Source organism: Bicyclus anynana, chromosome 5, assembly GCF_947172395.1.
Source record: "Bicyclus anynana chromosome 5, ilBicAnyn1.1, whole genome shotgun sequence".
Classification (NCBI taxonomy): Eukaryota; Metazoa; Arthropoda; class Insecta; order Lepidoptera; family Nymphalidae; genus Bicyclus; species Bicyclus anynana.
The window spans coordinates 10861377-11366829 of record NC_069087.1 but is presented as its reverse complement, the minus strand read 5'-3'; the positions used below and the strand labels follow the sequence as shown (position 1 = coordinate 11366829).

Genomic DNA, 505453 nt, shown 5'->3' with positions numbered 1-505453 from the left:
GCTCAACAGTTATGCATTTCAGTAACGTTTAGCAGAAATGCAGTAAACCTCTCCTGATTACTTGAGATAAGAAATCGGAGCAAATGTTTTCCGTACTGAATCAGCATTATATGTTATATGTTTAATAAAACAGAATACTCACAGTTTATTATAAAATTAGTAGCTCCAATTTTTTTTTTAATGAGCGACTTATTTTCTAACCCTAGACGTAAAAAGCCCTTTGTCGAGGCTTCGGGGGTTAAAATAAGAAGCTTTTGGCTTTTGCCTATGTACCTATTCGTATCTGGTTGTCTGCGAATGGACTGATGCCGAAAATCAAACCCAGATCCTCAGGTTTTGTATCCGATACCGTTTAGAGAAGTTATTGAGCTTTATGGTATTTCAGAACAAATTCTTGTTTTGTCAAGATTCGTATTTTATACGTAGCTACTACAAATATGAAGATACCTATTACCTAACATTTATGATAGCGGATTCGTTTAAAATCGACGCTTGTTTTCTTTTTAACCGATTTATAAACAGTGTTTCCATATAAGGTATAGATTAAGAATAGCGTTTTTATGTAATATTGGCCAAAGAGAACAGTTAGTAATTATCTAAAACTACCTGAAGTTAAGTTCACAGTTGTTTTGTAATAAAACTGATGTGGTTTCAAATATTTAGTCTAGGACGTAACAATGACTATACTGCCTATGGCACTCAAATGTCCCGCAGCGGGAGGGTTGATGATTTTTTTTCATAATTTTTTAATATTCTTTTGTATTGGATTTTTATATCAACATTGTTAAAAATTTAAACAAAAATGGCTAATAAATAAATGAGAGATTTAAAAAGGAAGTAGGTATACTGCTTACCTTCTGTTACGAGGAAAGCCGTATTAACAAAATACAGCTTTTCAAACAATTACACTACTGGCATTGACATTGCATAAGGTCGGAAGGTTGCAGGGCTTTGGGTAGCACGCGATCTGACAATTTTCGAGGTCACCGTCATCGCATGAGCCGAGGCGGGAATCCGATGAACCACGAGGTTAGATCAGACATTACGATACAAGGGATATTAGTATGATTTAGCCGATGTTTATTAGTCAAATACCGGGTTTTTATCGTCTGTTTATGCCATCTTCTATCGGAGGTTAGCAATCATTAAGTGTAATTTAACTTTATTCACTTTAACTTTTGCTACTACTTCTACGACCTCCAGAATAGGCCTCCTGTCTGATGTATATGTATAAAACTCGCTAGTACCTTTTGAATTCACCGCTATCTCTCTCCGTCTAATACGTTAGTATAAAATGAGAAAGATAGAAGTGAATTCGAAACTAGCACTTGTGAGTTAGTGCAAACATTATTGCAGAATAGCACTCCTGGCCTACGTTTTCCCTTTAACTTAACCGATTATAGGGCCATATTTCGATTTTCGTATTATATAATGTGACGTGACGGGTAGCAGCGGCAGTGAAAAGGTCTCAGCAGGTCCCAGGACTTGTGACCTTGAGAGTAGGTTAAAGGGATCCCTTTAGAATGCAGCGTGACGGTGTCTACGCTGCCTAACAAACAACTGAGCTCAAGTCCCCTCAAATACCCTCTTATTTATACCAACACTGGTATCCCCTCTACAATAACAAAAATAAAGAATGTTAATTCCACCTTTAAACGAGGAACTTCTAACAATAAGTAACCCAGGTATTCGCGCTTCCTCCTTTGAACGTGCTGCAGAGCCTCTGTTGGCTATAAAACAAAAAATTATTTATACTACAGAGAAATTATGCATATAACTTGGATAGTTGGATTACTGATGGACATTGGGCTCCCAATTTTCATAAATGAAGAAATGTATCACTAGGCTCATTCACTTCATGGAGTGTCCTAATGGTCTCTCTACGACATCAATAGATAAGCGTATCGTAAAGTTCACAGAACATAAAACATATTCTTATGGTAGAGTTATTAAAAAGGGACACCAAATCGCACTGTGCAATGTAAAACCCAACTGAGATATCACGTATGTCCAAAGGTCATACGATCACTCAGAGAAGACGTCAATGCTTTTAAAAGCTTTTACTTTTACGTTGTTACGCCCTCGGAAACGGTGCATACGAAACGTGCACACTCGTTCAGATGATATTTTAATATGATTATGGTTAAAGAACATGCCGTGATGGGCTGACTGTCGTCTTTTTATGACAGCCGAATTTTTATGCTCCTATCATAACAAAGCAAGGTAAGGCAAGTATGGAGTTTGAATAATTATACATTATACATGATATTTGGGAAATATCAGGTAACAAATATCCTTATCCTCCAACGACCAGAGAGAACAAAGTAAGTTGTTGTTAGTTGCCTGGTAGAGATCGCTGCCACACAAAACGTATGTACAAGTTCCGCTACTAAGCGATAAGGCCGCCTTTTGTTTAATATTACCTTACTTTGTATATTTCTGTTCTATACCTATATATATTTATGTGGTGTACAAATAAGTGTAAATAAATAAATAAGTAACTTGAATACTGAAGCAACGAGATCTAATTGGGTCTATTTAAATTCCGTAAAATCAAAGCAAAATAAAACCTGTATACTAATATTATAAATGCTCCAGTAAGTCTGTCTGTCTGTTACCTTTTTACGACTGAACCAGTGAATCGATTTGGATGTAATTTGGCACAGTGATAAATTGGGCCTTGGAGCACACCATACTGTTTATCCCGAAAAAATCTATGGTTTCCGCTAGATTTGTAAAAAAACAGAATTTTACGCGAACGGAGTCGCGAGTTTCCGCTAGTTACTCGTACATAAAAGATACGTGTGCGTTTCGGGATGCTCGACAGTACCTGCTGCCATAAGTGTGAGAGAAAGGGAAACCAAACAGAGTGGCGCCGTAACGCGTTATGTTACGAAGCGGTTTACCCTCCCATAAGAAGTTAACACTTCAACAACTTCTTAACCTACGGTGTCCGGTGTGTGTAGTTATACTATCTAGTCTACTTAGGATATTTGAGTTATAATAACATTTGCTGACATCAAAGAAATTTGTTTAACTTTAGCCGGCGAAATTGCGCAAACAGGAAAACATGTCCGGAATAACCGATGTCAGTCTCAGGATCAATACCTCTGGTGACAAAGACCGAATATAGGACAGTTTGACTTTGATAGTCAGATTCCTTGTAATTCAGAACTGATGAATTGTTTTTTGAAGAATTAAACAAATAATTTACTTGAAATTTTATACTTTGAAAATCAAAGAAATCACACCTATGAATTTAGATAGAATAACGCTTTTATTTTATTACCAAAAATTCTTTACATCATATCTATTTACCTAAGAGAAAATCGCCGATCTTATCCTAATAACTCTACAAATCATGCCCAAGTAGAATGGTAGCAAGAATACTGGCTGCATTTCCGCGTTGGACAGCCAGGCTATTCCTTTGCGCAAAAAATTTACCCTGTCACCAGAGGCAACTAGCCGCAGTGAAAAAAATAAAAATTCTCTGCGACATAGTACCGATCTACGTGGCGGGTATTAAAGACAGTCTATCCTGTGTTGCAGATTTATATATATGGGACAAAGGTCAAGTTCACAAGAGGCCGAAGGCTGCACGGCGGTATCGGAGGCCTCACGCTCCGCCGCGTGCGAGGCCGCTGAACATCAAAGCCTTCGAATTACACCCTCCGACGATCATATCCGACGGCCTATATCGATAAACCGTATTACATAATTATAAAACTCCTCAGTTATAAATAGTTAATTAAATCATCACAGATTAAACACAGATCGCCAAGTAATATAATGTATATCGAAGTGATAGTAAGTAGTAGTAAATAGTAGTACGAGTAAATAGATAGTACTTTAAATTTTTATTAGAAAAAAGCTTTAGCGCGTGAAAATAAAGCTCTGCTATGAGGGTGTGTAATGATAGGTATAACACCAGGAAGTTTTAAAATACATATTTTGACGGCCTCCGTAGCGCAGTGGTATTCGCGGTGGATTTATAAGATGGAGGTCCTGGGTTTGATCCCGGCTGGGCCGATTGAGGTTTTCTTAATTGGTTCAGCTAGTTGTCATTCATTGGTCAGTTAGTCATTGGCTAGTTAGCACCCTACCGGGGTAGGACTTACATCCTCCTCCTAAGAAGTTAGCCCGCTTCCATCTTAGATTGCATCATCACTTACCATCAGGTGAGATTGTAGTCAACGACTAACTTTTAGAAAAAAAAATAAGTACATAACAATTTAGGAAATGTCGACTTAGTTATATACATTTATTAAAGAATTTAAAAGCAGTACGAAGTTGAAATTACCTGTTAGTACAAAATAAACAAAGAGATAGGTAAAAGTGAGCATTGCCCCGGAGTTTTGTCTAGCCCTGGGGCAAATATCTACCTTATTTTCAGTAACATGTACTTGTAGCTCCTTAATACAAAACTTCCCATCAACAAGAGGAAATTTTCCGTTTTACCAAGTAAATTCAATGTAGGAGGCAATCAATTTCCTTTACGAATTTGTCATTTTATTTCCTTTTATTATTTTTGTTCCAGAAAAATTCAGGATATAGGTAATAACTGGATAATTTTCGCAAGACAACCCAAATTTAGCCCATATCCTGTAAATAAATGGGAAAAAGTGAAATGGCAAAAATAATAACTTGGTAGGTATATATATAGATAAAAAAACGACAGGTAACGGTGTCGCAGCTGTGGTATTATGATGATGATGATGATGATGACACGAGCAAGTCTACCGACGACCGCAGTCGACTGCAGTCGGCGACGTCTCGGTAACAAGCGACGGCGTCGTCCACTGCAGTCAGCGACATCTCGGCGACAGCCAACGGCGCTCGGCTGTCGCCTGCCGCCGAGGCGTCGCCGACTGCAGTCGTCGGTAGCAGCTGCCGCTCGTGTAAATGAACACGGATTTTTAAATTTCCGGTAGATTCGTGCGATCCGTACAATTCGGATCAGTGGACGTAAGTACTTGTACAAGTAAGAATGACTTACACGCACTTCTATCTATACAATTACAAAGAATACGATATGTTTGATGCGATGCGTACGATACGTACGATGCAGATTTGTGGACGCTTACCATTACTGTCGATGCTGTATAAGATTGTACATGGCATACTTGGATGGAGAAGGAGGATAATTATGTGTTTTATCTAGTCCGGGCAAGCTTTACCAAAATTTTCTATTCTGATATACACAGGACGACAATTTCCTAACATGTTTTGCAAAGCGTTGCTCTAATAACTACTTACTTGTATAGGTGATGCATTTCTTTTTTTATAAGGTAGACCATTTGCTTGTCAATTTATTATTATATTAATATCTTCAGTGACTTGTTACAAGCGTTTATAAGAGCCCCCGCTCACTTACAAATTTTAGTTGGCCGATTATAGAACAAGTATAGCAATGTATGACAGCCCGCACATCTGTCCAACTAAATCACGTACAATTAAAAAGTCGTCCAACTATCGGCCAACTAAAAATTGTCAATGAGCGGCCACCCTTAGTCAATAGGTGACTTTTTACCTTCATTTGAATTTATGGAAGCAGTTTTGCACATTAATTCATTCCATAAGTATCTAAGATGATACTTAGTAAATACCTTGATAAAAGTTTCACATTTTATTTTCAATGCATATTTTACAAACACATCCTTGCACCTACCCCTCTACAATTACATTGAAATAGTAGAGCGCAGGGACTTGTTATATCTACTGTGGCAGGGATGCCTCGCACAATACGACTGCACTCCGCGAGTGAGGTGTAAATGCATGTTGTTATTCTCCCCACATTTCCACTCTATTCAAGGCGTGAAACTGTAAAACTATCATTCTGAACATTAATATGGAAATGGAAGGAACTTCGTTTTAAAAATAAACTCGAACGGTTTATAAAGCATACTGTTTACCCTTGCGATTACATTACGTACTTACGTTACATTTTACACCACATTGATTTGGTTTTCCTAGTAGGTAATTGGTTGACGGCAAAATCAATTTTATTTTTCAACTTAAAAGCATTTCTGTGTGTAAATTAAAGGGACTTTTATCAAAAACGCGTTGTGAAAATGATTATTTTAGAGCGATTTAAGAAGAGTGGCATATAGACATCCAATTTATAACAAACCCTTGCTTAGAGACGTCTTTAGACATATGATAATTTTGTTAACTTTTTTACCTCTCCAGACTTATATTTACAACTAAGTACTTACTTACTTATTTCAGTCATCGAAAATCGCCATTTCCATATCTATATCGGAAAATTTTCAGTTAGCCCCGTCGGCAAATTTTCAGTCAGGCCTGGCGGCAAATTTTCAGTCAGCCCTGGCGACAAATTTTCTGTCAGCCCTGGTTTCAAATTTTCAGTTAACCCTGAGCGTAGAATTTTCAGTCAGAACATTCTGTTCCAAAGATTAGTCCGGACAGACCAATAAGATCGTTTGTTCTGGTATCATGTAAATAAAACCATTTGAAAAAACAGGCAGACACTTATATTTTATTTATATGCATTGATTGATGATTATCGTTTGCTGTATTTTATCTAAAAACTCTATAAGTGGGTAATATCAATTCAGATCGGTAGTGGAGTTGTTGTCTACATTTTTTAGTGCATTAAGAATTAACTTAATTTTATAAATGAGAAAATTAACACTATTTAGACTTCAACTTTTTTCAATGTCTCGACTTAATTGTTTACTAAACTAATGTAGGTAATTGGTAACCATACTGGATCAAATTCCTATCATTAATCATTAGATTTCATTTATTTTATCTGAGTTAAAACTTTGGTCTAAGCGTATTAATATTCCTTATTGGGTTTAATTAATTTATTCCTCTAATTGCTTTAATTACTTAAATTACATGTTTGGGTTAACGAATATTTGCTTAGATTAAGTTGCTACACTACATAAAAAGAATCAATTTGCATTGCACTAACTACCATGTAGAAATCTGAATCATATAGGTATACCAACTTATATACTAGCTAGCTAGTATATAAAGCAACTAGAGCATTTTCAGACTAGCGTTTTTTACGCGCGTATGAGCTAATTTTTTGGAAGCGCATGTAGGCATGTATAGGCGCGCCCTTTAGTGCACGCTCAACTCGTACGAGCGTGGACGCGCTTCTAAGCTCGTCTAAGCCGCGAGCCGCGAGATACACCTCCAAGAGATACTGACACGCCGAAATATGCCCGTTTACGCGTATGCTGAAACGACCGTATGTATACGCGCAAAAACGCTAGTCTTTAATCACCCTTAGACGCCCCGCAGTTTCACCCGTGTAGTTCCGCTTCCTGTGGGAATAGGGAGATAGAATATAGCCAATGACACTCACCCATCGTGGTTTTCTATCGGTAAAAGAATTTTCAAAATCGGTTAAGTAGATCCAGCGATTACCCCCACAACCTCACAAACTTTACAGATTTATTTGCGAAAGGTTAAGAATTAAAAAGCTTCTGTCCTGTAGGCTGTGTACGAGATATTTCGTGAAGACATATACATATTGTGGACCAATAGCGGTATCGAAAATATCGCTCTTTTGTAATAATAATAAGAGAGAAAGTATTATTTTGATACTGCGACCATAGGACGAAAATGTCTTTTTCACTGTACGAGATATATCATCGATGCATCTTAGGCCTACCTGTAGCAATTTAAATTAGCAATACTGGAGTATTCATTAATTTCATTATCAACCCATATTCCGCTCACAGCTGCGCTCGAGTCTCTTTTCACTCCACGCTAGCCCAAGTTGATTGGCAGACTTCACACACAAATTCTCTGGTATGCAGGTTTCCTCACGATGTTTTTCCTTCACCGTTTGAGACACGTGATATTTAACTCCTTAAAATGCACACAAATGAAAAGTTTGAGGTGCATTACCCGGACCGGATTCGAACCCATACCCCCCTGCGGAATCGGAGGCAGACGACATATCCACTGGGCTATCATGTATACTGGTGTATTAATACAAAATAAACACAAAAGGTTCAGTAAATAAATACTACAGCATATTTTTAACTTTTTTAATAGGGATAACTTATATAATATGATGATTGAGACATTCCTGTCGAGGAACGCTCTCTAGTGACAAAAAGATGAAACCATTCATAAATGGAAAATCACATTTTATCACCTGCTCAATAAATACAGTCAACAGTAAGCATAATCTTAAACAATTTAATCCGTAAATGATATAGTCATTTTACAAGTGTCGCGAATGTTCTTTCAACTGTGGGGGGGGTGGGCGGGCGCGCCTCGGCGTCAGGGGCGCGGCGGGCGCGGGCGGCGCGGGCGCGCGCGGCGCGGCTAGGACGACGAGCCCGCCGCGAACAGGCCGGCGCTGAAGGCCTGCGGCGCCGCGCCCGCCGCCGCGCCGCCGCTGGCCGCGCCCGCGCCGCCGCCGGCCGCGCCGCGCGGCTTGGGCATGGGCGGCTGCAGGTACTCGTGCCGCGCCAGCCCGAACACGTCGATGCGCTCCTCCTTGCGGTACGCCAGGCACGCCCGGATGAAGCTCTGCCGGGATAACGCACCAACTCATATTACATTCATCTATACTTCTACACTAATAGTTTGTTTGTTTGCATTGAATAGACTATACTAAAGCCATACACGAGGAGTACTGTTTACAAACAAACAAATTAGAAATGAGGGTAGAAAATGCATGTCATTTCAAAACTTTTTTTTGAAAATTTTAAATTGAATGTTGTAAGATGTCACATTAGGCTTTTCCAACATTTATTATTATTTTAGTGCTAAAGAGTTGTAGAAATGCACAATAGTGTGGCCATGCAGCACTTTCTAGAAATATAACGACGAGACATGTTAAAATTAGCATGGCATTTGTGCGATGCATCCCAATTAAATTTTATATATATTTCATGGCTTATCCAGCTTAGCAGTAAAGTGCGGATTTTGTGAGAGGTACCAGGTTTTTTGAATGTTTGAATTGAATAATCAACTTTCTCATCAATATAATATTTTGTTAATTCCCAACTAGGCTGATTGAGGTTTTCTTAATTAGTCCAGGTCTGGCTGGTGGGAGGCTTCGGCCGTGGCTAGTTACCACCCTACCGACAAAGACGTACCGCGAAGCGATTTAGCGTCCCGGTACAATGTCGTATAGAAACCAAAAGGGGTTTGGATTTTCATCATCCTCCTAAAAAGTTAGCCTGCTTCTATCTTAGATTACATTATCACTTACCATCCAGTGAGATTCCACATCCACTGGGCTATCACAGCTCTATGCCTCTTAAAACATAACAAATATAGACTCACCTTAGCCTCATTACTGACTGTAGGTTTGTTGGCAAACTGCACTTCAGTCGCCTTCAGTATAGTGTTCTCTTCTAGTATAGTGGCCTGACTTTGGTTGTGACCAAATGGCTTTTTGCCGTACAGGCACTGGTAGAAAATGACACCAACACTCCACACGTCCACCTTACTACTGATCTTTGGTGGGTTCTTGCCTACTACGAAGCACTCTGGTGGCAAGTACCTATAAACAAAAATCCATTATTAATTCATTTGTCACTAAAATACTCTAAACCGCAGCAGTAAAAGCAGATTTCTATTAATTAATTATGAAACACGGCTAAAACTCACGTGAGGTCGGAGTATGCCCGACTAGTTTCGAACCCATACGGGGCTCTTAGTCATGAGCTGGTTCTTTCAACGCCGGAACCGGTTCGAACGGGTTCGTAATGGAACCTTCACTACCCACCCTCTCCCAGCGCGCGATGCGAGCGGCTGCGCGCCCCGCCGCCGGTTCGCAGTTTGGATCGTGCCGCGTTGCAAGAACCAGCTCATGACTAAGGGCCCCGTACGGGTTCGAAACTAGTCAGCCATACTCCGACTTTATATCACATGAGTTTTAGCTGTGTTTCATAATCAATCAATATGAATACACTCACGAATTCTAAAACAGATTCCTATTTTTAGAAATATCAAACGGATGCCACGCGGTTTTACCGACGTTTCATTTCTGTGGAAATACGAGAATTGGGAGCCTACGTTATTCGCTGATACAGCCAACTCATAGTAAACTATTTACATCCACATTTCTAATTATTTGCACAGTTGTAGTCAAGGGCAAGGCTATCTTTGCTCTAGCTCGTGCTTGACCACAATCTCACTTGATGGTAAGAGTAGATGTGACCTAAGGTGAAACGCGCTTGCCTAGAAGATGCCTATTCACTCTCTTCTAAGATGCCCAAGTTGTAAGAATTAGGAAACACTGACTTCAGGAGAGAGTTCCATACCCTAGCCATACATAAAGAAACGAAGAATCAAATCACTTCGTACAAGTCCTAGGGATGTCAATGACATAGAAACGGATTCCTACCCTGTGTCTTGCAGTGCCATGGTAATAAGGTGTCAGTGGTACGAGCTAAAATAGCTCCTGTGCACCGAAATATATTCCGAAATATATTTTGTGAAATATTTTATTTATTATATTTTTCCACAATAAAAAGCGTCAATAGAGTCCCATTCAAATCGGTAGTCATTCTTGAGAACGACACAAGACAATAATTTAAAAAAAGCTTGTTTTGTTTTGTTAATAATTTATTTTAATTTCAAGCAGTTGAGAAAACAGTTTGAAATCATAGACAGACATTTCAAATTATTTTTGAGTAATTGAGTATTGATAATCAAATTAAACTTACCAATAAGTGCCAGCACCTTGGCTGGTGAGATCCATGCCGTGGTCAGGGTTATAATTCTCTTCGTCCATCACCTTGGACAGCCCAAAGTCTGTGATTTTGATCTCCCCGCAGACGTTCCCCTCTGTGAGCAGGATGTTGCCGGGCTTCAAGTCGTAGTGGATCACTGGTGGTTTGATCTCGTTCAGGTACTTCAACGCAGACACCACTTGCATCACTATAGACCGCGCTTCCCGCTCAGGTATAGTCTTATGCTGGAATTAATTAAATTAAAGATTATATTTATCGTTCGTCGTTACCAACCCATATTCGGCTGAGCTTGAGTCTTCTCTCAGAACGAGAGGCGTTAAGGCTTAGTCCACAACGCTGGCTCAATGCGGATTGGCAGACTTCACACACACATAGTTCAGGAAATTTTCTGGTATGTGCAGGTTTCCTCATGATGTTTTTCTTCACCGTTTGAGAAACGTGATATTAAATCTGTATGCACACAACTGAAAAGTTGCATGCCCCACATTGGATTCAAACCCACACTATCCGGAATCTGAGACAGAGGTCATATCCACTGGGCTATTACTGCTCTTCTTATATTTATATTGGTTGACAATATATCATTATGTCAAGATGTTACGGCCCATGTCAGACATACAGAACCGACGGCTTGACATGATCTCTGAGGCACACAGATTTTAATAGCTCCTACATTCTTAAATTTCTTAGCAGAAAGAGAAGGCTAGAACTTCATAGTTCGACCTAGACTGGCAAGGCTAATAACATTGTTTTGTTTGTCATTTATTGCATAATTCATCATCATCATTAACAACCTATATTCAGCTCACTGTAGAGCACGAGTTCCCCATCAGAATGAGAGTGGTTAGTCTACCATGCAGGCCAAATGCAGATTGGCAGACTTCTCACACATAACAGAATTAAGAAAATTCTCATGGAGGTTTCCTCACGATGTTTTTATTAATTATTAATTATTAATAATAATTTTCGTATAATGTACATAACTGAATAGTTGGGGGGTGCTTGCCCCAACCGGGTTCGAATATACGCCCTCCGAATCTTAGGCAGATGTCATACCCACTGGGCTATCGCCTCTCATTCATAATTAACATCCATTTAAACATAATTTCCATTGCTCATGTATTAAGCTATTACAATCCAGTTCCTACTTTAATCTTGCAAAAGATAAGATTATACAAACAAATTCACATTCATAAACGGACAATGATAACAATGTACTGAATGTAAATACACAATTACAGCATACCTTTTTGCCTACATTTTGCGCAGTGGATATTCAAGACAAAGGTCCTGGGTTCGATCCCCGACTGGGCCAATTGAGGAAGTCTGAATTGGTCCAAGGCTGAAGGGAGGCTTCGGCCGCAGTTAGCGTTCCGGTACGATGTCTTGTAGAAACCGAAAGGAGTGTGGATTTTCATCCTACTCCTTACAAGTTGCACGCTTCCATCTTAGATTGCATCGTCACTTACCATCAGGTGAGATTGTAGTCAACTTAAAAAATTAAAAAAAAAAAAAAAGAAATACCTGTTTGAGATAAAAGTCGAGATCATGTCCATTGCAGTATTCTAGAACTGTACAAAATGAGTTTCCATCTATTTCAAACACATCATAAAGTTTCACAATCCGAGGGTGGTCAAGAGCCTTGTGAATGTTGTACTCCCTCAGAGCGTGCCTGGAACAAGTACAAACAACATGATTAAATATTTAAAACATTTTGCATACAAAACAAGACGACGAGATTAGCTTGGCAAACTAATTAGAAAAAGCATATACTAGTGTAGTATTTAAAAACCCACATGAGGAAAACGAGATTAAAATAAAAATATGTTTGATAATAATAATAATTAATAATAACCTAGATAGACCAGACTTTGTATGTGCTGAATAAATTTTTGTAGGTATTACTTTGCCAAATTTCACTATGAATAGGGAATAATTTAATTATTTGGCTGTTTTATATGAGAAACAGAATAAATCCAATGTCACCCAGCAGGCTTAATAATTCACTTTGACACACACACACATCTTTGACATGCTCGTTGACATATATACGAAATTGTAATTCTATGTAAAAATGTCATCTGGTGCTTACTGGTTGACATCACACAGTATGTAAATGACATTTTACATAGGTTGATATAGAAATGAAATTAGTGAATAGGTCCACTGATCTGACAGAAAATTTTCTGTTTCAGTCAACTTGGTTGCAAACTGTGGGTCTCATAATAATAACCTATGTATGTATTATATGTTATGGCTAAGAGAGAAATATAATCTCAATATGACAAAATATCAATCATTTCAAACATGAAATTGATATATGCAATCAATTTACTCCAAATAGTTAGCAATTACGAAGGCTTTTAGACAGAGTGTTGATTCTCCTTTAAGCATTTATATTATACAAACAAACAAACATACAAACAAAGTTTTCCTTTTTATAATATTAGTATAGATTCATATTATCATGTTATGATTAGATCATGTAAACGAAGTTTCGGAAAAGCCATTACAACAATACAATTTTGTATTCAAAGTTATAAAGTACCTATTTCTGCTGATATAGTATGTTATGTTTAATTAAAAATAGAGCTATGCTGTTTTTCTTGTCATCTATAATATTAAAATAAATAGCTAAACGTGTTGCTAAACGCAAATCTCAAAAACGGCTGAACCGATTTTGCTAATTCTTATTTGGAATACTCCTTGAAGTTGAGTTTATTTTTTTTAGGGTAGGGGTACAATAGGTGTAGGGTAGGGTAGGGTAGAGTAGGATTAGAGTAGGGGAGGGTAGGAGTAGGAGTAGGTTAGGTAGAGTGCACATAAGTCAAAGCGAAGCTTGACTGGGTCCACTAGTATGCAATGTAAGAGTAACAACAAACACGTATAAGAATAACAAAAAACAAATGTAAAAAACAAGAATAGATCCTGACTAGAAATATAAAAAACCTTGTCTGAATAATAATAATTAAAATACAATATGGTGTAATATACTATATTGAAAAAGTTAAGTTCTATGCGTTTTCTGAGACATGAAAAGGTATTTTTAATATTCTAGTCAAGTTATAAGTTAATGCAAATAAAATGCCAGTTGAAAACAAAAACATCGCAATTTGTTGTAGTCAGTGCCGGCATACAGACTCACTTGATGTAGTTGGCCTTTTTGTCCTCTTTCCAGTCTTTGTTCAGCTGATGCACCTTGCATGCTGTGTATCGCTGCTCGCCGAGGTCAAACGCTTTGTGGACTTCGCTGAAACCACCTTTGCCCAGCAACATTAGTAGCAAATACCTGGAATATTAGAAACAAAATATAATATATTGGCGATATTGCCAAACTCGAACCGAAGGCGAGAGCTTTAAGGAAGCACGCATACGTACGCATAAGTATTATTGTCTTAGAATGTCTGATTTACCAATATTCAAAGTTGCATAACGCTTAAACATTCATCTTTTGGTACAACTACCCTACAATATTTATCTATGAAATCTACTACTAATACCACTACAATATATTAATACACACAAACACGAAGATGCCTCCCACCCATCCTCACCCAATAATGAATTGGTGGGTTAAATAAAATTGAAAAGTCATTTTATACTAGCGGACGCCCGCGATTTCGTCCGCGTGGCATACAGTTTTTCACAAATCCCGTGGGAACCATTGATTTTTCCGGGAAGGAAAGTAGCCTATGGGTATTCCAGAGTATTATGTATCTTCGTCTAAAATTTCAGCCAAATTGGTACAGTAGTTGCGGCGTTAAAGAGTAACAAACATCCATACAAACTTTCGCGTTTATAATATTAGTAGGATTTGCTTTTCTTTTCATTAAAGTTAAGAACCTCTTGGCAATGGGCAGGGCACATAGTGGCAAGAGCCAGAGAGATGTTGAGGTCCCAAAGTGCTGGAATGGCGATCCTGCACCGGAAAGCTCTGTGTTGGTCGACCCCCCACTAAGTGGACTGAGGATATCAAGCCAGTTGCAGGGAGCCGCTGGATGCTGGCAGCTAGAGACTATTTTGTTTGGAAGTCCATGCAAGAGGCCTATGTCCAGCAGAGGACTTCCATCAGCTGTTAATTTTGATGATGAAGAACCTCTTTAAAACCAGCAACTACATACAAATTCATTGGACTATGAACTAATATGGCACTGAAACACTATTACAGATTACCTTTTTTCGGAAGACAGTTTGTAAAAGGTGTAGAGACAGGCGTTTGATAAGCGCATTGTGGGTGAGTGAATGTAGAAATATGTTTATGAAGTACTAGCAGATGCCCCGTGGTTTACCCACGTTATGCGGGGATAAAATATATCCTATGACACTCACACATAATGTGGCTTTTTCGTGGTAAATGAATTTACAAAATCAGTTTAGTAGATCCAGATATTAATTACCCCCTAGAATACCACAAACGGGAATGCCCAGCCCCGGCCCTGGCTAACCTTAATCGCCCGGCAATTTACTTATATCTAAAAAAATCTTGATAATTCTACTTTAATAATGAAATCATTACTTGTTTCAAGTATGTTTTACAATGTTTCAAGACATTTTTACTACACTATAAACTTAATAATACTGTAATTTTCTCACACTTAAGTAATATGAAATCTGTTTATCAAGCAATTACTATAATTGGAATCGCTGCGCCCTTCTAATTGATTGAAGGTTACACAGAATCTCTTATAAATACAATGTCCAAATAAACAATATGGATGATAAAATTATAAATAAAAAGTGTAAACATACAAAATATAAAACAAACAGATAAAATAGATTATTATTAAGTTAGGAAGAACAAAATTCAAATTGACACAAAAACATGATTTTTTAAAATTGGTATTTTATATAGTAGCTTGTAAAATGACTTCTGGCATACGTAGCATAAATAGAAAAAAAGAATTAAGAAGTAGTTGCAAATAATGCTTCCATCTTAGATCACACTAGACGCCCGCGGGTTATCCCGCGTACTACCCGTTCTAGTGAGAATACGGGCATAAAATACAGCCCATGCCACTCACAAATAACGTGGCTGTCTAGTGGTACAAATTTTTTTAATTGGTTTAGTAGATCCAGAGAATACCCCCTACAATACCACAAAACATCTTTACAATATCGATATAGATTATCACTTCAGGTGACCCTCTCAGGCCCATTAAGCACTCACATCGGGCCCCCAAGTGTAGTCACTGATTAAAAAAAATATGCGCGTAATTTATAAGAACAACATTATCAATAAATAAATAATAATATTAAAGACATTACAAGCACTTTCGAAATGTCAGTAATATTATTAGATAATGGTGATAATAATTGGACGAAAACTTAAAATTAAAGTAACGAGGGTTTCAAATGTGCCTTGGTCTGAGAAAAGCCCACAACAAACTCAGCCAGGGTTTATTAGGGATTTTCAGAAATTATACCCAAAATGCAGAATGTCTCACCTTTCAGAGAGCACAGGATGCTGTGAGAAACGGCTTTGGTCTTCATTATGTATCCGCTTCAGTTCCCTAATGTGGAGGTTTCTCTCCCTTTCTAATTTCTCCATTTCTAATTGTAAATCTGCATCTTCTTTCTTTAAGGCACTTTGCCTTAGCTGAAACAATCACATATACCCTTAGTACAGCAAGATATAAATAATATTACAATAATAAGATTGAATTTTTTTTTTCTTTTTTTTGTATAAAAAGAATATTTGCCATATCTTTTTTCTGATTTTTTTAAAATATGACCAATATTCCCATTCCCCTTCAACTAGTAGGGAAAGGCTGTATTAGGAGTGGGTACGGCAATAGACCAATGGGGCAGGGATCGAACCACCACCCCTCAGTGATGAGTCCGACTGCTCTTACCGTTGAGCTATTGAGGCTCTTCATATTAGTTTTAAGCTTGTCTAGTACTCCCATTAATACTGTGGAGAACAACATTAATGGAAAAGAGGAATGTTATCACGGTGTGTAAGAATTCTTTACTCTACTAGCCGTGGTCACAAGTTTCAGGTTCTGTTTAGAGTTTTTGCCTAAGATATTAATCTCTTATATCTGTCGAAAAACAGTATCAGTCTGAAGTGTTTAAATGCCAGTGAACTTACAGGCACCAAATTTGGAGTCAGCTCTGAACACAAGTTGAACTGTTGTGCTGTGTATGAAGACATGTCCTTGCGGGTTTATAATAGCTGCTCAAGTCAGTGTGTTATTGTCAGCAGACTAGAGGTTTGGTGTATAGCTATATAACTAACTCCTACAAGTATGCCTCAGCTTTGCAAATGCAGAGCATATGACTTGCTCCTAAGGTGCTCTGTGAGGTCCTGTTCTGTTATCTACATGGGCATGATAATCACTGATATAATCTCACCATGCCACTGAATTCTAAACTGAATGATAAACCATTACAAGTATGCCTCAGCTTTGCAAGTGCAGAGCATATGACTTGCTCCTAAGGTGCTCTGTGAGGTCCTCCTCTGTTATCTACCTGGGCATGATAATCACTGATATAATCTAACCATGCCACTAAATTCAAAACTGAATGATAAACCATTACATAAGGCGATGCTATCACGCCCTTACACTGGCAAAGTTATCATTATACCATGGAAATTTACCAGAAGGATTTCATACAACTTCACATAAGATTTGGCTGGTAGGAGGCTTCAGGCGTAGCTAGTTACCACCCTACCGGCAGACATACCGCCAGGCGATTTAGCGGTCAGGTTCGATGTCGTGTAGTAACCGAAAGTGGTGAAGGGTGTGGATTTTCAACAAGTTGGTCCGCTTCCATCTTAGATTGCATCATCACTTACCATCAGGTAAATAATTAGAAATTAAAAAAAAAAACACCATACGTGCTTGATCCTATGAGCTTCAAATAATAATAATAAGCCCTTTATTCTCTTTTACATTACATTTTATTTTTTCAAAAAACTTAATACAAAAAAATAGTACCTTTAATATTTCATCAGCCTCATAGTACTCCTGCAACGTCATGCTGGGCAGGGGGTCAGGTTTGAGGAAGGTGGGCGCGTCCGTGCCGTTGTGCAGAGGCTGCGGCTGCGGCGTGGTGGGCGCAGACACGCTCGACGTGCGCTTGCCGCGCCCGCCACCGCCTTCACTGTTCGACGGCCGCTTCTTCAGCAGGGACTTCTTCTGACGATCTATCTCCTCTTTTTCTGCTGTTATCTCTTCTTGCCGCCTAAAATTCAAAAGTTGATGTTGCAGAAGATTTTTCTAACTGGATTTGGTATTAAATTCTTTTTTTTTGAAGTCCATACTCTACACAATTGACAGCAAACAACCAAGTATTACTGTTTGCAATTGCAATTGCTTGCTTTAGGTATAGAGCCATCAATATCAAACATAAATACTAAAAAAAATCGTTTAGCTTCTTTCTGTAAAACTGAAAACTAAGCAAGTCTGTATGGGTCGATATAGTTGTTAAAAGGAAGTATATCTTAGGTCAGGTCATATTCTCAAGAAAAATAATATTATTTACAAAACAATAATTAAACTAAAGATCCAATGCATATAACCTCCATTTGGAGGGGCTAGGAGTTTTTTTTTTTTAATTTTTGCCATTCCCACGCCCCTTCAAGTAGTCGGAAAAGACTGTGTTAGGATTGGGTAAGATATATAATAAAACAGCAGGCAGGGATCGAACCACTACCTCTCGTGATGAGTTAGGCACCTTTAACACTGAGCTATACAGGCTTAGAACAACAATAGAGAATAGTTTATTCCCAACATCAATAAACTACACACCTCTTGCACTCATTTCCGTAACCCTTAACTGAGGAAATTTACATACTAATTGCAAACCCACCCTGTCAATCAAGATGTGGCAAAAAAGGTTTGACGTCTTCCTAATACATATAAATATTTATAGTTTACCTTGTAAGTTCTAAAAATGCATGTCCGTCAGTCCAGTTTTCTTGGAAGGTAGCTCCAACTCTCTGGGTGACAAACTGACCAAGCCTTAACCTATTATGCATACATTTCTGTCGCGCTTCCTTCTTTTCAATAGAACTTTTTTCATTTAATAATTTCTTAACCACTTCTATACATTTATTTATATGTGATTTATGCTGGTCTATAACCTAAAAGAAAAAGAAAATTACTATTAATTTCAATTTGGCAAAATCGCTTAAATCAGGAAAATTTACAATGGCAAAGTGTTCAGAAATTATTTTCATTTCTATATTATTATAATCTATTATATTATTAGTAGTTGTTTTTTTATCTTTTGCCCTTAGTCTGTCCAAGGTCAAGAATTAAATTGCCATAATGTAAACAGAAACAATCACAAAATTTTCATTATTGTTAGGTTGAGGTAGATTGGTTCAACCATGTAAAACTACAAGACCAGAATGTTTTACATAAGAATCCAAATTTGTAATATAAATATATAGAATTATCATATTAGTAACCTTGCTCTGGGTAGTAACTTGATGTTTTAAGTCTTCATTAGTTCTTGTTAATTCTTCTATTCTATTATTTCTTACTTCTAAGTCAGACGAAGCTTGAGTTTCTAACTCTTGTATCCTCTGACATGTCAGTTCTGTTTGAATCTGTGAAAAGTTCGCAACGGTTAGAGTTAAACTTGAAACAAACTCAAACACACAGCAATCTGAAGTCAGTGAGGGGCAGTACCTGTTTAACAGAAGTGTGAGGTCGCTGTTGCGAGGCGGAACGTAAAAAGTCTCCCGTAGGCAATAATGATGAAGGTGACGGTGGGTACTACAAATATTAAAGCATATTTCAAATATCTAATCTAACATATATAACAATTTTTGCCTCAAATAACCATTACCGATTACTTAAGTAATAACTAATTAATTATAATAAAACAATTATTAATGAACTTTATAAATAATTACAAATATAATTACCATAGGATAGTTAGCGCCTTGTGGCGAAGGTGACTTAGCTCCAGCAAGCCGAACAGGACTGGACGAAGGGTGTTTTGAAAAATATTCTCTTATATTCTTATCTGAAGAATTATGCCTTTGTTTACCGCCACCCCCTCCACCACCGCCTACGCCTTCTTCACCTGCAAATCATTAATGATCTTATTAATATACAACACAATGATAAACAAACAAATGATCTTCCATTTCAAAATCTAAATGTAGCAAATGCATCATCATAGCTGCAAGGGCCAGGCCTATCTGTTTTGAGCTCAGACTTCCCTTGGTCCAGCTTAGGTTGATGATATTAAAATTAGTAGGACCATAAGCTACACATGCTCTCCGAAGGAATAACATTAAAGAACTCAACTCTGTGTAACAACTGGGAATTCCTTGGAAGAATAATCACAAGAGGCAGTTAAATCTACTGTAGTTTATGTTTATTCTGCAATCTTGAAAATTTTTACATTATAGCACATTACTAACACTTGTAAAAATAGCCAAGCTGTAAGAATAATGTTATTTTGACCTTGGAAACGTGTTCTTAAGCATGGATTAAAAGGCATAAAAAGTTGTGATTACCTTTCCGTTTCCTCTTTCTGTCAGGCATTGCTATAGTAGGCGTGGCACCGCTCGGTGGCACCAAAGCACTGCCAGGAACTGAATTTGATCCTCGCATAGCAGCAGACTTTTCAGGAGTCAAAGCATCCACTTCTTTATCACTATGTGAGGATCCTGAAAGATGATGCAGTTATGAGAAAGTGATATTCACAAACCATTGCTTCAATAACTGATTATAAGATATTCTAATACTAATAACTTTGTATGCATAATAAGTATAATAACCTACTTACAACAAACACTTCAAGTATTAAGTAGTGAACCTAACATGTTGTCCAGGCTATTTATAACATCACTATTACTAAGTTGATAAACAGTCCAATTACTGGCAGTGCATACTGATAAGCCCCAGCTAAGTGAACCAGCCACATCACAGGGAGCCAGCGACAAGAAGCCCACAGACAAACAAGATGACAATGATTGTAATAGCATTCATTTTAAATAAATTATATTGATTAAGTGCTTGTTTCAGTTGTTCTATTGTGATTTTTCTAATAATATAATAAGCTACTGTCCTGGAACTTGGTCATAATCATTATCATCCAACAGTTTAGGACTTGTAAATTTATACAACAGTATGTAAATATTTGCCCAAAAAAAATTTATTGACATAACACCGACTGATTCTTAAATTTCATATGTACTGCACTCATTTAAATAGTATCTTGGCAAATAAACAACATAATGTATCCAACACAAGCCGGGTGATGCAGGGAAAATTACTTAAAACTCACTTTTCGATAGAGAGCTGAGAAGACCGATGTGGTTCACGTTAGTTCCACTTTTACAGTCATGCATTCTGTCACGCAATAGTTTCGTATCACAGGAGGATATATAAGACTTTCACAGTTCCTATCCAGCATTATACACAAAAAGTTGACGTCACAGTCCTTCTTTCGACGGCAGTTATCCATAGAAGTTTCGTCCACAAAGTTCGTAAATAAGGTTAGCCTCCGAGGAACTTGTGAGCGTGGAACGGCAAACACTTAACTTCACTGATCACATCACAAGGTTAAACTGCACTTGTGCCACTTAAACACACTTTACCTGTGCTCATATTGGAGTCCTGATTATGTAGTGGCTGCCCCGTGTTGACAGTAGTTTGTGGTGCCATCTGAATTTGTGACCCAGCTGACATCTGTAAAGAAAGATGGCGTCTTTACATATGACTCGCCTACTTTATTTCTGTTTTCTTGCCGTTTTCAACGCTCTTAGCACTCCACTAACACTATTCACTTGTTATATAAAGAGGAAAAAGGTATTTTTTAATAATTACGTTGTATTTTCGCATCAACAGTCCGAATAACCTAACTTGTTTGACAAGTAGTAAACGCCAGTCGCGACTCGCGACAATCGGATACGCATCCGCGGGGAGGTTTGAAGCGGGGGGCTGGAGAATGGAGATCGTCACGAAGTTCGCTTCGTATGTAATAATAATAACGACGGGCGAGGCGCCATTTTACAAGGATACAAGGCCAGAAGCATTTTTAATCCAATATAACATAACACTGAAACAAGTATATAAATCCTACTTTTGTTACTAAGGTATGTTAGTTAGCTATTTCGCAAGAATGTTGTGAAAGGTATAATACGAATGGCATTCGTAGAAGCTAGAACGGCGGGTCAATAGCCCGTAATTGCAATCTTAGAAATAAAAGATCGCAAAATTTTGCATCGTGAAGTGTACCAACTTCAATATGCAGTTCGGAATAATGTAGGAATTTATTAAATAATAAGTATTACCAGATGATGTAGAAGTAGGTAGTTAGTGGGTTTGGGTGTGTTCACTGAGAATCATCGACGTAGATGTAGAGAATACATTATTGTAACCAATGAGAGTATAAAAGTAGTCGGAATGAAATCGACTTGACCGATTATTCCCACAACGAGGTGCGGTGGCAACGGCGGGAGGCGGGCGGCCCGCGGAGTGCCGAGTGCCACCGACCTGCGGCGAACGAGTACCTACGCGATATCGGCGCTCGGGCTCGTGCCCCACAACAAACTGCTTGCTTTGGACGTGTTACGTAGGCGTCTGTGCCGCGATGTAAATGTACCAACATAAACACAGACACGCCAGCACGCAGGTACACATAGCTAATATATCGCCAGATATGGGACCAAGCCAAACGAGCGATAAAACTCTACGTGTAACTAACCCAAAGTAACATTGAGATAACATTTTTAACTTGATCGGATGCAAATTGATACAAGCATAAACATTCTTTCAACCAGAAAGATAGAACATGATATCTACTTTTCCAAATAATGAAATAATGGAGTTTTTATAATTTTAGTCTGGTCTACATCATACCTAATCATTATTTTTGTAATTACGTATAAAAACTGACAATGACTACATATGTGGCCCTAATCTTCTACCATTTCATCCACCTATTTTCAAGGTTAACCTGCCTATATCAATCAGCTCTTAAGAATTCAACGCAAAACGTAGCTAATAAAAATACACCTATTTTTATCAACCTAATTAAATCCCCTATTGGCTAATCCTAAGAACTTTACTAAACGTTAGGAAATACCTGAACTCTACGTAATCCGTGTCTTTGTTCTATTGTTCCTTTATGTTATTTATATTATAGGTATAGCAGATAATCTTGATACGGGTAGATGTTATGATAAACACCTTTCAGTTGACATGACGAATAAGCTATTGAATTCCATAAAACGTATCAAGAAAGTGCTAGTTTTGTGTAACTATACTAATAGCATTAACAACTGAGTCTTAGGGCCATAAATCATTTCTCTATATCTATCTCGCTTGCACTTATGGGTCTTATGGAGCCGTCTAGTGAAGGGTGTAACAATGAAAGACATATTATCGATAAGTAAAGTTTATTATCGTATCTTGTTCACAAAATTAAAAAAATTAACAATATTTGATTTAATATAATACATATTTCATATTATATAATTATTAACTAAATAAAATTAATCTTCATCTGAGTCTTCATCATCAGAATCTTCGTCTTCTGCCAAATTTATTATATATTAGTATCCATAGTGCGCAACGAGTAACACATGAATGTATTTATTTAATTGCAGTAAACACATTTATAGCAAAAAAAATACGCAATGCAATTACATTAGAAACCGACCAATCAGAATCGTCCAAATCATTATTGACTCATCATTAGCACGTGCGCAGGTAGCCGTTTATCGATAATTAGGGTGCGCAGGTAGGCGCGCTGCACATTCCTATCTTTTTTGACTTTTATGACCGGACGACTCAGATGATAATGCGCATACTATAATACTTTGAAGTAAAAGAAGGGATTTGAAACCATCTAAGCTGACTTAGACTTCTAAGCTGATCTTGACATGATCAATAATATTAATAATCCTTCTTCAACTAAAGCATGCAAACAAACAAACAATTAAGCGCAAGATAATTATGATTATTCCGTAAGTTTGATAAAGATTTCTTAAAAAGAAACGATTGAACTGACGGACAGTCGCCTAAAGTCACCCAAGGGCGTAATGCAACCAAAGCGACAGCTAAAGCTGTGGAAAACTACTGATACTGGCACAATATTTATAACAACGTAATAAGAATGGAAACTATCGATTCTTTACATAGGCACCTAGGAAGTACGATGCATACGAAGTAACGATAACCAAGTTCATTCGATAATTGCGATCACAACAGCTTAGAAGGGGCAATCGGATCAATGCATGCTATTTGTATAGCCAATGCAAATAGAGAACGTAGATACGATTTTTTTCTATACAACGCAATAAACGATGAAACATCAAACGGGCATATTAGTATTATCATTGTAACGTTGCCGCTCTGCACTCCCCCCCGTGCCTCCTGCCCCCCGCCTCTTCCCACCGCGACCCACCTCCTTACTGAACTAACAACTATGGAACCGACGATGTTTAGGCGAATGCAGCGAGTGATTCAAATTAACGATAAGAAAAAAAAAATATCACGTGATTTTAATACAAGTTAGAAAATACCGACATTTCATGTTCTGGCATGGCAAGCTGACGTAAGCACCTACCAGATAGCAAGATTAAGTGAATCCATCAACAAATAACCTTATTCTTTAATTATTTATTACTGTGTTAATTATCTTTACATAACAATATAATATAATAAAATTAATCTAACCCCACAGTTAACGTCTTAACTGTTCAATCGTTTGACGCGCAGTACATATTGTTGTGCCTATATTTAGCACACCTAGCACCAGGCAAATGGAAAGTTAGCGAGCTGGCAACAATATTTTACGTACGTCGATGCATAAATATATAATGTGTCTACATATATAGTTATGTTGTAAGTACACATAACTGATACGCGGTGGATTATTATGCATGAAATACTTTGTTCAATTAAGTTTTATTTGTGTTTGCATGGGAACTTTTTGCAATAACAAAGCGAACTGCGTATCAATAAACTGACGGCATTGACCACTGAAACCACATTCAGCATGTCCTATACAATGTTCTCATTCTACTAACATAACTCATCATTATTAACCTATATTCGGCTCACTGCTGAGCTCGAGTCTCCTCTCAAAATGAGAGGGGTTAGGCCAATAGTCCACCACGCTGGCCCAATGCGGATTGGCAGACTTCACACACGCAGAGAATTAAGAAAATTCTCTGGTATGCAGGTTTCCTCACGATGTTTTTCCTTCACCGTTTGAGACACGTTAATATTCTTAAAATGTACAAAACAGAAAGTTGCAGGTGGTCCCCGGACTGGATTCGAACCCTCACTCTCCGGAAACGGAGGCAGAGGTCATATCCACTGGGCTATCACGGACTAACAGACCTGCTTATTGATATTTATTTAGTTTGAGACAACTTTAATTAATCGCATCATTAACTACTTGTTATTAGTTTGTTGTTTGTATCATCCGCTTGCTTCAGAGAGGTCCCGTTAAATATCTTTTTTATTCTTTTCAAGTTAGCCCTTGACTACAATCTCACCTGATGGTAAGTGATGATGCAATCTAAGTCTATCATTACCGAAGTCGAACAATATCAGCCTGAAGACACCAGTCTATTCCGAGTCCCCTCCCGTAAAGAGGGACAAAATATAGAAAATATCGTCTCCAATACATGTTCGAGATGGGTCCTTAGGGTAGGCAGAGCAATTTTGCATGTATGAAGTGTACTGCTGATAACGATGATGAATTATTTTGAGTGGTTACACATTCATAAAATAATTCCACTACTTGTATCAATTGCAGTGACTAATGACACCTAATACCAGCATGTAATCTTTATACCATAAATGTATACTATAGTACGAGAGTAGAAATCGTTATTAAATTAAAAATTAAAGAAGTATCTATTATTCTTATTGATGTCTATAGCCTGTAAGTTTCACTTAAGTGGATCTTTCTTTGTGAAACAATAAACGTAAACCTAAAATAATGTCTCTACTCTCTATAACTATGTACAAAGTACTGGTAAAATCATAAAGTTTTGTGTTGGGGGCGTGTGCAATGTAGAGCTCAGGAAACTGCGTCTCGATGTTGAAGACAATCAATACTCGGTCACATCTCTGTCCCGCATTCATTGTGGAAGCGCAGTTCCGCGGACCCCGAAATCCCCTCTTCCGGTGCGGTATACAGCCGCGTGCTGTTTAACCCAATTTTCTAGTGCGAGGGGTGTACAGGGACCGAGGTGAGAGGGGGGGCAGGGGGAGGGCAGGGCTCGGCGCAATTTCAGCCACAAGTGTGCAACGCCAACGAGGCGCCACGAGATTCGAATCAGACCCTGCAATATTGATTATTTCTGTTGCTAGGCTCTCTCTATGCACTAACGTCTCCATTTTATGTTCCACACCCACACTATTGTATTTGTTGTTAAATAATTCCAACACTGAACACAAAAACAAAGTGAACAAACATTACTTTCTTATTGTGTGTAGACATTTCTTTTTACCCAAAATTAAAGAGTATAAGAATCAAAACTGAGTTACCAGTTTAAAAATACCGATCTAACTCATTGATCTATCGGTTAGCACAAGTGTCTTCGGATGACGAGGTACTGTTCGGGAGTTATCTAATGTATGTTATGTGCTTTTCTATATTTTAAGAAATTGTCGAAAAAATCTCAACCCGGAGTTAGGAAGTCGTACACATGTCTCAGAGAGCACGTTAAGCCGTCGCGTCGGTCCCGGTGATGATCATTAAGATCTGATTGTGGTTGTGAATGAATTTCACATTGTCATTTGCGTAGAACTGTCCTTGGTGCCAATTCTCCTATTCCTAGATTAAGCAAGACCTTCAATAATCTCAGTACTATAGTAGATATTTACTCAGAATTAATATATGTAATATGTATATAGTTTCCGGAAATAAATCATCTCCACTTGGAACTCTTGTGAAAAAATTTGCTAAACTTACTTTATTTTCTTTCTTTTTTTTGTGTATGTTTTTTTTATTGGTGTTATTTAAGTTATCTAATATTTATTTATCTTCTTTATTCCTTGCTGTATAAACTATTTATTTGTAAACTAGCGGCCCCGGTTAAGCATCGCTTTGATATATGCGCACTTGTTCCCTACCCCTACACTACCCTACTCATACTCTACATTGCCCCTACCCTACTCCTACCATACCCCTACCCTAACTAAGACAATTACCCACCTCAGTTTCGACGCACTAGTGACATAGGTATTATGTAATAATATAAAAATTTTAAAACCAGTAGTCAATTCTAACATGTAATAAAAGGGTTTACACCCAAGAGTCATAACCAAGCCTAAATTGTTAACATTTAATTTATAGGTACTTACTTTTTTGAAAATTTCGACTACGGGTAGGCGTCCACGTATCCGCATCGCATGTATCGGATGCATCGCATCAAACGTATCGTAGTATTCTTTGTATAGAAAGTCATACAAGTGCGTCCACTGATCGCACGATATAACTAAAATTATAAATCCGAAGAACGTACTCGTACGATGAGGATATGTGGACGCATATCGTATAGCTGCTAATTGCTAACCAATTTTTGAAGGATTTTCTATAAAGTAAAATGAATATAAATGTAACGTAATAATCGTAACTATGAAGTAAGTATAAGTTAGTAATCTCTAAAGAGTTAAAATCGATGGGCGATGACTCAGGGAAAAATATTGTAAAGATATCTGTAAAGTCTTAAAAACTATCATAAATTTAGATACCAATTTTCGCCAAGATATCTATAAATACAAGCCACACGTATCAACTACCAACATAATAATATAATGGCCCCACTATAAAACCGAATACAACTTGCAAGCAAGCCAAACCAGCGTAGCGAGCATGCGCGGCGTTCCATTCACAACAAATGACGTGTCGCCTCGGGCGAACCGGCTGTGTGGTGCGCTCTACTTAACACTCGCTTTTATAACCGTTTATTATGAGTTATGATCGCTAGAGTTCTCAACGATAAAATAACTAGAATAAAAATACAATTACTTATACATATAGTGTAAATTATAGAGGCTTATTAGTAAATAGTATGAGACCGGCGTCGCTCGCCGGCCGGTGCGGCGCAGTGGGTCAGGCGAGGCGGAGGCGGCACAGGCGGACCTTGCAATGTCGCGGCGTGACGCTCAGCTGACGCATGACAGCCGCCGCGCCGCCGCCCCGCACGCGCGCGTTCATTGCCTCCGCGGCGCGCTCCGCGAGCGGACGCGTCGTGTGCGGCGCACGACCGACTCCGACTGTCACTGTACGCGACGTACTGGATACCTTATCATTATACTTTCAAATATGCGATTGAATGACAACAACAGAAGCGGCGGCGAGCGATTTGAATATACAATTTATATTCTTAGTGCTTAAAAGCGAAGAGTGAATCTTATTTCTATTATTCGTGAGTGCGATTTAGAATTTTTGCTGGAGTGCGGTGACGACCGGTGCGAAAGGTCGGGTTGTGTAAAAATAACTGCGGAACCGGGCGGCTAAGCGGTGGAATGAGGTTTGGCGGGACATTGTAGCCGAGGCGGGGCGAGGCAGTGTGCGCCATGTTATAATTTCCCTCCGCGTTGAATGTGCAAACCGACCGACAAAATACTGCGCTACGCCTTCTCGCTTTTCTCCCGTGCCTTCGAGCACCCTCGCGCCTCGAGCATTGATTTATTTACCTGGAACACATGCCTACAAGTTCTTTGTGCAGTTTTTTGTTATTGTAGCCTATTGAGGATCTTTGCCAAGTATAATGCCGAGCATAAATATAATTTAGAACCGACATTACTGAGTAATTGGGCATAATGAGGCGAGTTGGTGATTTTTTAATGTAACGTAAAATTTTATATGACCTAACACACTCAATAACTTACTAATATAATAATAACGTAACAATAAATATAATTAACGTAATAGCCCTCTACATTAAATTGCGACTCTACACTTTTGGGAACGGCGGTGGTTGGAAATTAAGTCCCATTGACCTACAAAATTACATTACAAATGAACATGAAAAAAAAAACGGGTTTTAAATAAAGATCATCATCATTTTTTTCATTACCAACATAACAACTTCATCGTTAACAACGAATATAATTATTTATCTTTTTTGCCTTTTTGTGATTATGATAATTTTGAATGCTCTACATAAAAATGCGTAAAAAAGGCTATGTCCTGCCAATTAATTATTATTATTAATATAAATTAAATTAATACCTATATCACTCAATAATAAAAATCGTTTATATTGTAAATAAAAATAAATCCAATAGTTACCTATTTAATTAAAAATAAATCTTTGAAAATCGTCTCAACAATCTAGTTTTACACCTCCGAGGCGACCTATACGCTACAACAAACCGCATCAAAATAGGTACAGTAATTTTCGAGGGAAATTATAACGTACGACAAACACAAACTCTAGTTAATACCGTTACGTCGCAAAAAATAAAAACTCTACCGTGCTAGGTACCTATCTAACAAGTGAAAACTAAATATTATGTTCACGTTGGTAATACCGTGACACTTATATACAAAAACATAATAATATACAGTATTCGTATACAGCATACGGGTTGGTCGCCGCTGATAGATAGGTGCGAGCCTCAGTGCGGTGTCGGTGACCCCGCGGCCCCGCGTTTTAGGGACCGCTCACACAAACCGGACGTCTTGGTGACCGATACGTTTACATACATCGATTCAGTAAACTATAGCGCTAAAGATGACCCCCACAGAGCTGTGAGAAACTTGTTTATAGCTCAACTTTAACGTCTTATAACGCTATAAAAGTCGATTTTATTTGCGAAGGAAACAAGCTGTACTCTCCAAGCCGGTCTGTGTGAATGGGCCCTTAGCCGCCCGCTACACTCATCGAGGCCGTCAGCAACATTCTAGCTCTCTCACGTACTAAAATACTATAATATTATATTTGAACGAACCCGTTTCGCCTTGGAATGATCTAACACAAAACACGTTAAAAACACACGATATCCACCCATATCGCCTCGTGTAAAAAAGATAAGGTAGACAAGTGATAAGAAATAATAACACGTTTTTGATAATGTACTTCCCTACTTACTACATCTGTCAATTTTTGTTCGAACTCATATTCAAAAACATTTGTAAAAATTGAGATTTTGGATTGCTTTGCAAAAATATTTCCGGTTTCCGGTAAAACTATTGTTGCCATTTGGTTAATTTTGTGAGACGTTTATATGCCAAAATGATCACACAAAAAACGACTTATTGTACGATTATTATTAATTCCAGTCATTTTACTAGTAAAATGTCAGTCATTTCAGTGACAGTTGCATTTGTCATTTTACTGACTGGAATGAATAATCGTAGAATAGGTAGTACTGCACGTCAAATTGTTCTTTCAGTCATTGTGGAGGCTTCAAAATCATATCAGTAATATAGAGAAATTAGTATATTACCAAAACATAATCATCACCTTGATAACTTATACAAATATCACAAAATAATGTGACTACATTTTCTATTACAAATATTAGGCATCGATAAGTAGATGTTGGTATAGACAAAGTAGGTATCTATAATGTTGTCACAAGATACTTAATTGATATCAAGGTGACCAGGCGCCACGTAGCGAGTGCAGAGAGTTACTGAAGTCTAAATTTAGCGTATGTCATCATGCAACATGAAGTCGGACAATGCGATACTGGCGTATAGGCAGAAATATATTATTACACGATCTACTGAGGCGGGGACTACAACAGTTTAAGCTTTCGCTTTAATTCTAAATTCAAAAAAGGCTATGATAAACTCACCACCGTCTTGAAGTTGGTGACTCGTTGAGTTTCTACTAATATGGCCCCCGCGGTGCTCACCTGCGAACACGCGATCAATGCGTTCATGTACTAAAACCATACGTTTAGAAATCAGAAACCCCTGTTTGATTTTAGAACGGTGTATAATTAGATTAGTTTCTTTCCGTTTACGATAATTACGCGCGGCCTTCCAAATTTAAATTGACAACTCATTATCTATTTGTAACTCCTCTGAGTAACGGAGCTCTATTCTTGTCTACGTTTTAAACAACAAATATCATTTTTTGTATGTAAATCATCGAGCAAAGAAATATTTGCGTTACGTAGGCACTTTGACGCTCTGATTCCGCTCGGTCAGGCAGTGAGAGCGCACCGATCTGTTTGTAGGTTGATAAGTCACAAACGTACATTTACCGACAAACTATTTGTGTCTGTCCGCCATCTTGTTTCCGAATGACGAAGTGGTATTCCTCCTAGCTACGCGACTCATTATTACAGAACGAATACGCTACGCCTCGATATACGTATTCGATGATACATTACGAGTCAGAAAGAGTAAGTAAGAGTCTAAAGTTAAATGATGGCTACTCACTCATAATTAATTCCGTTGAACAATATTTAGATCACGACTAACAACGATCAAAATAAATAACATCATTTGAATAACCCATAAAGCTAACCAACGTATAAATTCAATGCCCTGGCGCGGCAAAATGACGCGTCAATAGGTCCACGGAGGGGAGAATGAGAGAGGTGCGGGGAGAGGGGCGGACGAAGGCGAGACACATAATGGAATTACATATCTACATCACTTACTTGGCCGAGACCACAATGTGGCTATATAAGCTACCTATACATCTAACATGAGCGGCGCGACTCAGCACAATGATCTGTCAACGAGTAAGAGCAACAATAGCTCAGGTGGGTCGATTCGATTGAAGCTCGCGTTTTAAGCATCACTATTAACAATCAACCTTCACTTATTCCGCCTTTCGAAACGAAACGAGTAGGAAACATATTCTCAGTGATAACAAAACTCGAGCATATACTAGTTATCTATCGTAACATCAACGATTACAATGCTTTAAAAATAACATGAGCTGAGCAAAAAAATAAAGTATAAGGAATCAAAACCCAGTAATGTTAACAAAAGAAATAGTCGTTAAAAGATTCTTGGAATTCGGTAAAACGTTAATACCTTACAACGAAAAGGTAATTTCGTGGAAATAGGAGAATAATAAGCAAAGATTGTCCTAATCCGCAGTAACAGTTACTATAATAGTCTTTGCTCTTATTATTATTGAATCAACATATCCTTAAGTGAAGAACAATGAAGGTTCAAGCATTGATGTACAGTATAAGTTTAAAATGCTAATCTGGAATTTAGATTTGGCACAATCATAATGTAATTTAGATAAGCTAATCATGCGTCGATAACATTCAAAAATACACATGTGTTATTGATATTATCGAAGGAGAAAAGTACAGCTTCAAATGTGAAAACATGTTTATAAATTTACATATAAGTAAAACAAACAGTACAATATCTGTTTCACTCAATTACAGCGGGCGTTGCGATGCGGCCATTTTCTTTTGAACACGTAAGCGTAGTTCACGTAGCTCAATGGCACACGGCAATGTCTCTGCGGTAACGATAAACTGAACTACGGGCAACCTGCGAGCAAAGCGCACGTCGGACGGGTTGCGGAGAGACAACAAAAGAATCGATCTGCAAACATTATTGCGAGCGCCATCTTTCTCGTTTCGTATAAAAAAAAAAAAAAACAACCGTGCAGGTAAAACCGCCAGACGTTTGGATTGACTACGCAAATATATAAATTATAAGTATTTTATAGGCGAAAACAATAACGCATACCTACGAGTACACCGCAAAAATAGACGGGTTATTAATACTGCACCGACAGACACGACTGGGCATGATTACGTGGGCGATTAGATTGGTATTCTTTTCAAGGCAATTCAGTACTATCACAAATCTCATGTAATTAAAAATCACACACACACACATCGATTAGAAAATATTGACTTACGAGTATATGTAGGAGAATAAGCGTATAAAAAAGTGTTATCTCTTTCCAAATTAATGAGGTTTGCCTACAGTGCAAGTGGGATAGATACAAAGTTTATGCTGACCTTGGCGCCCAGAAAGCGAGCCTCCAGAAGCTCCTGCTTGCGAGGATCCAGCGCCGCCTGGAAGTGCTCCATCTTGACGCCAGCGCCTAACAACAACAGATTAAACTCTATATTACGCGCAACCTTAAAATCAATTTAAGGTAAATTAAGTAGGTGTACCGTTTCAATTATATCGGCAATAAATACACCCAAAGTTAGAATTTCTATCGTTTTAAACCTATCAACTGAAGAATTTGACATAGAATTACTTTTCCAATATTACTTTAGCACCGAGTATTATATCTACTTTATAACACCAAGATCCTAAGGGAACTTAATTAGTTATATGTAGCCCACGAATTTTTTTATAAAAACTTTGTATTATACAGGATTTTTTGAAATTATTATTTTGCATTTTATTTCATTTATTTGAAGTTATCGCTAGAAGGCTAAATGGGATGGGTGCTTGTTGACATCACTTTGTAAGAATATCTTTGATCTCCTAAAAGCATACTTTTATTTGGATTCTTGAAAATATACGAGTAAGTCTTTACATTACTCCTATCAACGTAGGCGCTTGTTGTTTATGCTACGAGTACGAATAAGTAAACAGATATGGTAAAGGTCAAATGAATAATGTAAAAAAACTAAAAGTAAAGTAAAAGACACATCTATCAAGGAATATTTGTACGATCTCTTTCACTGCTTCTACTCTATTCCACTGCTATTCCAAGTAAATTCCACAAAGATTTAACAAATTTTTGATGTAATGTAATTTGCACTGAATATTTAATTTCATACTGCTTGATTATTTCTGAGATATTTATTTAAATTCATATTATCACATATACAACTCAAGTTATTTAAAAAATATACATTTTTAAATTTAACCAACAACGAAATGTATGTATGTATCTACGAGTGCTCTTAAAAATGTCTGCGGTTTAAGCTCATAACATTTTATGTGTTCAATAAAGTATTTCATATAAAACGAAGCTTTTGGTTTTGGACCTTGTTTAAGCTAGGATTAACGTCAAATTAGTTCATAGACTAGCGGCTAAATAACTGTAATTAGTTAATTGTCTTCTGAAATTTTTAATAATTTATAATAATAATAATATAAATACATTGTCGACTCGTTATCACAATGCATGCCAAAATACAATCAGTATATCAATTCAACATGATATACTGTTTATTTGAATATAATAAATAATATTTTTAATATATGGTTTGTAGTGATATTATAAATTTTACCATCTAAATATTATGTGAATAACGTTCAGTCCGAGGAGCCGATTTCTCAGGAACTTTTACAAGCAGGTGTTGTATACTTGAGAGCAGGTAGAGGATTATTCAAAGAGTGATTTCAAGTACTTTCTACTTCCGGAAATATTTACGGATTTAAGCTCAGAAAAACAAACATCTTTAGTGGTCGTTACAGAGAGAAACATTATCACCATAAACTCACCACCGCCATTTTAGCAGCGGGATGGGATGACTCTAGACTCTAGTCTCAGTCCACTCTCATAATAAGGAGGGAAGTCAGGCCCTATAGTATGTGACTGAGATAAGATAGGTATATGTGAATGTACGTATGTTGTACAAGAATGTTGCTCTACATTTCGTCAAATTTGAACCTATTTATAGTCTTCTTTTGAAGATCTGAAGAATATTTCGCAGTAAGTTATATATCCAATCAAATAAACAAATGAATTCATAATTAGTCAAAGACATCCACCGCTGGACATAGGCCTCTCGTAAGGACTTCTGTAACTCTCTTGATGTCATTGATCCATCTAGTGTGGGGTCAACCAACACTGCGCTTTCCGGTGCGGGATATTTCAGCTTAAATCCCTAACGTCTATCGACTCTTTGAACAATGCGCCCCGCCCAATGTCACTTCAATTTTGCGACTCGCTTAGCTACATCTGTAACTCAGGTTCTTCTGCGGATCTCCTAATTTTTTATTCGATCATGCAGAGATAATCCAAGCATAGTTTTTCTATTATCTACCAAGTCTCTCTCTCGTTAGGCCCATAGTTAGCGATCGTCACAGGCACTTAATATCTTCAGTTTCTGGGGAATATGGGACGAAAACGAGGCTCTAAGTTTCCCGAACGCTGCCTAGCTTAAATAGGGGTCTAGTAGTAGGCTCTTTGTGTGTTTATCCGAGGAAGTAAGTGCCAAGCTTTTTCCTGGTACTAAGCATCGTCATAGTGTCTCAATGTAAAGGGTTTAAAGGCCGACGAAGATAAGGGCGCAAGAATTAATATTTATGCCTCGTTAAAAGGCAAAGTGGCATTACATTAGAAGTTCCGTTTTATGCAATGTTATATCTCTTTACATCAAAAGTACTATCAGCAATCAGCTCGGCCCTCAATAACTGTGCTGTTGAATTTATTGTCGGCATTTCTCAGCAGCGGGAGCCGAGAAAGCCCAGTGGATATGACCTCTGCCTGCGATTCCGGACGGTGTGGGTTCGGATTCGGTCCGGGGCATACACCTCCAACTTTTCAGTTGTGTGCATTTTAAGAAATTAAATATCATGTGTCCCGAACGAAGGAAAACATCGTGAGAAAATCTGCACACTAGAAAATTTCTTAATTCTCTGCGTGTGTGAAGTCTGCCAATCCGCATTGGGCCAGCGTGGTGGACTATTGGCTTAACCCCTCTCATTCTGAGAGGAGACTCGAGCTCAGCAGTGACTATGGGTTGTTAACGACGACGACTACTCGCTACTCTACCATACCAGCGTTTGACGTTTCCAAAGTGCTGGTAAACTATGGCCTATTGACATTTAAACGAATATGCGAAATAACTATTGAGCGTCGTTTGTACAATTTTGTTTTTATTCAACCGAACGAACAGTGTTCTTTAAACACGATAATTAAATTTTTAATTAATTAACGAGCAATTAGTATTAAGTAACTAAAACCTCGCCAAAATTATAACAAATTAAACTGATTTTTTCAACTAATACTAGTACAGTGGTAAAATTTAAGATCTTGTGTATGGTTTTGGTTAGGTTAAAAATTGTTGTTAAGGAAAAATTAATTATGTATCTATATTTAGAAACGTTAGGCACATCCAAGGTGACTTTACTACTGCATATTGTACCTATATAAACTTCATATTAGATATTTTTTGGGTGTAGAGAAAAACCTAATTTATAGGTAAATAATATATCATTGTATGTATACTATAATCAATATCTGTAAAAACTTCAAGCCTTACTTTACCTAACTTAACTTAACATACTTGTGCTTAGGTAGCTAATGGCTATTTGAACATCCGGTTTTGCATAGGTTTTACGGAGATAAGGTTGTGTAGAAGACATTGCTATTCAACGATAAGTCCTCAATCTTCGAACTTGATAAATAAAGTATAATAATGTACTTGTAAGTACATATTCTTTACCTGTTTTCTATGATTTTTTTAGACATAAAATATACACAGAGTACATACGTAAGTTTTTAACACGAAAATTGTGTGAAGGTACGATCAGAGTGACTATAAAAACCTATTTGTATGTTTTATAGTTGTTTTTTTTTAAATATTTAGTTTTTGCGATATTGTACCTACAAGTACCTACTTATACCTAATGGTAATTTTGCGCTTATGTAATAACAATGTTTATGAAAAAGAATCGGTGAAATGGCAAGGAGGGTGGTGGGGGGTAGAGGGGGGGGCGCAAACGGGGTTTTGGCGCAGTATCTGGGGCAGACAGTGAGTTGGGAGAAGTTAGGTACGGTTATTTATATAGGTAGGTATGTATGTACATGTTCAATGTACATATTGATCGCCTCCCCGGGCCACTCGCCACTATGATCTCACCTCCATCCTCTGTGACTGCCTCCCCCCCGCCCCCACCCCCCCTTACCTCACACCCGGTACCGCATCACCCATGAAGCCTATACAAAACCGAATGTTGAGATATTCCCAAAGAGAATGTTGAAATCAAAATTAATATTTAATTAAGTTGAAACGTTGAGGTTTTCTAACAAGAAGTCGAAATAGAAATCACATAAATATTTGAAGCGTGTTTGAACAACCTTCGGAAATTACAATTGGGCAAAAGTTTTAATCAATAATCATAAGTTATCTATCACACAGCAGTTAAAAAGCCTCTCTTAATAGTTGACCAAGTAGGTACCTACTTGGTCAACTATTAAGAGAGAGGCTTTTTAACTGTTCAAGTCAAGATTTTCCAATTTAAAGTGCCAAGGGCGTTGAATGCAAATGTTGTCTAGCAAATTGTTCTTTTTAAACAAAACCATATTGATACGTTAGATTTTCGAAACAACTACCTATAAGCTAAATAATGTCTAAGATGGACTTGATGTTCAATGGAAAACCATCGTCTATTTGCAGGCGTCCACAGATCCCCATCGTGAGAATCGGACGCATCGCATCAAACGGATTTTAGTACCCTATTCTTTGTATAGAAAGTTCCACTAATCCGCATCGTATGAATCGTATCGAACGGATTTTTTCTACTGTAAAATTAAAATTTTGATGCGATGCGTCCGATACGAACGATGCTGATATGGACGCTTGCCATAACAGATTAACTCTTGGACGGGATACGCTATAGGAACATATATACCATTGCTACCCATCTATACTCTATACTAATATATAAAGCTGAAGAGTTTGTTTGTTTGTTTGATTGATTGAACGCGCTAATATCAGGAACTACTGGTCCGATTTGAATAATCCTTTCAGTGTTTAATAGCCCATTTATCGAGGAAGGCTATATATTATCCCCGTTTTCCTATGGGAACGGGAACCACGTGGGTAAAACCGCGCGGCGTCAGCTAGTAAGAAATGAACATGGCGTCAGTACTATCCAGGACAAGCTCTATTAGTACAAATGTTAGTAGTACGGTGCAATAGTAAAAATATATAATCTGCCGGCGAAACCGCGGGATACCACCCCGTGGTATCACCCGCGTAGCTGCCGTTCCCATAGGGAATATGAGGGAATAAAATATAGCTCGGTGAAGATGTAGTTTTATAACAGTGAAACAACTTTTAAAATCGGCCAAGTAGTTTTGGAGTTAAATCGTAGATAGTAATAAGACTATGCAAGGATAATCCTTAATGTCAGCTAAAGACGATCAATTAAACTCACATGTCTGCAGCGCTAAAGATTTGACAGCCGATAAAAATTATCGTGTGTTGGTCGCGATGTGCATGACATCATGCTGATCGCGATAAACACACGATCAGTTTTATCGGACGTCAAGCCGTTAGCGCTGCAGGCATGTAGGCTTATCGGATGGTGAGTGGCTAGCATAAGAGCTTTTATCGCGAAAGACTGGAATTCGTCATATTATCATTATCTGAGCAACTTCGTACCATATTTCTGGATTTACGTAGCGCCGACCCATATTCGTATCCACATATTAGGTTATTATATTTATGATGTTTTAATTACATTACACAAAAAGAAAATGAACTTTTGAAGACAAGTCTTTGAACAGTGCGTGTTGCCAGTGTTGACCTATGGTTCCTGGAATCCTATGGAGCCTGGGGCTCATTCAAAGATTTAAGAGTCACACAGCGGGCGATGGAACGAGCTATGCTTGGAGTATCTCAGCGTGAACGAATCAGAAATGTGGAGATCCGCAAAAGAACCAAAGTTACCGACATAGCTCAACGAGTCGCGAAGCTGAAGTGGCAATGGCACATAGTTCGAAGAGATAATGGACGTTGGGGTCCCAAGGTGCCGGAATGTCGACCCTGCATAAAGTCGACTCCCCATCAGGAGGACTGACAACATCAAGCGAGTCGCAGGTTGCAGGCGGGTCAGGATCGTGATGTTTGGAAGACTTTACAAAAAGCCCATGTCCTGCAGTGGACGTCCATAGGCTGATATGATGATGATGAATTTTAATATGCACACATCCAAATATTGGTGATGTAACAAGGGTTTATTGTATAAAGATCGGTAGAAAATCTCATCCCGCCTGGCGTTAAGTGACAGCCTACTGTTAAGCCTAGATAGTACTACTCTAACTTTAGATGGGAGCCACTATATAATATCATTCTATCTATGCTTCGTACTGGAACGCTAAATCACTCGTTGATACATCTTTCACTAGCCATGGCTCAAGCCTACCACTAGGCAAGCCGTGATCAAATAAACTGTAAATGGCAACCATTTGACCTAAAAAAAAGATACGATATTTTCAAACACCATTCCCAATACTAACTAAAGTCACAAGTTTACTGAAATAAATTGCAATTTTAAACAAATTTATTAAAAACTTTATTACTATTATTCAAATGATAAATTAATATTACGAGTTTTTATAAAACTTACTTAACAATTGTATATGTTTATGGACACAGACACGGGCTACCGATAACTAATTAATCTACAAGTACCTACATAATCATTAAAACAGCCAAAACTGAGATTATCTTTGATGTATTGTATGATGTTTATGTAATGTGATTATGTTACAGTTGATGCGCTTCCGAAATGGTTGTTTTATACTTTTAATTCTCATTGAATAAATGTCGTTATTATCACTCATCAATAACTATTTCTAGTATAAATATTCGAAAATTTAAAACAATGCCAATAATAATACACATCATCAGAAGGGTTACATAGATAACCCACAAAGTTGTGGTGTGCTTTCGATCTACGAGTTTTTAAACCATGATGTTGCAATATTCGATATGAAATGTTTACCAACAAACCGATGCTTAGCGACCACTGACAGACAGAAGTTAACAACCTATTGGTAGCCATGATAATGACACTTAAATGAAGCTATAAACTTTACCACTAGAATTTCATTGAGATTAACCGTCAAACTTTAGTACATGCGATTGATAACTATCACTATAATCAAGCTATTTTACTATGCATGTATATAGTTTATATTAAATATGTATGTCTTTGATTTGAGCTTTTGTTGATTATTATTTGATCCGTCTAATCGACTCTATATTACACAATTAAAATCAATTAATTTTTGGCTCTACCGATCAATTCCGAACAATTATTGTGTAGTAAAATTTTACGTGAGCAATGTAAATACAAAAATAATATTGGTCCTACAAGGATGTTTTATTTTTGAGTCACCATTAATTGAATAGGAAAAATCAGAACAGTCAAATGGTGACAAACGTAAATACTTGGAAGCTAGGTACTTTAATAAGTTTCAGTACAAAGATATTTTTATGAAACTAGAATCATTACTTGTAAAGTGTTTTTCAGATAGCATGGGTACGGTGACAATCTATTTTCGTGAATCGCGACAAACTTTCAAGAGTGAAACGAACTGTCACACGCACCATCCTACATGAAACGCACTTTACGAAGTCTTTATTTTGGCAATCCAAAGTCTTATAGAATCTCAGGACAGTAAACATTTATAGTTACATAAGGTAGATCAGACCATTTCCGTGAAACCTTTTAAATTTCTGCATTAGCCTACAATGGCACTATGAAAAAATAGTTCAATAATTCAGTTTCTGGTTCCAAAGTATGTAAAAGATTGGTTGATCTGAGATCGAATCCTATTTTGTGGGCTGCCACAAACGGTTGCCGAGCAGCTGTTATAGTATACGAGTTTGACAGTGTTGTCGAGTTGACGACAGCGGATAGCGCTGAGCGCAGAGCATTCGACGCCGCCGCGCGCAGCGGACACGAACTGTGAACACCCACCCTTGCAGCGGGAGTTGCGCCGGCCGCGTTCGTTCGGACGATCGCTCATCGCAAACGACTCCTTGAAATGCATCTTCCGACTCCTCTCCGAACCCCATTCACATTCACGTATACCATCAGCGCACCAGGACACGATCCGAACACTGACCGACGAGACGAGCCACAGTTTCAGTTTTATTGCCGCGGCGGAGCGAAACGTCACCGACACGCGAGTGCGAGATTGCGAGCTGACGAGTCGAGTCGGTGGCGCGAACCGCGCGACAGTCGTCACCGGGCGTGGACTGGCGCGCGATGCGAACGGCCGCCGTCGTCGCCTCCGCGAGACCGGACCTCGCGTCTCGGGGCGAGGATGCGGGAATCGGCTTCGGCGCAATACCCGTCACGAAAATAATAGGAACAGCGAGTGCACCTCAGAGGCACAACGCGACGCGGTCGGTGCGAGCGAGACGCGGATAAACACCAGACTGTTTACTTACGGTGTTCGAGAGCGGGGGCCGGGCGCGGCGCGGGGGCGATTGCCTGCAATCCGCGCGCTGCAATTACGTCTTGCTTGTACTCCACAATTTTATCCTAACATGGACTCATACAAATAACTCTACGGGAGAGCCTGCAAACAATGTTGTTACGATGTTTTCTTTCGTTACATAAAGGTCACTGAGATTTCGGTTCTATAGCTATCTACTAGATTTAAAGCACTGTAATCTAAATCGACGAAGTAGATGATTAGGAACATACATGTAATCCTGTTTATTACATTTCTTACAATTTGTGTGGAGACGGCTTAACTTTTCAGTAGCATAATAACATTATTTCAACGATCAAGATTTTTACGATCTGACTACCTGTATAGTGATCGTTTGAAGTTTAAGTTTGAGTCATTGTGTTGTTATGTCGAAACAATAGGTGGGCAGCGGTGGCAAGTGGCAAGTAGTCGGACGATCAATCGTCGAGCCTCGAGTCGAGCCGTGCATCGAGCGGTGGTGACTGCATTCCGACGCCCCAGCCTCGTCCCGCGAGGCCTCACCCCCCATCCTTCCGGCGCTGGCCACGTGACGCGCCGATTAGCCGTCGAGTGTGCCACCGCGACCAAAATAGAGCGCACGCATACAAATCTCGCATCTCGTTCTACTTCACTAAACTCTCACGCCTCCTTTCAGTCTCTTGTCTAACTTTTGCCGATCGCGCGAACTAGCGGCCGAGTTCAACTGTTACATGGCAGATTGTTTTAATTCTATAAATAAACAGCATCAACTAAAATCGGCATCCATCAAAACTGCATTCCAAATAAAGATAATGATATATCTACGTTAGTCATGCATAGCTGTAATGGGATAAGTAACCTTCATCCATCCTCACACACTACTTAAAACCTACACCCAAAAGAAGTAAAAATTTAAAACTCATTTCCGAAAAGCTAGACGCAACACAAAATAATGTTTATCACCGACCCATTACCGATATAGGATTGTTTGAAACAAATAAAATAAAGTGAGAAAATAATGGCACGCACCCAAACGAACGAGAATCAAGTGGAGTGGCGCGAGTGCCTCCGGTCTCGAGATCGACACGCCAATACCAATACGCTCGGGAGCGCAGCCCGAGAGACCACGGCACCTGCTCACTTATGTAACAATATCCATGCGGATAACTTCGCCAAGCTTTTATTTATTAAAAAAAGAAACAGATTCGCAAACATGTAGGGACACAATCTATATACTAATAATATAAAGCTGAAGAGTTTGATTGCTTAAAGGCGCTAATCTCAAGAACTACTGGTCCGATTTGAAAAATTCTTTCAGTGTTAGATAGTCCATTTATCGAGGAAGGCTATAGGCTATATATGTATTATCTACGTATTCCTACAGGAATGGAAACCACGCGGGTAAAACCGCGTGGCGACAGCTAGTGAGACATAATCCGAATTGCAATGCTAGCATTCCGGAGTTTCCTGGAGTCGAATTTTATTTGCGATTTTTGAACATATTCTTTGTGTAAGGCAATCAAACAGATCAAATGAAATAAGTTGTGCTTATTCGGTTACTAGCAGATGCCCCACGGTTTCACTCGCGTAGTTTTCGATCCCGTGGCAATACTGGGATAAAATATAGCCTATTGCACTCACAAATAAGATGATATTCCATCGATGAAAGATTTTTCAAAATCAGTATAATAAATCCAGAGATTACGACCAACAACCACAAACTTTACCTCTGTAAAATATTAGTGTAGATAGGGTTCCCAACTTAGGGGTTTTCCCCCCAGATTTAGGGGGCAAATAAGGAAAATGGGATTTTTTTAGGGGTCTGAAATTTTTAGGGGTATTTTCAGGGATTTTTTGACTCTTTAATATTTTTAAATTGATGATAATTTTAATATTTCTTTCTTGGCCTAGCGACTTATAACGACATATAATATGTTATTCTACAACCACTCTGAGGCAATTGGAGGCAATTTTCATCGAATAAAAATTGGTAAATTTGTTCATTGTCAACATGTATGATTTCAAAAAATCTGAATCTTCAGATAAAGACGTAGTATTTTGTCTGTATTAAATATAGACTTTTGAAACATATGACAGCATATTATTTCTAAATTATTATGAATTTATATTTTTAGGGGGACAACTCAATAATTAAGGCGATTTTAGGGGTTTTTGTCACCAACTTTAGGGATAAATATTTTGGAGAGTTGGTAACACTGAGTGTAGAGTTTGTCGTTGTACAAAAGTTACACAAACAATAAAGCAACTATTAAGATAATAATTTTGAAACAGTAACAAACACTTGGTACGATCGATACAGCAGGTTATTACGACGCAAATTAATGTAGCAATGTACATATATGCAAATTAGTAGCAGTAGGTTTCTGGGTAGTAACAGTAGAATGTAATTAGTTTTTAAAGTTAATTACAAGATAGGTGCCACGTCGTCGAGCATTTTTAAATATTTTCATGTATTGTAGTTTACTTACGGAGTAGGTAATATAAAGATAAGATTTGCTTAATCATCGTGTCTGTGGTGTAGCATTAAGTTTACTAAATAAAAACAATTTCCTTTTCTTTCTACTTTTAATGGAACGTACATAAAGATTTAATAATAAATAAATAAATAAATAAATATACTTAAACAATACACATCACTATCTAGCCCCAAAGTAAGCATACAGAGTAGCTTGTGTTATGGGTGCTAAGATAGTTGATATTATAATATTAATATACAATTATATACTCCATATAAATACTTATATAATGTATAAATACACACAGACACTGGAAAACACCCATGCTCATCACACAAATATTTTCCAGTTGTGGGAATCGAACCCACGGCCGTGGATTCAGAAGGCAGGGTCACTACCCACTGCGCCACGCGGCCGTCAGATTTGACTGCCAACCTTTGCTAGTCGGAGAGGCACTCGAAGACTCAAGAACATACGTATTATGATGTACTAGCGGATCTGTTCAAGCTTCGCTTTGACTTTTGTCCACTTCTTCTCTACCACTACGTTACCCTCCCTACCCTACTCCTACCCTCACTCTACCCTACTCCCACCCTACATGTACTCTACCCTACCACTTGGACGATTTTTAATATTTCTCGTAAGAACCATCCTCGTACTTCAAGAAATATGCTAAAAAAAAGAATAAGCGAAATCGGTTTAGCCGTTCTCGAGATTTGAGCTTAGCAACACATTTCATACATTAATTTTTATATTAATTAATAAAGAGATGTATTTTCGAAAGGCAGGTGACAGACATCTTGTAATAATTTGCTGTTTGTCACCTTCCCTCGTCTTTGAAATAATGTTAGAACTTGCGCCTGCGTTAGCCAGACCTCATTCTATGAAAGCTCATAGCTTACATAAGTACGGTACAATAATAAAGTTTGGATTGAAGTGGTTAATTGATATTTCCTACGGGATATCATGTCTACAATCTCCAGGCCCGTAACTTCGTGCAAACCCTTCCCAAGAGACACTTGTTTTTGATTGATGACTGCGGACATAATTTCTCATATTTCTCATGCTGAAAAAATATTATATACTAGCAGACGTCGCGATGTTTCACCCACGTGGTTCTCGTTCCCGAAAGATAGTGTAGCTTACCTACAGTTAAAGAATTTTGTCAAATCCGTTCAGTTCAAATCAATTTGCTACCGTACTTACGAGTGCATATGGTCTGACGATTAGATGACAAACATACAATTCAGCCTTCATATATTTTTTTTTCTTTACAAGTTAACCCTTGGCTACAATCTCACCTGATGGTAAGTGATGATGCAGTCTGAGATGGAAGGGTGCTAACTTGTTCTACACAACAACGTACCGAAAACCTCAATCGGCCCAGCCGGGGAGCGAACTCAGGACCTCTGTCATGTAAATCCACCGCGCATACCACTGCGCCACGGAGGAAACCTTTAAAAGGTGTGTCTGGCTCTCGCAGGCCCTCAGTCCATGTTATTTTAAATTACATCGTAAGTATTACAATCAGTGAAAGCACCGCAAATAACTGTGACTGGCATCGAGAATAGAGAATTCTTTTCCCGACACTCTTAGGTTCTCATTATTTGTTAATTGGTTGATTGTTATTTTTACAATAAACAACCTTTTTTGTAGCTTGGCGGGTTAAAGCTCTATATATGAGTTTAAGCTCCCACGAGAGAGGGCTTTAGTAGTGGGATAATGATTGACGTGAATGACGATTTTTAAAATTACAGTTTTTTTATTCTTTACAAGTTAGCCCTTGACTACAATCTCACCTGATGGTAAGTGATGATGCAGTCTAAGATGGAAGCGATGAGGAGTTGAAGGAATTGAGACTTGTTAGGAGGAGGATGAATATCCACACCCCTTTTTGGTTTCTACACGACATCGTACTGGAACGCTAAATCGCTTGGCGGTACGTCTTTGCCGGTAGGGTGGTAACTAGCCACGGCCGAAGCCTCCCACCAGCCACACCCGGACCTCCGTCTTGAAAATCCACCGCGCATACCACTGCGCCACGGAGGTCATCAAAAACAGTGAAACATCATTATCTTTATCAACCGATGGATGTCCATTGCTAGACATAGGTCCAGTATAGACTTTTGAACACCAAAGAGTCGCGAAGTGGCAATGGACAGGACACAAAGTTCGTAGAGCCGATGGAGGTTAGGGTCCCAAGGTGCTGGAAGGGCAACCCTGCACCAGAAAGCGCAGATAATACATATTCACCCAAAAATAGTTACATTTTAGTCTTTACTAATATTATAAAGAGGATTGTGGTGTTGTAGGGGTAATCTCTGGATCTTACGTTACGTTATGAACCCATATTCGGCTCACTGCTGAGCTCGAGTCCCTTCTCAGATCATGAGAAGGGTTAGGCCAATATTCCACGACGCTGGCCCATTACGGATTGACAGACTTCACACACGCAGAGAATTACGATAATTCTCTGGTATTCCTCACAATGCTTTTCCTTCACCGTTTGAGACACGTGATATTTAATTTCTTACTTTTTGTGAGTGCCATAGGCTATATTTTATCCCCGTATTCCTACGGGAACGGGAACTAAGCGTGTGAAACCGCATGAAGACTGCTCGTATTGAATATAAATAAAATTGTTACTAGGCTTTTAGGTCTAATTCAATTTGTACATACTTTAAACAATTGAAGGTTTACTTTAACCTCGAGTTTTAAAATGGCTAGAAATCACGCAGTGTTACCGCATTTAACAAGAAAAAGACGACAGGATCAATACAGGCTGCAAAATGTACACGTGATCGCGTCACTATATATAACAACTCCTACCACCGGCCGCACCCCTTCACACCCACTAGTACTCCACCCTCAAAGTCGTCACTAAAAAGATTTTTTTTCTACTCCCATTTCGTAATCCACTCAATATAAAACCACAAACATATCACAAAGCTATTCATTCCCACAGATCGTTTGGTAATGTCCATTACCACACGGGTAAACCGTGCTACAGTTATTTTTAATAGTTTCCCATGAAACTACAAAAAACCAGGCTTCCATAAAGGACAAAATCTAAGAGGCCAACATTTATATTGCTTTGTTAATTCTTTTATTTCTTTTATCTAGGTCGCATTGTATGCCACTGCACGTAATAAGCCATTGTAGCACTCATGCTACGATGGCTTATCACTCAGTTACTATTATACATGACAGTTGCATGGCATAAATAACTTAGATTTATTTTCGTTTCCAATCATTTCATTACACCATATTCATCATCATTTGTCGACATCTGGCGCAGCTGGTAGTGCTGTGGTTCTCAACAGAGAGGTCCAGGTTTCGATTCTTAGCTCATTAATTCAGTTCATTTTGTAATTTTTTAATTGGCTCAGATCTGGTCCAGTAACAAGCATCGGACGTGGCTAGTTACCACCCTACTGTCAAAGATTTACCGCCAAACGATTTACCCACTACCTAATCACCATCATACGGGAATACGCCAAGCGTTCCCGTTTAATGGTGCTTAGAAACCGTCATAGCTACGGGTAAAATTAACTTGTACGTCTTCCAAGTAAGTCAGCTTACATCTTATCGTCACTTAACGTCAGGTGAGTTCGCGGTCAAAGGCTACTTGTAATTGAATAAAAAAAAAATCTTCATCATAGACATAGAGCATATATCCACCACGCTGCTCCAATACGGGTTGACGGACTTACTGTAATAATGTTAAATTCTTTAACGACCACTATCAGATATCAATAATAATGACCGGCACCAAGGCTTAACGAGCTCTGTAAGGTGTAACACCACCAACTTCCCAACTCTGGGGTGAGAACTTTTACTGAAAATAAAAAGTATTATATGGCCTAATCCAGTCCTCGAACCTAACATCTCGTGATCCGATAGTCACAGAGACTAACTACCACCCAAAGGATACTGCTAAGTTTACATTTTCTCAAAATAAAGAAATTAATTCATTTAAAACGCAAACGCTACAAACTCAAAACGAAATAACGCATTGAGCCGCGAAACCAGTTCCTGTACGAAACTCCCTCGCGCATAGGGTTGCCAGGTCGGCGAAATTAAAAGCCAGACAATCCAGTCAGTTTGGCCTGACATTTGGATAAAAAGGCCGGTCAGCCTACATTATTGAGCATTTTGTGTACATCAGTACTACATTACATACATTAATACGTCCGACAATTTTTTGTTTCATGTAAAATCAATCATGATTTATTACCGTAAATTTTGTTCCCACGCAAACTCGTTGTCCGCTCCGCTTTGCGAAATATAAAGCCTAACAAAAGCCGGACATCATTTATTTCGGCCGGACACGGAATAGAAAAGCCTAACTATGTCCGGCTTCATCCGGACACCTGGCAACACTACTCGCGCACTCTGTACGATCTCGTGACTTGACGATGATTTTTAAAAAATCCGAACTTTTCTCGAGAAATCTCGGGAAATTGCATAACATACCCCGTTCACCGTTTCACCCGCGTAGTCCCCACTCCCGTGGGAATACGGGGTAAAGATATATATGCCTATGTTACTCACTGATAAAGCTTTTTATTTAAGAAATATTTTTTTTAAATCGGTGACAGTAGATTTTGAGTTTATCCGTTACATACAAAAGTTCCTCTTTGTAATATTTATGCCATAGTGGATTGTTTTACAAGTCCTGCGCGTTTGTCTGCCTGTCTGACACACTCGAAAAACTACAATTAGGGAAGGTATTATATATACACTAAACCGATTTTCACACCGTTTTCACATAGTGTGATCCATGAGGACGGTGCAAGTATATAATATGTCAAGGGCTTGTGGAAATTGGATTAAATATGAAATTATACGAAGTGTCGGAAAAGGCAAGCCACCTGGAAGCTTTCACAGAAAACTCTACAGGAACTCGTCGCATTCCAAAAAAAAATAGATAGGTGTATTTGAAAAAAAAAAAAAACAAAAACAGGATGCGGCAATTGAAGTTAATTTAATTAACGATATAATTGGCACAAGTCACTCGAAATGGCCGGCCCATTAGTGCGACTCGTAAATAAGTGTAAATAAGTAAAGAAGGGGGTGGGAACAACCCCCCGTCGCTACAAAGGGTTTGCTTGTATATTGCGAACCGACACCGGTTACGGTCGATAAGCAGCGAGTCGACGATAGCCGCAGAGGGCACGTCAAGACCTAAATCCAGCGAGAAGAGAAAATAAATTGTTATAACACATATACTAGTATCTCTGCTAACATTATAAAGAGGAAATATTTTATTCTTTCTTTGAATAGGCTATATTGTTTTTTTAAACGGTCTTAAATTGATAATTATCTTTCTAGTAGATTGAAAAAAAATCATATTTTTTCGAGACGTGAATACATTTTTTTTTTTATTTTTCGAATATTTTTATGATAATACATACGAACCAAAACAAGGTCGGTCATGATGATCTATATTTTAACTGTTTCATGACGTCACGTAAATACTAAACCTTAACCAAACGGACGTGTTTGACGATGTTACGTGATGTTGAAGTAATAAACACTGACGTCCCAAAATGGACGACAGTGTTTTTGACGTTTGGAAAAATTAAATAAAACACATAATTTTTAAAAAAAGTTACTTAACTTATATATTTCGGACTCTTAATCGAGTCAACTACCTAGTATGACATTGGTCCAGCGGGCGGGGATCGAACCCATAGACCTATCGGTGTTCACCCCTTTACCGTTGAACTATTGAGGTTGCTAAACATTTCGTTATAATACAGAAATGAACTTTCAACTTTTTTTATCGGCCACTAGTTGACCCAATGAACTTCGTACAAAGTAAATTAATTAATTATCAAACTGACAATTTCCTGGAATCAAAATTATCTATGTCGTTGATTTAATTTTCCGGCTATTTCTTTGAATTTTTCTTATTTTTGTTTTTAAATAACCTAGTACTGAGTTAATTTAAAAACAAAACATAAGGAAAAACAAAAAAGTAATTTTGAATTTAGCGAGATCAAGGAACAGAAATTTCTTTTATACTTATAAGAAAATACGGGATTCATTAAGCAAGGTATAATTATTATTAGGTAGCTATTATGTAGTGTCAAGGTCAAGTATACCCTCATAGATTATTTAGACCCAATTACACTAATTGGCAAAAGGTTTGACATCATTTTTCACAGTCCATCGACAACACACAATATACAATAGTATAGAAGAGTCTAAATAATCATTAAGCATAGTAACAAAGTAAACAGTATCTGTCATTTGTATAAAATATAAAGAACAGCTAAATACGTAACATTTATAATGGCCACGTCTCGTTTCCTCTATACTCGTACTTTCTAGTCTCAACATTACGGCACATTGCTTGTCGTGACATGGGAAAAATAAAGATATAGGCTTGGGCTGACGCGGACGGAGTCGCGAGTAAGGGGGGAGACGAATATCTTACGGTGGAATTCATAGACGTTGTCATTGTCGTTGTACGGTGGAAATCAGCCGCTGAGTGTCGAATTTCACCTCTATTTGTTTGAGAATTTGACACTCAGTGGGTGAATGATCTCCTGGGGGTGCCCCTACAACGTCTATGAATACCACTGTTAGCAATCCATGGATTCACTGGGCGGGTGCTGGGTCCATCGCGTGGCAGAGAGAAAACTCCGAGCAAAGTCCAGGACTTGTAACCAATGGATGTAGGGTTAAGGAATTTCTTGACAATCGATTAACAGCCCCTTCTCCGCTCGTGTTGTTCTCCCTGCCTAGCCATATTTGGTAAGATCCTTTGGATACCCGTTCTAATAAGGTGGCCGAGGACTTTAAGCAAGTTATAGAGAGATTTTGCTGGTAATCCTCTCGTACCTAATTCTACGGCGTACAGACTAACCACATAGGCATTTTTAGTATTTAAAGTAAGTCTCATCACACAATACGTAAGTATGTACAATATTTCTACAAAACTCAACGGTCTACCATCGAGCCGCAACTATAAATAAATCGAACAATAGCCGTATAGGTACCTACTTGTACTTATTTCATTACAGATGAGCTGCGAGCGATTCGCGACCCATGTATTCTGCACGGCGAGTATACACCTATCTATTTATTTTATCAGACACAATCACCGAGCGAGTATATACCAACGACATCAACTTTCTATTGGCAGTCGACGTCGCTAGTTGTTTCTTTTTAGCGTTAACCACTTTTTCACTTGGCTTAGCAATGAAAAACTGGTATATTCAATCGGCAGAATTGTGGTGGCGGGTAAGAGCGATGCGCACAAGACTATTTGCAACGGATGCAGCAAAATGAGCGGTTCAACGACCTCCAGCGAGCCGGGTTTCACTCGTGCACAAACCCCAGCCCAGTTCAGTGGCCCTATTATAAGCTAAAATTACTATTTCTGCCATTTCTAAATAATATAAACCAGTGACAAAACTTAATTTCGCAAACATAACCCGAAGTAGAAATCCATTAAAAACATTTCATATATAATTTAAATACAATATACTCGTAATATAATTATAGTAAATATGTATATCAAAAGATCACTTATCACAAAATCTCAAAAACCGCTTGACGTAGATCGATAAAATTTGACACGGAGGTACCTAGTTTATAGTTAGTAGACGTACGCTAAGAACGAATTTTGTGACAGGGCTCGATTAAGGATTTATTAAGTTTTGTTAAATAAATCAAAATAAAGTTACCGTCTCTACACTCTAACTGTGCGCGACGACGGGAAAATAACCTCTTTTTTGCTAGATAGGATATTCGATTCCTAAAATAAAGAGCCAACAAGGAGTTAACCAAGTCAATCCTCAGGTCGGGCTAAAGAAATTTTTACTAGTTTATGATCATGCATAAAACTAGTCAAGAAACTTAGAAACGTATAGTACTTTTTGGTTATAAATCATGACAACACAAACACTTTAATGTCAGCCACTGACGACCAAGTAATCTCACATGCCCGCAGCGCTAATGGCTTGACAGCCGAAAAAAATTATCGTTGCGATGGTGGTTGCGATCGGCATGATGTCATACACTTGAGCTTAATTGATCGTCAGTGGCTGACATAACATGTGGCTGTCACTTGTACTGTTAAAAAATTTTAATAACAAAAATACAACCGACTTCAAAACCTAAAAACGTACCCACTAAACTAAAAAGTGAAAAATAACATCATAATATGTTCTACCTGCTGATCAGTAAGAAGGCGGTGCTAAGCCGGTGATGTATTAATTCAAGCCATGTGAGAATATCTTTTAGATTTAGATTTTGCAGACAGTGTTGTTTCATGTGGTCCTGTCAGAAATGGCTTAAATTAAGACAACACCTACTAAGCACCGCCTTCATACTGATCAGCAGGTAGAACATATTATGATGTTATTTTTCACTTTTTAGTTTAGTGGGTACGTTTTTAGGTTTTGAAGTCGGTTGTATTTTTGTTATTAAAATTTTTATTATTTTTAAATTTTTAGTGTAAAATTTCATCTCAAACGAATACATCAGACCCCTAATGACAGTCACAATTCTCAGCAATACAAATTAATCAAGCCCAAGCACAAGGTAGCTACCGTAAACCGTTAAGGGGTTCCCTTAATTGATCTTGGTCTTCATCATAAGCCCCCTAATAACAGACACAACTCATCTAGGTAGAAAGTTCTCAGCAATACGAAGTAATCAAGGCCAAACACAAGGTAGTTACTGTAACCTGTTAAGGAGTTCCCTTAATTGTCCTTGGTCTTCATCACCAAACCCCTAAATGACAGTCACAACCTATATATGTGGAAAGTTCTCATTAATACAAATTAATCAAGCCCAAACACAAGGTAACTGCTGTAAATCGCCGAGGAGTTCCCTCGTCTGTTTTATGGCTCCATCATCAGATCGATTTTAAACCTTCATGAAATTGTAGTGCTTAAAAGTACTAAATGGAAAAGTATACGAACACACTAGGCACCCATATAATTTTCGAAAGTTCCCCTCAATTTCTCCAGGATTCCATCATCAGATCTTGACATGATGGCAATGGGACCAAATGGGGACTATACCGTTTCAAACAAAAAAAGAATTTTTGAAATCGGTCAAGGCGTCTTTGAGTAATCGGTGTACATACATAAAAAAAAAAAAAAATACCGACCGAATTGAGAACCTCCTCCTTTTTGAAGTCGGTTAAAAACAACCTTTTCAAGTGGTTAATCTCTGTGTAGCTAAGTTTAGAAGTTCTAAAAACTTCGATCAGGTACGATTCAAATCGAAAGAAAAATGTCCACAATCTAACTAGAAACATACCGATATCACTTCTCAGTGCTTTCACTCAGAACCTTTTAATGTCATACAAAAGCGCACTACATACGCATTTCACGAGAAAAATGGGATTTTACTGGCCTTTACCCTTTGTCTGGGTACTGAAAATATAATGTTTCAGTGTGAAACATGATAATGTATTGTTTCATGTTATGGACGCGTGGGTACCTATAGTCGAAGGCTAACCCCTATTCTTGCTCCATAATGCTGAAGCTCCTAATAATATAAATACGATAGTTTGTATGGATGTTAGTTAACAATACTCTACTCAACTCTATTAACGGCGCAACAACCTAACTGATTTGGCTGAAAATTTTAAAATTGAAGCTAGATAATTCTCTGGATTAACACGTAGGCTACTTTGTGCCGAAAACAATCCATGGTTTCCCAAGATATGCGAAAAACTGATGGTTATGATAGTACGAATGTTTGTTACTCTTTCATTAACACATAAGTTGTCCCGAAAGAAACCATGGTCCCTGCGAAATTTGCGTAAAACTGATGGTAATGATGGTATGAAAAAACTACTAACTGGATTTTTTTTATTTTATTGCGCTCGACTACAATCATGCTTGATGGTAAGCAATGATGAGGTACAAGATGAAGCGCGTTTGCCTAGAAGATACCTATTCACTCTTGCCTAGAAAATGCGCAAATTGTTGACAGACATTTGGCTGTTATTGGGAAACAAGTCGCGGGTATCAGCTAGTAGACAATAAAGCATTGGCTGAGGACTCATTCCGAACCTGTATATTTGGAGAAGGAATTTCCTATTTTGTACAATTTGTACATATAATGTCTACCCTAGTTAGAACCCCTGTGCACGCCAATGCTTAAGCTCTTCCCCCAAGTTGTCATTGAGCACCAAGGTCACAGGGGTGCGCGCATGTGCCGCACTTGATCTCAAAGAATAAAGATTTTCTTCGCCAGAATAAATACAACTTGTCTAACCATATCGCTCACAAAATATTCGCTTTTAATCAAGAATTAATTGGTCTCAAACTGTGTTTTAAAAGTTTAAATACCAGCTTTTATAAAACAAGAAACTCTGTTAGACATTAATTAGGGATTATGGAAACTTTCTGCTGCATATAGTATTACATGACGAATTCATTTTAGTATCGTTACTTGAAGACTTTTATTTTCATAATAATTTTATATTGTACAATGTACAAGTCGACGCCCCGCAGTTTCACCCGCGTAGTTCCAGTTCCCGTGAGAATACGGGGAAAAAAACATAGCCTGTGACAAATGACAAATAACGTGGCTTTATAGTTTTTGGCTGGTGGGAGGCTTCGGCCGTGGCTAGTTACCACCCTACCGGCAAAGATGTACCGTCAAACGATCCGGTACGATGCCGTGTAGAAACCGAAAAGGGGTGTGGATTTTCATCCTCCTCCTAACAAGTTAGCCCGTTCCCGTTCCATCTTCCATCTTAAGACTGCATCATCACTTACCATCAGGTGAGATTGTAGTCAAGGGTTATCTTGTAAAGAATAAAAAAAAAAAAAAGTGGTGAAAAAATTCTCAAAATAGGTTCAGTAGATCCAGAAATTACCACCTACAATATCACAAAGTTGACCTCTTTATAATAGTAGTATAGACAATAATAATCAGAAACATACATTATTATATTATAATAAACTTACTTATTTAGATTTGTCCTTGAATCTAAATAAGTAAGTTTATTATGATGATGATAATGATTCGCAAGCACAATCGGAAAGCAATATTATTTTTTTTTAAATCCGCAATACGGTTGGTTAAACGTTCGACATTTTATAAAGGAGGTTAAGTCTTGAGAGCTATCATAAGACATAGAATTGGGTGTAAGCCTGTGGGTGTCGGTCCTCTGCATCGATCCACGACTTATATACCCGCTTTACATACTTTCGTTTATTTTACACTTATTTAGATTCAAGGATAAATTGTTCGCAAGCACAATCGGAAAGCAATATTATTTTTTTTAATCCGCGACACAAACGGTTGGTTATCGTTCGACATTTTATAAAGGAGGTTAAGTCTTGAGAGCTATCATAAGACATAGAATTGGGTGTAAGCCTGTGGGTGTCGGTCCTCTGCATCGATCCACGACTTATATACCCGCTTTACATACTTCCTCGGCCCTCGCGAGTCGCGGCGCTATGTAAAGATTCCACCGCGGTGCGACAACGAATGCACATGCACTACAGAGAATAAATAAACAAGGCACATAAGCGCTTGTTTCACGGCTCAAATTCCTTAGACATCTCGTTCTTTGAACGACACATGCAACTGTACGTGTGTGCAGATACGTGATACGCGGTCAAACTATAGCTCCTTTCATTACGGAAATCTTGAGAACGCCATATTAACTGCGCATCGTCTCGGCTGCCATTTCTATAGACATGTGAATAAATTATTCGATATGTGCTACTTTCTCGTGTGTGTCAAGTCGCTCCACCCTTTAGCTCCGAGAGACATTTTACTGCTTGCTTGAATTATTATTTAATCGATATCGCAAACATATTTTACCTTTGCGGGAATTTGTTAAATTACAAATTAATCAGCTCTAGGTTATGCCACATATTGCAGGGAACTCTTTTTTTTTATTCTTTACAAGTTAGCCCTTGACTACAATCTCACCTGATGGTAAGTGATGATGCAGTCTAAGATGGAAGCGGGCTAACTTGTTAAGAGGAGGATGAAAATCCACACACCTTTTCGGTTTCTACACGACGTCGTACCGGAACGCTAAATCGCTTGGCGGTACGTCTTTGTCGGTAGGGTGGTAACTAGCCACGGCCGAAGCCTCCCACCAGCCAAAAACTCATTTATTGCTCCACTGTTTGAGTGGACAGTTAAACCAATAATATAATTTGGAATTCAATAATCTATACTAATATTATAAACCTGAAGAGTTTGTTTGTTTGATTGAACGCGCTAATCTCAGGAACTACTGGTCCGATTTAAAAAAATCTTTCAGTGTTAGATAGCTCATTTATCGAGGAAGGCTTTAGGCTATATATTATCCCCGTATTTCTACGGGAACGAGAACCACGCGAGTGAAACCGCGCGGCGTCAGCAAGTGTGATATGTGGCATTACTTGAAGATTTCTCTTTCTTTTTCTTTTTTCTTTATCTTAGCATAACCTAGGAGCGGAATAAAATAGACGTAATTTTCTTTTCTCCTAAATCCACACATTAGTAGCAAAATAATAAATATTACTAATCTTTTACTTTTAATAAAGAAAGCTGTCCCTAACTTGCAAAGCTTATGTAATTCGGGATACAAACGATTATTATTTAGTGTATTAAAATTTAACAGGTAGATAGGTACATGTTTTGCATGGAGTCCTAATCGGATAGACCGATTTGGATGAATATTAAACAGTTAAACACAGTAAGCACTTCCGTATCCAAACAATGCTGTATACGAATTTAAATTAATTGGTCACGCTTAAAATATGCAACAACTATGTTTTAATAGGAAGGAACCTAATTCATGTAAACTAACATTGTGTTGTATTGATTGTATTTTGCGGAACGTTGTAATATCAAGTTAAAGCTATTGATTCATTTAAGTATTCATTGTTTAACGTGCCCACTGCAGGGCCCACCTTCCTCCTTATTGAAGCGGCTAAGAGCTTAAAACCCACCACGCTTTTCAAATGTAGATTGGCGAGTTACGGGCGACAATATAAATATAACTATCAGGTAATAATAACCATGGATTCGACGGCTTAAATTGCTCTTTAAGACACGGGATTTAACACCACTAACTTCTCAACTCTGGGCTGTTACTGATAAGGGAAGATAGAAAAGCTCCGTATTCTATGGAATATAGAGTTTTCTATCTAGCTTTTTTTTTTCCTGATAGAGCCATTGGGCCATGCTTCTTCTCACGTTCTAAAACCACAAAGGCTAAACACTGGGCCAATATGGCAGTTACAAATGATCGTTTATATTTTGAGAAAGCACGCTAACAGTACACATATTATACATTGTATGTACGTATAAAATAAATTATTAATTGTATATAATAAATAATTCCATCTCTTTATACTAATATTATAAAGCTGAAGAGTTTGTTTGTTTGATTGAACGCGCTAATCTCAGGAACTACTGGTCCGATTTGAAAAATTCTTTCTAAAGACTGATCATAAGAAGATATCGAAGGTAGAGTGTCATGGATTCTACTCGTACATAAAGAAAACTCTGTATAGGTATATAGGCACCTACTTACCTACATAATATATACTGCGTATATGAATACATTATAAAGATAAATATTCCAATGATATATAACTTCATAATATTATATCCAATAGACATACCTAGCCGCTATTCAACATTGAATACACGATAAGTTAGAGTAGACGTTTCAGAGAGACTATAGATCAATAAGTGGGTTGGAACAATCTAGAAATCTCTTATTGATTTGGCTGACGACTCATCTGTGACGCTACGACCACGTGACACTATGCGGAGTTGAAGGGATCCATAAAGCGTTATTATCCATTTAAGTACATTGTAACGTAGTTGAACGCAAAGGGTGACTGACGAGGGGCAAACGAAAATCAATACGGCTCTTTAATAACCTTGACTACACCCCGGGCTTAATAAATCGCGATATGTCAAATAAAGTCTTGAAGCATTATGTTCCACATTAGTACATGCACGTTTAATAGATTATGTAACGAATAGTTTACTGTATTATTTTATTGTTACAAGCATTGTATTGAAACCGCAATGTATCGAAGTAACACTAAACATTACGTTTTCCACATGTGCAAACAAACATACATATTTATACACTTACCTGGGTATAGCACCTTTTCTGTCATGCCGACGAATCTAAAGCGGTATCCATTGAATCCTGAGAACAAAACAGAGTCTAATTTTAATTATAATGTAATAAATTACACTGATTTGTACATATAAAATATAACCTTCATATCGGCGGCATGTAGCTCTGGGCAATTTTCAATTTGTGTTGTAAATATTAATTGAAAATATCGCGCACTATTAATGCAACATTTTTAGAAGTATAACGAAATCGATTGTTCACGCTTTACAAAAGTGTCGATGGTATGAAACCAGAAGTGATAAAAGAAGCAGTTGTCCTTGAATGAGCTAGGGCTGCAGTTTGCACCTGTACTGATGCGACTCGTGAATTCGAAATGATAACTTGGGCCGCATCCATCTTGTGTAGTGTAATGTATCGTAAAATGTGACTCAGTTATATTATATCAAACCATTTCGGGAAATCCGTGTATTTTCAAGTAGTGATAAAATAATAGACCAGCATATTTGTGTGTATAAACTGAAGGTGCGTTTCGTTACCCCTCATTCGCACGGGAGGTTTTTAAAAATGCGTTTAAATATAGTATGAAGTTAAAAGGTCTATTTCCAACACTCAAAATTGAAAATGCAACACTGCTCGAAAAAAATCGTCGTGTTTTAAAAACGCTGTCGTGTGAACATATACTTGGATATGCATTTGTTGTATTTGAACGCTCTTTTATCGTCCGTTAAAAAAGCTCTCGTGCGAATGAGGGCTTACAGACGTTTTCAGTTTTACGATGTTTACAGATCCGCATCGTACGGATCGCACGAATCTATCGCAAAATTAAAAATCCGTTTATTGCGATGCGTCCGATACGGATTTATGGACTCCTACCTTTATACACCAACACACACTGTCAATCGCTTGTCTGTACTTACCACTACATCCAAAGCGAAACAGGATTCCAAAAGTACACAAATTCAGCAAGAATTTTGTAAGTTTCTGATATGATTTGACTATGGTACCTTCAAGTTTGTGCAAGTCAACAGTCAGTCGACGAATCACGAACTCTAGCACGAGAACATGAAACGTTCATAATGACGTCAACACGGAGAATTTGCGTTGTCTAAACAATACATTACACATTTTTATACATGCTTTTAAACTGAGCCTATAAAAGCTTGAATCTAGACTGGATAAAAACTATTAAAAACCATTACGCGGTGGATTTACGAGACGGAGGTCCTGGGTTCGATCCCAGGTAAGATTGAGATTTTCTTAATTTGTTCAGGTCTGGCTGGTAGGAGGCCTTTCATCCTCCTCCTAACAAGTTAGCCCGCTTCTTACTTACTTACCATCAGGTGAGATTGTAGTCAAGGGCTAACTTGTAAAGAAAAAAAATATTTTTTTTTTATGAACAATATCTTATTGCAATTTTCTAATGATTTTATTTTAGAATGTTGATAATTTATGTTTTTGTTTGAATGTAATGTATCTCCTCACCTTGGAGCAAGATAATAATTACTTGTTGAGATTATCATATTAACAGTAATTGTTAAGAGAAATCAAATGTTTCTTCTGTTACTATATTTATAGGTCTGTGGTACAGACATACTATATTACTGATTTATATTAATCTAGGTATTTCAAGTTTTTAATAAGGAAAAATCAAGAATCAATACTCTGAAAAAGTAAATTAATAGAATTTACTTTTTCAGTGATAATTCTTAATTTTTCCATATAGGAGAAAATGTATATATTAAACCACTTAAATAAACAAAATATCAACACTGCAGTGCATCTGCTGTAGTATAAAAATCAATAAGTGTAATATTGTAAGGGTAAAACTCAAGAATGGCTTCATTGCTTTGAATAACTATTTTTTAATTAAGTAATTCACTCACATAGTTTAAAAAACATAGGATAACTTTGTATGGGATGTTTGTTGCAGACCTATTTTTAACCCCCAACGCAAAAAGAGGTGTGTTATAAGTTAGACGTGCCTGTCTGTCTGTGCACCATAGCTCCCGAAAGGGTGAAGCAATTTTAGTTTAGTTTTTTTTTATATTAAATGTTAATATAACTTATGTGCGAGTGTTCTTAGACATGATTGATGAAAATCAGTTGAGCCATTTAAAAGTTGTGGGGGTGAAAGTGGGGAAGAATAACTGAATGTCTGCAAATATACTCGATTGGGGTCTCAAATGAAAGCACACTAAAAGAGAATATTGATGACTTGATCAAGACAATCTTAACCATCAGGGGATTTTTAAAATTTTAAATTTTATACATCTGCGCTTAGCATGCACTTGAATGTTATGCTTATTTTCCTTTAATATTTCCTACATGAAAATAATGCAGTTTATATAGAAAGTAGTATATGGCAGGACATCAGTCTGGCCAACTTGTAAGGATAAATTAAATAAAAAATTAATGGAAACCTATACTACAGCCCTACTCAATGTGTACTGTTTACCAACAAACAAGTTAATAATTGAGATGATTAAGAATATATTAATATTGTAAGAATATATTTTGAAGATTACAATATGACTAAGTATTAAATACAAGTCATTCTATTTTACAGTATCAGTCAATACAATCAATCAATCATTTTTAGAATCATTCAATTTTATAATATAAAAAAATATTTGAACTAGAATCGAGGTTTTCATATCACAAGTTTATTACATACATTTAAAAAGAAAAAAAAAGGACTTTATGGATAAATCCATCCTGTTTAAAAAGTATGTATGTCTAATGAAACTGTGTATTTTAATTATGATACAAACATTGTGTAAATGATGCTTTCATAAAAAAAATTACATATACCAATTGAAAAATTAAATAAACAAATAGCACCTACTACTTCCACAATGTAAAAATTGGTATTAATTTTATACCATTTCAAGTTGGTAGTAGGTAGGCGTCAAACTGACTTTATCTTAGGTCTTAAATTCAGCCCTATAACGAAATCTCAGGACCTATTAGTGGACAAGTCTGATTAAATATTGTTTTTTTTTATTAGAATGTTGTTCAAAATATTGTCGGACAAAACTTCGTAAACGGCACGTCAAACTGACTTTCATTTCCAAATAAAAATAAAAATTCTAACCTGTCTTGGAGGCAATAGTCGAAAAATCCACTAAATTCACTATTAAATTTTTATTGAATGTTATTAATATCACACTTTCATAGTATTTTCACAAGAACATATAAAATGTCACTGCAATTAGCAATAAGTGCGAAAATGGCGGCGCATAGGATAAAATTATTTAACATAAACAATACGAGTTCCGACACTATAACTAAATGAACGTTAATTATTGTAGTCTAGAGAAAATCTTATGTCCATAACAATACTAAACAATTAATAAGTAGTAAATACAGAAAAACAAAACTTTGTGTTTCAAATTAAAATGTAAACGAAATCATATCAAATTTACAACCCTGAAGTTGAGTTGAATGTAGATTTTTTTCTTCTTGAACTCTGAGCAGTGAGCACAGATAAATGAGATAAACATACATCAAAAAGTTAAAAGCATACGCCATAGATTATTGTAAATGGAAGCCTGCTCTACTTTGACTATTTAGACTATGGACCTGTTTTGCACCCAAAATCACCAACAAAAAAAAACTGTCGTTGTTTGAGGGGGACGAAGTAAACTCACACATCGAAAATATTTAACACCATTATAATAGTTTGTGCCCATACACTACACACAACTATAAATTTTACTCGCAATGCACACACACGTATAAACTATCCACAGAATACATACATAGAATATTCGATTACTTGATCGATTTTTTGCTGTTCCGTCAAAACAATCGATTCTTTTTAGAAATTGTTTTTATTACGAATTAGATACGAACGTACAATATCGCGACTTTCAGGAGGAGTCGATATTTATGCGAACTTTAAATGCATGTAAAATCATAACTATTTGGTATTTTTAAATAAAACAAAAACTAGTGTATCTGTATACTAAGCTCCAATGTAACGAAGTTTTAAATGATTTTGCGTACCTAGTAACATAATCCATTGTTAAAATGACGTTTTAATCGCTGGAGCCTAAATAGCTGCCTTTTCTATGGGAAAAATTAATAGAAATAAATTGGACTATAGAGATTCCTTATGAATAAAAAAAAATATTAAAGCTTTGTTTAATAGCTATATCCATCGCAAAAATTTAAGCCCGCTTTAGAACTTGAGGTTATGTGAAAGTGATTGAATTACTGCTAATTTCGCACCTTACAAACTGTAATGTAATGTATGCTAGGTTAACATTTGTAGGTAGTCACATAAATTATGTCATCTTGCTGTGTGTAATAAAATGGCGTATGGTAAACCGTGTTCTAACTATTATTTCTATCTAAAGCTATGTTAATGTTCGTTTTGGTTTAGATTATCTTTGGTTGAATTTCCTGTTTTATAGAGCTTTCATCATAGAGTAGCTTCAACCATTAATTAGACCTGCCTCGCTAACCATTACCCCTCTGGCAAACATCAAAAATCTATGATCTAACGCGTTTATAAAAACTGTTGCTATAGAATCGATGTTTCATTGTTGTAATCGTTTTCGTCGTGTAAAGAGCTCGCTAAAAATGCCGGTTTGTGTAGTTATATGGCATTAAAAAACGGCTAAAAACTTGTAGTTTAGTAAAAGATGGAGTAACGTTTCATTTGAAAGTATTTAAACCTTAATTTTATCAAATTGATAATGAAAACAATTTATAAAAAGAATCGATTCTTTTGACGAAACAGCCAAACATCGATCAGTAATCGAATATTGTATTATTTAATCTGTGGATAGTCTAAGCAATGTGTTTGTTAGCTTGTGTAAAAATTACGCGTGTGTGTATTGCTAGTCAAATTTATAGTTGTGTGTAATGTATGGACATGTAATATTTTTAATGGTGTTAAATATTTTCGATGTTTGAGTTTACCTCGTCCCCCTCAAAAAACGACAGACAATTTTGTTCGTGAATTTGATTGCCATGCATATCCATTTTCTAATTCCTCTATGGGCCAACCCCATTGGAACAAGGATTCATTTAGGTATAATTATACAACACTATTTGACATTGACAATCTTGGACTACCTAATAGTTCTATGCTATCTGTGGCTCAACTTGCCAAAAAATGTTTGAAGTGAAGACTCAAAGAGTATAATAAGTATGAAGACTGAAGTGTAAATTTATCAAATAAAAATATGAAATAATTATAGCAAGAGCATGACTATTGTTAAACAAGGACATTTATTTTCCGAAACATGTCGTTTATAAACGATCCAGTATTAAATATAATAGTGGTGGGATTCCACCATAAGAAAGGTTGCCAGGTAGGCGTCATTACTTTTCTAATCAATAGTTTTCGTAAATAATATAAATCCTTTTTAATAAATATATCCATATTGTATTGTTCCGTTATTAATTATTAATTTATTCTTGAACTAAATAGTATAAGGGGTTAGTGCCTAGACTAATAGACACAATATTGTTAAGTTTCAAATTAAAATTTCAAAGGTATTTTCAGGTTGAACACTGTTATCCTGAATTAGTTCCTGGTCGTCCTTCAGAGCTTCCTGTGGCTTGGCGATATCTGCCAGCTCTGGCATTGCCGGATGGCTCTCACAACTATCTCTCTGACACAATATTTTTCAGTTTGCCGGGATTAACTGACCCGGCCCACACTGTGTATGGTATATCATGTTTTCGCCAAATCCCTGTCGAGGTTTGTTATTTATTGTGCTATCACTTGACTGATACAGAAATTTTGAAAATCCCTATAAAGATAGTTAATTATATTTGTTATTATTAGCCTATTTTAATATTAAACTCTTTGTCAACCATCATCAATACCTGCGACTCTTGATGATGACAGTCCTCCTGGTGGGGGGTAAATTGTAAATTACATTTAGCAATTCACAAAGTTAATTAAAACAATGAATATTGGTATTGTTTATTATTATTTGTACTTATTATATTTATGTGTCATAAAAAGTGTTCTTTATCATTATTTGAATTGTGTTTCTTTTTTTCTTTCTTTCCCTATTATGAAAGAAAGAAAAAGCTATAAATCATGATTTATTAATTCTTAAAATTAAAATAATATTTTATTTATTTCAGCAAGTAGCTCAAAAAACAGAAGATATGACAAGAAGCTCAGTTCAGAAAAGTGTTTGTGTAATATGCCGAGCCCCCCTCTTTGGTCGTCTTGCCATCAAAATGGAGTTAGTTGTGCGGGCATGGTTCATGCAGGGAGATTTTTCACAAACTAAGCTACTAGAAGATGCTTTCAAACATTTAAACAGTTGTCCAGTCCAAATTGAACAAACCTTGGAAGGTATGTAAAACAATATACTTTCAACACCATTATATCATCATGATCTTCATTATCATTTTCATATGTTTAGTGACTCCCTGTTACCTACTTAATGTCATCAGTCCACCTAGTGAGGGGTTGACCAACTCTGGGTTCTATCTATGAATCTCCGCTTTTATGATTTGATCACACAGCATGGATTTATCTGACTCACAAAACCTTTATAAATTATTCTTATAAACTTTCTTATAAATCACTCTTTCTGTTCTTTGAAAAAATGTATAGAGATCTGTTCTGTAGTTTATAATTAACAGACATACATACAGATTATGTATAGATAATTATTGTGAGATCTATACAAAATCTGCACTATCATAACTTTGCTTTATTCTTGTCTTTTTAAAATATCTATACTAATATTATAAAGCTGAAGAGTTTGTTTGTTTGATTGAACGCGCTAATCTCTGGAACTACAGGTCCTATTTCAAAAATTCTTTCAGTGTTAGATAGCCCATATATTGAGGAAGGCTATAGGCTAGTCTGTTATATCAGTATTTCTTAACCGAACATTGAAGTTACTGTTTCTTTCAACAATATTAATAATAATAATATTATAATTACAGGATTGTCTGTACAAAAGATAGTAGAAAACTGGCGACATAAAGCATTATTGCTGTTTAAATTGTTACTGCTGCGCAGGAAAGTTCTGATATACGGATCACCTGCAGGATCCCTGTCCTCAACTTTGTTAACACTTGTGTCACTATTGCCCCGCTGTTTGGAACATGGATTGTCACAGTCTGCTAATGTGGTGTAAGTGAAAAATTAAATTACAATTTAAACTGTTGTATACTGAACAGAAGCAAGTATTACTTTACAGAAGCCATAACAATGACTTATTGTTGTATGGAATAGTCTTTTTCCAATGATTCAACCATAGACATAGAATGTGTTAACAACATATCTTGTGACGACAGAAGGGCAGAAGGACAAGGCAATTTCAGAATAGAATATCTGTCTGTCTTTTGTTGCATTGCAATGATAAAGAATAATAATATTTATGATTTAGTTGTTATTGGTTGACGGTAATGTCTCCCTCGTCATGAGTTGTTTTGTGGGGCACATCCTAGGTGATTCAAATTCTGATTCAAATGGTTATTGTTATAGCACTCCCAATGGTCCGCGTGGATGGTTGACTAACCTTTTGTTTTCATGTGGTTACATACTAATATTGATGGACTTTGGGTCTATCAAGTTATTGATATGAATTTTGACTTCTAGTTTAATATATATTGAAACATTTTCATTACCAATGTTTAATTGTTTATATAATAAAAGTTATTGATATGTATAATATATTAAAATAAAAGTTATTGATATGAAATTTAACTTTTATGAACAATAACTTATAGAGCCAAAGTCCATGAATATTAGTATGTAACTACACAAAAACAAAAGGTTAGTCAACCAGATATAATAGTTTCCTACTTACAAGGATATTAATGTTACAAGATAAGTGTTGATTTCATTAGATTAATCCATTATTTCTATTAGATATGACTGGAACTGTGTTAATAGAATGAGTCAACTGGCATGATGTCACATGTTTATATGTTAGAGCAATATGTATCACAACCATTCATAATGAAATGTTCTAAATGAATGAATGAATATGACATTGACTTTTAATGAATTCTGTTTTTGGAAAAAAAGAAAATCCTGTTTTTCATTTTATTTCAATGTTTTATACAAAGGATAAGTTTTAATTTAATTCTCTTATATTAGGTCCAAATTTCTAGATTAGCCTTTAGTTTCAAGCATCATTATTCTTGACCTCTGAGAACTGAAATTATTATTGATTGCCCCAAAATTGCAGGGTTTATGACAGAGGTTCATGACGAAGCTGTGGATGGCAATACACAACTCAGTTATCTAGTTTGCCCAGATGCTAATACTAGATATTAGATTATACATTATTTTCAAATTTTAGGTTATCAAGGCCACTTTCTCCAGTGCCAGCAATAGTGACAGAAGACACAAGCACAGATGTTGTTGATGCAAACACAGAAACAATTAACGCTACACTTGTAAATGGTGCAAATCAATTTGAGGAGGAACTAACACCAAAAGAAACTGGTAACATGTTAGAGGAAAAAGATAGAGTGAGCAGACAGAGTTTCGATGACTCCCTGTTATCTGATGTTGTCGACAGACAGGAGTTGACGGCTGGGAGAGAGAAATGCCATAGCATTGGTGAGAAATATAAATCACAGAAATCTATACCAGATGCACAGCAGAGTCCCACAATGGCACGGGACATGAGCGTCGATGGATTGTACAACCTTACAGGGCAGATTGATCAAGCAGAGTGCGGCTTCCCTTTACCTCTGTTCGAAGATGGTTACATCTGTTTACCTTATCTGTCCCTGCAGTATTTGGACTTGTTATCAGATCCTGCGGTTCAAGGATTTGTTGTTGGCGCTTCTAATGTGCTTTTTAAGCAGAAGAGACAGCTTTTCGATGTACTGGTGGAGCTTAATGAGATGAGGATAGAGACAGCGGACATGGGTCTCCGAAGGCAGCTAGCCATGGGCACGGAGGACCTCAGGTTTGCTGATCACGTGGTGCGACACGCTTCCACACAGGGCGACGCGTGGATACGCGATCAGTTTGCTAGCTACCTGATTTATTTGATGAGAACATCATTGTTGCCAGGTAATTGTTTCATATCTTTTTCATGATAGAGCTTGCTTGTACTACCGTAATGGTTCTTTCTGCTGCCAAGCAGCCAATGCTGCTTTGATTTAGATAAATCTGTGTTCTGATCGAAAGAGTCCCATAATCTTTAGATGTTTGTGTATACAAGATGGTCATAGTCGGTGAATAAACAGTTTGTATGGCTTGCAAAGTGTACTCTATTTACTTACCATATAGATAAAAACAAATCCTGGTTTTCAATTAAATATTTTATGGCCTTCTAAAAATTCTCTTCTCAATTTCATTGAATTTTTTTGTTTCTAAAAATACCCTGGAATCTTTGTGGGAGATTATTACTTCTAATGTAATGTATTTTTTGCAAAGATCGCAAATTTGAAAATTGAAAAAATGAAAATTCTGTATGTAGTAATTTTACTACATGTTTAGAAAATAAGATTATAGCATTATTACTCTCTATAATAACTTATATTGTGTTTCAGAGGGCAGCAGAGAAATTGAATCCTACAACTCTCAGTTTATGAGTGCTTTTAAATCAACCCCTGCTTACGAGAAGTGGTTGAAGTCTACCAACAATGCTGAAATAGAATCCTTCATGAACCTGCTACCTATGCATCCCTTCTGTGGACAGCTGTCAGTAGCTGATATGAAACTGAAGTTTGCCCAGTAAGTAATCTCTTGATACTTATTATAAATTCAGCTAGCTGACCTGGTCAAGCTTCGCTTTGACTTATGTGCACTTCTTGCCTATCCCTACCCTACCCCTGAATTAATTAATTCAACCTACCCTACCCCTACCCTACCCCTACCCTACCCCTGAATTAATTAATCATTTGTTAAAAAAAATGTGATAAATGAAGAACCGTACTCCCGATTTTGTGCAAACTTTACTTTATAAACCATCTACTACTAAATAGTCCAGTGAGCCTGTTCTTGAGTTATAAAATTACCACGAAAAGTGGCATTGATTTTTATATATGTATATAGTTATTAGCTATGTTTATGTTGCTACATGAAATAATTTCAAGTTGATGTAGGTTGACGCATTGGGTCCGCGTGGTAGACTATTGGCCTTACCTCTCTCATTTTGAGAGGAGACTCGTGTTCAGCAGAGAGCCGAATACAGGTTGAAATGAATGAATAATATTATATTGATCAATTGTGAAACTTTTTGTTATAATATCATAAATAAATAGTAATAACTGTTTTCATATATACAGTGGCATGTGCAAGGTTTTTAACTAGGGTATGCCCTATAAGTAAAAAAATTGTATAATTTGTTACATACAACTAGATCTGTGTGAGAACTAATGGTGTACTAAGAAAATTACCTATTGGAAAGGTCCACTTGGTAAAAGGAAAGTAGGAAGGCTTATAGGAAGGTGGGTGGACGACATTACCGCAGTGGCCGGCCAAGGTTGGATGGAACTCACAAAAGAAAGGGACAAATAGAAAAAGATGGAGGAGGTTTATACCCGAAGGGGCCCATAATTAACTAGTACATAACATAATTAATTATTTAGATAAATATATATATTAGTTGGAATAGTTTTAAGATATTGATAAGTACTATCTAAATGGGAAAAATAAAGCTATATTATTATAACATAGATCTGTAATGAGTCCTTAGGGTAGGCATTTCATTTTTGCATCTATTGAAGTCTCAGACCAATTATAGAAGGACCAGTATTGCACCCATATTCACGAACAAAATTGTCTGTCATTTTCCTAACAAAACAAGCTTGGATTTGGTGCATATCTTATACTAAACTAGAAGTTCTTGCCCGTTTTTTACACCATTCAACTACATAAAAATGTATTTTTAAGCAGCTCTTTAACCGACGAATTCAATTACAACCATGAAACATCGATTGTTTGTAGACAGTTTTTATAATAGCGTTAGATCGTTGATCATATACTTTGGCAGAAAAGTGACGTCTAGCGAGGCAGGTCCTATACAATAATTGGTCTGAGATTGAAGTGCACGCCACTGCTCATATGTTACGTCATCGTTTCCCAGTACAATGTCGACCACGGAAGGTGGGCGCAAGGTGACCGCGGCGGTTGCGAGCACGGGGCGTGCTGTCGCGAGCACGTCGCGCGCCGTGGGCGGGGCGCTGTCGCACGCCCGCGGGGCGCTGTCGGGCTGGTGGAGCGCGCTGACCACGCCCGCCTCCGCGCCCTCCACCGCCTCGGAGAACTCCCTCGACGACAAGCTCGACGTGTCTGACGCGGCCGACCCCTCCGACGCGGAGGACGCCGTCGAGAACCTCCACGACGACAACAGGACCCCCGACCCCGACGCGGACCCCCCGGACAAGGTCATCGACGACCAAAGTAGCCGCGTCAGCAAAATAACAGTCATTTGAAGTGTGATACTTATCTAGTGAATTTGTTAATGTTTCCGCGTAGCGTAAGTCCGGGCATTCATATGCGGGATTCAACTGTGCTAGCGATTGTCGATGTAAAAGTGATTTTAGTTTTACTAGTATATAGTAGTATGACTCAGATTCGTTGGTCCAGTGGTTAACCTATCTGGATTACGAAGGCCTGGGTTCGAGTCCAGGGTTGAGCGATGTATTACAACACTTTTCTTTCTTTTAGGAAGGATTCAGTAAAATTCTCAGGACTGAGTTGGTGTTACACCCCGTGTCTCGGAAAGCACGTTAGACTCGCCAATCCACATTAGAACAGAGTGGTGGGTCTGAGCTCCATAGGCTTGGCCTTGTAGAGGACAGTTAAAATGGTCTAATACTGACGATGATAGCTGCTTGTGGCATTAAGTCATTAAAAAGATAACCAACTTGTATGTTATAAGTGTCACTAGAGTCCAGTCGCTCAGAGATTGCGTTTCTGACAGATCGTGATCGATTGGGTGATGTAACATAAGAGAGAGAGAGACGAAAAAACAAGGCAATTGTAATTGAATATGAGCGGCTGAACTTAACCTCTCCATTGTGTTGTGGTCCGAAACGGGCCAAACACTATTGCTGTGCTTTGAATTGTCGATGTTGAGCATAGTTACTGACAAATTGTAGGATAGGTCATCTATACTAATATTATAAAAAGGGTAAAGTTTGTGGTAACTTCTGGACCAACTGAACCGATTTTTAAAATTCTTTTTCACTAGAAAACCACGTTATTTGTAAGTGTCATGGGCTGTATTTTGGCTCCGTATTATCACAGTACTTGCAAATTGCAGGATAGGTCATCTATACTAATATTATAAAAAGGGTAGTTTGTGGTAATTTCTAGATTAACTGAACTGATTTTTAAAATTCTTTACTACTAAAAAGCCACGTTATTTGCGAGTGTCATGGGCTATATTTTAGCTCCGTATTCTCAGAGAAATGGGAACTAGTAACATATAAGAGTAGGTTTTGGTTGTCATATTGTTAGTGTGCGCAACCCGCAAGGCGTTGGTTTATACCACTTAGGGTTCATTTACACGAGCAGCAACTGCGACGACTGCAGTCGACTGTAGTCGGCGACGTCTCGGTGGCAGTCAACGGCATTCGGCTGCAATCCACGGCAGTCGACTGCAGTCAACGGCAGTCAACGGCATTCTACGGCAGTCTACGGCAGTCGACTGCAGCCGTCGGTAGCAGTTGCCAGCTGCCGTGCTGCTCGTGTTAATGAAGGTTGGCTTTTCGCTATAGAAACGTGCATTTTATGTTTTGTATCTCGCATATGAGTACCCAGTGTGTAGCCATTTTGTAATCCACAGCGAGATTGGGCCCATTGTTGACTGTTTAGAATCTTCAAAAATATTTTTTTTTTATTTATTGTTTTATATGACGTAGCATAGCATCGATTTTAAGGTAGACATTGTACAGTTCAGTGAGTAGCGTCAATTTTTATGATACAATTTGTGTTTTTCAATATATTGGCTGATGTGTTTCTTCTCGAATATAAACAATCACTTGTATGAATTTTGATATATAAAATTTAAATGTTCAATACATAATTGGTATGCAGTGATGCTAATCTTTATCATGACTGAAAGTAAATTGTCTGTTACGTCCAAAATTTCCGATTCTACATATAATCCTCTAGTTATGATAATAATAATTTCAAGATTTCTTGTAAATATGAATTTCATACAATCAATTCCAATTTTTTTGTTCACATTATTTATTAAACTAACTGCTTATGCTGACTTCATTTATAGGAAATCAATAATGAAATGAATAATCATAGTATCACCAATATATTGTAGAAAATTTTAATTAAGTTATTGCCACGATTAAGTTTAGTTGTTATTGTAATAGAAAATATATTTTTTTATAACTGTAGTCGAAATCTTGATTATTTAAATCAGCTATTTTTTTTTTGTTGTGGCGTTTTTATAGTATAAGACTAGTCGTTTTGAATGAGATCCAAGTATCTTTGATATATTAGTGGATATAATATATTCATGTTATTGTCATCTTTGATACAGGGAGTTGGCGTTAATTAATATGTAAAACTTTACATTTGTAACTATATAGTAATATTATATTTAACTGTCGTCGGCGACGTACTAATTGTACTGCAGCTACTGTAATTGTACATCATATTAAAAAACGCTTTCGGAACCACAAATATATCAAAATTGTAATTAGAAAAAAGTTCCAAATATAATTTAACCAATATTCTAATAGCAAATGTGCGAATTTTGGCCTAAAATTCTCATAAAACTGGAAATACATATTTATAGTCACACCACACATGTCATCGGTACACAGCGGTCATGTGATTTTGACGAGTCTCTTGACTATCGCCATAAGTCAAAAGCGTTAGACGATGCCGCCTTCGAACTATGGCGCATTGTAAAAGACACTGTCAGCTATTGGGTCGTGGACCAAGATATTTATTTAATTTGGTCTAGTAGGCCTAGGCACACCTTAAAGATTGTACCAGTATTGTAGTTCTTTAGTAAGACTTATAGAGGACTTTTGACGGAGGTCCTGGGTTCGATCCCCGGCTGGGCCGAAGTTTTCCTAATTGGTTGAGGTCTGGCTGGTGGGAGGCTTCGGCCGTGGCTAGTTACCACCCTACCAGCAAAGACGTACCGCCAAGCGATTTAGCGTTCCGGTACGATGCCGTGTAGAAACCGAAAGGGGTGTGGATTTTCATCCTCCTCCTAACTCTTCCATCTTAGACAGCATCATCACTTACCATCAAGTGAGATTGTAGGCAAGGGCTAACTTGTAAAGAGCAATAAAAAAAGCAAATTTGTTTCATTATTGTTCCTAATGCCGTGGTTTGCCATAATTTTGATATTAGTGTGTTAAGTTTTAAATCATACATGTAGTTAACTCTACTTGTAACAAAATATATCATTGATTTATATTTTAGTTAGTAACAATACCTTCACTTTATATGCATATTCTATTTCTTTTTAGTGAATTCTTGAATATGGATACTTAATCCATATTCAAGAAACCATCTTTAAATAGAAGTGTCCGCTGAAATGTGTTTAAACTTTAAATTACAGAGAAGGGTTTCTAAAGAAACTACCCTAACTACATAGGGGGGTATTTAGGGGATGTTTAATTACGGCTGCTGCCAATACAAATGACCTTGAACAATAATTTCCTAATTAGAAAAAAGAGAAACACTGGTATCTATATTTAAAAGCTTTGACTATTTTAATCAAAACCTGTAATTGTATGTGTAATTCAGTGCGACAGTCGCATGTCGCAGTTTTATGGTCAGTCGTTCGTCGACGGCTTCGCCAAAACTCAAGTAGGGCGTTTAGTACAACTTCCATTGATTTATTATTGTGATTTAATTGATTTTGTTAATCTATAGACAAGTAGTTGTATACAAATTGGATGCGTTCTTATATTAACTTGTGATCTCTGATATATACTTAAAAATGTTGATATTACTCTTAATTTATAGTAAATAAATTTAATTTGATTTCCAGTTTATTTTTTTTAATTTCACAAATTATACCCACCCGGTACTCCTTACTACAATATAATTATCTATTAGATTTGTATTATTTACCTATGTAATAGAGTCGCGATAGCTCCAGTGGACTTTAACTTTTCAGTTTAGTGCATTTTAAGAAATTAATTATCGCGTGTCTCAAACGGTGAAGGAAAAACATCATGAGAATACCTGCGAATTTTCTTAATTTTTTACGTGTGTGAAGTCTACCAATCCGTATTGGGCCAGCGTGGTTGACTATTAGCTTAACCCCTCTCATTCTGAGAGGAGGCTAGTGCTCAACAAAACAATACAAATGAGGAGCTCACCAATACCAACGCTGGAACGTCCCAGTACACAGGTATAATAAGTTCTCTAGTTTCGCTGATTTTAGGTACGTTTGTGCAGACGATAGTTGCACCTAGCATAGGCGGTCTGGTTACCAATAGTAAAAAACGACCACACTGTAGGTATATACCAAACATCTACCCATTGCTTTAGCACGTGATGTGTGTTTTTATTGTATTAATAAACAAAATTTGTTCAAAAATGTATATTTTCATATTCTTAAGAATAAGTACCTATATCACAATTCTGGAGAAATTTTAATAGAAAGCAAATGCATTTTATTATTGTTATTACGAGTATGTACCCGAGTCACCCAAGTGCTTGATTTAAGTACGCATTCTACACACTAAGAATTCCACATACGAGAACCTATCTGCTCACGATAACATTATTGTATAACGTAGTAACAAATGGAGATAAACAATTTGCACACGTAAAAATGCACATATGATATTTGTCGGGTATAACCTAAATATCATGTAGCTACAATCTCGTTGGGCAGGCTCTCTGAGATTTACTGGTTAAAATTCGTGTTTATTGCATTCAATCGGCCCGTACGTGCGGGCCACGCGGCGGCGCGAGCGTGTCAGCTGCCTTGTCCGCCGGGCGCGGGTGTGTCCAGGCGCGACGGGGGCGCTCACACGGCGGAGTCGGGCTCGTGCGGCGGCCACGGCGGGCCCCCGTCCAGCGCGTCCTGCCGCCACAGCCCACGCGAGCCGTCCGCCGCGCCGTGCGCCAGCAGCCGCATGTTGTACGGCTCCATCATGTTCGACAGCGAGCCGTCGCTCGCTCCGCGCGCGAAGTGCGCCCGCGCCGCCGGCCGCCCGTCGCCCTTGCCCTCGGGCAGCAGGTCGAAGTCCGGCGCGCTGTCCCGCGGCGACTCCGCGTCCGTGACCTCCGAGCGCGGCGAGAAGTCCGCGCTCGCGGTCCCGTCCCGCGGACTGCGGTCGGCGCACTCCACGCCGAGCGGCCTCGCCCCGAGCGCGCCCGAGCCGGGCCGCGCCGTCCCCGGGGAGGCGGGCGAAGGCGAGCGCGCGTCGACGCCGAGCGCGGCGGCGTCCGGCGACGACACCAGCGGGGCTGACTCGTCGTCGCTGGCGGCCTCGTCGCGGGGCGGGCTCCTCTCGCGCGAGCCGGGCCCGCGGGACAGTATCTTGTCCTTGAACCGCGCGAGCCGTTCGGCGGAGCCGACCTTCCGCAGCATGTCGGCGGTGCGGCGTAGGTTGCGCAGCTTGAGGTCGAGCACGGGCGAGGCGCGCGAGGAGTCCTCGACGGAGAGCGAGCGCGCGGAGAGGCGGCGCGCGGGGTCGCCGGGTTCGGGCGCGTCGTCGGGCAGGCGCAGCGAGGAGGGGCGCGGGCGCGCGGGGCGGCGCGCGCGGGGGCGGGCGGTGAAGGTGATGTGGCCGTCGTCGTCCTCCTCGTTCTCGACGCTGAAGCTGACGGTGGGCGCGCGCTCGCCGGCCTCGTCTGAAACGAAGGGCGGCGCGTGAGGCGGCGGACGCTGGCGGGCGCTCCCCGGCTCGCTCCCAGGGCGGGGAAATAAAACTAGAAATTGTCTGTTCATTTGCTATTTATTTCGAATACTTTATTATAATATATTCATCTATGGAATGCTTGTTGCGTATTCTATACGACGGAAGTGTACATCTACGATACGTTATAAAGATATGTTACGGTTCAGATCAGTAACGACACGACTCGGCGTGTAGATCCATTACTTCAACTATCGAGACGCACTGAGAACAGTTACATCTTAAAAATACTAATAAATAAAATTAGTATATTTAATACCTACTACTATTATACTATATATAAATACTTACATGCGATTTAACATTACATTAACAATTTTAATAATCTCGCGTAGTGTGCCTTAAAGTATATCAAGGGTCACAATAAGTTCATTGATTCGACAAAATAAGAAGAACTCACAATGTATAGGATTGTGGGCAAAAGTTCATCAAAATGGTTATGGCACTATCATACTTAATTTAATTTAAAAATTTTAATTCAAGTGTACACATAACATATCACAACCGGAATAAAAGGCCACAGCCAAAACAAACCTTAATTTTATGATCTACATTGTCGCAAAACAACAGGAATGCTAAATGACAACTAACCTACTGCACAATACACTGTAATGGAACTAAATATAAATATTACAGGTGCCGGCAAACTTCTTAAACATTTGATTACATATTTTGGCTATACAATCGCACAGTGTATATTAACCTTGCAAAAAAATTTGTATTTAATCTGCATATGTAGTTAAATTTAATTCAATACTTAATAATTAATACCTAGTACAACTAAAAGACCAATAAATAATAATGAAGATAGAATGATCTACAATTAAGCTCTCGACAAAATAATATCCCTCCCTCGTCACGCCTTATACTTACTCCATATCTATAATCGTTTGTGATCAGCCAAGGTCATTTGTTCAAGAAGTTTGCCGGCAACTATACATTACAATAGCCTCAAATGTTTGCAGTTGTGTACATCACATTTTGTGGAATTGACAGTTTTATAACACTGTTAAGTACAAGTTACAAAACATTAAGTACTTGCTAAAATTATACTATAATTAACTATACAGCATAATACAACATCAGTATGATGTTCGATTGCTTGAAACTAAATAATAGGATACATTAAGCATATTTATAAATAAATTGAACCTAAAGTTATTAGCATGACAACATAAAAGATCTAAAACGTGATCTATGAAGGCAATGTGAGATCTAGTCTAACTATAGTATGCGCATTATCATCTGAGTCGTCCGGTCATAAAAGTCAAAAAAGATAGGAATGTGCAGCGCGCCTACCTGCGCACCCTAATTATCGATAAACGGCTACCTGCGCACGTGCTAATGATGAGTCAATAATGATTTGGACGATTCTGATTGGTCGGTTTCTAATGTAATTGCATTGCGTATTTTTTTTGCTATAAATGTGTTTACTGCAATTAAATAAATACATTCATGTGTTACTCGTTGCGCACTATGGATACTAATATATAATAAATTTGGCAGAAGACGAAGATTCTGATGATGAAGACTCAGATGAAGATTAATTTTATTTAGTTAATAATTATATAATATGAAATATGTATTATATTAAATCAAATATTGTTAATTTTTTTAATTTTGTGAACAAGATACGATAATAAACTTTACTTATCGATAATATGTCTTTCATTGTTACACCCTTCACTAGACGGCTCCATAAGACCCATAAGTGCAAGCGAGATAGATATAGAGAAATGATTTATGGCCCTAAGACTCAGTTGTTAATGCTATTAGTATAACCATATTGAGGTCTTGTTTATTTAAAAGTGAAACTTTTTTGCGTGGCGAAGCTATAAATACAGAACCCTAAAAATGGACATCTAAATCTGACTAAAACAGCTCTAAAACCTCACATTTACTTTTTATGAATATAATTTAGCGATGCATTTTCAGTTTTCACTTATGGGAAGCACGAAGAAGCGATGCACTTAGGAACTTCAATCGGTAATGGCACTTATTGAGGCAAGGTATCTACTATCTAGACACTACCGAAGCTTCCTCACCAAATCTATATTATAATAATACAATGTCAGATTATTTACAACTTACACCATTTGTAACTTCAGAACAACTGGGCCTGTAGCCATGTGCACGTCGATTCTCTTTCTACACACGCGAACGCATCGAAAATCAACAAAATATATGAGAATTGTCACGTCAAGTGATCAAGTTGTCGATCGGATCTGTCATACTCAACATTTTGTTAGTTTCGAAGCGTTAGCATTTGTAGAAAGAGTTTCGACGTGCCACAGGCCCTGAATGGATCTGGATGTAATTTGGCACAAGATGTACAGTCTGAAATAGCACATACCTAATCTATTTTTGCCGATTTTATATTAAATATGCAATTGAAGCACACAAAGCTATGATCAAGACAAAAAAGTTTCACTCCTTTGTTTATGGATACGCGATTTTTTAACCTGACATCGTTCATACATAAAACAAGACACTCGTATCACATTATAATGCAGTTTCAGTACATTGTTTACTGTACACTACATTATTAGGAAGATTTTTATGGAAGATTTATTTCAAAACTTACTAAGCGTGTACGCAATCTTAGAACTTCGTACGTAGAACAATAATTCCATCATGATGGCAATCTACCATTAAATATTAAAATGGCTAAAAATAAATAAGGTAATATTACACTAGGAACATTGCTTTTATACGAAATTCTTTCTAATATTTCTCGTAACAATATTTTTTTTTTTTAGAAATTGCAAGGCCCAGAACTTCTTTAACCCTTAATTAATCGCACAAGGAAAAACACGTAACTGCTCGCATGGGGTCACCGCTCAAGAACGCAGAGCCTCACCCTTAAACTCCTTACTAGTTGTGAGAGTTGCTCACTGCAAGAATGCAATTGCAAACTTCGACGCGAGTTATATAGCTGCCGGGGATGCGGGGATGTTTTGGTTTTCGCTTTGTCTAAAACTGATTTGACTCCATGCGAGTAATTAAGGGTTAAGCTTGAGCCGCATTTGTTGGCGTCGTCTGAACTGTGCACTGAAAGCTTGCAGCGATCCGCAGCGAGCGCGAACGTTAAGAGCACCCCGCTCACTTACAATTGTAAGTTGACCGACTATCGCAGAGTAAACGAATAGGTATAGTAATATATGAGACTAATAAATAATAAATTGGACACCGATCGCATCAGAATCCCGATTCCCTTTCAATTATGTACAATTAAAAATGTTGTCCAACGAAATTGTAAAAGAAAGTAATTTAGTCGTCCAACTTACAATTGGATGTGTGCATGGGCGTAGCCAGAATTCTATGTAAGGGGGGGGCAGCTATACTTATATTGAGTATATAGTATACATTACAAATTAGTACTGTTCGACCAAAATTAGTATTTACGGCCGAAAACCGAAACCGAATTTCAGTTTCAACTTTTAGCCTCAGTTTCAGCCGAAACCAAACCTTCCACATAAGGTCACAAACAAAAGAAGAAACAAAGTCAGTTAAATTATAATTTGGTATGAAGCTCCAAAGATCACTCCTCTATTGGGGGTTAGCTGCCCCCCCTGCCCGTACCTCACTACGCCCATGGATGTGCGGTCGCTCTAAATGTGTTAAAGGAAAACGTCATCGGGCAGGTTGACAATGACGTGGTCGGGCCGCTCGTCCTCCTCCGAGGAGGTGTCGCTGAGTGCGGGGCTGGCGGGGCTGGCGGGGGTGGCGGGCGAGGGCGGGGAGGCGGGGAGGCTCGCCGGGCCGTTTTCGCGGATGGTGCGCAGGGCCTCACCTGTCGGCGCGGCGGGCTCCGACTGCAGTACGTCCTCCATTGCCTCCTCGTTGAGTGTTTGCAGCGCGCCGCATATCATTTGCTCCTCCAATGTCACCTGGCCAATTGAAATTGTTTTCATGTTTTAGTGTTCCTTTACTGTTTTAAAGGCTCACTGAAAGCCAGCGCTTAAACAAAAGCTCAAAGCTTTATGCCGGGTGGGAGGCCTATATTTGGTCAGTGTGCTTTTATTTTTATTATTGTCAGTATTTTTATTTTTTTAAGTTTTACTGACGGAATAAAATTTTCTTTCATTCCTTGAAAATAAATTTTAATTTACTTTAATACGTAGGAATGTATAGCAACTATATCTAGTTATATTTATCGCACGACTACCCAAGAAACGGACTAAACTAAACCCCAGCAGACTAACGAGTAAAGATAAATATGTACACCCAAATCCGTTCAGTAGTCTTATGATGTGCACATATCTCTTAAAAAAACATATTGTCAACCAATATTGGCGGCATATAAAATATCGCAATTTTTTGTCTTATCGCAATTAAAGGAAGGAACAGCGATATTTTAAATTCTGTTTTCATTTGTCGACAGTATGTCTTATTCTCTTTACTACATAAGTCGCTAGCGCATCATAAGGCTACTGAAAGGATTTGGATTTTATTGTTAGAATCCTTATATATCTATGGATCCTTATTAATTGAGCAGTGGTCTTAGCTCTTCCTATAATATAAGGAGCAATGTATTGAGAATAGTGATTTAAGGTTTATTGTTTTAAGATATAAATAGGGCACATTCAATTCGTGTTTCCCAAAATTAATAGCTTCAAAGTCGGTCGACCAAATGATATACTTTACGTTAATAATAATTTATAGTGCATAAGAAACAAACTCGTCCACATAAAAAATACGACAAAGACACAAGAAAGATCATATAAAAAGAGATGCAACAAATAGCCAAACAGACAGTCATAGAACACAAATGTATAGTGCTAATAATATTTCCAATTAATTTTAATGGAGAAAAAAAATTCATGCAAAAAATATTTAATGCAAGTGTAAAAATCATGAAATTAAAAAAAAAACATCAGTAGACCTAACATTCTTCAACGACATATTTCGTGAAAAAAAAAAACGACATTTTCGACCAATAGCCGCAGAGTTGAAATATCGCTTGCTCTTTCGTTCCAACGCAACAAAAGTGAGAGAGCGATATTTTTGATGATATTTGTCTTTGTTCTCGTTTTGAAATATTATGTATAGGTCGTGTCGTATTTTAAGTCTACTGATAATGTGTGTTGGACAATCCTTTATTAATAAAAAAAAAGATGAAATAAAAAGGTTTGTATGCTGCAATGTTAAATTTAGTCTCGAGCCTAAAACTATGTAAATCACCTGATACTCCGTAAAAGGCTGCAAGAGTAAAAGAAAACGTGACCCGAATATAGTTTTTGAATAAACACTTGCCAATCAAAATTTAAATTTAAACCAAACTAATTAAACTTAGGGACTATTGACCAAATAATTGGCCTCAGTAGCGGGTACATTCGAGAAATAAAGCGTGTTTGAGATTTTAAAGACTGAATACTTTCGCTTTGATAAGACTAACAAGTTGTGCACGGTCTATAAAATATTATCCTCATTATGCCTAACATGCGACCAACGACATACGTCATGAAGAGAAATAGACAAAATAGCGGCGGAGTAGTCCCAGTCCCATCTCACGAAAGAGTTATAATTTGTCAATTCTTTATCTATACTATTAATTTATAGAGGTAAAGTATTGTAGGGCTAATCTCTGGATCTATTAAACCGATTTTGAGCTATGTATATTTTTTTTCGAGCCGTGATAGCCCAGTAGACTTCTGCGTCAAATTCTGGAGGATGCGGGTTCGAACCTGGTCCGGGGCATGCCACCTCCAACTTTTGAGTTGTGTGCATTTTAAGAAATTAAATATCACGTGTTTCAAACGGTGAAGGAAAACATCGTGAGGAAACCTGCAAATCAGAGAATTTTCTTAATTCTCAGCGTGTGTTAAGTCTGCCAATCCGCATTGGGCCAGCGTGATGGACTATTGGCCTAACCTCTCTCATTCTGAGAGGATACTCGAGTATCCTCTAGCCCAGCAGAGAGACGAATATGGGTTAATAATGATGATATTATTTTCATATACCTATCAGATATTCATTCAAGAAAAGGACGAATTTGATTCCTATCATATTTATCGAAAATTAAGACTAACGTCTTCAATTAAATTACTTTTAATTTTAAACAGGTCAGCTGAAAATATCATATTAAACATAGTTAAGTTTATTTAAAGGATGTTTACCTGTTTCTCCACATTCGAGGGTCTACTGCGTTGGTGTTCTAGCGTCGATCTTGGTTTGATAGAATCAGTTTCTGTTTCATTTGATTTCTCCGTCAGTACTGCGGACAAAATCAGAAATTAGGGTCACTTGTTATTATGGTCTTTAAATAAATTATCACTTATTGGAAAGAGAGGGACGACGACGACGAATATATTAGCATTTTATGGATTCACCGTGCAGGTGCCGGATCCATCGCGTGGTAGAGAGAAAACCTCCGAGCAGAGTCCTGGACTTGTGACTACAGGATGTAGGGTTAAGAAATTCCTTGACGATTGATTAACACTCCTCTTCTCCGCTCGTGTTGTTCTCCCTACCTAGCCAAATTTGGTAAGATCCTATTACAGCTTTGGATACTCGTTCTAATATAGAAGTTGCTGCAATTCTAGAGAGGCCAAGGTCTTTTATCAAGTTATAGAGATATTTTGCTGACTCGAAATTTACATGTAAAACTATTTTTTATTATGCATGTAGTAAATAGATGTATTTCATATTTTGTATTACATACCAGTGACAGCAGGCGGGTTCATCGGCATTCCAGATTCCAGTTCACGGAGATTCAGAACTAGCATTTTGAACAGCTCCCAATCGCCGAATGGCAATTCTAGTATCTGAAAAAAAGTATGAGTAAAACAATTGGTGAAATTGGCCCTAAATTTTCGATTGTTAGTCTTTTTCCGATTTTCCGATCTTCAGTACGGGTTTACGTATTGTTTATTTCGTCTTGACAACCCAAGTGTTCTTAGAAAAGATATATGAAAAAAAAAACACTCTGGACCCATTAAAAAATTTAGACAAAAATCATTCTAAGCGACATTGGTACTCGATTGTTTTCTAATTGGTCTATACACTGGTATTTTTCTGGTTTTTATATTCTATACAGTCTGGTATTTTAATTTTTTTTGAAATCACTTTTTTTATTTTTTTGGTTCAAAAATGTTCATTTAATTGTTCAAGAAGTTGATAATTCATTCAAAAAGGTTTGTTTCTTACCCTAATTCAAAAGGAACAGTTTTTGTATTTAGTCGGGTCTGGTAGTGGGTTATACACACCGGTTTTAGGTCGTTGAGGTGGCACACGGAGAGCACGAGGCCGCACACGCGGTGTCGCTGCAGCGCCGCGGCCGCCGCGCCGCCGCCCGCGCCCAACGCGCCTTGCACGACGCGACAAACGCGCTCGACACTCAGTGTCGACAGTCGCAGCGAAGCCAGCTCCGTCTGCTGCATTTAAATATGAGCTAAATGTATCGATGTCAGTAGTAGAGATCTTTGTGACACAGCTCAGCTTTGTATTTCTGTCGCTCGCCGGTTATAGACGCAGGAGACTTATGGTTTATGCCTCAGTTGGTCTAAAATGCGACCGAAAACATAATATTAACTAGTGAAAAGAAATAGACAAATATCAACCTATAGCGGCAAAACCCGAAATACCGCTATCTTTTTTTCATTGCGTTGGTTCCCAGTCTACTTTAAGAAAACTTCAATCGGCCCAGCTGGGGATCGAACCCAGGACCTCCGTCTTGTAAATCCACCGCGCACACCACTGCGCCACTGCGCCACGGAGCACGAAGCGGTGGTGGTATTAGTGGATAAAGCCTCCAGTTCCGGAGGGTGCAGGTTCGAATCCGGTCAAGAGCATGTCTTTTCAGATATGTACATTTTAAATTTAAGAAATTAAATATCACGTGTCACGGTGAAGGAAAAACATCGTAAGAAAACCTGCACACCTCAGAATTTTCTTAATTCTCTGCGTGTATGAAGTCTGTCAATCGCCATTTGGCCAGCGAGGTGGACTATTGGCCTAACTTTTCTCATTCTGAGAGGTGACTCGAGCTCAGGAGTGAGCCGAATGTTGATAATGATGACGATGATAAATGTATGCACATAATTTTACTGACCATTCCTGGAAAAGCAGTTCGCAACATCGTGACAGGGTTGATGGCGACGGCGGGAACGATTTGTGGCATCGGACACTCGGTGGGTACGACGTGCTGGTACGTCGGCCCATTCACCAGCGGGTTCGTCCAACCCACCCACACGGGCGGCGCCTGCACAGTGCTCTGCGGTGGTTGTGCGACCGGTGGTACTTTCTGAAATATTCGAAATGTATTAATAAGATACCAACTTGCAAATCATAATAGGGATGATGACAGTTTTTTAAATTGTATATAAATTAAGAGTATACTAATAGTAAAGCAATTTTGTAAAAGGAACAGGGTATCTGAGCTCATTACTTTCGGAGCTACAGGGATTTAAAGGGTCAGATTTGCGGCGCTGCCGCGGATCCCTGAAAAACGCCCCATACAAAATGGCTCGAAAAAATGACGTCATAGGCAATGTAATGATCGTTAGATTTGTATGCGCGTTCAAACAAAATTACTAATATCTTTGTTATTTGTGCGTTTATCTTTATAGTTCATATATTAAAAAATGTCACATTTAATGTAAGGAAGCTAAAACTGTATGAATTTCCATCTAATTACGATAAAAAAAATTTAGTAGTTTTTGAAATTTTATAATCTCATTTATTTTGCAAATATCCAGACAATCTTTGCTTTTTATGTATAAATTAGTTAACATTGACCCTATTTACCCGAATATATCATAAAAATCAATATATTCAAACCTAGTCATCATCCCCATTATGTACGACTTTAGAGTTATTTGAAAATTCCCGCGCAGTGGTATGAGCGTTGGAATTACAAGACGGAAGTTCGAACGGAAGTTCGATCCCCGGCTGGGCCGAATGAGGTTCTCTTAATTGGTCCAGTTCTGGCTGGTTCCAGGAGCCTTTTCGAAACCAGGGAGGCTTCGGCTGTAGTCAATACTCAATATTCATATTAGGCTTAGTTAACAAACACGTTCGTAGGGTCAGGTAATAATATAATAAGATACTATACTATGCACAAAAATTAAGGGAGCAGAAAAAAAATCCAAATTTTTGGGGGATTTTCAACAGGCTGTAACTTATACAAAAATGGTCGTACAGCAAAAAAATAAAAAGCAAATTGTAGCTCTAAGTGTTTAGTTTTTGGATCTGAGTTTGAAAATTTTTTTTTGAAAATATTTTTCGAGTAATCATAAGAAAACCACCGAAAAAAAAATTTTCGAAATTTTTTTGGGTTTTTTTTTTAATCTACGGACGTGGAAAAAATTTTTTCGACTCAACCTCCATATGGACCGGATAGCTTGTTTATTCAGATTTAATTTCGTTTTTTTTAAATCTCGATACGAGCATTTCTCGCTGAGATATCGATGTTTGAATGGAAAAAGATTATTTTGTGCATTAGTAATAATAATTAGTCGAAAACTTAAAATTAAATTTACGAGGGTTCCAAACGCGATATAGTGACTTATTATTTTAATAGTGCACCGAGTTACATAATAAACCAGGATATTGTAGTCAAGGTCTAACTTATAAAGAATAAAAAAAAATCTGACAAGGGTTATTTTTGTAGACTACAAAAATAAAACGAATTGTAACTTTAAAATCGTATAAAAAAATCAATAAACTCATAACCTACAATAGCGTACATTCAACAAAAGTAACTTTTAAATGCGTATGCGTTTTTAATCGACATTTGAAAAAGTGCTAGTTATAAGCATTTAAATAAGTAAAATAATAATAGTTATAGTTAATGTATTGGTCGGTAAAGTATAGGATTTTCTATATCAGGAACAAGATTTTTTTTTAGATGATGTATTAATAATTAGCGGACGCCCGCGACTTCGAGGGGAATTTAGTTTATCCGTGACCTATGTGTCAAATTGCAGCCAAATCGGTTCAATAGTTGCGGCTTTAAATAGTAACAAACATCCATACAAATTTTCACGTTTATAATATCAAGTAGAAAGTAAGATAAAGCAATAATAATTTAAAAATCATGTTTCTACTTTGTTGACGCTCCTGTTTTACTATGACAAAGACACAACTTTCTACATACCTGTGCGACTTGTTTCTTGTGCAGCTGTTTGGGATGCGACTGTCGCGAATTCTGCATTCCCCACGACAGCGCTGTCGCGGCGCCCGCCGCTATGTCGTCCTCTGCGCCCGCCTGCACTTGCTCCTCTGAAATAAGTTATATTTATTTATTATTCTAGTAGTATGCATCTTTTTTTTAAAAACATCCCAGAATATACAAAACTAGCAGACTCACTTGAATACAGTTTTCACTAATCCCGCGGGATCTATGAATTTTTCCGGGATAAAAAGTAAGCCCATGTTTTAATCCAGAGTTATATCTATTTCCATTACAAATTTCAGCCAAATTGCTACAATAGCCACGTAAAGAAGGAACAAACATACACACTTACACACAAACTTTCGCCTTTATAATATTAGTGTGATGACATAAGACAAACCGAGTGAATATATAAAAGGACATATGGTTAGGGTTAAGGACAAAGGACTACAATTATTTTTAGGAAAAAAGTTCTCTTCAAAATGAATAAACAAGAGCGGTCCCTTCAGTTCACAGGGGTTTTGGCAGAAGCTATACTCAAATGGAGCCCGAAGGTCTGATAAATCAAAGAACGAGAGGCGTATTCTGTGAGGCGTCTACTATAGCTTGGCAACTTCGTTCGTAACACTCCCGATGCTGAAGTGGGCCGGGGGGCGTGAAGCTATGAATAAAAAACCCACGACTGACGCACCTCACTTCCACACGCACGATTTCATACCCGCGCATTCTTTCCCCTCGTCGCCCGCATTTTATGGGAGTGTCATCAACGAACTTGCCAGGCTATAGTAGTAAATAAAATATGATAAAATACCTTTGATGACTTTCTTGATGTACGGGTCGAGGTTGATGGTGAAGGGCAGGAATATCTTGAGGTCGGCGGCGGTGAGCGTGGCGCGGTGGAAGCTGAGGAACACGTCCAGCTTGCGCTCGTCGCGGTCCAGCTCCATCAGCGCGGTGGCCTCGCGCAGGCTGCCTATTGATGGCTTCACTCTATAACAAGCATTAACAAACACACAAACAAGATTAATGGTTTGGGCAGATGTGGTGCCACGGGACTGCGACTCTGCAATACAAACAAGAATGGTTTGGGGAGATGTTATGCGCCACGGGACTGCGATAAAGCCTCCCCCGTTGACGGCCTCTGTGGTGCAGTGATATGCGCGGTGGATTTACAAGAGAACCTGCGTTCGATCCCCTGCTAGACCGATTGAGGTTTTCTTTGATCCAGGTCTAGCTAGTTACCACCAAGCCAAGCGATTTAGCGTTGTGGATTTTCATCCTCCTCCTAACAAGTTAGCCCGCAGCTTTCTTAGATTGCATCATCACTTACCATCAGGTGAGATTTTAGTCAAGGGCTAACATGTAAAGAATAAAAAAAAGAAAACTCTGAAGCCGCAAGTATTCAACAGCTTGCTGCAATGCGGTTGATAGCGTCGGTCCACCTAGTGGGTGGTTAACCAACGCTGTGCATTCTGGTACGGGGTGGACATTCTTGCACCCTGGGATCATCGGTTCTTCGAACTGTGTGCCTTGTCCATTACCACTTCAGCTACTCGACTCTCTGAGCCGAGAGAGATGTTTGGTTCTTCCATTTGATCACTTTGGTTCTTCTGCGGTTCTTTTTGTTTCAGATTTAATCACGCTGAGATGTAATACTTATAGTATAGCGCATCCAAATATAGCTCACTCCACGCAGTGATTCTGAGCCTTCTTATGAGGCCAAACAACAGGAGCTGGGCGCAGGCTCAACGTCACAATGTGTCTGAGACTAACAGATCGCTGAACGGGTGAACGTTGCATCTAACGTGATGGTTTATTAACAAAATGGACGTGGAAAATTAATTGAAACTGTTCGAGGTTACACATTTCTTGATTGAGTGCTTGATCATAAACAGCATTTCTGTGTTCAGATTTGAAATAAATTGTTATCTGTTCAATTACAGGCACAGACTTAACGACGAGTACCAGGTTCGAAAAAGTCAAGAAGGGTCATTCTAACAGAGGAAAACTAGTGGAAAGAAGGATTTTTATCATGTTTTATTGTTGATGGCAAAATTTTCCAAATCATTTTTGTGAAATAGTTAGCAAAAAAAATATTTAAAAATGAGTATTTTTAACATACTTCTCATAGATATGTTTGAGCGAAGTGGAGTCGTCGATGTGTTCTTCATAGGTCTCGTGGTGGTAGATGATCCACGAGGTGCGGAACGGCCACTGCTCCGTCAAGTTCACCCACGACGCCAACTGGTACCAGTTGAACTCGATCTGGAAGGCTTTGAGCAATCGACCTGCGGAGACAATGATATTTCAAACTGTTATAAGTTCTTACTGTTAAAGTGTCCGCGCGCGTTAACTTTACACCTGGCTACCAAACAAACACAGTACAAACATCATTCGAACCAGGTGTCAAATTAATCCGCACGAGCTGTAACTAAAACAAAATTTCCCTTATTCAGTGAGAATACGTGAATAACATGATGACAAAATACCTATTTTTTTTCATTCATAATAGACTTGCGCTTGACTACAATCATGCCTAGTGGAAAGCAATGATGAGATCTAGGTTGGATCGCGCTTGCCTAGAAAATGCCTATTCATTCTTGTCTTGAAGGTGCACAAAATCATAAGTGTTAAGAAATACAGAAGCCGGAAGGGCATTCCACATCTTTGCCGTTCTTATTAGAAACGATACCTATGTCCGATGTTGACGAAAAAAGAGCTGAATATTATATGAAGTGTGTAAAAAATGCATACAAATATTCGTAGCTATGCCTTATTTTCATAGGGTACTCAGATCCCACATCCTTCCATTTGCTAAAATTGTTGTATATTTTCCTTGCTTTTTCTATTCTTATAAATGTTTTCATACAATACGTTGGTTTAGGCATGACTTGCAGGTCTAACATGCGCACCACAACATCTTTAGAGACGAGAGAAAGACAAATGTCGACCATAGCGGCGGAATCGAAAATATCACTCTCTTTTTCGTTGCGCTGGGATTAAAGAGAGAGCAATAATTTAAGCCCGCCGCTATTGGTTAAGAATATATCTTCACGAATTTTAAAATCTAAAACAATACCTGTGACGTAAAGCACGTTCATCAACCGGCGCATGCTGCGTGGATTGACGTCACTAAAGTAGTCGTCTGTAAGTAGCACTCGGCCCAAATCCGCCGCGCCGGCCGCAGGCGCAGGCACGCGATGCAATCCAGACGCGACGGACGATGCCACCGACTCCGACGGTCGCAGTCGCGGCGCGCGCTCGGCAACGCGACTGTCGCGCACCTCGGCCCGCGCGCCGCCCTTGATGCGCTCCTGACTCGACATCAGCTCCGACGTTGACGACAGGCGACGTGCTGATACCTGGCGTGTCATAATGGGTCATAATTTAGTAGTAGTGGCTTATTGAGACAGAGTAGCTCCAGGGAATTACTACTGCAATGCTTATTTATGCCGCCAATCAGCATTGCTGGGCATGATTAATGTAGTTATAACGAGGCTTAACGCCTACGCCGCAGGTTTATGGATACATGGCGGCATTTTGTAGGTATTTCTTGAGCAAGAGCCGTGATAGCCCAGTGGATATGACCTCTGCCTCCGATTCCGGAGGGTGTGGGTTCGAATTCAGTTCGGGGCATGCATCTCCAAGTTTTCACTTGTGTGCATTTTAAGAAATTAAATATCACGTGTGTCAAACGGTGAAGGAAAAACATTGCGAGGAAACCTGTATACATTTTTTTTCAATGCGACCGTTAAAATTACATAAAAAAAATCGGATAACATAAAAAAAATAATTAGTCACTACAAAAAACTTACTTCGCAGTAGAAAAAGTAAAACTTTCACTTGAAACAACTATTTTAAAATAATTACTAAGCATAAAATCAACGCTTAAGTAAATTTCAGCACATGGTATGACTTAACTGCATTGAAGGTAGGGATTTTTGTATTTTGTATAAAAATCAATATAACTTAATATTTACGGGACACCCTGTATATGGAGACGCGCATCTTAAGCCTCGAACAATGTACTCACCGATCTTTGTAGTGAAGTGCTGAAGTCATCTGCCCCCAAAGCTTGGATGCGCCTCGTTGCAGTCTGCTGAGCCAACTTCACCCTCCGCAGCGCAGAGTTTTGCAGATAGAATGGCAACTGCACCATATTCCGAAGGTAGTCCCAACCTCCTATATTGCTTTCTGAGAATGCCCTGCGACTGTTCATTTCTACTGCCTGTGAGTGGATTAATTTTTTTTTAATTTTTTACTAAAATTCGAAGTAAAAAATAAACACTATACTATAAAATCCAAACTTGATGTGAAATATTCAACAAACAAATTAAAAGTGAAGGTAGAAAACGCATGTCATTGCATACCTAATTTATTTAAAAATTATGCATTGTGTTTTTATAAAATGTTATTTAAAAGATATTAATTAACTGTATCTAATGGTTCTAAGCTTATTAATCAAATTTATTGTCATGAAGTTCATTAAAATTACCATTAGGTGTAAAATTACTAACGATTTATATACTAACTTTCAATTTTGTTTATTGATAACCATTCCACATCGAGATTGGTTTTAGAATACTCGTAAATACACATATACAAAAAACATCTTAGAAACATCGAAAATCTTCATGAAATTTTACATGTCGAGGAAAAATATACAAGTATTTTTACGTGTCCCAACGTAAATAAGGATGAAAAAAAAAATACTATATGCAATATACATTTAAGACAATTTGATACGAAAATATGTTCCATGCAACATCGAAGGCCGTTTTTATTTTTGGGAAATACAAAAAAAAGGGGGCGAAATCAAAACACAAGTATACCGAAAGGGCATGCAAGCACGCGAAATGCATCGGCTCTCATGTTCGTACCACATAACGATCTAAACACCCAACACGTAACTAACCTCCATCCAAGCAACCTGCGCATCGGAAATCAATCAATTTCATATCCACACATTTGGTTTAAGATCCGGCATTAGAAATATACTCAGAGGCACAAATATCCGCCCACTTTAATATCGCGTCATATTAAAGAGGGCAGATAATTGTGCCTCTGAGTATATATACCCTCACCTGTTATTTATTAGTGCTATGAAATAAATGATAGATAATGTTCACAGAGACACATTGCAAATAAGCCTTGCCTAGTTAAATTGCGACCAAACATTTTTCATACAAAATCTAGGAAATCATGAACTTGATCAAAGGCAACCTTTATGTAAAGCAAAATATAAGCTTTCATTAGACGACTAAATAACTGATGAGGGTATATAAATAATATTACTTAAATGTTTATATCTGGCAACCCCAAAGTTGCAGTGTGAAAGCAGGCAACCTTTCCTTTACAATTCTTTTGGGTATATTCTATTAACTGGTGGACAATTTTTTTTAATTAACAAATGAGGGAAAGAGATTAAATAAATTTAAAAAAACAATAATTGAATACTATTCGACTAGGCAACCTATGTGCAATGTGTCAATGTGGATACTATCTATCATTTATTTCTTATCCCTATTAAATAACAGATGAGGGTATATATTTCTTATGACAAATCTCGTACTGTTAAATTATTTGTTAAATAGGCACATGTCATTTTTAATCTTAAATCTGAAAATATTAGCTGACTAGAAAAAATATTCTCATATGTTTTAGTATTATGTTGTTAGATTTAAGTTATTGACTGTATAAAATATATTTTATTATTTCATTTTAATTATTTACTTATTAGATGCATCTGACAACCTCTTCGATAAACATTATTATGCCCATCCACAGTTACAACCCACAACTTGACTTAGATCAATTTAGGAATTTATATTTTACAAAATGGCTTAGGTTCTGACTAATAGCAGTCAAATACAAAGTTGTGATTGAATAAAAAACATGATAATATTTTATCTTCGAAAGACCAGTCATTTATTTGGTTTTGGATAAGTAAAGTAAGCTTTCAGTAAGGAATTCAGACGTTTATGTTAAAAAATTAAAAAAAAACCCCACGCAAAGTTCGAGCACGGGGATTAAATATAGCATGTTACTCGTTTGCAATGTAGGTATTGGTGAAAGAATTAATAAAATCAGTTTAGTGAACAGTGTATAAAACAAAGGCACTATCTCATTTACAATTACTAGCCGACACCTCGCGGTTTCACCCGCGTTGTTCCCATTTCTGTGAGAATACGGGCATAAAATATAGCCTATAACACTCACAAATAACGTCGCTTACTAGAGGTAAAAGAATATTCAAAATCGGTTCAGTAGATTCAGGGATTACCCCATAATACACCAGTTTACCAAGTTTACCTCTTTATAATATTATCATAAAAATCCTTGGACAAAGTCTATATACCAAACCTTGCTAATGATGCGCGGTTTTATAACCCACAGCAGTATTTATTTAGTTCCCATTCACATGAGAATACACAAATAACGTGGTTTTCTAATAGTAAAAGAATTTTCAAAATGGGTTCTGTAGATCCTACAACACCACAAATTTACCTCTTTAAAAAATTAAGTATAGGAAAGTATGGATAAAATCTATATAGCACACCTTGCTAATGATGTGAGGGTCGATAGCCAGCAGCAGTATGAAGGGGCTCTTGGGGTCGGAGCACAGCGCGTGCACCGCGTTGAGCAAAGCGAGAACCTTCTCCTGCTCGCAACTGTCCAGCGCATCCACCACCAGCACCAGCCGCGTCTGTTGCCCCGTGAACGCGTCCAAACACGACACCTTCGAACAGGTATTGAACCCATTAGATGTCACCGTACTTAATTGGATACAGCCATTTAACTAAAGGCGGATATTTACATTTGTCTGACGTGCCGGACGCATTAGAACGGAATCGTTATCATACATTCTGTATGCGACGCATCAAAGACATGACATGTCACAACACACAAGTGTAATCGTTGACATACAAAATGTATGATACCGATTCTGTTCTGATGCGTCACGACACGACACGTCAGACGAATGTAAATCCGCCTTAATTGTATATTATTAAACTTATATTAGACAAATAGGGTTGTTTTGTTATTTTACTTCATTATAAAAACTGAGACTAGACTTAAAGACTGAATGAAACTGCTGCGGTGGTTAAACACTTTGTATTTATGTATATCCGAAAAGGGCATTGCACAACTTTTAAAATCAGGCAGTCATTGTACTCGATTGCGTACACCCCTGTAATTCAATAAAAACTATTTTTTTTCTTGTATTTTATGTTTGTATTTTAATAAATAAGATATCATCATCATCATTGTCAGCCGATGGACGTCCACTTTGGACATAGGCCTCATGCATGGACTTCCAAACAAAACGGTCTCGAGCCACTAGTATCCAGCGGGTCCCTGCAACCCGCTTGATGTCTTCGGTCCACCTAGTGGGGGGTCGACCAACACTGCGCTTTCCAGTGCGGGGTTGCCATTCCAGCACCTTGGGACCCCAACGCCCATCGGCTCTTCGAACTATGAGGCCTGCCCATTGCCACTTCAGCTTCGCGACTCGCTGAGCTACATCAGTGACTTTAGTTCGTCTGCGGATCTCCTCATTTCTGATTCGATCACGCAGAGAAACCCCAAGCATACCTCGCTCTCACATCCCTTGGATAATTGATTGATTAACAAAGGAAAATGATTGATGGCCCGACAACTCAAATCAGTCATCAAATTAATAACGCGCTCACTATAAATAAAACAAATATAGCTTACAGTGTGCGTGAGCGCCTGCACCTCGGGCCGCAGCGCCAGCGCGTGCGCGCGGTCCTTGCGTATGGCGCGCGCGAGGCGAGCCAGGCGCACGCGCGGCGGCAGCGCCAGCGCGGCCACGGCGCGCGCGCCGGCGTACAGGTTGGCGAGCAGCACGGCGCCGGCGGCCGCGCACGCGCCCACCACCAGCCCCTGTCGCACGTCACGCCTGACCGAGTGACCGACACACTCAAGCTCAGTCCAAACAATATACCGACACTGGCTTATACGAGTACTTGTTACAATTCTAACACTACCTAACTCCTTCTGATTTTTGATGCCCATGCCTGTATATACTAATGAACCATCAAATGAGAGTTCAGTTTAATCAAGTTCAGTTGCCATTATCATCGTGAGCCATCCTCGAAACGAAGATTGGCAGTCCATGTGAAAAACCATCCTATTGATAGCCGCTTCTTTAAATTGCGTATTTAGTTTACAAACACTTTTAGTGACTCCTTTAAAGGTTTTGAAAATAAACTTCACGAGAGCCTTGCTAATATTGAGTTAAGTTGTGTTAGAACTGTAACAATTTAGTAGTCTGATCAATGGCGAGCACAGATTTAGTTTAGTGTCATGGAGAAGGCATAATACAATTTAGGAGGACCTATTTTGGTACTTCTTACACAATCGGTCTCTTTGCACCATAAGATACAAGCCACTCCACCACATCTAATAATGTTATTAGTTATTTTTGAATATAAATCAATTATCAAAATAAGTTAATAACAAAATCAAAAAATTCGATATCAAAATTCGGAGACTCTCGACTTCGTCGACGTGAAATTCAGTTTTTCACAAATCCTGCGGGAACCATAGATTTTTAAAGTGGTATATGACCTCTTTTAATAATCTCTTCCAGTGAAAATCGGTTCGGTGCCTTTACAAAGATTAGCCAGAAAGACTAAAATTCTCAAAAAGCTTGCTTGTGTCTTGATATCGTGTAAATCTACAAGCACTTGAGAAAACAGTTATCTTGAAATCACAAACACTTAAATTTTATTGATATGTGTTGATATACAGAGAGATTTTCTTACGATGGATCCTTGTCAGTGAGGAATATGACGAGCACGCAAATGCTGACGAGCACGCACACGAAGCTCAGCTCGAACGTGATTATGTGCGGAATGCAACATGCTCGACGCCATCTAAAATATAATGAAAATTGTAAATCAATTAAACTTTCAAGCCATGCAACTTCCTGCTAATTTAGAGTACCTACATAGATTTTGAAATCTCGTTTAGTTTTTGAACTCTTTTTAATAAATAAGTTCCAAATAATTATCTATAATAAGTGTAAGTTGGAATTGTGCACTAGAGGTTTCATACCATTATCTATAAAAACGGCAATAATTCATGTTTCTTGTATGGAAGTTCCTTGTATTACTTATTATTATTTACTATATTTACTTTATTATGTTTTTTTAGTATTTTTTGTTACAGCGGCAACAGAAATACATCATCTGTGAAAATTTCAATTGTCTATTTTAGAATTTAAACTATCGTGAGTGTTATTAATATTAACTTATTATGAAACGGTTAAAACTCGCGTCACACAACGTGTATGCCCGACTAGTTTCTGACCCATACGCGGCTCTTTGTCACGAGCCCTAGGACCTTAGGCATAAGCACGCACCACCGCATAGCAGTTTTGATACAAGTTCATGACTACGGGACTACGGGCCATGGGTCCAAAACTAGTCGAGCATACTCCGATGTTGTATAACATGACTTTTATCTGTCTTTCATAAAAAATAATGTGTCTAAGTATTCACGAGATGCAGCCTGGTAACATACGGACGGGCGAATAGACAGCGAAGTCTTAGTAATACTGTCCTGTTTATAGGGTACGAAACTCTATAAAAAAAGAAAAGTTTGTACTCACTTCCAGCCAGACGTGGAGGAGACCGGGCGCGGCCGGAAGGCGCGCGCCAGGCGCGTGCAGACCCGCCCGTACTGGCACTCCAGCGCCTCCGCCAGGCTGCCGATCATCTGCACCACCATCGCCTCGCCCTCCTGCCCCGCCCCGTTCTTCATACCTTCCGTGAAGTGAAATCTAAAAATGATATACTGACAAGGAAGTTGGGCGATTCATCCACATTTTAGAATTTATTGATTTCGGGAAAATCCCCGTACAAGTACGAATAATAATAAAGATCTATGATCAGTCGTTATAATGATCCTAAATCAAGAAATCTCCATTGTAGCAAGATAGATAAAGCTCTAAATTATATAAAGGGAAATAAAAATCACTGGGCATAACTTTAGATGAGTTCAAACCGCCGAAGGCCATATTATGGTGTACCTCATTGTCATTAAATGATTGCTTGGGCAATGCTGACGGCTGACAAGGAAATGTCCGGATTTTTAAAATTCAAAATCCGATGATTCGGACGATTGAGGGCATAACGATCCAGAGTTTAGTACAGTTTCGATTCGCGTCAAAAATATCGAAAATTCTTCGAATGTGAGGTGCTGATAGCCAATACAATAACTGTTTTCTAATTACGTATTTCAAACAGCACGTTAAGCCTCCGAAAGTCTCATGAACATTCTCATCATTTTGATGAGAATGTTCGTTCACACGCAAGGAAAGAGAGATAAATATTTTTGTTTCAGTGCTATTGGTCGGTTTTCCTTCATGACATATGTTGTGGCACGCATGTTAGACATATAGCCTATAATAGTCGTATGACAGTCGCTATTGTAGTATTTACCTGATGGGTGTAGCTGGCAATGCCCTCGGATCCTCGGGTCCGGGCGGGTGGCAGAACATCACCTGCAGCAGCAGCAGGAGGGAACCGAACCGTCTCCCGAGCGACCCCACTATGCCATCCGCCCACCACCACTCATATCTAAAAAACAAGTCCTCATTTATGAATTGTTGTTGTTAAAATATCTTGTCCTTGTTCTATCTTACTTATCTCATAAATAGGTCTCCATATATATTTCTAACGGTGAAGAAAAACATCGTGAGGAAACCTGCATACCAGAGAATTTCCTTAATTCTCTGCGTGTGTGAAGTCTGCCAATCCGCATTGGGCCAGCGTGGTGGACTATTGTATCTAACCCGTCTCATTCTGAGAGGAGACTCGAGCTCAGCAGTAAGCCGAATATGGGTTGATAATGATGATGATGAGGATATATTTTTAAGATAACATATTAAATTTCAAGCATATACCTATGCTTGATACTAGGGGGAAATTGAAGAAGCTGCTTAAAAACAAATAAATCAAGGGATATTTAATAAACTCTAGCTTCAAAGTTTCGTAATATAAATATAGTATTTGTTTATTTTGTGCCCCACGACCACCAAGCCACTGCTGCACGAAGTTCTGCATCACTTAACCGTATGACTCACTTGTTGCCAAGGTACCACAGCAGATAGAAGACCAGGTACAGGGCAGCGAAGAGGGCGAAGAGCACCGCCAGCGCCACGTACGGCGCCACGCCCGCCGCGGCCACGCACGCCGCCACGATCAGCGCCACGTGCCACGTGCCCCACGACACCGCCCACGACCACGCCCAGCCCGTCTCGCGCCACTGCCGCGCGAAGTTCTTCATCTCCTCTTAACACGGACACAACAATAAACAAATTAGTCTATCATCACCTAACGAATAACCAGGGCCGGCCCGGCCATACGGCGAACGGAGAAAAATCCTAGAGAACGCTTAAATGATAATCCTACTCAACCGTAGACGGTACTGCGACTGTTTTTTAATTGGTCACCCCAGAGTATGATCGAGATTGGTCACCCGAGTAAGTAAGAGTAAGATAGAGATCTTCGCGTTCCACTTTTAGTTTACACTCATAATTTGGTATAGGTCTCATATCGACATATTATATTAGGAGCAAACAGGAGAGGCGCCTTAATTGGATCTTGCTCTAGTTTAAAATTTGTTTCGGGCCGGCATTGCGAATAACACAACACCAATAGTGATAAAAGGCACAGCAGTCTAGAAGGACATATGCCAGTGCATCTCGGGCCACTGTCGCATTCTTCATCTCCTCTTAACACAGACACACCAATGAACTAATGATTCTATTATCATCAACACATCAACTGATATCAATTTTAGCACGCGAAGTTAACCTTTCCTTTTAGAACGGGTAGAGAGTTAGTTGATGTTTACAGAACGAGAGATGTCACCATCTTTCTATTAGCTGATGCAGTTTCCTATTTTCGGTATGAATTGACCCTTGATTCTTTAATGCTAATAAATTAATGATTGTATGACATGGCTTTGAAGGTTGGATTTTATTTTGTATTTGGTTTGCTTCAGGTGTATCGGTAATAAAACTAAAAAAATATTTTCATACTTATAGTAGTTTAAATAACTCTTATATAAATTTAATTACGTTTATCCTAATCTAAACTTCTACTACTAATAAAATACTCGAATTTTGTCGATATTTCCACGATATATGCAACTAGTCGATATGTAACATTCAAATAAATAGAGCATTTTTTAAAGCTACTCGTAAGTTAGTCTCATCATCATCATCATCATCATTATCAACCCATATTCCGCTCACTGCTTTGTGTGGAAGTTAGTCTAATATTTAAAAAATATTGCTAATCTTACCTTTAAGTTTATTGAGCAAAAAAGACTTTCCAGAGCCCCATCTGGCATACAGTCCCACAGTGATGGGCACGGAGAGACTCGGTTCAGACAGCATGTCAGCCAAAGCCGCGCTATACAACTCGTATCCCAACATGTTCTCATTGTCCTCGTTAGTGTTCAGTTTGCGTGCACCGAATATCTGACCCAGTATCGTCTTGTTGTAGCTCATGTCTATATTGTAAGGCGTCTCTTTGTTTTTATTTGGTTTGTACAACAATTGGCTATTCTTTGGATTTCTGAGTAAAATTTCCACTATTTGCTGAAATAAAAATTTTAATTACCGGACCAGTAATCGAGAATAGTATCAGTCATTTTAAACTGACATTTCTTAATACGCTTTTGATAAACGAATCCCTTTATCATCAAGTCAGTAAGCAAAATAAAAAAAACCAAATTAAGTTATCCAATCAACATTGCACTTTGTATGATATACATTTAAGTTAGTACCCAAGTTGAAGTGGGTATACACCCAACTCCTGAGTAACAGGTACATCTCCGTGCCTCGTAGAGCACGTGAATTAAACTCAAGTGTCTCATTGAACAGCGTTTCTAAACTCCAGATAACTTTCTGTAGTTATGCATGGTCTTGAATTTGTAAATAGGCTGATGATGAATGATTAATATATACAGGGTGTCCCGTAATTAATGGATAAAACGCAAATAGTAGATACACCACCTGATTATCTAAAGCTAATTTAAATAGTATTGAAAAAGTCCCTAGGGTGAACAGGTTGTTTTTTTTTTTAGAATTTTTCAAAATTTTCAATCTTCAATCAGTTTTTTTAATGTTGTAGCTGTTGTAAATAATAATATTTTGAGCATCTACTTTTTATTAAATATTGCGGACTAAATTACCAATGTACTGATACTATTTTTATAAATCTCTGGGTGCAAAAAAAAATTGCCATTAAAATTACCCATTATAAAAAAAAAATCCTGTGAAAAAAATGTATGGAACTGAAGTATACCGTCATTTTGAAAACTTGTGCACTTATCAAGATTTGCAAAATGGTATAAAACTTGTGTCTACTCTTTGTAGTTACAAAGTTGCTGGTAAAAATGTACAGGAAGTGCTGATTTTTCAATACTTAAAAAAAAACTTTAAAGTGTGCTTTTCTAAATTTATCTTAAAAATGTGTTATAATATTTGCCTAGTTTCCTGAATTTACTAATGCAATCAAGTCAAGAGACAACCTGTATATATGTACATTGCACATAAATGTACGTATGTATTTCCGTGCGTACCTTCGAGCGCGCCCGCATTGCGACGTGCAAGGACGTATCCCCGCGGTTGTCGGCAGCCGCGACGCGCGCGCGTCTCTCCAGCAGCAGCGAGACCACCTCGGCGTTGCGCGAGCGTACGGCGCGCAGCAGTGCTGTGTCACCGCTCTGTTAAACACAAACAACATAGCTATATATTAATTTATTTATGAAACGATACAAAACTTGTACAACCAGTAAGTCTTTTATACTAAAAATATAATGAGGTAAAGTTTGTGATCTCTGGGTCTACTGAACCGATTTGGAATAGTAGATTGTTAACCGAGGGTGGAAAGAATCAACTCCCGAGGTACTCTACTTTTCATTTCGAATATGAGGAAAATAAAGCTAGTTCTTTATCTAAACTATTTATTGATATACTACTATCCTTAATCCGATTGTTTTGACAAATCCAGTCTTAGCGGATACCAACCTATTATAAACTACGTCCCTGTCATTACATTGTACATACAGTGATTACCGAGATTTCGTGATGAATGACCTTTCGCATTTATATATTAAGATACATGTTTAATGGATAACAAATTATATCTCCTATAATTTGCTGATACGTTTTTTTAATTACCTACTTAGTCATAGTTAATACTCTTGGCACTGTGAATTCGTTTATCGTTCTAAGGCAATTTACGCGTGTTGATATCTTATGATCGATCTATATGTAAAGAGATGCCGAATGCCAAGTCACGTCTTGTCGTCTCGGCAGTCAGTCATGTCATCGCACTAGAAAACACACCATCAATTTATATAGATTATCTTGTTGCTCTTGCGTATTTCATTGTTTACGATTTCGTTTAAGACCGCCAAAACAATATATTATGTGACAAATAGGTACTCCCACACTCTTATTTCCATGTGTTTTTCATAGCTCATTATAAACCCTATTAAGATGTAAATTATGAGTTTTCATAAGGTTTTCATTACAAATCTATATCAACCTTTCGAGTCAAAGTAACCCGATTCCCAAACAAAAGTAACGATTTCGATTTATTTGGCTGATCAGTAGAGTTTTTTCTAAACAATCATACTGCTGAAGTGATCAAGTTCCGAGTTTTTGAGAAACTAACCAATAACATCTGATAGTGATCGTTTAACATAATCCCCCTAAGGGAGGCCTGGAGTTACTGGGTTAATCAAATAGGGTGAATAACAAGATGATGATAATGAATATACTCGTATATTCCAAAGGTGCTCATAGATAAGAGCATTCACTTGTAATGAGCATTCGTGCGAATGCTACATCCCAAAAAAATATGAGAACATTTTAGCGAGCATCTATCATTCAAGATCAAGATCAAGATGTTCGTAGCAATATTTGGCTCTATGCTTGGCTCGGCTCGTTGTTCAGTTCGACAAATATAAAAACGGCGAATGCTCGATGTTCTGTTACAAGTGAATGCTCAAGTCTATCAGCACCTTAAAGATAAAACCCATTACTCACATTAGTGCAATGTTCCAGGTCTGGATTGGAGGCCAGCAGCAGCTTGAGTATCGCGACATGGCCCTTCTCCACGGCAGTGTACACCGGGGTTTTCTTCTCCTTGCCCGGCAGGTCTACGTCTACGTGTTTCTTCAGTAAAGCTTCTACTATATTCTTATACCCGCCCTTCACAGCGTAGATTAATGGAGTGTCTTTTGAGTGATCCTGGTAAACAATACAAATATTTATGAGATAGTGTCTAAAATATAATCATTCTATTCTAATTTATAAAAAAAAATCCCCATTTCCTTTCCTGTAAGGAGATTTTTTTTACTGATTGTGTAAGCCTGTTTATGGGACCTCAGCGGCGTCACTGGGGGGTTTGGTCACGCAGAAGCATCGCCTGATAGGGCCCGAAGGTAGAAGCAAAGTAGATGGGCGGAACGATTCTCTAAAGGCGTGAGATATAAGGAGCGAGGCCTGGCCTAGTATTGGGCCGTTGAAATATGCTAATATCGATGACAAAATAATTATAGAGAGGTATAATTTAATAACATGACAAAAAAAAAATTGAGACAATGAAGAAACAATTAGGTATCGCGATCAATTTAATAAAAACTAATCAGACAGTACAAGACATTCATTCATTATTATTTTCATGTTTTGTAGTTGAAATTAAGTCAGGAGTTATTGGCATAATTTTACTAAAATCATAATAAATGTATGCAACAAATTCTCATGCAAGAAAACTATTTTTTTTAAAACACCCCTGTAATCACAGCATATAAATTTTAGACTGACCAACGAATATAAATAGATAAAATACAAACAAAAGAGGGACAGACGGGCAGAATTATAATTCAACAAAACTTCAAAGATACCATTAGTTTAAATTAATAGGTCATATGATGTTTGAGTTGCATGATTTATCACTTATGCTATATTGACCAAAGTGACAAAATTGGCAACGCATCTCATAGCGCAAGGTTGTTTTCCGCTGAAGCTGTCATATTCAATGTCGGTGATAAATGGCAAATGACACATACGATTATACTGAATTAACCCTATATTTTTAACCGACTTCTAAAAGAGAGAAGGTTCTACGTTCGGCTGTATGTATGTTTTATTTTTAAAAAGTGTTTTTTTTAGACGTGATATACCCTTATCAATGAAATTATGATTTATTTTGGTGCATAATTTATTGGATAAGAAGAAATGTTTAATTAAAAGAAAAACATTAAATGAACAACATTAATTTAAGAATAAGGTTTTATGTGTATTAAAATAAATTTAGGATTAGTAAGTTGCAAAAAAATAAACAACACTTTGAACGCGAAAAAAAACACGGGTTAGCACTAGATATACTAGTTTACGTCGTATCTTAGACTATAATAGATAAAATATATCAAATTATATTTACCTGGACGTTAATATAGGCCCCTGAATTAATTAAAGCTAAGGCCACATCGAAGAAGCCCTCCTTGCAGGCGATGGCGAGCGCGGTGCAGCCATCCTTATCTAAGGCGTTTACGTTAGGCTTATGTTCTAACAACATTTGGACGATTTCTAAATGATTACCTGAAACAAAAATAATATATGAAATCCATGTACCTATATAAAAAGTTTACTGATCGACATTTCAACGCACAGTCAAGATTGCAGAGGGCACCATAAAAATTTGTAGAACTTTCCATATTCATCATCATTATAAGCATATAGACGTCCATTGTTGGGCATAGAGCTTCTGTCAGGTCTTCCAAACAAGACTAATTGAATTATTTATTCCCAGAAGTTGTATTTCTTAAAACTACGTAATAGCAAGCAAGTTAACAAGAATATTAAATAAATAACTATCTAAACAATTTTGAATACAAAATAAATTAATACACCTCAAATATTATAGAGTTTAAACGTAACACCACAAGTAAATGTTATTGTTAGAAGATACTGAACCAAAATGAGTATTTAGTAACGTTTATGTTATAACATTAAAAATATGCGTATATGGCTAATGACTTGTTTATTTAAATTTATTCGTTAGTTTATGGACCAGAAAATCAATGCTAATTTTCGCGTAATATTAAATGTACTACTCTTAATTATAAAATGACAAAACTTAATAATATACATACACGTAATTAAGTGCAGTCGTTCTACTTTCGGTATAGCGTCGATTGGTATACCCAAAGTACTGATACCGACGATTTGAATATAGTAAGTAAGTACAATAGTAAGAACATATTAAGATGACAGCAGAAATGCGTTTGTGTGTGTAAACATAACGCATTGTTAAATTATTTATTGATACAGGGGGAGGCGTATGACAACTAAAACCGTTTACCAATGGTTTACAAATCTTAGTTTTGCATTAAGACAGATTTATAAACATACTAGCTGCTGCCCACGACTTCGTCCACGTGAAATTAGGGTTTCCACAAACGGATTCATATAACAGCCAAATCCAGTTTTGCGTTAAATTCAGTAATTTCAATAACGATACATATTACAACAAATACAGTTTTTCTGCAAATCTTATAGGAACTATTTTTTTTTTCAGGATAACCCATGTGTTAAACCAGGACAAAATCTATCTGCCTACCTATTTCAGCTAAATCTGTTCAATAGTCGCAACGTTAAAGAGTAACAAACATCCATACAAACTTTAGACTTAATATTATTAGGCAAAATATCTAGCAGAAATTTTTATTTTAATAAATAAATAAACTTTGTAGTCTTGCGCATAAAAAATCATGCACTTACATGTAATCATATATTTGTGAAATAAGCACAAATATACTGTAAGAGGAATTAACTCTGCAATTGTAAGTAAATAAAAAAATAAGGAAATATTTGCATTGTAACATAATATTTTACATTTTATAATAATTGAATTTTAAATCTTTCAGTGACAATGAGGTGTCAGTTTGGCTAACAATTAGCTTGTGCGGCATATTGGACGATATGATAAATCTCTGTTCTGTATATAAAATATCAAATTTAAGCTTACTGCTATAACTTAAACATAAAAATCACGCGTCTAAATGGGCTATCTAACACTGAAAGAATTTTTCAAAAAAGGACCAGTAGTTCCTGAGATTAGCGCGTTCAATCAAACAAACAAACAAACAAACTCTTCAGCTTTATAATATTAGTATAGATGATGATGATGAATACTGATTTAAGAATATGCGTATACTTATATTAGATTCTTACGTTTCACTGTGCGTTGTCTTACACGTTAAACAACCAATAAATAAATAGTCCCTTACTTCGTACATGCATTTCAGGTATGTAAATTCTTGTAAGGTTTTAAGAATACAAAGAAGTATTTCAGTCACAATGTAATGACGGTTTGGCTAGTGACCAACTGTTCTACACAATATGTCTGTCGTTACGCCGTCAACTCTATATGTTGTTTATCTGGAGCATGGCTCACAAGATCACATTACGAAAACAAACAGTTTTTACTTATGCAAATCAATGTTTGCAAAGAAAAATAAGCCTTAAGTCGATGGATCCAACTTCTTTAGCTTACATTTCTAAGACCAAATACCGACTGTATCGTCATACCAGCTCTATTTTCCTTGTTATTGCATTAAAATCGAAATACGCAAGTTATACCAACTATAGGTACTAGCGAAATTCAGAATTGGTTTTTAGGTTAGGTACCTAAAAGACTTGACCCACAAATATTGACATGGCTAGTTACGAGTAAACTTGAAAGTATCTATAGCATGGCGTGCATCTACAGCGTCCAGCAGTACTTGCTGGCGTTGTTGGCATCAGCGCCACGCAAAACGTCGCATCGCCCACGTGAGCGCGATCGTAGCATAATTATCGCAAGAGTTTGGAGCGCGCCCACACACCGTAAAGCTTAAGTCGGGAGTTACAAAGTATTTACCGTGCGTAACCTGCAGTAGCGGCATGCAGTAGAACGCAAAACGCGGAAAACATCGCTCCGCCCACGTGAGCGCCGATGTATCGTAATCGAGGGTGAAGAAGTAGTTACCGTGCGTGGCCTGCAGTAGCGGTGTCCAGCAGTACATGCCGGCGTTGTTGGCGTCTGCGCCAGCGCGCAGCAACGCCGCGCATGACGCGACGTCGCCCGCGCGCGCCGCCCACGTGAGCGCCGACGTGGCGTACTTGTCGCACGAGTTGGGGCGCGCACCCGCCGCCAGCAGCCGCGCCACCACGCCGCTGTGCCGTCTGCCCGCCGCCCATACTAGTGAACTGCATCATTTTTATGCATATTAGCCAATATATTCATATATCTCAATGGGTATTCAAATTTAGAATGGAGAGGATGAGGTAATCATGCTCTCTGCTGGGTATTGTTTAAACTGGGTAATCTAAAACTCCTTCCTTGTCTTTCTTTTCCCAGCTTAAAATGGACTAACAATTAACTTCTTCCGCTGTGACGTTGTAAACGAATTTAATATTCTTGACTACTTTGCAATTGCCTTGGGATTTTTGCAATGATTCTACTTGCTACTTATCAGCAACCTAAAGAATTAGAACAATTACCTATACCATACTTTATATGTGTCTTCTATATTGTATTTAGTATACACCAACACTTTACTATAAACTACAAGATATTATAAAGATGTTAGAGAGGTCTCTCTTTTAAGCTTTTATTTTTGTTTTGCTACACTTTAAAGTAACATATTATTATCACCATGACTAAAGTGACGAAACAAAGTCAGAATTAGGTATGATATCATCATAGGTGCCTGTTATGGGCCTATTTGAATAAAGAAAGTTTTTATTTGATTTTTGATTTAAATGTGAAAGTGTGTTTTTGGATTAGAATGGATGTTCTAGATTAACTATGGTTTACCTCAGGTTTAATTCAGTAAAGAAAATATCAACTTCCTTAACACGGTTGTATACTAGTCTATCTAAACTTGTATTAATAAAGGTGACTATATTTATTTAAACGCGCTTATCTGTGGGAACTTTGAATAATTGTTTTTGTATTTTACAAATTGATGAATGAATTCAAGGAATTTAATTACATTTCTGTTTGTTGTTGACAAACATTAAAATGCTGGTCTCCGAAACTACTGGATCGGAATTCATGGGGTTGTGCTAGTACATTAACAGCTTGGATCATAATAAACGTTCTTTAAATTGAGATCGGACGTAGCATAAATCATAAGGTTGGGTGTACTCTTCTATAACAAGATCCCCAAGACATTTATGGACCTGTCAATGCATAAGTATAAGCAATGTGTTAAAAACTTTTACCTACTTAGTGGAGGTTACTACACAATTGATGAGATCCTTAATGATAAAGGTGCTTGGAGGGCATTGGTTTAGCTTCTACCTTCGCACAGGAAGTAAAATTAAGAGAAAGTTTAATGATGTTAACAATTGTTTTTCAAAAGGCCAACAGTTGAATTTCTTGCTGGCTCTTCTCAGCAGAATCTGCCTTCTGAACCGGTGGTAGAGTCTTTACAAATAGTCAAACATGACGTTTTAAAAGTGTTTGTAAATTAAGCCTACTTTAAAAAATATTTCGAATTTGAATTTGTAAAGTTATTTTTTGAATTTCATATAGACGAAGTCGTGGGCAATTGCAACTAGAAGCATTTTTATTTTATGTTTTTTTTTTTTTTTTACGTTATAAAGGCTAGCGCTTGGCAGCAATCATGCTTGACAGTAAGCGATGATGCAGCCTAAGGTGGAACGCGCTTGCCTAGAAAATGCCTATTCACTCTTAACTTGAATATACCCATGTTGTAGGTGGTAGGGAAAACTGAAGCTGGAAGGGCATTCCATAATTTCGCATTCGCATTCCATAATGTAGTTAAACACAATAGTGTCAAACACACATAAACTGAGAATAAAGTATGTCTTGTAAATTGCATATTAAATGAAGTGGGCTACATGCTAAGTGTCGTTTATTTCGCAGTTTAAGTGCATTCATTTGATGAATTGTGCTATTAAGAAATGAATACCATATAAATTTAAAAATAAATTGCAAACACGACAGCGTTACGATTCTTGAAACTCTTCAGTTATATAATTATGTTGTTAATATTGATACTAAATGAGTTGCACAAACAAACGAATTTAGGAAAGATTTTTACTTTTTCATTATCAAGATGGCTTGAAAAAACCAGATTTTATTTTTATTTTATTATAATTTTTAAATGTTGACGTCATTTCCAGTTTCAAGAATCATAATAATGTTTATTATGGTTTTACCATAATTATCATCTTTAGTAGATGGACTTCACGTGGCAGTTTTTTATTAACCGACTTCCAAAGTGCAGGAGGTTCTACGTTTGTATGTATGTTTTTATTTGAGCCCTTGAGCCACCAGACAAAATTAAAAATTCATTTATTTAAAGTAACTCAGTTTAAAAGCACTTTTGAAAAGTCAGGTAGGTTCTGCTGAGAAGAACCGGCAAGAAACTCAACAATTATTGCTCTTGTTAAAAAAAAATCATACAATATATATTACAATGATTAACATTTCTTATAGACTTATACACTTCCTGTGTGAAGGTGGAATCTGATCCAATAACCTCCAAGCCCGTTTATCATTAAAGAACTTATCAAACTGAACAAAATTTTCAATAGATGTGCGGTCGGCCGACTATCTGTCTGGTAGCTTATAAATACTTTCGGTGAGGTAGAGTCCAGCGAATTGGATTTATTGCCTTTGTCCTATTGTATTGTAAATTCCTTATAGATATTTTTCTGTTGATAATTTCACATCGAAAGAATTATTCATTGCTTACATATAAGCTTTATCAACTATTTTTCAACTCATTAAACATAGGCACATGTTTGTGTAATGCTAAAATGTTACTAACTTGATATTATAATTGCCGTGTGCATGCACATCAGCCCCCTTCTCCAGCAGCAATGCAACTATTTCTTCATGGCCTTTGTATGAGGCCCACATAAGAGGTGTCCATCCTCCCTGAAAAAAAAAACCTAATATAGTATACAAAAAAAAAAACTACAAACAAGAAGTGCTACATTTAAAATAGTTCCCTATCATTTCTTCGACGTACATGCAAATTGTGACACCAACTTTCTTCTGCAGTATTTCCAAAGCAAATTGTTATAAGTTTGGAGATATTTATGGAGCGGATAAACAAATCCACAGATTAATGATATAGTATCTACCATAAACAAATCCCTTTCAGGAAGCCAACACATAGATAGATTCTCTGGTATTGCAAATATCTGTGTCGTTATATTTTTCACCTTTTGGTATTATATTAGCTTTGGATACAGTAGCAAGACTTACAGACGCGTTGGGCAGTAGACAATTGACCGACAGCGCATCGGTATGTAAGACTTTAGGTACGTTCTATAAAAGAACTTACTGTTTATACACAAATGCAGGTGGTCTGTCACCCTATCTCAACATCCAAAACCAAAAGGGACTCCCCTGATTGTAATTACTTGAATGTCAAGCGACCAGCAAGTTCGTTCGCTCACTATTAAAACTATAAACAATTCGCAAAAACTCAAAATACTTCGAAGCCGGAACCCTCCGAAAGGAAACGACAAAGGGATAGTAGACTATTGCAAGTACCTGATAATTCTCTGATGGTTTAACTTAACATTTAATGAAAACAAAAAAAACATCATTGATCAACTTCCGTGGTAGGTACACTATGGCAAAACTAAGTTAAGATTAATGCTAATATTCCCTTCGCCTCGGACATTTAAGGTGATCCTTTCACTCTAATGTGTATCCATGAACGAAAAACTCTAATGTGTTTACATTATAGAATGCGTCATCATTTACGTTCAATTAAATAAATATATCAATAACAATACACGTTATGGCCAAATTATGAAGATTTAACATAAATACAATAATACTACGTCATCCGTGGGTAAAACGGCGGGTATAATATTCTCACCTAGGGTTACCAAATAACTAGAATTTTTGGACATGTCCATCTAGACAATAAGTATTCAAATATACAAGTACAAATTCAAATGAAAAAAAAAGACAAGAAAAAGGTAATAATAAAGACAGCTTAGCAAAATTTTAAAATGAAATAATAAAAGATCCATATATTATGCTTCATAATCATATCAGGTTTTTACGTTGGGCGATTCGGCTCCAACTGCGTGAATCTTAAAACCTGTAATGAGAAAGTAATACAAAGACATTGAACTCAAAACATACTTTATTAGAAATTTATTTTACGACTACCCACAACATATCAGTTATAATATACCTACTCCCTTTGCAACGAAACATGAAGCCTGACATAATATTGCTTCAACTGGATAGAAGGCTGTTGGCTCTATCTGTTTCGATTTTGAGCTATATATTATTTCTTTTACTTTTTTCTATAGGACCATCGCCATCATTCGTGTCGTTTTTTTTTTTCAAATATAATTAAGGACCGCGAGTATTTTAATTGGATCTTATTCGTGGACATTTCATTCTTTCTTTATTTTTTTTATTTCTATAGTTTAGTTAAATGACTTTAATTTGTCTCTTTAACTCTAAACTTTGAAAAAAAGGGTTACAAGAGACATATCCAATGTGGTCAATAGTTTCTGTCTAGAGTTGTTCATTTATTTGTTGTCTTTGACATTAACAAATTGTTACTTTGGCTATGAAAGTGTGTGGGTTTTTTGCACCTAAAAGATGAAATCAACAATATTACTGTTAGATCTTGTACCAACCAAATAAAATAATATGTATTTTGTTGCCTAGTCAGCTATGTCGATAAAATTGTTCGCATTTAAGAAGTTCTCCCAATATAATGTTTTTTAAGTCAATTGTTAGTAGCTAGTGGAATTAAGACCAGAAAATTAAAAAAAAAATCTTTAGTTCCGGAATTCCCACATTTCAATCTGGTGACTCTACACAGAGACGTGACACATCGTTTTGTTTATGATGTTATCATAGACGTCTGATATTTGGAATACATTAACACTTTATTACGTCTCTGATTCAAGGGAATAATATACCGCGGAATTTATGAAACAGGAATAATGTATAAATTAATATAAATTCGTGTTATAATGATTCCACACGTGAATCGTGATTAGAAATTATTGATTTCTTGTTTCTACACGTGTACCGATTCACGTCATACCACATCTTATTTTTCATGTTTTTTTTTCTTTTTATTCTTTACAAGTTAGCCCTTGACTACAATCTCACCTGATGGTAAGTGATGATGCAGTCTAAGATGGAAGCGGGCTAACTTGTTAGAAGGAGGATGAAAATCCACACCCCTTTCGGTTTCTACACGACATCGTACCGGAATGCTAAATCGCTTGGCGGTACGTCTTTGCCGGTAGGGTGGTAACTAGCCACGGCCGAAGCCTCCCACCAGCCTGACCTGGACTAATTAAGAAAATCTTAATCTGCCCAGCCGGGAATCGAACCCAGGACCTCCTTTTTGTAAATCCACCGCGCATACCACTGCGCCACGGAAGCCGTCAAAAAGCCGTCGTTTAAGCCGTGTTTTGGTTTGAAGATCTTCTGTCACTTGTAAGTTATATTAAAAAAATGAATGCATCCGGAATGCATTAACCGGGTCTTTGGAATTACAAGTGTACATGTACAATATTAATCACGAATCAAGAATAAAGCTCGTTTTCCCGCTATTAGAGGTTTACTGGTGAAATTACTGGCATACGAATCCCAGCACCTATGCCGTCAAATGATGAGTGGAAGACAAGTCATACAGATTTTTTTAGCTTGTGTCTTCCGTGAGTTGATGTTCTGAACATATTTTGTAGTGTCAATGATTTGCATAAAGGGGAGCCGGATATCAATCCTCGTCTGAGTTGTACAGGGGCGCGGGGTATGACGACAAAGAGGGGCGAGAAACGTGCGGGCTACCTCGTGTCAAGAGTAGGGTAGTTGAGTCATATCAAATTTAATATAAACAATATTAATTTCGTGTAGTACATGGAATAAGGGTACGAAATATATCGATATTAATTAATATGAGTTAAGGATTTCTTAATACTTTTCAGTCTTTTTATTATATGGTCGAATGTTTACGGGTTTACGTGACGTCATGACACAGATATAAGATAGACTATCATAGATGATAGCGTTTTAGCTAATATAGTAATTTTTTTTTGTGTATTCAGGTTTTAAAAAAATATGATAATTATTCGTCTATCTGGTAAAACAATAATAAACATTTTAAAACCCTTTAAAAAGTGTCAAGTAGCCTATTTTAATAATATGCCTGCCGCTGCTCCTCACTCGTTTCTATCTATTGCCATACGTCATATGCTATGAAGTCAAGAGTGAATATTCATCTTCTAGGCAACCGCGTTCCACCATAGGCTGCATCATCGCTTACCAGGCGTGATTGCAGCTAAGCGCTTGCTTATACAAAAGAAAACCCTACCCTACCACCCACCCTGCTCTACAAAAGCGAGAATTCAGTCATGAGATATGACTAAATATCCGAGCTATTATTTTAACGGGAGTCGAAGCACATTTAATTATTATATACTATATATATATATATATTATATACTATATATGGCCCGCCCAGTATACTGTGCCAGAACTTACTTGCCTTAACTATTACGCCCTATCACGCTACATTACGTCTATCAGACTAGACCAGATGCTAATCGGTCTCTATAAATATACGCGTTATTCATTAAAGAAGTCCCCAACACAAACTGCACATGTGTATTTAACTGGATTTAAGAATGTGGGATTGTCGCTGATTTCTTGGCAAAGCTCCACAACAACTATAAATATATTAAATTTGGGCGCACAGTCCAGAATACAGTTGGTCATTGCTCCACTATTGCTATTTGAGTCACCACTTGCAATTGTGCATTTTATTTTGTCGACTCCATTAATAAAAATAATATAACATGTAATGTAAATTTTGCTTTGCTTTGATAAATAATAAATACGATGTTTCTACGTCATTTTATGCTCATTACTATGACTAAGAATACCAGGGATTACCCCCCAAAAACATGGGTTATCCACATTCAGATCTTCTAAAATATTGTATATTAAGTGCCATTATAAATTGAAGGCACGTTTTAGCATGAGAATGACTAAGTAACAGGCTGGTGTATGTCTTGATATTGTAACGTGAGGTATAGTTATCTAGAAATGGTTAAATTTTTTTTAATCGTTACTTGATGTTTTAACTTAAGTCACGTACTTGTAAAAATATGATAGATGAACTTAATATGTTAAGGGACCTATAGCGTTAGCTTTAGTGTTCTATATTCTGTGTAGGGTTGCCAATAATAATAATGCATTTTTCAAGATTTATTTGTCAGAAATAAGAGTGTCATGTGTTTTTGCACGTTTAATTTTTAAATTTTGGAAACCAAAAGAAGTTTTTCATTAATTTGTTCGTTTATGTTTGACCTTATTAGGATATAGAATTTCGGATAGGCTAGACGCTATTGTATCTGTCAAAAACTAATGTTCATAAAGTTTTAAAATGAAAATTTTGTTTAGTATATATTTCTTTAACAGTATATAGCACGCAGACCCGAAATGTACTACAATACTATATATGTACGGTTGGTAACCCTAGTTCTGTGGGACCGATGAAAGATACTGTATAATGAGACAAGACATACTCTAGAAAAACTTTCAGACTGTTTGCAACTATCTTATTAATGTAACTGTCATATAATTCATGATGATGACTCCAATAATGGAAGAACATATCTAACGATTCCATTTTTCACAATGTGACCTGCGGAGACGAAACCACCAAATTATCACTAATGTGTCAACTACTGGTACATGATTTATGGTTTCATTTGTAAATATTTAAATTTTTGATACAAATACCATAAAAACTTGATTTTAAAAAACTTCGTCACGTCCAACTTCGTTATTTTTATTTACACATATAGAAAAGTAAGTGAAAATAAAGATGATTGTACGTAGTCATAGGAATGAATCCCAATTCTAACGACCTAAACGAAACGAAGACGAAGCGAAAGTGAGTGAGGTCCAGTTGCACTAATAATATGGAAAGAGTCTTTTTCTTCTTACTTAGAGGGTAATTTTTTGGATCGATTAATACAGCAAGTAAGATGCCCTATTTAGGAAACAGAGACGAAGAGATACAATAACAATAACTCTATGATGAAATAAAAGCTTCTCTTTCATTTTTATTTACGCTTGGAAGTTCACTTGAAAACCAGCTTCAAATTCAAGCAGCTTTAATACAATCAGAATGTGAGTCCTAAACTTATCTGAATTCTGAATACTTATTCATGATTATGACGACAGTGATGGCGTTTATGTTTACGATTGACTTAGTTTGAGGTACGCTGGAATAGAAACTTTAATCTAACACAGATTAGATGTGTCCGAACTTTGTTTTTGAAGATCGACTCGAAGTAAAGCTCCCACTGTTGTAGTGGTAAATATACATGTCATACATACAGATGTTATGTTTGGCTATGGAAGAGTGAGGCCTTCTGTCACAGGCACTTGTATAAGTAAGTAAGTTTCGGGCTCTCTGGTGCCCCGCGTCGAGCAGCTCATGCACAACCGAGAAGTTACAGCGTCGGGCCGCGATCAAGATGAGCTTCGCTACGTGCTTTAGTGTCCCCACACACTTGAAACGCCGCCACCGACTCAGCTATGGACTCGCTACACGCGGCCGGTGACGCATGTAGCCACCACACGACACAAAACGCCGCTTCTACCTTCGGTGGCTTCCTTTGCGAAGCTGTTTTTCAATTTATTTGTCACTTACGCAGTCTCTGGAATCAACTGGTGCCCCCGCGTCGAGCAGCTCTTGCACAACCGAGAGCTTACCGTGTCGGGCCGCGATCAAGATGAGCTTCGCTACGTGCTTTAGTGTCCCCACACTTTCAAAACGCCGGCACTCGGCTATGGAGTCGCTACCAGCGGCCGGTGACGCATGTAGCCGCCACACGCTACAAAACGCCGCTTCTACCTTTAGGAGGTTTCCGTTTGCGAAGCTGATCTTCAATTGATTATTTACTTACACAGTCTCTGGAATCAACGTGTGCCCCCGCGTCGAGCAGCTCCCGCACGACCGGCAAGTGTCCGCCGCGCGCCGCGAACGCGAGGGAGGTCCAGCCGTCGTTGTCCGCCGCGCACGCGTCCGCGCTGGCGCCGAGCAGCGCACGCACGGCCGCCACGCGCCCGCTCTCGCTTGCGCACATGAGCGCTGTTGTGCCATTCTGTATAAAAAAAAATTAAGCGTAACTAATATTCTTTTTTTTTATTACTTTTTAATTTATGTATTAAAACATACATTGTTTACAATAAAAGGTATATTACATAGACAACAACAAAAATCACAAAGATTTGACGTTGGTGTCTCTCTGCAACTAACTTAATATACCTAGTATTTTCTACTAGCTGATGCCGCGCGGTTTCACTCGCGTGGTTCCCGTTTCCGTATGAATACGGGGATAATATATAACCTATAGCCTTCCTCGATAAATTTGCTATTTAGCACTGAAATAATTTTTCAAATCGGATCAAACAAACAAACTCTTCAGCTTTATAATATTAGTATAGATTTATTTTGCAAACATTCAGTCAATCTTTGTTTTATCTTATTTACCGAAATCTCTCATAAAAATCAAAATCAAACCTAGTCATATATCCCCGTTGTTTTTAGTAGTCTCAGATATAACTAATACTATAATAATTATTTTGTAATGCAAATGCTATGAAAAACACTCACTTCGTCCCTGTCGTCAATGTTAATGTTTCTGTTGGAAGCGAGATAGTTCTGCAGCTCGTTGCCATCATTGTTCACCAGTTGAGATAGCGTCTTGAAGCAGGCCAGGGACACCATCGACTCGCTGCGATGGAGGCTCTGTAAGAAACACCACCATTAACATCATTCACTGCTGAGCTCAAGTCTCCTGTCAGAATGAGAGGCCCAATGCGGATTGGCAGACTTCAAACATGCAGAGAATTAGGCAAATTCAATTCTTGGTATTCAGGTTTGCTCACGATGATTTTCCTTCACCGTATGAGACATGTGATATTTCATTTCTTAAAATGCACACAACTGAAAAGGACTTGCCCGGACCGGGTTCGTATCCATACTCTCTGGAATCGGAGACAGAGGTTATATCCACTGCGCTATCACGGCACTATGAATATGATATTCAGATAAATTAATTACCTAGGGCCTAATCCAGCAACTTCGCCACCCTTTACATTTACAACAAAAATACTTACTTTTATTATTATTATTATGTTATAGTCAGACCAACAAAACTAAACTTATAAAAGTAAAAAATTAAAAAATATAAAAATCAATGAAAATTGAAAATTTAACTTTTTTATTGACGAAGTATTATATACAGCATTTAACTCTATCTAGGCATTTTTAAGTATCTCTACATTAACTTAAAGAGATAAAAACTACTGTATATAGAAGTGCACTTCATACTCTTATACGACTCTTGCTGATATACTCTTTTAAGTGTATCAATATACTCGTATTGCTGCAAAATTTCTGAATCATGTATCATCTCAATGGTTACCCTAATCAGAACGCTACTTCACACCACTGATAGATAGATGTAATAATGTCAATAGATACAAAGCGCGAGATAACTAATGATTCGGTGAACCACTATTTCTTATCAATAATAACTCCTTCAGTCAAGTCTTTAGGCTGCGATAGCCTAAAGACTTGACAAATTAGTTACAACTCATACCTAATTACCAGTAGCAGTGGCGGATTTACAAATTTGTCGCCAGTAGGCTATTGAATTTTTACAGCCCCTACTGAACTATGAAATTCAATACCTACCCCTAATTCGCAATCAATACCTTAAATTGTGTCAATAAAATTGCAACTTTTAATATTTATAATATTTATTTGTACTAGGACTGTACAGTAGAAATAAAATATTAAAATGTATTAGTTTATTAGGCTCCTAATATAATTTACATCAAATAATAAAAAAAAATGGCCAATCGAGCGAGCCCAACGTTACTGCAGGCCATGAAGAGGCGTATTTTTGTGTTAGATTTTGTCTACAGACTTTTACGAGGGGTACACACTTGGGTTTTACAATTTTTTTTTTAATTGACGCCGTTCGGGGCAATGCCCCCTCTTGCCGACGTATTACTACGCCATTGTTAATATGCAATATTTGATGCTTTAAAGCCGGACTAATAGTAGAGGATCTCAATATAAGACGACCTTCACCGATCTCGTTATTGGACAAAAAGTTTTTTTATCAAATTAAATATATTGCAAATGGGTTGATAAAAACTTCAGTCCAGAATATGATTAATTAATTATTTTATTTTTTATTTCACCAATCGAGCGAGTATGAAGCCTATAAAATATGCAAACATTAGGTTGACTATCTTTTCCGGAACAACTCTTGGGTAGGGCAGGTAAATCGATACTAGAAACCGATCTCGTTATTGGAAAAAGTCTTTTATATCAAATTAAATACATATATATACATCAATAAATATATTGAAAATGGGTTGACTAAAAAAACTTCAGTCCAGAATATGATTAATTAATTAATTTTTTTTTATATGTTTCAATGGTTTAGTTAATAGACAAATTGCTTACTAATCGAGCGAATACCAATCGAACGAGCGAGAGTATTAAGTATTAAGTAGGTAGGTAAATCGATACCAGACTTGCACTGGTCTGGTTCATGAATTAAAGTTAACTTAAAATTTCATTACGAACACATTGGTATGGGGTTGTCTGCGAAAAATCCTCAATAACGGACATCATCATATCCTGGACCGAAATTTTCGAAATTAGTGTTTTGTATTATATATTGTATTTTATCGACATTGTTAAGAATTATAAATAAAAAAAAAACAGTCGTAGAGTTCGTTCGGCGTTTGAAAACATAATCGTAGAAAATTAATTTCGAAGTCTATTACGCGATAATATGTGATATCAGTATAGTAATAAATTAAGTATATAATATATTTATTGGTGTACTTGACTTGTATCTTTTACCTTTGAAATTAGATAAATCATTAAAACGGTCAGTGCCTTGGCCTTGAAATATTACAAAAATATTAAGATTAAACGGATCAAAATCCGGAAGCTGCGTTAAGTTGCCCATGAACTTCTTGAAATTAATCAATTAAACTAAGAATTTTCAACAATATTCTAAATATCTATATTTTTTAGGAAGTATAATTACTGTTATTTATACATGATCTAATAAAAATAAAAATAAAACCTATGAGCATATTTCTCGATACAAACTTTTCTACAACAAAATAGGCACATATAAATTACTATATTTTCCTCTATAATTGTTTTTCTGCTAACTTTACAAACGTCATGAAATGAGTCTTTATCTAACATGTGTCAGTTCACCCATTAGCATCAGTTAAACGGGGTATAAAATAAAAATATTCGCGAGTTAATATTTTTCCTTTGAATCAGTTTCATTAAGTTTATAACTAAGCATAAAATAAAAAAAAACATGCAATTATAATAAACAATTAGCAGACAAAATATATACGTTAGTATATATGCATATTAAAAATTAAAATAAGTTAATAGAAAAAAACCAAAACCTCGGATACTTGCAAACTCCAGCGCAACATTTCTAGGTCACTGATACTAAAACTAGAAACTATATTATAGTAAAACACAACGGCAAGTTAGCACTGCACAATTCACAATGTCTATATTGAATATTAATAAGTATACGTAGATACAGTGATAACGATGAGATATCACTAAACAACTATGAACGTTGTACGAACGTACGGTGTTTACGGTTAAGTGACGTTTTTTTTATTGTTGATATTTTTTATTATTTCATACGTTATGCCGAATGTCCTCATGGTAATATAACATCGAGTAATACCGCGCATTAACTTTAATTCCATATTAGATAGATTCTGGATTGCATCGACTTACGATAACAAAGATTACACTCTATGCAGCTTTAATTCGCACTACCTACCAATTAATTTCAAAGTCAACCATCAACTTCAATTCGGCATTAGTTAATCCTAATGTTATTAATTAAAATTAATTCATTCGTGTCATTTGCAATTCACTCAGCTCACGAGACATGCTAAGTTAGTTCCATGTGCCCACAAAATGTCGTCAAACTCGTATTGTTATTCATGTATAACGGCAACACTAGTAAGATAAGGCGCAGACCGTGTTCGAGTGGCGGCGAAGAGCGAACCCATGGAACGGGAAGCCATGACTGTGGCGCCGCTGCTCCCCGGGAGGCGCCGTGACGGTGAACCGGGGCACGTTGAGGTGCGGCCCTGCGGACAACGGCCCTACGTGATCGTTTGCGCTCCCGATGTTGAGGTGCAGGAACGAGATCCGCCGCCGCTTCGGCAACGGCGGCGCCAACATCGCACCCGCAAAGCTGTTACTCTTCGGGCGTTGCGTCGGCGCTCCCTCTTCTACGCTGCTGACCTCTGACAGGTCAGGCTTCTCGGAGACGTCGGACAGCAACGACTCTGTCCGACTCTGATCCGTGTCCGACGACGTCGGCGACTCCCGGACCACCTCCAGCGCTTCGGGACCCGCGGGCGGCCTGGACACATTTCTCGGTTTGTGTATATTTGCAATGAGACAGCGAATGTGGACGTATTCATTGTCACTGTTTGTCGCGTCGGGCAACCGAGGCTCGCGGGACATGTCGCGACGTCACGCATCACCACGAGCGGACGATGCGTCCAGTGATTTGCGAGCGTAGTGACTGAGTCTATCGAGGCTCGTGCCGTGAATTGTCTCCCGTGGTCACGATGGGCGGATACTATTTACGGCGTGGGGCGGGCGGGCGGCGGGCGGTCGCGATGAATGAACAGACGGATACGTACTAGAGAATAGGTACTGTAGGCGGATGACGATAACCGTTTGAAGAACGCAGAGGCGGTGCGATGTACGATTCGCTCGGAAGGCAGCATGTCGCTCGGTGTCCGGACACACTGTGCCCGAGAGCCGCTCGGAGTCGGACACTGCCGGCGCCGCATGAGATGCCCCCCGCCATACAGATGACCATTTAGATAAAACATTTCATAAGCATATAAGGTAAATTATCGTAAGCTTTTATCACAATAAAAAGCTGTATAAACAAAAAAGGAATTTAATAGAAACATATATTTACATTATTATGTCAATGTTTATCAAATTAAGTCAACACATATAGGAGGCATAATAATTACGACTTTTCATAACTAAGTAGGTATTTTTTTTTTCTAATTTAAAATGAACATTACGAAAATACTGAAATAAAAAAAAATACCTAAAACATAAAAGTATTATTTGATATTTAAATGTAGTAATGCTGACTTGTAAAAGTATACTAACTCGTATAATAAAATATGTTTGTTTGTTAAGCTTACACATCTAAGCCACTATATAGATTGATTTTCTTAATAAGTTCTTTCACCAATAGCAAAAGCAACATTATCTACTAGTAACATAGGCTATATTTTTCCCGTATTCCCAAGGGAATGGGAACTACGCAGGTAAAATGTTGGGCTTGGTCCGCTAGCATTAACTATATCCTTCCGAAGTCTTGAATTATTCAACACAATTATTAATCCAACGAATAATCAAACGACTAAATGTCATTCATTCAAGTTTTTGCGAATCGTAATAATCGAATTAAAAATTATTAAGAACTAGTGGCCGCCCGCGACTACGTCTGTGAAAAAATCTATGTAAGCATACAATCACACTAATATTATAAAGGCGAAAGTTTGTGTGTGTATGTTTGTTACTCCTTTACGTCTCAACTACAGAACTGATTTGTTTGTAATTTGGAATGGAAATAGTTTTTACTCCGGATTTCCACATAGGCTATAGGTTCCGCCGAAACCACAGATTTTTTCCCAGAAAAATCTATGGATCCCGCAGGATTTATGAAAAACTGAATTCCACGCAGACGAAGTCGCCGCGAGCGTCCGCTAGTAGTCAATATAATGAAAAATTTTTTTTATTGGGTAAGTTATCCTTTATAGATATTTAGGTATGTCATGACGGACTTTTTTATCTATAAAAGAAGAATATTCCACCATACATATCTTTGTTATATTTTTCAGAAATTTAGGCAACGTTTTGATGAAAGCTCTTGTCGGCTTAGTTAGATTTTTCTAATACTCCAGTATTGGCAAAATTAAGCCGACTGCAGTCAACAATTATCGTTAATTATATTTTAATCAATTCACACAAAATTCTGACATTACACCTATGTCAAAACCTTCAGCAGAAAACATTATATTGGTGCAAACCGCATGAAAATCCATTCTTAGAGTTTATCGCCAACAGACTGACGCAGACTACGCGACAGAAGATTTCGTTTTATAATATTATGACGTATAGATAATAGGTATAGTGTGTTGTTTCAATTGAGCATGGGAAAATCCTAAAATATAAGACATAAGGAAACTGTTAGAATCCATTAGGACTTTTTTGTAAAAAAAAATTAGAATCGTCAACTGGCTGGCTCAACGTGAGGAGCCCATAAAATAGAATAATATATATTTGGTAATACCTACTGCTTTTCCTTAAATGGGCTTTGCTTGTTTAGTATCATTTGACAGTATTAAATAAGCAAAATCGGGATACCTAATTGGTTGAAAAAGGACATTAGACATTTTAATATTCGAACTTGTATCCTGACTCCTGATAAAAAAAAATTATAAGTGCTTATGTACCTAGATGACATTAAACAGAATTAAAGGTATTTAAAATTTTCGTCTATTTGTTTGTTCGAACTAATCATTGAAACGGGCGATTTGAACAGTATTTCACTCATAGATAGACAAAGTTATTGAGCAACATTATAGGCAACTATAACTTTTTGTCCCGTAAAAATCAATAGCTCTTGCGGGATTTGTGAAAAACTGAATTTTACCTGGACAAAGTCGCGGGCATCCGCCAGTTCCAAACAAAATTACACATTGAACCAATGGGTGTTTTTAAAAGCTGCCAACAACTTAATTACATATGACTATTATTATTACTAGATCATAAGATCAGATTAAAACAAAAATCCAATTTAACTATTAAAAATTATATTATACAGGTATTTAGAAAATTATTGGATTCCAGTCATATTTCTTTAATATCAGACAATTATTAATATTAAGCCTTAATAATTGTCTGGCTCTGAAACTTGAAAAGAATCAAATCAAATCAAAATTGTCTATGGGAACTTGTGTACCTAGAACCTACCTACGAACAGTAATAATTTTATACTAAAGATAGGTTACGTCCCTACAAAATCGCCGCAAAAAGTGTTCGGAATTTAGCTACACTGAGCACACGCACACATGCATAATTTTTTCTTTAATTCCATTATATATTTATATATAATATATAGTTTTTACACTTCCTGAACTTTCTCGACATTGTAAACGATATTTAGGTATTATTTGTTGTTTATTAAGAGAACAAATGAAATTAAGTCAATTTACCACATTCGTCCGCCTCGTTTTGATGCACCCCATCATGCAATAGAGCCCCATCTCTAGTAGGTATAAAATATCATTGCCTAAGTATAAGATCAAGAAACGACATTGTTATGCGGCGAGCAGTAATGCTTACTTCATAAATAGCCATTGTGTTCGTAATAACCAGTTAGCAGGATCTAGTTAGCCGTAGCCGTAACAAGTAGGGAGATAAAGCAAAAGGAGCAGAGGTGAAGATCCGCAATGCAATCAGGATAAAAAGAATAACGGGGATGCAGGAATCCGTCCAGTCGCGATGCTGTGACCACTCGGCTCGAAAACAGTATTAACCGACTTCACTAAAAATAGATGTGTAGGTAACATACATATTTTATAAAACAATACACTTAATAGAAGTAAAAGTAAAAAAAAAACTCTTAAGAGATACGTGTAAAGTCGAATCTATACTAATATTATAAAGCTAAAGAGTTTGGTTTGTTTGTTTACTTGAACGCGCTATTCTCAGGAACTACTGATCCGATTTCAAAAATTCTTTGTGTTAGATAGCCCATTTATCGAAGACAATGAGGTACCTACTATGCGAATTATATTATTTATATTAAATTTGATATGACACTACCATAGTGTTCATATTAGATAACATTTTATTAAAATTCAAATCTCAATTTTCTTCAAAGTAAACAGTCGTAAGTAATTAGGTTCATTGTACTTTGTTGACTAATAAGTTTTACTAATTTCTAACAACTTTCAACATTACGATTAGTTGCCGTCACCAATGATCACATTATTATCGGTGTTATTATCACGACTTTAGTTAAGTTACTCACTCACCGACGTGTAAGAATATTATAATAAACAAAATCAACCGACTTCTAAACAAAAAACCTAACCACTAAACTGAAAAGCGAAAAAAAAAAAACATACATACAGCCGAACGTAGAACCTCCTACTTTTTGGAAGTCGGTTAAAAATAACATCATATGTGCACCAAAAATCATTATCATTATCTAAGCCGATTAAATCATAAAGTTTTAGGATTTAAAGACAGTTCTTTCTCGTGGTTCTTTCAGAAACGGCTTTAATTATTACGTCACTGGCTTGGCACCGCCTTCAAAATGATCAAAAGGTATTTTTTTTTCTGTTTTTAGTGTGTCCTAGCACAGTGAACGCAAGCGCCACAATACGGGCAATTTTGTTATTTTCATTTTAACACAAAATTACTGAACCGATTTTCATGAAAATGAAATGGGAACAATCTGGTAGTATAAATAATATCTTTCAAACAAAAAAAGAATTTTGAAAATTGGTTAAGAAATTACGAAATTATGAGGTAACAAACATAAAAAAACATACGCGTCGAATTAAGAAACTCCTCTTTTTTGAAGTCGGTTAAAAACAATAAAAAATTTTAATAAAAAAAATTCAACCGACTTCCAACTCAAAAATTAACCTAAACTAAAAAGCAAAAAATAACATCTTACCTATGTGCTACCTTCTGATCAGTTTGAAGGCGGTGCCAAGCCAGTGATGTTTTAATTCAAGCCGTTTAAATTACACAATTTCTGTGGTTCTTTCAGAAACAGCTTTAATTAAAACATGGCACTGGATTGGCACCGCCTTCAAACTGATCAGAAGGTAGCACATAGGTAAGATGTTATTTTTTGCTTTTTAGTTTAGGTTAATTTTTGAGTTGGAAGTCGGTTGAATTTTTTTTATTAAAATTTTTATTTTTTAATTTTTAGTGTTAGCACACCTACTGAATGTGCACTGACTGACCTCCGTCTTCATCACCAGACCCCCTATGCAGTCACAATCCATATGGGTGGAAAGTTCTCATCAATACAAATGTATCAAGTCCAAACACAAGGTAGCTACTGTGAACCGTCGAGGAGTTCTCTTCACTGTCCTTCGTCTTCATCATCAGACCCTTAATACAGTCACAACCCATCTAGGTGGAAAGTTCTCATCAATACAAATAAATTAAGCCCAAACAAAAGGTACCTGCTGTAAATCGTGGACGAGTTCCATCGTCTGTGTATCGGCTCCATCATCAGACCAACTCCAGACCTTGATAAAATTGTAGTGGTTTAAAATACCTTATGGAAACACTAACAAACGCACTAGCCGTCTCTACGATTTTCAAAAGTTCCCCTCGATTTCTCCAGGATGCCATCATCAGATCCTGACATGAAAAAAATGGGACCACCCTGGAATCAAACCCTTCACAACAAAAAAAGAATTTTCAAAATCGGTCTACAAATGACGGAATTATCGCTGGACATACATAAAAAAAAAAAAAAACATACATACAGCCGAACGTAGAACCTCCTCCTTTTTGGAAGTCGGTTAAAAAGATATCAAAAGTAATAAGCGGAATTTCCGTACCTGTCCGTAAGTTCGTATAAAAGAGGCCGCACGAAGCATTTTCGTCGAAACGTCATCGAGTTATAATCGATTCGCAGCGATTTTATTAATCGTTCGACATTTACATGTATTTATTTATTTCATTAACACACCGTTCCTATATTACATTCCCTAATACATACGAACAATGAAGGTGGTGCTGGACATAAGCGATATTTATGCATAAAGTTGGCAAACATATTGGATGTTGATCCTAGGATTAAACTGTTTTTCTTTAAACACAGACTCGCACGATAACTCCAGTTTCCTTATACTGTAATTTACCCGTGGCCCATAAACTATGGTAAGATAATGTAGTTAACCGTTATCTCGGTGAACTGATTACTTAGCCACTATGCTCATATGAATTTCAATGCCACGTTAATCCGTTAAATTAAAACATCTTTTTTTCTAGTTTGGGTGTGTCTTGCAATAATCTAATGAATAATTAATGTACATGCGACAATCTAATTAAATTATACATGATATTATTAATTTGTTTAATTATAATAAATATGACATCTATACTAATAAAAAGAGGTAAAATTTGTGGTATATTCATCATCATTATCAACCCATATTTGGCTCACTGCTGAGCTCGAGTCTCCTCTCAGAATGAGAGTGGTTAGGCCAATAGTCCACCACGCTGGATCCACCACTCAATGCGGATTGGCAGATTTCACACACGCAGAGAATTAAGAACATTCTCTGGTATGCAGGTTTCCTCACGATGTTTATCCTTCACCGTTTGAGACACGTGATATTTAATTTCATAAAATGCACACAACTGAAAAGTTGGAGGTGCATGTCCCGGACCAAATTCGAACCCACACCCTCCGGAATCAGAGGCAGACGTCATATCCACTGGGCTATCACGGCTATAAACTTTTAAAATCCCACGAACGGTTAAAATGTGCCTATTTGAAAAAAAAATATCGATTACCCAGTATAACGCTGTGTAAACTAATTACATTTACGTATTAGCTTATTTTCAATAGCCTACTGGCACAAGATTCATCTCTGCTATAAGAGAGAAGGATTTAGAGGTTAGGCCCATCGCGCAGCTCCAATGCGGGCTTTGGGTTAACTAACCAATTAATGGGCGGCTAATTTTCCTAGCAATTGGTTAGTGGCCAGTTAATATTTGATCAAAATCTTAGATTCGATCGGTCATGTGATAGATACGATGGTGACCAACTTCCGAACCCCGAGGATATCTTGAAAAGAAGAAAATCGAAGAGTTCGCTGATGCAACATATATGAGTTACCATGGAGTTATGATTCATAAAGGAGAATGGCGAGGTTGCATGTATTTTGGGACTAGCAGATAAAAGTAGCGTACATAATGGAAACCCATTAATAGTTGTTAATCATGATTAAACTAAGCAAAAAACAAATGGTAACCAATCTTGAAAAGCAAGGAGAAAAGAGATATACCGTACTTAGGAGGTACCCTATCTATGCATACGAATAAATGTGAATTTTATACTGAAAAACACCGCCGCTGACATACAACTGCGTGATTGCTTTGTAAATACGACAAGGCGTTTCGGTCTCAGGCCACAAGTAGAACAATTTTACTATGCTAAATATAGAAGTAATCTTGATTCCCGTTCTGTAAAATCTCAATTTTTTTTTTACAATCATCTTATAAAATAATAGTTTTAAATAATACAAATGTTAGAGTGTACGACACTTCTGAGTGTGACTCCCACTTTCGCCATCCTCCTTTTAATACAATGATTACGTTATAATTATTAGAACGATTAAAAATCACCTCATTCGCCATCGGTTCACTCAAAGCTTCTCTCATGAAACGATAATAAGGTAGCACGCTTCCATAACTCCGCGGCACTTTGATTGGTAAAACAAGGGCACGTCTTTCGGACGAACTGCCTCTGTCTAACCAATACGACATCTCACAAACAATTCATAACATAAACACTTGTAAATAGCACTTTCACTGATAAACTTTGCTAACAATTAGATCGAGGCGAAGTTTTGAGTGGGTAGTCATTTTAAAAAAATATAATAATCCGATTATTACAAAGGACGACTCCTTCATGTCACAACCGATGCGACGTTCCATTTACATTTGATAAGAAAATGATGGAAGAAATGTTATTACACAGGAGTGCTTATCAAACTTATCAGCTATTTTGTTGAGCCCTATTCGTGATAGGTATTTACTTATGGATGATATTATGACGCAGATAAACTACCTACCGACAGAAGAAGCTTTAGCAATTAATTACTTCATTTAATGAACTTTAAGTAGGCCTTGGAAGTTTATAAACAAATGTCTATTTAACACTATGTAACATTTCGATTATAGACTGTGGTAAAACTACGAAGTTAAAAATAAATAAATAATAAAACACGAAAGTTTATTGTTGTAATAATAATATCCAAATTATTTTATTACTGTTTATAAAATATAGGTGCTGCCATCTATCGGTGTTTCGTGACATTAACTCGCTAGCTAACGTGAAAAGTGTGCGCTTGCGCAACTTTTTGGGTTCTTCTTCAACGCTATTGGCGAGACAGTTTCCAATCTTTTGTGTAGATGGCGCTTTTAGCATAACGTAAAAAAATCTCCAGTTTCGCAATAAAAAAGTAATAATAATAGTTATATTTTCTTAATTTAATTTATGTTTGTAAAGTTACTATTTGATTTGGAAGTAAGATAGTGTTTTACGAACGCTAGCTAGATTATAATTACGAGTATTATTACAAGATTATTAAGAGCGCGCCACTGGCCTTGAGTGCCTGGATTTATGTCACAGACACGTTGGTTATTGGTACATTTTGGTTACCTATGGCACGTTTTGGTTAGTAAAAGTTGTACTGTAGATGTATTTCATACAAACATGTGTCTTAACAGGATGTTTCGGATGATATTTTGACAGACACTTTCTATAAGATTCCAGAGTCAGACATAACTAAAACATTTGTAGGTAGGTAGGTATATTACAGAGTTACTATGTGACTTAGGACGTTAAAACGTTTTTGCTTAGTTTTTGCATTTCACAACAGCTGATTTGTATGAAAAATATGTATTATTCTTTACCTACAGAGCGTTTTACTTTCGTTTCTTATATGAATGGCTAAGGTATGGAACTCTCTCCCGAAGCCTGTGTTTCCTGATTCTTATTGATTTTCCGGGTATCTTTAAGACAAAAGTGAATAGGCATTTTCTAGGTGTTCAACCTTAGGCTACATCTACACTCACTACCATCAACACGTAATTTTATTTTCTGTAAAAAATAAGATCAAGGCACCTGTTAGGCTAGTACCCTAAACCTACCTACCTAGACCTATAGAGTATCTATTCTTACTGTACTTGGATATTTTGTTACTAAACTGAATCGACTGACCTACTTCACCTATGTTCGAGAATTATCACTACTTACTGAATCTGCGGCAATAATGTTCATAATTAATAAACAAATTGATAATTCCGAATTAACATATTGTTCTTCATTATAAGTATTTGAAGACATTGAAGTGTCTGTTTGTAATTTTAAATTATCAACTTTTCACTAAATGCATACGAAAGTATTTATTAAATCAATTTAAAAAAATTGTCTGTATGTCCGTTTGTTACTCTCTTTTTTTTCAATCTCTGAAACAGCTAAACCGATTTTAAATTCTTTTTTAATTTCTTTTACGAATGGTAAGCTTGATTATCAGCAAATAACATAAGCGACATTTATCGTTGTATTCCCACGGGAACGGGAACTTCGCGAGAGAATCAACAAGGCTTCCGCTAGTACCGAATAAACGTAACGACTCTTATTTTAGACATACTTTTTTAGGATTCCGTAACTCAGAAGGAAAAAACTGAACCCTTATAGGATCACTTTGTTGATCGTTTGTCCTCCCCTGAACTACTTCAATAAACGAAAAAACGAAAAAAACATTTGCCTTCAATTTATGCTCTTCCAGCTTCCACATTGTAACATTGTATTTGTATAACATATTGTATAACATTGTAATTGTTATGGATTTCGTTTAGCAATAAAAACACCAAAACTTCAACCTACAGGTGTACGGAACCTTCGGTGCGCGAGTCCGAGTCGCGCTTTTTTTTCTTTTCTGATTATAGAACTCGGAACCACAAGATCCGAAGCCTAATAACCTAGTCACTGAACCGTAAAGAAAAGTATAAGTAAAACAAACTAATTTATCTCTAAAATAAAGCTTGTCAGACGATTTATACACAAGATAAAATTGATGTGATAAACCAAAGTTCATGTTTTCTTCTTGGCAAAGAATTTATTATAACTTGAGCGGTATTGTTACGTAAATTCTTGTTTTATCAAAATAATATCTTAGAAGCTATTATTTTATTATACCCACAACACATTGTATAAAAGATTAAATATAGATAGGTATTACGAAGGCACCACCTTGTACTAATAATAGGTAGAGGAAATGAGGAAATTCTATTAGGTAGGTGTTTCAAATTCTATGGTGTTATAGAAACACTAAGTTTTTCCCATTCAAGCATGGATACTTTAATAAAATTTTCAATAAATCTAAGAAAAGCCTCAATAGCTCAACGGTAAGAGCGGTTTTATTTATCACTGAGAGGTGGTGGTTCAATCCTCACCCTGTTGGTCTATTGTCGTACCCACTCCTAGAATAGTCTTCCTCGACTAGTTGGAGGAGAATGGGAATAATGGTCATATTATAAAAAATATGGCAAATATACTGTATAAAAAATATTAGATTTAGTTATGTAAGGTCCAATTTTGCAAAGCGATATTTGTTGTTTTCCTTTGCAGCACCGTCTATAACATGCCATAAAAGGGTCGTTAATTTTAACGACAGCTATTAGAACATGGTTAGTTATGTCAAAATAGACAAAACTTATATACTCTAAGATCCGTATTAGAAACGACCTTCACCCATCTGTTCATTGGATTAAAAGTGTTTTATATCAAATAATAGTACGTTAAAAAATATATTGCAAGTAGGCTGTCGACAAACTTTCCTGGAAAAACTATTATTAACTATTACTTTGACCAGGAGTTTTTGAGGCAACCTACTCGCAATATATTTTATAACGAACTAAATCTATATACTTGTATATAAAAGAAAGGAGTGTCAGTTACACTATTCAAGAACGGCTGGACCGATTTGGCTGAAAATGGTAGCTTAGAACCAGGAGACGGACATAGGATATTCAGAGTAGGGGTATATGTAGGGGTAGGGTTTCACGCAGACGAAGTCGCGGGCGTCCGCTAGTTTGATATAAATATAAAACACTTTTCATCTATTAAACAGATGAGTGAAGGTCGTTTCTAATACGGATCTTCTACTATCCAAGCATAGCTCATTTTATGAAAGCTGAAAGTTAGTCATCCTGTGCTCTTACCATACGGTCAGACATACATTCATACATAATTACATACAGTTGTTATAATTGGCTATGGAAGAGTGAGGCCTTCTGTCACAGGCACCATCATGCCCAAAAGAAGGTTTCAACAATGATATTTGTATAAACTTGTATGTTTAAGCAATAAAGATTTTGTTTTATACGGAAGTACGATAACCAACAACAACAACTTGCACCACAAACTATTTCGCCTAAGTAAATATTAAAAATAATGCCCTAAAAACACAAAATCAGAAAATAAATGAATAAAAAAGGTAACATCAGCTACGTGGCTTATTCGCTATGCCAAGGGCAAAGATGTAAAAAGAGAGTAATTTTTTTTAATATCGTGGGCTAATGGCTCGTTTAATATCTTTTTAGCCGCTATGGCGTTGTTTTTATAATTTGAAATATTAATCTCCAAAATTTATAACAATATTGTTGTATTAAAATGATTTGAAATATCTCTAATGAGTTAAACGCAAGTTTAGTTTTTTTAGTTTGTCGAAATATACGAGACGAAATTCTAATAATTTCAAATACATATTGGCCTATGTGGGTACTATTGACACACTACCGTCCTCCCAACTTGTATTAATATCGAGGTTATTAAAAGCTGTTACTAACCAACTGTTTTTTTGATGTTGTTTAATTAATAGTTATACAATTTAATTTACGATGTCCTACAAATTGCGTGGTACGCTATCTCGTTCCGACGCACAGAATTTTTTATTTCCTGGTAACTCAGTTAGCTACCAGAATCAAGAATTTTCGTAAATAAAAAAGTTGATCGGCTCATCGAGATGAAACTACTCACGAAAAATTAACTTGAAAGTCCCAGACTAGTGATAGTGATTTGAAACAGCAGCGAGTGCATGATCATTAACCGACTTCCAAAAAGGAGGAGGTTCGTCGTTCGGCTGTATGTATATTTTTTTTTTTAATGTATGTTCCGTCATAATTCCATAATTTATAGACCGATTTTGAAAATTCTTTTTTTGTTTTGAAGGATTTGATTCCAGGGTGGTCCCATTATTTTTCTATGTCTGAGATGCAATAACTTTATGTACTATTGAGTGTTACTAAATTGATTAAAATTAAGAAAACCATACCCTACCGTAAGCTCGTGAGTTGATAATCCGCATTATATGTATCAAAATATCTCACCAGAGTGAAAGTGACGCGTTGTACGAGTAAGTTGGTATGATATCGTTATATTGCAGTTATAAATAAAGTAAATCACCAGAATCCCGTACATAATTAGTTTCATTGTGATGCAATGACGCGTATTCGGCTCGCATTTTACTATGTAAATGTTCACCTCTAATAGCTTTAGGTATGCTACGATCACGCTTTGAATTACAAATGTCTACAGTCATCGATATAAATCGTTAGATGGGCACCTCCATATTAGAGAACGCACAATTTTATGTCATTACCCAAAGACGTGCACGCACATCTTATCTTAGTACGTAACTTATCTTATTTTAATCCCTTAATTATGCCTTTGTGTTCATTTTGGAAGTGTAAAAAAACAAGCCACAACATGAATAAAGAGAAATGTGTAACGAGTGATGACGTACTCAATGTGCGAAACCAATGACAATTCCGCGACGCTTTGAGGCTCATCTAACGATCTACAATCGATGTCTACAGTGGTATATATAAACTTTAAATTCATCTTGGTTATTTACTCGGATTTTTTTTTCTTTTATTCAGGATTAGTTCGGTTTGTCGAAAATTAGTGGTAAAAGAGAATGCCAATCCCCGGCCCTAGCCTATTTACTTATGTCTAAAAAAATCTTGATACTTTAACAATGAAATCATTACTTTGTCAAAGTTTGCTACAACGTTTTACGACATTTTTAATTCCCCTAAAGTTCCCAATGGGGACAAGCTAAGATCGTAGACCATACAGCCCAAGTTCTAAGATATTTTTGAAGACTTATGATTGGTTTGCTTGTTCGTTTATTGTTTGTTAAGCTCGTTGGTAACAGAACGTTCAAGAAACATACTTTTATTAAGCCAATTATTTAACCAGCATATTATCATCTCCATATACTTTTATACGGTGACATACCTGTATTCCCGGGGCCAACATTGTATTGGCATTCCCCTTTTGCCTTTTCACCGTTGATGCACTTCAACCGAATTAAGTTAGCTTCAGAGTTTTCTATGTTACGTGTGCACTTCAATCATCTCTTGTGGTGTACCACTTTTGTTATTCCAAATACATATCATTAAACTAACTAACTAACAACTAATTTATATTAAGACTGTAAAGATTGCAAACAACAAAGAGTTACAAGAACAATACGTCATTAAATAAAGTGGCACGGTGAAGAAAGGACAGAACAACAACAAATTACCTGCTTGTCAGTAGTTAATCCTAAAGCAATATTGTAAATTACCTTACAAATGATGGTGTTCCAGGTAAACTTGTAATTTTATCGTTAAGTAGGTTTAACAAGGATTATGTTAATAGGTACTATTGAGTTTTATCTTTTGTCTTTAATTGACATTGTTTTATCGTTTAGCCAAATAAAGCAATTATTCTATTCCAAACTTTTTTCAAGTATGTACATACTGTGATAATTAAAAATGCGATTGATGTGTTGTAATATACGGGTACTGAAGTTATCCTGTAAAGTACTAGGTAGTTACATAGTATTTTGTTGCGCCATTTGATCGTTTGATCCGCTGGATAAAGCTTATTTATAAGCACATAATTAATTACAAGCAGACGCCGCGCGGTATCACTCGCATGGTTCCTGTTCCCGTAGGAATACGGGGATAAAATATAGCACTCCGTTATAGTGTAGATTACCAACAGTGAAAGAATTCTTCAAATCACTTCAATAGTTCCAGAGCCAATTCAAAACATACAAACAAACAATCAAATTTTTACACACATAGATTTTTTTGAATTTTCCAAGTTTGCCTAAATAGGTAGCTCACAACTTTTTCTTGGCTTAGCTCCAATAATCGTTATCGTTTGTAACCCTGACATCTTTATTAAACACTTATATTTTGCTATAACATTCGTCACCAGCGCAAAACTTGGCTTCTGACATGCATTTATTATACTAATTAGTTTTTTTATGTAAGTAATGACAATCTAAATAGAGAGATGAATCAGTGTGACTCATCAACGCAAATCCCAAACAATCGAACGCATCTAGAGTTGTTTGTCACAGCGATTCCTTTTACAGTTCACCAAACCAATATACCACATCCAATCATCACCTACTAAGCAAAGGTCTACACTCATAATGAGCAGCGTTATCCCATATTTCGCTACTCACTAACTTGGCTCCACCTTGAAAACTCAAGCATCTGTCTCAAGCATAACAGATTTTCCACATGTTTTCCTTCAGCGTTGAATTAAATGATCCTCTATCTATAACTTAAAATTCACATAAATTCACGAAGGTAGACTAAATGGAGACCACGGCTTATAGGATTTATACAACGCAGAAGTCTACGAGATTGCAGGATGCATTACAAAGTTCGTGAATTAATTTACATCACGCATTCTGTACAAACAAACAAGTTCTAAGGCTAGTGTTTTTGAATTTCTAATGTTATAGTCACAGCCTCATTCCATAATTAAAGGTTATTTTGCTCCAAAATATGCTCTCATTCATTCAGTATCGTGAATCGTGATGTTTGGAAGTCCCTACAAAAGGCCTATGTCCTGCAGTGGACGTCCATTGGCTGATATGATCATTCGCAGAAAAAATACAGTACCTAAACCATGTATAAATGACTAAGAGTTTGTATGTTTTTTGTTTAAATTCAGTATACAACTTTTGGTCTATTGGAAACTACTCAACCATTTGAATACAGTATAATACAGTACCTACTCCATTTGTAACTACACAACATGACCTTAATGGTACTTAGTTACATAACAAAATGATAAGGTTAAACCGACAAAAACCTATTAATAAATTACAGATCCAGTTTTTTACGATTTGATGTACCTATACAAAAGAGATAAAAAATGTTCATATGTTGTAAAAAATTATAAAACATTGTGATAGTTTTTTATGAATTCATTTATTATGAAACAGACTAAAAACACGCGATACAATGTCGGAGTATGCCCGACTAGTTGACTATAGTAACTTGGAGCAAGATAGTGTTAGTTCCGTTTGTTTACAAGAAGACGGGTACAATCAAGATGACATTCAAGAACCGTCGGAGAGCGTAACGGAACCTCTATTCTCCACCCTTCAAACCCTCTCTCAACGCGCGGTGCGCGCGGCCGCGGCGCCGCCGCTTCGCGTCCTGAATCGTGCCACGTTGCAAGAACCAGCTCATGACTAAGGGTTCGTATGGGTTCGGAACTAGTCGGGCATACTCCGACGTTGTATCACGTGAGTTTAAGCCGTGTTTTAAAATACATTATTATAAATAATACTCACGATTGTTTAAATTTGAAGATTAATTTGTAATAAATATATTCATAACTACAGTAAAATATTTGAGGAACTTGGAGTGAAAGATATACCTATTTAGAAGGGCACGTAAGTACCAAAGGTTCGGCCTTGAAGGCTTAGCGTCATAACAATGAAAAGGGCACTTAGCTTAGAACGCTATTGGAAAGTACTAATGGTTCAATAGGTTAAAGTTTGCAACTTTACAACTACGTTGCTATAGATGCATCGACTAGTTATAATTATACTATCGAATAACTATATTCTCAACATTGTAATTCAATATATAGGTCGGTTATATGTATGATCTAAGGCTGGTTAGTTGCTTACTACAGCTAAGGACGCTGGTCTCATAATGCATAAACAGGAATAGGACCGATATAGCTTTGCAAATGCTTAACGCTGTGATTCATATACTGAAGATTATATGTATAATGTGCAGTTTTATATAGTACGCCCTACAATATTAAAATCATCTGCATCTTAATTGTACTTGTGTTCAAAGTTTAACCCCCTACAATGTTAAAGGGTTAAAGTTAGAAACTTTACAACTACGTTGCAATGTATCCGGTTTGAGGAGGAACCAAAAACTTTCATAGTAGACTATCTGATGACTTTCCTATCTATTAATATGTTCTATAAATCATCTTGCAATTACTAGATCGAATTGCAATTTCATTTATCCAGTAATAGACTCAGTAAAAAGAAAACAGTTTACCTTATTAACTTGTTGATATATGGGTTGTGTATCTTAACTATTTTCTAATCTAGTTTACCTGTAAATTATCTCGTAATTGTACAAAACTGTTCTATTCTATATAAATAAAAAAAACACCTTCCAAAAAAAGACTAAATGGTTTGATAGCCAGTTTCATCTTTCTCATTTTCACACTTTCACTTCATCTTTATCACCTTTAACTGGATTGAAAATTTTAGTTAAAAACAACACTTAAGTGTATCAAGGATAGAGTTGATGTAGATTGAACTACTACGAATAGGTCGTACCCTACTTGAACTTAAAGACAGATAAGAGCGTCGACGTGCCAATACATAGCACCAGTTAAAGGTCACAAGGGAAAGTTTATGTCATATAGATAGATAGGTCCATACGTAAAGATTGTACATAGAATCTAGTCACCGTTTCATTGAGCACAGGTGACTGAGTAATTCTGAAAGGCCGGGATGAATACCGATCCAAGTAGTGCTAATAGTAGATTATGAAAAGGGTTTTTACAATTCGAGAACCATGGATTTCTTCGGGATGAAAAGTAGCTATGTGCTAATCCAAAGTCAAATCTACTTTATTAAAAATTTCACCAAAATTGCTTCAATAGCCGCAGCACAAAGGAGATCCTCCATCATCCCTTATTTAATCCCCATGGAGTTGAATTTATCAAAATCCTATTTCAGCGAACGTCTTCATCAGCTCCAATCTTTATTTTCAGTTCAATCAGTCGAAAATCCAAGATTTATACAAACTTTCATCCCCTTAAGGGTGGAATTTATCAAAATTCTTTCTTAGGGGATGCCTACGTCAAAGTAGCTTTATGCATGCAAAGTCTCAGGTCGATCGGTTTAAAATTGACAAAGTTTCATACAAACTTTCATTCCCTATTTTACTATCTTGGGGGTACAATTGATCAAAATCCTTTCTTTGCGGATTCCTACGTTTTAACGTCTACCTGCATGGCAAATTTCAGCCCGATCCGTCCAGTGGTTTGTTTTGGCTGTGCGTTCATAGATCACTACACCTTTGAGTTATTTATAGGTATTTAGATGTGTTAGTACTTCATCTAATCTAATAAGAATAAAACTTTTGAAGGGATAAATTAATAACTAATAACATAAATATATATACGTTCTTATAGACAACAGTAAAACATTTTTTTATATATATTTTTTCCTCTGTTCTTTTCAGGACCAGCAATATAATGGAATCTTACAAAATACTTGTAAGTGTAACGGTTCAATGACTGGTAAACAAGCCAAGCTATTGTTATTTCAATTGGAAAATTTGGAGGTTAAAGTTTTTTTTACATTACTTTGATTTTGTAGTAATAATAATAAGTCGGAAGTTATTGTTTACAATTGTTATAGCAATAAGAATAAATAATGTCAAAAAGTAAAACAGGTTAGTGTAATAGATTTAGGCAGCCAATTTTTTACGATTTTCAAGGGCAAATTATTGAGTATTATAATTATTTTATTATAAGTACCAACGTCACTTTATTCAAAAATGAATATAACTGTTTTTGCTTGTTTTGTTTTTTAATTTTTGTGTTTATAAGATAACCCTTATTAGTGCTGCTGCAAAAAACTATATTAAACACTGAAGTTTTCAAAAGTTATAGGATTTTTATCTTTTCGTTTATGTATAAAAGAGGAATTCCTTTTTATACCTTTTTAATGCTATGCTTTATTTGGATATACCTTTATCTAATATCTCGAAGGGTTTAGGCAGTAATTTAGATGAAGGCTCCCAGGTTATATTATCAACCGTTCAAAGGCATTATAATTATCTTCTATCAAATTGCCAAGACTAAATCCTTCAGACATACCAAAAGAGTTGATGTGAATGACGCAGCAACATCAAACAAGGTATTGTTTGATATTTCTGTGTTTAAATTCCACAACAGTCTGTTTGCTGAATAACTCAAACAAACGCCAAAATCTTCGAGATATTAAAAAAAAACATGACCGTTAAAGGTAGGTACTAGCGACCACCCGAATTCGTCCAGAGTATATTCGCTACAAAGAGACAAAAAATATTTACAGTGAATCAGAAGACACGTCCCTACTTAATTTTTTGGAATGTATGTAAATTTAAAACAAGTTTCATTAAAATAATGTGAATTATGGCACTTATATGTATAATTAAGAAATAGATGGAAAACATTTGCCAACCTCTATGACGTACGTGAGTGTTTTAAGTCTCTGCACGGGTAAATTAAAAAAAATACAAATTATAATTTGGCTAATTTAGTCTGTCTTTGGCCAAGTTTAGTTACTAGCCTACTAGTAGCCATATGATTTTGGTGTTTCAATTTGTAGTAGTATCATCGTCATCATCATATCAGCCGATGGACGTCCACTGCAGGATATAGGCCTTTTGTAGGGACTTCCAAACATTACGATACTGAGCTGCCTGCATCTAGCGAAACCCTGCGACTCGCTGATGTCGTCAGTCCTGCTGGGTCGACCAACACTCGTAGTATGCGATGTTTTTTTTTATTCTTTACAAATTAGCCCTTGATTACAATCTCAGCTGATGGTAAGTGATGATGCAATCTAAGATGGAAGCGGGCTAACTTGTTAGGAGGAAGATGAAAATCCTTTCGGTTTCTACACGACATCGTACCGGAACGCTAAATCGCTTGGTGGTACGTCTTTGTCGGTAGGGTGGTAACTAGCCACGGCCAAAGCCTCCCACCAGCTAGACCTGGACCAACTAAGAAAACCTCAATCGGCCCAGCTGGGAATCGAACCCAGGACCTCCGTCTTGTAAATCTACCGCGCTCACCACTGCGCCACGGAGGTCGTCAAAATATAATGTAATAAAAACCAATTACTCGACGGTGTTAATAATCCAATATCCACTAACGAATTATTTACTAACATCAAGTAAAAAGCATGCTTGTGTTTGAGTATTTCAAATGTCGTAAAACCGCAAACAAGGTAAATAACTACATTTATGGGAAACATCTTCACGTCTATGTACTAAAGATAAGATGTCTAAAATGATTACTCGTGGCAGTCATAAACCAATTTACCTTAGCTTATTCTAGAATATTTTTTAGTACTCATTAGATGGTACTTAAAAAGAGGATTTGGACTATACTCAAGTTTTAATCTAAATGTAATTTCTACGAATTCATCAGATTGTTAGAACGTGTTTGATTTTGATACCTACTTACTTATTGTTTCGGTCAATTTCTAATATTGGCTTCAATTGGTAATCAAAGCGCGTTTAAATTAGGGCGCGTTTATGATGTCATTGGGACTATTATATGTATTGCGACGTGACTCACAAAAACTTAAGTACCTTAAAAAGGCCTTGAGGTAGCTCTTTCTAAAATTAATGTACCTATTACGTACCGTAAAAAAACACTTATTATTTTTACTGATTAGAGAGAAAAATTAATTTTTCATCAGACTGAAATCTGCGCCTATCAGCTTAATTTTCACCTCACTAACCTCTTCTAAAATAAATCGTTATATATACCTAAAGGGTGACTATGTTTGACCTAGTTACTCAAAGATACTTTGTAATATTGCACACCGTGTAGGGATATGCCGACCAAATAATTGATTTTAAGAGCGGTTATAAAATTTATGTGAGCTCGTCGCTTCTTTCTGCCACTATGCATCTCTTGATAAGATACAAGTTCTTTTCGTTTTGTAAAAATCCATTATAGAAGATGTAGAAGAAGATGTAATGGATGTGAAAAACCAGATCTATGTGTCGCATATACAACGATACTTTTTTTTATTCTCTACAGGTTAGCCCTTGACTACAATCTCACCTAATGGTAAGTGATGATGCAATCTAAGATGGAAGAGGGCTAACTTATTAGGAGTAGGATGAAATCCATACTTATTTCGGTTTCTACACGACATCGTACCGGAACGCTAAATCGCTTGGCGGTACGTCTTTGTCGGTAGGGTGGTAACTAGCCACCAATTAAGAAATCCTCAATCGGCCCAGCCGGGGATCGAACCCAGGACCTCCGTCTTGTAAATCCACCGCGCATACCACTGCGCCACGGAGGTTGTCAATACTTATTACCTAGGTATAGATTAGAATAATTATTGAACCCATTATTATCTTAGAATAATTATTGAAGCCATGAAGCATTGTATTGTAGTGTTGCCGTTACCCATAGTTAGATATCAAACAAAGATCTTAAAAGATTATTTGATAAGAGCACAAGGATTATTTATATCACAAACTACAGCTCTTATTATAACAGTAGGTACATACAAATGCAAATAATCGTTATAACAATGTAGGATCCTGTAATATAAATAAGGTATGTAACATATTGGCTTCCCCGTTTAGCTCCCGTAAAATAGTATTAATAATAATTTCAGTGAAACATCTTGTATTATTTTGTTTATATATTGGTATATTACTAATGTTAGTATTCATGTCAAAAGATCGAAATCTACCATTTGTATATTATCAAATGAAAAATATAAAATTGAAAATTTTGAAAAACATGTAAATCATGAAATTAATTACATTCTCGATTAAGTCATCAATATTCTTTTTCAGTGAGCTTTAATTTGAGACCCCACTCGAGTATATTTGCAGACATTCGGTCGAGTTGTATTGTCAATAGCATAAAATAAAACAAGGCAGATAATAAGCCATACAATAAGTCAAGTATAAATAATTCATTTAACAAGGTCTTATCTGCTAATTCTTAATCTTCATTTTAACAAGACAAATATAAATATCATAATACATTATTACGAAAAAAGGTACACATCCTACTAATGTATTTTTGCCACCAACCACCACTATTTCAGTTTGAAGTAAAATGCGGGAATAAAAGTATATAATGAGCTTCCCAAAACGGAAAAACAACGCAATATACGTAGGGGTTGAAACGTTTAGAGACTTGAATGTATTGGGAAGGGTAGGTAGCTACCACAATACCGTATCAAAAGGCACCTTGCAGACAATCGTAGTACGAACTACACCACACCTCCCCTGATGTCGCACTTTTATCGTGTTTGCAAAGAACTAAAATAAAGGGTAACGGATCAGTATCGTAAACTTTGTTGATTTACTGGCGTCAATATAGTCCCGATAATGATGTTGATTTTAAACTCTTCCTAATAGATAATATACTTTTCTGATCTGATGCCTAGCCACCCACCTGATAAAACTGGTCGTATGTTGGTCGCGACATGACACCTACCGATCGCGACCAACACACGATCAGTTTTATCGGATGTCAAGCCGTTAGCGGTGCAGGCAAGTGAGCTTATTGGATATGTAGTGGGTGGCTAGCATGAGTCACGATATTAATCATCAAAATCATATCCCAGAGACATGGTACGTGATCCAGATCACGCCCAGGTTCAATTAAAAAAAAGAAATTTTGATTTCTTTCAATAGGTATCTTTTTATTAAAGTGCCTGTCCATTACTGAAGGTCGGCGGTCAGCTTTCTAAACTTCTCATTGTTCATGACTAGGCGGAAAATTCTCTTACTGTGTCTATGCCAGTCCACTCCCTTATATTTCCTAGCCAAGACTTCTTTCTTTTCAATAATGGTACTGATAAATAAAACTGATCCAAACATTGGAATCCAGTAAATGAAATAGCAAGGATAATCAATAATTTGAAATAGGTAAATTTTTTCACTTATTTTTCTCTTATACGAGCTAATCCAGCAGTTATCTGTGAAAGACATAATAAACATTGTGTACACCTACATAATATTAATGGATTCTGTATAATTGTTAAGTAATTCCTTATAATTCTGTAGGTAGAGAAGTCCATAGTAACTTCGTGCACGTAAATGTAAAGATAAGAGGTGAATAATAACGACATGGCAATTAATTTTACGGTGTGGTTACTCCAACAATTCTTATCATCGTTTAGGCTTCAATTATGCAAGCTTTTATAGTAATAAAACCCATTGCGATAAATTTACGTACACTCGTGTGGTTCTTAAGACGAGTTAAGATTTTATAAAATCTTTGGTGTGATAAAATTGTTGGTGTTTTATGAAATCTTCGTAACACACGTTTGTGGGGATTTTCAAAGGGTTTCACAAAATAGGTGAAAATATAATTATATCTATAACAGTGGCGAAGGATGGAATATAGATGAAGGTAAGCCGTCCCAAAGAAAACCAAATTCATACAGAGTGATACAAACATCGGTTTCTCTTATATCTAGATACAGTACAACAAAGCATGGATTTTAAAGGTAACCCGGCGGCAATCGGCTTGCATAAACTCTTCGCCGCTGATCATACTAATATTATAGAGAAGTAAAGTTTGTGGTATGGCAGAAAGTAATCTTTGGATCTACTGAATCGATTTTGAAAATGATTTTACCACTAGAAATCCGCGTTACAAGTCTTTAAAGAAAGGTTATTGGTATATGTTACTCGTATAGCTTTTATCCTCGTATTTTGACTCCGTATTTGTATAGAAAAAACACATAAAAAATATGTTAAAAACGTGGAAACTTGTTAAATAATAACTTGTTAATAAGTTTAAGGGGTTGCTGTGTAAACTCCTACATATATTATGTAATAATAATAAGTATCTACACCATATTCGGCTCTAACTCCGGCTTTGATGTTTGCCAAAACTATCTTATCACGATGACGGAATTGCGTATTTGAATCAAAAATATTCTAAAAGAACATATTCTATCTATCTTCATCTGTCATCGTTTAAGTAACTTAAGTCAGCAAATAGATGTCGGCACCATTGATTGATTTAAATCAGCGATCACAAAACATCAACTTCGATAATATATTAACAACTCCAATACAGTTGACGTTATCGAATCAGTATTTTGGTAAGCACTCATATCGCTATCAGTGAAAAATTGCAGATTTTACTAGCCTTGGCTACCTTTACTCTGTCTTGGCCGACGAATTTCTCTTCTTATTTTTAACCGACTTCAAAAAGGAGGAGGTTCTCAATTCGGTCGGTATTTTTTTTTTTTTTTTTTATATGTATGTACACCGATTACTCACTGCCATTTCCGACAGGACCACATGAAACAACACTGTCTGCAAAATCTAAATCTAAGATATGCTCACATGGCTTGAATTAATACATCACCGGCTTAGCACCGCCTTCATACTGATCAGCAGGTAGAACATATTATGATGTTATTTTTCGCTTTTTAGTTTAGTGGGTACGTTTTTAGGTTTGGAAGTCGGTTGTATTTTTTTTATTAAAATTTTTTATCAGATTGAGTTGTAAATTCTCTACTTGTAACAAGTCTTACTATTTAATGCTAGTTTACGTACTACTTTTTTTTCATGTTTTTTGAGACGTTATAACATGAAAATTTTAGTTTTTAAATATGTTTTTGATAATACGAGCCAAAACGCCTGTCGGCCATGATTGTCTATATTTCAATTGTTTCATGACGTCACTATAAATAAAAAATCCTTTACAAACGGAGCGTTTGACAAAAATATTAGTTAACAATTTAGTTTGAATCAAGTAACATTGTGACGTCACGAAATGTCACGTTTTTGAGGTTTTGGAAAATTTAAAAAAATACATACGATATTGCAACGAAATCTATTTTTATATCTTTTAATATAGTATAGGTAAGTACAGTGGAATTACCGCCATTCTTTTGTTCTACGACCGTATGCAATGTGCCAGTCACCCATACTGAGTCGTGAGTGCTGACACTAAAAATTTGTTAAGTCGACAGTCGCATAATGTACTCGTAAGTGTACTACAGTCTCAATTGTCTGGATTAAATTGAATGTACGCAGCTCATTGTCCGCAATTTATCAGTCATGTGTGTGTCATGCACTTCGTTCATTACCCACAACCATAAACAAATACATGCAACTAGCGGACGCCAGCGAATAGGGATGATGACTAGGTTTGAATATATTGATTTTTATGATACATTCGGGGAAATAGGGTCAATGTTAACTAATTTATACATAAAAAGCAAAGATTGTCTGGATATTTGCAAAATAAATAAGATTATAAAATTTCAAAATCTTTTATCGTAATTAGATGAAAATTCATACAGTTTTAGCTTCCTTACATTAAATGTGGCATTTTTAAATATCTGAACTATAAACATAAACGCACAAATAACAAAGATATTAGTAATTTTGTTTATACGCACATACAAATCTGACGATCATTACATTGCCTACGACGTCATTAGTTCGTGCCATTTTGTATGGGGCGTTTTTCAGGGATCCGCGGCAGCGCCGCAAATCTGACCCTTTAAATCCCTGTAGCTGCGAAAGTAATGATCGCAGATACCCTGTTCCTTTTACAAAATTGCTTTACTATTAGCGTACTCTTAATTTATATACAATTTAAAAAACTGTCACCATCCCTATTTGTACGCCTTTTCTAAACCCCTACGCAAAAAGGGGGGTGTTATAAGTTTGACGTGTCTATCTGTGGCATCATAGCTCCCGAACGGATGAAGAGATTTCAATTAAGTTTTTAGAGTTTACTCCTTAAGAATCGATTTTCCATGTATAGCCCCCGGTATGAAAAAAATATGGGCAGTAAAATTCAATGAACGAATGACAGCGTTACATTTTTGTGCGCAATCTATTCTGCGCACCTTTCAGGCGTAGGTATTGAGACGTACATAGTGTATGCTGCGGGGCAACACACACCTATTTAGACAGTCGATCTGAAAGTGTAAACACCATTCGCGCGTCGTGACTTTTTGGGAGTGTTGTTAGACATGTTTGATGAAAATCGGTTGAGCCGGTTTTTAAAGTTGTGGTGTGTGGGAAGTGGGGAAGATTACCCGAATGCTCAAAAATACTCGAGTGGGGTCTCAAATTACAACGCACTGACAGAGAATATTGATGACTTAATAGGTTTTTTAAAACTACCTGGCAGCAATTTAACTAGGCTACCTAGTTTCTACTGGTCCATGTGAATATTCTGTATCATTTGTAGTTTCGTTAATGTTTTGAAGTCGGTTGTATTTATTCCTTCTTTTGGTATCAAATGCTAGAAGCCGTACCTGCTTATACATTTTCTAAGGTTAATTCTAATATAAATTCGTAGGCACGAAGCTTACCAATATAAGGTAAGTTAAGATAGGTGATCATAATCATAACGACTAATAAGACAATCAGTTAAGAGACTGTTCCAATTTTATACCGCCTGATTACTATCATTTCAAAGACCGATCGATGGATAAAGATGTAGGTACCAATTATCTATACTAATATTATAAAGCTGAAGAGTTTGTTTGTTTGTCTGCTTGAGCGCGCTAATCTCAGGAACTACTGGTCCTATTTGTAAAATTCTTTCAGTGTTAGATAAGCCATTTGTCGAAGAAGATTATAGGCTAATATTATCCTCATTTTCCTACGGGAACAGGAACCACGCGGGTGAAAACGCGCGGTGTCAGCTAGTTTAGACTTTTTTATTAAAATTTATATAAACCAATTTGATAATGATAAAAATTGTTATTTGTTTGTTTGTTACGATTTAATTCAAAACCAGTCGAACAATTTTAAATATTCTTTCACCATTAGAAAGCAATGGCTGAAATTTACTTTTCATCCAAACTTGAATCCAAACTTCCCGCGGGATTTGTGAAAAATTTAATTCCACGCGGACGCCCGCTAGTTTGATGATAAAATCTCAAATTGTAGGTACTTATACGAGTACCTGGTTACGAAGTACTTAACGAGCACTTAGTTATAGTAAGTAGCTTATTTTTATTATTATAACTTTCGTAACTTATTCTTTTCATTGTTAGTAGAAATTGTATTTAAATCTATGACTAGTAGTAAGTAGTCCGACCAAACGCAAATAACTTTAATTTATGTATAAATTACGTAGGCACAGCGTATGAAGCATATTATTGGCAGAGATATCGTATTTCCGTAATTCATACTATGATGGGTAAGCATTTTGATAGCATGTATTACCTATATCAAATAGAAATTTGAGTCATCCATACCTACTGTCCATGTTAATATTAGAAATATGAAAGTGTGTGTGTGTCTGTCGGTCTGTCTGTTCGTTTGTCTGTCCTTTCACGGTAAAACGGAGCGACGGATTGACGTGATTTTTTTAAATGGAGATAGTTGAAAGGATGGAGAGCGACATAGGCTACTTTTTGTCTCTTTCTAACCCCTACCTAAAAAAAAAAGTTCGTATGGAGCATTTGTAGGGAAGGAGTAGGGTAGGGGTAAGGTAGGGGTAGGGTAGGGTAAAGGTAGAGTAGGGTAGGTAGGGAAGAAGCGCACATAAGTCAAAGCGAAGCTTGAACGGGGCCGCTAGTAACTTCTTAATCTATATTATACTCTTATACCCATTGTACACTACAGTGTACATGTTATACGCATACTATACTTATTACGTCGTGCGATTTCACTTGCGAGGTTCACGTTCACGTAGAAATACAGGGATAAAAAATAGCCTATAGCACTCGGGAATAGTGCAGCTTCTCAACCGTCAATGAATTTCTTAAATCGGTTCATTATTGTCACAGCCTATTCAATGCAAACAAACAAGCAAATCCTTCCTCTAAAAATATTCCTATAATATAGATGAATAATTCCTATTTCTAGTCATGCCATAACTTCAAAATGAAGAGAAAAAAAACGATTATTTTATTCATCTTTTATTCATGAAAAATTAACAAGAGTTGAAATTTTCAAAAGAGGCTCGACGATTGAACAAAAGTAGTTAAAAATTGATACAGAAATAGACTATAGTCGGTGGGTCAAAGTTCATAGTGTGGTGGGTCTAAGCTCCATATTTTATTAGGGAGGCCTGGCCTTGTGGTCGTTAAAATGGGCTAATAATGATAACGAGTGTAAAAAAACATCAATAATTTCAAAAGATGTAACTATGTAAATAAATTTGAAACAAACCAAATAACCTATGAACAAATCACGTCACGTTTAATATTGTTATCTAGAATATGGGCGCATTTTACTCGGAATAATAACAAACTTAATAATTTTTACGCAGTGGCATGCATTAAAGTACTGCATACCCTAAGAGTTGTCTTCTTAGTGCTTATTAAATACAAATTTTTCCAGTTTGCTTAATTTTATTACTAGTGCATACCCTGATCGACAATCTTATGCACGCCACAGCTTTTACGGTTAAGTAGGTGTACCTACCTTGAAAGTGAATTGCGGTCTATATATTTCACGTTTTTTGTTTAATGATAAAAAGGAGATCAAGGCTATAGAGACAAAGAGTGAATTGACTAAATAACGATACGGTTGGAAATTTTGATGTGCAATGCATATTTAGATTTCTTATCATTAGGTAGATACATTAACTGTTTTTAAAAATAAAAAAAATAAAAATAGGTAGGTAGGTACATAAAAAATCCGTACTTAGGTATATTAATGCTAAATTGAGTTCGTTACGCTTTCACGGCTAAACAACTGAGTGGATTTTTTAATTTCAATCGCCAATGGAAAGCTACATGATCAGCGAGTAACATCAGTTATAGTTTATACTAGAACTATAGCTAGTACCTACATAATAAAAAAAATCTGCACTAATAGTATTAAGAGGAAAGAAAGAAGCGAATAAAGTCAAAAATTACTGGACCGATATGAAAAATTCTTTCACCGATAGATAGCAACGTTATCAGGGAGTAATATAATAATTTTATTTTAAGGTTTTACTTGCGTAGTTCCCATTCCCGTGGGAATACACGGGTAGAACCGTGAATTTCTGCTAGTGGGTGATAAAGTAAAAGGCGAAAGGTCACAGGTATTATCACGAAATCTCGAAAACCGCTTGACGTACAAGGATCAAATTTGGCAGGGAGGTAGTTTATAGTTAGTAGGTATCCGCTAAGAACGGATATAGCGATAGAGCCGGATTAAGAGTAAGGTGGAGGAGTAGGCCGGACGAAGTTGCGGGCGTCCGCTAGTAATATTATGTTTCTACTTTCTTTACAAGTTACTTTAATAAGTTTAGGTGACACTGGGAACTGATAGTTTATTTGTATATATTGCTCGAGTTTATTAGCTGCATTTATATATAGTTTCCGTTAGAACTTTAGGGATAAACTTTTACGTGTATAAATTTCACATGCAGTGTTGTATAAAAGTTTCATGTCATTATATGAATAAACTTCGAGCTTAGGTTATGCAAACAGTAATAATTAAATAGCTGTACATTTATACATACCTACATATTATGTACATTTGTATACGTGCTGTTAAGGGTATATAGCGTTAGTAATCGGAGAAGATTATTGTTGTGTCAGTACCTCATGAGCTCTCTGAGGTTCGCCGCCCCATATATCCCTCCAGTGGATGAAGTGGTGGAAATGGTTCATATAATTATGCTGGCGGTGATCACGCTTTTTGCGGGAGTCTGTGGGGGAAGGCGGCGCGGTGAGAGACTGTCGTCGCCCACTGCCCATAGGAACTATTATCGGAGGCTGTTGTACATTCAACAGCCTCTCCGCTTCGGGCTCGTCGGACGAGACGCTCTCCGTGAGCAGCCGAGCCGACCTCGACGTGACCCGTCCCAAACTGTATTGCGAGTCCCCCTTCTTCATTGTAGGTACGTAGGAAACAAAACACTATCGGTGAACGCGGATCGGAATACAAAGCGTGCGAACTGCGAACGCGACGCGAACTACGATAACATTCCGCGAAGCGAACTGCGAAGGCTAAATACGTTGCCCGTAGCAGGCGTGTGGCGCGAGCGACGCCGGTCTCAGACTGCGGCGCTGAATACGCACGTGTTCGCGGCTCCGACGTCAAAACATCGGCACAACATCGGCCAACCGTACGCCGCGACGAGACTCCCGTATCAACTGCATCGTGGAAGTATCAACAACATTGGTATAAATACAATGAATGTATTGAAAGGTTTAATGTCCTATAAAATATAATCAGTATATTTGTTGTGTTATTATAACTATATTGCTACTGTACAAAAAAGCCAGTAGGCATATAAAAAATAATGATGGGATCCTGGAGAAATTGAGGGTAACTTTCAAAAATAGCGTTTTATATTTTTTTAAACACAATGTTTGAAATAATTTGATTTGAAAATTATTTTCTAATTGATGGATTGGAACTTGGAAAATAACGAATTTCCCTAGATAGTGATTGATAGATTCAATTTTTATTTTTACGACAATTTAGCTTGTCCTGTTTTACTCAATACCAAAGTCATATACCTAATTAAAATTGGTTCAGTGGTTTAGCCACCTCTAGCAACCTCCAGCATTCATATGAACATATGGTTGAAAACAATTTCAAAATCCATATTGTGGATATGGAAAATCCACACACATACACACACTGAGAAAAATTTGATTTCCATCTTTTCAACCCTATTTGATTTTTCTTAGAAAACTATTGACACATAATTTTATTAATACCTGAAAAGCCTGGAGTTTCAACTGTAATACTGTTCCTACATGAATATCAGGTTAAAAATTCAAAATGCAGCTATTTTATTAAATCCATACTACATAATCTAGATATGTGCTAAATTTCATCCAGTTCAGTTCAATTGTTCTGGATTAAAATTAACTAATTGGATTTTTTTACCTAGTATCCATGATTATAGATGATAGATGGATAGATTTCATTCCAGTATCAGGATACAAATATGTTGGTTATCAGTTTATAATTGTATCAAATTTTATCATAATCTGTTTAGCCTTTATGCAGTGTTTTAGTTAGTTTTTTTTAGACTTACTAAATAAGTAGTTCTTTAATTGTTTGTGTTATTTTAATTTTTACTTTCAACAAAACCTCCTCTTGATAATGACAAAAAATAATTAGCCAATTAAATTTAATTAACAAATTAGTGACCAAGGAAAATAGGGATAAATTTTTGTAATGGACACATAATAATTAAGTTTTAAATTGTAATATTATCTAGGTTATTGAAATAAGGAAGTATTAATTTCAATCAATGACTGGTAATAATTTCAACATGTCTGCAAAAACCACAACTTTGTTGTACAAACAAATCTGTATCATAAAATGAATCATGTTACCAGCAGGGTGTTTTGATTGACTCAGTATGTGATGATATATACAGTTGTATATTGTTGATGCATAGTGGGGCACCTCATACATACATAAACAAACACACTAACCATAATATCTAAGTACTAAATATAACAGTGAATGGTCAACATTTATAATATTTTATGTTTTTATATCATTGTACCTATGCATATGTACCTCGAAGTCACTGGCCCTTAAGACACAGGCTTACCTAGTTTAAGGGTCAGGATGTCAATGTAATTTGTGTACTGAGTTTTTTTAAATAAACAATTCTTATTCTCATTCTATTTCTTAAAAAAAAAACATTGTGTTGCTTGATATATGAACTATGAATAGATTTAGACACAGAGTTAGTTTAAAGAGGTCTAAGGGTAGATGAAGTTGTGGGCATCTGTTAGTTTCTTATAATTCTTATTTATAGAAGAAAATTTAGTAAAGTTTCATCAAAACCACAAAAAGTATGAAACATTCACACATTACTTAATATAAAAAGATATTATTATATTTATGTAGTAGAAGGAGATTATACTAATACATATCAACATAATGTACTTCTTAGAGTCAGAATAACTAAATATTTCATAGCTCAACCCAGGATCTCAAGATCCTTAGCCAAGCAGGCTAACCAACAACCAATGAGATAGTTATTATTAACAAGCTCATAAATTTGTTTGAAATTCAGATTTTCACAATTTCACTGGAATCACAGACTTTTCTAGGTTTAAAAGTAGCCTATATTGTGTTACTCAATCATGTCCTTTAAATTTCAGTGTAAGTCACATTAAAATTGTTTTAGGCATTCCAGAGTTCTGTTATGAAACTTTATTCCCAACCAAACAGATAGGCAGTTTCAAAAAGTTCTAAGTTTTTTACTGTATAAATAACTATAAGCATTTGAGAACACACAATTATTTTAATACCACAGACAGACACTTTAATTTAATTAAACAAGTATAATAATCCTAAAATCGGTAGATGCAACATTGTTTTACCCACACCCAGAAGAAGATTTTTTATTTAGTTTTTAAGTAAAATTAAGAACAACAATAATGTTGAGATACTAACCTTGCATTGTGTTAAATATTTGGCTGATTCAAAGGAACACATCACTAAATTATTAATTTATCATAATATTAGAAAACAAATTCATATAAATCGCAATAGTCGCGGCGTTATCTCTCCGAGGTGCCTCTTTTCATAAGCAACTTGTTAAAAATAACGAATATTACGTTAAGATTTACTGAGAGTAATCAACAAAACACACATTACCAAGGTACAATTAAAAACTTATAAGCTATTTTATCGGTCTCTGCAAACATAATAAAACAATATACAAAGGATTAACTCTTAAAATTTAACTTACGTGTATCCAAATCGATTCCTGTGTGCTAACAGCATCAGTCTCTACACGACACTTTGAATATCACATTTATTACAAAAATATAACACAATAATTATTCACTATTCTTTAAATAATAAAAAATCAAAATATTCATCGAAATCAAATCTCAAAGCTCAAACAAGTAGAAATTCACCTACAAAATTTAGAATTGTCAGTTGTCTTGACATTTGATGATTTGACAATGACAATAGAATTGTCAATTGACAATAATCATTTGACACCTCAGACTAAATACATAAGGACCTGCCTCCCTACACGTTCTGTAGGATGTTTAATGTGTTTATGTATTTTATGATCAAGGATCTAATGCTAATAAAAAAAACTGACTTACAATAGATATTTCATAGTTGTAACCGTGTTCGTTGGTTAAAATTTTGTTCGTTAATTTGGGTATGATATTAGACATTATGGTCTAAGTTTGACAATGATAATAATATTATTGTATCATGGGCAAGGGGCATAGCAATGAGGAAAAGTTACCAAAACAAATGAATTATTGTTGGAATCACACAGAATAAAGATAATCCATAATGAGTCTTTACAAGTTGCGTGGTGAAGCCGGTGAAACCTATAAAAAAAGTTAAGCGTCTCCTTGAAATCGCATATAAACTTTTTTCATAATTTGTATTTCAAAATTTAATACTAACAACAATTAGATACGTAAATTAAAATAATGATTAATAATTACCAATAAAAATTACTCCATCATATTTCTTAGTTTTTGTGAACAGTTTTAATATATTTAAAAACTTAACACGCCATTTTTCTTGAATAGTAATGAAAATTACAAATGCGACGCTTCGTATCGTACTGACTCGAGAATGTATTCGTTTTTGAATTTTGTATTTGGCGCGGCTACGACACCGTCATGTTCCGTGCGCACTATATTCCTATTATTCTTTAACCTGTGTAGAATCATAAAATTATCACAAATGAAGAAAAAAATATGGTGTTAAAAAATATCCCAATTCATTTTATTTTGAACGCGAAAGACCTAGAGTTCAATTACAAATTGTTAAATCGTAAAAAAAGTTATTTTGTTTTGACATTTCATTTCATTTTGACAGATTATATTTTGTTGTTATTTTTTACTGTTTTCGAATTTCGACTTTAGTAAAAAGTTTTTAGTTTTGTTTCATGTTAATTTATTACATTACAGGACAAAAGAATATAAATAGTTAAGCTAATTGCTATGAAATGATTATTATATAATTGTGGAAACAATATAAAAATGAATTTTGTTGAAGTATCATCGGCCTATATAAAAAAACTCAGTAAGTTCTTTAATATAAATATTTCCCTGATTTACTTGTGGGAATTAAATTAAAAATAAAAATTACATTTGTATTTAAGATCATCCAATGAGAGAAATACGCGAACGTTCGCTACAGTTGTTGCTGAACAAACTGCAGCTGGGCTGGGGACTGGAGGACGAATTGGCGGGAACTCGAGAACTCCTAGAAGCACTGTTAGCTTGGTTCAATGTCCAAAAGCCTACATACCAAAGAGAAGCTTTAGAATTATTGCTGAATACTCTAAAGGTAAAGTTTTCCACACCAAGGGTTGGTGTTTTGATCAATGCCTGCTGGTTGGCAGTTTTACCCACTCCTAATGGTCTTTCTCGACTAGTTGGAGGGGAATGGGAGTATTTATCATATTTATAAGCTATAGCAAATACTTTTTTAAAAAAAAATAATTACACTCTTGTTGCTACTGCATGGTGTGGGTGACAATAGCTTTATGACGTTCATAATACATATTATTGTGAATTGCAGAAAACTTTCAAGATTAAAATTAACTGTCACCTGCACCATCCTACAGTACACTAGCTATAATGAATACATCATTAATTAATTGCTAGTGGCTCATGGCCAGTGCTTAGAAGTCCATACAAGTATCCAACAGTTGACATATACCATACATAACAATATGCTGTTATTTTATATTATAACAATAAGTAGCTATTGCATGCTGGGTGAATAAATAGCAACAGAGCCCAGAGAACCATTATTTTCTAAGTTTTCATTATTTTGAAACTGATTAGTTAAATAGTTTTATTTAATTAAACTTCAATGCAAAAATTAACTCAATATCATGTGTTTTGGTGTCATCATAGGTTTTGTCAAATACATTACAAAAACAAAGTTTTTGGGACTCTTGCATTACCATGCCAATGATTGAAGCATTCATGTCAATTTATTTTTATTTATGGTTAACCTTACAGACTAAAGCTGGTACTTATATTGCTAAGGAAATTGGTACTGAAAAAATTTTGTTGACCCTAAATAAAATAAGACCAAAAATAAGTATTGATGCTACTGAAGTGTTTGATGATCTTATTGAAACACTCCGCTTTTTACATACAATTGATTCTGAAGTCAATTTAGGAGTTCCTCCTCTGAATTTGAATTCACATAGAAGGTTAGTATGGTATTAATAACTTAAGCTTTCTGTTACTGCTAAATTAGATTACGACTAATTTAGATTTAGTTATTGAATCTGTAATTTATGCCCAAAAAGAGGGGTGTTATTTATTTATTTATACTTCATTTGTACACCTCAACATAATAAAAAACAAATAACAAGACAGAAAAAAGTATAGCACAGAAGTAGGATACAAAAGGCAAGCTTATTGCTATGTAGCAATTTCTTCCAGGCAACCTTGGGTTAAACCTGTTATAAGTGTGGCCACTGTATTTATCTGTATCACCATATTAACCTTTATTTAAAACCTATATTATAAAACTAAGTTAAACAAAAATCAGCCTAACTGTTAAAAAGTAATGGCAAGCTAACATTATTAAGAAAATCTATTCCATTGTCATCATAAATCCTCTTAAATAAATAAATATTTTCCAGTTCAGATAGCAATGGATCAAGTGGGTATTATAATCTAGGACTAAATAAAGGATCATCCAAAGAAAGTTCAATTTATAACGAAGATATAAAAATAAAAAGGTATGTATTTTTATTCTGGTACAAGTAGTTTAATCATATTAACTTTATTTAGGTTATCATAAGCGATGAATCCATTTGCTGTTTAATTATAGATGTCTCTTACTGTTTTACTCAAAAACTACTATATGAGTTTAGCTCAAATTTGGAATGGAGATAGATTGTAGACATAGGCTAGTTTTTATCTGAAATCTATGCAGACGAAGTCGTAGACGTCTATTATTGCAATTCTAGTCAATTATGTGCAGATGAAAGAAAAAAATTATAATGTATTTTTATTTTAAGCCCCCACAGTGGAAATGGAATAAATGTACTGCTCTTTCCTTGGGTTAACCTCTGCTCTTCTGATTTGAAAACATTGATTTTGATTGAAGATTCACTAAAAGTTTTGAAATCAACTCGACGCTGCTGCAGGTTCATCAGAGATGTTGTTTTACGCGATTTTCCAACTGAGATATTTTTAAATAGACCAACTATTATTAAGGTAAAGATTTGTTCCTTCCCATATATAGAATCTTCATAGCATTAATGTTTCCAGATATTTCTTATACCAACTTATGAAAATTGCCTATTTTCACAAGTTTTTATAAGAAATATTTGGAAATTAATTATTACTGTGTATCACAGTTCAGAGCGTTTTAGACTCAATTGTAGCGATTATTTCACTTTGTTGCAGATACTATTAGCTATAGCTGATGGACAATGTAGGGGGCATCCAGTAGAGGCCTTGAATGTTATTTTGAGCATCACACACACATTGCAAACCAGATTATTAAAATTATTGTCTTTGGACCTAATTTCTCAGTCAAACAAGGTAAATGAATAATTTAAACACTAAAACCAGTAACAAATAACACCTCAAATTACTAATGAGAACAATTACAATTACAATTATGAGAACAAGTTTAATCGAGTTTATGTCACACAAACCAAAGTTAGGTTACACTAAGAATTTAAGAAATGTAGAAGAAAATTATATATTTTATATTGAAAAAATAAAAAAAACAATCTGATCTGATTATATTGAATGAGGAAATTTTATTAGTGCATTACTAATTTTCAAGGCGCGACCAACGCCACTAAAATTACGTTAGGATCCTCACCAACTCTAATCTACACATGGTATATCCTGCAGATTGACGAGGCTCTGGCGACAAATCCATTTCAATAGGCTATATTATTATTTGGCACAGCACAAGCCAGTTTCGGGCAGCAGCCGGCAGTGTAAATAGTCTAGCTCAGCAATCCAACCAATCTGCAAAACCAGCTGGCCTGTTTTCTATTTTGGTCTTTATTATCAACCCATCAAAATAAAAAAAAAAACAAAGCAATTGACAAAATGTCATCCACATACTATGATACAAATTACAAATTGTCATCCAGTGCTTACAGTGGATATCATATAGTATGTAGATGACACTTTGTTGATAATAAAGACCAAAATAGTGAATAAGCCAGCTGGCTGGTCATTATTGGGACCTTAGTACCTTCAATATGGACAAACACACATTGGATGCCCTTACAATAATTAATGAATTGAGAAAATGATTCTGATGATGATGAGACGATTTATATTATTTCCAGCAATCAGTTGAGCAGACAGGATCAATAGACAATGTTAACATGGAGCTAGAGCACATTGCTGGCGAGAGTAGAGTTCTACCAGCTGACGACGCTCTTATAGCCTTACGACAAATGCCCGCTCCTATATACGCATTGGATGCGCTGCATACTGTGCTCGCTATTATGATCCGACACACTGTCTTGGAGACACTAGAAGATAACGAAGTTATGGATATGGTATTTAAAAAAAATAAAATAAAATTTGTTTGTTTTAGTAGGTTTTAGTTCACAATTTTTTTGAACATGTTACTATTTAGATTGGCTCAATTGCTCAATAGTAAGATCGCCCCGTTGGTATATTGTCGTACCCACTCCTAATACAGCCTTTCCCGATTAGTTGGAGGGGAATGGTCATATTTAAAAAAGATATGGCAAATATTCTTTTAAAAAAAAAAATTAATCAACTTACATTTTCTTTTGAACAAGTTACAATTTATTTTAAGCAGATTATAATTTCTTTTAAATAAGTTAGTTAAGTGTCTATCAGCGGCGAAGAGTTCATGCAATCCGATTCTCGCCGGCTTAGTTTTAAAAATCCATGCATATTCATTGTTGTACTGTATCTAGATATATGAGAAACCAGACTTTGTATCACGCTATATGAATTTCTTTCTCTTTGGGATCTACCTTCATCAAAATTCCATCCTTCGCCACTGGTATCTTTAATAGATTAATTGTCAAGTAGGCCAGATTTAAAACTGATAGGTAATGGATTCGGTTTCCGCCTGTTAATTAGAAATTATAAAAATTACAGATTATTATTATTTTACGTATTAATATCTGAAATAAAGATCATAACTATTATTATTATTATTATTATTATTTCCAGAACGAATTGAATGTAAGTTTGTGCTTAATAGAGAATTTGATTGAATTATTGCTGAACTGTGTCAGTGAAAAGTTTTGGTCTTCAGAGCACACTTCTCAAGTACACAGGGACATAGCTCACAAAGCCTGCATGGTGATGCGCACGCTGGGTGAATTACTAACTAAATACAGGTCAGTTATTTTCTACATAACCCAAGCTTATAATATACCGAAAAATAACACCTTAAATATTGTAATCAGTATGTTCAGTTCACAATATAACGACAGATTACAATATCGCGAGTGAGATTATAACTAAAGTATATTACAATTGCACCGCGATTTTGAGTCGACATGGCGGCGGGTCGATTATATATATATTTTCTGGATTATTTTGTTTATTTTTATGACATTTTCTATTTTTACAGGTTATTATCGTTTAATAAAGAACATGAGCGTGCATACTTTAGGGTTGCGTGGCTGCGCTTAGTTCCTTGTGGAGTAACATTGTTACATTGGGCGAGAAGTTCTGCCTTACCACCCTCTCCATTGATAACTGCTCTACAAGCAGCACTGATCGACCCAGCTGTAGAACTTCTATATCCAACACTGGGCAAGAGGACAGCTACGGTTTTAATGGTAGGTAAATAGTAGTTTAAATATGGGCCTTATAAAAAGGCTCAGAGTCACACAGTGGGCGATGGAACGAGCTATGCTAGGAGTATCATTGCGTGATCGAATCAGAAATGAGGAGATCCGCAGAAGAACCATAGGCACCGGCATAGCTTAACGTGTCGCGAAGCTGAAGTGACTATAGGCGGGGCACATAGTTCGCAGATCGATGGACGTTGGGGTCCCAATGGCGTACTCGCACTAGATGCTCAGTGTTGGTCGACCCCCTACTAGATGGTCTGACTATATCTAGCGAGTCGCAGGGATTCGCTGGATGCAAGCGGCTCAGAATCGTGATGTTTGGAAGACCCTTAAGGAAAGCCTGTCTTGCAGTGGACGTCCATCGGCTGATATGATGATGATGGATGATGATGAAATAGTAGTTTCAGGAGACTGTCTTAAGATCTTAGCACACATATCAATTCGGAATGGGATAACTGCAACGGTTTGCCTCGTCAACCAGTCTTCGACTCATGACTCGAGAGCGATGCGCGACGCCACGCTTATGGCTTGTCCTGATGCCAGACGATAACGTTACGATTTCGATAAATTTGCGTTGCAGTAAGGAGTTTTATACAAGGTATACTAAACAACTCTAGTTGGTATGAGTGCTATGATCTTTATTTGATTTTGTCAAACAGACAAACTTTTCAACGCCAGTCTGTTTCAAATTTTCCAATCAAATTATTTTGTTATCACATTTTCAAGATCACCAGAAAATAATTGGACACTGTTGAAAAACATGTTTGGTACACTTGTTTTAAATAATTCAGTTAAATATTCTTGCAGAAAGCAAAGTCATCGGTCGACCAAGAATACAAAACCAAATACAGAGAGCTGAACAAATTATGCGTCAGCATGGACAATGCGGTTCAGTTCATGAAGATCAAAGATAGTGTTTCAAAGGATATTTTAGTTTGCATCAAACACGCATTGCCTGTGTTACATTTGAATGTGAATCAAAACTTTCTGAACGATATAGCAAAGATTTTGCTTAAAAAATTAAAAGATTTGGATTTGTCGGATTGCGATTGGTCTACAGCTCGAAGTATTGCGTTGATACTAATGTCGCATAGTGTTGATTGGGTTCGGGTGATGTTTTATGAAATGCTCGGTGATATGGTGAAGTCAGTGCTGATGAGTGACGAGGGCGAACAGGCGGAGAATGAGAAATGTCTGACACTGCTTTGTGATGTCGGGATTTTGACGGAAATTTGTTGCCACGGGCTGTCATCGAAGCTGCGAGAGGTGAGTTTGTATCTATACTAATATAAAAAAGCTGAAGAGTTTGTTTGTTTAGCTTAACGCCCTAATCTCATTAACTGCTGGTCCGATTTGAAAAGTCTTTCAGTTTTTATAGCCCATTTATCGAAGAAGGTTATATATCTATTATCCCCGTATTCCTACGGGAACGAGAGCCACGCGGGTGACTCATATAAAATTTAATTTAAACAATATTAATTTCGTGTAGTACATAGAATAAGGTTCCGAAATATATCGAAGTCAATTAATAACATATATGGATTTCATAGAAAACTTCATTTAAAAACCATGTATCTTATAATTTTTTTAAACTTCAAAAACGCAGTCCTTCATTTTGTGACATCACAAGTTACTAAAGGAATAAACATAAAACTGAATAATTTTTGAAAAACACTAAACCGTTTCGTTATGGTTTATTAGTAAGTATTTACGTGACGTCATAAAACGATAACTTGTTAGGAGGAGGATGAAATTCTACACCCCTTTCGGTTTCTACGAAATCGCACCGGAACGTTAAATCGCTTGTCGGTTTTGATGGAATTGCATCAAATGTTGCTAGGTGTGTAGTTTACTATAGTATCTATGGAGGTAGTATTGTTGTAATCATTTTTAGGTGGAAAGTAGCTCGTCGGAAATAATGCTGTATTTGCTTCGCGGCAGAATGGTACTGAGCGAGAGTTGCTGGTGGCGCCTGCTCGCTAGTCTGCTGCCAGTGCTGCCACTGCTGCATGTCTTTGCGGAACATGATACGCAGCTGGGTAAATATCTAGATCGTATTATAGTACGATACTATAGTACGATTATTAATTCCAGTCAGTAATATGACAGGTGCAACTGTCACTGAAATGTCATTTTACTGACTACAATAAATAATAATCTTATTTGTACAAATAGTACGATTATTAATAACTGTCACTGAAATGTCATTTTACTGACTGGAATAAATATTCTTACTTGTACAATTAGTACGATTATTAATTCCAGTCAGTAAAATGACAAGTGCAACTGTCACTGAAATGTCATTTTACTGACTGGAATTAATAATCTTACTTTAGTGCTAGCGGACGCCAGTGATTTCGTCCGCCCTTAGACCTCTTTAATCCAGTCCTGTCGCAAAATCCGTTCTTAGTGGATACCTACTAACTATAAACTACCTCCCTGCCAAATTTCAGCTTTGTATATCAAGCGGTTATCGAGATTTCGTAATGACCTTTTGCATTTATATATTAAGATAAGTAACCGAAACTGAGTTTGTTTGTTAAGCTTTCACGCTCTAACTTCTCAGTTGATCGTCAAAGGGGTTCTAGCTATGTAGCAAATAATATACCTATTATACCTTTTATTCAGATATGTGATGATGATAGATGATGTTCCACAGGAATGGGAAAAAAAGAGGGCAGTAGTGTAAATATAAAAAATATATGGATTTCTGTAATTAGTGAATGAAAAAAAATTCCCACTACTCATTTTATCAACTACCACTTTTCCTAATCATGTTGATTTCTTAAGTGATGTTTCAATGTTATTTAGATATACAAGAAAGATGAAAATGTATATTTTGTACTCCTTTTGTCTAGGCAAAGCAATCTGCAAATCTCTGGAGCCCGACATAATCGAATGTATGGGGGTGTCGAGATCGGACATGATCGCAGGCCTTGTACGGCTTGTGTTCGTGAATTGCGCTACTGTGAAGTTGGATGCTGTGCATTCTCTCTGCCGATTGCTGGGTAAGTTTACTATATGTTTTAAGTAAAATTGGAATCAAGTAACATTCAGTTAATGACTTTTAATATTCGTGCTATATTACCAGTGTTTGCAAATTGCAATATTAAGAAATCTATATTTGAAATTTTTATCTTACGTCACTATGGATTTTTTGACTGATTTATTACCAGCAAATACGCACCGCACCAACAATCATCGCAGTTTATTTCATAAGTTATTGATTTAAAAAAAATACTGTATATATTTGTTGATAACTATATACTTATTATTCTAATTGTTTGGTATTTACAGATGATACTAGATATTTACCTCCTCGAGACTCGTTGCGTACGGACGTCATAATCAATGCACTGAGGCGCGTCGATTCACAAGACTTCAACATCGACCAATCAAGTTCTCCGTCCAAAAACACCCAGGTTAGTACTGCCACATCTTTTCACGTTGCTTATAGGTAGTTTGTTTGTTGATTTCGGTATTTCATAAATGGTAAATCTGTTCTACCTTTTGTAATGGGAAAAAATAGTAAATATAGCGTAAGTGTTGATTCCTAGTCAGAATATTGTGAAAACTTGCCATAGATATCAATATTACAGCTACAGATAGCCTTACCTGATATTAAGTGGAACACGATCATCCTTAGACCGGAATACAGCAATGTTGCTAATACAATAAATAATCTATTCTTGTAATAAATCTGTAGAGAGGTAAATTCTGTACATGAAATATATTTTCAAAATAACTATCAGGGGGTGGTTAGTGATCGATACTGATGGCAAAAGTGCAATCAGTAAAATTTTTGTCTGTCTTTGTCTTAAGGTAGGAGTAGCTTAAGGGTATGGTAGGGGTAGGGTTGAGTCTCTGCTCATCCACTGTAGGGTAAGGTAGCTGTAAAGTGGGAGTAGGGTAGGGTAGTAGTAGGGTTTCACGCGGACGAAGTCGCGGGCGTCCGCTAGTAATAAATAAATCCTAAAACACGGCTGTTAATATTACCTCTACTACTACTAATATTTGTAACGTCCTAGGTATTTGCAGTATTCAGATTTACATTTTTGTTTGTAAGTATTATTTGTTTTTAAATAATTTAAACTTTTTTTAAAATTTACATTCAGACGTCAGGACTCGCTCAGATCTTAGATGTGCTCAAACAAGACTTGGTTCTCGACGAAGAATCTTCAGAGTATGTGACGCAGAGTCGGCCCTCTCAGCCCACTTTAGAGCCGTCCTTACGTCGCAGTACGCTGCAGCAAGTAGCTGTTATGATGAGGCAGCAGGAGTTACACGAAACCTTCATACAATACGACGGCTTGAATTTGATTGTCAGTTTGTTAAGGTAATTTGTAAAGGTTTACTAATTAATATATGACCAATTTAACTTTAAGTTTTGTTCACAAACATCACATTGACGTAAATATTTAAAGCAGAAGACAATCTGGAAGCTGCCATTGACCACTGCTGGCATATCCTCGAATATGGACGGTTACCATTAATTTAGTGCATATCTGTTATGTAAACTAATATTATAAAGAGATAAGACTTTTTCGTTTCTTTGTTACGAATAGGCTCATAATATACCAGCAATAAGCCATCAGCAAAAACATAGGCTATATTTTATCCCTATATTCCCATGGGAATGGGGGTGAAACCTTGGGGGTCTGCTACTCATTTGATAAGTTAATATCCTGTGAATATTACAAAAGTGAAAGTAGAATGGATTGAAATGAAATTGGGTTTATATTTTGTGTATGTTTTTACTTTACTGTGTGTCTTTTTTACTATTTTTAGTGTAACAAATATGTCTTTTTAGGTTATCCCTAATGGTTGACGACTATTTAGCATTTCCCGAATGTGCGATTAGTTGTGTGTCAGTGTTGAACAGTGTCTGTTTCCTGAGCCGGCATACTTTGGCCAAGATATATGATCTGCCTCTACTTTTACTGAGAGGTTAGTATTTTTAATTGATGAAAGTTTGACGCAAAGTGTTATTTATCGTTGTACGTACCTATACAATTACGCGCAAAACACCTCTGCATAAATCGTGGAAACCTCTGAACCAGTTTGTTTAAAAATGTTTACATACAATTCCTGTTCTGATATTCTTTCAAAATACCTAATACTTCCAAATAAAAGTTTACTTATCCTCTCTTGTTCAGTTGTTTACTTATCCCCTCTACAAAATATTATAAATTCTTAAAACTTTTCATTTTACCATATTATTCGTCCGGTTCTACGAGTACATCCCACTCTTCTGTACAATATATGAATAAATATGAATTCTGACAATGCTAAAAATACAAAAGTTTTTAGTTCTTTTATTGCAATTCTATAAGTGTTCATAACAAAACAATATATTTCAGTGATTTTGGTGTTTCCGGCAAACGACAACACAGTATTAATGGCAGCTCAAGTACTGTCGCTAACAGCTTGGGCGGGGTTTGCTCTACAAGAGTTGGATGCTAACCGACGTAGAGTTCCTGCGTTACCGTACAGTGTTATCCACAGGACATCGCTTCCATTTACTGTCAATAGTTATTGGACCACAAGCCCTAATACTGAACACTCGACTGTAGGTATGTCTTGATAACCCTTTTTAGTAATGTTACAAGTTCTTCGATTACAGGTGGTATTAACTATCATTATTTATATTATTGTGGAGGGGGGGTTAGCAGTATTAGTATAAATAAGAGGGTATTTGATGACTTGAGCTCAATTGTTTGTGAGGCAGCGTAGACGCCGTCAGTGATTTTGTGCAATAACGTTTTGTGTTGTAATTATTGTTTATCATAAATTGATTAATGGGGGCATGGAGAACATATCGGGCAGGGAGGGTGAGTGTTGATACATTCTAAAGGGATCTCTTAAAACTACTCCCAATGTCACAAGTCCTGGGACCTGCCCGAGGTGTTTCCTGCCACAAAATAATGGCACAATCACTGTCACAGCTACCCATCACGTCACAGTATGTTTGTTGAAAAGAGAAAACTTATTTAAAAGTGGCGCCACTAAAATTTTAAAGTACAAAACACCCTCGCGACCTGTTTCAAATCAATACGTCTTCAAAAGTTGAATTGACAATATTCAATTGCAAATATATTGCAATTATTATTAACTAGGCATATATCATGTACTGCCATGTAATGAATGTCAGCTTCTATTCGTTAGAGATTATGCCTTTTGCTAACTTTACTTCGTGGAGTATCCTCATAACTACAACTTGTCATAGACAGACAAGCATGTTACGTCGTACTTTAACGACTTAAAACCAACTCTTCACTTGATTTTAAGGCTTTAAGTACTATGATGAATATCTGGCATACTAGTCATCGTTGTAGATCTCAAATTCTCAGCTAATTGTAGCCCAAAACTTGAATACAGAATGGCTGCTAAGCGAGGAGTTATGGCGGAATGCCATTCGCATTCGTTGGTGGTGGGTATGCGGTGGGGGCCCCAAGCTACTGCGCTCGTCCAGACCTTCACCAGTGCCTCCTCCTCCGCCAAATGAGCTGGATGCATTGAGGACCGCCCATCTTCAGTACTCTTGCTCGAAATATTTGCTTGCGTTGGAGAATGCCACTACGCATGCGCAAGTCAACAGTGCCTTGCAATTTTTGGAAAGGTAACAAGTTATTTTTATTAAATTTTGGAAAATTGTGCAAAAATATACAAGCATTCTTTTGATCTATCTTAGGATCAACACGATTTAAAGTGTCCGAATTTCTTTTTTTATCTTTCTGAATCATAATTTGTCTTGTGGATTTTCTGTACGATAATATGCTACAAAATGAGATATCACAATTGTTGTTGCCATTTTCATATCCCGCTTAATGCATTTTTGTCATGTTAATACCATCTCTAAATTACAAGAAATGTATCTGTAAATTTATTATACTACCTACGTACTTTTATCAGTGTGTATCAAAGTGTAGTTAATCCTGAACTCCTTGGCGCCTTTAGGGAAATGATATTAACAGAAAATTATTAAATATTATGAGTCAAAATATTATCTCCATTAGCTACACCCATCTTATACAAGTATCACCAACGGAAGCCGTAGATCTGGGGAGTCTGCCGTGGCAGCATACTAAAAGGTTCCTTGTCGCTCCACCGGCGTCATCTAGAGACACTGCGCTGTTGATTTCTTTACTGCAATTTATTGTCGCTTACATGGACAATGTTCCAAAAGAAGGTGAGTGTATACTATTTTTGTTTCTCTCGTCTCGTAAAATTTTATTCCCTGTTAAGCTTGTTACACAAGCCGCAATCGAGAGTTTTTGTAAAAAAATCGTTGCGAGTCCAACAATGATGTAACTGTTCAATAAAAATCAGCTTGATATTAGGTAATCAATTGTGAAATTGTTCCTCGAGTCCTGTCAAGGCGGAATTATATTTGTCTGACGTGTCGTGTCGTGACGTGACGGAACAATCAGTATCATACATTTTATAAGGCAACGTTTACACGTATGTGTTGTGTAATGTCGCGTCAGAATGGCGGCTTGCGGAGGGAGGTGATAAGACGTCATCACGACACGTCAGACTAATATGCGCGCGCGGCAGAGCTGTATTGTGACGTTGACTTTTCGCCTCTCCAAGAGATGCGGCTGTATTGATTCAAAACATTGTCCTGATGCGTCAGAACATGACATATTAATGTAAACACGTGCCATCACAGCATGACACGACACGTGGACGACATTTCTCTTTTAGATAAAAAATATATTGTCGGCCAATAGCGGCGGAGTTGAAATATCGCGTTCTCTTTTGCAACGCAACGAAAGAGAAAACGATATTTTGATTTCGCCGCTAATTGTCGTCATTTGTCTTTTTCTCATTTTGAGATGTGTCGTGGTGCGTTTCTTAGCCCCACTGAATTTAATTCCGAGGTTTATTGCAACAAATTTGTTTCTAAATTTATAAATCCTTTCAGGGAATGCAATGTCATGGATAAAATTATTCTTCATCGGTAACGATGCGACAGTTCTATCTCTGCTCAGTAGGGACCGTCTGTACCCGCAACAAACTGCTCAAGAGAACATAGAACTGATACAGTTACGCATATGCATTGTAAAAGTGCTCGTCAGATGTATATTACTTTTGGAACACGATGCCGAATATAGCTGCAGTAAGATGGAAAGCTTGTTGAAGATATTGCTTACCTGCTTGGAGAGAATAGACTTGAAGAATTTTCATGTTTTGGGTAAGAATATACATTTTCTTCTCTCTTAATATGAATATATTATGAATAGTTGACGCCACGCCGTTTCACCCGCGTGGTGCACGTTCCCGTAGGAATATGGGAATATATAGGCTATAACCTTCCTCGATAAATGCGCTATCTAACACTGAAATAATTTTTCAAATCGGACCAGTAGTACAAAAAAAAACAAACAAACAAACTATTCAGCTTTATAATATTAGTATAGATCTGGGTCGTAAGTGATAATCTAAATCGCTTGGCGTAACACTTTTTTGCCAGTAGAGTGATTACCGTTTAAGATTTAATTCTCCGGACCAAACCGGAACCTATCGGCTATATAACAAGGTATTTTAAAATGGTCATAAAGTTTGACAGGATATGAGGAAAAAGAAACTTATCTTGAATATTTGTAATTCAAGGAAAACCGTGACTTGCAAATATAAAATTTTACATTTCATCACTTAGCAGTTAAATAATAAAAATAATAAACATTCCAGATATAAGATGACTGTATACGCTAAAACCGGACCTTAATAAGTCATTGATAATAAGATAATCTGTAATAAAATGTCCAATGAATTTGAATTTAAAAATTTTAAAAATATGCAATGAACTTTGAGAGCCGTGATAGCCCTGTGGATATAACGTCTGCCTCCGATTCCAGAGGGTGTGGGTTCGAATCCGGTCAGGGCATGCACCTCCAAATTTTCAGTTGTGTGCATTTTAAGAAATTATATATCACGTGTCTCTAACGATGAAGGAACAATCGAACATCGTGAGGGAACCTGTATATCAGAGAACTTTTTTAATTCTCTGCATGTGTGAAGCCTGCCATTCCGCATTGGGCCAGTGTGGTGGACTATTGGCCTAACCTATCATTTTGAGAAGAGACTCGCGCTCAGGAGTGAGCCGATAATGGGTTGATAACGATGTTTTACTCGTAAGGGATTCGTTGTTTCTACGATAACGAATTTTCGTTATTAGGGTTCCTTAATCAAGATAGAATCTTTATAATAAAATCCACATGCGGTTTACATATAAAATCTTCTATTCAGGGGCAGGGAGTTTTATTTTATTGGACTGTTGTTCTACCCAACCCACTAGCATAGGCTTTTCGATAAAAAAATTGGACGTTAGTTATGTATACGTACAAGAAGGTTTCCGTCTCGGAATACACATTTTACAAGAAATATCCCTGTGGTTGTTTTAGTAACACTACGCTGAAGCTTGGAACAGCTAGTAGTATCAAAATGAATCAATATAAAAAAATATAGTAAGTTTACAAGAAGGACTTGTTTTAGCACTTACCACAGTATGTAAACTTATGAATTTTATGATGTCCGTTTGCTGTTATTGCAACATCTGTGCGAAATCACTCACCATCTGTTTCACGCCGTGTCGGAAACTCTTGCATATCCACGCTAATTGTGTTAGCCTCTTTAAACATATTGATATTAACTTATACATTTATTATAATGTGTCCGGTGTACCGCTTTGATGCATGGTTTTAAACTTCATTCCATATACCTCTTCCATTTATAAATTAATAATACATATTTATACAATACATATATATAAACCACATTTTGTAATATTTGCTTTGTTGGATTTCGCTAAAGAGTTTGTTCTGGTAAGCTTAGACTGTACCCAGTTACTCACTTATCACTCTTTCGGCAAACCCATACCGCCAAAGGATTTTTCTCCTAAGTCTTTGCCTCTGAAATGGCAGATTTAAACTGCTCCACATTATTAACTGTACAAAAATGTTATTTGAATTGGAGTCGGGTGAGATTGCTATCATAACTTATCGAAAAAAAATAACGTTCAAAACCTGTAAATCTTGATTACACAATTCTTAATTGTGTCCTTGCACGTTCCTCTATTCTAACTTTCTGTGATGTGCCTTTAGCTTGTTGAACGTACTATAGGAACTACGTAGAACATTAACTGAACAGCTGTTTAAATAAAGCGATAAAACCTGTAAATCTTGATTACAATCTTCTTGAGTCCTTGCACGTTCCTCTATTGTAACTTTCTGTTATGTGCCTATAGCGCGTTGAACGTACAATAGGCACTTCGTAGAACATTAACTGAACTTCTGTTTAAACAAATCGATAAAACATTTTCTGATGAAGTATGAGTAATGTGAAGACAATTTCCAGGATATCTCAACGAGTTGATACGCTGTATTAGATACGCGATATATTCCCGGTACTGCAAGTTATCTGAGGATTCGCTCATACACAGTTTGAAGGTGATGACGTATGCGCTGAATGGATGTGCGACCGGCGCAGGGCGGAAGGGACAAGCTTGCAGATTGGACGCTATGCTCTCTTTGCTGGCTCTATTGAGGCAGATCCGTGAAAATTCTGTTCCAGTGCAGGTATGTGCTTCATCGTCATATCAGCCGATGGATGTTCACTGCAGGACACAGACCTTTGTAAGGACTTCCTATCATCATGATCCTGAGGCGCCTGCATCCAGCGAATCCCTGCGACTCACTTGATGTCGTTAGTCAGGTGGGGGTCGACCAACACTGCACTTTCTAGTGCTGGGTCCCCATCACAGTACCTGGGGATCCCAACGACCATCGGCTCTTCGAAGTATGTGCCCCGCCCATTGCCACTTCAGCTTCGCGATACGTTGAGCTATGACTTTGGTTCTCCTGCGGATCTCCTCATTTTTGATGGTGACACTCCGAGGAGAGCACGTTTCATCGCCCGCTGTGTTTCTCTCTGCTTCATGTCAGAGATTTTATCGATTACCAAAAAGAAGGTTGTAGTTTCGAAGATCCTGATGTCATCATCTCATTGCTATGGAGAGGTCTCCATGACTCTGAAACTTGAAAACTAAACTGAGAGGTACTTACTAAAATTCAAATTCAAGAAACATGCATAAACAAGCTTGGAAGTCTACTTTTAAAGGTTGTTTGTTATTCAAGGCAACAAAATTGGTGTTTACTAACTACACATTTTAGTACCGAGGCAATGGAGGATGTTAGGATTGACCTACAAACAAAGCGAGAGTTTAAACAAAATATGGATGTTGTTTCAATGGGTATTTTGAATGATCTTGTAGATCGACGAACGAACGCTAATTGTTACCATTTTAGTAGCATGTTCATTATAGTAATCAAAATATTACTCAGTAAGTCAGCAATTGTAAACCTAAAACAAAGTCGTTTGTCTATTCAAATCTGGGACATAAGTGACAAAGAATATTCGATGTTGTAATAATGAAGTAATTTCTATTTTATAATTGCAAGCAATCGTGGATATCAGTTAATTGGTAGGTATAAAACAAACACAATAAAACTCTTCATATCGTGTGTCATTAGTATTGTACATAGTGTGTCATAAGAACTTAAGTATATTTAACTTTATACCATAGTTTACCCGCATTTGGATTTACCAGCGTCGTGGTTCCCTATTACCCTGTCATATAGGATAACACCGGCCCTATACGCTATGATATAATTTCGTGAAGACATATTGTCGACCAATAGCGGCAGATCGAAATGGGACGAAAGTTGAAACTGTTTCACCCGCTATTGATTGACTTCTTTGGCTTACTGCAGTTTACTACTGAGTATAGCTTGGCAAGTTCGTTCGTAACACTCTCGAATTTGCGCGCGGGGCGGGGGGCGTGTAGCGATGAAAGAAAAACTCACAACTGATGCATGTCACTACCCCGCACGCAATCACACCCGCGCAGCCTCTCCGCCCGTCGCCCGCATATCATGGAGTGTTATCAACGAACTTGCCAGACTATACAAACGTGCAGTTTTAACAGCACTATTTGTATCAGTATAAATAAAACATAAAACCTATAAAACAGATCTGTAGCCCGCACTAATGCATCTATATTTAAGTTTCTATAATCACTAATAAAAATCACGTGTCTCTAACGGTGAAGGAAAACATCGTGAGGAAACCTGCATACAGAATTTTCATGGTTCATTGCATGTGTGAAGTCTACCAATCCGCATTGGGCCAGCGTGGTGGACAATTGGCCTAACCCCTCTCATTCTGAGAGGAGACTCGAGCTCAGCAGTGAGCCGAATATGGGTTGATAATGATGATGATGATAATCACTATGTGATGTAACAGTTTCTGTAAACTCAGAAAGCTTAATCTATTTCTCCACTGCAGTGCACTATCAATGCAAACAATAAGCAAGTTTCTATAAACACTAAACATTTGATGTTACAGTTTTTGTTAACTTAAATCTTTATTTATTTGTCCATATAACAACTATAACATTGGATAGAAGCAGGCGTTACTTTGCGGAAGTTCATCATGAATAGATAATAATTTATTTATTTTCCTCTTTGCTCTCCGTCCTCTGGAGATGTTGACTGAGGATGCTCCGGTTTCGGGGTGAAACGTACGTAGAGAGTATTTCGTCGGACCTGGGTGACGTTGTCGCATGGGTTCGGCTTTTCGCAGATGATAGCACAATAAATAAATTATTATCTATTAATTCTTCTTCTTCTTAAGGTGCCTCTCCGACTAGCGAAGGTTGGCTCGCGATCCCGGTCCACTTTTCTTTTCCATACTGACGACTAGGGAAAATAGTGCAATGGTTTCCCGTTGCCTTCTTCTATTAATTGTAACATTGTAATTAATAATGTTTCTCTCAATAGAGATGGAGCGAAGTGTGGGACGGCAATGTAGTTCGTGCGTTAGTGAGATGCACTACCGAAGATGGTGCGGAACTACGTGCAAGCGCTTTGCACGTAACGGCGGCCCTTACAGCGTACACTCAACTGATGCCACAATTGTTGCAATGTGAGTATAGACCCCGGCAAATAAGTTAAACCAAAATGACAGTTGGCTCCGTGGTTGCTCGGTACATTAAAGATGTTAATTGAAAATTTCGTACGCGATTGTGATGGCGTCAACGTGTTTTTTTTATTCTTTACAAGCTAGCGCTTGACTACAATCTCACCTGATGGTAAGTGATAATGCAGTCTAAGATGGACCGTTTTGTAAATCACGGAGGATTTGTAAACCACTGCGCCACGGAGGCCGTCAAAATTGTTGCTATGAATTATGTGTTACTGCGCTGCGCATGGTTCTACTTACAGTCCGCTTACTATATACCGACGTTTCGCCGTTATTTCACTTTACACTTTGTTCGTTAGTTTTGTTATAACGTTACACGTTCGCGTTTTATTCATAGAAGTCCAACAAATTATAAAATATATCAGTTCTGTTTATGACAAACAAACTCTAAAGGGAATTTCGGTTTATTCTAAAGTAATGGCACTATGAAATAAGTAGAGTATACATGAGTCTTGCCAGTGCGTGACAGTGCGTGTTGCCAGTGATGACCTATGGTTCCGAGACTTGGTCGGTAACTTAGGGCTTCATAAGAAGGCTTAGAGTTTCACAGGGGGTGATGGAACGAGCTATGTTAGGGCGACCCCGCACTAGAAAGCGCAGTGTTGGCCAACCCCCCACTAGGTGGACTGACGACATCAAATCAAGCGAGTCGCAGGGATTTGCTGGATGCAGGTAGCTCAGTATTGTGATGTTTGGAAGTCCGTAAGAAAGGCCTATGTCCTGCAGTGGACGACCATCGGCTGTTATAATGATTATGATGATGATGACATGTCTTAAATTTCAATAGGTGTTCCGAAGGAGTCGTTGGTTCAACACAGCTTAGACATCTTCTCTCAAGAGGGCGAAGCCAACGTAGTGCGCGCCGCTGCGGCTTCTTTGTTGACCAGCCTTACTGCTAGAACATCGCCTCATACGAAGGTTAGTGAACGAACTATTACGTTCAACGAGATGAGTTAAAAATACGTAAACCGATACTGAGTTACATGCGAAAGCGAGCGAGTAGTTAGTAACTCTGTCAATAACTGTCGTGAAGAATAATTTTGTCAATTTGTTTACATTTTTTATCTCGGATATGTTTTTTATTTAATAGAAATATCTTTATAACATTAATATTTAAATTCCATCGTAACGTGGAATGTAAGATGTATCCAATTTTAATTCATCAAACCACATTGTCGCCGTGATTAATATATTTTTTTAAAATTATAGTTTTGTCTATAAGCTAAACCAGACTTGGTAAAACTATAAGAGAGAAAACTCATTGTATCGTCTCGGATACGGACCGGCTCGGCTCCGTATTGCCTCGCCTCGTCCACCTGTGACGGCGTATTTTTTGGTAACAAGTAAAATTCCCCCGGCTCCCCAAACAGGTCTCAGGTCAGTTGTACGTTAAGGGAAGCAAGGAAAGGTACAGGACAAGCGTTCAACTTATTTCTGAGACCAATAATGTCCACCAGCTCTCTGATGACACGAAGTGACGTTGACGCTGCCGGCGAGCGTAAGTTTGTCCCGAGGCGAAGCGTGTACGTTATGTATCCTATTGGTGAGCTTTGAAGTATGGAGTTTCAAACAAAGAATACTGAACGGCTCGAGGGGATACGGAACCGGTCCGTGTCCGAGGCGTTGCAATGAGTTTTGACCTTAATGGTCTTTTGTCCTTGTTAACTACGGCAAAAAAGTAGATCAATAACAACTATAATAACAAGAGAAACTAGATAAAACGTACATATAAGAATACAATAACAATTACCATAAAACAAATTGGCTGTTTAAAAAGGAAAAGCATTTTATTAATTCCATTGTGAGTACAAGTCTAAAACCAACAACGTTTAGCATCACTACCATAATTGGGCATGCAATAACGATCTATAAATTATAGTAACCGCAGTTGGTACGTGCATCAAATATTGAGGACCACCTACGTGGTTCGCTATGATGGAGTTATATTTAGGTCTGGGTGCGTCAGTAATAAAAATGTATCCGTGAATCGAATAACGTATGTATTATATTGTTTGTAAACAAAAATTGAGGAATGTTGGCGATCGAATTTATAATAAAACTAGCAGACTTCCCGTGGATTAACCCGCGCAATTCCCGTTTCTGTGGGAACCAATACGGGGATAAAATATAGACTATGCTAAACGCTGATATAGCTTTTAATTGGTGAAAGAATTTTTGAATAGAAGCATTTGATCTACGTTGCTATCTATCCTATCTATCCGCGTAAAAAAGACAAATCAAAGCAATAACGTCACGAAGATCCAAGAGACACCTACGCAAGTTTTCGCGCCCAGAAAATCAGAGCAGTTTAGGAGATATAATTTCTATAATAGGAGGAGAAAAGATTTAAAAACAAAAAGTTATGAAGATGCTCCGGTTTCAACAACAACAACCAGTATAAATGTTTCCAACGATATTTACAAATAAAACAAATATATCACATTAATATGATATATGTCTTTCACATCAGTGAATGATGGCAAATAATTATGTCCAATCTGATAAACAGAAAAAAAAGTTCATTAGTTTTTGCTTCGTAAAATAGGATTGTTGTCCGTCAGTTCGTCTGTCTATCTGCTTGTCTGTCAAGTGTCTTTCTGAGAAATGCGTGGAGGATAAAGTTAAATTAAATACCAAATATTTGCTGGAAACATTTCTTTTCAAATTCTCAAGTAAAAAGAACCAATTGTGACTCCTCTTGATGATTATCATGAAAATTTTCATCATACATTTTTGGGTATCTGCAAAGAGGATCCTTCTATGAGTTTCCTAGGTTGATCTTAGGAGGTAATATTACCGGATAATGTGCTCCAGGAAAACAGCGAAGAAAGTGGATAGATGTTGTCAAAGAGTAGACCAAGTTAACAGCTTAAAATTTTTGCAAGATACCGGAAGAGTTTTCTGCACATTACCGTCAAACTTCAGTTGGAAAAAGGCACACAGTGATGACATATATTTGCGGTATGGATGGCTTGGTTATGTCGCATATTATATCTTACGCAAAAGAGTTTTTGGAGGAATATCTGTAGTATGGTTCCCGTGTTCTAATTCACAATGTTTGCCCAAAGATTAATGTTTAGTCAAGAACAGGAAAATCCTCGAATTCGTACTTTTATTTTTTACTTTTCAAGAAATTAGAATAATAACTTTTATAAATTATAAACAATCATAAAATACTTATAGGTACGATGTGCGAGTAACTAACTAACTAATCGTTTCGGAGACCACGTCACACAAAATCATTATTTCTATTTAAAGTTCTGCTTATGGGAAAATCCCTCATAATTTATCATTTTAATGACATTTTACGACAGAATAATGAAAACTAAATTTTCGCTAGTAAGTGTTAAAATAACATTTATATTTATTGCTTTACATTGTTTTCAAATGAAAATAGACGTAGTAGGTACTTGGAAGGAAACTGGTTATAATTAAACAGTAATTTGTAGGTACCTATAGAGTGCTGTTCATGAAGTAATTCTTTGTAATTGTTTTTACAAGCTGTTTTTAAACTCGTAACTTTTTTTCCTTGTGAATGTCCTCTTTCCGGCTATTCCATAATCTGTTTTTCAATCACTTTTGTATGTTATCGCCATTATTCGCCGTTATTATACATATATCTCCGCTCTAGACGCGTTAGGAACTTTGACTTGACTTATCAGCCTACTTCTTATAGAAGAGGGGATTTGAAGCTTAGACACACGCTGCTTCAATACATTACATACACACATACATAAATACATACATAAATGACCAGGGTCGAAGCCTTAACCTTCTCCAAGGCAAGGGAATGTAAACCACTAATTTCCTGACAATTTCTTGGGAGAAGGAAATCTTGAGTGCGTGAAATGAATAAAAAACTAATCACGACCTATCCAAAACCGCTTGAGCGCTTGACGAACAAAGACGAAATTAGGGCAGTAAGTTCAGTTATTAGACTTCAGCTCAAAACGGATTTTGCGACAGGGCCGGATTAAAGAGGTCTAAGAACGACCGAAGTCGAGGGAGTCCGCAAGTATTTTATAGCCCGACTTAGTACCAATAGGAACTTGTGATCCGTAGCCAGATAGTCTATCGACAACTTTCAAGTTTGCGTACGTATTGGTCCTAATTATTACTATTTTCGCTGGAATTTATGCTTCAACTGTTATAAACAATAATGTCCACTCTATGACTACAATTGAGCTGGAGATTAAAATAACTCTACAATCTGTTCAAGAGATTAAACATTGCGAACGCGATAACTGCCCATGTGCTGGAATGCGTAATTTGTTTCTTACTACTTATTCTTGTTTCGGAACACAATGGATGGTTATAAGAACGCTTCTACACTGCGGTTAATATTGTGGTACGAAAATAAATCAACGACCAAAATACACGAGGTACTTATATACACTGAAAACTCCTTATTTTCAAAGATTATTGATGTTGAAAAAGATGTTTAAATATACATAACTCATTGATCTGGAATATCGAAAACAAAAAATGAAAACAAAGTTGGTACGCGAGTACTAAACATAGAAAGTGTTTCTAAATAAGTAGACCGTATGAAGGGGCTGTAAGCCGATAAAGCAAATAGTGAAAGTTGTATCTATTCTGGCCTAAACTGCAACTTTTTAGTAAAGTACATATTTTCTCTAGTTCGTATATCATAAAAATATATTAAAATGTTGTGAATGTGATGTGCCCTTTATAAATAATAATGCATATCTAGTAATAACTGATTTATCTATTTTATTAATCACTGGATTATCATAGTTTAAATATTTATTGAAACAATTTTAATTCAGTTAGATTTCGGATTTTCTGAATTGCGCAGAAAAATATTTCATCTTGATTTGTCTTTGCACAGCCACAGTTGCAGCTTATTTAGTTTAAGCAATATCTTAATACTCTCTCGCAATGTTCTTAGGGTCCATTCTTATCAAAATGTGAAAAAACGCCCTTAGAGTCAGCACGCAGGGTATATGCAAGTCACGGACTTTATACGTCAACATATACGACCTTGAAGCTACGCGTAGAGCTTATCTTGACGCTCACCAGCGATACTGTTCGTAACTTCATACTTCATTCGATTTCTGACCGTCACCGCCGCTAGCGCCGCTCACATGAACTCGACCGCGCGCGCGTGCCGCTTTGTTTACCATATAAAACGCCGGGAATAATTAACTATAGTGCAGAGTTCGAACGTATTTTAATTTATATTTATATATGTAGAAGTTTTCTAATAATAAGTGAAAATGTGTGTTACTGTCATATTATTAGTGGCATTACTTTCGTTAGTGCTCTTACTCACAATTTTCCACTATTCAACAAAGGGAAGGAGGTACTGGTATTACAAGAAAGTGCCTTACAGAGAACCATGTCCTATATTCGGCAATTTCGGTGCAACGCTGACGATGCGTCAAAGTTACACGAAGACACTTCAATTTTTTTACGATAAATATCGCAACGAGAAATATGTTGGCATTTTTCAAGCAAGAAGGCCGGCTCTATTGTTAATTGATGTAGATATTGTAAAAGCAGTGCTATCGAATAATTTTAGCAGTTTCAGTGATCGCTTATCCGTTTCGACTGACACCCAGCGGGAGCCACTTTTACGAAACCTGGCTAACATGAGCGGTTCTGAATGGCAAGAGATGCGACGCATTGTGACACCGACATTTTCTTCAGCTAAAATGAAAGCTATGTTTTCTTTGATAGCCGACTGTGCAAATACGCTAAAAACTGTTCTTCTCAAAGAATCTGAAGATGATGTTGAAGTTCCACAACTAATGTGCCGATTCACCACTGATATTATAGGCAGCTGTGCATTTGGAGTCGACCCGGGGTCTTTAAATAATAAACAGTCACCGTTTTTAGTAATGTCCCAAAAAATGTTCAAAGCCGACCGCGCTACAATATTGAAACGGTATTGTCGTGCATTTTGTCCACCACTGTTCAGGCTCCTGAATCTTAGAACATACTCGTTGAACGTTGAAGTTTTCTTTACTGATATCATCAATCAAGTGCTAACAGAGCGGCGAGCTACTGGCAACGTGCGAAGTGATTTCCTGCAGCTCATGTTAAATGTGCAGAAGTCAGAATCAGGATTTCCTATGACAGATGAATTAATAACATCTAATTCCTTTATATTTATGCTAGCCGGGCTCGAAACATCTTCGACAACGCTATCGTTCTCTTTATACCAATTAGCCAAAGACGCTGATCTGCAAAGCAGATTGAGGGCTGAAATAAAAGAATGTTTGGAACGTAATAATGGTTTAAACTATGAAGCTGTATGTGCAATGCGATTAGTAGCCCAAACGTATTTGGAAACTCTTCGGTTACATCCTCCGACGCCTTTGACCTCACGCCTGTGCACAGCACCTTGTACACTTCCCGGCACTGATCTGAAGCTGAAAGCTCGGGAAGCGGTTATTATACCTATTCACTGCATCCAAAAAGATGCAGAGCATTTCCCAGAACCAGAGAAATTTGATCCAGATAGATTTAAAGACGATTTGAATCCAAGGGGATTTCTTGCCTTCGGAGATGGACCAAGGAGTTGCCCAGGTAAATATTATTTATTAAACTTTTGGTGTAATAAATAAATATAGCTACCTAATTATTTGTTTTAAAAAACTCGATTGTTATGAAAAATACGGCATTGTTTTGGTTACATCACTGGTATTGTTTAAACCCCTCATCAAAGATGTTATTAAACAATTTAGTAGGCGTGAGAATGTTGAATGAATAAATGAAAAAAAAAATACATTACATAATATATTATACCTATATGATTGTAAATTAATACAAATATTTTATCTATATTTAAAATATTGTCCGATCGAAAATAGGTAATACTCACGTGTTTTCTTAATTTTTTTAAAATTCAATTTCTTTTTTATTAACATCGATGTTTCAAGAGTATCTGACCTAAATTTTCTGCAATGTTGAGATTTTTTTTAAGTAGATATCTGCTTTCGATCAAACTGTTATAGATAATGTGGTGGATTCGTAATAACACTATGTTATAACGCGGGTCAATGACCAGTAGTTTGACTATTAACTTCGATTGTTATCGATACAAAGTTCATTATTAACTGAATGGGTATACTTGATTTTAAGAATGTTGTTGGTTAGTATAAACTCTACTGTATAGAAAATACGAGTTTATATGCTATTGTAAATATCCAGATTCTTGTGATATTTGTCTTGCTTAAAATTCCAATTCCGATAAGATCTAACTGTGCTCTGTAAAGAGTATTCAAAAAACTTTTACTAACTACAACCATGAACTTTAACTTGCAGTTTTTCCGATCTATATATATAAAAATCAGTGCCACTTTTCGTTGTAATTTTATAACTCAAGGGCTCACCTATCCAAACCAATTTAGGTCGAGCGGTTCGTCATTTATCACATTTATTTTAACAAACGAATTCAGGAGTAGAATAGGGGTAAAGTAGGGGTAGGGTAGGAAGAAGTGCTCATAAGTCAAAACGAAGCTTGACCGGCTCCGCTAGTACATTATAATATCAAATAATAATTTCAATATATGTTTAGAATTTAACTAATGAATCAATACAGTATAAGGAGTACTCATGCTTATTATTCTTGGTTGAATCAGTGCAATCATTTTTTGTATGCCAGTATTTTCTAAACAATGACGCTTGATGTGATGTTACACGTGAAATTTAAATATGCTTTGTTTTCAGGAGCCCGATACGCTCAGTTGATGGTCGTGGCCGGTCTCGCCACTATATTAGACAATTTTATCGTGGAACCATGCTCTAGGACCACGCCAACCATACAGTACGATACAAGAAGCGTGATGCTTAAAAACAAAGGAAGCATTTGGCTTAGATTTAGGCCTCTATAAATGATTACGTAGTTTAAGCAACTTATCCTATTGGTGGTCTCATTGATAGTTTGACACTGCTATGACTGTTTGAAGATTTTATTTATATCTCCTGTTATGTTAGTAGCATCTACGCTTTAGTATTTCAGTATTGTAGCCTATCGAATGTTTGTTGGAATAGTGTAATCTTATCTCGCATTTTTCAAATAATTGGTTTAGTTTATGATTTAATCAAGTGATAGTAATCCAATGTAATATTAATAATAGGTTTTATGTAGATATGTATGTTTATCGGTTACGTGTTTGTTTTGTTGAAGATTCTCATAGAAATATAATACAATGTAAATAATATAATGTCAAATGAACTTTTAATTGAATGTGTGTACGTCGATATGATTCTACATATAAGTTCACTTAAAACTGATGTAATTATAATTTTGGGACTGAAAATGTACCTTAACCATATTAATTTTAGTTACAAATCTATGTGTAGAAATATTTATGATGGTATTTGCATACGTTTAAATTAATTTACAAATACGTATGTCGTATGAGTAAGTTTGTTGTACCTATATGAAAATTAAAAAGATATCACAAAAATAACTCGCTCAAGTTTCACACTTGAACATATTGTTTTAATTTTCGTTTTCCTCTTACGATCTTATTTGCACAGTTGTGTGTATAATGTTAAAGCAAATATTATGAAGAAGAAACTGCAATACAGTTCAAATATTTATTTTACCAGAGTGGACTTGGAATCTAATGTTTAACTATTGGTATAAGATTAATATACATTTCAATTTCAATAAGTATAGCTAAGGGACGGCAAGTAAAAAAGTGTGTTTTAATTGTTAATACATTTATTCGCATATAAAACTTCGCCGCATGGCTTCGTTCGCGTTTTATTAAAATACTAGAGGACGCCCGCGACTTCGTCCGCGTGGAAATCGATGTAAACTTTCAACCCATATTTCACTCTCTTCTATTTATATTTTCGCATGTTATAAGTATGATAAATAGTCCAGTAATCATTTTACAAAAGTATAACTCAAAACATTTATATTTAAACAAACTGCAACCCCTTTTTAACAATTTAGGGGTAGAATTTCTGAACAAACAAATTTTTACAAATTTAACTTGAAAAATGAAGGACTTTCGAAACAAACTTTCAACCTCTGTTTCACCCCCTTCTGATTTAATTTTCGCGACAAAAAGATTCGCGTATTATGATGTTTCGTGTAATAAGATTTTCGTATTTTAGTCTCAAATCAAATCGTGTCAAGTTTCATTTAAATTAATTTAGTAGTTTCAGCGTGGTGCCTGGTAAACATTAAATACGGACAGACAGACAGATAGACAAAAAGTATGTGTTTGTCTTCAGTATCGATTATGTAATGCCCTCCAACTAAAATAATCAAAATATTTTCAATGTACAGAATTTGACATGTACCTACTTAACAGTTTTATTATAAGTACTTATAGAAGATTCGAAATAATATTTTAAATGCCAGCGTGTGTATGTTTGTTAAGCTTATATTTCACCTTTCGGTTTGTAGATTATCAATGTATTAGTAGCTAGTAGTGGTAGATACCTCGCCTTTTACTTTATGTTAATTTAGATTACGTATATCTCTCTTTTAATTTTATCTCAAAATATACTACTAGGTATGGTCTTCAAACTACGAAGAAAAACAAATCCCAATGAATTATGTAGGTAATTATTATTATGCCCAGTTCCTTATTTCACAATTTATAATAAGAGTCAGAAGGTCAGTAAAATTAAGTATTTAGCTACCTAATGTATAGAATGGCCTCCAAACAGTTGGTACTAACAAGTGTTTCTATATTTGGGCTTTAGAAGTGATGCAAAAATCATTCGCACCTAGACAATGAAACAAAATTATAACTGCTCATGCTCTGTATGATATAAATAAAATTTTTGATTGCAATGTTATAGCCAGTGCAGGACTCTACGTTATAAAAATGTTGAGTCTTCTATTAATATTAGTAAGACATTTATACGAGTATAGATCCGAAGCCAATCCTTAATCCAATGACGTTAATGTAGTTGTAATGTTTTCTCCAATAAAATTTAATATGGATGTTAATTAAAATATGAAATTTATATTCATTCATTTATTATTATACATAAATATATATAACAGCAACTGCAACCGACGACCGTAGTCGACTACAGTCGTCGGTAGCAGTTGCTGCTCGTGTAAATGAACCCTAAGTATGTTTGTCTGTCTATCTGTTACCTTTTCACGGATAAACCGCTGAACGGATTTAGATGAATTTTGGTACAATGATAATTAGGATCTAAGAGCAGAACATGGCTACTTTTTATCCCGTAAAAATCCATGGTTCCTGCGGGAATTGTGAAAAACAGATTTTCACGAAAACGGAGTCGCGGGAGTCTGCTAGTAATCTTCGCTAAATAATAATTACGATATCATTAACCTGTTATCAAAGAAAAAGGTTAAAAGTTCAGATTTCATTTACCTACCTACTCGTGTTTATCGGAAACAATGATTGTACTTGATAAGTGGACTCTGAATGCAAAACAGTTACGAGATAACGAGCGTATTCTATACCTACTTACAATGTTTTTGCTGTTAAAGTTGAGGTTTTTTTTTTAAATAATCTTACCTTTAACATTTTTCGCCTATTTATTATTACCCGACTGCAAGAAGGGTTATGTTTTTCGCGCGACGTTCCGACTTACGAGTATACACTATGTATACTCGTAAGTCGGAACTTTAAAGTTTTACCTAAGCGGTAGTCCAGGCCATGATCAATAAAATTTGATCGTGATGATTTTAAAATTGTCGAACATTATCACCTGATCGAATCAAAGCTGCATGGTGGGTTTAAACTTTTTATTGCATAAGGCTTTGCGTTTCAGTGGGTCATTAAAATAGGTTGATGATGATTATAATAATATGTAGGTACTCACTGGCTTTTAACTTATTATTATTTATAGATCATTATGATACGATACGATCGGCATGATGTCAACGTGATCAACATACGATCAGTTTTAACGGCTCTTAAGCCGTTAGCGCTAAAGACATGTGAGATTACTTGATCGTCAGTGGCTGACATTAAATTATAAACAACACTAAAATGCATCTCGTAATAAATAAGCGGATTTATTTACTAACAAGAAACCATTCACACGTTATCCTTGGCGTTGCTCTAGCGGGGTGAATGCCTTGTATATTGAGATTTATACAATTTGGAAAAGGGTCCATATCATGCAACGTTGCAATAAATACACTAATATTATTTAATTTTGTAATAGTTATTACATGTATTTATGCAATTGCGGTTTTCCTTATCTTTGCCCTACTTTCTATTTGAGTATTTTTCCTTATAAATTTGTATTGTGTCGATGTATGTTAAGTGGGGACGCATGATTTTCCTTTCAAGTAAAGGATATAACGTATTTTTTTTAAAAAACATGACCATTGTTTCCTTAAACTAAAGGTAAGTAAGTATGGCATGCGCTCAACTTTGAGTCCGGTCAAGAGGCATATGCTATAAAATACATTTATAACTGTGAAGTACGACGTGTTGAAATTCCAGAGCGGACTAGAATTTTGGCGCATACTACCAGTCAATAGTCCAATTACTGGGTCCAATTATTGAATCTAAGATCTTGCGGATTTGAGTCCTTCTTCTTCTTAAGGTGCCTCTCCAACTAGCAAAGGTTGGCAGTCAGTTTCTTGAACTCGTCTCTATCCTTCGCGAGGGGAAATAATTGTGCGGCGCTCGCGATCCCGGTCCACTCTCTGATGTTTCTCTGCCCAGACTTCTTCCTGCGACCAACGCCTCTTCTACCAGCAACCTTTCCCATTAAGATGAGCTGTGCAAGCTCGTATCTCTCGTGTCGTAGCACGTGTCCTAGATGCGTGACTTTTCTCGTCTTGACTGTCTGCAAAAGTTCATGCTTCTGATTGACGCGTCGCAGAACTTCGGCATTCGTCACGTTGTGAGTCCAACTTATAGCCAGCATGCGTCTAAACGCCCACATTTCGAACGCTTCTATACGTTTCCTGATGTTCCCTTTTTTTTCTTTTACTTTTCACTCTTTATTTGAGTTCGACCCCATAAATATGGCGTGCATCCATAACCAAATTTTTCTTATGGATATCCTAATTTGTGTGAATTTTCTTGTGTTCAAGGTATTCGAAGTAGAAGTTCTTCAAGCTCTCGATGAAGCAAACTTCATAGAAGAATGTATGCACATTTTTATAGACTTCTGCAACGAGACAACGGAGTGTAAAAATTATATAGGTAAGAGTACATTATTTAAAAAATAATTATGTGTGTGGTACAACTGTGTTGGTCACAGGTGTTAGAGTGGAGACAGAGATTAAAATTTTTAAAACAATTTTAATTTGCCTATAATTTTATGTGATGTGTGCACTAAAGTGCTAAAATTTTTCATAATTTTTCTTAAACTATTATCATAATTGTTTTCTATGCAACTTTGTATTGAAGCACGAAATCGCTTGGTAGTAGGGTTATAGCAGAACTAGCTATTAACGAAGCCTTTCACTAAAGCAGGCATTTAGAAAATCTTCTCTTCTACACAGACAAATATTATAAAGAGGTAAATTTTCCGGTGTTGCGAGGGCTAATCGCTGGATCTACTACACCGATTTTGAAAATTCTTTTACCACTAAAAAGACTCTTTATTTGTGTCATATTAGGCTATATTTTTTATGTCTGTCTGACAGTAGTGTGGATGGTGTAAATAGGAGTGAGCTTGCCTACTTGCTTTGAAGGTACGTGACATAAAACACAAGTCGAAACGATATCCCAACTTTAGCTGAAACTTATCGCGGTCCATGATAATTTGTCTAGTTTTTCCAGCTGGTTCAGGTTAGCCTTTTTCGTAACTGAACACAAAAGGTCTTGGATTGTTGTCCTCGGGCTGTACGGAGTTAGGAGGTCGGTAGTGTAACATCCCCGCGCTTCGGGCAGAAAGTATAGCCGTGACATCTGATAGTGATCGTTAGAGATTCAAACATTATTGAGTTATGCCCGCCATTCAGCATTAGAGAAGTATGGTAGATCTAAGCTCCAAGTTCATCCTATCGACCTATGAGGCGGTTATGATGATGCACACACAGACACATTAGTTATTATTATTTATTAACCTTCTTAACTAGTTTAACTTTTACTTTTCAGAGCCAAACGTACCGCTGTCAGTATTAGAGCGTAGATCTGAACTAGAAGTTCTAGTGCACAAGAGCGGCGATATGAACCTGTCACCTTCGTTACCATCCAACAAGCCGCCGCCAACTGCAGCCCTGGTCGCAGCCTTAGCGGATGCTCTACACAATGTCACCGCATACAAGAGTGCACCAGTGCAGTCGTGGAACGAAAGAGGTCTATACAGAGTGTTGTTCAGGTAATTTATGTTCGAAAGTACAGTTTTGTTATCCTATCCTATTCTACTCCCACCCTACACCTACCTTGCCCTACCTTATCCTACTCCCACCCTACACCTACTCTACCCTACCCCTACCTATCCAAGCTAGCCCTACATAACCCTACCCCTATCCTACACCTACCCTAACGAGAATAATAATCGGTCAAGCTGTTTCGGAGGAGTATGGGAACGAACATTGTGAAATGAGAATTGTTGGAACAGAAAAGTTGGAGGTGCGTGTCCTGGGCCGGATTCTAACCTACGCCCTCCAAATCGAATGCAGAGGTCATATTCACAGGGCTATAGCTCATTGAAGTATGGATGAAATATTTACTAAGACCAAGTAAGTAAAGATCGCTTAAATACAGACAACCACGGCTTTTTAAATCAATTTAACTATGTATTTAGTCAATTAATGTATTTTATATTACTTTTGTCACTCTTAAGATTAATATTGAAATTAGTTTGTAAATACAAATAAACTACATAATTTAACTACTTCTAATAGATAAACCATGTATTTTATGTACATGTAAGTAATTAAAAGCAACAATTTATAAGGTAAACTGCAATGAATAAGCCCATGCTGATAGCTTATTATACAGCCTGTAAACATGTATTGATTACTTTATATCTATTAGTCACTTGAAGCAAGCGGTTAATGCAATTGACGTTGTAAATATAACAAAGGTTCCTTTGTTTTCTTTTTTTGTCCTAAACGAACACGTGGTTTATATCTACTGTACTAGCGGATTGTATATGATCATTTTATAATAATTAAGTTAAAACGATGGATGTATGCCATAGGGACGTTTTTTTGTAGATCTATAAACAAGGAATATCCAAAACTAGCGGACGCCCGCGATTTTGTCCGCCCTTAGACCTCTTTAATCCGGCCCTATCGCGAAATCCGTTCTTAGTTGATACCTACTAACTATAAACTACCTCCCAGCCAAATTTCAGCTTTGCACATCAAGCGGTTTTTGAAATTTCGTGATGAATGACCTTTCGCATTTATATATTAAGATTATATTCCAAACCCTTCCTTATTAATCACACTGTCTATTAGTGAAAATCGCATGAAAATCGGTTCACATGTCATTCTGCCTCTGTTTACTCAAAACCCTCGGTGAAGCTATCCGTTGCAATAAGTAATCTACACACACAATCAGAGAAATAAATTGAGCGTTGTAGTCAGTGGCGTTCACACCATAGATGCAAAAATGCCCTGCCTACCCTAAGAACTCATTACGAAGCTATATTGCGATAGGAATTTTTCATTTTGCACCTATAGTGCATACCCTAGTTAAAAACCCTGTGCACGCCACTGGTTGTAGTTACATTTCAAAAGATGAAATTTAATTGGATTTTAATATATCCATTTAAAGAAAAATTTTCATGCAAAACATTCCAGTTATGTTTTGTTTATTAGCGCATGGTAAATAAAATTCTCATTGCAATTGCATTATAAATCCAATAAAATTCCAGGAGTTGCAAGCGTATCAGAACTCTATAGATAAACAATGAAGTGGCAATTGAAATAATGGAATTTCGAGAATTCAATAAAGTGCAAGATATAATACATAACTAGCGGATGCCCGCGACTTATATATAACTACTAACTATAAACTACCTCCCTGCCTTATTTCAGTTATGTACATCAATATTGTATTCATACTTCTAATATATCCATCTATACCTATTTATATTATATAAATGCGAAAGTCAAATTCTTTGTTACGCTTTCACGGGTCAGCCATTAAACTAATTTAACAACTAATTTATAAACAAGTAACATTAGCTATATGTTATTAAAAAATGTTAATACGAAACGATATAATATTGTCGATCAATAGCGGCAGCCTCGAAAATATCGCTTTCTATCGCTCTTTTCCCGCGCTGCTATTTGTCGACAATGTATTTTTATTTACTAAACATGTCGTACTTGAAAGCAGTTTAACTTGTAAGCTGCTTTCAAGTTCACAACTGACTTTAATACCTGCTTTCAAAATCTGAACTGCAATTATGTAGACGGTAGCTCCTTATCTGAATCGTTTCGTTATATAAGACCAGCTTATCTACAGCTGGTTTATATCGAGGGGGATTATTCATCATCATCATTTTCAGCCGATAGAAGTCCACTGCTGGACATAGGCCTCTTGCATGGACCTCCAAGCACAACGTTCTCAAGCCGTCAGCGTCCAGGTTCCCTGCAAACCGCTTGATATCCTCGGTCCCCCTGGTGGGTGGTCGACCAACACTGCGCTTACTGGTTCGGGGTTGCTATACCAGCACCTTGGGACCCCAATCAATCGAGGGATCGAGGGGGATGATTAGGGGTCATTTGTGTGTTTTTATTTTCAGATGTGCAGCTTGGACTGGGGGGTCGGTATCGGAAGTGTGCCGCGTGTATGCGTCCACGTGCCGCGCGCTCGCCGCGTCGGCGCTAGTCAAGTGCGTGAGATCTTCGCTTGCGGGCACCAAAGATTGTCTATACAATCTTATTGGTTCCTTGACTTTGACGCTCGTGGACGAAGGTAAGTAAACAGACTCATAATTTTTATTTGCGACGTCGTTATTAACGTTCTTCTAAGCCAAGATCCGAGTCTAACATAAGACGCCCTTATACAGTTGTTTCATCATTGTTCTAGCCCTCGGGTTTGAATGTGGTAGAGTTTGTGTTAGTTGTCTGATGGTAGAGGTTATATTAGTGATATGGGATGCAGTATGTTTAACATTAGGAAAATCCAAAAAATTAATTACACTAAAATAGGATCTGCTTAGATAGTAATATTATTTTTGAAATATCATCTTATGTAAAATATATATCTATGTATAGAAAATAAAAAAATATCAATTATTATTATCTAGTACCAAGGTAGTTGCAATCCCAAGTGGATGACACAGGGTTGCCCTATGAAAGACAATAAGGGACTACAGCGCCCTCATTTATTTTCTACTCTTTTGTGTCGCACTATAGATACAGTTTTATAGCTCAACTTTTCCTTACCAATAATTTCTAAGTTTATCTACAAATATATATGAGTTATTACTCATCTACATATTACATGATTTCTGTTTGTAACGTCCCAGTGCTGGCTAAAAATAGAAAAATGTGATAATGCTATAGTGATGTTGTGTTAGTAGGATTTGTTTATTTACTTATGTATCAATAACTGACGTTCCAAACTCGAGTAGGTACTGCAACAGATAGTGAAAATCTTATCTATTACAACAAATAGAACGTGATACTATGACCAATATATTTACCCTATTGAAGGGAAGGAAGGGTCAATATAACGGAACGGAAATATTTTTTTAAATAGGTAAATTATAAAAAATGTATAATAATCTAGGACATGTTATCCAATTTACACTATATATGCATGTATTATTATTTTTAATCGTTTTAAAACTATGATGAAAGTTAAATAAGTAATCATTATTATTTTTTTGCAATAGAAACACTTAATATGTCAGTAAAATTGTATGCAATTAGTAGGCATATGCTGAGCACCACTACAAAGTATTGTGGAGATGAGGAAAAGATAAATATCGTCGCATTGCAATGAACGAGAGATAGCGATGTTTTCGATTCCGCCGCTATTAGTCTACATTTATCTTTCTCTCGTTTTACAACACGCCATTTTAGTGCACTATGTATTATTCAATATCATTATCAACCCATATTCGGCTCACTGGTCACTGCTAAGCTCGAGTCTCCTCTCAAACTGAGAGGGGTTAGGCCAATAGCCCACCACGCTGGTCCAATGCGGATTGGCAGACTTCACACACGCAGAGAATTAAAACAATTCTCTGATATGCAGGTTTCCTCACGATGTTTTCTTCGCCGTTTGGGACACGTGATATTTAATTTCTTAAAATGCACACAACTGGAAAGTTGGAGGTGCATTCCCCGATTCGAAATCATACCCTCCGGAATCGGAGGCAGAGGTCATATCCACTGGGCTATCATACACCGCCACTATCAGCCTACATTTATCTTTCTCTCGTCTCAAAACACAGTCATTTTAGTGCGCTATGCGATTGTGTACATCATACGAATATCAGAAATACTTTACTTTCAGAACTTGTACATTATATTTTAATTTTAATAGATAGGCGTATACTTTGTAGAAGTTATAAATATTATAATATAGTTATTATAAATAGTGAATAATTGATTTTTTGCTATTATGTTGTGTATTGTTTTGCTCACTACTTCACTCAGACTTCCTTGGCCTCGCTCGTTGTTCGTCTTTTATACCCTTTTTCAGGGCATACACATATTTATTATATTTGCCGGTATTTGCCTATCCGGCGGACGTCAACATGCTACGTATTTGTAATGTGATACATCCGGCAGTCATCTTAGAATCTCTTTGGTAGGGACTGCATCCATAAAGTCGTTGTTTACGTATTATTCTACTAGCTGACGCCGCGCGGTTTTGCCCGCGTGGTCCCCGTTCCCGTAGGAATACAGGGATAATATATAGCCTGTAGCCTTTCTCGATAAATGGGCTATCTAACACAGAAAGAATTTTTCAAATTATACCAGTACTTCCTGAGATTAGCGCGTTCAATCAAACAAACAGCTTTATAATATTAGTATAGATATGACTGCCTTTTACATTATATATATACCTGTATAGAGCCGAATATATGTCTATATATATATATATATATATATATATATATATATATATATATATATATATATAGAGAAGAGCCGTGATAGCCCAGTGGATATGACCTCTGCCTCCGATTTTGGAGGGTGTGGGTTCGAATCCGGTCCGGGGCATGCACCTCCAACTTTTCAGTTGTGTGCATTTTAAGAAATTAAATTAACGTGTCTCAATCGGTGAAGGAAAACATCGTGAGGAAACCTGCACACCAGAGAATTTCTTAATTCTGCTTTTGTGGAGTCTGCCAATCCGCATTGGGCCAGCGTGTGGACTATTGGCCTAACACCTCTTATTCTGAGAGGAGACTCGAGCTCAGCAGTGAACTGTATATGGGTTGATAACGACGACGACGACGATATATCTGTATACTACATGTTGTTTCTAGAGGAGTATAGCAGGGATTGGTTAGAGTCGCGCGCGCCGGGCTTGCGTCTGCTGTCTGCTTTATTGTCCGAGAGAGCCGCTAGCGACGTTGTGTGGTGGGAGTTGAAAAGGAACTCGACACTTTTGGATTTACTGCTGCACGCTTTGGCAAGTGAAAACCAAGGTAACTATACTTTTATTTTAGCTATTTATAACCGATCAAGCGTGTTTGCGCGTATATGTCACTGTTAAAATTGTAAAATACTTTAGTTTATAATCGCACTCGTGATATTGTAATCTGTCGATATATTGTGAACTGAACATACTGATTACAATTTAACGTGTTATTTTTCGGTATATTATAATATAGTTTCATTCCTAACTCTATGGATACAGAACGGTATGCTGTAAGGCCGATCAATCAGGGGCAAGTTCAGACAGTTGACGTTTTGAGATTGCAATTTAACGGTTTCACTTCTATAGATTATAATATACCAAAAATAACACGTAAAATTGTAAACAGCATGTTCAGTTCACAATATATCGACAGATTACAATATCGCGAGTGAGATTAAACTAAAGTATTTTACAATTTTAACGGTGACATATACACTGCAGACACACAGACACACGCAGACGCTCGCGCACACGCAAACGCATACGCACACCATGATAACCTATCGAGCTTAGACTCATGTACATATATTGGCAAAATCTTAGTTACATGTAAAACATTGATATTTTTTATTTCTTAAAATATCAATTTATATCAATTACTTTTTTTTCTTATTTTCAGATTTACAAAAGACAGCTATGCACTGTATAACGGAACTAACTAGATCTATATCGCATAAAAGAAATAACGATGAAGCAAAGGAAGAAGCTTGCGACTTTTTAAACAGTATAAAGTCGTCATACTCGAGAAGACTAACAGACAAATTTTCCGCCGGCGACAAATTTGATTGTCAGCCGGAATATATGATTGAGGATATATGTAAAATACTGTTGGACTTATACCGACGCTATATGGATACTAAGAAGAGCCTCTCTAGTCAAGGTAATATTTGACGGCCTCCGTGGCGCAGTGGTATGCGCGGTGGATTTACAAGACGGAGGCCTGGGTTCGATACCCGGTTGGGCCGATGGAGGTTTTCTTAATTTAATTGTAATTAAAATTTAGTTTAAAAACTCATGGTTTCCACGGGGTTTGCGGACACCCCGTGGAAACCATGAATTATTCGATTTTAAACGAAGGTTACTTTGTTTTAAGTGTTCTATCTTAATTCCAAATTTCATCCTAATTCATTCAGTATTTTTTGCAAAAAACAAACAAACATCCAATTCTTCTTATTTCCTGGGCCTTTTCCGCACTTTGCTACTAAGATTGACCGTCACCAACGCAGTGACGTAGGGCCCCCTGTATTAAAATTAGTTGGAGGCCCAAATGAACGGTAAAGATTTCTCACAAAAGAAACAAAAATGCTCGCTTAACATAAATATGACAGTTACTTAACCTATGTAGGATGTTTCCAACTTTTGAGCGCACGCTTGACCAGGGAAACGTGATAGCCCAATAGATGTTACCTCTGCCTTCGATTCCGGAGGGTGTGGGTTCGGATCCGGTCTGGGGCATGCACCTCCAACTTTTCAGTTGTGTGCATTTTGAGAAATTAAATGCCACGTGTCTCGAGCGGTGAAAGAGAGACATCGTGGGGAAGCCTGCATGCCAGAGAATTTTCTTATTTATTTGCGTGTGTAAAGTCTGCCAATCCGCATTGGGCAAGCGTGGTGGACTATTGGCCTAACCCCTCTAATTCTGAGAGGAGACTCGAGGTCAGCAGTGAGCCAAATATGGGTTCATAATTATGATAAGCTAAATTCTATCCCCGTATTCTCGAGGAAACGAAAACTACACAGGTGAAACTGCGGAGCGTTGGCTAGTAATATTATACAGTAGGATTCACTGTGCTTACATTAATAAACGCAAACCGTGACCTTATACCGAAAATGTCATCTTACAGTGGAATTCATAGACGTTGTACAGGCAGCCCCAGGGGATCATTCAGCCGCTGAGTGTCGAATTTAACCTCTATTTTTTTTAAGAATTTGCCACTCAGCGTGTGAATGATCCCCTGGGGGTAAACCTACAACGTCTATGAATACCACTGTTAGTCATCTTTTCCCTTATTCAGTGTATTTTACAATTTCAGACGATAAGTGGACGTCAGTCTGTGCGTGTCTGTGCTCAGTGGTGTCTGTGAGCGCGCGCGCGCGTACGTACTGCGTGCACAGACACTTTGCGGGCACGCTTCTGCAGTCGCTACAAACGCTGAGAGACACGCTGTCGTTGCAGGGCAAACCTGTTGACGTCATCAGGAACGCAGATAATGTGAGCAATTTTTTTTTAATTAAGCGTAACTACGACGTTCGTTTAATGGTTAGATAATACAGCTTTAGATTATTGGGGTCCTGGAGCGGGTTATTGAGCTATTTTTTCTTCAAGTAAATGTTCAGCTGTAACTTTAAGTTGTTGGTCATACAATATCTTACCCCGGATAACAGTTTAAGCTTTTGGTTTCGGTTATCTATACTAATATTATAAAGAAGTAAAGTATTTTTAGTGCTGGTGGGGGGTAATGTCTGGATCTACTGAGCCGATATAGAAAATTATTTTATCACTAGAAAGTGACGATATTTGTGAGTATCATATTTTATTCTCGGGTTATAACTACACGGGTGACATCGCGGGGCGTCTGCTTATTTTCAATAAAACGATTGATTGTGATTGTATCAGAGTCAAACATAATTGTCGAAAATGTCCCTAATTTTTTGGTTTTGGACCGTGAAATGCTCCACTGAGAGTAGTATTAAAATCATTATATTGTAGTCTTGTTCTTAAATTATTTTATAGGAGCCGATACTTGCAACCCTGAATTGGATCCTCACATTGAGCACCTGTCTCATGCTGGAATGCGTCCCGGCCAAAGAGCGCATCGCGGAAGACTTGGCGTGTTCGCTGATCCGTCTGTGGCCGTGGTGTATGATCACTGAGCAGTTGAGGGACACTGTCCTGCGGCTCTTGGTCACTTTCACTAACGACTGTCCTAAAGGTACGACTTAACAATTTTCTATCTAATGCTAGCGGACGTCTGCGACTTGGTCCGCGTGTAATTCAGTTTTACTCAAATCCCACGGGAACCATGGATTTTTCCAGAATGAAAAGTGGCCTATCTGTTAATCCAAAATAAAATCTATTTCCATTTAAAATTTCAGCCAAATCGCTCCAGTAGTCGTAGCGTAATGGAAGAACAAAAATTCGCCTATTAGTGTGATTAATCAAATACACGTCTCTTTGAGTGTCGCTTCTTTTTGTGATTGTCAAGAATTACTAAAAATCATACATAATATGGGCACCATCGATAGTGAAACTGTGGCGTATTGACTTGAAAGATGTAAGGAAGTTGTCTCATTAGTGTGATACGTTGTATCGTTGTTCAACACATTGTATGTTTGACATTGCGATGACACACGACGTGTCAGTGTAAGGGGACGATGTACGCACCCATACAGTCAATGGTTCGAAACAATTGAAAAACTGTCCGTGGTAGTAACGGAGCTCTTATAAAATGTCGTTGAGACGATTCTATGTGAACCAGACACTTCAAATGCGAAAGGAACACTCATAACAAAATATCGAAAATCACTTGTCATACAAAGATGAAATTTGACAGGGAGTTACGTTATAGTTTGTAGGTGTCCGCTAAGAACAGATTTTGCGACAGGGCCAGATTAAAGAGGCCTGAGGGCGGACGAAGTGGTAGGGGTTTAAAATAAATGTCAAGGCGTCGCAACGTAACACAACGCGCCAACGGGACATCGCTCTATAGGAAGATAAACATAATATTGCAGCGTGGGCCAGCATGTGCAGCTGCGTGGGCAGCCGCAGCATGCTGCACGAAGTGTGTTCGCTCGTCGACAAGGAGGCGGCCCGCCCGCGCCCCGCCGCCTTCCTGCCGCTCGCCCTGCGCGTTCTGCGCCAGTGCGTGGCGCACCACCACTGCAGAACTGTCATTGTAAAGGTAAGTATACTGCGGCGTGGGCCAGCATGTGCAGCTGTGTGGGCAGCCGCAGCATGCTGCACGAAGTGTGTTCGCTCGTCGACAAGGAGGCGGCCCGCCCGCGCCCCGCCGCCCTCCTGCCGCTCTCCCTGCGCGTTCTGCGCCAGTGCGTGGCGCACCACCACTGCAGAACTGTCATTGTAAAGGTAAGTATACTGCGGCGTGGGCCAGCATGTGCAGCTGTGTGGGCAGCCGCAGCATGCTGCACGAAGTGTGTTCGTTCGTCGACAAGGAGGCGGCCCGCCCGCGCCCCGCCGCCCTCCTGCCGCTCGCCCTGCGCGTGCTGCGCCAGTGCGTGGCGCACCTCCACTGCAGAACTGTCATTGTAAAGGTAAGTATACTGCAGCGTGGACCAGTAGCAGCCGTGTGGGCAGCCGCAGCATGCTGCACGAAGTGTAGCTTCCTGCGACATATTTAATGTTGTTAGTCTGTCTAGTAAAGTGAGGTTAACCAACACATCGTTTTTTGGTTCAGAGTTCTACCTCCTTGGGATCCTAACGTCCACATTTTTTAACAGTGCGACTCGAGCTATGGTTCTTCTGTGAATTTCAGAGATACTCCGACCAGGTCAAATTAGTAGAGCCTCAATAGCTCATTGACATCGGCTTGGCCGACCCCCCACCAGGTGGACTGACAATATCAAGCGAGTCGCAGGGATTCGCTGGATGCAGGTGGCTCAGTATCTTAATGTTTGGAAGTCCCTACAAAAGGCCTATGTCCTGCAGTGGACGTCCATCGGCTGATATGATGATGATGATGATAGCACAACGGTAAGAGTGGCCTCATCTCCCAGGGGTGGTAGTTCGATCGCCGCCCCGTTGGTCTATTGTCGTATCCAGTCTAACACAGTCTTTCCCGACTACTTGGAGGGAAATGGAAAAAAAGACCGTACAAAATACAAAAAATCTTTATTGGTTATACATACAAGTTTTTATAAATTTCATTGTTGAAACCTTCTTTTGGGCATAATGGTGCCTGTGACAGAAGGCCTCACTCTTCCATAGCCAATTATAACATCTGTATGTAATTTAGTATGAATGTATGTCTGCATAAGGGTGTTTGTGTGTGTGTGTGTGTGTGTGTGTGTGTGTGTGTGTGTGTGTGTGTGTGTGTGTGCGTGTGTGTGTGTGTGTGTGTGTGTGTGTGTGCGTGTGTGTGTGTGTGTGTCTCGGTGTAACTGTTAGAATCACTTCATAATTAGAAGTAGTTCTTCAACCTTTTCATAATTTAAACTCTTAAGCCACGCGGTAAGGGTTCTTTTACAGTTATAAGTTGTTTTATTATATATACCTATTTTTAAATTAATTGAATTATATAGTCGGGCAGCTTGGCCCTGAAATTGTCTTTTACTAAAAAATGTACGTACCTGTTTAGCTATTATGATAGTACCTGGTCTTCTTTTTTTTAGTTTACTGGGATCAAAGATTGTCGTTTTATGAATTTTTACAATTACGTTTAATATATATAGCTTTCTAACACTTAGCAAATCACATAAATTGTATAAATTCTCTGTATCAAATCGATATGACTTAAAATACATAGTTTTAAGGAGCGCACGTTGAGCTCTTTCTACTTCTAAAAATTTAATTTTAGATGCACCGCCCCAGACAGGAATGCAATATTTTATAATAGATTGGGCTAAAGCAAGGTATATCTGTGTTAAAAGATTTTTATCTGCAACATGCCTTAGCTGTTTAAAAATCCATATTAACTTTCTGATACGCTCTCCTACCAATTCTATTTGTTTATGCCAAGAAAGTCGCTGGTCCAAAATAATACCCAAATACTTCGTTTGTTCTACTTTTTCAATAATTGGACATTTACAATTGCAGTTGACCACAAGACCACACTTATGGATTTGTATGCTAAAGTTATTATCGGGTTGAGTTCTTGAATTTATCGAGAAGCAGATATAGTTTGTTTTTTCTGTATTCAGTGTTAACAAATTTGATCCTAGCCATGAAGCAATCCTAGCCATACCTATTTCAGCTACACTGCGTGCAGCTTTCCAATCTTTTTCAGTGAATACTACAGCAGTGTCATCGGCATATGAAAAAACTCTCGCACCACATATTTTTAGATTAAATAAGTCGTTAATGTAAACGAGGAATAATGTGGGCCCAAGCACGCTTCCTTGCGGTACACCGTATGTAATATTTAACTCCCTGCTGCAGTATTCACCAACTTTTACTTTCTGCGTTCTCTCAGTTAGGTAGCTTCTAAATAATTCTAGAGGCTTCCCCCTTACCCCTACTCGATCCAGTTTGTTTAATAGTATAGGAACAGAGACGGCGTCAAAGGCCTTTTTTAAATCAAGAAAAACTGAAAGACATTTATTGCCATTGTCCAGCTGTTTAGTACCGTACCGTATTTTTATATGAATCTATTTCAGAACGAGGTGCTGACCTGTATATGCAAGCTGCGCGCCCGCGCCGGCCACGGCTCCGCCGCGGGCGAGGAGTGGACGAAGCTGTGCGAGGCGATGGCGCGTCACTCGGACGGCGCGGCCGCGGTGCTGGCTACAGTAGCGCTGCCTGCAATGAAGCCTACCCCCGCTAGGATGCTGCCTGCGTTGGCGCACGCCGCCCACCACCATAGGCTGACCTTCCTGCAGTCACGTGAGTAGGCAATCAATTGTTCACTTTAATCATTTGCAGATAGTGAATGAAGAATGCAAGAAGAGAGGTAAACAGAATAAAAGAAAGAAAGTTAAAGAAAACATCAGGAAGGTCAGCACAAAGAAGTGCCAATGCCATCACGGAGTACAGAGAAGTTGCAAGACAGACGTGCCGGCAGAAATCCGAAGGGATATTTTTCAAAAAATAAAATAAACAGGATAAGGATTACAGTGAAAACGTCTTTTTAACTAGGCAATACAAATAGCATGTGTGCGTGCCTCCGCATTAGTGATTGATACACCTTTAAAATTCATGTAAAATTAATCCCTGTATCTGAATGTATTGTACCTTTCAACTATACTTTACAGTGTCTACGAATTCGACAGTTTTACGTTTAGATATACGTAAGCGACAGCGACGACATATACGTAAAAAATAGTATCTATAGCTTGCAGTGATATAGTGGAAAACGCCTTTTCTTTTACTTTTTAATTAAAATTTATATATTCATTACTGGGCGTGAGCCTCCACTACCCTACAGATAAAAGGGCTTCGATCTACCACATCAAAAATCATTGCTGTGATTGATTAGCGATTCCCTTAATTTCAACTGTACCTGAGTCATAATGATGATGATTATTCTTGTTTCACCAGCGGACCTCCTGGAACTGCTCTCCGGTTGCCTGCACACTGGTGACACAGCCGAGGTCGTGTCTGCGGCGAGGGCGGTATGGGCGCTGGCAGCAAACAACCATAGGGTGCGTAACACGTTTTTCACAAATTTAACAGGAAGTATAGTTTATACCGGGATAAAAAGTATAGTAGCCTATGTTTTACTCCAAAATTCCATTTATTACTACCTTATAAATGATCTTACCTCTTTAAGGTGAACGCTCACTTATCCGAAAACACAACAAAACGAATTATAGAGTTTTGTATACTAAATTGAAGCCAGTTTTGGACGATTCGACGCGGGGAACTGTGCGAGGTTTAATGAGATTTCATGTACAGAAAAATGTAAAATATTCTGACAATTTCAGTAAGCCAAAGTAATGAAAATTGCTTTTAAAGTCTGTAGTTTATTTTCCACCGCTAAAAGCGAAAAATGTAAATAACCATTTATTCTTCCTATCAATTAATCTACCGAATGTAATCGGTCCCCATGACGCTTTAGTAACTGCAAATTTAGCATACCGGGCTCCCTTACTATTATAATATTAGTTGCGGTATAGATATATAAATATAACTTGGTGTTTTTACTTTACAGGCGAAACTCGTTTTGCGAAGTGCGGGGATAACATCAGCGGTGCAATCAACAATGCAGAGATTACAGAAACACTCCCACGAGGAAGCTACGCAGCGTGCCCTCGAGTTGCTTACTTACACTCGTACTGTGCTGCAAACCACTTGACAATACTTGGATATTACTGAAAATCTACTACCAAGTACTGAAATTTAAACAATTTCTCCGACAAAGGTAAAGATGACAAAGCGACAAGTTTGTCATATCTCAAGTCTTACACTTGCACAATTTTGCAGTCTACTTGATGATACTTGGATATTACTGGAAATCTACTACCAAGTACTGAAATTTAAACAATTTCTCCGACAACGGTAAAGATGACAAAGCGACAAGTTTGTCATATCTCAAGTCTTACACTTGCACAATTTTGCAGTCTACTTGATGATACTTGGATATTACTGGAAATCGACTACCGAGTACTGAAAATTTAAACAAATAATTTCTTCAATAAAGATAAAGATGACAAAGCGACAAGTTTGTCATATCTCAAGTATTACACTTGCACAATTTCGCAGTCTACTTGATGATACTTGGATATTACTGGAAATCTACTACCGAGTACTGAAAATTTAAACAAATAATTTCTTCAATAAAGATAAAGATGACAAAGCGACAAGTTTGTCATATCTCAAGTCTTACACTTGCACAATTTTGCAGTCTACTTGATGATATTTGGATATTACTGAAAATCTACTACCGAGTGTTGAAAATTTAAACAAATAATTTCTCTGACAAAGACAAAAATCTTTTGAAATAATTTCTATATCTGTCACTTTTTTGTCCATGAACATGATTGCTGGATTTACTGTATAGGATAATTATGAGTATAATTCCTAGAGATGGGAAAAGTTGCTACCTACTTATTACAATGCGCTCTAGATCAGCGTTACAAATAAACTATGCATACTAGTTAGATACCCGGATGTTACTCGAAGTCTACTGCTGAATATAAGACGCTAAATATTCGTGGAAATATTTCCTAGAACATTCAAATGATTTTTACATCGTCTACTGATTTGAAAAATCTATTGAGAAAAAAAGCTTCTTGTCTTGAAGTCTGAAGCTCATTTGATTATGGAAGAAGCAATTTGACAATTTTAAATTAAATGCCACGAAATTATGAATTTTTTTAATAAAACAATGCAATGTACATATTAATTATTGTGTTGCAATTTTAAATTAAATGAAAGTTTGAATTTTAATGAAGTTTTATTTTTATGTATCTACTATTCTTCCCCCCACTAGGTGACCGAGGACAGAAGCGGGTTGCAGGGAGCCGCTTGATGCTGGCGGCTCAGCAGTGGACATCCATCAGCTGATAATAATGATGATGATGATGATGATGATGATGATGATGATGATGATGATGATCTACATTCTCATTAAAGGCCCGTCTAGAGTACCTTAAACCGATGAACTTGTATAAAAAGATTGATGAGGATGGAAGAAGCAAAAAGATATGCAAGGATCGTAGAAAGTGGAAGGACATAGTCCCATAGTCATGAAGCGTCTGTAATTATGTATTTAGGATTTACGATGAAAAATTAGATGATGATATTTTTTTCTTAAATATGGAATAAGCTCGCGCTTGACCAAGATCTCACCTGATGGTAAGTTTAAAGAGCTGCGTCTTCGCTTATGAGTCTCCTGGCAGACTGATCGACAGTGTCTAAAGCAGTCAACGGACACTTGGAAGTGCCATCATACCTCTGTGATGACTTGAGCTTGATATAATGTTATTATTTGGTGTGGCGTGAAGTACTGCGTCACCTTATGCTGCGGTATGGTATGGGAAATCCTGATCCTGTAGCCAATGGGAATGAATGATAGATCTTGATCACGTGATCTGTCGATAGCTAATGTCATTCCCATACATTTTTCTAGTTTTCGAAGCGTTAGCGATCGTCGAAAGAGAATCGACGTGCCACTTGGCTACAGGGACTGGTTGTATCGCCTCATTAATCGTACATAGGCATTGTAGTTAAAAATATACATTAATGTTTACGAAAACCTGATAATATATCCTCTAGATACTCATAATTAGGTTTTCCGTGACACCAGACCTTGTTCAGGGACTAGGAGTAATACCGCCATACTTATTTGTAGTCAAGCAGTATTGCGGTTTTAGTGTAAAGGATAAAGTGTTCGTCTTTCGTCGTCGTCCTTGCAACTACCTACCTATGCCTACAACTATGGCTTGGCAAGTTCGTTGATGACACTCCCATGATATGCGGGCGACGGGGGGAAAGACTGCGCGGATATGAAGTCGAGCGCGCGGGGCATCGCTACATGAGCACATGAAAGTGAATAAACAAAGTGCACCTGTTTCTTGAATGCTGATGCACTGAATTTTCTTGAAAGAAAGAAAAGCTGAGCATTTTATAGTCTGACCTAAGAATTGACCATTGTGATCCTAAGCCACAGGCTAGGGAGGCACACGACCAACGAGGCATGTTATTCATTACCTACCTTTTCTTACTTACCTTATTAGAAACTAGCTGACGCCGCGCGGTTTTACCCACGTGGTTTTCGGTCCCGTAGGAATACGGGGATAAAATATAGCCTATAAAGCCTTGCTCGATAAATGGGCTATCTAACACTGAAATAATTTTTCAAATCGGACCAGGATTTCCTGAGATTAGCTCGTTCAATCAAACAAACAAACTCCTCAGCTTTATAATATTACTTAGTATAGATATTTCTTTCGATCCCATTTATGGAATTAAATTCAGTCTGGACTGGGTGTTACCGTCGGACCAAATATAGACTAAGTATAAGTGTAAACACACAATATCCAACAAAATTGTCTACCGTTTTTTGAGGAGGTTGAGGTCCTCACACATCGAAAATATTTCACACCAACATATTGTGTCCATAAACCACACACAACTACACAACATTCGCAATATGTAAACACGTGTAATTTAACAAACATAGCTTAGACTCGTTTCACAGAATATTCGGATAATTGATAGATGGTTTGCTGTTGCTGAAGAATCGATTCGATCGATTATAAACGCGTTAGATCGTTCATCTTATACTTTGACAGAGGGGGAACCTATAGCGAGGCAGGTTTCTTTAGAATTCGTCTGTTCCTATATACCTAATCCTAATTTGGTAGGTACTTAACAATAACACTAATTTAAATTCACTTGTTCTGTACTTCTGGGTTTTTAGTTGAACCCCTTTCCAGAGACATTCATTGCGTTATGAAATAAGTAAGATATGAAAAATATGAATGCACCTTTTTTTCAACACAATTTCATGATTTCTTCATGGATTCTCAACAATAATAAATATGTTTTTAGTATGACACTTTATCTTAATTAATCCAATAAACTGATTAGGGATATCAAGCTAACGCTTTTTTTATATGCGTAATTTTTAATCTTCTATTTAAATATTAGATAGGCATATACGAGGAGTAGATACACGTTATAATACATTCATCATTGAACCACATACATTAACATAATGATTTACTAAATGATAAATGCGCTGACTAGCTATTGTGTATTCACGATGGTTCCTCTATCTGCGCCGACGTCACTCATATTTATTGTAAATAATGTAGGTAGGTAGTATAATTATTATCAACAATTAATGCAAACCCGCAGTGGACGGCCTCCTCTGCGGCGGTAAGCCAATATTGGCACGTTTCGCTTATCTAGTTCCGTCGTCGTCGCGACCGATGTATTAATTTATACAGTTCGACAGGTATCGAAGCGATTTAAGTTGAGGAAGTTTGCATTGCTCATTATCGCCATAAAACTTGATAATCTGCGTCAGTTCGGGCGCCGGGCGAGTGCCAGTGAGACACAGAGGCAGTGAGATCGCGCCCCTGCCGTCGCGCGCTGTGACGCCGTCCTAGTATGGTGCAAGACGCGCGTTGATCAATAAGGAACAATGTCAATGAGTACGCGAAGCGACCGCCGCTGGCAGGCGGACATCTGATCCAATCCGGGATCGCGCGACGCTTTTGGCAGTTGGCTCTTGTCAACGCTGTGTTTGTGCTGTGAATTAGAAATGTCGCCGCGATTCAACTTTCCACCGGAGCGGTTTTCGGCCGTTTACACCGGCGACATTACGAGTGCGAATGTGAGTATGTATCGGCTATCGGCGAGTGCCGTGGCGACGTTATCGGTCCGAGGCATGCGTGAGCGCAACGCTAAGGCCACGGCGTTTACATTAGTGCATTCAACTCGCCTTTTCGTTATAGATCGACATTTAACTAGATGTTGGCATTTTATTGTATTTTGTTATTCTATTAATCATAATGTGCACTATGTATCAACATCTGTAGGTACATACCTACATAATAATGTGGCTTAGCTTAAACATATTATTCTATCAGCTTATTCATTTAATTACAAAACGTAAACAATTATGAGTCATGACGAGTTTCTAAATGAAAATCAATGTAAAAATACCTATATAGATTTAATAAAAATTAAATAGGTAAATGTTTCATGAACATGAATTGGTTATGTACCTTCCTACCTACTTTCTACTTACTATCACATTTTTACTGTGTTACTACCCTTCATCATTTTTGCCTATGAACGTTGGTTGAGTAAAAAACACATTTGAATAAAAGTTGTTTTTATTGTAGATATTTAATTAAGGTAAACATTCAAACTTTTGAAACAATTTCGTTACGAAACAAAGTTTGTCTTTTTATTTTTATATTAAAATTAGTTACAAAATACCGTTGTAAACAACGATAAAATCAAAACTTGCTGTCGAGTGATCGATTATTACAACAAAAACAAACTATAAACCTTCTAGTTTATTTTAGTAAGGTATTACAATTTTTTTATTGATTAAATAGTCTTTTATTGCGTATCTCGTGAAAAGCTTCCAAAGATAGTGAATTTGGCGCTTGAAACACCCATATTTCGGGCTTTTAATGTAAACTTGCTCTTAAGTTTTCTAAAACTCCAGTGCAATTTTTTTACTTTTTTTTTATAAGAAACTTCTAAAAAGTACCTACCTGTTATTATTACTTCTACTTATCGAATTTCCCAGAAAATTTATTTAATTAAACATAAAAAACACACTTTATTAACCGACTGCGTAAGAAGGAGGGCAATGTCTTTTAGAATATTAAACCCAAGCTGACACAAACCAACTGTGGTTAGGTACCTATTAGATACGTAGGTATGTTATATAGATGTAATACTATACCTACTTATAATATACAAAATTAGGCAGCAATGTACTACCTATATGAAGAAGGAAGAAGGTATCAATTTACTTTTTTTGCTTTGATTTCGTACCTACCTACGAGTACAAGTTTTTTTAGCATTTTTATGCAAAGCAACTTCAATAATTATATATAAGGTAGGAGCCTAACCTAGGTGCCTCTATCGATTAGTTTAATAGATAAGTAACGGCGTGTTTACGCAGTGATCTTAAGAGTGTGCAATATGTAATGGTTACAAATGATTCTGGATCTCAGATTCTAGAAAAGTTAGGAGCCTGATATTTGGTTATATGATATTTCAAAGTGTTAACTTCGTTATGACTATACAAAATACACAATTTGTAAAACTTTTCTCGATAGTTTTTTTTTTTGAAAAATACATGTTTTGCTCACATTTTGTTTTCAATCTCAGGAAAAGCAAACTTATTATCTTAATTTTTTGTTTTGTATAGAAAATTAGGTATATATCTTGAACATGGCCATTTTGTTTTTCGTTGTGTTGTTTAATTTACTTGCAATTAGGTAAAAATGGTTTTGGCGCTCACGTCATAAAATTTGCTTCGCGCGTCAATCGCTCCGTGCTTTTCACTCACGTGAAAGTCATAATTCAGCGTCTCGTTTGCGCTTCGAATTTTATCCATATCGTACCGACGCACTGCGCGCTCTTAACACGGAAGCTATTCGTACATCTGCTTTGTTCTTTTGTTTGTTCAAGGTTAAAACTGCGAAGATCGTATCGTTATGCTCATGGTTTGATGGTATAATGCTCACATGATCACGGTGTAGGTGTTTATGTTAACGCATTTGTGTCCGACATAATGTAAATTGTGGAGGTAGGTACCTCCTTTAATTGCCACATGGCCATTGTTTATATCAGAGGTCCACAAATTTCAATGGTTCGTAGTTCACTTACTTATCCATACTGCATACTTAGGTACTAGACAAATGCCTTTCTTGATGAGTACTGTTTACCAACAAACAAATTAAAGATGAGGGTATAAATCACTAGTCAATTCACACCTAATAATAATTATAATTAACTCGTTCTTAAATTAATTAAAATGAATTTGATAAATAAGCATAGAACAATAATTAGATATGGTTAATATATTTTAATTATAACATTTTATAACAAACCGTCTTCGGTGCGTGTTCCACCTTCATTTTTAATTTCTTTGTTGGTAAACAGTACCTACTCATCAAGAAAGGCTGTCGTTATTAATATTATAAATGCGAATTTAACTCTGTGTGTCTGTTACCTTTTCACGGCTAAACTACTGAACCGATTTGGATGAAATTTGTTACAGAGTTAAGTTAGTACTGGACCTTGGAGCACAACATAGGCTACTTTTATTCCAGAAAAAGCCATGGTTACCGCGGGATTTGTGAAAAACAGAATGTCATGCGAACGAAGTCGCAAACGTTATTAGGTATAATATTTTTGCTTGTGCTTGGCTTACTGTAGGGATAAAGTATTAGGTATCTAGATCCAAATTACATATTCATATTTAAAATAATTTCGGTAAGTACTTACCAATTTTTTTTATAGTGTACTTAAACTGTAACTGTATTAATCTATCTTGTACAAATATTATGTTTTCTGTGTCTATGCTTCCGATTAACATACGTAAATGTATGACTGCCAAGTGCATATTGTTATACCTAGGTAGTAGGTACATACTCGTAGATGGTAGTTTTAGGTTCATCTGCCTTATCCGTCAAATTGTTTACGTATACTATGTGTATTGTAAACTTATACTAATATTATAAAGAGGTGAAGTTTGTTGTAATAAATAATATAAAAATAGGGGTTTTGTTGTTGGAGGTAACAATCATCATCATCATCATCATCATGATGATGATTGTTACGGGAACGCGAACTATGCGGGTGAAACCGCGGAGCGTCGCTAGTATTCATTATCATTATCAACCCATATTCGACTCGCTGAGCATCAGTCTCCTTTCAGAATAAAAGTGTTTAGGGCGATAATGTTCATTATGTTAATGATAATAATGACCAAGACGACAATGCTCTTCAAAGCACGAGGATAACACTACCAACATCGCATTTTCAGGCTGAGAATTATAACTGAAAATTTCGTAAAATGACTCTTATAGTTCTTATAGCCCGACGTAGGATTCGAACTCAGGATCTTGTGAACCGAAACACTAGCCGTACAATCTAGTAAGAAATTAAATATCACATGTCTCGAACAGTGAGAAATACTTGAGAATTTTCTTAATTCTCTGCTTGTGTGAAGTCTGCCTATCCACATTGGGCCAGCGTGCTGGACTGTTGGCCTAACCCTTGTCACTCTAAGAGAGACTCGAGCTCAGCAGTGAGCCGAATATGGGTTGATAATTAATGGTAATGTTTCGTAGGTGGTGAATGTCAAGCCTGCCAATACATCAGAGGGCCAGCTCTCTCCCAATGTGAGCGAGGCTCCGAATTCATTATTCAACTGCTTTCAGTGTGCTGTAAGTACCTACTAATTACTAACTTTATATTCTATTTATCCATTAGTCTAATCCATTTGACCTAATCTAGCCTAATTGCGATAATAACAACTAAGTAGCCACCCCGCAATTTCAGCCGCGTAGTTCCCGTTCCCGTTAGAATAAAATAGAAGGAAAGAAAAGAATAGAAGGGGGATAAAATATAGCCTACGACACTCACAAATAACGTGGCTTTCTGGTGGTAAAAGAGTTTTCAAAATCGGTTTAATAGATCTAGAGATTACCCCCTACAACCTCACAGACTTTACCTCTTTATAATATTAGTATATTTTGGCACTTGTCCCTCTTGAATTTTTGAATAATATATTTTTGTATTTATATTATAATACCAGTAATTGCTTATAGGCTTTGTTTCTTTTTTCAGTTACGTAACAACATCAAGGGGATTCCGAAAGAAAAACATGCGAAGAAATGTAAAGTGAGTTATTTGTTTAATTTTGCTAGTAGGAAGCTTACTCGTGTATCTATAATATAACTGACATAATCCCTGAATCGGTTAGGCATAGGGTTGGTAACATTTTTTCAGTGTGCTGTAAGTACCTACTAATTACTAACTTTATATTCTATTTATCCATTAGTCTAATCCATTTGACCTAATCTAGCCTAATTGCGATAATAACAACTAAGTAGCCACCCCGCAATTTCAGCCGCGTAGTTCCCGTTCCCGTTAGAATAAAATAGAAGGAAAGAAAAGAATAGAAGGGGGATAAAATATAGCCTACGACACTCACAAATAACGTGGCTTTCTGGTGGTAAAAGAGTTTTCAAAATCGGTTTAATAGATCTAGAGATTACCCCCTACAACCTCACAGACTTTACCTCTTTATAATATTAGTATATTTTGGCACTTGTCCCTCTTGAATTTTTGAATAATATATTTTTGTATTTATATTATAATACCAGTAATTGCTTATAGGCTTTGTTTCTTTTTTCAGTTACGTAACAACATCAAGGGGATTCCGAAAGAAAAACATGCGAAGAAATGTAAAGTGAGTTATTTGTTTAATTTTGCTAGTAGGAAGCTTACTCGTGTATCTATAATATAACTGACATAATCCCTGAATCGGTTAGGCATAGGGTTGGTAACATTTTTTCAGAAAAATATAGTATTTTTCAGTTTTATCTATAAACAATATAGTACGTCATCAACCCATATTCGGCTCACTGCTGAGCTCGAGTCTCCTTTCAGAATGAGAGGGGTTAGGCCAATAGTCCACCACGCTAGCCCAATGCGGATTGGCAGACTTCACACACGGAGAGAATGAAGATAATTCTCTGGTATGCAGGTTTCCTCACGATGTTTTCCTTCACCGATTGAAACACGTGATATTTAATTTCTTAAAATGCACACAACTGAAAAGTTGGAGGTGCATGTCCCGGACCGGATTCGAACCCACACCCTCCGGAATCGGAGGCAGAGGTCATATCCACTGGGCTATCACTGCTGCACAATATAGTACGCTTAAATTAAAAATAGTACTTTATTGAATAAGCAAAAAATCAACATTTATTTTTAAATCAACATTTATTTTTAAATCAACATTTATTTTTAAAATCAACATTTATTTAGGTACTCTTGTTGCATTTTGCGAGATTATTTGTCTGAAATAAGAGTGTCATATGCTTTTTCACCGCTGATTTTTAAATTTTTGAAAACCGAAAACTATTTTTTTTATTTGTTTGTTTAATGTTTGGAACTCAGTAAGATAGAAAAGATTGGATAGGCTAGACGCAATTGAATCTGTCGAAAACTAATGTTCATCAAAAATTAAAAAGATTTGAAAATTTTGTTTGTTAGATATCAGTGTTGAAAATATAGTATTTTTGCGTACTATGTATTTTTCCAACAGTATATAGTACGCAAACCCGAAATATGGTACAATACTATATATTATAGTACGGTTGGCAACCCTAGTTAGGCAGCACCTACCTGTAAAAAAGAACTCAAAATTCGAATCTACCATCTGATAATATCATCTCGGAGAAGATTGTCGGAACCGGTCCAACTCGGAAGGCCTGTGCCAAAACCATACTCGACGTGCACTGTTTGCAACAAACAAATGAGAAATGAAGGTAGAAAAAGCTTGTCTTTTTCATAACTTATTTGAACTTATTTCATAACAAAATTTGAAATATGATAAACTGTGGCGTTGTCAGATTTGTACGAAAAATATGTCTGGTCGCAATATTCCTAGGCAACCTATTTGAAATGTGTCACTGTAAATATTATCTGTCATTTATTTCATATTACTAATAACTAACAGATGATATTATATATTTCTGAAGTCGTGATAGCATGCACATCTAAATTTTCAGTTGAGTGCGTTTTAAGAAATTAAATGTCACGTGTCTCAAACGGTGAAGAAAAACATCGTGAGTAAACCTGCATACCAGAGAATTTTCTTAAATCTCTGCGTGTGTCTAAAAGTCTGCCAATCCGCATTGGGCCAGCGTGCTGGACTATTGGCCTAACCCCTCTCATTCTGAAACGAGACTCGAGGTCAGCAGTGAGCCGAATATGGGTTGATAATGATGATGATCAATACATATTTGTAATGCCGGTTCTTAGAGCATAATATGTAATATAAACAACAGATTTTCTTTTTAAAAAAAGGCTACGTAAAACGTCTAACACAGTACGATGACGTGTATATAGCTATTTCCTATCCTCTGGGGTTCAAAAAAGTCAATCAATATGTAGGATTTGGATTATACTTTTGAGGTTCAATGTATGACTTTTTTCATTGTAGTGGATTCTGGAATAGTCCCGGATTGTTCGCTTACGTGTCGGGCGGTGAGTGACCGGGGTCGACCGCCCGGCCGAAGCACGCTCACGTTTCTTGCGACAATCGTACAAACGTCTAATACTTTCTTTGCTCTCTTCCGATTCATGAGACACGTGATTGTATAATTCAAGCATGGATTACATTTCATATTCTCTAGTTTTAATTTTTAACGAAGCGATTTTTACATACGGGTGTTTTGAGAATACTGGAATAACAATTGGGATGCATATCTTATTTACTGAATGTTAATAATTTTACCCGGGCACTTGCTAACAAATATGTTATTTCTAAATGTGAATCTTATATTGTGTTGTCATCAAGTAATCGTCATTTTAAACCTAAATGAAAATTTAATAACAGCACCCTATCCACCACGAAAAAACCACACTAGCTTATCTACATAAGTGCATAAGTATGTGCGCAAATACATGGTGCACTTCCTATGCTCTATATAATAAACTAGCTGACGCCACGCGGTTTCACCCCTGTGGTTCCCGTTCCCGTAAGAATACAAGGATAATACATAGCCTATAGCCTTTCTCGATAGATGGGCTACCTATTTAACACTGAAAGAATTTTTCAAATCGGACCAGTAGTTCCTGAGATTAACGCGTTCAAGCAAACAAACAAACAAACAAACTCTTCAGCTTTATAATATTAGTATAGATATTGCATAGTCCGATAGGTTGGTACACCGACACGACTGACATAGATCTACCTTTCCGAAATAGTGCTTTCCGGGGTTGCGAGGGATATTATCTACACAGCTGATTGAAACCGGAATCTAATAATTAGAGAACATTTTATTATAAAGCATTATAACCTGTTTTAGGTTCGGTTCCTAGATAGAGTTCATTTTGAATTTTTATTTTTTCTAAATTACCCCATGTATGGTATGCTTAACTAATTACTACTCTATACATAGATAGATAAGTAATAAGGTACCTCCAAGCTAATATTAGTACGCTTTACTAAAGAACCCCACGTAAACACGAAGCAGGAATACTGACTGCGCACCCTCATGTTTTTAATCGTAACAAAATTAAACGACAACGCCAAGACTTAATGAAAACAGTTTACGTACCTATATTGCCTAAAAGTGAACATCCTCACCATGATCATCATCATCATCATCCTCATCATCACATCATGACCACTCCTGGGTCATTGGCAAAGATTGTATAAAATCGTTGGTCATGGGGCAATCCACGCCCGTTAGGTTAATATCGTACCCACTCTTTTACGACTAATAAGAATAAGTCCTGATGGTTTGATGCTGGTTCCTCATGAAATAAGCGGGTCGTAATGTAAACTTCTCTAACCTAAACCTCAGTTTTGCGAAATACGTCGAACCTAAGGGCTAAACGTCGTACTAAAGGCCATTTACACGAGCGGCAACTACTACCGACGACTACAGTCGACTGCAGTCGACGACGTCTCGGCGGCAGTCGACGGCGGTCGCCGACAGCTGTCAGCGACGTCTCGGCGGCAGCTAACGACAGTCGACTGCAGTCGCCAACGTTTCGGCGGCAGGCGACGGTAGCAGCTGCCGCTCGTGTAAATGAACACTAAAGCTGAAATAGCTGCCAAAAATGTCAAGCGGTTCTTCACACCCCAAAAACTACTCACCCTTTTACCAGGTTTACGTCAGAACTTGCATAGAGTACTGCAGTCATCTCTGGGATGGTCCCGCAAAATATCAGCTTGATTGATTATGATGCATTCAATTCGATAGATCGCCGCGCTAGAAGGATCATGGGTAATGAACCGTTGACACAGGCGAAATTGCAGACCTTTGCAACACGGATACAAACAACATACATATACAACAAATACTATGGCAAATATACAAACATACAACATATACATACAAAAATTGCAAATATTTTAGTGAGTGTGCGCAGGAACTTCACCATCTCGTTCCTCCTTCTCCTTTCTACCACAGAACAGTAAGGCGCCACGAACGGTGGCATTCTTACGTTGTGGATATCCACTCAACTCGTACTAAACGATTTGCATCCACATTGCTAATTCCCACAACACTTTTTTCTCACACTTATAATTTCCTGACAGTCAAAGCAAGAGTGAAGAGAAGAGTGAATAGGCATTTATTGTAGTCAAAGCGGGAGTCTGTGTCATATCAGGGAGACAGAAGTTAGACCGGGAGTCGCAGCAGAAAAAACTGAAATCTTTGAACGAGAGTTACATATTTGTTCCTTAGCCGTGGAGACCATTGTACCATAGATCAGTTCCAAAAGCTTCTCCGAATCATTTTACCGCGTCTAGTTTATAAGGGTGTTTTGGCCTGAGTGTATATCAGTCCGAGCGTGCCTTCACTGGTGATACAAGGACTGGCTCATTTTTTGTCCAAAAGATCAGCCGTTGACGGAGAGGGATATCGTCAGGACACGGACGTGTCCAACGGCTGATCTATAGAAATGCAGCCAGTATTCTTGCCACCATTTCACGTGGTCATAATAATGTACATAAAGCATGAACATGATATAAGTTAGCTTGTCTGTATTCTTTGGTATAGAATATTGGTTTTGTTAAAAAACATGGCAAATATACTTTTAAAATTAATTAATTCACTGAAGTATACATATAATGACAGCATTTTTGATCCCCTTTTGTAGATTAGAAGCCATAGTACCTACGATTTCTTAGATTTGAGTATTTGCAGAAAAATAAATACAAACATTCCAGATCACATCGACTATTGAAATCAAACCAAATGCAAGCGGAATTATTATGGAATAGATAGGTAAAGAACCTTATTGGAATATTTTCAAGAGGTCGTTTAGGTTAACGCATATTTTCAAGAATAGGTTTTTTATGTCTATTAGAGTTCCCTATTTCACATGGAAAATGGAATCCTTGATATTCTCGTGTTGATTTACTTACGTCCTATTAAAAAGCAAATAACTAGGTACTTATTTGATACATGTGAGGTATATTAAATATCAGCGTTTAGCCTATTTTTAACGGTCCAAATAGCAGGCCAGGGCCTTCAAGCCACAGGGGTGTAAAAATACCAACTTGACTGTTCGATCCATCCAATCGCTGTGCCGAAATGCAGGTATTTAACAACATATGTTACGAGTTTACGTTTATGATTATTGCCTTGTGAGATTTTCACTGGTATAGGTGTAATTTTTTTTAAGAACCCAAGATCAGGTAGATGTCCTGTACATTGAAGATATTTTGTAAATTTTTGTTGCAGGGCATTTATAAAATCGATACTGAAGCCAAAAATATTTTTTTTTTGATTTTTTGTGTGTGTGTGTCTGTCCGTGTTTTGTTTTTCGGGCATCACGCTGAAACTACTGAATGAATTCAAATGAAACTTATCACGGTTTAAGACCATAATACGAAGAAGGTTATAAGAAACTTTTTATTGCGAAAATAAAATAAGAAGGGGGTAAAATAGGGATTTGTATGGGAAATCCTTCATTTTTAAAGTTACAGTTTTAAATTTTTTTTCATAAAACATAAAAATAATACGAAATATAATGTGATTCAAAATTTTTTAAAATTAAACCTCTTAAGTGGTGAAATAGGGCTTGAAAGTTTACATACATTTCCACGCGGACGAAGTCGCGGACGTCCGCTAGTCTATACTAATATTATAAAGAGGTAAAGTTTCTAAGTTTGTAAGTTTGTCACATTTTTTAAATGGGGTAATCTTCGGAACTACTGGTCCGATTTTAAAAATTCTTTCAACAGTAGAATGCTACATTATCGGGGAGTGCTATAGGCTATATTTTATATTGGTATCATATATATTAGCCGAGTTATCACAGTTTTTGTCATACAGGTCGGACTGAAAATCCTCTTAAACAGACTTATTCGCATGCGCTGCCTTAACTATTGTGTATAATTGAAATTAATGTATGGAGACTTTATGTATCTTTACAAGTTCTACAAAAAAGTCCGCGACACTATATATCTATCTTCTATATATTAGCAGATATAGTACCTTTTGTGTTTTAAAAATCATTAATTTTATATACTTAGGTTTACGTCATTATTTATACAACTAAACTTTAATCCTTATTAAAATAAATTATTTAATAATCACAAGGATATTATGAAGATAAGATTTGCCCTTTACAGTATGTTAATTACTTAAATAGTTTCGGAGATAATACAAAATTTCCAAAAGACGCAGAAATTCCGCTATATGACGCCCCGCGCTTACATTTACGTAGTTCCCGTTCCCGTGTGAATATGGGGATCAAACATAGCCTATGACACTCGCAAATAACGTAGCTTTCTATTGGTAAAACAATTTTCCAAATCGGTCCAGTAGATCCAGAGATTAAATCCTACAACCACACGAACTTTACCTCTTTATATTATTAGCATAGAAGTCTCTATTTCTCTTGGTCATACCACCACTCTCGAAGGACTGGACCGATTTTGCTAAGTGTAGGAGTAAGATAGAGAAGTTACAGGGTAGGGTAGGGTACGGGTAGGGAAGCGTAGGGGTAGTATAGGGGTAGGGTAGGTTTAAGGCCGGGTTTAGGGTAGTGGTAGGGTAGGGGTAGAGGTAGGGTAGTGGTAGGGTAGAGGTACGGGTAGGATAGGGAAGTAATAGGGTAGGGGTAGGATAGGCGTGAGATAGGGGTACGGGTGGGATAGGGGTAGGAAAGGGATAGGGTACGGGAAGGGTAGGGGTAGGATGTGGGTAGGGTGTAGGTAAGGTAGGGGTAGGGTAGTAGTAGGTTTGGGGTAGGGTAGGGGTATGGTGGGGGTAGGGTAGGGTAGGGGTAGGGTAGATGTAGGGGTTGGGTAGGGTTGGGGTAGTGGTAGGGTAGGGGTAGGGTAGGGTAGGGGTAGTAGTAAAGTTGACATCGAAATTTACGCGGACGAAGTCGCGGGCGTCCGCTAGTAGTATATAAATTAGATTTGGATTTGAAACGACTAGTGCGAATTATACAGAGGCAAAGGCAAAACGAATCGGCGTAGTCATTAATAGTAAATGGAGAAGATCACGTGTATTTCTCTACTTTTTCACATTGTCTGTAGTCGTTGTTTTAATTTACTATCACTTGTTTTGGACACGTGTTTTGCGAATTGATTTGAACCTCTCGCTGGCTATTCGCCGAAAGCGTTCATTACGCGAGTAAAATGAATTTAATTAGGAGCTAGACGGGCTTTTTAACATTTTAAAATGTTTTAAAACATATTTAGATATCAAGGCATAGTATAAAGTTAAAGTCAGGTTTAATGTGGGGTAACTTCCCTTGTCCTATCTTAGAAAAAAGGTTTATCTTTGGCCAGCAAAAATATTATTAAATATTTTTTGTTGCATATAAAATTTTCTACAACTTTAGTTAATTCACTTTTAATCGCACACTCTCTTTCTGACGCAATCGGGTAATGAGCAAAAAATGATGAAAATTTGGGAAAAAAATTGTATTGTTAACTATTTTCTGACCATATTACAAAAAAAAATCGGTTGTGTGTAAACTTAGTTTACTGACGATAGTTGAACGTGACAACTTCAGAAAATACTGATGGAATGGTTGCATTTTTCAAAAGAAATTGTTCGTTTTTCTGAAATACTGTTTAATAATCTTCATAGACCAGAATTGTTATTATTATAAGATTATTTCTTGTAAAAATAGTTAGCAACCCTAGAGCGAGGGATCGGCGCACGCGACGCCTGTCGTTATCTTTTTTGAGTGTGCATCCGGCTCCATCGAATATAAAACATTGTCACGTCAAAAATCATCAGACTATATTTTAATAGAAGACTTTTAAGGAACAATTTTCATGATAAAACTAGAACTTAAATAATTTCATTAATTAAATGTCTTCAGGTACCAAATACATATTGCGTTATTTTTTTTCTTTTATAAACATTCTATAAAATTATTAAAAAGCCAGGGGTCGCTGGCTGCCTCTGTCCGCGTGAAAATCCGTATGAACTTTAATTTCCTTTCAAATTCCATTAAACTTTACATAAGAAATAGGACTTTGTGTTACAGAGCTCATCAAGGGATATAGTGCCGTACCTACTTAGTTACGCCACTATAGTGGCGTAACTAAGTAGGTACGCCACTATATATCAATATAGCCCCATTTTTTTTTGCAGCAGGGCTCTTGATTACTTAGTTGCGTCACTGCTTCAACTATTATTACTAAAGAAAAAAATATTTCAACAGCAGTCATGCAATCTTTTGTTAATATTCGTAACTCGAAAATTACATATTTTCATACAAACTTTCAACCCCTATTATTTTCATTTTCTAGACAGAAAGTATCCTATGACGTTCTTCGTAGTATGAACTGAAATCGTGCTAAGTTTCGGTTAAATTTATTCAATAGTTAGAGACAAAATACTGAAAGAAAAACAAAAATGAAATAAAAAATGAATTCATAATATATTTACGTTCAGAATTGGATCTGTTACAGTTTTATTAAAAGTCTGCTGTTAGCGCTGCAGACTTATCGGATGGTAAGTGGCTAGCACTGTGCAAGCGCGTTCAACCATTAACTCCTATGTCAACGACCATCAACTTATATTATGTAATTGCAATTTGTTCGTCACTCTCCCTTAACTCCTATTTACTAATTGTACAAAATTGTACTCGTACTACCACGTTGTAGATGGTAGAGAAAACGGAAGCTGAATGGGCATTCCATATCTCCGAAAAACCATTAGGCGGCGGTCGTGATTATGTACGAGTAAGGATGCTCATGCTGATTATACTATGTCAATGTCAATATTCATTTATTTCAATTAGGATTGATTTACAAACATTGGTGATAATAATTAGTCGAAAACTTAAAATTAAAGTTATTTTAAAGTAAGTTCATGCTTAGCAGTTCTATGGGTAAAAGGGTGAAGGAGAAACTAGACCGATAAGATTCTGGCACACTCTCCGACAAACAGGCAACCTTTCAGCAATGCTTCAACTTTACCTACTCTGCTTTAGATAGCTCTTTATTAGATAGCTTGCTTATAAGATAAAATTAATGCGTTCAATAAATGATTCTCTCTCTTTACTCAAGGAGCACTCTAATAACTGGTCAGACTTTTTAGCATTATCAAACTCGTGATAGCCCAGTGGATATGACCTCTGTCTCCAATTTCGGAGTGTATTAGGTTTGAATCCGGTTTGGAGATTGCGTCTCCTATTTCTGTATGTGCATTTCAATAAATTAAATATCACGTGTCACAAACGGTGAAGGAAATACATCGTGAGGAAACCTCTGCTTGTGTGAAGTCTGTTAATCCACATTGCGCCAGCGTGGACAGACTATTTGGCTTAACCCCTCTCATTCAGAGGAGACTCGTGCTCAGCAGCGAGCCGAATATGGGTTGATAATGATGATAATTATCAAACTATCTTCAGTAATAGCACAGGTAATAGCTACTAGCTACTAGCTACTTATAATTTATTACCTACTTACTGACAAAATCAAAAGCAAATCACCTATTCATGAGCAATGGCTGGGTTACGTAAAGGATATTAGTATATTTGCGAACTTCCACGTAATACTGACGCTTTTTTTACTGGATTTTCCTAAAAAATCAATAAATTTCGTATTCACATTGTGTAAGTTACGACATGGGGCGACAGGCACAAAAAACTGCTTTTAATAGTAGCCGAGGTCGATTTAATGTGAAATTCTAAATTATGTAACATTGTTGTTTCAGTGGTTATGTAATAGCATTACGTAACCAACCAACATTATAAGTATTTACGTACTATCTTTTTGTTTGTTCTAAGAGTACATTTTAGAATAGCTACGAAAATAAAAAAATACCAATACCTGTGAATTTGGAGATTTATGTATAAATTTTTAAATATTATTTATACAATTTTGCCGATTTGATAGCAGTTTATTTATTTATACCTTTACTGAAGGGTTCTACCGTACAGGAGGCGAAGTGAATATTTTAGCTTTGCGACAGTCTGTCGTGATGCGTCGTCTCGCGCATTGTCGTGGAGAAGCAATGGAGAAGAACGATTGACCAGTCTTGGTAGTTGAATTGCGAGCTACTCTATTATCGTTTGCAATTATTGACAATAGACAACTGCCGTAATTGTTATGCTATGCGCTTAGAAGTGTAAAGAAGTGCGTGATGTATCTATGGGCCCTTAAGCTCAGGGGCGCCTCGAATCCTTACCAGAAAATCGTGACTAAGCTGAACTTAGAAAATTACGAAAACGAAAAAGAGCTGATGAAACTTAACCAGTGTAGATAATTGTGGGGCCCCATTTTTTTATTTGCACTTAAATCAAATCGAAATATTTTTCATGAGTTCGTTCTAAGTTCATATCAAATCAGAATAATCAATATCAATAAATGCCTCCCGTGACAAGAAGGCTGGCCTATATTTAGGTAAGAGAATCAGTATTGCCATGCAACCTGGCAACACTGCTGGGCATTTTACCAATGAACATCGATTCGAACGAATTCTACGACGCTTAGAGTCTTTAGATATACTTAAAGTATATTTTATTTTTTATTTTTTATAATATGTAGTTGGATAGCAATTTAAATAGGTAGTTTTAATATTATTTTAAGTGAGTACCTAGTAAAAATGAAAAAATAAAATAATCGTAATTCATTTCATTAATTAAATTAAGCTTACTTTACAAGCACTTTTGAGACGTCAAGTTCGACTAATTGTAAAGACTACCACCGGTTTGGAATGCAACCCCATTATGAAAAATTGGGTATTTCTGCCTTTCAAGGAATTCAACCCTGTCAACCCCAGCAGCACTTTATTGGACCATTCAAATTGAGATGATGATTATGTAGATTATTATTCAGTTAATGGAAAATCGATTCTTAAAGAAAAATAAAGCCACAGCTTGCTTAAATTATCCTTTTGGACTGTTTACATTTCACGGACTATTTAAATATAAAAAAAAAAAATAAAGAAATTATTTCCTCATAAATCTAGCAGATCTAATTTTTACCTAAATATGACAGAATTATTTATGACCGACCATTTTGGGCCCGTCACAGAAAAAAATATGAAAAATCCTTTATTTTTAGCAATATATCAAAATCCATATTGTTAATTTACATTTCACAAAATTCACACTATCACACTAATCTATACTAATATTATAAAGCTGAATAGTTTGTTTGTTTGTTTGTTTGATTGAACGCGCTAATCTCAGGAACTACTGGTCCGATTTGAAAAATTCTTTCAATGTTAGATAGGCTATTTATCGAGGAGGGGTATAGGCTATATATTATCCCCGTTTTCCTATGGGAACGGGAACCACGCGGGTAAAACTGCGCGGCGTCGGCTAGTAGGTATTATAAAGGCGCAAGTTTGTATGTAGGTTTCTTTATGGCTTTCATTTGTGCCAACTCGGCGTGTGTAAGTTTGTTCCTCCTTTGCGTTGCGTTGAAGCGATTTGGCAGAAATTTGGAATGGAAATTGATTTTATTCTGGATTACTCTGGATATGCTACTTTTCATCCCGGAAAAAATCATGGTGCCCGCGCGATTTGTGAAAAATTAATTCCGCGCGTACGAAGTACTTTTACGTAAAATGTTGAAATCGTGTATGTATTTTATGTAATTAGTGGTTAAGTTTTCGAATAATTATTATCACCATTATCTTAAGTTTAATTAACGTCAGGTAATACCTGACGTTTCGAAAGATCTTGCTAAGCCTATTTGAAATAAATGAATTTTGACTTTGACTTTGACTTTTGACTTTGATGTACCTACTAACTTGCCGATATCTTTATTATGCAACTGTCAATTAAACTGAAATTGAACCAATCTAGAGCTAATAATATTATTTAATAAATGACAATAATTTGGACATTGTAATTGCTCATTCTTCAAATCAGCAGGCTAATTCTTTATCTTTGACGTATGCTAGTTGACACGAAATTGAGATTATACGTAACACGGTGTTTACTGGTGGTTATCACAGAATAGGTAAATGACATTTTGTCAATTGATTCGATGTTTATTTTAATAGGTTAATAATAACGACCAAAATAGTGGATAGGCCAGCTGAGCCCTGCAATGTAAGTATAAAAAATAAATAAATTAAACAAAAAAACAGTCGGGACCTATTATATTGAATAGAATGATTTTCGTCTACATTTTTTTACAGGTCCCGACTGTTTTCTAATTGCTTTCTACACTTCTGGACTGAGCTTGTTTTTTTTCTTTTCAGTTTTTGTATAATTGATGCAGTCGGGTTTTTTTATTTGTTTAATTAATTTATTTATTTCGCACCTTATAGTCATCCGCCTCGCGTATTTTGTATAGACAATTAATAAATAACGTTTATCTAATTATAGTTTTTTTTAACATGGCTATGATATACCATTTTGAATTCCTCACAAAAAGCCCTTGATTTTGATACCCATGTTGCAATAGTAAAAAAAAAAAAAAAAATTTCACCTCGAGTCTATAGCGTCTCACAGTCGTCTTGTTTTTTTTTTCAATTTCACCTATCTAAAAACACTTGGGTTATTAAGACAAATCTAATAATATCTTAATTACGTAAATCCGTCCAGCGGTTTGGAAGATATGAGGTAATAAAGAATATTACATACATACATACATACATACATATATGCGAAAAACATAACCCTTCTTGCAGTCGGGTAATTAACGGTATCTTTTATTTGTTTCGATTAGTAAACAAGTTACGAATCTCGCAAAGAATGAAACGGCAGAGCTAATTATTATAGCTGCGTGTGTAGGGTATTTCGGCTCGATAAGCAAGCAGGAGGCAGGCCGGCACTGGCAGAGGTCAGGATTGACGTCAATGCGTCACGTGATCACTGATCGAGTCTACCTACTTGTGCGCAGCGCGCGTGGCGAGTGGCGCCTGCCCTGACTAGCAGGGCGTTGGATACGATACTTTACTTTAATAACATAAAATTCAAAATTTTGAAAAACCCTCCAATAGAATAAAGATTTTTATGCCAGAAATTTAATCTATCATATGTGAGCCGGATCAAAGAAAATTGTTTATTTTCATTACAATAAGAACAATTGGATTTCCATGTCAAAATTTTCCCGTCACTATTTTTCTCATCAAACAAAGCTAATAACACTCTCGATATATCATCAATATTCTCTATCAGTGCGCTTTCATTTAAGATCCCACTTGAGTAGGAAACGGCTCAACCGATTTTTATCAAACATAATTAAAAACACTCGCACATAAGTCACCTTTCATAAAAAAAAACTAAATTGAATCGCTTCATCCGTTTGGGAGCTATGGTGCCACAGACAGTCACGTCAAACTTATAACAACCCTCTTTTATTGCCTTGGGGTTAAAAAAAAAAGAAAGAAACATTTATTAAGTGTAGTAGTATGATGCAATCTAAGATGGAATCGGGCTAACTTGTTAGGAGTAGGATGAAATCCACACTCCTTTCGGTATCTACACAACATCATACCGGAACGCTAAATCGCTTGGCGGTACGTCTTTGTCGGTAGGGTGGTAACTAGCCACGGAAGCCTTCCACCAGCCAGACCTGGACTAATTAAGAAAATTTCAATGGACCCAGCCGGGGATCGAACCTAGGACCTCCGTCTTGTAAATCCACCACGCATACCACTGCGCCACGGAGGCCGTCTTCACTCAACATTTTGCTCTGTCCGTCAGAATACCGCGCATTCATATACATACATATAGTACGAAACGTCAACAAACAATGATATTTTATACTAGAGATAGGGCACTGGTGCATCAAAACTGAGGCGGACAAATGTGTATATAATGTCTTAATTTCATTTAGTCGCCTATTAAATTACGAACGTTATTTAAACAACTAATGCCTAAATATCGTCTACAATGTCGAGTTGTACGATCAGGTATTGTAAAAACTATATACATAAATATATAATGGAATTAAAGACAAAATTGTGCATGTATGCCCTCCGTGATGTAGCTAAATGCGGATCACTTTTTGCGACGATTTTGTAGGCACGTAACCTACCTATCTATCTTTAAATATAAAAGAAAGTCGGGTTTGTTACAACACTTATAACTCGAGATCTGACCGATTTTCATGGTTTTTGATTCGTTGGATTTGTCTCCGCCAAGAATAGCAGAATACTTCTTAAAAACAATGAAAACTCGACGAATAAATAATTATGATAGGGTAGGGGTAGGGTTGGAATAGGGTAGGGTAGGTGTAGGTTAGGATAGGGGTAGGTTAGAGGTAGGGGTAGGGCAGGGGTAGAGTACGGGTAGGGTAGGGTAGGGGTAGGAGTAGGGTGCACATAAGTCAAAGCGAAGCTTGACCGGGTCCGCTAGTATATATTAAAAGAAGATAAAATATTTCTATACCTACATATTATAAATAAGCAGCAAAGAAGTGTACATAAACAAGCATATAAAACACAGATAATTTGATAAATAAATATTTCATGAAATAAAATAAAAGGACCCATATGCTTCCAGACTTTTTCTATTAGACTATAATGTTGTTTAAATGATAAAATCTACAAAAGCTGGTCTATTTAGTTAAAGGACTTATAAGTCCAAGATATAGACCCTGACAAATTACACTCATATATTTCAATTAGGTAACACTCATTCACTTCGCTGGATGAACTCTTGCAGAAAGATTTTTCTATTTACCTACTTGTAGTAGACGGTATTACTTGCCAAATTTCGTAGTTCGAAAGGGGATATGCAGCTTAGACCCACCACGCTGCTCCAAAGCAGGTTGGCAGGATAAAAGATTCCCTTGAGAGCGGCGTAATATAGATGTTTTGCTTCATAAACGGCCGAATTTTTTTTTACGTTACCTATTAGATTTTTACACCTTCCACGGGCCGTAGACCTGAGTCGGTTTTGATTTTAATTCGATTCAGACAGACAGGCAGACGGACGAACAACAAAGTGATCCTATAAGGCAATGGCGTATCCAGGGGGTAGGCGGTGCAATGCCCCGGGGACCTCAAGCTCAGGGGCCTCTCGAATCCTTACTAGAAAATTGCGAACTAAACGTAGAAAAAGAGCTGATGAATATTTGTAGTTGATAAAACCTAAGCAGTTTGGATAGTGTGAGGGCCCCATTTTTTATTTGCACCAGGGCCCTTGGTTACCTTGCTACGCCACTGCTGTAAGGGTACCGTTTTTTTCTTTTTATACGGTACCCTAAATTAACAGTTCTTGTTATTAATTTACTCTTAAATGACTTATTGTGAATTTATCTTATCTCACAACAACCATGTGAGACATCTGTATATGAAAATGTGTGATAGAGAATATATAAATCTTATTAGTTTTTCTGAGAAAGCAAGAAGGAAAATGAAATCGATTTTTCAAAACATTTACCTGCGTCATTTTGTAGTTTTTTTAAACGTGGCTCCATGAATATAACATCAGTTCGTCAAAAGGTTATCATTGGAAATTCCCGGACACAAGAAAAAGCTATACTTTTTCTTTTAAAATTGTTTCTAATAAAATTATAACATAAAAATGTCGACGTACCGAGTCTATAAATTAGTATTTATATTTAGTAAGTAATTACTTATTCTTCATCTTTCATTTATAGTTGAAGTATGACTATTATTCCCTCAACCTTTGTTTTCTAACTCAGCTCAAAAACGAAAATACTTTCATGGGAATGAATACGACAACAATAAGATAGATAAGAGCCGTGATAGCCTAGTGGATATGACCTGTGCCTCCGATTATGGAGGGTGTGGGTTCAAATCCGGTCCGGGACATGCACCTCCTACTTTTCAGTTGTGTGCATCTTTAGAAATCAAATCTCACGTGTCTCAAACGGTGAAGGAAAACATCGTGAGGAAACCTTCATACCAGAGAATTTTCTTAATTCTCTGCGTATGTGAAGTCTGCCAATCCGCATTGGGCCTGCGTGGTGGACTATTGGCCTAATCCCTCTCATTCTGAGAGGAGACTCGAGCTCAGCAGTGAGCCGAATATGGGTTGTAATAATAATAATAATAATAATAAAGATAGAACCCAGCATATCTCCGACCTGATAACCGTCTAACAGTAAAACCAACTTTGGTGCATTATGGTTAGGCTTAATTTCAATATTTTTCTGTAGAATAATAAAAAAAAACTATAGTTCTACACAGTTTACATGCATTACATCGCACTCATACAAGTTTCGCAATACGAGTATTTATAGTTCATATTTTTTTTTTTTGAGAATAATTTCTGAAACTACTGTATCGATTTAAATTGGTATAGAGATTGGATGTACTTTAAAGTTAGATCAAAATTAGAAAAGTATAATGCTCCGTTAATTTCTAGCAAACGACTCATACGAAATGGTAATAATTAACATCGCATCAGTATATTATTTACCTCTAAATTCTCGTAAAGCATTGTGCTACGGCCTACGGGCTACGACGATAACCGTAGCGCAATAATGTTTACTAGATTTTTATGTGCTAATATTCCTCCAGGCGCAGCTAAAAGCTTCATAGTATTCCCGGGATTGGTGATCTAAAACAGCCTATACTTTTCACATAACGCTAAAGCAAACGTGATATTTCGTTTTATATGTACCAGCAAAAACTAATAATAAGCAGACAGAATCTCGCTGTCAAACAATTTGGATAAAACACCATAATGAATCTACGAGTATTGTGTGATTGTGAAGTGCCAGAAATAGTAAATTAATGGTGGTCTGTCTTTATGTGTGCATCTGTGTGGGTGTCGGCGTGTACGTAATATGCGAACTGGCAGACTTTGGGTGCCTCACCCAAAATGTTTATGTTCAGGTGACGGTGTCTGTACATTTTATAACGTCTGTGTATGATACAAGTGGTGGAGGACTGGAGGTGAAACTATTTTGTAAAATCAGTCCAGTAGTTTTTACCCGGTTGCTTATTGACTTAATTTGTTTGATACAAAAGTACAAATCTATCCTCTATATAATATTGTAAATCATCAACTGGTTGCTGCAAAAACTTTTGGAAGTAGGATTGCGTATAAATAATTTATTAATATATATAATATATATAATAATTTCTTTATTTATGCCTACAAAGGCCCATTGGTTAGTTACATTAAGATAACTTATAAAATATGTTAGAAGATACACAATTACATTTAAGAGGATAAAATAAATACATTAACAATCTCACCTCACCAAAACAGAAATAAATTTCTGCAGGATTGGCGAGTCAGTCTTGCTTGCTAACATGTTTAAGATCCTATTGGGGCTCGCCCGCAGTCTTGCCAGGTGGGATGACTTCCGTTTTTTAATTATTGCATAAAAATCATATGTCCGCTCCTGCGCAAACATTCCTGACGCTGAGCAAAACCGGGGCAAGCCCAACAGCATCCTGAACCCATTGTTATATTGCACCCTTAGGGTGTCCATACACTTCTGTGTGTAGTTAACCCACAGGCTCGCGATGTAGAAGGTTTGGCAATATGCTTTAAATAGAGTTATTTTTGCTTCTTTAATGTGTTTCTACTTTGCTAAAGTTATAGTTAACACGCACACAAAACGAACAGTTCTCCGAAAGTAGAATAACTAAAAACACCTACTCGTAGTTGTGTCAATAAAAGAACAATATATTTATTTTTGGTTGATTTAAGTAAAGTGCCTACATGGTATCCGGTTGTATTATAGAAATTACCTATTTAAAATAATTTATGGAAAATACGTCTTTCAGTAGTAAATGGGTTTTCCATACTTTTATACATATGTATTTGTATACCTACATAAAGAGGTCTCTATTGTTTCGGAATCATTATTATTTGTTAACGTATATCACAATGTAAATGTTAAGAACGAGTAAGTTTGACGTGTCTTGTCATAAAATGTATTATAACTGCCCCTTTGGTCCAGATGTTAGCATATGTGGTTACTGGCTTCACATCATGAAGTCGCGGGTTCGAGCCCTAGGTTGAGGGTGAATTTTTTATTTCTTCCTAGAAATACTCAGCCCGGAGTTGGAAAAATGGTGGTGAAATCCGAATTATCTTCTTCCAAACACAATCCTTTTTTATTTGTCATCTTTATCAGCCTAAAGCCATAATGGATTGTAGAACTATAGTTTTACGGTCCATTAAAGGGCCAGGCCTCTCATTTTATAGGAGCGGCGTTATAGAGCTTTGTCTCACCATGCTCAACTGCGGTTTGGCGGCTTTGTGATAATGTTAAACTGATAAGTGTTAATCAGTATCGCTGCGATACGAGGTCAATTGACGTCGTATGTCTAGTGTCGTCAAGAGATACGAGGTCGATGGACCTCGAACCGTACCACATAAAATTTTAGTATGAGGTCAAAAAATCTCGTACCGCACTAGAGGAAAATAAAAAAAAATCAGCGCCGCAGCGAACGTGTTAGTAATCACTATCAGATGTGCTGGAATGGCGACCCCGCACTAGAAAGCGCAGCGTTGGCAACCCCCACCAGATGGACTGACGAGATCAAGCGAGTCCCAGGGATTTGCTGGATACAGGCGGCTCAAGATCGTGATGTTTAGAAGACTCTACAAAAGGCCTATATCCTGCAGTGGATGTCCATCAGCTAATATGATGATGATGACCAGATGTCAGTGATTATGACTGGGACTTAACTTAACGTGGTCTCCGAGAAAGCCGAGTGTACCACCACTAATTTGCCAACTCCAAGCTGAGAATGTTTACTGAAAATTTCTTAGAAAAAAGAAAAATTACATAGCCTAGAGACCCTAGAATCTCATTTTGCTAAGCCACATGCTAGCCAAGGGACCACTGGGCAATTTAACAATACGAGTATACTCGTTCAAGCTGGTAAATGTAATGCAATATAACTGAATTCAGCCGCAATTTTCCGCTCAGACTTAACCTTAATCTTGGTTCAATATGGCGATCAACTCTACTGACCGATATCTTATTACATCAATATGTTTTGTAAAGTGAAGGCTTTGTAGACAATCTCAATAACAAAAATGATGAAATACTTTAAATTTTATAAAAATAGAATAATTACCATATTAAAAAAATCCCCAATATTTGTTCCCCTCCAATTAGTTTTGAAGACTATTAGGAGTGGATGCGTAATAGCCCAGAGTGCGGGGAACTTTTTATATTTATTTAAATTTTTAAACCATTTTGTAGATACAGGATTCAAACACTATTTTTACAATCACTATAAAACTATTACAGTTTACTATAAAAATATTACTATTAACTACTATAAACTACATAAATTTATTAACCTATTAAAGGTTTTTTATTTACGGCCGTGGGATCGATTCCTACAACCGGAAAATATTTGTGTGATGAGCATGGGTGTTTTTTTACATTGTAAAAAGTATTTATATGTAATACCTATATAAATGTATTATACTTATCATGAAATCTGTCTTAACACAAGCAAGGCTACTTTGGTGCTTGATAATCATGTGTTTATTGTTCAAATAAATATGTACTAGCGGACGCCCGCGGCTTCGTCCGCGAGAAAATCGATGTAAGCTGTAAACCACTATTATTATATTACTCCCTTCTATTGATATTTTCGCATATTTTATATAGAATATTACCTATCATGAAGTTTAATATTTTTCTGGTAATATTCTTACGAATTTGCACAAATGTAACTTGAAAAATGAAGGACTTTCCATACAAACTTTCAACCCCTATTTCACCCCTTATAATTTTATTTTCGTGATAAAAAGTATTCTATAACCTTCTTCGTATTATGGTCTCAAATCGTGCCAAGTTTCATTCAAATTCTTTCGGTAGTTTTAGCATGATGCCCGGTTAATAAAAAGACGAACAGACAGACAGGCAAAAATATTTTTAGCTTTCGCTTATATAATGCCCTTCAATATAAATTTTCAAAATATCGTAGAATAGGACATGTTACAGTTTTGTTCTAAGTAGAGATTTATAGCATTTTTCTTTGAAAGAATAAGTTTCATAACCATCACGTCAATCCGATAAGTGAAGAAGGCTAACAATATTGCTCTTGCATAAATGTTATATATATTATTATGTACTAACTCGTCAGAAAAATCTTACTCAGTTAAATTTTAAAAGCTTAGTAATTTTATTTCCTCCATTTGAATAATATGTGGAATGTAGCAGTAGTAGGTACCCGAGTACGTTATTTGAATGATATTATGTATATCCTACTAATATTAATACTACCTACTAATACTAATACTGATACTACTAATATTAATACGATATTGAAATTGGTGAAATAAGAGATACTATATCAGCAAATGTATTTTAAGTTCTGTGGTGTTGACACACAATATGATGAGAAATTTCATTAATATATATAATAATAATATAATTATAGTTTCATAATATTTATTTATATCTCTTGCCACATAATACATAATCTACAAGTATTTTGCTTTTAGTTTGATGCATTAAATACAATGACAGTTGACAAGTAAAGTTCTTGTAACCTATTATAGATTAAAAATAAATAAAATGTAGAAGTGACCTGTATGCGGTCACGTAGGCTTTTAGGCACAAAAAAGGCATACGTGCCGTAAATGTCGAAGGCATTGCACTGCAGCGTGTATTAGGCATTGTCTATAAGAGGTTAGGTTGGCTGCGGAAGTTGTTTAAGGTAATGAGTTGGGAGTTCCATATCATTACGCTTACTTCTTATTCATATTACACTTGCCTACATTATTAGCTTAAGCGCTTTGTCGGTTCTGGGGTTTTTATTTCCAACATATGTATTCTGCATTACTTCTGTAAGATACAATCATCGAACAAATAAACATAGCGTACGTAAAAACAGTTTTTTATTTTTTAACACTACTCATAAAGGTGCTTTTACACGGGCAATTAAAATAGCGTTATTATATGACGTCATGTCTACATGAACGCACACTCCATGTAGCGACTGAAATAATAGATGTATGAGACATGAAGTAATATGTATCAATTTAGAACAATTTATTGTTGTAAATATTTACTCGTACACTAGAAATGTAGTTCAACTCTCGTGGCGCAATATGAAATCATTGTGTATGGAGCATTTTAGAACAATATTACCAAAATAATTTTATTGAAATTATTTTAAAATTACCCCGCTAATTGGTTCAGAATGTGCAGTACGTGTTGCCAAGTAATAATTGCTCCATTTTCCCGTGTATCATTTATGTATGTGCAATGTGCATTGTGTGTGCCGTGATAGCCCAGTGGATATGACCTCTGCCTCTCAGTCCGGAGGGTGAGGGTTCGAATCCGGTCCAAGGCATGCACCTCCAACTTTTCTGTTGTGTGCATTTTAAGAAATTAAATATCACGTGTCTCAAACGGTGAAGGAAAAATATCGTGAGGAAACCTGCATACCAGAAAATTTTCTTAATTCTCTGCGTATGTGAAGTCTGCCAATCCGCATTGGGCCAGCGTGGTGGACTATTGGCCTAATCCCTCTCATTCTGAGAGGAGACTCGAGCTCAGCTGTGAGCCGAATATGGGTTGATAATGATAATGTGCATTGTGGATCGAAAGGTTCACTCCCGCAAAAAATCAGAGCCGTTGGCGAGTCAACTTAGACGGTCAAATACGATTTTAATTATTACAAGAAAACATTAGGACTAATTGATTGGTTTTAATGTTTTGATTGGCGCTCTCATCAGGTCAATCCAATTGTAGAAACGATTATCACAAAGCGTACGTGACTGGGAAGTGTGCCGGCGGTTAATTAATTTGACGGGCGTTAGTTTTAATCCCATTTTTTTTATTAGTTGGTGTTTATTTTCCTCATACACGCACATTTATAAAATGAGTAAGATATTTAAAATGTGAAAAAGTTTGGGAAGTCCGACACATGTCGGAACTTCCTTTGCGGTTAGATATATTACGTAAAGCCTTCTTATTAAACATACTCAAAACCTTAACCCAAAATTCAGTTAATAGGACGTAATTTAAAAAAAAAAACGTGTGGGCTTTTTCTATGCGCTATGACGTCATCGGATTAATTGAGTCTTAGTCAGATATAGTTCTACAACTAGCCTCAGAGTACAGGTGTTGTGTTTACTGTATTTTGTGGGACTAGTATTCCTCCTTTAACGGATTAACGTTCTCTCCGAGGCATGGGTGTGGTATTGTCCCTAACCAGTTGCGTAAGTTGCCTTGTACCCCTAACTACCTTGCCTTGTACCCCTGGGGCCCTTTGTCAAAATTAGTTAGCGGACCCAATAGACAAGCGGCAAATCCCAAAAATCCTATTAGCAGTTTATGTTATCTAATTTTTGCTTTCACACTTAAGGGGCTCCTGTAGTCCGGGGGGCCCGTATCATTGATACAGGTACGGTAGTAAAAATGGATGGTAAAAACGGGTTGGCCCCTGTCCCTAACCCGGTCTGCTACTACTAAGACTTCCTTAAATAATATTCTTAGTCCATTACCAACCCCAAGACATTTTATAGCCGCACAGGCTAACCACTGGGCCAACGAGACAGCTGATTGTATAAACTACTTATTGTAGCATTAAGGTCCAGTTGCATTATCTCGTTCCAAAATAGGAATTAAGTGTCATCGTCTCTTTGAACGCGTTTCCGGCTAGTCTGGAATCGATAAATTATACGGGAATAATAATAAGCATAAGTCTGGGCATTGTGTTTTTTTGTTTGGAGATTATTTATTGTAAGCGATTCCTATAAATTCAGATGTCGCATTGTTACTCTCAGTGTTCCCAGTTCAGGGTAAAGGGCAATGCTCAGGAGGCGGCACGAACTAAGAATGCAGACGTTCGGGGTAAACGGACTTGCGTAGATCCATTATTCAGTAGGTGCATCATTGACCCCTGGTAACTGACTTGGTTAGTGTCGTCAGAGCTCCTTTTGTGGAAACATTCCCTTTTGCGAATTAAGTAAAACTTGATCAAGTGTGCGCTGACCACGATTTAGGTAGAGTTCTGTAGATATTGATTTTAAGAAAACTAAACGACAATAAGTGAAAAATCACGTTTTATAAAGTAGGCACCTACTGGCCGACGACGTTTCACCCGCGTGATTCCCGTTCCCATTAGTATACGGGAATAAAATATAGCCTAACACTCACAAATAACGTAGCTTTCTATAGATAAACTAAAGTTCAAACTCAGTTCAGTAGATCCAAAGATTATCCCCTAGCAACCTTACCTTACAAACTTTGCTTCTCTAGAAAATTGTTTTCATCGGAAATTGTATTGTTCAAATTATATTAAATACTAGTTTTGTCTCGCGATTACCCGCGTAGAACCAACTTCTGTAGGAGCGGGGATAATTTTTACTGAAAATTTCTTACAAGTAAGAAGGAAGGAGCTAGTCATACGTAAACCGTACGAATTATATATAATTATTCATACGGATATAATGTTTGACAATTAACGTGTAAATAGTAACTTCCAATTAAGAGAAGCTCAGTATTACATAGACTCTTTTGAACTTCGGAAGGCTAACCATACGAGGAGGGCTAACCATACCATCTAATAAATAAGAACTACGCGTAAGTGCATGTAGTAACTATATATTATTAAATTATGTGTATATTCCGTGGTCGTATGCCATCCATGAAATTCGACAAACTGCTATATATATATATAGTTATCATTTAGCATAAATTCATATAATTACGACAATAATTCTATTATAATGTATTCAGTGCTAGGTATAATGATCATGATGTAAAACTCTAGGCATTTCATTTGATATTTTTAGTGATATCAAAGAATTCCTCGCGATAAACGACATGAGACTTATGAATAAGTATAATTACAATTAACAAAAATCCCCCATTCAAGGAAAAATCCAAATACTGCAATAAAGTGCGGTTTTAAGCCAAATTTTTAGTACAGTTAGTGCGCATATTTAACAACCGTTTTTTGCGACTTTGTTTAAAGTAAAGAATAAAACTACAATGAAGAATAGTTCGAACTAATTACTCCATGTCTATAAAGTTTTGATTGGTGCATGATATCGTAATAAACAGATAGATAAGTAGGAAACAATAATAAATAATAAAAAAAATACCGACTTGCACTAAAAATTTGAGATTCCTAGATCCAGGATCCTATCTTATTTTCGCATTCCTGAAGAAATCGTGTCTTATCATCAGATCCTGACCATGGGACCACCATTTTAAGCAAAAAAAAACACACGCGTCGAATTGAGAACCCTTTTTTTTAAGTCGTTTAAAATCCTAATCTGTCCAGGCGTTTTTGAGTAGTCGGGTAAAATACATTAAAAGATAAATTCTCTGACGAATTGAGAATTATTTTTTGTATAATATAAATATTATTCGGTAAAAAAATATATATGATATATTCCTAGTGATAGTTTAGAATTTTATCTAAGAAACTTTTGATGTCACAGTTTGTTTACATTTGGCACAGTTAGTATAAAAGTTTAAAGACGGTTATAAAATTCCCATTTCGTTCTTGTGCAAAAAAAAATGTGGTCAGATGTGATTGAGGTTAAACATGGGTTAAATCGTAATTGGGTGTGACAGAAGTCGTACATATAAATGATGAGCACGGATTCCGCGCGTGCCACGTAGGCATATCGAGCACTTAGTTCTGTTTCTATAATTTTACTAGTGGGCAAGCGAGAAAATCTTAAGCAATTTACATTTTTTTACAATATATAAATAATTTACAAGCTCTTTACATTCTATTTTTTAACAATGGGTAATATACCAGTAAATATATCTTGAAAAATCACAGAATTTCAAGAAAACTTTCAATACTATTGGGTACTCCAATAAAACAGTTCAAATATATGTATAACTTGAAAAGTTATATTTTTAGAAAAATGTCCACCTTTCACCATTCCAACAAGTCTTAAATTATATTATTTTTTGAAAATATCTGTTAGTTTAATGATAGTCCGATAGTTTTGTGTACCTACCAATTTTAGAAAGAAAGAAAGAAAAGAAAATTTTCATAAACGTATCTAACTTGAAAAATTAAAAACTTTATCCCAGTTTTACACCAATCTATTTTCAAAATCGCAACAAAAGTAGCCTATGTTCTTCTTAAGTTTCTCGTATTTGTGTAATTAAGTTTATCACAAACGGCGCACGCAGCTGTTTTTACGCAAGCAATGTTTTGGCGCGGTACTATTCGCATTTGATTTTATTTCTTTCATTCTATATAGGTAGATATACCTCCTTTCCGCTTGTGTTATTCGTACGATAATATTCACCATTCGCATTGAAATTTTGCTGCAGTTTTCTCGTACGTACTAGTATTTTGCATTTAAAACTAAATTTTCAATCGTCGGCGTAGTGTACGGGAGGGCATCAATCGGTCACAAGGCAAATGCGTGGTCGCACTTCGCTTGCAGCAATAACGCCTATCGCGACCACTTACGTGCAAATCAGTTACAGATTTATTTAAGGTGCCAGATAATACTATATTTATAAGCAATGGAGTTAAAAAATGTAGTAACCTAATCCTTCATAAATCAAGTATGTCTTGAAGGGCATAATTTTTTATGACCTATGTTAGGCAGTCTAGACTGATTCTTCCTATGATTTCTAGACCACACCGCTAGTAGGTGGGTCGTAATTTTTCTTTATCTGATTTAAAAGATCCAGGAGCGAAGTATTCAGAGACCAGCTGTCTTACTAAATTGGACGGAAGCTATAAAATTGTACTCATATAATATGTATGGTAATTTTATAATTTGCACTTAATTAAAAATATATTTACGGCTTTTATCTTCATAATAAATAATAATTACCATATGAGTAGGTAAACTCTACAGAATAATGGAAAATTATCACGGTAAAGAAAAAATATTTTTTTTAGTTAAGAGGCTGCGATAGAAAATCATCGAGGATTTTCTTTTATGACGTATTAATGTGTACCATAATTTGTGTTGCTATACTAGGGATTGCATAAGTTAATCATATAAACAAGATAATATAATAAACATGGTTTAGTCTAATAAGCAATGATTATAATTAAATCTATGTTCTTATTAATATTACTATAGCCTACTGACCCTAACATGTTACTGATTATGACTGGTGTCGATTACAAACATATATGATCCATATAATGTGTCGCGAAGATAATTAAATACAGCTAGTGCGGATTAACTTGACACCTGGCTCGAATGATGTTTGTACTGTGTTTGTATAGTTGTTTGGTAGCCAGGTGTCAAGTTAATGCACGAGTTATAGATACGCATTTATATCAATATTATGCTATCAATTATTTTACGTATACCTACTCAGCTATCCCTAATTCAAAAAAAATTAAAAAGTCAAAATTTAAATTATTTTACAATTGTAATGTTTTCTGTTTTTAATAATAATAATTAAAAAGCTGGCTTACAGAACTTGTTGCTTAAATACATACCCATAGACTTGCTGCTGAGCTCGAGTATCCTCTCATAATGAGAGAGGTTAGGCCAATAGTTCACCACGCTGGCCCAATGCGGATTGGCGGACTTCACACACGTAGAGAACTAAGAAAATTCTCTAGTATGCAGGTTTCCTCACGATGTTTTTCCTTCACCGTTTGAGACACGTGATATTTAATTTCTTAAACCACACAACTGAAAAGTTGGAGGTGCATGCCCCGGACCGGATTCGAACTCGCACCCTCCGGAATCGGAAGCAGAGGTAGTATATATTATGCACTGAGCTATTACGGCTCATAACGGCTTTATGAACATTAAAAGTCATTTTTGGCGTCCTCGCATCTTTAATTCAACAACATTTTCAGAGAATAGTAAATTATCTAAGCACTAAAAATATTTTGCCTTAGTAACTAGAAATAAATGAATTTTAGGTAAATATTCTCCACGCGTACAAATAGAAGCCAGCAATTGGCCTAGAAGAGATGTATTTATTAATATTTTGAGTGTTATTATGGTATGGTATGTGGTTTATATTTCCACTCACCAAAATTTCTGGACACCTAAAATCGTGCCCCACTGTGAACCGGGCGTCATCGGGCGCGGGTCAACCGCCCCGGTAATCATCTACATTTGATTACCGCAGTGATTGTCCGCGGGTAGTATTTTAAGAAGCTGCTATTAATATTAAAGAGCACTTTGCTGCATATTCAGTGCGCCCGGCCATGGACCGGTCAACTGTGTGACGACTGACGGCGGTCGAACGCGCCATCGCTCGCTCTTTGACGTATCTTCGTATTTTTTTTCGTGTTAAGTAAGTGCCGATGGCTCCATGTGGGACCACTACGGCGATATTGGGGCGTTTGGGCGAGCGCAGAAGCATCGACTGATGAGACCAAGAAATAACAAGATAAGAAATAAAGACACAGGACAGAACGCCTCTCTAAGGGCGTCTCCTATGAGACCGTACATACGCTCGATGAATGCCCCAGACGGACTACCCACCCGATAATGTTGATATTCTAACAGAAAACTCAAAGTCTGTTAGATTTCTTAACTTATTCAAATGTTTTGATTTGACTCATGCTTTTAATGAACCTACTAGGATAACGGCTACTTCAGGGACATGTCTGGATAATATATTTTACAATTGTGTGATTGAAAAAAAGATGATAATAAATAAATTAGGCTCTGATCATAGTGGTCAAATAATAACTATTTTAAACAATAAATCCAATAGCAACCAATGGTTCAAGTATAGGCCGATAACTGAAGGTAAATTAGAGCGATTTAAAAGCATAATTTCTTCAAAAATTCCAAGTCTTTCATTTGAAAATAGTCACCCAGACAGGCTATTTGGTACACTGTTCAAGACAATAGACAAAGAGTTTTGTAAAATTTTTAACTTTAAACGTATTAATGTTACTCAAAAATTAAAGTTTAGCGAATGGGCTACTGTAGGCATTTACAAAAGTAGAGACAGATTGTACGAGTTGTACGAGGAGAAACAGTATAATCAAACGCGAACATATTTAGAGCATGTAAAAAACTATTCAAAAATTTTCAAACGTGTTTGTATTCTTGCAAAATCACTACACATCAAAGATAGAATAATAAAATCTGAAAACAAGGTACAAACAACCTGGAACTTAATTAATAAAGAATCAGGCAAAATTAGACCACGTGATATGAGTTTTGAATTAATTGTCAATGATAAAAAGATAAACACCGATAACGAGGTTGTTAATGCCTTTGAAGACTTTTTCCAGAATGTTCCTATCTTGTTAACAGATTCACTGGACTCTTCTGCTACGGAAGCCCAGAGGATATTAAGAGGCCATGTTAAAGAGTGCAACGTTCTTTTTGAATTTCATCATATAACTGTATCTGACATTAAAAAAACTTTTAAACTGTTAAAATTAAAAAGAACTGGAGACATGTGGGGCATGTCAGTGAAAGTAATATCTAACATCATTGATGTCATTGCTCCCCACTTAGCTATTATTTTTAATGAATGCGTGGATTTGGGTATCTTTCCGAACCTAATGAAACATGGCAAACTGTTACCACTTTTTAAATCAGGTGACAAAACTGATGTTAATAATTATAGACCAATTACAATACTGCCAACACTTAGTAAGGTTTTTGAAAAAATCATTTTAAATCAACTTTTAAGTCATTTTAATTTAAATAATTTATTTCACCCTGAACAGAATGGTTTTACTAAAGGTCGCAGTACAACTGATGCAGGTGCTAAACTTTTAAAACATATATATGATGCATGGGAAAATGCTAAGAATGCTATTGGTGTATTTTGTGATTTGTCCAAAGCATTCGATTGTGTTGACCATAACATTCTTTTACTTAGGTTAAGCCACTATGGCATAAAAAGTGTTGCACTTGATCTCATCGCCTCTTATCTTAGTGATAGAACACAAAAGGTATGCATAAATGATTCAAAGTCTCGCGGTTTTTCTAACACAATGGGCGTCCCACAGGGTTAAATTCTGGGTCCTTTTCTATTCCTAGTGTACATAAACGATTTACCACACCATGTTAGCGGCATCTGTGAGATAGTACTGTTTGCTGACGACACATCCCTAATTTTTAAGAGTGACAGAAGTAAAGATAATACCGACGATGTAAACCGTGCCATATCGCATGTGTCGCATTGGTTCACTGTTAACAACTTACTTTTAAATGCAAAGAAAACTAAATGTATTGAGTTTTCATTACCAAATGTTATAAAATTAGATAAGTCTATAATGATCAATGGTGAAACACTAGAAATAGAGAATTCCACAGTTTTCCTGGGAGTGACCTTGGATTCTAAACTTCAGTGGGGTGCTCATATAGAAAAACTGTCAGGTAAACTCAGCTCAGCTGCTTTTGCAGTGAGAAAAATAAGACAGTTTAATGATGTTGATACAGCTAGACTTGTTTATTTTGCGTACTTTCACAGCGTAATGTCTTACGGTATTTTGTTGTGGGGCAAGGCTGCTGATATACATTCTATATTTGTACTTCAAAAAAGAGCAATTCGAGCAATATATCAACTAAAATCACGCGAGTCCCTTCGTCAAAAGTTTAAAGAAATAGGCATTTTAACAGTAGCCTGTCAGTATATATATAACAGTATAGTTTATGTGAGACAAAATATTAATTTGTACAAACGAAAAGGAGATCTAAACCCACGTCTTACTAGACACGGGCATAAGTTAGTAATTTCTGCATATCGTCTCCAAAGAGTTAAAAAATCTTTTGTGGGTTTGGGTGTACTCTTCTATAACAAGATCCCCAAGACTGTGATGGACTTGCCAATGCACAACTTTAAGCAATGTGTTAAAAAACATTTACTTAGTCGAGGTTACTACACTATTGATGAGTTCCTTAACGACAAAGGTGCTTGGAGGCCATTGGATCAGCTTCCACCTTCACACAGGAAATAAAACTATAAGAAATTTTAATTTAATTGTTATCAAATGTAAATTGTAATACTGTATGACTTTTTCAAAAGAGCAACTGTTGAGTTTCTTGCCGGTATCTTCTCAGCAGAACCTGCCTTCCGAACCGGTGGTAGAATCTTTACAAATAGTCAACTGACGTGTCAAAAGTGCTTGTAAACTGAGCCTACTTGAAATAAATGAATTTTGAATTTTTGATTGTTATAACCACTCCTTATACAGTCTTCCCCAACTTGATTGAGGAAATTGGGAAAATTGGTCATTTTTTGAATAAAAAAAATGCTTTGAAAGGAAATAAGTTTCATGTAGTAAACCTGAGTAGTGACGAAAGGATTTTTAGATTAATAGTGGTGATGGTGGTATTAATAGAAAATGGGTACGGGTGTGAAATATAGGTAAGTGTGTGTAGGTAATTAATCTTTATAGAAGGGGATTTTGGTGTATGAAAAATAAAGACCTGTACAAACATTTCGTTAAACCGTATTTGAGGAACGTGCGACTGTACAGTCTTATTTTAACGAGCATTGGATTTTGGAGCCGGCAAAGTTCTATCTGTCAAACCTGTATCCTTTCGTTTCGTTACAGCAACCTCGGCTTATTTTATGTATGAACTCAATAACTTAGTAGTAGAGAGCATTTAGTATAAAATTAAATAGTTAATAATTTGCTTGGTTTAAACGGCTAAAAGTCACTCGTGTCAATTCTCGTGTCTACACTGCACATGCTGAAAACGTGATTAATTTAAAATGTTTATTAATCAGTATGCTTTAATCGGAGAGTAGAAGTCGAGTATTTGAACTTTGTAAATATTTACTTACGTAATTTTAAATTGTTGATATAAAAAAGTGCACCTGAACAGTTGAACACAGAAGAGTCTGTCGAGTAAGGTATGAAGCAGAACAACAAAAGAAATTCACGGGAAATCAGTCATAGGCGTAGGTTGTAGGCGTCCGCTAGTTAAAAAAAATTGGGTATAACACCGACGACTTACTAACTTCTAGTTTAGAAAAAATATTTTATTGCCTGACCCACGACTCGAACCCAGGATCTCGTGATCCAAAGCCGACACTGGCTAACCACTGAACCACAATGAAACATATTGAAATTAACACAACTTACTTCATCAATCCGTGGAAATTATTAACTTAATTTAATTACCGTGTCATTTATGTACGTATTTTAAAAGATAAAATTGACGTTTTATAATTATTTTTACAAAAGCATAATATTAGGCAATGATTTTACACTATTAGATATGCTTCGTACCTACTAAATCAACGCTAACAGTATTGTTCCAAACTCAGCTACTCCACTGAGCGCACACATGCACAATTTTGTGTTTAATACATTATACAGGAAGAAATTTTTTCAAGTACGGATATTTTTATATTTTGTACATAAACAAAATTTAATGAACACGTATTTTTTCTTTTTTTTTTTAACTCAACAATAACAAAGTTATCGTTAGCTAAAGTTTAAACATTTAAACAGAATTTGAGGGTCACCCTATCGCTGTACTAAGTAATAGCACAGGAATAGGCAACTACAAAATCAGCTGGTAGGTACTAGGTTAGCGAGCGCCCGCGCCGAGGGCCGTTGACCTTTCTACGTTTATTTTTGTACCTATTATTTTTTATAATAATTAAAGGTCGTCACTTTTGAGTTGAGTATCGATTTTCCCTTCACACTTTATTGGGCTTAGGACCATCAATAATGCGTAGTAATAATAAAAATTATAAACTTTCGATTGGAATAATGAAATACAAATGATGATTATTATTACGCAAACTTTTGCATTAAAGGATGATTCGACTTAAATGCGCAAGCGACGGCAGATTTTCTGTCACTGGTCGCCCATCGGCAATTCGGCAGGCGTCCTCAGGGATTTTTCGATCCCCTCACCCCTGCCACCCCCGTCAGCCGAAGCCGAAGCGATATGACTACTGCCGGTATTTCTTTGTCGGCGTCTTACAAAGTGCCGCCAGCAGTTGCGCAGTTTGTTTGGGAATGTGTCCATTATTTTGTTATTTCTGAGACATAAATTGAAAAAAAAAATTACATAAAATGTATCGAACTGTTTGTAGATTTATGTTCTATTAATGATACAGAACCACGAAAAAAAATGTCCGCACTAAAGTCCGAATCACCCTGTATATGTATAAGTATATAGGTTTTACACTTTCTGAACACACAACACAATATTTTAGACATTATTTAGGTATTTACTTTGCGACTAAATTAAATTTAGACAACTGGGTGCTTTTTTTTGACTCAGTTCCGACCTGCTAGCTCCATATCTAGTTGTAAAAAAAACATTGATAAGTATAATATAACTTCAATTTAACCAAGCATGTAATTAATATATTATTACGGCATATTACCTTTCTTTTATCTATAGTTAAGCTGGAATTTCGTATTAGATTTGAATTTATATTGAATATCTGAATATATATAAAATAAAAATATACAGCGGAGAATTCCTGGCAGCACCTATATAAGGAATAAGTTTGCTTTCATCAGTGGCCTGAGCTGAGCACGTTGGGTTCATTGCTCCAAGGGGAAAAAACTATAAAGCGATGCCTTTGAATTATTCTACCACATAAATAATAATACATATTAACACCGACCACACAAGAATTCTTGGTACTTTTATCAAGTCAAGTCAAAAGGGTGACCAAAACGTTGGAATAACATCTTAATAGTAGTAGGGCCGGACAAAAAGCTCCGAAAGGTCATGGGTTCAAATATAATAATTGTTCAAATATAATAGCCCAAACATCGGAGCCTTTGGACTATTATAGTTGGAGAAGAAAAAACGTACTTTTTTCTGAAGGAGTAATCTAAAAGTATTTTTAAAAAAGTTTTTAATGATTTATAAACAGGAATTTGTTAACTTCTAATAAATATTTGTAAATGAAAGGTCTGAAAACTTATGTGTACGCCTGAAAACTTATGCATTATTGACGGCCTCTGTCTCAGTGGTGTATTGACTGGGAGATCCCGACTTCGATTATCAGCTTAGTTTAATTTTATCAGTATCATTATCATATCCTGAGTCGCCTGCATCCAGCAAATATCAGCACCTTTAGACCCTATTGTCTAATTTAATTAATTTTAATTGTTAGTTAAGGAATTAATAATCATTACAACATCGAACATTAACACCAACCTGGTCAAAACCATAAATAGGCCAAGTACCAATTTGAGTGCACAATGTCTGGTAATTTCTGTTAATTCAAGTCATCTAAAAATAGATGTGAGTCAACAATATTATGCTAAATTGCTCTTATTAATTTAGCGACAAGGTCGGTAACATTATCATACCTACTTCTTTTATATTCTAAAAAAGTATAAGGATATCTCACAACCAATTATAACGATTTTTGTAACTTCTTAAATGTTAAATAAATCTAGTATGCTTTTCTACACTTTACCTATAATACCCATTGCCATTAAGTGTTCTAATCAACGAGCGCCTGTAATAATCAACGAGCGCCTGTATAAGGATGATGACTTTATAATTTAATAGATGAAAGTTTGTCAGCCCATCCTGCCTTACCTCGATAAATTATCTTGACATCATTTTACATCAAGCGTCAGGGATTTTTTTGACTTCACAATTACCTAGCATGATTATTGCAACGAAATAACGTTTTTAATAACGAAAATGAGCATAATTATGTAATTTCGTTGAAAAATTGTGTTAGATGATCGCAAAAACTAAATTACGATGAAAAACGATGGTTTTTGTTTTGAACCGTACACCGAGGAATCATACGGCTGGAGCTGGTTATTTGCTTTGTGAGAGTTATTTAAACACTTAATACCTAAATATTGTCTACAATGTCGAGTTGTGTGTTCAGGACGTGTATTCTGTGTATTGTGTATACTGAAATATGTATATGTATAATGTAAGTAAACACAAAATTGTGCATGTGTGCGCTCAGTAGAGTTACTAAATTCGAATTACTTTTACGATTTTGTAGGGACATGTTACGTCTATAGTATTAAATAATCATTGGTGCTAACACTCTTTTTAGTTATCTACGAGGCAGTCGCCCGTGGCAGTGGCAGCCAGTCCACATTTGAACCGTATGATGGCTCTTAACTCTTAATCAATTTCTATAGGAGTTAAAGTCTGTGCATGGAATACGAAGAAAACATTTTATTTTACACGAAGTATACTCATTTGCACCCGTACGTGAACATAGAGCATTAATTTAGTATTGTATTCCATCTAGTGCATACTAATAGGCTATTACTGTCGTCACTGTGGTGTCCATTCAGGCCACCACGAAAGCCCACCCATGTAGTACGGATATTTAAGGACAAGAAGACTTTAGGACACCTATGACGTCATTTCCGTTTTAATTTGATATGACTCATCATTATCAGCCTATTTTAACGACTCGCAAAAAGGCAAGGTCCCCTCCTTGTAGAAGAGGGAATATCAAGCTTCACCCACGACGCTGTTCCAATGCGGGTTGGCGGGCTTAGTTTGGTTAAATTTGACTATTTAATTATTACTAACGATTTTTTACTATTAGATATGTTCGTGCCTACAAAATCACCGCAAAAAGTGATCCGAATTCAACTACTCCGCTGAACGCACACATGAAAAATTTTGTATTTACTAACATTATTTAGGTATTATTTGTTTAAATAACTTTCGTTGTTTACTATGCGACCGGAAAAAATTAAGACAATTAGCCACCTTTGTTCACCTCAGTTGCGACGCGCTAGTGACATTATTATCTAATAGTATAAAATCTTAGGAAGAAGCTAGTCGTACGTAAACCGTACGAATTATATATAATTATTTATCAGGATAAAATGTTTGAAAATTATTTTTTATTATTTATTTTATTTTATTATATAATCTATTTTTTTAGAAGAAAGAAATGCTTAGTATTTCACAGCTTGACCCAGGATCTCGTGATCCGAAAGCACATAGGTACCAATGAGTCAGTTTGATATGACTAATAAGAGTATGTACCTATACTTATTCTTTTTCCAAGCATTTACAGCGAGTAATAAAGAATAAAATTAAGAGTTCATTATATTTTTGTATTAAATATAACGCATATTTGGCCTTTACATTAGGATAATAAATCAAACGAAATGGGTTAATCATAACGTTGGAATTCATATTATATTTAAGTTATTTTTGCTTGTATCATTCAACAAAAACTTGATGATCTTTTACGAAGAACGCTCGCGAAACAATGCTATGCAAATAATTATTTTGTGCCTTTACTATTTTACTAAGTCCCGTAAAATATTAAAAAATCTAATAAAACAAGATATATTTTATTTTTTATATCAACCGCTCACTGTTGAGCTCGATTTTCCTCTCAGAATGAGAGGTGTAAAGGCCTCCACGCTGGCCCAATGGGGAGTGGCGTATTTCACAGGTTTAAGATATTTTTCCTTCACCATTTGAGACATGTGATATTTAATATCTTAAAATACATAAACTGAAAAGTTGAATGTGCTTGCCCCGGATCGGATTTAAACCTACACCCTCTGGATCGAAGGCACAAGATGTCATATCCACTGGGCTATCACGGCTCATATAGAGAGTATATGCCGGCCATGTAGAGGTAGGTAATGTACAAACTAATCCCACGTGCTCACTGATAACAATCGGTGTTAACATACAAAATGTAGGATTAAAAAGCTTAGAGATTTATAATGAAATGTTAGCATTGCATTCCGAAAATAAACAAGGCTTATCCTATTTGCCAGTAATTTTCCTAAGAACGTTATAAAAAAATACATAAATCCTCTATATGTTTTACAAGAAAAAAAATCTTGCTTTGAGAAACTTCACTAATTGGAAGTCGGTTAATTTAAGGAAATTTTAGTTCCGTAATTTGGGCGCGTGAAATTATAACATTTCTGATAGCGAAATTTTTACATTATATTATATTGTTTTAAGTATGCTTTCGCGATTTGGAAATACCTACACCATTGGCCCTACACTGGAATACAGAAAAAATTACATATCGCACACCAAATATACATAACATGTATTTCAGCAATAAAAAGTACCATGGTGTGCCATGGTGTGGCCAAAGCTTTTAATTAGAGTATGCATTGTACAAATAGTATATTTGTATAGCACAAATTGTACAAAAAGAAATATTCCCTTACATAATTTTCATTTTTATTATAAAGCTAAAAGAGTTTGTTTGTTTGTTTGAACGCGATAATCTCAGGAACTACTGGTCCGATTTGAAAAATTCTTTCAGTGTTAGATAGCCCATTTATCGACGAAGGCTATCCCCTTCCATATATATTATATATATTATCCCCGTATTCCTACTGAAACGCGAACCACGCGGGTGAAACCACGCGGCGTCAGCTAGTAATAGTAACTAATAACTCTTCAGGGTACGTTATGTTTTTTGCATCTACGAATTGCAGGCCACTGCGTTCCTCAGGGATTGGAAAAACATCTACACGCGAACGAAGCCTTTTTATAGTCTTTGAGTTTTTACATTAACTACGCATTTAGGTGCTAATTATGCAAATGAGGATGTAGTGTTTATTATTTATTACCTATTTTGTGACGCAAGTAAGTTCGGATGGCTCAATAATGCAGTTAGGTTAGTATTAGGTTCTATTTATACACTGCAGAAAATGCATTATTATAGCTTAGCAAATTCGTTCGTAACTCTCCCGATGGCGCAGGTCGGGAGGGGGTAGCGACGCCCTGCGCGCACGACTTCACACCCGCGCAGTCCTTTCCCCCCGTCGCCCGTATATCATTGGAATGAACGAACGAACTTGCCAAGCTATTGATACAATTTTTTAAGTTTATTTTTCCTGCGAAATTATAAGAAACAGTAAAACTAATACGGCCAGTTGTGAGACATTGTAAAACCTTTTTAGGATTTGCAGTCTTAGAAGAACCATTACTCATCAAGATCTCAACTTGTGGCAAATGTGGGTTATCGTGATCGTTTACCTGGAATGAGATGGTGACTCATTTAATATGATATGCATTAGGTACATAAATAAAGGTAATGACAGAGTTAGATGCGTAAGCCCTCATTCGCACGAGAGTTTTTTTAATGGACGTTAAAAAGCGTTCTCAAAAAACTCTCGTGCGAATGAGGGCTTATGCTTATGCACTCATTATCAAACACGGTAGCTACATATTACTTAATTCATCATAATATTCCCAGATCTTTTTAATACTTATTAGGCATTACTTTAAGCTTTAGATTCAGATTCAGGCTTAGGATTCTACTTTCCGAACCGGTAATAGAGTCGTGATAGCCCAGTGGATATGACCTCTGCCTCCGATTCCGGAGGGTGTGGGTTCGAATCTGGTCCGGGGCATGCACCTCCAACTTTTCAGATGTGTGCATTTTAAGAAATTAAATATCACGTGTCTCAAACGGTGAAGGAAAACATCGTGAGGAAACCTGCATACCAGAGAATTTTCTTAATTCTCTGCGTGTGTGAAGTTTGCCAATCCGCATTGGGCGGGCGTGGTGGACTATTAACCTAACCCCTCTCATTCTGAGAGGAGACTCGAGCACAGCAGTGCGCCGAATATGGGTTGATAATGATACAGTAACATAAAATTGAAAAATTTCAGGTCAAGAAATTATTAATTACACTCTCAATCAAGTCGATTTACTATATTCTCTCTCAGTGCGCTTTCATTTGAGACCCCACTCGAACAATTTGCAGACATTCGGTTATTTTTCGCCACTAACACCCCCCAGAACTTTTAAACGGCTTAACCGATTTTCATCAAACATGTCTAAGAAATAAGAACTAAAAAAACTAAATTGAAATTGTTTCATCCGTTTGAGAGCTATGGTGCCACAGACAGACAGACAGACTGACACGTAAAACTTATAACACCCCTCTTTTTGCGTCGGGGGGTTTCCAAAGTATAGTAAGTCTACTTAAACGTTTTTGAACATTGATATAAATGATATTAAATAAATAATAAATAAATGAATTTTCAGTTCGCTTAAAAAAGATATAATGATCCAGTTACCTTTATGTTTTTGAACTTGAACGTGAATAACTCATTAATAATTAATTAGTTAGTGAAGAAGCTTTGCATTATTTACGAAACTAAATGAGCTACAGCCGACAAGCTAATTTTGGGTCGCGCCTCGCGAGACTAGTTGCTTATTTTATTATACCTTTAACTGGGCACATAATCGTTTCAAGATAAAAATGCCTTAAAGCATGATTGTCTGATCACGTGTTTTATCAAATCAAAATGATTTTCATCGGATACCTACCTACAATTATGTTTATTTATACACACACAAAATATGACAAGTTAGCATTGATATAAATATAGAATTAATTTACATATAAAACGAATACACATCAAATAGGTACATTGAATTTTGATCGATTGTACTTCGCGATTGACGTCATAGAAATATATTATAGAATGATACTTCGAAAACTCGGTCCAATTTAGGGAGAAGTCACACGGTGCGGTGCGGTAGCAGCGCGGCGCCGGAGCGGTGTCGCTGCGGCGGCCTGCATAATATAAGTAAATATCCATATAAGATAATATTATAAAGCGGAAGAGTTTGTTTGGTTGAACACGCTAATCTCAGGAACTACTGGTCCGATTTGAAAAATTATTTCAGTGTTAGATAGCCCATTTATCGAAGAAGGCTATAAGCTATATATTATCCCCGTATTCCTACGGGAACGGGAACCACGCGGGTGAAACCGCGCGGCGTCAGCTATTCAATGATATGCCACACGGTGCGCCCCGGCGCCGCGTCGCAGGCACACTTTCGCTGCACCGCGGCACCGCACTTCACGTGTGTACTGTGTACAAAGACGCGGCAAAACGTCTCCGTTGCGGCGCCGCACCGCACCGTGTGGCTTCACTCTTAGGGTTCGTCCATACAAAAAATTACCCAACAATTTTAAACACATTGGTCTAAGAGGCTGATAAAATAGTCCGCACTTTGTTATTTGATATATAAGCAGGAAGTTTGTCAGCCCATGGTCTATCTAGGCTGTTTGGATTAATGGTGGTTTTGGGACGTTACAGGTTTCAAATTTTATGTACATATAGCATGTTTCCTTTAGGATGAATAGTGGTAAGGTGTACAGCCAAATGAAATTGACGGTAGATAGTTGACAGAACAGTTGAAGGAACGTTATAAAACGAACCTTCATGTTTGGGATGACTATTGCTCCACATAGAGCACTGATAGTTGATGATATAATCTAAATTGATAGGTAACAATTTGCCTACGAATCTACATGCTAAAAACTAACTCCTCCACTATAATTTGAATAAAATTCATTTTAATTTATGACAGTTACCTAAGAGCATATTTTTAGATTTTTATACTTTCATCTACAGTTCTATTTACGTACGCAGTTAAATTATAAAATACCTCGCGGTTTTTTAGACGGTCACGTTTTAATTATTATGACGCCAAGCAGCAGTTGCTATGTTCCGGTCTGAAGGGCATGGTCGCCGGTGTAATTATAGGCAATGAAACTACTTTGCCTTAGCTTAATGGAGAAGGAGCGGCATTTTGTTCGACGTGATTCTTGTAAGGTCTGCGAAGAGTTGCACTGGTGTTGATTTTCTTTTCTCGTTATAACGCTTCCCAGGCAGCACAAACACAAACTATAAAGCGTCGCCGGCGAAGACGAAGTCCCTTAAATATGACGTCATCCGGACGTGGACTTTTTAACTCACGATCTTGGGGCGCCGGTCTTATTTTTTAAAACGTTCTTCCAGATCGGTCTTTAAGCCGAGGTCTGAGTCTCAGAGAAGATGCACTTAGAGAGTCTGTCAGCTCGTATTCTGCTTCTGCCTTTGAGCCTCATCAGGCGATCCTTCTGCGCTCGCCCAAATCCCTTAGTGACGCCGCTGAAATCCCCTTAACTTACACAACAGAAAAAAAAAGTATTAAAACATTATGGTGGTCGTATATGTTCTCGTGTATCAAAGTTAAGAGCTAACTTGTCATTGGATAAAAAAGGTACATTTATAGTTTAAATGGCTTTATCGGCAGTATCAGTAGTCAGTATTGATCACGTCCGCTTCTAACTTTAATTAATAGATAGGTAATTAGATTTGCAATTAACCCGCTTGATAGCCTGGTCATTTGATTGGATTGGTTCGACTTTCAGTTCCACATAGTTTACAGGTGGCGAGGATTGTGTAGACAACTGTGTATAGCACTTACCATTACGTACTCTATATTTATTTAATAAGGAAGACCAACCGCAGAACATTATATCGTGTATATATTACATACGTTGTGCCCAATGGTGAATGTTCAACTAATTACAGATATTCACAACGTTTACAATATTTAAAAAATGTAATACATCATTTATTTTATCTAACTACAATATATTTATATCTTATGTCTATGAATTAAAAAATATTACAAACAACAAACAAATTAACTATAAGTACTACAAATTAAATTAAATTAAAACCACAAAAATACAGAAATACAAATTAAATTAAATTAAAACAACAAAAGTACATTAATTGATTATTGATTATTAAATGAAAATGTCAAATAAAATAATGTCAATAAAAATGTCAAGGAATAAAAAAATATCAATAATTTTCATATATAACAAATATTTCTATATAACAAATGGCAGCGCCATACCTATATGTGTTGAATAGTTTAACAAGCTCTGCAACTCATTTGGAAATAAATGAATGTTATTTATAACGTACCTCGATACGCTTTCGGAAAAATTGTATTTTACTCTTTAGGAATTTTGATGTGGCAAGTGGTTTTTATGGTGATGTTATATTTATATATTTATTTACCTGGTCCGTGGAATTTCTATTAGGTATGTACTTAATTTAATGTCTGCCTTAATATGGTGAACTGGTTTAGTGGTTTTGCGTCTTAGAATCTGTGAAGAGTGAATTTATAACCGCTAATTTCCCAAGCTAAGGAAGTTAGAAGTGGATAAATGAGTGTAATTATTATATTAAGGAATTTAATACTACACGATTTGTAGATTTTTTTTGTCTCTATTATATCTACTATTTAAAACTTATTATATTACCTAGCGCAAACTTAAAATATGTAGATTTGATCAATAAATTTTACTTCGAACTATTTGATAATTATTTTTCCTTCCTTCGGGAATACAGTTGCTGGAAAATATTAAAAGAAAATTCTCAGAATATATTAACTTCTATTTTTTTGTAAAATTTAAGGAAACAACTTCTGAAAAGTTAATCTTGAAATTAAAAAAAAAATACTCAACTGTTTGAGGTGTTCACTTTTTATTTAATTTTCTAAATTTGCCCATAAAAGTTGCCTCAAGTTTAAAATTAATTTGTATACCTACGCACATTTACATATTTGTCATTAATTTACCGACTAAGAAACGTACAGACATGCAAGATCCTTTATAGGGTTCTATATTTTCTTTGGTACCCTAAAACAAAAAGCTCCTCATACAAAGAAAATATCGGCATTAAATATATACCTTCATCTATTATTTATTAGTGATTTGCAATGTGTCAATGTAAATATTTTCTATCATTTATTTCTTATCCTAATATATAAATGCGAAAGTTAACACACGAAATCTCAAAAACCGCTCGACGTACAAAGATGAAATTTAGCAGGAAGATAGTTTATAGATAGCAGTCCGCTAAGAACAGATTTTGCGAGAGGGCCGGATTAAGGAGGTCTAAAAGCGGACGAAGTCGCGGGCGTCCGCTAGTTCTAAATAAATGACACGATAATATTTCTTATGCCGGATTTCGAACTAGATATGCTATTAGAAATCATATACCATTGTCAACAAATACCTAACGCTGCAACGCACGAAGTGTATGGTTTCAAAGAGAAAGTGCAGGGTAGTGTTAGCGACCCGTTGGCGGTCACCATTGACGTCAGAGCCTCCGGAGGTTTCACAATCCCACGTCCTCGCGTGAACTCGCGCATCACTAATGCAATGCCTCCAAAACGATGGGGACAGGTAATGTTGAATCGCAAACAATTTTTTTATATAAAAAATTGAATAATAGTTGTCCTTTGTACACTTGTGATTCAGGTTTTTTATTCGTCTATTGCTTATAATAAAATAGTAGGACCCGATTGTCTGTATAGTAATATCAAGAAATTCGAGCAGGCGTATATTAAAATAGAATACTTATAGAAGAGGTAATGAACACACAATACAATGTCTGCTTGTCTGTTTGTTATAAAGGGACATACGATCCATAAGAACCTGTGACAGCTTGACTATCTACAGTTATTATAACTAACAGATTTTGTTTCTTCCAACATTCCTAAACTAGATAATTATCCTCCTGTCTATGTATAGGTTAAAACCTCTTTTCTCAGATACATAAGTAGTAGGTACTAGGTTGAAGGCTGTGTATCATTACACGTAGACAAAAAAGGTAATATCATTAAAATATCTTTATAACACTATCTTCTGGGACAATTAGATTTGCTACTACTCACAATTTATGATGCCTGAATTTACGAGTGATGCCACGAGTGCCATTAATGACATACGGATCCGAAACTTGGTCGCTGAGTATGGGCCATAGTAGAAGGCCCAAAATCACTCAGCGAGCTATGGAGCCATCTATGCTTGGAGTTTCTCTGCGTGATCGAATCAAAAATGAGGAGATCCGCAGACGACCCGAAGTCACCGACATAGCTCAGCGAGTCGCGAAGCTGATGTGGCAATGGGCAGGCCACATAGTTCGAAGAGCCAATGGACGTTGGGGTCCCAAGATGCTGGAATGGCGACCCCGCACCGGAAAGCGCAGTGTTGGTCGATCCGCCACTAGGTAGACCGAGGAAATCAAGCGGATGGTAGGAAACCGGCTCGAGACCGTTATGCTTGGAGGTCCAGAGGCCTATGCCCAGCAGTGGACGTCCATTGCCTGATAATGATGATGAATTTACGAGCTTCTATTATAAAAGTACCTATTTCACGTTAGGTATGCTTTGTTTCGTATACACCGATTTTGGGCAATTATGATAATGTTATTCCTCCTGAGTATCATCACTTCGGTGAAGTTCAGGTATATGTAATGTGAAACAGCCTGATTCATGGGCTTTGTGACGCTTGACAAGTCTTTCATGAATTATTCGACTTAGGTTTCAGGTGGCTATTGTCTAAAGTTTTTGAAATACAGTCCCGAAATATTTGATATATTTTTTTTCATTCTCTACAAGCTGTTAGCATTTGACTTTAATCTCACCGTAAGTAAATCTCTCTTGATGAGTAATGTTTACCAACATAGTAATTAGAAATGAATGTAGAAAACACATCTCAATATAAGAATATATTATTTTATTATATAATTAGGAACTTAAGCTAACTTAACCTAATAACTATACATATCATGCCCACGTGGAATGGTGGCAAGAATACTGGCTGCAATTCCGCGCTGGACAGCCAGGCTGATCCTTTGCGCAAAAAATGACCACCAGTCGAGGCAACAAGCCGCGGTGAAATGATACGGAAAAATTTTTTGGCACTGCGACTCCATGGCCCGAGGGTCTCCACGGCAAAAGGTACAAATATGTAACTCTCTGTCAGAGAGGCATACTTGAGCCACTTACCGGTTTCAGCTTTTTCTGCTGCGGCTCCCGGTCTTGATTCTGTCTCCCTGATATGACACGGTGCTAATGTGTCGACGCATGTAGCGTCCCACATTAGGGCTCGCCCTATTTCCCAGGGAACCAGCGTCAATCCATCAGGTCTCTTACCATCATCCCGACTGATTCCTAACGGCTCGATTAGCGCAGAAATATATATTCATATTATTATTATTATTATTTATATAATCATTACTTATTAGTTCTGCCTGTCACTGTACAATCGGGACGCGTAAAAGCATTTCCCAGCGTCAAAAAAAAATCAAGTAGAACACTGTGGAGTGATCTAATAGTTATCGTGAAATTATTACAGTTAATATTCTGATAAAAATATCACACTGGAAATCCGACGAGACTGCACGTTTCTTAGCTTCCTCAATGTTATCTTATTGTTTCGGTGTAGTTGTGACGTAGTTCATGACGCAGTGCTATTACAAAAATAAAGTTACCCACGAATTGTTATTGTTTTATTAACTTGGGCAATTATTGCTAACATACGTTGAGTAAGTTTTTCAGCGAAGCTAATCTATCATTATTCAAAATAATGTTTGGAATTTGGTAATTAATTATGTTATTATTTAAAATTTTTGTGGTTTGTGGATATGTCGGAACCTGGAACAAATATTGTTATAGAAACATAGATAGATAGATACACTTTATTTGCACACCACAAAGACAAACACAAGTGAAATAAAAACAAATTTGAAGAAATCAGCATACAAAAGGCGGCCATATCGCTGAGTAGCGATTTCTTCCAGGCAACCTTCGGTTTAGGAAAACTTAAGAACATCAGCAGGTGGCGTAAAACAAAAAATAACCATAGTATTAGTAATACACATACATACAAATAATTATATATTTAAGTTAACAAACGTTTAATTTCATCACGCTGTTAGATTTTACTCTGGCATACATAGGCTACTTTTCATACCGGAAATCCATGATTTGTGAAAAACTGTATTCCAGGCAGACGAAGTCGCGGGCGTCCGCTAGTTAATTATAATTAATTTATAAAATATTTCACAGCTTATCTGTCTAAAACTTATCGATTTGTAGGCGGCGCCATATTATACGGACAACGTCAGCATCTCTTAATGAAACCAAATGTATGGGTAAGAATTAGCAAGATATTCTTCCTTCTTGGCAACGTGCTGCTAACTTATGGGTTGTCTAACGAGTCCGTGTAGAACTTAAGAAACAAATCACGTTTCACTTACTGCGCTTTAGCGCACGCCGCGTTCTTTTGAACTACTAATGCGATTGTCTCAAAGGCGCCTCTTACAATGACGTTGATAGACAATACAACCAATAAAGATATAAAGATTTTGACCTAAGATCAATAATAATTGGTATCTCCCCCGATAGCGTTAGATATTATAGGTACATAACTAGCAGACCCGCGACTTCGTCCGAGTGGTATTCAGTTTTTCACAAATCCACGGGAACCATGGATTTCTCCGGGATGAAAAGTAGCCTATGTGTCAATCCACAATGAAATCTATTTCCAGTAGCCGCAGCGTAAAGGAGCAACAAACACACTTACACACAAACTTTCGCCTTTATAATATTAGTGTGATACACGTGCGAAGCCGGGGCGGTTCGCTAGTCTATCTATTAAAAAAACCGCATTAAAATCCGTTGCGTAGTTTTAAAGATTTAGGCTTACATAGGGATATAGGGACAGAGGAAGCGACTTTGTTTTATAATATGTAGTGATATATGTACCAGAAACCAGAGTTATATAGTAGATTGTTATACAAGGGGCTAAAGACATATTTTAAACGAAGTATTTTTTTAGAGTTCTGACTAGTAGCTATGTCAGTGACTTTGGTTCGTCTGCGGATCCTCATTATCATGAACATAAATATGAACAAACGATCGTAATCGATACACATCAAACAAAATCTCTTTATTAATCGTGCCACATTGTAGCGACCCCCTATTATAAGGAGAAAGGCCTGCCCGTCAGGTCGTTACTGATAATGATGAACAAGCAGTTTGTGTGAGTACGTTAAGATTTAACGTAACAATTCATGTTTATTTTCTAAAGTAATTATTATCAATTAATTTTAATGACCCTAATCGATAGTGAAGGCAATTACGAAGGTAACAATAAACAATAACTTATAAATATACTGATTAGCTTTATTAGTTCTGGTTTATTTTTAACGATTACATAATATGTGTTACCGTTTAACTTCTATCTCAATGATAGGGTACTAAAAATGGAGGATTAATATTATTAGTACTTAAATTAACAACATTAATCCTCCATTTTCAGTATCTTTATTAGTCCTGGTTAATTTTTAACGATTACATATTATGTGTTATAGTTTAACTTTTATCTCAATGTTCTGAAAATTATAACGTCTTTATAACTTCGTCCATAATTGCACAGACAAAACCCTCGGTTTCCCCAAAGAGGTCACCGAATTGCAACCAAGATACAGATGTTATTTGATCTACATCCGGCCAGTAAGGGCCTTGTAGAATCGTCCATGCAACTCCTTGCTCTTCCATATTGCCACACGATCTGAGTTACTTAAATTAATATTATTAGTATTAGAAATTAATATCACGTCTCAAACGGTGAAGGAAAGTTTGTGAAACCTGCATGCATACCTGAGAATTTTCTTAATTCTCTACGTCTGCCAATCCGCACTGGGCCAGCGTGGTGGACTATTTGACCTAATCCCTCTCATTCTGAGTGGAGATTCGAGGTCAGCAATGAGCCGAATATGGGTTGATAATTTTAGCTGATGGGAGGCTTCGGCTGTAGCTAGTTACCACCCTACCGACAAAGACGTACCGCCAAGCGATTTAGCATTCCGGTACGATGTCGTGTAGAAACCGAAAGGAGTGTGGATTTTCATCCTCCTCCTAACAAGTTAGCCCGCTTTCATTTTGGATTACATCATCACTTACCATCAGGTGAGACTGTAGTCAATGGCTAACTTGTAAAGAATAAAAATAAATAAATAAATAATGATGATGATTATATTTAAAAGAAACTAACGTTCAGTACGTAGGTACTCGATACAAATACTTTTTGTACAGTATTCAGGCGCAACGCGCGTGCATTCTGTAACCTCGGGCCGGCGCTTACGACAGACAGACGGGCCGGGTTATCGCAACTCTTGGCCGTTTCCACTCCTAAAGCGTCTGCAGACGTTTGTCACGTCGAATCTTGGCTGTTGACCTATTATTGATCCTCAACCACAGAATAGAGAATGGTAAAGAATGAGTCTTTACAGCCGGTGAAACCCATAAACAAACAAACGTCATGCGCGTCCTAGACATCCGCATAAATATATACAAACTTTTTCATAATTTGTATTTTAATTAAAATTAAGAGTGTGCAATATGAAATTTGGTGGTTACAAATGGTTCTGGATCTCAGATTCTGAAAAGTTAGGAGCCTGATATTTGGGTAAATGATATTTCAATGTGTTAGCTTCGTTATGACTATACAAAATACACAATTTGTAAAAATTTTCTCGATAGTTTATTTTTTTGAAAAATACATGTTTTGCTCACATTTTGTTTTCAATCTCAGGAAAAGCAAACTTATTTTCTTAAATTTTTGTTTTGTATAGAAAATTAGGTATATATCTTGAACATGGCCATTTTGTTTTTCGTTATGTTGTTTAATTTACTTGCAATTAGGTAAAAATGGTTTTGGCGCTCACGTCATAAAATTTGCGTCGCGCGTCAATCGCTCCGTGCTTTTCACTCACGTGAAAGTCATAATTCGGCGTCTCGTTTGCGCTTCGAATTTTATCCATATCGTACCAACGCGCTGCGCGTTCTTAACAACAATTATGTAAATTAATATCATAATAATCAATAACTAACGATAAAAAGTGCTCCATCTTTGTAAATTACTGATGCGACGCTTTGTGTCGTACTAACTCGAGAGTGTATTCGTTTTTGAATTTGTATTTGGAATGGCTACATCACTGCCGTGTTCCGTGCGCTCTATCTGCCAATTATTCGTTCATCTGTGTCCTCAACTCGTATTATGTGTTTACAATCTGACGCAAAGTGTGTGTAGTGTTACATCGCAGGGATTTGGGTAGGTATAGTTTATACACCACCGATATTATAATTTAATAAATTAGAATTAAATACCTGCATTTTATACATGCCTAGGTATTATATATACATATAAGTGTTACAAAATGAAAAAATCCTCCTTGAATAAAGTTTCTTAATGAGTCCTAGGTAAGGGTAGGCAGTGTATTTTTGCACCTATGAAATCACCACTAAAATATACCCCAATAACATTTCTCTTACGTCTTGGCTATCATATCTATACAAAAATATTTTTTTCAATCTGATTGGTAGACAGAATAGCAAAAAAAGCAAAAAAAATATAAATAGCAGAATAGCAAAAAAAGCAAAAAAAATATAAATAGCAGAATAGCAAAAAAAGCAAAAAAAATATAAATAGCAGAATAGCAAAAAAAAGCAAACACTACTTACTGTCTTATTACTTAACAATACAAGTTACTATTTTATTATCTAACAATTTTTTTATCCCGGCTAAAATCTGTGGCTGTCGCGAGATTTCTAAAAACTTAATTTCCACAGATGAAGTCGCGGGCATTAGCTGCTGCATAATAAAAGAAGGAAAAATGTAGACATTTAATATTTAATTGAGCTGAACATTTTAAATGGCTAATATTTATATTAGTGGTAACTTAAATAATTATTTAGACGCCATTGTTAGTGAGCTGACACTGACTGAATAAGGAAATAACTGGAAAATTGTTTAGTGCAAAACCTATTAAAAATCTTTTATCGTAATTAGATGAAAATTCATGCAGTTTTAGCTTCCTTACATTAAATGTGACATTTTTTAATAAATGAACTATAAACATAAACGCACAAATAACAAAGATATTAGTAATTTTGTTTGTACGCATACAAATCTATCCATACAAATCTAACGACCATTACGTAGGTACCTACGACGTCATTAGTTCGTACCATTTTGTATAGGGCGTTTTTAGGGATCCGCGGCAGCGCCGCAATTCTGATCCTTTAAATCCCTGTAGCTCCGAAAGTAATGAGTAGTAATGATCGCAGATACCCTGTTACTTCTGCAAAATTGCTTTACTATTAGCATACTCTTAATTTATACAATTTAAAATACTGTCATCATCTCTATTGTGGTTAAAGATTGTAAAACTAGTCCAAGTTCAAGTGAACATGTCGCTCAACACGTGAAAGATACATAAGAGATGGATAACGTAATACCTACGCATTTAATTAATTTAGCTATTAATTGTAGGCAACATTGATAAATGGATTAATTCATTTTGTTGACAAGGTTGATCAGCCTTTAGTAGACCGTTCACTATTTGCTTAGTTACGTAGGCAATAAGTAGGTAACGTAATGAATTTGATTAGATCTAACAGTTATAAGTATTCATGAACCTACCTAGTACATGTACAAGAAATGTTCTACGTACAATGTCGGTTTCTACACGACATCGTACCGGAACGCTAAATCGCTTGGCAGTACGTCTTTGTCGGTAGGGTGATAACTAGCCACGGCCAAAGCCTCCCACCAGCCAGACCTGGACCAATTAAGAAAACCTTCCAAATCGGCCCAGCTGGCGGTAGGGTGGTAACTAGCCACTTCTTACCTATGTGCTACCTTCTGATCAGTTTGAAGGCGGTGCCAAGCCAGTGATGTTTTAATTAGAGCCGTTTAAATTACAAAATTTCTGTGGTTCTTTCAGAAACGGCTTTAATTAAAACATGACACTAGATTGGCACCGCCTTCAAACTGATCAGAAGGTAGCACATAGGTAAGATGTTATTTTTTGCTTTTTAGTTTAGGTTAATTTTTGAATTGGAAGTCGGTTGAATTTTTTTTATTAAAATTTTTATTTTTTAATTTTTAATGTTAGCACACCTACAGAGTGTGAACAAAAATTAATAAGCAATTAGTTGAAACGTTATTTTTTTTATAATAAGTATCTAAGTCCTACAATCCCAATTTTAAAAATACTACCTTAACTCATATACAAAATTTTACTCCGACTTTATCCACACGTAATATGAATATTCAGAAAATCGTGAAAGGTGACTGTCCTGCGTCATCATCACCAGACCCCCTATGCAGTCACATTCTCATCAATATAAAATTTATCAAGTCCAAACACAAGGTAGCTACTGTGAACCGTCGAGGAGTTCCCTTAACTCTCCTTCATCTTCGTCACCAAACCCCTAATACAGTCACAACCCATCTAGGTGGAAAGTTCTCATCAATACAAAATTATCAAGTCAAAACACAATGTAGCTACTGTGAACCGTTGAGGAGTTCCCTTAACTATCCTTCGTCTTCATCACCAGACCCCTAATACAGTCACAACCCATCTAGGTGGAAAGTTCTCATCAATACAAATTTATCAAGTCCAAACACAAGGTAGCTACTGTGAACCGTTGAGGAGTTCTCTTAACTGTCATTCGTCTTCATCATCAGACCCTTAATACAGTCACAACCGATCTAGGTGGAAAGTTCTCATCAATACAAATAAATCAAGCCCAAACAAAAGGTACCTGCTGTAAATCGTTGACGAGTTCCATCGTCTGTGTTTTGGCTCCATCATCAGACCAACTCCAGACCTTCATAAAATTGTAGTGGTTTAAAATACCTTATGGAAACACTAACAAACGCACTAGCCGTCCCTACAATTTTCAAAAGATCCCCTCGATTTCTCCAGGATGCCATCATCAGATCCTGACATGAAAAAAATGGGACCACCCTGGAATCAAACCCTTCAAAACAAAAAAAGAATTTTCAAAATCGGTCCACAAATGACGGAATTATCGCTGGACATACATAAAAAAAAAAAAAAAAAAAAAAAACATACATACAGTCGAACGTAGAACCTCCTCCTTTTTGGAAGTCGGTTAAAAAGAATAGATACAATAGCTTGATGTTTAGTAGTTCGTGTCTCATTGTACTGACAACTGTAAGGAGCGGTATCAACAGTAAACATTCGCACGGTACACCGTACGCGGCCCTCTTCCGTTCGCGTTGCATGTCTGTCTCTGTATACGTAATACGTAAACAACACTCTCAAAACGTGAGAAATAATGGCGCTGCGGCTAATAAGGTGGCAATGAATAACCATCAGACGCTTGTACAAGTAGGTATAGATCTCGGCAAGTAAGTTGAACCGACATGGCGGTCATCTCATCATCATCATCGTCATTAACAGTCGATACACTTCCATTGCGGACATAGCCCTCTTGCATTAACTTACAAATACAACAGTCGCGAGCCGCGTATCCAGCGGTTGATGTTACAACACCTAGTTGGTGGTCGACCAACACTGCACTTTTCAGTGAAGGGTCCCCATTTCAGCACCTTGGGACCCCAACGTCCATCGGCTCTTCAAACTATATGTCATGACACTTCAGTTTCGCGATAAGCTGAGCTATGTCAGCAACTTTGGTTCTTCTGCAGATCTCTTCATTTCTGATTCGATCACGCAGAGAAACTCCAAGCATACCTCACTCCATCGCCCGCTGAATGCCTTTCAACCTTCTAATAAGGCCCATTGATAGCTAAGTCTCAGATCTTTAGGCCATCACTGGCAACAGCCAACACGCATTGTCCGAGTTTTCAGGCACTGAGGAATTATGGACGTAAAGATGTCGCGGAGTTTCCCGAACGCTGCCCAGCCGAGCTGGATTCAACAGTTCACATCTTTCTCGAAATTGGATCTACATATCTGGACTGTGTATCCTAACTCTTAGGTGTGTGGCGGTCATCTGCGTAGGTACAATTATTAACCAATGTGATAAGACGTGTGATCTGTGGTTGATTAGTACATTAAGTTGTCAAATAATTGAAAATTTCAGGCTCGAATGAGTTGCTGCGCACAGTTCAAACTGGTATTTTTTATTCTGTGGTTCCACTTATAAGCCGTGTACTATAAAAATGTGCTATACATATTTATGTGTTGAGTGTTGATTCACTAGAAACGGAATGCCCAGTCATGATGAGGATTAAGGATGATACGTTGTAAATCCTTACGTTATGACGAGGACTAGATTTCCTTTAAATTCTGTTATTGTATAATCCGTAGTTCTAAGTACGGTTAATATTTTACTTCCCATAATTGAGATGATCATTGTACCAAAAATGGACGAAAGTAACTCAATGTAATGTAAGAATCTCTAAAAATTATCTGCTCAATACATAAAAACATTATCCTATTATATTAATGCGTTTTTTGAATAAGGTAAATTTAAAATTCTTTAAAAAGAACAGTCAGTAATGAAGTAAAATGGCTATTTCGACCAACAACCGAATCATTATTTCTTTGTGCATCTTCTCTCTAAAATCAGTTTCCACGTTTTTGGACGTTTTTACTAAATTTGGACACGTTTTTAACCGACTTCAAAAAGGAGGAGGTTCTCAATTCGGTCGGTATTTTTTTTTTTTTTTTTATGTATGTACACCGATTACTCAAAGACGCCTAGACCGATTTCAAAAATTCTTTTTTTGTTTGAAACGGTATAGTCCCTATTTGGTCCCATTGCCCTCATGTGAAGATCTGATGATGGAATCCTGGAGAAATCGAGGGGAACTTTCTAAAATTATATAGGTGTCTAGTGTGTTCGTAAACTTCTCCATTAAGTACTTTTAAGCACTACAATTTCATGAAGGTTTAAAATCGATCTGATGTTGGAGCCATAAAACAGACGAGGGAACTCCTCGGCGATTTACAGCAGTGACCTTGTGTTTGGGCTTGATTAATTTGTATTAATAAGAACTTTCCACATAGATAGGTTGTGACTGTCATTTAGGGGTTTGGTGATGAAGACCAAGGACAAATAAGGGAACTCCTTAACAGTTTACAGTTAATACCTTGTGTTCGGCCTTGATTAATTCGTATTGCTGAGAACTTTCTACCTATATGAGTTGTGTCTGTTATTAGGGGTCTGATGATGAAGACCAAGGTCAATTAAGGGAACCCCTTAACGGTTTACGGTAGCTACCTTGTGCTTGGGCTTGATTAATTTGTATTGCTGAGAATTTCGTACCAAGATGGGTTGTGACTGTCATTAGGGGTCTGATGTATTCGTTTGAGATGAAATTTTACACTAAAAATGGAAAAATAATAAAAATTTTAATAAAAAAATACAACCGACTTCAAAACCTAAAAACGTACCCACTAAACTAAAAAGCGAAAAATAACATCATAATATTTTCTACCTGCTGATCAGTATGAAGGCGGTGCTTAGCCGGTGTTGTCTTAATTTAAGCCATTTCTGACAGGACCACATGAAACAACACTGTCTGCAAAATCTAAATCTATAAGATATTCTCACATGGCTTGAATTAATACATCACCGGTTTAGCACCGCCTTCATACTGATCAGCAGGTAGAAAATATTATGATGTTATTTTTCGCTTTTTAGTTTAGTGGGTACGTTTTTAGGTTTTGAAGTCGGTTGTATTTATTTTATTAAAATTTTTTATTATACCTAATGTGTCCAAACTGTCAGGTACTATATTGCCGCAAACGGACAGAAACAGGGTTGAAAGTAATGCGGTGTAGTTGTTTGTTTGTCTTAATTTTGGGTGTCAATGCTCCCTTTTGTAGCTTTTGTATATATGTTTCAGGGTTCCATCGATTGTATATATGTCTCATTTGTTTATTTTTGTTATACCTAATGCCTACCTAATATTATAAAGCTGAAGAGTTTGTTTGATTGAACGCTCTAATCTAAGGAACTACAGGTCCGATTTGAATAATTCTTTCAGTGTTAGATAGCCCATTTATCGAAGAAGGCTTTAGGCTATATATTATCTCCATATTCTTACGGGAACGGGAACCACGCGGGTGCAAGCACTTATTTTGTCCTGCTTTTCTCTTTGCTAGTATATTTATATAAAACCTTGTTTTTTAAACATTCTTATTTTTATGGTTTCTTGTTCTACATTTTAAAGTGTTTTTATTGCTATGTAGATAGGTACATGATATATCATGTCGGCGCGCTAAGAAGCCAAAATAGCTTTATAATTAACAGACGAAAATATCTTTAACGCAAATAAAATATTTGCATGTTAATTATTTTTATAATATCGTTATTCTTCAGCTTAATTGGCTATAACATTCTCTTTAAGTCCTAATGGGGGCTAGTTATGTAAATAACTAAGGCGCCAATTTTTATAATGACGTGCTAAAGTTAGCACGCGCTATGTAAGGCCATGGTACACCACCTACATACTCAAGGTATATCGTTTAGCGCATGGATGTATCAGTAATTTTAAATACAAGTATAAGTATACAGGGTGTCCCGTACTTAAATATTACGACATACCATACAAGGTGATAGCTTACATCAAGGCCTACTAAAATAACGCCGAAATTTTACGGTTTTCAAGTCACCTTCAATGCAGTTTAGTCATACCATGTGCTGAAAAGTTACTTAAGCGTTGATTGTATACTTGGTATTTATATTTGAATAGTTGTACAAAAAAAAAAATCATTGCTTGAATGAATTTTTTTTTTATACTGCAAAGTAAGTTTTTTCCAAAAAACGTTTTCAAGTTACATAACTTGAAAACCGTATAATTTCGGCTAACATATATTGCGTTATTTTAGTAGGCCTTGTCAGTCAGCTATCACCCTGTAAAGTATGTCGTACTATTTACGGGACATCCTGTATATATTTAAAACGTATAAACTTAAACGTATGTAGGTATAGGCTTGACTACAATCACGCCTGATTGTAAGAGATGATTACAATTTACAGCCAAACGTATTCTCAGACTAATTACATAAGGACTCACACCAGAATTCAAGAACAAATTGTCTGTCATTTTGTTAAGAAAACGAGCTTAGATTAGGTACACTCGTATATATTATACTAAACTAGAAGTTGTTGACTGTTTTTTTGCACCATTCAACTACACAAACAAATATTTTTATAATAAGCATAATTTTTATTTAAGCATAGATTCAATGGAGACAATTTTTATAATCGCATTAGATCGTTGATCATATAACTACTTTGACAGAAAAGTAACGACAAGCCAGGCAGGTCCTTATCTGATTAATCTGAGAACTTACTCTCACTGTTGTCTTGAAATGATGGTAATTTAAAGAAAGATTTGTTTATTTGACACACACATACACACAATAAACTGAAGACACTTAATTAAAATAAAGTAGGTAACTAAAATGAGAAAATGGAAACTGGAAGAGCATTCTTTTGCATATATTAAAATGTACTAACTAGGTATTTGGAAAACTTAGAAAATTAGTTTTTTGTACAGATCACTGCAAAGCCTGGCAGACCTATGAGAAAAGTACAGTGAAAAAGGTGGGTACGAGATAAAACAATCTCAGAGCACAAGCTCGCTCTCCCAAGTAAATATTAGAAAAAAACTAAAAATAGTAAAGTATTTTAATTCAATTAAACGATGATTCACTACAAGTCTACACCCACACGTATGCTATGTAAATTCGCCTGTCACACAAAACTCCAAACATTATTTTGAAAGACAAAACGAATAATTACATGCTCTATAATAAATATTTATGCCACTGCTCGATTGACGTCAGCAGGCTCATCGTGGCATTCCATGCATTACATACAAATTAAATAGAACCGACGCGACGGCGAGGCAAATGGGTATTATGGCTGCAAAAAATGGGTGATTAATTCATTTTAACAGCACTCTGTTGGCTGTTGCGCTTAAGTTTCACCCAATGAATAGAGCGCAAAAATGAGCAACTGAATTCACTTTGAACTTTTTCATTTTTAGAAAAGATTTTCATGGAACGTTTGTCAATTTTGTAGAATCCTTTTTTATAGATACCTGTGGCGCTGATATGCGACGCAAGCGAAGAGGAATAGACATAACATCGTCAAATGGCGGCGGAGCTGTCTCAAACTCATCTATTTCTTCCCAACGCAATGAATGAGATACTTAGCGGTATTTCCGATTTCACCGCCATTGAAAGAAGTTTTTGAAAGAAAACGATTGATCGAAAGAAGAATTACAGAAAAATAACAAGTTAAATTGTAATCAGTATGTTTAGTTCACAATAAATTGACAGATCACAATATCGCAAGAGATATAGACGGTGACATCTTATCTCTTGCAGATCATCTCGTTGGTTGTATATTAGTACCAGTGAAAATTATTTGATTTTGTATACTTAACTTTCAGGGTCTCTTGCAAGGTTGTCACAAAGTTTATGGCGATTTGGCGATTTTCATGAAAAATTACGTTAGAAAGTTACAGTAGAAAACATCGTTAAAGATGATGACAGATTTTTAAATTGTTTATAAATAGTAAGTATGCTAAGAGTAAAGTAAAGTACCTAACAGGATATCTGCGATCATTACTTTCGGAGCTGCAGGGATTTAAAGGGTCATATTAGCGGCATTGCCACGGATCCCTGAAAAACGCCCTATACAAAATTGCACGAATCAATGACGTCGTTGATCATAATGATCGTTATATTTGTATGATCGTTATATTTGTATGGGCGTTCAAACAAAATTACAAATATTTTTATTTGTTAGCTTATGTTTATACTTAGTTCATTTATTGAAAAAATTCACGTTTAATGTAAGGAAGCTAAAAATTTATGAATTTTCATCTAATCACGATTAAAGATTTTTAATAGATTTTGAAATTTTATAATCTTATTTATATTGCAAACATTCAGATAATCTTTCTTTTTTACGTATAAATTACTTAATATTGATATATTTACCCGACTGTCTCATAAAAATCAATATATTCAAACAATCAATATAACATCCAACCACATAATATAGTCATCATCAATATTGAAGGTCCTTGAAACCTCCCAAATCCACTATGGGCAAAACTCATAGTTACGTAGAGAAACATAGTAGTCTTAAAGTCTACCGTATTTTGCGTAAAATCCTACCTTACGTATGGGATGACGAACTTTCAGTTTAAAGGTGATAAGATTACTTACTTGAACTTAGGATATGCTTAGGTATTTAGTGAAAGAGAGAGAAAGAAATATCTTTATTTTAAGGCAGTGCCACATTACAATAATAAATTCAAAATATATAGCATAAGCTATATATTTTAGCTATAAAGCTAGAGCAAAAAAAAAAAAGAACGCCCTGCAATATGTGGCATAACCTAGAAAAAGGCCCTAACTCAGCATTTTGCCACATACCTCCTATACAAAAAAAAGTGTGCAGCACTGATTTTCAGTTAGGGCCCAGTTCAGGTGCCGCCACGTACACAGTTGAACATCCTATGTAAACCAACGACCTTTTAATAATGTAAACTATTATTAATTGATAAATTAGTGCATACAATTGTAATTTTGAATTTCATATTTTGTCTTTATGTACTTACCTACACTTCCTGAACTGATTTTGTTAGCCACAAAAAATACAATAAACTTTTTGATAGTCTCTGGTCGAGCAGGTAGGTAACTTAAATCAATAAGACGGTGAAACCAACAGTTTAATGTTATGGATATTAACCCCATGACTCATTGCAGTTTATTTAAATACGTGAACTCACTAAACTTGGAAAATGTTACACATTTTAATAAATTTTGCACAGAGCGTACAAAGAATTACATAACTATGGTCGAAATTTTCTTAGATGACTTTTTGACACAACAATAATGGCCGACTATGAATCAAAGACAATCAGTAGGGTTGAGAAGTTAACGGCGGGCATCGGAACGATATCAAGTAGGTATCGTTATAACTGAAATACCTAAACTAAAACATCCGTTACTATACTACGTTATCTTAAAAGGGAACGTATAGTAACGTTTTTCAGTTGTGTGCATTTTAAGAAATTAAATATCACGTGTCACAAACGGTGAACGGTGCACGGTTTATGCCTATGGGTACGCGTGGTTAAGAAATGGGGTAATCTTTTTTTTATTATTATTATAAATATACTTAAACAATACACATCACTATCTAGCCCCAAAGTAAGCATACAGAGTAGCTTGTGTTATGGGTGCTAAGATAGTTGATATTATAGTATTAATATACAATTATATACTACATATAAATATATAATGTATAAATACACTACATATACACTTATATACACACAGACACTTGAAAACACTCATGCTCCTCACACAAATATTTTCCAGTTGTGGGAATCGAACCCACAGCCGTGGATGCAGAAAGCAGGGTCACTACCCACTGCGCCACGCGGCCGTCTCTTTCTTTAATCTTTTGGGGACGTACTAACGTCCAAGATTTGCTTAAACTTCAAAAAAGTGTGCCCGTATCCACGTACATACTGGGTGTAAGGGACATGATACCGAAAACTGCATGAAGAGGTTAAATTTAGTTTCCACAACGATATTTTAAATACCAATTACGTCGGAAATAAGAAAATTCAGATTTTGAAAATGTTGAGCACGCAATGTACAGCGAATAATGCGATAACAACGCTCCGCAATCTACTGCGTACGTACAAGTAGGTACGTACGCATCGACAGCAAATCGGCTGGCTACACTTACCTATCTAATACCTATTTTTTATAGTTTACAAGTTTTTAACTAGGTACAGGTAGTTAACTTACTTCAGGTTGTTTCTCGTTTACGAGACGTTCTGTCGTCGTAGTAGGTATTGATTTGATCTAAGCATTTCAAGACTTCTCAGTCAACACACACAAACACACACAATACAAACGACACAATTGTATGAGTATACGTTACAGAAAATCACTACTAACATAACATAAAACATACACAAAAGTTTTTGAATTTTGGTTTGTTTGTCAACAGACCGCCGAACACGAACTATAGAAAAAATAGCGTAAAGTTTCAATATTTTGAAAATACCTATTAACCGCGCCGCGCGGCTTAGGTTAGAGAGAGATAGCAATTATTTTCCTCGGCACCGGCGGCGGTCGGCAATACAACGTCGCGCAGTTTGTTTGTGACTTTGTATAGATAGATACCTATTAGTCGTGACCTGCCTATTTGACCTCTTGGAAAACAGCTGATCGCGCGCATTTTGAAAATTAAATTTACATTGCTAGTTTTTGTTAAAAATCTTGATTTGACGATTTTTATTAAAAATCGTATTGAGATAGATGAAATAAGTACTTCTAAGCTGTAATTAGTTAAAAAAAACTGTAAAAAAAATTTCAATATCGTGAAAAGACCGAAAAAAAATTTCAACGCTGAGAGACTCAGAATCATGTACTGAACCACTGGATTAAGTTTTCGTTAGCATGCCCCTTACACCCAGTATAGGTAACCGTATTTGATTAAACTAAAACTGTAGACTCTGCCCTGCATGTATATTTTTGAAATATGTAAAATAGTCAGAAAAAAGTTAATTATTACGAAAATACTTATAGACCACGGCGTTTCCATGAAAAAAAAACTCATTTACCCTTCTTCATAATTATTACTCTACAGCTACAACTTAATGTTATCCATACCAGTGTTTGAATAATGCTACTATTCGTAAGATATCTTTTACGCTAAAGAATAACGTGAGCATATTTATTGTATAATATTTTCATTAAAAAACTATTTTTTAAAATAAAATGATTATAAAATATCAATTTCCCATCTTTAAATTAACAACATATCAATTATTAAAGAATCATTCATTATCATTTATCGATAAGTTAGCGCTCGATGTTATTTACCTATCCTTGCTTTTCATAGACAATCTAGCGTTACGAAATGTCAAATTGCCGTAATCGTAGTTAAGCTGTGCAAATTAATCTCGTTGTGATTTTGTTTTTAAGAAAATAAATGTGAATAAATCGTAAATTCGGTGTAGTTTTTGGTGTAATTCGTACTGTACGCGTATAATAAAGGATTTAGACACTTTGTTCTTTAGAAATTACGTATAACGTAAGTGAAATATGTGATTTTAGTGACAAGACGGGTTTGTTTTGGTGATAAGACTTCTAAGAAAATTTCGACCATAGGTAGGTATCGTTGGCGTTGAGGAAGAATTAACGCTTAGGCTCAGTCCAGAAAGAGTGAATTCGCCGCTTATTCGCCGCGATTCTCTGGCGCGTATTAAATAAATTAGAAAATTGTTTTTGTACCCAAAGCTTTAGAATTTTTCAAGCAAAAATTTCAAGCACGAAAGCATGCTACTATTGAACATTGCTAATAATGAGCATCCTTATTTCGTCCTTGCTCAAGAATCGACAGCCGTGCGATATATGAGCATGCTATTTGCTGCGCGGGTGAAGGGGACGTGCTTTTAGCGCAATCTGTCAATTTTTGAAGTTGATAAGTTCAGTTTAATTAAACAACCAGTTTTTAATGTAATGTTAAGTAGTTATGTATTTATAAACTGTAGGTACAGTGCAACATTGCAACTCGTTATTCGGGCTTAACAACAATAACAACATTAAATTCGATTTATGATTGCAATAAATTAAAATAGTAATTAAAATAGTCAGTCATTTGTAATCTACTTTGGGTAGAGAGTCAATAATTATTATAATAAACATCGATGCATTACCGGTTATAACTGCTTAACAGAAAGTTTGTTTATTTATAAAATGATGCCATCAATTTAGTAGTATAGTATCTAAGTTGTTTAATGTTTTTGTTATCTAATTTGTATATAATGTGATCATATTATAGGCGCCATTTTGTGATGACATTATCAGTATTATGATAAGATTATTAACGCGGTCTTCTTCTATTCTACCACTACTTCATCAAATAAGAAAAATTATACCTTTGGGTATAATATGTTCTAATCTGATGAGAATTCACATAGCAATCTCTCTCTAGGCATATTTATTTTAGGGGTTATTTTCTTATAATTTAATTTAAAAAAAATGTATAGAAAGACTGGAGACTCCGTTTTTTGCTTATGCTAAAACTCGTAGCTTGGTTTCTTAAGCAAAGTAAACGTAGGATTAAGTAAGTAGTTAGTTAATTTACCAATTTTGTATTATTTGACTGATAATAATTGCTAGGGACGTGACAAAGTACCCAATCTAAAAAATTTCGAAAGATTTTTTATTAGGCATAACAAAAAAAAACAAGACAGGTGTAGACAAGACAAACAGTTTTTTTAACGTCCTCTCATAAGATAATAAACGTGCTCGTTACAAAATTGTAGCCAAGTTCGTGTCTTACTCACGTACTGGGGGTTTCGTTGCTTTTTAAGTAATATATCAAATTATTTATTTATAAAGGTGATGCCTATAGTACTGTTTGCAAACATTTATAATTAACTAGTGGATGCCACGCAGTTTTACCCTTCCCGATCCTGTTCTCGTAGCAATACGGGTATAAAATATTGCCTATGTTAATTGCTAATAATGTAGCTTTCCATTGGTGAAAGAATTTTTAAAATCGGTTTAGTGGTTTACCCGGGAAAGCTTAACAAACTCTCCCTTTCGTATTTATAATATACGAGTAAGTTTGATATTAATGGTGAAAAACTATCGTTGTTCTTACTGGCTAAGTTACACGAAGAGTTTCTACTAAGAGCAACAAAAACTCGTACCTATGCGATAATCGCGATATCTCTCCATACCTTACAGTTATTTGCTTATGCACAAAAACTCGTATCAGTTAAACGTTGCTCGATATTTGAAGTACTCACCTCCCCTAAAAACTCGTAAGTCAACATAAGCTTTGTTATCTTGACTTATGTAAACGATGCTCGGGCGGGATTTGTACGAATCTCGGCCGAGAATTGTAAGAAGCTCGACCGAGAATCGTTATAAGCTCGGCCGAGAATTGTAAGCGTCAGTGCAAAAATCTTTTTTATTTTATAGAATATTGTTTTAGATTTTTAAGTCACTTTTTTTACATAAGAGTACTGTACTGTTTTTACAAAAGAAACACGCCGAACCACGAGTATTTACGAGACAGGGCAGTATTTATTAGTATATAATAATAATAATAATTACTTTTGAAGCTCCTACTAATTATTTAGGCTATTTACTAAAACAGGTTACAAGACGATCTATGAGCGGTTGACGCTTATCGTACGATCTGTACTAGGCATTTGATTATTGTCTATAGCAAAAAATCATTATCTCGCATTCCCTTCATGTTTAAAATGTAGGCGATTGGTGTCTTTGGGTTATTCTCGTAATATTTTTTTGTTCGCTGAGAATAAATACATACACATGATATCGAGTCAAAATAATTCTGCTATCGGTGAGAATCTTATTAATTAGATAAAATAGTTAAAATGGTAATCTAATCTCAATAAAAATATTAATGCAATATTTTGTTTTTCAAAAATATAGAACATTTTTTAGACTTGTCATGTTTTTTTTGACATTTTAGACATATTCGATGTAGGATTCGAAGCTCTTTCCTGAAAAATGTTTTTTTTTTACGCTAATTTTTATTCTCTTTTCGTCAACTATAAATCGAATTGAATGATTATTTCGGTTAACTTTCAAACATTGTTTAGCGATAAAATTACAAGCATATGAAGCGTAAAATCTAAGCCTCAGAAGAGGGAAGCATAGATGTTACGCTCTAGACGTAGAGTGGCGCATTGTAATATCAACATAATAGGAGTAGGTATATCTATCTAAGAGTACCTTTTTAGTATTCCTGTCCATGTTCTGCTGATGCGGTTGACATCATAATAAAGTATTATTTAGTAATTTCGTTCAATTCCAGTTCAGTTTCATCTAATTTAATAGACAGTTAGCATTTTTTATTGACCAAGGAACTCTACAATTAACGAAAGGTTACTATTGACGTCACACATTACAATAATATTATTATTTTATGAGTATTATAAGTGGCAAGTAAAAAGAGCACTGAAAAATATTGCGCAGTTAGTGATTTTTACACCTACGTGCAAATAAGTGCGTTTTTCGTAATTGTGTGTAAAAGCTAACTTGTGACTTTGGCTTTAAACGTGTTTTGGGAAAAGGGTAACTACTACACCTACTGTAACACGTATGAAATATATTCTTTCGAAATTTTTAACTATGGTCATGTATGATACAAATGTAAATGTGACACATCCATCACATTCACATTTGTATCATACACATACATCAGTTTTATTTATTATGCAGATGTGTGAGGATATACTACTTTGTATATAATGATATTTTAGCTTGTTGTTGTTGTAGTTGATATGTTATGAGATAACGTAATTTTTTACTTATATATTTAAGAAATGAATAGTTATGAATAGTTATAGTACATATAGCAAGGTATTGATTATTCATAGATAATTGTGATGTGTGGCATAATGTAGCAATAAAGATATTTTCTTTCTTTCTACTTTCTTATCAACGTTATTTTAACAAACCTTAACCAAAACGCACTTACTTATACTTTCATTTCCTTTTCAATAGGTACTTATCTTAATGGCACTCTTCACTTTCTCGTTACGGCTATTAAATCTTTGGCGTCATCATCCCTGACCTACTTGCACTAAATCATTATGGTAACCACATTAAAGATTAGATAAAACCTCAAAAAAAGACTACCCAAATTCATCCTTCTCTTCCCCCATTGAAGTAAGATAGAATGAAACGTCATTAAATTTAGATCAGAAAAATGTAAGCATAAACAAACTCTATGCCTTAAGGAATAATGGCTCATTTAGCAGAATAGGGGCATCTGGCAGTATCTCCCACATATCTCTATACCAAGAATTACCGTACCGCTATAGAATACGGGACGCCGCTGTAGAGCGGGGGAAGGGTGGCACAAACGGGTTTTAAAACAAAGCAGACTATCTTTTCAGGTTATAAAAGTTCAGAAATGAGTGAGTCTTCAATGTTTTTGTGCATATTGTCAGTGCTGTGAACCAAGTTTAGGCATATATCTGTTTAATTTCATAGCTTAGTGTCTAGTAAATTACCAAACCCATCCATAGCGGCGAATGTGTTTTAAGTGAGGTTATGTTGACAAAGCATCTTTCTTTTTCTGTAAGTAAATTGTAATTTATTGTTTTTATGTATAGTTGTATACTTGTTTCTTACAGTTTTTATTTATCGAAATTACAAACATTAATCTAACCAATAATGTAGGTAAAATAATGCCTTTATTGCATTATTTTACCTACGTAGTTAGGGTTGTTTGGTATATTTTAATATTCAATAGTGTACAGTCATTGTCAATTCCAATAATTCAACAATTTCCAATAATACACTGTAATCTTTGAATACACTGTAATCTTTGATTGTCACTGTGATTCATGTCCTATTGTTTTTGGAAGTTTGCTAATGGTTTATTAATTCTTTATTACTTAGCAAATTGTCCTAAGCCAGGCGTGTTAATGGTGATTTTTTCATTTGTTTTAGTTTGTTTTTACCTGTAGTATTTATTTATAATATAGGGATATTGATCTGTTTTATTACTGCTTTCATCAAATATTTAAAAATATTTCTTAATCCTAAACAAAAAAATATCATTGGCTTGCAATTACTCATTGTAGAGAATCCAAACATTATTATTTTCGTTATTTCTCTTTTATTAAAAAGATTTATGATATGCTGTATGATCTCATTATGAATATCAAGATTAACATATTGTTATTATTGTATCATAAGAGTAGGTATACCTATAGGTATATTATTGATTCATTCTTAGATTAGTAGCTTTAAACTTAGATTAGTAGTTTTACTGCTAACTTATCGGTATTTTATATCAAATTGTTATTTGCCAGTTCTTCTCCCTTTTATGCTACACAATTATTGCAGATGATAAAGTATTTTTAGTTATTCCATAGAAGTGCAAAGTTTGACATCGGTTTGGTCGCTTTAAGGCGTTTTAGATTTTGGGCAAAATGAAACCGTACTTGCTGTACCTGATGAAGGTACAGTATTTAAGTCTTATCATGCAACAGTGTTAATATTTGTGCAATATTATCTGCCAACTGCGTATGCGGTAGGCATTCCTAAAAAGTTTTATCGTCTGATCAGTAAACAGACCGCGTGTCCGCGCCGCGCTGCCTCGCTGACTAACGACCGTATTGTAGTTGTACTCATAGTTAGGACGAACTCACAAAAGCTCCGTGCTATCGGCGATTGTGAATTAAACGTTAATGAATCGGCCGCTGTAGTGAGTAGACAAGTAGTATGATCCAGTGTATTTATTTATAGTAAAAGCGGGTCAGGTCGGTGGCCCGGCGGACGCAGCAGGGAAAGTCACTCGCGTGGGTACAAGTTGTGAAGTTTCTTTTCGCAAACTCGCGGTAGATCGGGTACGCATGCGCGGGGCGTACGTGCCTACGTCAGTGTTGCGTGAAGCCGACGTTCACTTCGGACGCGCAATTCGCGCTAGGGACCCCATGTCGCCCATTGGATGCACTATGAGTAAAAAGTGTTTGTGTGTTGTGTCCTGACCATGAGCGGGACGGAAGTGACGTCACGGGGCGCGGAGAGCGTGTCGCTCCCGACGGACTTGCCCGTCCGGCTCTACGTGCGAGCTCTGCGCCAGTACCAAAAGCTGATCGACCTAAAACGATTCACTCAGGAAAAAGTAAGCATATTATAAATATGTTGAATGTTGATGCATCGCGTATATGTATATTAAGAATCAGAAAGGGATCTCAGGGGAGTTCAATCACCCCGAATTCTTAAACAGAGTTAACCTACGAACGCAGTTATTTCGTTGCAGTGCTTCTATTAGGTTCGGCAAACTATTACAAGGACGTAATTTATTTATTTTATTAAATAAATCTAACGATATACCTACCTACCGTCTGCTACATTCATTCATAGATTTTGTCTAGTAGACCAATCATTTACATACGTTTTGTGAAGTGTTCGAGAAAATTCATGAGCCGTAGCTTTATGAATGTATTAAAGCTCAATTCGTCGTGAGCTTTTGTAGTTTTTTGATATTTTTATAGTTTCGAAAAAAATACTTCTAAGTTTCTAACTGCAAATACCTAATGTATATTATTTTAAAAGTCAAAATAATGAAAATAAAATAAATAATAAATTTTTTTTTATTACAAAAATATGTATATAAAGTATTATATTAATTAATTAGCATAAAATTATACCTACATATTATATAGTATAGGTTAATATTTGTTTATATTATGTATACCTATCAAATAAAACAGTTTTACTTTATTAAATTTAATGTACGTACATTGTAAGTACTCATCATACAATAATTATAATACCTACCTATATTATGTAGGTAGACCTCAGTGAAGCACTATAAAATTAAAATAAATTAAAATTAAAACTAATACCTAAAAATATTTATTTATCTACTATTCAATCATTAATAAATGTTTTTGACAACTAAGGTAATAATAATAAAATAATATTAGGGTAAAACGTGCGTATATGCCTGAATATTTTTTTGTAAAATTTTTAGGTATTAGTTTTAATTTTAATTTATTTTAATTTTATAGTTGTAGTTATAATGATATTTCCTTTTATTTTATTTTTATTACTATGATCTTAATAGGTACGTACTTAACGTACCTATTAAGATCATAGTTAGCATAGCATAGCATAGCGCTTTTTATTCTTTTTTTAAAGTTTAATCAATTAAATTATATATGAATATCTACGTCAATAGGTAAGAATCAAGTCTCTGATAACAGTAATCTAAGTATTAAATTACTTCCCTGATATGCTTAATTAACATATTATAAATGTCATATCATTTTCAACTTCTCAACATACATACCTAGCCGAGGTATGTGTAAAATACATCTAATTCTGTCACTTAATTCAACTACTTTTAGGTAAAGCTAACCCACTTATTTATTTTGAGTAGGTACACTATTACATATGTTTGATGACTATGTCTGAAGCAATTTTGAGGATTCTTTAACTTATTACTAGTACGAAAAACTTCTTCTTTCAGTTTGAAGGCGGTGCCAAGCCAGTGTCGTGTTTTAATTAAAGCTGTTTCTGAAAGAACCACAGAAATTTTGTACTTTAAACGTGTTTAATTAAAACATCATTGGCTTGGTACCGCCTTCAAACTGATCAGAAGGTAGCACATAGGTAGGATGTTATTTTTTGCTTTTTAGTTAAAGTTATTTTTTGAGTTGGAAGTCGGTTGAATTTTTTTTATTAAAATTTTTCATTCTCTATTCTGAGGCCCTATTTTAATTATTATTTACGTTACTTACGCGAACTGGTTTATTTTTGTGGCATTGTTTTATTATTGTTATATAGGTAATTGTTTGGTATTTTATTTTTTATAAATGTAGGTATATAAGTAACTTGTTTAATCGCATTTTTTATTGCATTGTGAACATGGTATAAAAAATATTAAATTTTTTCTCATGGCATTGCGTAAACAACTTACGATAAGACGTTTTTTCTTTGACAACACAATGAGACAGTTGTTTATAACTTATCAAAAAGAATAAACAAACTTTATGAACGTCATGAATCAAGGTCGACGGCGACGTTGCCTCAGTCGTAAGCTCACAATTGATGACCTTACCGACAGAAAGACTGCACCAAATAACACTATAATTCCTCTCAGTGGCGTGCATAAGGTTGTCGATCAGGGTATGCACTAGTAATAAAATTAAGCAAGCTGGAAAAATCTTCATTTAATAAGCATTAAGAACTTAGGGTATGCAGTACTTTAATACATGTATGAAGTGCACGCCACTGATTCCTCTAGGTCTAGTTAGATCTATGATTCTATACTAATATTATAAAGAGGTAATTTTTTGAGGATCTACTGAACCGATTTTGAAAATCCTTTTACCAATAGAAAACCACGTTATTTGCGATTATAGGCTCATAGGCTTTTACCTCCGTGTTCCCACGGGAACGGAATTACGAAATTTAGTCCAAACTTAAAAGTTATCTCTCCATTATAAACAAACTTTTCAGTTACGTGTATTTTAAGAAAATAAAAATATCACGTGTCTCAAACGGTGAAGGAAAAACATCGTGAGGAAACCTGCACACCTGAGAATTTTTTAAATTCTCTACGTGTGTGAAGTCTGCCAATCTGCATTGGTCTAGCGTGGTGGACTATTGACCTAACCCCTCTCATTCTGAGAGGAGTCTCGTGTTCAGTATGCCGAATATGGGTTGATGAATGGTGAAAAATTGAGAGAGGTTGATTAGAAATAGAATTTTCTGGTTCTTTAAGCACAGTTATATAATACAAGTACCTATACCTACGTATCGTAGGTAGTTTCATGTACCTTTCAATTAAGCATTTTTGGGTTTATAATTATTATTAAGTTCTACGCTTAATACGTACCGGTACGCTAGGCAATTTTTTATTTAATCATTCATAAACAACCCATCCTGCGTACGTATATGTTTATCTGTATAATGGACCAAGGTTAGCAAGCAGATTTCAGCAGTAAAACCAGTTAAATGTTAACGGAGCTCAATGCCAAGGTCAAAGAGACATTTTATGTTTACAAAGCTTTGTTACGTTGTATTTTCTTGTTCAGCCTATTTTTTTGACCTATTATTCCAGTCCTCCATTATCCCTTCTTCTTATGGGAGCTTAAAAGTAAGATTAAAAACCACCACGCTTATTCAATGGTATATAATCGTATATAACAACCAGTATCTGCGGGCCTATTATGTATCTCGGTGTATCATTCAAAGAATGAGTCTACACGTTTTTCATCGTATTTTCGTTTTCGTTATCATCTAACAGTTATATGTTCACCGAAATGACTCCGCTCTTTCACATCAAGTGGCAGTAATTCTTTGTGTTTACGATCATCTAACATGATTATTTTAACAAAATTAGGTAAACACCAGTTTTTAGGTAACTTAGTACTTGATACCATTACTATACTAATGTCACTTTACGTAAAATGACGAAAGAAAAGACGGTTAGCTAGTAGAAGCTTAAATATATTTTACCGAATTATTATTCGGAATTTTCTTATTTCGTATTCGTACTGTCCATATTTTCAATTTTGGAACATAAAGTAGATTAAAGTAGATTCAATCTACAATATTGAATTTAGTTTAGTTCCATTGAATGACGAAAACGTACGTACTTCTTTGTCTTGTAAGGAATTAATGAGTTGCGCTTTGCATCGCCTTTAAATACAAAGAAAAATTATCATTCGTTCCACTTCCACTGTCTGTACTGGCCTCACTGGGCCTCATATTACCAAATACAAAGACGTAGCTTTATATTTTTGTTTGCAATTTTTTCCATACAGCTGTTAAAGCTTGGATCAAAGAGATAATACCTAATTGCTTGTCTAAATTAGTGCAAAAAATGCATTATCATTGTAATCTATCCGTTAGTAGCTATTTTATTTATTTTGTATAGCGTCAGTGTTGAAAAGTTACTTGTTAGAGTATCATAATTATAATATAGATATGATCTTTTCGAATTACAAGTTTTGTGTGCAATTACCAGAACTGGTTTGATCTGAGTTTTTTGTCACGTTCGTTCATTACGTTGCATCACACTCGAAATCTAGCTGCGCTTAAAATATGCGGTTACTACAACAACTGTCCATCAAAATATTCATCGTCTGATCTAGGAACAAAAAACCGTTTCAAATATGGCAAATCAAATTGTTTAATTTAAACCGTTTAGTTCTTATACTTTACATGGATGTTTCTTATTCAAATCAGTTTGTAATGCGATATTTAATAAATAAAATGTAAACTAATATTCTGGTACAAAGCAACTGACCTATTTCAGATTTGTGAGATTAAATCTCATAAATTTTTCGCATTAAGTAGTAATAATTAAGTGTATAATAAGTTAATCTTAAACTGGATTTTTGTAGCAACAGATAAGCTCGTGTGGTCTGTCATCTTGAACAAAAACAGCTGTAAATTGTCATTGCGGTTAGAGTAATTCACAAGTTTTTAAACTAAGTGCAAAGCCAAACAAATTTACACGTGGTGCTAAGCGGATAAGTGCCTTGTAACATTCGTCCATAATAAAAGGACATTTATTTAGATACATCAGAGTCTTAGTAACTATATGATCAAAATCCTACTTATTATCAACATTTATGTATATATTAAGAAGATTGGAATAAATTACCCTTCCTTGGTGTACCATGCAGTTTGATTTAGAGTCAGGAGTTCACGTCGCTTTCATAGTGTTTATTTGGAATGGCAAAGGTTACTTGCAATTGTGATGAATGACAACAATGAGTTTCATCAGCTTGTTAACGTTTTAAGAATGTTGTATACATTTGGTCATATAATTATTTAATAAATCGAGTAACAACATCATACGATAATTTGACGCGTGCAGATAAGCGCACGTCTACTGAAATAGACTGATTTGTTCACTGAACGAGAATAAAAACATTGAGATAACCTCTGAATTCTGATACTATTTATATAAGCTACATTGACGTCAAATCTTCATACTTAGTACAAATCCTTACTACTGTAATATGAGCCATTTTAATTATGGCCACATACTGGTATCAAAGAACAAAACATCACTTGAGCCGTCGTGATACTGAATACGTTTTGCCTAGCAAATGCTCGTAGTTAGGGCTTTTTGCTTCTCTTTGGTTTTTGTCATTGAATTTATTAGTAATGCAGTTACGGAGGTGTGTGGGTGTGTATCGTCACACATTCTTTTTACGATCACTAGCGAACGCCCGCGACTTTGGATTAAGGAAGACCTTTAGACCTCCTTAATCCGACCTTCTCGCAAAATTCGTTATAAGTGAACCTCTACTATCATAAACTACCTACGTCCCTGTCAAATCTCATCTTTGTACGCCAAGCGGTTTTTGAGATTTGGTGTTGAATGAACCTTTCGAATTTAATCGAAAGGGGTGTGGATTTTCATCCTACTCCTAAACAAGTTAGTTCGCTTCCATCTTAGATTGAGTTTTTTTTTGTTTTAAAAGAATATTTGGCATATTCTTTAAAAAAAAAAACTACTACTAGTCGAGAAGTTGGAAACATCTTACATAGGTTACGTCACTGACATATTTCTTTTAAGCAAGCATTGTTGTTTCTTTCGTGAGAAATCTCAACCCTTTATTTGGACCACCCAACTCGGTCAAAACGAAGAGCCTCAATAGCTCAACAGCAAGAGCGGTCGGACTCTTTACCGGGGGTGGTTGTTCGACCCCCGCCCCGTTGGTCTATTGTCGTACCCACTCCTAGCACAGTCTTTCCCGACTAGTTGGAGGGGAATGGGAATACTGGTCATATTAAAAAAAAAGATATGGCAAATATTCTTTTAAAAAAGAAAAAAAACCCCTCCAAAGCACGCTACGCCACTGACTGGTAATGATGATGACATGATATTACATAGTTCAACCAATGAATCTCTCACAGCTTGATTTGATTGTACAACACAGTGCATGATAGTCCGGAAGTGTTATCGCTCACACTTCCTTGTTTTCTTTATACTGACCTTAACTGGAGTCCGGCTCATACTCATGATATGTGCAATGTGCATCGTTGGACGAGAATCATAATTGAATTTCATTAATTAACATTATTTTCTTCTTATTCTCAACATATTATTCACAACACGTAGAGAATAATAGTCATTTAAATTACATAGTTTTATCCGGAATGTGATTTGCAGATAGATAATAATTTATAAAGTTTTATAAAGCACCTTTTATTCATATTATTAAGTTCATGAATATGTTAATTCATAAATGAATTAAAGAATGTTTTATTATTTTTATGTGACCATATTTATTACTATTATGTAAATAATATACACACTTAGATAGAAAATCCATTACATTACACCTGTTATGTTAAAAACAATAAAAAGAGGAGGAAATATTTAAATAATTGTATTACAAGAGAAATAAACAAAGAACGATTAAAACATAATTGCAACAAACAAAAAAAAACCGGCCATTTGCGTGTCGGGCCACGCGCAGTGTATAGGGTTCCGTAGATTAAGTTAGCACTTTAATCCCATATAATATTTTTTTTTGTTACTCGTTATTTCGTAGTGTAAAGATGAGAGGGGTCCTTTGCCAATATTTTTCAATTTAGGGATGCGTTTGTAAAATATGAAGATTTTAAGAGCTAATTTTTGTTAGAGCGAACCGGCTAAACGGTTTATGGATACGTGAAACAAATCAAGAGAGTAGGATGAAACTACAAGAAAAACTATAATAACTAAGTAGAAATTGCTATTTAAAGAGTAATAGTCGGCCAACTTAAATAAACTTTATTAGAAATCGAAAATTGCATACTAATCCCGTCCCGTTAATTAAAAAGATAAAGTTGTCAGTCTAACCAGAGTCTATTAAATTTAGAAAGATGAAATTTGGTATGAGTATGCATACTAATTAAGTACTTCTATAAAGTGGTAAAAGAAAAATTTTAAATAAACATATTTTGGGCTTCCTTCCCTACATGCTAAGTGAGGACGATTTTTTTATCGTCTATTTTATCGGTATTTTTGTGCATTACATATTTATTAAACTGCTCATTTAATCTACGGAACTCTACACTGCGCGTGGTCCGACACGCACTTGGGCGATTTTTTTAAAAAAGCATTGAATCGGGCTAAACGTGTCTAAGCTTACGGCATTGACTCGTACTTTCATATGCAGACACTACAATAAATAAATGGACAATGGTACATAATTAATTAATTTATGTAACTTCGAATGTTTAAATTGACCGGATTAATAATTTTAACATGATTGTCGTTTCTTTGGGAGTTTATTTTTTACTTTGAATCCAGCATGATTCAAATACGTGGTCACAAAAGTGATAACGCAGCCTTAAAGGTTTTGAAGTCGGTTGTATTTTTTTATTTAAATTTTTATTATTTTTCCATTTTTAGTGTAAAATTTCATCTTAAACGAATACATCAGACCCCTAATGACAGCCACAACCCATCTTAGTACAAAATTCTCAGCAATACAAATTAATCAAGCACAAGGTAGCTACCGTAAACCGTTAAGGAGTTCCCTTAATTGAACTTGGTCTTCATCATCAGACCCCTAATAACAGACACAACTAACACAATCTACAATCCCGGTAGAAAGTTCTCAGCAATACGAATGAATCAAGGCCAAACACAAGGTAGTTACTTTAAACTGTTAAGGAGTTCCCTTAATTGTCCTTCGTCTTCATCACCAAACCCCTAAATGACAGTCACAACCTATCTATGTGGAAAGTTCTCATTAATACAAATTAATCAAGCCCAAACACAAGGTAACTGCTGTAAATCGCCGAGGAGTTCCCTCGTCTGTTTTATGGCTCCATCATCAGATCGATTGTAAACCTTCATGAAATTGTAGTGCTTTAAAGTACTAAATGGAAAAGTTTACGAACACACTAGACTCCCATATAATTTTCGAAAGTTTCCCTCAATTCCTCCAGGATTCCATCATCAGATATTGACATGATGGCAATGGGACCAAATGGGGACTATACCGTTTCAAACAAAAAAAGAATTTTCGAAATCGGTCCAGGCATCTTTGAGTAATCGGTGTACATACATAAAAAAAAAACATACCGACCGAATTGAGAACCTCCTCCTTTTTGAAGTCGGTTAAAAAGTGCCGATTTTATTGGATTGTGGCGAGTTGCAACCACAGAGCAGAAAACCACTATTGCTTAAAACGCTGCTCTAAGTGATACCGTTTAGCTGCGTTTTTTGTTTTTTTTTTATTTTTTAAAGTTAGCCCTTAAGTACAATCCCACCTGATGGTACTCGTAAGTGATGATGCAATCTAAGATGGAAGCGGGCTAACTTGCTAGGAGTAGGATGAAAATCCACACCTCTTTCGATTAATACAGTACATCTTCTGCAACTTCTGCTAGTATTTGCTTTCCGGAACAACTTGATAATATAAAGGCACGTTCAGTAATTCATTTCATTCGATTATCAGTCCCGCAACGTAGGTAGCAGACGGATCTATGACGTAAGTGAATTCATTATCGATAACTTGTCTTACATATAATGTATCTATCTAAAGTCGGTGTTTACCAGTTTGCTTACTACGTTTACACGTATTATAACTATGATTACTATGGTTAGAAAATATTTCACGACATTAGTATGAAAATGTACAAAAGTATTCCAGCTATTCCTTTTAGCATTTTCAGGTTTTATGTTCATCGGCCATCTTCTATTTCTATTATATTCTATCTTGTCACTTCTTTTATTCTTTCCTCTTCTTTGTCACCAATGTCAATGTCACTGGAACTAAAGAATACATATAGGTAGGTAATCATGATCGCTAAAACCATATAGAACGCCAAATTAGTAGTTATGTTAGCTAATCTAATTAAAATACTTGATAATTTTTCCAATGATTGACACGGAAACAAATACGGTTACAGATTTACATATACGTATACGATGGTATTTTCGATTTTTCATAATAATAATAATATCGATAATTCATCATTACAACCCATATTCGGCTCATTTCTGAGCACGAGTCTCCTCTCAGGGGGGGGGGGGGGGGGTTAGGCCAATACGAGTAATCTATCACGCTGGCCCAATGCGGATTTAATTTCTTAAAATACACATAACTGCTGAAAAGTGGGAGGTGCATGCCCCCGACCGGATTCGAACCTACGCCCTCCGGAATCGGAGGCAGGGGTCACTGGGCTAAATGTAAACGGTAATCATACATATTGGGTATACCTATACTTACTTGAATGTTGTGATAAACATTTTTACTTATAAACTATGCATGCATGCATGCATGCATGCTTTCAAGGATGCTTTCAAGTTAGTAAACAAGCAGTTTTATTAGATGTACAACATTAACAAGGTTATGAAAAAAACTCATCGTTTAATGTATGTGTTTAGAAAATCGCTGCCTCCCATTGGTTGCGTATTGAATCGGTAATCACATTTTGAGGAACAAGTGTCTTAACACAAGCGCCACAGTCCAAATGAATTTCACATGTTTTTACACGTTTTCTTTGTAAAACAACAACAAAAAATTGTTACGTAAATGTTACATTCGAGAATATTTTACATAATAATACCATTAAAGAGCTAAACGTTGTTTATCTGTCAAGTCATCTGTACACGAGTGGATCTGCAAATATACAATAATACAATCTAGATCGAAAAACAGGCCAGGTCAGATAAGTAATACAAAGAGGTGCCTATATGCACATAAAAGCGATATACGAGGGGCGTTCAGTAAAATCTCTGTATCGGGGTGATGTTATTAACGATGGGTAATTTAATTATCTCACCTAAAGACACTCCTTAAAGGTATAAATATAAAATTTCGTTAAATTATCTTTATTAGTATTCAAGATATCATTACGCAAACACAACTAAGATGACCACAATGTTGAAAAAAATCGAGCATTAAATAAACTTTCTTACAATTCTGTAATATGATTCTGCTTCTTCATTATCCATTGTTCAGTGGTTTAGTGAATTCAAACGGGGTAGAGAAAGTATTGAAGACGACCCCCGTCATAGTGCGCCGGTTAGTACCACTGCTGAAGAAAATGTGAAAATGGTTGAGAAATTTGTACTCGAAGATGCCCGTATTAGAGTGAAAATATTAGCAGAATGGATTACTCTATTCGTCCGTCGGTCATTATTTCTCATGAGCATCTGAATCTGTCAAAAGTCAGTGCAAAATGGGTGCCGCGAATGCTCACGTCGCCTCAGAAACAAATGCGAGTTGAATGCTGTAAGGGAGTTTTTGGAGCTCTGTGGTGGTTCGCGTAGCATTCTAGAACCGGTAGTTACTGGTGATGAAACTTGGGTTCATCACTATGATCCTGAGGGTAAACAAGAGTCCATGCAGTGACATAAAAAAGGAACAGGCCACCCGAAGAAGTTTAAAGTCACCCCATCCGCTGGAAAACTCATGGCTACAGTGTTTTGGGATTCTAAGGTAGTATTTTAAGTATGTCGAACATTATCCGAGTGCCTGACAACCCTAGATACACCCGATATTATCGATAGGCTTAAGAACGCTACAACAATAACTATGTACTCTATACAAGCACAATAGAGAAATATTTACTCTGACACAAGGCAGTAGGTAATAGGTATTTAACCATCCCACTGAGCTATTATGCTAGCCACTCACCATCCAATAAGTTCACGAGCTTGCGCCGCTAATGGCAGGACATCCAATAAAACTGATCGTGTGTTGGTCGCGATCTGTATGAAGTAATGCACATCGTGACTAACACACAATCAGTTTTAACGAATGGTGAGCGGCTAGCACTAAGGAGTTCCGATCTTATTCAATTGAAAATATTCATATAATTTAAATAGCATCAATTTCACACTACAAAAAATAAAATAACATGTAGGTAGTATAACAGAAAAATATTTCTATTCGAATTGATAACATACTTAGGTATAATTATTTTACTTGTTTGGCGTAGATACCCTGAGTCAGATAAACTGTTGATTAAGTTCTACGAAATATTGCAGATTATGAGAGGAAATTTATTTTCCTTTCCAAGGATCTATCAAGTGCTAAGATTCCATATAAGTTTTATAAATATTTAGACTGAGTATTCAGGACAATCTTTTGTACTTAAAACCTCTGTTATATTATATACCATATCTGTTTCGCAACAAGCCAGCATTATGGAGGCTTCTTTAGACACAAAAAAACAACTAAATATTTATTGGTCCTGTAAATTTTAAGCCTGAAAATGTCGAAACAAGTTTTGAATAATTGAAATGTGACGCACTTTGTAGCCTTGCGCAGATGCGCTATATTTCGTAATAGCAATCGTTAAACCAACACACACAATGACAGTGTGATACAGATGAATCTATACTAATATTATAAAGGTGAAGAGTTTGTTTGTTTGAACGCGCTAATCTCAGGAAATATTGGTCCGATTTAAAAAATTCTTTTAGTGTTAGATATCCCATTTATTGAGGAGGGCTATAGGGAATATATTATCCTCCTAATCCTACAGGAACCAAAACCACGCGGTTGAGCCCGTGCGGCGTCAACTAGTAATACCATTTATAATCATTCTGTAGTACAAGTAGTCTGATCTTTATCATTACCTATGTTAATTGATCCTTTATATTATAATTTTATCCATTTCTATCGTCAATTTATGATAAAAGCTTTCTTTAGTAACTGAGGTCCTCCATACTACTGCAATGTTTGTTTCGCCAGTTTCGTTGTGTTACGATTTGGAAGTATTGTTGTGGTTTTGTTGGAATGGCAAGGCTACTGGTTTTAATACCTTTGACTAAGTTTGAGCCTTTGAGCGAGCTAGCTAGCTAGCGATTAAAGAGAGGGAGGTACTTTGTTATGGACAATTTTTTTCACTTAAAATCAGCACTAATAAAATGACGCTGTTTACACAACAACAAAAACGCTAAACGCGTCGAAATAAATAAAGTTATATTAGAAAATACATATTGTAAACCCAAATTCAAATATGATTTTTTAATAAATTGTACTTGTATGGTATGTATAGAACTTATAAAGAAATCTTATACTACAAGGAAAATCAGGCTAATTTACTAAATTTTTACGTTTGTTAGATAAATTATTCAAAATTCTGTGTAACAAACCGGTCACCCGGTGCCTACTGACAACCCTTCGTGGATATTATATAGAAGGTAGATAAAATTTTTCAGTTTATTTGATGTTCAGTTTAATAGGTTGTTAAAAAGACTAAATTAGAAAAAAAAAAAATACCAACAGCCGAACGTAGAACCTCCTCCTTTTTGGAAGTCGGTTAAAAATAGGCCACATATTAGCCAGGTTCATCTGTTAATAATTTTGTCCTTTTTACACATCTTAATAAAAATTACTATGCAAAATTATGGTAGCCTTGACCTCATGAAATCAGGACAGTCTGAAGACCATCTTGACAACTTATTGCAGATACAAGTAAGAGTATATCGTGAATCGAAATTTTTACCTTGCATGGATAAAATATTGCAAATCCTAACGCAATCTCCCTTTGTATACTCGTATCTTGGCGGAATAGTGGTAAATAGGAGAAAAGTATAACTAGTAGGTACCCATAGATGTAGCGTCAACATAATTAAAGAATATCTCTGCAAGATATATCTGCAAGTCAGAAGTCTTGATTTGATATAATGGCGTCATATCTACGTGTAGTTCATTGTTTGATCTACTAACAAAAAATCTTTGAATAATAATTGATTCAATCACTGTATCAATTAAAAAGGTATTAGATTTTCATCATTATCCACTTTCGGCTTACTGCTGAGCTCGAGTCTCATCTCAGAATGAGAGGGGCTAGGCCAAATACGCTTTCTCAACCACCACGCTGGCTCAATTTAGCAGACTTCACACACGCAGAGAATTAAGGTTTCCTCACATTGTTTTTCCTTCACCGTTTGAGATACGAGATATTTAATTTCTTAAAATTAGAATTTTAAAATATTGAAACAAATACTAACAATTATTAGTAGTAATTTTTAAAAAAATACGATTAGGAATATACTACAGAAAATCACACTCAGTTTTTTGGATATATCAGCTTGGTTTGTATCCTTTTCCTATTTTTTGATTGCCATCAATTGACGACATCTTTTAACACATAGCATTGACCTACAATTGAAGCAAATTCCTCGCACTCTGAACTAGATCAGATGCATGAAGTTCCTTTTCTGTCAACTGTATCTTTGACAACAACTTGATGTTGTTGTTGAAAGCTTGTTTTCAAATTTGTTAGCTTGTCAACTTCATCAACCTCATCGGTTCTACTAACTAGATTTTGTTCACTCAAATTATTATATGAAATTTCTTCCTTGATTTTTTATATTTTCTCAAAGTATTTGAGCTCCTCATTTCTTATAAACTCATTTAGTATACCAGGGCAGTTATCAAGATTGTCAATCGGCTATTGCATTTTATAAAAAAACATTTCTCTACCAAGCTAAAAACTACAATTTTTTCTCTCTCCTAGTTCTTGTCCTAAAGACTGAAGCAACTCGTCCGGTAACCGGAAAAATAAGAAAATACAATTTTTCCAGCAACCGTATGAAAAAATAAATTTATCCGTACGTTTTCTGTATGATTAGTCACTTCGTTTCTTTATTTAATCTATGGTCAAAACAGCACGTGGACTACATTATTATCGATTGTAAGTTGTTCCTCGCGCTAGCTCCTGGTAATGTTTTCAACTATTCCACAAATTGATTCTTTACAAGTGGATTCCATCCACTTTATAAGTGGGTCCGCTTTGTTGTCGCCAATTGTTATGTGCATATGAACGAGAACCTGTGATAAGCAAATATGCCATATTTTAAAAGTCTGTCAGTTTCTCTTCCTAGACAAACTATGGCCTTAGGTAAACTATGAACTTTGGGCATTTTTATGAACTTTGGACATTTGGCATATGAAGGTTTCAAGACCCTTAACTGTCCAAGTAAAAAAATGTGAGAAATCATATCGCCCGTTTCCTATCACTCAGCTTAGCGGCAAACCTTCGAAAAATACCATTAAATTTTAAAGTTCAAGGGTCTTTAGTAAACTGACACAAAGCTAAGGGTCTAACGACCTTAGTTCACAATGTTTCTTTCTTGGTAGCCAGTGGCGGATTTACATATTTGCCGCCAATAGGCTACTGAATTTTTGCAGCCTCTGAACTGAACTCTGAAATTCAATAGGTATCCTAGTTCGCAATCTAAAATATTGTGTCAATAAAATTGCAAGTTTTAATATTTTAGTAGGACAGTAAAAGGCGCACATGAGTAAATTATTAAAACATACATACAGCCGAACGTAGAACCTCCTCCTTTTTGGAAGTCTGTTAATATAATTATCGTTACAGTTTCCTTACTTCTGTAGAAGAGAAAGTTTTTTGGGTCAAATTTGTCGCCTTAGGCTCCAGCCTACATAGCCTACTGGTAAATCCGCCACTGGTGGAGACTATAGATATATAGATAACATATTACTGATCTCACTGAGTACGGTACAGACTCGACCAGGATACTGTGGATGCAAAAATATTGTTTCCCCTTCCGCGATGTATCCTGAATTTTGATTCTTTCCACTTACTATTCTGTCGTACGTGCAAAATTATTACTTGTCACTTTTTGACAAACAATTGTACATTGTAGTTTCTTTACTTATTCGGACATGAATAAAAAATTAAGTTGAACAACTTTACACACAAAAAACACAACACTAGATATCAATTTAAGTTAATAAAAAATAAGAATCTGTTATATACCTTTTATATTATTACAAGGATTACTGACAGCACGTTTGATTTAAAAGAGATAGTATTTATGTAAATGGTGTTAAAAGAAAAAATACTTTATGAATTATTCAATTAACTAACTACTATAGTATGCGCGTTATCATCTGAGTCGTCCGGTCATAAAAGTCAAAAAAGATAGGAATGTGCAGCGCGCCTACCTGCGCACCCTAATTATCGATAAACGGCTACCTGCGCACGTGCTAATGATGAGTCAATAATGATTTGGACGATTCTGATTGGTCGGTTTCTAATGTAATTGCATTGCGTATTTTTTTTGCTATAAATGTGTTTACTGCAATTAAATAAATACATTCATGTGTTACTCGTTGCGCACTATGGATACTTTATTTTCTAACGTTGATCTGAAGAAATTACATGGCGATATTAGCCCTCAAGCTCGAACACTGATTCACAACGTATTCCTGTTTCTCAATGAATTGAAAAGTGATCCGAATAAAGTGGCTTCTCTAAATTTCAACAAACCACGTGAAATGGCCGCATTTGTTTGTGGTGTGAGCAGAGCGACAGTGGACCGAATCAAGACGGAAGTATCACAATCAGGCAGTACCTGTATACCAAGAACAAATTTTAAGAAACCACAAACCGTCACTAATATTGACGATTTTGATAAAAGTGTGTTGAAGCGAACTGTAGCTTCATTTTATGAGAATGGAGAGTATCCATCCGTGGCGAAAATTTTAGAAAAATTCCGTGAACAATTACCCGATTTTAAATGCGGCAACACTTCAATGAGAATACTACTGAAGGAGGTTGGGTTCCAGTATAAGAAAAATAGCGAAGGACGTAAATATTTAATGGAAAGAACTGATATTGTTTGTGCTAGAATGGACTTTTTAAGGAAATTGGATTTACTTAGAAGAACTAACGATCAGCGACCACGTTTCTATCTAGACGAAACATGGATTAATCAAAACCATGCAAGAAAGAGGATGTGGCTTGGAAGCAACGATGAAGGAGGTTTCAAGAATCAGCCTGTGGGAAAAGGCCAAAGATTAATAGTTTGCCATGCGGGTTCTGCAAGGACTGGCTTCGTTCCAGATGCGAAGCTAATATTTAAAGCGGTGAAATCAAAGGATGCTGATTACCACACAGAAATGGATGGCGAAACATATATGGCATGGTTTTCCGAATTCCTGAATCTACTTGAAGAGCCCTCAGTTATAATTGTCGATAACGCAAGCTATCATTCGATACAGTTGGAAAAGATACCCACAAGAAACACGAGGAAAGCTGAAATTCAAGAATGGTTGACAAAGAAAAAGATTCCATATTCCAGCAACGAAATTATTGAAGAATTAATAAGAAAAGTAAAAGCCAGTAACCCGCAGAAGGTCTACGCTTTAGACCATCTGGCAAATGAACGAGGTCATGAAGTAATAAGGCTCCCTCCATATCACTGTCAATATAACCCAATAGAATTAATTTGGGCACAAGTAAAGGGAGAAGTTGCGAAGAATAATAATACCTTCAAGATAGCAGATGTCGAAAATCACCTCCACCGAGCCATAGAAAATGTCACACGAGAAGACTGGGCCAAATGTGTTAGGCATGCCGAAGAACTTCAAAACAAAGATTTACAAAAAGCTCTAATTAGAGATCACGCGCCGCTTATAATAAATTTGGCAGAAGACGAAGATTCTGATGATGAAGACTCAGATGAAGATTAATTTTATTTAGTTAATAATTATATAATATGAAATATGTATTATATTAAATCAAATATTGTTAATTTTTTTAATTTTGTGAACAAGATACGATAATAAACTTTCCTTATCGATAATATGTCTTTCATTGTTACACCCTTCACTAGACGGCTCCATAAGACCCATAAGTGCAAGCGAGATAGATATAGAGAAATGATTTATGGCCCTAAGACTCAGTTGTTAACGCGCGTACTATAGCAGAAGCCGCGCGGTTTTACTCCGGATCCCGTTCCTGTAGGAATACGGAGATAAACGTAGCCTATATCACTCGGGGATAGTGTAGCTTCCCAACAGTGTAAGAATTTTTAGGAATAGAGGGAAAAATGTAGCTTTTAGCATTCGGGGATAGTGTAGCTTTCCAACAGTGAAAGAATTTTTAGGAATAGGGGGATAAATGTAGCTTTTGGTACTCCCGGATAGTGTAGCTTCCCAACAGTGAAAGAATTTTTAGGAATAGGGGGATAAATGTAGCTTTTAGCACTTGGGGATAGTGTAGCTTTCCAACAGTAAAAGATTTTTTAGGAATAGGAGGAAAAATGTAGCTTTTAGCACTCGGGGATAATGTAGCTTCCCAACACTGAAAGAATTTTTGAAATCGGACCAGTAGTTCCTGAGGTCAGCGCGTTCAAACGAACAAACTCTTTAGCTTTATAATATTAGTATAGATGTGTTGGTTGAGGTAATGACGTATTGAGCCGTTCACATGGTTATCGTTATTCTTTGCTAAAATTTTTTATTCATTAATAACTGACACTATTTGTACAAAAAATATTCGTAATTATTATATTAGAATATAGCACACGTCTGCGACTACGTTCGCGTAAAAAAGTTGTTTTTTCTATGACAATTTAGCCCTTGACTACTATCAATGATGTTAAGTGATGATGCAGCCTAAGATGGAAGGGGGGGGGGGGGTAACTTGGAAGAGGTCCAGATTGATTCTACCCATACCTCAGACGGTTTCTATACTGTATCATACCGGAACGGAACTTGACAAATTCGTTCGTAACACTTCCGATGTTCCGCGCGGGCCGGGAGGCGTGTAGCGACGAATGAAAAACCCACGATTGATGCACGTCAATTCCCCGCACGCACGATTTCACACCCGCATAGTCTTTCCCCCCCGTCGCCCGCATATCATGGGAGTGTTATCAAAGAACTTGCCAGACTATAAATCGCTTGGCGATACATCTTTGCTAGTAGTAACTAGCCGGCCAAAAACGACAAAACAAGTAATCTTTCAATGTATTGATATTTTACTTTGAATACACTTTGTCTTACAGACCCATCATGGCATGTTTTCAGCGTAGGCGTTCAAACGCACGATGTAAAATCTTATCACTGACGTAACCGCGAGCCAAGGCAAACGTCTAAAGTTATGCTGGTCAACGCCCAGTCTGAAGGAGCTATTAAAACCCTGAACATAGATGAATAGATATTAGCTTAATAGTTCTACTTTCAACGGGCTAGACTTAAAGAGAAGCTTTGTGTAGAGCTCAACTTTTGGAATATTGTACCAGGTTCACATTGTTAGGTAGAGCACAAAAAGAAATATTGACATGTACAGTTCGTTTCATGTAGGATGGTGCGGGTGAGAGTTCGTTTCACTCTTGTAAGTTTGCCGCGATTCACGATAATAATACTTATTATGAACGTCATACAGGCGACTGTCAACGTATCCATGCTATCTGAAAAATACTTTAGACCAAAGGTAGACTAATAACTAGCGGACGGCTGCGACTTCGTTCTCGTGAAATTCATTTTTTTAGAAATCCTGCGGAAACCTTTGGTTTGTCGGAGATGAAAAGTAGCTCATAAACCTCGTCTATCATAGAATAAGCCTAGCCATTCCAAAAATTTGCCCGGACAAACAGAAAGAAATGCAGACAGAGATATATTAATTAGTATCGTTTAAATATACACTCTAATTTTATTTTATTTTTATAACATATCTATTGATTATATGGTATGAAAAAGAAAAGAAAGACTGGGTGTGAAATCGTGCGTGCGGAGCAGCCGTGGGGTTTTCATTCGTCGCTACACGCCCCGGCCCGCGCGTACTATCGGGAGTGTTACGAACAAAGTTGCCAATCTATAGCTTCACGTACAACTAAACGCTCTAATTCGGCTAAACGGTAAGGTACGTCGGTAGGGTTAATGGTATCGTAAACCCATGACGCCTTGACTTAGCATCTGGCGCGTGTCCTCAAGCCGCAGCGTGCTCGAAGTTCCGCTTTGGACAATACTTCGTTTGTTATTTTGTATTCGCCAGTGCGGGTTTCCGCTTGCCGATATAATTAACATTTGACCCCGAAACGAAGGAGCTGACGAACCGTTTGTTTGATACTTATCCTCGATAAGCGCTAAATAAGTAATAAATACATAAATCTTTGATGACAATTCACATATCTGTCGATGTCGACATTTATTCACATGTGTTCCGAACGTACGTACGCACAAAAACGGAATCCTTATATCACTCGCGCGTCCAAATGTCACAGTATATTTTTTGGAAATCTTCTCTTTTTCTTTGTCGTTATACTCTTGACAGAGTGGTCGTGGTCATCATTTGGGTGTGGTGGCAAGCCTCACTATACGTCGTCATTCCTCCCGTGGTATGGCTCTCCTAGCACATTCGTGGAGCGAGCCATGGAGAGCGGTTTTTACTTGGTCAGACCAGCGCATTGGTGACCTTCGATGCGCTCTTGTGCCCTCCACCTTTCTTTACACCACAAGTCGCTCTAAAGACGTTTCATCTCTTCGTGTGATATGTCCAAAGAAAGTCAGTATGCGACATTGGACTATGGAAGAAAGACTCTGTTTAGTGCCCAGTTCTTAGAGGATTGAAATGTTGGTTCGGAACTGTGTCCAGGATATGCTAACCATTCTTCTCCAGCATCACATTTCTAGAGCGCCTGTCTTCTTTTTCTCACTTTCTCTCAGAGTCCAAGTCTCAGCACCAGAATTCTTTCTGGTGCTGAGACTTGGACTCTGAGAGAATATGGGAAACACAATGCCCGGATTAGTCGCATTTTAGTGGTCTTTTTGATTTGCAAATCTACTGGACCAATTAAGTTAACATTTGGTACACATTCCTGTAAAAAATACAGAGGTGTAGCGCGAATAGAATCTGAATATGGGGGGGCAAGCCGCAAAATGGAAACTTAAATAAAAAGTTTTGCAAACAGCATCATGTGACACAAAGCCTTGATAGAGTAAAAAACATTTATCTAAGATACTAAGAGTATCTTATTTAGTAGCAAGATACTCTTAGTATCTAGTGCTCAATTTACAAGTACTTTTGAAACGTCAGTTGACTATTTATAAAGATACTACCACCGGTTTGACGATCGCTTACGCTGGAAAAACGCGTGGGTGATGGGTCCAGGACCGAGCATAATATACAACACCTTGATTTTTTATCTCGTGTAATGCCATAATAGACTTTTGCTTTAGTAGAGAATTTAGTTAAAAATTGTGCGTCTCGGGACGATCGACAGAAGTAATAACTTGAACATGCTGCCGTATGCGTGAGAGGAAGGGAAGCCAGACAGAGTGGCGGCGTAACGCGTTACGTCACAAAGCGGTTTACCCTCCCATAAGTATTGATTATTTTGATTATAATGATTATTTTTTCAATTTTCATCAACAATCCTTGTTAAATTATAAGAGCGAATTTACACAAAGTCTTAATTAATTGTACATACCTATCATAAAATTCATGAATGTCTCCATACAATGGTGAAGGCACGGAGATATTATAATATGAAAATCCGTTCAAACGGACAAGCAGACTCGACGGGGTTAGGTACGAGAATATACTTTTATATACCCACCGTAAAATAACTGCTGATGTAACTCATATCCATAAGTAAATGTCAAAGTAAGAAACACGTGATGCAAATTCGTGTACAAAAAGAAAAAAACTGGCCAAGTGCGAGTTGGACGTGCAAGTGCGAGTCGCACCAACGGTTCCGTACAAACCCATAGGTAAAAGTTATGGTATTTTTATTGCTAAATGAAACCGTTCCATCCAACTTAGATTGCATCATCGTTTACCATCAAGTGAGATTGTAGTCAAGGGATAACTTGTATAGAATAAAAATAAATAAATAAATGAAACCGACAGAAATTTAAGACAAATCCTCATTATCCTGTGAGTTTCGATATCCTTGCCAGTGTCGAAAATTAGTAGCATAAACGGCTGTATTTTTTCATTTCTTTGGCTTTGGTTCGGTTCTTTCACAGCTCTAATGGCTGTCAACCTAAGTGTTTGGTGCCTCCACGCGTTCCTGAGAAAAAGGGTTTTGACAGACAGACGGACAACACAGTGATCCTATAAGGGTTCCGTTTTTTCGTTTTGAGGCACAGAACCCTAATAAGTCACGCTTTTTACCGTAGCTAAGTTTTGGTCTTGTTTGCTTATTTAAATTGGATATTTCTCATGTCTCTTTGTATGAACATAATTGTAAACATTACACGTTGTTTTTGAGACATGCGAAATTTATTTCTGCAATTCTGCATGCCGAATTTCATTCTACATGCCAAAACAATACTAAATTTTAATTTAATAATAGTAGGGTAAAAACGTTCAGAAAAAGTTCTATTAATATTAATACTTTATAATTATTACCGACAAAATATACTTTTTCATTAATACTTAAATAAAACTTTTAACTATAATTTATTTTCACAAAATATGTTTAAGATAATGAAATCGATAGGTAGTGTATTTGTTACATGTTAGTGGTTGGTTGTTCTAATTCAATAACGGCGCGCGCTATTGAATTAGAATTTATTTATTGTACTATTATATTATATGCTATAACTGCATTTGCGTGGATTTCGGTCTATTGTTCGGTCACAAACTAACCTGTGAAAAACGTATAGAAATCCGTCCACAGTGTGACAAGTCAGGCAGGATAATCATGTTTAGTTGTGTACGTATCTGTTATATTTTGACATTTTATTGAATGTACAGTTCTCGTAAAATCGTAATTTATCGCAATTAAATGTAGGTGCCTATCAGCCTTTCTTGATTAGTACTGTTTACCAAGAAACAAAATAAAAATGAGGTTATAAATCACTAGTCATTTCACACCTATAATAATTATAATTAAATTGTTCGTAATTTAATGAAAATAAATTGGATTAATAAGCTTATAACAATTAGATATGGTTAGTATATTTTATAGAACATTTTATAAACAAATCATACATAATTTAAAATAAGTAAATCAACATGCGTTTTTAATTTCTTTGTTGGTAAACAGACCTTATCAAGAAAGGATGTAGTATAATCAGTTTTTTGTCGCAAAGCTATGTCCAAGTCTCAAGAGACTCCCTCAGAAAGTCCTTCCTTCCTTCCATGTTCTTCTAATTTCTGGTCCTCAGACAGAGTCAGAGGCGCGCGTTCAAACTCAATTTAAGTTGAGGGGGAACTAGTTTGTACTCCCGGTGATGCTGCTAGTTCACTGGTACGCCAATACTATTTTTTTTTATTATTCTTTACAAGTTAGCCCTTGACTACAATTTCACCTGATGGTAAGTGATGATGCAGTCTAAGATGGAAGCAGGCTAACTTGTTAGGAAGAGGATGAAAATCCACACTCCTTTCGGTTTCTACACGGAATCGTACCGGAACGCTAAATCGCTTGGCGGACCGTCTTAGACGGTAGGGTGGTAACTAGCCACGGCCGAAGCCTCCCACCAGCCAGACCTGAACCAATTAAGAAAATCTCAATCTGCCCAGCCGGGGATGGAACCCAGGATCTCCGTTTTGTAAATCCACCGCGCATACCACTGCGCCACAGAGGTCGTCAAAATATATTAATAACACAACCATCTCATTCTAAATTAGCTACAATAATATAATATATTATCCCCATGTACTGGTGACGTTATTTAATTTTGTATTATTTTCTGTGAGACTCGTATTGCATACCAACTTCTATGTTCACTGACGTCTAACTGCTCATTGTTAAAATTTTCCGTCCCTTTGTATTCTTTTAATTTGTCCAATTTACATTATTATCTCATGATTTATGATCGTTACATTGAGCGTAAGTTTATTATGTTTACGGTTTTTGTTTATTTCTTTAATAACTTAAAAATGATGACTGCAAACATTTTGTAACTGCGTGAATACGAAGATGTGTTTTATTAATAAGTCCCTCATTTTTGTTAGGAATATTCTAGTAATATGGAACGAATATTTGATTGAGAAGTCTGACATTAATTCTCCGTCAAAACACATACGGAAAAATGGAACTGTAGTTGACTGCCAGGATTACCAGGATTTTGTTTATTTTTCTTATATAGATAATGGATCCATGTTGTGTCACTTGTATCCATACGGGTTTGCTTTGTCATAGGTTGAAAGGTAAAATCCAAATCCACCTTTTCTAAAAGAGAGGAAAATTGGGACAATAATTGTCAGGATAGCCAGGATTTTGTTTATTTTTCATAAATAGATAATAGATCCATGTTCTGTCACTGGTTTCCATACGGGTTTGCTTTGTCATAGGTTGAAAGGTAAAATCCAAATTCACCACTTCTCTATACGAGAGGAAAAGCGGAACAGTCAGCATAGCCAGGATTTTGTTTATTTTTCATCAATGGATTCCATCCATGTTGAGTCATACAGTACTTAGAACTGCTAAGTTAGGCAGGAAACGTCCAGCTGTGTCAATAAACGCCACCTGCGCCAGCGTTACGTCCTGCGTCATGAGGCTAATTTCGACACCAACAACAACTATTCAATGGTAAGTAACACTCATTAAGAAAAGAAATTATTCATCGGCAAATATAGCTGACGTTATGCGAATGGCTTACGAGTCTGAATGAAATTCACCTTGTTTGTGCTCTGATAATTTTCGAAGGTTTTCATCAACGTTTTAGCGATGTGAGTCATAACAATTATTATTGTACATTTGCGTATTTTGTGGTGTTAACTTCGTAATAATTATGCGCATTTGGTGCATAATATTGCCACAATTTCAGTTCATGTGTGAAGAAACTATTCATATATGTAGTTTAAATCCATTTAGCTACTTAGAGAATTACAAAACATAAAATGAAACACTTTATTAAACAGTTTTATTTAGCTTGTCTTGTGTAACGAAGACGTAAGACGTTGATTGTCTCCCGTGTCTTGGATACTACGAAAAGCAGTCGGTTCTGGCTTTTCCCAACATCTGATATCACTATGAAATGTTTGTGACAATGTGCATTCGCATGTGCATTGGATCAAAACTCCAAATCCCAAACATATCCTGCAGTTAATCCTATAGAAGCCAATACCATAAGTGAGACAATCATCATCATCATTATCAACCCATTATCAACTCACTGCTGAGCACGAATCTCCTCTCACAATGAGAAGGGTTAGGCCAATGGTCCACCACGCTGGCCTAATGCAGATTGGCCGACCTCACACACGGTAGAGAATTAAGAAAATTCTCAGATAGCCAGGTTTTCTCACGATGTTCTTCTTTCACATGCACATAACTGAAAAGTTGGAGGTGCTTGTCCTGGACCGGATTCGAACCTGCACCCTCCGGAATCAGAGGTAGAGCCCATATCCATTGGGCTATCACAGACAATAGCAGATGATGAAATAAATAGTCACTCCACTTAGTACAAACGTTTTTTAGGTTCTATTGATACCAACATATGATACTCCCTACAAAATATGATACGAACACAGGTAGCAAACTCGTACTACGTGGTCTGTACTTTAGTCCAAAGACATGACGTTGCGGGCAAAAGAAAAACCTACCAACGAATGTATCTTGTTATTTGTTTTCCCAAACATTATCTTCAAATAAAAAGATCATTGTCTCTCACACAAAAATTTATTAAATTAACAACCTATTACAAGAATAGTTTCAACCTCTAACAAATTCATAATATCTATTTCTGAAATAACTTGCTAATGTTAATGTAGTAAGTGCTCTAACAATCCAAATTGATCTATTTTTGGAAATTAAAACCGTAAAGCGAGAAGTGGCCCCGGTGTCTTTGGTGATAATCAAATTAAATTAACTTGTACGTGACTCAATTTAACAATAAAATCACAATATTGTGACGAAAGCGTAGAACGAAAGTATCATAATACAGGGATGCCACAGGCCATAATCGGGGGCAACGCCCCTCGTTAAGTCGAGGAAAAGAGGAAAAATGCAGCCATACCATCGTGTTCTTGAAGCCATTCAGGCCATTTTGGATGCCCTGTAACTTGGATATGAGTACCTAAATATCGTTGATAAGAAGCCTATATTTTCAGTGATCAGTAGATATTTTTATCTCATTGCTATTGATTATTACTGGACTCAAAAGTGATTACAAATATAAGAAAACTAATGTTGAACAAAGTTTATAATTCACAACACTTGTCAGGACAACTTAATTAACAAACTTAATTATAAAACTGTAACCAAAATAAGACCCTAGAATGGCAGATAATGACCTTGAGTGAAGTCACGTACTTGTGAACGATGTGTGTAGAGTTAAAGGATCCTTTGATAGTCGACTAACACTCCCCTTTTCCACTCAAGTCACTCTCCCCGCCTAGCCCAAGTAACCCATAAAGAGTTACACAACAAGAGATGTGGACGGCTCGAAAACCACGAGCACACTGAAGCCGTCCGTACCGCAAGTCGTTGCAAAGCGGCGATAACATGATTTACCTGACTCTATGATTATGTACCTACTTACCATAGAGAAAAAATTTAAATTATTAAGTTCTAAACTTAATTACATTTATAAAAAAATCTGTTTTACTTATTTTCTACAATAGACGACTTCTTAGTTTCATATCCAATATATTTTCTACAAACATAGGTAATTAATTAATTATATTACTAGTACTTTTCAAATTCAAAGCCTTTATTAATCTTTACATAAGTTTAACATAATTTTTAACAACATTAACAATATGATTTTTTTTTTTTTTATTATTATGTTATTTATATTAGTAGGTTAGTATATTAGTATGTTAACGTATATTAGTATGTTAATGTAAGAGCCGTGATAGCCCAGTGGATATGACCTCTGCCTCTGATTCCGGAGGGTGTGGGTTCAAATCCAGGGTATGCACCTCCAACTTTTCAGTTGTGTGCATTTTCAGAAATTAAATATCACGTGTCTCAAACGGTGAAGGAAAACATCGTGAGGAAACCTGCATACCAGAGATTTTTCTTAATTCTCTGCGTGTGTGTAGTCTGCCAATCCGCATTGGGCCAGCGTGGTGGACTATTGGCCTAACCCCTCTCATTCTGAGAGGAGACTCGAGCTCAGCAGTGAGCCGAATATGGGTTGATGATGAATTTGACGATATCATCGCACCAGCGGGTCTTTGGTCTGCCTACTTTTCTTTTTCCCGCAGGTCCAGGCCACGCGGTAGTTCTTAATGTCCATCGATCGTCTGTTAGTCTTGAGACGTGTCCAGCCCACTTCCACTTCAGTTTTAAGGCGTATTTTAATGCGTCAGTTAGTTTTGTCTTCTGTCTAATGTCTTTGCTTTTTACCTTTTGAATTTTTCTTAAGTTCATTAAGCTCCTCTCCATCGCCCTTTCACATGTCACGATTTTATTACTAATATTTTTGGTGTGAACCCATGTTTGGCAAGCGTAAGTTAGACAGGGGAGGATACATGTATCAAATAGAGTTCTTTTTAGATTTAGTGGGTAAGATCCTTTCATTATTTTTCTGTGCGCCCAGTATTTATTCCACGTAGTAGTAATTCGTCTCTCTACTTCTTCTTCTGCACTTGTAACACTAAATGATATTTATTACTAGTACTTACCTATACATAATATTTATTAGAATCTACTACCTTTGATTGAACGTCATAAAAGTGTTCTATTTTTAATAAGTAGGTAGTTTAATATTTTTATACAAAAGCATGAAAATAGAAAAGTACGTAGATTATGACGTACATACACGTACACGTAGTAGACTATAAGTAAGTACTTACACTACTATATTACGCAATCTGTTCTACTTCTCTAATCTAACCTCAGACTTACTATTCTCAGAGTTCAAGGAGCATATACCAGTTTCTAACCGCTTTCTTGCTTAAAATCTACGCAGTAATACAAAATTGCATATTCATTACCCTATTAATTAGCATTAAATTCATATTTACTCATACAAATTAACAGGAAATTATACCCAATCTATTGTCGTCATAGTACTTAATTTAAAGTTTATTACCAGGTGACGTTTATACGCTATTCTAAGTACATAATGGATTCCCGATTTTCAGTACTTAAACATTTTATTTATGACTTTTCTATAAAACCTACAGTTTGTGTCTGTGTGTTTGTTTGTGTGTGTGTACGTGTCTGTGTGCGTGTGTGTTTAACATGTTTAATAGTAAACAAACGAGACCTCAGCCTAAATTAGTAAAAAAAATATGAATATACTTAGTCGGCCGTATACAATTTCAGATTAACGATAACGTTAATTTACAATTATAAATGGATGTAGGTAATTAACAGTGATTAACAATGATCCTTCATTAGTGTTGCTTAGTAATTACCTACTTATTCGTTTTATAATTTGCTTTCTCTGGAATATTCATTTTTGTAAGGTCAATAAAATACAACAGAGTGAACTAGTTCACTAAAAGTTACAATAAAAGCATTTTGTTTTTTAATTATTTATCCTTTAGATAATACTATGTCAATGCTCTTGATGTTCTTCTTATTTTAGTTGTTTGTGAAAACCGTAGAGCACATCTATATTACACATAGAATTAAAACCAAAGTCGGGTTAAATACAGGTACAACTTAAAGAAAGTTTCCTTCCTAAAAGTTTGCCCGGATCTCTCTTTCCAAATACGGTCAATCGTTCAGGAATCACATTTTAATAATATAATCTGGAACAGAATAAAGTCTTTATTAGCTAGACTATATTCTGGATTATGAATATATTAGTCTAGTCTATCTATACTTGATGTCAAAATGCAGTCGCGCGATTTTCAACAAGTACATGCTGGGAGTCCAACGCCTCTGTATAAGTATTAGCAAGACAAACTCAACGTAACATATTAGCTTATGCTAAACATATTTGATTTAAACACACACGCGGACATGACCACCGCAGTTCGTCGTAAACATTGGAAAAGTACGAGATGCATTGGCGCCGAGCGTGATCGGATTCATCCATCTTTTGTTCCACGTTACCATTGACAAAAATAATAAATACAATAGCTACATCTGCATCTGAGGAATTTACGTTTAGATCACCGTATGACACATCGCACAAGCATCTCATTCACTTAATGTTGAGTGATCTATAAAAGACATTTTATTTCATTTTATCTTATGCAGCAAATAAAACACACTCACTTTCTAGCTCGTAAAATATTTGGGGCTTCTTGGATAGATCTTCTTACAGACATGTTTTTTGTTTTAATTAAAGCATACAATGTTTTCCACTTTGCAGGTATTATGTACATTCTTGGTTTCTACTCTAGGCATGAGGCAAAATTCCTGGGCAGGCTACTACTAACTATTAACATTGAATTCTTTGCCATAGAATATTATCTCGCCTTTAACTCGATTTCGATTTTCTCTCAATTTGCTTTAGATATTGCTTTATTTGCTATTCATGGGTTCATGTAATGTTGCATACCTCTAGGAAAATTGTCATGAGCTTATATTTGATGAATAAAAAAAACCCTGCCTTTATGTCCGCCATTTTGGAAATAGGTAATAAAAATTATTAATATTTCCATTAACGTTAAAATTTGCATACTTACCTACCTATTACCTACTTTACGTTTTTACAAGGACATTAGAGCATATAAAATCTTCATTTTAAAGTAAAGCTCTTTTAAAATGCAATGAAAACCAGGTCTCGTTTGTAATTTCTGACTTGTCACAGTTAAGAGTCTTTTTGGGTCAAGGTTTGATTCCCGCTCGTGACATATACACCGTCTACATACGGTCTGGCAGTAAGTAGGTAATGTTTCTGTTTACTCAAGGTACTCTACAAGGCGTTGCAATACGATGCGCGTCTTTCTCACGGCTTTAGTATGACAGGAAATATACCGGGAATCACTATAATGATTAAATGTACCCACATACGAAATTCTTATGATTTGTAGTGACATAATTTTTCTGGAATTGTTTAAACTTTACTAAAATGATTACAACCTGCAATTTTGCCTCAACAGTTAAGATTTTAGACTCAAATCCGAAATGTTCTCGATTTAATCCCTAAAACTTAAGTGGAAAACTTGTGCTTGGCGTGGTAGGAATTGTATTCAGACCCTGTGCATTTAAGTCTAGCTCGTGAACCATGGAGATGTTTTAGTTTAAAATTTTAAATTGTTGTTAACACCTTGACAGTAGCATTATCCAACCAAGCTAACATTTTACTCCGCAAGTTTTTAGTCACTGGTGCCAGTTTCAGACTTGGGGATCAAAATCATTATGCACCTACGACGTCACTAACTGGTACCATTTTGTATGGGGTGTTTTTCAGGGATCCGCGGCAGCGCCGCAAATCTGACCCTTTAAATCCCTGTAGCTCCGAAAGTAATGATCGCAGATACCCTGTTACTTTTACAAAATTGCTTTGCAATTAGCATACTCTTAATTTATATACAATTTAAAAACTGTCATCATCCCTAAATCAATTGGGAGAGAGCATACGTCCGGACGTCATGTCTGGAACGCCATAGCACAAAAATATACGACCGGTCGTAACGCTGAAAATTGAGTGGTGTTAATTTCATTTAGTCTAGCAGCTAATGTTTCCAACAGTTGCACTTCATGCTTTGAGGCACTTGTGTTTAAAATTTTGGCCATTTGAACATTTTCAAAGCGTTCGAATCGAGCGTCGATTCTTTGTCATACCTATATTACCTACATAATTTCAGAACTATTTCAGATATTAGCAAAAGTAAGATATTAGCAAGAGTATGTCCATTTCAATCAATCCAATTCTTTTCTATTTCTGGTCAATTTTCCCTTTCTTTTCCAATATTGCCTACTCCTCTGATATTTGTTATCGTATTTCACAAGACGTCCTTTGCATACGAAATATTTTTTGTAAAATGGTTTTTCTTATCAATAGTTATTAACTGTGACGTACGTAACTGTTAGCTTTATCTACCTGGGTAGAAGCTTACATTGTATCGAGATGTAATTATTTCAGTCTCCAGACGGACATTAAATCCACGCGCTGTCTGTGAATGCCTAATGCACTGGCCCCTGGGTAACCATAAATGCAATGCACCTTGCATCTAAGACACCTTTGGCCATGAACCATCATGACCTGTGAAGATATTCAAAGGGTATCGAGCGAGTAAACAATTTAATTCAATGTCAATTCTGAAGCGAGTGATACAAATGGATGATTTTTTTGTCGACAATTTTCCTAGAGTCACATAGTACCTTCCAGACTGGATGCTATTCGATAGTAACAAATATTATCTGATACCTAAGTATTTCCAAATAAAATTATCTTTTGTTCCAAAAAAAAATATTCTATGTGCCTACAATGAGTACAATTAAATTGTCGTTAGCAAAAATTTGTTATTTTCTATTTTTAATTAGGTACTTTTTTCTTATGCCTAAATTTTATACTTAATTAGAATTGTCTACCACCTCTTCATTAAAAACCCATATTCGGCTCACTGTTGAGCACGAGTCTCCTCTCAGAATGAAAGGGGCTAGGCCTTAGTCCGCCACGCTGTCTGGCCCAATGCGGATTGGGCCTCCACACACGTAGAGAATTAAGTTAGGAGGAAAGAACTTGTTAGAAGGAGGATCCACACACCTTTCGGTTTCTACAATTCATCGTACCGGAACGCTAAATAGCTTGGCGGTACGTCTTTGCCGGTAGGATGGTAACTAGCCACGGCTTGAAGCCTCCCACCAGCCAGACCTGGATCAATTAAGAAAATCTCAATCGGCCCAGCCGGGGATCGAATCCAGGACCTCCGTTTTGTAATACCACTGCGCCATGAAGGCCGTCAAACTAATTTTGATACAAGGCACCCTACGCCACTGCAACCGATGTGGGCAATATTCGAAAAGCTGTTCTTATCAAATCCACCAATTAAGATTTTGTAACGGCCTTGACCAGTTAACGGTTACATAAAATTATGTATACGTATATATATACGTATAATAGACAGTAAAATACTTCCGCAACCAAGCGGAGATAAGGTTTTCAACAAATTAGATAAGTATTCAGATAATTTGAACTGTGAACCATTTTTACGGCCTCCGTGGCGCAGTGGTATGCGAGGTGGATTTACAAAACGGAGGTCCTGGGTCCTGGGCAGATTGAGATTTTCTTAATTGGTCCAGGTCTGGATGGTGGGAGGCTTCGGCCGTGGCTAGTTGCCACCCTACCAGCAAAGACGTACCGCCAAGCGATTTAGCGTTCCGATACGATGTCGTGTAGAAACCGAAAGGAGTGTGGATTTTCATTCTCCTCCTAAGAAGTTAGCCCGCTTCCATCTTAGACTGCATCATCACTTATCATCAGGTGAGATTGTAGTCAAGGGCTAACTTGTAAAAAATAAAAAAAAAACAGTGTGTTTTTTTTATATAATTAATTACAAAGCCTTCGAATACTTGCGAATAGGTACAATATTGGCTTAGAACCGGTCACGTGTTAAATCGACGATCGAAAACTCATCGACAATTATGTCGGGCTCGAGCATTTTCGTAACCAAATGTGTAGATACTACGTCATAGATGCCAAAGTCGAGTTACAGAAGTACTGGCGTGTGTAGTGGCGACGTCATTGCGAACTTTCAGAAGTACTGGCGTGTGACGTAGTGGCGACGTCATAGCCAAAGTCAAGCTTCAGAAGTTCGGGCGTCATAGTGTTGATGCGAAGGGTATCTTCCCTTGCGTCATTTGTTAAGGACACTGAATGACGTCACATTTCATGCTCGAATTGTGTTTCGCCTGTAATTCTATTTTTTGTGTATATTGTTTCAGTTTATGTTTGTAAGTCGTGATAGCCCAGTGGATATGATCTCTGCCTAAGGGTGTAGGTTCGAATCCGGCCCGGGTCATACACATCTAACTTTTCAGTTACGTGCATTTTAAGAAATTAAATAGGTGCACGAGTCTCCTCTCAGTGTGAGAGGGGTTAGACCTTAGTCCACCACGCTGGATTCCCAAAGCGGATTGGCAGATTTCACACACGTAGAGAATTAAAAAAAATCTTCGGTGTGCAGTTTTCCTCACGATGTTTTTCTTTCACCGTTTGAGACAAGTGATTCATTTCTTAAAATGCACACAACTGAAAATTTGGAGTTGCATGCGACTCTGGATTCGAACCTACGACCTCCGAATCGAAGGCAGATGTCATATCCACTGGGCTATCAGGTCTCTACAAGGTCAGGTCAGATAGGTCTTTTAGTAGACGGAATATAGAGCTTAGACCCACCACACTGCTCCAGGTCATCTATGAATTGCACGCCACTGCGGGATAGACCAACGAGGCAGATACGCTGGTTTGTCCAACATGTCCTTCTCATCATTAAAAGGGTCTTACTATCCTATTTATTTGTACAACGAAGCAGATTAGCTTCGAGGTTGGGATGAGGATGATGTCTTAAAATTCTTTTCAGTCAAATAATTGCTGTATGTGGCGAATAGAGAACCCTACCCCTAGATAGGGTTGTTTATTCGCCACACAACTCTACCAGTACAAACATAAAACTAACGAAAATTTTACAAAACCAAATGTTTTGATATATTTAAGTAAATAGACTAAACTATAACTACCATAGGGCTTCCCAATACCTTACGTGATGATAGATGTTTTTCAGTTACTAAACCAATTTGTAATATGTCGGGTTTTTCTTGAATTGAATTACCATGATCTATGCACTTGGTATATTTGACTTTGTGAAAAATAGGCGCTAAGAAAATTCGATGTACGTACTTATTGGCGTGCGCGTGCGACTGCGGACGGAAAGCGGTGAGGGCGCGAACGCGACGACGTCACAAGAAAGCCGAGGTCTCTATATAAGCCGCCGGAGCCTCCCGCTGGCACCACTCGCTAGCTAGCAATAGACGGAGTCACGCACGTCAGTTGCTCCTCGCGCGTTGTTCTTTATCGCTCATTCGTGTCCGTACTCTCGCCGCACTCGTACGCACCATGACCGTCTCCAGCAAGATGAACAGTGTCTCCCGCCAATCGGTCCTGAGCCGTCTCGGACCCGGCGGACTCTTCTATGCCGCAAACAAAATATTAGCGGTACGTCATCGAATCGTGTCGTTTAGTTTATATTTATCATGCCAGTGATTGTTGAACGGTGTTGTGCGTAAATACGGTGTTTTGAACTCGTCGTTTTCGTTGTCCACAGGTTGTTGGCAAGGATGAGGAGCGTTGGCGCAGCAAGAACGAGGGAGCCCTGTTCAAGCGCTGGAAGCGGGCCACCTCCGTGGAGGCCAAGGCTCCCGCCGCTGCGCCGACCCCTGCTCCGGCACAACCCTCCGATTTGCTTAAATTTTTAGCTATTGTGAGTATTTTTTCCATTATTTTTAAATCAATATTTTTCTAAAAACAGAAGTTGAATTAAAATAAACAATTAATAATTCCCAAAAAAGTTGAAAAATAAAAAATATTTCTTAAATAAAATAGATATGTAAAGTAAATTAGCTAAACGACTATAAAATATAAAAAAAAATATTTGAAAATATAATAAACGAACTACAAATTAGTTGTCTATCTCAAATTAATAATTATCTAATTTAAATACTCGATAGAACAAAACCAGAACTTATAAGTGATAAGACGTTATTTTTTATCTACATAACTAATAAATAATTTCAATTGTTACAGAATGCATTAGAGCTATCAGCACCAGCTTCTGACGCTCTGCTGAAGTCGCGATCATCAGAATGGTTCCAGCTGTCGGGGCACCCCGGCTCGCTGGCACCCGCGGGCCCCGGCACGGTGTGGAAGCGGCGCGCGGCCGGGGACCACCCCGCACACAACCCCGAGCGCGACGCCTACGAGGCCCTCGCCGCCTGCCCCCACATGCGCTCCGCCATCCCCCGCTACTACCGCGAGCTGGAATACGGCGGAGAAAACTTCATTGAACTACAAGATCTGCTGCACGGCTTCCGTGACCCTTACGTCATGGATGTCAAAATGGGCACCCGAACATTCCTAGAAGAGGAAGTCAGCAATGCGCGCGCCAGACACGACCTTTACGAGAAAATGGTTCGTCTGGACCCCAACGCTCCCACCGAAGCCGAGCACGCCGCCCGCGCTGTGACCAAGCTACGTTACATGCAATTCCGTGAACATTGCTCGTCATCTGCTGAGCAAGGATTCCGCATTGAAGCTGTGAAAGTTCCCGGTCAACCGCCGCTCACGGACCTCCAGAAAGTGCGAGAGCCAGAGAAACTGACGGCTACAATCGCTCACTTCCTCGGTAACGACGAGCGCGTTCGTCTCGCTATCACCACACGACTCCGTGAGATTAGGAGTATGTTTGAAAAGTCTGAATTTTTCAGGCAACACGAAATCGTCGGAAGCAGCATTTTCATCATCTACGACAACGAGCGGGTCGGCGCTTGGCTGATCGATTTTGGAAAAACTCGGCGTGTGCCAGATGACATCAAAATCACACACAGAGAGCCGTGGCAGCAAGGCAACCACGAAGAAGGCTTCTTATATGGATTAGATAGGCTAATAAATACTATAGAAAAGGCGAAGCTTCCCGAAGCGGCTGAGCCAGACGTTTCCCGTTGAACAGTCTGCGAGAGGAAGCTGGACTCGCCCCTCGGTCACTGCACCGCTCGCTTGGCCTCAGTGCCCCAGTGCCACGCTCCTGGCCCCGTGTCGAGGCCCGGAGATGTACAGAACTACGTTTTGTGTTTGTCCATGTGAAAGAGAATGCGATATAACATCCGATAATAATTTGATCTAGTCCCTAATATATGTTAAGTAATTATAATATATTTTTTAATTTGATAAATTGTTTGATTTCTACCTGACCTGAGTTCGTAACTTGGACAAATTGCTATACATGCTATACTACACAGAGTACCTAAGAGTATTAGGTACTCTTAGGTACTCTGAAGAGAAAGTTCATTGGGATTTACCATGATAATTTTATAAATAATAGCAGTATAGCAGAACCTCGCGGTATCACACGCGTAGTTCTTATACCCGGCGATGAAATATATGATACCATATACGGCGATAAAATATAGCATAAGTTACTTCCCGGTAATGTAGTTGTCTATTGGTTGAAGAATTTGTCAAATCGGTCCAGTTGTAGAATTTATTTGTTACATACAAAAATACAAATCGGCATTTTGTTACATACAAAAATACAAGTTGCAGTACATAATATCTAAGTAAAGAAATAATATTTATTTTATTTTAGTAGGTACTTGTTATTTAATTTTACTTTATTTGTAGTAAGTAGGTTGGTTAGCAAGTTAGAATAAAAAAGGTAAGAATAGAGCATGTTTCAGTCTGCGATACCCAGACATGTCTCAGTAAAGGCTGAAAGTTTATCTACCCCCATATTTTTCTGACTAACGCTTTTAAAAAAACAAAGAGCTTTAAAATATAATGACTACTTTGTAAATAAACTCCGATTAAGAGCCTTTATAATTTAAACATAAATAATATTTAAGTTTAAATTATAAAGACACTGCCGGTGCCTAGTACCTACCTATAGCATACACATAAATAAGCCTGTAGCACAGATTAATGACAATCTGTTCTGTATGGTGTGTGATAATGTTTTCCCATTTGACTTTTATTTTATGCAGCGCCATCTAAACGTAGAGATCAAAATTATTTCAAGACAACTAAACAAGGTGGCGCTAAAATTTATCCCAACAAGAAGACCGAATGCTTTTGTAAGAAAAGAAAACTAGCAACGCTCCGCGGTGTTAGCCGCGAATATTAAGTATGTACATGTAGGTAGGTACAATAGGCTAAGAGATACAATTTCATGTTATCCCTTAGCCTACAGGAACTCATTTTCCGGGATAAAAGTAGTCCAAATGTTATTTCAACTTAGCAAACACCGGAAAGCGCCACTATCCATAAAATTTTGTATATCACAAATACTGATTCTTCTCCTGAAATCCTGAATCTCTGTGTTAATCCTGATAATAATCTAACTCCATCAAAATTTCAGCTAATTCGGTTCAATAATCGCGGCGTGGAAAGAGTAACATTCATACAATCATAACCACTGCACTGGATCCCTGAAAAACGCCCCATACAAAATGGCACGAATTAATGACGTCCTCGATCATAATGATCCTTATATTTGTATGGGCGTTCAAACAAAATTACAAATATCTTTGTTATTTACGATATAAGATTTTTAGTAGATTTTGAAATTTTATAATCTCATTTATTTTGCAAACATGACATTTTTTTTTACATATTCTTTAGTTAATATTGACCTTATTTACCCGAATGTCTCATAAAAATCAATATCATCATCCCCATTGTAATACCTCATTTCAGTTTTGGAATGCTGAAAAAATGCATCTATCTGCCTGAGAAAGTATTTTAGCAGAATTCACAAGTTACTAAACTCAAGTCAAGAACATTCAAGACAAAAAGTTCAACATTTCACATCACACAAACTCAAAAAATATCATTGCCTACGAGTACATTTAATAAAAAGCCATTTATAATGAAATCATCTTTATTAAAAAAGCATAAGCAACGTAAGAATTCGATTTCAATTACATTTTAAAACAGTTTTATGAATAATCTGAAAACAAACATGATTGAATAGTCTTGATAGAGAAAATACGATTAACATTATATCTAAAATTCAGGTAAAAGGAAAACAATAAAATAGTTACTTTTGGAAATTTTAAAATATAAGCTGGAGGACAACTTGGAACAATGTCATTACTTGTCTATTTGTACCTCCCAACTAAATGGTTCCATTTAACATTTTTTCTTACCAACAGTTGTGAGAGTCTAATATTAACAATACAATACTTAAATAATCATCATTATAGATCAACAAAATAAAAAGGAGACAAATAACAAGTTAAAACAGAAAAGTAGTGACAAGACAAACATGTTATAAAATAAAACTTAATAATATCACCAAAACTTGTCCAGCAATTTTACTTTTTACCCCAGGCAAAATGAAAATTCGCCCTTGTTACTCTCAAGCTGAAAATTTCAATGAATTCCTTTCTAATTATTACATTTAGTCATCAATCTCCTATTAAAAAGTGGATGCACAATCAGCGATAAAAAATTGTCCCACATAAAATGAGTGCCAAACACAACTTCTTGGCACTCAATTCAAGTAGTCACATTTGGAAATTCAACCTTAAACTCAATCCTTAAGGTTGAATTTACTCTGAATTTGGGATTTTATTGAATATTGGACTATATTTAAAGGGCTTTAAGTATAATTTTCTTTACCAATAATTCTAAAACTGTCAAAGCAAAATTGGCCAGTTTTAAAAGTGAAATTTTGTACATGATTGTGCATCCTTTTATTACAAAAGGCCAATGCATTTAGATTATAAATAAGTCAATAAAATGCGTACTAATTTATCTTTTATCAATTTTTCATTTAGCATCTTAGTTAAAATTCATGTAATTTTTCTTTTTTTCTTTAAATTTTCTTGGAAAACATTTAGCTAATTTGACCCAGCAATATTTCTAGAATCGGATTCACAAGCTTATGGTACTTTAAAATAATTAATATTTCTTCGGTGGCATAATTTGTTTAGAAATTATTAAAAATTAATTAAAACTATATCTAATATTAGGACAATATTTAATAAACAACTATTATATCCTTCTTACATTTGAAGTATAGGCTGCTATGTCATCTGTAACTTTTCAGTCTTTGTCTTAAGATTTTTTATGACATGTGGTGCTAGCATGCAACCAACAAGATAATCATGTGTAGAGAAATAGCCAAATTTCAACCAATGGTGGTGCAACCAGCAATACCACTCCTTGAATCTCTTTCATTGACTATTATATCTTCGAATCTCTTTCATCGAGTTGGGATGAACAAGATGGGATGCGACAACTCCACTGTCATACAATGATATTTTGTCTATTTCTCTACACAAGATTATCTCGTGGTAGCATGTTAGTACTACTGGACTTGAGAGATGATCTCCTATTTGCTAATAATATATCTAAAAACTAATTAATAGTATAGATAATCCATTTTCAGAATACAGCTTGACTTTGTAAATAGTCATAACATGAGAACACTATGTTTGTGTGTAAAGCAAATTAATGTCAGCCGAGCTGAAATATCTTGTTAAATTATGAGTGATACCTTTTTTACCAAAAAGCCGGTCTGTACACACTATCACTAGAACTACAGTTAAGCCATCTTCTGAAATTACAAAATCTATACATAACAGCATGTCGAAAGTAAAAGTCAATTAAATTAAATGTCAATATAAAAATTACATGTCATACTGTGTTAAGTTTTTCTTAGCCTTCACTGTTCGGCAACTGTTGACTTTTGTGGCGAATCTCAAGGAGTTGAGAGTCTCACCAAAACATTCATCAAATTGGTTAATATTCACCAACATAAGGGTTTTGGAGTTACCACCGAGGCTCGGCATCAACAGATGAGTAAGTTTTGAATTTCTGTATGGTATGTGAGACTGGTTGTTCTGTAGTGATAAAATAACTTTGGAGAGTTCGGACAGCGATCTGTTGATGTGTTTCGTTTCGTCCATCCTTTGAGTTGTTTTACCACTCTCAGAACCAGCTAAATCAACCAGATTCAAATTACTTGTAAACTTTTCTTTGCGTTTCTCATTGATAGCAGTTATTTTAATCTGTGCCACTGAATGAGACCTGGAGCTCCTCTCGTTGTTTATCGTGGCAGCGGTCTGCCGGTTACGTTGGGCGAATAACAACAGCCTGATGAAGTCGTGAGAGCTCTTCACTTCTTCTTCTTTCAAATTTGATACATACAAGTCAGTGCCTTTAGAATTAACCATTTTTATTTCATGATTCAGTTGATCTTTACATGAATTTAGTAAGTCATAAATTACTTCATTGTATATTTCTAAAAATGAAGCTTTTATGGTCAAGTCCCAGCCCATTCTTTTCAGGTCGCCAATGCAAGTGAAAATCATATTAATAGCCCTCGGTATGATACCATAGTTGTCCTCTCCGCTACCACCTTCCATGGTGTAAGTTTTGCCAGAACCAGTTTGCCCATAAGCAAAAATGCAGACATTGTACCCATCTAAAGCTGATTGGACCATTTGAGAAACTTCACTAAACACATCTTCTTGGGTGGAATGTGGTGTGAAAATACCATCAAAAGTGAATGTATGCTGAGGCTTACCTTTTCTCGCAGAATTAAGTAGTTCAATCTTTTCCACTTCTATTGAACAAGCATCAAGCACGTTCAAATTATACAAAGGCTTTGATGCCTCAAAATCAAGTGGTGGTCGAACCCTGCAATAGACTCGTATATTTCCTTTTAGGTCTTGTACTGTATTTCTTAAAATCCTTTGATCTGTGTACATTGTATTTAATATATTTTGCATTGCATCCGAGTCAGTTTTGCTTGTTGTTATCAACTCAAGTGCCCCTTTGTATTCCATCTGCAATTTATCGTGTTCCATTTTAAGTCTATCTAACTCAAGGGTTTTAAGTGTCAAACTACTAGTCATAGTTTCCAGAAGTTTAGCTTTGCTTTGCAGTTCTTCGTTTTCTTTATTTTTGAATTCAAGGTCAATTTTTAAGCTTTCATATTCCATAGACTTCTGTCTTAATTCTTTCATAGTGTTCGTCACTTTCTCTTTCCACATATCTCTCTCTGCGATGCTCGAATCAACCGCTTCTTTGACTTTCTCATACTCGTCTGATACTTCTACAAGTTTATCTTTTAGCTCACATAGTTCATTTTTAATTACTTTGTGTTTTTCAGACAAGTCATTAAATCGTGCTTTGAAATCATATGGAGGAATTCTGGGTGCCACTACTTTCTTCTCGATCTTTGCCACTTTGTTGGGCACTGCAGAAGGTGCAGGCACTGTGGCTGATCTCTTCATCCGAGGAGCCGGTACAGAAGCAGCTGCGACTGTAGCATTACGCGCTGGTCTTGTGTGGTTCAATATCAAGGTCTTCTTATCTGCCTCACTGAGGCCAGTCACAAGTGTTCTAGTTGCATTTCGTGTGTTTGATAGTGCAGGTCGATTCTCTTTAAGAGCGGGTGGATATTTTGGAATACGCGACATCTGAAAAACATATAGACCAATATATTACTTATAAACTGAAGGGTCAGTATAACTATATAAAGGGGAGATAACTATGAATTTGTTAGACAATATCACTGAAATTCGTACGAATATCAATGAAACTTGTTTTAATCGTTTATTTTTATCGACGGTACCGTATCATGTCCTCTCTGCGTCAAGACCTGCCGCGCTAAAATAGTGTACTTTAGTCACATGAAGGCGCATAATCGTAGCCTTCGTGTGACTAAACAGATTTCAGTAGCTGTTGCCGAATCTGGCAGAGATCTGATGATATCCTATGAAATTACTTAAGACTTTTTGTTCTAGGAAATTAGTATTAGTACCACAGAAATTCTACGACAATAAACTTTTACTAGACGCATTAACTATGGTCTACTGTTGTGTATTTATGTGAATGTTTATTTAAAGTAATGCCTTAGTCAATTTCTGATGATTATTGATTATAAATATGTTTAGTATCAAAAATAGAATTCACCGTGGTACTTACCGGGGCTGTAGTTTATTGGAACTTTAAATGACAACAAGTCGATAATAATTAAATTACTGTTGTACTTGTATCACGCTAACACTCAATTAAATTAGTATGAACATAATCTACCTTTATTTATGTATTTTAACATGAAATACATCAAATTAATGATTTTAAAACACGAACTATCGGTTATTTCGTCAAAACAATGTCAACGGAATCTGTTTTTCAAATTTTGAATTCAGTTTGTTTTTTACGACCCTATTGGCATCAGGGTATTAGGTTCTAGCTTTATGGAACTGTTAATGATGCTACTTAATAAAATAGCCTACGTTTTTATTTCACTTAGTAATTAGATACTAATAGCTTTGGTATCAAAAAGTTTTATTATAAATATTATTTTGTAAATTGATGACTCTATAGAAAACTGAAAAGGGATGAAAATTAAAATACAAATGGCCAAATGCAAAAATGCAAAATGGTAGCAATAAAGAAAAATATTTTTGTCTATGGTCAAGTTTTATTTAAAGTTGCTATCACACATTTGCGACTGCCCAAGTGCTATGAACCAATTTCTAATAGGTGTGTAAATTACCTAGGTATTAAAGTTAAAACTGAATATTATCATGATCATCCACAAATAACTTTAACGTTGACGTTTAATTTATTTGTAGAATTAATAGCATTTTAATTTATAGAATTAATAGCATAATTATTTCACAAACTAATGACAGGCGGGGCTTGGAAATTATAACGTCGCGGATCCGTAAAAAAATATTTTTCACTACTCTTGCTCAAAAACACTGTCATATTACCACGCTGGGCTAAACAAGCATATTAGCCTCTAGGGGCTAAAGTAATTTTTTTTTAATTCTTGTCTGTTACGAGTACTAGCCGAGTACTAGCCTACTACAAAACGGAGGAGGTTTTATTCGAAAATAGAATCATTATAGGTAAGGCCCTGATTATTTTGATGAAATAAATGAAATAAATAAAAAACTTTAAATTGGAATGAAATGCAGCGTTCTTGTCTGTGGAATGCGTTTATTTTTTATTTAATTTTTATTGAGTTGCGAATAGAACAAGATTTGAAGACATGGGACATCCTTTACGGTGTAATACCTTTGCCTTTTTCTCATGTGAAAAAAATAAATTTAAAAAACAATTGGCGTGAATTTTTTCCGAAATTCATTGTAAATTTGTGACCGTAACTTACATATTTTTCAACAATAATTGTTATTGTTGTCTTCGTCTAGTGAGAATGGTGATCCTAATTTGGAGATGGATGAAATTTTCAATCTGTTACCATCAAAGTCGAGCCGCATTTACTTAAATACTTATCTACGATACCTACGAAAAATTTAATAAGTGAAGAAAACAACAAAGAATGGATTCACTTACGAAAGGAGTTTTTTAAACTATTATCTCCCACGTTTACCTCTTATATTCATTATTCATCTTCAAAGTAGTCGGAAATTATGTTACCGGGTAAAAGCATTTCCCTTAATATCCAAAAACGTAGACTTTGTACTTTTAATTTTCAATTAAAATAAATCATTGAATATTGTACTAAACTATTTTATTTTCTCGCAATCGTAGTGAAAAGCAGAGTGTAACACGTGGGGCTAAACCCATTATAAACTCGGTTTCTATTTAGGTGGCCCTCGCCTTCGTCTCGGGCCCTAAAAATACCTCGTATATAATGGGTCTTTTTAGACCCTTGTATAACAATCTACTATAGTGTTATTGTACTAAAATATTAAAATTCGAAATGTTTCTGACAAAAAAAATGTAATTAATATGTTTTGCGAACAATAGTATCGAATTTTAGAGGTCAGTAATAGGCCGTACAGGCTATTTTAGTCTATTACGAACAATTTTATGGCGGTATATCCACAAATTGTTAGTACTCGACTAAAATACTAAAGTACTCCAAACTAGGCCTAAGGGCTGTAAAAATTTAGCCAACTGGCTGTAAATTTTTAAATCCGCTACTGGCTCAAGCCAAATACGCCTACGTCTGAGGCGAAGCCATATTGAAATAAAAAAAGTGAGAACTTAGACATAGAAGCCAAGGGGCTGAAGCATCAGTACAAAGAATTTTGAACATGGGAGATTAAGCATGTATTGGTTGCGAAAATAAATTAGTAGGTACAGAAGTCAGACAGTAAGCGTACATTAATTTCAACTGAGTTCTACATAGTCATTTGGTCTAGTGGTGTTATACCAAGGTATGTTAAAATAATCCCGGGTAGCAAGATTTTTTTTTTGTTTTTCTCAATAAGTTTCATAAACTATTATAAAAGCAAGTAAGTGTACCTCGAAGAAAAAAAAAAGCAAAAATCGTTTTTTAAAATTGCCGCTGTTTTTGTTCTATGATATTCCATTTGCGGAAATAGTAGCGCTGCTCTGTCCAACGTTTTCGTGTTTGTATATTCACTTCTCCTTGGAGTATATATTCTATGATGTGTGCGTAGTAGTTTACTCTAAGAGTTTACTCTTTGGCGTAACTTAAAGTTTCTAGTCTATAGTGATCTGTGCTTAAAGCCATTTCACTAGTGTTGGGTAGGACACGACTTGAAAAAGAGTTTGTAAGTGTTGCCTCTTTTTTGTACCGAGGCAGTACAATGTCCCACTTCAAATGAGGCGAGGCGTACTGAAGCTTGGCACTACATTTGAATTTTGAAGTAACGAATACAAATGTCATATTTGAACTTTGTTTGAAGCAACGTGTACAAATGTCATGTTTGTACTAGTACAATAATATAGCTTAGTAATCATAGATTTACGATTCGGTACAAGTATTCTATGTTAGTAATAGTTTGTCTTACATACTGATATTAAATGCCAAACTTATTTTTAACCTATATAAAATAGATCGATTCACCTTGGTTATTATATTTCAGTTTTTAAATTATTAAGTAATTTTTATAAAATGTCAATTGAATAAATCCAAATTCAAAAAATAATATTTCTAAACGCATCGTATACTATTTCCGTCGCGTTAAGGGATATAGTACAAAATTATATGACAGGACCACAGAATGACGTCCCATTCGACTTTTGTACTAGTGTCTCGCTTTCTCTCGCGTACGAGTAAAGCAACTACCGCGACAGAAAATGTGAAGTAGTACATTTTTAAATGTTGAGCCGCTCTTACATTGTGACGTCATGTACGGGACAAATGTCCTGCCTCTTGTATGTCCTACTCAACGCTACATTTCACAGCATAGATACATTGAGAGCGTAGTGATTTTATTGTATACTCTTTGGTAAATAAAAAAAAATATCAGTGTGTGGGGTCTGGTGTGTAATTGATGAAACCATATTGTGGCTAAATATTGGTTCATCTAAAAAGGATTATCGTCAACGAATCTTCTTACGGACTAGATTTTGTGATGTGTAATTACTTTAAACCATTTTTTATCGAATACACATACCGTCGTTAGACCTGTTTATCACGGATGTCCTTGTGCATTTTGCAAGGAACGAAGTGGCGGTAAATTTGATTTCCTACTACGATTTCGTTTTACTATGTGAAAATATCTTATATGAGTGAAGTTAAATAATGGGTAGCTCAGAGGAAAATGTGATTACTAGTGACAGTAAATTAGAGAATGATAACGTTGAAAACGACGCAGGCGATAATTCCGAGAATGAAGTTGCGGAGACTACGGACCCCTCGTTAAATATGAGTGTGGCATCTAATCAATCTGCAACTGAAGGGAACACGTCTAAAGAGGGCGAGGCTTCTGGCGGTGGAGGTTCAAAGAAAACTAAGAAAAAAAGACACGGCAAGAAGAGTCACATCGCCAGCAAGGATAACTCGGAGAGGAGCACCGTGCGGAGACTTCACCACCCCGGCACAAAGTTTAAGCAAAGTAAGAAACGAGCACAAAGTTTCCCTTCAATCTCGAAATATTTTCTCCCCACCAAAAGGCCGCGCAAAGAAACATTCATTCCACCCACGAAGTTTCTCCTAGGTGGAAACATTTCTGATCCGTTAAACCTGAATAGTTTACAAGATGAAAACGTCAACAGAGCTATGAATGCTGTCACACCCGAGTCTTCACCACTACCCACTCCCCCGAGGCACAAGGCTAAGATAGACGTTATAATTCCTCCTAATATAAGGGATCCACTTAATCTTATGGAGCCTCTAGATAACGATGAGTACGAGAAAAGACTTGAAATGCAGCAGAGGAAGCCGAGGAAGAAACCAAGAGTACGACGGCGCACAACAGAGACAAATGCCAACACAAATACGAATACACCCGTAGTAGAGGTTAAGCCCCAGCAAGAAGAGGGAATTAAGGAGCCTCTGCCACCAGAACCATCGACATCAAAGTGTAGGAAGCGGTCCTGCAGTGACAGTGACAACAGCTCACTCAAAGGAAAAGATGGCAAGAAGTTGAGGCGGATGGATTCGTTGGATAAGATAGTGAGTCCAGTGGTCCCTCAACCGGGAGCTTGGATGCGTGCCCGACCGCAGCAGCGGCCTGGGGCACAGGAGCGCCCCGCCTCACCACACAGAACCAAGCTAAAGAGTACCTCTGAAGAAGATCAACAGATGCCAACATTTCATCCTAAAAATTCGAGATACCAATATGGGAACTATGATAGGTAAGAATTATTTTCTTATAGTATAGAAACACATGGATTTTGATATCCATAGATATGCCTAAAATATAGAATATATGTTTATTGTTATATACAATGCAAAACGATATATTTCTTATCCAGTATTAATAGTATATTATGGTGGATTCATAAACAACAATACTGGATATCAATTTTTACAGATTTTACAGAAGGAAAATAAAAACACAGACTGCCAAAATCATAATCTTTGTTTTTCCTTCTGTATATTGAGCATGAACAAAAATAGAACTTATTTTTCTTTAATATTATAATTTTCGTTAATAAGGCTTATCTAGAACTGTAGCAAGTTCTATATTAGAATGGGAATTCAAAGCACTCTAATAGGATCTTACCAAATTTGGTTAGGCAGGGAGAACAATATGAGCTGAGAAGGGGAGTGTTAATCAACTGTCAAGAAATTTCTTATCCCTATGTCCATTGGTCACAAGTCACTACAAGTTAATTTCTCTGCCACACGATGGACCTGGCATCTGCACAGAGAATCCATGGATTGTTAAAATATTCTCTCTAGAATTCTTACAAGATGACAGTTTTTTTATCTATTTTTCAATTGCTAGCAATGTAAAGTAAATACAGAATCATCCTGCCCCTGGGGATTTTGCCGATTCGGCGCGGCGAACGGACGTGTTTCGCGCGAGCTATGCATTCGTTAATTAATTGATTTTTGTGCGAGGAATTTTCCGGGTTTTCACAGCTAATACTGTGCATAGTGATAAGACGTTTTGACTATATTTATTATTTAAGTTTAGTGAAATTTTGGTGCAGTTTTAGTGATCTATGGAACGACACTTGTCAACTACGTGGGGTTGCAAATCCCAGCTAAACCTCAGATTACATTTCTTAGTTTAGAGTTCGACGACCGCGCGCCTCTCGCATGCGTGCTCATGTTTACTTGTTTTTCTGGGTCAACACGTGCCGCGCCATCCTAGCCTACGAAGCGCGACGCGTAGTATCGTTGACAGTTCATTTTGACAACTGACAGCTGCCACTGTCAGCTGTCAATTGACGCGTAGTGACGTTGACGTTTTGACTTTGACAGATGTCAACTGGGTTTTTCACAGACTATTAAGTCGGACCAATCTTGGTCGGTTCGGCTAAGTGCCTTTTATACGTGCGCCAATACACGAACTCTGTTTCATCAGTGCACGAACTCGGCGCTAATACACGAATACTGCTGAAAAATATTTACAAAAAGAGAACTAGGCGCGCAACATGGAGACAGAGGACGAAGACCACGCAGGGCCTTCGGCCTCCCCCTTTACCCCGCGAGCCGCTCTGTCCCGTACGCCGCCGTCGGGTTTTGCGGCGGTCCGGCCTGATGAAGTATCGGTGACGATACCGCTACGCTTCACTCCAACCGCCTCGGACCGCTCCCAGCCTCCTGCTGCTGCTGCGAAGCGGCCTTTGACGTCACCTGAAGACCGCCAGCCTGCGGATAAGGTGCGCATGTGCCAGCCTGCTCTGCAGGTGCCGCGCCGACAGATCAGCGCAATGATCCCCTCGCAGCCTACCACGGACTCTGAAGACGAGGAAGGTATTCGCAAGAAGGCGCTCATGACGTGCTCAAAGATCGAGCTTCTGGACCGAGTCAACGGGGAACTGGCGAGCATCAACACTGTTATTAGCAGCTCGGCATCGAGACTGAACAAGGAGAGCACCAACTCCATTAGGGATAGTGTCCAGGATACGCTTGCGGTGGTTGCGGCCCTCACTCTTCGGCTGGCTGACACGGAGGCTGAGCTCTTTCGCGCGCAGCAGAAAATAGCCAACCTAGAGGCCCAGGTTAGTGAGTCGCCTCCACATACTGCCCCGGCTGCAGCAGCGCCCTCGTATGCGACGGCGCTCAAATTTAAAGGAAAATTTGCAACGGTTTCCATCCCGCAGGAGCAAGGCCCCGTGCTTGCGTTCTACCCAGCTGCTGAAAGCGTAGACACATTCAAGACAGCGGAGGACACGAAAGCGGAACTGAAGAGAGTGGTGGACCCACGCGCTCTGGACGTGCAAATTACTAAGGTCCGAAAGGTCGGGAACGCGGGAGTTATTGTCCAGACAACAACTCAGGAGTCTGCAGTCCGCCTACGCAGCGCAGCCCCCCCCACGTTGCGTGTCACGGAGCCGAAGCGAAACCAACCTCGGGTCTGTATTCGAGGCGTTGATGGGGACCCGTCGGCCGAAGCGTTTCTGGAGTCTCTGCACGACCAAAACCTGCGGGGTTCGCAATGGACGCCAGAGAGACTGAGGGCCCAAGCAAAAGTCTACAAGAGGCGCGGTCGTGACAGCACAACCAACATAATTTTGGAATGTACGCCCGCGCTCAGGGAGGCGCTACTTAAAAAGGAGCGCCTGTTTATTGGTTGGCAAGCGGTCGACGTAATGGACTATTTGCAAGTTACGTGCTGCTCCAAGTGCCAAATGTACGGGCACCCTGAGAAGTACTGCAGAGCGAAGGAAGACACCTGCGGAAAATGCGGACAAACCGGGCACCGTAAGGAATCCTGCAAATCCAAGGTGGCTAATTGCGCTACCTGCCACAGGTTTGGCCGTGACAGCGCTGGCCTCCACCCAACTGCTTCTAGGGACTGCCCGGCGAGACAGTATGCGGAGCAACGGGCTGTCCAATCAATTGATTACGGCCAGCTCTAGTGGTCCCACAACCCTGAAGATCGGCTACCTAAACTTAAACGGCGTGGTGCTGGCCAAGAGCGAGTGGTTCCAGTAAGATCAGGAATTCATAAGCTCGGGTATCAAGTATGGTTACTTTTTTTACCTTTTCCACAACGTCGCTCACGTCCGTAGGACCTACCACCTTTACCTACTGAAAGGCCCACCCTACACGTGTCCCCTGGGTGGTGCTAAACGAGCGACAACGCCGAGTCACAGGCGGCGGTTAAATAACCTGTCCGTGGCTACCACAAGCCCTGAGGACCTAAATACCCTCAAAAAATGTGGCAGTAGTGCCTTGGGAAAGTGCTACTGGTGTTCTTCCCAACCCCCCTTTTATTATGAAATGTCTTGCAATAAGGAAAGTGATTTGTCATGCCATCCGGCTAACCCCCGGCGCTCTCTGGTATCCGGGCTAGAGAGTGTGAAATCTGTTACCGAAGACACCACTGGAGTGAGTAACCAGGCTTCAGTGCATGTTAATGTTACTGGAAAGAAACTAATTCAGCAGGCTTTTCATCCCAGCCTATTTGTGAGAACAAGGAGCATGTCTACAGGTAGTGCACCATGCTTTAGTAATACAGAACCACCTGTAGATCTCACTGAACACAGCAACAAGGAATCCCAAACACATACATCTGTTCAACACCCTGAGTGGCAGAGGGTACCTACAATCAGAAACCCAAAACGAAAGAATATGTCGAACACACCATCACCAAAAGGGAACATGCCAGTGTCAAACCAATTCGGATCATTGGATATTGATGTAGATGATTCTGAAACCCTACCTACAAACAATAAACAGCATGTATTCAAACCTCCACCCATCATGCTATATGGCATTGAAGATGTTGCAAAACTGAACGAACTAATCAGATCAAAATTAGATAAAGAAGAGTTCACCATCAAAATTGTTACCCGAAACCAATTAAGACTTAGTTGTCCGACTATAGAGTCTTATCACTGCCTTATGAAAATAGTAAGAGAAAACAATCTGATTGGACACACCTTTTCTAGAAAGGATACAAGACCTTACAGAATTGTAATTAAGAAGCTCCATCCAAGTACACCTAAAGAGGCAATACAAGAAGCTATAGAGCAGTCCGGAAACACAGTTAGTGGTGAAATAATAAATGCTCGATATGGACCTAATAAAATACCACTATCGACATTCTTTGTAAACCTAGACCCACATCCAAACAATACAGAGGTTAAGAAAATTACCCATATATTCAATACAAAGGTCATTATTGAAGATCCAATAAGAAAGGCAAATGTGCCCCAATGCAAAAGGTGTCAGCAATATGGCCACACTAAGAATAACTGCCTTAGGCCATATAGATGCGTGAAATGTGCAGAGAGCCATAACACAGTAGACTGCCCAAAAAAAGACCGGAATACCCCAGCAAAGTGTTGCCTCTGTTTAGGTAATCACCCAGCAAACTACAAAGGCTGTGAAGTTTATGTAGAAATCAACAAAAGAAAAAGAAATACTTCACGAAGAGACTATATAAAACCAAGAAAACAAACAGAGGATAAAGACCAACAACAAAGCACTGGAAAACAAGAAAATATACAAAAATTAGATAGACCCTTCGCATCAAAAGAGGAGGAACACGCCTATACTAGACAACACTCCTCAAGCCAGTTTAATACTAGGACATATGCAGAAGTCGCTAAAATTCAGAACAAAGATGAAACTACAACAGAATCTAAGCTAGAAATACTACTCACAAAACAAGCTGAAAAGCTAGATAAATTAATAGACCAAATGTCAATAATGATGAACTTATTGACCACAGTAATACAAAAGATAATCTAATGGCTACTCTAAGATTGGCAACATGGAATGTTAATGGTCTGATTGGACATAAAAGTGACGTCGAACTACTATTGAAAATCCACAAAATAGACGTACTACTGGTGTCAGAATCTCATCTTACTACCAACCACAATTTTGCTATAAAAGACTATATAACATACACAACACCCCATCCTGATGGAACTGCCCATGCTGGAACAGCAGTAATTGTAAGGAAAGCTTTGAAACATGATATCCTTGAAGACTACAAAACACCTCACTTACAAGCTACAACCATTGTATTGTACGATAATCATGGGTCACTTACTCTCTCAGCTGTTTACTGCCCCCCAAAACCAAACCCAAAGGAAACTCACTTCACAGAATATTTTAAAACGCTTGGAAATAGATACATCTGTGGTGGTGACTGGAATGCCAAAAACGTGCAATGGGGATCACGACTAACTCTACCTCGAGGCAGAGAACTTAATTCAAGTATAATCAAAAATAACCTCAGTATTTTAAGTACAGGTGAACCAACTTACTGGCCTACAGATCCCAACAAATTACCGGACCTCTTAGACTTCTATATATATAAAGGGCTATCAAACTTGTATATAAGTATAGATAGTTGCTATGATAGTTGCTCAGACCATACACCAGTACTAAGTACGGTTAGTACATCAATAATTTCAAGACCCGCCAAAGAATGTCTATACAACAAACAAACTGATTGGTCAGCATTCAGAAAATATATTGATACTAATCTATCGCTAAAAGTTCCACTCAAAACGAATGACGACATTGATGAAGCAGCAGAAACCATAACAAACATGATACAAACTGCAGCATGGATTTCTACACCGGATATAAGATACACGCCAGGTAGTAACAACTTACCCATGGATATCAAAAATAAGGTACTAGAGAAAAGGAGGCTCAGAAGAGTTTGGCATACTAGTCGTCATCCGTTGGACAAAAAGGCGCTAAACCTGGCAGCAGCGGAACTTACATCCTATTTAAAAGACGTAGAAAATGACACATTGAAACATAAACTGATTAATCTGTCTGCTTCGAAAAACAATGAATATTCATTGTATAGAGCCGTAAAGACTAACAAAGCTTCGCCTGTAATCATAAAACACCCACTAAAACTAGATAATGGTACATGGGCCAGGAAAGATAATGAACGTGCGGAAGCCTTTGCCAAGTTTCTAAGTGAAGTTTTTACTTCAAATAACGGTGACCCAGACACTGATAGAGAAGTCGCAGACTTTCTGGATAGCGACCTTCAACTAAGCTTACCAATAAAAAGCTGCACCCCCAGAGAGGTCTGGAGAGTAATAAAAGAACTTGAACTTCACAAAGCTCCAGGATTCTGTTTAATAACGGCAGAGGTCTTACTACAACTTCCAAGAAAAGCGATTGTCTTTGTGACTCAGCTTTTTAATGGCATCTTGAGAACATCCCACTACCCGTCTATTTGGAAAATTTCGGAAATTATTATGATACCGAAACCTGGGAAGCCACCGCATCTAGTCACATCTTATAGACCAATAAGCCTACTACCAACATTGTCCAAGGTATTTGAAAAAATAACTCTGTCCAGACTCAAAACCATTCTTCATGAAAGGGAAATTATTCCCCAGCATCAATTTGGATTCCGAAGCCGACACTCCACTGTGGAACAGGTACACAGAATAGTCAAACAAATTAGAGAAGCCCTAGAAAGTAAACAATATTGCTCTGCTGTTTTTTTGGATGTTCAACAGGCTTTTGATAAGGTCTGGCACAATGGATTGCTCTTTAAAGCCAAACATTGCCTCCCACACAACTTCTTCATGTTACTGAAGTCATATGTCAATCAAAGAATATTTCGAGTGAAAATCAATGACGCGTTTTCGAACTTCCATGACATTCAAGCAGGTGTTCCCCAGGGTTCCGTTTTGGGTCCCACACTCTATTTATTATACACTGCAGATATTCCTATCTCAAACAGCGTACTCACCGCTACATTTGCTGATGATACAGCTGTATTGTGTAATAACAAAGACGCAAATATGGCTTCAAATATTCTACAAGTACACCTGAACAAGATAAATTCATGGATGATTAAATGGCGTATCAAAGCTAGTTCCACGAAGTCAACACATGTGACATTTACCTTGCGAATGGACGAATGTACTCCTGTTAAACTGGGACTTGATATTATCCCCCACAGTGACACCGCAAAATATCTTGGGATACACCTAGACAAAAAACAAACATGGAGAACGCATATAGTAAAAAAACGCGATGAACTAAATCAAACCTTCAGAAAACTTAACTGGCTTATGGGAAGGCATTCGCATGTCTCACTCAGTAATAAATTGCTCATTTATAAAACAGTAATAAAACCAGTGTGGACCTACGGCATTGAACTGTGGGGCACAGCCAAAAACTCAAACTTGGAAATATTACAAAGATTTCAGAATAAAGTTTTAAAAACCATCACAAATGCTCCATGGTTCACTAAGATATCGGAACTACATGAGTATCTTGACATAAAAACAGTAAAAGAAGAGGTTGAACTCAGATCAATGTGCTATAAAAATCGCATAAACACCCATGAAAATAAACTTGCTACTGCCCTCGGTCATCCAATAGATGTTAGAAGGCTAAAGCGAGCCTACATATGGGATCTCCTGTAAAAAAAAAAAAATCAAAATAATAAGAATGTACAAATGTACAAATGAAATACAAAAAATTAACAAATAAAATAAATTAGCATGGCCTTCAATGGAAGGTCAGCTACACATGCCATGTAGTACCCACAAGCAATTTGCTTAAAGCTGTTGCAGCTGATTGCACAATAGTAATGAATTATAAAAAAAAAAAAAAAAAAAAAATCCTGCCCCTGTGTTGGAGGTCAGGGCTTTAGAATGAGGAAAGCTCAAGTTATTGGATAAAGCTTATTTAAACCATAAACTTTTTGGTAAATAATGCTATACTAAACATTCTACATGGCAGTAATCTCATGAGCAATAAGAAACTCTTTTGATACTTATTTTTATAGCTTTCACCAGATTATCATTAACACAACATTTATTACTATTATGTATTATGTAAATATGTTTTATTGGTTATTACTTTCAGGTATTATGGTTATCGTAATTTGAATGCCATGATGGATATAAGACTTCAAGTGTTTGAAATGCACCGCCACCTATTTCAGAATAAAGATGTATTGGATATTGGATGCAATGTGGGGCATATCTCTATTGCAGTGGCTCGGACACTTGGTGCCAAATCTGTTGTAGGAATTGATATTGATTCTGTGCTAATTGGTAAGTATGAGTATCCCTAAGCCTGGTAATTTCATACCTTGATATACATACTCTCTATTGACTGTTGCTTTGATAATGCAACTTTATAGGTTTGGAAATCTGTGTTTTTTCACAGTCTATCCCTGTGAAAACCATATCCTATAGACTGTTCAGTACCATTTAGAAGGGATGAAAGAGCCATATGGTTTTTACCTTTTGATTGTAGTAATCTTCTATATACAGGGTGTCAAACAAAACAAAAATTATAGAAATGATTGTCATTTGTTTTATTAAAAAACTTATTATTTCAGGCAGGGCAAGAAAGAATTTAAGGTCCCTAATACCGGTACCTTCAGAACAACCAAAGACAGAGGAAGATAAGAAGAATGATATAGATGACAAGAAATCGGAATGTGATAAGTGTAAAGATGAGAAATGTGAGGACTGTACAACAGGAGATCACAAACTGGACAAAGATGATGATTCCAAAAAGAATTTTACCGGGAGGAAGTTACGAAAGCCGAGGAAGAATAGGAAGTCCATCAACAAGCCAGAGCAAGGGCAGTGTTTCTTTCCAATGTCTATGTCGTTGATGTTTGGCCCCATAGGCGAACCAAAGGCTGATGTTTCAACTCTTGGATTTCCATATAATGTCACATTCAAACAGGTAAGTTATTATATTTATGCATAAACAGATGTGCCTTGCGATTTTTCTTATGTTATTAAAATTTATATGGGAAGGTGGGAGGTAGTAGGAAGGTGAAAATAATTTAGGACATATTATAGCGATACAGTGCATATTATACAGGGTGCCTGGGAGTGTTTCGTATGACTTCAAAGTGTTGACGAGACCGCTTATAGGAACTGAACTGCATAAATAATATTTTACTAACTAAAAAAAAAGTTTTTATGTTTTCATACAAAGGCGTTCAAATAATTCCGACTATCCATTTTGTTTCTTTTTGAGTATTTCCAATTTATTTTAAATCATACAATATTAAGTGTATGCTTGTAGATGTATTTAACATGAGTATAATATAAAAAAAATACTATAAAGGTGACTTTATTTTTTGGTGTAAGGTAAGAAGTTGTTGACTATTGTCTAATGTTTATGCAACACTGAGTAATAATGGAAAATTAGCCATTTATTGTATAAAACTTATGTCATCTAAACTTATGTCATCTAACTTATGTCATATAAGGTTAAATAATAAGCAAACAAAAACACGTACATTGGTTATAGGTAAAATATCTATTTGTCTCAAAGTGAACTATTACGACAGACTGTGTAATAACTTATTAAATACATAAACTTATTAAATGAGATTCTATTCCTAATGACTATGACTAAGATACTAGTCACTGTAACAGGTCTAATTCTGTACATTGAAGATATTTTGAAAATTAATGATATTTTATAACCCACTAGTGGATGCCCGCGACTTCGTCCGCGTGGAAATCAATGTACCTAAACTTTCAAGCCCTATTTCACCACTTTAGGGGTTGAATTTTAAAAATTTTTGAATTACATTACATACAATTTTTCAAAATATGTACAGAATTCGTATTATAAGTATAGATTCTTGATGGCGCTGGCGAACGTCATGCCACGGTAACGTTTGGTGTTACAAACGGTATAAGTAAAATCTCAATTTGCGAATAAATGTATAGAATTCGACCAGTTTTATTATAAGTATAGAACGAATAATATCTACCTATACGAAAGATTGATCTGTTACCTATATTTTAGATCATCTAGACTTTATTAATTTAGACTGGCCCATCCATTCTGCAAATCTACAAAAACTGATGTCGCAATATTTTTTTTATTGTTTTAAAACGGTTGTCGGTCATACGCCAATGGAAGTTCGAAGATTAGCTTCGAACCCCCTTAGCTCAGATCATCCTAAGCCCAAAGACCATCCTAAGCCCACAGACCATCCTAAGCCTTCAGACCATCATAAGCCCACAGACCATCCTAAGCCAACAGACCATCCTAAGCCCATAGATCATCCTAAGCCCACAAATCATCTGTGTTTGCATATGTGCTTCCATCAATTTATCTGAACTTGTAAAATTGTTGAAGCTAACTAAGACTAAGACACGGGCTTACCTAGTTTAAGGGCCAGGACGTCATTTGAAATTTGTGTACAGATTTTTTTCAAATAAACTATTCTTATTCTTAAAAAAAAAAACTAAATTTTGTAATTTTACAGGGAAATTACGTGCCACGCGAAGACATAGCGGTCGGTTCTGGCATGGAGAGTCCACAGTTCGACCTGATCCTGTGCCTGTCCACCACCAAGTGGCTGCACCTCAACTGGGGAGACGCGGGCTTGAAGCGCGCCTTCCGGAGGATGTTTGCTGATCTACGCCCCGGAGGCAAGCTGGTGTTGGAGGCACAGAACTGGGCCAGCTATAAGAAAAAAAAGCGACTAACTGTAAGTTTTAGACAGTGACTAAAGGCCATCACCTTGTGATAATTGTCTGATAGCTTAGTCACAAGTTTTGTATTTGTCATAAAGTTCTGTATTTGTCGTAAAAAAAAAACAAAACTGACTATCCAACATTTCTCAATAACAGTAACACACTGCACAGCCTTAAATATAGGAGATTAATTCTATCAATTAGTAATAGGTAGAAATGTTGTTATAATTTTTTAAGAGTTTCAAGAAAGTATATTTCAGCGTGTTCATGTTAAGGATTTAGATCCTCAACCACTTAAGACGGTTGTTGTTCTGGATCTTTTAAACCTGCTACCTCCCAAAGCCACCACGGTTCAAACTCCATAATAGGCTACCGTACTTACTTGTAGGAGCATGAGATGATAAACTTTCAGATTTTATAAAATGACGAAGATCTGGGGTTTACGGGCTCTCCGTCTATTTGTTAAGATCACTATCAGATGTTGATGATAATGGGGCTTAACGTAATCTCATCTCCGAAGCACGGAGGTGTAGTATCACCAGCATTCCAAAATCTGGGCGGCTATTCTGTAACAATGTTTTGTGCAACTCGAAAGTCCGAGATTCGAATTCATCTCTATCTCTCTCTGTTTAACATCATACTATAAAAAGAGAAAGATAGAAGTGTATTCGAAACGCGCACCTTGAATTATACAAAACATCCTTTCAGAATAACTTTCCTGAGCTTGAGATATTCTACTGAGACTTTCTTAGGATTCTTAGCTTAATATTTCGTATTCTGACGCAGGAGCTTGCAATTCTGTTAAAGCCAGTTAAAAGAAGGAACTATATACCTATTTGCACTCATAAATAAGACAATGTACTTGTTGAGATTTAAAGAGGGCAGTTTTAGTAGTACTAGCTTTTGGCAGACCTCGCCCTGGGAAATACTAGTCATCCTTGTTTTTGCCTCCAAAAAGCGACAATGTGATCGAGTATTGCTTCTGGCACATGAGGCTAGACGCCTATAACATAGATTGATGCGTTTAGGGCGGTTGCATCGCATTCTCTGCCAGGTTTTGCTTTCTTGTTGCTATAGTTTTTCTACTTAATATCAGGTGGAGACATCTGTTAGTGTTGTCTATGCTTAATTACAATTTTGTAATTTTGTGTAAAATATATTTTTCAATGGAAAATCAAAGACGAAGCGTGTTACCAGTCTTTTAGTTGTCTTGCTGAATTGATATCAAAGAACCTAATTCCTTTAACGATATTGGAAATAAAAGAGTACTTTTTCATTTCATATTGTTTATTGTTTCAGCCAACCATTTACGAGAACTTCAACTCCATCGAGTTGTTCCCCAACAAGTTCAGAGAGTACCTCCTCTCGCCCGAGGTCGGCTTCAGCAAGTGCTGCATACTGGGAGTGCCGCAGCACGCGAGCAAGGGTTTCCGGCGCCCCATACAGCTGTACGTGAAGGGTGACTTCACACCGAGCAAGGCGAGGTGGTCGGATGCGTACGCGCCGTCGTCGCATCACAAGCCGGAGGCGGAACCACCGCGGCGGACGGTATACGCGCCGGTGGCCCCTGCGTACCGACCGAGCGACGATGCGCCGTCCTGCGGGGCCGTGACCCCCTACTCGCCGAATCTAGACTGCAGCGCGGACGACTCCCCGTTCTACAACCCGCGCAGCGACTCGTACGCGCCGTCGTACCAACCGCCGCGGCCGACGGTGTACGCGACACTGCCGTCGCCGCTGGGCAGCGCGTCCCCCGCCGCCTCGCCCGCCGCGTCCCCCGCGCCGCACGCGCCCCCCGACCCCGCCTGCGCGCGCGGCTTCCCCGCGCCCGACCCCGCGCCCCGCCTGCACGACGACTGAACGCCACTTAGTGGCTCATCCGCCTTTCGTTTTATGTAAATAACTGTAGATCCCCTAAGATTATGTTTCGGATAGGCTGAAAATATTTTATATTATATTCGTAACGTATTAAGTTATTTTTGGTGTTTTATTTTGTTATCCTTGCCCACGTATTTTGCAATAGATATCAATAACCATACGTCTGTGAATACGCAATTTTCTGTACCTGTTGGAAATTGCATTTATCAGAAGGTAGTTTGAGAAATAGCCGTATCAAAACTTGCTGTAGCTGTCTGTCATCTCAAATGCCTTCGGTTGACAATAGTGTGGCAGGTTCGTGCCGACGCTGCTCGGCGGTGGCTTGGACTAGGTGGCGCGACTTGTTTCCGTAAATAGTAGAGAGTTAGAGAGGGGTAGCGATCGCTTGGCTTTCGAGCCGTCCACATTTCTTGTCGTGTAATTCTTTATGGGTTGCTTGAGACAGGCGGGGAGATTGACTTCAGTGGAAAAGCAGAGTGTTTGTTAACAGGCGCCTTTACCCCTACACACAACGTTCACAAGTGCGTGACTCCACTCAAGGTCATTCTCTGCCATTCTAGGGTTTTATTTTGGTCACAGATTGGTTTGTTAATTAAGTTGCCCTGACAAATATTGTGAAACCTTTGTTCAGCATTGATTTTCCTTTTTTTTTTAAATCCAAGTTGTAAGGATCTTAGATTACCTACTTGTTTGGTTTTGGCAAATTTTGGAAATCAGTACAGTTCACGAAGGTACCAACCAGCATAACATTATGTGCCAAATAATCTCACAGTACCTACCTGTACTAAGAATGTTGTTAGTTAACCAAAAATTATAAAATCAAAGGGGCGTGATATTAATTTGTTTGAAAATTTCTAAACATATCCCTTGTTTTAAGAATTTAAACTAAGTAGGTATTGGACAAAATACTTAGGCGATCTTTAGCTGTTATTCTCAATAAGCATGACCTTATCATGTTTATAGAACTAATTTGTAAGGGAATCATTAATTATATGTACTAGTACAAGCACAGAAAACAGGTATGTAGCTAGAGCTAAACGTAACCTCGCATTCTTAAATCTTAAAACATCTTAGTTGAAATGGAAAAGTTCAAGGACATTTCCTCTATTTACCAAATAAACACCTACCTGCATTTTATGTGAAACTAAATAGTTTTATACGACGTCACAGTGACTCGGATATAGGTACATAATAGAGAATCAGTGCCCTAGTTGTCTAGCCGGATGAGTACGCGACAAGCGTGAAATAAATTAATGCCTGCACACGGAGCAAATTCGCCGGAAAGTTGTTTATTGTGTCGACGTACAAAGATCATTAATCATTGTCTGCTAGGACACGAAAGTGTATTTTAAAGTCTATTAATAGTTTTCTAAAATATGTAGCTAACTGGATTTTCTAAACCCCACTATATTTTAAAATAGCTGCTGATTTTTCGAGTGGTGGTTATTTTTGGGTAGGTTTGTAGATTATACCCATTTGAGGCTAGTTGGAAACTTTACACTTGCCTCAAGAATTTTTATTGAAAAAAAAATCGCACTAATCTATCAGGTCAGGGCAGGTACCAATAAAATCGCCACCGTTGAAAGGGATGCTTTTCCAGCGTAGGTAGGTACATGATAAATGGTAGATTTCATTCTGATTTAAAACTAACAAAATGTCTACCTACTCTCATCTGGGTATCGCTTTTAATAGTTAGGATCACCAATAAAGTTAGTCGTGGGTGTGCTAGACATGATTATTATTGTCTAAATTCATTTAATGATATAAATATAGTCGAATGTGATTATTTATCTAACAAGGTAGCGCTTGATATTATTTATATAACAAGTTAGCGAGCTAGCAGTTGATTCATCATCATCATCATTATCAGCCGATGGACGTCCACTGCTGGACATAGCTCTTTTGCAGTCCAAGCACAACGGTCTCGAGCCGCCTGCATCCAGCGGCTCCCTGCAACCCGCTTGATGTCTTCGGTCGTTAGTGGGGGGTAATTTTATTGCACTTAGCTAAGAACCTAACCTATGTTCATAAATTCGTAATGCGCACAGATTTTTTATAGAGATAGATTAGTCCATTTACCCAGTATATAAGTGCATACTGCATAGGGAAATGCAAATTAACCGAGAAAACTGAATTTTAGATATAACGTGGAGCTTAGAAAAGCTTAACTTCAAATTCTCGACCAATATTTCCTGTTTGCATTTTCCGCTGTCTTGAAAAAGGCACGATAAGTATTCCAAATGATGACATAATATGATAACTGACTTATTAAGATCTGCAGAGTCACTATCCAAGGTGTGCAGTCCCTTTTTATTTTTTTTTTACTTAATTTGTATCTGTATTTTTGTTTTTTTTTCAGTTGTACCTACTCAGCATTTTTTGTTGCTCTTTGTAACTACACTAATTAATAAAATTACGGTAATTTACATTTTTTACCTATCGTTAATCGATATTGAGATATCAATCTTGCGATCTTGGTCGAGAATTTGAAGTTAAGCTTTTATATTATAGCGCATCCAAAATTCAGCTTTCTCAGTTCATTGGCATTTCTTAGCCAAAATTTTCCGACCTGACTGTAGTAGATTGAGAGCCTGCTGAAAGTCGCCTATGGTAAGGTAAAGCAACTATGGAGTTAAAAGGGTGGTGACTTGGGAGGCAACTATTTTAAGGTTCCATTCATAAAGCGTACGTAATTTTTTTACATTTTCCACAGCATGAATGTTATGAAATATCATGTCCTAGTCACCAGTGATTTAGCTACGTTACATCACGTAAGGTACCTACGATAAATTAATATAGGTACAAGAACATATTCTGTGGTATGTAGGTACAGTATATATATATAGATATATGTATATAAATAGATAGGTACTTACTCGGTACGACGATTTAATTATCTAGGTTTATTATATAAGCTTATAGGCAGCTTTGCCTTTTGAAATTGTACAATAATGAAATTAGATGGGTTTTCTTATTTCTTAGCACTTAAGCTAAGGTTTAGCTCGTAATGGAATAATTTAATCCATAAATAATTGTCACACGTCTTCGAGTTGATAAAGTCCATTTACCTAAACCGTGTCTTTGAATTGAACTTTGAAGACGTCTTTCGTTGCTTACTTACAAAAGGCTCTGGGCTTTTCTTTGTTAGGGGCTTATGCTAAGAGTTTGTCCCATCTATAGTTAATAGTTACCTATGTCCAATAATACGATTATTGAAATAACGCTATAACGCTTAGTAGGTACCTAATAGAAAATGAAATACCTATTAAAGGTACGTAAGTACCTAATAGAAGTTTGTATATTTTATTTATTTAATATTTTACAAAATATAGGTATTCTTCACTACGATTGCGAGAAATTAAAATACTTTAGTACAGTATTCAATGTTAAAATTCTTTTTGCAGACGCAGCTCGCAACTCAATGAAAATTAAATAAAAAAAATACGCATTCCACAGACAAGAAAAAAGGCGTAAAGTTTCGTTCCAATTTCAAATTTTTATCAAACAATCATCAACATCAAACAGCTTTGCATACAAAAAAAATACAAACCCGTACCCACTTAAGATGATTCTATTTACGAATAAAATTCGATTTACGAATAAAACCTCCTTCGTTTTATAGAAGTTAGGTTTTTATATGATTAAACTCAACGACCTTTTAATTAATAATATCATTGTTTAAATTATTTACGAATTAAACCTTTTTCGTTTTATAGTAACCGACAAAAATTTAAAAAACAAATTAGGTAGGTACTTTAGCCCACCAGAGGCTGAAAGGCTTGTTTAGCCCCCGCTGTAGACTGATAATATGACAGTGTTTTTGAACAAGAGTAGTGAATTTTTTTTTAATAGGTAGGTACGTAAAGTAAAGGCTCTTTGAAACGGGCGGCACCGGGCATGTTACCAACGACATAGGCGACTGCAGCTGCGGCCGTCGACGTGTCAGTGTCAATAATCTGCGGCAGCCGTCGTCAACTCACTTTATACAGGAGCTAGTTGTAAAATGAATTTCGAAAACTTATCACACTCTCTATCATAGAGTAGGTACCTACCTACCAACCTGCTTGATCTGCGTGAACTTTTTTATATACTTAGGTATTTTTTCCCGGCAAAGTTGCGAAGTATTTTATGAATAATATTTAGGTTCTCCTGTACTACTGTTAAGTCAGTCATTGACGGTTAATTATTCTCACGTTACTGCAGCGCAAACGGCAGCGAAGACGTTTCATAAGTCGAGCCGTCATGCACGCAGTTACCAATACACGATCAGTTATAGTCGTGGATGCTGCAGAAACGTGAGAATAGTTGATCGTCAATGGCGTGCTTTATGGTAGAAGCTAAGTCCTTGATTGACAATTTAGGTTCTTGGGTCTTTAGCAACTGGTACCTTCTACCTACTAAATATTCCACTGTCAAATCTGATTTACATAAGCCGTCCCTTGTCCCATATAAAAGACATGGTAGCTATAAGTAAGTTTTTCCATTTATAAGTGAATCATATAGGTACCTAGTTAAAGAGTACAGTACAGAGTTAGGTAAATAAACGTTTTAAATTTTTTGGCTGGTGGGAGGCTTCGGCCGTGACTAGTTACCACCTTACCGATAAAGACCTACCGCTTAGCGATTTAGCGTTCCGTGATGTCGTGTAGAAACCCAAATGAGTGTAGATTTTCATCCTCCTCTTAACAAGTTAGGCCACTTCCATCTTAGATTGTCATCACTTACCATTAGGTGAGATTGTAGTCAAGGGCTAAGTTGTAAAGAATAAAAAAAAGAAAGTCACATTCATATCAAGTAAATATCTGTCTGTTTTCTTCATTAGTACCTATAGTGTTATTTAGATAGCATAGGTACGGTTAAAGCTCGTTTCACTATTGAAAGTTTGTCGCGATTCACGATAATAGTACGTATTATGTACGTCATAAGGCAACTGTCGTACTAGTGCTATCTGAAAACACTTTAGGTAAGTAATAACACAATAACATAATTATTACTTAACTACATTGAAATCGACATGGCTCAAATTTGCATCTTGCTGTATGTCGAGGCTAAACTGATATTATCTTTAACAGAGCTATACAGCGTATATTCGATTCTCTCAGTCCCAATTAGCCGAGAGCCGACCCGAATAATAATAATGATTAGAAGACGCTATAGTCTGGCAAGTTTGTTGATGACACTTCCATGATATGCGGACGACGGGGGGAAAGACTGCGCAGGTGTGAAATCGTGTGTGCGGGGAAGTGGGATGCATCAGTGGGTTTTTCATTTATCGCTACATGCCCCCCGTCCCGCGCGGACCGTAACGTTTGAAGTTGGTATGCTATATAAGCTCTGCTTTGTTCCCCACGTTCCTACTGCGGTCATCGAAGAAGGTATCGTCCGGATCGCCGCGTTCCAGCGCCCACCAGATCGCCGTCTTTCAAAAGCAGCGGGGGTAACCACCCGCCATCCCTCCTCCCACACTTAAGTGGCCTAGTGCCACACTTGCCTCTGCTGGGGCTCCCATCAGCGGGTTTAACCCGGCGGGGGCAATTTGCATCCAAACACATAGACCCAGACCGTTTTTACGGAGGGCGACAGATATCACAGTAGAGAGCCATCAACCTCGGAACTGTTTCCACGGCTCCCCGACGGGTGCGTATGGAGAGATGTGGAGTGTCCCCCACGTTCGTCTACCGATCGGGCTCGACTGGGAGAGATCTAGGGCTCGCCCAAACCCCCATTGACGCTGTTGCAGTCTTTTAACGAACATTAGTGGCCTGATATCGCGCAGCATTCGAGTAAGTGATTTATGTTCTATAGGTCTGATCATGATAATCAACCGCCGTTTTTGAATTTTATGAAAATTGTATCGCAATGTAAGAACTCAGGGCATGTAGCCACGTGGTACGTGGATTCTCTTTCTACGATCTCAAACGCTTCGAAAATTAAATAATGTATGAGAATGACATTCGGTATCGACGGGTCACGTGATCAAGTTGTCAATGTCACGTCGGATCTGTCATTTCGATATATTTTTTTTATTGTCGTTACTGTAGATCCCAGGGAGCTAGATAATACGATTGATTTTCACGATAGTACAGAATACTTTATAGGGGTAGGTAGATAGGTAACTACATTCCTCGTCGATATTGCCGCGCAGCTACGTGACGTGAGCTTTTGACGGCCTTCGTGGCGCAGTGGTATGCGCGGTGAATTTACAAGACGGAGGTCCTGGGACCGATCCCCGGCTGGACTGATTGAGGTTTTCTTAATTGGTCTAGGTCTGACAAAGACGTACCGCCAAGCGATTTAGTGTTCCAGTACGATGTCGTGTAGAAACCGAAGGGTAATGTAGGTGGATTTCATCCTACTTCTAACAAGTTAGCCCGCTTCTATCTTAGACTGCATCGTCACTTACCATTAGGTGAGATTGTAGTTAAGGCCTAACTTAAAAATATATGAAGTCTTTCTCTGTCAATATAAAAGCATTTTGGAAAAATTCAAAATTTGGAAAAAAACTCAAAATGGAAGCCAGCCTAGTCTAGGTCCACCGACCATACAAAAACCTTCGAACCCCTTTACCTTCTTCGGAATTTATTCAAGGCCTATACCTAGTCCCACTTATGTGACTAAGATGACCGGGCTGGTATTCTTTGATGCCTCGTTGTTACGAGGACTCCTATACTCGTAGTGATTTCAAAGAGTGAGTCACTTCAGTGATACGCACTTGAATAAATTGTGAGTGAGTACACGGTTTCGTTGAAGAACGAGTGTCTCAGCCCTTCTCAAGGATTTCTTTGGGGTTTGTAAAATGTTGAAGTTTTTGATCCCATCGTTAAATAAGATAAAGAGAAGTTTTATATTTTGTTCAATATGATATTATTATATAACATGTAGATACTTATTTTGTTATAGAGTGAATATGATTCGTCCCTATCCTTTTGCTATGTAGGTACAGTTTTCTCAATTCTCTGCGTGTGTGAAGTCTGCCAATCCGCATTGGGCCAGCGTGGTGGACTAACTCTTCTCACTCTGAGAGGAGACTCGAGCTCTGCAGTGAGCCGAACATGGGTTGATACCGAATAGACATTCATAGTGGCATTGTTACATATGATAGGTTCCTATTTCATCATCGTGTTTTGCTATGAGCGGGTTTAGGCCAATAGTCTACCACGCTGGTCCAATGCGGATTGGCAGACTTCATGCACATAGGGAATTAAGAAACTTCTCAGGTATGCAGGTTTCCTTACGACGTTTTTCTTTTAACGTTTGAGAGACGTGATATTTAAGTTCTTAAAATGAACACACAGACACATCTGAAAAGTTGGAGGTGTATGCCCCGGACCGGATTCGAACCTCCTAAACCGGAGGTAGAAGTCACATCTACTGGGCTATCAAGACTAGTTATAATAGTTTTTTGATATCTAACATATAGGTTAACCTACCGAGAAGTTCAAATTCGAACTCGGTTTAATTAACTTGCTCTTAACTGGCTCATGTTTTGTGCAGTTTCTGGTTATCAAGTTCAACCGAGGTTGCCTCCGGTACGATGCAGTACTTGATCCTAATCAAGCTTTAGAGATTAATAAACTATGTTCGTCCAACATCAGTGCTTCAAAATCTTAGTGTCGCCGAACACGGGCCACATGCGACAGCCACAAACGTCGCAATAAGAAGCGAGAAGGGGCCACAAATGTAGCTGAAGCACGCGACAGCCACTTGTGGCCGGTGGTCGACACTTGTGGTCGGTAGCTGCTACTTTTTTAACCATACGTGCAGTATCATAATCGCGCGAGTGGCGTGTAGCGGCGTTTTGTGTCGGCGTTTAGTGGCCGGTGCGAGTCACAAGAAGCGAGCAGTGACGATTGTAGCGTGTGGCGCCCACTGGCGTCAACCGTGTGCGGCGAGTCCATTTAAAATGTATGAAAACTACAGAAATATGCCGGTAGCGGCGTTTTGTGGTTGTGGTCGGTGGCCCGTGTGCGAGAGCCCTTAGACTGCATTTCAGTTAAGCGCTAACAATCAACTAATACTTACTTAAGTACCTAATACTTTACTTAATTCTTAGTTAAGTAAGTACTTAAGTAAGTATACGTATTATTCGAAGATATCTATCAGTGTTTTTAGAATGATTGCCGAGGAAAATATAAATCGAAACACACTTTATACTTACACTTTGTGGATCTGGATCAGCGTTGCCAGACGTCCCGATTTTAAATCAAAATTAAATGCCCCACGCGGGACAGTCGCAGTCCTGCTTTACGGGAATAGCTCGATCGTGCGATTTCTGTTTTTGCTGTTTATTTTTTAGTCAACTATTTAGCGATAGGGTTCTGATTTAAAATAAAATAAATTAAGTCTATCTGTTTTTTTAACGATGCCCCACTTTAGACGAAAGAATCCCGCTTTTTTCACTCAAAATGTTCCTAAATCCCGACTTATAATAGAAAGAAAATCTGGCAACGCTGGTCTGGATCCTTGAAAGCTGCTAACTTCCAAAGCCATCCAAACATAACTGCATACCTAAGTATCTAATGAGCTGACGAACTTTAAGTTTTTATGAAATCACTGACTCTCTAACTATAAAGTGACAAAAGTATAAAGACACATTTATAATTTAATTCACAAAGAGCAAAACTTTAAAAGATACTAAAAAATATTTATAAGGACAAAAGTTTTTAATTCAAAGCAGCAAGAAAAATGTCGAGAAAAATTTGTCGTCAACGAAATCCTCAATATGATGTCCTTGTCAATAATTCCTTAAAATGGATTTTCGTGGCCCTCTTGCGTTGCTGTCATTTCCTTTTGCTATTTCTCCATTTCACTGAATACTGACGTGATATTTTATGCTACGAAAACATAGATCCTGTCTGGAGGTGTACAAGGAATTGAATTATATATATACGTGACACCATAAATTCAGTTTTCCGTGACCGCGATCTGTTATATAGAGAGAGAGAGCAGAGAAAGAGAGAGAGCAGAGAAAATTTTCAGCTAATGCTCCATAAGTCAGTACGGTAGCAAGTTACGGAGTTTACTTTGGGAAGTAGCAGGTTTCAAATGCTATTCTCAACAGTCTAAGTATAAAGTGCAATTTTTATATTACGCTTAATATGAAAAATGATATCCTCATTCGTCAGATAGGTACTTGGTTTCATGTCAACCCTTCACTAGAGACTTTTAAAGTTTCATCTTAAATAGTGTTTTTCGAGGGGTTGCCGCGAATCTAAGTGACTTTAGGATTGGGGGATTGGGGATATAATTTCTCATATTACGCAGAGTAAAATATAAAAAAATCACTTTATACGTAGACTTTTGAGAGTCTGGATCCTTGAAACCAAAGTAATTACAGTTCAAACTTCATAATTGGCTACGGTACTTACAGTAGGAACATGAATCCATTAGATCAGATAGTACCTTGACACAGGAAGTAAAACTAAAAGAAATTATTATAATACTAGCGGACGCCCGCGACTTCGTCCGCATGGAAATCAATTTAACCCCCATTTCACCACTTTCTATTTTCATTTTGGGGTCAAAAAGTACCCTATGTTTTACTCCAAGGTCCCATTTATTAATTTCCCATTATACCAAAATGAATTTTGGTATAATGGGAAATTAATCGGTTCAGCCGTTTAGCAGTGAAAAGGTAACAGACAAAAAGAGCCACGACCGAAGCCTCCCACCAGCCGAAAATGTGTTCAATTATTTTATTCCTTATGTGATGGTGATAATAATTTGTTAACACAAGTAAAACAGGTTCAAACACGTAACATAATATTGTTGGGGATTTATTAGGGTCGATGTGATATGAAGTTTGTGAATGACGACCCCACATCATACTCCACAAGGCGGGCTTTTGTTGAGCTGAAATGATGACTGTGAAGGGCCCTAAGAATGATAAATGGCCCAGGTTTGTATCTTGCGCTCAAGTAAAACATATTTTGCCTGACTGTATATAAAATCCTTATAATATATCCCGTGAACTCGCATTGATGCAGCATGCTACTAATATTATAAACGCGAAAGTTTGTATGGATGTTTGTTACTCTTTAACGCCGCTTCTACTGAAGCGATTTGGATGAAATTTGGAATCGAAATAGATTTTACTCTGGATATACACTCTGGATATATCTATAACACATAGACTGAAAAAATCTATGCTTTCCCGAGATTTGCAAAAACGATGATTTTGATGATATGAATGTTTGTTATTCTTTCACGCCTCAACTACTGAACCGAATTAGCTGAAATTTGGTATTAATATATATTAGCCTGGATTAATACATAGGCAACTTTTTATCCCGGAAAAGGCCATGGTTCCCGAGGGATTTGTGAAAAATTAATACCTGAGTCCAACAGTGGGCAGTTAAATAGGTTTATTTGATGGCTACCGTGGCGCAGTGATATGCGCGGTGGATTTACAAGACGGAGGTCTGGGTTCGATACCCGGCTGAGCCGATTGAGATTTTCTTAATTGGTCCAGATTTGGCTGGTAGGAGGCTTCGGCCGTGGGTAAATACCACCCTACCGGCAAAGACGTACCGCCAAGCGATTTAGCGTTCCGGTACGCTTCCGGTATGTCGTGTAGAAGCTCAGAGGGGTTTGGATTTTCATCTTTGTCCTAACAAGTTAGCCCGCTTCCATATTAGATTACATCCTCACTTACCATCAGGTGAAATTGTACCTAGTCAAGCATTAACTTGTAAACAATAAATAAATTGATGATGAGTTATAAAATACGCTCATAGTGAGTTAAATACTCAGAGGCACAATTATCCGCCCACTTTAATATACCTACTTGCGCCAAGTGGGCGGATAATTGTGCCTCTGAGGTATATTAATGCTTTCATAATTATTAGCCTATTTTGACGGGGCCACTACAGATTCTTTTACCACTAGAAAGCTCGTTACATGTGAGTGTTATAGGCTATATTTTATCCCCATACTTCCACGGGAACGGGAACTACGCGGGGAGTTTGCTAGTAAAAAATAAATATGCTAACTTATACATAAATTGCACAACACGTAAATTACAACGGAACGTGTTTTATCGGACGCAGTAGTGCACTTTCCAGCTTTAAGAGCTTTTTCATTAAAAAAATATTATTTTCGAAATTCAACTCCGTTTAATGTACGTTATAGACTCAGCAGTTATAATATTATATTCCACATATCTACCTACATACTAGTATCATTATCAACCCATATTCGGCTCACTGCTGAGCTCAAGTCTCCTCTCAGAATGAGAGGGGTTAGGCCAATAGTCCACCATGCTGCCCAATGCGGATTGGCAGACATCACACACGCAGAGAATTAAGAAAAGTCTCTGGTATGCAGGTTTCCTCACGATGTTTTTCCTTCACCGTTTGAGACACGTGATATTTAATTTCTTAAAATGCACACTACTGAAAAGTTGGAGGTGCATGCCCCGGACCAGATTCGAACTTACACCCTCCGGAATCGGAAGCAGAGGTCATGTCCATTGGCCTATCACGGCTCTACTTTTATACTTAGGTACGAGTATATATTAATATACTCGTACCTAAGTATAAGTCCCGGAAAATAATATCCCGATCTCTAATCAAAATTCCTTAAGTCACCTAGCTTAAAATTCAATGAAGTTTGTTTAAAGTTTAGAAATACCAGGTTACAGAGGTCAAGACCCTCAATCGCCCAAGTAAAAGGAAAAAAAAAAGTATAAAGCGTTATGTATTTTTTTTTCAAAACAATTTGAGTCCTTAGTTGCCAGGTAACCTATAAAGGAGAGGCAGTGGTGCGAGAATAGCTTTATCCGTGCCGTCCCTGGCTGCCTGCCGAAATATAAAAGAAGCATTATTTTATTTTAGAAGTGTATCCTCTTCGATTCTTATAATGGAAGATAATAAAACATAGAAATAGAGTAACGTATGTGTTCGATAGACCTATTTATTATAACCTTAATGCCATGAGGCGTGTTCGATCCAGGGTCGTGGAACGGGTTGTCATTATTCAATTTTGTATCATTTACGAAGGGATATAATTTTCAATATTGTCGAAATGGGTCACTGTTTGTTGTTTGATATTAACGACAGATTGCTTTTCTATTCGTAATCAAGAATCCATCATTGATGTCTGCTTCTTTTATTTCAAGTTTCACAAAATTTATTCCGTATTTTAATAAAGTATCAATTCACAAAGGGTGGACTACTTGGTCCCGCTCTTTGCAGGGTTGTAATAAATCCAATTTACTCAAATTCCAAGTATAACACAATACCTTTACTCAATTAAAAATAAAAAATAAAAAAGAAAAACTCTTTTAAATTTTGTTATATAATATTAATATTAGATAAAGACTTTTAATTTAAAGATAAGACTTTCAATAACGTTTAAGAATAAATATTGAAATTTTCACATTTTTAAATTAAAATTTTTTAATAACTATTTTCGTAACCAATTTGTATTTTCCCATTCAACAATTCGTAATCTATACTAATATTATAAAGCTGAAGAGTTTTTTGTTTGTTTGTTAGTTTGTTTGATTGAACGCGGTAATCACAGGAACTAATGGTCCGATTTAGAAAAAATCTTTCAATGTTAGATAGCCCATTTATCGAGGAAGGCTATATTTTATCCCTGTATTCCTATAAGAACGGGAACTACGCAGGTGAAACCGCGCGGCATCTCCTAGTGTTACCATAAAAGCTTGAACGAATGAATAAAGATAGAGGTAAACATAAAAATATTCATTTAACATTACTTAAAGGTTAATTTTATGTAGTTACGTACCTACTCGTGTTAAATAATTAGTTAAGAAAGTTGTACAACTTAATTAGCACCAACAAATTGTATTTAACTACGAAGTTGGCTTGATTGCTGAATTAACGCTGATACGAACTTGTAATTATTTATTTAGGGGATTGTAAGTGCTTTCCAAGGGTATCTGTAGGTAAATACTCTTACATCAAACTGAAATTACATTATCCAATCAAATCTTTTTAACAAAAAAATTCAACCGACTTTAAAATCGCAAGTATAAACCTAAAAGCAAAATATAACATCGTATGTGCTACCTTCTTATCACTTTGAAGGCTGTACCTAGCCAGTGGCGTATTAATTAAAGCCAATTCTGAAAGAACCACGGGTAAGAACTGTCTGAAAATTCTAAAACTTCCTGATTGGCACCGCCTTCGCTTTTTAGTTTTTCATCATCATTATCAACCTATATTCTGTATACATATATCGACACTGCTGAGCTCTCAGAATGAAAGGGGTAGGCCAATAGTCCACCACCACCACCACGCTGGCCTAATAAGCTAGTTCATATTTTTTTAAATGGTCTTAAATAGTTCATTATCGTTTCACTATATTGAAAATAATTCTATTATATTTTTTGAGACGTGATTACATGAAGAATATAGCTTTTAAATATGTTTTTGACAATACGAGCCAAAACGCCTGTCGGCCATGATGGTCTATCAACTGTTTGATGACGTCACTATAACAAATTTCTTATAAACGGAGCGTTTGACAAAAATATTAGACGTTTAGTACATCAAGTAACATTGTGACGTCACAAAATGGACGACAGCGTTTCTGACGTTTGGAAAATTTGAAAAATGCATGATTTTTAAATTAAGTTTTATAAGAAATCCTTTAATTTACTAATTAATATCGATATATTTTGACCCTTAATCCATGTACTATGCGAAATTAATATTGCTTATATTAAGTTTCATATGAGCCAACTACCCTATTATACATCGTTTGATTGGTATGTATGAACATTAATAATAATTAGAAAGTTCCAATGTCGCCTGTTTTCCAGTAACAAGTTAGAGTAGTTTGCTGTCGCCTAGACAAGGGCTTACCGCTGCGTTGGTGTACTTTAGTATCGAGTCTCTGCAATGTTATATAATTTCTCCAGACACTATAATCCTTCTGTCTTGTCAACTATATATATAAATATAGCTGATGCCCGTGACTGTCTGCGTGAATATGGGATGTCTGTATTCTACACGGAAATTTTTGTCAGTCTGTCAGTCTGTCTTTCTGCTCGTCCGGGCTAATCTTAGGAACGGCTGAACCATTATAGTGGGACGTTTACTAAAAGATAGCGGGGAGATTAAAGGCTTTTTTTTATCCTGCAAAAATCCGTGGTTCTCGCGGGATTTGTAAAAATAGACGCATACGAAATAGCAAGTGCCTGATAATATAAACATTGCATTTTTTAGTTTTAGATTTATTATTGTGATGATTTCTATTATTTTATCTATACAAAGATGATCTATAGAAAGATGATTTCTATTATTTTACAAAACTTAAGAGTTTTTTGTTTGCTTGAACGCGCTTATCTCAGGAACTACTGGTCCAATTTGAAAAATTCTTTCAGTGTTAGATAGCCCATATTTATTTATCATCCTCGTATTTCTACCGGAACGGGAACTATTCGGGTGAAACCGCGAGCCGTAAGCTAATAGTCATAAAAACAGTAACTGAAATTCGGCACCGCAGGATTTTTTGTTCAGTATTTTATACAGGCTGTAAACACAGATAACTTTTTTATGATTTATTTTTTAAAGTCTTTGCTTTCCGTTATCTGCTCGGCTCAGACATTCCAAGCGTAAAAGGTATTACGAGAAACACAATGTCACCTCAGATTGCAGGATCAGGATTTGTTGGGACGGAAAAGACGAGACTAAAATAGCAATTTTTATTTATAAATATTTTTCTTTTTTTAAAACATTCTATGATTACCGTGACGACTTGAGTAGGTACTTTTATTTATTTTATGTTACCCACATTTTTTGTAATGCTAAATAGACTTGCGTTTGACTACATACATGCATGGTGGAAAGCAATATTGAGGTTTAAGTTGGAGCGCACTTGCTTAGATTTAGAAGATGCCTATTCACTCTTGCCTTGTAATTGTACAAATCATATGTACTATGGATACACACACCGGAAGAGCATTCCACATTAATAAAGCTGTTCTTATAAAGGTGCTGATAGACTTGAACATTCACTTGTAATGAGCATTCGTGCAAATGTTACATCAGAAATAAATAAGAGAACATTTTAGCGAGCAACGTTCTGGCGAGCAGTTGCTTGGAGCATTTTTTCTTTTTCTTTTTCTTTTTTTAACATAACCAATGAGTATAAATGCAACACACGCGACTGTCTAGCCTGACATCTTGATGAAGACGCGCCAATCTACTCAACAAGGCTCCGTTGACGCGCGCACTTCGCACTCTCAACATCGTCGCTGACAACATAGATTTATTTAATTGTACTTTGAGTGAACTCACAAAGGCTGCCCAATGGGCTATTTGTTATAGTACCTATGTAAAATAAGCTTTTGATTTTTAATTTTTTGTTACTTGTAAATTGTATATGGCTACAGTAGTGAATTGGGGATAACTTGTAATGTTTGTAAATAAATAAATCAATCAATCATCGAATAAAGCTTTCGCTAGAATTCTCAAGATGTTCGTAGCAATATTTGACTCTATGCTTAGCTCGGCTCGTTGTTCAGATCGACAAATATAAAAAAAGGCGAATGCTCGATTATCTGTTACAAGTAAATGCTCAAGTCTATCAGCACCTTTAGAGTTTCGATGCGAAACGTTTCGAGCAAGTCGACTGGATGCTACAATAAAATAATGTTATTGTTTTCGCGAGTAGATTAAGCGGAGTTTTGAGCATTAAGGCTTTGTTTCATTACGATTAAGATCGTATAATACCTACTTAATAACATATATAGGTTACTACGCACTCCATTGGTTAATCCAGCAATAGAGTGCACTTCATATAGTTACAGAAGTTGCCTACACTACACTGAGGACACTTATCGAACCATGTAGGTATTAAATAGAGAAGGTATTTTCGATTCGATCTGTACGTGTAATGCCTACCCTAGTCTTGTACATATGTATTCTGTGCCCTAGTTAAAACTTTAAGCAACGTAGTAGTGACAACACGTTTCACAAAGGAGAAAAGTGACTTTACATTTTTAACGCTTGTTTTTCCTCTCCTTCCAATTGGTTTATTTGAAAATCGAATCCTCCGAGCTACTCCAAAACCAACTGCAGTATTCCGCTTACAAAGCGAAACTGCGTCATGATTAATGTTAGTTCCTTTATCCCGACTTTCCAGTTTACAATGCGATCACCGCTTTGCGCTAAAACAACGGCGGCTGATTATGGAGTTTAATCCTCTTTGGGTTTCTACAAATTGTCTGGCCGTTCGCAATCCGATAATATAAGCTCCACATTGTTGTTAGGATCAATGATGTTAAATACTTTATTTATTTATTTATTTATTTTTAAGAAAAATCAACAGCGTTACCAAGAATACAATTATACAATATTTCCTGTATGATACAGCCAATTACAGATTTTCCATAGTTATAACAATTTATAAAAAACACAATCTGAGAATACATTCAAGAAAAGGAAATAATAAAGAAAAAGAGAGAAAATAAAATCACATTAAAACGTATGTACGAGTGAACGTTGGTATAAGAAATTGTGTGTGTGTGTGTGGTTGACTGTGGTGTGAGTGTGGTGTGTGTGCTTGTGTGTGTGTGTGTGTGTGTGTGTGTGTGTGTGTGTGAAGACAGTGTGTGCTAAGTAATTAACTATTTAGTTTCCGCTAGATGTCGCTTAAAAGTCTTTTTTGAATACCGGAATATGTCAATTTGTGCGTATAGCTTATTGTAGCTATCTGTAACTCTGGTCATTACCGAGTTCTTAGTAAAGACTTTCCTTTTATGTGGCACTTGGAATAACGTCTTTCGGCGGAGTCGAGTAGGAGCAGCTATTAATTTAAGTTTTGATAACAAGTGAGGACTATCAATATGCCCATTTACTATATCATATAACAGTGACATATCAGCAATTTGCCTTCTCTGTCTTAAGTTTTGTAATTTATAATGGCCACAGTTGTCATCATAATTTAGAGGAACAGTATGTGTACGAAAATTTAAGTGTTTAATAAATTTACGTTGAATTCTCTCTATATCTTCCCTTGGCTTTATATAATATGGTGACCATACACTACTACAGTATTCTAAATTGCTGCGGACATATGCAAAATAAATAGTTTTAAGTGTATTGATATTATGAAAAGGCTTGCAGGTTCTTAATACAAATCCCAGCATAGAGAAAGCTTTAGTGGTGATTACATCAATATGCTCATTGAAAGACATTTTGTCATCTAGTATAACTCCTAAGTCACGCGTTTTATCTACCTTAGAGATTGTCTTTCCATCGATACTGTAATTAAAATTCACTCTATTTTTATTTCTAGTGAAAGTTATATGCTGACATTTACCGATATTGATTTGTATTCTGTTATCTTTATAGTACTGGGAAAGTAGGTTTAGGTCTTGTTGCAACTTTAAACAATCGTTAACATTTTTAATCTCTAAATAAATTTTTGTGTCATCGGCGTACATTAAAAAATTTGAATTAAGAAAGCAACTATAAATGTCATATAAATATAAATTATAAAATAGTGGTCCCAAATGAGAACCCTGTGGAACACCAGACGGGATCTCACAGAAATCAGAACGACTGCCACCAACTACAACGGCCTGTGAGCGGTTAGACAAGTAAGATTTAATCCACCTCAGAAGGTCTCCGTGAATTCCCAAATATTCAAGTTTCTTAAGCAGGATTGTATGATCGACACGATCAAAAGCTTTCTCAAAATCTGTGTAGATCACGTCTACCTGCACGCCCTTATCCATAGAAACTAAAATGTCTTCTGTAAATGACGTTAAGTTTGTTAAAGTTGAACGACCTTTAATAAAACCATGTTGTTCTGTAGGGATCGTATTAATTAAAATAGGATATAATGTGTTATAGATAATTTTTTCTAGCAATTTACCAAATATATTCAAAATTGAAACTGGACGATAATTTTCAACCAGGCTTTTGGTACCCTTTTTATATATCGGCACAATATGAGCTTCTTTCCATTTAGTTGGAAAGTACCCTTCCTTTATTGATCTATTAAAAATTATTAACAAGGGTGAAATAAGAGACTTTCGCGCGGAGTTTATAAAATAAGGCGGTATTTTGTCACTCCCGGAGCTTTTAGAAGTGTCGAGCTTGATGATCAAACCGCTTATGTCATAAGCGTCAACGTGGAGGGACTGAGAGTGTGGAGTAGAAAGGTTAACTGGGGAAATGAGTTTTAAGAGAGGATACTCATTTAGTGGGTGAGAGAACACATTGTAGAAAAACTTATTAAACGCTTCGGCGTGGTCTTTACTGGTAATAGACTCAGCATTTTCATACTTTAATTTTCTAGGTAGATTTGTGGTATTACGCTTAGATTTAATGAAGGACCAGAATTGTTTTGCGTCCTTTTTTAAGCATTCTTCATTAAGTTTAATATATTTAGTGTAACATTCTGATTCTACCGTCTTTTCTCTCTTCCTTAGTCGGGAAAATTCTAGGTAATCTAAAGGATCTTGGTATTTTTTCCAGCGTCTATGAATTTTAGACTTTTCCCGAATAATTTTTATAAGAGACTTATTATACCATTTGGGATATGTGTCATTTTTCTTCGTTATAGTTAAAGGTACGAACATAGAAATACATTTATATAGGTGTTCATAAAACCGATTGACTGCTTCATCCAAAGATCCTTCAGATAGGCATTCTTGCCACGGAATTGCCATCAGATAATTATTTATACTATCATAATTGGCTTTATGAAATTTAAATTTCACCCGAGGTTCGGATGGTAAAGTTCTAATAGTCAAAGAAGCTACGTTAATTAATAAAACCGGGTGAAAGTCGTCTTGCTTTAGTAAAGGACAACTTGAAACCGAGATCTCAACAGGAAAGTTCGCAAAAATAAGATCCAAAGTATTGCCGTTAAGATTTTTGAAAAGCGAGTGTTGATTTAGACCTTTAAAGTTCAGATACTGTACCAATTCCATGCCTATTTCTCGGAGATTTTGTGGAGCATTACTTGCAATGGAGGAACCTTTGGACCACTTTATGAAGGGCATATTAAAATCACCTAAAATCAAAAAATGGTCCTTCTCTATTTTAGTATTTAATTTATGGATTATTATTGAAAAGTCCTCCAGCAAACACGGCTGAATATTTGTGTTGCCAGGAATGTAAGTTGCCAAAATATGAAGTTTACTATTAGTGTGTAAAGAATCAGAGGGGATTGTAATCGCTACTACCTCCAAAGCTCGATTAGGAGAAATTAGGTCAAGAGAAAATGCGTGTAAACTACGTTTGACACATATCATTACTCCACCCCCAGATTTTTTATTGGTAGCTGCGAGGTCCCTATCGTATCTAAATACTTCGTATCTTAAATCGCAGAACTCTCCGTCATGAATACTGGGAATTAACCAAGTCTCTGTAAAAACCAAAACGTCAAAATCGTGGAGTAATATCATCATCATCATCATCATATCAGCCGATGGACGTCCACTGCAGGACATAGGCCTTTTGTAGGGACTTCCAAACATCACGATACTGAGCCGCCTGCATCCAGCGAATCCCTGCGACTCGCTTGATGTCGTCAGTCCACCTGGTGGGGGGTCGGCCAACACTGCGCTTACTAGTGCGGGGTCGCCATTCCAGCACTTTGGGACCCCAACGTCCATCGGCTCTTCGCACTATGTGCCCCGCCCATTGCCACTTCAGCTTCGCAACTCGTTGGGGTGTAAGGGGGAGGCTAGTACCAGTCTGTCTCCCCAATTGTCAACCTCACCTGCTCGTGGTGCACCCTGCAGATGGACCGACGAGGCTCTGGCGACCGACGAATGGCGGTATATCCATTCCCAAAGGCTAGATTATGAAATGCCTCAGGCCGGTGTCGGGCAGCAGCGACATCGGCGCGAATAATCTAGCACTGCGCTGACCAACCCGCATGCCCAGCGTGGTCAGTATCGGGCAAAACTTTGTAGATGGACCAACAAACAAAAACACAGCCCCTAGTCCCCGGCAGCCCCGCTATTCCTGGCTCTGGCAGCGGTTACGGTAACGGCGGGGCAAGGGGTGTTAAGAATCTCCGGAAGAGATTCCGCTGCCAACCCCGACGACTAGACCTGGCAACATACAACGCACGCACTTTGAGGTCCGACGAAAAGGTCATCGAGCTGGAAGAAGTTATGAGCAAGTTGCACTGGGATGTCATAGGATTGTCTGAAGTCCGAAGAGAGGGGGAGGGCTCGATAATCCTTGAATCCGGCAACATGCTCTACTACCGGGAGGGCGACCAAAAGTCCCAGGGTGGTGTCGGATTTATCGTTCACAAGTCCCTCGTGAACAATGTTGTAAAAGTCGAGAGTGTGTCGAGCAGGGTAGCGTTCCTGGTCCTCCGAATTACCAAACGGTATTCGTTGAAGGTTATACAGGTTTACGCACCGACCTCGACACATCCCGACGAGGAGGTAGAGGTATTGTATGAGGATATTTCTAAAGCCATACATGCCTCAAACTCTCATTACAATGTTGTGATGGGGGATTTTAACGCAAAACTGGGCGAACGTAGCGGTTCAGAGATGAAAGTGGGACGATTTGGGTATGGGCAACGGAACGATAGGGGCCAAATGTTGGCTGACTTCATGGAGAAGGAGGGCCTCTTTATGATGAACTCCTTCTTCAAGAAGCCACCACACAGGAAATGGACCTGGATGAGCCCCGATGGTTCCACGAAAAATGAGATTGACTTCATCTTGTCTACCAAACGGCAAATATTCAACGATGTTTCTGTGATCCATAGGGTGAAAACCGGTAGCGATCACCGAATGGTTAGAGGCACGTTGAATATCAACGTTCAGCTGGAACGGTATCGACTGGTGAAGTCTACGCTCCGACCTACTCGTGCCCATATCCAAAACCCCGAGTCCTTTCAACTAGAACTGCAGAACCACTTTGATTGCCTAGCAAATTGCGAAACTGTGGACGATCTGAACAACAGGTTCGTGGAAACTGTCCATTCCGTTGGGTCTAAGTTCTATAAGACCCACCGTACGAAAAGAACCAAAAAGTTCTCAGACCATACACTTAAACTCATGGAAGAGAGGCAAGAAATGAGATTGCAGTCTTCAGCAGATGCGTCAAAATACCGACAAATCAGTAGACAGATCTCTAAGTCGCAAACCAGCGACTTGCGAAACTTCAATACCGAGCGTATTAAAAATGCGATTGAAAACAATCGCGGCTCGAAAGTTTTCGCCAGAGATCTGGCTATTGGACAGAGGCAGCTGACGCGTTTGAAGACCGAGCACGGTAATCTGATTTCATCCAAGCCCGAGTTATTAAGTGAGGTCGAGAAGTTCTATGGACAGCTATACACGACTACCCAGCAGCCTGTTGACAACTTGGCTAAAGACCCCAGAGCCAAGTTGACCCGACACTATACCGAAGATATCCCGGACGTCAGCCTATACGAGATTAGTGTGGCTCTCAAACACCTGAAGAACAATAAGGCGCCAGGTGAGGACGGAATCACAGCAGAACTCCTGAAAGCGGGTGGAAAACCGATACTTAAAGTCCTTCAGCGATTGTTCAATTCCGTCATTCACGAGGGCACGACGCCTGAGGCGTGGCATAGGAGCGTGGTGGTTCTGTTCTTCAAAAAAGGTGACAACACCTTGCTGAAGAATTACAGACCCATCTCGCTGCTAAGCCATGTTTACAAATTGTTCTCGAGAGTCATTACGAATCGTCTCGCTAATAGATTTGACGACTTCCAGCCTCCCGAACAAGCCGGTTTCCGAAAAGGCTTTAGTACCATAGACCACATCCATACGCTGCGGCAGGTTATACAGAAGACTCACGAGTATAACCAGCCACTTTGCTTAGCGTTTGTGGACTATGAGAAAGCCTTCGATTCGGTGGAAACCTGGGCTGTGCTAAGGTCATTGCAGAGATGCCGAATTGATTACAGGTATATCCAAGCGTTGAAGTGCTTGTACGAAAACGCCACTATGTCAGTCCGTATTCAGGATCAGACTACGAGGCCAATCCAGTTGCAGCGAGGAGTGCGTCAGGGAGATGTGATCTCTCCGAAGCTATTTACCGCCGCATTGGAAGACGTCTTTAAGCTTCTGGACTGGGGCGGACTTGGCATCAACATCAATGGCGAGTACATCACTCAACTGCGGTTCGCGGATGATGTAGTCATCATGGCACAGACTCTGGATGACCTTAGTACCATGCTCAATGACCTCAGCAGCGTTTCTCAACAGGTGGGCCTGAAAATGAACATGGGCAAAACAAAAATAATGTGTAATGCTCATGTATCGCTCTACCCAGTTATAGTTGAGAACGCTGCACTCGAAATTGTAGACGAATACATATACCTAGGACATATGATCCAGTTAGGTAGGTCCAATTTCGAGATAGAGGTGAACCGTCGAATCCAACTCGGCTGGGCTGCATTCGGGAAACTTCGCGACATCTTTTCGTCCGAAATTCCTCAGTGCCTGAAGACAAAAGTCTTCGAACAGTGCGTGTTGCCAGTGATGACCTATGGTTCCGAGACTTGGTCGCTAACTATGGGCCTCATAAGAAGGCTCAGAGTCACACAGCGGGCGATGGAACGAGCTATGTTAGGAGTATCTCTGCGTGATCGAATCAGAAATGAGGAGATCCGCAGAAGAACCAAAGTCACCGACATAGCTCAACGAGTTGGAGTAATATATTCCTCTGTAAATCATTTGTTTTCGTTCGCAAACCACGAACATTCTGATAATAAATTTTTAGTCCCTGATTAGCCATTTTTAATAAGTGTAACAAATAATATTGATATAACTAAAAAAAGTATGATATAGTATAGATATTCCATCAATAACTCACTGTAGAACGAAACCAAATGAACGAAACTAATATGAAAGGACTGAAAACGAAACTAATATGAAAGGACTGAAATAGATTGAAAGATGTGAAAAATGTGGCGCTCAAAAGAGGAAATTTCCACATCTCAATGTTAGTTGTGGTCAACAACGAACGTTATTTAGAATACCTAAATATCATCGACAATGCCGAGTTGTGTGTTCAAGAAGTTTAAAAACTATATATACCTACATAAATAAATAATAGAATTAAAGACGAAAATTATGCATGTGTGCGCACAATTTTGTAGCCTATTATTCGGATCACTTTTTGCGGTGATTTTGTAAGGACGTTAATATTAATAAAATTGAAATGCAGTAATTACTTATTGCTGAAATGTATTTTATTTAGGTTTTTTGTATAAAAACATAAAACCTATAAATTGTCTGAAATTACCAAAAATGTCAAAACATAAAAGCATCTTTTAAAAAAAAAATATAGACACGTTTGAGACACGTGATATTTAATTTCTTAAAATGCACACAACTGAAAAGTTGGTGGTGCATGCCCCGGACCGGATTCGAACCCACGCCCTCCGGAATCGGAGGCAGAGGTCATATCCACATGGTATCGTGTAAACAACTTTAATTACTTGAGAAAACACAGTTTTCTTGAAATCACAAACAGACACATATTTGAATGTGTTAAGAGTATAATATATTTCCATTCCAATTTTCAGCCAAATCGCTTCAGTAATCGCAGCGTAGGGAAAGGAGGAACAAACAATACACACACTCACAAATTTTCGGATTTATAATATTAGTGTGATTTAAGAATACCGGCTGGTATCAAAGTATTAGGTATATTTTCAGGGAAATCAGTTTCCACCAAGGTTCTCAACAAAAATGTTTTTGTATTTTTGTCTTGTATCGGGTCTTTGTGCAATCACAGGGCTGATTTATAGAAACAAAAACTGTTGCTGAATGGCATCAAAAAGTATTGTGACGAGAAATTGGAGGGTAGTCTAACGTAACCTCCGTGAAACAGTCATTGTCGTAACGAAGCCTTCGGAGAGGAAAAAAGTCGCGGCTGATGTATTATGTTTCACCGAAGCATAAGAGTAATTTAGCCAACGCTGCATCTATACTAATATTATAAAGCTGAAGAGTTTGTTTGGTTGAACGCGCTAATCTCAGGAACTACTGGTCCGAATTGAAAAATTTTTTCAGTGTTAGATATCCCATTTATCGAGGAAAGCTATAGGCTATATTATCCCCGTATTCCTACGGGAACGGGAAACACGCGGGTGAAACCGCGCGGCGTCAGCTAGTAGCTTCATATGGACACTTCTCAATTTTGAAATAACTAAATTTTTTTATTTCTTTTTATTTAGTTAGATTTATTCACTTTAACAAATTTTAATAAAATTAAAAAGAAGGGTAAAAGAGTGGACCTAAAATGGACCATCTTCTTTACTGAGCGCTTATTTCAAATTGTATTGATATAAAAATAAATGACAAAGGACCTCGCCAGTCTAAGATCTTATAGGATAAATCCTACTTAAATTCTAACCGGGGAACTCAAATAACACTTAGGTCTATAATGATGATTTCTCCGTTATATATCCGAATAATCTTTCTATAGCTTTTAAATAAGCCGCTTACTTGGGAGTCTTAGGTTGAACTTATTATCTTAAATGGAGAGACTAAAATCCTCATCAATCAGTCTGCTGGTAATAGATTGGGACTTTGTTGACGGCTTCTATAAATATTTGTAGCTCTTACTGAAATTACTGAATTCTGTTCATCGATGTGTTATGATGGTACCTACTAAATTTAAGTAATAAAAATAACTATGCTGCCTATCATCATCATCATCATCATCATCATAACATCAGCCGATGGACGTTCACTGCAGGACATAGGCCTTTTGTAGGGACTTCCAAACATCACGATCCTGAGCGGCCTGCATCCAGCGAATGCCTGTGACTCGCTTGATGTCGTCAGTCCACTTGGTGAAGGGTCGACCAACACTGCGCTTCTTTGTGTGGGGTCGCCGTTCCAGCACCTTGGGACCGCAATGTCCATCGGCTCTTCGCGCTATGTGCTCTGCCCATTGCCACTTCAGCTTTGCGACACGTTGAGCTATGTCAGTGACTTTGGTTCTTCTGCGGATGTCTTCATTTCTGATTCGATTCCGTAGAGATACTCCTAGCATAGCTCGTTCCATCTCTCGCTATTTTCGTTTTGGTCACGTTCATTTTCAGATCCACCTGTTGAGAAACTCTGCTGAGGTCATTGAGCATGGTACTAAGGTCAACAAGAGAAAATAAGGTCATCCAGAGTTCTATAATATTTAAGTATCAGGTATCATAATTAATTTTATAAATGCAAAGTATAGCTAGCAGATGCCCCGGGGTTTCACCCGTGTATTTTTCGTTCTCATAGAGATACGGTGATAAAATATAACCTATGACACTCACAAATAACGCGGTTTTCTATTGGTAAAAGAATTTTCACAATCGGTTCAGTAGGTCCAGAGATTACCTAGTTACCCCTACAACCTCACAAACTTTCATTTTCATTTTTTAACTTAAATTCAATATTATGTCAATTATTGGCAATAATTAATTTTAATATAATTATTTTTAGTCTCCCATTTATTTCTTACTTCTTTTTTTTAATTTTTAACAATATAAGTATAAAATACAAAACATTATTAAAAATTTATAAAAATAATAATAATATAATTATTATTATTATGTATGTAATTATTAATTATCTTAGATAATAAAGAGGTAAGATTTATTGGGCAGTGTTTTATATGAAAAAATTTCACAACTTACGTAAATGCAATAAAAAGCACTTTATAAATAGGCACAAATGGGCAAAAAAAATTGACGGGTTGAGTTAATTTTGCATACATAGATAAATACATACATGAAGTTAAAACTTAGGAATACAACTTGGCGGAAAATGGGAAATATAAAAGCTCTGTTATTATACGACAGCCTACACATATTTTTGTAAATTGAACGTAGGCGATGTCGTAGGCTTGGCAAGATGTTTGAGTATCCATAACATATTCTGGTTAAAAAAATGTTATTCTTTTTATAAATTCATTGAATAGGCCGCGGGAAATGAGAAAAACAAATCACTTTTCCACTCGGATTTTATTACGGCACTTATTATGAAAACCGATCTTTCGCCAGTTCCAACTTGTTATTTTATACATATCGACGATGGGAAAAAACTCGCCGCGCTATACAGAATCTTTTACAGGAAAGCCGTTCAAAGTCGTATTTTTTTCATGCAAGTTTGACGGCTTCTGTAAATATAATATAGACTTCTTTACAAAAATATTGGAAATCTCTACTTTGTAAACTGTGGTTAGTTTGTTGTTGTCGTTGTAGCCTATATGCCTTAGATATTGCTTAGTAAGCTTTTCTTTCTTTAAGGAAATTCGCAGTAGAACTTAAGTTGAACTTAAGAATCTCCCATGATTCGGATCATTCTAGATAGTGGTTGTAAAGAAGCCAAATCAATATAGGTATTTTCTGTAGATTCAATAAGTATAATTTTATCGTTTTTCGAATATAGAATCGGCTAATAATTAATTTATTTGGTGTAACGTAATTCAGAGTTGGGGTGCTTTTCATAAATTTGATATTGTTTTCCCGCTTCTTTGATTTGTTTTATTTTTTCCTTTTGATATTTTCTTACTTGTACTCATATTACAATATTGGTTTTTTGGTCCTTGATGATGTATTTATGTTTGCTTAGGTTATTGTGGTTAAATTTAGAATCCTCAATTTCAACGGTCGCAAAAAATTACAATTATCTATTTATTTATTTGGTCAACCAGTGACTGTTGCAGCATTTACACAAATACAATCTAAAAAAAAACAAACAAACACAAGGCTCTGCACAATCAAATGAAGGTAGACACGGCATGCACATTTCCGTAATATTAATATAAATTAACGATTACATAAAATCAGTTTACATAAGAAAAAAAATACATTTTACAGTAACAAGAAAAGGAAACATTTTACAACTACTATTTGAATATACTATATAATACAAAAAATAAAATGGAATTGGTAAAAACAAAAAGAAAAATTAGTTTAGCAAATCTAGTAAAACTAACTTGCGATATGTCCTTGGTGAGTCTATGTGGATATCTATAGACCGACCAAGTGCGTTATATAATTTACATAGCCTAGGCATAGTAGAATAGGCGCCAAAAACAGTTCTAGTGCGTTGCGGTATTAGTTCCCTAAAGTTCATTTTGCGTAGCAGATTTGGTGCGTCAATCTGGTTTCTCAGTAAATTGTATAAGAATGTGAGATCTAATAAGTCCCTTCTTTTACATTACAAATAACAATAAATTAAAAAGTTTCACAGATTAGCGCGTTAAAACAAACAAACTCACTGCACTTTTATTTTATTAATAATAGCATTTTCGTTTGAAACATATCCATAGTAGTGAACCGATCGCAATAATTAATTTAACAAGAAAGTTTCGGAGCAATTTTTTAAGAGCTCTGAGCCAAAGCATTTTTGCCGAAGAAATATATTTTATCCATAGGGACTTTTAACGCTTTTTTCGAGGGCTGCTGCCCCAATTACCTTTTTAGGTTCAATGAAGCGTAGTCGGAACGAGGTGAGATCAATTTTGCGTTTTTTCAAGTTTGGATGGACGTTTCTTATAAAAGATTGTATGAAAGTGTTAAAATTATTACATTTTAGTTAATGAACTTGTTAATATTTAAATTATTGCTACCCGACACCGCAGCACAGTTCCACATTCATGTACCTATATTGTATTTTTTTTTATTCTTTACAAGTTACCTCTTGACTACAATCTCACCTGATGGTAATGGTAAGTGATGATGCAGTCTAAGATGCAAGCGGGCTAACTTGTTAGGAGGAGGATGAAAATCCACACCCCTTTTCGGTTTCTACACGACATCGTACTGGAACGCTAAATCGCTTGGCGGTACGTCTTTGTCGGTAGGGTGGTAACTAGCCTCGGCCAAAGCCTCCTACCAGCCATACTGTACTGTATACTGATTTACACAGTTATTATTAAGCCACAATGTACAGTACGAGTACCTACCAAAAAACATAGGTAAGTATCTAACAATTTCTAAAAAAATCCTGATTCATCTATCCTATCCTACTAATATTATAAACGCGAAAGTTTGTATGGATGTTTGTTACTCTTTAACGCCGCAACTACAGAACCGATTTTGCTAATATTTGAAATGAAAATAGATTTTACTCTGGCATTACACATAGGCTACTTTTGATCTCAGAAAAATCCATGGTTCCCGAGGGATTTGTTGAAAACTAAATTTCTCGCGGACGAAGTCGCGGGCGTCCGCTAGTTCGAGTATGATGTCTAATGCTGTACGTAGGTGAAAGCAAGATATAAAAGCAATTAGGTATTCAATTTTCCATTTCCAGTATTATTTTTCATTCACCCAATTGAAATTATGAAATGAAAAGAATGAAAATTTAACTTCAACATTTTCTAGTTAGCTTTCATGTCTAAAATTATAGACACGTTTTTCTAGATAGTAGAAAAATTCTTTCAATATTTAAATTACTACGACATTGAACATAATTTAATAAATTTTAACATTTATGAGTATTTAATAACCAAATGTAAAATGTAAAATTCGGAAAGAAGGGATATGTTGGTAGGTATATTTCGTAGGTAGACCCGCGCACAACATTTTTTTTAATTATTTACTTTTTACAAGTTAGCTCTTGATTACAATCTCACCTGATGGTAAGTGATGATGCAATCTAAGATGTAAGTGGGCTATCTTGTTAGGAGGTGGATGAAAATCCACACTCCTTTCGGACTTCGTACCAGAACGTTTAATCGCTTGGCGGTACGTCTTTTGTCTTTTACCAATCACTTTGTCGTGTTTTGGCTCATATGTTGATGGATTGTCAACTGAAGTCAACACATTCACTTGTATCATAGAATTAAAATTTTAATTTTAATTAGTATTCGGTTAAAGATAACAGAACACTGAAATACAATATTCTACTTGATCACCTACACCATAATTAATAATGTTTACAAAGTACTGGTATACTCGTAATTCTCATTTCCATGAGACTTTTAGGTCACGGGTTTATCGGAAGATAATTAATTAATTAATAACATTAGTGACAATAGAAAAGTACAAAGAATTTAATAACAAAGTGGTACTCACATGACGGATGTTTCATCATCATAATTTACAGCCGATGGACTTCCACAGCTGGACATAGGTATTTTGCATGGACTTTCAAAACAATGGCCTCGAACCGTCAGCAATACAGCATGTAGCGGCTCCATGCAACCGGTTTGTTGTCCTTGATCCACCTAGTTGGGGGTCGACCAACACTGCGCTTTCCGGTGCGGGGTCGCTTTCCAGCACCTTTAGACCCCCACGTCTATCGGCTTTTCGAACTATGTGGCCTGCCCATTGCCATTTCAGCTTCGCGACTCGCTGAGCAATGTCGGTGACTTTGGTTCGTCTGCGGATCTCCTCATTCCTGATTCGATCACGCAGGAAACCCCCAAGCATAGCTCGCTCCATCGCCCGCTGAGTGACTTTGAGCCTTCTAATAAATCCCATAGTCAGCGACCAAGTCTCGGATCCGTGGTCATTACAGACATCATGCACTGTTCGAAGACCTTCGTCCTTTGGCACTGAGAGATTTTGAACGGTGGTTTGCTCTTTTCTTATTTAACTGACCTATAAAAGTTTATGCTCACATTTCATACATATGTACTATCTACGAGTCTATCATTCCGCGTGTCGTGCCGATATTTGTACCAAAGCTTTTTTGTGTATTGAGCATACAGGACGCGAATTTCAAATTGAAGTGGTGAGCGAATGCGATTGAGCGGACAAAGTAAATTTGTTTCATAATTTTTTCAATACGAGTAGCTCCACGGTAAACGGGTAGGGCTCACCCAAAAGTTATAGGTTCAATTCTTGCCTAATGGACTATTGATTTATTTATTATCCACACCCCAATACAGTATTGTTGACTAATTAGAGGAATATTTCGATATAAAAAAGTATTCGGAATATTAATATATTGTAGTTAGATATTACGATTATTAAGACTATTATAATACGGGAGCAACAATCAAAGACCGCGTCGGTGACATAACTGATTTATTACCAAAGTACCCACATACAACACGCCCCCCCTTAAAAAAAATACTTATACAAAAAAAAAACGCAAGCAATAAGAATAGTAAACAAAAAATAATGAAAATTATAGGATAGATCGTCCAATACAATTTGTCTCAAAATCATACGGAGATACAACTAATTTATATCTCAACATGCAAAGTAAATTTAGTTTTAATAAACGAGATAAAACGTAAACTTAACATTTTCCATATTTCCCAGTAAACCTACCGGCACGCCTGGGGCGTGTGCGCGGTTCGTCTGTAACATTAATCGGAGGCGGAAATGGTTCAGCAGTGTCGCATACATTTACACCAGATGTATTAAGTACATTCGCACCTGACGGCGCCGAATCGACGTTGGAATCGGGTTGACCCTCCTCTGGCTCATTAAACTCATTAGAGGCGGAGCTTTCAATAGCAGGAACGGAAGAGTATCGAGCTGGCTTTCTCACTGATAACAGCTGATCTATGTGACGTTGGAATTCTCGACCGTCAGACGTGCGTACTCTATAAGTACAGGGGGTCTCCCGAGCCGTAACATCAGCTGGTAACCATTTGTCCTGCCTCGGACTGTAATTACGGGCTAAGACTGCACTACCGACCTCCACGCTCCTGTCCAATCCAGGTTTTTGCTGTCCCGATTTATCTTGAGAAGTTACCATGCGATCCGCCGCAGACGGTTTCAGCACATCGAGTCGCCCGCGCAGGCGCCGGCCCAGGAGGGCGACAGCTGGCGCGACTCCCGTACTCGCGTGTTCCGCGTTACGGTACTGGAATAAGAATTTGTTGACCGCCGTATCAATATCCATACCTTCATGCACCGCTTTCTTCATAGCCTTCTTCACGGACTTCACGGCGTTTTCCGCGGCACCGTTTCCCGCCGGTCTGTATGGACTGGTTATAGTATGTGTAATTAAATTTTTACGCATATACTCGGCGAATTCGAACGAACTAAATGGAGGGCCTCCATCGCTGACCACGACCGATGGTAATCCAAAACGTGCGAACAATTCGCGTAGCTTACCTATAGTGGCTGTGGCTGTGGTACCATCGTTCATTTTTTGTACTTCAACCCACTTACTGTGAGCATCCACCGTGATTAAATAACGCTTACCTCTAAATTCCGCAAAATCAATATGCAAACGGCTCCAGGGGTTCGCCGGGAAAGCCCACGGATGCAGCTGGGCACGCGGCGGCGCGTCGCGCTGCTGGCAGCATGCGGAGCATTCGCGGGTTAAACTTTCTATTTCAGCATCTAGCTGAGGCCAGTAAACATACCCCCTAGCGATAGATTTCATCTTTACGACGCCCAGATGCCCCTCGTGAAGTTCGCGTAGCACCCGGCGTCGCAGCACCTCTGGTACCACAACCCTATGATTGTATAAAAGGCACCCCTTTTCAATGCTTAGACTGTCCTTGCGGTAAAAATAAGGTTTTTCGACTTCTGCTACTTTGGAAGGCCAACCGGTTTCCACATATCGATAGATATTTTTTAAAACACAATCATTCACGGTATTTCGCGCCACTTCCTTAGCGGAAATCGGGAATGAGTCTTCAACGTAATTTATGTACGCCATTGGTTCCATTTCCGCCTCTCTACGTTCATACGGCAAAGGCAGACGCGATAAAGCGTCACTACAGTTGTCCTTAGATTTTACAAATTCAATTTCAAAATCATACGCTGCTAATCGTACCGCGTATCTCAACAATCTACTGGCAACTGTTTGTGGCAACCCTGATTTTGAGCCGAATATAAACACAAGGGGTTTATGGTCAGTCTTAATAATAAAATTACGACCGTACAAATAATGATGATTTTTACTAACCCCACTGACAATGGCTAAGGCCTCTTTATCTAATTGACTATACGCGCGCTCGGCCTTATTTAACGTCCGCGACGCGAAACATATAGGGCGCTCCTCGCCATTCGGGTAGCGATGTGCTAGTGTGCTCCCGATGCCGTACGAACTACTGTCTACAGATAGCACCAACGGCAACGTCGGGTCGTAATGAACAAGAATATTCTTATTTATTATCATATTCTTAATTGTTTCGAAGGCTTTGTCACATTTTCGCGACCAATTCCAACTAATATTCTTCTTCAACAACTCGTGCAAGGGTGCCAGCACCGTACTGATGTTAGCCAAAAACTTAGAGTAATAGTTGACCAACCCCAAAAATGAACGCAACTGTGGTACATCGGTTGGCGCGGGTGCGTCGACAATTGCTTTAACTTTGTTCGGATCTGGATGTAATCCGTTTTTATCAATAACAAAACCAACGTAGGTTATACTATCTTGTAAGAATGAACATTTCTCATACTTAATTCTAAGACCGACATCACGTAAGCGTCCCAAAACGCGTTTTAAATTAACAACATGTTCCGCCCTGTCCCGGCCGGTCACCGCGATGTCGTCCAGATAAACTACTACACCGTTCAACCCACGCAGGGTCTCCTCCATGAACTTTTGAAACTTCTCGGGAATGCAATTCAATCCATATGGCGTGCGTTTATACACAAACGTACCTATGTGTGTTGATATCGCGCTATAGGGCTGAGAATCTTCATCTAATAGTAATTGCTGATACGCGTTAGTGAGGTCGATCTTAGAAAACTGTTGACCACCACTCAAAGCGGCAAATAATTCTTCGATTCGTGGTAGTGGGTAGGGCTCCCGTAACAATTTCGGGTTTATGGTCACTTTGTAGTCTCCACAGATGCGGATTTCACCCGACTTTTTAATTACCGGCACGATTGGGGTTCCAAAATCGGAATAATCCACTTTAACTATGGTACCTTCTACCACGAGCCGATCCAACTCTTTCTCGACTGGCACGCGTAAGGCTAAAGGCAACTGTCGCGCTTTAAAAAATACCGGAGTCTTATCTTTGAGTTTTAATGACATCCTTACCGAACATGTACCTAATCCAGGCGCGAACACGGTAGGAAACTCTTGACGCAGACTCTCCACTATGGTGTCATTTCTTAAATTACAAAGAAAATCATTAATTTCTAACGCATCAATTTTTAAATGACGAAGCCAAGAACGACCCATCAGCGGAGGGCCCCCGTCCTTAATGACAAATAATTTCAGTTGACTCGCCTTGTACGTTTCCAGTGTGACGTCGACTAACAAATAACCTACCGGTTCAATTAAAGTTCCCGTATAGGAACGTAAACGAACATGATTTTCCCTTAATGTACAATTTTTAAAATATCGCTCATAACAGTCATAGTTAATCGTAGATAACTTACTGCCAGTGTCCAGCTCGAAATCCAAATACATTTCGTTTATCTGTATACGCACACTATATGGGCGATCACCTAGGCCGCACACTTTTAAACTAAACATTTCACTTTCCGATGCACTATCACTATCAAGATATTGAATTTTACCCCGTGCGCGACCTTGAACTTCACTGTCGTTAGTTCCGCTCCGTCTCGCGCTCTTCGCACCGCACGACGAACGAACGTGCCCCCTGCGCCCGCACCGCCAGCAGGTCACCGCAGCCGACCAGCCGCGCGCGGCGCCGGGGCCGCCACCGCCACGGCCGCGCGCAGCGCGACCCTCTGCCGCCACCCGGAGCAGGGGCTCCGCCGCGGGTGCACACTCTCCGCCAGCCGTACTCGATGACACACTTGCTTGCGCGTGTCTATCCGCCGCCTCAAGCGCGAAAGCCAATTCCACAGCTCTCTTGTAGGTCAATTCGGGTTCAGCAAATAAACGAGACCTCATATCGTCACTAGCCAACCCGGATACGAATTGATCTCTTAAATTTTCTTCGAGATTCGATCGAAAATTACACGTACTCGCTAGATGTTTCAGTGCTTGAAGGTATTGACTGAGTGGTTCGCCGGCCCTCTGTCGGCGCAAACGAAAAACATGTCGCTCCGCTATGTCGGATCGTTTCGGTTCAATATGTTCGCCGATTAATTTCACCAAATCCGCGAATGTTTTTGTTTCCGGGTTATTAGGAGCACACAAATCACTCATGAGATCATACGTAGGTTGGCCCACCACCGTAATCAACGTTGCGACTTTTAAATCATCGTCGATTTTATTGAGTTGAATGAACTGTTCCACGCGTCGTATGTAAGCCGACCATTTTTTGCTATTTAAATCGAAGCACTCGATTTTTCCAATAGGCATTTTGAATGACACTCACAAACACAAACACTAGGTATAATTTTTCTCGTCGCCAGTTAGATATTACGATTATTAAGACTATTATAATACGGGAGCAACAATCAAAGACCGCGTCGGTGACATAACTGATTTATTACCAAAGTACCCACATACAACAATTGTAAAGTTTTTTTTTATATGAAATAGGCTCGTGCTTGACTACGATCTCACCTAATGGTAAGTGTAGATGCGGCCTAAGGTGATACGCGCTTGCCTAGAAGATGCCTATTCACTATCACCTTAAAGATGCCCAAGTTTTATTAGTTTTCCAAGTATTCTTTTAAACATTTGTGTATCGTGGTGGGCTTAAACTCCACATACTTCTTCTTTAAACAGCGAGGCCTAGCCTTTAGTGGGACGTTAAAATAGTATTTTATGTATGATGATTCTTTTAAACATAACTAAAAAGCAAAAATACATTTATGCACTGCCGACGTTTGCACATTTGTAGAATTTGAAATGCTAATGAAACACTTTTTTGCAAAAGTTGTAAAGTTTGCTCTAAGCTCAGAATATTTTTCACTTTTCTCTGGATTTAGTTGAGTGGATTACGTTTGAGCTGCATAATATTTTTACAAATACTCTGACTCGAGTACTTTTTCGCCGTTCAGTTTGAGTACCTCAATATACGGTTTGTGCATATTTTCTCGAGCATGAAAAGATTTGTTCAGGTCTTTGGTAAATTTATAGGAAAAACGATTTAACTATTCTTCAACAGCATAAAAACTGAGGAAAATAAAGAGGTATTCTATTATCTAGTTATATTTTTTGTAGCTTCAATTTTCAATAGCCTTTTTCTATCTTAGCGACTTAAACAATAAAACGTCTCGCATCCTTAGTGCGTGGGAGATGGTTGCAGCAGGTTCTCAACCTGACCGAGGGTCGTAATCCTACCCGGATTACTAAGAATAACTATTAATAAATGCTAATGAAATGATAGCCCAGTGGATATGACCTCTGCCTCCGATTCCGGAGGGTGTGGGTTCCAATCCGGTCCGGGGCACGCACCCCCAATTTTCAGTTGTGTGCATCTTAAGAAATTAAATATCATGTGTCTCAAACGGTGAAGGAAAACATCGTGAGGAAACCTGCATGTCAGAGAATTTTCTTAATTCTCTGCGTGTGTGAAGTCTGCCAATCCGCATTGGGCCAGCGTGGTGGACTATTGGCCTAACCCCTCTCATTCTGAGAAGAGACTCGAGCTCAGCAGTGAGCCAAATATAAGTTAATGATGATGATGATGAAATGTTAATGCTAAATTATCTTGGCTTTTATACCGTCCATTGACTATATGCCGTACTCACTCGTGTCACACACATTATGCTTTGATGGAGGTACGGTGGACAGTACCTACATACTTATGAGTGTGTGTGTGCGTTTATCTTAGATTTCATCGTCACCTAAGATCAGCTGGCCTATTCACTATTTTGGTCTTTATTATCAACCTATTAAAATGAACATCAAATGACCGGATGACATTTATTACATAAAATCTCAATTTCAAATATGTCAACTAGCTAGACAGTAAATAAGCTTACAGGTGAGGCGACAGTCAACGCTATCTTCTCGTTATATAACAGACAAAGTTCGTCAAAAAAACTCTTCTATTATTAAAGTTATTTCGTAGAAGACAGTTATAAACAAAAGAATTAGAAAGAAGTTCAAAAAGTAATAAAACATTTACTTAACAAGCATGCGTACGTAAATAAAACTCTACGTGGAAATGACACTGAAAAGTTTCAACATTTCATTAAAAATGGCTCTATTCCCAGGAAAGCTCTATAGCGTTGCATTATTACATTACCTTTTAATGGAACGTGCACTAATTAGACTCTCCAATCAACTTGCCTTTACAGCTTTTAGAATATCTATCTGTACTATGTAAATTATCTTTTTTATCTTATACAATTTATTATCCATTTGCTTAAAAGTATTAGATACTCGAAAAAAGGTACGCTAAAGGTCATAGCACACATATCAAATAGTAAAGGGATCGTTACGTACGGCTTCCCTATCAACTAGTCATCGACTCTGCTGCAGCTAGAGGAAGGAAGGAAGGAAGCAGATACGTGAGAGATAAAAAAAAAATTAATTGCTGCTCTTTCAAGCATCTACGTGTATGTCATTTAGGAACACAGCAATTGTATATTAAAGACACCTTAGTAAATGTTTTTAACTCATTGTTTAAACTAAACCCTGTATTGACATGTCTAACATTGACGATAGAATACATTCGAGACAAGTTCAATTCGCGTCATCTCACTTACCTGTGTTTCTCTTGCTTGCTTTGTAACATTTTTTTAAATCGTAACGTAATTGCGTCATCTCGCTTGTCGTATATCGTCGACCTTTTTCGAGTTTATATGACTGTGTGCTATGACACTTTTTTTACGTGGGGAAATCCTCTTGGAGACCTTCTCGCCACGGGGAGACAAAAAGGTTATGTCGGACCTAAACCGCCTAAAACCCCACGGTTTTACGTCGCCTGATGACTGGGCTACGGTAATGTTTCGTGAGCTACTGCAACCCAGCCAGCGCCACCAGGGCTCAGGCTCAGACATCAGGGTCTCCTCAAGTGTTGAAAGCGCATCGTGCGCTACGACACCTAGGCCAGAGACACATTTAGTAGCAAGTTACGATTCCAAAAATACTTGGTGGCTCTAGTTGAGACGGTGCCGACCCTTTACGATAATTGATATGTGTGCTATGACCCCTACGCCAGAGATCCTAATAGTAAAACATTAGCGAGAAAACGCGAATGGAATTTCTCTCGAATGTGTCGTATCGTCAATCTTGACTTGCGAAGCCAGATTTTATTTAGTTTAAACATTTATTAAGCGGACGAATGCTGCATCTCAAAGTCACTTTTAATCTCAATACCTACTTAAAATAAATAAATATTATGATTTGAATTTGTTATTATGGATTGTAATAATATTAATGTCAGAAATAAAATATTATACGACTGTGTGCTTAGTTTTAAATAAGTTTGTAAAATGGTGATAATAAAAAAAAATAAACCTTGGCTGAGTTTGTTGTGGGCTCTTCTCGGACCAAGGCGCTTTGGAACCCTCGTAACTTTAATTTTAAGTTTTCGACTATTATTACCACCATTAGATTAAATTAAATTATGACATAATCCTGACTTTTTAAAAGTGCTTGTAAACTAAGCCTAATTGAAATAAATGAATTTTGAATTTAAATTTGAATTTATTATATTATATCGTCCGCCCATACTCTCAAGAAAAATGTAAGGTATGCGCTCGGGTAAATACTTTTATAGACAATTTTCGGTTAAAATTGTCGCACCGTGTTTACTGTTTAGATCTGGAACGCCGCTCGCATATTTCGCGTTTTTCGTTCGATGTTTCACAAGCCTTAGAGAATTATCTTAGCTATTCTGTTAAGTCCGTTTATTCCATGCCTTTTTTTAGATATACGAAACTTTGTATTTTAATAATAAGTAATAATTTTTTTTTTATTCTTTACAAGTTAGCCCTTGACCACAATCTCACCTGACGGTAAGTGATGATGTAATCTAAGATGGTAGCGGGCTAATTTTTTAGGAGTAGGAAGACAATCCACACCCCTTTCGGTTTCTACACGGCATCGTACCGGAACGCTAAATCGCTTGGCGGTACGTCTTTGCCGGTAGGGTGGTAACTAGCCACGGCCGAAGCCTCCCACCAGCCAAAAAATAATTTGTTACTTACTTATTTTTAACTCTCTTTATAGATAATACAGCCGAAGTGGCAATGGGCGGGATACATAGTTCGAAGAGCCGATGGACGTTGGGGTCCCAAGGTGCTGGTATGGCGACCCCCCACCAGGTGGACTGACGACATCAAGCGAGTCGCAGGGATTTGCTGCAGGCGGCTTAGGATCGTGATGTTTGGAAGTCCCTTTAAGAGGCCTACGTCCTGCAGCGGACGTCCATCGGCTGATATGATAATGTTGATGATGAATGTTCACAGTAACACATTGCAATTAGGTTGCCCAGTAAAATTGCGACCAAACACATTTTTCATACAAAAACTAGAAACCTTTGAACTAGATCAAAGGCAACCTAATACAGTTAAATTATATTTCTTATTCCAATTAAATTACAGATGAGGGCTTATATTTTTTTCTACTCGTGTTTTAGTCATCATCATCATCATCATCAACCTGCTGCGCTCGAGTCTCCTCTTAGAATGAGAGGACTTAGGCCAATAGTCCACCACGCTGGCCCACGCGGATTGACAGACATACGTCGTCAAAATTACTAAAAATTTTAGCAACACCTTAAAGTTTAAGGAGCTGGACTACAATCAGCTGGCTTTGCCCTATTGATTATTGATTGTACTTAACCTACTTCTAATATGGACTTTACAGAATAAATGCTTATTTAAAGGGTAAATGGAAAACACGTTACCTTTATACATAAAAAAGCTCAACTTGACTAAATAAACTTTACTAATTAACATTTTGTCAAAGGATGCGGTTTACTCGATTCACAAATAAATTAAAAGTAATGTTCCTACTTAAAGTCATTTTTTATTTAAATTTAGTTCTCATTGAGTCTGAAATGCTACCTACATCTTCAATCATCTTCAAACTGAAAGCTACATTTCCTGTACAACACCGAAGTACACAGTACACACGTCTTGAAATGTTCTTTGCACATAACGAGTGTTCCCATTACATTAAAGTTAGCTTGGTTATATTATTTAGTATTTATTATATCTAACAAACTTTTCAGTTATGTACATTTTAAGAAATTAAATACCACATGTCTCAAACGATGAAGGAAATTAATAACGTGTCTGAAGTTTGGCAATCCGTATTGGGCCAACGTGGCCCCTATAATCTCTAGAACTAGTGGACGCCCGCGACTTCGTCTGCGTGGAATTTATTTTTCACAAATCCCTCGGGAAACATTATTGTTTACGGGATAAAAAGTAGCCTGTGTGTTAATCCAGGCTATAATATATACCAAGTTTCAGCTAATTCGGTTCAGTAGTCAGGACGTGAAAGAGTCACAAACATTCATATCATCAAAATCAGTTTTCGCAAATCACGGGAAACCATGGATTTTTGCGCAATAAAAAGTAGCCTATGTATTAATCCTGAGTAAAATCTATTTCCATTCCAAATTTCAGCCAAATCGCTTCAGTAGTAGCGGCGTAAAAGAATAACAAACATCGATACAAACATATATCCAAACTTTCGTGTTTATAACATTAGTAGGATATAAAACCTCTCACTCTGAGAGAAGACTCGTGCTCAACAGCGAGCCGAATATGGTAATGAAAGCTGATATCCAACAAATATTATAAATGCGAAAGTTTGTATGGTTGCTTGTTTTTATGTTAGTTTGGATGTTTATTTGGAGGTTTGTTACTCTTTAACACCGCAAATACTGAACCGATTTGGCTGAAGTTTGAAATGAACATAGCTAATACCCTAGATTAACATGGGCTACTTTTTATGTCGGAAAATTCAATGATACCTACGGGATTTGTGAAAAACTGAATTCCACGCTGACGAAGTTGCGGGCGTCTGCTAGTTTATGCAACTGCCACCCGCTTCGAGAATGCGTGCAAGCATTTTTAAATTCCTGAAACGTTTTCAGAATTCACCGCTGCTATAAAAATTCTTTTTCATTTCTCATACTCGGAAAGTAGTGTTGTTTTGATCAGAATATTGGGTGGAAAATCTGGCTGCTTCCCTCCATAGAGAGCGAATAACTCATACAAATTAATTCCCACCTAAGGGCTGGAATGAACTTTAAAAATAGAATTGCGATCAGCTGTAAAGAGTTTTATGTTTTTTTTTTTATAATTGTAACCAACTAAATTCAAGAACAGGCAAAGATCGTTGACCATACAGCCTGTTCAGACGTCAATGAAGTTCTCGAGGAAAAGTTTTATATGTAATAAATAAACTAATTACAAAATAATGCTGCGGCCATGTATTTGACGGCCATGTGTTTTAGAGGTCCTGGGTTCGCTCCCCGGTCTGATTGGTGGGAGGCTACGGCCATGGTTAATTACCACCCTACCGGCAAAGACGCCAAGCGGTTTATCGTTCCGGTACGATGTCGTGACCCAAAGGGATGTGGATTTTCATTCTACTCCTAACAAGTTAGGCCACTTCCGTCCAAGACTGCATCATCACTTACCATCAGGTGAGATTGTGGTCAAGGGCTAACTTGTAAAGAATGAAAAAACAAAATTTCCTCATATTCGAAATGAAAAGTAAAGTATTTAACACTTGTAAAAGAATCAATTCCAACTCGGACTATAGCCGCTCTCGCTCCGCTCGTGCGGATTAAAATGATAAATACCTCGGGGATTGATTTTTTCCACCCTCGGTTAACAATCTACCATTTCAACACTATACTGAAATTATTCATATTAATTTCCACCATAAAGTTCCACCTACATATAAACTGAAAGTTTCAAACAATTTAATTTTGACAGAAATAATGCGCATATTTTTCAAACATAAATGTACTGTAATTGAATGCTCTATTAAACGAATTCTTCAAACGTAGCCACTATACAATAAAAGTAGTAAATGTTTTTAAAAATGCATTCAGCATTATTAAAAACATTTATTCCCATTTTATGTTTTTTTCACAGTCATTATGTTTTCTCGCTAGCTTGTTATTTTGGCTGAAATTTTAGTTTCTACTTAGAAAAGCCTTTTGTGAAATGTAGGTACTTGTAGTTATTTATTAGCCGCTCCTTAATTTCTAAAGATCGGCTTGACAAGATAGTGAAAACGGGTCCATCACACGTTTATTTGTCCGGTCCATTACCATTTAAACGCAGGAAGGCATGTGCAAACATAATAAACAACTGTACTTTTTCGTATTTAATGTTCTCGTGTTATATACAAACACCGATAATAAGAGATATACATGTATGAATAATGATAATCGGTTAGAATATAAATAAAACGATTTATAAAAACGTTTTCGTAGTTTATCTATACTAATATTATAAAGCTGAAGGGTATGTTTGTTTTTACTGAATGAATTCAAATTAAACTTGGCTCGATTTGACTTGGCATAATACGAAGATTTTGTCGCGAAAATATAATCAAAAAGGGGTGAACTAGGGGTAGCAAGTTTGAATGTAAATTCTTCAGTTTTCTCCTCATTTTGAATATAAGATAAGATAAATATACTTTATTTGCACACCACAAAGACAAAAACAAGTGAAATAAAAAACAAATTAAGAAGAGATCAGCATACAAAAGGCGGCCTTATCGCTAAGTAGCGATTTCTTCCAGGCAACCTTCGGTTTAGGAAAACTTAAGGACATCAGCAGGTGGCGTAAAACAAAAATAACCATAGTATTAGTAATACACATACATACAAATAAATTACATCCTAATACATAAACAATATTACACAAATACCTACAATAATGAATAAAATACATATCAAAATATACTAATAAATACCTTATATTGAAAAGAAATAATATATACAGATCGTCTTTACTGCACCAGATAATGAGTCTTTACGGCATTTTTAAAAATGTCCAGTGTCTTTGATTGCCGTATGTTTAAAGGGAGAGCATTCCATAATTTAACGGCTTGCACAACGAAAGAATGTTTATAAAATTTCGTCTTATGCACGGGTAAACATAGAGTTAGTAATCGACACTGTCTCAGTTCAGACTGCACTCCCTGAAACGTAAATTTCTCCTTCAGATACACAGGAGATTTTGGATTAAACAACACACAGTACAAAAGTGAAAGTAGAATATCGAATATTTATCGTTGTAAATTGTTATCTAAATTTATTTTCATAAAATCGCTGTAAGGAGATGATTTCAGTGTTATTACGTTGGGTCTGGCAAGGGTCTATGAGTAATAGCATTTGGTGAGAATTATGATGTGTGTGAATAGTCAAAAAAATACGACCACGTTCATAAAACTGATCGTCTGGTTTACGATCGACCTTATTTTAGATATATCGAATTCATGTGATGACATTTTATTTCAGGTCGATGATCGTCTTTTAATAAGGAATTTATCTGATAAGTACCTATAAATAAATTCTCTTTTCTGGAACCTCAGTACATTAAAGGACAGTAAAGGTTGTCTGGCAGAAATTGATATAAGCAATACGACCGCCTTTGCACATTCATCTATGTATTCTATTATTTTTTTTGTATTTTTTTTAACAGTAAAATAGTCACCACGTTTCAAACTCAATAGTTGCCTGCCATAATTATACTTATGGTAATTTTATTAGCATGGGCTGACAAACTTTCAGATTTATAAAATTAGGAAGGTCTAGCGACAACAGGCTCTCAACAGTTATATTCAGTGCGACTCTTTTATTAGTAATTATTTTATTCAGTGCGACTTTATATTTATTTATAGACACTGTCACAAGCATGGTGTGTGAAAATGTTGAGGTGCAAGGTAAAAATAATATACCAAGTATATACCTATCCATGTTGTTTTATTATACGAGAATATATTTCCCCGAGCTCTAGTTTACAACTAGTCAAAGTTGTGTGTTGGCTAGAACCGCTTTAATCCAATCTTGGGTTAAACTTTAAGCTCAAATTATTATCGACCCGGGATGCACAGGGGATTCGAAGTTTCTGTCATTCGAAAAGTATATAGGAATAAAAACTCTTATGAAGTGCCTGTGTATATGTAAATCACTATCTTATCAAAACATAAATGTGAAAATGGGAGCCAAATTCTATATCACAGATGTGTGTCGTTATCGATTATGCCAATAAAAGAAAGATTAATTTAGATGCACGAGTACGAACAACGAACTAAATTGCCTTGCGACGCTCCGAACTGCCAACACTGCATTTCGGATCGTGTTTGTGTCCCTATAGGTTTACTAGACCAATTTTACATTAAGTATACTTGTACCAAACACATGAAACTTGAAACTTGTGTGTTTGGAATATTGACAAAGCGTGTCTACTTTGTATTCGTTGTCAACCCATATTCGGCTCAATGCTGAGCTCGCGTCTCCTCTCGGATTGGGAGGGGTTAGGCCAATAGTCCACCATGCTGGCCCAATGCGGATTGGCAGATTACACACGCAGAGAATTAAGAAAGTTCTCTGGTATGCAGGTTTCCTCACGATGTTTTCAATGATATTTTTTTAAAAAAATATCTTCTTCTACCGCGTTCTACCCTGTCTTTGTTTTCGTATAACGTCGTCTTCCCTTCCCCTTTCATCAGCCTCCTTTTGACGGATCACCGGCTGTCAAAAGTGGTTACCGCAGCCAATCAAAACATCTCGTTGCCGATCATTTAACAACTTCAAATTAAGAACACTATATATAATACAAAGTTTATATATAGAATAATAATAATTTTAAGAAATTAAATATCACGTGTATCAAACGGTGAAGGAAGGACATCCTGATACCTAAGAAACCTGCATATCTAAGTTTTTCTCAATTCTCCATGTGTGTGAAGTCTGCCGATCCGCATTGGGCCAACGTGGTGGACTATTGGCCGAACAACTGTCATTTCTGAGAGGTCACTCGTGCTCAATTGTGAAAAGGAGGTTGCGTCGGTTGTCTAGATATTGGATATCAAAGGGATTACAATATATATCTGTTAACATTACTTCAAGTATTGTTGACTATGTTGAAATTGAATTATGAGGGGTTGTAAGGTACCCTCTCGGACCCGTCACCCGGGGCATCGAGTCTATTCCCTTTAGGTAAATGTGGCTATGAGGAAAGGCAATCTACCCGTATTTCCCCAAGCGAGCTTGTCTTGTGTTACCACGATTGATTTAGTATGCTTTGATAAACTCCGGAAGAGTAGATTTACTCCCAGTGTGTAGCCCATAAATATCATGTCACGTTTTATTAAGCGTTCTCGTTGCATGTGTCTAGTTAAAATCTAGTGCTTTAGTGCGATTGCATCATAAATTACAACTTGACAATGTTGTACTGTGATTTTGTTACACTTATGTTACCTATACCAATTTTAAAATGGATTTTGTTACATTTGGGAATAAACTTTCGAAATGTACCTTAGAGTAGGTACATGAAGGTTAAATTTTTGCAGCTAACACTGCCGAGCTCGCGACTCCTCTCAGATTGAGAGGGGTTAATCCAATAGTTCACCACGCTGGCCCAATGCGGATTGGCAGACTTCACACACGCAGAGAATTAAGAAAGTTCTCTGGTATGTAGGATTCCTCACGATGTTTTCCTTCACCGATTGAGACTCGTGATATTTAATTTTTAAAAATGCACACAATTGAAAATTTGGAGGTGAATGCCTCGGACCGGATTCGAACCCTCCTCCGGAATCGGAGACAGAGGTCATATCCACTGGGCTATCACGAAACATATTCGAGTGGTAGCACCTAAATAGCTATTTGAGCTACGTGTATTAAAAGCTATTCTCAAGGAGTAAGTAAGCACTAACAAACTCCAATCATTTTGGCTGTAAATTATGTTGTAATATGGATCTACCTATAATCTTTTATCAGTTTGGATTTTGCCAGCAATGCCTGCCGCGCAAGGCATTTCAATTGAATATGTTCAATTATGCTATGCAAATGAGGTGACTTCCCTGCCTACCTTTTGGAATATTAAAGAAAGCGTTTAAAACAATTTTATTCGTGTCTAAATAACGTTAATAATGACATCTTACTGCTGCTATCTATATATATATAAATATAATGATATATATATAAATAATAATATTTATTATTTATAAGATTTTAAAACTCTTTCACCAATGGAGAGCTACACGATCAGCGAGTATCATAGGCAATTAACAGCGAGACTCTGATTATATAAAATTCGCCAATGAGCGATAGTGAGCTTGTTTGTTACGCTTGCACGCTTTAAAATTCTCGCTATTAGAAAGCTACATTATCAGCGAGTATATTTTATCGCCCTAGTCCCACGGGAACAATGTTGTCATAGATAACCATATCTAATATAATATAACATCTTTACTTGCGTGAAACCCTTAATAAGTATTTAAAAAAAATGTTCTAGTATGGTTTTATTATTCACAAAAGTGTATATTAGGGACTAAAGTAAATTACAAATCAGTCTATTTAATTTAGTAAAGTATAATTAATCAAAAAAGTAACAAGCGTTAAATTGCTTCATTAAGTTTTCCTTGCAGTAATTAATACTGAAACGTATACCTTTGACTAAATTCTTATCTGACTGGGCCCCGTTACCGCCCCTTATGATGTTCGTAAAAACTTAATGGGAAGCCAGGCTCGTAAAGTGGTACGTAAAGAATGTAATTAACAAAATAAGTACATACCTGCATAGATAGTATAATTCCTATTAACCTTAATGAGTTTTCTGTCATGAAGTGCCTAAGTAGGTTAGTATTTAGGTCTAAGTGGCCCTACAATGTAATCAATGTAAAAAATTGTGACCGGGCAATTATCCGGGCAAGTAGCAATGTCTATTTCTGCCGTCAATAGGCAAGTTAAAACTTTTTTTATGGGTCAAGTGTTTCTTATCTACTGAATGGAAAAAAATATCATATTTTATTTAAACGTAAACACATCTTATATTTGCCTAAAAGGTTGAGTGTTTGATAAAATTATCAGTTACTAGCGGACACCCGCGACTTCGTCCGCGTGAAACTCGATGTAAACTTTCAACTACCCCTACCCAACTCTACCCCTACCCTACCCCTACTCTACCCCTACCCTACCCCTACCCTACCCCTACCCTACCCCTACCCTACCCCTACCCTACCCCTACCCTACCCCTACCCTACCCCTACCCTACCCCTACCCTACCCCTACCCTACCCCTACCCTACCCCTACCCTACCCCTACCCTACCCCTACCCTACCCCTACCCTACCCCTACCCTACCCCTACCCTACCCTACCCCTACCCTACCCCTACCCTACCCCTACCCTACCCCTACCCTACCCCTACCCTACCCCTACCCTACCCCTACCCTACCCCTACCCTACCCCTACCCTACCCCTACCCTACCCCTACCCTACCCCTACCCTACCCCTACCCTACCCCTACCCTACCCCTACCATACCCCTACCCTACCCCTACCCTACCCCTACCCTACCCCTACCCTACCCCTACCCTACCCCTACCCTACCCCTACCCTACCCCTACCCTACCCCTACCCTACTCCTACCCTACCCCTACCCTACCCCTACCCTACCCCTACCCTACCCCTACCCTACCCCTACCCTACCCCTACCCTACCCCTACCCTACCCCTACCCTACCCCTACCCTACCCCTACCTTTTCCTGATTTTTTTTGCTATAAACCTCACGGAGCCCGAGACCTTTCCAACGAATGCAAAACCGTGGAAATCGGTTCGTGCGTTCTGGAGTTATAGCGTCAGGAAGGAAAACCCGACTTATTTTTATATTATCAGTTATTAATTAGTTTGACGTTTATTCCTTTAGTGACATCGTGACTTCATAAAATTGACGACAGCGTTTTTGACGTTTGGAAATATTATCATCATTATCATCATATCAGCCGATGGAAGTCCTCTGCAGGACATAGGCTTTTGTAGGAACTTCCAAACATCACGATACTGAGCCGCCTGCATTAAGCGAATACCTGCGACTCGTTTGATGTCGTCAGTCCACATGGTGGGGGGTCAAATTTTAAATTTTTTACACTCGCACACAATTTTTAAATAAATTTGTCTCAGAAATCCTTAAATTTGTTAATTAATATTGATATATTTCGGACTGATAATCCATGTACTATACGAAATTAATATTGTTTTAGGAACCATTTGGGTAATTTAATAAAAATTACGACATACAAATAATTTATTTTCACACACATGTACTTTGTAATAAGAATTTAAACAAAATCAAAGGTCCAACTCGTGAATATTTTTAGCTGAGTATTACAAAAAATTATGACAAATCTTATAACAAATTCTCTAACTCAAAATGGACAGAGTTTTGGCCTTACTTGTTGTCGCTGTTCGAAAATCGCCCAGAATGAAGTGCGCAATGACTTATATAGGCTTGCTGGCGCACTACCACCACCTTATTCCTACTTTGATAATGGCATCTCGGAATTCTCCTAACAATTGCTTATATGAGTTAACTATCCTATTATCACTACAAAAGAATTATGACTCTTCAAAAGGTACTGCATACGTAAAAATTGGAAAAAATAACTTAAACAATTTAACAGTGCACTGATGTTCCTCTTAAATCACACACACATAACATCTGACATAGTGTCCATAACATCTTCAAACTACAAGCAAAGTAAAACTGTCGTCATAAAATATAAAATTCTAACCCCTAACTAAAAATTTTTTACTAAAACATTTCCGTTGTATTTAACTAAACAGAAATTGTATTTTTTGTTGGGTGACGATTTTAATTGTGTGTTTTTCCAGTATCAATTTGTAGTGTTCAATGCTCTTATTTATTTTGTATTCCCTGTATTTCGAAATTATCCCTGAACAGACGTAATTCACTGACACAGCTGAAAATTATATCGTGCTCATTGTGGCAAAGTACCATTAATAGAATTAAAGCAATTATCCGTAGACGTTTACTGCTAATTGGGAAGCTGATTTATTCAGTGGTGTAACTACACCATCTGAGGCCCGTCGTGAATTGGTGGGGCATCGAAAATCGTCACTTTATAACTTTTTTTTTTATGTTAAATTACTTACGGCATCACCGGTTGAGGCTTATCGAGCCGTGGGCCCCAGGCATTCTGCCAACATTGCAAAAAGAAGCAAACAATAAAGCATTGTTTTATCTGTGGGTTAAAAATAAAAAAAATATTATGTAAACTGATTCTAAAGATGGCTTTGGCATTGAAAAATTTTGGCTGGTGGGAGGCTTCGGCTGTGGCTAGTTACCACCATATCGAAGAAGACGTACCGCCAAGCGATTTAGCGTTCCGGTACGATGTCGTGTAGAAACCGAAAGGAGTGTGGATGTTCATCCTCCTCCAAACAAGTTAGCCCGCTTCCATCTTAGACTGTATTATCACTTACCATCAGGTGAGATTGTAGTCAAGGGCTAACTTGTAAAGAATAAAAAAAAAGTACGGCTACTATACTTGAACCTTTTGAAAATGTATGTGACTTTCTTTTATTGTATTACCAACCACCCTTAGACCTCCTTAAACCGGCCCTCTTGCAAAATCCGTTCTTAGCGGACGTGTAATAACTGTAAACTACCTCCCTGTCAAATTTCATCTTTGTACGTCAAGTTGTTTCGAGATTTCGTGATGAATGACCTTTCGTATTTTTATATTAAGATATAACAAGTAGATAACACTAAAATACATGAAAGAAATAAATATTCAATGCTGACTGTACATCAGTGATTATTCGTACTTTTCACTTACAGAGCTAAGTACGAATCTATTTTTGTATAAAAATCATTTACATTATTATGGAAATAAACAGAATATGGAGTTGGAATAAAAGTTTTCTCTCATATAATATGAATAATTTTACCAAATCAGAATAAATACATTAATTTTATTCAGTTAGATATCTACATTTATATTTGCGCATGAGACTGAATCTCGTTATAAACATTATTCTGATTCTTGATCATATTTGCAAAGAACAGCTATCATCAAAAAATACAACTGAAATTCAAAAGAGCTATTAAATCACTCGGGTGATTGCAACTGCTCTTCGGTAACGAGTTTGTACAGTAGAAAATACTTTCAATTTCAGTACATATTATGACAGGGATTGTTAATAATAGGGGTTAAAGTATGAAATTGCCGTTTTATTGCAATAGGTTTTTTGAATTGACATAGAATCTTCATGGTTTGAGGTTTTCGAATGAAACTTTTTTTCAAATGGTTTCTAAGATGTTCTTTTTTTAAAAAAAGAAACATTTGAATATCGGCTTTCAATTGTTTTTGTTATTCAATTTAGACAAGAAAGATGGATACTGCGAAAATTCGAGTGATTTTTGAATACGAGTTCCGACGCGGAACTAACGCGGCAGAAACAGCCCGCAATATCAATGCTGCGTTTGGAGAGGGGTCTACTAATTAACGCACCGTGCGATTTTGGTTTAAACGCTTTCGTGATGGAAATTTCGACTTAAAGAATGAGCCACGAGGAAGACCGCCCACACAGGTGAATAACGATGAATCAAGAGAGATAGTGGAAGCCTATCCTAGTCAAACTACCCAGGAATTAGCGGCATGATTTAACGTTACCTTACCCACAATATTGACTCACTTGCGTCAAATCAATAAAATAAAAAATACAGCAATGTATAGATAATAATGGCAACTATTTTGATTAAATAAATTTGTTAAAAATTAAAAAATAAACAATTTAGGTTTTCAGTATAAATCGGCAATTTCATATTTTAATCCCTAATATTTTAAAGTTTATAGTAAATTTCAGTTTTCGATTTTTTTACAATTTTAAGTTGTCAATACAACCAACATAATGACGTGCGCTATGTATTATGTTTTATATAACACACAGGTCACACCTACCATATGCGGTGACTAGATTTTCTGTGTTATTTCTGACACATTTTAATGTGCCAGAAATTTTCATTTTATAGATTTTTACTATTTTCTTGCATTTCTATTAAATTGAGAGAATGTGTATTTACTGCAACATCATACAAAAGAGGTCATGTTTACCCATCACAATAAAACATTACTGTGATGTAAAATCCAGCGCTGGTGGATCCACCACTAGCGTAGCTCATTGATGTCCATTCTTAACTTTTATAATATATTTCATAACTTCGTCAATTACTAACCAATTTTGAAATTTTTAATTTTCACGACAATCGGTTCAGTTTGTGTTACAATTAAAATAACTAAAATAAGTAGCCAAATTCGCCCATACTGTGGCGTTACGGTCACTATCCCAGCATTATAGCAGATTTTTAGATAGCATGAGTACGGTGAAAGTTGCCCTATGACGTTCATAATACGTACTATTATCGTGAATCGCGACAAACTTTCAAGAGTGAAACAAACTGTCACCGTACCCATGCTATATGAAAAACACTTTTGCATATTTTTTTCTATAGACCAGTTTTTTGTTAAAATAATTTTTATATGATATCTTTTCATTTTAGTTACTTTATTTTAATTAATTTTTTGGGATCTTCTGTGTATTGAGCGAGTGTATCAAATAAACAATCTTTCTTTCTTTCTTTAAAATAATGATACACATAGGACGCATTAAGAGGTAACCCGCTCTTTTGATCTTTTGATTGGGTTGATCTTTTGGAATTGACAGCGGAACTGAAGAAGCTTGCGAAGTTTCAAAGTTAAGTAAGTCCGCTAAGGGAAGTGGTTGAAAAACTTGAGAGATTTAATTACACACTGACAGACACGGGACATGGTACGCTAATTATAAGCTTGTACAGGGGCGTCTCTAACTCACGTAGCGCCCGGGAGCAATCATCACCCTAACGCTCTCTAGTACCTAAGCGTGCTGAGCGATATTAAAATGGAATATGTACAAACTGCACTTCAAGTGTGCTAAACTATCTGTCTGAGTAGCAAACATCTAAGTCCAAATCCTTCGACTGCTTTAATTTATGAAGAAATAAAAAAAAGTGTGTCAGCTCCGACGCACGAATGGAGTTTACTCTTTTCAATAGCAACGCCTGAAAAGTGAAAGGTGCGCAACCGAGGTGCAGCGCTGCGTGCGCGCCCGCCAACAGCGTGCACGTGCGTGCAGACGCGCTAGGCATGTGCACGCTATGGCGGCTACGTACGGTGAAAGGTGCGCAGAATAGGTTGCGCACAAAAAACGTACCGAGGGGTATAAATGAAAAATCGATTGTTAAGGACTAAACTCCAATAAGTTATGAAATGACATGCGTTACGTTTTTTGTGCGCAACCTATTCTGCGCACCTTTCACCGTGCGCTGTGCCGCCAACAACTTGCACATCGCACCCATGTGCACGCTGTAGGCGGGTGCGCACGCCGCGGCCTGCTGCACCTCGGTTGCGCACTTTTCACTTATAAGGCGCGAGTATTGAGACGTGCTAACTTTTTGTTTTTTTAACATACACACTTTTTTTTGTTGGTAAACAGTGCACATCGAGTAGGGCTTTAGTAATACTTATGTTAAAGAAGACTAAATGTATAGAATTGTAAAATAACTAATAGACTTTATAATATACTTCACATTATATATTTTACTCTTACAATGATATAATCATTAAACAAACAAGCCCAATAACATATAGTATATAGGTATAGTCGCCTATACAGCATACCCTATGTACGTCTCAATACACTCACAGCTAAATTAGAAAGTTGCGCACTAAAGGTGCGCACCAAAAACGTGACACTTTTTCGTTAGTTCAGTTGGTTTTACCCCTCGGATTTTTCTCATACCGGGCGCCTTATATATAAAAAATCGATTCTTAAGAAGTAAACTCCAAAATATATAATTATTTTAAATCATAATAAGTAGGTATGTATCTATCTACCGCGCCTGGGTGCAGTTTAACCTAATTGACAACCTAAGGGCACTCGGGCGCTCCTGAGATCGCGGCGCCCAGGTGCATCGCACCCCTTGCACCATAGGTAAAGACGCTTCTGAGCTTGTAATAAACAAATGCAAAGTAGTATTGGTAACCTTTTTAACCTTATGATTATATATAACCTTACAGTGGACGTACTTCTATGACTTTCTATCCAAGCAATACTAAAATACGTTTAATGCGATGCGTCAGATACGTACGATGCGGAGTTGTGGACGCCTGCCATTACTCGGTTAAAATAAAACGAAAGATCTCCACCGACTTCGTCCACCCTTAGACCTCCTTAATCTGGTCCTTCCACAAAATGTGTCCTTAGCTAACCTCTATTAACAATGAACTACTTCACTGCCAAATTTCATTTTTACACGTCAAGCGGTTTTCGAGATATCGTGATGAGTAACCTTTCCCTTTTATATATTAAGATGGTATTTAGTTTCACTATCAAAACAATTATACAAATTTTTTACCAGGAAAATATTTCAGGCCAAGAAGGACTCTGAAATTTTACTCAGAGCATGTGACGAATAAATTATAGTCGTTGCTACTTATTTATGTAGTGCTAAACATATTTTCTTGATTTACTTATTATTTCTAACTGCTAGTAGCTGACGGCGACAAAATATTAGTGTCCTTTGGGAAAACTGAAATTTTATGCAATGAATGTCACTTATGACACCAGAATTAAATTATCTAAATGAGTTTAAAATTATTCAGTCCAAATTCCAGCTCGATTTAATCAAGCCGTGATTTACTATTCTTAAAAATGTTCAAAGTTTTCTCGGGATATTTATTGGTTTGGTGGTAGCCTAACAATTAATACTTACCTCCTCCTCAATACTTACGCTGGGGGATAGACAATTGATAAACATACATTAATAATAAATTGTTAAAGCATTTGTAACCACAGATAATTTTCTATTTTTTTCGTAAGCCTAAGGTTGACTTGAAGATATAGCTTATAACTAAGGGTTCATTTACACGAATAGCAACTGTTACTCACAACTGCAGTCGGCGACGTCTCTTCGTCTCTTCTTCGGCAGTCCACGGCAGCAACGGCAGTCGACTGCTGTCGCCGACGTTTCGGTGGCAGTCGACGGCGGTCGCCGACTGCAGTCGACTGCCGTTGACTGCCGTTGGCGACGTGCTGCTAGTGTAAATAAACCCTAATAAAGCCGCTTTTGAAACTAGGTACTTTTTACGGCTGTATCATGTTGTATCTGCCAGTGAAGAATATTTTTTTATTTTTATTTGTTAGGGATAGTTAACATTTACATATTATCTCTTAAATCTAAAATAAATGTAAAAATACTATCCACGAATACACACACGCAAATAATGGCGTCACAAAATACACAAACATAAATCAATTAAAAAAATAGAGAGAATAATAACAGTAATAATTAAAAATACAACTAATCACAAATAGGTGTGAAAAAAATGTAACGTTAATTATAATAATACTACAATAAAATAAAATAAGTAGGTAAACGGAAAAAAATAATTAAAGATTAAGACTTTTACTACTCGGATATTTAATTTTTTGAAGAATAATTGAGATATATTTTTTATGTTGGGGTTCGAGCAAGGCAAATAAGTCCGCATCATAATAAAATAATTTTCAAAGAGTTAGGTAAATCCATCATTGTATGCTGATCTTATCCCGAATATACACAGGAGGTATATATAAGAGTAAACACGTATGATTCAAACAGTAATGGCACAGTATTAGTAGATTTATGATCTCGCCAGAGGCACTTATGCGAAGAAAAGGACGATATAATAGCTTCAAAGAGTCCGGAAATCGAGTAACTATCTGGCCATTTATTATTCAGAATAACAAAGTAATAAAATCTTTTGAGACTTGAACTTTATTCATTTGATTTCAGTATATCAGAGTCGAATTTTGTACCTCTTCTAGGTCAGGGGCTAATTTGTTATTGATAAAAAAAGATTTTTAAATATTTATAGTACATTATTAGTAAGTTTAAAAAGTTTAAAATTTTCTTGGTAATGTACCTACGGCGACATCGGTAAACATTTTCCTTTATCTAAAACTATCGCTGGAATCTTTCTTGACCAATTTTTTTGGTAATAAACTAGTTTGAGCATCAGAAAGAAAAAAACGTTTATTCTAAAATTGTGCCAGAGAGCGCCTATCGACTGTTCGAACCATTGCCAGTTCAGCTTCGCGACTTGTTGAGATGTCGACTTTGGTTCTTCTGCGGGTCATCTTCATTTCTAATGATTCCCGCTGTGTGATTCTGAGACTTCTTATTAGATTGCAATTTATATTGGATGTAAAAATATATGACAGCAAAAAATTGGTTTATCATAAAATGTTTTTTTACAAAGGTCTACACCGGGAGTATCAACTCGTTCACAAAAATAAAAATTGTTCCATAGTTGAATTTGGACAATGAATTTACAGAAATTAAACGAACAAACGAACGGCCTTATTGGAAAGCTCGTTCAGCTGTAATTTTCGTGTTCCGAAAATTATTAATTTTATATATAGTCTTTCGTTTTGTATGATATATTGTGTTATGTTGATATCACAAGCATATCTAGTCTAAATATTATACCTGAGCCCATTGGCTTAGGTATATTTAGGTACGCACAAGTTACATATTTAGAATTAAAACTATCGTGAGTGCTATCTATACTTAATATTATAAAGCTGAAGAGTTTGTTTGTTTGTTTGTTTGATTGCACGCGCTAAAATCAGGAGCTACTGCTCCGATTTTAAAAATTCTTTCAGTGTTAGATAGCCTATTTATCGAGGAAGGCTATAGGCTATATATTATCCCCGTATTCCTGCGGGAACGGGAACCACGCGGGTAAAACTGCGCGGCGTCAGCTAGTTCATAATAAAATTTATTATAAAACACGGCTAAAAGTCATGTTATACAACATCGGAGTAACTCTACAAAGTAACATTTTGTTGCATTTATGTTATGAAAACTAACTAATTTTGAAATTGTACCTGAGAATTTATCATGACGAGGAAAAAGGATGAACACAAAGGCCGTTTCGCTCGAATAAATAAGCGAAATGTTAAAATGATCGAAGAGCTGTCAGCAAGGAAACAATATCCACAAATCATGTCTTGGGTCCAGATAATAATGTAGGTAACTCACGTCCTACATAATTTTGAGGAGACATATTTTCTATCAGGATGTACTCGTGGCAAAGAAACTGTCAATATTTATTATACCACGTGCCTCCAATTTGGGTTAGCAGGGTTAATACGGAGGAACTGACGAGACTGCGGGTCTCAATTTTTTTCCATATTGGAAATCTCCATATTTTTTTTTTCAGATTGGACCCATACAATTTTCACGAAAATCGGTTCAGTAATTTTTTGTTAAAATCAAAATAACCGAAATAAGTGAACGAAATTGTCCATACTATGGCGTTTGCAGTCACTTTATATTAATAAGACACATTAAAAACAAAAACATAAAACCTTAAAATAATTAACCGACTTTAAAGATGGCGGTGCTATGCCAAACAGGCTCTTAAAGTTTATTTTGTTTTTTACGATGTTATTTTTCGCTTTTTAGAATAATGCATCTTAGAAGTCGGTTAATTTATTTGTAAAAAAAATATTTTAAGTATAATTTCAACATTATGAGTTTAGTTGCCTATATCTCTCGCTACACTTAGGAATACATATTTGACTGAAATTTTATCAACGCACAGCAACTAGAAACTTATGGAACAAAATGCCCAAAAAGTAAATTGTTATTTTTCCTGTATTTAATAAAGAAATTGTTATTTAGTAAAATACAGGAAAAATAACAATTATTCCATACAAAATGTAATTTGTATATGTAAATAAATATTTTTAATTCCTAAACCGTGTCCCATTTTACATTGAAAAGTCAAACAGAGTAAGCACTTTCAGCTTAAACTGAACTCCATAAACAAGGCGCGGTGCACGCGTTATGTTTCATTTGCTCGTAAAAGCTCTATAAAGTTTAGTGCATGTAACTTTACTATAAGCAAACTCTCCTTCGACTAGCACTTTAGTCTTACAGTGTACGACAGGTCAAAAACGTGAGCTCATGCCTTATTTATATTTGTAGTTCTTTTTTTTATTCTTTACAAGTTAGCCCTGGACTAAAATCTCACCTCACTCACTCTCACCAACGATGGTAAGTGATGATGTAATCTAAGATGGAAGCTAACTTATTAGGAGGAGGATGAAAATCCACACCTCTTTCGGTTTCTACACGAAATCGTACCGGAACGCTAAATCGCTTGGCGGTACGTCTTTGTCGGTAACTAACCACGGTCGAAGCCAGACCTGGACCAATTAAGAAAACCTCAGTCGGCCCAGCCGGGGATCTAACCCAGAACCTCCGTCTTGTATATCCACCGCGCATACCACAGTGCCACGGAGGCCGTCAAAAAGTTCTTTTTTTCTAACATTCAAGTCAGGTTTTTTAAATATTCACCCCATACCTTATCTTACTTTTATAATATATATTTGCTCGTTTATTTCAAAATAATCAGCTTTCTCAACCCATTCGTCTACTTAAAAAATAATGAATTTGATTTGATTATGGTTTAAATTTAAAGGATAAAGTTAAATACCTTTGTGAGTAGCGAACAGCAATACAGACAGATAGACGCGGTGGTGGACTTTGTTTTATAATAACTTTCCAATACTCCAAGCTAAGATTGGGCAACACCCAACCAACGGTCCAGCGTTACCCAGTGCCCTTTCGCCTTGAATCAAAAGCTTGAAAAATTATTTATGCTAGACCATGCAGTCCGGCTGAGCTGTGCACGAGGCAACGAAACTTTACAAACATTTTGTATGAAGCAATTTATGGACCAAATCATACAGTGTAGTATTTTTCTCGTCATAATATGAGACCTTTAAAGATCTGTAGCATGGGATTGCAAGGGTCTGGCAAATAGAGACGTGATTCTTCCCGTAGAAAAAATCAAAAAATTGCGTTTTATACTTGGACGATTGAGGATTTAGACCATCGATTCCCAAAGTTGTCCTAAAAATGGTTTTCCAAAGTGACATAAAAATGGGGGTTCACGATTCGTAAGCAGGGGTCCACGATTTGTGAATTGATTGCTTCCTTGTGCTGTGAGTAGATATCAAAAAATAATATAATATTGCTGATATAACTTTTTCCCTGCACAATTTTACTTTTTTTCATCTACTCACAGCACAATCAATTAATTAATTAAGCCACTAATTTTTTTAAACTGTTATTTCATGGTGGCTGTTGATACAGTTGCAATGAAAATTTCCATAGGTGAACCTAATCACATTTTCTGTCGAGTTTTGGATAAAAATTTAGGAGGGGGCCTACCGGAACCAGTTAAATTAGAAAGTCTTTAATGAGAAAAAAAACATTTGGAAACCTCTGATCTAGACCTTGAAACCTGCTACTTTCTAAACATAATAGTTGGCTACCATCGGTAGGCATAGCATCGATTGATAAATTTTTCACATTTCGTAAAATAAGCAGCGGTGTGCAGTCGATAGATGCAAATATGCACTGCCTACCCTGAGGGCTTAGTATAAACCTGAATTAGAAAAGGAAATTCCCATTTTATTTAATTTTATGAATAGTGTTCACCCTAGTCAAGAACCTTGTGTACGCCACTGAAAATAAGGCATGTCTGGCTATCGCTGACTCTCGTTCTATCATACACATAATGTAAGCCCTCATTCGCAAGAGAGTTTTTTTAACGGACGTTAAAAACGCGTTCAAATATTAGTATGAAGGTCTATTTCCAACGCCCAAAATTGAAAATGGAACACTGCTCGAAAAAAGCGTTGTGTTTTAAATGACGCTGTCGTGTGAACATATACTTAGGAATGCATTTGTTGTATTTGAACGTCTCTTTTACGAATGAGGGCTAAGTTTTCGAATGCGAGTCATAACAAAAGCATTCTTATGTTTATTATGCCCTTTCCTTCACGTATTTTTTTCATAACATAATTCTTTTTTGTTGTCGCTCAGCTACGCGTATATAATTGGGAGGTAGCGTAAGTACTTTCAGAAGAACTTTTGAGATCTCTGTGGATTGTAAAAGGTTGTTCTCTTAAAACTCGCATCTTCAAAATGTGCTGAACTCTGTTGTTTGTTAATTTTGTAGCTCATTTTGTGCCGCTGTGTTGTTCAAATGAGCCCTTTGGTAAGAGTGTTTTGAAACAACATAAAGAATAAATAAAGTGTAAAACTTTCAGTTTTTTTTTAAATAATCAGGTCATTTTTATCAAGTCATGTATTTTGAAACTTCTGATGTAGTAGCATATATCTCCATTATCAAATAGTGATTTGAAGCCGTTGGGTTGGCCGGCTAATGTCAAATCATCATCATAATTATCAGCCAATTTTGAAGCACATTTACAAAGCCACACCTCCTTCCGTGTTTAAGAGGTTAAACTCTAACTTTTTAAAGGGGATAAGGCCACCAACTTCCCAACTTCCCAAATTTGTACTGAGAACTTCTTAGAAGAAAGCAAAGCTCTTTAATGTCAGAACAATGGCAAAAGTTACAGATGGTGCTTCCAAGGCATTTAAGGTATGTATACAAAGTATCCAACTTAGCATATTTTTTCGTTTCACGAAAAAAATATGTTTGATGTATACTTTTACTTGGCCTCAGGACTCATTTTCAAAATCACAAAAAGCAATAACATCGGCTAACGTTTTAAATGAAATACGAGTTTTAGATACAAGTTCTAGTATAGAAATAAAGTAATTTGTGTAACTGTTATAAATGTGATAATAAGCCCAAAACAATTAGGTACGAAATGAAACCGCTGAAATAATACTGGAAAAGGTAGGCATGCCTCGATTTATTATTACAATCAGGTAGGGTTTTGGTTAAAATTTAAAAAAAATTAAAAAAATAATAATATTATCCTGTAACATATTTGTGATGTGAAACTTTACGTTCACGGTAAAACGGTTATGGATGAAATTTTCCATTTAGATAATATGTGACCGGAATTACCACATTAGGTATATGTTCTATCCTAGACCGTTTGTTTGTGTGTGTATGCTAATCACCGGAAGTACATAACGTATTACCAAATGCTGTTAATTCTACACAAGATATACTTTATATAATATACATTATACATAGTAGAAGAAACATAATTCTTCTTTTTCACCCACAGAAAAACCAAAGTCACCGACGTAGCTCAACGAGTTGTGAAGCTTAAGTGGCGATGGACGTTGGGGACCCAAAGTGTTGGAATGGCGGTAGTAACTAATAACTAATCTGTGATGGCGATCCCGCACTATAAAGCGCAGTGTTGGTCGACCCCCTGCCAGGTGGATTGACGACATTAAGCGAGTCGCAGGGATTCACTGGATGCAGGCGGCTCAGGATCGTGATGCTTGGAAGTCCCTACAAAAGGCCTATGTCCTGCAGTGGACGTCCATTGGCTGATATGATGATGATATATAGTAGTGTAGGTAATAGTTTTTTGACCTACAGTTTTTTGTGACAAAAATGCTGTCTTACGGTCTAAAAGGCGTGGTTGCTGACGTAATTACAGGCATATGATGGTTAACACCTTCACTTCAGGTTGACGAATACAGGGTGACATTTTTGTAGGTCATTGCATGCCCTGTTAAGTATTGCGGTTGCGATGGCTTACACTTACCATCTATCGCTTGATACTACTATAACAAAAATCGAGTTTATTACACTCGGTCAAAGTTTGAATAAATAATATTTTGTGTTTTAGTTCCCTTACCGCATGAAGTTGAAAGCACATAAAGAAGAACTTACGCCATTTTCATGGCGAAATACTCTTGATATAGGGTTGCAGCTGACGCAGAATTTATAGCTCCTTTATACTTACCGTTAGCTTTACTAGAATTTGTAAGCTGAATTTGCGCTGTATTGTAAATATGGGTTTTATATGTTGGAATTGTAGTGAAGCAAATATTTCATGCTATCCATGACCTTTGTTTTTACAAAATTACGGTCTTATTACAAAATTACATTTGTAAGATATTACAAGAAGTAAGTGGGGAAAATATAAATAAAAAACGTTTTGTACTGGGACAAATAAGGGGCTGGATTGAAACTTTTTACTTCTCAAAGTCCAAAATAAATGGTTGCGTACCATACTTACCTATCACCTACACACATATTCGTAACATCCATTATGATGACACGCTTTTTCTACTAAGGTATAGCTAGTACAAGAAGATTAACAGCAGCTTCTTCTTAACAATAATTATCCTACAGTGAATAAACATATAATTAATCTCTATATACTCCTATCTCTATATCAAAACGGTTCGTTTAGCACTAACTGAACCGGAATGTGGATTCCAATATGTATATTATAGAAATTAAATTCTAGCCCACAAGTTTCGGATTATCTATACTAATATTATAAAGAGGAAAACTTTGTTTGTATGTTTGTTTGTTTGTTTGATTGTAATGAATAGGCTCAAAAACTACTGGACCGATTTTAAAAATTCTTTCACCATTCGAAAGCTACATTATCCACAAGTAACATAGGCAAAATTTTATTTTAGAAAAAAATAGGGTTCTGTAAGATATTTGGGTTTTTCGGACACAAGGTGTAAAAAATCAACCAGAAAAGTAGGGTAGGGGTAGGTAGGAGTAGGGTAGGGGTAGGGGTAGGCTAGGGGTAGGCTAGGGGTAGGGTAAGGGAAGGATAGGGGTAGTTGAAATTTTACATCGAGTTTCACGCGGACGAAGTCGCGTGCGTCGGATAGTTATTGTTATAAATCCATGTAAAGAGCGAAGATCATCTAAAGTAGAAAATACTGATAGCGATTCGAAGCGAAGTTACAAAAGTAAAAAAAGGCTGAACAACGATTATAGTTATTAATGTTCCTGCTTACTTCAGCTCTGCCATTCATTTGGGCTGAGACCTCGATCGATTGGTGGATTTGTAGTAAAAAAAGAAAAGCCAAGTTTCAGTTCACCGCACAAAGTAGGTAGCGGCAAAAGTCCATAAAGATTTAGCTTTTCCAATATCGAAATTAGCGATTGGCAAATAGCCACTGACTTCGAGAGTTCAGTAACGAGACTATCTATATGAGGGCTGTTATTTATGTATCCGGAATAACATAAAACGAGTATCATTGACTACTAAATATGGTTTTATTGCTTTTCAAAATGTTTGCCTTGATGAACCATGCACTTTTGCATTCGATGAAACCAGTTTTCAAAGCACTTTTCTATTCTGAAGACATTCTAATCCAAAGCATGATTTTTGAATGGTTCAACGGCTTCTTCTCGGGTTAAAAAATGTTGAGCAAGTAATTTATTCTTTACGGTTAATAAAAAGAAGCCGTTGGGTGCTGGTTTTCTCAAACTTAATAATAGGAATAAAAAAAATATTGTGCGAAGTGAACAAATCGAAGTCGTGAAACAAATACATTTCATATTGATTCGAGGAAAGACGAGAACTAAAGCTAGCTGACATCGATATTGGCAGTTTCAATTTATTTTCTATTTGAAGAATGGAAAGAAGAATTTATTTAGAATCCTGTTCTTTTCTAAAAGTTAGTACATTCTGGGAGACATGACAAATCGATGAAACATGTTATTCATGTTGGAAGGAATATTATTACGATTCAAATAAAGTTCGGGAAACTATCGGTGTATTGTTTCATTGGATATGTATCCATATGTGTGCACTGTGTTGTATAAGTTGATATGTTGTCGTTGTGTTGTTATGTATTCTCGCATATAGAGCTTTCATCCACTATTAAAATACATCATTATCAGATGGCCTATTTACTATTTTGGGTATTATCAACCTATTAAAATAAGGATATAAGAATCTAGAGGCACGGGGTTGTACACCTAACGGGGTTAGACACACAAACATCGGGTTTCTATTGAGATTTTTAATCTCAACATTTCTCAGACGGTCGGATGGTCCGAAGCCGCATAGAGTAAGCAATGAGGCAGCTGTACAAAATAGCGTCATCTGCAATATTAAATATTAATCCTGAAAATGTTAGTGTATTTCGTACAAAATTATTCAGTGACTTGAAACGAAAGTCTACGAACAGCAGGCTAATTCACTATCTTTGAAATTAATATTCTATTGCGAATAATTTTAAGTAGAGAAACTACTGAAAGGAATGTCTACAACTTTACTGAGGTTTCTATAGCTCACATATTGCAAATAAAGAACACACATATGAAATTAAACTATTTTTTTAAATTTATTTCAAATTAGAGTCACAAATTACAAACTATTTATACCTTAAAAAGAGTTGCTAGATTGTAGGAGATTTTGGTTATAAAGAAAATCATTTACAGCACGAAATGCATAGAACATGAAAATGTTTTTTTTTTTTTTTTTTTTTAATTTTTTTATTTTTTATTCTTTACAAGTTAGCCCTTGACTACAATCACACCTGATGTTAAGTGATGATGCAATCTAAGATGGAAGCGGGCTAACTTGTTAGGAGGAGGATGAAAATCCACACCCCTTTCGGTTTCTACACGACATCGTACCGGAACGCTAAATCGCTTGGCGGTACGTCTTTGTCGGTAGGGTGGTAACTAGCCACGGCCGAAGCCTCCCACCAGCCAGACCTGGACCAATTAAGAAAACCTCAATCGGCCCAGCCGGGGATCGAACCCAGGACCTCCGTCTTGTAAATCCACTGCGCCACGGAGGCCGTCAATGTAAAACTAAACACAAGAGTTGTAGATCAAGAATACAAGTTTCAAGAAAACAGTATTTTCTTCATAATGATCCCACTTTCTACGCAAGCTAATAGGAAAGTTCCTATAACTTGCTTATAGTGGCTACATTGTAAGAATCGGTTACCAACCTTATTATCCACCACAAATAATTTCTTTAGTCTTTGGATATGTTGACCAAAAACTAGAGAGGCTAAACTAAAATTGGATACAGACAAAGCAATAATTAATTATATTCCTGACCAAGATTATATTATTCTATTCTATTTAAAATATTTATGAATTAATACGAGTAACTATGATCTTTTCAAATATTATTCTATGTGCGATCGATGTGGATGTTCTGAGGTTCTTTCTCTGTCTATGCTCCTCGACTTCAGTGACTTGAGTGGTGAAACATCGATACAGAGACAGTTTCTAAAATCCATAGAATTTAAGGTATTTGTACCGAACGTAAATCTATGCTAAAATCGCATTAGATCGTTGACTTTGACAGAAAAGTAACGTCTAGCGAGGCAGCCCCCCTAGCCAAGTGGCACGTCAATTTTCTTTCTATGATCGCTAACGCTTCGAAAACTAGAAATATATACACATTTACATCGACAAGTCAAGTGATCAAGATCTGTCGTTCCTATACATTTTTCTAGTTTTCGAAGCGTTAGCGATCGTAGAAAGAGCATCGACATGCCACTTGGCTAGGGGGGCAGGTCCTATACAATAATTGGACTGAGGTTCTATTCAATTAATATTTTGTTTTATATTTATATATTAGCAACAATATTTGTATTTATGAAATAAATTATCGTCTCAAGTTAATTTTCGCGCTACATTTTCATTGTTTCAGTTTTTATCACTTCATGTGATAAGGTTTTTAATAAAAAATATTTTTATCTATAATTGCTGCACAAGGTTAAATCGAACGTGGCTGTGAATGAGTGATGATTTCTATAGAATACTAGCCAACGCCTCGCAGTTTCACCCACGGGATAAAATATGGCCGCTCACAAATAACGTGGCTTTCTGGTGGTAATAAAATTTACAAAATTTCTACTAAACCAGTAGATCCAGATATTACCTCTGACTGTATGGGCAAACCTCCGGCTTGCACGCGAGTGGATCAGGGGCCCGTCAACTGGCGAGTGGGTAGGCGGGCGTTCGTCATACGGCGCTACACTGCGAAACGAAAGCCTTTAAAGAATTGGGTAGATAGGCAATGGATACTTGCGGTCCAAGTGTCGCGAGTTGACCTGGGTTGCTTGGCCCCAGATGACGGGCGAGAAAGTGTGTTATGTGTCTAGAGTAGGTCGAGAATTGTGTGTTCTATGTATTCATCTGTTTGCAGACCACCGCAAGCCGCTACCAGCTACCACACCACTATGCATTTCAATATCCAGAATAATTTTATCGTCCAAATTCACACGCGCTCAAACTTTGTCAAGTAGTCTGCAATAGATATCAACGCAACAAGGAATGGTAATGAACCAAAAAAGCATAATTTTCCGACATAACTCCACGCGTTTTTCTCCAGCGGACAGCAAAGCAATTGCCAGTTCCTTACAACACCACAAACTTTACCTCTCTGTAATAAGAGTATAGATTTATAATTAATATAATATTTCGTTTTATTGACATGAAAAAAGTCATAATTTTTTAGCCATTCATTTCATTTATTCATTATTATCAATTCAGCTGATGTACGTTCACTGCTGGATATAGATATTTGGAGCATTTCGAGACTACGACTAAATTGAAGGAAACCTACATACATTGAAGGAATTTATGAACGTCACGTAGAATATAAAAGACACGTTCGGGATTTGCCGGTAGGTATGTACAAAAAATGGTTTTCCAAGGTTTTCAAAACGTAAGCCAGACGGGGTCTTCAGTCAGATTGTCTTTCGTCGGCATGAGTGAGTTTGATGAGTGATCTTGTCCATAGAATGAGAATTCAAAATATTATATTTTTTTTTAAACTAACCTAATCTAATAACTTTGTACATAAATCAGGCACAAGTGGAATGGTGGCAAGAATTTTATTATTTATAAAATCTTTTTAACAAAGAAAATCAACCGACTGCATAATCACAAAAATAAACTAAAAACGACACAGCATAGCATGTGCTACCTTCTGACCACTTCGAAGGCGGTGCCAAGCCAGTGGCGTATTAATTAAAGCCGTTTCTAATAGAACCGCGTGGTTAGAAGTTATACCGAAAAATAACACGCTACATTGTAATCAGTATTTTCAGTTCACAATATGACGGTAGATTATAATATCACGAGTGAGATTATAAACTAACGTATTTTACAATCAAACGGTGACATATATGTCACCGTTAGATTGTAAAATCACTGTTTGTCGCCAATAGTTTTCTCACGATTGGTTGGTTGCATGACTGTTAAAGCGAAGCTTGACTAGGTTCGCTAGTAGGATGTTATAATGTCGATGTGTTTAACTTAAATTACTAAATGAAGTTCATATCAATTAATTTGATCGTCGGCCATATTTTAGTAGAGGGAATAAGCTTGTAACAAAAAATGAAACAGGCAGTTTCCTTGCCAAATGGACACATGTGGTTTGTTCCAGTCGTAAAATCGGTAATTTTTCTGAGTGGACATTAATGGGATACTGGGCTTACGCTGATTTATACTTATTGCTTTTGGTAATCGTACATTGCTACCATGTAACCGTAGTTGTATACAATCTACGACCGTATTAGTAATTAGAAATAGAACTGGACAAACAAAAAATATTATTTTGTTACTAGCGGATGAATAAAATTTAGTTTTTCACAAATCCCTCGGGAACCCTGGATTTCTCTGGGATGAAAAGTAGCCTATGTTTTAATCCAGAGTAAAATTTCAGCCAAATTTTACTTTTTTAAATTTAAGTACTTACAAATTTAAGTTTATAATATTAGTAGGATTATGCTTATTGACCATTATATTGACACAAAAAAGGGACACACACTATAACTTTAGAGTTCTACTCACAATAATGGAACGTTTGCGAAATGCTGTGAGGAAGGGAGGGACTACTCCTTGTTGCATGACAATGCTATCCGCAAGTTACAAATTGCGGAGACAAAGGTTGCCTGGAGGAGGTTGGAGGTTGTACAAAGAGTGAGCTTAGTGACTGATTGATTTACTTTAAACGCGAAAAACCAAAAAATCCAAGCGACAAAGTCACTCAGATCCGACATAAAGTCCTGTGATAACTTTTGTTGAGGATATTCCGATTTCGAGATGAAACATGCGTAGAAGATTTTCCGATCATTCCGATTTGAATCACATTGTCGCTTAGATTCGGTTTTATTGCGGTTAAAAATAAATCAATTAAACTAGTCACCATAACGAACTTCAGCAAAGTAACGCCTGCTTCTATTCAACACTTGAGCTTCGTAATATTGAAATATTTTTCATAAAGCCGATTTAGCTCCAGTCGATTATTATTATTCGTTCCCAATAGAAAAAAAGATATTCAACGGCTAAAATTTTCTACCAATGTAGAGTTGAAGAGAGCAATATCAGGCTATTTCAACGACAATCCAACACTTTTTTTCGATTGTGTAAATAAATTGACAGATCTAATAAATTTTATTGGAGTTACGGCAGGCGTCCACAAATCGCTGGCTGGTAGTTTATAAAACATTCCCGTGGCTCAGTCATCGAGTCGGAACACCGTGGGGTTTTAGTCGGTTGAAGTCCAACATAACCTTCTTGCCCTCCCGTGGGAGAAGGTATCCATGCGGATTTCCCCACGTTAAAAAAGAAAAGAAAAAAAAGGCGTCCACAAATCTGCATCGTGCGCATCGGACACATAGCATCAAACGGATTTTTAATTTTAAGGCAGATAAAATCCATCCGGTGCGATCCGCACGATGCGGATCAGTGGACGCACTTGTATGACTTTCTGTACAAAGAATACTAAAATCCTACCGTAAGGCATAATTAAATATGATGGAAGTCCATTATAGTTTAATTACATTTACGTATATAATTGTATCTTATAAATAAACAAGCGGACACCTACGACCTTGTTCGCGCTTAGACCTCTTTAAACCGGCCCTGTCGCAAAATCCGTTCTTAGCGGACTTCAATTATATTATTATCTTCCTAGCCAAATTTCATCTTTGTACGTCAAGCGGTTCGACATTTCTAGAAAGCCGTTCACTTTAATAATATACTAGCAGATATTCCATAACGAATATGGGGATAAAATATAGCCTATAGCACCCGCGGACAGTGTAGCTTTTCAACAGTGACAGATTTTTTCAAATTGGTTTAGTAGTTTAGAAGCCTATTCAAAGCAAACATACAATCAAATATTTCCTCTTTATAATATTAAAATAGAAGTATAGATTTGGATTTACCAACTTGATAATAAAAAAAAATTGAAGGAAAATATTATTATTCTTACTTTTTACCCTTTATTCCGCAAACTTTTTGCCCTCAAATTATGAAATGTGTATAAAATGATAATGTACGGAGCAGAGTTCTCATAATAAAAGGATGTCAGAGTCCCAAGGTGCTTGGATTACCGATCCCACAACAAACAACGTCGGTTTTTAAGTCGAAAATCCCTACAGGAAAATATTTTGGAGTAGGTACATTTTTTATGCTTTAATATAAAAAAACGCAAGTATGTTAGAGTTCCAAAACACTTAGTGATAAATATTTATCTCCAGCAGTGCTGTTATATGACCAAAAACATATCTCGGGATGAGAAATGGACAAATTTCAACCAATCTCGGCGCAACCGGAAGTAACCACTAAGTATCCCTTTCATTGCGTTGGGACGAAAGAAATGGGACTGACAGAAAATAAATTATCATTCATACTAAATACACATGCACAATAAGGGGCTGCCAGTGGCTAGACCCCGAAGCCCTGGATTCTGAGTGTTGATTCGAGCTACGATATATTGAACTTTCTTTCTTCTTAGAAAATTGCAGTAAAAATTTTTCTGTCCGGCTTAGTATCCGGCGGAGTTGGAGAGTCCGGCTTAGCGTCTGTGGTTTAGTTGTAACACCATACGACCATCGTTAAGCCGGTCAATATCATTATCATCTGTCATCTGACTTTACACAATAAGCTCACCATTATCAGCACACCATTCAACCCCGCATTTGAGTAGTGTGGTGGGTCTAATGTCCATACCCCTCTCCTACGAGAAGGGAGGCCTAGACCTGTACTGGGCCGATAATATAATCTAAATCAAAACAAATAGAATCACAATTTATTTGTTTCAAGTTTACAAGCTTTTGAAACATCAAGGTTCACTATTTGTAAATAAAATCAAAAAATCAAAATCAAAATTCATTTATTTCAAGTAGGCTCAATTTACAAGCACTTTTGACACGTCAGTTGACTATTTGTAAAGATTCTACCACCGGTTCGGAAGGCAGGTTCTGCTGAGAAGATACCGGCAAGAAACTCAACAGTTGCTCTTTTGAAATGAAAAAGTCATACAGTACTATAATTAACAATTGATAACAATTCTTCCGAACTTCCAAATTCTTCTTCACTTCCAAGCAATATTCTACCAATATACGATATAACGATGATACGGCTCGAAGGACCACTTTGCACGCTGAATAAAACACAGATTTACTTTGTAAATATGGCTTTAATCGGGAACGTATATGGTGACAGTTTTGCTGATGGCAAAAAAGTCGGTTTTTAGATTCAAAAAAGGCTGTCAATGTATGACGTTTACTGTCATCACACACGTTCCGTTTCGCCCGTTATTGATAGGCACATACTACATTATGGATGTATTTGCGTCGCTAACAGATGTTACATTAAGATAATTTAAATATTTGTCCAACCACCGACAACAATAGTTCAAAAAGTCGTTAGTAGTTTTTATTATTCAAAGACAGACAAAGTCCTGAAATTCATCAAGAGACAAATTAAATGCAAACAAAGCTTTCAACTTGTGTCAGCTTAAGGTATCTGGTTGATTGGAAATGCTGATCATGTTGTCCAATGTTTTAATTAAATAATCTATAAATTTCAATTAATTAGTTTAATTTAATACATATTACAAAATAAAGACATTTGCTCCCGAAATTCTCCCGAGCAACCTGTATATTAGTTTTTATAAGTAAGTATCTACGAGTAGATTGTTGCTTTAATGTGCCCATATGAGGTTCCGGAACATTTTATTACCCATCTACTGATATTTGGTAGTCCTATGGGATTTGAAACGTGGAGCATATTACATAGATTGAGAACATGTAACAGCCATACTTTCGAGATTTTTTAGGAGCTGAAAGTATGTCATCCCTGTACAAGGAGGACATATTTTCAGCTCCTAAAAATTGCGAAAGAAATAACTATAAAGGTTGGACCGTGGTAGCTTTGGGAGGTAGGAGGTTTTACGGCTCCAGACTATCAGCAGTCCAAATATAAACCACATATTTTATATTGTATTTTCCTTGGCATAATAATATAAATCATAATCCCTTTGGCCAGATTTGGGGCTGCCCTTCGAAAATTACCATTAAAGATTAAGAACTTTGACTAGCTCCTAAAGTTTGATTACCGAAGCGTTGACACGAAGCTAAATGTTTAGCGACTGAGGTCAACATTTAACTTGATATCCCGTATAAAACATAGAGAATACATATTATGATTTGATAATTTAGATACTGGTCCCTTAAAACCTGCTAGCATGCTGGCTTTAGAAGCATGGTGGCTTTTGACGGCCTCCGTAGCGCAGTGGTGTGCGTGGTGGACTTACAAGTTTTTGTTAATTGGTTCAGGTCTGCCTGGTGGGAGGCTTTGGCCGTAGCTAGTTACCACCCTACCGGCAAAGACGTACCGTCAAGCGATTTAGCGTTCCGGTACGATGCCGAAGAAACCGAAATAGGGTGTGGATTTTCATCTTACTCCTAACAAGTTAGCCCGCTTCCATCTTAGATTGCATCATCACTTACCATCAGGTGAAGTAACAGGTTATTAAAGCTGGTGTAAACTTTGTATTTGCATACCATACTTGCCATGTGGTAAACGAGTTTTTTCAATTTTTTTTTGATTCGAGCCTACGACTCTTTGGTAAAAGTTGCCTGGTCATAGTGGTAGTAGAAACAGTGAAAAAGTACACACCAAGTTTAGTTTCTATTATCCATTTTCAATCAACATTGCGATTGATTTACTTGCGGTGTCTGACGAGACGAGATTGGAGCAACCAACAACAATATTGCTTGATTGCATCGATCGTTTTATAACCACATTCTTCGGGGAAATTGCGTAACATTGTCATGAATATTTACGACTTGTACTACGACATTTACTCCCAACACATTTATAAATTTCCTGTACGAGTACATGAAATTTTAATATAAATGAGTTCATTTAAATTTATCAGAATGTCGCCACGTGCCAGTCGACCCGGACGATGTGGCGTAACTTGCATAAACATCATGCTCTTTGCGTTCAGGAAATTAATATTTCCTCAAATGGTGGATGCTGTAGTATCTCTATTATTTTATGACATCATAAAAATATATATATACTGTTAGACGAGCACTAGAGGCGTAGTGCAACGAATGCACCGGCGAGTTCAAAAGAGATCCCGGAGCATCCCAATATGCACTGAGGGTGGCCACCGAGGGGGTTTTAGTGGTAAGTCCCACATAACCCGTCTTGTCCCCCAATAAGTCGGGTATCTCACAAAGAGATTTCCCCCCCAAAAAAAAAAAACAAGACCTGCAAGTTTATTAGCCCGGCAACCGTAGAACATTTTTTACAACTGATTACTATCAAGTTCATTTTTCGTAAGTAGTTTCATCTCGATGAGACGATCAACTATTTATTTACGAAAATTCTTGATTCTAGTAGCTAACTGAGTTACCACGAAATAAAAAATTCTGAGCGTCGGAACATGATAATGTACCACACAATTTGTAGGACATTGTGGCTGTTGTATAACTATGAATTAAGTAACAGTACAAAAACAGCTGGTTAGTATACACTTTTAATAACCTCGTTAATACAAGTGGTTTTTTGACATCTTCCGTGGCGCAGTGGTATGCGCGGTGGATTTACGAAACGGAGGTCCTGGGTTCGATCCCCAGCTGGGCCGATCGAGATTTTCTTAATTGGTCTAGGTCTGGCTGGTCGTAGGCTTCGGCCATGGCTAGTTACCACCCTACCGTCAGAGACGTATCGCCAAGCGATGCGATTTAGTGTTCCGGTACGATGTCGTGTAGAAAACGATAGGTGTGTGGATTTTCATCCACCTTCTAACAAGTTAGCCCGCTTCGCTTCCATCTTAGACTGCATCATCACTTACCACCAGGTGAGATTGTAGTCAAGGACTAATTTGTAAAGAATAAAAAAAAGAAAATGTGGGGAGGAGGGTAGTTTACCAAAAGTTGTTACCAACCAGATGTCTTTTTTTAATAATAAAAAAATGTACAGAAGAATATATTTTACATTAGTAACAAAACAAGTAATAATACTTAGCTTAGCAATTTTCAGTAACTTTCTGATTCCTCCTTTTAATTTTAATACTTTGATTACAAATAAACTACGACAGAATTTCTGCATATTCGTAGCTTTATTTTCTCGTAGAACTGCTACGCTTAAGGACGCCTCTTCAGGAACTGTCGTTTCTAAGGAATGAAGGGGTATGGTTGGTTTAGCCTTCAGACATCTACCGTGTAGGTAATTACTTGCGTGAAAACTAGCGGCTGCGCAAGAAACGAAACGAAACTAATCTGTGAAACGATGTTCAGTGGACGGAGAATTTGATAAGGGTAGACACTAAGCAGGTACACAGTACGAAAAAGAGAAAACATCGTATTATAAATACAAGTTATAGAATTAGGGTTTGTACACTTTATGTATGGGTTGTAGTCTAGTAATTTACATGGATAATAATTAATAGTCTAGTCGTTTGACTAGTTGCTAATAGCCTCAATAGCTCAACGGTAAGAGCAGTCGGACTCATAATCGAGGAGTGGTGGTTCGGTCTCCACCCCGTTGGTCTATTGTCGTACTCACTCCTAACACAGTCTTTCCCGACAAGTTGGAGGGAAATAGGAATATTGGTCTTATTTAAAAGATATGGCAAATATTGTTAAAAAATATTTAATGATGTGACTGGCTCATATTAAGGACATTTATATTAATAACAGTTTTAAGTTTTAAATGATCTTAATATTCTCATAAATTGCGTGTTATTGTAAGTAGGTGGATCTCATTTATTGATTAAGAAACACGGCTAAAACTCACATGATATTAGGTCGGAATATGCCCGATTAGTTTCGAAACCATACGGGACCCTTAGTCATGAGCTGGTTTCTTGCAATGCGGCACGATCCAAACTGCGAAGCGGCGGCGCGGTACGCAGCTGCACGCATCGCGCGCTGGGAGAGGGGTTGAGTGAGTTTCATAATCAATGAATATGAATAAAACTCACGACAGTTTAAATTCTAAAATAGGTGCATCTCAATTATTTTTAGAGCAGTGAGGAGCAAGCTAGTCTGATCGGTTACCTCCCCAATATATAGAGTGCGTATATAAGTTTTCATTCATTCTGAGAGGAGACTCGAGCTCAGCAATGACCCGAATATAGGTTGATGATGATGAGTTTCCATGGTTTTTCGTATTGCACTATTCTGAGGTAAACTGGTAATTTGAGTGATGAAAAGATTTCAAAATCAACTTGCTACAATCATATTTTTTTTTAATTTCTCAGTGTTGATTACTGTTTGAGTTTTAGGTTAAGTTCATTCATTCTTTTGTTTGCATCCGGAAATACTTCACCGGCAGGCTGTTAATTGTACGGCTAATTAAGGTAATGAACCACGACATACATGCATGAAATGCACAATATGAACGGAAATTAATAAATGAAGCAATATTTTTGATGGGATTGACTTTGATCTCTTGTTTCAATTATTATGCGAGTATTTAATATGTTATTTTAATTTTCCACTACAGTTTAGTAATAGTTTCCACCACCTTACGTGAGCTTACTAATTACGTGAGCTAATAACGTACCTATATTTAAAAACTTGGGCACGAGGAATAATGACTCACCTTAATATCTTACTACTTCCTACTAATATTATAAACGCGAAAGTTTGTATGGATGTTTGGATGTATGTTTGGATGTTTGTTACTCTTTAACTTTGCTTGTCATTTTTGCACAGATAGCGAGGTGCGTGCGTGTGTGCGTTATTTTCGTGTTTTTTATGATTTATAAACAAATTTTTAAGACTGTAACTCTAAAAATGAAGGACTTTCCACACAAACTTTCAACCCCTGTAGTGTTTGCACACACTCTCTGGGTGATAGGTTGATCACTCGGGTTATCACACCCAGTTGGTTGAACACTTCTATTGACTCATCTATTGACAGTCTAGGCTGTTGACATATACTACAACCCCTAAATCACCTCTTTCTTTTTTATTTTCGCAATAAAAAGTATCCTATAACCTTTTCCATATTATGGTCTCAAACCTAGCAAAAGTTTCACTTGAATTAATTCAGTAGTTTCAGCATGATGCCCGAATAACAAAAAAACACGGACAGACAGACAGACAGGCAAAAAATAGAAAAAAAATATTTTTAGGTTCAGTATTTTGACGGCCTCCGTGGCGCAGTGGTATGCTCGGTGGATTTACAAAACGGAGGTCCTGGGTTCGATCCCCGGCTGGGCAGATTGAAATTTTCTTAATTTGTCCAGGTCTGGCTGGTGGGAGGCTTTGGCCGTGGCTAGTTACTACCCTACCGGTAAAGACGTACCGCCAAGCGATTTAGCGTTCCGGTACGATGCCGTGTAGAAACCGAAAGGGGTGTGGATTTTCATCCTCCTCCTAACAAGTTAGCCCGCTTCCATCTTAGACTGCATCATCATTTACCATCAGGTGAGATTGTAGTCAAGGGCTAACTTGTAAAGAATAAAAAACAAAAGTACCTATAATGCCCCCTAACAAAAAATAAGTATAGATATGGATATAGGTATAGGTACAAACCAAAAGAGACTCCACTAATGTCCTGGATCAAATTCGTATTAACCATTTTCTTATTCAAAGCTCGTAGGCAGATCTTGTTTGTATGCCCATAATATGTATGATAGGTATTATGATATTACACACACGTGAGTTCGGGACAATGTGAATGTAATTACATCTATACGGCCATCATATTACTTTATGAACAAAGTAATGAATGGAGTTGTCAATCGTTATTTATTATCTTTTAATTTGAATGTATTAAAAGTATTTTGATTAGTAGTTTATATATAATTATAACTGATTGTGACGTCACCCGAATCTCAAATCACAAATCATTTATTTCAAGTAGGCTCAGTTTACAAGCACTTTTGACACGTCAGTTGACTATTTGTAAAGATTCTACCACCGGTTCGGAAGGCAGGTTCTGCTGAGAAGAAACCGGCAAGTAACTCAACAGTTGCTCTTTTTAAAAAATCATACAGTATTATAATTTACAATTGATGATAACCTTACAATTTTCTTATAGTTTTACTTTTTGTGTGAAGGTGGAAGCTGATCCAATGGCCTGCAAGCGCCTTTCGTCTCAGCTGAAAATCAGCGCTGGGCATTGCTTTTCTGCGATCAAAGGCTAATGCTGAGCTGTACGTAAACCCTTTCTGTTTGGTATCACAGACAGTCATATAATATCTTAGATATTATTGTTTGTGACACTAAAAATGAATGAACTTATTTTCTTTCTTTCTTCTTTTCTTTCTAATCTTTAGTGTGTTTGAGACTGTATATTTTATAGAGTTTATAGAGTTCGGTTTAACGATAGATTTGTGCGTGATTACTAAATTATGACAACACCTTTGTATCGAGTAAAATAGTAATATAATTAATTATACTCTATCATACTTTCATCCATCAGCCGATGGACGTCCACTGCAGGACATAGGCCTTTTGTAGGGACTTCCAAACATCACGATACTGAGCCATCTGCATCCAGCGAATCCCTGCGACTCGCTTGATGTCGTCAGTCCACCTGGTGGGGGGTCGGCCAACACTGCGCTTACTTGTGCGATGTCGCCATTCCAGCACTTTGGGACCCCAACGTCCATCGGCTCTTCGAACTATGTGCCCCGCCCATTGCCACTTCAGCTTCGCAACTCGTTGAGCTATGTCTGTGACTTTGGTTCTTCTGCGGATCTCCTCATTTCTGATTCGATCACGCAGAGATACTCCTAACATAGCTCGTTCCATCGCCCGCTGTGTGACTCTGAGCCTTCTTATCATACTTTGTCTGTAGATAATATTATGTTATCATGTATTCTAAGAGCTAATTGGAGAACAAATCTTAAAAGTTTTACCTTATGAAAGAAAGTAAGGCACTTAGACGGTACTACAGTGAAGAATAAGCAAGCAATAGTTTCAAAGTTACAAGTTAGAAATATGAAACAACTTGTACCGTCTTATGTTCGCTACTTTTTATACTTTCAAAGTCACCTGTACGGCTGTACCTGGTTATTAAGAGCATACTTATTAGCTATTAATCGATGTCCCGCGGTTTCACGCGCGTAGTTCCCGTTACTATGAAAATACGGGGATAAAATATATCCTATGACACTCACAAATGACCAGCGGCGTGCATAAGGTTGTCGATCAGGGTATGCACAAAAAATATAACCAAACTGGGAAATTCTGCAGGATTAAGGATTAAGAAAACATCTCTTAGGGTTTGCAGTACTTTAGCATATATTATGCACGCCACTGCAATTGACTTGAATTTCTAGTGATAAAAAGAAATTCAAAATCGCTTCACAAGATCCAGAAATTAACCTACCACAACACCACAAACTTTACTTCTTTATAGTACTAGTATAGATAACTTTAATTTAAGGATAAAATGTTGTTTCATTTAGGCCAAGTTCAACAATCTGGACTGTTACACTACTATATAAACTAATATTATAAACAGGTGAGATTTAATTTTTAACCGACTTCCAAAAAGGAGGAGGTTCTACGTTCGGCTGTATGTATGTTTTTTTTGTTCATTTGTTACGAAAACTACTCGACCGATTTTCAAAATTCTGTCACCATTAAAAAGCTACATTGTCACCGAGTAACATAGGCATCATTTTATCCTGAACACGGGGATGAGAACAATACGGGTAAAACATCAGGATGTTTGCCAGTTGCATTATATACCTCGTATTTTTAACCGACTTCCAAAAAGGAAGAGGTTCTACGTTCGGCTGTATGTATGTTTTTTTTATGTATGTCCAGTGATAATTCCGTCATTTGTGAACCGATTTTGAAAATTCTTTTTTTGGTTTGAGGGGTTTGTAATCACCTATCAAATCATCTTATTAGTCAACAAACAAGTTAACCATAGTATCATTTATGCTGTTTTTTCCTGCAGTTTCATTTCCTTGGGAATAACGAGATTTTAAAATGTTACATCATGTGTGCTACTCCACATTATGATCTATCTCTGTGCTAAATTTCATCTAGATCTGTACCGCTGCTGACCCGTAATGACGTGACAAACATAACATATCTATATACATCTAAACTTTCGCTTTATGTTAGAATTAGCTTAAATGATGTATTCCTTTATGATTTTACCGTCGTATATAAGTAGATCAAAATCTGGCTAAATGAATGGTATTAGTTACAAAATAAACCCTCGTTACGGTATGTCATAAACAATGAGTGCTTTATTGAGTGGAAAATTGGGGTAACCAGCAGCGTGACTACGACCTCTCGCTTTTACCCCAAACCTTTTGAACCTCGAAGCTACCGGGAAATATATCTACCTATTAAAACCACCGACATAAGTACAATAAAGCTATAAATTAGAAGCCCAAGATACCCGGGCAGTAATGTGTATATGTCACCGTAAAAACCGTAAGATTATAATCTATCTCACGAGATTGTGAACTGTCGAAAGATTGTGAACCGCAACGTACTTACAATTTAACGTGTTATCATTCGGTAGATTGTAAGGACGAATGTAGAAATAAAAAAATACAAACCTAACCTGAGCTAACCTAATCATTGGTTTCTGAGCCACTAACTTGGTTTCTGAGCCACTCAAGTTCCAGTTCTTAAAAGTATGTGTATGAACTTCCGGCGCCCCACGCGAATTGATCAGGTGCCCCATAAGCTAAGCTGCCGGGCGGAGATTGGCGTAAACAGTATGTTTGGTTCACAATCTTTCGACAGTTTACAATTTCGCGGGATAGATTGTAATCTAATGGTAATTATTATTTTATAACACATTTTCTCATTAAGTATTGCTTAATTCACCAATTTCAATATCGTAATGTATATCACACATAATGTATTACGCACATGTGCCGTAATGTCATGTAAAATGCACACATAATGTTATTTAAAACCTTTATCTTCCGTCTTAAAACGAACGGTACTTTTTTTTAATTTATCTTTCATCAACATTTTAAGTACGGTAACTTGATAATTACAGCCTCAGCTTCCTTACTTGCAATATCGCATCAACTGTGATTTTCAACCGCACTTATATCATAATGTTTAAATTAAATTTAAATTAAATTTAAATTAAATTTAAATTAAATTTAAATTAAATTTAAATTAAATTTAAATTAAATTTAAATTAAATTTAAAAGTGTAAATTGTTGTTTCAAAACAATGAATAACGATGCAATTGATACCTTATTTATCGAAATTGGTTTTGCAGGCGTTACGGTGCTAGAAACAAATAATACATAGGTACATATACTAATTACATAGAGATCTGATAACCTAGCCCTTGCTTTTGGCTGCGCCGTAATTGAGAAAAGGTTCAAAACAATTTCTACCCTAGCCACAAAAAAAATCGCAAAAAAGCTTTATAAAAATGTAGATGTTTTAGAGTATTTTGTAAGATATTTTTTGTTGAAACCTTATTGTGAAAGTGTTCTTAAAGTATGCAAAATATCTTGTTAGCAAAATATTTTCGTGTTGATAAAAACGTAGCGGCTCATAGCAGTAAATTTTCATATGCGGCTTTAAGTTATTATTTATAAGCAGTTGCTATTTCTCTCTGCTGGGAAATCAAAATGAAAAAACCAGCCAAGTGCGTGTCGGGCCACGCGCAGTGTAGGGTTCCGTAGATTAAGTTAGCACTTTAATCCCTTATGTAATGCTCAAATTTACCGATAAAGATACACCACACCCAGGGATAGACATTAAAAAGTTCACCTCACTTTGCATGTAGGGAAGGAACCACGATTTTTTTTTAAATTACTTTACTATTTGTATAGATTGACATAAATACTTAATACACTTACTCTTACTAATTTTCTTTCTTATTCTAAATCTTTCTAATTTTAGTTACGTTTTTTAAGTTAATCAACTAATATCTCTTTAAATAGCAATTGCTTAATTATAACAGTTTCCTTGTAATTTCATTATTATTTATAATGAAATTACAACTTACTTTCGTGAATTTTTTCACGTATCCATAAATAAACGTTTAGCCGGTAGAGAGTGGGAACAATTGACTCAAACAAAAATAGCTCTTAACATTTTACAAAAATTTGAGAGATTATAGTATCTAAAGTAGGGTGTATGATTCAGATAGGGTATGTGATTAGTACAAAACGTCTCGATGTTAAAACGGATAATTATTATCGTAATTATTATGAACTGTTTAACTATCTACTAATAGGGCTCAATGTGACTGCAATAGTCGAGCAAAATAGTATTGCGTAGTGCGTACACAATTTTCTCTTATCCCAATCAATCAATCAATCAATTTATTTATTTGCTGATACATGCGTACGTATTTAAATACAGGTGGTCGGTAGATGTAGGTAGATGGTAAATGTATCTTGTCAATTTAGCATGCAAATTATTTATTAAGTATGTGTTATTAAATTAATTCAAATGACAATTTCATCATTTAAAATTTACATCTTTACAATAATTTTATAAGTAAACATTTTAATAACAACCTAAATACACTTCGCTTCGGTGCCCAAAAGACCACGAATAAAATAAAATACCTGATTTTTTTTACGTTATGATGAATTTTTAAAAAGAATTTTTATGAAAAGATCGGCAGGGATATTTATTCAAACGACCACTGAACTGGTTTAGCTTTTGAAATAAAAATTTGAACCAGGAAGGTTGTTAAGGTAAAGTAAAATAAAAGGTTGTTTCGTTCCGTGCAAAATAAACGTAACCCCAGAGAGTGTAACTGAATAAACAAATATTTTTCTGCGTTGATTTGCGAAATTCTGAGCTTTGTTTGCTTAAGCCAAGCTTATGTAGTGTCTATAATTTATGTGGATACGTAGTTTCGCATACACTGATGTTGTGTGAGCCTACAGACCGTTTCTATTGTGTTGAAATACCCATAGATTGTTATACTATATTGTATGATATGTTACTCGATGATATCGACCATCTACGACGTTTTAAATGTACAAATTAAAGCTTGACGGCCTCCGTGGCGCAATGGTAAGCGCGGTGGATTTACAAAACAGAGGTTCTGGGTTTGATCCCCAACTGAGCCGATTGAGGTTTTCTTAATTGGTCCAGGTCTGGCTGGTGGGAGGCTTCAGTTGTAGTCGTCACGACCCTACCGCATAGACGTAGCGTCAAGCCATTTAGCGTTCCAGTACGATGTCGTGTAGAAACCAAAAGGAGTGTGGATTTTTATCCTCCTCCTAACAAGTTAGTCCGTTTCTATCTTAGATTGCATCATCACTTATTAGGTGAGATTGTAATCAAGGGCTAACTTGTAAAGAATAAAAAAAGCCTCAATAGTAATACTATTGAGCTCATAATACAGTCTTTCCCGACTAGTTGAATGAATTAATGAATGATATTTTATTCATGAAAATGTAGGTTTAACATGATGGTACATATTATACAATTGAGCCTTTATACATTTTACCATAACTGGTGTATGAATTATCTTAAATAATTAAATACATTTGAATGAAGAAAAAAAAATAATCTAAATTAATACAATGTCACAATTAGAAAATAATAAGTTAGAAAATGTCCATGTCCATAAAATAATCTTGAATGTCATAATAACTTTTTTTTAATAATAATTTATAAATTTTACATTTAAATATTGACCAGGGCATCTCTTTTAGACTATGAGGAAGTTTATTATATATTTTTATTGCCATACAAAAAGAACTCTTGGAATATATTGTCAATCTTGTGGGAGGTCTAACCAATTTATTTTTGCGGCATGTTCTCAGATTTGCGTTGTTGGTGTGAATAGAGAATAGACTAGGGTTTCTTTTTACAAAAAGAAGCATTTGATATATGTACTGACTAGGTAATGGAAGAATTTCAAGTTTTTTAAATAAGGGTTTGCAGCTATCCAAAAAGTGCGCTCCGTACATAGACCGAATACATGCTTTCTGACGTATAAATGCTCGATTAGCATCTACTGAATTGCCCCACAAGATTAATCCATATTGCAGTATGGACGATACATAACCATGATACGCTAGTAAGGCAGTCTTTATATTTGAGGTTCGACTAAGCCGTCTCAGGACATAGGTGAATCGGTCTAATTTTATACATAGTTTGTCCACATGGTCCTTCCAATTACAGTGTTTGTCTAATAAGAGGCCGAGGAATGATACAGTATCTACTTCTTCTATTGGCATTTGATCATATACAATACATAGATTTGATGGAGTACTATTGTAGGTCAGAAATTGAACACATTTAGTTTTTGTTGTATTAACTGATAGGTTATTAGCTTCCAGCCAATCCTTAGTTTTCTGTAATGTGGTGTTAATTTCGTTTTGAAGCATGTTTTTGTCTTTGCATTTAATTGTAATTGTAGTATCATCTGCGTATAGAATGCAGTCATGAGGGATGTGTTCTGGTAAATCGTTGATATAAATTATAAATAATAGCGGTCCTAAGACACTCCCTTGAGGTACACCGTAAGGGTTTAGATTACTATAGCAGCAACAAAACCTTTTACAATGACTATTTAAAGTTTGTTGGATTTCGACACATTGCTCACGCTGGCCTAAGTAGCTTGTTAGCCACTGGAGCTCTTTTCCTCTTACCCCATAACGTTCCAACTTTCTCAGTAGTGTCTTGTGACAAACTAAGTCGAAAGCTTTCGACATATCAAGAAATACTGAAGCCATGTTCATTTTTTCATTTAACCCTTCTGTTATAGTTTTATTTAGTGCGGAACACGCCAATGTTGTACTCCTATTTCTCCTAAAACCATATTGCTGTGATTTTAATATTTTATTACTCTCTAAAAAAGCAGTTATCTTGTTACACACTATTTTTTCGAATATTTTAGACAAGATAGGGACTAGTGTTATGGGTCTGTAATTACTAATATTATTTTTATCGCCTTTTTTAAATATGGGTTTTACTATAGAATACTTCAATTTATTGGGGAATATACCATTCAAGAAAGAAGTGTTTATGATGTGGCTTAACGGAGTCGTCAAATAATCAGCACATAGTTTAATAACTTCAGTATTCAAGCCATCATAACCCGTTGACTTGGAATTTTTCAGTTCTATAATAGTTTTCCGCACGTCATACTCGTTTACAGGATGAAAGAAGAAAGTGTTGGTGTTATTACTAATGATGTTAGGTTTTGTAGGGTTATTAAAAGAAGCTGAAGGATATTTTTTACTAACGCTAATAAAATATTCTTTGAATGCATTAGCGATTGAGGTTGGATTTGTGTGTATTATGTTGTCAGGGGTGATTATTTGTTTTATTTCTTTCTCGACTTCTGATTCATGTACCTTTGAATTTATAATGTTCCAAGCGGCTTTACTTTTATTTTTTGATCTTGAAATGTAGTTACTATTCGATATTGATTGAGATTTTTCAATGCATTTTTTTAGTAATTTTGAGTATATTAAGTATTTTTTTTTATTAAGACGCTTGTTGGAAGGTGCATGTCTATATCTTAGATAAAGAATTCTTTTATTAATACACGATCGTCTTATCCCTTTAGAAATCCAATTATTTTTTATTTCTTTACTAACCATTTTAACTGTGATTGTAGGAAAGCAAAGATCATAAAACAGAGTAAGTAGTTCATGGAACGTGTCAAATGCTGTATTAGAGTCAGACTCTAGAAGAACATCATTAAATGACAGTGCAGATATACATTGCTTAAATTTTGATTTGTTACTTTTAGAAAAGTCGCGTCTCTTTTCAAACCAGAATTTAGTGACTGGTTTAAGTGAATTTTTGTTTTTGTTTGTCAGACCCTTGAATGTTAGGGTTTGAGCAGTCTCGTGGTCTGACAGAGCAAGATAGTGGACGGACCCGTGTACCGGTTGATTGGATATATTACTTACTATTAAATCAATGCAAGATAATTTTCTTGTAGGCTTTGTAATATGATTAGTTAAATTGAAATTCGACAATATAGAGAACAGCCGTTCTGAGAATTTATTTTTATTTAACACAAGTTGGAGGGGAATGGGAAAATTTGTCATATTTAAAAATATACGGCAAATATTCTTTAAGAAAAATAACGTTAACAGACTATTTGTAATCTGTACGTATTAGTATTAACCACGAATGTTATTGACATCCGTAATGTAATCAGAACTATCATTAACAACCCATGTTCCGCTCACTGTTGAGCACGAGTCTCCCCTCAAAATGAAAAGGGTTAGGCTACAGTCCAGCATGCTGGAAGCTGCATGCTTTTCACACACAAAGAAAATAAAGAACATTCTCAGATATACAGATTTCCTCTCGATGTTTTTTCTTCTCCATACGAGACACGTGATATTTAATTTCTTAAGAAGCAAACAACTGAATACTAGGAGGTGCATGCCCCGGACCGGATTTGTAACTACGTCCTCAGAATCGAAGGCAGATCCACTGGGCTATCACTGCTCCTACCTATTTGTATTATGTACCTACTTAATTCTAAAAATCATAAAAATGTGATAACCACCTGTAGCCAACTGAAACCAACAAAATTTTCAAACCAATAATCGAGCCGTTAGGAATCAGTCGGGATGATGGTAAGAGACCTGATGGATTGACGCTGGTTCCCTGGGAAATGGGGCGGGCCCTAATGTGGGACGCTACATGCGTCGACACATTAGCACCGTGTCATATCAGGGAGACAGAATCAAGACCGGGAGCCGCAGCAGAAAAAGCTGAAACCGGTAAGTGGCTCAAATATGCCTCTCTGACAGAGAGTTACATATTTGTACCTTTTGCCGTGGAGACCCTTGGGCCATGGAGTCGCAGTGCCAAAAAATTTTTCCGTACTATTTCACCGCGGCTTGTTGCCTCGACTGGTGACAGAAGGGCTGGCTCATTTTTTGCGCAAAGGATCAGCCTGGCTGTCCAGCGCGGAAATGCAGCCAGTATTCTTGCCACCATTCCACGTGGGCATGATTTGTATATTAGGATAAGTTAGCTTAAGTTCCTTATTGTATTCTTTCTCAATAAAAAAAAAAAAAAAACAAAATTTCACAATATCCACATATTTGTACTTGTTCTAACTACTTGCCTAACTTAATAAAACAAATATTGCTAGCCTTCTAGCTAGCTTATGGGCCCGGCATAGATCTGCTTAGCAGCGTAGCGTAAAATATTTTGTTATCATTAAACTACTCGTATTATTTACATTGCTGCTGTTGTAATAAAGTCATAAATTAATTACCTCTCTCGCCGTCTCTCGGGGATGATGAAAACAATTATAAACACTTAATTATTCAGACGTATTTGACTTGACGATATCTATGGCACAGAAATATGGTGCTATTGGCAATTATTCTGTGATTTAGAATGAAGAGGTCCTGGTTTCGATTGTGTTGGGCACAAAATTAATTATGATTATAAAGCTCGCAAACTCGCTTTGAAGTAATGATAATGATGACGAACAACTAATTTTGACGGTCTCCGTGGCGCAGTGGTATGCGCAGTGGATTTACAAGACGGAGGTCCTGGGTTCGATCCCCGGCTGGGCCAAATTAGGTTTTCTTAATTAGTCCAGGTCTGGTTGGTGGGAGGCTTCGGCAGTGTCTGGTTACCACCCTACCGACAAAGACGTACCGCCAAGCTATTTCGCGTTCCGGTACGATGTTGTGTAGAAACTAAAAGGGGTGTGGATTATCATTCTCCTCCTAAAAAATTACCCTTCTTCCATCTAAGATTGAATCATCACATACCATCAGGTGAGATTGTAGTCAAGGGGGTAACTTGTAATAAAAATAGTTTTTGTGCACGGTACACAACAAAGCTGACAACAGGACGGAAATACAGAAATAACTAAAAGAGTTAGAGACAAAATATATCAAGATAAGTGTGTTAATTAGCTCAATTTAAATTTACTGTTTTTAAATTGCGTATCCATATACGGCTTTTTCGTTTTTGTACGTACAGACTTTGTGAAATAAAGCCACTATTTCATTCATTGTCACTCTAGAGGTCTCCATCGGAATGAGAGACATTTTAATTTAGGTTTTTGACATGTCTCATCTGTCTGCTTCAAAAAATGGTGTGACGCGACGTGTCGTAACTGGGTCACACAACTCTCTGTGTATCCTCTAATGTTTTTTTTATTCTTTACAAGTTAGCCCTTGACTACAATTTCACCTGATGGTAAGTGATGATGCAATCTAAGATGGAAGTTGGCTAACTTGTTGGGAGGAGGATGAAAATCCACATCCCTTTCGGTTTCTACACGGCATTGAACTAGAACGCTAAATCGCTTGGCGGTACGTCTTGGTGGTAACTAGCTACGGCCGAAGCGGCTCACCAGCCAGACCTGGACCAATTAAGACAACCTCAGGCCGAGCCGGGGATCGAACCCAGGACATCCGTCTTATAAATCCACTGCCCATACCACTGCGGCATGGAGGCCGTCAATCCTCTTATTGTTCTAATTTTGAATTATGATTAGAGTACGTAGCGATCTCAGATATTAAGGTTGTTTTATTAATTAATGAAATAGTTCTTTGTTTCTTATTATCTGCATATTTTAATGGGCCACTACGGCTTAGAGGCTGAACCTTCCTCAGCGCAGGAAGGGCTAGACTTCTCTGCATACAGGAGAGGCTATAGCTTAGACCCATCACGCTGCTTCAATTCAGATTGGTGAGCTTAGGGTGATATTTTTTTACTTTTTAAGGATCATTATCTGATGTTTTTGATAATAACCAGGACCGACGACTGAACGTCCTCTCCGAGGCACTGGAGTGTTTTCACCAACTTACCAACTCCGGGCTTTAATTTAATTCTTTTAAATATTTTTACGGATATTTTGAAAGTAAAAAGACCAAGAAGTAACATGACTTTCTTTTATATACATACTCGTAGATTAGGATATTGAAAAATATGTTGCCTAAAAACTCCTGGCAAAACTATCATGAATAGTTATGGTGGTAATAAGAGTTTGACCAGGAACTTTTTAGGCAACCTACTCTCAATATATTTTTAACATTCTGTATTTGATATAAAACACTTTTCATCAATAAACAGATGGGTAAAGGTCGTTACTAATACGGATCAAAGACTAAATTATTTTTTAACATCATCATCATCTCGGCCGATGGACGTCCACTGCAGGAGATAGGCCTTTTGTAGGGACTTCCAAACATCACGACACTGAGCCGCCTGCATCCAGCGAATCCCTGCGACTCGCTTGATGTCGTCAGTCCACCTTGTGGGGGTCGACCAACACAGCGCTTACTAGTGCGGGCTCGCCATTCCAACACTTTGGGACCCCAACGTCCATCGGCTCTCCGAACTATGTGCCCCGCCCATTGCCACTTCAGCTTCGCAACTCGTTGAGCTATGTCGGTGACTTTGGCTATCCTGCGGATTTCCTCTACTCTGATTCGATCACGCAGAGATACTCCTAACATAGCTCGTTTCATCGCCCGCTGTGTGCCTCTGAGGCTCATAGTTATTTTTTATAATTAATTAAAAATGACTCGCTTGATTCCTTAATCAACTATTTAATGTACAATGGAATACCAACGTTAAATTCTCTGAAAGCGTTACATGCCGGATACCTCACTTAAATATTTATTAAAATACAAGTTTAAGCATACCGCAACATCTCGGAGCCGTAATTTAGCTCGACGTTATTAATGGTATTCAGTTCAAAAATTAAATTAAATTGAATTACGTACTTGGAAACTTTTGGGTGTAATATACCTTTAGTTAGAAGTTAAAAGTTTTGGGTGTAATATACCTTTAGTTAGAAGTTAAAAGTTTTGGGTGTAATTACCTTTATTTAGAACCGGTGTCTGCTAGTCTATACTAATATTATAAAGAGGTAAAGTTTGTAAGTTTGTCACATTTTTTAAATGGGGTAATCCTCGGAACTACTGGTCCGATTTTAAAAATTCTTTCACCAGTAGAATGCTACATTATCGGGGAGTGCTATAGGCTATATTTTATATTGGTATCATATATATTAGCCGAGTTATCACAGTTTTTGTCATACAGGTCGGACTGAAAATCCTCTTAAACAGACTTATTCGCATGCGCTGCCTTAACTATTGTGTAAAATTGAAATTAATGTATGGAGACTTTATGTATCTTTAAAAGTTCTACAAAAAAGTCCGCGACACCATATATCTATCTTCTATATATTAGCAGATATAGTACCTTTTGTGTTTTAAAAATTATTAATTTTATATACTTAGGTTTACGTCATTATTTATACAACTAAACTTTAATCCTTATTAAAATAAATTATTTAATAATCACAAGGATATTATGGAGATAAGACTTGCCCTTTACAGTATGTTAATTACTTAAATAGTTTCGGAGATAATACAAAATTTCTAAAAGACGCAGAAATTCCGCTATATGATGCCCGGCGCTTTCATTTACGTAGTTCCCGTTCTCGTGTGAATATGGGGATCAAACATAGCCTATGACACTCGCAAATAACGTAGCTTTCTATTGGTAAAACAATTTTCCAAATCGATCCAGTAGATCTAGAGATTACCTCCTACAACCACACGAACTTTACCTCTTTATATTATTAGCATAGAAGTTTCTATTTCTCTTGGTCATACCACCACTCTCGAAGGACTGGACCGATTTTGCTAAGGGTAGGAGTAAGATAGAGAAGTTACAGGGTAGGGTAGGGTACGGGTAGGGAAGCGTAGGGGTAGTGTAGGGGTAGGGTAGGTTTAGGGCCGGGTTTAGGGTAGTGGTAGGGTAGGGGTAGGGTAGGTTTAGGGCCGGGTTTAGGGTAGTGGTAGGGTAGGGGTAGGGTAGGATTAGGGCTGGGTTTAGGGTAGTGGTAGGGTAGGGGTAGAGGTAGGGTAGTGGTAGGGTAGAGGTACGGGTAGGATAGGGAAGTGGTAGGGTAGGGGTAGGATAGGCGTGAGATAGGGGTACGGGTGGGATAGGGGTAGGACAGGGATAGGGTACGGGAAGGGTAGGGGTAGTATGGGGGTAGGGTGAAGGTAAGCTAGGGGTAGGGTAGGGGTAAGGTGGGGGTAGGGGTAGGGTAGGGTAGATGTAGGGATTGGGTAGAGTAGGGTTGGGGTAGTGGTAGGGTAGGGTAGGGGTAGGGTAGGGTAGGGGTAGTAGTAAAATTGACATCAAAATTTACGCGGACGAAGTCGCGGGCGTCCGCTAGTTATAATATAAAGAGGTAAAGCTTACCTCCACTGAATTGATTATGAAAATTCTTTTACCACTAGAAAGCCACGTTATTTGTGAGTGTCATAGGCTATATTTTATCCCTGTATTCTCACGGGAACTCGAATGTCGCGTGGTGTCGGCTAGTTGACAAAATTATCATATGGGCAAGATATCACCAATGACCAGAGTAGGCGATACTTGTCCATTTGCATAATACACACGTATGAGTAATTTACCTACTTATACTCGTGTATTGTGTCGTGTAATATACCTATTATACGACACTTTTTGTTCCGTGTCCCTGTTATTAATGTGCGAGGAACCTAATTACAACATCCGGATTAATGTATCTACTACATTATAATTAGGCCGGCAGCAAAATATGCCAAAAATATACGTAATAGCGGTGCTGAAATTAGAACTAATAAAACAATGAGTAATTTTTTTTCTTATCTATGTCACGATGTAGTCTAACATGGAAGTGGGCTTACTGGCACAAGGTACAAGTTAATTTTACCCATACCTCTGACGGTTTCTACGCGGCTTCGTACTAGAACGTTAAATCCCTTCTCCGTAGAGTGGTGACTACTACGATCTTTACCTACCACCAGACCAGCTGAATCTTTCACTATTTTGGTCGTTATTATAATTGTAGGTATAATAAATTATTGTAAAATTCTGTAAATATTTGCACGCTGATATATCAGTAAATTGTGATGGATTTTTTTATCTATAGTGTAAGAACCATTGTAACCCACAGTTTCAGCAAATAAATTATTATTATTATTATTATTATTATTATTATTAACCTATTAAAATAAATATCAATTCGATTGAGAAATGACAACAGTGTGATATCCACCAGTAGGCACCGGATGACATTCGTTACATATAATCCCAATTTCGTTTAAATCAACTAGCAGACGATTACGTCAAAGACAATGAATTCGCCTGCAGCTGACCTACGTCAATTTAGGAAATATAAAATCCCAAACTGTCCCGAGCTGGAAATCGAACCCAGGATCTCTTTGTTGAGAACCACAACATTACCAATTGCACCAGAGAGATCGCTAACATACAACAGTAACATCATTGTTACCTAGTCTGTGGGCCACTATTTGAATAGGGTCAGGGTTACTAAATATTCCTACTCTTAAATAGGACAGGGAATTTGGTGCTAAGATCCACCTTGCTGCTGCTCCTATGTATTTTGCAGGCTTAGGATTTGAGTCTCTAACGGTCAATGTTAGATACTAACTGACGCCTCGCGGTTTCACCTGCGTGGTTCCCGTTTTCGTGGGAATGCGGAGATAATATATAGCTTATAACCTTCGTCGATAAATGGGCTATCTAACACTGAAAGTATTTTTCAAATCGTGCCAGTAATTCCTGAGATTAGCGCGTTGAACAAAACAAACAAACAAACTCTTCAGCTTTATAATAGTAGCATAGATTATTTATAAAGATCAAGATCGTCGTTCGACGACATAACGTGCTCTCCAAGGCACGAGAGTGTAACTACACCACCAACTCAACTCCCGGCTGCTGAATTTCTTAGAAGAAAGAAAAGCTTAATAGAAATAAAATAAAGAGCTTAAAAGTTCGCATATTTTTAAAAGAGTAAATGTTCACAAAAGTTATCTGTTCAAGTTGAATGGAAAGACGTGCAAATTTTCCATTTCCACTGAATTGCGAATGTCGACGGCTGGAAATACGTTAACTGAAGTGTTTGTGATTTTCTATTTTTGGAAACTTTCGTGCTATCACATTTATTAATATTTGTATACTTACATGAAAATATAGTCTGTGTTTTGTTATACCTGGAGTGAAATTTTACTCTAGATATAAAGGCTGATCGGGAGTTTTTCCCATAACTTCAAGGTGTTGACAAGTCCACTTATAGGAGCCGAACTGCGTAACTATTTTTTTTACCTGAAAAAAATCTTATAGAAAAGTAAATAAAATAATTCCGACTATCCATGTTCCACACGCCTTTATCTTTCCTTGCATTTTAAAATACGTAATCGTAGTGGTAAGACTGTCGATATCGACGAGATATTGCAACTGGCACTCCGCACTTCACTAATGAGCTAGGTACCTCATGATATTTATCAATGAATAAGTTTGGCAAGGTCATAATATAAGGATGCGATATAAGGGACCTGTCTAATGACCATAAAATCTATATGTAGTTGTCAAAGTATGTCCTGAGTGAGATCTGTGCCGAGTTGTCCAATAATCCTTTGTCATCTATCATTAATTTAACGATAGAGTGGCCTCCGACCTGACCTGACGTTCGTTAACTAGAAAACTTTACACTCAAAGTCAAAGGTGCCTCAGAAGACGTAGCCGGAAGGAGGCATTTTGCTAGTCCATTATACGCGGCTCTTGCGATTCATTGACCTGAAAACAAAGTTTCTGCAAAACTACTATAATTATGAGGCACGAAGTGAACGAAATGTTTTATAATGGGTCCCATGGGTACACACGCTACATCACTTTGCCATGATAATAATATTAACGAGTGAAGTGGCGTGTTTTAAACTTACATAAGTTAAAATAAATTAACTAGCTGGGAGTGGCATTCAATGCTTTTGCAAACGACAAGCGTGTTTGCAGGAAAAATAAAATGGTGTCTCAATTAAAACGAGCGACTTTTTTGTGTTTATTTTTAAAGTTTTGTTAGATTATTTGCACAGTTTAGTTTTTTTCCGCATTATTATAAATGTAGAAAAACAGAAAACAATTCGATTGCCTTATGCATGTTTTAGTAGATGTATCCTTTATAAAGTTATAAACTCATAAGTTACCCTCTCCAACAATATTTTTAATATGAAAAAAGTCATATTTATTAAATAATTTACTGGTACTAGTAGGTACTAGTGACCCGATAGCCCAGTGGATATTCTCTGCCTTCGATTCGGAGGGCGTAGTTTCGAATCCGGTCTGCGGCATACAACTTTTCAGATAGGTGCATTTTAAGAAATTAAATATTACGTATCTTAAACAGTGAAGAACAAATATCGTGACGAAACCTGCTTATCTGACAATTTTCTTAATTCTCTACGTATGTAGGTAAGTCATTTGGCCAGCTTGATGGACTAAGGCCTAACCCCTATCATTCTGAGAGAAGACTCTTGCTCAACAGTCGAATATGGGTTGTTAATGATGGCTAGTAGGTAGCCATAGCGGATTGGCTAAAGTCCACATTTGTAATATTACCGAAAATCAAAAATCCCAAGTTTTGTAGTGATTACAGAACAATATCTCTTATGAGCCACATTTTAAAAATATTTCTTAAAATACTACATAAAAGAATATTTCGGAAGTGCGAAGTTTTGCTTTCAAAAACACAATTTGGTTTTCGTGATGGACTAGGTACAAGGGATGCACTGTTTGGTTTTCAAGTGCTAATGCAAAGATGTCTGGATTTAAATTGTGATCTGTATGTCTGTTTCATTGATTACGAAAAGGCGTTTGATCGTGTACGCCACACCAAGCTTATGGAGATTTTGTCGAAAGCTGGCTTAGATTATAAAGATATCCAGTTTATCAGGAACTTGTATTGGGAACAGTCAGCTAATGTCAGGGTTGAACGACACACAACTTCGTATATTGACATACTGCGCGGGGTACGACAAGGTTGCATTTTGTCTCCTTTATTATTTAATGTTTATGCCGAAGCAATATTCGAAGAAGCGCTTGAGAATATCAATGAAGGTGTAACGGTGAACGGCATACTAATAAATAACATTAGATATGCGGATGATACCATTCTATTAGCCGATAGTCTAGAAGGCTTGCAATCGTTAGTCAATGAAGTATCCTCCGCCAGCAATTCTTATGGCATCAATATTAACTGCAAAAAGACAAAATACATGACCATCAGCCGAAAGCCAATCAGATGCAACTCTTTGTATCTACATGATAAAATAATAGAAAGGGTACAGCGATATCGGTATTTGGGATGTATGATTGACGAAACCGGGGATCATAGTCTGGAAATACGATGCCGCATTGAACAAGCAAGAAATGCTTTTACTAAATTAAAAAAAGTTCTCTGTGACCGCAATTTAAAAATATCTCTGAGGATGAGAGTAGCGCGATGTTACGTTTTCTCTGTGTTACTTTATGGGGTTGAAGCCTGGACACTAACACAAGCGATGTGTAGTAAGCTTGAGGCATTTGAGATGTGGGTTTACAGGCGGATACTGCGAATATCATGGAGGGATCGTATACGCAATACTACTGTGCTGCAAAAAATGGGAAAGCCAACAGAAGTTCTGCAACAAGTCCAAAGGAGGAAGCTCGAATACCTGGGTCATATAATGCGAAACTCCAAATATCACCTGCTCCAGCTTATTATCCAGGGAAAGATAAAGGGGAAACGAAGGCCTGGTCGTAGACGTACATCTTGGCTCAGGAACTTGCGCCAATGGTTTGGTATGAGTACCAGATCACTCTTTCGGGCAGCAGTGAACAAAGTTAAATTAGCCTTAATGATTGCTGACCTCCGATAGGAGATGGCACTATAAGAAGAAGAAGAAGAAGTAGGTAGGTAGATGGCTAGTAGTAGGGGATGGGCTAGATGACGAAGGTTATAAATAAAACTTCAATCCAAATCGATACACCAATTTAAGAGTTACGGTGTAACTTAAAGCAACCCTCTTTTTGCATCGGGAGTCAATAAAAAATCAGAATCCGAGTTTCATCCCAGTCAAGGCAATAACAAACGGGGAATTGGTAAACGATAAAGTTTGATAACGTAATATACGGTTGGTATAGACGAAGTTTAAGCGGCATTTTATCCTGCTAAGTTTATAATATGGCCCAAATTTACATCGCCACCTTTCTTTGCAGCGAAGTTTACTTTCAGGGTATGAGTAGGTTTAGTTACTATGATTTTATAATTCGACATGCACTGTGAGTTTTAAATCATTATCATTAAGACTTCGTCTCTAGCTCTCTTTGTCTCTGTTTGTCAGGTGTGTTTAAAGGTAACTCTTGATAGACGTATGAGCTATGTACCATAAAACTCGACCTATTCATACCAATTTATGAATTTAAAATATGTGTCTTTTGCGACATATATGACCGTAACTTTTACGTTAACTCATTTATTGATTCGCAACTTCGTTGTGGAGTCGGTAAGTACCTTCATGCGTTCCTAAAACGTTTTGACAGACAGGCGGAACAAAGTTAACCGTATTTCGTTTTTTTTTCTTTTTCAGTTACGGAAACCTAAAAAAAACACGTGGGTATTCCCAATTTCGTAAAAGTTTTCGAGTAACTTTTTAATTGGTTATTAAGATATTATGTTGTAAAGAAGATTGGCTTAATATTAGTAGCATAATTTAACTTTCTTTGCTTGAATTCGAATTCGCAAATTGGTAGGTACATTTCTTTTTTCTTCCCGACTAATAGAGTTAGGGCTATTACTTAAATTAAAATTCAAAATAACCATAAGCTCAGTTTGTCGTTATGTCAAGAGGAACAGAAAGGTTGACCTCTTTAACTTACGAGAGCTTAGCTAAGTGCTAGCAAATGAAATGCCAACGTCAAAATTATTAGGGCTTACGGTTGGGGAAACCTATTATAATAAAAATAAACCTTTTATTTTTAATTTTGAAGCAGACTCAAAGGTGATTACATAAATAAGAAAACTAATGTCGAACAAAGGTTATGATTCAAAACATTTGTCAGGACAACTAAAACTACAAATCAAACTGTAACCAAAAAAGGCCCTAGAATGGCAGAGAATGACCTTAAGTGAAGTCACGCACTTGTGAACGATGTGTGTAGGGTTTAAGGATCCTTTGACTGTTAACAAACACTCCCCTTTTCCACTCAAGTCACTCTCCCCGCCTATCCTAAGTAAAAGTAAAATAAAGAAATACACAACAAGAGATGTGGACGGGTCAAACGCCACGAGCACACTGAAGCTGTCCGTACCGTAAGTCGTTGCAACGCGGCGATAACATTATTTTATTTTGATTCACAAATATTACATATTGGTTCGATTAAGTTATTTTTAGATATCGTTGGAGTAATGTTTAGAATTAGTACGAAGTATCTGCCACTGGTGAATAATGTTCCGTTTTCCTACAATATATTATTACACACAATAAAGATGAATTTTATTTGAAGTATTCAAGTGGTTACGCGTTAGGTAAGGTAAAGTACATATTGAAATCCAATTTCCTAGTGCACGTTAAAAACGGCTGGGGAATTCCCAGTATCAGTCTATTATACTGTAAATTCTATTCTATCCTATTTTAAAGGCAAAGCCCGGTTCAATTTTATGGATACTAAAACGATATTATAATGGATTTCCTTTAATTATAGCTGTCCCCCTGTCGAGGTCGAGGTCGAGGACTGTCGAGGTTCAAAACCTTTTCTAAGCTTTGAAAGTTCAAACGAATGGGCTCTGTGGAGGCTTCCAAGAATTCCAAATATTCAAATATCCACACGTTTTATGTCATTGGAACGACATCGCCAGGCGTATATTATGCATTGACTGTCGTTCAATGTGCGGTGAAATTTGTTTTTAGTATATGATTCCAGCGTCACAGGATATAAAACTTTATGTCCCGATTTCCTTCAGTCAGTTTTTGTTCATATAAAGGACAGCGCCGCGACGTCGCGCGTCAACGCAACGCAGGTGTGTCACATATAATAGCACAGAACACAACAGAGCGAAGTTAGCAATTTGCGCCATACGGAATGGAGCTAGTGCAAGTGCATGAAGTTTTTTTTTATTCTTTACAAGTTAGCCCACGACTACAATATCACCTGATGGTAAGTGATGATGCAATCTAAGATGGAAGTGAGCTAACTTGTTAAGAGGAGGATGAAAATCCACACCCCTTTTCGGTTTCTACACGACATCGTACCGGAACGCTAAATCACTCGACGGTACGGCTTTGCCGGTAGGGTGGTAAGTAACCACGGCCGAAGCCTCCCACCAGCCAGACCTGGACCAATTAAGAATATCTCAATCGGTCCAGTCGGGGATCGAACTCAGGACCTCCGGTTTATAAATCTACCGCGCATACCACTGCGCTACAGAGGCCGTCAAAGTACAACGCTTAAACAAGTATTACCACTGAATTACCGTAGAACGAACGTTGTACGAACAAGATCTCTTTCACATACAGCTACCCATGTGATGTTTATTTAGTCCAATCTATTAGCAACCCACGTCTTGTGCAAATAGACTAACATCATTGTGCCATCCATGCTCATCTTGCTGTTTCAATGTAGATTCTAGGCAAGCAATCTCTGAGTGAGAGTGCAATGCCATAACACAGTTAACGAACACCACAGATTTATCAATTACAGGAAGATAGAGCGTTCGGAACACGACTGTGTCGTAGCCGCTCCAAATACAAAATACAAAAACGAATACATTTTCGAGTCAGTACGACACAAAGCGTCGCATCAGTAACTTTCAGTCTTATTCACGAGAAATGGCGTCTTATGTTTTTAAATATTTTAAAAACTGTTCTTAGAGTTCTGTTTTTTATTGGTAATTTTTGATTATTAAATTAATTTACGTAATTGTTGTTAGTGTTAAATGTTGAAATACAAATTATGAAAAAAAATTGTATATGCGTGACGTTTTTTATGGGTTTTACCACGCTGCTTGTAAAGACTTATTCTATATGATCTTCATTCTGTGACGAACACGAAAAATAAAATCTTAGTGACTAACAATTAAGAAATCGTTAGTCACTACAATTTTATTGAAGTTTAAGGTTCCACGTCGATATTAGATCACGAGACTTCTGAATAAGAAATTAATTAAAATATTCCCTTAACTTGTGAAATAATTATTACCTTGTCGTTATTATTTTGATCTGTCGATTTAGTTTTGTAATATTTTGCGATGAACCTCATAGAACATAATATACACGTACTCGTATACCACGTTCTAAGAATCGACAACATAACTCCGTTGAAGTTTGTTAGTGAGCTGTTGTTAATTAATTAGAGTTCCTTCACCAAAGAATTATAACTATAGTTCATATTCTGAACACACTAATATTATAAAGGCGAAAGTTTTGTGTGTGTAAGTATGCTTGTTCCTCCTTTACGCTGCGGCTACTGAAGCGATTTGGCTGAAATTTTTAATGGAAATATATTTTACTCTGTATTAACACATAAGCTTTTTTTTTTATTCTTTTTTTTTATTCTTTACAAGTTAGCCCTTGACTACAATCTTACCTGCTGGTAAGTGATGATGCAGTCTAAGATGGAAGCGGACTAACTTGTTAGGAGGAGGATGAAAATCCACACCCCTTTCGGTTTCTACACGGCATCGTACCGGAACGCTAAATCGCTTGGCGGTACGTCTTTGCCGGTAGTGTGGTAACTAGCCACGGCCGAAGCCTTCCACCAGCCAGACCTGGACAAATTAAGAAAATCTAAATCTGCCCAGCCGGGGATCGAACCCAGGACCTACGTTTTGTAAATCCACCGCGCAAACCACTGCGCCACGGAGGCCGTCAGAAAGCTACTTTTAATCCCGAAAAAAATTATGGTTCTCGTGACATTCGTGAAAAATTTAATTCCACGCGGACGAAGTCGCAGGTGTCCGCTAGTTGGTAATAAATATCACAGAACAGAAAAGCGCTAACCAGCTTCTATATCTGTGGTAACATGCTTTATTATAAGTAGATACTGACAAAATCATTATTGTTATGTGACATTAAATTGCCTCGTTGGTACAGTGGTAAGTTACGGGACTTCGGATCACAAGGTTCTGGGTTCAAATCCTGGCTCGCGTTGTGACCATTTTTTTAAGCTTTCAGTAAAAATTCTCAGCCCGGAGTGGGGAAGTCGTTGGTTTTAGTGTAACAACCACGTGCCTCGGAGAACAGTACAAGCCGTCGCCCCAGATCGTTGATTATCGTCTGATAGAGATTATAAAAAAAATTAACACTAAGCTAAGCTCGCCAACCCGCATAGAAGCAGCGTTATGGGTTTAATCTCCATATTCAGTCTTCTATACAGCCTCTGTATATGGTACGAGTATTATGTTAGAGCTTTAAGCATCATTAATTTTTGTTGGGGCCAATGCCAAAAATACCTTTAAACAAACTGTAGTGTCATCAGTAAAAACAAACTTGGTTTTTAGTTTTCTATACTATTGTTCAGCCTGACAGTTAAAACTTCTACAGCAGTATTCCAATAATAGCACAGAACATTTCCAATCTCGGTACACCGGCCGGTGGGAAAACAATCTAAAGTTTCACTATCGTTGGTACATAGTTAGCAATTTTCTCTGTTACTAAAGTTACTATCATTGAAAACTGCTTTATTTATAAACTCAGTATAAGTAAAATTCAGTTTTTCACTAATCTCGTGGGAATCATTAATTTTTCTGAGATGAATAGTATGTATGTGCCTATGTGTTAATCCAGAGTAAAATATATTTCCATTCCAAATTTCAGCCAAATCGCTAGAGTATCCGCAGCTTATAGGAGGAACAAACATATTTACACACACACACACACACAAATTTTCGCCTTTATAATATTAGTGTGATAAGTTCCGGAAAATTTTATTTATCGATTATGTACACTTTTTTGATGTAAACTGTTTTTGATAGTAACGCTTAATCTGAATTACATTCCATAATTTAATAGTCCCGCCTTTATAAACATTGTTTAAAGTTTCTAAAATAAATTATTAAGAAACAAGATTTTAAATTTTTGACAACCCCGTGATATATCTAACTAGGATTAAGGATTGTTTCTATCACAATAGAAAAACATGCAATTGCAGTAACAATTATTGAAGATTAAATCTTTTGTTCACGTTATTTAATGAGAAACCCATAAATATTTACATACAAACGGAAAACTTACACTTATCGGTAATATTAATTAACGATTCTATTGTAGGATGGAAATACGCACTAATAATTTCCTTATCCTGTTCGGAAAATCATGATTTTCCGAATTGCGTGTTCTAATTTTACAACACAAACACATTTGGCCCTTTGATTCCAATATTCGCTGGCAAGTTTTGCCAATAAAGACAAGTTTGCGCCACTTGGTCATCTCGTAATCGTGGGAAACTTTCAAGTAATGTATTTAATTAGTTTGTAACAAACGGTCACATTGGTTTTATTTGTTTGCGGTCACTCCATTAAAACTATACCTACAGGGTGCTCGGAAGTATTTTCCACAACTCTAGGGTTATATTCTTTAAGGACGATTAATTAAAAATGTCTAAGGAACATGTGTTCTAAAATGAATATTTTCAGAGTAAAATGTCTTTTGTAAATAGATCTTAAATTGTGTCCCTTATATCGCATCATTATATTGTGACCTAGCCAAACTTATTCATTGATAAATATGAAGTAGCTTACTAGTAAAGTGCGTAGTACCAGTTGCTTCAGACTTTTTTCATTTTAAAAATATTGTTGGAGAGGGTAACATTTGAGGTTATAACTTTATATGTGAAACATCTACTAAAACTTGCATTAGGCTATCGAATTATTTTCCGTTTTTTTACATATATAATAGTGCTCAAAATTTCTAAACTGTGCAAATAGTCTAACAAAATTTTAAATTAAATTTAATAAACACAAAAAAGACGCCCGTTTTAATTCACATACCCTTTTATTTTTCCTGAAAACACGCTTGTCGTTTGCAAAAGCATTGAATGCCACTCCCAGCTAGTTAATTTATTTTAAGTTACGTAAGTTTAAAACACGCCACTTCACTCGTTAATATTATTATCATGGCAAAGTGATGTAGCGTGTGTACCCATGGGACCCATTATAAAACATTTCGTTCACTTCGTGCCTCATAATTATAGTAGTTTTGCAGAAACTTTGTTTTCAGGTCAATGAATCGCAAGAGCCGCGTACAATGGACTAGCAAAATGCCTCCTTCCGGCTACGTCTTCTGAGGCACCTTTGACTTTGAGTGTAAAGTTTTCTAGTTAACGAACGTCTGGTCAGGTCGGAGGCCACTCTATCGTTAAATTAATGATAGATGACAAAGGATTATTGGACAACTCGAAACAGATCTCACTCAGGACATACTTTGACAACTAGATATAGATTTTATGGTCATTATACAGGTCCCTTATATCGCATCCTTGTATTATGACCTAGCCAAACTTATTTATTGATAAATATCTGAAGTAGCTTACTAGTGAAGTGCGGAGTGCCAGTTGCAATATCTCGATATCGACAATCATACCACTACGATTAGGTATTTTAAAATGCAAGGATAGATGTATAATAGGAATTATTTGTATGAAAACATAAAAAGTTTTATTATTAGTTAAAAAAAAGTTAGATGCAGTTCGGCTCTTTTAAGTGGAATCGTGAACGCCTTGAAGTTATGGAAAGTAATCCGCAACATCCTGTATAAATAAAGCTCTAGATAACATTATACATTATACATTATATAACATATAGTGTATGTATCATAAGTACTACTGGTAGGTAGGTAACTTGTAGAATGTAGTATTATATGACTTTTCTAACGAGTTTTACTATTGAATGCGACCTATTAACTCATGTGTCAAGTGTCAACTCCATAAAAAAAACAATTTTTCAAGGATTAAAAACTACTTAAGTCTAGCACTCCAAGAGAAGAGTTCCAAATATAAACTAAGAGGAATGTGGAGATGCTTATGTACCTATATCTAAATAAATTGTTACATTTGTCATCACTATTTTTCTGTCCCTGTTGACCCTTTTTTCAATATGATCGATACTACGATTGAAGTGCCAATATACTTGTAGATGTGCCCATAAATTGAAGACGCTGCAAGACTCGAGGGTACCTACCTCTTATAGCAGATTCAGCGATACCTGTGTAATAAAACCATAGGAGGAGCACGTTTGTTATCTTGTATTTTAGTAGGGGAGCCCGAGATGCTAAATTTGCAGTTACTAAAGCGTCAATGGAATCGATTAGATTTGGTAGATTAGATGATAGAAAGAATAAATGGTTATATACTTTTTTCGCTCTCAGCGGTGGGGAAAAAAACTGCAGACTTTATAGACAATTTTTATTACTTCAGCTTACTGAAACCATCAGAAAACATGAACGATTATTCAGAAGATTAGTTTTTTCAAAATGAGTACAAAATTAACTGCGCTCGTCGCTCGATAACAGAAATATATGGGTTTTATTTTGTAAATTTAGAACCCTCCCATTCCTTTATGCTACGCTTAAATAGTCAGATTTTCGAATGCTCACCTATTTGCTATCAACTCACCTTACCTTATCTTAATCTGACGTGCTATAGAGTATTTCTGAAGTTAGTTTTGTTGGTTGCCCTAAACGTACCCACCAATATTAAGGGCTCAGACTTGGTGGAGGTACTGAACAACGCGCAAGGTATATTCCCATAAGTTCATCTACCGCGCTCGAGTAACTGCAAAAATCCACTCTTCGGCTCCCCTACTATTACCAGTAAACTATAGTTTAACTTCGATTGAACTATAGCTATAGTTAATAGAGGCGTGATAGCCCAGTGGATATGACCTCTACAGAGGGTGTAGGTTCGAATCCGTTCTTAGGCATGCACCTCCAACTTTTCAGTTGTGTGCATTTTAAGAAATTAAATATTACGTGTCTCAAACGATGAAGGAAAACATCGTGAGAAAACCTGCATACCAGAGAATTTTCTTAATTCTCTGCGTGTGAGAAGTCTGCCAATCCGTATTGGGCCAGCGTGGTGGACTATTGGCCTAACCACTCTCATTCTGAGAGGAGACTTAAGCTCAGCAGTGAGCCGAATATATAGTTAATGGTATCCTTTAATAATAGATAGGGAATAAAAAGCGTTTATTTTTATTAATACATTTATTTATATTAGCTTTAAAATGAGACAATACACAATACAATGTAAAATATAAAAAATTGTAAATATACAAAATTGTAAATTAATCGATGTAATGTCATGTATTTAAACAATAAAAACTATATGAGAGAAATATATTAGATAGTCACAACACAGAATTTATAACACGCAATATGTACAGAATTCATAGGACTTTGATACACTTTTTGGACCCTAAGCGTAGGTTTAGAGACGTTATAATTCTAAAATCCACAAAATTAATAAGGCCATACATCTAAGCTAGTATTTGCGCCTGGGCTCAGAAGACGCGAAGACTAGATAAAAGATTTATTTCTCTATCTACTACAATATTTACACTATTCACACTTAAGATAGATATTTTTTTACAAAATTTAATTTACATTATTAAAGTTTACAATTTACTAAAAACATTACATGACATAGAATTTACTATAATTTCATTAAATGGTAACAAGAGTTCTAATCTTACCTAAATTATGGTGACTTAAACAGGTTGGAATATCCTGAAAAAGAAAGAAATAATTATTAATTACAATTTAAGTTATATAAATAGACAGCCAGGTTTTAAATATTATCGTTTTCTATCCAGATGGTAAGATAAATTTAAAGTTCTAAAGGAAAGTATTTGGACTGCTCCAGTTTTTAAAAGAGAATATTTGCCATATCTTTTAAATATGACCAATATTTCCATTCCCTTCTAGCTAGTCAGAAAATACTGTATTAGGAGTGGGTACGACAATATTCTAACTTCGATGCTAATCCCGAGCATAAAGCTCAATGGATAAGAAGGCGAATGAAACCAAGTTTATGATTATCGTCCCACATTCGAGTCTCCTCTCAGAACGAAAGCGGTTAGGCCAATATTCCTCCACGCTGGCCCAATGCGAATTGGCAGACTTCACACATGCAGAAAATAGAGAAAATTCTCTGATATGCACCATCAAGTGGGCCAACTGGTTGTTCCGTTAATTATTATAATTTAAAAAATTAAGGTGCCCACTGAAAAAAAACGCATACACACTTTGGATGTACTCTGCTTTTATGTTGGTACATGGAATACTCGATATGTACATAAAAGAGTAGATTCAAAGCAGCGACTTTGAATTATTGTACAACCTCCTTGAAGATTCAGATTGTTCTCCTTTAACGAAATAAATTAATTATGCGAAATGTGTACTCATTAATCTTGAGTGAAAATGAGAACAGAAATAAATTTTAGTTGCGGCGGCGAAGCGAACGAAAATGTTAAAAAAGTGAGAGACAAAGTTATTTTAACTGGGGCACGACGACTAACGACTTTATTAGGCTTTTATTATGATATATTTTCAAATATGATTCTTTTATTATGATATATTTTTGCACCGAATTTACTGATAAACTTACTCTTTCGGCCATATTTATGAACATGCATTAAATTACTAATATATAACCGATAGAAAAGAACGCTTAAATAAAAGAGAATTCAGGTTTAAATCTCCATTTATAACTACACTATAAATATAGCCGGTAAATTAACAAAAATATGTTTTGTTACGATTTACTCAGCCGATACATTTATAATGTACCTGTAAATGTCAAATGTGAAACAAATTGAAGAAAGCTCTTTAGAAGCTCGTAATAATTGAAAAAGTTAGACAATTAACAAAACGCCAAAAGCTGTTATTATTTCGTCATGAATAAGGAAAATCCTTTAATAATTTGTTCGAGAACACAGACCATTTTGTGGCATACTATTAAATATTTTACATTTATACACATAGAAAAGTAATTGCTCTCTTAACCATAATAATAGGTTTATTGACATGCCAAAACATTCAAAAATATAAATGTATAAGTTTTTGAATTGTAAAATTAACATCATCTAGGTCAACCATTTTTTTTGAAAAGGTAAAACAAAATACAGTAGGAAGTCAGTTTTGTCGTGACGTTTGTTTACCTGTTCAAATCTATATAACACTCTCCTCCACCACCCTGATGAGGGCGGGAATCTGTCGCTATAGGGGGCCGGTGACCTGGAACAATGGCGAGTAACTTTTGAATACGGAACATTACGAATTATGAAACATACGAGTACATACACAATTGGGTGTGCCGAGTTTATTCCACTTTTATTCACTCGTTACATGTTAATGCCAGCAAGCGACGAAGCTTTTCATGTATTGAGTAATAAACAATTCTTATTAAAAATAACCAACACGTGTAAGCTACTATTCGTACATATAATTATTTAGGTATCTTTATATTGGGCTATCTAAAACACCATCCATACTTATATTATAAATGCGATAGTCAGTCTGTCGTCAACCTTTTTACGGCTAACATACAACCGATTTTAATAAATTCCTTTAAACAGATACATTAGAACTTGGAGATTAGACTTTTCATCTCGGAAAAATCTATGATACCAGCAGGATTTGTGAAAAAAAAAAACAAAAGTACACGCGAATGGAGGTAGCTGCTAGTTTCATATCGTTTAACTTTTTATTCTAATGGTGACCTTTAGTGATAGTGATAAAAAAAATCATAAAAACAACTAGCCTACCTGATGTCGTAGTTCTGACGACGACGCTCTAGCTCCCGTACTATAAAGGAATATCGTTTTAAAATTATGAAAGGCTTTGAAATTCGCATCATTTGGGCCGGGAAATGAATTGCCGAATATTGTTTTCATAACTGACAGGTACTTTCGAAAGTCTTCAATCATTGAGCTGATTTATTTGGGGACGCTATTTGATACCTTTCCACCCCTTCTATCTTTTAACGATGATATTATAATAATGTAAAATGATATTTTCTGATACTCTTTACCCTACCTATTATTCCGTTCGAAAGCATTTTCTTCTTACTTCTAAGTTTAATAAGGGCTTTAAAAATGTATTTAATATAATGTGGAATTTACATAGTTAAGAAAACATTGAACTGTACGCCGTAGAAGTAGGTGCGAAAGGATTACCAGCAAAATCTCTATAACTTGCCTATAGACCTTGGCCTCTCTAGAACTGCAGAAAGTTCTATATATATATATTTGGGATCTTACCAAATTTGGCTAGGCAGGGAGAACAACACGAGCGGAGGAGGGGAGTGTTGATCGATTGTCAAGAAATTCCTTAACCCTACATCCAACTCACAAGTCCTGGACTTTGCTCGGAGTTTTTCTTTACCACGCGATGGGTCCATCGCGTGGTAAAGAAAAACTCCGGCACCGGCACCCGCACGGTGTATTCATGGATTGCTAAGATATTTGTCTCATTCGCTTAAAATAATAATTATATTGTCAACTTAAATTAATTTATCTAGTATAGTAGTCATAACTTAGGTTAATTTACATCAGATGAAACATAAATGTAACTAAGTTATAAGAAAATATCCAAAGTGAGCCCGTTATTAATATCTTTTCTAATACACAATTTCCTGATCAATTGAAAATTATACATACATTTTTGATATAAGAAAACCACAGACATTTCAAAGGATATCGATCTGAACTCAGTCTATGACTATGGACGTGTTATTAATTTGGATTGTAAATATTTGAATGAATTTGCGCGAAATACAAAGTAAACTGCGAGATATGATGAACTATGTAAGCATAAAATATTCATAAAGTATAGAGCTTTGGGGATATACGAGTATGTAAGATGTGACTTATAAGCAATATTATTACTCGTTATACAGGTTGTCCCGGAAACATTACGACATACTCTACAGAATGATAGCTGACATCAAACCTATTAAAATAACGCAATATGTGATATTTTATGATTTCTAAGTTATATTGATTGTTACATAAAAAAAAAAATCACTACCTTCAGTGCAAATAAGACGTGTTATGTGCTAAAAAATTACTTAAAAGTTGATTTTATACTTGTTAATTGTTTTTTATTTTGTACAAAAATCAATATTACTTAAAAACTGTAACATTTCGGCTAACATATATTGCGTTATTTTAATAGGCCGTGATGTCAGCTATCGTACGAATATACGATTGTCGTACTATTTACGGGCACCCTGTATATGTCGATAGCAGGTGGATACTCAAGAGGGTTCATTGCTTATGCTACTCTTAATACAAGTATCTACGAACTCATGAATACTTACTTATCCGTGCGACCATTAAATATGTAATACGTTAACATGTGCTTCGATATTTATTTATTATAAATGAATTTAAAAGTATTTACTTTGAACATTTCTCTATCACAATGTTTGCCTAAAAGATGCCTAGTTTGACTAGTAAGGAACGTTGATTGTGTGACTATATTTGAAAAACTAAACTGGTAATTTTTTCGCAAAATATGTAACCTTAACTTTGTTTGTTTTGTTTAGTTCTACGTATAAATAAGTTGCACGTCAAATGAATTTCACGTGAAACGGATTTATAAAATTGAATTCAGAAAAGTGGTATTTATTTTAAATTAATAATTGGCCCAGAAAATTAGTTTTTAATTATGTCACCATTCAGCTTTTGCAGTGCCCTCAAATTAACATGCTGAAAATACTTTGTTTTAGCAATTTTTGAATATATATAGATTAATATAAATATAAATAAAGTGTTTGGAGGGTAATTTTATAGCAGCATTCCCACCACATTGTCATAATATTATCCCGGTTCTAGGTACTTCAGTACATCTTCCACGAAAGTAATTTTCTTACGACAATATCCTGTTGTTTGAATTTGCTCAGAATATTAAAGTTCACATGAATAACTGAGTAGTATTTAGCAATTTCTTACGTATTAAGACGTCAAGGATACACAGTTATTTGAGCTAAGCTAGTTTTATTAAAATAAAAAAATAATAAAGAAAATAGGAATCATATGTTACCTATTAAATTTTAAAAACTGTATTAATTCTTGAAGCAGATCTCTAAACACTATTAACGTACTTGGGTAAAATACACTTTAAACTGAAGTCTTTATAAGTTCTCGTAGCTGCAACTGCTGTCAACGATTATCGCTTTAAAACCTATATTTTATTACCAACCGAAGCACATACTTGTATTGTATTGTAGTTTACTCTATATTCTTATATTACTAAGATTTTATTTATAAGGTTTCATTTTACTATAAATAAACTATAATAATGTATATATAGTAGAGACCACAGTAAGGCAAGTCCCTTTGAATTCAGTTCATTTGCATCTTGCGTCCCTTATTGGTAACGGATGGAAAAGCTCATAAAGCGGTAGGTATCCAATTTCAGAGGGCAATATCTGGTTTTCGGATTTAGACTGGCGGAAATTTATATTATAAATGTCTTCGCTGTTTTTGAATAAGTGTGAAAATTATTTTACTTTAAATTCATTGAGATTTAACTAAAAGTAAAGTTATTGCAAATAAACTAATTTCTCTTTGCAAGTTTCAACTTGTGCCAATGCAAGTAGTTGAAACAAGCTGCTGAAACTTTAACTTCATCGTTCGGGATTTAATAGTGCTTATACAAGAATATTTTCTACGAAATCCTTTTGGTCAGTCAATGAACTTTACTAAAATCTACTAATCAAGCAGGATGGTTATTCATCCCCGAAATACATAATGTTATTGGATCGCTATCAACCCATATTCGGCTCACTGCTGAGCTCGAGTCTCCTCTCAGAATGAGAGGGGACTCGAGCTTGCTTTATGTTATTGGATAACTAAAACGAATGTGATAGCTTTACGGCTTTCTCCGTCCTCTATCTCGAAAACGATTCAACGTACGAAAAACTTTTAAAACAAAAATTGTATAGAATTTAATGCCCGAATAGTAAACACTCCATAGAAAATGAGGTATTTGCAAAAAAACATCGATTTTTGTGACCATTGTCCTCAAATTTTAATAGACGTTGATACCTAATATTGACCAAGATGACTGGGTCATACACGATGTTTAATATTGGGTCATATACGATGTGAGACGTAGGACGGCAAATTAAACGCAGCCGTCGGCGTTCTGGTGACCTTTGCTAGCTATTTTTAATACACGAGTATCTACAACCTACCTGAGTTGTAGGTTCAAGTTTTGTACCAAATTTTGCAGGTTCTTCAGTCGCGTAGATCATCCTACGCGCGAGGCGGGCGAAGGTGCAACGGAACTGCCGGCTCATGCTGCAGTACAACACGAAGTTCACTGATGATGTGAACAGTGCTAAGACATCCATCAGATCACCTGCCAAAGAAAGATAGAAATCGGTATCAAAATCTGAGAATATTTCAGAAGATTTTATACTATGTACAAAGACACCCCATATACTGTTAGCCATTATAGTCTTTGGGCCCAGGGACAAAATATTTATTCATCACCATAATGCTCAATCTTTATGACGAAGTTCACTGATAATGTGAACAGTGCCAAAACGTCCATCAGATCACCTGCCAAAGAGAGATAGAAATTGGTATCAAAACTCTGAGAATATTTCAGAAGGTTTTATAGTAAGTACAAAGATTATGCTGTAAGCCATAATAGTCTTTGGGCTAAGGGACAAAATATTTATTCATAACCATAATGGTCAAACTCTACGTATACTCAGTGGCACAATTATCCGCCCACTTTAATATGACGCGAGTATATTAAAGTGGGCGGATAATTCTGCTTCTGAGTATTTTCGATATTGATGGCGAGTCAGACAAAACCACGTGGCGAACTACCTTTCCTTCCAAGTTAATTTCTTTGACAGACTTTAGTGAGTCCGGTAACAAAAGTTGCCCCTGCAAAATTATCTGACAAGGTCCACTTGACAAATATTATAAACTAGTAAAGTTTGTGGTATTGTAGGGGGTAATCTCTGGATCTACCGAACCAATTTTGATAATTCTTTTACCACCAGAAAGCTATCTTGTTTGTGAGCGTCATAAGTTATATTTTTCTTCATATTACATGTGAACGAGAACTATGCAAGTGATACCGCGGGACTACGGGGCACGCCGCTAGGCTTAAATATCCTTCTTTATCTAATCTGCCAAAATCGGGTCAGAGGTAGTATTATTACTTATTAACCGATTTTTTATTAAGTGAACCGATTTTTGATAATGATAAAATAATACGAGAACGTTATGTATAGTTTAGGTTTTTACGTTTTAGTTAATTTTTAACTAAATAAACAATATTCATGGATGGCTAGGTAAATTAATAAACATATGTCGGGTACACTATACTCGAACAATATTAAAACAATGTTATTATTGTCTAGGATATACCCTTAGATATTATGTTAAGTACGTAAGTGAACCTATCTTAGAGACCTTTGTTATGTTCACAATAAGGCTTGAACCATGAGGTATTCAGATACCATTTACAATTAATTCTGTGCATAACACATTTTTTGACGGCCTCCGTGGCGCAGTGGTATGCGCGGTGGATTTACAAGACGGAGGTCCTGGGTTCGATCCCCGGCTGGGCAGATTTAGATTTTCCTAATTTGTCCAGGTCTGGCTGGTGGGAGGCTTCGGCCGTGGCTAGTTACCACCCTACCGGCAAAGACGTACCGCCAAGCGATTTAGCGTTCCGGTAAGATGCCGTGTAGAAACCGAAAGGGGTGTGGATTTTCATCCTCCTCCTAACAAGTTAGCCCGCTTCCATCTTAGACTGCATCATCACTTACCATCAGGTGAGATTGTAGTCAAGGGCTAACTTGTAAAGAATAAAAAAAAAAAAAAAATAACAATATTGCGTTGCTGATAATGCTATGTCGCTACAATAATTACTGCGAATATACCTATTGTGCTTGTAAGTTCCCAGTAAATAATAGTCTAAAGTCCATAGAATGTACGGACTAATACGACGTGCAAATAAAGTTTATTTGAACTAAGTTCATGTATGTGAATGTTTCGTATTCGTATGTTTACATAATTTTAAAATATCAAGTAGTGATAAATTTCTTAATTCGACACCGTTAGAAGTACCAAAGGTAGCGTGAAATGGCTTCTCTAAGCCTCGTGCCCGAAAATTCGACCGATGAATCGAAATCGAAGATACAAATTCATTTTCAGAAAGTGTTTTAAAGTGTGTTTCCTTACAAATGTGTTATAAAACGTTGTATGATATACGTGCACTTTGATAATTACAGTCTCTGCTTACTTGTAACCCTCGTCTACGGCTCGGGCCAGAAATATCGCCTCGGCTGTAATTTTCAACTTACCGCACTTATTAATTGATTATGAAAACGGCTAAAACTCACGTGATATTAGGTCCGAGTATGCCCGACTAGTGTCGAACCCTTAGTCATGAGCTGGTTCTTGCAACGCGATTCAAGCTGTTTCATAATCAATTAACGTGAGTGTATTTCATTATGAAACAAGCTGTTTCATAATGAAATACACTCACGATAGTTTAAATTCTAAATCGCGCTTAAATCTGTTCTATTATGTAATGATATTAAATATTGTAAACAATGATGATTTTAAAAGAACAACGGTTGTGTTTACTACAGGCTCTTTTCAGAACCTGTTGGATGAAAGAAGAAGTTTCATGAAATTGATGCTTGAAAAATGCTTGTAAACTGCTTACTTAGAATACATTTATTAAGATTTTATTTTATTTACAACATTACAACGTCTATCAATCAGGAGAAAAAACCGTTAATAGGCTTATATTCCTTAGCAAACTCGGGATTAAGGGAGATTTCTCGTTGAGTACAAAATACAAATACAGCCGTAATACAATTCAACGTTGCCGTAATCCTGTTCGCAAGCACGTATAAAAAGTTTTCATGGCATTCGGCTTGTGTACTCTCCAGTTACTTGGTTAGGTATGTGCTTGTACAAATAGAGAAATCCTTTGCAATCAAGTACAATCGTTTTTAATTATCATTAATCACGCAAAAGGGCTTTGATTCTCTTTTTAGGTCTTCAGATCAATGTTTGCACAATCTTTTATTTTATTTACTCGTCGTGTTAGTATGCATATGTGGTAAAACGTAAAAAAAAATCCACTTATTAAAAGCGATTTTTTAAAGATAAAATTGGTAATAGTAAGTGATCCTTAAAAGATGGATCTGTGGATCAAAAAAAGTGGATTTATTCCATCAATACATGTTTTTATACCTCTAATGGATTAGATAGCGTTTTCTAAGAAAGCCCCCAAGCGGCTTGAGTTTTTCCGACTTTTCCAACAATTAAAATAACAAGGGCTTATCGTTGAAATGGCTTAACAGATTTTAACTGGATAGGGACTAAAGTTCAGCTTTTTTATAATTAGATCATTAGATAGTATGACAAAATTATAAATAAAAATATTCATCCTAGTTTTTGTAGTTATTCTCCTTATTAAAAAAAATAATTCACGCCATATGACAATCAATTTACACAAAATGTTAGTAAATTATAAATTAAACACTTCCCCACGAATAACTTTATTTTATTTGTGGTGAAAACTGCATCAAAATCAGTCCGTCTTTGAGTTTAATGCGCACAGACAAACAGATGCGGCGGAGGACTTTTTATATATGTATAGAATATAGATATAGAATATATATTTATGTATACTAGCGGACGCCCGAAACTTCGTTCGCGTCAAATCTGTTTTTTTTTAATCCATGGATTATTCCGGGAAAAAAGTAGCCTATGTTCTGCTAACGTAGCCGAGGGAACCCAGGTATAACCCCGTAGAAAAGTATATTAAGGAGATAATATGATGTATAAATAAGGATCTGTTTTGAGTTTTCAATATTTTAATACTGTTACTATCGCGTTAACGTAAACCCGAATTTATATGGAATTGAAACAGTTGTGCAGTAGTGCCACTAGGTGGCGCTGTTCCAATTCCTTAAAAAATCGCGTTTACGATAACGCGATAGTAACAGTATCAAACTGCCACTAGGCCCGGCCCTCTGGTTAAATAATTGACTTAATAAAAGTATGTTTCAAGGCCAAATTTTCCAAAAGTCTGCCAATCCGCATTGAGCTAGCGTGGTGGACTATTGGTCTAACCCCTCTCATTCTGAGAGGAGACTCGAGTTCAGCAGTGAGCCGTATATGGGTTGATAATGAGATAGTAAATATAATATTTAATAGATATATAATATCTATACAAGAATTGGTCGTCTATATCGATTTAACCACGACAATGGGCGGATCAGCATGTCTAGCATGTCTCAAAGGGTTACCTGTACAAGGTCTACTCACGTAATACGGTAAGCGCAAAGTGAGCCTAGTTACACTAATTGTTCGTCGTCATCAACCCATATTCGGCTCACTCCTGAGCTCGAGTCTCCTCTCAGAATGAGGGGGGTTAGGCCAATAGTCCACCACGCTGGCCCAATGCGGATTGGCAGACTTCACACACGCAGAGAATTAAGATAATTCTCTGGTATGCAGATGTTTGATGATGATGTCCTCACGATGTTTTCCTTCACCGATTGAGACACGTGATATTTAATTTCTTAAAATGCACACAACTGAAAAGTTGGAGGTGCATGCCCCGGAACGGATTCGAACCCACACCCTCCGGAATCGAAGGCAGAGGTCATATCCACTGGGCTGTCACGATACATATAATTACTGATTAATGAATACCATTTAAAGTTGCATATAAAAGAATATTTTATGAACGATTTGCTCTCAAGTTTTACGAGCTTTTTTATTTTTACACCATTACAGCATTACAGTTTTTTTCAGATAGGATGGATATACGGTGACAGTTCGTTTCACTATTGAAAGTTTGCCGAGATTCACGATAATAGTACGTATTATGAACGTCATAAGGCAACTGTCACCGTACCCATGCTATATGAAAAACACTATAGCTTAAGGTTTTAACGTCAAGTTGGTAAGCTGTGAATGTGACACATTTTTAACAGACTTCCAAAAAGGAGTAAGTTCTACGTTTGGCTGTATTATGTTTGTTTTGTATGTATGTCCAGCGATATTTTCATCATTTTTGGACCGATTTTGAAAATTCTTTTTTTGTTAGGAAAGTAATACGTGGTTCCATTGTTTTCATGTCGGGATCTTTTGATGGCATCCTGGAGAAATAGACGGGAACTTTCGTAGTGCGTTTGTTAATTTTTATACTTGCAAAAACTCATTTAGTTACAATATCTGTAGTACAGTTACTACAAACTAATTGAATTGACTTTTCAATTGTGGTTATAAAGTACATGTACCTACCTAGATCAAGCAAGACTATTTTTTTTTATTTGGAAAAAAATGGATAAATAGATTATTGTGATTCGAGAATGACCAAACACCAATATATATAGAGTTAAACAGGGGTTAAAAAAATATAAAATATTTTCATATTTTATATTTTTATAATTATTAATAACTAACGGACCCGGTCGCGCTTCGCTTTGACTTAGGTATGTGCACTTCTTCCCTATCCCTACCATACTGCTACACTACCTTATTCCTGCCCCTACCCTATCCCTAACCTACCCCATACCCTACTACTACAAAGCCAAAACATTTGGTTTGAATAGGTGAGCCAGTTCTTAAGTTATAAAATTACAACGAAAAGTGGCATTGTTTTTATAATTTATTGAATTTTTTCAACAAATTTGTAGATTTCTCCCCTATGATATTAAATTGAAGTTGAAAGCTTTCATGAAAGCCGGTTTACTCAGGGCGTAGAGGTTTATGCCTACATTTTTGTTGCAATAAAAGATTAACTACTGGTCCGAACTGGCACTCGTCACACGGATATTTCAGGTTTTCCAGGAATATAGCACAACACATTTGTTATTCTCTGTACATAATGAACTTCTGAAAACACTCTGATTTTCATTATTTTAATTAATTGCTTGTACAAACAGGTCGACAGATCGCTAATGAAATTAATCTGTGACGAAGTGAATGTGGGGCAGTTAAATTAATATAGAACGTAGGTAACCCATCTATCTACAGTTGCTAGTCTAAAAACTTTGCAGGCTACTAAAGAGAGATTCGCAAGTGACTTTATACTAGATTATATTATTCCCTCTATATCTATATATATAAAAGAAAGTTGTGTTAGTTACTCCACTTATAACTCAAGAACGGCTGAACCTATTTAGCTGAAAATTGGCAGGGAGGTAGTTTAGAGCCAGGAGAAGGACATAGGATACTTTTTATATAAAAAAAAACTACCCGATGCTCGCGACTTCTTTCGGTTTCTACATGACATTGTACCGGAACGCTAAATCGCTATGCATCTTTGTCGGTACGATAGGGGTAGGGGTAGTGGTAGGGTAGAGGTAAGGTAGGGGTAAGGTAGGGGTAGGGTAGGGTTAGAGTTAGGGTAGGGGTAAGTTAGGGTAGGATAGAGTTGGGTAGGCTTAGAAAAAGAAGGATGTGAAATAGGGATTGTAAGTTGACATTGATTTTTACGCGGACGAAGTCGCGGGCGTCTAGTTAGTTTGTTAACATAAGATCGGCGCTAGTTTGTTAACATAAGAGCCGTGATAGCCCAGTGGATATGACCTCTGCCTCCAATTCCGGAGGGTGTGGGTTCGAATCCGGTCCGGGGCATGCACCTCCAACTTTTCAGTTGTGTGCATTTTAAGAAATTAAATATCACGTGTCTCAAACGGTGAAGGAAAACATCGTGAGGAAACCTGCATACCAGAGAATTTTCTCAATTCTTTACGTGTGTGAAGTCTGCCAATCCGCATTGGGCAAACATGGTGGACTATTGGCCTAACCCCTGTCATCCTGAAAGGAGACTCGAGCTCAGCAGTGAGCCGAATATGGGTTGATGACGACGAACAATTAGTGTAACTAGGCCTAGGCTCACTTCGCGCTTACCGTATTACGTGAGTAGACCTTGTACAGGTAACCCTTTGAGACATGCTAGACATGCTGATCCGCCCATTGTCGTGGTTAAATCGATATAGACGACCAATTCTTGTATAGATATTATATATCTATTAAATATTATATTTATTATCAACCCGTACACGGCTTACTGCTGACCTCGAGTCTCCTCTCAGAATGCGAGGGGTTAGGCCAATAGTCCACCACGCTGGCTCAATGCGGATTGGCAGACTTTTTTTTAGGAACATTTTGCCCTTGAAACATACTTTTATTAAGTCAAGGAGATTCGAGCTCACCAGTGAGACGAATATGAGTTGATAATAATGGTAATGATTTGTTACTAACAGTAGCAGTTCTTGTAAATCCACCGCGCAAAAAATATTTATGTTACTAAGCTTTCCGTTGGTGAAAGAATTTTTAAAATCAGCCTGTAGCTTTGGGGTCTGTTCGTAACAAACAAAAGATCCTTACTCTTTATAAAGTTACTTTAAGCGTTTATTTAGTAATCCTAATTACCAAGGCGACGAATCGTTACTATTGGACAATGAGTCATAAATTTTATCGGACTGCCCGACGCAAGGGAAAGATATATTTTATTTATTAGTATACGTATATTTTTTTGGTTCTCTAGAGACTAAACGCGTGGGCTGATTTTGTTGATTCTTCCGTCAATCGTCGATTTATCTTAGTCGCGGGAATGTTATTAAAGACATGAGTTGAGCAACCACAGTTTGCTCGTATCGATAATAACGCTAGCGTGACTATGGCGGCAACCGAAAGCCATATTGTGAAAAAGAAAGAAAATAAAGTATGTAATTCGTGATCCTGAATACTAAGTGAGCCGTTACAGCTCAGTGGATATCCTTTGCCTCCGATTCCGGAGGGTGTGGGTTCGAAGCCAGTCATGCACTTCCCAACTTTTTAGTTGTGTGCATTTTAAGAAATTAAATGTCACGTGTCTCAAACCGTGAAGGAAAAACGTTGTGAGGAAATCTGCATACCAGAGAATTTTCTTAATTCTCTGCGCGTGTGAATTCTGCCAATCCGCATTGGGTCAGCGTGGTGGACTATTGGTCTAACCCCTCTCATTCTGAGAGGAGACTCAAGCTCAGCAGTGACCCGACTTTGGGTTGATAATTTGATGATGACTATGTAATTAGGTGTATTAGAGTATCGTTGTACAGATATTTAAATATCAGTATTCTATATGTTTCTTTCATCATTTTTAAATTGAAATGTCTATTTAAGATTTTTTAGATACCTATAAAATCTATAGACCAATAAAAAAGCCCATAAAACTATACTATACATTAGACCTATAAAATATCCAAAATTACAATTGAAACGATTGAAATATAATAACGAATTCTAGCAGGGATTATATAGCGGACTAGTTGACACCGCGCGGTTTCACCCGCGTGGTTCCCGTTCACGTAGAAATACGGAGATAATATAATAAGCCTTCCTCGATAAATGGTTAGCCCATTACCATACTGAAAGAATTTTTCAAATCGGATCAGTAGTTCCTGAGATTAGCGCGTTCAAACTCATCAGCTTTATAATATTAGTATGGATTTAATAGGAGTAGCCTATCTCAAAACTTTCCAATAATGGGACCCGATTGTTAAAGTCGCTATGATCCAGAATATTATATTACTGACATACAAGATTAAGGGTCGGATTCACCACCTTCTGATAAATGTCTGACAGCTTATTCACAAAGATAATCGAACAAATATATTCGTCCCAGCAATTTATGATGTAATGTAGAATGGCCGTTCTCCTTTTATCTTTGTCATATGACATAAAATATCAAAGTGACGAAACTTATATTTAGACTCCGCGCCACGAAACGAGTCCCTGACGCGGCGCTAATGTCATAATAGCGCTCATTGTCATTTGGTAATGGCGTTTAAATAGTCGTTTGTGTAAGGCGCTGTCAATTTTAGTTCAGGTTTTAGCCGCGGTACTTCTTTCGTGGCGCGAAGTCTAAACTATCCGACTTATCAGACAATGGTGAAACCGGTACTTAATTTTATTTAACTTACCGAACATGCTGTAGCAGTTTTTAAAGAAGTCTGGTGCTAACGCGCTTGCAAGGCCCAAAAGGCCTTGTGGAACTTCCGTGGAAAGGAAGAGTCCGAGGACGGCTAGCAGCATTCGCGTCGTCCGATCCGTCCGACTGGTCCGTCTAGCTGAAGCCTCCTCGGCCAAGCATTGTTTCTCGGGCTGTTAACATAAGTTAAGGAAAGTTAAGTTAAGTTAAGTTAAGTTTTATTTACTCTCATTTTTTGTCCTTTATTAAAATTAACAAAGTTTATAAAACACACTATTAAAAATAAAAATAAAAATTCAACCCTCCCGCTGCGGGATATTTGAGTGACCATGCAACCGGTGGTCAGGGTTCCAGGATTCCAGGGTTCTGGGTCTCAAGAATAACTAAATCCTACTCTTGATCCAGCAGTTACGCGAAAGCTTCTTAAGGTGTTGGTTAAAGCTTTTCGCTATAAGGCCATTGACTGAAACGACTATCGGAACAATAAAAGTTGACTCGGTAAAGTTTTTATTATTACTCTATTACAAGTAAGCCATTGACAACGTCCAAGATGGAAGCGAGCTTATTTGGAAGAGGTACAAATTTATTCTCTCCATACCTTTGACGTTTTTACGAGGCATCGTACCGGAACGCTAAATCGCTTGACGGTACGTCTTTGCCCGTAGGGTGGTAGCCACGGCCGAAGCCTACCACCAGACCAGACCTGAGATTTAGAAAATATTAAATCCTAAATTGACCCGTGCTGGGAATCGAACCCAGGAGGCAACCTATCTATTGAGTCTAAAGTTAAACAACAGTTAAAGTAATCATTAAGTAATCCGGAAGTTTGGTCAAATACGAGTAGGTACCGCGAAACTATCAAGTTAAGCTTTATATAACAACTTAGATTTGTGTTCATCTTTGTTTGTAAGTAAGCGTAGTTAGAAATACTAAATAGCTTTTGCAATTTTTTATGGCGATTTCCATGCTAAGACATGTTTTTTTAAGAATAATATTATATTTGTTGATACATAATTTTACTAAGACATCTTGGTTTTCTATATTTTTTATTATTGTCTAAGTTTTATGACAGTTATAATTTTTAGTTATATGCCTAATTGTAGATTAAGAAATAATGCATGCTGAGTTACGAATAGCTTGTAAGTAAGGTATTTTTTATTTATTTATTTATTCATTCATTTATTTATTTAAAGCACGCCAACAATACACTTATAAAACATTAAAAAACAATACAATATTCCACAAAAACTCATATGTAGCTACATTTTCAAACGATAAAAGTTCTAAGAGTCTTACGTATAAACGTTGTCGAGATTTCTGAGAATATTTTCATTAAAGTAGGCTTCTTTCTCATCAAAATATAAATAGTTTTCTTACGTTGAGAACAAGGAAGGCTTTTTAAAATTGAAATTGACCTCAGTATTTCATTCAGAATTTCAATTTGTAACTTGTTCAGGTTTTAATATTAGTATACATCTAACTTCTTTTCTTGGCAATTAGTACTTTTAATAATTGCCTTAGTCTTGGCTAACGCGGCTTTGGATCGTGATCGTTAGCATGGAAATCGTGATCGTGAGCTCCTGGGTTCGTGTCCTGGATCGGGCTATGAAATTTCGAGGTTTCTTCCTTTCATATAATTCTCAGTACCAACCCGAAGTTGGGAAGATGACGGTGCTACCATCCCGTGCCTGATATGCTTGACTTGGTCATTAAATTGAATCATTCACACGTTTGTGGGAATCACAATTCCAGGTTTACTTTTACTGTTATACGTCCGTGGGAACTACAGTCACCAGAGAGTTTTATGACGGCCTCCGTGGCGCAGTGATATTTGCGTTGTATTTACAAAACGGAGGTCCTGGGTTCGATACCCGACTGGGCCGATTGAGATTTTCTTAATTGGTGCAGCTCTGGCTGTGGGAGGCTTTGGCCGTGGCTAGTTACCATCCTACCGACAAAGATGTCGTGAAGAAACCGAGAAGAGGTGTGGATTTTCATCCTCCTCCTAACAAGTTCCCCCGTTTGCATCTTAGACTGCATCACTTACCATCAGGTGAAATGCAGTCAAGGGCTAACTTGTAAAAGAATAAAAAAAAAAGAGTTGATTTGGCAATTTTGCGGAATGAAACTCTAAATTGTATAATAGACTAAGAACAGTCCAAAAATCCATAGTATCATTTTAATAGAGCAGTTCGTCGCAAAGTCTGTTCGAATCTGTGTCAGCGTAGGGTCGTGGATGTCTTTGTGGTAATAGAATCGATGTGATAATTTTATCGTGCTATACATTTTTATTATGACGGAGAGTGGCAACATTTTTTTTCTTGTGCGTGCTAGCCCTTACTTAAAAGTAATGCAAGTAAATCAGTTTTTCCACAATGTATTTGAAATATTGGACGTTTAAGATCATTTTACAAATTCAATAAAAATAATTATAACCCTTTCTTCCCTTCCCTTTTGCAGGGAGAGCGACTGGAACCCTGTAGTTTTATGAGTAAAGAGATTTTTTGACGACATCTCTAGTGGTGATGATTTTTGACAGTGGTGTGGTAATAGAATGGGTTTAATAGTAATATAGAGGGTAAAGACGGATTCAAAACATTATTTTCTAATCCATCTCTCTATCTACACTTATTGTGTAGAAAAGATAAAGAGATACAGGAGAATTCTAAGCTCAAACTGTCAAGTAATGTAAAACATCGTTTCAGAATAACGTAACAGGTGAGGTAAAAAAGACACAAACAATTTTTTTTAAACATTTGTCTGTCTTTTCTGGCCTTATCTTTGGAACGGCTGAACCAATTTAACTGAGACTTCCACATGAGTATTTTTCTTTACATTACGGCACATGTGCGTAATGAGATACATTACAATATTCAAGTTGTTGGAATAACAGATACTTTACGAGCAAATGTGTTATATAAGATTTACTCATCATATTAGGTACTTTCAGGCTCTTATGATGTACAGGCTTCCTTTGAACCTATCTTACACTCACTCCCACTAAATTAATTTCTTATTCTCAAACCGATTAACCTTTGTATTTGTAGTTATCTAACACATAGGGCAAAGCCAAATTACAACGAACGTACCTAATTGAAATTTCGCTTTGATCTTAAGTGGTTTCCACGTCCTTGAGTAAACTATTCATAATATAGCGTAAACTAAATTAAAAAATAACTCTTGTGTACCTACATAATTGAAAATGTGATAACTCATCACACTGATATTATAAATGCAAAAGTTTGTGTGTCAGTGTGTGCGTAAGTGTGTGTGTAAGTGTGTATGTTTGTTCCTCCTTTGCGCTGCGCCTACTGAACTAGCTGAAATTTGGAATATATTTTAGTCTGGATTAACACATGGGCTACTTTTAATCCCGGAAAAGTCTATGGTTCCTCGCGGGATTTGTGAAAAACTGAATTCCACGCAGACGAGGTCGCGGGCGTCCGCTAGTCACACTTTACACTATCACATCACACTAATATTATAAAGGCGAAAGTTTGTTTCAATTCCAAATTTCAGCCAAATCGCTTCAGTAGCCGCAGCGTAAAAGAGAAACAAACATACTTACACACTTACACACTTTCACACTTACACAATTACACACAAACTTTCGCCTATATAATATTAGTGTGATGTGATTAAAATACTTTAGTTTTACTAGATATACCAGGTATAGGTATGAGGTATTAAATGTACATAAGTCGAGGACCGCATTCTGTTTACAGTTTTTAAACTCTGAAAAGCGTGCAGATTACGATTCGACCCGATTCTGGTTGCCAAAAGCTTTTTTCAGAACGTTAGTCTCCGACGGCACAGTAAGCTCTACAAGTATTACTATACGTTTAGTTTCTTATAAAAGGAAAATTTCCGGTCTACGAGTAGATATCGACATAGTGACATCCCTTGAGATTTTGTTCTATATAATTTGAGCGAATATTCCCTGCGCTCTCGTTACAAACATATACCGTCGCATTGGAAGACCTCTTTAAGCTTCTGGACTGGAACGGATTGGGCATCAACATCAATGGTGAGTAGGTACATCACTCAACTACGGTTTGCCGATGATGGATGTTCATTATGGCAGATCTTACTACCGAAATTTCTTAGTGCCCGAAGACGAAATTCTTCGAACAGTTCGTGTTGCCAGTGATGACTTACGGATCCGAGATTTGGTTACTAACTATGAGCCTTATTAGAAGGCTCAAAGTTACTCAGCGGGCGATGGAGTGAGCTTTTTTTCTTTTTTTTTCGTGTTGAGTAAGTGCCGATGGCTCCATGTGGGACCACTACGGCGTCACCGGGGGTTCGGGCGAGCGCAGAAGCATTGCCTGATGAGACCCGAAGGCTGAAATAAAGATAAAGGACGGAACGGCTCTCTAAGGGCGTCTCCTATGAGACTCGGACCTCGGCTTAGAGGGCCATTCGGGAAGGTGTAACCGTGACCTGAGTGAATCAGTCCGGACGCCCCCGAGATCGTGAGTTAGAAAACCCACGTCCGGGATGGATGCATTGAGCTATGCTTGGAGTTTCTCTGCGTGATCGAATCAGAAATGAGGAGTTCCGCAGACGAACAAAAAGCTGCTGGCGGATCTAGACCGTTGTGCTTGGAGGTCCATGCAAGAGGCCTATGTCCAGCAGTGGATGTCCATCGGCTGATAACGATGATTATTATATCACAAACGTGGACGAAGACACGGTCGTCGATTCGTTAATGAAATAAATCCAAAAGTAACTTAAGGCAGGATTTAGTATAATTTATTCAAAGCCCGCCATTTGGGTTTTTCTCAACAAAGTAACCCGGGGCTACTGTTAATGATGCCTCAACGACAAGCTCTTTACGCAAATTTGATTAAAAAATGTTCCTCATTTGATTACATCTGCATGGTAACTTGTTATTTAAGTATATTTTAAAAGACTTTTGGGATATTAAAGATTTTAAACAGTATGAAAATACATATTATGTTGCTATTTAGCATTGTTTTACAGTGTGGCTGCATACCCTTTGGGAAAATGCGTTGAAATTATTGGGAGAAGTACCTTCATAATTATACGCTTATTGTATAAGGCAATGCCTCCCTATTCGTACGGTCTATGGAGCTTAGAACCACAATGCTGCTTCAATGCGAGTTGGTAGGTTAAGGGCGTCATTGTTTTGTTCTGGTAAGACTACAGTGTTTATGTAGTTTATTAGAGTTTCCTTTTTAGAATCACATCCTGCTAGTTGTCGTTATCAACCCATGCTCAAAGCTGAACTCGAGTCTCCTCTCAGAATGAGAGGTGTTAGGCCAATAGTCCACCACGCTGGCCCAATGCGGATTGGCAGACTTCACACACGCAGAGAATTAAGAAAATTCTCAGGTATTCAGGTTTCCTTACGATGTTTTCCTTCACCGTTTGAGACACATGATATCTAATTTCGTAAAATGCACACAATTGAAAAGTTGGGGGTACATATTGTTTTTTTTTCTCTCTTTATTTTGTGTGATTTATCTTTTGTTTTTTGTCTAAAAAACTTTTCTTTCTTTCAAATAATTATTTGCTGCTGCATTATTGGGCTGACGGCTTGCTGGCACGTGGGTGTAAAACCACCAGCTTTCCAAACCGGGCTATGAATTTCTTGAAAAAACAAATGGGCTCCATATTTCATAGCCTGACCCAGGACACGACGCCAGGACCTAGTGATCCGATGACATATAGTCTATCTAGACAAACGAGACATTTATCATAGAAGACGGGAATGTATTATGGGTATGTTAAATAAATAAATGTTAAATTTAATTTATTTAACCCCGCTCTGTTTCTACCGCTTACCGGTTTTATATGAATTTTTAAACTAGCTCGCAAGTCCCTGTCCACTTAAGAGGAGCGGAGATTTGTGCAATCCTTCTGGTTAATATTTCTCTGTTTCTCGGCTCCGCTGCCTCGCTCCACTTCGGTGGATTGGCAGCCTAAATCCCGATAAGGAGTTATCACTTCAAAAACCTGGTATTCAATTCTGCTAAAAAGCAACCTACTTTTTTTTTTTGATAAATCCAACCATTTACCCAGATCTACAATAGCACATTACAGCTACAGATTGCATAGTTTAAGGTAAAAGCCGTTTCACGTTCCCAGCGAAATAACAATGCGGAGATATTATGAATGTTTCAGACGTAACAAATACCCTTTGCTCTCTCATATAAAAGCTTACATGGATACAATAAAGTGTCAACACATGCTACTTTCCATGAGCTGCTATATGATTGCATCCATTTATTATTGCTAGATACTTGTTGTCTGTAATAAGTCATATTATAATGAGGTAAAGTTTGTGGTGTAAGGGCAATCTCTAGATCTACTGAAACTAATTTGAAAATTCATGTACCACTAGAAAGCTACGGTATTTGTAAAACATAACAATAACATTTTCTCTTTTTCCTGAAACCTGTGACAATACTCGTAATAAGATAATGACGACCTACATTAGAAACATTTTACGGTTATCCGGCATTTCAGGATTTATACGTTACCTCTCAAGGTAAGTGATGATGCTATTAACAAAAAGCTATAAAATTATTAATGTAATGCTATTTACAAACCGAATGTTATATCATCTCAAGATAAAACTATAAAAACTCTTTCACAACAATATTTTTAAGTAAGCTAAATGTCATGAATTTCACAAAAGAGATGATTTGTAGCAGATCGTTCTACTCTGTACTAATGGTGGGCAAAACGGTTTGAAATGTGAGTCATTATTACAGCATAATGTTAAGATCACGATGCAATACTTCAATCGACGTCATAAGTTTATACAAGTCGTAATATATTATGTAGTATTGCAAATATCAATAAAGATGAGACTAGATAATATGCATGTTTTTGTCGACTAACATGCGCGCTTAGGCTGGATGTATATTGTAAAAAGCGAGTCTCTAGTATAAATTTCAGTTATAATTATTATTAAAAACAATTAATATGAAACAGTGCAATTATGACAAGGAGACATCGTATTGTTGTCTTAGCATATTTAAAAGAGATCTCCAGAAATTTAAAAAATAGATTTATCATACTTGCCTCATTGGGTCCCACTATGGAACGCTTGAGCAACTTCTGCCTTCTCTGTTCAGTCGTAGTTAGTTTTGATATTAAGCACGTGCTTAACACTGACAATGCTATACTTGGCACTAGTTTCAAAATAACACTATAAATCCACATTATTGCAGTCACTAATTCTTTATTTTTAGACATCTCTAAAACGTACACCGTCCGATTGTGAGGTAGTGACAAGTCCTCAGCGAACTCAGAATTGTTGTGTGGAGTCACTTCGTTTTGCACTATATTCATCGCGAAATATATCGGCAGACATAGAAACGGGCATATCACATAGGCGCTCACTATTGCTAATGTAGTGTTCTTCTTGCTACACCACGTACGATTTCTCTGGGGGAACGCAATAGCAATGTATCTCCATACGGCCAATGTCACGGCTAACCATATCGATATCGTGTGGAACGTCTGACTGAAAATGGAATGGAAGTAAACGAAGACCGCCCAGGCGTACGTGTTCTTGTTCACTTGTGGCCCAATTTTAATGTTCATATGCAAAGCGTACGGTATGTATTCCAACATGACTAAAAGGTCCGCAACGGCTAGGCCTGTGAGAATTGAATTTGTGGAGCTGACCATTTCTCGGCGGCTGAGTACGGCGATGTTTATCGAGTTTGTTGCGGATCCGATTATACATATCACTATAGCTATGTATCCGTGTAGCCGGCTATATGCTTTGTTAAAGTTTGTAGCGCCGGGGACGCAATTTGCGTCTGTCACGTTCGACATGCTCGGTCTCTTCCCTCTGTGCACTGACCTTTACATTTACCTTTAGTCATTGGTGTTGTAATGTTAGCTGTCTTCTTTGATCTTCTTCTAAACTGAAAATGTATTTCATTTTCATCGTGGAAATCTGTAACAAGAAAATATTATATATGAAAAACTTATGAAATCAAATCACTTAATAGTAGGGGATCCCGGGATGCTAAATTTACTAAAGCGTCATGGGAATTGATTAGACTTGGTAGATTAGATGAGAGAAATAATAAATGGTCATTTACTTTCGCTTTCAGCGCTTTATTACTTTAGCTTACTGAAATCATCAGAAAACACGAGTTTGTTCAGGAAATTATTTCATTTAAAATAAGCAAAACATTAACCGCATTGTCTTGTAATAGTGGCTCGATAACAGAAAAATAAGGGTTTTATTTTGTAACTTTGGAACCCTCACATTCCATTACGTTACTCTCAAATCGTTAGATTTTCGAAATGCACATTTTTTAGCTATCAACTCACCGACCTTTTATCTTAATCTGACGTGTTAGTTGAGTATTTCTGAAGTTGTTTTTTTTTAGTTGCCCTAAACGTACCCACCAAAATTAAGGGCTCATACTTGGTGGAAGTACTGTAAGGTATACTAACTTATGTTCATCTGCAGCGCTCGAGTAACTGCAAAAATTTCATCTTCGCCTCCCATACTATAATAATGAATAATGATTTCTATGTGTGATATTTGTGTGTTTAAAACGAAGCTGATAAAAATACTAGGGCACTAGTTATCATACTATGCACATACATTGCTGGGCAATCGAGTTTAAGTTATTAATATGGTCTCCTTTATGCATAATACTTACCATACTATATATGCACTTGAATAAAAAACGTACTTATTAACAATATTATACTCTCGTATAATATTGTTAATAAGCGAGAGATATTTGCGATTTTGATTTACGTTAGACGAACAAAAGCAAATAATTTCTATAGAGACCTATTTTTAACGCGTCTAATGCGTCATCAAATTATATTAATGTACACTCATATTTTTCATTTGGACATGCTAAGTACTAGACGCGACATTATGCGAAACAAAACTTATTACGTTATCCCATTTACAGGCTTGCCCATAAAATAATAGATAGTAGGTACATTTATGCTACTGTATTTGAATTTTTAGGTTAAAAATTACGCGAATGAAAATAATTTCTATTTATCCAGGCTAAAAGTGAAAACCTCATGAAAATTGTTTTTAGCACATTTCGAGAGAAGCAAGCAGTGACAGCTACCTGTATAAAACTAAAATACATATTATTGGATTACTACTACTATTTTACAAGCCTTATAAAAATAAAATACATATCTGTTTTAATCAAAAGACCAGTAGATATTCATATTATAATATTATTAATCAGAGATTTAGATGGATATAATAAACAACTTAAATTGTCAATATTAGAAACTATTTTAGTACCTGCTAGATCCAAACCAATACATTCAGCCCTTTTGGTGATGTAGCTTAAGATAAGTAGATAAATAATCATATTACATTTTTTATACGGCTTGAGAGGCCAAGCAAAATAATATAAAATGATGATTTTATACTCGTATAAAATTAAGGCAATAAGTGATGTTTAGAAGTCCCTTTATAAGGCCAAAGACTTGGGGCGAACAGACAGTAAATTAACAGCTAAATTGGACATATCATATTATTATATGTGATGATTTATTATTTTTAAAAGATAGTTATACAAGAATATAGTTATGCATAATATATGGTTTTTAAAACACGAGGGTACTATAATCAGCTCTGGTTTACATAAGTTACACCAAGGTTTTTAAATTAAACTATGTACCTATATTCTACTTTATAGAAACTCGCGCAGAGGTTAAAACTGAAACTTTTGCAGTTTTCTTCGAAGTGAGGATTATACACAACGTACATTATTACACTCGAGTTCCTCCTCCTTTTATACGACCGTTTAGAATGTATTCTCATACATAATAATAATTAGTTCTTAATATTGTGTCCGGCTTGTTCTGACTGGTGCATAAGGCCTTTAACTAGGGTAGGCACTACAGTTGTACAAATTGTACAAAATGGAAAATCTTTATTCCTATACAGGTTCGTTAGAGTCCTTAGGGTAGGCAGTGCATTTTTACATCTATGAGGTGCACGACACTGGGTGTTCTCATCTTGCTAACGGTGAATACTTGCACCTACATAAGTAGCCAAAATAATCCACCAACAGCTTGTTTGCTATATTGTTGCCAATATAGACCGATATAGTGCTAGTCGATCGGTCGGTGCGCCGTGCAATTATTGTTGATATTACTGTTCCACAGGATGATAATCTGGTTAAAGCTGAAATAGAAAAAGTATCAAAATACTTGGACCTTGCTCACGAGATTACCTCCATGTGGAATGTTGAGTCAACTATTATTGTTCCGATAGTTGTTTCAGTCAATGGTCTTCTAGCGAAAAGCTTCGGCCAACACCTTAGGAAACTTTCGCTTAACTGTAGGATACAGAAGGCAGTGATTCTTGAGACGGCGTGTATTACGAGGAGGTTCCTCACTCTGGATCCCTGACCACCATTTGCTGGGGCACTCAAATGTCAAATGTTTTGTATATTTTGTTTGTTAAAAAGTAAAAAAAAAGGAATAAATAAATGAGAGAAAAGAAATAGTTCTTAAAATATGGGCTTTTATAGTACCGTTGTATAGGCAAAAGTCTTTTTAGGTTTCCGTAGGGAACGTCTACAAGGGACCGATTATAGTTTCGCTATGTCTGTCTGTCGGTCTGTCCGTCCGCGGTTTAGCGCAGAGATTATTATATTACGCATTAAAAATTGGAATAAAGTTGTAAAATAAAATCTTAAAAAATATATTTTTTAGGGTACCTTCCCTACATGTAAAGTGGGGATGATTTTTTTAATCGTTTATTTAATAGTGTGGGATTTCGTTGGATTAAGAGTTTATATACATATAGGTTTTTATTTATTAGGCAAACGAAAATACATAAATATATAACCCAACAAAATATTCTGACATAAATGAGAGTAAACTAAATTAACACGCTGTAACTGACAAGTATCATGTAATTTGTATGTAAATTAATTCACGTATCTGGACCACATCGAACAACATCGATTTTGTGTAACCTTGTCACATTGTGTAAATAGGTACATCATACTTAGTACTCGAACGAAGATTTTCTTTTAATTATGACATCCGATTGCAAGAAGCGTTATGTTTTTCGCGCGTATCTTGTATGTATGTAATATTTTTTATTACCTCATCTGCCAAACCGCTGAACGGATGTACGTAATCAAGATATTGGCCATGTGCCAACGATCCATGGAGAGGAGTATAACCAGCCATAAAAGGATAGGGTGCGGATCAATGACCTTCAAATCAAAACTTAGGTCACCAATGTTCTATCTCTTGTCGACCAGTAGAAGTCGCGATGGACAGGCCACATGCTAAGGGACACAACGGGGAAGTGGAGCAGACTGGTGGAATGGTACCCTAGAGATGGCAGAAGGAATCGGGGCAAACAGTTCTTTAGATGGGAGGACGACTTAAAGCTCACAACGGGACCAAACTGACGGGGGGTCGCAATAGATAGAGATCAGTGGATTTCGCTGGAGGAGGTATATGCCGAAAGGTACACTGTGTAAAAATTAAAAACAAAATGCAATGTACGTAAAAAAAATATATCTTATCACAGAATAAAGGGCTTATTATTATATTAATTGTGATTACAAATAAATGATAGATAATATTCACCTTGACTCATTGCACATAGGTTGCCTAGTTAAATTGTGGCCAAAAAATAAAAAGATTAAAAAGCACATGCGACTTTTAAAAAATTAACAACGCAAATTAATTTCAGTAGAAACTATTTAATTTTTTTTTATTATTTATAAGCAAGCGCTTAGCTGCAATCATGCTTGATGACAGGCGATGATGTAGCCTGTGGTAGTTTTTTTTTTCGCTGGGAAATGCTTTTACACATCCCGGCTAGAGATGCACAGACAGACCTACACAGTTTATGACCGGGTATGTGGGACACGCTGACTGACTAGAATACGCATTAAAACTCAGCGGAACCACCTACGTCCTATTGGGATCACAGATTAAGAATAATAGGCAGATGGAGCGCACGGAACACGACGGTGTCGTAGCCGCTCCAAATACAAAATTCAAAAACTAATACAATCTCGGGTCAGTACGACACTAAGCGTCGCATCAGTAACTTTCAATATTATTCAAGAAAAATGGCGTGTTAAGATGGTAAATATAAAAAAAAAACTCTTCACAACAATTAAAGGAATAAGATAGAGTATTTTTTATTGGTTATTATATTAATTTACGTAATTGTTATTAGTGTTAAATTTTGAAATAAGTAAAAAGTTTGTATATGCGGAAGTCAAGGAGACGCGTGACGTTTGGTTTTTATGGGTTTCACCAACTTTACTAAGCTGCTTGTAAAGACTCACTCTATATGATCTTTATTCTGCGATTGGGATGTAAAAGGATCGCGAAGGCAGGCACTTTCACGACGCGCTCGTCGATTCACTCACTGGTGTCTAAAAGGGTGGGAGGAGGTGCGCATATTGTGTTTAACTAGTTCTAAGTTAAGTTTACCTACATGAAACTTTTTTTTAATAATTATTATTTGACTTCGAAGCGTACCTTTTTGTTAAAATGAATATTTTACGATGCTTACGAAAAAAATATGGCTCTGCCTCACAAATTGTCGGAGCTTAGAAAAACTTTTTCAATAAAGACTTCAGGTATGTGTTTATACCACAGATGATGCCTCGGGCCTGTACTCGATATAGCGGTAGGTAAACAACAACATTTTCTCTGAAGTATCCTTGTTCGGTTTCTGCTTCAATAATTACTGAAGTTAGCTTTTTAAGTAAATATATCTACGTGGAAACTGAAAATAAAAAATAAACAAGAATTAAAAGCAGTTCACTTTTATTACGTTTTTATAAAAACGCTCACGTTCGTGAAAAATTGTGTCATTTCATAGCAAAGTAATCAAAATAAGATAAAAGAAAATGTGAGTTTAATAAAATGTTGAAAGTAAAAATAAACATGTAGCACACAACACTAGGCTATATAAAATTAATAATTATTTTAGGGGAGGTACTGAATTTGTTTCTATAATACACTGCCCGACGATGGACGTTGGGGTCCCAAGGTGCTGGAATAGCGACCCCGCACCGGAAAGCGCAGTGTTGGTCAACCCCCCACTAGGTAGACCGAGGACATCAAGCGGATTGCAGGAAACCTTATGCTTGGAGGTCCAAGAGGCCTATGTCCAGCAGTGGACGTCCATAATACACTACACAATAAAACCATGGACATACATGTCTATTAATAATTTGACGGCTTTCGTTAAACAAAAGCTTACACTGTAAACTATTATTGTTTTTAAACAAGAAATTGAAACAAGTTATTTTTTTTTTTAATTATGTTAAGAAATTAACTTTAATAATTTCTAATTTAAATAATATTTAGTAACTTTCAAAATAATTATTATATCTTTGTAACACAATAAATCCTTAAGCAATGTGCTTATCCTCTTTAATAAATAATCTCTTAAAGCTCGTAAAGCTCGACAGACCCCTTTCAAGTTTACAAATAACTTAAATACAATAGAAGATTAAAAATAATGAACAACTCGAAAAAGAAACGCTACCGATCTTAAAATTACGAATAACAAAAGAAGGCAATTAAAATGGATGGAAAACCTGGCGTCTTGAAGATTTATATTTTCACTTTATAGAGTGCACTTGGAATTTATTTTATACTAGCGGACGCCCGCGACTACTTCCGCATGGAATTCAGTTTTTCACAAATCCCGCGGAAACCATGGAATTTTCCGGTATGAAAAGTATGTATCAATGAAACCTATGTATCAATCCAGGGTGAAATCTATTTTCATTCCAAAATTCAGCCAAATTGCTTCGTAACGCAAAGGAGGATCAAACACACACGTACAAACTTTCGTCTTTTATAATATTTAATGTGACTACATAAATATATTATTACGTCATATTATAAAGCTGAAGAGTTTGTTTGTTTGTTTGATTGAACGCGCTATTCTCAGGAACTACTGGTCCGATTTGAAAAATTCTTTCAGTGTTAGATAGCCCATTTATCGAGGAAGGCTATAGGCTATATATTATCCCCTTATTCCTACGGGAACGGGAACCACGCGGGTGAAACCGCGCGACTTCAGCTAGTATTTCATAAAGCCGGCTGTCGGTAAATTTGAATCGTTAAGAGTATTTTAAAATTTTTATTTTCTAGAGAAAGTTTGGATGATTCGCTTTTGTGCTAGTAAGGACCCGCGTGTTTGTATGTGTATAAAGAAGCATTATCAAACCAGAAACGCCTTTATTAATTACTTACAAACGCCCGCGACTTCGTCTGCGTGAAACTCAACGTAAGCTTTCAACCCCCTTCAATTAATACTTTCGCGTGTTTTATATATAACTAGCGAACGCCCGCGACTTCGTCCGCGTAAAAATTGATGTAAACTTCTCTACCTCTACCTTACCCTGCTCGTAAACCTACCCAACCCTACCCTACCCTACCCTACCCCTACCTTACTCCTACCCTACCGCTAACGCTAACCCTTCCCTCCCCCCACCTTACCCTACCCGTAACCTATCCATACCCTATCCTACCCTACCCCTAATCTACCCCTACCCTACCCCTACCTTACTCCTACCCTACCGCTAACCCTAACCCTTAACTACCCCTACCTTATCCCTACCCTAACCCTACCCTACCCGTACCCTACCCCTACCCTACCCTACCCCTATCCTACTCCTCCCCTACCCTATACGTTCCATATCCTTCCCCTACCTCTACCTTGCCCCTACCCTACACTACCCCTACCTTGTCCGTACCCTACCCTACCCTACACATTCCTTAAATTACCCCTACCCTACCTCTATCCTACCCCTTCCCTACCTCTATCCTATCCCTACCCTCAGCAACATTGGTCCAGCCTTTTGTGCGTCGTGCAATGACAAAAGACTATAATTTCCCAAGCGACTTCTATGCTAATACTATAAAGAGGTAAAGTTTGTGTGGTTGTCGGGGGTAATCTCTGGATCTACTGGACCGATTTGGAAAATTCTTTTACCAATAGAAAGCTACATTATTTGCGAGTGTCATAGGCTATGTTTGGTCCTCATATTCATATGGGAACGGGAACCACGTAATTGAAACCGCAGGGCGTCATATAGCGGCATTTCTGCGACTTTTAGAAATTTTGTATTATCTCCGAAACTATATAACTAATTAACATACTGTAAAGGGCAAATCTTATCTCTATAATATCCTTGTGATTATTAAATCATTTATTTTGAAGTTTAGTTGTGTAAATAATGACGTAAACCTTAGATTAAAAATTTAAATAATTTATTAAAGTACTAAAGGTACTATATCTGCTAAAATATAAAAGATAGATATATGGTGTCGCGGACTTTTTTGTAGAACTGTTAAAGGTTCAAAAAGCCTCCATACATTTATTTCAGTTATACGCAATGGTTGAGGCAGCGCATGCGAATAAGTAAGTTTTTCGGTCTGACCTGTAAGAGAAAACCCGCGATATCTCAGTAGTTATATATGATAGAAATATAAAATATAGCCTATAGCACTCCCCGATAACGTAGCATTCTACTGGTGAAAGAAGTATTAAAATCGGTCCAGTAGTTCCGAAGATTACCCCATTTCAAAAAATTGTTACAAACTTACAAACTTACAAACTTACAAACTTTACCTCTTTATAATATTAGTATAGATATAGATAAATATTAAATAATCCAGAAATCTTTTAACTCAAAACCAGAATGTAAGAAAAACCTTGAATTACATTAGTTTCAGTATTTTTCTGGTATCAATTTTTACAAACTTAAAACTGTAGCTTCGTAAATGAAAGACTTTCCATACAAAATTTCAACTCCTATTTCACCTTCTTCTGATATTGTTTTCGCGACAAAAAGCAAACTTACTGGTACTAGCCTCCACTCTATCACTGATCTATGAAATATAAAACTGTAACTGATCAATGAAAAGCAAAGAAAAATATAAAAATGAATTTTCTGTCCAGTAAAAGATAAATGAATTAAAAAAGAAAACACAAAATACCCAGCTTTATAACATTAATATAAATGGCAGGAGTTGAGTTGATTGGAGGAGTTGGTAAAACATTTTTCTTCTTTCTTTAATATAAGTCCCGCAAGTCTCAACAACGGTTTTCCCCACAGAAAATAAGTCAGTGTTCTGTGGTTTTTCCTTACAGAAATAACTCAGCAAACAACAAGTGAACGATTTCCAAATTCACGTTATTTTTCTTGAGCAATCGATCTCTGCCACACAGTATTTGGACGGCCAATCTTACGTCAGGCTCGTGGAGAGAATACAGGCGCATGCCTAATGACTAATGAGACGAGAATAATTTTGATAGACTCTTGTATGCCTTCGACACCATTTACGTTGTCTTATATACTTGTTCCCAATATAATTTTGTTTTGGGTAAACTTGTAATAGGGAAAACATAGGGTAACTATACACATTTTCTTATCACACTTATAATATAGAGACGAAAGTTCGTGTAAGTGTGTAGAGATATGTGTTATTTCTTCTATAAACCGATTAGAGTAAATTTTTCAATAGAACTATACCCTCTATTTAAACATGAGTTACTTTTATACTGAAAGTTTTGTGTACAACTGATAATTAAGTTATAAAATCATCATCATAAACAGCCGATAGACGTCCACTGCTGGATAGGTCTCTTGCATGGATTCCAAACACAACGGTCTCGAGCCCCCAGCATCCAGCGGCTCCCTGCAACCAGCTTGATATCCTAGGTCCACCTAGTGGGGAGTCGACCACCACTGCGCTTACCGGGGCGGTGTCGCCATTCCAGCACCTTGGGACCCCAACGTTTATCGGCTCTTCGAATTATGTGGCCTGCCCATTGCCATTTCAGTTTTGCGACTCGCTGAGCTATGTCAATGACTTTGGTTTGTCTGCGGATTTCCTCATTTCTGTTTCAATCACGCATAGAAACCCCAAGCATAGCTCGCTCCATCGCCCGCTGAGTGACTTTGAGCCTTCTAATAAAGCTCATAATTAGCGACCAAGTCTCGGATCCATCGCTTGCAACATGCACTGTATAAAATTCTACATAAAATAACACCACAAAATTACTAGTGATCTGCGAAAAAGTTTATATCATTAAGTTTGATCTAAGTTACGTTACCCACGAGGAAAACCTCAGAGTAGCTAAGAACACAAACAATATTTATTTACCCTTAGAACAAGTTCAAAATATTGATACAACTTTGACTCGGTTTAAAGTTAACGCCAACGCAAGAGAGTAATTTTAATTAGTACCTATAGGATATTTTCTAACAAGATCCCTTCGAAGAGTCTCAGACGGCTATTGAGCAAACTTTTGCCGACAGACGTTCATTGTTACATAGAGTATAAAACTTCTTTTTGTTCTTTCATACAACCGTCTAATACAGAGTAGGTAATTTTACGCGTTGAAGCCTTAGCTATAAAGAATTTCAAAGAAATACGTAATGTTCAAACAATTTTCTATGAAATTGAACGAATTTATTCAAATACTTTTGCAAAAGCAATAAAAGTTACATTTGTCTGTAACTTAGATCATTTGTCATACTTTAGCTTAGAGGGTAAATCCTGCCCTACTGTATACCCATTACCCATGTGGGAAATTTAAGCCCAGACTTTCCAAGTTTAACATATTACAACAAATTTTGCTTAAGATTTGAGTAATGTATCGAAATAGTACAAAATATTTCTCTCGATTTTATTTACACTACATTTTACATTAATTCTTCTTCTGATTGGAGCATAAAAGCGACCAATGCATAAATACGCCATTGATGTCCATTCAGTTTTACATTAACTATGATTCTGTTTGGTGTAAAGTCAATTAAACAATTGTAAAATATGTCACATAATATGTCATAATTATAAATAGGTATTTTTATCTGATATCAGTCATAGCAAATATGCTTCTTTAATTTATGCTTCTTTCTGAAAAGTATTATTGCTCTAGAATTAACATTACAGAGATGATTTGCTTGTTCTGATAACATTTACTAAAACAGAAAATACTGGTTAATATGGATCTCAATCAACAACTATAAATTGCTCTCCGAGTCATGAGGGTATCACTCCGTCGACTTCCCACGAGACTACTACAAAAATTCCTCAACTATATCTTGGGACGCTTAACCGAACTATGTAGCTACTAACGGCTACATCAATATACCCATAAAAACAATGATCATTTTATACCATAGATATGTTAAGTGCCTAAAAATCACCGCAAAAAATGATCCGAATTTAGCGACTCCACTGAGTGACACACATGCACAATTTTTTTTAATTTTATATCATATATACTTACAATACACATACAATACATATTTTTTTACACTTTCTAAACACATAACTCGACATTGTAGACAATATTTAGATATATATGTTTATATAAATTTCGTCGTTTAATAAGCGACTAAATGAAATTAAGATAATTATTCACATTTGTCCGCCTTAGTTTTGATGCGCTAGTGTCCTATCTCTAGTATAAAATATCATTGCTTATATATGACTACCGTTAATTGTCTTTGCTAGGCCCTTTCGGCCATCCATTAGGATGTGAGTGCTCAGGTTAACCAATTATCCGGGTCCCTTTGATGACACCCACCTTACATGCTTACATATGTCATACATAATGAGTTGGAAATCATTGCATTTATATTTTTAACAAGCTTCGTAATAAAGTTATGGCGTAATACGTTTATGAACATAAAAGTTATTTTTTACCGTAAATTGTGGTATTATGTTTGTACATAAAAGCTATGACAATCCCAATGCACACTTCGAGAAAAAGCTTTGCTAAGCTGCTAAGTTTTCTTTATTATCAGCATCTTAGAAGTATTTAGAACTAAAGAAGAATCCACACTGTAATATAATAGTTTACTCGTTTTTAACCTTTCTTATAAGGAATGCAAAAACGAAATAAAAAGTGGTAACATTAATAAAATAACCTTAAATGCAGAGGGGAATTATAAACACACAAGATTTGAAACAATATAAATGAATGTCAGATACAAAGTACATAGCGCAAGGCCGTCAAAGACAAACATTGTTAGATTTACTTCAGTATTATAGTCTGTACACTTGAGTCTAGTTTAGTAGAAACTTGAAAGCAGAAGAGATATATGTTTGTCTAAAGCACTCGGCTTTAGACAAACACATATCTCTTCTCTAGTCCTTCTTCTTCTTCAGTATTCCTTTTAGTTACTCACTTCCTTTCGTAGTCTAATGCTACAAGCTCGTGAAATAAGTAGAAAATTTATATTTTCTATTCAAAATAAGATTTCAAAACCACTAAAAATAACTGTAACATTTTTTGAATAAGTAAGAATGTAGGTAAGTTCACCATTTCCATGCCATTTTTTTCTTCACTTGACCGTAAGTTTAATATTAATGCTTTATTATTTTTTTTTATTTATAAAAAATTAAAAGGAATATAGACGTAAAAGTATTATAATGTATGTATGAAAATGTAATGTGTAATGCGTATGTATAATGTTCATGCCGCTGTTTACTCTGGCTGTACTTAATTAGCCATTGTTTGACTGTGGCTTAAATAATAATTATTTTATAGCACAATCTCCTATGTCCCCTTTAGTGTAGTTACATTAATAATTGTGATTACTGGTTAGTATACTGATCATATATTCAACTATTTGCGGTTATAATAGTACATTATGATTTAAGTTCGGTAAGTTGAAAATTACAGCCGAGGCGATATTGCGTTGTGATGGGGGATTTTAACGCAAAGCTGGGCGAACGTAGCGGTTCAGAGTTGAAAGTGGGACGATTTGGATATGGGCAACGGAACGACAGGGGCCAAATGTTGGCTGGTTCATGGAGAAGGAGGGCCTCTTTATGATGAACTCCTTCTTCAAGAAGCCGCCACACAGGAAATGGACCTGGATGAGCCCCGATGGTTCCACGAAAAATGAGATTGACTTCATCTTGTCTACCAGACGGCAAATATTCAACGATGTTTCTGTGATCCGGGTGGGTGAAAACCGGTAGCGATCGTATCGTAGCGTATCGTGATGTTTGGAAGTCCTTACAAAAGGCCTATGTCCTGCAGTGGACGTCCATCGGCTGATATGATGATGATGATGATGATGATGACGATATTGCAAGCTCGAGCCTTGGCGAGAGCTATAGTAAGAAATCTGCTTCCTTACTATAGCTCTCGCCTGGCTCGGGCCTCGACGTAATTATCAAAGCGCACGTATGTCATACGTAGTTTTATGAAACATTGAAATTGGTGAAACAAGATATACTTTACGAGCAAATGTGTTATATTCAATATATCATTACCATTGGTTTGAATATTTATATTAAGATACAAAAACAAAACCTTAGTTAGTTAATAAAAAAAAAACGCCTAACAAAGATCGGTTACTCGGACATTAACATAGTTTTCAAATTTTTGTTTATATTAAAAGACGAACGAAGAGGCCGAAACGTTTCGACTCGCAAATAACAATACCGTGCAGAGCAGAAAAAGTATAAAAGATTCTGAAATAAATGAAATTCCTTTGCCTTAACAATTTATATACTTTTACTTGGAAGTTTCAAAAAATGTCTTTGTAATAAATTTTTATTTACGAGTAAAAGCTTTAAAAAAATGCTTGTAACAATTATAAAAACTCTAAAGCAGTTGGGTACCTAATTATGTACTCGCACAGAATACACGTATCTACATACCCATAATACGAGTAGCAAAAGTACTAATCGTATAAAATAATAAGTTAATTTATGAAAACTCATTTGTATTTATTTTGACGGCCTCCGTGGCGCAGTGGTATGCGCGGTGGATTTACAAAACGGAGGTCCTGGGTTCGATCCCCGGCTGAGCAGATTGAGATTTTCTTAATCCAGGTCTGGCTGGTGGGAGGCTCCGGCCGTGGCCAGTTGCCACCCTACCGGCAAAGACGTACCGCCAAGCGATTTAGCGTTCCGGTACGATGCCGTGTAGAAACCAAAAGGGGTGTGGATTTTCATCCTCCTCCTAACAAGTTAGCCCGCTTCCATCTTAGACTACATCTTCACTTACCATCAGGTGAGATTGTAGTCAAGGGCTAACTTGTAAAGAATAAAAAAAAAAATGATACTAGGGGACCCAGACCCAGCTGCGCGTTGACCGTTACGTAACCATCCAATCGGAAGAAAGCTATAGACAAACAGAGTTTTCACTCGCTTCTGTATATTTATATGGGTAAGGTTTTTTAAACATAAACTTCGTCGTTTTCTATAATATATATTCTAACATGAATGTAAAATGTCAAATAATGATGAATTTTTATAATACACAACGTATACAATAGGTATTTCATTCGGTTGATCCTAATACATGTGAGTAATGACGGGTCGGGCTTTCAGGCAGCGATTAGAGACAAAGAAAGAGATTTACGTCGTAATGTCTGATATTACAGCGTCGTATATATGAATGTATGTTACTTACATAATATTACTGTCGGTATTCATTCAACATTGCTTAATCTTACTAATATGCGAGTAGCTATATTTTTAATACTAATATAAGGTAAAAGGTATTTCAATCTATATTGGGACTAGCTTACTCAACAGATTTTGTCTTGCAAATCCAAAGTAAACTTAAAAACTATGTTGGTTTTAAACGCGCTTAGACTGAGAAAAAAACTGCAACCAACGTTAAATATTAAAAGTAATTTGAAAATTAATTTTCCAAATTGATTATAGTAAAGATAAAATCGATTTACAAACGATTGTATTATATGAACTAACTACATTATACTAAAATTACGTTGGCTCAATCTCTCCTTTTACCAATTCTTGATTATGCTGATACTTGCTATCTAGATTTAACTATTGAGCAATTTAATAAACTTGAGCGTATTCAAAATCTCTGCATTCGGTTCATATTTGGACTTCGAAAATATGACCACATTTCTGAATTTCGGACTAAGCTCAAGTGGCTTCCGATTCGTCTTCGCAGGAATACTCATATTCTGTCTCTTTTATACTCTGTTCTTTTCCATCACTATACTCCTTTTTATCTGAAAGAACGGTTTGAGTTTCTTAGTGATACTCACTGTCGTTCACTCCGTTCTGACGATAACCTTATCTTAAAAATTCCCACTCATAGTACTTCTTTTTTCTCTAGATCCTTTGCTGTCGAATCCGTAAGGCTGTGGAACTCTCTCCCTCCTGATATCAGACGTGCGAAATCTTTACCGATATTCAAGGGGCTCATTGCTAAACATTACTTTCCACCTTAAATTTTGTATATTTTTTTGGAGTTTACTCCTTAAGAATCGATTTTTTATATATAAGGCGCCCGGTATGAGAAAAATCCGAGGGGTAAAACCAACTGAACTAACGAAAAAGTGTCACGTTTTTGGTGCGCAACTTTCTAATTTAGCTGTGAGTGTATTGAGACGTACATAGGGTATGCTGTATAGGCGACTATACCTATATACTATATGTTATTGGGCTTGTTTGTTTAATGATTATATCATTGTAAGAGTAAAATATATAATGTGAAGTATATTATAAAGTCTATTAGTTATTTTACAATTCTATACATTTAGTCTTCTTTAACATAAGTATTACTAAAGCCCTACTCGATGTGCACTGTTTACCTACAAAAAAAAGTGTGTATGTTAAAAAAAACAAAAAGTTAGCTCGAAGCACGTCTCAATACTCGCGCCTTATAAGTGAAAGGTGCGCAACCGAGGTGCAGCAGGCCGCGGCGTGCGCACCCGCCTACAGCGTGCACATGGGTGCGATGTGCAAGTTGTTGGCGGCACAGCGCACGCTGAAAGGTGCGTAGAATAGGTTGCGCACAAAAAACGTAACGCATGTCATTTCATAACTTATTGGAGTTTACTCCTTAACAATCGATTTTTCATTTATACCCCTCGGTACGTTTTTTGTGCGCAACCTATTCTGCGCACCTTTCACAGTACGTAGCCGCCATAGTGTGCACATGCCTAGCGCGTCCGCACGCACGTGCACGCTGTTGGCGGGCGCGCACGCAGCGCTGCACCTCGGTTGCGCACCTTTCACTTTTCAGGCGTTGCTATTGAAAAGAGTAAACTCCATTCGTGCGTTGGAGCTGACACACTTTTTTTTTTTAAATAATTATCGTCATGGTTTGTTGTGTTTATGACATGTTTATTTATATTTTTTTACATGTTTATACATTTATATTTATTATTTATATATCTATATTTATATATATATACTCGTATACGTATGTATAAATATTGTAAATATACAATATGTTATTATACAATACAATATTATATGGTATATGTATCGTATTGTATATTATATATGTTGATATTTCTTAGTATTTTGTTACATATTTAACTATTTTCTTTTTTATGCGTTATTTTCTTTTGTATATTACTTCTGTACACCCTAGCCTATATCTTTATAATTTTTATTATTAGTTTCTTCGTTAGGTTGCCTGGAAGAGATCGCTTTTTAGCGATAAGGCCGCCTATTGTGCATTTTATTTCTTTCCATTATTTTTCTGTATCGTACGTTTCTATGTGGTGTACAATAAAGTATATTTTCATTTCATTTTCATTTCATTTCATTATAATTGCCTAATTAATGTATGTATGTATGTATTAATTTATTTAATTATAAATTACTCAAGACGGCTTTGACTGATTCAATAATTATGTAAATGCTGCGGACGGTGGCACATCAGAGGGCCTAGTGGCAGATTGATACTGTTACTATCGCGTTAACGTAAACGCGAATTTCGAAGGAATTGAAACAGCGCCATCTAGTGACACTACTGCACAACTGTTTCAATTCCATATAAAATCGCGTTTACGTTAACGCGATAGTAACAGTATGAAAATATTGAAAACTCCCACTAGGCACACAGTTGATACGCTTGTAATTAAACATTATTCTAACTTAATCTTTATCTAAAAATTTAATCGCTTACAATTGATGTTGTAAGCGATTAAATTTTTCTTCTTGCGATTGGTTGGTTCCGTAACTGTCATAGAGAAGCTTAATTGGGTCCGCTAATTGATGTACCTGTAAACTGACAAGATACAGGATCGAAAAAAAACAGTTAATTTTGGAGCAAATACACACAGCATACACCAGTAATGGTAAAATGGTAAAAAGGCTCAATTCTATAAATTTTCCATCATGTTAAACCTACATTGATCATCACATCATGAATATAATATCATTCATTCATCATTCATTCAAATGTCCGTACTCTTTGAACTATATACTTAGTACGTACATAAGAGGAAATATATTCCGTATAGATTATCAAGTTTAATTAAGTGAAGGTCTCTTCCAATAAATATATTATATAAAATTAAAACCTATTAGTAATACTAACTTCTAATAAAACTGCCCAGTTTAGAAATTACTCACAGCAAATTGAAAATTCCATTGGTAATTTATAACTTTTCAATTACGTCTTTTTTCCATTTGTTCAAGTTGTTTGCTTCAATGTCAAACGACGTCCCTTGTGACTCGCAAAAACGACATAATTTTAATATTATTTCTAACTAGTGGACGAACACGGCTTCGTACGTATGAAATGCTGTTTTTCACAAATCATGCGGGAACCATGTATTCATTTTGCGGGATAAAAGTGTCCTTTAACTTGCTCCATTACCTCACACAACAAGCCAAATAAACAGATAGACCATTTTTTTTAAAGTTATCATGTAAATGACTTGCAGCACTTGAGAGAACACGGTTATCACTTTTATTCATATGTTTGATATTGATACGTTTTTTAATTTCAGAAATTAACATTAATTACTAACCGATTATATCTGAAGAAAACCGAAGAGCAGTTTAGACTTTTGACGCGCTGGAAAGCTGTGTGTTTGCTGTTTTTATTGCTTTTAGCGATGTTTGTTCTGTGGTTTTTTCGGTCTCGCTCAGAGCATGTAACGATGGGATAAGGTACTTCGCGATTAGAAAAGACAAATAAACAGTATTGTTTATTTATATAGGCAATTAAATAATCTGTCTATACTAATATAAAGCTGAAGAGTTTGTTTGGTTGAACGCACTAATCTCCGGAACTACTGGTCCGATTTGAAAAAATACTTTCAGTGTTAGATAGCCTATTTATTGAGGAAGATTATAGGCTACATTATCCCCGTATTTCTACGGGAACGGGCACCACGCGGGTAAAACCGCGCGGCGTCAGCTAGCGTCTCATAATTTGCCTTTTGTAACAGGTTACAAATTTTCCCAGAGTAGTTTTATTGTGTATGTATTAAGTGCATACCTTTGAAGGTTTGTAGGTACATAATCATAGCACTTCTGTCCCGTCACACATTAACTTTACAAGGTTTTCGATATAGTTAAATATTTAGTCCGTTAAACCAGCAATAGTTACAGCAAAGTACATATGATTAATTAAAATCAATATCTTAATTAGGTACATTTGTATATACCTATCATTATACACAAATATCTAGAAAAAGTGTCGAAAGAAAAAATATAGTAATTCCGCCTTATTGAGTATTGAAATGAAGGTAAAAACAAAACCATTTCGTATTTTATTACGGGTGCCAAGTTTCATCTCTGCTAAATTGTAATAAAGCTATTTTGGCAGCGTTTTCCAATTTTCACTGCGGTCAACAAGAGAAATATACTTTATTCTATCTATCAACTCACAATATGTCACCCTACATTTTTGTTTGAATGAGTTATTGGATTTTTTTCAGGAATTGTTAGTTTTTTAGGTAGACAATCACATTTTATAATAATAGGTTGCTGGTGAAAATAATAATAGGTGTAGGTTTCCTCACGATGTTTTCCTTTCCCGTTTGAGACAAGTGATATTTAATTTCTTAAAATGCACACAACTGAAAAGTTGGAGGTGCATGCCCCGGACCGAATTCGAACCCACACCCTCCGGAATCGGAGGCAGAGGTCACATCCACTGGGCTATCACGGCTCTCGGCACGGCAGCGGTAGGTATATAATTATATAAAAGCGAAAGGTATCTTTACTCATCACGAAATATCAAAAACCGCTTGACGTACAAAACCGAAATTTGGCAGGGATGTAGTTTATTGATTTAGACGTCTGCTAAGAACGGTTTTTGCAAGAGGGCCGATTAAAAAGGTCTAAATGCCGACAAAGCAGCGGTTGTCCGCTTGTATCTACTAACGTCATGCTTGCTGCCAATCAGCATGAACTGTGATCTTAGGGGTAGTCGCCGGTTAAATACAGGCACATGAGGCTTGAGACTTGTGCCTCGGTACGATCACCTTTTAGACGAGCTGCTACTAGGTAATTTAATTTAACAAAGTTAATTCATCTGTCTGAATAGGCCATTAGTATAGGATCTGTCTGAATCATTATTAACCCATATTCGGCTCACTGCTGAGCTCGAGTCTCCTCTCAGAATGTCAGGGGTTAGGCCAATAGTCCACCACGCTGGCCCAATGTGGATTGGCAGACTTCACACACGCAGAGAAATAAGAAAATTCTCTAATATGCAGGTTTTCTCACGATGTTTTTCTTCAACGTTTGAAACACGTGATATTTAATTTCTTAAAATGCACACAGCTGAAAAATTGGAGGTGCATGCCCCGGACCGGACTCGAACCCACACCCTCCGGAATCGGAGGCAGAGGTCATATCCACTGGGCTATCACGGTTTTCTCTGACTGAATATACCATTATAATACCTAGGTACCTGCAGGAAAATCAAACTTTTCCGTTCTATTTCTTCAAAACAATATATTTCATGTGAGCCAAAATCAATTCAAATAAATTAGATGCTGTTTTAAACTAATATCTATTGAGGCTACGTTGTTTTGAAGGTCACATACCTTGGCCAAATTATGCGCAGAAAAATAATGGCCTACTATTAATTTTATTATGCTAAACAACTAATACAAGAACTAAATAATTATATAGTTGGGAAGATTTATGTATTATGAGACTACCAGTTTATTTCATCAACATAAAAACTAATTTTGTTGTGGATAAGTGAAATTGTTCAAGACTGGAATGTCGAGCCACTCAACAAATATGCCCTTTTGTTATTTTGTTAGAATCCTTACAACTTTTAGATTGTCTATTAATAAAAAAATATACTCAACGTATAATTTTTATTAAGAAAAATATCGTATTAATGATTCTTGGGTCATTTTCATTTGCAACCTATAGTACTATTTCATTATATCTATTGAAATAGTACTTTTTTCTAATCTTTTTTTTACAAGTTAGCCCTTGACTACAATCTCACCTGATGGTAAGTGATAATGCAATCTAAGATGGAAGCGGACTAACTTGTTAGGGGGAGGATGAAAGTCCACACTCCTTTCTACACGACATCGTACCGGAAAGCTAAATTGCTTGGTGGTACGTCTTTGTCGGTAGGGTAGTAAATAGCCACAGCCGAAGCCTCCCACCAGCCAGACCTAGACCAATTAAGAAAACCTCAAGAGGTCCAGCTGGGGATCGAACCCAGGACCTCCGTCATGTAAATCCACCGGGCATACCACTGCGTCACGGAGGCCGTCAAACTTTGGGTTGCAAATGAATATCTTGGAAATTGTCCCTAATTATTATTTTTTTGAATTTAGTTTATTTTATTATCAAGCATGCAATCAACGACAAAATTGGTATATCAATTGTTTCTATAAGAACATTTTGTGAAATGACAATTAGTATGATAATTCAATTATTTTGTCAAGTGAATTATTTATAGAACCAGATGTTTTATAACACTGAATATTACTCGTAGATTTACCAAACATTGTTTGCAACATGAAAATTTAGACATTACAACTAAATACTAATACTAGTTTAAAAGACCGATTTTGTTAGGAGAATTTCTCTTTTAAAATAAATCATCATTTTTAATAATACTTTTTTATTTACTATACTAGCTGACACCACGCGGTATCACCCGTGTGGTTTTCGTTCCCGTAGGTATACGGAGATAATATATAGCCTATAGCCATCCTCGATAAATGGCCTACCTAACACTGAAAGAATTTTAAATCGGACCAGTAGATCCTGAGATTTGCGCGTTTAAACAAACAAATAAACTCTTCAGCATTATGAAATTAGTATAGATGATCCTTGCGGTATCTACTTTAAACCTTATACCTATAGACTCGAAACAACATTTTTTCATTCTAAACGTAAACCACTTCTGTGACTATGTGAGCGTAAGTCCTAAGCTAATTACCCTCGCCAACATACATACTAAGCGTACATTTCGTAGCAATGCGTCAAGTGTCCCGATTTCGGGGCACATAAAACGGCTTACGAATCCGGCGACCACACACGATCTATGTGTAATAAATCTATGTCTGAAAACGTAATAAACCAGGATGGCAAGTAGATACTATTTCAGACTCTAAATTATTATCTATGCTTAAATTCATTCATCCGTTTCATCAACTAAAACGGTGAAAGCGTAACAAAAAAACAAACATTTGTAATATCTATACAAAGTATAGATTACACAATGGACCTTATTCTATTATTAATTTATGCATTTGAATATGATTCTAACAGTATGATATTAGTAATTTAATGAAAAGTTCACCAACAATTTTCCTACTTAGATAACTATTTTCATCCAAAGCTACGAGCATACCGTACCGTGGCGTACCTATGTTGAATGTAAACTTTTACATAAAACATTTTGCCCGACCCCAGTGCCATTTTACACATTAAACAACATATAAGTGTACCTACGATCCAACAAACGGATACCCGTTTGTCACGTAACTCCAGTTTCGGAGTCACGTCATCAAAGTAGAAACAATAATGTGACTACGTGGACGTTATTCTTATTGCTAATTCATGTTATCGTTTTTCAGACGTAGTCAGTGACGTACTGTTGTTTTGTAGTCGTTATTAGACAAATATATTTTACTAGCTGACGTCGCGCGGTTTCACCCGCGTGTTTCCCGTTCACGGTAAAATATGGAGATAATATATAGCCTATAGCCTTCCTCGATAAATGGGCTAACTAACACTGAAAGCATTTTTTGAATCGGACCAGTAGATCCTGAGATTAGCGCGTTCAATTAAACAAACTCTTCAGCTTTATAATATTAGTTTAGATTTGATTTTTTGCATTCCATACATTCCATTGGCTGGTGGAAGGCTTCGGCCGTGGCTAGTTACCACCCTACCGGCAAAGACGTACCGCCAAGCGATTTAGCGTTCCGGTACGATGCCGTGTAGAAACCGAAAGGAGTGTGGATTTTTATCCTCCTCCAAACAAGTTAGCCCGCTTCCATCGGGCTAACTTGTAAAGAATAAAAAAAAATACAAAACGTGTAAAAGCATTATTTACCTATTTATCTTTATATTAATTTTTATAACTCGATAATTTTAAATTATTTCCCTACTATGTTCATCAAATTCACGTAATTTACTTTAAAAGGAGTATTTGGGTACAACGTTTTTATAGTTCACGGTTTCATGATAACAAATTGTTTATTTAGTTTGTGGATTGCCCAGGATTTGGGAATTGCCCAGGATTGGCCTACGTAAATGCTATCACAGAAATATAGCTTTATGGACTATATTTTCAGCACCGTGTGCACTATATTTTCAGCTTTACGCAGTATATTTTCAGCACCGTGTAAAATACAGTTTCGCTTGCGGATTTCGTTGAACAAAGAAAAGTTTTAAAAATATATTTCACTTTAAGGCCACTTTACAGATACCAAACCAGTATATCACTGTCTAGCCAGGAAAACTATCCGATATAACAAGCTTTAAACTTACAAACTGTAAATTTCTAAATTGACTGGATTTGGACATCAAACTCCGTATCTACTCCATCTCAAAAGGGAAGTCATCACGTCACGTAGCAAATTTTTCTATTGTTGTCAAAACCATAATAAGATAAGACGAGGGATGACAGGCCTTTACCCCTTTTAAACCGTTTTCATTATAAATTAAACGGTTGGCAAATGTGAAGTTAATCATCTATATCTATACTAATATTATAAAGAGGTAAAGTTTGTAAGTTTGTAAGTTTGTAACAATTTTTTGAAATGGGGTAATCTTCGGAACTACTGGACCGATTTTAAAAATTCTTTCACCAGTAGAATGCTACGTTATCAGGGAGTGCTATAGGCTATATTTTATATTTCTATCATATATAACTACTGCGTTATCGCGGGTTTTCTCTTACAGGTCAGACCGAAAAACTTACTTATTCGCATGCGCTGCCTCAACCATTGCGTATAACTGAAATAAATGTATGGAGGCTTTTTGAACCTTTAAAAGTTCTACAAAAAAGTCCGCGACACCATATATCTATCTTTTATATTTTAGCAGATATAGTACCTTTAGTACTTTAATAAATTATTTAAATTTTAAACTAAGGTTTACGTCATTATTTACACAACTAAACTTAAATCCTTATCAAAATAAATGATTTAATAATCACAAGGATATTATAGAGATAAGATTTGCCCTTTACAGTATGTTAATTAGTTATATAGTTTCGGAGATAATACAAAATTTCTGAAAGTCGCAGAAATGCCGCTATATGACGCCCCGCGGTTTCAATTACGTGGTTCCCGTTCCCGTATGAATATGAGGACCAAACATATCCTATGACACTCGCAAATAATGTAGCTTTCTATTGGTAAAAGAATTTTCCAAATCGGTCCAGTAGATCCAGAGATTACCCCCGACAACCACACAAACTTTACCTCTTTATAGTATTAGCATAGAAGTCGCTTGGGAAATTATAGTCTTTTAGTCATTGCACCACGCACAAAAGGCTGGACCAATTTTGCTGAGGGTAGGGATAGGATAGAGGTAGGGAAGGGGTAGGATAGAGGTAGGGTAGGGGTAATTTAGGGAAAGTGTAGGGTAGGGTAGGGTAGGGTACGGATAAGGTAGGGGTAGTGTAGGGTAGGGGCAAGGTAGAGGTAGGGGAAGGATATGGAACGTATAGGGTAGGGGAGGAGTAGGATAGGGGTAGGGTAGGGTAGGGGTAGGGTAGGGTTAGGGTAGGGATAAGATAGGGGTAGGGAAGGGTTAGGGTTAGCGGTAGGGTAGGAGTAAGGTAGGGGTAGGGTAGGGGTAGATTAGGGGTAGGGTAGGATAGGTTACGGGTAGGGTTAGGGTAGGGTAAGGTGGAGGGAGGGAAGGGTTAGCGTTAGCGGTAGGGTAGGAGTAAGGTAGGGGTAGGGTAGAGTAGGGTAGGGTTGGGTAGGCTTACGAGCAGGGTAAGGTAGAGGTAGAGAAGTTTACATCAATTTTTACGCGGACGAAGTCGCGGGCGTCCGCTAGTAATCTATAAACAGCTGGAAAGTGATTTATGGAAATTTTGTTAGTGTGAAATTTAAGCGTAAGCAAATATTTTGGAGTTGGAATGTTTGTGTTACACTTGCGTGCTTCGAAAGAACATGATAAGCCGTCGATTCCAGTCATAATTATAACCATATATTCTGTTATGCCTTCACGCTTCCTCGCAACGTATTGGTCTCCGGATGAACCTGGACAAGACCAAATGTAACCATGTTAAATAATCTAGTCGTATTACTTTTAGCAGACTCAGAAATGATTACAGAAAAAAGAAAACTAATGTCGAACAAAGGTTCACAACATTTGTCGGGATAACTTAATTAACAAATCAAACTGTAACCAAAATAAGATCCTAGAATGGCAGAGAATGACCTTGAGTAAAGTCACGCACTTGTGAACGTAGTGTGTAGGGTTTAGGGATCCTTTGACTGTTAACAAACACCCCCCTTTTCCACTCCAGTCACTCTCCCCGCTTATCCCAAGTAACCCATAAAGAATTACACAACAAGAGATTTGAACGGCTCGAACGCTCCGAGCACACTGAAGCCGTCCGTACCGCAAGTCGTTGCAACGCGGCGATAACATTACTGTTGATGGATCTTCCCTCGAAGCTGTTTCAGAATATGCTTCCCTAGGGCAAATTTTGCATTTGGGTAGAAACAACTTTGAGAAGGAGATCGATCTGAGAATACAGTTGGGATGGGCAACATTTAGTAAACTTCGCCCAGTCTTCTCGTCGCCTATACCAAAATGTTTAAAGACAAAAATCTTTGACCAGTGCGTTCTACCACCATGTCAGCTCCACATCAGTGCAATTCACGAGCGAATTCTCGCTATGAATTCACGGTAGGAGTCCATGCCCTCCACACTCACGGGATGCTCACAATCGTTTAAATGAATTTTTAATTGAAAAATGACCAATTTTTAATTTTTGAAATTGATGGATTTATCTTCGCCCCGTATAGATTAAAAGTATCGGAACATTTTATTTATTTTATTTATCAAGTCAACGTTGATTGCACTGGCACCTTTTGAACACAAACGAGATAGGCTGAGATAGTCCATATAATGAGTAAGCCATTACAAGAAAATATTATCTCTCGATATAGTCTCAAATTATGTAGTCTATCGAATGAAATGATGATGATTGATGACGAAGCAACATAACGAAAAAAATAGAATGAACCCCGAGGTCAGAAAGCATGATCGAGGTTAATATATTGGAGTCGTTCCCAAATCGTTGTTTAATAGCGCAGTCAGGAAGTCCACCGACAAAAACGATGATCTCCTATTGTCATGTAATCGTACACATTCGTGCTACGGAGTGGATTACATTCACTCAGCGAGCAAAGCAATATAGACGATAGTCTAGCGTTGCTAGAGCGTATAAAAAATGATTGCTTGGGCTAATCATATTCAGCGATCTTTCTTTTTTTGTATCGCATTCTAAACCTATTTCTTAGAGAAAGTATTTTTATTTTTCAAATACAAAAGTCGATACAAATGAAGATCTTTGACTTGAAAATGTACGTTATAACTACCCACGACAAGTATTTTCTCTTGCTCTTTTATCCAAAAGGCCGGTAAAAAAAAATCAAATAGGTTTATTTCGCTAATGACAGTAAACTACACTTTTTAATTTCACAATATCATTTTTTTTACGTTATATTATTTATTACGATTATAAATATACTTAGTGTTTTAATTTTTAGTGTTGATTTATGTTGTTTATATTTTCATACAATAATCCCGTAATATAGTCCCGTAATTAGTGAATAAAAACGCACGTTATAGATACAGCCACCTAATTATTATCTAAAACTGATTTGAATAGTTAGAAAAATCCCTAGGGTGACCAAGTCATACTTTTTAATCGGATTTTTAAATTTTTTTCTATCTTGAATCAGTTTTTTCAATGCTGTAGCTACTGTAACTAACATTTTAAAGATCTGTTTTTGTTAAACATTACAGAATAAGGTACCAACGTACCTACTATAATACTTTTTTTTCGTTTTGTAAAAGAAGCTTCTAGTGCAATAATTATTTTTCTGTCATTAAAATGACCCAATTCAAAAAACTGTCCTTTATATATATGTATGGAACTGTAGTGCAACCATTTTATAAGTTTGTACACTTATCGAGGTTTATCCAATAATTACGGGACTTTAAATTGAAATTTTCGTGTCACAGTGTGACTATTTCCCTCTTATTACTATAATCTCTCCCCTACAAAATAGTATTTTTGTTTAAGAAATTTACATGATAGAATAACGTTTATAAACAAGTTCTTCCATGAAATAATAAAGATCCACCAGATGAGACAGGTAAGTATCATAATTAATTAAAAAACTTCAGAAATATACATGGAAATGTGTACACACACCTTACACCAGTTCCTATACGAGTATTTATATATTAATTTACATATTAATTTATGTTGAAAATTGGTAGAATCCGATGTTCCGCACCATTAAAATACAATTATGTGCCTTGTCGACCTGGTCTTCCCCTTTTATGTACTTGACCAAATAATGAAAGAACCTCTTACATATAAAAACCTCTTACATATTCAGCCATGAGGAAGACTGAGCAAGGGATTTTCAACACAAACATAAAAGTTAAATAAAGAAAAAGCTCGAGGGCGTGGTTTACAGGCATCACTTAGAATTCTGTATAGCAGACGTGGACACTTTTTTGTAATTTGTAAACTTGTCAGTGCAAATTAACTGTACCATTATTTAGAGCGGTTTCTTGAACAGAAAATGCTTTTATCTTTACATCCTACTAATATTATAAACGCAAAAGTTTGTATGGATGTTTGGATGTGTTTGGATGTCTGTTACTCTTTAACGCCGCTACTACTTAAGCTTTTTGGCTGAAATTTGGAATGCAAATAGATTTTACTCTGGATTAACACATAGGCTACTTTTAATCCCAAAAATGGTTTCCCGAGATTTGTGAAAACTGATGATTTTAATGATATGAATGTTTGTTACTCTTTCACGCCTCGACTACTGAACCGGATTAGCTGAAATTTGGTATTGAGATATATTATAGCCTGGATTAACACATACGCTACTTTTTATCCTGTAAAAATCCATGGTTCCCGGGGGATTTGTGATAAACTAAATTCCAAGCGGACGAAGTCACGTATAATCTTTGTAATGGTTTTTAAAACCTAAATAAGTTTTAATGTTATCTAATCTTTTTACGCACGCACTTTATAATTTACAAGCTTTCATTGAAATTGCAAAGTTTGTTTATATTTTATGTCAATAAAAGTTCAACTGAGTTTTAAAACAGCTTTCCTCAAATCCTGATATTTGTAAACACATTTAGTTTGAGTATGATAATGCGTTTATCGATGTAAGACGCCGCGGCGTGACTGTGTGTCATATCTATGATGGTTCAAGTCTATTGTGTGCCATATCTATGGTGTGTCATGTCTATGGTGTGTAATTTTTTAAAGAACATTTGCCATATCTTTTATATGTGACCAATATTCTCATTCCCTTCAAACTACTCGCAATATATTAGGAGTGAGTACAACAATTCCCCAGCCGGGATCGAACGACGACCTCGAACGTTATCAGTCTGGCCTCTTTATCGTTGCGCTATTGAGGCTTCAACTTATTCTAGTCTATTGTTCATTATTTTAACTTAACGTTAACACTAAACCTTCACCAAACGGAGTGCTTGACAAAATTTTATTAGTCACTAATTAGTTTGACGTTTATTCCTTTACTGACATCAAGTAACATGGTGACGTCAAAAAATGGACGACAGTCCAATATGACAGACTTAATATTTTTTTGAATTACTATAATATTCCTAGGGTTTTGCTAAGAATAATATGAATAGCTTTAAATGGTTTAAAAAATAAATTATTCCTGACAGTAAACCTTTTCATTTGATATCCATATCACGGGGGTGGATTTCAAACAGCCAGTCCGCCATCTTGGGGAGGCCGCCATATTGAATTTGTGTAACGTTTCTTAGCTAGTCATATACTGTCATCAAAACTCAGAGCGTGTGGAAAATTTCATCCTAATCGAAGACCGGAAAGTGGGTGAAATTAAGATTCTATTACATACATAATTACAAGTGAAGCTAATAAAAGCGTGTAAAAAAGGTTTATTTAATAGCGACCAAACGAGCTTACGGATCATTTGATGTCCAAGTGATTATCGTGGCTCATTGTCATTTGCAGCGAAATTTGCACTGCTAATGCGTTGGCGGCCTTTGAGGGATTTGTTTATCTACCCCTAAATAACTCCATATTATACCTAACAGTGTCATCGTATAATAATAGTGCAGCAGGAAGTTAGTTCTAATTAAACAGTACTAACGTGGAAAACATATATATGTCGGCGCGAGTGAGTTATTGGATCGGTCGGCTCGTCTCGTCATGAGTCGAGATAGTACGAAGCTAGGTGAGGAGTAGTGGGAGACCGAGTGCTGGCAATATAAGAGACTGCTCGGGCGGTCTTGCTCATTCTTGTCGTGGCGTCTACACCTTTGTTGGATAATAATCCTGGGTCGTTATGGGATAGGCGGGGAGAGTGACTTGAATGGAAAGGGAGAGTGTTAGATATCAAAGGCGCTTTTAACCCTACACACATTGTTCACAAGTGCGTGACTCCACTCAAGGTCATTCTCTGCCACTCAGGGTTTATTGGTAACATTCTTAGTGGGAATTGTTAGACCTGACAGACTTTCATTCAATAATTGTGTATTCCAGACAACCGCTTCTGATGTCAAACCCGTTTAACTCCGACATATACATGATCCTGATCTATATTTAATATCATAAAAGCGAAAGTCTGTCTGTTACCTTTTCGTGTCTAAGCCGTTGAACCGTGTTCGATGAATCTTAGTAAAGAGATAAATTGAACAGAAAATTGGCGATTATGCCGTATAAAACCTACAGCTCCCGTACTATTTATTATAAACAAAATCTCACACGAAAGGAGTTGCGAGCGTCCGCTAGTAAAAGTACAACAAGAGATAATAGTAGATACTCGTAGTTTAAAACCTTATTCAAAAGTAGGTATATACTTTTAAAGAAGTTTTAAAACTACGTTATTTTATATTGTTTTCAACTACATTGGAGTGTGTCTGCAAAGGTGGGGGATATAAGTGTAGATAACAAAGTACCTTTAATGCTGGAATCAGAAAAAAGCTGGAGAATTATTACTAACTTCCTTGAAGACATTATAAAGGAATAGGAAAAGGAGGAAATGAGAATGAAAACAACAACAACGACATAAGATATAGGTAAAAGTGTTACCGTGTTTTAGGTACATGGCTAACAGGATGGCAGGAGGCGTTTCAGCCGGTAAGAGTCTGGCACTACCCTTTAGGGTGTCCATGAGGATTTCCCCTCCTAAATAATAAAAAAAACTACATTGGAGTTAGCAATGTAGTTGAAAACAATTTAAAATAACATAAAACATCCTGAATATGTATAGATAAGCTTAACTTCAATAGAAGTTATATGTAAACATCGATACTGCCCACTAAACCTCCACAAACAACATTGTACCTACAGTCCACCCACGGGTACGTCTAAATAAAATAATACCTATTTTCTTAAAATCAACAATAATCTAAATTATACACCTGTATATCTGACAGTGGCGTAACGTGCCTTGGAGGGGCCCAGTATCAAAAATTTGTAGGGGGCCCAATTGAAGGGAGATTTCTCACAGATGAAACAAAAATGATTGCTTAAAATAAAAATGACAGTGGCTTACTTTACGAGTATGTAGGATGTTTCCAACTTTTGGGCGCACGCTTGACCCGAGAAAAACAGTTTTTTTACATTAATTTGTCATTTCTCAAGTGAAAACTCTATTGCAGTTTCTTCACGATATGATTTTTTTCGGCAAGCATCAGATTAAGTGAGATTGTGGATTACATTTTACAAATTTTTGTTTCCACACGTAAGGGGGCCCTGTATCATTGATACGGCTGATACGGCGTTAGCTACGCCTCTGATTACCTGATGTTATTCTATAAACTCTCCTAAAACCTGATGTTATATAACGTATGAATTTATCATAGGCACGAGAGTTTTTTAAAAAAGCGTTCAGATACTACAAATGCATTCCCAAGTATTTGTTGACACGAAGTTTTTATCAAGCAGTGTTGCATTTTCAATTTTGGGCATTGGAAATAGACCTTTCAACTTCATATACTATACGATACGCCCGCCAGCGCTAGATTTTAACGTATCGCTTTTTTAACTCTCGCGCGAATAAGGCCTAATATATCTAGTTGAAACGTCTGAATAGTATTCATCTATAAGGTCAGAGAATTTATTTATTTATATAAACAAAAGGTTATCATGAAGCTCAGACGAATTATCCTGCTTCTCTAGACGTCACCCCTCTGTCAAAGTATAAGATCAACAATCTAACGCGTTTATCAAAACTGTTTCTGTAGAATCGATATTTCATTGTTGTAATCTTTTAAAGAGCTCCCTAAAATGCCGGTTTGTGTATTTGAAAAGCATAAAAACAGCTAGCATCTGCTTCACTAAAATATGAAGTACGTTTCATTTGTGACTATTTCTAACTTGCTTTTAACAACCCATTCGGCTCACTGTTGTGCTCGAGTCTCCTCTCAGAATAAGAGGGGTTAGGCCTATTAGGCTATTTCTAACCCAATTATGTCAAATTTGTTGTAAAAACTAAAAAATCTAAAGAAATCGATTCTGAAGCCGGAATAACAAAACATCGATCAAGTAATCGAATATTCACCGTAACGTGTAACACAGTGTAACGAGTCTAAGCGATATTGTAAGCGATATCTGGAACCTTAAACCTACTCCATTCCAAAGCCACCACGGTACAAACTCTAATTAGCTATCGTACTTACCTATATTTGGTAGGAACATAGGCTGACAATTGCAAACATACAGCCTTAGTAAAACGAGGTAAGTCTGACTTATGCAGGCTCTCGTTATAAAAGTTTTGCGCAAACAAACTCGCTGGCATCTGGTAATTAATCACTGCCACACCTGAGCTCAAAAAAAGTACCTACCTACAGTCGATGTTAGAGTCTTCTCTTGCTGTTAAAAAGTATAGCGAAACAATGAAGCGCTCTGGTACTACTCGTAGACTGAAAAGGTCATTAAGGCCGATCGCATACACTCGTTTTCGGTATTCGTTTTCCTAATTAATTCGTAATTTCGATTTGGAATTCCGTGAGACTACCACAAACTTTACGTTTATCGTCATTCGGAAATGTACTTGTATATTGTCGCAAGGGCTCGCATTCGCATTCTGTTCGGAAAAACATACCTGTACGTCATTAAATGTATTTTCGGTTTTCCGAACACGTAAGTCGGATTCGGAAAACGAATACAGAAAACGAGTGTATGTGGTCGGTCTAAAAACCACGTACCACTCACATTGACTGTGAACTTTCTTTGTTTTATATGCACATTTTAATTGCTTTTGTATATTATACATAGATAGCCCCTATTGTTCGGTCTGATTTTTTAGTAATAAGTAGTTGTAAGAATAAGTAGATGGCCAGTCTAATGCTAGAACTACACGATGGTCCATCACAGTGGAATGTCGCGATGGGCCATCGTGTAGAGCCAGCATTATGTTTAAACTCCACATAACAGATACTCGTATATATACATATTTACAATCATTTTAGGTATGTAATTATAGTATTAGTATTTAGTATTCTAAAGAATGATGATTTTGAAATAGAGGAACTAAGTGTCTCAGCACTCAGCACAACCAGTCTTCAGAACCGGTGGTAGAGGCGCTACCTGACGTTTCAGAAAATGCTTGCAAACTAAGTTTAATTATTAGTGATTAGGGACACTTTACTTTGAAGAAAATTGATGTTTAATTCTTAATCCATGTTTATAAATATGGATTAGCATTTGTATCCTTCAGGTTCAGATCAGAATAGGGATAGCAACCCTGCTTGGTGGCAGAAATAAAAAATATCGCAAGAGACAAGTACCTACTTGTTGGCTGACTAGAGACTAGTACCTACTGCTACAACAAAATACATTTTTTACTAATAAAAGCCTCTAGAAATCTAAGATCAAATGAATTATCATTTTATTTATTTTCAGTTAATTTTCTTGGAGTTGTATGTAGAAATAGTAACAATTTGAAATGACATTGCAGATTAGATACCGTTTACATAGGTAAACATTTTTATCTTATTTACATAACTAGCATAAAATACGTATGTTTTATGACGTAGGACTATGACATAATAGTGTGTATGTACGAGTAATGGCAATATCACGAGTAAGTTTTGTTCATCAGAAAATATCCGCTAAGAAACGGATAATCTTAAATGACGTGAAAAGATAATGTCTTGAAATTGTTTTTTGATGAGAACTTAATTTTAATAAGAAGGTAAATAATCATTAAGTTATAATGATTTAATTAATTTCCATACACAGTGTACAATTGTTATTTATATGTAAGTATAAAAAGAATACATTAGAAAAATATATTAATTTTGATGAATTGATGATGTACGTATATTATTTTTGATATACATTTAAAATTCGTAGTATTTATTTATTAATATATTTGCACTTATTTTTATACTATTTTGATATGTTGAATTATTAGGTTTTTATTACAAAGGCTGCCTGGTAAATATTGCTTTACCAATGTGATCGTTTTTGCATCTATATGTGTACGAGTATTCCTTATTTTCTTGTTTACATTATTATTTTCTTGTAAATGAAGAAGGTGTAGAGTTTTGAATGTTAGATAAACTTCGAGATGGCTTCGTTTAGCACTAGAACTTTTCAAGTTTACCTATGTATAGATTATTAATGTTTCTTATTGCCATGGTATATCACTAAATATGAGCTGTGATAGCCCAGTGGATATAACCTCTGCCTCCGATTCCGGAGGGTGTGGGTTCGAATCCGGTCCGTGGCATGCACCTCCAACTTTTCAGTTGTGTGCATTTTAAGAAATTAAATATCACGTGTCTCAATCGGTGAAGGAAAACATCGTGAGGAAACCTGCATACCAGAGAATTATCTTAATTCTCTGCGTGTGTGAAGTCTGCCAATCCGCATTGTGCCAGCGTGGTGGACTATTGGCCTAACCTCTCTCATTCTGAGAGGAGACTCGAGCTCAGCTGTGAGCCGAATATGGGTTGATGACGAATCACTAAATAAAAAAAACATATTCGCTGTTGATTTTTCTTTGTAACAATATATAAATCCCGAGTTCAGTGGACGAGTGCATTATACGCGTGATCTGATTCTCTCCGAGACCGAAAGGCTAATGGCCAAATCCCGATAGCCAAAGTCCATCCACTTACCGTCTTGGGTCGACGACTCTAAACAGTGTAATCATTTTATTTGCATCTGTTTATATCTTCTCATGACTGTCACAATAGGGTACTTGACTAAAATTTAATATAAACAATATTAATTTCGTGTAGTAAATATACATGGTATAAAGGTCTGAGATGTATTATCGAAATCAATAAATACAAGTTGAGGATTTCTTATAAAACCTAAGTTTTATAAGTCAAAAGTTTTCCAAATTTCAAAAACGCTGGCGTCCATTTCGTGACGTCACAATGTCACTTGATGTACTAAACGCCAAACTAATATTTTTGTCAAACGCTCCGTTTGTAAGGGATTTGTTAAAGTGACGTCATGAAACAATTGAAATATAGAACATTTTGGCCGACATGCGTTTTGGCTCGTATTATCAAAAACACATTTAAAAATTAATATTTCCATGTAATGACGTCTCAAAAAATATAATATTTTTTTTTATCTAGTAGTAGTAATGAACAATATAAAACCATTAGAAAAAGTGTCAACTAGCTTATTTGAAAATAATAATAATATATATTTTAAAAGAAATCATAATCTTCAAAATAGTTAACATTGTATTAAACTACGACTATCTACTAAATCTTTGTATTAAAATGGTTTTATTAATCTTATCTCGTATCTATTTACTGCATAGAACAGCTTATTTTTTAATTCCTCACATAAATTATCTCCATGTAAACAATTATGCGGTCTGATAACAAGGAAATACAATTAAAACTGGCAATACCTATTATATAGCTCTATCACATACTCTTTGTAAGATAAATCGTTAATTAAAAATGTTTAAATGTTTTAGTAATTCATTCCCAAGTTAATTTCGTTTAAAAACTACAAAAAAAGTAAAAAAACAAACAAATCATTTTATGTTTAATTGTTAATAAATAATAATAAACAGTTAGCACGGCTCACCTGTATTTAAAAATCCATCTGCAACTCTATCATATCAGATGAATCGGTCAATGTATTCCTTAATCGCTAAGCGAGCGTCGGTATCACTTTTACTCGTATTTCAGTGGAAAACGCGGGAAAAACGCGTTTACGTGCGACGTAGTCGGCAACAGAGTTCACACTGCTGGCCTCTACTCGGAGTTCTCGGATAAACGTTTACGCTCAACTTCAACCTGGATAACGTTAAGGTAATCTGAATATAAGATTTGGTTATTAATTTCAAGTACCATTGAAGTTTTAATCTTGATATCCGATTGCCAATACAGTGGATAATCACAGCTGACACAGATGATTGATCGACGTCGTATTAAACTGTGCCAAAATGATAAAACATATCAGCAGGCCAATTCACTAACTTTGATGTAAGGTAGTTAAGATAAAAGGATTTTACTAACTAAGTTATTGTTAAAAAGACGTATTTCAGTTATTTGGATTTTAACGCAAAGTTACTAAACCGATTTTCATGAAAATGAAATGAGACCAATCCGAAAATAATTTTCAAAATTGGTTAATCGAGAACGAAGTTAACGAAGAAAAACATATGCGTCGAATTGAGAACCTATTTTTTTTTTGACATCGCGTCGGTTAAAAAAATCGTCACGTTACTGAAAACCGTTTGTAGATATCATAGAGTATGTAGAGGATATTGCCTAGTCGATTTTCGTTACAAATGGGCTTTACGGAATACGAGAAATGCGATTGTTACTGATTCGATGGTAATTTTATTATTTGGCTAACATAATACATCAAAATTATTGAATTGGTCGGCTGGTTACCGTTTAGAAAATCAGATTGTAAGGTTTGATGATTGTTTTCAAGTAAGTTGATGTCCAATGTAATAAATAGATCACGGATATCGTAGAGTTAGTGCTCTATGTTCTGTGTAGTGGATCATCACAACTTGATCACAACTAAAACAGACGGTTAGTCAATGTCATGTCGTATTAAACTGTGCCAAAATGATAAAACATATCAGTTCTTAACAAGTTTATCTTTTATGCGAAACACTTCTCGCGGTTTTCTCCTAAACACACAGTGTTTTAAGTTAATTTGTTATGTTAAGGTTTTAGTGTTAATTTATTATTCTTGAATAATATCTACTATTTCTGGTAGGTGAAAAATAAATGCGACTTTTCACTTTAATCTTGTACTATTATGTAATCTGTGCCTACACGAAGTTTTATAACACTAACTGTAGGTAGAATAAATTCATGTGAATAAAATCACTCCGTCGAGTTTAAATAACATCACAAAAAAATATGTATGACTCCAAAATTTCTCCTCCACACCACAATACCCTTTATAATGAAAATAATTATAAATTCACGATAAAGTCCAAAAGTTTGGACAGAAAAACATCTAACGGGTCCTAAACCTTTTTTGGTTTTATGTATTTTAATAACCAACAGCAAATTATATAAATGTATAATAATTTCTACAAACATATATCAATTCATACAGCCCTAAAATCTTTATAAAGATGGAGATAATTCTAAGTTCACTGTGTATTTTTAAAAATCAAAGAGTAAGATATTCTTTGAATGTTATGACATCGAAGATAGGCAAAGTAAATTGCTTACCTTAATTAGAACCTATTAACCCACTAAGTAAAAAGCTTTATTATAATAATTATAAGGCTAAATTGTATTCTTAACCACTGTTTTAAATTAAAGTAAATTGCTTTGCACAACGTTACTGTATGCTGCGAACTACTCATAAATAAATTAACATTTTCATCCACGCACTTGTTGACTTGACCACAATATTTACCTATTACTACTAGCGAACGCTCGCGACTTCGCCCTCGTAGAAAAAAATGTTACACTATATGAATTTAATAGCCATGATAGCCCAGTGGGTGGATTCAAATCCGATCCGGGGCATGCACCTCCAAATTTTCAGTTGTGTGCATTTTAAGAAATTAAATAACGTGATATTTAATTTCTTAAAATGTCCTAAACGGTTAAGGAAAACATCGTGAGGAAACCTGCATACCAGAGAATTTTCTTAATTCTCTGTGTGTGTGAAGTCTGCCAATCCGCATTGGGCCAGCGTGGTGGGCTATTGGCTTAACCTCCTCATTCTTGGAGGAGCAACTTGAGCTCAGCAGTGAGCCGAATATGGGTTGACAACGAACAAACGAATGATATGAATATACCTTTTTTAATCACAGCATCTAATGATGAAAACCGCATTAGATTATGTTGTGAATTTGTTAGAATTTTTAATCCTACATATCACGAGAAGCGACTTTGTTGAACGAAAACAATTTATATTGATTTAGAAACTTGTGACCATCGTGTCTATTGTATCATTCATTTATCACACGCACTACGCAGGTACACAGCAGTAGGGGTTGTTCTGTAAATATGACTTCGGTTTTAGTACACAGAGCAGAAAACCAACACGCAAGTTAGGTCAAGACCCTCTTCTCGAACGGCCCTTTAAGCCGAGGTCCGAGTCTCAGAGAAGACGCTTTTAGTAAATCGTTCCGCTCATCTCTTTGCTTCTGCCTTATTCCCCCATCAGACGATGCTTCATCCAGTGGTGGATTTAGCAGCAGGCTAAGTAGGCCTATGGCGGCAGATTTTAGGAGGCGGCAAATTTGACCCAAATAACTTTCTCTTCTATACAGAAATAAAGAAAATGTAACGATAATTTTAATATTTTAGTCCTGTACATCCTGTAAAATTATAAACTTGCAATTTTATTGACACAACATTTAAGGTATTAGGAACTAGGATGGATACCTATCGAATTTCAAGTTCAGTAGCGGCTGTAAAAATTCAATAGCCTACTGGCGGCAAATTTATAAATCCGCCACTGGCTTTTCGTTCACCCAATACCCCCGGAGACGCTCCTCAAGTCAAAGTAATGCTAGCCACAAACGGTCAATTATTCTCACGTTTCTGTAGCACCCACGACTATAATTGATCGTGTGTTAGTCACTGCGTACATGACTTGTATAGGATGCCGCGTGGGTACTGCCGTTTGCTTTTCAGAAACGTGAGAATAATTGACCGTCAATGACGACCTTAAGGAGCCTACGGTACATAATAATATATAGAGATAAAATAAAACCAGGCAGGAGTCGTACGCGTAAATGAGTTAGAAAATAATTTCGAGTTTATATAGCTAATGTTTACCACTAACGTTTCCACAAACGTAGCCTAAACAAATTAGTACTTGCCAAAACAATCCATTTGCATGGTATACATAGTACATATCATGAAGGCAGCGAACATAATCAATGTGTGTAATGAATTTCAACTTCTAGGAAATTAAATGTTAGCTTTTCAAACGTACAGTATGTGGTTGGTATAATTTTAGCACTACTAGGTTTAGTTACTACGCTTAGGATTCTATCATGTACCTATTTAATATGTAGAAATATATTAAATGGGGAAACTAAAAAACACACATTGCTACAGAAAATACATGTACATAAGTAAAACTTTATTAACCGAGGCATTGAAATGACTGTTTTCTGTTGAGGGTGAGGGTGCAATTTAAGTCATTACTTACTTTGAAATTACGCGTACATCCATAGTCAATATTGGTACTTTCTTAAAAAATTGTTTAAATTAATTGTTCTATTATATTTTTATAAATCTTAAAAAAGCTTACATAAAGCTAAAGCTTTAACTATAATAAAGTATTGCTATAAAATAAATATTAAAAAGAAAATTGTATCACAAATAAAAAGAACTGTTGACTTCTTTCTAGAATAATATTGTTAGAATGTTAACTTATAAACAAACTTTTGATACAAAGGGTAAAATGTGTCTGCTTTGAGACTCTTATACACCTTCGTACTTAGTAACTTTCCTACGTAGGTGTGAAGACTATTATTAGCCAGCTGTAACCAAGGATATTTTATGATATAGATATGTAGCGAGTTAAAACTGAGACGAACATTGTCTTAATTTCAATTAGTCGCATAGTAAACAACGAAAGTTACTTAAACAAATAATACCTAAATATACATAATAATATACAATGTCGAATTGTGTATTTAGGAACTTTAAAAACTGTGTATACATAAACATATAATGAAGTTGGACACAAAATTGTTCATGTGTGCGCTCAATGGAGTAACTGAGTTCAGATGACGTTTCGCGGTGATTTTGTAGGCACATGACATATCTAATAGTACAAAATATCATTGGCCGTAACAAAGTAGGTGTAGAGAATACTAAAAAGTACATAATGTATAGAATTAAATAATAATACAATATAACTCTATTTAACAATATACAATATAACATCCTACTAATATTATAAACGCGAAAGTTTGTATGGATGTTTGGACGTATGTTTGTTTGGATTTTTGTTACTCTTTCACGCCGCTACTACTGAAGCGATTTGGCTGAAATTTGGTATTAAGATACATTAAAGCCTGGATTAACACATAGGCTACTTTTTATGCCGAAAAAATCCATGGTAAATGGTGGGATTTGTGAAAATTTAAATTCCACGCGGGCGGGCGTCCACTGTCTTAAATAAAACTTATATGCAACTACCTATTTTGTTCAATATCAACAACAAACAGTTCCTAATAAAGCAGAAACTAAAGTGACTGCCGTATTGATAAATAGAACGCCGACGGTTTCAAGCATCATTCAGCGCTCTATTTCGGAACCAGCACCAGCGTATATGAAATAATTCGTTAAATTTGACCCGATTTGCTTTCATTTAATTAACTAAGTGCTAAAATTATAAGCTCCAACATTAAAGTAATTTGTTTATGTGGGTGCCTACTTGAACTTTAGTCGTTCTAATTGGTATGAATTACTGTTGCCCACAGCTTATTATTTTAGTAATATATTTGGGGGACAATAATAATAATTATAGTCTGAATTTAAGAAATTAAATATCACGTGTCTCAAATGGTGAAGGAAAACATCGTGAGGAAACCTGCATACCAGATAATTTTCTTAATTCTCTACGTGTGTGAAGTCTGCCATTCCGCATTGGGCCAGCGTGGTGGACTATTGGCCTAACCCCTCTCATTCTGAGAGGAGACTCGAGCTCAGCAGTGAGCCGAATATGGGTTGATAATGATGATGATGATGATAGTGATGTGATGTGTGAGTAGATGATGATAAAGTTCAAATTAATTAATATTCTTTTATGTATCCTTGAAAACTTATTATGTAATTGGTCTAATAAAAGTATTCTAGAAGAAAAAAACTTTTTTTATCACTTTTCCTGATCAAAAAGTGCGCCGGTGTACCAAAGCGGCGAAGTAACATTTGAAGCTGTATTTTCTTTTTTATAATTGTTTTTTGCCAACAAGCTTCACAAACAATAAAATGAACAAACAAAGCAATCACATAAGTCTTCAAAAAATAGCGTAAAACGTAAAATAGCTTCAAGCAAAAATGGCGTAAAATGTTGTAGCAAATTCTTTTTGATAAAGTAATGATTTCATTGTTATAGTAGAATCATCAAGATTTTTTCTCAAGCTCTTTGACATTTGACGTGCGCACCTAGGGCCAATACTCGGCCACGCTGGTTGAATACTCGGATATTCTTTGACCACGCGAGGTTCACTGGAGACAATGCGGCGTCCACCCGTGGTCCACCTTTTGTCTACAAGTGACGAGGAAGTGCGGGTCTGGTCTTGGGAGGCTCTAATGAGTTACGAGTACAACCTATAACCGGCTCTTGAGTGGTAAAAAAGCAAGTGGGCTTGGCCTCATACACCCGGATAAGGGGAAAGAACTTTGCTTCTAATATCCGTGTGGCATACTATAAATCGTTCGTTCGTTGTCAACCCATATTCGGCTCACTGCTGAGCTCTAGCCTCCTCTCAGAATGAGAGGGGTTAGGCCAATAGTCCACCACGCTGGCCCAATGCGGATTGGAAGACTTTACACACTTTTTTTTTTGCATGTTTTCCTTTACCGCTTGAGACACGTGATATTTAATTTCTTAAAATGCACACAACTGAAAAGTTGGAGGTGCATGCCCCGGACCGGATTCGAACCCACGACCTCCAGAATCGAAGGTAGAGGTCGTATCTACTTTGCTGTCACAGCTCTTTACATACTATAAATATAAAGTTCCAATTAGAATGTGTTATAGTGTAAAATAGCAGAATCGCATCGGGCGTAAAATGTAACGCAGCACTAAACCGCAGCCGCGAGCGCTTTAGTGGCGTTTTGTTGGGTTGGGGATATTTTTCTTGGTATTATCGAATACAATCTTCCTGAAAAGTCAGCCAATAAATGAAGAAACTTTGAAGCCGTTTTCTATTTGTGTGTTAGTCGGTATAAATGTTTCTATACGGTAATTTGTCTCAAGTAGTAAACTCACAGAAACCACACAGAAAAACATGTAAGGCATACGGCTTTAGTAAGTAAGTAAGTAAGTAAGTTTTAGCAATATATACCAAGACATTTGATGTAGGCATTCGCAGTACGCGCGTAATTGCTTTGCTAATTAAAACTAAAATAGTATGTTAGGAAACTATTGTACCTCATCGAAAGTATAGAAAATGGTGAACTTGTTATTTCTCAATTTAAACATTGCTTTTATTTTTCTTTATTTTTTGTCTATACTAAGGTGATTTCGGAAAAATTAAAATCAGGTAGGTAAATCGCAAACACACTCCCAAGAAATCTAAATTGCAAAATTATTTTAATACAGTAATCATAGCTTTTAGTTAAGGTTTACACAATATTTTTATAGAGTTACAATCCAATTGATTCAGGTAGTCCAAACTTCAAGATAAAGTATGTAGTATAGTGTATAATTTTGTTAGTAATTACTTGTGGTGGAATGACGGCACGCACCACTAAATTCGGCTAAAGTATTTACAGGGTACATTACGAAGGACCAACAGAGGTCAAATACAAATGACGATGGAAGGGCAAAATGGGCCGAATAAAATACAAGTCTTTTGTTATTATAACACTTCTGAAAGTATTTGCTAATTTATTCGTAAGTAGGTGGCAATTATAGCGACTGCCTCGTTGGTCCCGTGATTGGACTTTGTGACCTAGGGTCCACTTGAGGTCCAGGGTTCGTCCGATTAGGGAGTCAGACTACAAAAAATAAGCTTTGCTTTCTCTTTAGAAGTTCACAGTAAAAATTCTTAGCACAAAGTTGAGAAATTCTTTAGCAAGCAAGTCACCTAACTTCAGAGAATAGACTTTCATACAAACTTTCCCCTTGAAGTTGAAATTTTATCAGTTATCCTCTATATTACAAGAAGTCTAAATTTCAGCGTGTTACTAGCTTCAGTAGTTTTGGCTGGATAAACTTAGCACGATAATAATTACAATTTTTATACGATTATACCTATCACAATCTGAAAAAAAAACCTCTTCATACTCCGAATACCGGTAACTTACCTTACCTTACCTTATCAGCCGATAGACGTCTACAGCTGGACATAGGCCTCTTGCATGAACCTCCAAGCACAACGATCAAGAGCCGCCAGCATCCAGCGGCTCCCTGCAACTCGCTTGATATCCTCGGTCCACCTAGTGGGGGGTCGACCAACTCGGATGTAGTCATTATGGCAGAGACTCTGGATGACCTTAGTATCATGCTCAACGACCTCAGCTGGGTTTCTCAACGTGTGAAATGAACATGAGCAAGACGAAGATCATGACTAATGCTCATGTACCTCTCCACCCAGTCATTGTTGAGGACTCTGCGCTCGAAATTGTAGATGAATATACCTAGGGCACACAGTCTAGTTAGGTAAGTCCAATTACGAGAAAGAGGTGAATCACCGAATCCAGCTCGGCTGGACAGCGTTCGGGAAACTCCGCGACATCTTTTCGTCCGAAATTCCTCAGTGCTTGAAGACGAAAGCCTTCGATCAATGCGCGTTGGCAGTGATGACTTACGGATCCGAGTCCGATCCGATCCGCTTATAATTTTTGAAATGACAAAATATTGCTTTTAAAATCCTATTGTTTTATTAATCTGATGTTAATTATCGATATTTCTGTGAAAACTTTTGTTTAATGTATGAATATCAAAATAATAGTTTTTTATTACGAAACAAGAAAATGTTTTAAAAATGTAACAGAGTAATTAGTTTATGTATATACAAGTAGGACAATATTATTAATGATAATATTATTTTTAATTAGAATCCCACATAACTTATATTTGAATTTAATGAAATGACTATATTATTCTATTGTGCGTCTGTTATCTAATTTAATTAGTAATGAAATGTAATAACGTGCCATATTAATAACAAGTTCTAACCTCAGTCTGCTTTCAGAGGATATATTTATTAGTACATATGCGAACTCACACTGATGAAGTAGTCCTATAATTCATTTTATATAGTTTTGCCACCTACTATGGAAGTAATTTTGCACACGTATTCACGTCGTCAAAATGAAACAGCAGTAATTATAGTTATGTGTAATTATGCATACATAATATTTGACGAAACTGAACAACTGCGTAATAGTAATGGGTGTCGGACTAAAAGGCCGGGCGTAATTTGCTTAAAAGCACTATGGCTGCCGGCATATTAGCTTTTAAATATATTTTGTAATTTAGGAGTAATTAAGTTAAACGTCTTATACTGTAATACTAATAACTTTTTAAATTATATATAGTATATATTACTATAGATTGTAAATATTTTAAATAGTGAATATAAAAAAAATAATATTCTAAAAAAATAAAAGGTGTTATGATTATCAGTGGTTATTTCATAGTTAACAACCTATCATTCAAATACAACAAATACATACCCAAGTATATGTTCATGCTCACACGACAACGTTTTTAAAACACGACGTTTTTTTTTCGAGCAGTGTTGAATTTTCAATGTCGGGCGTTGGAAATATAACTTCATACTAAATTTAAACGTTTTTTTAACATCCGTTGAAAAAACTATCGTGCGAGTGAGGGCTGATAAGAACGCCAACGCTGGGTTTTAAAGTATCGCTTTTTTAACTCTCGTGCGAATGAGGACTTAACTTTAGTGTTTTGTGTTCACCAGTAAAAAGTAAGTCAAATTATCGCCTGTTATTTTATTGACCTACATGCTTTTATTTGTCCTATCTCTCTGGATCCAATTAACAAGTTCACGCAGCTGAAGTTGCGGGCGTCCACTAGTAATTTAATGAAATTATTATGCTCCAGTACATTTACTTTGTTAATTTAGAATATCATGTCTTGTAACGAGATGTCGGTTCCCTTTGTTCTTGTTAATTTTCCATGTAAATACTTGGCAGAAACCGCAAATTACAATCTTCGCAGTAAATTGAGGACGATACCTATTTGCTCGTTACTAAATTTAATTTCAATCTATTTGCTAATAAAATAATAATTTTTGTATTTTAACCGACTTAGTAATGTCAATTAGATTATTCAACGGATTTCATTTGCATGGGGGGGTGTCAACATATGTCAAAGTTAGTGAATTAGCCTGCTGGGGTGATTGGGGTGTCTTTACGTTTGTTTTATTTGTGAGAGTTTTTTTTAAATTAATATATTGGATAAGATTCTATTTAAATAGTACGGAAAATCGCTTAATCTTTACTCATCTAAATAGAGTATTTTGGAAAAAAAAATGTAAAGTTTAAAATAATTCTTCTTCGTCTGTTTTTTGGGGTTTTTCTTTTATTTGAAACCAAACATAATTAAATAAATGCAAACAAAACAAAAAAAAGTAGTAACTCATAAATAAGAATAAAATAATAAATGATGAGTGAATATTAATAAATAGTTTTCCAATATTTAGTTTACATTCAGTAAATACTTATACTTCAATGGAACGTACTATTTTTATACACTATTGAAAGTAATTTTGGCTAGATATCGTGTTCACAAAGAAAGTATCAGTGTTCAATGTAGTATTAAAGTTTTCTCATATTACTAAAAGGATAACTTCGAGACGCTTTATAAAAGTTTATAGTACAGTTACGGTCATATGGTTCCGATCACTAAACAGCGGAGAGAAAATGTACATTAAAAAAGCTTAGTCCCCAAGTGATTGACTCACCGATAAAGTACACTTAAAACAAAGGGCCACAGGTTATTAGAGATTTTTTTCCTAGTAATGTTATCTCTAGGCATTCATTAAATATGGTAAGGATGTAATAAAATCCAACGTTATTTAAATAATACATCAAGAATTTTTCAGATTTTATCTAAATACTTTAAGAGAGTATGGAAGTAATTGGTAAAGGTGTAACTAAAAATGTAATATTTTTCAAATAGTATTGATAAAAATATATCGTAACACTATAATAGCTCAACGGTAAAGGAGCCGAACTTATCACCGAGAAGCGGTGGTTCGATCCCCGACCGCTGGACTATTTGGCGACGAAATTACGGCTTCCGCCGAGGCTAGTTACTACCCTAACTACAAAAATGTACCGAGCGATTTAGCTTTCCGGTACGATGTCGTGAAGGAAACGGAAAGGGTGTGGATTTTTATCCTACTCCTAACTTGTTGATCGGCTTCCATCTTAGATTGCATCATCACTTACTGCAGGTGAGTCAAGGGCTAACTTTTAAATAATAGAAAAATAATGTCGTACCGATTAATTAGAGGGGAACAGAAATTGGTCAGATACAAAAGATATGACAAAACATTAAAAAAAAAAGAAAAAAAAAGAAAAGAAAGTTTCCCACCAATTACGCGCGTCTACCAATTTACCTAAATTAGTATATTAAATTATTATTTTATTTTAATGTAATATCTTAACAATAAGAATCAGTAGTTATTGTCGTAAGTAGGTACCTACATGCTTGCTGTCGGGTACATGTGGGTGAGAAGCAACCGGTGGGACATGTGACACGTATCAATTACTATTAATAATAATTATATTTTGCCACATCTTTTGAGCACAAAAACCGACTCTTTTAAGCAATTTTCGTCGCCAAATAGGTAAATCGAAGTAATCCTCGTTGTCTATTTGAGAGGGCTATGTTTCCATGGCATTTTACTCGCAATAATTAAGGGGCGGAAAGCGGGATATTGCTAAACTTCACAAGAATAGCCCCAGTTTTTGAAACCTTGATTTATCATTAATTTAAACATGGATTTTAAAAATTAATAAAATATAGTCTTTTATTATCAATGTGTACTATTGAATAACATAATAACTTATCATTGATTTGCAAATTGAAATAATTAGCAATTCTGTTGAAAGTCTGAAAAGTCAATGCTGAGTTTTTGCCTGCACTTTTCAGTAGATATTTTATCTTTATAAACGGACGTAGAGTTCTTGTAAGGATAAATTAGGTAGGTATCTACACGAAATAAAAGATTTTATTTTATTTAATGCCCTAATCGGATTCTAAAATGCTTTGCGATTTATGCCACCCCAAAGTTTCAACTGCAGGCTATAGATAACATATTTAAGTCAACCTCATGATTAACTATTATGCTACATACTACATATTAATATATTTATTGCGTCAACATAACTAAGAAAAAAGGTATGCAATAGCTATAGCCATACAACACTTTTCTAAGCAAACAAAAATTTCTCATTTCCCTAGGTTATATTTTCAGAAGGTTCTTATGGAACAAGGGAAATTGCGCAATATATTGGAAAATTTAACAAAACACTTAACGAATATTGTATGGATGTTACTTAATGAATTTACTTTTACTTACTCTTTGTTTATGTAAATGGGCATAAAGATATATTGTTGTCTGACATAACAATAGGCCATTTTTACCACACCATAGAAATGTGTGAGGTTTTGCGGTTGAAAATGCGGGGCACAACTAATATAAAATAAATCTTTCGGTTAACCGCAGTTTTGATCAACTATACAGAAACTGGGGCACACTGCGATATATTAATTTATCACCCTGACCCTCAGTCGGAACGTAATCCTCCTTCTATTCTATCCTATTTATAGAACTACGTGTATTGCTTTGGTTATACCTATTATACCTACCTATTTAAACTTGTTTTTCTTACTATGTAATATAACGCACAATTGGATATTTGTCGATTTTTTTATTGCACCTATAATTATAATATTATATTGAAAGATTTTATGCATATAGTAGAAGAATTTTATAGAAGTCACAGGCGCTTTCGAAGGTAGAGGGTTTTGTCTTGGCGGAGCCGTCGTGGATAGGTGAAAAACACCATATATTACACACATCCCTACAGTATTTTTGTTTAAGTAGGTATGAATTAGTTAATATCTGGGGGCACGGCAATGCCATCGCTACTTTTCTCTAAGCAATTCAAGCCATTTTTGAACCCCTATAACTTCGTCGTTTATAATGTATTATAGGTGTAATACCTAGTCGGATAATTTTATTATAGTCATATAATAATAGTAAAGTACATATAAAAATATAGTCACTCATATAAAATAAAATAGATTGACTCGCTCTAAGCAACCGTATTGAATATAACTATGTACTCGTAGTACTTGTGAGAAACGTTGTACCTACTTCATGCGATGGCCAAGTCAGTTTACATGGATCTCACATCTTTTTACGATAGAACAACTGACTTGCGAGACTTGGTAGGACCAAGTAGGACTATACAAGTTTTGTTTTTGATGGCACTGACTTTATGTTTCTGAAAGTTTCTTATGATTCAAGTTCAAAGTTAAGTAGTCAAAGTCAAATACCCAATTTAGGAAAGCGAAATAATAAATCAGTAGGTACCTATCAAGATAACAGGGAACCATATCTAGATATTAGACCAGAATTTGCACTCAACTTGTGCGCTTAATTACATGTCATCAACCGAGAGACTTGCTGGTCCGAATGAGGTAACTACTAAAGCGCAGAATATCTAGCACACATAAAATCAGAAACACACGTTTTAATTAATTACTCGTACTTCATCTTTACATCAAATAATTTTCAATTAAATGTTGAAGTTTGTTTTAATTATAATATTGGATCTATTTCTTACGACAGTCTCATTACGATTACAATCTATACAACCTATTATTTAAGTGTATAGCAGTACTTTAATGTACCTACACCTAATTATTAAACCTATTACATAACTCTTTATTTCATACCAAAAACCCAAATAAATATTTGCTTTACTGTTGTCCTGTTGTTAACGTGATAGGAGTTTAATGTCCTAACACAGAATTAAATCTATAATTTTGTTGAATAACAACATTTTTTGAACTTCAGTTTACATTCTTTTTTGAAACTTATCAAACTAAACGCCACTTCATTACATATTTTCATGTTTGCGTTCAAGTTAACGAGTAGGTTACTTAATTAATTATTGCTAATTTAAGGGAAAGCTTTTAACAAATATAGTTTTACAAACAAAAGTATGTAAGTGTAAAGTTGTCTAACTTCTAAGCATTTGTTTGTAAAACTATATGCTATATGATAAACTATATTATACTCGTCGACGCCCCGCATAGTTGCCGTTCCCATGAGAATACGGGGACAAAATATAATGACACTTACAAACAACGTAGATTTCTAGTGGTAAAACAAATTTCAAAATCAGTTCAGTAGATCCAGAGATTAACCCCGTACAACATCACAAACTTTACCTTTTATAAGTATAGATTACTCGGACACATCGATAAGACACTCAGAATTGAAGTACATAAACGAAATGAACCCACAAGATTACCATCAGACAGTAGCGAATAGCGACCTTTACAGTAAAGATAAGCGACTCTTTTTTTTCCTTTTGGCCCACATTAGGGGCTCTGAAAATAGTATTGCAATGATAGAGATAGAGATAGAGATCAAATATAGTCTGTGTTATCATTGTGCTTGTAATGTAGCCTTCCGTTGGTAAAAGATTTAATTAAATAAATTCAGCCGTGAAAGCATAGCAAACAACAAACAATAAAGACCTTTTTCTAGTCTTGCCCGAATATGTATTTGTTATAATTAAATTCACGTAAAAAAGTATAAATATATAGTGTCACCAACATATAGATAGGTAATATCGTATTAAATTGTATAAACATTTATTTCTCATTGAAAATATAAAATTAGACTACTTTTTTAATATACATCATATTATACATATTTCTAAATAATTAATAAAATTATTATTAATTATTTACAAATATGTTATGGTATTTTTTAAAACCACACAATAAACACGCAATGAAACTCGCAAATTGAGGCTCTAGTGGAAATTTGAGTTTCAATAAAATAATTGAATAGAGAAACTCGTAAACCAAATAGCTGACAAAGTCGTAGGAATACTAATAGTTCTGCCAACTCTGTGCACCAGTTCCACACAGATATTTTACTCGTAGAAGCACAATAATATGTCGCATCTCACATCTATAAGAAATGTTTTTTCCTTGTACGCGTTTTTTTTTAATTTTATATAGCTGACTTATTAATTTTGTAATATTATTTTGTGTTCATTCATCGTTTGTTAATCGTGGCTCCATTCTGTTTAGATTTGAGTAAATTTTGATTTCAATGAAAACTCCCTGTAGGTAGTTTCAGGCTTCCTAATGTAAAAATCGCATTCATTAGCATGAACAGACTGACAGATACATTTTCGTGTGTTAATTATCGTTCACTTTTAATAATTTTATTCAAAGTAACCCCTCTCATTCTAAGAGGAGACTCGAGCTCAGCAGTGAGACGAATATGTGTTGATAATGATGATGATGATATGTCACCGCTAAATTGTAAAATACGTTAGTTTATAATCTAACTCGCCAGATTGTAAACTGTCAATATATTGTGAACTGAACATACTGCTTACAAATTAACGTGTTATTATTCAGTAGATTGTAATATATCGAAGTAAAACAGTCAAATGGTCAATCAGGATGAATTTACCACAGAGTTACAAAAATATTACAGCGCGCATAATAAAAATAGTAAAAAATTACAATGGACAAATCAAACAAAAAAGAAAAAGAAAGAAAATCGAAGGGGTGACCAGTGCGTTTCTTAATTTTTTTAAAACACTTAATTAATGAACAAATAAATTATAATTTTGTCAAATCTAATGTCATGGTAGGTAAGGTTTAGCTATAATAAATAAGAAATAAATAGTTGATGTCACATTTCTTGAAGTATTTTATTTGACTGACATATGTGTTTCATTCCTAACTCTATGGACATAGCACAGTTTGCTGTCAGGCCGACCAATCAGGGGCAATTCGGACAGTTGACGTTTTAAGATTTCGGTTTCACTACGATAGATTATAAAATATACCGAAAAATAACACGTTAAATTGTAAGCAATAGGTTCAGTTAACAATTTATCGACAGCTTATAATCTCGCGAGTTATATTATAAACCAATGTTATTTACAATTTAATTGTAACATATAGATACATTCTGAAACTGATTTCAAATCCGCAACATTCCAATAAAACCAAACTTACCTCACTGGGATTTCTAAGCACATAAATAAGCTTATCTGATAATACTGGATAAGTACTCACAGCGTTAATATTATATGTAACTAATGATTTTGTATCTATATCTTATCACCAGTTATTGGACCGAAAAGATATCATTCAGATAAGCTGTATATGTATGGGTTATCCGAAGCAATCCTGATTCTATCACTAATTAAACTTTATCTGGCCATACGGTTAATTAACACCAACCAACAAACTTAAACAAGAAGTTTTTTTGTACTACACAGAATAAAGATCAAACAGAATGAGTCTTTACAAGCAGCGTGGTAAAACCGGTGAAACTCATTAAAAAAACAAACGTCCCGCGTCTCCTTGAGAACCCGATAAACAGATTTTTTTCATAATTTGTATTTCAAAATTTAACACAACCATTACGTAAATCAATATAATAAATTACCAATACAAAAATACTCCATTATATTTGTCCACAAAAACTATCGTGGACAGTTTTTAAAATATTTAAAAACACAAGACACCATTTTTCTTGAATATTATTGAAAGTTACTGACACGTCGTGTTCCGTACGCTCTATCTGTCTATTATTGATTAATCTGTGTTTCAAGAAATTTTGTTGTCGTAAAATACATCGATGCATTAGTATATCATACTCATAATATTGTTAGAGCCGTATTTAATATTAAATTTTTCAACAACAGTATACGCATTTACGAAAAATGTAAAAGCTGTTATCGAATCCATTATCGAAGTTTTATGTTCTACGCGATTTTACGAGAATAGTTGTTTTATGTGGCGAATGTTTGTTTTAAATAAGTATTACGTTTATTAGAACTCTAACTACGTAGCACGTATATGTGGTTATATGTAGTTCAAGTCTAATTTTGCTGTATCAATAATAATAAATAAATGTTCGCCTTTTTATATATACCTGCTAAAGGATTATTTGATCGCAATAAATCCACAGTAGAAAGGAAATAATTAAGTATCTAGTGTCATTTGACGGCCTCCGTGGCGCAGTGGTATGCGCGGTGGATTTACAAGACGGAGGTCCTGGGTTCGATCCCCTGGCTGGGCCGATTGAGATTTTCTTAATTGGTCCAGGTCTGGCTGGTACGTACCGCCAAGCGATTTAGCGTTCCGGTACGATGCCGTGTAGAAACCGGAGAGAGTGTCGATTTTCATCCTCCTCCTAACAAGTTAGTTCGCTTCCATCTTAGATTGTATCATCACTTACCATCAGGTGAGATTATAGTCAAGGGCTAACTTGTAAAGAATAAAAAAAAAACCCAAAGCTGAAAAAATTTCAGTAAAGTCATTCAAAGCTTTTTATATTCAAGTAAACCACATGATATATGTCACAATTATTTTCGCTGCCTAATATATATTAATCAATGTAGTAAGTATAAATTCTTAAGATTATCCGTATCATGTTGTGGGATGTCAAACTTTTTAATTAACTGTCTTTCCCATACGTTGCTATAATCTGAACCTAATTCATATTCCATTTAAACTGAGTGTACACGACCATAGTCGTGTGCATTAGCGAAATGTGTTTTCGTGTAAGATATAAGGATGACGGATGAAACACGTCTGCTATAAATCTGGATAATTCACACGTATCGAAAATGCCAAAATTAAAACGATCATAACACAACTTTTAAAAATAAACATACTAAAGCGTTCAATGAGATCCACATGGTACGGCGGTGTCAGTAAAATTATGAGAAACCGAACTTGTTTTGGTACAAATAGCCTAGTTTTAAACTAGACATATGTTTAATATATTATAGGTCATTGCTTAATGTTTATTAGAACAATTAGCGGACGCCCGCGACTTCGTCCGCGTGGAATTTAGTTTTTCACAATTCCCTCGAGACTCATGGATTTTTCCGGGATAAAAAGTAGTCTATCCATGCTAGAATAAGTCTCAATACCAAATTTCAGCTAATTCGGTTCAATAGTCGAAGCGTGTAAGAGTAACAAACATTCATATCATCAAAATCATCAGTTTTAGCAAATCTCGAGAAACCATGGATTTTTTCGGGATAAAAAGTAGCCTATGTGTTAATCCAGAGTAAAATCCATTTCCATTCCAAATTTTAGCTAAATCGTTTCAGTAGTAGCGGCGTTAAAGAGTAACAAACATCCAAACATCAACTTTCGCATTTATAATTTTAGTAGGATTAATTCTGTAGAGACAGTTTTTATAATCGCATCAGATCGTTGATCATATAGTTTGACAGAAAAGTAAGGTCTAGCGAGGCAGGTCCTATACAATAATTGGTCTGAATTAACAGCCGATGGACGTTCGCTGCTGGACATAAGCCTCTTGCATGGACTTCCAAACAACGTGGTCTTGAGCCACCAGCATCCAGCGGCTCTCTACAACCTGCTGGATGTCCTCAGTCCTCCTAGAGGGGGTCAACCAACACTGCGCTATACGGTGCGGGGTCTTCTGCGGATCTCTTCATTTCTGATTCGATCATGCAGTGAGACCTATCTTGACGCTATGTTGAGAGTACAGTTGAGAATAAAAATTTTAATAAAAAAAATTCAACCGACTTCCAACTCAAAAAATAACTTTAACTAAAAAGCAAAAAATAACATCCTACCTATGTGCTACCTTCTGATCAGTTTGAAGGCGGTGCCAAGCCAGTGATGTTTTAATTAAATACGTTTAAACTACAAAATTTCTGTGGTTATTCCAGAAACAGCTTTAATTAAAACACGACACTGGCTTGGCACCGCCTTCAAACTGATTAGAAGGTAGCACATAGGTAGGATGTTATTTTTTGCTTTTTAGTTAAAGTTATTTTTTGAGTTGGAAGTCGGTTGAATTTTTTTTATTAAAATTTTTATTTTTTTATTTTTAGTGTTAGCATACCCACTGCGTGTGTACAGTCACAACCTATCTAAGTGGAAAGTTCTTATCAATACAAAATTATCAAGTCCAAACACAAGGTAGCTACTGTGAGCCGTCGAGGAGTTCTCTTCACTGTGCTTCGTCTTCATCACCAGACCCTTAATACAGTCGCAATCCATCTAGGTGGAAAGTTCTCATCAATACAAATTTATCAAGTCCAAACACAAGGTAGCTACTGTGAACCGTCGAGGAGTTTTCTTCACTGTCCCTCGTCTTCATCATCAGACCCTTAATACAGTCACAATCCTTCTAGGTGGAAAGTTCTCATCAATACAAATTTATCAAGTCCAAACACAAGGTAGCTACTGTGAACCGTCGAGGAGTTCTCTTCACTGTCCCTCGTCTTCATCACCAGACCCTTAATACAGTCACAATCCTTCTAGGTGGAAAGTTCTCATCAATACAAATTTATCAAGTCCAAACACAAGGTAGCTACTGTAAACCGTCGAGGAGTTCTCTTCACTGCCCCTCGTCTTCATCATCAAACCCTTAATACAGTCACAATCCATCTAGGTGGTAAGTTCTCATCAATACAAATTTATCAAGTCCAAACACAAGGTAGCTACTGTGAACCGTCGAGGAGTTCTCTTCACTGTCCCTCGTCTTCATCACCAGACCCTTAATACAGTCACAACCCATGTAGGTGGAAAGTACTCATCAATACAAATTAATCAAGCCCAAACAAAAGGTGACTGCTGTAAATCCTTGACGAGTTCCATCGTCTGTGTTTCGGCTCCATCATCAGACCAACTCCAAACCTTCATAAAGTTGTATTGGTTTAAAATACCTTATGGAAACACTAACAAACGCACTAGCCGTCTCTACAACTTTCGAAAGTTCCCCTCAATTTCTCCAGGATGCCTTCATCAGATCCTGACATGAAAAAAATGGGACCACCCTGGAAGTAAACCCTACAAAACAAAAAAAGAATTTTTAAAATCGGTCCATAATTGACGAAATTATCGCTGGACATACATAAAAAAAAAAAAAAAAAAAAAAAACATACATACAGCCGAACGTAGAACCTCCTCCTTTTTGGAAGTCGGTTAAAAAGCACAAACATTTTGTACAAACAAATAACCGTTTATAATTAAAAGTTTTATAGTAAGAAAACATCCCGTTAAACTAATTAACGCAGTCAGAAACAACTTTATGTTTATCCTGATACTTTATTGCACGTAAAGGTGTTTATGTGATAAACTAATGTCCCTGCCACTGTTTATTTGAATATGAAAAGCTAATGCGTAACCACGGTTGTCAAATATAAAAATAATTACCTAATAATTGGTAAGTAAATACAAACACAACTTAATCTTTAAATACTAATATTATAAAGAGTTACAGTTTATGGTGTTGTAGGAAATAATCTCTGGTTTTGCTGAACCGATTTTGAAAACTCTTGTACCACTAGAAAGACATATTATTCGTGAGTATCATACGCTATGTTTTACCGCGCATTTTTACGGGAACGGGAACTACGCGGGTGAATTCGCGGGGCGTCGGCTAGTTGTGAACATATGGACGTAAGTACTTACATACTACTACACTACTAATACTATAGGTATATTATACTATAGGTATCTTTGAGTAACATACTTAGAAAGCTTGTTGATGCAATTTACGTTTACTGATTTTTACCTGTTCAAATCCAGATCAAACAAAGAATACGTTTGAATAAATTCATTAAACATCGCTGTAGGGCAATATTAAAGAACAAGAATAATTCTCTGCGATATTAAGAATTTAGGCAGAATGAATGCGCTATGGACCACCCACAGGCTACACTTAAACAGTGGAATATTTAAATTCTGATTGGTGGTAAAAAAATAAACCTTGGTTGAGTTTGTTGTGGGCTCTTCTCGCACTAAGGCGCATTTAGAACCCTAGTAACTTTAATTTTAATTCGTAAAGTCAGCCCTTGACGGTCAATTATTCTCACGTTTCTGCAGCGCAAACGGCAGCGAATAATATATTTTTATATAATTATTTATTATAGTCTTGGGTTATAGTTATAGTCGTGGGTGCTAAAGTTTTCGACTTTATTTGCCACCATTAAATTAAATTATGACATAACTTGACGTTTCAAAAGTGCTTGTAAACTAAGCCTAATTGAAATAAATGAATTTTGAATTTTGTATTTGATTATATTTATACTAGCTGACGCCCCGCGGAGAGATGCTTCAGCCGTAACTAGTTACCACCCTACCGGCAACCGTAGAAACCGAAAGAGGTTTGGATTTTGATCCTCCTAACAAACCTGAAACTTCGATCGCCAGAAAGCCCTATCTATCTTAGATTGCATCATCACTTACCCTCAGGGGAGATTGTACTCAAGGTCTAACTGGAAAAGAAAAAAAAGGATTTTCATAATCGGTTCAGTAGATCCAGTGATTACCCGGTACAACACCACAAACTTGACCTCTTTATAATATTAGTATAGATATAGCAGTCGCCCGCGTCTCCGTTCGTGTGAAAATCTGTTTCTTACATCCAATTATGATGACACAAAGAAAAGTTACTCCAGGCTCAAGTTTTAATCTATTTCTTACTACTAGTCCCCTCTAAATGTGAAAAAATTATAGACAAACATAATTTTAAACACTACTTTTATAGTATTACCTAAATCTTTTTAAATATAGAGAAGATTAATTAGAATAACTGTAAAATCAAAGAGTGATAGGTACTGTATTTGTCTACCTAAACAAAGCACATTATGTTACTAGCTGACGCCGCGCAGTTTTACCCGCGTGGTTCCCGTTCCCGTAAGAATACGGGAATAATATATAGCATATAGCCTTCCTCGATAAATGGACTATCTAACATTGAAAGAATTTTTCAAATCGGAGCAGTAGTTCCTGAGATTAGCGCGTTCAACCAAACAAACACACTCTTCAGCTTTATAATATTAGTATAGATTTGTCTGAAGTACAAATACTAAAATAGAATGGTTTGTAGACTAAACTTTAATTAGCTAAACAGTTTATTAGAAGTAAAGCATAATTTCCATTAACATCAATCACAACAAAAAACCTGGAAGCTTTAACCAATATTATTTTAAATCATCTTCAAATAAAATCTCGCAGTCAACCAATAAATCAGCGAGGACCATCTAGTTCGATAAATTGGAGATCATAAAAATTTATAGTTTAGTAATTTATACAGACCATGAGAAGAGCATTGAAAGAGCTAAATTTATGAGATCTGTAGAGAACGATTTTAAAATTTTTCTCAATTTATTTCCGTGATATGTGGTAAAAGTTTTCATTATAAATGATAAATTTGGAATTTATACCAAGGTCTTAAAATATAGAAGTTTGAAAAGATTACCTAAAGCTGATTTCACACTGGAACTTGATCTGAAAAAGAACTATTTTTCAGTAGTAATACAAGTTACCTCATTATACATAAGTCGACTGTTCTTGAACTTTGTTATTACCTGTAGGTATCTCTAAATACAGAATATCTGGACTATATATTATATTTTCTTTGTTTCACGGTGCTGCAATGCATAGTTATTTCTACCCTAGTTGATATTTTTATATTATTAAATAATTGCTGTTCCACTGTACAATAATCAGTTCTAAAATGAAAAGGAAGAAGTATCAAAATATTTGGGCCTTGTTCACGAGATTACCACAATGTGTAATTTTGAATCAACCAGTGTTTTTGATAGTCGTTTCGGTCATCTTATGGTAAATAGCTTCAGCCAACACCAAATAAAGTTTTAACTTAACTGTTGACTGGGGTCTGATACAGTAATAAGGACGATCCGAGTAATGAGTTTCCTCACTCTAAAACCCTGACCTCCGGTTGCTTGAGCATTCAAAAGCCTCGCAACCGAAGGATATTATTCAGATATTTGAAACGTCTAGAAAAACATTAAGTAATGGTAAAACGATTAGATAAAAGTACCCATTTAGTAAATGTAGCATAAGGATTCAATGGCTTACATCTAATAACACCCTTAATGACGGACAAGGAGATGGCTGATTTTAAGTGCCGAGAGCTATAAAATTAGCATCTCACTGAGCACGCACTCTAACTCGAATGTGCCCAAAAATTGTCTAACTAAAACCCGGCAACCTTTTTTTTTTTTGGGGAAATCCTCATGGGTACCTTCTCGCCACGGAGAGGCAAGAAGGTATGTCAGACTTCAACCGACTAAAACCCCACGGTGTTTCGACTCGTCGCCTGATGACTGAGCCACGGGAACATTTCGTAAACTACTGCAACCCAGCCAGCGGAGAACCCGGCAACTTAGCCTAACCTAAACTACGAATAGTAGACACAGATACCTGCGTTTGGTGTTTAAATCGGAATGGAGGCCACAAATGCTTAGTTTGTAGCCTCGGTTGTTTTGGGAAAGAAACACGTATAATAACAGGACTTCCTCCGAGCACAGGATCTCCCACAAACATTTCTAATATTCTTACCACAGAATACAGAAAACGCTAAAGCTGACGCTACAATATTAACTGACCTTGAATTCCATTACTTTACTTTTTCATTGCCTAGTAATTAAATAATTATTTTTATGTAACAATTTTAAAATCAACTTTTTGGGTAAGTTTCCATTGCAAAATAAAAGTTAAACCCCAAGAACTAGATTAAAGACAAAGAGGGCCTAGGATCGATTCCTGTCCGTTATAGTATTTCCACTCCTAGCTCAAGCTTTTGGATAGGTGGAGGGGAACACAAAAGTTTAGTAGTAATATTCAAAATCATCATCAACAACCCATATTCGGCTAACTGTTGAGCACGAGTCTTCTCTCAGTATGAGAGGCGCTAGGCTAATCCACCACGCCCAATGCGGATTGGCAGAGTTCACACACGTAGAGAATTAAGAAAATTCTCATATATGCAGGTTTCCTTACGATGTTTTTTTTTACAATACTTACTATAACATTTATATTGTCATAATATTATCGTCTCGTACATCTAACATAAATTTTAACAAATTATGAATAATGTTTTTAGTATAAACATTGTCTTGTGGGAACTTTGTCACATGTGGAACGTGGTCGCTGAAATCTTCCACACTTTACAACACACGTCGTCAGACGAGTGCCTTGACAATAGCAATACACTTTATACTAGATAAGCTGACGCAGCTTGGTGTGACCCGCGTGGTTCCCGTTCCCGTAGGAATACGGGGATAAAATATAACCTATAGCCTTCCTCGATAAAAGGCCTATCTAATACTGAAAGAACCTGACCTGAAAATGGGACCAGTAATTCCTGAGATTAACGCGTTCAAGCAAACAAACATTCAAACTCTTCAGCTTTATAATATTAGTATATAGTATTCTTTAAATGTTTTACAGATATGTTGCGAGATATAGTTACAATTCTTCTGAAGGCGTGGGACTACCAGTCACACTTTAATGTAAAGGAAAAGTTTGTGTGTGTAACTGTGTATTTTTGTTCCAAATTTCCCTTGTGGCTTCTGTTTAAAGTATGGAATGGAAAAAGAGTCCAGAAAAATCGGGATTTTTGAAACTTAATTCTAGGCAGACGAATTCGTATGCGTCCGCTAGTAATAAAAACGGATTAAAAGGATTTATATTAGAGCCGTGCATATAAAGAAAACTACATTCTGTCTACAAAGCTCAAGTAGGTGTAATTTTCCATTTCCAATTTATTTCAAAACACATTAATTTCTTGCTCTGTTTTTAGGAAAGACAAGCACTTTATAACCATGCTATATCTTTCAAGATAACATAACATTTTACACGTAGGAAAATTATTATCATTGAATTTTTCACAATTATATAAACAGTGGCGAACGAATATTTATAATCATGTTTAAAAACATCGGTATTTTGTTTACTGATGAGTCTACGTCACCTTAACATAATTAATTAATTAAGCAGCAAATACTATTCGTGTCTCCATAATTTGCGGTTTCAATAGCCCTAGCCATTACAACTAGAACAAGCAGAGTCACAAGTCATTTTAGCCACACTGCACCACGAGTCACAGCTCATTTGAGCCACACTGCACCTCGAGTCACAGCTCATTTGAGCCACACTGCACCACAAGTCACAGCTCATTAGAGCTACACTGCACCACGAGTCACTGCTCATTTGAGCCACACTGCACCACGAGTCACAGCTCATTTGAGCCACACTACACCTCGAGTCACAGCTCATTTGAGCCACACTGCACCACAAGTCACAGCTCATTAGAGCCACACTGCACCACGAGTCACAGCTCCTTTGAGCCACACTGCACCACGAGTCACAGCTCATTTGAGCCACACTGCACCTCGAGTCACAGCTCATTTGAGCCACACTGCTCAAATGAGCTGTGACTCGAGGACTCGTGCAACTTTGTCATACTAAGGGTTATAGCTCATTGGACCAATACGTACCAACTCTTTAATCACCAGCCACCCATATGGCTATATTCAAACGACATTGACCTGTTGTCTTTTTTATTTACGTCTTATCAAATAAATAGTGGCATATACGTTGTTCATAGAACCGTTCACACGCCGTTACTACTAAAAAACTATACACCGTAAATAGGCTGACATTTGGAATGGAAATCGATTTTACTGTGGAAATCCATGGTTTTCGGGGGATGCTGCTAGCCTCCTCTCGCTTTCATCTTAGATTGCATCATCACTTACCATCAAGTGAGATTGTAATCAATATCTAACTTGTAAAGAATAAAAAAAAATCATTTACTTGCCGCATGTTGTATTGATAGCATAACATAAAAAGGCGGTATATTGATGCTGCCTTGTTGAGTTTTGCAAAAAAAAAATAAAAGTATAATTTTCAAAATTCTAGTAACTTGTAGGTGGAAAGAGAAACTTAAAGCAAGCGGCAATATTTTACCTACTGAACTGTAAACAGTTGAATCCAAGGAGACTTTCTTGTAGACAACAAAGAGGTCCTTAGGGATGCTAAATCTAGCAGCGAATGCTCTGCAACTAAGTTCTTGAAATATCAGCGGAGTTGAAGGATTTTCCGAAGCAGTTGTACCTTGATAATGATCGCTTAGGGAGCAATATCCCACCTGATTTAGTTAATTAAGACAGAGTAAAGATATTACTCCTCTTTTTTACAAATACACAAAGTTATCCCATTTACGAAACCGTACGAAAAAATAAAAAACATGGTTTTCTTCCAAGATTTTATAATAGAAATATGTTACTAGCGCGTCAAGATTGAGGCGAATAAAAGCGGCTAATTGTTGTAATTTCATTAAGGCACATAGTAAAAAACGAAAGTTATTTAAACAAACACCTAAATATTGTCTATAATGTCGAGTTGTGTGTTCAGGAAGTGAAACTTGTTTT

General features: G+C 36.6%; 10 protein-coding genes across 39 annotated transcripts; 5 read left to right on the top strand and 5 right to left on the bottom strand.

The window, feature by feature from the left end:
- Positions 1-8016: 8016 nt before the first annotated feature.
- On the bottom strand, positions 8017-60760 carry LOC112052373 (serine/threonine-protein kinase tousled-like 2). 13 transcript variants are annotated; one of them, XM_024091415.2, is made up of 17 exons: positions 60410-60760; positions 57328-57384; positions 32600-32685; positions 30446-30505; positions 21265-21355; positions 20179-20331; positions 19579-19739; positions 19340-19426; positions 19117-19257; positions 18581-18786; positions 17639-17885; positions 16142-16293; positions 13843-13986; positions 12222-12369; positions 10671-10921; positions 9283-9502; positions 8017-8520 (listed from the first exon to the last, which is right to left on the bottom strand). In XM_024091415.2, the coding sequence occupies exons 2-17, from the start codon at positions 57350-57352 to the stop codon at positions 8314-8316; spliced, it is 2379 nt and encodes a 792-aa protein (XP_023947183.2). In that variant the 5' UTR covers positions 57353-57384; positions 60410-60760; the 3' UTR covers positions 8017-8313. The 13 variants fall into 13 exon arrangements, with proteins under 13 accessions (XP_023947183.2, XP_052737634.1, XP_052737637.1 ...); XM_052881674.1 differs by lacking the exons at positions 57328-57384; positions 60410-60760 and adding an exon at positions 40269-40722 and having other exon boundaries at positions 8017-8296; positions 8418-8520; XM_052881677.1 differs by lacking the exon at positions 30446-30505.
- Positions 60761-62450: 1690 nt separating this feature from the next.
- Positions 62451-72250, top strand: LOC112053183 (late secretory pathway protein AVL9 homolog). The gene is made up of 7 exons (XM_024092509.2): positions 62451-62639; positions 62834-63031; positions 63427-63643; positions 64246-64435; positions 65613-66337; positions 66820-67003; positions 68358-72250. Exons 1-7 carry the CDS (start codon positions 62571-62573, stop codon positions 68704-68706), a joined length of 1932 nt encoding a protein of 643 aa, XP_023948277.2. The 5' UTR covers positions 62451-62570; the 3' UTR covers positions 68707-72250.
- A 544-nt stretch (positions 72251-72794) lies between these two features.
- On the bottom strand, positions 72795-148253 carry LOC112052365 (kinase D-interacting substrate of 220 kDa B). Of its 9 annotated transcripts, none has more exons than XM_052881524.1 (27): positions 148065-148253; positions 113021-113155; positions 112311-112508; positions 106160-106269; positions 103342-103562; positions 100753-100910; positions 99354-99557; positions 97880-98023; positions 96596-96893; positions 95370-95577; positions 94726-94863; positions 93894-94064; positions 93046-93156; positions 91973-92177; positions 90813-90992; positions 88287-88481; positions 87333-87615; positions 86376-86541; positions 85065-85243; positions 84236-84360; positions 82190-82381; positions 81345-81512; positions 80801-80903; positions 80256-80353; positions 79321-79338; positions 77930-78026; positions 72795-74071 (listed from the first exon to the last, which is right to left on the bottom strand). In XM_052881524.1, exons 2-27 carry the CDS (start codon positions 113132-113134, stop codon positions 73242-73244), a joined length of 4914 nt encoding a protein of 1637 aa, XP_052737484.1. In that variant the 5' UTR covers positions 113135-113155; positions 148065-148253; the 3' UTR covers positions 72795-73241. The 9 variants fall into 9 exon arrangements, with proteins under 9 accessions (XP_052737484.1, XP_052737478.1, XP_052737477.1 ...); XM_052881518.1 differs by lacking the exon at positions 148065-148253 and adding an exon at positions 144934-145438 and having other exon boundaries at positions 81345-81509; XM_052881517.1 differs by lacking the exon at positions 148065-148253 and adding an exon at positions 144934-145432.
- A 920-nt stretch (positions 148254-149173) lies between these two features.
- On the top strand, positions 149174-194762 carry LOC112053154 (rotatin). 2 transcript variants are annotated; one of them, XM_052881837.1, is made up of 34 exons: positions 149174-149377; positions 149457-149644; positions 150328-150524; positions 150963-151061; positions 151344-151542; positions 151735-151872; positions 152643-152858; positions 153511-153680; positions 153917-154127; positions 154950-155408; positions 156037-156181; positions 157001-157150; positions 157440-157564; positions 158258-158478; positions 158953-159089; positions 159503-159715; positions 160521-160761; positions 161159-161331; positions 162070-162339; positions 164502-164722; positions 166985-167129; positions 167974-168104; positions 179218-179329; positions 180230-180452; positions 182838-183010; positions 185544-185705; positions 186318-186578; positions 187732-187910; positions 188433-188631; positions 189431-189600; positions 192032-192257; positions 192912-193015; positions 193525-193702; positions 193735-194762. In XM_052881837.1, the coding sequence occupies exons 1-33, from the start codon at positions 149335-149337 to the stop codon at positions 193666-193668; spliced, it is 6045 nt and encodes a 2014-aa protein (XP_052737797.1). In that variant the 5' UTR covers positions 149174-149334; the 3' UTR covers positions 193669-193702; positions 193735-194762. The 2 variants fall into 2 exon arrangements, with proteins under 2 accessions (XP_052737797.1, XP_023948236.2); XM_024092468.2 differs by having other exon boundaries at positions 193525-194762.
- Positions 172068-175653, top strand: LOC112053173 (probable cytochrome P450 6a13). The gene is made up of 2 exons (XM_024092497.2): positions 172068-173741; positions 174885-175653. Exons 1-2 carry the CDS (start codon positions 172427-172429, stop codon positions 175046-175048), a joined length of 1479 nt encoding a protein of 492 aa, XP_023948265.2. The 5' UTR covers positions 172068-172426; the 3' UTR covers positions 175049-175653.
- Positions 194763-197192: 2430 nt separating the features above from the next.
- On the top strand, positions 197193-301253 carry LOC112053123 (inositol-trisphosphate 3-kinase homolog). 7 transcript variants are annotated; one of them, XM_052881833.1, is made up of 6 exons: positions 197193-197658; positions 201149-201244; positions 201648-201701; positions 202219-202272; positions 299631-299786; positions 300110-301253. In XM_052881833.1, the coding sequence occupies exons 1-6, from the start codon at positions 197587-197589 to the stop codon at positions 301025-301027; spliced, it is 1350 nt and encodes a 449-aa protein (XP_052737793.1). In that variant the 5' UTR covers positions 197193-197586; the 3' UTR covers positions 301028-301253. The 7 variants fall into 7 exon arrangements, with proteins under 7 accessions (XP_052737793.1, XP_052737795.1, XP_052737794.1 ...); XM_052881835.1 differs by lacking the exon at positions 201149-201244 and having other exon boundaries at positions 197194-197658; XM_052881834.1 differs by lacking the exon at positions 201648-201701 and having other exon boundaries at positions 197194-197658.
- Positions 301254-302939: 1686 nt separating this feature from the next.
- LOC112053106 (protein claret segregational) lies at positions 302940-307345 on the bottom strand. Of its 2 annotated transcripts, none has more exons than XM_024092415.2 (2): positions 307130-307345; positions 302940-306510 (listed from the first exon to the last, which is right to left on the bottom strand). In XM_024092415.2, exon 2 carries the CDS (start codon positions 306508-306510, stop codon positions 304714-304716), a length of 1797 nt encoding a protein of 598 aa, XP_023948183.1. In that variant the 5' UTR covers positions 307130-307345; the 3' UTR covers positions 302940-304713. The 2 variants fall into 2 exon arrangements, with proteins under 2 accessions (XP_023948183.1, XP_023948175.1); XM_024092407.2 differs by having other exon boundaries at positions 307019-307339.
- A 2890-nt stretch (positions 307346-310235) lies between these two features.
- LOC112053073 (7SK snRNA methylphosphate capping enzyme bin3) lies at positions 310236-323832 on the top strand. The gene is made up of 5 exons (XM_024092357.2): positions 310236-311623; positions 319260-319450; positions 319741-320096; positions 321646-321870; positions 323156-323832. Exons 1-5 carry the CDS (start codon positions 310569-310571, stop codon positions 323714-323716), a joined length of 2388 nt encoding a protein of 795 aa, XP_023948125.2. The 5' UTR covers positions 310236-310568; the 3' UTR covers positions 323717-323832.
- Positions 323833-353927: 30095 nt separating this feature from the next.
- LOC128198129 (uncharacterized protein K02A2.6-like) lies at positions 353928-357881 on the bottom strand. Its single transcript, XM_052881867.1, has one exon. The coding sequence runs from the start codon at positions 357879-357881 to the stop codon at positions 353928-353930; it is 3954 nt and encodes a 1317-aa protein (XP_052737827.1).
- Positions 357882-423532: 65651 nt separating this feature from the next.
- On the bottom strand, positions 423533-480012 carry LOC112053063 (G-protein coupled receptor dmsr-1-like). 2 transcript variants are annotated; one of them, XM_052881717.1, is made up of 7 exons: positions 479865-480012; positions 445379-446264; positions 438315-438495; positions 429540-429706; positions 426103-426142; positions 425497-425572; positions 423533-424063 (listed from the first exon to the last, which is right to left on the bottom strand). In XM_052881717.1, the coding sequence occupies exons 2-5, from the start codon at positions 446138-446140 to the stop codon at positions 426131-426133; spliced, it is 1122 nt and encodes a 373-aa protein (XP_052737677.1). In that variant the 5' UTR covers positions 446141-446264; positions 479865-480012; the 3' UTR covers positions 423533-424063; positions 425497-425572; positions 426103-426130. The 2 variants fall into 2 exon arrangements, with proteins under 2 accessions (XP_052737677.1, XP_052737676.1); XM_052881716.1 differs by lacking the exon at positions 426103-426142.
- Positions 480013-505453: the final 25441 nt, after the last annotated feature.

Coding starts and splice junctions, on each gene's coding strand:
- LOC112052373 (XM_052881673.1), bottom strand. CDS start 40,341: ATGCATTTCAAGGAGTCGTTTGCGATGAGCGATCGTCCGAACGAACGC. Junction 19,258..19,339: donor CTCACACTTCTGTTAAACAG/GTACTGCCCCTC, acceptor AACTTTTCACAG/ATTCAAACAGAACTGACATG. Junction 8,521..9,282: donor CAGTCAGTAATGAGGCTAAG/GTGAGTCTATAT, acceptor TTATCCCGGCAG/AGCTTCATCCGGGCGTGCCT.
- LOC112053183 (XM_024092509.2), top strand. CDS start 62,571: ATGTCGTTTATAAACGATCCAGTATTAAATATAATAGTGGTGGGATTC. Junction 63,644..64,245: donor AATTGAACAAACCTTGGAAG/GTATGTAAAACA, acceptor TTATAATTACAG/GATTGTCTGTACAAAAGATA. Junction 66,338..66,819: donor GAGAACATCATTGTTGCCAG/GTAATTGTTTCA, acceptor ATTGTGTTTCAG/AGGGCAGCAGAGAAATTGAA.
- LOC112052365 (XM_052881517.1), bottom strand. CDS start 145,227: ATGAAGAAGGGGGACTCGCAATACAGTTTGGGACGGGTCACGTCGAGG. Junction 87,616..88,286: donor GCACTTCACTACAAAGATCG/GTGAGTACATTG, acceptor ATGACACGCCAG/GTATCAGCACGTCGCCTGTC. Junction 81,513..82,189: donor GAACTGCTTTTCCAGGAATG/GTCAGTAAAATT, acceptor ATTTAAATGCAG/CAGACGGAGCTGGCTTCGCT.
- LOC112053154 (XM_052881837.1), top strand. CDS start 149,335: ATGAATTTTGTTGAAGTATCATCGGCCTATATAAAAAAACTCA. Junction 151,062..151,343: donor GAAGATATAAAAATAAAAAG/GTATGTATTTTT, acceptor TTTTATTTTAAG/CCCCCACAGTGGAAATGGAA. Junction 158,479..158,952: donor TTGATTGTCAGTTTGTTAAG/GTAATTTGTAAA, acceptor ATGTCTTTTTAG/GTTATCCCTAATGGTTGACG.
- LOC112053173 (XM_024092497.2), top strand. CDS start 172,427: ATGTGTGTTACTGTCATATTATTAGTGGCATTACTTTCGTTAGTGCTC. Junction 173,742..174,884: donor TGGACCAAGGAGTTGCCCAG/GTAAATATTATT, acceptor CTTTGTTTTCAG/GAGCCCGATACGCTCAGTTG.
- LOC112053123 (XM_052881833.1), top strand. CDS start 197,587: ATGTCGCCGCGATTCAACTTTCCACCGGAGCGGTTTTCGGCCGTTTAC. Junction 201,702..202,218: donor AACATGCGAAGAAATGTAAA/GTGAGTTATTTG, acceptor TTCTTTTTTCAG/TTACGTAACAACATCAAGGG. Junction 299,787..300,109: donor TGCTTAAATTTTTAGCTATT/GTGAGTATTTTT, acceptor CAATTGTTACAG/AATGCATTAGAGCTATCAGC.
- LOC112053106 (XM_024092415.2), bottom strand. CDS start 306,510: ATGTCGCGTATTCCAAAATATCCACCCGCTCTTAAAGAGAATCGACCT.
- LOC112053073 (XM_024092357.2), top strand. CDS start 310,569: ATGGGTAGCTCAGAGGAAAATGTGATTACTAGTGACAGTAAATTAGAG. Junction 311,624..319,259: donor CAATATGGGAACTATGATAG/GTAAGAATTATT, acceptor TATTACTTTCAG/GTATTATGGTTATCGTAATT. Junction 320,097..321,645: donor ATAATGTCACATTCAAACAG/GTAAGTTATTAT, acceptor GTAATTTTACAG/GGAAATTACGTGCCACGCGA.
- LOC128198129 (XM_052881867.1), bottom strand. CDS start 357,881: ATGCCTATTGGAAAAATCGAGTGCTTCGATTTAAATAGCAAAAAATGG.
- LOC112053063 (XM_052881716.1), bottom strand. CDS start 446,140: ATGTCGAACGTGACAGACGCAAATTGCGTCCCCGGCGCTACAAACTTT. Junction 438,496..445,378: donor CCATAGTGGGACCCAATGAG/GCAAGTATGATA, acceptor TTATGTTAACAG/CCCGAGAAACAATGCTTGGC. Junction 429,707..438,314: donor AAACTGCTACAGCATGTTCG/GTAAGTTAAATA, acceptor TTTCTTTGGCAG/GTGATCTGATGGATGTCTTA.